At 38.7% G+C, this 576,716-nt stretch overlaps 2 protein-coding genes across 2 annotated transcripts; both read left to right on the forward strand.

Annotated features, from left to right (window-relative positions):
• The first annotated feature begins 7,155 nt into the window (after positions 1 to 7,155).
• Positions 7,156 to 456,034, forward strand: LOC149235739 (Tetratricopeptide repeat (TPR)-like superfamily protein). Its single transcript, XM_089372185.1, has 16 exons — positions 7,156 to 7,443; positions 35,814 to 35,912; positions 90,231 to 90,430; positions 90,639 to 90,743; positions 112,267 to 112,367; positions 112,641 to 112,719; positions 144,991 to 145,059; positions 145,226 to 145,282; positions 145,933 to 146,010; positions 211,325 to 211,422; positions 211,632 to 211,677; positions 333,611 to 333,738; positions 385,343 to 385,448; positions 423,935 to 424,000; positions 454,980 to 455,048; positions 455,475 to 456,034. Exons 1-16 carry the CDS (start codon positions 7,377 to 7,379, stop codon positions 455,673 to 455,675), a joined length of 1,569 nt encoding a protein of 522 aa, XP_089228311.1. The 5' UTR covers positions 7,156 to 7,376; the 3' UTR covers positions 455,676 to 456,034.
• Positions 456,035 to 475,004: 18,970 nt separating this feature from the next.
• Positions 475,005 to 475,478, forward strand: LOC149235740 (phospholipase A1-Igamma2, chloroplastic-like). Its single transcript, XM_089368643.1, has one exon. The coding sequence runs from the start codon at positions 475,005 to 475,007 to the stop codon at positions 475,476 to 475,478; it is 474 nt and encodes a 157-aa protein (XP_089224769.1).
• Positions 475,479 to 576,716: the final 101,238 nt, after the last annotated feature.

Genomic DNA, 576,716 nt, shown 5'->3' on the forward strand with positions numbered 1-576,716 from the left:
TTGCAAAGCTCTTTTGAGGCTTTGCAAATGAAAAATAAAAAATAATGTTGGTAAGAATGAGCATTGGTTTGTTGGCATTAGCAAGGTTGATATTGACATGCATAATAGTCGCCTTGCTCATAACAACTCTGGTGTTTCTACTATCTAACCTGGTTTTAGTGTCCATGGGCATAATTTTGCTCATAATGACAATCAATTTTCTCATAGTGGGAGGCTTTGCGGTGGTCCCCTAATCATTTTTATCGTGGATGTACAAGTATGCAAAAATGAAGACATTTCTTTGATTAGAAAAAAATGCAACATTGTGTACTAACATGTTGGAGAGATAATAACCTAGATCCACTTCTAATCATGACGTCTCTCCCTGCCTTCCCTCACAACCTTCCACAACCCCCCAAAACACACACATAAACATGGAAGCAATGTAGAAATTTCTCTATAAATCAGCTACCTCTGATACCATGTAGAAATTTTGCAAATTATCTACAAATCTACCTCTAAGATCATGTAGAAAATCTTACTGTAGATTAACTCGATAATGCAATATACCAAAGCAAAATACTATAACCTACTTCTACTATCAATTTGAGGAAGCTTAAATATTCAGCTAGATCGAGTTGAACACATATAACTAGAAGAAGAAGAATCAATGCACAATACACATGAAAATACTTTGGGGAAAGCCTCAGCTAAAAACCCCACTATTTGTATTATCATACAAGGTGGAAATACATTAGAATTTTACAAAGCCTTAGCTCTCACAGCTAGCCAGCTCTTAGTACAATCCTCCTCGATACTCACAGGCAATCAAAGCTTCTCACAAGCCTTCCTCTCTGCCTTCCAAGCTGCTATTTCCTTGCGCAGTTTCTCCTTGGTGATCCTCCTGTTACCAAGTGGAACATTGATCTCTCACACTAATCTCACATCCTGTCAGAACTGCGCAATCCTCAAGGAACCTTATTCCTTCTGCATGCATGAGTTTCCTTATAGGAAAACACATGCAACTGATAGTTTAATGTCCTTGAATTTAATCTCAACTGGGTCTTTTTCCGAATAGACATGCATGAGTTTTGGATGAGGGAATCTTCAGTTATTTGGAGTACACTAGTTGAGTGTATGCATGCATCAACTGACTGATAACTCACAATTAGTTCCTCAAATAGTTTGGAACTAATTTAACTGGACTTAACTCAGTAAACTGAGCTAACTAATTACAACTCAAATATAACTCAATCTTATCTCCTTAATTAAGGGGTAATCTCCTTAATTTAAGGAATAATTGTTGCATGACTTTAGAAAGACTTCTAACTTGAATTTCTCCAACTAATTATTCCATAACGAATTAATTAATTATTTCCATGCAGCTGGTGAGACTAAATTCGATTTTAATTCACAATTTTAATTCAAGGACAAATTAAAAATGGAATATTCTAGATTTTATTTTTATCGTTTCTTGTTGCTATTTTCAACACTCCCTCTCAACAAGAAAGGAATTCAACTCGATCCCGATCGTGAACCTTTGGAATGTTATGCATGCAACACTTCTCTCTAGTGTTGTTACTCCAGCAACTCCAGAAACCAAAAAAACATTCAACCTGAATCAATATGATGCATTTGTCATCAAAGTCTCTGACTGTTATTGCCTCTATCAACTGAAAACTCTACGCTTTTGTTGACTCTGCCTTTCTGCACTGTTGTCAATCCTTCTCTGCACTCTTCAGTATCTGACTGCTCTAGCCTCTGCCACTTTGATCTCTGACTGCATCAATCCCACTGATTCCTCCCACTACTATGTACTTTGGGCTCCCATAGCAAGGTACGATCCATGAGATAAAACCTCTCAATAGACCTTGCCCAATTTCAGCCTTATTGGGACTATCACTCCACATCGCCCCACCTCACACTTGGAGGTATGGCTGCATGTGATCCCTTTGCCCACTTCTCCAATTGTGGCTCCTCCACAATTGTCTGAGACTTCTTTTGGGACTGCATGCTGAGAGGTAATTTACTCTCCCTCTCAACCACCAAGTCCCTAACATTTGCCTTGCTCCTCAAGGCTTTGCATGAATCTTTAACCTCAAAAGCATACAGGTTCCGAACTCGTGAACTGATCTGTTTCACCTGTCTCGTGGAGATGTGTCTAAGGAAAACCTTTCCCTTACAGAAGACAACATCGTAGCCTTTGTCCTCCAACATCGCGACTGATACCAAGTTCTTCTTCAGTCTAGGCACATACTTCACATCTTTCAAGGTGATAGAAGCTCCATGCTCCCTCTAAAAAGCAACAGTGCCCACTCCTGAAACACTAAACCTTTCGTTGTCACCCATCTCTATGCACATCTTGAGGTCTTTCTCCTCCAAGGTACTGAATAAACTTTTATCATCGGTCATGCGGAATGAGGCTCCGCTGTCAATATACCAGACACAACCCATCATTAATGACACCATGCATGCGATGAGAGTAAAGTCCATTTCGAACTGAGAGGCTAATGCCTCACCTTTCGATCCATTCGAGGATCCCTTCTTGAACTTCTTTGATGGGCAATTAGTCACATAATGTCCCATCTCGTGACAATTAAAGCATCTCACTTTAGACTTGTCACCCTTCTTCCCTCCATGAGAAGAAGTCGATTCAGAATGGGATGCCTTCCCCTTCCCTTTCCTTGCCTTACTTGCTAAGGCCATATTTTCTTCATCATCATCCTTGGATGAAGAACCATCTTGTGTGCTCCTCCTGATCTCCTCCTACAAGAGATCTGACCATAGTCGTTCCCAATCCGACAATATGATAAGAATTCTATTTGCACTTACAACCTCGAACTTCAAACTTTGAATTCTCTTCTATGTATATTGTTCACAGCTCCGATAAACTTTGCTCTGATACCATGTAGAAATTTCTCTATAGATCAACTACCTCTGATACCATGTAGAAATTCAGCAAATTCTCTACAAATCTACCTCTAAGATCATGTAGAAAATCTGACTGTAGATTAACCCGATAATGCAATATACCAAAGCAAAATACTATAACCTACTTCTACTATCAATTTGCAGAAGCTTAAAGATTGAGCTAGATCGAGCTGAACACATATAACTAGAAGAAGAAGAATCAATGTACAATACACATGAAAAACTTTGGGGAAAGCCTTAGCTAAAAACCCCACTATCTGTATTATCATACAAGGTGGAAATACATCAGAATTATATAAAGCCTTAGCTCTCACATCTAGCCGTCTCTCAGTACAATCCTTTTGGATGCTCACAAGCAATCAAAGCTTCTCACAAGCCTTCCTCTCTACCCTCCAAGCTCCTATTTCCTTGCACAGTTTCTCCTGGGTGATCCTCCTGTTACCAAGTGGAACATTGATCTCTCACACTGATCTCACACCCTGTCAGAACTGTGCAATCCTCAAGGAACCTTATTCCTTGTGCATGCATGAGTTTCCTTTATAGGAAAACACATGCAACTAATAGTACATTGTCCTTGACTTTAATCTCAACTGGGTCTTTCTTTGAATAGACATGCATGAGTTTCTGATGAGGGAATCTTCAGTTATCTGGACTACACTGGTTGAGTGCATGCATGCATCAACTGACTGATAACTCACAATTAGTTCCTCAAATAGTTTGGAACTAATTTAACTGGACTTAACTCAGTAAATTGAGCTAACTAATTACAACTCAAATATAACTCAATCTTATCTTCTTAATTAAGGGACAATCTCCTTAATTTAAGGAATAACTGTTGCATGACTCCAAAAAGATTTCTAACTTGAATTTCTCCAACTAATAAATCCATAATGAATTAATTAATTATTTCCAAGCAGCTGGTGAGACTAAATTCGATTTTAATTCAAGGACAAATTAAAATTGGAATATTCTGGATTCTATTTTTATCATTTCTTGTTGCTATTTTCAACAAGCAATCATTGCTACCACCTCACATTTACTTGATTTAGAAGCATTTTCTTTTCTTTCAAATCTACAAAGGATGGTGTGTGTGTGTGTGTGTGAGAGAGAGAGAGAGAGAGAGAGAGAGAGAGAGAGAGAGAGAGCCATTCTCTAGAGATAAAGTGGTTCATCTAGCTTATTGTTTCTCCAACACACATATAGATAAAAATATAATATCAAAGACTTATTTGTTGAAAAATTTCAGTAGATTATAGATCGAAAGATAATAACAAAGACTTCTTTGTTGAAAAAGTTCAGTAGATTATGTTGATAAATACTCTAAACAATTTTTTTCCAAAGGAAAAAAAATCGCAATTTTATTTCGAAGAAGGAAACAAAATTAAATTTTGTAGATGCTAATAACATTCAGTATGAGCAACCTTACGACTCAGAAGTGGGGAATGACTAAAAATAAAAAATACAAAGGGGAAGATTAAGTAATATAAAAATCACTTATCTTCCCTTCTTTCCTTTCTTTTTCTGGACCTTCTGCCACCCCCCTGAGTTGGGGCCAACTAGTACCATTACTTATTCACTCACGATTATCTCTAATCGTTATTCTTTTTTTGAATATGAGCTTTCTGAAACATGCACTCTCTTTATGCCCACCACCCCATCCTCTTTGTGTGCCACTTTTGTTTGTTGTTATGGTTCATGGATTGCTTATGATTTTGCACCATTCTACTTGTGGATTACATTGCCATTCTAGACTTGAGTACCCCCTTGTTCTTGGTTTCGAGGGTTATATGTGATTTCCCCTTCTTCTTCCCTCTGTGAGGTAATGATCGGAAGGATGCCATTCTTTTCTTTTGTAGATTGACCCTTTTTTCAATTTTGGGTGTTTTTTTGCTGGAGGGCATGTGTCTTGCAAGTGTCCTATTTGATAGCAAAGTCAACATCTGAATGTTATATTTTCATAATCTCGTAGTTGGGTACACTAGAAGTTTTCATGTTTCAACTGAATGTGATTAGGTAGAGTTTTACTTAGATCTATTTCTTCATAAATTATGGCGAAAGTAAATAACCCTTTCTCTGTTCTCTCAGTATCCATCTTTTTGAAAGACCCTAGGGTGTTTCCGATTTCCTTAAGGATCTTGTGATGCTAGAAAGGAAGGGGAAGATTTGGTAGTCTCACCCATACTGGCACGTTGAGACCACCATTGTTGTAGCATCAAAATCTAGAAACCAAGGGGTAATGAAGAACCTTGTATTTCCCTAAAACAGAGCCCTTCTTTCAATACTCTCTCCAGATCCTCCTGGGTATCGAAAAAAAGAATGAAGAAACCTTTTGAGCATAGGTATATGTCGCAATTGGTGGTCCAAGTTGTAAACACCCATTAATGCAGAGCGTCAGACCTGGGCCACAAACCATTGAATCTGCAAATCATTACCTTAGATTGAAGAACATAAAATAATTGATTTACCTCTTTTAGGTTTACCTCCATGACAGACACTTGTTTCTCTTGTTCAACATTGTAAGGTCTAGGGTTGTATTGTGGCATATCTGATGGGTTATGGCCTTTGCCCCATGCTGTGTCCTTGTAGGAAACTAAGCCTCTTGGGTTCCTGGATCTCAAGGCAACCCCACACAGACTCAACAACAAGATGATGGTAGAGTTTCAAGCAATGCCATAATCCTTCAACTGGGAAAAATCTTGCATTTATCTCCATTCGTAAAGAAGATGTTGCATGACTACAGGGACTTCTAATCGATTCTAAATAAGCTGCTTTAGATTTGCCCCAAAGACTGATCTAGAGACCCATATTTAGATTGTGTTTCCACTAAGGGTCTTGACAAAAATTTGAAAGCCTTCCATCTGAAACAGATCTTCAGGACCCCCCAATGATCCAGAGAGAAATGGATCACGAGGATTTTTAGTTTGTTTTGCTCCAATCTAAATAGATTAAGGTTGAAATGGAAGTCACCAAATGTAATCAAATTGAAAGATCAAACATATATTCCAAAGATATAGTAGAATGGAAGCTGAACCCACAAAGGGCCATCCAAACCCTCGCATGGGGACAAAGAAAATTAAAAAACAAGGGTTAACGCCCCTGTCTTGGTAACATGAAGCGTTCCTTTCAAATCCAACCGAAAACCCATCACAACCTCATCAAAACTAAAAAGAAGGCGTTGAAAAAAATAGATTGTACTGCCCAACACTCATCAACAATCTTCCCACACTAGATACAAACTACATACCCCTTGTCATTCATGTCCAAGGGAAAGAGCAAGAGGTTGCCATAACTTGCAAGCTTCATGGCGCCCTAAGCGCAACCGTTTGATCTGCTATGCAAAAAATCCTCGTCAAAAACTCGAGATACGCTCGCCATTTCCCTACAATACAGGGCTTTACTAATGAATATGATAAATTCTCTAATCAATGCAAACAAGGGAGATCAATTTATTGTTAAATTCAATGGAAATTAAAAAATCTAAAAAGGATGAGCAATATTATCAATAAAAATATTGACTTTCATGGTTGCAAACATATGTAAATTGATATAAAATTATGTATGCTTTTATTTGGAATTCTATGTGGAGAGTTCTATTAATTTATATGACATATAATCGAATATAAATTTGCATAAAAAAATTATAAAGTTGTTAATATTGCTTTGGGAGTATGTTAAATGTACAATAAACAAATATTCATTTTTAACCTTCATTTTTATGATAATTTGAATTGAATTTAATAAAAAGTTCAAATATAATCAAAATTGCACCATAATCAAAATTTTATACATAGTGAAATTTTATTTGAGAGATTTCATGTATTTAATTCTAACCTCATATCAAAATAATACATATTTGCTTTAACATTATATATGAAGAGTTACATTTAATTAGTCCATATAAAGTTAAAAATAAATTTCACATAAAAGTTAAAATATATTTATTAACATTACTTTAAAATAGGTTCCAAACACAACTTTATTGAAGTTTACCATAATTACTTTAACCTAACCTTATTGAACTTTATCATAATTACTTTAACCTAAATTTTATGAATTACTTTAATCTAAATTTTATGTACCATAAAGTTGTTTCAAAATTTTCATCCCTTTTCTTTTAAACCGATTAATAAATCATAATCAAAATTTTAAATAAATCAAAATTCTAATTTCGTAGAGATGAATGTCGGTTGGCTTCACAATTAGGTACCACCCTACATCCTTGTAATAAATTGCGTTCCATGAGAATCATCTAAAACGGCTAGGGGTTAAAACCCTCTTAAACCCTTTATTTCACTGACCCACTAAACACGAAATTAGCTGCGGGCTCTCAGCAAACACGGTATCCATCCACTCAAAGGGCTGCTCAATCTATAGTATCAGTGCCTGATATCTCGTTGGAGAAATTGCCTGTTTAGCTGAGATTTAGGCTTATTTGTACGCCTATTTTATTGCAAGAAAGAACAACAATGGCGTCCGGAATACTGCGCCTCCGGTTGGCAGGTCTGGCGAGGAGAATTTCTCTTCCACTTTCGGGTAATTCCACATATTAAATTCCCTTTCTTTGTTTGGTTCTGAATGCAAAATGGATGACATTCTACTTGCAATTTAGCAGCATTAGGGCATGCTATATTCATCTTTTAGGGGAAACCACCTAGCGATGTTATATTGAGGATTTGAGACCTGAAGAACACACGCATATTCATAACTTGGGCCAGGTAAACTTCATAACGGAAATACAAGCCAATGTGAAGAGTTCTTAAGAAACTTTTCCAACTGAGACCACCCATTTAAATACAGAGCGAATCGATGTGTTGATTTGCTCTTATCTGAAGGCCCATCTGGCTGTATGTAGAGTGACTATGCTGATAAGAATTGAGTTAAATTCTAAAGCGTCGAAAATTTATAGGGTGAACAAGCGCACACCATCTCGGGGAGACTTGAGATAATCTTTCAAAGCAAAATGTAGTACCAGTACCAGTATCAGATAGTCAGAACCCAATGTGGCGAAAATGTTAACAATACAATTAACTCAATGGCAGATCAAGTTGAAGAACATCAATCACTAAAGGTGGATTTCTTGAAATATCATACATGCTATAATCAAAGTCACAGGGTTTGGCCTTGTCAACAACTTAGCGAACCCACCACAGAGAGTCAACTGAGTGACTCAGCGAAACTTGGATTTTCACATAATATATCCAAAATTTCACAGGTAAAAGTATAGGATTTCCTATTTCAGGACAAATCCATCAAAATTCTATTATGCAACATAGACAAGCTCAATCAAGTATTAAATATGATTTTCTAACTTCAAAATAGACATAAGCAATGCACAATGAGCGTCAACATCTCATGTAGTTTAAATGCTTTATTGTTTAAAGTTTTAATTTTTAAACGATATACTGCGAATAGTTTAAAATTCAAGTATAGAAAGTCCAATTCCCTTGGATGATGGACTCTGTTTTTAAATGATAACCAATGAAATATTAATCATGCAACCCTTGGGCTCCTGATTTGGAAGACCTCGCCCTTGTTCCTGCTTCTGAGTCTGTAGGATCGCTCTCTAAACAAGTGAGGTTTTCATCTCAGAAAATTAGCTGCGCAATTGCTGACTTGCTTGGACCTATTTTAAGACCTCTGTAGGCCTTGATCAACTTGGTTGTCAATTTGTTTGAGTTCGTAAGCACTTTGTTACATCATGAAACCATGGGCCTGATCTGTGGGTCAACTAGTTTCAGCTCCTGTTGCGTGATATGGGTGCAAAACAACATTGCTAAAATGAACTAATGAAATATTAATCATGTGGGTCAACTAGTTTACGCTCCTCTTGTCTGATATGGGTGCAAAACAACATTGCAAAAACCACTCACATGCAAGAAGCAGATTGAAGAGAAAGTATGCAAATAACAAAGGAGGTCGCCCTAGCATACACATATTTACACTCTATATTGTGATAACTATCTGTAGGAGTGCAATTTGGTGCAGTGATTATCATTAACCAAGTCTCCTAGTGTTATAATACAATAAACATATGGAAACCTATCAAGTTTGACCGAGTTGCCTATGAAAACTTTTCAATGGCATCTGGGAAATACAAGAGACATTGTACAAATAGGATACATAGTCTAACTAAGTCCACTGTGAACTTAGGAACTAATTCCTCTCTGTTGAGAGGAAATTGCCCTGATTTATGTGGATGACACATATTTTCCAACAAAGAATAAAATAGTCTGTAGGAATTAGTGTTGACTGGATTTTCCTGTTGGGATATTGAGAGGAGAATGTCTGCTGAAACATTAGTTTATGCAATTCTCAATGTTCAACTGTAATGATTGGAAGAAAATATGTCCTCCTTGGTGAAGATTTGAGCTAGATAACTATGGGTTGTGGAGGAACATGTGCAGATATGATGATTTCCATATCCTTGAGGCGAGGTGAACTGTGAACAGAAGGGACCTTAGAAGGATGTCATGCCATCTGTTGTGTAGCTGTAGTGAATATAGCATGGACCGAAGAAGATGAGTGTTAGGTTGACAATGGTGTATCATTGCTGTCGTGTCAGGCCTGTTGAGACATACCTAACTGCCTTCATTGCCTAGCAGGGCACTGATTCAATTCAAATATTGACTGATTATCCTCTCTGAATTCTACGATAGGATTTTATCTGCTCACTTATCTGATTTAATATTCTAATGTAATTCATCTCAGCTATATGCAACTCATCACATAAAATTCTCAAGGGTTTATCATATGGAATTTACAACATACATAACATAAACCAATTACACATACGTAAAATAATTAAACTCATGGAATGGTTGTGTAGGAGCAATTTTCCACCTAGCTGCGGGCATCTAGTGCTGAATACACCTATGCATTGGGTTATAAGAACATGAAGGCAAGGCACACCTGGTTACTGAGGATGCGCACACTTTTCTAGTTTAGGTTTCCTTGCCTTCTTCATGGGGTGAGTTTTATTTGTTCCAGTTTGAGCTAGAGATTAGCAAGTTAGGTTTTAATTTTGCTTTGCAATTCACCTTTGTGAGTAATAAAGAGTGATGGTGAGTTGAGTTCTGAGTTTTTGTTGTTGCTATCATAACTTCCAGAACTTTCCTTTATGTAGATTATACAGTCCTTTGTTCTACATTTCTTTTTTGCTTATATGTCTTTTTTACATTTTAAGTTACAGTCCTGTTTTTTCGTGTACATACATCACGCTGTCCTGAGAGTATTGTAGACAGTTTCAGATCAGGGTTTCACCTATAGGAAGGGCATATCTGCTTACTATGAGTTGAAAAACTAACATGGTATCAGAGTGTCACCGCTCATATAGCATGGGGATTGTCCTAGGTTGAACACCATGCCCAGGTTGTGTTCAAAGGATTTGTATCTTGGTGGCTGTTGGTTTCATTTTTGATAGTTTCTCATGGATTACCACCTCTTGTTGGTGCCATTATTCCATATTTTGGAGGCTCGAATGCTGGTCTCAATGGAGTGCTAAATTTGATGAGGGTTTTGAATTCATGTTTATTCATTTGTTGACCCCTAGTGCATGCCTGGCGAGGAAAAGGCATCAACTAAGGGTTTTCCCTAAGTATTATAATTTATGTCTCATTATGTGATTTGATTGCTCACTAAGGTAGTGCAATTGTTTGCTTGGCATGTTGGCATTCATATTGGTCTTTGTGCATCTTGGATAGGATCACCCTTCAACTTAGGAGTTCCCAAGGTTTTTGCATGGTATTAGTTGAGTTTTGCACCTTGAGCTTTGTGATGGTTTACTTGGATGGATGAGATGCTTTCTAAAGGAGTGCTCCACTCTTTTGGCACACATATTTAGGGTGCATGCCTTGGGACCCTTGATGGTTTGTTGAAAAGAAAGTGCATCTCTTGAGGTATGTTTCACTTCTACACGCCTCCCTAGCACCCCTTTCTTTTGTGGCCTTCAATGGCTAGGTTTGGTCAAATCCAACTGCATTCGCACATTTATCTAGAGTTCCATAGCTACCTTTGCTAGTTTGGGTATATTTTGAGTACTTTGAGGTTGTTTGTTATTGAAGAGGCATAATTATGTTGTACATCTCTCTAGGGCACTTGTCTTTGGAAAGAGTTTTGTATTATTTGTGACGCTGCATATAAGGGAAGCCATAGCCACCACTTGCATAGAGTTCAAGGGCACATCAATTATTTGTGGTTTCATTATTGATGAAAACATGGTCAAGGTGGTCCCATAGCCACCTTTTTGTACATATTTTTGGGGCACACCTGTTCTGAATGTATTCTTGTATCATATGATTTAGTCAAAGGTTTCCTTGGAGAGCACTATAGCTAGCACAATGGACACTTGGCAAGGGAAAATAATGATTATTTCAAGGAGTGTTCCCTTTTTGCTTGATGGATAATATTAATTTAATGGAAGTTGTTTAAGGGTTGTTTTCTTGATGAGTGCTCGTTAGGAGGAACTACTAGTGTCACGAGGAGGCATTATGCATGGTCAAACTAATTTCAAGCCCTAGGTGACGAATGCCCTTGTGATCTTCAATCAAACAAGCATCTTAGTGAATTTAATTAATGCTGAAACTAAATTACAAACTATAGCATCAATCACACAATAGCTAGAAATTAAAGAGCAAAAACATAAAAAAATTAATTTCTGACATATGCTGGTAATTACTCCTTTAAATAGCTTTTCATTGCTTCGAAAAAATTATAAGAAAATCTCCACAAGCTGCCCCAAAATAGCACTGGTAGATACGAAAAATGCCTTGAACTTGAGTGGAACAATTTGTTGAGAGAGTACGGTTGTATGACTGACTGTACGAATTGTCTGTACGGACTATACAGACACCTGCACGATTTGTTCATATCACTCTACGGATCAAGAAGCACGTGCTCAATGCATTTGTAAAATTCCTCTTTTATCTCCCCATCCACTTCAAATTCTTTTGTGTAATGGTACCTTCAAAGTTTAGAAAATAAAAAATATCTATCAATTGAATTTGAAACTTTGGCTAAGCTTTTGTGATGAATAAGAGAACTTAAAAACTTTGAAATTATTTACTTGGGATTTAAGTAATAGCCAGCTGCATGTATTGGTCTACGGAGTTGTTTGTTCCATCTATCATAAATGATTTTCCACAGGGGAAGATACTTATGTCTGTTATCATCATATGTTGATTTTGTTGCCTCTCTCGCTTAATCCGTGGCTTCATAAATAAAACCCATGGTGGGTTTATCACCATCCATTATTCACAACATTTTCACAAGAGGCTCATTGAATAGTACTATCACTTTTTCTTTTTTTCCAAAAAGATTCTTCAAACACTTTGTCAACTATCTCTCTCTTCAACCTTTTTGTTCCACTGAGATTCATTCCACTCGTCCCAAGAAAATTTCTTCTGCAAGTTGGTTTTTGCTGAACATTGTGCAATGAAAGAAAGTTCTTTGCAAATCATGTAGTAGCTGACTGAACAAGCTCTCTACCCACATTGTTTTTCATCACAAGGTTTAAAACCCATGTGTGGTTGTAGATGTACCCACTTATGCATTTTGCTTGTTCCATACACTTCTTTGCCTTCTCAATTTTCCCAATATCCTCAAGCATGAGGTCCAAACAATGGACTACACATGGAGTCCGCCAACGCCAAACTCCATGTGGGTCATCTTATTTCAATGTTCCACCAAGACTCCGGGACGGGGAGACGCGGGTGCGGGGAGACGCACAAAGGGGACGTGTAGGAGTACCCTCAAATTTTAAGGAAATTTAGGGGGGATGGGGGGACGTCGGGGTATATAATTTTTTTCCTTTTTAATATATATATATATATATATATATATATATATATATATCGAATTCATATTCTATAATGAAAGCATAAATACAATATTACATACATATTTGAATTTTATATATATATATATATATCGAATTCATATTCTATAAGGAAAGCATAAATACAATATTACATACATATTTGAATTAAATAATGAAATACATTGATCCGTACTCATCATCCTTACTAATACATACATGATTCATCCATAGACCACGAGATTCAATAATGAAATAATCTGATCCATATTCATTATTCATTATTCACCATTCTAGAATCTACATTGATTTGAAAATTAAAGTCATCATTCTAGATTCTAAATTGATTTAAAATTTAAATTCATCATTCATCATTCTAGAATCTAATTAGTACTAAGAAAAATAGACTATAATAGATACTAAAATCTAAAGTCTGGAATAGTAAATTGATATAGCTAAAACTCAAAAACAGTGGAGTGATGAGTCTAAAAGTCACTCTAAAATACACAGAGGGCTTGGTGCTCTTGATTAAATACTAATTCCATACCCCCTTGTACATGACAAAATGCAATGGAAACATTGCAATCCATCGAATCCTGAATTCCTGAAAAACTGTTAAGTCTGCTGGATTTTGAGTGAGATCTAAAATTCTACTTTCTCCATATGAGATCCAATGAGGTCGGAACCACTCTCAAACATCCTGAGTCATTTCATGGTAATGTTAAAAATTTAAGTAAAAGGATTTTTCATTTTCATCCTTTTACTTTAAGAATTTAACATTACCATGAATTGCATAGCATTAGTACGGAAATATGGTCAAATACTAGGTTTTCCCTGTCATAAATCATTGTTTAGAAGCAAATTTAAGGGGGGACGCATAGCCCATTTTGACGCCCTTTTGGGGAGTCGCGTCCCCCACACTAGGGAAACGTCCACCCCTGCGTCTCCCCAAAAGGGGGACCTAGGGAAACATTTCCCCAGACGTCCCCCCGTCCCAGGTGCGTGGGGTGCGAGGGGTGTGCACACCCGACTTTGGGGGACGCGTCCCTGTGGAACACTGTCTTATTTATGGCAGTTGATATTTTTCTTGGACTCCTCTCATCGAGAGGTGTAGGATTGGTCTAAAGATCATCCGATTTTGATAAGTATTCATGGAGATATGAATTTATTTGTGTTATGGAACAATTCCTCAAGGTCGGTCAGCAATCAAATAACCCCCACGTGTGCTCATCGTTTTAGTATAAAAGGAGGTGACTTGATAGTCATTTGATCACACACTTCACTCTTGATTTCTCTCCACTTGTTTTGGGTTTTAGTGGAAGAGAAGTCTAAGAGGAGGAAGCCCTAAACGTAGGTCTAGAAGGAGGCCCTATTCGCAATAAAAGAAGGATGCAATAGCCGCAGGTCTTGTGAAGGTTTGGCCGCAGTTCAAAGGGAGATCTAGCACAGTGAAGGAGGCCTAACAACGGTCCCTAAATGCAGTCTTATCATACCCTAGATGCCCTAATCTATACACTGTTTGAGACAACCCTTAAATGCTGGAAAAGAGATACCCTAACCACAGTAAAGAGGCTCCATAACTCGTTGTCTAAAGGATGCCCTAACCATCAAAGAAGTTAGGGACAACGTGGGTGTCTTAGGGCTGTTGGAGCCTCTTGGTGATTGCGTGGAGGGTTGTTCTATGCTACAACCAAGCTAAGTTTGAAGAAGGGAGCACGTAGGTCAGTGAGGGCAGAAAGAGGTAAGGTATGACTGTTTTGGAGGGCTGTTAGGGTGCTGCAGAAATCTGTGGTAGGCCACAGGCCTAGCCACTCCAAAACAGGGCTGCGTGTAGGCTTGAGAGGCTGCCATATGCCCAAAACAACAGCATATGTAGGCATCACTTTACCTTGACTAGGCCGCAGTTATTTGGAGGCTGTTTGTGTGGGTTGATAAGGGTTGTTGCAGTGTGCTCATGCCCTAACCAGGAACAACAGTACATCAGTATTGCAGCAACGTGTTGGGTCAAAGTTTTGATGCAGTCAACCCTAATCCTATACAGACTTGGAGCAGCGTAGCAGGATGTATAGTGCACATAGGAGCAGCTATGAGTACATGTTGTACAGTGCAACATAGTGCACATAGGAGCAACAATGCATAGCATGATGTGCAATGCAACATATGATGGTGCAGCACGGTGTAGATCAATGTTGCTAGACATTGGAGTAACAATGGGATAGTATGGTAATTATGGGCATATCGCAATGGCGAGAATGCATACAATAAAAGGATGATGAGGTATTGCAGCATGCATTTGGGTGCAATAAAGAGCTCAACGTAGTGCAGCAGTATAGTGAAGGGTACAGTCATGATTAGTGAAGCATGATGAGATGCAGCATAGTGATGATGGGTGCTGCATGGTGCAACACAGTGAGGTGCAACATGATGATGAGGTGCAGCACAATGATAGGTGCAACATGGTAATGGATTCACCTTGGAGAATTAGTTGAAGCAACATGTCTTCAACTGAGTTCAACTACCTCATGTATCATCTACTTAGAGATGATCTATGCTCTTATTTAGATAAGTCAAAGTGTTGACTTCTGTTGTATATGTACTATCTCTCTCTCTCTCTCTGCTGAACTGTTGAAGAACATATAAGAAGAATTGATCAAGGGTTTCCTCACATTGGGGTTTGTCCCTGGCTAGCGCCACATCTTGTGTCCTCTTGTCTTCTGCGATTTATGTTTATGTTCTATCTGCAATTTACTATTATGCTGATGTGATTGCTAAAGATATTGAGCTAACTGTGAAAATTGAAATAAATTGCTCTAAGCATAGAACATACCTAAAATTAACATGGTACCAGAGCTGAGGTGAAGACAAAGCCCAATCAAGAGTGAAAGAGCAATCACCAAAGACAGTTGGGAAAGGACAAAAGGCTTAAATGGATTCCTCATCCCTCTTCAAATTCACCAAGGGTGAAGTCGAAGCAGAGGATATTATCAGAATGGCTCAACGGAAGCTTCTGATGGCCTACCTAAAGGCTCTTGGCTTGTCTTCTGCGGTTTATGTTTATGTTCTATCTGCAATTTACTATTATGCTGATGTGATTGCTAAAGATATTGAGCTAACTGTGAAAATTGAAATAAATTGCTCTAAGCATAGAACATACCTAAAATTAACATGGTATCAGAGCTGAGGTGAAGACAAAGCCCAATCAAGAGTGAAAGAGCAATCACCAAAGATAGTTGGGAAAGGACAAAAGGCTCAAATGGATTCCTCATCCCTCTTCAAATTCACCAAGGGTGAAGTCGAAGCAGAGAATATTATCAGAATGGCTCAACGGAAGCTTCTGATGGCCTACCTAAAGATCACTTCAATGGGAAGTCCGGTTCTTAGGGTGGAAGGAAAAGCAGATGCCGTACTTACAATAAGTTCGGCCATTATGCGAAGGAGTGTCCGAATGGTAGGGACACATTACTTGATGATGATAACAATCATTCCAGGGACATCTTCAATGATCGAAGGAATGACAGGTAATGCAGGACATCAAGGGAATGGCCGACTCTTCAAAGAAAGTAAGGATCCCGAGGTATGAAGAATCAAATGTTATTTCTGACAAGATAAAGCAGCATTATCTTATATTGGCCCTCTCCTCTAGACTGTTTGGGAATCTGGCTTATTGATTGTAGTGCTTCAAGGCACTTCATTGGATAGAAGGGTGCTCTCTCTAATTTGGTAGAGATGGAAACAATCATGGGATTATACTTGGAGTCAATGCCACCTATCCCAGAAAGGGTGTAGGGAATGTTACCCCTCAATTGAATGAGGGTAACTTGATTCATTTACAAGAATCTCTTTTATGTACCTGATCGCAAGAAGAACCTAGTGTCCATTTCGGCAATGGAAGTCAAAGGTTTCAAGGTGGCATTCATCGATGGAAAGGTACGTGTTTGAAAATAGAATTTTCAAAGATGCTTTCATTTTTGAGTTCAGGATTGGCAATTTGTATCAAGTTGCAGGAAGTCCATTGGGGACCATGTCAGTTGACACATCTCATCAATAGCACCAGAGGTCTACTTATTATGGGGCCCTACTTGATGTGAGTCAGATGGTGATAGGGATGCCTGAATTCAAGAAGAGCATGAAGGTACATGTCCGAGATGTACCGAAGGAAAATCTTACAAGGGGACTATTCCCCTCATGTAGCAGGTCCACATGATTGGAACAACTTGAGGGGTTTGAGATTCATGATCGGGAATCTCATGTATGTAGGTGGAAGAAAGCCCTCTATGGCTTGAAGCAAAACACCCCAGGCTTAATATGTGAGGATTGATAGCCATCTGATGAAGCTGAGATTCACTAGGAGTGAAGTCGATCCAAACCTTTGTTTAAAGGTTGCGGATGATAGACCTCTCATACTAGCACCTTATGAGGACGACTTCTTTCTGATAGGTGCAGACCCTTTCATTTGCAAAAGTAAGAGGGAGTTGGATTTCGGATTTGGAATGGTAAACTGCAAGCTCGTGACTACCTCGATGGAGCTTAACTTTCAGAAGTTATGTGGTAGTAATGCCGGACCTGATTTGGGAAATGCCTCTGAGTTTCATAAACTCATTCTAGCATTGATGTTCTTGGTGAACTCCCGTCCGGATATATGTTTTGCAGTTAGCATGTTGAGCTCATATATGGTTGAGCCTCACTGGATTGGTGCCAAGAATCTTCTGAGATATCTTCAGGGCACAATCTCTCATGGATTGAGATACACTGCCGGAAATGTGAAGCTGCATGATTATTCGAATGCTAACTGGGCAGGCAGTGTGGAGGATCGCAAGAGCACTTCTGAGTGCTGGTTCTCTTTGGGTTCTGCTTTGATATCCTGGATGAGCAGGAAGTAGAAGACAGTTGCTTTGAGCACCACTGAGACCGAATACATAGCTACAAGTATGACCTCGTGTGAAGCTGCCTGGTTGCGGAAGCTCTTTAGTGAGCTGTTTGACACATGATGGATACCACCGTGATCTTCTGTGACAACCAGAGGGGGATTCGATTGTTGAGGAATCCCGTGTGTTATGATCACTCCAAGCATATAGACATCAGGTACCACTTTATTTGGGATATGGTACATTGATGAGCAAGAAGGCTCCATCACATTGGGACTGATGTGCAGGTCGTAGACATTCTGTCAAAGCCCTGGGGAAAGGTCAAATTTGTGACTTTCCAGAACGACTTGGAGTTGTTGAGAGACCCTCTTATGAGGGTCTTGTATGATGCATGCATTGAGCTCTGGGAGCTTTGGGGGGCTTGGGGTACTTCTTGGTGCAACAAGCGACCATAGGGTGACTCACCCTCCCCTAGTGGTGCGCTATGTATAGGGTGAATGGTTCAGCCTTCCCCTGTAATACCCCGTGGCGACTTATGGACAGGATGAGTGGTTCTCCTGTCGAGGCATCCTACCCATGCAGTCTGGGACTCATGGGAAGTACCTCTCATTTAGCCAATGAGTAGGGAAATGGGGTTAGGGACCATAGTAGTACCGATGGATGCATCGTGTATCTACCGTACTCCCTATGCTAGGATGACTGACATTGATCTGGGATCAATTGGAACTGACTTTGGGTCAGTAAGAGTGATATAACTCACTCTCTCTTGGAACTGATATGGGATCAGTAAGAGTGGTATGACACACTCTCTGGAACTGACTTCGGGTCAGTAAGAGTGATATAACTCACTCTCTCTTAGAACTGATCTGGGATCAGTAAGAGTGGTATGACACACTCTCTGGAATTGACTTCGGGTCAGTAAGAGCGCTATTGAGCACTCTCTTTATATGGGACTGACTTTGGGTTAGTAGAGAATGGTATGAGACATTCTTGATCAATTCTTCTTCTTCATAGTTAAGTAGAGCAGAGAAGTGTAGGGCACCGATGGCAGAGATAGTACAATCTGGCAAATGGATCAGCAGATGGAGTTCTCCCTAGATCAGCGAAACTCCATGTGGGTCATCTTATTTATGGAAGTTGATATTTTTCTTGGACTCTTCTCATCGAGAGGTGTAGGATTGATCTAAAGATCATCCGATTCGATAAGTATTCATGGAGATATGAATTTATTTGTGTTATGGAACAATTCGTCAAGGTCGGCCAACAATCAAATAACCCCCATGTGTGCTCAACGTTTTAGTATAAAAGGAGGTGACTTGATAGTCATTTGATCACACACTTCACTCTTGATTTCTCTCCACTTGTTTTGGGTTTTAATGGAAGAGAAATCTAAGAGGTGGAAGCCCTAAACACAGGTCTAGAAGGAGACCCTATTCGCAGTAAAAGAAGGATGCCCTAGCCGTAGGTCTTGTGAAGGTTTGGCCGTAGTTCAAAAGGAGATCTAGCACGGTGAAGGAGGCCTAACAGCTGTCCCTAAACGCAGTCTTATCATACCCTAGATGCCCTAATCTATACGCTGTTTGAGACAGCCCTTAAACGCTAGAAAAGAGATACACTAACTGCAGTAAAGAGGCTCCCTAACTTGCTGTCTAAAGGATGCCCTAACCAACAAAGAAGGTAGGGACAATGTGGGTGTCTTAGGGCTGTTGGAGCCTCTTGGTGGCTGCGTGGAGGGTTGTTCTATGCTATAGCCAAGCCAAGATTGAAGAAGGGAGCACATAGGTCTGTGAGGGCAGAAAGAGGTAAGGTATGACTGTTTTGGAGGGTTGTTAGGGTGCCACAGAAATTTGTGGTAGGCCGCAGGCCTAGCCACTCCAAAACAGGACTGCGTGTAGGCTTGAGAGGCTGCCATATGCCCAGAACAACAACATATGGAGGCAACACTTTACCTTGACTAGGCCGCAGTTATTTGGAGGCTGTTTGTGTGGGTTGATAAGGATTGTTGCAACGTGCTCATGCCCTAACCAGGAACAACAATACATCAGTATTGCAACAACGTGTTGGGTCAAAGTTTTGATGTAGTCAGCCCTAATCCTATACAGACTTGGAGAAGCATAGCAGGATGTATAGTGCACATAGGAGCATCTATGAGTACATGTTGTACAATGCAACATAGTGCACATAGGAGCATCTATGAGTACATGTTGTACAATGCAACATAGTGCACATAGGAGCAACAATGCATAGCATGATGTACAGTGCAGCATATGATGGTGCAACATGGTGTAGATCAGTGTTGTTGGACATTGGAGCAGCAATGGGACAACATGGTAATTATGGGCATATAGCAGCAGTGAGAATGCATACAGCAGCAGGATGATGAGGTATTGCAACGTGCATTTGGGTGCAACATAGTGCAATAAATAGCTTAGCATAGTGCAGCAGTACAGTGAAGGGTACAATTATGATTAGTGAAGCATGATGAGATGCAGGATAGTGATGATGGGTGCAGCATGGTGCAACACAGTGAGGTGCAACATGATGATGAGGTGCTAGCACAATTATAGGTGCAACATGATGATGAGGTGCATCACAATGATAGGTGCAACATGATGATGAGGTGTAGCACAATGATAGGTGCAACATGGTAATGGAGTCACCTTGGAGAATCAATTGAAGCAACATGTCTTCAACTGAGTTCAGCTACCTCATGTATCATCTTCTTAGAGATGATCTATGCTCTTATTTAGATAAGTCAAAGTGTTGACTTCTGTTGTATATGTACTATCTCTCTCTCTCTGCTGAACTATTGAAGAACATATAAGAAGAATTGATCAAGGGTTTCCCCACATTGGGGTTTGTCCCTGGCTAGCGCCACATCTTGTGTCCTCTTGTCTTGGCTTGTCTTCTGCGATTTATGTTTATGTTCTATCTGCAATTTACTATTATGCTGATGTGATTGCTAAAGATATTGAGCTAACTATGAAAATTGAAATAAATTGCTCTAAGCATAGAACATACCTAAAATTAACAAGATGTACCCACTTATGCATTTTGCTTGTTCCATACACTTCTTTTCCCTCTCAATTTTCCCAATATCCTCAAGCATGAGGTCCAAACAATGGACTACACATGGAGTCCACCAAATGGTGGGGTGTTTTTCCTCGAGCATCCTTTCTGTTACAACATAGTTGGAGGCATTATATGTGATGACCTACACAACATTCTCCACCCCCACCTCCTCAACTACTTCATCCTATTGGAACCTAATCCGCTAAGGGTTATGATGTGGAAGTTGAACAATCAACGATCATGTAAAATGTATTATAAATGTATATCATTTGAATAGTAAAAGCAATTCACGTTTATCTTATCTGCTGTCTTCTCCATGTGTGTGTTTAAGATGGTATCAGAGTAGGCAATCTCCTGCCCTGCTCAAGTGTGAGACACTTGTTTTTTGTGGCCTTTTTGTACACACCAGTCCTGCATTTCTGAATTCTCTGCCCATAATCTTGGGATAGCAAAAACTAGCATTTCTCCCTCATACCCAGGTCTGCAAATTCAAACGCAGGTCTCTATTTTTGGCATTCGTGTCCTTTGATTTGATTCCCTGCAGTGTCTAATCTCTGTCATTACAGTTATCTTTCTGCGTAAATACATTTATTTTTTGGTGCTTATTCTAGCGCATAGTCAAGTGAGCGTTACTCTATGCGCTGCATTCTTGTGACAATTTGAATATTAACAATCTGGCCATGTGGCAGTTCGAATTTCTCATCTGTAAAATTCGGCTTCAACAGAATTGCTATGTGACCAAGTAGATTGGCCTTGACAAAGAAGCTCTGCTACTATGGTTGTAATGAGCCATAGACACATCGACCTCTCTTCCTAATCTTCAAGCTTCGATCTACTAGCGCTAGCATAAGATTTCTTGCATTGCCTCAGTACTTCAGTTTTTTTCCTTGCGCGCTGTAACACTCCCTTTCAGCCATGCCCAATTCTTCTTCCACTATTCAATAACGAAGCAAAGAATGCCTAGTGGAATATATATATATATATATATATATATATATATATATATATATATATATGTATTTACTAGAATTGGTCTGAATAAATTATTCGATAACACAGGGAGAAATGTCTCATGTAAACTCACGATAGCAAAAAGAAATGCGTTCTACAAATGGTATATGCGATGTCAATTTAAATGAAGAGTTTGGATCAAAAGGAGACAGTCTAGACCGTCATGGTGAGCCTGGTCATTTTGCATGAGAATGTTTTTTGTGTATAGGTCCTGGACGGTTAGGAAGTGGTCATTATTGGACTCCCAGTCATTGATTATGGGCATAGTCCTTGTGGGTGTTGCACTCCAAGCTATAGATGCTACACACCTAAAGGTGGATGAAGTATTAGATATATATTCCTCATCGATGAATGATTTACATTACTCCAGATTCATTTGATTTGCGAGTATCACCATTTATATGTGCTTCTTTTGCATTGAACTTACGTGGAGTAACAATTTGAAGCGCATTGAAGGTCGGTCCCTTTGCATTGTATTGTTTGCATGAGTCATATGGTTCTGTACGCTGGTCAAAGGAATATAAAAGTTTGGAATGATGAATTAAACTGAATGCTGGTATATAATTTTTTTATGCCATATTGATTGCCAAAGATCCAACGTTAAAGGTTTGTTGGTTCGGAATCTATTGTGAAGCTATTAAACAGTCTTGGGAATGTGTTGAAGAAGTCCTGTCTCCATGTGTAATTTTTGCAGCGCTGGTACTGTGTCTATGTTGTGCGTTGAGCTTTTTTGAAGACCGTGCGATGTACCCGACACCTCATATAGTTGGTTGATTGCATACATCTCATGAGCGTTGGAGTTGTTGGAATGGTGGGTTGATTAAAACCTGCATTAGTTAAACGTTGAAGATTGGTGTATGGTAATAGCGAGCAACATATGTTGCATTCGGTTGAAAGCTTGATTGTCTCTGCATTAAACATCGTGAACATTGATTAGAACCTAGAAGTCAATGCGTTGGAATGTGTGGTATGCTGTGTGATGGGCGTTGAGTTCATGCATTAATGTCAATGGTATGATATATGCATTTGCAATGATGGATGGTAAATAATTCTGGTATGTACGCTAGTCAAAACTCCAATGCCTCTGTGTTGAATGAAATCGTATGCTGGTGTTGTCACAATATGCCGTGGTGTATGATGATATGTACATTGTCAATTTATATGAGCAATGAACTCTTGTGATGTGCATTCATTAAATATGATATATGAAATGGAGCATTGGTTGGTATTATATGCATTGAAGCCTGATATATGAACTTAAAGTCAAATTCTAGCGTCATTTTGAAGACAATTGCAGAGACATATCAGGTTTTTGTTGCAAGTATTTTGATTATTTTGGGCCCAGCTCCACCTCAAGTTCTTGGTATGTCTTTCTTCAATTGAAGCCATAGTAAAAGAAGCTTTTGGAACTGATAGTGGTGCATTTCTAGTTGAAGTCATTTGAGGCCTTTATTGTTGCTGGGACAATGGTCAAACTCAATGATTTGTTAGAGCTATTAAGCAAACCAATGGTGCATAACACAGTCCAAATAAGTAAAGACACTCTTGCTGACATTCAAACATGTCTACAACACGTATAGGAAAATATTGAATTTTTGTAGCTTGAATTGCAACTTCAGCAAGATGAATTACAATAGAAGAGTTGTCATTTTGACTAAAATTCTTGGCTTGTCCAAGGAACTCAACCTCCAAGTCTTGGCCCATCTACTGGAAGTTTTGATTCTCTCTCATAGTTTGGCTCAGTGTTGCACGTACCCCCCCTTAAGGATCCAAACTAGGAATGTGTCCTGCATGGATCCATGGGGGATCCGTTGTCGGATCCATAGTTCGGAATTTCAGAACCGTGGATTGGGCCGACGAAGACAGTTCTTGGAAATTCAGATTCGTGCCAGCTTGATCTGCGGGTGTGGATTTTCGAACCGTGGATCCGATGATGGATCCTCCTCGGATCCGCGGTGGATAGGGCACGGATTCGTATGGATCCCAAGCGGATCCGAAGGGAGATGGGCGGTTCCACAAGGTTCTAAATATTTTTATTTTATTTTTTCTTTGGCTTAAGTTGGGTTGCGGCTTCTCGGACACTCCCAAGGTGCTCCCTTGATGCTTGTTAGATGGTTCCTAGATGCTCCCTCATGATAATGTTAAATTCTTAAAGTAAAAGTGGCATTCTCCTTTATTTTCATTTTCATCCTTTTACTTAAATTTTTAACATTACCATGAAATGACTTAGGATGTTTGAGAGTGGTTCCAGCCTCATTGGACTTCATATGGAGAAAATAGAATTTCATATCCTATTCAAAATTCAGCAGACTTAACAATTTTCAGGTATTCAGGATCAATGGGATTGTGGCATTTCATTAGATTATATCATGTATGAGAGTATGGGATTAGCATTTAATCAAGAGCACCAAGCCCTATATGTACCCTAATGTTGGTGGTGTTAACTGTTGAACTCCTTTGTCACGCCCTTAGCAAAAAATTACCTTTCAGTCAAGTCAAAATATCGATCAAGCATGTTAAGCGTTTTCTACAATATTTTAAGGCTTGTATTAGGTAGTTTGATCAAAATTAGGCAATGTTGACTAATATCCCTAGATAATCGAGGTAGAGGCAAAGGCTAGACAAGAGGAGAACAATCTAGATTCTAGTTGGTTGATGCTGGAATAATTAATCATTAATGTACAATGGATGCCATATCTATCTTGATTTATGTACAAATATGCATGCTTCCATATCTTCTACAACTAATTTGGTATTTTGGATGTTTTTATTAATATAAATGCAAATATATATATATATGCTTTCGAGACGCTTCACTTCCTAGATTTTTGGGAAATGACGCTTTCGCGACCTTGCTTCCAAAAAACGTCCCCGCTTCGTGCAACATTGGTTTGGCCTGCTAAGGATTTTTGCCCTCTCTCTGTCCTCAAAGTCTTGGCACCTTCGGGAATCTCAACCTTCACACAAATTCTCCTTCAAAAAATCTGTTGCACACTTTCCTCTTTCTCTTTAGTCACTCTAGCCTCTTCCTCATGAGAAATTCACTTCCTTGACAATGCAATGTGTGCCTTCATCCTCTCCCTTAGGTTTTCTTTCTAATTTCAAATTGAGCAAAATCCCTAGCCCTCAATCCCCAAAGTGATAGATGGCTAGGATTAAATCCTAACCCACTTAGATCAATGGTTGAGATTAAGTCACTTAAATAATCAAATTATCTATCGTTAGAATTTTTTCTCAATTAGCTAACATTAATCAAGTAAAATAATTAATGTGCTTTTCCTAAGTTAAAACTTAGGAAAGAAATCATATTACTTGCTCCTCTCGAACAAACACATAAAAAGGACTTCTCTCCTGCATGCTGGACACTTACCCTATGCAGAAGACCCTACATGGCTATAAAATCAACAATGCTAATTGTTGTTTCAGCTTGTGGATACACACCCTCAAAAAACTTTCTTCTTATAGTAGTTGCATATCATTCCCCCCTATCACTCAATTGACAATGATCCCATGTTGGATCCCTCTTCTCTTTAGGAGCCCAGGTAATTTTTGCACCAACAAAAAAAGAGTTTTCATATAAAACACTAGGAAATATTAATTACTAGGAAAAAGATAGTAGCTGAAAAGAGAATAAGAGAAGAAGAAGAGCAGTTTTTGACATACTTTCACAAACATTCCAAATGTAGAGAAGAAGAGCAACTCCTAACAAAAGAAAGAATAGCTCTATAATGGTCTAAGAAACTTTAAAAATGAATCCTTTAATCAACTCCAAACCGGCCCAAGAAATTTTAAGAATAATCCCTTGAAACAACTCCAAATCTGCTACGAGGCCGAGGCTCTCTTAGTGTTTCCGGTTCTTTATTCCCATCAATCCCACCCAGCCATACCAGCCGTACCACGAAGCGAGGAGACGAGAACGGAGTTGATTAGAGAATTCTTAGTCAATTACCCTGGGCAGGAGGGTCGAACCCATAATGCTAGAACCTGTGACTAGACCCACGATTATGGTGCTTCGCGAAACAAGAGCATTGAACCCACCAGTAGTAGATTGACCTGGCTTGACATCCCACCCATTGTAATCAATACACAGAACGATATAGATTGAGATGAGTTCCCCCATGTTCCCATCAGAAAGAAGCTCAACGCAAAAGCTCTCTAGCTTAGCCCCTCAACCAACTAATCAACCCAATAAATTTTTCAAAACAACCTTGCAAACAACTCTTCAAAATCGTCCATGAAATTCAGCTCAAGAGTTCCAAATAGCTCAATGTAATTGTGGGAGTGTAATGGAAGGCGGTGTTGAGAAATCCTTGGGGCCGCATAGTTAGGGTTTTATTAATTTGATTTCTCTTTCTTTGACACTTTCTTGTGATGAAGCTTATCAATTATTCTTTGCAATAATTATATTCTTATCATCAAGACAATGATCCCATGTTGGATCCCTCTTCTCTTTAGGGGCCCTGGTAATTTTTACACCAACAAAAAAAGAGTTTTGATATAAAACACTAGGAAAAAATAGTAGTTTAAAAGAGAATAAGAGAAGAAGAAGAGCAGTTTTTGACATACTTTCACAAACATTCCAAATGTAGAGAAGAAGAGCAACTCCTACCAGAAGAAAAAATAGCTCTATAATGGCCTAAGAAACTTTAAAAATGAATCCTTGAATCAACTCCAAACCGGCCCAAGAAATTTAAAAAATAATCCCTTGAAACAACTCCAAATCTGCCCAAGAAGCTCATCGCAAAAGCTCTCCAGCTTAGCCCTTCAACCAACTAATCAACCCAATAAATTTTTCAAAACAACCTTGCAAACAACTATTCAAAACTGTCCATGAAATTCAGCTCAAGAATTCCAAATAGCTCAATTGAATTGTGGGAGTGCAATGGAAGGCAGTGTTGAGAAATCCTTGGGGCTGCATAGTTAGGGTTTTATTAATTTGATTTCTCTTTCTTTGACACTTTCTTGTGATGAAGCTTATTAATTATTCTTTGCAATAACTATATTCTTATCATCAAGACAAATGCCAAATAATGAAGATCACAAACACAACAAAGAACACAAGATGTAGGCACTCAGCCAAGGCAAAACCCCTCTTCTAGGGGAAAACACAAAAGTTCTTCTTCTCTTCATTTAGAACCAAATCAAGTGAGACAACCAAGACCCTTTGACCAAGACAAAGACTTTTCCTCCATCCATCAAGCCAACCCTCAAGAATCTTTCTTCTAGACAAGGCAAAATCTTTGGCCTTGCAGTGCTTCAGTCCTTTCGCACGTGTGATAGAAAAAAGACAAATTACAGACCTTCTCCTTCTTCGCTAGGCTTTCCTTCACTTCTTGCTATGAGATAGGCTCTTCTTTATGTTATTCACACTTCCTTCTTCCTTCTAGAGTTGCAAATTGAAGTCATTGATGATTTATGCCCAAATAGGTCGAGTAGCACTTCTATTTATAGCGGTTGTAGCTCCCTTAATGAGGCCTACTTGATGTTCTTGAAGCCGACTTGATGGAGGAGGGTTTACATGACAAATTACATACAAATAATAATTCTTTCTTGACATAAGAAGCCCAATAAGGGTCTATTACATGATGACAAGGACTAAGACTTATGACACAAACCCTAAGAGCACTCAATAGGTGCTTTGACCTAGAAACAAAATAGACAAAGCATGAAACCCATGCTTATAAATAATTTTCTTTTACAATAATTTTCTTTTTCTTTTTCTTTCTTTTGACAAATACATTACATCATGACTCAAATACAATTATGAAAACAGATACTAGTTACATTTCTCAATCGATGGGTGGACCTCTTTAAATAGCTTTAGTAGGGCTTGAGGGTTATTGTTTTTGCTTGCACTTTATTTATTTTATTGTTTCGTATTTAAAATTTGAGTTTCAGTGGTCCCTAGCTAAGTTGTATGGAACCCACTGTGTCAGTATGGAGCTAGCCATTTCTGGTTCAATACCCTAAATTGGACTAGTATGCGCTTGGAATTGATTGGACTAGTCAGCGTTGTTAGTTTCGGTCTAGTTCTAACAACGTTGTTCCCACTTGCAGCTTTTATTTCTTTGAATGCAAGTTTTCCCTATAGTTAGTTTAAGGAGATATTTTGTAGTAGGAAAGAAGTTAGAAAAGGAATATTATTGTAAAGTTTTTGAGTTGTGGTATGAGAATGAAGATGACAAATGGGACCACCACTGCTTTTCCCTATAGTAAGGAAATATTTTGTAGTAGGAAAGAAGTTAGAAAAGGAATATTATTGTAAAGTTTTTGAGTTGTGGTATGAGAATGAAGATGACAAATGGGATCCACGACTGCTTGTTTTGGAAAGGCTTGTGATATTTTGCTTTCAAATTCTTTTTAATTTTTCAATATATATTTATAAAAAGATTAGGGTTAGGGTTCCAAATTCCCAATTCCTAATATTTGACATGAGTTTTGCACTCACATTGGATTCTTCAACAACTTTTGAGTTTTAGTGGTCCCTAGCTTCATTGTACGGAATCAACTTGTTTTGATATGGAACTAGCCATTCTTGGTCTGGAACTGGTTGGACCAGCCAATTTTGTCAGTTCTAGTCTAGTTCTAATAGCGATGTTCCCACTTGCATTTGTTATTTGTTTGAATGCAAGTTTTTCCCTATAGTTAGTTTAAGGAAGGGTATTTTGTAGTAGGAAAGAAGTTAGAAAAGGAATTTTTTTGTAAAGTTTTTGAGATGTGGTATGAGAATGAACATGGACAAATGGGATGAGTTGGCTTGTGACCTTGCTTGTGGTTTGCCCATTATTTTATTATTTGAGGGGCTTCTATGATATGAAATGCTAGTTTTGTATCCATACAAAACTGAGACAAGCACAACAAACTATAATAGAAATCAAATGATCACAGATAATGCATGGATAAATTTTTCAAAACAACCTTGCAAACAACTCTTCAAAATCGTCCATGAAATGCAGCTCAAGAATTCCAAATAGCTCAATTGAATTGTGGGAGTGCAATGGAAGGCGGTGTTGAGGAATCCTTGGGGCCGCATAGTTAGGGTTTTATTAATTTGATTTCTCTTTCTTTGACACTTTCTTGTGATGAAGCTTATTAATTATTCTTTGCAATAATTATATTCTTACCATCAAGACAATGATCCCATGTTGGATCCCTCTTCTCTTTAGGAGCCCTGGTAATTTTTACACCAACAAAAAAAGAGTTTTGATATAAAACACTAGGAAAAAATAGTAGTTGAAAAGAGAATAAGAGAAGAAGAAGAGCAGTTTTTGACATACTTTCACAAACATTCCAAATGTAGAGAAGAAGAGCAACTCCTAACAGAAGAAAAAATAGCTCTATAATGGCCTAAGAAACTTTAAAAATGAATCCTTGAATCAACTCCAAACCGGCCCAAGAAATTTAAAAATTAATCCCTTGAAACAACTCCAAATCTGCCCAAGAAGCTCAACGCAAAAGCTCTCCAGCTTAGCCCTTCAACCAACTAATCAACCCAATAAATTTTTCAAAACAACCTTGCAAACAACTCTTCAAAATCGTCCATGAAATTCAGCTCAAGAATTCCAAATAGCTCAATTGAATTGTGGGAGTGCAATGGAAGGCGGTGTTGAGAAATCCTTGGGGCCGCATAGTTAGGGTTTTATTAATTTGATTTCTCTTTCTTTGACACTTTCTTGTGATGAAGCTTATTAATTATTCTTTGCAATAATTATATTCTTACCATCAAGACAATGATCCCATGTTGGATCCCTCTTCTCTTTAGGAGCCCTGGTAATTCTTACACCAACTAAAAAAGAGTTTTGATACAAAACACTAGGAAAAAATAGTAGTTGAAAAGAGAATAAGAGAAGAAGAAGAGTAGTTTTTGACATACTTTCACAAACATTCCAAATGTAGAGAAGAAGAGCAACTCCTACCTGAAGAAAAAATAGCTCTATAATGGCCTAAGAAACTTTAAAAATGAATCCTTGAATCAACTCCAAACCGGCCCAAGAAATTTAAAAAATAATCCCTTGAAACAACTCCAAATCTGCCCAAGAAGCTCAACGCAAAAGCTCTCCAGCATAGCCCTTCAACTAGCTAATCAACCCAATAAATTTTTCAAAACAACCTTGCAAACAACTCTTCAAAATCGTCCATGAAATTCAGCTCAAGAATTCCAAATAGCTCAATTGAATTGTGGGAGTGCAATGGAAGGCAGTGTTGAGAAATCCTTGGGGCCACATAGTTAGGGTTTTATTAATTTGATTTCTCTTTCTTTGCAACTTTCTTGTGATGAAGCTTATTAATTATTCTTTGCAATAATTATATTCTAATCATCAAGACAAATGCCAAACAATGAAGCTCACAAACACAAGAACGAACACAAGATGTAGGCACTCAACCAAGGCAAAACCCCTCTTCTAGGGGAAAACACAAAAGTTCTTCTTCTCTTCATTTAGAACCAAATCAAGTGAGACAACCAAGACCCTTTGACCAAGACAAAGACTTTTCCTCCATCCATCAAACTAGCCCTCAAAAATCTTTCTTCAAGACAAGACAAAATCTTCGGTCCTGCAGTGCTTCAGTCGTTTCGCACGTGTGATAGAAAAAGACAAATTACAGACCTTCTCCTTCTTCGCTAGGCTTCTAGTTTTCTTCACTAGGCTTTCCTTCACTTCTTGCTATGAGATAGGCTCTTCTTTATGTTATTTGCACTTCCTTCTTCCTTCTAGTGTGGCAGATTGAAGTCATTGATGATTTATGCCCAAATAGGTGGAGTAGCACTTCTATTTATAGCGGTTGTAGCTCCCTTAATGAGGCCGACTTGATGTTCTTGAAGCCGACTTGATGGAGGAGGGTTTACATGACCAATTACATATAAATAATAATTCTTTCTTGACATAAGAAGCCCAATAAGGGTCTATTTCATGATGACAAAGACTAAGACTTATGACACAAACCCTAAGAGCACTCAATAGATGCTTTTACCTATAAACAAAATAGACAAAGCATGAAACACATGCTTATAAATAATTTTCTTTTTCTTTTTCTTTCTTTTGACAAATACATTACATCATGACTCAAATACAATTATGAAAACAGATACTAGTTACATTTCTCAATAGATGGGTGGACCTCTTTAAATAGCTTTAGTAGGGCTCGAGGGTTATTGTTTTTGCTTGCATTTTATTTATTTTATTGTTTCGTTTTTAAAATTTGAGTTTCAGTGGTCCCTAGCTAAGTTGTATGGAACCCACTATGTCAGTATGGAAATAGCCATTTCTGATTCAAAACCCTAAATTGGACTAGTATGGGCTTGGAATTGATTGGACTAGTCAGTTTTGTTAGTTCCTGTCTAGTTCTAACAACGTTGTTCCCTCTTGCATCTTTTATTTCTTTGAATGCAAGTTTTCCCTATAGTTAGTTTAAGGAGATATTTTGTAGTAGGAAAGAAGTTATAAAATGAATATTATTGTAAAGTTTTTGAGTTGTGGTATGAGAATGAAGATGACAAATGGGATCCACGACTACTTTTCCCTATAGTAAGGAGATATTCTGTAGTAGGAAAGAAGTTAGAAAAGGAATATTATTGTAAAGTTTTTGAGTTGTGGTATGAGAATGAAGATGACAAATGGGATCCACGACTGCTTGTTTTGGAAAGGCTTGTGATATTTTGCTTTCAAATTCTTTTTAATTTTTCAATATATATTTATAAAAAGATTAGGGTTAGGGTTCCAAATTCCTAATTCCTAATATTTGATATGAGTTTTGCACTCACATTGGATTCTTTGACAACTTTTGAGTTTCAGTGGTCCCTAGCTTCATTGTACGAAATCAATTGGTTTGATATGGAACTAGCCATTCTTGGTCTGGAACTGGTTGGACCAGCCAATTTTGTCAGTTCTAGTCTAGTTCTAATAGCGATGTTCCCACTTGCATTTGTTATTTGTTTGAATGCAAGTTTTTCCCTATAGTTAGTTTAAGGAAGGTATTTTGTAGTAGGAAAGAAGTTAGAAAAGGAAATTTTTTGTAAAGTTTTTGAGATGTGGTATGAGAATGAACATGGACAAATGGGATGAGTCGGCTTGTGACCTTGCTTGTGGTTTGCCCATTATTTTATTATTTGAGGGGCTTCTATGATATGAAATGCTAGTTTTGTATGCATACAAAACTGATACAAGCACAACAAACTATAATAGAAATCAAATGATCACAGATAATGCGTGGATAAATTTTTCAAAACAACCTTGCAAACAACTCTTCAAAATCGTCCATGAAATTCAGCTCAAGAATTCCAAATAGTTCAATTGAATTGTGGGAGTGCAATGGAAGGCGGTGTTGAGAAATCCTTGGGCCGCATAGTTAGGGTTTTATTAATTTGATTTCTCTTTATTTGACACTCTCTTGTGATGAAGCTTATTAATTATTCTTTGCAATAATTATATTCTTACCATCAAGACAATGATCCCATGTTGGATCCCTCTTCTCTTTAGGAGCCCTGGTAATTTTTACACCAACAAAAAAAGAGTTTTGATATAAAACACTAGGAAAAAATAGTAGTTTAAAAGAGAATAAGAGAAGAAGAAGCGCAGCTTTTGACATGCTTTCACAAACATTCCAAATGTAGAGAAGAAGAGCAACTCCTAACAGAAGAAAAAATAACTCTATAATGGCCTAATAAACTTTAAAAATGAATCCTTGAATCAACTCCAAACCTGCCCAAGAAATTTTAAAAATAATCCCTTGAAACAACTCCAAATCTGCCCAAGAAGCTCAACACAAAAGCTCTCCAGCTTAGCCCTTCAACCAACTAATCAACCCAATAAATTTTTCAAAACAACCTTGCAAACAACTCTTCAAAATCGTCCATGAAATTCAGCTCAAGAATTCCAAATAGCTCAATTGAATTGTGGGAGTGCAATGGAAGGCGGCATTGAGAAATCCTTGGGGCCACATAGTTAGGGTTTTATTAATTTGATTTCTCTTTCTTTGACACTTTCTTGTGATGAAGCTTATTAATTATTCTTTGCAATAATTATATTCTTACCATCAAGATAATGATCCCATGTTGGATCCCTCTTCTCTTTAGGAGCCCTAGTAATTTTTACACCAACAAAAAAAGTGTCTTCATATAAAACACTAGGAAAAAATAGTAGTTGAAAAGAGAATAAGAGAAGAAGAAGAGCAGTTTTTGACATACTTCTACAAACATTCCAAATGTAGAGAAGAAGAGAAACTCCTAACAGAAGAAAAAATAGCTCTATAATGGCCTAAGAAACTTTAAAAATGAATCCTTGAATCAACTCCAAACTGGCCCAAGAAATTTAAAAAATAATCCCTTCAAACAACTTCAAATCTACCCAAGAAGCTCAACGCAAAAGCTCTCCAGCTTAGCCCTTCAACCAACTAATCAACTCAATAAAATTTTCAAAACAACCTTGCAAACAACTATTCAAAATTGTCCATGAAATTCAGCTCAAGAATTCCAAATAGCTCAATTGAATTGTGGGAGTGCAATGGAAGGCGGTGTTGAGAAATCCTTGGGGCCGCATAGTTAGGGTTTTATTAATTTGATTTCTCTTTCTTTGACACTTTCTTGTGATGAATCTTATTAATTATTCTTTGCAATGATTATATTCTAATCATCAAGACAAATGCCAAACAATGAAGATCACAAACACAACAAAGAACACAAGATGTAGGCACTCAACCAAGGCAAAACTCCTCTTCTAGGGGAAAACACAAAAGTTCTTCTTCTCTTCATTTAGAACCAAATCAAGTGAGACAACCAAGACCCTTTGACCAAGACAAAGACTTTTCCTCCATCCATCAAACTAGCCCTCAAGAATCTTTCTTCAAGACAAGACAAAATCTTTGGCCCTGCAGTGCTTCAGTTCTTTTTCACGTGTGATAGAAAAAGACAAATTACAGACCTTCTCCTTCTTCGCTAGGCTTCTAGTTTTCTTCACTAGGCTATCCTTCACTTCTTGCTATGAGATAGGCTCTTCTTTATGTTATTTGCACTTCCTTCTTCCTTCTAGAGTGGCAGATTGAAGTCATTGATGATTTATGCCCAAATAGGTGGAGTTGCACTTCTATTTATAGTGGTTGTAGCTCCCTTAATGAGGCCGACTTGATGTTCTTGAAGCCGACTTGATGGAGGAGGGTTTACATGACAAATTGCATACAAATAATAATTCTTTCTTGACATAAGAAGCCCAATAAGGGTCTATTACATGATGACAAGGACTAAGACTTATGACACAAACCCTAAGAGCACTCAATAGGTGCTTTGACCTAGAAACAAAATAGACAAAGCATGAAACCCATGCTTATAAATAATTTTCTTTTCCTTTTTCTTTCTTTTGACAAATACATTACATCATGACTCAAATACAATTATGAAAACAGATACTAGTTACATTTCTCAATAGATGGGTGGACCTCTTTAAATAGCTTTAGTAGGGCTCGAGGGTTATTGTTTTTGCTTGCACTTCATTTATTTTATTGTTTCGTATTTAAAATTTGAGTTTCAGTGGTCCCTAGCTAAGTTGTATGGAACCCACTGTGTCAGTATGGAACTAGCCATTTCTGGTTCAAAACCCTAAATTGGACTAGTATGGGCTCGGAACTGATTGGACTAGTCAGTTTTGTTAGTTCCGATCTAGTTCTAACAATGTTGTTCCCACTTGCATCTTTTATTTCTTTGAATGCAAGTTTTCCCTATAGTTAGTTTAAGGAGATACTTTGTAGTAGGAAAGAAGTTAGAAAATGAATATTATTGTAAAGTTTTTGAGTTGTGGTATGAGAATGAAGATGACAAATGGGATCCACGACTGCTTTTCCCTATAGTAAGGAGATATTTTGTAGTAGGAAAGAAGTTAGAAAAGGAATATTATTGTAAAGTTTTTGAGTTGTGGTATGAGAATGAAGATGACAAATGGGATCCATGACTGCTTGTTTTGGAAAGGCTTGTGATATTTTGCTTTCAAATTCTTTTTAATTTTTCAATATATATTTATAAAAAGATTAGGGTTAGGGTTCCAAATTCCCAATTCCTAATATTTGATATGAGTTTTGCACTCACATTGGATCCTTCAACAACTTTTTAGTTTCAGTGGTCCCTAGCTTCATTGTACGGAATCAACTGTTTTGATATGGTACTAGCCATTCTTGGTCTGGAACCCTAAATCGGACTAGTATGGGCTTGGAACTGGTTGGACCAGCCAATTTTGTCAGTTCTAGTCTAGTTCTAATAGCGATGTTCCCACTTGCAATCGTTATTCGTTTGTATGCAAGTTTTTCCCTATAGTTAGTTTAAGGAAGGTATTTTGTAGTAGGAAAGAAGTTAGAAAATGAAATTTTTTGTAAAGTTTTTGAGATGTGGTATGAGAATGAACATGGACAAATGGGATGAGTTGGCTTGTGACCTTGCTTGTGGTTTGCCCATTATTTTATTATTTGAGGGGCTTCTATGATATGAAGTGCTAGTTTTGTATGCATACAAAACTGAGACAAGCACAACAAACTATAATAGAAATCAAATGATCATAGATAATGCGTGGAACACTTAGGTATGTTGTATACCTTATAAAACCTTCACTCTATTCACAAAGCATACCTTGTGCGTCAACCACTTTGGTTCGATGTGCATGCATACTTGTTGGAAGATAAGAGTGATCAAAGCTTATGCTAAGGATCACCTCTGACCAAGTCTTCAAAATAATATCTGCCAATAAGATGGAATTCTTCACTGATCAAATTTCACCAATTCATATTAACTAATTGAGGTACAATGGATCTAAAAAAAAAAAATATTACAAGTAGTGATTCATTATTATCCAACATGTAGATATGTTAACGTTGAGCGAAGATGGAAGACAAAGGCAGATGTTGGAATGTTTTTAGAGGGCTTTGTTTTATACACTTGTATTTTGTGTATTTTAATTAATACTTTTGACATGACATAGTGGCATATAGCAAGGCCATGCTCTGATTTTGCAGGTATTCGTTTTTGCCATGCATTTTACTTAGCCATGATATGTTACATTTCCTTGCATGTTCCTTCCAATTAATGTCATGTCTTTAGGTATAGGGATGATGACACTTGGTGACTGTTTGTCTTTGTAGATTAAATTTCTAATACAAGTTTTTGCTTTCAGAAAAGTGGAGGCAAGTTTATGGACCCAAGTTAACACATTTTGCAGAAGACAAAGACCAATGGGGTATTTTGCAATGGTTCTCTATTTCTGGATACACAGGTAATAGTTATCTGTGGAATGAATTAAATTGGAATTTCTTTTCGTTCACTTCATTTATCCTTTTCTGTAGTTATGCACATATTATAGGATAAGTGCTTGTTCACCAAGGCAAGTGAAATAATTTCCCTACAAAATATCACAATTTTTTTGAATGTTATACCCGCAAAATTGACCAACTAAAATAAGGGGATCTTGTTAAATCGATAGCTTTTAATAGGAAAGGGTTCTAGATTTTGATTCTAGCTCTTCCTTTTCTTGCTTTTTGGTTTTCAATGAAAAAAACACTAATTTCAAATCAAAATTAGGAAATGAATTTAAAGCACAAGTAATATTACATCCATTCTATAAATAAACATTAACTTCAAAACAACTCCTTCCTATTTTTCCCAAGAAAAAAAGAGTATAATTGCTATTCATATCAATCAAATTATACATAAAGAGGCCTGAGAGCTGGGAGCATCCCTGGAGGACCAGGCAAGATCGTATGCTGGGAAGATCATGCCTATGCTAAATACAAATAACAAAATATTGCTTGAACTGTTCATCTACCCAAAAGTTAAAACATAAACCTACAGAATTAAACCCCAACTGTCTATATCATAAACATACCATAAGAAACATTGACATAAAAACATGACTTCTATCAACTGGTTTCAATATATCATCCGAGAGACCTCTGGGAGGGGTTACCCTTCAAGAAATTCTGTGGATAACAGAAGACCATCATCCAAACCAAGAGCCTCCTTTGACAAAAAGTCCACTTTCTGGTTATAAATCCTGTAAGTTGGTTAATAATAATGTCTTCATAGATCTCGTAAATGTCTCTGACTCTCTGCCAAGGCTACAAAAGCCAGCTATTTAAAAGATTTTGACCACAAAACCAATCAATAACAACTTTTGAATCTCCCATGATCTGTATTTGTCGAATTCCGCTTTATTTTACAAAAAACAAGAGAGCCCAAAGGAAATCAATTCAGCATGTGTGTTTTAACCGTAACCTGTTTCTAGCTTCAAGTAGAAATAGTGTTTTTCAGACAGAAATAAAACCATACCGGCTCCAGATTGACTTGGAATCCCCTGACTTGTGCTATCAAAAAAACTCGATGCCATCATATGATTGAAGACTGGGGCTAATCGTAATCTAACTGTTTGACAAGTTGACTCTTTTACTCTCTCAAGAAAATCAACCTGGACTTTGTGAGCTACCATCCTCACATTTCCATTTTGCACATCCAAAAGAACCTGATTCCTATGCAACCAAATTCTCCATATTACATAGCAAGGAGGCTCTTTCAACTATTTTAAAAATGGATTTCTTAATCAGTTCCATAAGCAGAGTTCCAAAGGACAAAAAATCCACTACCTAGGACAATTCAGATTCATCATATCTTCATGCTAAAATTGTGATGCAAAAGAACATGAAACAAACAAATGAGACACTGATTCTTCCTCTACCTTACTGTCGCCTCAATATCTAGCTGGTCTTCTGAGAGGCTTTTCAAGGCAAGAGCCAGACTAAGATACAACAATGAGGTGGTTTCCAGTGTCAACTTAGCACTCCACCTCCTACTCTAGTGGAATTTCACCGCACGAGAGGCTTCCCAGTTTATCAACTAAAGGATGTTCCAAAATTTTAAGTCAATTGGTTCAAGGTGTTGTATGTGAATGACTAAGCATGGTACTTCTTCTATGGATTAGGGCACAACTCTTTAATAAAGGAATAGCATACCACAACCAAAGCCTAGAAAGAGTGCTTTATACCCAAGGTTTCAAGAAGTAGTTTGACAAAGGTATATCTAGGCATGCAAACAAAAAGAAAAGGTTTACTTAAAGATATTATCAACAATAGGAGATGGTAAGCCTTCAAACAAGCCCTAAGTTGAAGCCTTGTATAAAGCTAGGGTTTATTAGGGCACTAAATTGCATAGGGTTGATGGTTTTAGCCCTAATGAGGCAATTTTCACCATGAAACAAATTAGATTTGAGTGTGTGAGCTCAATCTAGGAGAAAACCAGCCAAAACAGTTCCAATGTTGTGATTCCTCAAGCCCTAGCTGAATTCGACACTTGCCCTAGCCCCAACAACTTGTCTTAAAGCGTCGAAAGAGTAAGAAAATGAGAAAAGGTAGAAGTTTTAATGAGTTTTGATCATCACTAGGATCCCAATGCCTTTCCCTACTTGGGTGATGGAGTCTTAGGGCCTAAACTTTAGAGATATCAAATTCATGCATGGATTAAAGGGGAAAACCCTAGTTTTAACATTCAAACCCTATTTATCTTTTTATGAGGGGAAAATTAACTAAAAGAAAAGCTCTCTAGGAGATATTCTAGGGATTTCAAGGAAAATAGACTTAACATGCAATAATTCACCAAGATTTTCCAAAAAAAATATGCATTTAGATAAGGAACAATAGAAAATCATAGCAATATTTCATTACATGTAAAACCATAAAAGATATGCAATAAATACTCACAAATATTACAAGAAAAAGCTTTCTTTCAATCCCAAAAAGATGTCTCCAATACACAAACTAGTCTCCAATAGCAAAAGCTCCATAAAAGATCACATTTCCACAAGTGGTGAAGTACAAAGGCCAAGTTGAGCTCTTCTAAAGAGGCCAAAATCCACAATGTAATATCCCAAACAAGATATTTTGCTAATTTTGCAGAAACCTAACTCAACCAAAATTTCTCCATAAAATTAACATTCAATTAACAAAAGATTGGCATGTAAAATATAACAAACAAAGTGCATGCAATCAATAAGATGATAAGCAGAAATAATCTCAACTTTTATTATAATAGAAACTGGGGTTTACATGCTGATACAATAAAATAGCTGAGATGGAAAACTGGCCTCAAGAATCTGCTCCAATGTTGTGCTGACCCTCCCAAAATTGAATTGAAATGTCACTGTTGAGCTCTCTTGTGAATTCTGGATGAATTCACCAAGGGGAGATGGGTACTCGCCCAATCTCACTGAATCACCTAAGGGTTTTCGTCCTAGGGCTACCAATGAAGTAGAGAACCGGGTTCTCAACCTCTCATACAAGAAGAAATATCAAATCCAAGATGTCCTCTAATGGCCTCCTCCTCCTTTTTTTATAAATTTGATGACCCCTCCAATACCCTTAATTTTATTATTATTTTAATCATTGAGCACTTTTCTCTCTTTTAATTTCAATTAAAATATATCTATATATATATATATATATTTTTTTTTTTTAAATGTGGAAAAAAGGTAAATCGGCCACCATGCCTCCTCAAGTCATTGAAAATCACTTCTAACCATCCCATCCTGTAGATCTTCTCATTCCGGTTCCAACGAGCTATTACACTAAGGTGTTCCATCAAGTATTCCTCTTAGAATGCCACCTTAAGCATAATTAATTGAGTTAGGCCCAATAATAACCCTGTTTTTCAAAAGTTGCCAGAATGCAACGGAACGAAATGCAAGATGTGCAAATGATGGAATACGCTAAGTGAATGCCATTAGATCCCATAGAAACTCCTCAAAACCCCATGAAACATTTCCAAAAGCCCCTAGGCCTGATGATGAAGTAAACCTCCACCTGTGACTTGTCTGCCTCTAACCCTGAAAGTCCATCCTAATCGTGTCATGACGAAAGGAACATCACAAATCCTCCCGCCCCAAGATTGCCCGCCCTCAAGCAATGCAAACCTGTGGACTAATCTGGTTGCCCAATGCAATTGAGACCCAATGCCCAGATCCCATACGAACCACTAGGTGATGCAATGCCTCTGTGTCAACCCACCATGAGTGGACCCTTCAATGCTCGGATCCCAGACCAATCTCTGACTAGACCTGTCATCAACAAATCCTCTAGGATCCTAATGCCACAAAGAACATGCATCAATGCTCTGTGGCCCCTGTTGTGCTATAGCTCTGGCTATGAATGCTGCTCTATTAACCGCGTATCAACTCGTCACCTCTCTCCAGTCCAGCCCTTGGCATAGGCCAAGGTCAGTCTCACTATGTAGATGCAAGCCTGAAGTGCTGGAAAGTTGTTGGCCTACTTCCCACCGCCAATTGGGGCATGTAGTACTCCTCATGTCTAAGGGTCCTTGCTGCATTATGCCCCCGACTGAGAATATCGTGCCACCAATAGGATCTCCCGCCAATCCATGCCGTGGGAAGGATCGAATGCATGTGTACCTGTGTATGGTACAAGTCCATTGCGCTGCACCATGCTCAACTTATGCAGCTTTGTCCAAACAATCAACCAAATATGTCTAGGAATCCCTGCCTCTCTCTTTATAAGTGGGTAACCCGTGCTGCACGCCTTGTCTATGTACTCCTAGAGGGGGTTGCTGTTTGGGAATACTACAGCTTGGCTAGTTGCCACTGCATCCACCTGCACCTCGTCAATGGGTAGACCCAAAGATGGGTGCACCACTATCTCCAAAAGAGTCTCCCTCATTTGACTGGAAACTCCATGCTCCACCGGTCCACTCCTCACTTGCAAAACTGCCCTGCCAGGTCCCAACGCCTTTTGATGACTTACTACCTCCCTGGTGGCTATCTGTACATCTGCCTGCTCCTCATCAATGGTTGCCCCAAAGGGCTACTGCTCATCCTCCCCCAACATGGGCTCAACATGAGCCATGAGCCGACCCTCCAAAAATGGCCCGCCACGCACACTAGGCATTTCCTCCTCCTCATTTGACCCATGCTCCTCTATGCGTTCTCCATGCTCAATCTCTAGAAGCTCATCTCGCAACTTTGCTCCCTGGATAATTTGCTGCTCAACATACTCCTCCATCTCACATGGATGCGTATCCGGATTGCTGCCAACAAATCCACATGACTGCTCATACTCAGAGGTATCCACGTAAGAACCCATGGACTCAACTATGAAAGAAGAATCCTCATCTGAAAAGTCAAAAGGAACGTCCTACTGATCTACCTTTGCCATCTCCTTTGTGTCAATCATGCATGAGTGGTCAAGACCCCAAGGTTCCCTGCAGGTGAAGCAAAGGCCCTTCCTCCTTAACTCATTCTTGCTACATAGTCCACCAATCTTGAGCAGTGCCTCCTTGGTCAATTGTCTCCGGAACAATCTAGTGTTTTGCTCAACCAACCTTTCGGCTAGCTCATAAGCAGCGGGCGAGACCATTTGTTCCTTTCTCCAAATGGCCAACAAATTAGATTGTGACTTCTTGCAGATGGCATCATGGTCTCCCTTGACTGAAGACAAGATGGACTGCATGTGTGCTTTGACCGTGTCTAGATGATGTTTCTTAATGCTGTAGAAGTATTGGAACATTTAGAAAATCAGGTCATCACACTCTAGACCAAACATGATGTCATAGGTTCGGAGCTTGGCCATATCTTCCAAAATCTGAAGCTTTTTTCCAAAGGTAAGACCCACGGTGTTATCCAAGTCTTGAAAGGTCTCTACTATCAATCTGAAAACTCTTCTCATGACATCATCATTGTAAGGAGCTATAAGGGCAGTTAGTCTCATGATGTTACTGAGACAAGATGCAATTGGAAGTTTAACCCCTTCACAAGGTTCCTTGAAGAACTTGTGTTGTATGAGAGCAAGCATAGCTGGTTTTAGAGCCCAAATTTGTTTCTTCCCCTCTAATTGGTTCACTTCGGACAACAGTGCATCCAGTTTGAAAAGGACTTTCACTGTGACCCTCATCTTTTTCAAATTTGTTCTAAGTGTAAGGATTCTGTGTGTAATCTTTGGCTCTTCCTGCAGATCTCTTGGTTGACCTTTTTGAAGAATGGCATAGACCCCTTTTGAGAAGGGTCTGCTGTTTTGTTTTGGTCTTTGGTCTAGATTGCAACCCATTGATGTATTGCTGTGTTGATTTAAGAGGTGCTTCAAGTACTCCATCGTTCAACAACATATATGGAAATAATAATAATGGTAGTTCAACTACAATCAACCAACAATAAACATGAAAATACAAGGCTAGGGAGATAATATAATAGTAATAATAGCTATGGACTCTCTAGCAACATACTCTCCTCAACCATACTAGCAACATACTTTCTCGGTCAAATACCTTGACCTTACAAGACTTCTTATATGGCTTGACATCAACACATGAGAATGCACAAGAAATTAACAACATATATCACACTCTCAACCTTTTACAAAGTTGGTGACAGAGTACTGACAACAATATATCTCAGACCGATCAACATTTCTAATGACAAAGACTCGGCAACATCAAACCATAAATACATAACCATGACAAAAATGGGCATCTATGATATTTAATTAAGCCCCTGGGAACTCTGAGTACTTGGCTCTATATCAACAAATCGGTCACAAATGACTAGTGATGTTGTCTTTTTCTGGGTTTTAAAGGTGGTTGTTCACATAAGAATACTTTGTCCCATGCAAAAGATTGGGGCAATATAAGTAATAACATATGATACTGTGAAAATTTGATGGATCTGGTATGTTCAAAGACTAGCCACATCCCTGGATATTGGAATTTGAATACACTATGAGAGTAGTAAAGCTCCTCGAATGATATGGTGTCAGCGTGATCCCTCAGCTGAGAATCGTTGTTCTTGCACTCCTGAGTTATGATTTGGCTCCACATTCCCGCTGACACGTCCTCTGTCACTTCAACTTGCAACCTTCAGCGATCCATGATTGCTTAATGCAAGCTACTGTGCAAACACTCCAACTTTGTCTCTAATTCTGGTGAATTTAGCCTCTCGATTCACAATCATGCATGGGCAGGTACATGACAAGAATTGGTTTGATAACGTCCAACTTCTTTGTTCTCTTCTGCGCAAGGGGAAGACAACTGGCCTACATACACTAGCCAGCTTGACAATTCACATTGTCTACAGCGAAAATGCTACGCACAACTGCAAAATTGATGCATACCAGCTGACTGCAAAAGCATTTAACGCAGTTCCTTTATTTAGGAAATCAATTCGTGTGCAGGCTCCATACAATGCTTATGCCAATTGCACTGTTATAGCTGATCAGTTGGCCTGAGATATTCACCAAATCTTGCCAGCAAATTCTGATAGACACCAACAATTAACTTCAGTCTTCCTCTCGTAATGGCTCATCATTCTTACACAGCCCTTTTTAAGTGCAACACTCTCAGCTAGAATCTAAGAAATGTGTGGTCCCTTCTAAAATGTGAGCCCAATCAAGACAACAACTCTGCCATTGATAAGTCGACTCACTGAGCACAATATATAACCTCAATCCTTCTGAAGAGAAGTCTCGACCCTCATTTAAGTGGTTACAGGGAGATATATAGCTCGACTTCCTCTCATCTCGACTTGTGCAAATGTCCTTAAAAAATGCGCATTTCTAAGATAATATTTTCAGCCCCCTCTTGTTTTGGCTGTGAATTTAATTTGCTTATCCAAGAAACGGGCTCGACCCACGATTGGAACTTGACTTGGCTTCACAAATGCATGCTTCAAACTAGACAATGAAGTTCGGCTCAACAAGAAATTCTCATCCTCACGAAGTCTAAGAATCAAACCTTGGAGAACGATGAGATCAAATCCTCTGTCTATGCAATTCGTTACTTTTGTAGATTTGGCCACTTTGTGGAAATATTTACGCTAAGGATTAGAATGTATTCGTCCTTCAATCTGCAAAAAAAAAACCTTGATGTATTTCGTCATGGGAACCTTAGAATTAAATCTTCAACTCTGGAAAATCCACGACAATGAAAAATAATTTGGCCTCAATGTAATTTTGACTTTCAAAAATATTGGCCCCTATGAAACTATGCGTAGCCTAATTCAAACCCCTGGAAATACAATTTTCTTCAATAACCTCGGGCTTACAATGGAAAAATTAACACGGCCTTCCACAATTAATATTTCGAGGCTCCACTTATGATTTTTTTCCGATATTTACAAAGAGTCGACCCCTTAAAATATTTTTAACTGTCCGCCCTTTTTAATAAGAATTGTTTTTGGCCTTCAAAAAATGTAATTAGGCCACAAATAATTTCACATTGGAAAAAAAAGTCGACACCCATTTAAAAAAATAAATATAGTTTGACCCTTGAAATCTTCGACGACTTCAGATTGTCGAAAGATTATTATACATGCGACAGTAGGATGTTGCTTTTGTAGCATTTTTAATGCTAAGGGTCAATTTGTTGAACCTTTATTAAAATCTCATTCTGTTGCAAGATTGGGTCTTCAAGTTCTTTGGAAATAATTTTCTTTTGGCACTATTTCACACTTTTGTCAAAGTTCCAAGGAAACAAATATGCCAATTTTTTTTCAAAGAGTCGGATCATCAACCATCAGTGTATTGAGTCATTGTAAACCCATTCGACAAATTTATAATGTAAATGATGCTAGTAAGACTGTTTGTTTATGTAACAACCTAGGTAAGCATATTATTTTGGCAAAAATTTCATCCTAGGAGGTTTTACGTCTCACTGACTCATTTGTGTTTCTAAACACGGATGGTCGGCAGAGTTTTTCCCTCAAACCTCACCCCAAAAGTTAGGGTGGAATTCTTCGTCAAAGTCTTAGGTGAGTCCTAGTGTTTTGGTCGAGTCGTATGTAAAAGTAGTTTGGGAATAATTTAAGCTAATTGGCTAAATTATTTTATTACAAATCACTTCGTCTACTAGGTCATATTGTGTCGCAGAATTGGGTATGTATTATGACTCTTTAGGGTCTATACCGAACGGGTGTTCCCCCTTTAAGGGTTGAATTGTAAAACTCTTATTTAAAAAATATTTTAGTGCATGGTCCCTGATACTTAGACACCATGGCTAAAATATTAGAGGGTGGAAAAAATTATTAATCCCCTCAAGTGTCAATTAATTAAATTTTCTGGCAAAAATAAATTAAAATCCTAAGCCTCTAATTTAATTAATGTAAGTCAAAATTAAATGTTTAGAGAAATTAAATTCTATAAGTGGAAAAATTCGTGGGTCTCAGAGGAATTAATTTTGGAGGTTCCCCACCAAGGGAATATTGGAAATTTCATGAAAAATTGGACCCTTGGACTTTGGTGGTTAAGTCAAAGTCAAAATTTTGAGAAAATTAGCTCAAAATAATTAATTTTGACCTAATAAAAATTAGGTTAAATGAGAAATTCGAAAATTCCTCAAAAGTAATTATTTCAACGACAGAGATTAAATGTTGATCAATGATTTATCGACGACTGAGATTATTTTGACGAGGATCAAGCCAACTAGCTGTTATTTTTCCACTTGGAGGGTTTATCTATAAATTAGGAGTCATTTGAGTCTTAAGCCATTAGATGTTTGGCTAAGGAAATTATGCAGAAAAACTGATGTTACGCTATTGTCCTGCTGGGAACATTATTTGAATCATAATAAAGACTTTGGGGTGCAGTTCATAGTGTTTATTGTCTACTAATTTGTGGCATGTGCTCGGTATGAGCATTCCTATATTGTGCTCAAATATTTTTTAAAGTTTGTTTTTTCATTAGATGGGGATAAGATCATTCTATTGGTAGATTTTGGGTTTATCTTAAGTGATCTGATTCGCCATATGTCTAACAAGTTTTTTTGAAGAAATTATATAGTGTTTGCAGGTTTCCCAGTCCTTGGGCTCCAAGTTTAGAAATTGTGGACGTAGACTGACCTTGTTTGGACTCTGAATATTTATATGGTTTATTTAATTTTGCTAAAGCTGTAGCTTGCATTAATTCTTAGAAATACACTTAGCCATTTATCAAAAAATTTCTAAAAAGGTTTATTTCTCAAAATTTATTTCAAAACCAGTGTTGCAGGAAACGTCCCCCACTCCGGATCAAAACCCCGATCCGCGATCTGTACGGATGCGTGGGGGAAGCGTTTCGGATGGCGCTTTGGCCGTATGAAGCGTCAAGATTCAGAGTATGAAGAGTACGGATCGTGAGCTTCCTCCATGTTTTTTTTTGTATGAATTTTTTGAGCGATTCCAGGATGATGATGATGTTGGCATTATGATACATATGTTGTACTTGATGGCAACCCACTCATCTCAGATGATAAATTATAGTGCAACAAAGTTCACGCACTTTCATGAAGATAAAAGATTCTTTCATGTAGAGAAAAGTTCACGCACTTTCATGAAGATAAAAGGTTCTTTCATGTAGAGAAAAGTTCACGCACTTTCATGCAGAGAAAAGTTTCTTTCATGTAGAGAAAAGTTCACGCACTTTCATGCAGAGAAAAGTTTCTTTCATATAGAGAAAAGTTCACGCACTTTCATGGTTGGCTCATGGTATTAGTCCGACAGTTTTTGATCCTATGGTTTTGGTCCGTGGTATTGCATCCAAAAGTGTTGACCCCAAGTATTGGGTTCATGGTATTGTGTTATTATGGTTTTGGACCGTGGTATTGTGAAAGGCCTAAGACTATAAAAGAGAAAGGAGATCATTTGGCAAGGCAATCAATCTAAATGAATTGAATATCTAATAAGTGCTAGATCTGAAATATTTGTGATTGGGGTTATGGTGCAGATCTTGATCTGAATGAAGGAGGAACCTTAGCGCATAAAGAAGGATAAGTTCTATTGATGGGTCATAATCTTTAAGCTTGAATAATAGTATCTTTGTATGATTTTGATCTGTTATATGAGGCGCATGCTTGATCTATAAATCTGACAATCTAGGTTAATTAGTGTCTGAATATTTGAAAGAATGAATTATTCTTTATAAATCTGTACGCAGGTTCAGTAAAGTGAAAGAGCGTATACACGCTGGTTCAGTGAATGAAAATGGCGTATACGCAGGTTGGTCCAATCACAGGGGCGTATGCACGCAGGTTTCAGGTTGTTGAAGTAGCATATATCTTTTAAATTATGATCTAGCTGCCTCTGTTTATTGCTGCAGTAGTCTGGGTTCAGAATTTGGTGTGTGGTTACTGTTACTGTGTTCTGGGTACAGCTGTCAGAGAAGTGTTTACTTGATTCAGTGCTAATTGGGGAAAATGAGATTGTTTGATGCAGATATACTTGATGATTGATTGATGTTCATGCATCCAGTCTGAAAATTTATGAAACGTGGTCCCTGGAAGAAAGAGAAGGTTGTAGCCTTTAGTAGGCCAGCACCTACGTACTAGTATCTTGGCTAGTACAAGAGCTAAGGGGGTTGTAGCTCCCTTCCAGGAGAAGCTGGAAAACGAGAGAGGGTTGTAGCTCTCTACAGGTTGTAGCCTGCATACTGGTAAAGGATTGCACCAGTACATTGTAAAAGGAAGTTTCTAATTAAAGAAAGATAGAGACGAATTGCAGCAGGTGGTTTTCACCCACATTGGGTTTCCACCTTATATCTTGTGTTCTTGTGTGTGACTGTCTTTTGTTCTGTTTTACTGGTCTGGTTACTGTCTATTTCACTCAGATACACAGATTAATAATCAACATCTGAAAGATAAAGTAAATCATAAGTTTGCATTGTATACGCGGGTTTCCTTCTACATAGTTGCGTATATACGCAGGTTTTACTAACTGAAGTAGCGTATATCCTCTGAATTTTAAAAAGGAATATTTGGCTTGATAATACTGATTCACCCCCCCCTCTCAGTATTATTTCCAACTGATGATTGTGTTGAGATGCCACCCCCATCTGGTCCCTTGGTTCCTAGGTTCCATGGTTCAACACCAACAGCAGGGGGTTCGTCTTCATCAGTTTCAGTGCCACAACTTCCACAGGCGCCATCTTCTTCATTGCCACCACATGGAGGCTCGCCTCCACGTTCTCTTCGTGGTGGAAGGATGAGAGATTAGTAGATATATTCACAATTTACTACTTTTGTCATAGATTAATCATTAGACTTGTAGGCTTGTGAATTTGAACCTTTTTGGCTTGGCGGTGACCAAGTGACTTATTTTGTAAACATTATTATTTGAATTTTGGACATGACAAATGTTGACAGTTGCTCACTTTTTAGATAAATCATAATATGCTCTATGTTTTATGTTTTATAATATGCTTAATGTTTTATGTTTTATAATATGCTTAAAAATTTGATGTATGTTTGTAATTGCTAGAATATAGATTGTTGATGCTTGAATAATTAATCATTGATGTACATACTACATACTAGTAACTTCGCTTCCTAGATTTTTGGAAAATGATGCTTCCGCATCCCCGCTTCCAAAAAACATCCCCGTTTCGTGCAACATTGTTCAAAACCCTTGTATATTTGTACATTTGTAAATAATTTTGTAATTTATTTTTTCTAATTGGGGTTTTGAGAATTTTTGTATATATTGGGATTTTGGGCATTTCTGAATTTATTTTTGCAGGTGTGATCAAGCAAGAAGCGTTGGAATAGAGTTAGATCTAGGCCCTTGAGGGTAAGATCTAGCCTCTAATTTTTTTTGCAGGGCTAGCCATTGAAGAATTTGCAGTACAATTCAGATCTAAAGCAAATAAAATTTTTCAGAGCTGGGGTTTCAAGTTTCAAGCCTCCCGGGGTCGGAGCCATCCTCTCCTAGGCCAACTTCAACCTCCTCTTGGCCAACGTCAACCTTTTAAGGGCCTGCGTCATATTTTTTAGCCTCTTGGAGGCTGGACGTAGCCCTTAAGGGCCTCGTCTTGCCCTCTTTCCCTTGGAGGAAAGCCTTGTCGGCCTCCCCTACTCCTCGGCCCTCCTTCCCTTGTCCTCGACCCTCCTGTTCTTCTCTGTCCAGCCCTCTGTCTCCCTCTTTTGCCCTCTGTCCTGCCTCCGCTGCCTTCACCTCCCCTTCGGCTCCCTCCTTGTGGCCTAGCGGTATAGCCGTAGACCTAATTTAGGCCTCGACCTCCCTTTTTAGGGCAGCCACAACCCTATAGGGCCTTTCAGCCCCTTCCTTGAGCTAGACGACAACCTTATAGGATTGTCGTGGGCCTATTCAGGCCTTTCTTCCCTTTCCTTTGGCCCTCCTTGGCCCTAGTTTGACCTCTCTTCCATATCTGTGGGTAAGTTCATTTTTGTGTGCTGAATACTTGGTGGTTTTGCAGAGAAATTGACTCAGAAATTTGTGTTTTCAGGTGGCATCATCATTGGAAAATTTTGGGCAAAGTTGGGAGGTGATCTTCAAGGCCTAAAGCCTAAGGATTTGATCTTTTAACCCTTCTTAACTCACTGTTTTGTTTCAGCAAGTAAACTAATTCATAACAGTGGTAAATTCTCAATTAATTTAGCCTAAAATCTATTCATAAGTTGCTTGACACATTAAGGAGTTAATTGCATGAGTTGTGCATTCTTCATTTGGCATAAATTCACAAGTATTGGTGACTGTTATCTCTGCATAACAAGTCTGATATAACAGTGGAAAATTGCATCTTAGGAAGGCTAATACATCTAAATTATTGAGTTGGCAAAGTTGATTTGATAGTTGGGTTTCTCTTTCTTATATTGGGCAAACATATGCACCTTGAATTTGGCATCTAAAGTAATTTTACTTATTGTTGTCATAACATTCAATTATTGCTTCATTGTGAAAAGTACCGCTTACATTAAGTTGCAATTTGATGATTTGATAAAGTATTTCAAGTACAGTTTGTGACATTGGTAGAGTTGAATGAGAACACTAACATTTGCTTATCTCTTGTAAGTTTGTTCATAAACTTTGAAGCTCATTGATTTTTGCACTTAACTTTAAAGTTACGTTTTGTTTCATTGCCTATAATCTAATTGGAATTGGAGTAACTTATCCTAAATATGTATAATTGAGCAATTTGTGATCTTGAACATTTGAGAATTTGTTAACTTGGCACTAAAATCACTCAAAACATCTATCTTCTAATCTCATTGATAAGCTAAGTCACTTTGGCATAAGATGTAATTGACATTGTGGTTGAAGCATTGATTGAATAAGTGCTCTAAATTTGTGGTCCTAAGAAGCTTTGGTAATCTTATTGTTTATCTTAAAGATTGGCATCTTATTGGCATTGTCTAAGAGCATAATCATTGATTGACTATCTTGAGTAATTAGCATCTTGTGGATTTGACATTGACACTAAGTTAATTGGCACTTTCTTGGTATTAAGATTGCATTTTGATTTACAAGTACTCTTGTCTTTAAAGAATATCATAACTTAAGTACTTAAACCTTAAGCAATATTACTTGAGAATTTCACTCATCATCTCTGCATAAGCATTCTAGGGTTAATTTGCATTAATAATTTATCTACAAGCATAAGCTTGGTTGATAGACTCCTAGGACAACCCTCTCTCACCTAGTTTGAGGGATTCGATACCTTTTTAGTGGTTAACACAGTGACCTTGCAGTGGTTAGAGCCATAATCTCTGCAACACCGGAGGCACAGTGTGGTTGGAACACAGAGGGAGGTATCGTTAATCAAGCCTCTGCTTGCTTCCTGTTGGCTTCCATCCCACAACCTACTCTAAAGACTGTGTTGACCATTGGAGTGGCACGTGATGATTAAATGAAAGACTCCATGCCCAAGGATGATCCATAAGACACTTGTACCATCAGATATCATCAGTCAACAGAGTTTTTTAACTCTACTGTTATCTTCTCATCATCTTTTTTGTACCTAGATTCCACACCTTGTGGGGAATTATAATAAGTGATACTAGTAATGATGAGTTTTTGAGTCTGTAACAGGCCTAGGATGTTGGGATTCGATCAACAAACGAGTACACCTTGGAGTGTTTTTTTTTATCTGGTTAATTATCCCTTCTTTTCTAGAGGTGGATACTTTTTTGGGTTTTTTCACTCACTTTTTGCCCCATAGCCTAGGTGACGGTTTGAAGGTTGAGTCCCTAACACATTTTAGTATCTAGAGTCGATTTATATTACCATACTAGATCACACTAAAAATTTCATGGAATTTGGCTAGGTCTAAGTAGGATTTTTTTAATAATTAAAAATTTCCCACAAAACAAGATTTTTTAATTATTTTCTATTTAATGATTTAAATAAGTAGCCTTGGGAAATGTTTGGGGTGTGTGCCTACTCAAAATTCATCCTCAGAGACCCAACATTATCTTAGGACCCACTTTGAGGGTCAAAAAATGAGTTATAATCCCTCAAAAATCAATTTTCCTAATAACAATAGCAAAAATGAGGAAAAAATTTCAAAAAATGAATAATTGGAAAAATTTAGAAATTTTTCCAAAGTCAAAATAAGTTGAATTTTGACATGAAAATTATGTGGAGAGTCAAACGTGATGTGGCAAGCATGTGGGGGCCACCACATATGGTACAACAAGTTCAAGTAAAAAATTCAAGGTTCCAATTTGAGTCTAAGGGGCCTACGTTGAGCTAATAAGATATACATATGGTAAAAGTTTCAACTTTGATTTAATATGAAGAGATTAAAGTGTGAAGTTAATAAAGGGCATGTGAAAATTAAAAGTTAAAAGGCACTTTAAAGGTTTAAAGGGGGACAATAATGCCACATGGGGCAGGTCTTGTCCCCACTTCATGGCATCATACGTTGGCTGCCAAGTCTAGTCAGAGTTCATATCAGTCAACGCAATATTATTTGGCATCATTTATAGGCTGATTTAAATTCAGTTTAGATGGGGACAATAATGCCACATGGGGCAGGTCTTGTCCCCCACATTATCTTGCATTTGTTACACAATAGTCATGAGAAATCAACCCAGCCAATTAAGAGCAGTGAACCACAGTCCACACAGGCCTGATTTGGAGGATACAGAGAGGATGGTTTACTCATTAGTTTGCTGGAATGTTGACTAAGAATTTACGTAAGTTATTTAAGAGACTTGTCCCCCTTTGTTTGTAGTCCTTTCTACACATGGCCAACAAGGGGATACGTTGATCCTCACTTAGGAAATACGCTGCTATAGCTAAGGGATTGGCTTGCTGCCACTTCACAATAACACTGCCACTTGGAAACTAAACTTTGCTTTGGGATTGTCAATCTCGACCATTTGTCATTACATTGGTCATTGGGATTTGCTCCCATAGTTCTATATAATGGAGCCTTGAGCTCTCATCTGTATCAATTGAAAACGAGCTATTGTGCTTGGGGAATCACTACTCTCATGTACACTTATGTTCTATTGCAATAAAAGACTTTGGGGTTTCACATATGAGGTGTTATTCTTCTTGAGCAAGGTAATATCTTAATCATTGTGTTTCATTTTCTGCTTATGCTATTGTGTTCATTAGTTTCCATTATGCTTTTATAGATTTGTTAATGTGCAACTATCTCACATTGACATTTGGTTTTTGAGAGTTTGCTCTAGATAAAGTTTTAGTTGATTTTCCAGTAAATCTCTAAGATCTTTTTATCATTGCATTTCTTTTAACCCATGTGGATCTAATGTTTATTCGAAGTTATGTAGAGACATCTCTTAGATCAAGCCTCAAGTGGGGAAATTCTTGGAGGAATCATCTCACTCTTGAGCAAGTTCATTGAAGAACCCACATTTGTCATCTCCCAAGGCCTCATCTTACGATTTTGTGTTGTAGGGATCCTTGGCTTTTAGCTTGTGTTTCAAAATCCAATTTCAATTAAAATCATTTGTCTCGATTTCTTGTGCTAATAACGATTTTATTTCGCTATTGAAGAGCATGTTGAAAATTACGCAAGAATTGGAGTTTTGCTCCAATTCCTTAGTCTAAATTTTTTAGAATATTTGTAGATTATATTTGCTAACTTTCCTCTTTGTTTTACACTAAATTTGAGTGTGAGTTTTTGCAGAGAATTTAGATCTATTTAGGGACTATGCTCACCTTTTGTGTTGATAGGATTGAGGAAGCTAAAGTTTGAAACTCTAACTATTTGTTGTAGGACCCCAAGAGCACTTGAGGATCAACTTTAGGGAGGCCATGGGCAATCTTGGATAGAAGCAAATTAGCTTGGCCGTGGGCCTTTGTGCACTTGTAATTTTTAGATTTCAAGAGTTGTTTCTTGGCCAATGTGGTTGCCACTTCTTGGAAGGAGATCTTGGTTCCTATAGACTCTTATTTTGTAATTGTCTCTTCCTTCAAAAGTCCAAGAAGGGTCTCTTTAGATGGGAAATGACTCTAGTGACTTAGAATAAATCCTAAAAGTCCTCGATAGAGACTTTGACCTAAAACATGATGAGCTAAGCATGAAATCCATAGATCTCAAAACGCATGAACCATGAAGAGTTTAGTGACTTATGGTGCCTCGAACTAGATTCCTAACTAAGGCAATCTATCCGGGTGGGATTATGATGGACTAAAGCTTTCAACCTCTCTAGGTACCATTAGGCTTACTTGCTAACCATCAACCTAGGGAACTAGGTGCGTAATGCAAGGTTAGAGCTCTATGACCAATGCCACCCTCCCTACTACTTTGGGAACTAGACATCAACACATATGCCGACTAGATGTCCTCCCAGGCATTTTACACACTCAATGCCTCGACACATCAAATCTCTCTAACCTCAGGCATGCTTTTCAAAAACTTCGAGAGATTTACATTAACTGTCACAACCCCAATTAGTAACAACTTTTCAAATGCTCATGAGTAAACACAAACCTTCGGGGTCTTCAGACATCTGATGCTGCTTCACAATTTATCACAAAGGCTTCCCGAACAAATCTCGACAGAAGATTCCTCAATCATATAGCTTCCTTTCCTGCTTCACATGCAACAACCAAACCCTGCTTTCTGTCTTTTAGCAACACCTCAATATGCATTCTCCAGTTTTCTTCTTCATTGTATCCATCATGACTATAGTATGCCCTCCCTCTCAACTGGGGGAGTTTAACTTCTTTCTATGACATCAGAGAATCTTTCATGGCTTCCATCCTTCTTATCTTGATCATCGTCATTCATATAACTTCTTTCATGATGCTTATCAACCAAATCAACTTTATTTACGAATATCTTCATCATCTTGAAGATTATGTACCTGCATAACTTAGATAGCAAGTACAACCAGATACATATATAGAAGCAAGAACTTAACTATATCAAAATCATATAATAATGGAAGCATTGGACTTTAGACATCAAATACATAAACTTGGTTAGGTTAACAAGAGACACATACTTTTATACTTCAAATTCTTGCTCCGGTTAGGTTATAACTGCTAGATCACATCAGTAACTCAAACAAGATATTAGTCTCATTATATCTGTGTTAGAAAATCAGAAAGGCAGAAAGGTTTTCTTTATATAGATAATTACTTGTGACTTTCTTATCTTTATGTTTTTCTTTTATCTTTTAGTTCGTCATGCAATTACCAAAACAATAGCACAAAGATCACAAACACCAGATATAGGTAGACAAAAAGGGAAAAACCCCTATCTAGGGGAAAAACCCAGTCAACAACTCTTCCTTAATAACTTCGTGAGATAATCCAAGATTCTTGACCTAGACACAGACTTCCTCCACACCAAGTCAGCCCTTTCCTCCTTGCAGATGATAACCTTTCAACAACAACTCCGACCTAGCAGCGACAACTTGCAGCAACAACTTCGACCTAGCAGCGACAAGTTGCAGCAACAACTTTGACCCAACAACTGGCAGCAACAACAACTTCGACTTGACAAGAGAGACTTCGATCTCTTAGAAGAATCCACACGAGAGAGAGATAGATACCCCAAAATTTCGATCTTGATCCTTTCTTTCTTCTTTTCCAACTTTGCACTCCTTTTAGCCTTCTTTTCCTACTTCACACTTTTCCAACTCTTCCTTTTGGATTTTGAACCTTTGTGAGAGAGAGCGAGTGAGTCAAATGCATTCAAACTGCTACAATATATAGGCTTCTGGTGAGGTCGAATTACTCAGTTTGAGGCTGACTTGGTGTGGAGGTGACAAATAGCTTATTTGACTCAATATTAATTCTTTTTACATGATTCAAAAGCCCAAGAAGGGTCTCATTAAATGTATAATGACTCTAATGAATTAGTATAAATCCTAGAAGTCCTCAGTAGGGACTTTCATCTAAAACATGATGACCCAAGCATGAAACCCATGCTTTAATAAGTCATAATAATAATAATACAATTCTTTTTCATAAGTACATTTCATTGTGACTCAAATACAATTATGAAGACCGAACCTTGTTACATTCTTCAACACTCCCTCTTAACTAGGGAGGTATTCATACTTACATATACAAGTACATGGAAGATCTCAAAACATATGAACTATGAAGAGTTTAGGCACCACAATGCATGGACTAGATTCCTAACCAGGGCAATCTATCCAAGGTCCTTCAACAGTTTTAGGCACTCATGGTGCCACAGACTAGATTCTTGACTAGGGAAATCTATCCGGATGAGACTAAAATGGACTAAAGTTTTAAGCCAGTCTAGGTACCATCAAGCTTACTTGCTAACCATCAACCCAGGGATCTAGGTGCATATCCGAGGTCAGAGCTCTATGACCAATGCCACCCTCCCTACTTTGGGATCTAGACATCAACACATAGTGCGAACTTGATGTCCTCCCAGGCAATGTGTCTCACACACGAGGCCTCAACATATCAATTTTCTCTAACCTTAAGCATGCCTTTTCAAAATTTTGAGAGTCTTACCTGAACAGTTATGACCCCAATTAGTAACAACCTTTCAAATACTCATGAGTAAACACAAACCTTCGGGGTCTCCTGACATCTTGATGCTGCCTCACAATTCATCACAGTAGGACTTCGAGGCTTTCCAAACAAAGTTTTCCTCAATTATTCAGCTTCCTTTCCTACTTCACAAATAGCGACCAAATCCAACTTTCCTTCTTTCAACAACATCTTAATATGCATTCTCTAATTTCTTCTTCATGGTATCCATCATGACTATAATATGCCCTCCCTCTCAACTCAGGAGATATATTTCTTTCTTTTATCTGGGCTCCCTCTTAATTTAGAGAGATCAACTTCTTTTCTACAACATCGGAGAATCTTTCATGGCTTCCATTCTTTTTGATCATCATCATTCATATAAATTTCTTCATTATGATTATCAAATCAACTTTACTTACAAACATCATCATCTTGAAGATTATGTACTTGCACAACTTAGATAGCAAGTACAACCAAATCCATATAAGCATGAAGTTAACCATATTAGAATCATATAATAATGGAAGCATTAGACATTAGACATCAAATACCTAAACTTACTTAGTTTCACGAACAACAAGAAACACATACTTTTATACTTCAACTACATGCTAGGGTTTTGTCATAAACCCTAGATTCCATCATCAAGTCTTCGAGCACGTCAATCAAGATAACAACCTTCATTATATCTAGGGCTTCAATATTTCTTCCAGAGATATGATATATCCTACTACAATATATTTCAAACCCTAGAAGCAGTTCAAACAAATGTAGTTCTACAAAGCATCCAACAATTTTAATTCATATGTTAGACTTCTACTAGGATTTAATGCAAACCCTAGATTCCATACATGAGACAGTAAGCTTCAAAAACCAATCACAACTCAATTTCATATTTCAACAATCTTTCATAAATCTCAGTTTATCACACCGTCATCATATATTAGAGAATTGAGCTTCTACTAAGGTTTAGTTACAAAACCCTAGAATGCATGAACGCTATCATCCTAGAGTATCAAATTTCGACTTAGTTCCGAACCCTAGGACTTATGACCATCAACAATTAGGTCAACACATATATCTAGGATTCCATCATCATGCACAAGCATATCATAACATATATCAGGTAAACCCAATGACACAAATATCAATATATTAAAGTTAGACATATAACAAACTTGATCAGACTAGGGTTTCTCTCAGACAAACACACATATACCTAGGATTTCATTCCTAGGACATTATCTAAAATAAGGGTCTTGCCTATACACCCCACCAAACCCCAACGATCTAGGGTTTCAATACATAAAATGACAAACCCTAATTTACTGAAACCTCAAAGGTTTGGGATTTCAGACATTACCATCCAACCCTAAAAGATTAGGGTTTCCATGACCATACCAAAACCCCAAACATGACATCATCAAAACTTCAAACATCAAGAATAACATTTTCTTAGACTTTACTAGTAACTCTAAGTAGGCTAGGGTTTCACACATTATCATCAACATACCCTCAAGTTAGGGTTTTACAAAGAACCTTTTTAGGGTTCCACAAGAATAATCAAAGATATGAGGAGGATAGATTTATCTAATCAAGGACTTTGTTCTTTTCAAGAATGAGATCAATTCTTTTCTTCCATGACCTGTAATCTGATGCTCCTTCTAATTTGTTCTCTCTATTGTGTTAGACATTGCCCTTGAAGGTAATAAGCTTCTTTCCTTATAAGATCTCCTTATATGATCTCTTGCTCAACCTTTTAAGGTTTCTTAGACTCCTTTGAGTAGATCCTCAAATTGCCTTTTTCCTTCTTCACCTTAGCTTTGATACCATGTTATAAAATGAGAAAGGCATAAATATTTTCTTTATATAGATAATTACTTCTGACTTTCTTAGATTATGTTTTTCTTTTATCTTTTAGTCCATCAAGCAATTACCAAAACCATAACACAAAGAGCACAAACACCAAATATAGGCGGACAACCAGGGAAAACCCCTATCTAGGGGAAAAACCTAGTCGACAACTCTTCGTTAATAACTTCTTGAGATAATCCAAGAATCTTGGCCTAAACATAAACTTACCCCACACCAAGTCAACCCTTTCTTCCTTCTTGCAGATGATAACTCTTCAACAACAACTTCGACCTAGTAGCAACAACTTCGAGTCAACAATTGGCAGCAACAACAACAACAACAACTTCAACTTACAAGAGAGACTTTGATCACTTAGAGGAATCCACACGAGAGAGAGATAGATAGCCCAAAATTTCGATCTTGACCCTTTCTTTCTTCTTCTCCAACTTCACACTCCTTTTAGCCTTCTTTTCCTACTTCACACTTTTCCAACTCTTTCTTCTGGATATCGAACTTGTGTGAGAGAGAGTGAGTGAGTCAAATGAATTTGAACTGCTCCAATATATAGGCCTCTGGTGAGGTCGAACTACTCAGTTTGAGGCCGACTTGGTGTGGAGGTGACAAATAGCTTATTTAACTCAATATTAATTCTTTTTACATGATTCAAAAGTCTAATAAGGGTGTCATTAAATGTACAATGACTCTAATGACTTAGTATAAATCCTAGAAGTCCTCAATGGGGACTTTGACTTACAACGTGATGACCCAAGCATGAAACCCATGCTTTAATAAGTCATAATAATAATAATAAAATTCTTTTTCACAAGTACATTTCATTGTGACTCATACAATTATGAAGACTGAACTTAGTTACATTCTTCAACAATCTGGGGCCTCAATATTTCTTCCAGGGATATGACATACTCTACTATAATATATTTCAAACCCTAGAAGCAATTCAAACAAGTACACTTACAATGCATCTAACAACTTTAGAATTAATATGTTAGACTTCTACTAGGATTTAATGCAAACCCTAGATTCCATTTTATAAACACTTAGCCTTAGATGTCAACAATCAAAACCAATCACAACACAATCTAAGGTTTCAATGATATGACCAACTTCTACTAGGGTTTGTTGTAAACCCTAGATTTTATCATAAACAATATCGCCATATCCTAGAATATCAAACTTCTACTAGGGCTTAGTTACAAACCCTAGAACTTTATGAACATCAACAATTTTGGTTAGCACATATATCTAGGATTTCATAATCATGCACAAGCATATCACAACAATATCCATTAGGTAAACCCAAGACACAAATATCAATACATTTAAAGTCAGACATATAACAATCTCGATTAGGCTAGGGTTTTGATAAGACAGACAAACATATACCTAGGGTTTCATTCCTAGGACATCATCTTAGCTAACATAGGGGTCTTGCTTATAAATCTTATGAAACCCTAAAGATCTAGAGTTTCAATACATAACATAGCAAACCCTAAATTTCCAAAAACTCTAAAGGTCTAGGAACACATTACCATCCAACCCTAAAGGACTAGGGTTTCCATAATGATACTAAAACTCCAAACATGACATTACCATCAAAACCCCAAACATCAAAAGAATAATATTTTCTAGATTTCCTCAATAACCCTAAGTAGACTAGGGATTTCACATTAGAATTGATATACCCTTAGGTTAGGGTTTTATGTTGAATTTCCACGACCTTGGGTCTAGGTTAGAGTCTTAAAATCACCGACGCTACCAAACCAAGAATCTCAACAATAAACTACTTTGCATAGCGGAAATATAAAGCAGTAAATCACACATGCACAGAACATAAGCAACTTTTTAATTTTTCAACCCAACTTTGTTATATTAACAACATATAATACAACAGTCTAAGGCTCCCGCACTAGCGATAATGGCCCTTAGTACAAGATACAAACCTGGTGCTTGGTGTCAATCCATCGACAACCAATCTTCCGTCAGTAAGATACTCTGATTGTCTAGCTAATTTAGAGCTCCTCACAACTGCATTGGTCGTACCCTATACTTGCCCGGTCTTGCGGCTCCCGATCTACAACTCCTGCCTCTATCAATGCTCCAGGTCCATCTAGTCACTGAATCTTGGCTATCCAATATGCTCTCTAGTTGTGCCTTCGTCCATCAAGGCCACAACACCTCGTGAACAACTCTTAATCTGCCCACTGCTGCTCCTCAACTACTTAGGGACTTTAGCCCACTATGGTCTTCTTGCGCTACTCTGATGAAGACCAACATAGGGCACGAAGGGCTGCCACCTATCACTGCAAGATGTCCATCTCCCATAATGAACACGGGCTAGGAGGACTGCCCATCATCTGCTGTAGAAGTCCTTCTCCACACACAAGTCTCGGGCTACATAATTGTTCCTCTGGTTCGTCAACCCTTGAGCTCAACAATTGCCTCTCTCACAACTACCTTTGTCCATCAAGGTGTTGCTCATCGGGCTCCAACTTGGACACTATCATGTTGTCCTCCAGCAAACCATAAGTGCCCAATCTCGTCCACACTTGGTCTTCTCTCACGCTGCCCTCCAACAGTCCACAAGAGACCAAGTCCACACTGTAGCATCTGCACCTAGTTAGGGCATCCCCACACCTAGGAGACCCTTACACGAGACTACCCACAAACTTCACCAATCTGCCCTTTGCTCTGCAATAAAGGAGCTATTGCACAAATCCGGGCACCAACAATGTGTCCTCTCCTAGGACACCATCAATCCATCATACACGGGTTCATCTGCAATATACCTTGCTGCTGTCCTCTTTCCTCTCGATCTAATGTGTCTACAGTCACCTTGGCTGCTTAGTAGGCCTCCCAACAGTCCACGTGGGCTCCTCCAAACAACTCCTAAGGCTTCCTACAAGCAACCCACAAATTGACCCAAGCAATGGTCAACACTTTGACCCAATGCACAACAATATTTTGCTGCAAGTCTGCTGCTCAATCAATGTGGAATCTGTCACTAGTGTAGGCATCTAATCCCCAGATCTGCCCCTCCTTATTGACTTCCACAGGCTGCCCTATCACGATCCAAACACTGGTCAATATCCTTGGCCTAACACACCTCTAACACTGCTCCAAATCTGCTTGTCACTTTGCTGTTCTTCATTGTTTTGGTTAGGGCACTTTGGCATACTGTTGCAACCCTAAACCCCTCTCAACAGTGCTCGAACAACCCTCCAAAAACTTCAGTCTAGTCAAGGAGATACTCCTCCTACACGCTGAAGGTAAGGGCACAAAACAACCCTCAAAATTGCCCACGCTAACCTTGCTGTTGTGGTATGGACTGCGGCCTACCACACAACACTACTACTGCTCACGACACCCTTCAAACAGCCCATTCGTTAGCCTCCAAACAAACTTGTTTCCAGCCCTTAAGGCCTCGGCCTAGCAGCCAACAAACTCGGCCTCCAACAACAATCTTCGGTCCCTGTTCTTGCCCTAGAACAATCCTCCAACCCACATTGCCCTAGCCTCCCTTGGCACGGCCTTAAAACAGAGATCACCCTCTCCAACGAGCTGCTTCCTCAAGGCATGCGTTGCACAAATGGATGATCCAAATGCATCACACTCACCTCTTATTTATACTCAATAAGAGGGCTCCAAAATGTCACTTTCTAGGGGCTGTCCAACTGTCACATGCCTAAAATATCCTTAGGCCAACCTTAAACATAGGTCATAACCCCAACACATAACTTCAAAAAGTCATAACTCCTCAACTGTTAGAATTGTCTCGCCTAGAGCTATCATCTTCATCCATCACATGTTGAAGACTCGTCATGGTTTTGGCCCAAATATCTATGGGTGAAAAACCCCCAAGCTTGGGTCTCAAACCCACAAGCCCATTTGTGGCGCTTTGACCTCCAACCCTCGAACATCAGGGCTTGGAGTACCTCCCAAGCTACACAAAAATCAACACTCCCTCTTAGCAAGGGAGGTACTTCCAAGACTAGGAAGTAACCATCATCATCCGACGACGACACTAGCCCATTTGGCATCCATCACTGCAGCATACCCTGTAGATGAATCCGACAATCTCGGTAGTGCCTCTGCCTCATCACATTCGAACCTGAAGATCCCAAACCTCCATAGGGCTGCTCCCTCTGAGGCTAGACTCCCTCTGAGCCTACACGATCTCCACTGGCTCAGTCCTGCAAGCACTCATCCTCTTGGATCAAATACCACTCGTGCAAATCCCTCCAATCTCGAATATGCAACATCACAATCCGATGAAGACTCTAGCCTGCCAACGTGTAGTCCATCACATGAAGCCATCTCGATCAACCTGATTTCGTTCATGCCAAAGTAATCCTTGAGCTGTCCCAACCATCCATGACAAATCAACGGAATTCCATGATCAACAATCTGCCCTACAACAAACTGTTGTTCACTAGGCTCACCACCAATCCACCAGAACTCCCAGCCAATCTCGCTGCCAAGCCAGTCAAGACCACATCTCCATGTCTTCAGCTGAACCCTTTGCTGCATTATCCAGACACCCACAACTCCCTCTGAGTTGCTTCGCTGTTCACACTCTAATTCACTGTCCCTCAAAGTAGCTCAAATATGCTCTGATACCATGTTGAATTTCCACGACCTTGGGTCTAGGTTAGAGCCTTAAAATCACTGACACAACCAAACCAAGAATCTCAACCTTAAACTACTTTGCATAGCGGAAATATAAAGCAGTAAATCACACATGCACAGAACATAAACAACTTTTTAGTTTTTCAACCCAACTTTGTTATATTAACAACATATAATACAACAACCTGGGCTCCAGTACCAGGGATAATGGCCCTTAGTACAAGATACAAAACTTGTGTTTGGTGTCAGTCCATCGACAACCAATCTCCCCTCAACAAGATACTTGTTAGTAATGTCAAGCGGATTTAAATGAATATATCTATACCACAAAGAGAATAAAACTAATGATCTAAAACATACCTTTGAGTTGTTTTCTAAACAAACCTTATAAGACATCAATTTCAACTCCATAGCCCTTGAGCATATCAACAAGCTTTTCCTAAACAAGGAAACTATAAAAAGAAATGTTATTAGTATAAACACATCTAGATAAGAAAAGGAAAAAACAAATATGAAAGATAATACATGGAGTAAGATACTTGTCTTTGGAAAATGGCGAGGGCTCCCTCTCAATCCAATCTTGAGGGATACTTATAACTTTAACAAAACAATTCAACAATGTTTTTCCAAAGCATGTTAAACCTACAACTACTAAAATCAAAATACAAAACAATTCAAAAACTTAGAGTAGAAGGACTTAGTAGTATAAGTCCTTTATTTCTGATTCTTCGGTCTTGTGCTTCTTTGGAGATCCTTCTTCGACAACATTTGCATGATCCCTATTTCTCTTTCTATTTCTCAGATTCTCAGGACAATCGCTTTTATAGTGACCCATCTTGTGACAATTGTAGCATTCAATCTTGGATAGGTCTATCTTCCTTCTAGTCCCTTTAGACTTCTTGAATTATCCTTTGTTCTTGTGATGAGTGGAATAGGCATTTGAAACTTTCTCCGCTTCATTCTCTTTGTTGCTTACTTGAGAAATTCTGACTTCTTCCTGACTTCATGCATTCCATAATTGTTCGAAAGTAGGAGTTTCCTTCCAACTATTGAGCCCTGATGAGAAGGCATGCCATGATGTTGGTAAACCTAGAAGTGCAGTGATTACAAGCTCCTTTTCTGATACTATCTCATCAATTGCCTGGAGTTCATCTCTTAATCTAGCTATTCTCACAAAGAAGGATGCCACAGTGTCTTCCTTTGTCATCTTTATAGATCTCAGTTCATTCTTAAGACTTGTTATTTGACCAAGATTCTTGATAGTGAATAATTTGGATAATGCCTCATACATCTCTTGAGTAGAATCTATGTTGGATATATATGGAATGAGATTATCCTTTATTCCATCCACCATTAATGTCATGGCCGTTATTTCTGTTTCTCTGAACTTTGCCTTTTCTGCATCACTTGACTCATTAGTAGGTTTCTTTACTTTTCCTTTGACTAAATCCAATACTTTATTCTTTTTGAGGATGAGGTCTATCCTCTTCTTCCATGCCCTGTAGTTAGATGCTCCTTCTAGTTTGTTTTCTCCCTTCATTGAGTTAGACATTGTCCTTGAAGATGGTAGGTTTGACTTCTTATATGATCCTTTTGATGACCCTTATTCAAACTTCTTAAGAACTCCTTATTCTCCTCTTAATAGATCTTCAAGCTACCTTTTTCCTTCTCCTTCACCTTACCTCTGATACCATGTTAGAAAATCAGAAAGGTAAAAAGATTTTCTTTATATTGATAATTACTTGTGATATTCTTATGTTTTCTTATGTTCCTCTTTTATGTAAATTTAGTTCATCAAGCAATTACCAAAACAATAACACAAAGATCACAGACACTAGATGTAGGCGGATAACCAGGGAAAAACCCCTATCTAGGGGAAAACCCAGTCAACAACTCTTCCTTAATAATTTCATGAGATGATCCAAGACTTCTTGACATAGACACAAACTTCCTCCACACCAAGTCAACCCTTTCTTCCTTTTGTAGAGGATAACCCTTTCAACGACAACTTTGACCTAGCAACAACAACTGGCAGCAACAACTTCGACCTAGCAGCAACAAATTCAACTTAGTAGCAACTACTTCGACTTAGTAGCAGCCATTTCGACCCAATAGTTAGCCCAACAAAACTTCGACCTAGCAAAATCTCCGTCCTTCCAGAAAATAGCCCAATAAATCCACACAAGTGAGAGAGAGACAAACCCAGAAACTTCGATCTTTCTTCTTCCAACAAATCTCCTCCTCCTTTTGCAACTTCACAATTTTTAGCTGCTTCTATTTGTGAATCGAACTTGTGTGAGAGATGTCACCAAATGAATTCAAACTGCCTTATTTAACTCAATATTAAATCTTTTTACATGATTCAAAAGCCCAAGAAGGGTCTCTTTAGATGGACAATGACTCTAGTGACTCATAATAAATCCTAGAAGTCCTCAATGGGGACTTTGACCCAAAACATGATGACCCAAGCTTGAAACCCATGCTTTAATAATTCATAATAATAATAATAAAATTTTCTCTGTCTTTCTTTTGATAAATACATTTCATTATGACTCAATTACAATTATGAAGACTGAACCTAGTTACTGTTGGTACCATCCTATGACCTCCTGTTTCCTCCTAAAACATATCATTTGCCTACTTCTTTCCATCATATATCTCTTAGATCCCTTGGAAATTGATTAGTTAATAGTCCTACAGTTATTAAAATGCATTGAAATTGATTTAGGAGTTTTATGTTAAAGAATTAGGGATTTTTGGTAAAATGGCTACAGGAAGTTCCAACATCCTGTAATTGGTTCATTGTTTGACATGTGGCATGACAGCTGGGCTAGAACGAAGGGTAGGGATGAAAAGTAGAATGTCCAAGCATGGACGAATACCTATCCTACAGCAGAATCGACCCTCCTACATGCGCGGTCAACAGTGGTCAAAGTATAGCATGTTGGCGACAAAGGCAGCAACAGCAAAGCATTCTAAATTGATTTAGTTTTGTTCCTTTTTGAAATCAGTTTAGGATAGAAACATTTTGAAAATCTCGACATGATAAAAGCGGCAACAGCCATATCATGAATGTACATTCGTTTTCGAAATGTAAGGGTTGTAAAAACATATGTAAATACAGTCCTGTGTAATCAATGTATTGGTAATCGTTGTATCGTTTGAAACAGAGTTTGAACTTAATATCAAGAACACAGTTACAGTTACGATCTTTGTCTTGTTGCGTTGATTTGATAATCGGTTGAGTACAGTCCAGTATACCTCTGGAACGCGGACGGGCCCTGCGTTAAACTGGTATACTGTTATTTCCTTTTCATTTGCAACTTAGGGTATTACATGACATGCACAGTAATTAGAATTGGTTGTTGATTTCAATCGAATGCGTATGGTTTATGTTTATGAGATCGCTTGAACAGTTCATCACTGGGATCGTGAATCGTATCCTGTAAGGGATTCGATCCTCTGTTGTCCTCCAAAGCAATGTTATGAACTCTGCTTTCATTTCAACGTATGTTTATAATTTCCAGATGTCTTTAGCTTGCATGAATATTAGTGAATGCTGAGTATTTGTTAAACAGGGGTTTCGTGCATGGTGTCTCTGTAAGGAGATTGAAATCTTGGTTTGAAGTGATACACAGTATTTTAATTTGATAAATGAATTGAGTGACAATGTGGTAATTAGGTAGATTAACTGAGTGACCTAGGTGTTTGAGTGATAGGTAACATACCTCAGTCTTCCGTAAAGAAGTCCTGTGACCTACCATCATAACCACTTAGCTAATAATCCTTTATGTCTATATACTTTAGACGCATGCCTCTAAGTTTACGCATCCTGGTCGATAATAAATATAGCCTAGTCTAGCACCCTAGATAGGACACTACATTTTGGCGCCGTTGGCGGGGAGGCGTACTCAAAGGATTTAAAAAGAAAAAAATTCAATAAACAAAAACAAACAAAAACACAGTTAGAAATCATGTTCATTTATGCCTAGATTTAGAGACAGTCAGGGTAGATTCGTAAAAACCCCCCACCATCGAAAAACTAACCCATCATCATCAAGAGCAGACTCTCTAGGGAATACAACACCAGCTGAGGAAGTCATCCAAGCATTAGAAGAAAAACAAAAGTCAGGACAGAGACTTACTCTCATTGAAAGGCAAACTTTATTCACACATAAATCGCAGAAGAAGCACTTTCCTAGATCTTCCACACAAGGAGAAAGTAGCACCGTGACTGAACAATCTTTCTTTAATCTCCTTTATCAAACAAGTGACACTGACACAGAGAGACCTATTAGAATGGCTGAGGAAGGAAATGGATCAGTACCACATCAAGGACAGGGAGATGAAGAGGAGTCAACTTTTAAGTTTCCTATACATGAACCACAAGAAGATGATGAGATCAAAATGAAAAACATACCCCCATCCGTGCTACCAAACTTTTATGGTATGGCTTCGGAAGATCCAGACTCATTCTTGTTCGAGTTTGACATTGTATGTCGAACATATGGCTATACAGATGATGCCCATAGGCTTAGACTATTCCCAGCGACATTAAAGGCATCAGCGTTAAGATGGTTCATGAGGCTTGGTGAGCATGCTATAGTTGATTGGGATGGCATGAGGAGAATATTTCTAAGGAAATATCAGCCTTATTGCAGATCCAAAGATTCTAAAGATGATATCTTTAGAATGAGCCAGCAAGAGGATGAAACCTTAGAGGAATACTTAGAACGGTTTGTCTACAACTTACAAAAATCCAAACACCGAACTATGCCTCTTGATCTGATCCGCACAATATTCTTGAAAGGTATCCGAGAGGAATACATGGATGATCTTAACTTGATGGGAAAAGGTGACATTTCTGCCTTACCCTTTGAAGAAATCGTTGAGTTGTGCGAAAAGTATTCAAGGAGTAAAGCTAAAATGGGAAAAAGAACCCTGTCATCCAAAGTCACGAAATCTGCCTCCGCAAGTGTCACAAGGGCTGAAATAGGGAATCTTTTAGAAGAGTTTAAAACAGATCTGTTAAGCACCCTAGGGAACCAAATTGACACTTTAAAAGCTAAGAAGAAACAAGAAGATGAAGATCAGATAATGGCTATCTTCTGCCCAAAATGCCGGAAGAAACATGCATTAAAAGACTGCCCACTAGAAAACATCCAAGTTTGTGCTTTCTGTACTGAACATCATGATATGTTTAACTGTCCTAAAGTTAAGGTTTTGCAGAACTGTAATATGGCAGCCAATGCAGAGATGGAAAACGTGTATTACATGGGCACAAAGAGACCATGGCAGCCAAGGCCAGCACCTCAAGGTATGTTTCCAAATCAAAATTTGCAATTTCCTATAAATGATCAAATGTATGCACAGAACTCATGGAATGTACCCATGCCATGGCAGCACCAAAACCAACCACAGCAACAATGGAGACCGTCTCAACAGTACTCTCAATCTTATCATACATATCCTCAATCATACCCACCATATTCACAACCATATCAGCAATACCATCAGCCGTATTCATCACATTCTCAACCATACCAGCAGTATCCTCAGCAAGTTGTTTATCAGCCTCAACCTACTCAACAAGCACTGCCTGCTCCTCCACCAATAAATCCACCACAACTGCAATTTCCAGCTAACTCACAACCTCCCAGACCCACTCAAATTCCTGCTCAAACTGTCCCAAATCCAAATAATAGAGCAGAGAGGCCAGCCTACAATGTAGAAGAGGGAACCTCATATTCCACACTACCCTTGCAAAATATCAACTTGAGGTCTGGTAGGGTACTCCACAAAGATTCTCCAATAACAGATAAGCAAGAAGAAAACACACAAAATGAAAATGAAATGACAAATCAAAGAAAACCAAACGATGATACCAAAGACAAGCAGATGCAACCACTGCATCCACCTTTTCCAGACCGATTGGTCCAAATAAAACCTCCACTGTCTATACCACAGTTTGATGTCTTAGATGAACTCAAGAATGTCTACATAAAAATTCCACTGCTGCAAGCTATAAAAGACATTCCCATCTATACTAAAGCCATCAAAGACATATGCCTCAAGAAGCCTGCTAGAAAAAGGATTGATCCTCAAACCATTCATGTTATAGGACATTTAGCAGGCCTTATGACCAATACCATCTCCATGGAAAAGTATGTTGATCCTGGCATTCCCAAAGTGACCACCATCATTAACAACATACAAATTCCAAACACTTTGATAGATCTTGGGGCCGCAATCAATGTCATGACTCTTGAAACCATGAGAACACTCCAGCTCATAAATTTGCAACATACAACGATTGTTCTAGAACTAGCTGATAGGTCTAAAGTGATTCCTGAAGGGATTTTGGAGGACATAATTGTCTCACTGGACTCTTGGGAGTATCCAGTGGATTTCTTAGTTCTTCAACCCAAATCCAATTTAGGAGGGCACCCTATCATCCTTGGTAGACCATGGTTAGCGACTGCTGATGCATTCATAGGATGTCGATCGGGCAACATGATCATTTCAAGAGGGACCGAAAGAAAACAACTCACTCTTTATCCATCGGCACAATAACCAGCAGTAACACACAATTTGTGGCTTGATGATAAATTCAATGATAAAGAAGAAGTACAATCTGTTTTTAGCATTGACCAAATCTATGATTTCCAAGAACAAGACAATAATGATTTGGTAGAATTATTCCTTTCTCAACCTGATATGTCCGAAAATTTGAGAAATGATATGCTGCAGATATACTTTTGGCCCAAAACTTTCAGGAAACATGCACCATTCAATCTTTTCAAACCACATTTCACGACATTTTTCCAGTTCAATCCATCACCAACACACAGAGTCAGATCATAGAGATTAGTCCAGGGAAAACTCTGAACATAGGCAATCACCTAGACTCATCTCAGCAAGAGAAATTGATTCGACTATTGAGAAAATACCAGAAAGCCTTTGCTTGGGACTACACCGATATGCATGGGATTCACCCCGACACATGCACTCACCATATTTATACAGATAGCACCATTAAACCAGTGAGGCAACCACAGAGAAGAATGAACCCCATGTTCCAAGATATTGTCAGAGAAGAATTGCAAAAACTGTTGAGAGTTAATTTTATATATCCTATTTCTGACAGTCAGTGGGTATCCCCATTGGTCAGTGCCCAAGAAAAATGGTAAGTGGCGCATTTGTGTTGATTACAGACAGCTGAACAAAGCAACGCTCAAAGATTATTTCCCACTACCATTTATTGACCAAGTGTTAGACACCCTAGCTGAGAAATCATCATTTTCTTTTCTTGATGGTTTCAGTGGCTACAACCAGATCAGGATAGCCTTAGAAGACCAGGACAAAACTACATTCACCTGTCCTTGGGGCACTTATGCTTACAATGTTTTGCCATTTGGACTTTGCAACGCTCCAGCTACATTTCAGAGAGCTGTGTTAGCTATTTTCGCTGATTTAATTCATGATTGTGTTGAAGTTTACATGGATGATTTTTCAGTATATGGCAATTCATTTGAACATGCATTAGAAAACCTTGAGAGAGTTTTGAAAAGATGTATTGAAGCTAACCTGTCCCTCAGCAATGAAAAGTGCTTTATGATGTTAAACGAAGGGATAGTATTAGGCCACTATATTTCTTTTCAAGGCATCAAAGTTGACCCAGCAAAGATCCAGATCATTGTTGATTTACCAATTCCACAGAATCAAAGAGAGGTAAGAAGTTTCCTTGGGTATGCAAGCTATTACAGAAGGTTTATTGAACATTTTAGTAAAATAGCTTTACCTTTGTTTAAACTTCTAACCAAAGATGTACTTTTCAACTGGAATGAGAACTGCCAACAAGCATTCGAACTACTCAAAAAGAAGTTATCAACCGCACCAGTCTTGAGAGGGCCTAATTGGAGCCTACCATTTCATATCTTTACAGATGCATCTGACACTGCAGTGGGTGCCTCATTAGGCCAAAAAGAAGAATCTTGTAATTATGCCATTTATTTCATTAGCAAAAATCTAACACCTGCAGAGTTAAACTACACAGTCACAGAAAAGGAAACACTTGCCATCATATATGCTGTGAATAAATTCCGACATTATATAACTGGTTATGAGGTCTTTGTACATACTGATCATTCTGCTATTAGACATTTAATGAATAAACCAATAACTAGTGGCAGAGTTACCAGATGGTTATTATTGTTACAGGAATTTAACATCACAGTGTTAGATAGACCAGGCAAAGAGAACCAGGTGGCAGATTTTCTTTCTAGACTGCAAAATCGAGGTGAGGTTGTTCCGGTTGAAGATTCTTTTCCAGATGAAAATTTATTTGCAATTTCCATAGTAAATCCTTGGTATGCTGATTTGGCCAATTATTTGTCTACAGGAAGGACACCTCCACACTTTACTGCAAAGGAAAAGAAGAGACTAGTCAAACAAAGTGCTAGATATTCATGGCTTAATGGCGATTTATTTTACACTGGTTATGATATGATCAAGAAGATGTGTAAGAAATGATGAGGTAATTGATATTTTTAAAATCTTGCCATGATGAACCGTGTGGTGGGCATTTTGTAGCTAAGCGGACAGCATTCAAAGTTCTTACTCTTGGATACTACTGGCCATCCATTTTCAAGGATGCCAAGAAGTATGTGAAGAGTTGTGACAGCTGCCAAAGAATGGGCAGGCCAACAGCTACAGATGAGATGCCCCTTCAGCCCCAAGTTCACCTAGAGCCATTTGACAAATGGGCTCTAGACTTTATAGGACCCATTAACCCAACCTCCAATGGTAAGAAGTACATCTTAGTATGTACTGATTACGTCACAAAGTGGGCTGAAGCAAAAGCACTGGTTAGAGCCACCGAACACACAGTGGTAAATTTCCTTTTTGAAGAGATTTTTGTAAGGTATGGAGTACCAAGGGAAATAGTGATTGATCAATGTACTCAATTCACCTCAAAGCTAGTGAAGGACATCACAGACAAGTACCAAATCAAGCATAGGAAAAGTACCCCTTACCATCCACAAGCCAATGGGCAGGTGGAATCCACAAACAAAACTTTGGAAGGGATCATTACTAAAACTGTGGCAATGAACAGGAAGAATTGGGAAGAGAAGCTCAAAGATGCACTCTGGGCTTACAGAATTACGTGGAAGGATACTACAGGATTTACACCATATCAGTTGGTGTACGGCAAAGAGGTAATGCTTCCTATTGAGTTTCAAATACATACTTTTAAACTGGCTGCAGATTTGCAAATTGACTTAGACCAAGCACAACAAGAAAGAATTCAGCAGTTAAACCAGCTGGATGAAATGGGGCAGCAAGCAGAGGAAACCACAATCCTCATGCAAAAACAAAGGAAGCAGTGGCATGATGCACATATCAAGAAGAAGCAGTTCAAGGAAGGTGACTGGGCTTTACTTTTTGACTCTAAATTCAGAGATCATAAAGCCAAGTTTACCACCCATTGGATGGGCCCATACCAAATTATTCAGGCTTACGACAATGGTTCAGTCAAGCTCAAAACTATTGATGGAGAAGGTCATTCCTTTACTGTCAATGGTCATCGCCTGAAACTATACACTAAGCCCATCAGCAAGCAAGATTTTCTCCAAACAGTATCTCAGCAAAGAGAGGTTGAGATATTGCAGCCCTCAGCTGCAGTATCCCTGCCTTAGTTCATTTCCTTTCAATTTAGAAATTCAAAAAGAAAAAAAAAAAAAAAACACAAAACAAAAACTAAAAAAAATTATAAAAATAAAAAAATAATAACAATGGGTTAGATGTGAAAACCAGCCTCTGGCACACTCTAACCCCGAATTCCTACTTGAAAACCAATTCGTTGGCGGGTAAGAATTCTCTTTCTTTTGTTCACTGTTTGATTTATCCACTGAGTAATGACTTGAGGACAAGTCAAAACTTTAGTCGGGGAGAGAAGCATCAACATTTTGTTCTCTTATCTCTCCATTGTAAATTCTTAAAGATTTCTTATCTCATCTCCTCACTGTACATCTTCAAAGCAGTTTGTTCCAGCATTCCAGATTTCAATAAATAAGTTGTTTTGTCATTGTTTTATCTCAGAGGGACCTGGTTATAAACATTATGCAGGGGGACCTGTTCTGTCCAGAAGACCATGCTACCAACACCAGCAGTAATGGGACCTGTTTAAGACACATAGAAGGGACCTGTTAAAGAGATTGATACTTCAGGGCTACTTCAACAAAGTTTCATCAAGTTTCTACAAGGATTCACAGGTTGCTGGGCACCAAGACTCCATCAAAAACCCAAGCTCAAGGAACCTGTGTACATATAAGGAGCTGCATGAACATCTTCAATATCTCAGAGGGACCTGTTGCATTCGAATCTATTCAGGGGACCTGTGATGAACAACAAAGAATAGTCAGCAATGCCAATGCCAATGCCAATCCTACTCAGCATGTCAATGCAACAATAACCAACAAAAGTGTAATATGTTCCTTATTCCTAACATTTAATTTCTTAGATTAATTTTTAATGTTAATTTTAATGACTGTGACTGTTATGATCGATTTCAAGGGCACTACATTTTCCATCATCCCTTATCTCACTGTTAATTCTTATCATCTGTCATACCCCAACCTATTTCATACTTCTAAATCCATTACCCCTTTTCATATTAACCTTGTTATGCCAACCGCACCCTACAGTCATACCAACATCTTCCATTTGGCTGAGTACCAATAGAAACAGGACGCGTGGTGGATTGTGTTTTTAAAAAAAAAGAAGGAAGGAAACAAATGTTAAAGCGGGCCTATTCATTGTATTCCACACGGCCGAATTATGATTCCACCACCCGACGTGGTCAAATGATTCAGAGGACTCCCTGAAATCATACCCCAGTATTGCATATACGCTTCCAACGCTCCTATGATGACATCTATACAAGCGGTACAGCCATTCCTCTGTTCCAAAGGATGAATACACTATGAAGTAAGTATAGTGGTTATTTCACCATCATTCTCAGTTATTTCACGCTAGCGTTTGACTCCCGTGACTTCCACAGTAAGGATTGAAAGCAGTGAGCGCCACAAAGAGGGAATATAACCATTCGGTTTCGACTCCCACCAAAGTCACAAGATAGTCGACCGACCGAGCATCATACTGGATATTAAGGGAGCGACACCACCAGGTAATAAATTGAAGTTTCTTTGTTGAAATTGCTAGAGCACGGCCCTCTGCCAAAATGACCAATAGGGTCGAGCCGAGCATGTTTGACAGTTCTCAATATCATGAAGATTGCATTTCGATTCTCAGAGAGATACAGTGGTTGCCCTTTTTATAGAAATTTCATGGAAGTAATGAAGAGGTTACCAAACAATTTGCTTTCACATTCAATGGAGAGAAAGCCCTGATAGGTAACTTCTCATTCAGGGTTTCAGAGGATACCATAGCCCAGTCAATAGGGATTAGCCCAGAAGGGGAGAAGTACTTTAAAACAAAGCAATTTAAAGAGAAATCGTGGACTCAATTTATGTCTAGATCCAGAGTCTCATCAGTTAACTGGAAGAAAGGTGTTCCAAGGAGTTGGTTGATGCATCCCTGGGATGAGATGGTCTATATTCTCCAAAAATTCGTAACCTGCGAAGGCCGTTATAGTATTGTCTATCTATACCATATTAAGTTACTGCTACACTTGAAAAGGCAATGTGTTATCAGCCTACCATATTTTCTATTACAAAGCTTAACCAAGATGTCGAAGACCATTCAAAAGCAGAAGGGAAATGAGGACAAGAGCCTATATCACTTTGGCTTAATTAAAATTCTTATTGAGCATGAATTGTAGAGAAGAGGGAAACCGTGGAAGGAGTTCTTAGCTGCTAATCAAATTAAAGATGAGGAAGACAAAGAAGAACTGCAGGAGAACTCAGGTTTCATGAAGGATATCGATGAAGAGATCCCAGTATCCAAAGCCAGTAAGGTACCTCCACCTATGAGCAGCATAAGGACTAGGAAAATGAGGAAAGAAGATGCTCAGAAGGCAGAGCAAGATAAAATTTTCACCACTTATTCAAGAAGAACAAGGAGAGTACCAAAAGCCCAGTTACAAGAAGACCAGCTTGAATCCAATGCACCTATACCAATGAATATTGAAAGTAGTGACCACTCACCACCAGGACCAGGAGCTGATATAGAGGTCGAAAGCCATAACAGGCAGGAAAAAGGTTTACCACCTCCCATTAAGAAACAGAAGAAACTGGAGAAACAAATTGAGAAATTGAAGGAAGAACTCATGGAGGCTAATATGTTAGAAAAGGTTATCAAGAAAGAAAATGAGATGCTCCGAGCGCAGAGTAAAGAGACCCAGCAGAAGAATGAAAAGTTAAGGGAGCGAATCAGTGAACTTGAGGCTGAGCAAACGGATATTTGTAAATGGGCCACCAAGTGGTACAACCAGAAGAAGACCCTCAAAGAAAAATACAAAAGATTAAAGCAGGAGCTCCATGGTCAGAAAGATGCCCAGGTGAAAAAGAATGTGGACACATTGCTAAAGGCAGCAGAGATCCAGGCAGGGACAGAGTTCAAGGGAAGCACTTCGGGGTTAGCATGAGGACATGCTAATTCATTAAGTCGGGGAGAGATGTTGGTACCATCCTATGACCTCCTGTTTCCTCCTAAAACATATCATTTGCCTACTTCTTTCCATCATATATCTCTTAGATCCCTTGGAAATTGATTAGTTAATAGTCCTATAGTTATTAAAATGCATTGAAATTGATTTAGGAGCTTTATGTTAAAGAATTAGGGATTTTTGGTAAAATGGCTACAGGAAGTTCCAACATCCTGTAATTGGTTCATTGTTTGACATGTGGCATGACAGCTGGGCTAGAACGAAGGGTAAGGATGAAAAGTAGAATGTCTAAGCATGGACGAATACCTATCCTACAGCAGAATCGACCCTCCTACATGCGCGGTCAACAATGGTCAAAGTATAGCATGTTGGCGACAAAGGCAGCAACAACAAAGCATTCTAAATTGATTTAGTTTTGTTCCTTTTTGAAATCAATTTAGGATAGAAACATTTTGAAAATCTCGACATGATAAAAGCGGCAACAGCCATATCATGAATGTACATTCGTTTTCGAAATGTAAGGGTTGTAAAAACATATGTAAATACAGTCCTGTGTAATCAATGTATTGGTAATTGTTGTATCGTTTGAAACAGAGTTTGAACTTAATATCAAGAACACAGTTACAGTTACGATCTTTGTCTTGTTGCGTTGATTTGATAATCGGTTGAGTACAGTCCAGTATACCTCTGGAACGCGGACGGGCCCTGCGTTAAACTGGTATACTGTTATTTCCTTTTCATTTGCAACTTAGGGTATTACATGACATGCACAGTAATTAGAATTGGTTGTTGATTTCAATCGAATGCGTATGGTTTATGTTTATGAGATCGCTTGAATAGTTCATCACTGGGATCGTGAATCGTATCCTGTAAGGGATTCGATCCTCTGTTGTCCTCCAAAGCAATGTTATGAACTCTGCTTTCATTTCAAAGTATGTTTATAATTTCCAGATGTCTTTAGCTTGCATGAATATTAGTGAATGCTGAGTATTTGTTAAACAGGGGTTTCGTGCATGGTGTCTCTGTAAGGAGATTGAAATCTTGGTTTGAAGTGATACACAGTGTTTTAATTTGATAAATGAATTGAGTGACAATGTGGTAATTAGGTAGATTAACTGAGTGACCTAGGTGTTTGGGTGATAGGTAACATACCTCAGTCTTCCGTAAAGAAGTCCTGTGACCTACCATCATAACCACTTAGCTAATAATCCTTTATGTCTATATACTTTAGACGCATGCCTCTAAGTTTACGCATCCTGGTCGATAATAAATATAGCCTAGTCTAGCACCCTAGATAGGACACTACAGTTACATTCTTCAACACAAACTAGGATCACCTTCAAATATCTAACTAGACCAAATCCCATAAAAGTGTTCCCTACCTTTGTAGAGGTGGCTAGGTAATCAACCTAATTAGGTGCTTCCAGTCTCTAAGGGGAGGTGGCACTTCCAAGGTCATGTTGAAGAATGTAACTAGTATCGGTCTTCATAATTGACATGAGTCACAATGAAATGTATCTATCAAAAGAAAGAAAAAGAAATTTTATTATTAAATAAAATGACTTATTAAAGCATTGGTTTCATGCTTGGGTCAATTGTTTTTGGTTCAAAGCCTCCATTGAAGGGTTCTAGGATTTATGTCAAGTGTCCTTGTCCATGTCATATTGTAAAGAACCCCCCTTGGGATTTATTTGTCAAAAAATAAATTTATTTTATTGTAAAATAGGTCAATTAGGTCTCCTCCACCAAGTCGGCCTCAAGAAAGGACAAGTCGGCCTCAAGAAGGCAATTCGACCTCACAAACTCACTATATATTGGAGCAACTCAACTCATTTGGTAGCACATCTCACACAAGTTCGAATTGCAATAGCTGGGAGCAGAAAAAGTGCGAAGTTCAAGAAGGAAGCTGGAATCAAGGTTTTTGGGTCTCTCTCTCGCTCATGTGCAACGAAATTCTGAAGTTGCTTCGAAGCTGTGAAGCTACATCAAGGTCGAAGGTGTGACGCTGCTAGGCTGGAGCTATTGAAGTTCCTAGATCGAAACTATAGTCCTAAAGCTGGGTCGAAATTCTGAAGTTGGGGGTCGAAATTTTGGGTTGAAGTTACATTTGAGAAGTTGGCACTTGGTAACTTTGGAAGAGATCATCTATCAGAAGGAAGAGCTGACTTGGTGGAGGAGGAAGGCCTTTTGGTCTAGGGTCTTGGTTTATCTCATTTGAATTACTGAAGGAAGAGTTATTGACTGGGTTTTCCCCTATATAGGAGGAAGAGTTCTTGACTGGGTTTTCCCCTATATAGGAGGAAGAGTTCTTGACTGGGTTTTCCCCTATATAGGAGGAAGAGTTCTTGACTGGGTTTTCCCCTATATAGGGGTTTTTCCTTGACTGTGTGCCTACATCTGGTGTCCTTGATCTTCATGTTTTGGTTTTGGTAATTGCTTGATGAACTAAGATAAAATAAAAACATAAGAAATATAATAATAACTCAAAGAAATCACAAGTAATTATCAAAAAGAGAAAATCTTTCTTCCTTTCCAATTTTCCAACATGGTATCAGAGCTAAGGTAAAGAAGAAGGAAAAAGGCAGCCTTAAGCTCTATTGAAGAAAAGAAGATTGAAGGAATGTCATCAAGGAAATGGACTATATAAGAACTTAGAAGAATCTACTATCTACAAGAACTATGTCTAAGTCAATGAAGGGAGAAAACAAACTAGAAGGAGACTCCAACTACATGGCCTGGAAAAGAGGATAGATATCATCCTCGAAAAGAACAAAGTTTTGGATCTTGTTCTAGGAAGAATTAAGAAGCCTACAGATGAAGCAGAGAAAGCAAAGTTTAGAGAAACTGAGATCTTTGCAATGAACCTAATAGTGGTTGGAGTAAAGGACAACCTCATTCCATACATATCCAACATAGATTTTGCGCAAGAAATGTATGAAGCCCTCTCCAAATTATTCACAATCAAGAACATTGGTCAAATAGTAAGCCTCAAGAATGAATTAAGAACTATCAAGATGACGAAAGATGATACTGTGGCATCCTTCTTTATAAGGATATATAGAATTAGAGATGAACTTCAAGCAATAGATGAAATTGTACCAAAAAAGGAGCTCGTAATTACTGCTCTTCTAGGTCTACCAAAATCTTGGAGTGCATTTGCATCAGGAATCAATAGTTGGAAGGATACTCCAACATTCGAACAAATGTGGAATGCATGCAGTCAAGAAGAAGCTAGAGTATTGTTAGTAAACAACAAGGAGGATGAAGAAGAGAACATCCCAAATGCTTATTCCGCTTATCACAAGAAGAAGGGAACCTTCAAGAAGTTCAAAGGACCAAAGAAGAAAGTAGACTTATCAAAGATTGAATGCTATAATTGTCATAAGATGGGTCATTATAAATTCAATGTTCGAAGAATCCAAGGAATAAAAGGAGAGATAGGGATCAAGCAAATATTGCCGATGAAGCACCACCTAAGAAGAGAAAGACTGAAGAATCGGAAGACAAGGACTTATACTACTAAGTCCTCTCTTTCTTATCCCTCTTAGTCTTTAGTTTAAGTTTTGAATTGTTTTCCTTTATGTTTTGATTTCTAGAACTTGTAGGTCTAACATGTCTTGTTAGAGCACCTTTTATCTTGATAAGTTGTAGGTTTCCCTCAAGTTTGGATTAAGAGGGAGCCTCCACCATTTTACCAAAAGATAAGTATTATGTTCTTTGTTGTTCATAGTTTCATGTTTGGTTTCTTTCTCACATCAAGATTTGTTTGCATTATATTCTAATAACTTTCTATGTTTTCCGTGGTAGGAAAGATTGCAGAATATATAATGGTTATGGAGACTTCAAAGGGCGAATTTGAAGCATGGAAGAAGTTCTGTTGCAAAGGAAGTCCCTCAAGAATTGATGTCCTACAAGGTTTTGTTAAGGAACAACTTGAGGTATGGCTTAGACTATAAGCTTTGTTATAAAGTTCCATTCATACAAAAGGTACGGTCATTCTTCTTTTTAAATTTGCTTTACATTACTGACATCGTTATGTCCAAGGTTTTGAATTGTAAAGATTCTTGTTAGGGTGATTAATCATTACATTGAATCTACCCTCATTGTATTATCATTTTTGTGGAACCCTAAAAAGGTTCACTGTAAAACTCTAACCTAAGGGTATGTCGATGCTAATATTGAAACCCTAGTCTACGCAGGGTTGTTGATGAAATCTAGAATTCCTATTCTTTTGATGTTTTAGTATTGGTATATAAATGCTAGCCCTTTAGGGTTTGCTATTAATGTATAAGATATGTATTGAAACCCTAGATCTCTAGGGTTTGGTAAATTAGGGTTTATAAGCAAAACCCTTGTACTAGCTAAAATGAGGTCCTAGGAATGAATCTCTAGGTGTATGATCAAAATCCTAGCCTAGAGAAATTTGTTGTATTTCTAACTTTGATGCTTGTGTCTTGGGTTTACCTAGTAGACATTGATGAGAAATGTTAGTATATGAACATGTATGCTAACCTAATTATTGATGCTCATGTTTGTGAACTCTAGGGTTTGTAACAAAATCCCTAGTAGAGATTGATATTCTAGGATATGATGATATTGTTTTCCGATACGATTTAGTTTTGATATTAAAATCTATCGTTTGCAATACACCCTAGTAGAGTCTAACATTGTTGAAACTTGAAACCTTAGATGCATGGTAGGATTGTTATTAACTACTGATATCTAAGGCTTTAGGGTTTGCAATAAATCATGGTAGAGTCTGTCATCTATCTTTGAAAATAATATTGAGGCCCTAGATATAATGAGACTAATATCTTGATTGAATAGCTTTAAGTTTTGATGATGTAGTCTAGAATTTGAGTAGAAAACTTTTGCTGATTATAAACCTAACTAAGTTTAGGTATTTGATGTCTAAAGTATTTGATTATTTTGATGTTTCCATTATATTGACATAACTTTGATATAGTTAACCTCATGCCTCTGTATATGTATTTGGTTCTACTTGCTGTTGAAGATTTGTAGGTACACAATCTTCAAGATATTCATAAGTTGAAGATGATAATGATAAGCATGAAGATGATCAAGATAACCTTGATGTTGTAAGAAGGAATGAAGCCATGATAGGTTCTCTGATGTTGATCTCCCCAAGTTAAGAGGAATCATGGTTAGTAGAAAAGAGTACATCTCCCCAATTAAGAGGGAGGGAATATTACGATACTTATGCTACCTTGAATAAGATATTGGAGATTGAATGAACGTACTACAATGTATTAAGGATGTCTTGATGCTGCTGAAGAAATGAAAGAAGAAAAGCTTATGACTAGTTGCATATGAGTAACTTGATATAAATGGCATCAGGATGATTGAGGACCCCGAAGGTTTGTGTTTACTTATATATGTGTATTTGAAAGTTTACTGCTGATTAGGGTTTGCGTTTGAACATGTAAATCTCTCCATAAAGAAGGATGAACGCTCGAGAAGCATGCTTGGACAAATAGATATATCTAGTTTATTAGGGAGAGATGAAGCATCTTATGGTGGATGCTTGGGAGGACATCGGGCTGGCCTATGTGTTGATGTCTAGATCCAGAAGAGGGAGGGTGGCGTTGGTCTTGGAGTTTTGACTTTGGATATGCACCTAGATCCCTGGGTTGATGGTTAGTTAGTAAGCTTGAAGGTACCTAGACTGGCTGAAAGCTTTAGTCCATCTTAGTCCCACCCGGATAGATTGCCCTGGTCAGGAATCTTTTCTGTAGCACTGAGTGTGCTAGACCTCTTCGTAGTTCATTTTGGAGATCTTCCATGTACCTCTATAGATATAGGTGATTATGAATACCTCCCTAGTTAAGAGGGAGTGTTGAAGAATGTAAGTAGTATCGATATTCATAATTGTACATGAGTCATAATGAAATGTATTTATTAAAAGAAAAAGAAATTTTATTATTAAATAAATTGACTTATTAAAGCATGGGTTTCATGCTTGGGTCAATTGTTTTTAGGTCAAAGCCTCCATTGAAGGCTTCTAAGGTTTGTGTCAAGTGTCCTTGTCTATGTCATATTGTAAAGAACCCTTCTTGGGATTTATTTGTCAAAGAAGAAATTTATTTTCTTGTAAAATAGGTCAATTAGGCCTCCTTCACCAAGTCGGCTTCAAGAAAGGACAAGTCAGCCTCAACAAGGGAATTTCATCTCACAAACTCACTATATATTGGAGCAACTCAATTCATTTGGTAGCACATCTCCCACAAGTTCGAATTGCAATAGCTGGGAGCAGAAAAAGTGCGAAGTTCAAGAAGGAAGATGGAATCAAAGTTTTTGGGTCTCTTTCTCTCTCTCATGTGCGACGAAATTTTGAAGCTGCATCGACGCTGGGAAATTGCATCGAGGCTGTGAAGCTGCATCTAGGTCGAAGCTGTGAAACTGCATCAAGGTCGAAGGTGTGAAGCTGCTAGGCTGGAGCTACCAAAGTTGCTAGATCAAAACTACACTCCTTAAGCTGGGTCGAAGTTTTGATGCTGGGGGTCAAAATTCTGGGTTGAAGCTGCGTTTGAGAAGTTGGCACTTGGTAACTTTGGAAGAGATCATCTATCAGAAGGAAGAGCTGACTTGGTGGAGGAGGAAGGCCTTTTGGTCTAGGGTCTTGGTATATCTCATTTGAATTACTGAAGGAAGAGTTCTTGACTGGGTTTTCCCCTATATAGGGGTTTTCCTTGACTGTGCGCCTACATCTGCTGTCCTATATCTTCATGTTTTGGTTTTGGTAATTGCTTGATGAACTAGCATAATAGAAGAACATAAGAAAGATAATAATAATTCAAAGAAATCACAAGTAATTATCAACAAGAGAAAATCTTTCAGCCTTTCCGATTTTCCAACAGGGCAAGCCTTCAATTCGTAGGTATTAATGACAATAGGTGGTAACGAAGGCGAATGATTTCATGGCTAAGTGCCATGGCTAGGGGACCAATTGATGGAGGTTCACATCTTGAGTGTATAGATGTAATGGAGGGAGCAATCATGGAGGCATGAGTTACTTCTTTCCTGGACCTGCTTTTTCCACCCCTCCAATGTGCCTTTTACGATAATGCTTTTATATGGTGCATAGTGTTGAAAAATGTGTAACTAGGTTCAATCTTCATAAGTATGAAATGTAAAGGAATTATTATTATTATTGAAGCATGGGTTTCATGCTCAAGTTCTTTTATTTTATAGGTCAAGCACCCATTGAGTCCTTCTAGGATTTGTCCTAGGTAGAAGAGTCATTATCATATATGGAAGACCCTCTGGGCACATTGTAAATTCTAAAGAAAAAAATACCTCCAAGATCAAGTCGGCCTACATGAAGAGCCACATCCACCCTTGAGGAAGCCTATATATAAGAAGAACTCGTCCTCCATTTGGATCACTCACTCTCTCATCTCTTATGCGAAGAAGTAGAAGAAGGAAGTGCGAAGAAGTCGAAGTGTTTCTGGGCCTTATCTATTCTTCTGGGAAGATCGAAGTTAGGGTTTTCTGCGTTGGATCTTCTGGGGTTCGATTTTGGAAGCATAAGAGAAGGGAAGGCAAGCGAAGGTCTCTTACGGCATCTTACTAGCCCTAGGACTCAAGTCAAGGCAAGCGAAGTCAAGAGGAAGGCTATTAGAGGGAGATTGAAGTCTCCTAGAGAAGCAACAACAGTTGCTGGGCAACGAAATTTTAGATCTACTGGGAGGTCGAAGATATTGCAGCAGGAGGCCGTGGTAGACTTGATGATGGAGGGTATTTGTCTGAGTCTAGGTCATGGTATTCGTCAATTGGAAGATCTGAAAGATAAGAAGAGATGTACGAGTTTTTCCCTTAAGAGGAGGGGTTTTGGCGCTGGCTTGCAGCGTATATACTGTGTCACTGTTCTTACTGTTTTGGTCGCTGTTTGATGTATTGCACATTAGAATAATAACGAACAAAGCTAATAAATAAAAGGTAACACAAACAATTATCAAGTTAAGAGAATTAACATATTCATTGCCCTATTGAATTCTCAACACATAGCTCAAGGATCAACGCTGTGACTATCAGAGTTGCATTAAGCTCTCTGAAAATCATGTGTTTAGTGATCAGAGACAAAGTCTAGAGAGGTGCTATGAGACTGCAATACACTTCCACAAAGGAGCAGGTGGCCGATATTCTCATTAAGCCTCTAGTGAAAGGGAAGTTTGTGAAGTACAAAGACAAGCTGGGGGTAGTGGAGAATCCCTTCCTTGCTAGGAGGGAGTGTTGAAGATTATGGTAGCTTGGGAAGGTTTTCTACACAGGCTTGGTGTCTTAGCATTTAGAAGATGATTTATTGCCTCTTTAGGTGCTTGCTTGATGGAGTAAGTGATTTATGTCTTCTTTCCTAAGTCCAACTTAGGAAAAGTACAATAATTAAAGTCAATCAGTGTTACTTGGGAGCGGGAGCGGGAGCAGAAGCGGGAGCGGGAGCGACCATTTTCAGAAGCTCCCGGTTTGGGAGCGAATCCCGGAGCGATTTTTTAAAAATATATATATTTTTTATATTTTTTAATTTTTGATACATATATGTCAACAAAAACATGTAGAATGATGAAATAGACATAAAAAACATAAAAAAACATAAATTGATCATTGAACCATATCACATCAATCATCTAGAAATTATAATCGTCATCAACCTTAGTAAAATAATAAATTAAAATAACATTCAATTCAATAACATTTATCATCATTGATCACCAAAGTAACAAGTTGTACTTGTAAGCCAAGTTTAACCATTACAAGAAGTAATATCGAAGATATTTCTAAGTCCTAACTTCTAACTGTTAACATGATATGAAATGTTAAAAATTTATAAAATGAAACATGAATAATGAGATGAAATGAAACAACTTTAGTCTTTCACAAAGCATCATATTCATAATTGCCAATGAGTTATAATTGCCAAGGCCCAACTTCAAACTTCAAATTTTCATTGTCACAGTGATATAATGTTTACAAAAAATATCATAATGTCATAATGATATGAAAGAGTCAAGAGTCAAGAGTCAAGGACTCAAAACTCAACACTGAACAGTTATGAAAACTAAAGTGACAAGTCTAATAGAAACTAAAAAAGACAAGTAAACTGTAAATCTACAAGTGGCCCTTGCCACGAGAGTCTCCAGGAGTATAAGTAGGTCTTGGCGGTCTTCTAGGAGTCTCCCGCCCAGACCGACGACCAGAACTAGAGCCTCCACGCGAGGGTGTCGATGGAGGTGGCGACAGCAATGGAACAAGACTCGGGCCCCGAGAACTGCTACTGGATGGTGGAGGTGGAGGTGGCATGGCTGCTGCAGCTGCTTCAGCTTCATCCCGTACAAGCTCATCTTCTAGTTCTTCCATATGTACAATGCCATCCTCTAAATTGTCGTCCTCAGGGTGATTGTCCCAAATTTTATATGTGGGATCTTCATTAGCCCGATCACAGTAATGGCTCAACAACCTCAAATTGTAGTGCACATAAACCAAGCTTTCTGCTCGGTTTTCGTTGAGCCTGTTTCTTTTCACATTATGTATATAACTGTAGGTGCTCCAACACCTCTCTGCAGAAGAAGAATTTACAACCTGTGCAAGAACTTTCAATGCCAATTTTCGCAAAAGTCCGTCGCCGCCATATGTTTCCCACCATGTGAGAGAATCAAATTTATCTTTGTCGTCCATTGCATGGAAGTTACCATACAAACCACTGCCAGTGAAGTATCTGCCTATTTCAAGGCGCACAGCTGCACATTCCTCCCTGTCAGGCACCAACTTTTCTAATGCATCCAGATATCCTTTAGTTACCTCTCGATCTAAATGGGGTTTGGTCCTAACACCACCCCCTGCTGCAGGTTTGCCCAACCAAGAATCTGAGTAGTATTTTGGCGTAAGGATATACGCCAAGCAATGTAGTGGAAGGTTAAGCTTTTTCCACTGTTCACACACACAATCGTGAATCAGATTGTACAAGTCGGGATCTCTGTTATTAACAATGTCTTTTATTTCCCCCAACATGGTATCCATTTGCTCATACACCTCGCCAATCACTGGTTTGTCTGTATCTGCAAACCGAATCATGTTATAAATTGGCTTGGTGAAATCCAATACCTGTCTCACAGCTGTCCAAAACTGCCCATCAAGAGCGGCCTCCTCCACCGTTTCAAAACCTGCAATGTCAGCTACATTTGTAGCCCTTTCCTTTAACACCTGCCAATTTGGACTTGATACCATGCTAGCTAAACCCTCTCTTACCTTCAAAAGGCGCCTGAAGGTGAGGTAATAGCTACCAAATCTAGTCCTCGCAATCTTCAGCAACTCCAATCTCGAGTGACTGCGGAAAAGGCCATGGGTATTGCTATGATTTGTAATAAATTTTATCATTTTTTTTCCTCTCTTGTACAAATCCCCAATCCATTGGTATTGTTCATTTTTGTTTTTGACAATATCATGCAACAGAAGGTTCAATGTGTGAACCAAACATCCAGACCAAAATATGTTCGGGTATCTATCCTCAATAATTGCTCCCGCTGCCTTACAATTAGGAGCATTATCAGTGATGACTTGGATGACATTGTATGGGCCAATACGCTCAATTGTTTCAAGCAATGCTTCTGCAATGTTGATAGCGGTCTTGAACTTGTCTGAGTAATCATGTGCAGCTAGAAAAATGGGACCACTTCGGGACACAGCAAGAACACTTATCAATGGCTTGCCTTTTACATTTGTCCATCCATCAGATACAATGGACACCCCATTGTCAGTCCAAGAACTTGTCATTTTATTCAAAGAATGTGATATTTTTGCTTTTTCATGATCAAGGCCAACTGTTCTTGCCTTGTCATACCCAGGGCTCTTGTATCCTTTAGGGGCATCATTTATGGCAGAAACCATTTCGTGCCAATAAGGTGAGCGTAGAACATTGAATGGTATCCCATTTGCATAGAGGAACCTGTAAATTTTTGAATCCACATCATTCCTACACCCCTCATCAAGGAAATCTGATATGGTTCTACGGCGTAAAGATGATGACCCTGAGCCTCCATGTCCATATCCACTGCCTTGGGAGGATGCTGAAGGAGTTCTTTGTGAGCTTGGTTCAAAGAAACCCCTTGATCTTTTTGCTTTGTATTGGGCGTCCTCCTCTTCCTTTATGTATTTGGCTCTATCAACTGTTGACACTGCGTCGCAAGTTCTGATTCCTATTTGTTTCTCTCCATCCCATGCCCTTTTCCCGCAAAGGTGTCTTCTCAAACGGGTGTATGAGCTTGTGAAATCACTGTTGCAATGGGGGCAATGAAATTTAGTGGTTCCACCCCCTCTCCCTGTTTCAGGCCTCTGAACATATTTCCACAATGGAGTTTGGTCTTGTTTAGTTTTTTGACCCTCATGTTCACCCTCCACATCCTCCTCACTGGGGTTTTCACCTATTTGACTTCCTCCGGCTTCTTCATCCACCTCTTCAGTTTCAGGCCCCCTCCGTTTCCTACTCTCCACCACCATAATAACCAGAAAGGGGACCAGGAAGAGGAAAATGCCAATAAAAATGCTAAGGTCCATCGTGTTTGATGTTTGTAGGGTTTGAGTCTTGAATCTGCAAATTAATTTAGTTTATTGGGATTAATTCATTTAATTTATTAATTTAATTTAAATTAATGATCTTTAAACTCAAACAGGTAAATGAAACTAACCAAATTAACTACCTAACCAGCTAAACTAACTAAATGATTAAGTTACTTACCTCTGCAAGCTTGCTCCTCGCTCCTTGGCACTTGCTCCTTGCTCCTCAGCTCTGGCTCCTTGCTCCTCAGCTCTTGCTCCTTGCTCCTTTGCTCTCAAACTCAACCTCAATCTCATTGAAATGATTTTGTTTTGGCCCATTGGGCTTATAAATCCAAAAAAATTAGTTTAATTTTTTGTTTTTTTTCGGGTCCGCGGAATTTTTTTCCGTCGAATCGCTCCCGGAAATTTAAAATTCGCTCCCGGAGCATTTTTTAATGCCCGGGAGCGATCGCTCCCCGATCGCTCCCGGAGCATTTTTTAATGCCCGGGAGCGATCAGGGAGCGATCGCTCCCCGATCGCTCCCGGGCATTAAAAAGCGCTCCGGGAGCGCGGGAGCGATCGCTCCCTGAAGCGCTCCCTCACAGACCAGGGAGCGCAAATTTTTTTACGGGAGCGCGCTCCCGAAAATCGCTCCCGTCCGGGAGCGATTTGGGGAGCGCGCTCCCGACCCGCTCCCGCCCGGAGCGCGCTTCGGGAGCGGGTTCGTAGGGGGGGGGGGGGCGCTCCCCCGCATCACTGAAGTCAATTAATTATTGTGGATCATTAAGTCAATTTCTAAGGATAAATAATTAAATTATTTAAGTGACTTAGAAATGATCTCAACCGTTGATCTATTAGATCTTCTAGAAGGGAGATTAGAGGTGGGGATTTTGGCTTGATGAAGATTATAAAATAAGCCTATGCGAGAGGTGAAGACGCACAAGTGGAGAAAGCCATTTTCATTAGAGAGAGAGGCTCAGCTAGACTATAACGCATAGGAGGAAGAGTGTAGGTTGCTTAGAGGGCATTTATAGGAGGCCAAATTGTTGGAGGTTGTAGGGTTGAATTGCTAAAGCAAGGAGCTTGAATTATTGGAGAGGTTGATTTTCCAGTGCTGAATTTCTGAAGGCACAAAGGCTATTTTAGGGGAAGATGCAAGGCCGAGTTGTTTGTGAGAGGTGGGCCGAAAAATCTACATGCTGAATTTCTTTAGAGGCTAATTTCCAATGGGTCGAATTCTTTTAGTGGGGTCGAGTTACATGTTCTAGTCAGTGCATATTTCCTTGTAGTTTCTTTGTGGGTTGAAACCTTGATTTTCTTGAGATTAATTAATGAAGGAAAATTGTTGGGGGTGTTTATCTGTTGTAATGTGTGATTGATCTCTCTCTCATTTTATTTTCGTTGCATATAAATTTTTTAGAAGTTAAAATACCAATGATTTTATTTTTTCAACAATTCATAATTTATTTGGATAATAAAATAAATATTTGGGAATATAAATTGTTGCAAGAAAATAAATCTAGGCTGGTAACGCCAAAGCCATTGGACCCAGTGTGGTAGTACAATGAAACATATGACGGTCATGATAGACTGAGGCTGAATTATATGCTTTGTAGGATGTAAATATTTGGTGGAACCAATAGCTTGAAATGCTACCTTGCCAAAATCCTAGGGCATGAAGTGGATACTTGCCCAACTTGTAGCCCAAAAGTTGTCCATATTACAAATCAATCAATTCTTGATATGATTAGGAAGAGAGATCAAGGGGAAGAAATGAGGCTCAAGCTTGCAAATAAAAACACAAGCTTCTTAGGGGTATGGGGAAACCCAATCCTTGGGACCACCTTCCGCAATGCCCAAGTGCCTTCACCTTTCTTTATGCCGAGCTCAGTGCTTGGGGTACAACCATTTTTTTAGTAAATAATTAAAACAATGGAGAAAGAGGAGGTCGACAAGATAGTGGCTAGATGTTTTCTATGGAATGACTTTCCTTTCAACATTGCCAAGAACAACCCATTCTACCGTTCCATATTTGAATCCGTTGCTATTGTTGGCCAAGGGTACAAGGGTCCTTCCTATAGTGACTTGAGAGGGCCTCTCCTTCAAAGGGAAAAGACTGATTGCAACAATAGATTGGTTGAGTTTAGGTTATCATGGGGGATTATCAAATGCATCGTTATGTTAGATGGTTGGACAAATGAAAAGGATAGGTTCATTCTCAATTTCTTGGTTAATTGTCTCAGGGGGACAATGTTTATTAAATCTTTTGATGCATTTGCATATGTCAACGATGCGCAACTACAATGTGAGTTGTTGGATGGCTTCATTTAGGAGATAGGTTCGCAGTATGTTGTCCAAGTCTCTATAGACAATGCTATTGATTATGTGGCTATTGGCAGGTTGCTTATGGAGAGTTATCAAATCTTACATTGTACTCCTTGTGTTGCTCATTGCATTGATTTGATGTTAGAGGACATGGGGAAAATTTCTTGGATTAAGGAAATCATTGATTTAGCTAAGAGTGTCACACACACAATCATGCATATGTTCTTACACTGATGGGACAGTTCATAGGGAACAAGGATTTGGTCTGTCTGTCCGTGATAATGTTTATCTTAGCATTATTATATTTCATGCTTATATTATAGAGTAGCATTTGTTGATGGCAAGGTTCTTGTTTGGCCCAAAGGCTCTAGTATAGATTTCGTTAGAGTAATTGATGTTCGTGAAGGAATGTTGTATAGACTTTTGAAACAACCTACTCAAGCACTTGTACATAATGATATTAATCCATGTGAGCTTTGGCATTAATCCTCAATAATGGCTTGAGCCTTGGAGGATAAAGATGTGGTGCACTTTTGTTTAATCTCATCTAGAGATAGAGTAGCATTTGTTGATGGCAAGGTTCTTGTTTGGCCCAAAGGCTCTAGTATAGATTTCGCTAGAGTAATTGATGTTCGTGAAGGAATGTTGTATAGACTTTTGAAACAACCTACTCAAGCACTTGCACATAATGATATTAATCCATGTGAGCTATGGCATTAATCCTCAATAATGGCTTGAGCCTTGGAGGATAACGATGTGGTGCACTTTTGTTTAATCTCATCTAGAGATAGAGTAGCATTCGTTGGTGGCAAGGTTCTTGTTTGGCCCAAAGGCTCTAGTATAGATTTTGCTAGAGTAATTGATGTTCGTGAAGGAATGTTGTACAGACTTTTGAAACAACCTACTCAAGCACTTGTACATAATGATATTAATCCATGTGAGCTTTGGCATTAATCCTCACTAATGGCGGCATTCAATCACAATCAAGTCTTTTAGCCCACTTCAGTCAGCAGGAGATTGTCGAGCATCAGAGCAGGTGCAGTAAGCGAGAGCTTAAAGTTTCTAGCTTGAGCTTTGGAGGATAAAGATGTGGTGCACTTTTGTTTAATCTCATCTGCATCCTTCATGGCTTCTGGCTCTAAATTTCGTCTCTCCAGTCAATCCAAAAGGTGTATGCCAATACCTGCATCATAACATTCGAGAAAATTGAACGTAATAATGATGGTCTTATAATTATTTGAATTAGTACTGTTCTTTGACTTGTGAATAGGATGGATAATATGCTGAGACCAAGAAGAAGGTAAATCAGAACAGATTATGTTTTTAGAGAGACCTAAAATGAGGCTGGAAAGAGTATACCCACACTATGAGAATTATTTTTAACATCAGTATATTTGAAATTAAATATTGCCTTTCAAGCACAGACTATTAGAAAAGGTCTCTCATAATTTTTAGTGGTGTTGTTTTAAAAATGGTGAAAATCTGGAAATTGGTTTAAGAATAAACTCCCTTTATTTTTCCACATATGCCATGGGAGATGTTATAGTGATCTGTTTTCAAGCTTTATTAAGCTATTACTGTCGTGACAATTTTCTTACTGAAATACATAAATTAAATATTGCCTTTCAAGCACAGACTATTAGAAAAGGTCTCTCATAATTTTTAGTGGTGTTGTTTTAGAAAATGGTGAAAATCTGGAAATTGGTTTAAGAATAAACTCTTTATTTTTCCACATATGCCATGGGAGATGTTTTTGTGATCTGTTTTCAAGCTTTATTAAGCTATTACTGTCGTGACAATTTTCTTACTGAAATACATAAATTGGTTTTTGGGTTAAGTGCAGCAATGATGCTCGGGGTTGGTTTGGAGTATGCATTAGCAGAGGACATGTCTACTAATGAAAATAATGGTGACATGGATGTCTCAAGTGCAAATATTTCTGATGGTATTTTGCACACTATAGACCCAGGAGAAGTGATATCAAATGTTCATACAACAAGGTGGAGGGTTTTTACTAATAAAGGCCAAGAATTATTTTCAGAAGTATGGGAATTTTCTTGACTGATCTATAGTTGAGCTTTAGTCGATATGCATTGTGACAAAGATAATAAAATTTAGAGGTCTTTGGGCTAGGCATTTCTGAAGCATATCTTGATTGCATAAAGCAATTTTCTTTGCCTCTCTGCCATTTCTTTTCAAGTTACATGTCTTCCTTTATATGTTGCAATCTAACGCTGTAAAAACTGCTCAGGGAAAGCTAGATGAAGCAGAGAAGTATTTTCTTTCAGCCCTGGACGAGGCAAAGAAAGGATTTGGAGTGTTAGATCCTCATGTTGCATCTGCTTGTCACAACCTGGTATCTAAAAATTCGTTCTTATATTTATTGTTTCTGTCTAGGAAGGAAACAGTTTAGATTCTAGATTAAAATTCAGTCTGTTAGATCAGCCAAAGCATCTAAAATGCTAGAATTAACCAAGATTAAGGGGAGATTTATTCTTGATATGCTTTTCAAGAAAGAAAAAGTAACGATGACTAGAAATTTTAGATGTACTTAGTACTTAAGATTGATAACTTTTCGGATCACATCTACCTTACTTTTCACTTCTATGAGAATATTTTCTGCAGTCATCCTGCAATAACAATGGCCTGAATGATGCAAAATGTGTATGCGTGTAAATTTTAGGCCTACTTCTAGGGGATTTATAATGGTTAATTAAAAATTTCCCTTGCCTCACATGGACTAATATGTTCAATTAATGTAATTTGTATTATAGTACATTAATGCTGGCCCTATCCAGTGTTCTTTGCTTCAACCTAGTTTTCATAGATATGTGGCCCTATTTTCCATGAATGTATGTTTCTAAGTCGTTGATGTATGTTTGGTAAGTGAATCAACCCTGCTTTAATTGAACATTATGGTTCTGCTGCTTCTGTAGCCTTCAGAAACAACATTTTGGTTCCATTTACAAAATAACTAATTTGATTGCATGCAAGTAGAACATTGAATCAATAGCACCAAGGTGGACTGATTAGAGAAAAGAATGAAATGATTAAAGGATCCCATTTCACATAAACAATTTTTTTGGGTTTGTTTGCAGAATATCTAATTTAAATATTGAAGTCCATTGATGGCTGTCAACATCCCGAATGAGCCTTGGATGAACTGTTTAGGGGCAAATGATCTGGCACCTTCTGAGCTTCTCTCACTTTAGGTGTTATGAACAAAGTTCATATTCGTAGCAGAATACTCGGAAGATCTGAAATATGTAGATATCCATTATAGGACAAGTAGTATATTTATCAATGTTGCGAACATCGCGATTGAGATTAAATCGGCGAGGGTCCGAAATCGGAAAAAATTGTAAAAATCGGGATAAAATTGGTAAAAATTGGCCAAAAAATGGCAAGATTAAAAAAATACAAAAATACAAAAATCAAGAATCGCGTTTTTTAGAAAAATCAGGATTGAATCGCAATTTTTCAAAATGAAAATGTCTCCGTTTTAATCGTTTCAGGGAAAAAACCGCGATTTTTGCAACACTGATATTTATATAGAAATGTACAAAAGGGATGAGAATGGAATTGTTACAGATGAGGGCCCGCTTATATAGCTAGGCAGGTGCCCCTTCATGACGTTGAAAAAGTAAGTCAAAAATAATATTTTATGAGTCAAAAGAAATTTATTTGAGTCAAGTCCCATTTGGACTTTTTGTAAGAAAAGAAAAGTTTTTTTTAAAATTTTTTTATTGAGTCAAAGTCCACCAAAATTGTCAAGGTGACCCTCCTTGGGAACAAGTTGGCCTGGGCTCCAAGAGCCACCTATTTGACCTCCTGGATATATATAAATATATATGACAGTTCGATCACTTTGGAGGACATACATTCATCATCATTCATACATATCTTCTGCATCTAACCAATGGAGAAAAGGACAAAAAAGGAGGAGAGAAAGAGCTCGCACAAGTGGAGGAATTTCTGTGAAGAAAAGGACGAATTACAGAGATAGTTCTAGGCCCGAAATTTTAGGAGCGAGATTTCAAGGAGTTCCGATATTTCAGGGGCCAAAATTTCAGGAGGACCAGTTTGACCTATGTTGACTTTTGACTTTGGAGGTGACTTGGAGGAGAGCTGGACTAGGAGTTTTGGTGGCAGCTTTGGTCTTGGATATCTCATTTTTATCTGATTCTATAAGAGAAGGATTGTTTGGGTTTTCAGCCTTGTGGGGTTTGCCCTGGCTTGGAACCTATTTTCTGGTGTCTTTTGTCTCTTGTGCATTATGTTCTCTATATTTTGATAATGTGTAATTGCTTGATGACATAACTAATCAAGTAAAATCTAAGAAAAAAATGAATATAAGTCACAAGTAATTACCATGATGAGAAGTTCTATCATTTAACAAAATTTCAACATGGTATCAGAGCTATGGTTAAGACAGGAGCACTACTAAAGAAGCTCTAAGTAGGGCTAATTTTGGAAGAAATAAGAACAACATAATCATATGCAAAGAGGCCAAGATTAGTCTAAGTATACACACACAGTTCTGGGGCACCCAAATTCACAAGCAAGTGAATAAGTTTCCTTTGTGATCCAAATATTGTCCAAACAGGCAAAGTTTTTGTCTAGTACCATATGATGAGCCAAATTTAGTTCTGAGATTTGTTTATTGAAAAGTCCAAACTATGTAAAATATTTCTTGGGTTCGAACCTATGGTGATACTCTCTGAACCTATGGTAGCATTTATAAATCTGTGGTGATACTCTGAACAAGAGGAACAATCCAAAACTCGAGGTACATAATGAACAATCCAAACCTCGAGGTACATAATGATACAAATTATTCTCCTATGGTAGCACTGAAGTCATAATTAGCCCTTGCTCAAATAAACTAGAAGGCCAAAGCTTATTATCTGAAGAAACATGAAGTGACATCCTACTATATGAATTCTGTAGCAAACATACATACAAACTCTTGGTTTGAAGATAAAACTTACATGCAAAGTCCTATATCTCTGTGAAATCCTATGAAGTGATCTCAAAACAGGGTGAAGAAAAACTTAAAGGAAGCTATAGGAAGATAATTTTTTCTGCGACATTTAAAATTACTGTGGCAATATGATATTCAAAATCACTATGAATTCAATTAATGGCAATGATGAAGTTCAAGGCTATCTTTCTGAGTAATCTAGGACAAGACCTAGAAAAAAAGTCTTGAGTTTCTTGAAAATTGGTGATACCTAAAATTTCTCAATATAAAGAGATATTTCTATGATACAAATTCTGTGATGATATATATCTCTATGTGATATGTGACCTGAGTAAGAAGATTAAACGTTGAAGTCTGTACCTGTGCAAAAGTCTGAAATTTGTGACTACTATTCTGTGTTATGAATATAATTCATATAAAAATAATAAATATAAATATAATAATAATAAATAATAATTAATTAAGTAATAGTTAGCTAGTTAGTAATGAAGAGGCATGTCTCAGAGATATGACCATTCATGAAAGGGCACTTGCCTAAGTATATAAGCGGGCCCTCATTGTAATCATTTCACACATCTTTTATACATTCAATAATTTTTATATACAATTACTACCTAAGTCACATGACACGAGGACACGAGACACGGAGGACATGTAAATACGAGTATTCAGTATGAAACGCAACGACCTGGAAACAGGACACCAGGGACACGTTTTATATATATATATATATATATACCGAAATATAGTTTTTTATCCATATTAAATTGTAGGCTGCAGCTTATCTAATCGAATTAAAATATAAGTACTTTAAAGTTCATAGTTCATTTAAAAAAAAAAATAGAATCAGAATTTACTATTTAGAAATTAGAATGTGATATGCTTGGTCTTGATTCCTGAATATTCAATGTTCATTGTTCATGTACAACTTACAAGCAGATAAGAAACTACTAAGTACTAACTATAAATTTAGAACTTAGATATTAAAATCGTAAAATGTAGATTTTCCATTAAGTCGTCAAAATCAAAATGTATTACTGTTCAGTGTTTACATAGATATTGACTCCTGAGAGAATGTCACTGGAAGATACAAAAGAGTAGATACAAAATAAGTAGGAATATCATAGCTCCGTACTGGTCATGACTCACGAGTCACTAGCCACTAGCCAGTGAGCCACGAGTCCATGACTCATCACTCTATCAATAGTCCATGTCCTCTATGTCATAGTCACCATCACTGCCACTGCCATATGACTGTACTCCATCCTCCTCCTCTATGCCCAATCCAAGATCTGCTGCTGCATTTGTTGGTGTGGAGGATGACCCCTCAAGATACTCTGGCTCATCATCAAAAGTCATTGGCTCTAGCACTAGGTCATTAAGATCCATGTTGGCTAATGCCAACTCAACACTGTCGTCCAAGCCCATATCATCAGGAAACACATCCCACATCTTTGTCTTTCCCTTCAACCACTCCTATCTCTGCCTGTAAATAAGACGAAGGTTGGCGTGCACATACACCATTGTCTCCACCCTAGATTGCTCAAGCTTGCTCTTTTTCAAACTATATAGATTCCCATAAGTGCTCCAATTCTTCTCACAACAAGAAGATGAAGTAATTTGAGAGAGGACCCTCAAGGCTAATTGTTGTAGAATAGGGCATGCTGCCCCATGAGTTGCCCACCAAGCATAGGCACCTTTGACCCCCCTATCTCCAAGTACATCATACCCCCCAAATCTCCTGGTGCCAGTGAAGAACTCTAGAAAGCCTTCCTCCACCTCAAGAAAAGATGCTCTATCCTGAAATATCCTTCTGAATGCTAACTTCCTCCCCTTTGAAATCTCTCCATCCATGTGAGGAGGGTATCTGTGTGAGGTCCCACCACGGAGCCACTCTTGATTGTAGTACTTGGGATTCAAAGAGTGAGCTAAGCAATGCAAAGGTGTACAATTCTTATCCCACCTAGAGATAAGAATATCCTGTATGGTGGACCATAAGCTCTCTGCTGATGTCCCATATCTAGGGCACTCATTCCCCATAACAATAGTCTTCACAGAGTCAATCATGGAATCCCAACCCTCATAAACCTCTCCTAAGATGGGCTGGTCCGTGTCTGCAAACCGCAAGAAAGAAATGATAGGGTTCGTGATCTTTATGGTAGGATCCACCCTCTCCCACCAACCATCATCTAACACTGTGTCCTTTACCTTTTTAGAAGCAGTTTGATTCGTCTTTCTCCAAGAAGACCAAAGATTTGAAATAACCATGGCCCCAAGAGCGGCCTTCACCTCCTTCAACCTCTTAAGCATGATGAATGAGGAAGCAAACCGAGTATCTGCAATCTTCAACAATGATAGATGTGTGTACTCTTTATCTATTGTGAGAGCATTGGTATGGCTTTGCACAAAATTACGGATATGGCGTGCATCCTCAATAAGATTGCCAACCCATGTCACATCTGAAGCAATAGATTTGAGTGCTAAATTCAAAGAGTGAACAATGCATGGTGTCCAAAATATTTGTGGATATTTAGTTTCCACAATCAAGCCAGCTGCTTTGCAAACAGGTGCATTATCTGTGATGATTTGCACACAACTTTCAATGCCTACATCTTCAATAACTTTAATAAACAACTCAACCATATATTGTGCATCCTTATATTGTCCAAGAGCATCAACTGCTTTCAAGAAAACCGGTCTATTTTGAGAATATACCATGAAATTGATGAGAAGATGGCGTGTTGTATCTGTCCATCCATCAGAAACAATATTGACACCAAATGAGATCCATGATGATTTAATAGGTTGTAGAATTTTATCCACCTCGTTCCTTGCCTTAACCAACAATGTGGGTCTAAGTTTCTCTGAACTTGGAGGCACATACCCAATTGGAGCCATATCAACTAGAGCTTGACACATCTCAATAAACAAAGGAGACCGTGCAACATTAAAAGAAATGAAGTTGAGATAGAAAAAGTATGCCATTGTAAGATCAACCTCATCTCGCTTCTCACGCTGAAAAATCTTGTCCATTGGACCACCACAAGTTTGGGCTGCCCTCTTTTTTGTTAACTGAATTTCAGCCTCTCCCCCAAATCTACTACTATTAGCATTCCTCAAGAATGGAAGGGGATCTTCAATTTTACTAGTTTTCTTGCTTGCTGCCACCACATTCCCAAAGCCAGCTGCATCCTCCCTTTCCAAATCCATTCTTTCTTTAGGACTGATCTTTTTGCATGTTCCAATTCCACAAGGCCTAACAAATGGACCTTAACTCGAAAGTAAGTGCTCTTAAATTCACCCTTGCAGAAATTAGAAGACCAAAGCACATTCCCTCCCGCACCAGCCTTTGGCCCTTGCTTCTTGGTTACATACTTCCAGAGAGGGTATTTTCTTAGTTGTGCTTGTTGTCTTGCTGCAACAGCATCATATGTTAATGTCAGCTGAGAAGCACCTAAAGCTTCACTTGAAGCACTTGGGGCACTATGACCAATAGAAGGTGAAACAGAAAAACTTGGAGGGGGGGACCACGAAAAGCACCACCCTTCCTTTGACCTCTGCCCACTGCCTTGGATGATTGAGCCATTAATCTTCTTACTGTTATAAAGTCCACACTCCTTCACCTACAAAAAAAATGATTAAAGTTAAACAATTAGCTATAAATATCATTCTGGAATCTGGGTTTTATATATAATTTTATAAATATATCAAATTGAAATAACTGTTTTTTTAAACCTCAGATTTCATTGTTTCAGATTTGATAATTCTGTTCACTGTTTGTTCAGCAAGCATATTTTAATATTTGTTTTCTGTAGGGGGGTCTATCATCAGGACAAAAAGTCTGATGATGGGAAATGCTTCAAGAGAGGAACTGCAAACAGTTCTTCATACCTTTCATGAAAGAGTAAGAACCTAGGACCTGATGACTAGCCTATTAAGTTTATTGTTTTTCTAAGGTTTCTCACTTCTCAGAGTTCATTGAGGAATATTTGATGAATCTAGGAGAACTGGGAAGATGACTGCTGCCTTCAATCATATGGTTGAGAAACGTAACATGGTGGACTACACAGAAAGTATCGATAGCAAGCATCTGATGAACATAGATTCAGAGCACTAGATAAAGATCTAGGCTGAAAAGTTCATTTTAATCAAAGTAGTAAATACCCTTCATCATGACAGATTACAAGTTTATCTGTCTGGTGGGTTAGCTCGAATGGTTGAGAACTATGCAGGATGTCTCGGGATCAATTCCCCAAACTGGTGCCTCTGCCTATGTGGACCTCACTCGCCATCCCTCCAGGATCAGCTTATAATAGTCTGCGTGGTAGCTGGCCTACTTTACACTAGGTAGCATTCTCGAAATGAGGGGAAGTGCCCAATGGTTGCTTGAGGATGTATTTTTTCAGGAAAAAGATTAGAGGTATGGCTGTGATCTTTTAGAGGAAAGCAGTAACATATGCTCAAATCAAGTGCCTATTTCAGAATATAAGTTGCGAGGCACCCCTGTTTCCCTGTTTTCAAAGTAATGTCCAAGATCATTCATGAAAGTTTCTTTTGGACAACCCCCGCGCAGGTAAAACTAGAAAGACAACTGCTAAAAGGCTGAACGGGCCACGATGTGGCGGTGCCATTAACCATATGGTCTACGGGCCACGGTTTACCTGAATGGGAAACCTCACACACGCTGCAGCCTGCCAAGTGCCAAGTTTCCAAACGTCACACACGCTGCGAGCCTGCCACCAAACTCCACAGTCCACACTATGAATATACACGGACAACGGTTTGCTTGAACGCTACAGCCTGCAAAGTTGCCAAACCTCACACACGCTGCGACCAATCCACGAGTCCACGGAGATGACTCAGTCCACACTCGGCTCCACACAACAGCTCCACACGACGAATATACAGCGACAGAGAGCGACGACGGAGGAAAATAGGAAAAGAACCCCAAAAAAATAATTGCGTGGGCTTTAAACTAGTGATTTCATGGGGTACGTATTCAACTGGAGGAAAAACGTTAGGGCAACGTTTTCTATAAACCGAATACTCGTTTTCCAAGAGCAGGACACGACTAAAATGCCCGAATACGTTTTAGGTTTTATAGGACACAATAAAAAACGTTTTCAACACGTTTTAGGGCCGTTTTCGTGTCCAACATGTTAAATACGGGACACATGACCTTCGAGGACGTGTCCTATGACTTAGATTACTACTTGTCCTACGATGGATACTTACATATTTCAGTTCTTCTGAATTATTCCTCTGCATATACGAAATTTGTTCGTTACATTGGTATTAGAGCCACGTTCTCTGATCCCGACCATTGGCCATTGGAATTTTCGTCAGCCTTGTTGTTGTGAAATTAAAGTGTTTCACTATATAGAATTTGGAGCTTCTCCAAGTTCCACATTGGTATTCAGGCCTTTGGCCATAAGAAAAAAGAAAAAAAAGAAAAGAAAAAGTTATAGATTAAAAAAAATATATATAAAAGAAGAAGTTAAAAACATATATATATATATATATATATATATCAAATCAAAACAAAAAAATAAGGACTTACCTATCCCCTTGCATAATAGCCACAGGGCCTCCACCATTAGCTCGTGTGAGCCACAATTGGATGTCTTGAGCCACCGTAGCCGCCTCGGCAGAGAACTTCGCAACCCTGCAATACACAGGCAGCGATAACTATTGCCAACATTGCTGCTGACAATCCACGAGACTCCAATGGTTCGCCGACCGTTCTTGCATCCACAAGAAACCAACGCCACAGACCTCAACACTTAAGTTTCAGCCGCCATAACTTCTCTACTATCACTACCGTGCAAGAGCCACCATAACAAACCCTGTACTATCAGTGGTTAAAGTCGCTCTATCTATACTGTCTGTTTTCTGGATTGCCCTCACATCTAATTGAATCCTTGTTGTGCTCAGTCGGATTTCTATAGATATGAGTTGAAGTCAAACGATTATTAAATTTTTTTCATTCTATCACAACGATCTGTTGTACAAAACGATGCATAACATTAGGGGGGAGTCTTTTTATATATGTTGATTCAAATCTGATGAAAAAGTGGTTATTGTAAAAAGAAAATAGGAACGCTGAAGTAAAAGTCAAAATATTTAGATCATTGGAAAAATATTTTGGGGCAATTATTTTTTTGTAAGCTTGGCAGGACTACATTTTTATCATGTCCAATATATCACCTCGATCGGGGCAGGGAATTGAATCGGTGACTTCACATCAAGGAGTGCCTTAATAGAGCACTCGATGACTGTCTATCTAAGACCGTATGGACATTTTGGGATAATTATTAATTATTAAATGTATCATATAAAAAAATTACAAAGGAAGATTATATAATTAAAAATGATTTTTATTTAAAAAGAAAATTGTCTCTTTTAATTAAAAAAGGGGTGTAATAAATAAGAATTATATTATAAATAACAAAAAGAAGGTTTATTGAAATTTCAATAAGGAAGGTTAGAAGTTACAAGGGTATTATAATTAAAAAAAATGGAAAGATATTATATATTTTAAAAAAAGGGGTATTGTGAAAGTGTTAAGGAGAAATATTTAGAAGAAGAGTCAAGTGAAAGTATTAGCATTTCTAAATAAAATACAAGTTACAGATATAATACAAGGTGTCAAGATTAAGTGAAATATTACAAATTTTTCGAATAATGCAAAATAGAATCAATCATCGAAGATAAAAGAATGTAGTCTAAGTCAGAATTAAAGAAAGAAATTTTTTCCTATAAGGGTCTTTCAGTTATGGATCACAGATTAATTACATTAAAAGGAAGTATCCAAGGAAAATAAATTAATATCGCTATCAGCACAAGCAACGAGGAAAATTACATCAATATTAATTTGGCAAATCAACTATTAATTCAAGAGCCAAGCATTGGTGAAAGAAAAGATATTTGTGGCCAAAAGGAGTATGAAATTAGTGATTTACAAGTGACAGTAGATCATTATGAGTACATATCTCAATTCTGTGTTGTAACTATGTTTAATAGAAAGATTGGCATAATTCTTGGTCAACCTTGGTTTAAGGAATTGGGTACGTTCATGTTAAACATAAAGAAACATTTTTTGACGTTTCCTTAGAAGGGGAAGCTAGTCACATTTCGAGACATAACAAGCAAGTCGAAATCAATAACACCTTCATTAGAAGACTTAAAGATATTTCCAAATTGATGTTTCAAGATAATAAAAAAACTATACCAAAGAAGCAGAAAGAGCTTGAAGAAGTCTTCTCTAGTAAAGACAAAGAAATTTCGTGCCTCAGAGATCACAATGAAAAACTACTCGAACTAGTCAAGAGAGCTAAGGCCACAAAGAAGGAATTCAAGAAGCACTTATCAAAACAAAAAGAGGAAAATTTACATTTAAAGAACCTTAATCAAACATTATTAGAACAAATGCAAACTTTAAAAGATGAGGAGGATACTAAATATAAATTTAACAATCCTGAAGGTGAGGATCTTTTACGTCTAAGAAATCATAACCAAAACCTTATGCAAATAAAGAAGCTTAAAAGTGACAAAAGCCATTAAATGAAAAGTTAAAACGACTTACTCAAGAAGAAGTATTGAAGTCTCTAGTCGTAACAATCAAAGTTGAAGTTAAAGAAACAAATACCGATCCAGCCAATACCATAACTCAAGAAGATGAGAAACCAATAGAAGTTAAAACATATTTAGAAGTTGTAATTCAAAGTTCAAACAATGGAAATTCCAAGGGATGATTTTGTAGTCAATTCAACAACAAAAGTATTTGAAGTAAATCAGGAAACTGCCACACACATGATAAGGGAAAGTCCAACCAAAATAACTCCTTATCGACATTTGAATCACGAGAGAAGGCAACTGAGTCAGTCTACATATTTGAACCATTCAGAACGGAAACAACAGATTTATGTTCCAAGGAATTTCGAAGTTTGCAAAATCCAATCCTATGATAACAATTCATTACAAATTTCCAGTGATCAGAGGATTCCACAGAAGATTAACCTAGGATGGTCAAATCCGTTCTCAGTTCGACAATTTTGTTTATCACTCAGAGGATCATATCATCTTGTATCAACGAAGATGAACGTTCTGAGATGAAAAACTATTCAAAATAGGAAAAGGGATCTGACCCTGTCATCAGTAAGTTTTGAGGACAAAGCTTTTTGAAGAGAGGGCCAATGTTATGAATATAATTCATATAAAATAATAAATATAAATATAATAATAATAAATAATAATTAATGAACTAATAGTTAGTTAGTTAGTAATGAAGAGGCATGTCTTAGAGATATGACCATTCATAAAAGGGCACCTGCCTAGGTATATAAGTGGGCCCTCATTATAATCATTTCACACATCTTTTATACATTTAACAATTCTTATATACAAGTACTACTTGTCCTACGATGGATACTTACATATTTTAGTTCTTTTGAATTATTCTGTTGCCTATACGAACTTTGTTCGTTACATTTTGTGACAATAATTCGAAATTTATCCTATGCAAGAAGTCCAAAAACAATGGTTACTATCCTGAACTGAGATTCAAACTTCTGTGAGTTGCAGAAGACATAAGATACATCTCTTGGAAGAAGTACTATATATATGTCATCTCTGTGATTACATACATCTCAATGATAAAATGATTTCCTGTGATGCAATTTTTGTGACACATATTTCTCCAATGCCTTGACTTTCTTCCTTTCTAATTTTAGATCTTTTAAAGCACTGACCAGTTCTCTTTCAAGATCTACTACTCCCTCGACTTTTTCTTCTTGATTCTCTATTGCCAAGAATAACACCCTTTCTGAGTCACTATTGCTGTTGCTTTCCTCGTCAGATGAAGAGTTGTCTTCTTTTGCGTAGAAACTTTTCTTGAAGATTTTTCTTTTATGTTTCTTGACTTTTTTTATTTTTATTTTTCTTTTCCTTTTGAGGAGCTTCTTCTTCATCACTATCTGGACATCTTGCATAAGGACTTCCTGTAGCAAAATGGCCAATTTTACCGCGATTAAAACATTTCAAAGGAAGCTTACCTTTGTACTTGCTAGTTCCTTTCTTCAACCTCCTCACAAAGTTGGCTATTTCTTCATTTGAAATATTGTTACAACTACAACTGGAGCTAGACTTGTTGGAGATTGTAACTAGTTTCGGTCATCGTAATGTAAATTTATCATATATATTTACTATATTTTTGTCAGAGCATGTTCTTCATGCTTAGTGAGTCAAAAAGAGTCAAAAAGAATTTATTATGATTCAAAAGATAATGTACTTGAGCATGTCCCATTTGGACATTTGTAAGAAGAAGGAAATTGAATTTAATGTTGAGTCATAAGTCCACAAGTTGGCCTTCCTTTGACAAGTCAACCTAGTCCTCCAAAAGACACTTATTCGACCTATTTGGACAACTATATATAAGAGACAAGTTCGACCTACTTGGAGCTCATTCATTCGACCAACAAGAAGAACATCTGAAGCAAGCGAGGGAGTAAATAGAAACCGATTCAAAGGAGAGAGAAGAACAAAGTCAAAAGACAAGAATATTCCAAGTTGATTGAAATTTGACCTTGGAGCAGCTCGCACGTGTGGACTGTAATTTATGTGAAAGGGGCCAAGTTTCTTTGAGGTGGTTGTAGGCCAAAATTCGACCTAGTTGCAGGTCTAAAATTCTTGAAATTTGACTAGTTTGGAGCAAGTTTGACCAATGTTGACCTTGACTTGGGAGGTGACTTGGAGGAGGGTTTGGACTTGGTCTCTTGGTGGCAGTTTGGTCTTGGTCTTGGTCTTGTATATCTCATTTTGATCTGATTCTATAAGAGAAGGATTGTTGGGTTTTCCCTTTATGGGTTTTGCCCTGGCTAGTAGCCTAATTTTGGTATTTGTTGTCTTTTTGCGATCTCTATATTCTTGAAAGATTGACGGTTTGTATAATTGCTTGATGAAGAAGATACAAGAAGTAATAAAGAAGACATCTACTATTCACAAGGAATTATGAAGAAGAGGAAATAAGTGTTGATCACATTACACTTGATTCTCCAACAAGACTTTGGCTGTTGCTTGTTGTTCCTTGTATTCTTTGATGCCTTGAAAGATGCTTCTCATTTAGATGGATTTTCTTGTTCTGTTCGTTGGAAAATGTAACTAGATTCGGTCTTCATTAATGTATTTGAGTCATCATGTACTTGTCAAAAGAATAAAGAAAAGAATTATTATTATTATAATTATGACTTATTATTATTATTATTATTATTATGACTTATTTCATGCTTGGGTCATCATGTTTTAGGTCAAAGTCCCCATTGAGGACTTCTAGGATTTATTTTGAGTCAATAGAGTCATTGTACTTTTAAAGAGACCCTTCTTGGGCTTTTGAATCATGTAAAAAATTTAAGTATTAAGTCAAATATGAATTATGTTACCTCCACACCAAGTCAGCTTAGATGATCGAGTCGGCCTCAAAGAAGGCTATTCGACCTCACCAAAGCACTATAAATGAAGCAGTTTGAATTTTTTTTGGAGGACATTCAACACAAGTGTTGGAAAATCAATGCAATTAGATTAGGGTTTGATTCTCCTTACTTGATAATTACTTGTGAGTTATGTTGGCTTCTTTTACTTCTTTATTATCTTATCTTTCATCAAGCAATTACCATATTATTTGTGTATGAAGATCACAAAACAAGAGACACAATATGTAGGCACTATGCTAGGGCAAAACCCCCCTTGAGGGGAAAACCCAGTCAAAAATTCTCTTCCTTTCAATAGTATTCTTTGAGAGTCTTCACACTAGACAAAGACTAAACCTTCCCTCCACACTAAGTCAGCGTCCCAGATCTTCAACCTCTTTCCAGCAGCACTTCCTTCCCAACAACTTCGACTATGCAACAACTTCTGGCATCAGGCAACAATAGAACTTGGAAGACTTCGATCTCCCAAACTAGGGCACGAAACAAAGAGAGAGAGGCACCAAAAGTTCGATTTTCTTCAGGCTGACTTGATCTCTTTTAGGCCGACTTGGTGTGGAGGATACATAAATTATAATTGACTCAATAGTAAACCTTCTTACATGATCCAAAAGCCCAAGAAGGGTCTCTTTGAATGTACAATGACTCTATAAACTCAATATTAATCCTAAGAGTCCACAAATGGGACTTTGACTAATATAATGATGACCCAAGCATGAAACCCATGCTTTAATAAGTCATTGATACAATAATAAAAATTCTTTTCTTTATTCTTTTGACAAGTACATTTCATTATGACTCAAATACATTAAGGAAGACCGAACCTAGTTACATTTTCCAGCACTCCCTCTTAACTAGGGAGGTATTCATAATATACAAATACAATGGAAGATCTCAAACTATATGAACAATGAAGAAATTTAGACACCTCAATGCCATGGACTAGATTCCTGACCAGGGCAATCTATCCAAGTGGGAATAAAGTGGTCTCAACTTTTCAGCCTCTCTAGGTACCATCAGGCTTACTTGCTAACCACCAACCCAAGGACCTAGGTGCGTATCCATGGTAAGAGCTCTATGACCCATGCCACCTTCCCTACTTTGGGACCTAGAGATCAACACAAAGTGCTGGTCAGATGTCTTCCCAGGCAATGCTTCACTCGCAAAGCCTCAAAAATCTCTTCCAGTTTCTTATCATTAATAAAATCAACAATATCTACCAAACCAAGCAGGTTCCTTAGATATTCAAACTTCTTATTAGGAAGACCCTTTGTTAGTATGTCTGCTACCTATTTATCTGTCGAGACATACACCAACTTCACGATCCCATCCTGCACTAGGTTCCTAATAAAGTGGAACTTATTGTTGATATGTTTCGTTCTAGCATGAAACAAAGAATCTTCAGACATCTTGATACAACTTTGAATGTCACAATTAATCATAGTAGGACCCAGAGACTTTTCGAACAAATTTGTCAGAAGCTTCCTTAACCAAACAACCTCCTTTCCTACTTCACATGTAACCACATATTCTACCTCAGCACTACTTAAAGCAACGAGAGCTTGCTTCCTACTCACCCTTGAGATCATAACAACTCCTAGGCTAAAACATCCTCTGGTAGTGCTCCTTCCATCGGTCTCACTGCCACCGCAATCAGAATCTGTGAAGCCAGTTAGCTTGACTTCCTTACTATCATACTTTAGGCAGTGATGTATAGTGCCACGAAGATACCTCAATATATGTTTGGCAACTATCCAGTGATCATGACAAGGCTCCAACTGAAACTGACTAAGAATGTTTACTGCAAAACATATATCTGGCCTATTATTTACCAGATACATTAGGGAACACACCAAATGTCGATAGGAGGTAGGATCCACGAGACCAGAGTCAGAGTCCCTCAATTTCTTGAGATTGGTGATCATAGGAGTAGTCATCGACTTGGAATCCATCATCTTGAATTTCTGCAACAACTTCATGATATACTTTCCTTGCCCCAAATATATCTCCCCAGGTTTGCCATACTTTTAGACCTAGGTAATATTGCATCAGTCCTAGATCTTTCATTTCAAATTCAGCTGCCAACATCTTCTTGCATTCTTGAATTCTTCGCTCCACATCTGTGATGAATAGATCATCCATATATAGTAGAATAATGACGGGCTCATTATTCACGACCTTGATGTAGAGATTCGGATCGACAAAGCTCTTTTCGAACCCAATTCTAAGTAGATATGCATCCATCCTTGCATACCATGCCCTAGGTGCTTGCTTCAAACCATATAGGGCCTTCTTAAGTCTGCAAACATGAGAGTCCCTGCTATTAACTTCAAAGCCTTCAGGTTGTTTGATATACACTTCCTCATCAATGGTCCCATTCAGAAATGCGGTCTTCACATCCATTTGATGGATATTCCAAACCATTGTAGTAGCCAATGAAACCAAAGATATAATGGTAGTGTACCTTGTTGTGGGAGTAAAGGACTCTTCATAATCAATGCCTTCCTTTTGAGAGAAACCCCTTGCAACGAATCCTTCTTTGAACTTGTCTATACTTCCATCGCCAACATGTTGGATATTATATATCCATTTGGAGGTGACAACTGATTTGTCACTAGGTCTAGGAATCATTTCCCAAACCCCATTCTTCATGATGGATTGATATTCTTCTTGCATTGCTTTCTTCCAAACCTGTTGATGAGCATCTTCCTTGAATGTAGATGGTTCGTCTTCAATTAACTTTGTCATGTATTCATCATAACTAAAATATCTTTTCGGTTTCTTACTTTCCCTGAAGGTTCCTTTCACAACTTCATGTCCTTCAACGTCTTCTAATTTAGCTTTTAACTAATTTGGCCTTTTCTTTGTGGTCGGGATGACCACCGATTGAATAGGCTCACTCGGTCCTTCTTCTTGATTTGTAGTAGGGTTTTCATGATGAACTTCTTCTTCTTCAAATATGGGAACTCCTTCGTCATCAGAACTAATAGGAATATCCTTTGATTTCTTGTATGCTTGATTCTCATCAAATATGGCATCCTTACTTACTTCAATATGTCTTTTTTCCTTAATGTAGATTCTATATGCTTTTGAGAGAGACTATATCTAATGAATATTCCCTTGATACTTGTAGAGTCCAGCTTCTGCCGCTTGTCCTTTAGAACATGGATGTATGCTGGACTTCAAAAGATTCAGAGGTGATCCACACTCAACTTCTTTCCTGTGAATACTTCTTCGGGTGTTGTATTATCAAGACTTTTATGAGGACTTCTATTTTGAATGTACACGGCTGTCATTGCTGCTTCTCCCCATAAGAATTTTGGTAGGTCTTGATCAAGGAGCATAGTTCAAATGCCTTCTTCAATTGACCTATTCTTCCTTTCGGCCAATCCATTTTGTTCAGGATAATAGGGAACAATGAGCTCCCTCTTAATACCTGCTTCCTTACAATATGCAATCAATTCCTTAGAAGTGTATTCCCCACCATTGTTAGACCTTAGAGTTTTTATCTTTCTTTCGGTTAGGGTTTCCAATTCGGACCTAAACTCCTTGAACCTATCAAATACTTCATCTTTTTTTTTTAGAAGTAGAGCCATGTCTTTCTAGAATGGTCATCAATGAATGTCACATAATAGAGATGACCTCCAAGTGATTTGTTAGACATGGGCCCACACACATCAGAATGGATGAGGTCTAATATCTCTCTAGACCTAGTTTCACTATTCGGAAATGGCTTTCTTGTATGTTTTCTGAAAGAGAATCCCTTGCACACACCTTCATGATCTAACTTCATATTGGGGATAACATGAACCAATTAACTAAGAGTAGGGATGACCTTATAATGTAGATGACCATACCTCCTATGCCATAGCTCAGTTGGATTGATTTCCATATGAACCAAAGCTTGAGAAGGTGGTGTAATGACTCTATAAAGGCTTCCTTCCCGAACTCCAATAACCCTAGCTTTATCAATGCTAGAGTTTTTCCCCAAACCATTACTTTTCCATCAACAAAAGCAACTCTTTCCCCTTTATCTTTTAAACAAGAAATAGAAAGATTTTTTTTTTACAAACCTGAAACATATAGAATGTTGTTGAGGTGTTGCTTCGATCCATTTTCCAGCTTCAACAATGTTGATCCCAGGCCTCTAACAACATAACTTTTGTTGTCACTCAATTCCACTGCATGAGAAGATGGCTCCTTTGATAGTGTATGAAGTTGTTTACTTTCTCTTGTTATGTGTCTTGATGCTCCACTATCAGTGATCCATGCATTGTCATCATTAAGAGAACCTGTAAGAGCAGCCAAGAATCCTTGATTTTGACCTTGTCGAATAAGTTATGGATGACCTTCTTGAACCAGCTTCCAGTAGTGTTGATAACCATTCTTATGTAGTTCATCAAAGAAGGGGAATCCATGCCAACAAAGTGATCTTCAACTTTTCCTGACATTAGCTCTGATACCATGGTGGAAAATCAATGCAAATATATTAGGGTTTGATCCTCCTTACTTGATAATTACTTGTGAGTTATGTTGGCTTCTTTTACTTCTTTATTATCTTATCTTTCATCAAGCAATTACCATATTATGTGTGTATGAAGATCACAAAACTAAATACACAAGATGTAGGCACTATGCTAGGGAAAAACCCCCCTTGAGGGGAAAACCTAGTAAAAAATTCTCTTCCTTTCAATAGTATTCTTTGAGGCTCTTCACCCTAGACAAAGACCAAACCTTCCCTCCACACCAAGTCAACCTCCCAAATATTTGACCTCTTTCCAACAACACTTCCTTCCCAACAACTTCGACTATGTAGCAGCTTCCGGCATCACGCAACAACAAAACTTGGAAGACTTTGATCTCCCAAACTAAGGCACGAAGTAGAAGAGAGGGGCTCCAAAATTTCGATTTTCTTCTTCTCCTTTGACTTGACCCAACTCACACTTCCTTTTGCTTCCTTAGACCCACTTCACACTTCTCCAACTTCCTTAGGGATATCGAACTAGCTTGAGATGAGATGATCCAAATGAATTCAATTTACTGCTATTTATAGGCTCCAAGTGAGGTCGAATTGATGTCCCTAGGCCGACTTGATCTCTGCTAGGCTGACTTGGTGTGGAGGTTACATAAATTATATTTGACTCAATAGTAAACCTTTTTACATGATTCAAAAACCCAAGAAGGGTCTCTTTGAATATACAATGACTCTATAAACTCAATAGTAATCCTAGGAGTCCACAATGGGGACTTTGACTAATATAATGATGACCCAAGCATGAAACCCATGCTTTAATAAGTCATTGATACAATAATAAAAGTTCTTTTCTTTATTCTTTTGACAAGTACATGTTACACCTCCAACGCCTTTAAATTCAAGTCACGTCAAGCTTATCTGGACATCAACTCAACACAAACATCTCTTCTCTATTTGGTTCGATACATCTGAAAATTGTAGGTCATCTCTTAACACATGCGAGCAAGAGGAAGGAAAAATTTCAGGGCACTGAAATCTGCTTCGACCAACACTTTGGCTAGGGTTGACTTTTGGAGATTGGGAATGTTTTGACTCATTTTGACTTGGGTTTTTTTGACTGTTTTGGAGGGCCGAATTTCTGGGCACAAAAATTGAGATTTTCTAGGTACATTGACTGTGGTTGACTTCAGATCTATAACTAGGGTTTCAGCTGATTTTGACTTTGACTTTGACCGAGATTGAAGGAGAGTTTTGGGATTATTTTGGTGGCATTTTGACCAACTGATTAGGCCACATTTTTTGACTGCTGATTGGGTCCATTTGAAGGATTGTTGACCATTTGCTACTGCTGCTACTGCCATTGACTAGCATTGACTTTGACCAGATTCGACTATTGGTTCATATTTTGGAGTTTGGTTGGTTGTGTTGTTGGATAAGTCAATCTTTGACTTTCATTCTTATTTATGGACTTGGGCTCATTGTACTCTTCGCTGAACATTTTATGACAATCTAATAAATGAAGAAGTTTGAAAGGGTTTTCCCCCTTGTGGGGTTTTTCTTTGGTCTTTGACCAAATTAGTGTCTCTTGTTGATTGTCTTCTATTGTCATTGCATTTACCATTCTATCTTCAGTTACCGAATTGAATTGGAAGAATTAATTGTTACTAAAATTGCTTATTGAAGAATTGAATTGGGTTAAAGTAATTGAAATAGCATAGAGCAGTGGAAAAATTAACACTATGTCTACAACATATCGTGACCGTTGGATTACAATGCAACTAATGCATATATCGAAACACACTTTTACCTAATAGACATATTAGACCAAGTTGAGCTGAACTAACTCCTAAGTGTCTAAATATCCTAACAAGAAAGGACATCTAGACACACTTTTACCTAATAGACATATTAGACCAAGTTGAATTGAACTAACTCCTAAGTGTCTAACTATCCTAACAAGAAGAGACATCTAGACACAATTTTACCTAATAGACATATTAGACCAAGTTGAACTTAACTAACTCTTAAGTGTTTAAAATTTTAAATATCCTAACAAGAAAGAGGCATCTAGCAATCCAATTGAATCAGGATTGTTTTTAGAAGTCAAAATGCAAACCACACTCCACTTGGTTAAACAAACGCTTACAAACTTGATTGAAACTAAAAACCCTAGTGTTGTTACTAAGAAATATTATTCTTTGACAAAACCACATGAGCATATGACAAACTGACATGAGCTTGTGACTAAGATCTAAATACTCAATTTAAAATTTAAATTAAATGAGGAATGCACTAAACTTGAGACCCAAACGGAGAAAGTTGCAAGGGTACTTTCTCGTCACCCTAATCACAAGAGTTGTGGAATGGGCTATTCAACTTACATGCATCAAGATTTCTTGGAACATAACTCTATTTGCATTTGAAAATTTCAGAACTCCAATATGAAGTAGTTTTAAAAGCATATTAGCAGTCAAAATTGAAGAAGTCCCAATCAAATTTCCCATCATATAGTTTCTACAAGAATCGATCTAGGAAGGTTTGACCCTTTTACAATGTGACATATGATTCAAATTTCGGAAGTTCTTGTTTTTCTCATTTCCTGGAACCAAGTCAGCATCACAAATATTCATCAAGTGGAAGGAATTATAAAATGTAATGAGGCTTCTTGATAACAACTCTCAAAACGATTATCTGAGGACAAGTCATCCTTTAAGGGGAAAACATGTAACCATGAAGTACATTTTATGGTAATAATAATAATAATATATAAACAAATAACACATTAATAATATAAACATAGAATAAATACATAGTCGTTCTCCATCTCTAGGGTCATGTATACTCAGCACGTGACTATTCATTTTATACATATAATGTCACATGCTTTTGTAATTGCATCTCATCACATTCATATTAACAATTATTTTTTTGTCTTTTATGGATTTCTTGACTTTGTCCTATTTATTTTGGAATTTCAATATTTGAATAAATGTACTAGTTGCCTGTAGGCCATCATCATTCATTACAAAGCTTGCGTTAAGCCGAAAATGGAGAGACACCTCCATCTAATACTTTTTAAGTTTTTACGAGTCATTTGATCCATTGCATCCAAACGTGCAGGACTCAATTCTAGGACAAGGCAGTTGGAGTCAATTCTATAGGTGGTACTTTTGTTTTCCAATCTGATCTGTAACAGTTTCGAAGGCAATGGCTGGTAGATTAAAAAGTTCACATACTTGGGTACTTAAATCTTAGCTTGCCAATTTGGGGACATATTACTCTTTTGGAATTCTTCCAGGATAGCAGTCTAATCAAGAGGACAATTCTTTCCCGCTTTTCTTCTTATATGATATATTTGATTCTTTGGATATTGCTTTTATCTCTGGTGATTAGTAAACAAACAATTTTTGTATATTTCTTGGCATTTTGATTTTCCTTGTCAAATGGGATCCGAGAACCTTGGTAATGAGCTATTATGCTATGAAAATTCTCCATCTATGCTCAGGGATAACATTGTTAGATTTCGTCCTAAAGATTGTCTAGCATACTGTGATCTGTTCAGTTTTAACTTTTTATTGTTATGTATGAATTGTGATTTTGAATGTCTCTAAGGACAACTGGTCCCAAAATTAAGCAGAAGACTGAGAAGCATATTAGCTGGGGTATGATAGTAGGAAACGATATTCCAGTAAATAAAAGGAAAGTTTAGTCTTTCGGAAAACTATCTTGCAGTGTATTAAAGCAAAAAAGAAAGAGTCTTATTCAGAATTTTGTGACAGTATATGAAGTTATAAATGTATTCCATTGCACTTAGTTTATCTAATACATGGATGTAGCTTTTATCTAATTCAAGTGTATTATAGAATAGAAAATTAAAGAGAATAATGAAACATAATAGTTGACTTTGAAGGAATGAAGCAGGTTCATGTGTAAAATGCAGGCAGAGTTGTACAGAATGAAAAGAATGTTTGCGAAAGCAGAACCCTTATATTTGCATGCTATTGAGCTATTGGAGCTATCATTGGGCCCTGAAGATGTGCGGTAAAGAATGTGGTGTTGATATTTTTGAAATAAATAAAGCAAGATGCTTGATTGTATGCTTGCTAAATTTTCAGTTTGGGAGCTCTTTTAGCATTTATGTGAGCTTTAATGTATATTCTGGATGGATGCTATTATTTGGCATTTTGGGGAATAAAATCCTTTGAATATTTATCTGCATGCAGATTACATAACCTGCAGCATCTTAGCAAGAGGTACATGCTTACTCATAGAGACGATGTAAGGAAGCTTCTGACTGCCTTGTGTTGCATGCAGTGTTGGTTTTGCTTTGCATAACCTGGGAGGATTCTATCTTCTGCAGCGGCAACTGGAACAAGCTCGCACTTGCTATGAGGTTTGTTAAAAATTTCTTATTATGTTGTTTGAATATAAGTGGAAAAAAGTAGTAATTTATTGCATTTCTTTTTCAAACATATGTGCAGAAAAAAGAAATTGAAGCACATTGGGGCAGTCAATCAAACCATGAATACATTTTCTAAACATGTAACTTGTAAATGATCTCTTCTAGGTATTGTTGAAAAATGTAACTAGGTTCGGTCTTCATAATTGTATTTGAGTCACAATGAAATGTACTTATGAAAAAGAATTTTATTATTATTATTATTATGACTTATTAAAGCATGGTTTCATGCTTGGGTCATCATGTTTTTAGGTCAAAGTCCCCATTAAGGACTTTTAGGATTTATTTTGAGTCATTAGAGTCATTGTACATTTAAAGAGACCCTTCTTGGACATTTGAATCATGTAAAAAGAATTAATATTGAGTCAAATAGGCTATTTTCCCCTCCATACCAAGTTGGCCTCAATTTGGGTATATTTCGACCTCACCACAAGCCTATATAATATATACAAGCAGTTCGAATTCATTTGGAGTATTCTCTCTCTCACAGACAAGTTCGATATCCAAAAGAAAGAGATGGAAAAGTGCGAAGTAAGAAAGGAAGGCAAAAGGAGTGCGAAGTTGGAGAAAGAAGAAGAAAAAGTGAAAATCGAAATTTTGGGCTCTCTCTCTCTCTCTCTCTTGTGGATTCCTCTAGGAGATCGAAGTCTCTTTTGATAAGTCGAAGTTGCTGCTGACTGTTGCTGCTAGGTCGAAGTTGCTATTGAAGGGTTATCATCTGCAAGAAGGAAGAAAGGGATGACTTGGTGTGGAGAAAGTTTGGGTCTAGGTCAAGAGGTATTAAGGAAGAGTTGTTGACAGAGTTTTCCCCTAGATAGGGGTTTTGCCCTGGATGTCCACCTATATCTGGTGTCTGTGATCTTTGTGCTATTGTTTCGGTAATTGCCTGATGAATTAAAAGATAAAAGAAGAATATAAAGATAAAAGAATGACAAGTAATTATCTATATAAGAAAATCTTTCTGCCTTTTTGATTTTCTAACAGGTATGTGTCCTATAGGAAACATGGTTGTAAGTTGTAACCAATTTTATTCATTAAGTTGCCTTTTCCTGTTGTTTTGAACTTTTGTTAACTAGTCCTTTGTTTATGCACTCTCTTTTCATCATCCCCTTGTTGAATTTTGGTAGCTGTGGTTGGTATTCTTCAATTACATTATCCCACAAAAGTAAAAGAAGCAAAAAATTTAAATTTGGATTCAAGTTAGCTTCAAAATAAAAGAGGGAAAATTTAAAATTTGAATTTTTGAAATTGCCTCCAAAAATCAAGTCGGCCCAGCTAAGAGACACACCATTTCAAGCTCCTTAGACCACTATAAATTGGCATTTGACCTCACCACTTGGAAAAAAATTCGGATCATAAAAAGGAAGCATCCAATCTTTTGCTCACATGTGCGAAGGAGTCTAGGAATAAGCATAGTTTTTTCGAGGAAGAAATTATTCCGCAGTAGTCGAGTTTTTGGGCAGTAGAAGGACACTGAAATTCAGCCTGTGTTTGGGTAGTTGACCGCAGGTTGACTGAGATTATTTTTGGACAATTTGACTAGGTTTGACCTGTGATAGTTGCTTGTCTTGTTTGACCTAATTTGACTGGATAATCAGATTGTATCTCTTGTTGAATTGAACTATTTTTCCTAAGAAAAGGTTACTAGATTTTTCCCTTGTTAGGGTTTTCCTAGGGTAAAATTTGTGTCTCTTGTGTTTGGCTATCTCTTCATGATCCTACTGTCATTATTATCTTACTGTTGAGATTTTCTTTGTATAATTGCTTAATGATGAATGTGATACAAGAAGGATTAATTAAGAAATCATTGGAAAGTAATTATCATAGTAGAAAATCTTGAAAAAATCAACATGGTATCAAAGCTATGGTTAACAAGCAACCTTAATGAAATTCTAGGCTTGTAAACCTTAGATGAACAAACTTTGCATATTTTATCTCTATTGGTTTGGAATCATGGTTTTAAATCTTAAAAATAGCCTTTTTTATTAAAAACTAATTATTTCATGTATTTTGTTAAAGACCGGTTCATTTAGACCTGACTAGTCTCTGTTTGATCGGTTTCGGTTTGAAAACCGGTTTATTAGGTGGGCCGGTCTGGTCACTGGTTCCGGTTTTTAAAACTATGCCTTTGGAACACTTATCAGTGTCTCCTAGAGCAACTTTGATCTGGGAGGATCTAGAAATGGCCAAAAATTCAAAGTCCTCAAATTCGGGTGAGAATAGCGTCATTGCGTAGAGCTTGGAAAACCAAATCCAACGCAACTTGAACGGGCAAAAAAGGAGCTTGTATGAGCGAGATATTGCATTTTGAAGTTCTAGGTAAACAGGTAAAAGGTCAAAGTCAAGTAAGAGCTGATGTGGCAGCATGACAAGTGTCAAGCGACGTGGCAAATCAAGAAGGTATTAAGGAAGAGTTGTTGACAGAGTTTTCCCAGAGATAGGGGTTTTGCCCTGGTTGTCCACCTATATCTGGTGTCTGTGATCTTTGTGCTATTGTTTCGGTAATTGCCTGATGAATTAAAAGATAAAATAAGAATATAAAGATAAAAGAATCACAAGTAATTATCTATATAAGGAAATCTTTCTGACTTTTTGATTTTCTAACAGGTATGTCCTATAGGAGACATGGTTGTAAGTTGTGACCAATTTTATTCATTAAGTTGCCTTTCCCTGTTGTTTTGAACTTTTGTTAACTAGTCCTTTGTTTATGCACTCTCTTTTCATCATCCCCTTGTTGAATTTTGGTAGCTGTGGTTGGTATTCTTCAATTACATTATCCCACAAAAGTAAAAGAAGCAAAAAATTTAAATTTGGATTCAAGTTAGCTTCAAAATAAAAGAGGGAAAATCTAAAATTTGAATTTTTGAAATTGCCTCCAAAAATCAAGAAGGTATTAAGGAAGAGTTGTTGACAGAGTTTTCCCCTAGATATGGGTTTTGCCCTGGCTGTCCACCTATATCTGGTGTCTGTGATCTTTGTGCTATTGTTTCGGTAATTACCTGATGAATTAAAAGATAAAAGAAGAATATAAAGATAAAAGAATCACAAGTAAGAGCTGATGTGGCAGCATGACACGTGTCAAGCGACGTGGCAACTCATCAGGATGACACGTTGGCAAACTAACTGGATAGTTTAACCTGATTGACCGCTGATTGGGCACTAAGTTGGCATCTACGTGGCAGATTGATTGGGCGTGACATGGACCTATGGGGTCTCACCATGTGGCCCAATCAAATGGTGCCATGTGGCACCCCCATGGCGCTCAAAAGAACGGAGTCCACGGTCGGTTAAGGGTTCAGTTGAGTGAAAAACACAGCAAGGGTGCTATTCAGAGATTCGACCTCTCAACCTTGGTTTCAACAATACAACGACACACCAATACACTGTGAGCACCACTTGATATGGTGGTGGAAGTTATCAGTTTATGTTATTTTGATATAGTATGGTAGAAAAGGTTATCTTGAAGCAATTATCTTCTCTCTCCCTCTCCAATTGGGGAATGAACCCAATTAGGTAGGTCCTGTCGTCCATCGATCACTTGGACAAACACGTCCCACTGTTTTGAGAACCCGTTCAAGGCAGTTCTCATGAGCTCATCATCTTCTATCTTTTCCCCAACAACTACTAACTCGTCCTTGACAAGACTGATTCTAGTGAAGTATCTGACTACGCATTCACCTTTGTTTATCTTGGTGTTTCTTAGCTTCCCTCTAAGGATCAACTTCTTGTTAACAGTAGCTTTTCGGAATAGTTTCAGGATGACATCCCACATCTTCTTCGCTGTATCCAACTCTACGATATGGGGTACAATATGATCTTTAACCCCATGCTGGATAATATGCCTAGCCTTAGCATCCTCCTTCTTATAAGTTGCTACCTGCACCATATTTGTTGATATGACAGCAACTACTGTAGCATACTCCTTTAGTCCATACTCCTCTAGCAATATCATAATTCTAGATTTCCAGACACCAAAGTTTGATGCACCATCAAGTCTGCCTGGATCCCTCTATCTAGCTGAAGCCATATCTGAAACCCCTAGAAAATATAAGCAAAACCCAAGTGTAAATTTGGAATAAATTGAACTGGGTTTTATAAACCCTCGACCGTCTCTTCCTATCATTGTTTTACGAAACGGCCGTACCGAAACGGAAACGGCCGTTTCGATCCGGGTTGATAAAAAAAATTTCAAAACGGCCCTTTGACCCGGCTCGGTGACCGGGTCAGCTATGACCCGGTCAACCCGGCCGGGTCCCGTCAAAAAACGGCCGAGCCAATAGGAACCGGCTGGGCAGCGATTTTAGTTAAAAAAAATTACTTTTTTGCTGATTTGGAGCTGATTTAGTTAGGGTTTGTGGACATGAAAAGGTTTATGTGATTAGTTAAATGCATTTGGGGTCCATTTCCCCCTCCCAAACTCTATTTAAGATAGCCAAATGCTCTCATTTCACTCATAGCAGTCTTATGCATTTGAGTGAGAGTCTTCTTTGAGAGTTAGTGAGCAGTTCTTGAGCTTGTTTTGGAGCAGCAGTGAGGAGTCTTGGAGGAGCATTGTAGCTGGAGTGAGGAGCTTCTTGGGCAGCCATTTGGAGCAGCATTGAGGAGCTGATTTTTGGAGCAAGTTTGAGGAGGCAGTTTGTGCCTGGAGGTATTTTTTTCCACCTCTATAAATCTGTTTTTACTTATTAAATTTTAGGTGCATATAAAGATAGCTTAGAGAGTGTTTTTAGTCAAATAAATGAACATTGAATCAATTTTTTTTTTTTTTTTTCATTTTCAGATTGTTTTCCTAGTCAAAAAATGGCACCTAGAGCAAAAGATGCTGCTTGGGCATATGTTGAAATGGTTGATGATGAGATGTGTTGCAAGTTTTGCCATAGGAAAATTAAGTCAGGTCCTGGGGGGATTCATAGGCTGAAACAACACTTGGCAGGGATTAAAGGCAATATTACTGCATGTAAATCCCCCGAAATTGGGGAGATTAGAAAGACTTTGTTGGAAAGCTTTGAAAAATTTCAAGAAGAAAAGACTAGGCAAAAAGAGATACAGGCTGAAATTGGGAGGAAGAGGGAGATACAAAGAATGATGGCTGCCAACCCCCACTATGAGTTTGAGGGTTCTTCCTCTATCCCTCAAACTGATGCATCAAACCCTTTCCGTTATGTTCCTCCCTCTTTTGCTTCTGTTCAAGATAAGGGAAAGGGTAGAATGAAGGGTGATGGGACTATCAAAAGTTTTTTCACTCACTCAGGCTCCTCTCCATCAGATGCACATGGTCCTGAAGTTAGTAAAGGTCTTTCTCAGCCCACTTTAGATGACCATTGGAAGAAAGAATTGAGGGAGACTGCTTGTGACTACATAGCTAGATGGTGGTATGATGCTGATATCCCCTTTAATGCTGCTCGTTCACCATATTATGAGCCTATGTTTGAGGCCATACATGCTGCTGGAAAAGGCTTCAAAGGCCCTACTATGCAAGAGCTAAGGGGGTTTCGTTTGCAGAAAGAAATTACATCAATTAATGAGTATTTGCAAGATTTCAAGGAATCATGGGCAAGAACAGGGTGTACCATCATGTCAGATGGATGGACTGATCAAAGAAACCGTACCATCATAAACTTTCTTGTCTTCTGCCCACAGGGAACCATGTTTTTAAAATCAGTTGATGCATCTGATAAGGTAAAAGATGGCCACTTGTTGTTTCAGCTATTGGATGAGGTTATTCAGGGTGTGGGGGTGGCTAATGTTGTTCAAATCATCACAGACAATGCCTCTAACTATGTTCTTGCTGGTAGACTGTTAGAGGAAAAACACAAGACCATCTTTTGGACCCCATGCGCTGCACATTGCATAGACCTCATGCTTGAGGATATTGGGAAATTAGATTGGGTCAGAAACACTGTAGATAATGCCAAAAGCATAACAAAATTTATCTACAATCATACACTGGTTTTGAGTATCATGAGGAAACACACTGGAGGCAAGGATATTATTAGGCCTGCCATCACTAGATTTGCTACACATTTTTTGACATTGCAATCTATGCTTTCCCAACATAGAAACTTGCAAAAGATGTTTTCCAGTGATGATTGGAATAATAGCAGTTGGTCTAACAAACCAGAAGGCAGAGAATTGAGAAGGAAAGTCCATGATGAAACTTTTTGGAGAAAGGCAACAGAGATTGTGAAGGTTGCTGAGCCACTAGTTAAGGTGTTGCGGTTGGTGGATGGGGAAAGGTTGGCTATGGGCTTCATTTATGAGGCTATGGATCAAGCAAAGGAGCAAATAAAGGCAGCATACAAGGATAGAGTGGCAAAGTATGGGCCCATTTGGGCAATCATTGATGAAAGATGGAACAATCAACTCCATCGCCCTATACATGCAGCTGGGTATTTTTTGAACCCACGGTATCATTATAAAGCTAAGGAGTCAGGAGCTTTGAGGGGGAGGTCAGAGATGGACTGGTTGATTGCATTGAGCGCATGGTCCCATCGGAGTCTGATCAGCTACTGATACATCAGCAGGTCACATCCTTCAGCAATGCAACAGGTACCTTTGGGAAGAACCTAGCAAAGATTGCAAGAGAAGCAGATGAGCCAGGTAAGCAAAAATTTCAATTTTCAATTTCTCAATTTCAAGTTAGATATAATTTGTAATTTTGTTGAGCTTCAGCCTTCATCTAACTCATAATTCATTACACTCCTATGTTTTTTGCAGCACAATGGTGGGAGGCCTTTGGTGGCCAGTGCCCTGAATTGCAAAGGTTTGCAATTCGTATTTTGAGTCAAACTTGCAGTGCATCTGGGTGTGAGCGCAATTGGTCTGTCTTTGAGAGGATTCACACAAAGAAGAGAAACCGTTTGGAGCAAAAACGGTTGAATGATTTAGTTTTTGTCCAATACAACCTTCGGCTCAGACGGAACCAATTGCTGAACAAAAGACCTGATTCAGATCCCATTGTGTTGGAAGACATTGATCCAACATCAGATTGGGTAGTGGAGAGTCGTCTACCAGAGTTTGATCCTGATGAGGATCTTGATGAAATTGATGTTGGAGATCCACTGCAGCGTGTTCAGTTGAATGCAGATCCCAATCCACCAGCCTCAGTCTCACAGCCAGCTAGTAGGACTCCAGTTGTAGGTGCTTCGCCTTCCTCTGCTCAGCCACGACAGAAGCGCAGCCGCATTTGTACTCTATCTCAGCTTGCATCTGCTTCACAGCCTAGTGGTACTGGTACTGGCACCACTTCTACAGTTGCAGTTGGAGACGATGATGATGAGGAGGAGCCATGGGGCCCCTTGTCTGGCTCTGATGATGATGATCCAGAGATTGGTCGAGATGATCTTGGCTCCTCTGGCAGTAGCCAGTAGCTACTAGCCTCCTTGGTTATTTGTATTTTGTTTTGACTCTTGAGTCTTTGATCATGTATGACAGACTACAGTTGACTATGTATTTACTATTGCCATTGGGTACACCGTACCATTTTGATATAATGGATTGGTTCATGAGCCTACTTTGATCATATGTTGTCTTCCATGTATATTATAATGTTGTGTGTTTGGAAACTTGAATGAAAATCTTTAAAATTATGTTTAAAATATTTAAAATTATGTTTTTTTATAAAAAAAATAAATATTTAATGTATTTTTTACAACGACCGAGTCATTGAAATCGAGCCGGCCGAGTCATTGCCGTTTCCGTTTCCGTTTCCGAGTCGATCCTCAGCCGAGTCCGAATCCGAGTCCGTTTTGTAAAACATTGCTTCCTATACCCTGCGCTGAGCTTCTTCTGCCCTTAGATCTGCTCTAATACCATGTGAAAATTCTATTGCAGTTAATCTGGTAATTAATCTCTTATCTTTTAGATTATTTGTCCCAACAAATTAATCTACTGCAAATACTAGATAAAAACACAACTACAAATTTCACCAAATAATAAATCATAGTAACTGAGAAAACATCACATAAAATGGACACCAAGATTTTTGGACAAATTGTCCTTGGAAAAACCCAATGTGGGGAAGACCAGTCCTATATTATTAATTCTTCAACAAATTGAAAATGTACATAAACTGCTTGCCTAACACTAGCAAAGCTCTGACAATTTTCTGTTCACTTAAACTGACCAAATTGAACTAGAAAATCAAAGATCTTCCTTTGCGAATCAAATCTACCTCTACTAGGCAACTCACACTCCCTCTGCGAACTCAAACTGCCCACTGGAAATGTGCACTGACTGTCCCAGAAATTCGCGTTGCCTCTGGGAAATTTAATGCACGAGTTTTTTTTCCTCCAGCAACTCAAATAGTCCAGTCACATTGCCCCCAACAAATCGATCTGGCTACTGGCAATCGAAACTGTCTCCGACAACTCGCACTTGTAAACTGACAACTTCTTGTGAAAATTTCTGAATCTAACAAACCAAAAATCCTACTGCAGTAAACTGATTTGGATTACCTACTTGTGTTCTTCATTTTGACAAGTTATTTTCAGAAATATTCAGAAAATATTAATGCAAATACACTACAGCCTACACCAATATACAGATCAAGTACTGAAAAGATAAATGAGACAACCACACAAAGGACATACTTATTTTTGGACTAAACGTCCCCGGAAAAACCCATTGCGGGAAAATTGGTGCAACAGATATGAGGGTTTTATTATTAAGCAAATTTCTGAATACAACTAGGGTGCCAAATCTAGCTTACCCAACAGAGAATAAACCCGATAGAAGTACCTCTATCTAGACACAGATATTTTGGCGAATCCAACAACTGGATGAACAAACCCCACAGGTGACTGCGTTGTCCCCAGTGTTGTGCAACGATGGCTGCTCCCAACTCTGCGCTGGAACTGTGTCTCCTCCTTTACGCGCTGCATCACCCTCCCAGTGAACCTTCTTGGCTCAGACATTGATCTGTTGAAATGATGCTTGATTTGTCTCACAGAAACCCTAGCGCTGCCTCTAAGTGACTGTGTCAACCCTCCAGCCTCTGTGTCACCCTCCTGGAGCTACGCTATCTCTCCTTGGTGCTGCACTGCCTCTCTGCTATGTATTCTCGGCCTTGGACGAAAGTCCCACTTCCGAATTGCCCCTCTCTGCACTAGAAGCTTACTCCGAAATTCTCAACAGACCACACCCCATAATTTCGATCTAGCTTAAGTGTTGCTCTCACCGTGTGTTCTCTCCAACTGACCCCAAGCCTTCCTTTATACTTTTTTTGTTGAGAAATCAATGACCGTGATCTAATCTCAAATCAACGAATAAGATTAAATTAGACTTGATCCTCGTCTCTTAGAAGCTTCTCACCCATATTTTCATTAATACCCATTAATATTTTAATTTTCCTAAGTTTAGACTTAGGAACCCCATTAAAAATATTAATTATTTTAATAAAATACAATTTGGGTGGAATTTCACCAAACGATTTCTGGGTCTTGGAGATCTCATTTGTTCTAGCCCCTCCACAAAATTTCGGAGCTAGAGCACATCCGATGCTACCCAAAAATCAACACTTGTACTAGTAAATTCAGCCTCCGTCTGTCACTGAGAAAACTAGAATCACTGGGAAGAAATTACTCTGACAAATTTCTCCTCAATTTCTCTTGCCGAAACCCTTGTTTTGGTGTCTCCAACGCTATCACTGCGCATCACTTGAACCTGAATAGTATGTGTCTCCAAGATGCCCGTTGACTTCTTATAATCTTTCGTTGAGCAATCAACGACCATGATCTAATCTCATTCGATGGCTAAGATAATCTTGACTTCATCAACTCACTTTTCTACAAGTCACTTTTCTAGAAGTCACTAGAGAGAAATTGAATTGTCTCAATTAATACTGATTAATTAACCCATTTCCCTAAGTTAGACTTCGGAAAATAATTAAAAATTGGTTAATAAATCTAATTAAGACATTTTTACTTTATAAAATAAATTGGGCTTGAAGATAATTAATCCACCTGTGTTCTTAGCCTCATTGACATCCCCTGAGAAAGAACCCTTGTTCGAGCTACATAAACTAACACCTAGGACTTCAGTCAGGGACAATAGACCACCACATGGATTTTCTAGTTACATGGCTCTTATGAGCGAGTTGATTTAGGTCGAACCTTCTAGTTTTCTAGAGGCAATTGAGCAGCAGGTGTGGAGGGAAGCCATGGTGGAAGAGTATTCTTCCAGCATGAAGAGTGATGTACGGGAGGTTGTGCCATGACTTGAAGGAAAATCAATGGTAGTGTGTAGGTGGATCTATAAGATTATACACACTACTGATGGCAACGTTGAGGGGCTCAAAACCCGGTTCATGGCTAAGGGGTACTCACAAAGAGAGGGGGTTGACTATGATGCCCATGTAGCCAGGTATTCCCCCATTAGTGCCGTGATTTCCAATGTTGTAGAGATGGGTTGGAAGATCCATCAGATGGATGCTTTGAGGTGCATGGGAGGGATTCCCATGTATTCAGATTAAAGAGAGCACTGTACAGACTTAAGCAAGCACCGTGTGCGTGGTTTTCCAGGATAGACAACTATTTGTTGGGGATGGGCTTCACCAAGAGTGATGTTGACTCGAACCTGTACTACATATTGGTCAGGGGAGAGCTACTCATTCTTGTGTTATATGTAGATGACTTGTTTCTTACAGGTTTAAAGAACCTCATTGCCGGTTGCAAGAGGGATCTTGCTTTGGAGTTTGACATGAAGGATATGGGGTTGATGGACTACCTTTTGGGGCTAGAGGGTGTGGCAGAACGATGGAGAAATATTCCTTGGACAGGGGAAGTATGTTGTGGAGATCTTGGAGCGATTCAAGATGTAGGATTGTAGGGTTATGGCTAACGAATTGGATGAAAATTGATGCTTCCAAGTGAGAGGTAGTGGACCGCACTCTATACAGGCAACTGATTGGCTCTCTTATGTATTTGGTCAACATTAGACTGGATATATGTTTAGCGGTCAATACACTCAGTCAATTTATGGTTGAGCTAAAGTGAGTGCACTGGGTGGTTGTGAAACACATGCTCAGGTATCTGCATGGTATGATGGAGTATGGGTTGGGTTATGTTGAGGGAGATGGAGTAAAGCTAGTGGGTCATTTGGATGCTGACTGGGCAGATAACACAGTGGACAGGAAAAGTACTTCAGGTTGCTGTTTCAGCTTGGGGTTTGGAGCTGTTTTTTGGTTCAGCAAGACAGAAGTCAGTTGCACTAAGTTCTGCTAAGGCTGAGTACATGGCAGCAAGTTTGGCATCATGTGAGGCCATTTGGCCCCGGAATTTACTCATGGGGTTGTTTGATCAGGAGTTGGAGCTGATCGTGATACATTATGACAATCAGAGTTGCATCAAGTTCTCAAAAAATGTAGTGTTTTACAACAGGTCAAAACACATAGACATCAAGTATCACTTCATTCAGGACCGTGTATAGAAAGGCAGGGTGAAGCTGCAATATTTACCTGCACATGAACAAGTTGCAGACATACTCACGAAGGCCTTGATGAAAGGCAAGTTTGTCTTCTTTAGGGACAAGTTGGGGGTGGTGCAGAACACCTTCCTTGCTAAGAGGGAGTGTTAAAAATTGTAGCTTGGACAGGTGTATTTGCATAGGTTTCGTGTCCATGCATGCGGAAGACATCATATAATTACTTATTTCAACATTTTTAATTATTCCTAAGTTTTACTTAGGAAAAGTACATTGATTTAATTAATTAATATAAACTTAGGCTAAATGATGACCCATGGTATTTTCTCTTGGAAGAATTATAAATCGCTTGAATGAGTGAGTGAAGGACACATTATTTTCAAAATCATTTTGACTGAGAGAGAAGAGGGTCGACTTGGGTGAAGAACAGGAAAGTTGAGCAGCTAAGGAGAGGGGCCGTACTCTAGGTTGAGTGAACAGGAAAAGATGCCGAGTTTTCTGCTGAAGAGGCCAAATCCTGGGCTGTGGAAAGGGGCCGTGTGCTGCTGTGGAAAGACGCTGTGCTTCAGGCTGTACCAAGCAGAAGGGAAGGATTGATTTCTGGCACCGTTTATTGGCTGTGATATCTCTGGTACTGCTGCTGTAATATTTTCCTGAAACCTAATAAAATCCCTCTTTGCTGGTTTTTCCCCACACTGAAGTTTTCTGGGGAAATAGCTGTGTAAAAGGTGAGTGTTTGAATTTCTGTTTTTGGTGTTCCTAAATTGTTAGATGCTCAGCTGTGTTAATTGTGCGTAGATTTGAGATTTACATTTTCTAGGTTTTCAGTAAAAATAAAAAAACTGGGTATAAAAATTTATTGGCACATTGATATGATTGCTGGGCTTAAGGAATTTAACATAGCTCTGTATTGTTCCTTAAATTCCTTGCTTTCATGGCCAAAGCAACCTCCATAAACCTCTGTATTAGATTGCCTATGGGGAAACCATTTTCCATTGTCACTATGAGCCTTGAGGAACCCTGCCAATTAGAATACATACCAGTGTTTGTGAATTATCCTTTAAGGAGCATTTTTAATAAACGACATAATTGGGGCATTAAATGATGGTTTTCGTTTCTGTTTCAATGTCTATATGATTGGGCTTGATCATCCTTCTCAAACATGGTGCTAGGTCTTCTGGACAATGCATTAGAAACTTTTGGAGAGAAAACATGCAAAATTGTCTTTTGATGTTTGGATTCCTTCAAGGTTTGTTCATGATGTAAAGGGTAGGGTGACCTGAATCCCTCTTTACAACTAATAGTTTAAGATGGCCTTTATATTGATGGTTATGCAGCGTCATAAAAAAGAGATGCATTTGACGGTGTGAATTTGAATGTCTTTTAAACCTTATGGTTATGATTGACTGGGATGCTACATATCTTTCATTAGTAGTCAATATTTTTCCAAATGTAATTTCTTTCTGTATTGTTGTCCTGTTTTCATTCCATGAATTGACTGCGCCAATTATGTGCATTGATTTTTTGTTTTGTGTTTATAGTATCTGCCTTGGAAATCTTCCAATTTTTTCTTTTCCATATTGATTGATAAATTTTACTCATGACCATGTTCAATTTTGATTTGATGAACTAGTAACCTTTTCCATTGTCTAGTTAGTTCATTCATCTTGATTATCTAGCGAGTTAGTAACCTTAATGCTATAGCAGTGCAATCACATGGAATTTCAGGTTAAATAATATGTTATCTATCAAGTACATTTTCTAAAGGTTATTATATTTTGTGAGGAGCATCTTATTTTCCATGTGGGTTAATTATGTTAACTTTTCCTGACAATTATTTTCTTGTTGTGCTCTCATGTATCTTGCTGCAGCGAGCTCTAAAGGTGTGTTATACACTCATATCCCTAGTATGAAAGTAAATTTAGTTTATAGACCTAGTTTATTTCAATCCTGATAGAAAATCCTGTTTCTTTGGTACATTTTTTGTTTGGCTTCCTACCATTTTCCATAAGTGTTTGGGAGTGTAAATTCTTGTCATGCATTTATCTTGTGATTGACTAATTTACTATTCCTTTTCTAAATTTATAATCATTTTGCAGATCAAGAGGCGTATCTTAGGTCTAAATCACCCAGATTACGCAAACACTATGTTTCATCTTGGAGAGGTGCTATCACTATAAACCTCTCTAAGTTGAAATATGTTTATACATGTTTTTGCACAATCAACTTTTCTTTCTTTTAATTTCATCAAATTGTTTGAGAGGGATTATAGCTATACCTGACACTGGCAAGGCAGATAGTTATTATCACTACTTTATTTTATCAACTATTGGTTTAGACAATGTGGTGTACATACCTTGGTCTTTTATTGAGGTTGTATTTCATGACAGTTCTTATATTAATTAATGCCACTGGTAGTGTGCTGTGTGTAAGAAGCTCCTTTTTTCTCAGCAGATTAGTTTTCAAATAATTTAACATTAATTAGTAGATATGTTGCAAATATCAGTGATGAATAGTAAGTATTGCAATAAATTCATTATTTTCAGGGAAGGGAATACATTGTGGGGAAAATATGTCAAAGTGGTGATATTTTTGAAAATGTTGTGCCAGTCTGAAATTATAGTGGGGTTAGGGAAAAATTGCCCATAAGAGGTAAAGATCCGTTTTTTTGGGTTTTCTGAGCTGCTGTTTGTGGTTATTGAGCAAATGAGATTTCAGAGACTACCAATCTTAGGAAGGCCAAATGAGGATTTTCAATTGCATAAATGAATCTTGTGTGGATTGGAGATCGATTTCTGTCCCCTGTTTTCAGATTCCCAGGTATGTGTCCAATTTCCAGCACGTGATTAGTTTTTTTTCCTTTCCATAATTATGAAAGGTTTTGCACTGCGCATAGTGTTTACATCTTGTTGCTGATTTTTCCTTTAGATTGAATGGTTTTCTAGGTCTGATTATTTTACAAGCTCTTTTTATTGTTGATTTGTTTTTACTTTTTCCGTAGGTTTGATTAATGACCCCATCAACGTGCCACATGTTTTCGATCCATTTTATCAATATGGTGAAATTTTGGAAGAGTCAAACGAGAAAAGACTGAATTGCAAACTTATAGAGTGAGATGAATGAATGGATTAACTATTTGGAATCTGGATATGAATGATGGCCTAAACCCCCCAAGGGCTTAGATGATGGTGTTAGGTGGATGTTTCATGATGTTGTTGATGCGTCCTAGTAACTTTGTGTGTTGATGTCATTAGGAAGGGGGTGTTCTACATGGTGGTCATGTGTTGGATGTTTGATGGGGAACACACTTGATTATTGGATGAGTTAGCACTTTGCTATGCCCCCTGTTGTCGCGCAAACTGACACGACAACGCTCAGACCGGGGGCTGTCACTCTGATCCCCGGTCTCTCCGTTTAAGCCTGTCTCCCACGGCTAAGGGGGGTAGACCCTGAGGAAAGATGAAGGCCAACTGCCAAACAGTTGGGCCGGGAGACGAGATGCACTAAAATGGTTTTATTGATTTGATAGACCAGTGCCTTGTGGAGTTAATGTTTAAATGATTACTTTTTAAATGATATAGAGACATGAACCATGAACAGCAATCATCTATCATCAGCTAAATCATAATGCTCAAAACGATATCCAGCAACTGAAAATTTTGAAGAGATAAATGCCTTAAAACATCACGAGAATCGTAATCCAGATATCAATTTCGCATCTCGGCTTGAAGATTCCAGATCTCAACATGAAAGATATATCGTGAAAACCACTGAATCTGACAAAATAATTTTTCCACAAATATATATATATATATATATATTTTTTTTTTTTTAAATTAAAATTTAGAACTAAAAAATATCTATGCTAAAACAAAATTTAAAATCTAAAATCTAAAACCCTAAAATTAAAAACTAATTATAAAAACTAAGGCCTAAAAAATATCTTTTTCATTTTTTATTTTTCATATTAAAAAATTCTAAAAAAACAAAAAGAAAAAAAATGATTTATTACAAAATTTAAGATCTAAGATTTAAAAAAAACTAAATCTAAAGACTAATTAAAATCTATTTAAAATATAAAACAAAACTAACAAAACATAAAACTAAAATCTAAATCAAAACATTACAAACTCTAACCTAAAATGAACCCCTACTAAACATTTAAGATTAAAACCTAAACGTAACTAAAAATCAAAATCTAAATTACAATCTAAAACCTTTTTTCGATTTTATTTGAAATACAAAAATAACTAAACTCGAAATGATAAAACTGCAAAACGGCTCATTCTAAATACGCAGACAAAGATGTGAACGATGCTACCATGGATCACGCAAAACAAAAAGAAAGGCGGCGGGCGATTACAATGACAGAAACGTAGCCCAAAAAATCGATTCAAGCTTCTTATGCCAAAGCAAACCCGTAACCAAAATGAAAATTCCACTGCGCGTAAAGTAGGATTCGTTTTTCGGTGACAGAATACGTATCGTTCTGGAAATTACCTGAGTGCTTCGACAATGGAAAAATTTCATGCCATTGTTTATAAGTATGCATCCTTCAAGATCTTGCCTGCGTTGTCCAGCTCTCGACGGCGGATGAGCCAGCGTTGAAGCTGCTTTCGGATCTTACCTGGTGCTTGACGGAGAAAGGTTTGCGGGTTTATAATGGTGGACTTTGCTGTGTGCAGGTGCGATTGGAGCGGAACAGGAGCCAGCGTTTCAAAATATGTGCCTTTCCTTCGAAAACCATAAACGCTGTTGCTCATACACAATCACGTCCCCAGCGGAAATAAAAAAAACCGAAATGTCAGGATCCTCAGTGGAAATGAACACGCAGTAGCTTCTGGGGATGCGATGAAAGCATACAGGTTCACGCTGCAAAAATATACTCATAAAAACGCATCAACATAAATTTATTCAACGTGGCTTCAGCTTGGTGGCGGATGAGAACTTCTCATAGAAACCATGCATCAGTTAACGATTTCCAGCCATTGTGCACAGGTTTTGCAGCATAAGAAATAAAAAAGAATGTCAACAACGTCTAGTGGGTAAGAGGAAAAGCTGCACCAAGTCGTTGTCAAGAATGAGGAGAGCCGTCAACAGCTCAAGGACTGACGCTGAGGATGAGCAGCAAATCATCAATATTGCAGAGCTAAATAGTCCCAGTAACAGTGGGTGCACAAGCGGTTGAAAAAAAAGCTGAGGATGATGACAACAGTGAAGCGTAATAACAATTGAAATCTGGCAACCTGATCACAAAACTTTTCTGTTTTTATCATTCAGAAACCTCTGGAGGAAAACCCTATACCTGCAATTTCAAAAAAAACAAAAACCCTAATGAAAAATCTGAAACCCTAGATCCAAAAAATAAATTTGAAACCCTGAAACAACTGATTAATTTACAGATAATGGCCCCTTAACAGCCAGATTCATCAATAGGCACAGTAATATTTTCAGAATATCAGAAATTTTGAACTTCACTGTGAACAGAAAGACAATTCTCTCAATGTAAAACACGAAATAAAACTTAAAAGATTAACCCAGGGCACAATCAGCTGGGCTCTGCACAGAAAAGCCTGTGGGAGTCGGCTGGTTCAGCCTAGAACTTCCCCAAACGCCCACCTGTACCTTTTACCTAAAGATCTTCTGCACACCTCAAGCAAACATCAGTAAAGAGGGCAAGAAATGCTGCTAGATTTCAAGGAATAATGGAGATACCTGCCATTATTCCAGAAACCCTACAACATTCAAACCCTAGCACATGAGCAAGATACCTGTACTCACAATACTCTGAAAACCAGCTACTATTTACTGCTGAAAACTGAAATATGCAGAAAAAAACAAACATCTCACAGCAATTCCGGAGAGTAACACCAGCCAGTTTGAACCCCAAAGTCTTTTTTATTAATCAGAAAATCAGATTACAAGAGAGCTTTCTCAGTACAGACTCACAGATCAGATGAGAACAAATGACCCCCTAAGACCCTATATAAAGGAAATGATCCCAACGGCTAGTTTTGGGTGATCCATGTAGAACTGATCTCAACCGTTGATGAGGATCAAGACATCTCTTGATCTCATCCGTCGATTTTATTAAAAATGATATTTTGCATGTGTTCACAAAAATATTACTATTTTATTATTTAGGGTTTTTGCTTTGTTTTATGAATTTTTTATTATTTTTTATCTTTTTATTCATTTTTTAATTTTATTATTTTTATTCATTTTTTAAATTTTTAATTCATTTTAAGATGGATCATCAAACTAAGCCGTTGGAAACATCACCTAGGACCTAGGACCTAGGACTCATGAGGGGATTTACAACATTTTCAACCCTCAAGACACATTTCATCATGATTTTTACAATTCACATCTCAAAGGGATGAACCCCCTTAACACAGACCCTCAAAGAACACCCAGTTCTGCGACACAACTATAATCTAGCAGATTAACATATAAGACTCTCCTAAAGTTCTGATGACGAAATCCATCCCGGCTTTGGGGTCAGGTTTGAAGGAAAACTCTGCCGATCGTAGATCGGTGAGACGAAAAACCTCCCGGGACGCAGATCATCATTAGAAAGTTAGGTCCACCTAGGCAACTTTACATACATGACTCTGATCTGCTTAGATTATTTACAACTTATACATGCAGACTGGGTTTACTACAAAAATGATCAAGCTGCTGATGATGGCAGGATGGCACGGACATGCTGATCAGGTGCTGCTTCTTTCTGTCAAGAAAAACGGGATGCACTGCATGGGTAGTTGACCAGTAGAGGTCAACACCCCCTTCTCTTATGATGTTGCTATAGTGGAATTATTCATGTTACCTTTGTTGGGTGTTCTGCATGGTGGTCATGTGTTGGATTTGCAATGGGGCACACACTTGATGATTGGATAAATTAGCACTTTGTTATGCTCTCTTTTCTTATGATGTTGCTATAGTGGAATGATTCATGTTGCCATTGTGGGATATAACTTAATGATGTAACATTTGCTAGACATCACTTTGATGAAGTATGTACCTTCATTGATGTGTTATTTCCTTGGTTTGAGTAAGAGGGAGGTTCTCCTTATAATTTAATGGTGATCTAACCTTTTTCTAAGGTTGGGTGATGACTTTTGATTAATAATCTTAAATACCTTAGTGGTGGTGCATTTCAGGTTGGGATTTATGTTTTGTTGTTATCATGGTGGTGTTTTGTCAGGGAGAACACTTTTTATTTACATTGTACAACATTTTATTAGAGTACATCCTTCATTGGAACGCATGTTCATGGTGATATAATTAGTTGGTGACTATTTGGAGGGGAACTATGGATTTATTGCAACATTAACCTTTGTGCGCACATGTCGAGGTTGATTTAATTGTTCATGGTTAAATTAATCTAATTTATCTAGATTAATGTTAATAGCTTGGGAATCATACTTTATTGGCTTCCTTTTCACACTTGAAGGGGTTGGTTGGAGTTGGTTGAGGATTTCTAGTGGTGCGCCCTCCTTCTTAAGCACAATTTCTAAGGCATGCAATATTTATTCATTTTTTGGAGAGGTTTGCAACTTCTCTAGAGTAGACTCTCTTTGGTTGCTTGGACATATTTAAGATAAGGGATGTGAGCTCTAACCGCCGTACTAAATTTGACTAGGGTGCACTTCATTGTGGAGTATTTTATTATTTGTGGGTGGTTGAGGTAGTTGCATGACACCCTTTGCTATGGCGCACCTCTTCTAGATGTTCTCTCATCTTTATTGCATGGACATTTTAGCTACACTTGTCATTATTTTGTCTTCTTGTAGAGCGCCTTCACTCCTTTGTCTTTGCACATATTATTTTATTTGAGATGGTTATGGAGGGCATTTATTGGAAGGCATGTGGCATAGCTGGATGGCCACACATGTTGTTGGAAATCACGATTGCCGTTAGACCAAAACCCGCATGTGTTAGTTGATGATTACATCACCAAAGGTAATGATCCACGAGAGGCAGTTAGTCCATGTCACGAAACACACGGGGAGTGTTGGTTTATCCAATGTCCAAAAATCTCCCCACCAACGTGAGATGGGTGTGTATCGAACTCATGACCTACCCCCTGATACCAATTGTTAGAAACATGGGGGGGGGTTGAATCGGTATTTCTATCAATTTTTTATTAGCCAATATACCAAAACACAAAAGTAAAAAATAATTTTATTAATAAAGAAAGTGAGGACTCCAATCCTCTTCAACCTGTAGAATAAAATCTCCAACTTCTTCAAGGCTCCTGTTGAGAAATCAATAGGGCTACAATTAGGGTGATTTCTCTTACACTTGATAACTACTTGTGATGTATTTTTAGTTTTTCTTGATTGTTAGCTTCCTTTCTTATTATTATGCTGTTCTTATCATCAAACAACTACCAAAAACATGAAGATTGATAGTACACAAGAACGCAAGATATAGGCTGCTAGCTAGGGTCAAAACCTCCTCTCTTGAGAGGAAAACCCACAAATCTCTTCTCTTCTTATAGATTCTTCAAATGACAAATTCCAAGACCTCTAGACCAAGACCAAGACTCTTCCAAGAACAAGCCAGACCTTCTTGATGATGTGCTTCTTCTATCCAAGTCAAACCCAGTCAAAACTCTTCCAACTGCACAACTTTGACCCCTAGCTACAAAATTTCGACCTCCACTGTAGGTCTGAAATTTTCGGCTCCTACAATAGTTGCCGCTTTCACACGTGTGAGGGATATTAGGGCTTCCAAGGTTTCCTTGCTCCTTCGCTTGGGCTGCTTCTTCTTCTAGGGCTAGTAGGTGACCTAATAGACCTTTCTTCCACCAATTTTGACCTTTCTACATCTTTCTACATCTACCTTGTAGCTGCAAAACCCTAGCCTTGTCTTTGCACGTGTGAGAGAGACAGAGAGAGAATCAACCCAAAAATTCGTCCTTTCTTCTTCCTCCTTCCTTCGCTTGCCTTTCTTCTTCTCCTTCTTCGCTTGAATGATGAGTAAGTGAGTGAATGTCCATAGGAGGTCGAATTCTATCCTATATATAGGCTTCCAAGGAGGGTGACATGCCCTAATGAGGCCGACTTGGTCTTGGAGGGGTATTTTTACAATTTAGACACAAAAATAATTCTTTTGACGTGTTACAAGATGCCTAATAGGGACTTCTTCATATGAAAATGACTTTATTGACTTCTTGACTCTACGAAAAACCCTAGAAGCACTCAATGGGTGCTTGACCTATAAATAAAATAATCCTTGATTCCTTGAGCATGAAACTATGCTACAAAAATAATAATATTAATTTTCTTTTCTTTTTACAACTACAAGAATCAAGAGTACATTTCATATTTATGAAGACCGAACCTAGTTACATATTTCAACACTCCCTCTTAACTACGAAGGTATTCATAATCCATACAAGGTACTTGGACATTCTCATATTGAAGAATTCTCATTAGAAGAGTCGGATTAGTAAGCCATCTCATAAACTATCTTCTTAGCTTATATTTGTGCACCTCATCATTTAAACCAATAGCAAGGCCTTGACTAACAACTATCTCTCCACAAGATTAGAGCACAATGCTAGGGAGACCAATGATTCATAGACACCTTCATCATTGTCTCTCAAGGCACACACTCCATCCAGATGTTCACAAGGTATGTGCTTGTAGGACAATTCCTGTCTTGGATTATCACATCCTCAAGGAATTTCCTCTTCGACTACTCTTACCTATTGGATGCCCTACCACATCCTCAAAGAGTATTAGAATTTAGATGCTTGCTTAATCCTCCATTCTTTCTTCATAACATGAAGATAAGAATGATGTGTCCATCTCTCCCTCATGGCCTTCACTAAGACTTACGACTGTTAGTCCTAGTCTAGTGCATGACACATGAAGTAGAGAACCATATCTGTCACTCCCTCTCAACTAGGGAGGATCTAATCATTCCTATACAAGGAATATACTCAAGCTCCCTCTTAATTAGGGACTTGTTTCCAACACCAACTATCAACTCTTTGGTGGAGATCATGGTGCTATCAGCTGCTAGTAGGGCTCCTCCTTTCGGCATCATCATGTCATGGATGAACTTCAACTTCTTCATCATGCAACCTTCTTCTTTCAGAACTTCTTCATAGGACTTTGACCATCTTTCTCCATCACTTCCCTTCAACAAACTGTATTGTTGAACCAATAGTCATGTCATCCTTTTCTTCATCGGAAAGTGATCTTGTAGTTCACATCTGATTATTCTTCATACAACTACCTCTTCCAAGTCATGTTTCTTTCAAGATTTTCCATCCAATCTCATGAGTACTAGTTGTAGGTGACTTCTACAACTCTCTTTCGGCATCGTTTTTTCAACCCAACCAGATGATTTCTCAAAAATAAAAATGAACAATAAATCGAAGCTACCTCTTTATGATGACCTTTCATCATGTCATAAGCTTCTAGCAACATCAACATCCTGCACATGTATGAATCCATCTCCAATGGTTCTCCCTTTCTAGCATACATATTAGGGTCTTCATAGCTTCTCCATGGAGATGTCATAGCTAATCCATCTTGATATCAAATGTTGATCACTTATCTTACATGATCAGTGTTACTTGGGAGCGGGAGCGGGAGCGGGGAGCGGGAGCGGAAGCGGGAGCGGGAGCGACCATTTTCAGAAGCTCCCGGTTTGGGAGCGAATCCCGGAGCGATTTTTTAAAAATATATATATTTTTTATATTTTTTAATTTTTGATACATATATGTCAACAAAAACATGTAGAATGATGAAATAGACATAAAAAACATAAAAAAACATAAATTGATCATTGAACCATATCACATCAATCATCTAGAAATTATAATCGTCATCAACCTTAGTAAAATAATAAATTAAAATAACATTCAATTCAATAACATTTATCATCATTGATCACCAAAGTAACAAGTTGTACTTGTAAGCCAAGTTTAACCATTACAAGAAGTAATATCGAAGATATTTCTAAGTCCTAACTTGTAACTGTTAACATGATATGAAATGTTAAAAATTTATAAAATGAAACATGAATAATGAGATGAAATGAAACAACTTTAGTCTTTCACAAAGCATCATATTCATAATTCACAATCATTACCAATGAGTTATAATTGCCAAGGCCCAACTTCAAACTTCAAATTTTCATTGTCACAGTGATATAATGTTTACAAAAAATATCATAATGTCATAATGATATGAAAGAGTCAAGAGTCAAGAGTCAAGGACTCAAAACTCAACACTGAACAGTTATGAAAACTAAAGTGACAAGTCTAATAGAAACTAAAAAAGACAAGTAAACTGTAAATCTACAAGTGGCCCTTGCCACGAGAGTCTCCAGGAGTATAAGTAGGTCTTGGCGGTCTTCTAGGAGTCTCCCGCCCAGACCGACGACCAGAACTAGAGCCTCCACGCGAGGGTGTCGATGGAGGTGGCGACAGCAATGGAACAAGACTCGGGCATCGAGAACTGCTACTGGATGGTGGAGGTGGAGGTGGCATGGCTGCTGCAGCTGCTTCAGCTTCATCCCGTACAAGCTCATCTTCTAGTTCTTCCATATGTACAATGCCATCCTCTAAATTGTCGTCCTCAGGGTGATTGTCCCAAATTTTATATGTGGGATCTTCATTAGCCCAATCATAGTAATGGCTCAACAACCTCAAATTGTAGTGCACATAAACCAAGCTTTCTGCTCGGTTTTCGTTGAGCCTGTTTCTTTTCACATTATGTATATAACTGTAGGTGCTCCAACACCTCTCTGCAGAAGAAGAATTTACAACCTGTGCAAGAACTTTCAATGCCAATTTTCGCAAAAGTCCGTCGCCGCCATATGTTTCCCACCATGTGAGAGAATCAAATTTATCTTTGTCGTCCATTGCATGGAAGTTACCATACAAACCACTGCCAGTGAAGTATCTGCCTATTTCAAGGCGCACAGCTGCACATTCCTCCCTGTCAGGCACCAACTTTTCTAATGCATCCAGATATCCTTTAGTTACCTCTCGATCTAAATGGGGTTTGGTCCTAACACCACCCCCTGCTGCAGGTTTGCCCAACCAAGAATCTGAGTAGTATTTTGGCGTAAGGATATACGCCAAGCAATGTAGTGGAAGGTTAAGCTTTTTCCACCGTTCACACACACAATCGTGAATCAGATTGTACAAGTCGGGATCTCTGTTATTAACAATGTCTTTTATTTCCCCCAACATGGTATCCATTTGCTCATACACCTCGCCAATCACTGGTTTGTCTGTATCTGCAAACCGAATCATGTTATAAATTGGCTTGGTGAAATCCAATACCTGTCTCACAGCTGTCCAAAACTGCCCATCAAGAGCGGCCTCCTCCACCGTTTCAAAACCTGCAATGTCAGCTACATTTGTAGCCCTTTCCTTTAACACCTGCCAATTTGGACTTGATACCATGCTAGCTAAACCCTCTCTTACCTTCAAAAGGCGCCTGAAGGTGAGGTAATAGCTACCAAATCTAGTCCTCGCAATCTTCAGCAACTCCAATCTCGAGTGACTGCGGAAAAGGCCATGGGTATTGCTATGATTTGTAATAAATTTTATCATTTTTTTTCCTCTCTTGTACAAATCCCCAATCCATTGGTATTGTTCATTTTTGTTTTTGACAATATCATGCAATAGAAGGTTCAATGTGTGAACCAAACATCCAGACCAAAATATGTTCGGGTATCTATCCTCAATAATTGCTCCCGCTGCCTTACAATTAGGAGCATTATCAGTGATGACTTGGATGACATTGTATGGGCCAATACGCTCAATTGTTTCAAGCAATGCTTCTGCAATGTTGATAGCGGTCTTGAACTTGTCTGAGTAATCATGTGCAGCTAGAAAAATGGGACCACTTCGGGACACAGCAAGAACACTTATCAATGGCTTGCCTTTTACATTTGTCCATCCATCAGATACAATGGACACCCCATTGTCAGTCCAAGAACTTGTCATTTTATTCAAAGAATGTGATATTTTTGCTTTTTCATGATCAAGGTCAACTGTTCTTGCCTTGTCATACCCAGGGCTCTTGTATCCTTTAGGGGCATCATTTATGGCAGAAACCATTTCGTGCCAATAAGGTGAGCGTAGAACATTGAATGGTATCCCATTTGCATAGAGGAACCTGTAAATTTTTGAATCCACATCATTCCTACACCCCTCATCAAGGAAATCTGATATGGTTCTACGGCGTAAAGATGATGACCCTGAGCCTCCATGTCCATATCCACTGCCTTGGGAGGATGCTGAAGGAGTTCTTTGTGAGCTTGGTTCAAAGAAACCCCTTGATCTTTTTGCTTTGTATTGGGCGTCCTCCTCTTCCTTTATGTATTTGGCTCTATCAACTGTTGACACCGCGTCGCAAGTTCTGATTCCTATTTGTTTCTCTCCATCCCATGCCCTTTTCCCGCAAAGGTGTCTTCTCAAACGGGTGTATGAGCCTGTGAAATCACTGTTGCAATGGGGGCAATGAAATTTAGTGGTTCCACCCCCTCTCCCTGTTTCAGGCCTCTGAACATATTTCCACAATGGAGTTTGGTCTTGTTTAGTTTTTTGACCCTCATGTTCACCCTCCACATCCTCCTCACTGGGGTTTTCACCTATTTGACTTCCTCCGGCTTCTTCATCCACCTCTTCAGTTTCAGGCCCCCTCCGTTTCCTACTCTCCACCACCATAATAACCAGAAAGGGGACCAGGAAGAGGAAAATGCCAATAAAAATGCTCAGGTCCATCGTGTTTGATGTTTGTAGGGTTTGAGTCTTGAATCTGCAAATTAATTTAGTTTATTGGGATTAATTCATTTAATTTATTAATTTAATTTAAATTAATGATCTTTAAACTCAAACAGGTAAATGAAACTAACCAAATTAACTACCTAACCAGCTAAACTAACTAAATGATTAAGTTACTTACCTCTGCAAGCTTGCTCCTCGCTCCTTGGCACTTGCTCCTCGCTCCTCAGCTCTGGCTCCTTGCTCCTCAGCTCTTGCTCCTTGCTCCTTTGCTCTCAAACTCAACCTCAATCTCATTGAAATGATTTTGTTTTGGCCCATTGGGCTTATAAATCCAAAAAAATTAGTTTAATTTTTTGTTTTTTTTCGGGTCCGCGGAATTTTTTTCCGCCGAATCGCTCCCGGAAATTTAAAATTCGCTCCCGGAGCGTTTTTTAATGCCCGGGAGCGATCAGGGAGCGATCGCTCCCGGGCATTAAAAAGCGCTCCGGGAGCGCGGGAGCGATCGCTCCCTGAAGCGCTCCCTCACAGACCAGGGAGCGCAAATTTTTTTACGGGAGCGCGCTCCCGAAAATCGCTCCCGTCCGGGAGCGATTTGGGGAGCGCGCTCCCGACCCGCTCCCGAGCCGCTCCCGCCCGGAGCGCGCTTCGGGAGCGGGTTCGTAGGGGGGGGGGCCGCTCCCCCGCATCACTGTACATGATTATATATACATCTTTCACGAACTCTTCTTTCACCTTTTTCGCATATTGCTTCCTCGGGATCTTCTATACATAGTTCCACCATCATAGAAACCATGGTTGCCAACCACCTCATATTCTCCATGAGGTCAGACAATGTTGATCCCATCATGTCATCATATAGAAGAGTTCAAGGTTTATTGTATCCTTCATGTATCATTCAGAGGAAGAGTTCCTTCTCATTCAGTCATGCTCATGAGATATATCCTTCTATCCATCCTCTCTACAACGAATGATATGTCTTCTTCAATATATCTATCAAAGTTAGCAAATACCTGCATAAACTTTCTTCTAGCAACTTCCTTTCCTTTCTTGAAGATGAAAATACTTCAACCAACTTGACATGCTACACATCTTAGTCATCATACCATCATCCTTCTAACTTGTGGATCCCACACTAGGTGGAATGTTGACCATCTATGTGACGCTTCTTCTAAGTAGAGGTGAACCTTCTAATAAAGATTCCAATGGAGGATCTTAATGATCCTTATTCTGCAAGTACTTCCTTTTAATGATGATGAGGTGTGATGGTTTCTTTTCTAGCTAGATGACTTTCTTTATTCAAATTGCTACATAGATTATTCTTCTATGCTTCTAATGAAGATTCCATGAGCTATATGCTTCAACCATATCAACTTCTACTTCGACTATCATTCCATGATGTCATGAGCTACTTCCTTTCTATCATGATGCTTGATGCCATATCAATCACTTCTATAATGCATCCTATCATACTTGTGATGCTTTCCATCATGACTACTAACTTCTATATGCTTGAAAGTAGATTAAGTGTGCGAGAAACCTTCTAATAGTGGAGGTCTATCACTTTTTCCTTCTTCTTTTCAGGTTCTTCTATTTCTTCGGTGATATGGGCATCATTTCTATCTTTTCTTTTCTTGTTGTCCTTCTTGAGTTTAGGACAATTCCTCTTGAAATGCCCATATTCATTACATTCATAGCATTGGATCTTTGACATGACGATTTTTTTTTTTCCTTCGAGGATCAAACTTTCCAAACTTCCCTTTCTTCCTAGCCATGGTAGCGTATGCTTGAGTTTGTTCACTTGAGCCAACATTGCTCTTTGCCTTTAGTCTGGTTTCTTCAATCTTGCATAATGACCATAGTTCACTGAATGGAGTGGCTTCCTTCTTTCCATAGATACTTGACACAAAGTTGCTCCATTCATCAGGTAGTGCATTGAGCACAACGTTGGTCATTTCTTTATCAGACATTATTTCCCCAAGCTCATGTAGTTGATCTCTTATTTGAGATACCCTCATAAGGTATGAGGTTACCCCTTCTTCCTTTGATACCTTCATCTTGTATAGTTCGGTTCTCAATGATATAACTTCTCTTGTAGTGCTTACAGAAAACAATTCTACTAATTTTTCATAGATATCTTTTGAAGTCTCCAACTTTGCTACATAAGGGATGAGTGAATCCTTGATTGGTTCTATGAGGATTCTTTGAGCCCTTACTTCCCTTTCATGTATTTTGATAGTGCTTGAGATTGCTCTTGAGATGGTTTGGAGATTGAACCCTTAACATATTCAATAACTTCATTCTCTATGAGGATCAAATCTATCCTCTTCTTCCATGCAAGGAAATTTGATGACCCAACCAGTTTGTTGCTTTCCTTGCAAAATGAAGTCATGTTGATAGTAGATTCAAACATAAATATAAAGATACTTACTTGTCAAGTGAAGATGCTTCTTGATGATGTTGATTATTGAAGATGCCTTCTTGATGATGATTTATTCCTTCAAAAGATAATGTTTCTTCTTCAATGGAGATGCCCTTCTTTAGAGATGAGATTCTTTCTTCAATGTGAGGGAGATGGCCTTGATTCTTTTGATGATGAGGTGCTCTTTTGGATGATGATTTGTAGAATGTGTGAGCTTCCCAAGAATGCTTCAAGTGTAGAGTCCTTCTTTGAATAAGGTGGGGTCTTTGAGGTCTTCTTCTTCTTCAAAGTGTTGTTGCTTCTAGATGGTATGATCCTTGTGATGAGATGGGTAGTCCTCTTTGATGTTCCTTAGTTCCTTCCTTCAAGATGATGTGTGGATTAGTTCTTCTTGATGATCTCTTTATGCTTGACCCTTATGTATCCCTCTTCAATTGATGATCTTCAAGTTGCCTCTTCTTGTCTTGTCACCTTAGCTCTAATACCATGTTGAGAAATCAACATGGCTACAATTAGGGTGATTTCTCTTAGACTTGATAACTGCTTGTGATGTATTTTTACTTTTTCTTGATTATTAGCTTCCTTTCTTATTATTATGTTGTTCTTATCATTAAACAACTATCAAAAACATGAATATCAATAGTACAAAGAACATATGATGTACGCTGCTAGCCAGGGCCAAAATCTCCCCTCTTGAGAGGAAACCCACAAATATCTTCTCTTCTTATAGATTCTTCAAATGATGAATTCCAAGACCTTTAGACCAAGACCAAGACCCTTCCAAGACCAAGCCAAACCTTCTTGATGATGTGCTTCTTCTATCCAAGTCAAACCCAGTCAAATCTCTTCCAACTGTACAACTTTGACTCCCAACTACAGAATTTCAGCCTCCACTCTAGGTCTGAAATTTGGGCTCCTGCTACAGTTTTTGCTTCCACACGTGTGAGGGATTTAGGGCTTCCATGGTTCGCTTGCTCCTTTGCTTGGGCTGCTTCCTCTTCTAGGGCTAGTAGGTGACCTAATAGACCTTTCTTCCACCAATTTTGATCTCCTTTCTGCAATTTGAAAACTTTGACATTGTAGCTACAAAACCCTAGCCTTGTATTTGCACGCGTGAGAGAGATAGAGAGAGAAACAACCCAAAAATTCGTCCTTTCTTCTTCCTCCTTCCTTCAGTTGCCTTTTCTTCTCCTGAGTCCTTCTTCACTTGAATGATGAGTGAGTGAATGTCAATAGGAGGTCGAATTCTCTCCTATATATAGGCTTCCAATGAGGACGACATGCCCTAATGAGGCCGACTTCTTAGCTGCTAGGCCGACTTGGTCTTGGAGGGGTATTTTTACACTTTAGACACAAAAATAATTCTTTTGACATGTTACAAGATGCCTAATGGGGTCTTCTTCATATGACAATGACTCTATTGACTTCTTGATTCTACGACAAACCCTAGAAGCACTCAATGGGTGCTTGACCTATAAATAAAATAATCCTTGAGCATGAAATCCATGCTACAAAACTATTAATAATAATAATTTTCTTTTCTTTTTACAACATACAAGAATCAAGAGTACATTTCATATTTATGAAGACCGGACCTGGTTACATATTTCAATATCTCCAACTTTAAATGAGGACTCCAATCCTCAAATATCAATCCAGGCTCCAAACTTTTATGAAAACTCCAATCCTCAAATATAAATCTAGGCTGCAACCTTGAACAAATATTTTCAAAAACTTGATCAAAATACTGATTTAAGATAGTCTTCCACACTGCTTCAAAAAGTCACTCAAAAGTCTATTCTAAGATGTCTTCAATTCATCTGGTCCAAAGTCTGCACAAGAGTGGTTCAAGATTGCTCCAAGATAGTTCTCCAAAATTTGCTTTAAAGCTACTCCAAAAGCTGCATCAAATGGTCTTCAAGAATCTTCTCCAAAAATACTCTTCAAGGTCTGCACCGAGCCTGCTTCAATATCACTTCAGAATCCAAAAGATGTCTCCAAGATACTTTGAGATTGATTAAATCCCAATCCACAAATAGCTTCAAGGTGCTACTTCAATAATCCCAAGGTCTTCATATAGACTCTCCGTGCTGCTAGTTTTCTCATAATTGGTCCTTGTTTTAGGCTGCTCTGTGTCTGGTTTACACAATCACCTCGTCATATGCTCTTCAAGATTGAACTAGATTCAACTCAAGTACAATCTCCAGGAGCTAAAAACATGCCCGGGTTCTGTACTTCACTAGAGTTGAGTCTGAGGAAAGATAGGACTAGTTGCAGGGACGGAGATTTGTTCCACAGAAGGCTGAATTTCAGAGCTAAATTAGAATTGAATCTTTGTAAGAATAATATGAAATTCATGGGCCAAATTAAGTCTGGAATAGGTCGAGTTCTGTACAATAGATCTCTTCAAAGAGGGTCCTTCTAATGCCTAAACAGAAACACCTGTGTAGCCCGAACTTGCTTGCTTCTTTTCTCCACGAGTTTAGTTCCAGAGTCTGATCAAGGAGACTTTTAATACTCTTCACTTCAAGAACAGAAAGATAAAAATAAAAACCTCAGATCGAATTACTTCTTACTTTATTTTGTTAATTTTCAGTGTTCTATGCTGTTATAATCACTTAAAACAATTTCATCCAATTTCATTCGCCCTAGTAACAATTAAGAAATTATAGATAGAACAATAAACAATAAATGCACAATAGGACATAGCCAAGCACAATGTGACACAGAGATTTAGGTCAGAGACCAGGGCAAAACCCTACAAGGGGGAAAACCTAGAATCAGTTCTTCTTCTTCTAGTCAATCAATTTTCAGCATGAGATACATATTCCAATTGTACATCCACAAACCAGTCAAAGTCAAACTTTGACTATCCAAGTCAGCCAAGTCAAAACCAATCCAATGAGATAGAGAAAGTCAAACCTGGTCAAAGTTCAGGTCTGCAACAGAGGCCTGAATTTTGGCCTGTGGAAGTTTGGTGAAATGCCTTGGTTAACATGCAGTCAATGCCCCATCAAACCTGCAGTCAATGCTCTGAAAAATGTGCCCAGAAATTCGGTCAACGCAGTCAAAGATTTGGCCTCCAAGTATAGTTAAAGATTCGGTCAAAACAAAGTCAAAATATCCTGCAGCTTTCGGTAAGTTTCCATAGTCAAACCTTGTGATCAAACCCTAGTCAAAGTGCCCATAACGGAGATGAGTATGTGGTCAAATCAGTCAAAGTCTCCTAAAAATCTCGGCCTCCAAGGCAGTTCAAAAACAGAACAGACAATTATCTTGTGGCTTCCTTCAATTTAAAAAATAAAACCATTTCACTTGCTAATAAATTATAAGTTATCAGACTCATACTGTGTTTTCATATCTTAAAAAATTTCTCCAATAATATTTTAACCATATAAGTGAATCCATATCTCCACCTACCTAAATCTTACCGACTTTTATCATAAACAGAGTTATTATAATAACAACCCTTTAATTTGGTTATTTAGTAGCTTTATTTATTTATTTCTTTATTATTACCTTAGGATTATGTATAGAACAAGATTCTTCTCATAGTTCAAATCTTTAGCATTCCTCACTGTTGATTTCCTTCGTATCTAGGAGTTGTGCAGGATAGGGAGCTTAGGTCATGATTGTATCGATATAAGTTGTTTGGTTAGAAATGATGATGATCTAAATTTTATCGGCCTTTGTTGCCTGCGAAGCAACTTTGGTTTAATGAAGACATAGCTTGTCCTATCTCTTTCTTTTGTGATGAATGTTTGATGGATGAGAATTATTTCTTATGATCAGTCTGTTGTTTTAGATTCAGATTTTGAAATTCTTTGTGGCTGTAGGTTTCAATCTGATAATTGCTTATAGCTGCTCTTATTTCTCTTTATTCTTCTTATCTCCATTAGCCAGGTTGACTAAAACACCAGTCACTCAAAATCAGAAATAATAGTTGCCAGTTTCTTAGGGATACCCCCTTCGAGTTAGAAAAACACTAACTCAGAGATGCGAAGGATTGTGTAAATGACAGGGCTACCTTCTTTGATCTGTTTGTCTGGAACCCTTTTTCCTCAAAGGACAATTATGAGTGATAACAAGTTTAATTTATCATTCCTTTCCTGATACATTTTGTTGAACGGAGCACGAAAATGGGTGTTTGATGAGGTGAAATTGCCAAGGTGATTTAGTGGACAAGCCTTGAGTGGCTGAAACTTTAAGAGCTTTGCCAAATGAGTGAGAAGTTATAGGTTTTGCTAGGGTTTGGCCAAACAGTCTTATTTTAAAATCTGAAAACATTATAATTAGCATCATGTAGATAGTGCTGGTTATGTTAACTATATTTGGATTTTTTTCCACATCTATACATAAAAATCATAATGAATATTAGGTAATGAAGAAAGCAAGAGACTTCTGCAGAATTCTCTTGACCAGATAAGTATATACAATCTGACATGTTTACATATGACTTACATTGTTCTGTGATCACTTTCCTATTGAGAATTTGAGAACAATAATAAAAATAATATGATTTATTTTATGTAATAGTAGTTCTAATTTGCAACTCATGCACATGTCTTCTTCATTGAAATGCTTCTTGATATTTCAGGTGTTGCGGCTTCAAGGAAATCTAGGTGATGCAGAAGTTCTTATTCGGGATTCCATAAGGATTCTGGAGGTATTGTTCTCATATTAATGTGGTTGAGAATAAATATGTTGCTCTGAGAAGCAAACCATATCTATATTTGTATTATTGTTTATATAAATTTTAGTAAATAATACCTATGTTAAATCAGTTTATTGATAGGGCCTGCAGGGCCTGCTATGATTGGTGTGGTTTGTAGGAAGGTAGGTTGGGACAGTCTCAATTAGCAATAAGGCGAATGGGTCATCTTGCTAAGGTATGGTGTCAGTTATTCCTATCAAATATTTATTTATGGATACTCGAAGTATGCTCAATTAATAATTGATTGAGTTATAATTTCCATGGTTTTCTTATTGAGACAGCTATAAATTGGACACTTGGACTTGAATCATCAATTGTGATAAAGATATTTGTATTGATACTTCTGAAATAGTATTTTCCTAGGAAAAAAAGTTCAAGTGCTGCATAAACTTTAAGCTCTTGTATGATCCTACAGAAGAATAATGATAAATCAGATTGTAGATCATTTTTCTAAAACAATCAAACTTATATCCACGATCCTCAAAATCTACACAAACTTATTTGAGGGGAAATATTTTTAGGTATACCTTGATTATCTGGAATCCAGTAAAGCTGTTGTATGCTTTTGATAAATGGGAATATCTAGATGCATTTGTTTGCATTGTTCAGAGCATAGGCATTGTTCACAATATTTAGCAATCTTGTTAGCAGTTCTTCCTTCTTAGCATAGTTTTATCTGGTTGGTATGTTGAGACAATAGCATTTTGATGCATCAGAAAATTGATTCAGAACAGCAAACACAATTGATGACTGTGCACAGGTACAAACATTCCATATTTTTAATGCTAGTTGTATTTCGGTTTTGTGCATTTGGTAATTGTGTAGATGCTTTTGGAATCAAACCAACTTCAAGAAGCAGAGAATTTGCAACGGAAGATTTTACATGTTTTGGAAGTAACAAAGGTCTCTCTTTCTATCTCTCTTTACTTTGTCATTAGCTGAACAAATTTGCTTTTTTCTCATTGGAAGACTTTACAATGTTTGGGGGATCATGTGTAGACCTTGCATTGGGCCACAACTATATTATCATCTATACATGTATTTAAGTTGATGTGTTGTTAATATTTGGATCTAAGCTATAACCTTAGATTAAATTAGAGATGCCTTACACACTTTGTTGCTCTAGTTGTAATGGCGAGTATCATTGACTTTCTTCTGTTTTCGGAGAACATTGACATATTTTATTTCTATTTTCATTGTTTAAAGTATTCTTCTTTTGAATATTGAATATATAAAACTGATGACACTTGAGAAATACAGATGACAAGGGTAAAAATTTGGTGATATACTCCTGGCCATGAGAAATATGCTGTGTACAGGAGGGGGTGGGAGTCCCCTGATGCTGAGAATTAGTGTTATTAGTCTGTGGAGAGGCAGGTTGAGTGAGAAGGCATTGTCTGTTTTGTCTGTTATTGTCATTGTCAGGATATGTAGCATCTGCCTGGTGCTTGTTACCCATCAGAAAGTGGGTAACCCATAGGAAAAAAATTTCTTCTCTTAGGACAGCTAGCCAGCCAACCAGCAGCCCTATATGATCAACACATAACATTAGGCCAGGATCCTCCTTGTCTTTGTCAGGTGAGGTTTCTCTCCCATCTGGCATTCCTTTTGAAAGGAAGGTGGGTCATCCATCGGCATGTATTTTAACCATATTTGCAATCATGTGCTTTCACTTAATGTTATGGGCATCCTAATATTGATCAAGAGGCAAACTGGATAATTGACCAATCTTCACTGTATTCTTGTTCCTTCACTTCACCTGGGAGGTTAGTCTTTGATTTTTGTCAAGTGGGACCTCCTTTAAGGCCTTGGGGTTTTAGGAAGGGCACTATTGGGGAAGCACTGATTAAAGTAGCATGCCCAACGTAATCCATACTTACCACCTTCCATCTTTGCCCTTTATTCACCTCCATTCTTCGGGTTGGTGGTCATTGGTCATTGGGATTGACGCCTTTCATGCTCATCCTTGAGTTTGGGCCCGGTAACTTAGGCTTGGAGGTTGATGCAGTTAAAAGAAATGTAAATTACAAGAAAGCCAAAATGAAAGAAAAATGTAAAATGCAAAAGATGGTTGGGACATTTATTTAGCACGTGGGAAAAAGCTTAGCATGATCTCTAGCCCCCTCATTAGCCATCATCCAGCTTCTCAAGCATTTAGTGCTTCATTTAAAGAAAGGAACTCTTGTATGCCCCAATCTTGATGAGCGATAATTTGCTTCATCTTAAAGGGGTAATGGAAAATCTCGAAAGCAAGCTCGGGATCCTAAGCTATGCATCTAATAATGACAAATCATAAAAAGTAAAAGGCACACCAGAGGGGTGGACAAAGCAGGCCGAGGAAGTGTATAACTCATGCCTCCACACTTAGAATGTTGGAATCCCATTAGTTGATCACATGGTTATGGCACTTGCCTTGAAGCCTTTTCCAGTCTGCAACCATCATTATCACACACGCCTATGGATTGATAACATGTGACATGTCACTCCCCTTGGGCACTGGAAACACCTAATAGGGTTGTTGATCTAATTGTCGCTAATATAAGTGAGGTAACTTGTTTACATATCTTGAATGTTGAGTATGCTGTCATTGATGTCAAGCAATAGATGCAACAGGTGCGGGATGATGATGCAGATGTGATGAAGCCCTAGTGCTAATGACGTGGCAAAAACCCTTGCTGCAGGATGAAACCCTAACCCTAGGGTTTGGATCCATGTTGCAGATGTTGATGTACAACTTAATGCAACAATGTTTTGAGGTCACGATAATCATTGATGTTGCGGATGGATGATAAAACCCTAGCCACCAAATGAAACCCTATCTTTAGGGTTTTGGCTCCTTGGACAATGAGGACACCCTGTAATTATTAAGGATTTTGATGATGCAGATCATTGAATTTGTCACGGAGACCCTTGCCATTAGATTCTCCTTGTCACCCTAATTCTGGTTGTATGTGGAGCATCCCGTGGGCCTTCACAGTTTGAGAGAAAAGCCCAGTCGAAGTTGAAGACCCAGTTTATGGTCCAAGACCCCATGAGTTGTTGAGGTGGCATCATAGTATTGGCATGATAATTGATTAGTTGATGTGGCGGTTTCATTAATGTGGCATCATAGTATTGGCATGATAATTGATTAGTTGATGTGGTGGTTTCGTTAATGTGGCATCACATTTTTCATTGATGATGTGGCACTTCTTCTTTGTCCAAGGCAGATGCACATATCATGAGATAAAATATTATTTCCTGTGGCCATTACGGTCCAAATTTGAAACTAGCATGTGGGACCTGTTACCCACCACCTGTGGATGACACCCATAGGATAAATTTTCCTCTTAGATGGTCTTCAGCTGGCAGCCAACAACCCCTTGCAGCTACCAGATAGATCAATGTGCCCCCCATCTCCACCACTTGAGCAAGCCATTATGTGTCCTCACCCATCTATTATGATCGTATGTTTGAAGGTGGGTCTTCCAACCCTAAAGGTATGGATTTCATTATGTAGTTGGGTATTTTTGCTTACTTATCATGGACACTTTTGGGCATGGAATAGTGGGGGGATTCGACGGAAAGAACAAGCTTGGTTTGCACTCTTGTCCCCTTGTCCAATTTATGGTTAACCTTGTATCCTAGTCTTGTGGGATCTCCTTTATTGGCTATTAGCCTTAGGAGTGCTACTACATGGGAAATTCTGATTTTGGTTGTGTGGTCCCGCTTCTCGACACCACATACATCACTCCCTTCCGCTCATTATGACCTCGTTTCACATATCTCCCATCTGGGTCCACATTTGTCCATTGGGTCTAGAAGGAGTTAGCCTCCCCCTCCCCTTATCCACACTTTGTGTTGGGTTTGGAACGATGCCCCGAAGGTTGATGCAGCTAAAAAGAAAGTAAAAAGCATAGTTTGGCCTCTCTCAACAGGAAATGTACCATAAAAAGCAAAACATGGTCGGGACGTACAAATTTAGCACATGGGCCCCCATCCTTATGGCCATCACCCTGGTTCCTAGGGCCCCCTATGTTGGCCCCTTGCATCATTAAGGAACCCATGATTGTCCCAACCTCTGGTGGGCAATGAACTGCCCAACCTTAAGGGGGTATTCACTGCTATATCATTCACATCGTGCTCTCATCCCCTGGAGCCCCGAGTAGTTTTAAAAGAAAATAAAAGGCAAAAGGCATATGAAGAAGGGTGGAAAAACAAAGGCCGGGGTGGCTCATGTACCACGATTTCTCCCTCCTACATTCCTACACCCAAGTTTGGGCTTCCCTTACCTTAGCTACCTTTGTACTATGGCATGTGGCTTGGAGCTTTCCCCTGATACCCCACTCCATTCCATCATTATATCACATGACACTTGCCACTTGATGGATGTACCATGGACTTGTCACTCCCTTAGAGGTTGAAACCACCTAATAGGGTCCTTGATTAACCACCTTCTTGAACTTGGAGACACTTGGACACTCTAAAGCCCATTATGGAAGGGCATGCCACTTTGAAGTGTTCACTTGGTTCCATGGTTTGTAAACTCATCTACTCAATTACACTGATGATTTGTTGTACTGGAAGGTGAGGAGACACATTGGATCTTATATAGGATTGCAGGTGGGTCTTCATATTTGGGTTTGGTCTCCCTATACGGGGTCCAAGCCCTCCATAGGGTCATATTGGCATTTATAGGGTGTGCGTTGAGAGCCATGGACCTCCACTATAACAGAGAGTAGATAGCCATGCCATGGGATCCTTTAGTACCATCCATTGCTCGCTTGTGTTCCACTTATTTGATGATGATGATGCACTTGGACCACCTTGCCCAACCGACTACACACTTGCACCACACACTTGGCAGTTGATCTAGGGCCCAGATGGGGTTGTGTCTTACCATGGGAGACAAGGGGAGGGCTTGCATCGTTGTTCCAACCCTTATAGATGGGATATATGTGAAAATTTCTAAACTAAAATTCTACTGTAGCCACTGATTTATTTCACCTACTTATTATTCACAATAAGTTATTTACGAAATCCCTTAAGCAAATATTAAAATAAATTCTATTGCAGTCATCACACAATTACCCAGAGAAAATATGTGCACAAGAACCAATCACATCAACACAATTGTTGTCGGACAATTGTCCCCGGAAAACCCAATGCGGGAAAACCAGTGCAACAGATGAGGGTTTTATTAATCTTCAGCAACAATTGCTTTTACAGAGAAACTGAAAGAAAACACCTAAGACTTTCCTTTTTAGACTTTCTGACACTTTGGAGACCCTGCTCCCACTACTGCGTCACCTCTATGTCACTTTGCGTGGCTCAGCGTGGCTCTGCGTCCCTCTGCGTTAGCCTGTGTGAGGTTTACGTCTCTCCTCTGGACTGCGTCTTTCTCTGCACTGTCTCTCACTGTCCCTGTGTCACCTCCTCCTCAGTCACTGCCTGCTGCTGATTACCTCCTCTTCCTCCACCTTGCAACTCTCCCTTTGAAATTGATCTCCTTCTCTTGAGAATCGATTTTCCTTGAGATACTGAGTATTTGCCGATGTGTCTCCAAATGATCCTCAAGTCTTCTCTTATACTTTCCTTGTTGATGAATCAACAGTCGAGATTAAGTCTCTAATCAATGACTAAGATTAAAACAAACATGATCCTTGTCTCTTAGAAGCTTCTCACCCTTATCTTTATTAATACCCATTAATATTTTTATTTTCCTAAGTTTAGACTTAGGAACCCATTAAAAATATTAATTAAATTAATAACTCCTCATCTGGTTGGAATTTCCCAAAAACGCTTTTTGGGTCTTGGAGATCTCATGTGCCTTAGCCTCTCCTCCAAATTTCAAGGCTAGAGCACATCCAATGCTACCAAAAATCAACACTTCCTCTTAATGAGGAATGTGCTCTAACAATGCTTTCACCATAGAAGCATCACACTATTCTTCAACATCAGTACCTGTGCTGATGCTTGGCCTGCTGCCCCACATCCACTGCACTACTGCTTCCTGTACTGCTGCCCATGACACTGCCACTGTCACTGCTACATCTGTACTGCAGCTCCCTCTCAACATGCTGCCCATAACACTTCCATTGCTAACTGCTGCACTGCAACTCCCAATACTTATCCATTTATGATACTGAAATGGATTCTTCACCATCCCCATATTTTCTCTGAAATAAACGAACTTTGTTCTTCCTAGAGCCTTGGTGAGGATGTCTGCCATCTGTTCTCCTGTGGGAGTGTACCTCAACTGTACTGCTCCTCGTTGGACACAGTCTTTGACAAAGTGACACCTGATGTCAATGTGCTTCGACCGATCATGAAATACTGGATTCTTAGAGAGCTTGATGCAACTTTGATTATCACACAAGATCTTGGTCGCTTCCATCCTTCTCCTGAATAGATTCACAAGCAATTTCTTAAGCCATATGGCTTCACACGACGCTGTGCTAGCTGCCATATATTCTGCTTCAGCTGAGCTCAGAGCCACGAATTTCTGTTTCCTACTACACCAGGAGGTCATTCTTGATCCAATGTTGAAACAATACCCAATTGTACTTTTCCGATCTACTGAACTTCCAGCCCAATCTGCGTCAGTGAACCCACTCAGCCTAATGTCATTGCCTCGGGTGTACAATAGTCCATGCTCAACTATTCCTTGTATATACCTGAGAACATGTTTGGCTGCTACCCAATGTGCCTTCTTGGGTTCCACCATGAACTGACTGAGGGTGTTGACAGCATAACAAATGTTTGGCCTGGTATTGACCAGATACATCAGGGACCCTATAAGCTGCCTGTACAAGGTGGGATCAACGTCTTTATCTTCTGATGCATCAATCTTCTTCCAGTTGGTGATCATTGGAGTAGCCATAGGTCTACAGTCCTGCATCCTGAATCTCTTCAAGATCTCTGTAGCATATCTCCCTTGTCCAAGGAAGATCTCACCCTTCTGCTGCCAAACTTCCAACCCCAGGAAATAATGCATTTGTCCCAAATCCTTCATGTCGAATTCTATGGCTAGGTTCTTCTTGCAGTCTTTGATGAGCCTGGATGATCTTGTCAAGAAAAGATCATCCACATATAACACTAGGATTAGAGGCTCATTCTCTACGACAAGATAATAGAGATTAGGGTCTGCGTCACTCTTGATGAACCCCATCTTCTGCAAGTAGCCATCAATTCGACCGTACCATGCTCTAGGTGCTTGTTTAAGCCCATACAAGGCTTTCTTTAATCTGCATACATGAGATTTCTTCTCATGTGTCTCAAAACCCTCTGGCTGTTCAATGTATACTTCCTCTTCTATTACCCCATTCAAGAATGCCGTCTTGACATCCATCTGGTGAATCTCCCACCCCATCTGTGCTGCAAGAGATATCACGGTTCTAATAGAAGTATACCTGGCTACTGGGGCAAAGGTTTCTTCGTAGTCTATCCCTTCCTTCTGAACATACCCCTTAGCCACAAACTTGGCTTTGTATTTCTCCACACTGTCGTCTGCAGCATATTTGACTTTGTAGATCCATCTCGAACCTACCACTGACCTATCTTGAGGCCTAGGTACCACTTCCCAGACATCATTGACCATTATAGAGCTGTATTCTTCCACCATAGCATCTACCCATACTTGATGCTGAACGACCTCCTGAAAACTAGAAGGTTCCCCAACTTGAGCTACTAAGGCCTGGTATCTGTCTGGCTGTCTTCGCTCCCTTTTATTATTCCTGGGTGCACCAATGAAGTCCTCTGCATCCCGTAGAATCTGTCGGAGTTCTCGGCTCGTTCTTCCCTTGGTAGTAGGCACATCTATCAACTCTTCCTCTTCCTAAGATTCCTCCTGTCCAAAAGATTTGTCTTCAAGAGAATTTCTGGTACTAGTTTCTGCTGGTCATAGTGGTTGGACCATTGGCTTGTCTTTCGACTGCTCCTCGGAAGGCATTTCTCGGGATTTCCTGAAAGCTCTGTCCTCCATGAACTTTACATCCCGCCAAACTACTACCTTCCTACTCCTTGGAAGATAGACTCCATATGCCTTAGCATTCTCGCTATATCCCACAAGATATCCTTTCTCAACAGCTTCATCTAATTTCTTTCTCTTTTCTTCGGGTATACGACAATACGCTAAACTCCCAAATACCCTGAAATGACTGACTTCAGGTATCTTCCTGGTGAAGATATTTTCCGAAGTGATTTTGCCCAATGCCCTGTGTGGAGTCTTGTTCTGGACATAAACTGCTGTGCTGCATGCTTCTACCCATAGGAATTTAGGCATATCTTGATCATACAACATTGCCCTAGTTGCTTCCACAATAGTCCTGTTTTTTCTTTCTGCTACTCCATTCTGCTCCAGATTGTAGGGAGTTGTCCACTCTCTTCTGATGCCTTCCATAGCACAAAAATCAATGAAGTCCTTGTCAACATACTCTCCACCATTGTCTGAGCGCAACAATTTTATCTTCTTTCCTGCCAGATTTTCCACTAGAGCCTTGAACTCTTTGAATCAACCAAAAACCTCATCCTTGGTTTTCAAAAAGTAGATCCAAGTCTTCCTGGAATGGTCATCGACGAAGGTGATGAAGTATTCGGCACCACTAAAAGCTTTTGTGGACATCAGTCCGCAGATGTCTGAGTGTATCAATCCTAGCACACTCTTAGCCCTATTGTTACTTCTGGAAAACGCTGCTTTTGCATACTTGCCTAGAGCGCACCCTCTGCATACATCATCTCGTTCGGTACTTAGTTTTGGAACTCCTGCTACTGTTTTCCTGAGAATTCTCAGAGCCTCCCATCCTCCTATGCCATAATTCATTCAAATCTTTGTCTCCATTGCTGCCTATCAGTGCCATTGGTGATTCTAGCTGTAACCTGTACAACCTGTTACTTCTGATTCCAATCTAGGCCTTCCTTTTCCAACTCGGGTGTTTGACATATACTTTCTCCTTAATGAAGAAAACGTCATAGCCCTTGTTTTGAAGTTGAGATACAGAGAGTAAGTTCATCCCCAATCCTGGCACATGCAGCACATTAGTTGCTTGAAGCCGCTCTCCTGCTTCGGTTTGAAAAATTACAGTATTTCTTCCTACTGGGGTACACTTTGCCTTATTTCCCATGGTGATCTAAAAATTCATTCTTTCTTCCTGATAATCTGAAAAACATTCTCGGATTCTTGTCATATGCCAGGAAGCTCCACTGTCTATATACCAAACCTCAGAGGAGGCAGAGCTTGCTAAGCAAGCGACTTCTTCTTCCAATTTGGAAGCTAACATAGAATAATCGTAATTCATGTCCCTTGTGCATTCTTCTGGAAATCTGTGCGAGTCCTCTTGAGTTGATGCCTCTGCATCATGCTCTTGACCCATAGTCGATTTTCCTCTCCTGTTGCTGGATCTCTGCTCTAATACCATGTGAAAATTTCTAAACTGAAATTCTACTGCAACAACTGATTTATTTCACCTACTTATTATTCACAATAAGTTATTTACAAAATCCCTTAAGCAAATATTAAAATAAATTCTACTACGGTTATCACACAATTACCCAGAGAAAATACATGCACAAGAACCAATCATATCAGCACTGTTGGTTTTTGGACAATTGTCCCCGGAAAAACCCAATGTGGGAAAACCGGTGCAACAGATGAGGGTTTTATTAATCTTCAGCAACAATTTCTTTTACAAGGAATGATTTTATAGAGAAACTGAAAGAAAACACTTGAGACTTTCCCTTTTAGACTTTCTGACACTTTGGAGACCCTGGTCTCACTCTTGCGTCACCTCAGCGTGGCTCAACGTGGCTCTGCATCCCTCTGCATCAGCCTGCGTGATGGCTACGTCTCTCCTTTGGATTGAATCTTTCTCTGCGTTGTCTCTCACTGTCCCTGTGTCACCTCCTCCTCAGTCCATGCCTACTGCTGATACCCTCCTCTTCCTCCATCTTGCAACTCTCCCTCTGAAATTGATCTCCTTCTCTTGAGAATCGATTTTCCTTGAGATACTGAGTATCCGCTAGTGTGTCTCCAAATGATCCTCAAGTCTTCTCTTATATTTTACTTGTTGATGAATCAACGACCGAGATTAAGTCTCTAATCAACGACTAAGATTAAAACAAACTTGATCCTCATCTCTTAGAAGCTTCTCACCCTTATCGCTATTAATACCCATTAATATTTTTATTTTCCTAAGTTTAGACTTAAGAACCCATTAAAAATATTAATTATATTAATAACTCCTCATCCGGGTGGAATTTCTCAAAACGATTTCTAGGTCTTGGGGATCTCATGTGCCTTAGCCTCTCCTCCAAATTTCAAGGCTAGAGCACATCCGATGCTACCAAAAATCAACAATATAGGCTTGATCGATCTACTTGGAGACCCATGAGGATGTTCTTGTACCCCCCCACAGCCACTTGGGAGTGCCACAGGTTATTTGCTTGTAGATTAAGGGGTCACCCCCTTTATCACTATATTTGGAGCCCTTCCACTCATTTTGGCACATATTGGATGCCACTAGGCCTTCCAGTGGCCCTCCTAGCTATTTGTCTATCATTTTGGCCCTCTTGAGATTCTTATTTTTCATATTATAGATCTATCTTGGTGGGTTTGTCACCAAAGGGTTGTTATTTGTACATTATTTTATTATTAGGGGTATTATTAGGCCTAGTTAGGCAAATCGAACCCTTAGAGGATCATATATATTGATGAGAGGATTATTTTATTCCTCATCTTCATTGGGATTTGTTTCTCTCTTTCCTTGAGAATTTCGCTATAGCTATTGATGGATGAATTGGATGAATATTGATGCATTCAATGTTTGGATACCTTTTCTTGGTCTTGGAGCTTCAATTTTGTCTCAATTTGATGATTGGATATACTCGCTATGCTTGTAAGTGCTTTTCATGATCTATTTTTCTTTTTTTATGGTATACATGTATAATGTATGGAATTTTCGCTCATGAAATCTGAAATTTTGCCCTAATTTAATGTGAATTAGTCAAATATTGATCTTGTGAGGGAATTGCATATGTTACATGTTTGGGTATAGTGAATGAATGTTCCTAGGGGTATATTATCTCCATAATTGCCTTGAGAAGTCATCAAATTGCTATAGCAAGAAGTATAAATTCCTTTGGTAACCTAGTTCTTGCCTTTAGGGCCATGTGAAGTTTCTAGAGGACTCCTTGATTGGGTAAAAGAACTCTAAAAGTTGAAAGCACATTGACTCCATTTTCCCAATAGGCTAGGCATTGATCCTATCCTTGGTGATCACCTTAACGAATATCTTTTCTCACCTCCTTTCCTTCTTTCTGAAGCCCTAACCCTAGAGGCCTCCTAGGGCATCAAGCGAAATCCATTGTAGCCATCCATTTCAAGAGCAAGTTGGGCTACAACTGTGCTAGGATGTTCTCTAGGCCCTTACAAATTTTGAAGAACCTTCTGTGGTTGGATTTGGAGTTATCCCAAGTCCTAGCTCCAATTTCGTTCTTGTCCCTAGTGTTCCTTGGTTGGTGGCTTCCTTAAGTGTCATTGCATCACAAATCAAGCTAATTCCGATCTCATTGGTCCTTTCTCCGCCCTTGCTCGGTCCAGGTTTTTTGTTTGAAGTTTCACCCAAAACCCTAGGCCTTGCTTGAGTCCACTTGGGCTTCATTGTAGTCCCACACCTTTTTCACTCTAATTTCACAAAGACCACCCTTGAAGCCCTCTTCTCTATAGGATCTTAGGTCTAGGGCATCCCTTGTCATGGAATATCTCCATCCCAAGCTCTAGGCCTCCTCTTGAGCCTTTCTTAGAGAGTCCTTCACCTTGCTTCTATAGCAAGTAAACCGTATCATTTGAGTCTCTCTAGTGAATGGGCTCTAGAAATCACTACCTATCCTATCATTGACTCATCATTTCTAGTGATTTCCTCATGCTGGGACTCCTCCCATCGGTGAAAGTCCGTAAAGAGAAGGGGACATTGACTGAGGTGACAGTGGGTCTTTGTCCCATTGTTGCCACTTGGTCTAGTAGTTGCCCCTTTAGAACCCCTCCTAGGACCCCCTGCTAGATTGAGCGGTAACAGGACCAATGTTGATTTAAATTATCCTAAGAATTTTGAAACTAGCATGTGGGACCATTGTTGATCTGCCTCATTATATTTTCTTTGTCCAAAGGCATTAAAGAATTTTTGGCCCACAAATTGAAAATTCAAAAATGAATTTTCTTACGTCGACTTTAGGATTTAAGTTCAAAAGCAAATATTTTTCCTCCTGTTTGATTTTGGCCTATTCTTCTAGAAGTATCTATTGTCTTTATAAAAAGAGATCTATGCTTTCTTTCAAGCAGATGAGGCATGACTGAATTATTAAGAAACTTTTTGAAATTCCGTCTAATTCTTGATACAGTGGAGAACTGTTGGTAAATTTGCTATTTTGGATAGTACACAAAGGTTACATAGGGTTTCTGGGCTACGCTGTTTTGGAATTCTTTGTTCTTTTACTTGCAGGCAGTCACTTCTATTCTCTGGTCAGAAACACTTGCTGAGGCATAAGGCTTCGTTTTGGGCCTGGAATTAAAATTAGAGAGGGTTTTGCTGGAATATTTCCTTGCAGCAAAATTGATTTTGGATCTGGTCCACACTATTCATCTTTGCTGCCAAATCAAGGAGGCTGCTTCTAGTCATAGAAAGTTTTTTGTTTGTTTTTGTTTTGGGTTCTTTGGCTTGGTATCTGTTGAATATATTTTGCAGGGGATTCACTGAAGTCACTAATAAATTCAGAGCACATCCAGGATTTATTGAAACGGTCTGTTGTAACCTTTCTTGAAGCCCTAACCTGTGAATCTGTAGTCTTAATGGTGGATGTTTCGCTGAATAAATTGCTGGAGATTGGCGTGGTTTCTTAGCAAACTTCCGAGTCCTAAATTGACACAGTTCTGTGGAGGCCAAGATCTGTTGGGATCTGACGTAGAGAGTCTTTGACTCCTTTTGGCCATGAAGAACTTTTGTGCAGACCTATGCAGATCTCATAATAAGCCTAAAAAGCCTGACAATGATGTGAATATCAGGCTATAGTAATAATGGTTTGGTTGTTGTATCGTTCTTGATAGCCATTGTAGAAGTCCAAATGAATTTGGGAGTGCAGCTCACACATTTGTCCTTAAATTTGATTAAAATTCAATGATGCAAAAGGAGAGATCTGTTGCGCTGTTCCAGTTACATTTAAAGTCTCCAAGCCTATACTGCTAATTACAAAAGGAGAGATATAGCAAAGATTTGATGACAAAGACCAAATGATGTTTGGATCAGCGCAGTTTCATTGGGGATGAAGGTTCGATATTATATTTGGTTCTAACGCAAGTATAAGGCCAACTGTATCAGAACTTCATTTGAAGCTGTGGTGTTGAAAACAAAAAATATATCTTAGTTGCATCTTGGTCGAGTTTGGTTGAGGTCGATATTTGAATTGCATTAGTGAAGGCCGAAGGTTGTCTGGTTATATCTAACAGAAGGATTATGGTTCATTGGCTGCGATTGTGCTATATTGTGTTGATGATTATATGCAAAATACATTAGCAAATGAACTGGGTTGTAAAGTGTTGTGTAGGGCCGAGCTATATGGACCAGCGTTTGATAATATCGCTGATATATCGGTGATATTTGAAAATATTGCGATATTTTCGGCAAAACAATATATCGCTGAGTAAATATCGCGATATTTTCTGTTTTGAAAATATCGGCTATGTTTAAAAATCTGAAAAAAATTTATTTTTTATGTTTGCCAATATTTTCTGATATTTTGCCGATATTGCCGATAAGATGTTTTCAGGACCCTCGCTGATATTTTGCCGATACCGATATTTTCAACACTGATATGGACACATACACAAGATCATCAATGAACCATGTAGATTCAGTGCAAGCGGACTGTTCAATTTGTCAAATATTTTGATTAGTTAAGGATTGACACATTAGAGCTTTGCTTAACCTGTGAACTGAGCCATGTTGACACAGTGAGGTTGCCAGATCGATATGTTTTGTGCGATTGAATCATATTTTGGTGCTGCTAAATGATGATCTAAATCCTACAATGTTTGTGGTAAAATTTGATCTCTTACAACCTTTATTTGTGTGGTATGGGAACGTTGATTGAAGGAACTCTGTGACCCTAATTCTGGGCTGTCTCCATATTGACTGAGGTTGAGGCATCTGTTCAAAATATTTTGTGTGCATCAGAAGTTACATGTGGAAGCAGATCTGAAAGCATTTGATCACTAGATTTCCCGAGGCTTGAAAACTGTAGCAGAGACGGATTTGACACAGTTCTAGAAGACTGAACTTAATCCATGTTGATATATACAAGGAGTGAACTATCTCAGAGAGAATTCAAGCCTCTTCTCAAAGTCAAATTAATAGATACTGTAAGGCATACTCCTGCAAGTACAACAAGCTGGTAACACTGTGGAAGATAATGATTGAGTTGGTGCAGTGGAAGATAGAATAATTACTGTTTTAAAGAACTGTTCTTCAGTGAGCAAGAGGGTGCTACATCTTGAGAGTTGCAAAATTTGAGTATGATATCAATCAGATCGCTGTAGCGGGTCGACCTTAGTGCTTGAATAATGAGATGTATTCTTTGCAGTTGATAAGTGTGGGGGTGCACAACAGGAATATAGTGGAGACTGGAGAGCTTATTGATTCTTGTATTGATAACAGTCCAGTGAGAAGCTCAGAACTCAAGTACAGTGACAAAGCAGTGGCATTGATAGCAGCAGCGGGAGCAGGAGTGGTAAAGAGCAGCAGTTGTGATAGCAGGTGGAGCAGTAAGCAGTGGCAGAGGTGGTAGTTATGTGTGTGAAAATTCCACAACCGAAATCCTATTGCAGCAATTAGAAATTATTCTCCTAATTGTTATTTTAATTTAACAATTTATTTATTGTTTCCTACAGCAAATACAAAATAACTCACACTACAACCTACACAAATAAAACTGCAGAAGAATAAATGCTGGAAGAAATGCTAGCACACACACATAAAATAACATAGGTATTTTTGGACAAAATTCCCCAGAATAACCCAACTGGGAAAAACAGGTGCTGCAACTGAGGGTTTTAATATTAAGCAACAGTGAAATAATCTGAGTACAATCTGAATGCCGAATACTGGAAATCTTGTAGAGAAAATACTAGCAAACAATCTAGTGAGGAAATTTCCTCACCCCACAGGCAATCTCCCGACACAACTTGCCTTCAGAATTTCGGCCTTCTGAGGCTTTGCGTTAGCCTCTGCGCTGCTCTGTGTAGTTCGCTGGACGGCTTGCCTCGAACTGAACTCTGATGAAGTTGTTCTGCCTTGTGCTGACCAAAAAGACACTTCTTTGACACTCTGTGACTCATTCTCGGCCTATGGAACTGAAAACGTCAATCTCTCCTAACAAATCGAATTTGCCTCTAGAGGCTACTGCGCTGCTCTGCATCAGCCTCTCTATAAATGCACTCATCGGATCTGGAAATCTTTCTCCGGCTTCACTGTCTCTGCCCCTCTCTCGCTGCTTCGATCTCACTGACTCTCTTTGGCAACTGACTGCTACTATCTGGAAATCGATCTGCTCAGAAATCGAATTGCTCAAGTGTCTTCTCCAAGTGCCCATCTACTTCTTATAATCCTCTGTTGGGACTCCAACGTCCAAGATTAAATCTTAATCGATGGCTAGGATTAACTTGAAGTCGATCCGCGTGAGTTTCTAGATTAATCATGCCTTGAATTAATTAATTTTGATTAATTAACCATATTCCTTAAGTTTAGACTTAGGAAATATTTAAAAATTGGTTAATAATCTAATTAAGTCATTTTTAGGCAGAATTTTCAAAAACGATTTATGTGTTTTGGAGTTCTCCTTATTTTCGTCTCTCCACAAAATTTCAAGGCTAGAACACGTTCGATGCTACAAAAACTAACAATGTGGTGCTGGAAACAGTTGGAGTAGTGGTATAAGTGGAATGTATAGTGGATAGTAGCAGTAAACATAGGACAATAACAAAAGTAACAACAATATATTGTACTTGGGCCATTATCCCTGGTACAGGAGCCCAGCCTATAGGGAGCATTTGCTTCCTTCCAGCTTGCTGGTAAAACCACTCGGGAGTTCTATACTTCCTTCCAGGTTTACCTGGTAAATGTTGTATGTACAACATACATAATAAAGCTTATTGTTGAGCCATTCTTGTGTATTGTATATTTGATGTGATGATGATGAGATGGTTTAATGTTTATGATAATGCTCTGAATGTTTAAGTGAATTAATCTAACCAATTGTAAAAAGAAAAAGGAAATATTGATTCACCTCCCTCTTAGTATTTCCAACACTGATCTAGTTAGACATTCGAAGGTGAATTTTTTGTGAAGTATCTTTGTGCCCCTTGTTACCACTCAAACTAGCAGGGGTCCTATGAGGGGATCCTATAGAGCAACTACTAGACCAAGGGGTAGCAACGAAGCGATAACCCATTGTCACCTTAGCTAAGGCTCCCTGCTCTTTACAGAGTTTCACCGATGGGAGGAGTCCCGGTATGGGGGGAATCACAAGAATGGATTGATCAATGATAAGATGTGGGGTGATTCCTAAAGCCTATTCACAAGAGAGACTCAATTGAATAGGTTACTTGCTTGAGAAGCAAGGTGATAAGCTCTCTAGGAAGGGCTAGGAGGATACTTGAGCCTAGGTTTAGAGGATATGCCTTGATAAGGGGCTTCCTAGACTTAAGGATCCTTGTGGAGAAGTTGATTCTGTGTAACCCTTGTGGGATTTGAGTGATAGAGTGCGGGACCATAAAGAACCCACGTGGACCCAAACTAGGTCAAGAGTATGGAGTTGATCAATCAAGGACGGGCATGACCTAATTAGGGAAGAGAATAGGATCAAAGGACTAATTTTCTTTTGAGGTTTGAATGCAATGATCCCAATGAGGATACTAACCCAAAATCAACCTAGGGCAAGAGTTGGCCTTGCGGCTAGGGCTTGCTATATCTTGGGATTCTACCATCGGAATTGCTTGAAATTTGGAGGACCTATAGAGAAAAGCCCAATGCAGTAGTGGACCAAAAATCAAGGAGATTGGATGGCTACAATGAAATTTATGTGATGCCCTGTGTGACCCTCTAGGATTAGGCCTAGAATTTGGAAAAGTGAAGAAAAGAGAGGTAAATTTGACCACCATGTTGAATTTCCACGACCCTGGTGTCTAGGATAGAATCTTAAATCTCAGACGCTACTAAACCAAGAATCTCAAAAAAGCTACTTTTCACAGTGGAATGTAAACAACAATAAATCACACATGCACAAATATAGACAAATTTTTAGAATTATTTCAAACCAACTTCATTATATTAATCAACATATAATACAACTGTCTAGGGCTCTCGTACAAGGGATAATGAGCCTCAAATATTCTCAAGTACAAAAATACAAGATACAATGACAATCTCGCTACAATCACAACATCTTTGTTGTATCTTGTCCTGCCGGTCCTTTGCTTCCGATCTTTTCTCTCGCTGCCCCTTAGTCCATCAAAGAACAAACACATAGAGACTCCAGGAGGGCTGCCTGCTGTCACTACTGCAAGTCACTTCTGCTGCAATGAACTTTGGCTCATCAATCTGCTCCTCTAGGCTGGTCAATACCTGAGCTATCCAACTACCAATCTAGTAGTGACTCTTGTCCATCAAAGTGCTGCACATAGGCTCTAATTCTTCACCCACCACATAGTTGTCAATGTCCTTCTTGTCCACCTGTTCAAGGGCTACTTTGAGCACTGTCACGTTGCCCTCCAACAACTCTTCAAATCCCCATTATAATCACCAATCCTCATTGTGGAATCTGCGCCTTGGAAAGGGCTTCTAACCACGAAGTTAAGCCTAACCACTTGGCTTCCATAGGCTGCTAACCAATCCCATCCAAATTGATCCAAATACTAGGATCCAACACCTATAAGAATATGCCAAAATAGATACCTTTTGCTTACTGTTTTAGGGTCTGCTTCACTGCTATTGACTTCAGCCTGGTTAGGGCAAGACACTTGTCTGCTTCAGTCTCATTCCATCGTCCAAAATTCCTCCTAACAACTGCGGCTATGTTAGATAGAGTCTCTCCTTTGACTTGTTGGCTGGTAGGGCACCTTCCAGCTCACTGTACTACCTCACGACCCTCCATAACACAAGGATCCAGGGCCCAACCTCCCTAGAGATGGCTGTACAAGTCTATGGCCTTCATTCCTTGAGATTTGCCCACACAAACCACACCAAAAGGCCCAAACAAACCTTCTCTCACTTGGCCCTGCTGCTAGATAAAAGCGGCTCCCAAATAGTCATGAAAAATGCCTCTCCAAGCCTTTTTCTCCTCCGTTGGTCCTGCTCCTTCTATTTGTGGCCAAAACAAAGATATTCTCCCTCTTCAATGAGCTCGCTTCTTGCTTTGTGTTGCACAAGGATGGATGGGCTCCAACATATTCTTCTAAGGTGGCTTGACAACTCATCATGTGGCTTGTCCAACTCAAGCCTACATAAAACTCAACCTACAAGCCCACACCTAACCTTAGAAAATTCATATCTCCACTTAGACATCTCAGAATTCAGTGATTCTCGATGCGTTGGATTCTCCTTGACATCCTCTATCATCTCCATCTGTCACATGCCTAGTGGGCCTCATGGATTTGGCCCAACTCCTTTGGGTACAAAACCCTAACCTTGGGTTTGAAGCCCACAATGCCCTATTGTGGCGCTCCAACCTCCAAACCTCGAACCCTAGGGCTTGGAGTACCTCCCAAGCTATTAAATATCAACACTCCCTCTTTGTGAGGGAGGTACTTCCAAGGCTAGGAAGTAGCTCATCATCATCATCATCGCTACTCGCAACACTCGCCCAACTCCTGATGCTCACAACTGCAACAATTCCTGTAGTGTGAACTACGCTTCTCTCGGAAGTGTCGTTGTCATTGGAAGTGTTGTTGCCCACATTGTACAGGCACTGCGACAACCACCCCAGACGGGATCTGTCACTCTGATCCCCGCCCACTTCGTTCTAGCTGTCTCCCAATAGCAGGGTATGGGGGGTAGTCCATATGGAATGAGGTGAAAGAAAACAAGGTGGGAACCAACTTATTTGGGAGACACAGATGAGTGGCCTAGTTACTTGGTTAAATTTAGCAAGATTAATGATTAGATTACATTTTAAATATAAAACTAGTGCCTTAATGGAGTCACAAGTCTTGCTTATGATAAATTACGACCAAGTGACCGGATGGACACCCGCTGCTTGAATGATTAACCTATATGATATGCAAGTCCTAGGACCTATGTGAGGTGTAGTGATCTTGGTTGATTTTAATTATATGCCTAGTCTAAGTATGACCTTCCCTTAACTATTTTGAAGCTGGGCTCCAAGGTAGGTTGTGGGAAGGAGGCCAACAGGAAGCAGACTAGGGCCTGATTAACAATACCTTTTGTTGTGCTCCTATCACCCGATGCCTCCAGCGCTGCAGAGACTGTGGCTCTGACGACTGCAAGGTCACTATGTTAACCACCGAAGAGTTGTCAAGCCCCTCAAGCTAGGTGAGAAGGGTTGCCCTAGATTTCTATCAACCTAGCTTATGCTAGGAGGTAAGTTTTAATGCAAGCTAGATCTAGGATGCTTATGCAAGAGATTATGAGTGAGATTATTTTGAGTTAAGATTGTTTATGTTACTTAATTACTTAGTTTGAATTAACTTATAGCGAGAGTACTTAACAATGATGAGATGACAATCTTGAACAAGATAAATTGCTTTAGAGACACAAGTGCAGAACTTCAACAAATTCTCACAAGATGTAAAATGCTAATTTTTCAACAATGTTCAATATCACTTTAAGATAAACCAACCACCATTCAAGATAGCCAAATGAAAACCTAGATGGCAAGACTTAGAGTGATTACCAAATACAAAGATGCCAATTAGATTCCAATTATCGCAAGATAAAATCTAGAGCTCAAATGTATGAGTGCTTTAGGTGCCAAATTCCGGAAATTTTACAAACTTAGAGTAAACCACACAAGTGTTAGATCTCAATAGTCAAATCAACAATAGTACTTCAGAAAATTTCAGCGCTTATTAGTGTTACGACAACAGTGGAAAAATCACTCTAAATTATAAAATTTGCCTAACACATGAAGTACAAAACTTTCCAGTGATCAGCAGAAGTAAATTTATGTGTCTAGCTTACTTTATGATGATGTTTTCACTAATATTTCAGATCTATAATAAGTTATTACAACAATAAATTGACCCACAGATCAACAAGCTAGTGATATCAGAACCAATGCCCAATATACCCAAAAATAGTAAAATTCACCCAACTTGAAAAAAAATCAATTTTTAGGGTTTTTAGAGGGTGCAATTTAGAAAATTTCAGATCTGATGTATTTACTACGACAATGAATAATTGATAGATTAGCAAGCTAATGAAACTATAATCAATGCCTAGAACAACCCAAAAATAGGAAAATGTCACTGTAACTGAAATTTTAAGTTTTTGATCCAATTTAGGTGTATGGTTCAGAAATTTTCAGATCTAACATTTTCAGTTATGAAGTAAATTCTAGCAAGCATAAAAGTTAGATCTAGGGTGCCAAAGTAGTCAAAATTTATGAAAATGGAGATTTTGCAATTTTAAACAATTTTGACCATGTAGCATGTGATTTTAGGGCTTAATTGTTATTGATTTGACTGCTGTAATAAATCAGAGATAAAACTAGGGTTTAGAGGTCAAACCCTAGGTCTCAAGCCTTGTAAAAGAAGCCACTTGAAGATTAGAATTTTGGAGACCTTAAACCTGCAAAATCACCAAGGAATCAATCTTAAGAATTCAGAATGACCAAGGAAGGGCAATGCTAGGCCAAGGAAGGCTAGGATTGGGCGGTAAAGAGGTTAGGAAGGCATATCGGGGGTTGAAATGACAAGAGAAGGATCAAAAGGGCTAATGCTGGAGGTGGAAAAGGCCTCAAGGCTGGACGCTGGCCAAAAAGGGCTGAAAAGCTTAGGCTTAAGCGCCAAAAAGCCCATGACAAACCTAGAAGGCTGTCGTCTAGGGTTAAGGAGGCAGGCCGAGGCCTCTTAAGCCCATGAGTAGGCCTAAAAAGGCCTAATACCCTTTACGCAGGGCCAAATAGGGAAGGTTGAGGCCCCTAAAGGCTACAAACAGCCCTAAAATGGTCTACAAATATGATAATGGGGGCTCTATGGGTGATGCTTGCCAAGAGAAGGCTGAGGATGGGCTTGGAGGGGCTAGATCTGGTCCGAGGAGGCCAAAAACTGAAACCCTAGTCTCAAATTTTTTTCTTCTTCTTCGGATTTGAATTTTTCCGCAAAATATTCAGTGAATAGTCCTGCAAAATTGTCTAGAGACTAGATCTTACCCTCTAGGGCCTAGATCTTACCTCTTCTTCCACTTGATCCCTTGATCCAACATGCAAAAAATGAAAATAAAACATCCAAACCTCAAATATATAAAAAATACTAAAAATCCCCAAAACCCAAGTTAGAAAAAATAATTTACAAGTTAAATCTACAAAATTATTTACAAGATTTACAAATATACAAGGGCTTTTTGAAAATTTTAAAATTTTGAGAAAATATTTATATGGAGTTTTTTCCTTCGAAGAATGGCTAAAAATACTTTAGAAACCCCAATTTGTACTATAGCCTTAGCGAAGATTTAGTCAACCATATAAATATTTGGAATCCAAGAAACAATGATTCTTGCCCAAGTTTGTGACCCAAGGGCTAAAGTACTTGCAAGCACTATGAATTTATCTCAAAAATAATTTGTTGGATCACATGGGGAATCAAACCACCTAAGATTAGCCCAAAACTATCAATGGTATGGTTTTATCTCCATCTAATGAAAAAACAAATCTTACTAATATTCAGCACAACATAGAGACGCTCATAGTCAAAACATACCACAAATCAATAAGAAAGAACACCTTGAATTGCACCCCAAAGTCTTTATTATGATTGAAAAATAGTTCCCAGAGGGACTGTCAGGCCAAGAGGTAACTCCTCAAATGAACTATGTTTATTCATTAAGATTGTTAATGGTTATATACACGAGGGAGTGACTTTTGGGTTTCACTTCCCGATGACTCTTCCTTTTCCATTATTTATTACTTACATTATTTACAAGTGTTCACCCAATCCCCATGATTAGGTCAACATTCCCCCCCTTGATCTCAAGGGATGTTGGTGAGTCCAAACATCGTTCTGAATCTTTCAAGCTTTTCTCTTCCAAGCGCTTTGGTGAAGATGTATGCAGTCTACTCATTAGTGGAACAATGGCGTAGATTGATTGTCTTGGCCTCAACATGATGTCGAATCAAATGGTATTTTGCATTGATGTGCTTCGTTTGATCATGGAACTTTGGGTTCTTGGCCAACTTTATTGCAAAGGTGTTGTCAATCATGAGTGGAGTTGAATATACTTGTTTTACTTGCAAATCTTCCAGAATTTTCCTGAGCCACACAATTTCTTTTGTTGCCTCAGCTGTTGCCACATATTCTGCCTCTGTTGTGGAATATGTTGGAACTGATTGTTTGTGTGATCTCCAGGAGACAACTCCTGATCCAAGACTCATAGCATAACTGGAAGTAGATACCCCAGTTTCTTTGTCTCCATCTAAAGTCTGAATCAGAATATCCAATCAAGCTGAAGTTGCCCACTTGTGTATACATGAGTCCAAAGTCTTGAGTTCCCTTCAAGTACTTTAGAACTCTTTTTGCAGCAGGCCAATGTCCCTCACAAGGCTTTTGCATAAACTTGGAGAGGATTCCAACAACAAACGAAATGTTTGGTCTGGTAGTAGTTAGGTAGTTGAGACTTCCTACAAGCTGTCTATACTTTGTTGCATCCTCAATTTCTTTTCCTTCAATGGATGTGAGCTTTAAGTTTTGTTCCATTGGAGTAGTTAGAGGATTGCACTCAATCATGCCAAACCTGTTCAACAGATCTCCAATGTACTTCTTTTGAGAAAGGAATATAGACTTCGGATGTTGAGTTACTTCAATACCAAGATAGTAATGAACATAGCCCAAATTAGTCATTTCAAAACCTTTCCTCAATTCCTTCTTTATGGATGCAATGTAGCTCTCATTGTTCCCTGTCATCAAAAGATCATCTACCACAAGATATACAACTGTTTTGCCAACTTTCTTGACAAACAAAGTTGGATCATCAAGATCATAATGTTTGAAGTTGAGTTTCAGAAGATGCTCAGTTAACTTTTCGTACCAGGCTCGAGGCACTTGCTTGAGGCCATACAAGGATTTCACAAGTTTGCATACTTTATGTTCATGTCCTTTCATAGCAAATCCTTCAGGCTAGGACATAAAAACATTCTCTTTTAGATCTCCATTCAAGAAAGTAATTTTTACATCCATTTGATGGACTTTCCAACTGTTCTGAGCTGCTAGGGCAAAGAGTGTCCGGATGGTAGCCCATTGTGCCGTGGGGGAAAAAGTCTCCTCATAATCGACCCCTTCCTTCTGTGCAAAACCTTTTGCCGCAAGCCTAGCTTTGTGCTTGTCAAGTGAGCCATTAACTTTATACTTGTTCTTGTAGACCCACTTGCAACAATTGGTTTGCTTCCCAATGGAGGATCGACCAACTTCCATGTGCCATTCTTTATCAAGGCATCATACTCCTTTTGCATCGCTTCTTTCCATTCATCATGAGAAGCGGCTTATTTGAAGGAAGTTGGTTCAAAATCTGTAGACAAATTCAGTTCACAATCATAAGAAACATCCATATCAACAGGTGAATCATAATCATCTACATCACCTCCATTTTACCTAGTTGAATTTTTTGTTCTTGTCTTTCCAACCTCATCAGGATGAACACTTTCAAGTGTCTTTATCAGCCACTTTGGGGGACATTTCTGAGATGGTCCAGGCTACTCAGTTGATTGAGTTGGGACTGAATCAAGATTGAGTCTCCCAGTTTTGTCAATCACATCACTCAAAGTATCATTAGTGGTTGGAGTTTCATGTGGGGGCGAGAGTGCTTCAGAAGAAGATTCCACAGATTGATCCAGTAAAGGAATCCCTCCTTCAAGATGTGGAATTTGATTATCAATTTCTTGAAATGATTTTGCACTTCCGAATTTATCCAAGCGATCAAGTTGCCGCTCAACAACATTGTCAGCTTTGGAAGATTCAAGAAAGATTACATCTCTAGATACAACAAACTTTTTATTAACTTCATCATAGAGACGGTATGCTTTGGAGGTATTTGGATACCCCAAGAAGATACACTTACGACCCCTTGCACCAAGTTTGTTTCTATGTACTTTTGGTATCAAGGCATAATAGGTGGAACCAAAGACCTGAGATGTTTTATCGAAGGAATGTGGCCATACCACATTTCACAAGGAGTCTTGTTTCTAATAGCATTAAATGGACATCTATTCTTTACATATACATCACATAGAACTGCATCAGCCCAAAACATCAATTTTACATTCTTGAAAAACATCATGGAACGTACCATACATAAGATTGTCCTATTCATTCTTTCAGCTACTCGATTCTGTTGGGGATTATAAGGCACAATTGTTTAATGTTTGATCCAATGTTGGCGAAAATAGTTTTCAAATTCATTTGAAGTGTATTCTTTTCCATTATCAATGCGAATAAAGCCAATATGAGATTGTGCATCATTTTCAATCCATGTATGAAAGTTCTTGAATGTTTGAAAAGCATTAGATTTGTTCTTCAATAAATAAACCCAACACATTTTGGTGTAGTCATCAATAAATGTCATCATATATTTATTTCCATTTGCAGAAGGAAAAGGCATTGGACCACATAAATCTGAATGAATAAGTTCAAGTTTTGTATGTGCTCTGGTATGTGAATCATGAAAAGACTGTTTGCTATGCTTTCCTAGAATGCAAGCATCACATTGCTTAAGTTTCCTAGGAATTGTAGGCAAACTAATAACACCATTTTTCTTCAACAAGCGAAGGTTGTCATAGTTCAAGTGTCCAAATCTAGCATGCCATAATAGACTTGATGGGAATGTACCTTCATCATAATGAGAATTATATGAGAAATTTTGTGCACAAGCAAAGGTACCTTGCAGCTTGAGAAGCCTTTCTTCTTCTCTCCCCGTCATGACAAGTGAGTGATCTTATGCTTTTCTCACCTCAACCTTGTCATCAAACATATGAATGGAGTGTCCTTGCTGGCGGATGTGGACCAAGGACAACAAGTTTCTCCTCAGCTGTGGGAGATATAAAACATCATGGAGAAGAAAGTCTGGAAGACCAGGCAATTTGAGCTTGATTCTGCCAAGCCCTGATGGCTTGAGTTTTGATTTGTCTGCATAGTATACTACTGCATCAACATTGTTAGTAAATTCTTCAAAATAATCTCTTCTAAAAGTCATGTGGCAAGTTGCTCTTGAATCAAGCAACCAATCATTTTTCCAGGAAGCAAGTGAAGCATTAAACAAGTCTCCATTTACTCCAATATTACAATGTGCCACAACATAGTGAGTGGATTTAGGTGCTTTACCTTTCTCTTTTTCATTGGTTTTACCTTTGGGTTGATTTCTTTCCTGCTCAATTCTGTTTGAAGGCAACTTGCATGTGGATGCATCATGTGATCCATCTCTATTGCAACGTATGCAATGCAAATTAGACTTTTCTCCTTGAGAGAGTCTGCCCCCCCTGCGTTTGAAATTTCTTTTTCCTCTTCCTCTTCGACCACCTCTTCCTCTGGAAGAATCTTGAGCAATATTCTTCTCTCTATGTGCAAGACACACAACTTCTTCAAAAGACTGAGGAGTTGCCTCTTCCCAAAAGCTTTCTCTCTCTCAACAAATTTATTCACAAGGGATTCAAGTAATTTCTTTGAGGTTTCTATTTGCTTGCAATGACTCAAGATAATTTGAATAAGTGGGATAAAGTGCCTTGACAAGAGCTATCAGAGGAATGTCTAGTTCAACATTAGTGACTTTGATATCATGCGTAATAGATTTTACTTCTGATGCAAGAGAAAGAGGATCATCATTTTGTAATTCAAGGCTGAACAATCTAGTCATGAGTTGGATAACTTCAAGTGCAGAGTGTGAGTCATAGAGTTCCTTAAATTTTTGTAAGGCTTCAAAAGCATTCGAAAATGGTGAAATATGGCGACTCACCTCTTCATTTATAGATGCTGCAATCAAGGCATAGGCCTTGCTGTTCTTGTTTTCCCAAATGACGAATTCCTTGTCTGAGGTAGGCTTTGCTGGTTCATTGTCTTTTTCTCCAACACAAACTCCTTTCCACAGCTCATTGAAAATGAGAGTGTGTTTGATCTTCTGAGACCACTCAGGATAGTTCTCCTTGTTGATCAGTGTTTGTCATTGATGTCAACCCAAGCAACACCAGGGGCTACCCCGATCTTTCATGGCATTTTGACTTGACAACTTACTCTATTCTGAGCCGAGGGTCTTCTAGATGGGTTCTACTCGTCGAGATGTTTTCGTTGATATATGGTATGCCACATAATTATTCACAGTTTGAGAGATATTCGTGTTTGAAGTTAGTAACCCTAGTTAGTGGGCTAAAACCCTATGGGGTTATGGCATGGAACTCATAATTGGTTGTTGTCATTGAATAGTCAATATTTAATAATGCTTTTTTGCTCCTAAAATCTCTCCAACGTTCACTTGTTGATGACCCTCTCAACTTAAGACATTTATATAAATAGTGACCCTCATATCCTCCTCTAGTAGGGATTTTGTAGCTTCAAACAGGTCATCATGGCATTTTCACTATAATTATTATTTATTTATTTATTTTTGTTTGTTTGTTTGTTTGTGAAGCTTCAAAAGCTGAAATTAAAACCCATTTGAGCCGAAATCTTGATGAACCTCGTGAGCGAATTTCAGATCTTGGTTACCTATATTTTCCGAGATATGATTCGAGGAAGTTAGGGTTTTTGCAGGCTCCCGAATTCCATGTCAAAAACGACCGAAGGTTGCAATAGTTACATGTGGCACTTCGTACAAGTTCGCTCTACTGAACTAGGATATAATCAGGTCATCGTGGGAGATTGGCCGTAACTCTTTCTTGAAGAATCCAATCTTGATCAGACCTGTGGGGTTGGAAAGAGAACTCAGAGGGCTATCATAGGACAAAATTTCAGACCCTGGAGATCCGAAATTACATAGATACAACAGATTCAATATCGAGCTCCTAGAAGGCAAGAAAAAACATGCATTCAAGCATCACTGCAGTAAGGACCACACATCAACAATCAAGGGTAAGTCTCCTATAGCAAGGTATGTATGATTAATGTTTACATTTGAATTTTGAGTATCATCTCTAGCATATGTTTTTGCAGGACAACGTAGGTAATACAATGTCTCGGTTATATCTCTATGTCTCTATATGTCACAATTAGTTTTTCGGATGTCCTATTCTTGATACTGCACATTTAATGCTACACCGAGTCTGCTAAATCTATATGATGTTGTATGTTCATGTTACTTGTCTTGTCATAGTTGATAGAATGGTCTTTGTTGTTGTACTTAGAACTTGGTTCATCCCAAGTCTAGGGTCTGTCATCCGTTTCTATTTGGATATAGTCTTGCATAGAGTCCAGGCCTATGTCAAGAGTGGGAGTCTTTGTCTACTGCTGCAACAATTCAACAACAAAAGTGACAAGCACACTTCAGGTACACATTGTAATTTTAATTTGTATTTATTCATTATTATGCACTTACATGTGTTTTGTAGGCAAAGGTAAGTTGAAGGGTATTTTGTTTTGTTTTGGGATTGGTTTCGCTGGGCAAATTTTGCATGCAGGTAGAAGAAGATTCAATTACATCTTCAAGCATGAATTCAAGAGCAGAAGTATCAAATCAAAGGAATCATTGCAGTGGGACATCCTTTGAAGACATGACAACCATCCGTATATTGTGAAGAAGTGTCAAGGCCAAGAGTCATCATTGTAAAATTGTAAAAGAGTCATTTGTAAAAGTGTCATCATTGGAAGAGTCATTATTGTAAAAGAATCAATCCGCCTAGAGTCTAAAAGGCATTATTGGGAGGTACAAGAGTCTCTGTTCGGATGATATCATGGTTGGGTTGTAGGTCAGTGTGATTAGGTGTTCGGTCAAAATCATTGTAAATCATATTGTATTGTGGATCGTTGTCCTTGGTACAAGAATCCATAGTCTTGTCTCATTTCAGTCATTATAGGGTGATAGGGAGGTGCTAGGTTGGTGCATGAAGTCGCCTACAGGTTGGAGCTTGTGAACACTTCAGGGTGGTAGGTTGGTCTAGGATGTTGGGGCATCCATTCAGTTGACTACTGAAGAAACAAGGGCGTTGGGGCGTCCTCCCAGTGGGAGCTGGAGAAGAATTCTTTTCTAGAATTCTAGGAAGTTGTTGCTTTCATTTCAGTTGGGGCTGAAGATTAAAGAATTTATTAGAAAAACGTTTGGTGGTTCTTGACCTGGGGGGTTTTCCACCTAAAATTTGTGTCTACTGTGTTATTTTATTTACTATCATTACTGCATAAACATTAATCATAATTGAAGATTAACTAATGCTCTGAAAAGATTTAAAAGTGCTATTGCTAAGGAATACTGATTCACCCCCCCTCTCAGTATCTCCAACACTGCTTCCCATTGAGGACCACTCCCACAATGGATATCAATGAGTGCATTTTAAAATCTATGTACTTTTAAAAAAAATGTACTTTTGGTGGCAAAAAAAATGCAATTCTGGTGACTAAAAATGCATTTCTGATGTAAAAAATGCAATATGATATTTGACGACAGAGGTATTATATGGGGTAGTGGTTATATGGGAGAAGGATTATGTGGGGGAGGGAGTATTTGGGGGAGGGGTTCTGTGGTGGAGTCAATGTATGGGGGAAGAGGAAGCGGTGTAATACACGACACACAACGTTAAAAGACTGAGCGGTGGTATTGCAAACAGGTAATCACTGTGGCAGAGACGAGCTGATGAAAAAAAACGGTATGGAAAAGCCTTGGCAGCATACAACAATTAAAAAAAGCTCGGAGTTTGTAACGTTATTCCCATACCTTGAGTTTAACACAGTCGAGCAATGCACAATCGAGCAATGTTAGGATGAGCGGTGGTATTGCAGAACCAACGCAGAATTGTAAGCATTTTTGATGTGGGGCCGAGGCTCGACCTCACAGGCAGCGTTCAAACACAAGGTATGGTGCGGTGGTAACACAGTGGAGGCAACAGAACATGGTAAGTTGTGGGGAGAGGAACCGAACCAAACCGGAGTCAATGCGTTTGCAGACTGGAGCATAACAATCGGGAGTTAATGCGTTGGTGTAGGTGTAACGTATGGAAGGGCAGAGTATACCACAGTAGACTGGGGTGAATGGGCGTTATGCCTGGAGGAAACTGGTGGAACAGTGGGAGATCAACCACATTAATTAAGAGTAATACATTAACACGAAAACTAGTGGTGAGAAGCGTTAAATGCAACATTCAACACATTCATAGGGACAAATAATATGGTACACTGCAGAAATGGCAGAAGGGAGTTACAAGGGTAGAAAAACTAAAAATGGAGCTGGTGTTGATACCATGTCAGGCCAGTAGGTAACTCCTCAAATGAACTATGTTTATTCATTAAAATTGTTCATGGTTATATACATGAGGGAGTGACTCTTGGGTTTCACCTCCTGATGACTCTTCCTTTTCCATTATTTATTATTTACATTATTTACAGGTGTTCACCCAATCCCCATGATTAGGTGTCAACAGGGACAATAGTGACAAAGTTGCTTCAACAGTTTTTTTCTAGCCAGAGATCAAGATGCTAGAGACTCAAACGACTCTCTAATTTATATATTTATCCTCCAAGTGAAAAAATAACAAATAGTTTCTTTGATCCTTGTCAAAATAATCTTGGCTGTTGATAAACACTTCAAGATCTTTTAATCTTGGCCCTTGATTTTTTATTTTTGAGGAATTTTCGAATTTATCATTTAATTCCGTATTTATTGGTTCAAAATTAATTATTTTGAGCTAATTTCCTCAAAAATTTGACTTTGACTTAACCACCAAGCTCCAAGGGTCCAAATTTTCTTGAAATATACAATATTACTTTCGTGGAGGACCTTTAAAAATTGAGTCCTTTAGGACCCACGAATTTTTCCACTTGGAGAATTATTTTTCCTAAGACAATTAATTTTGACTCTAATTAATTAATTTTCTGGCTTAGGATTTAATTTTATTTTGCTAGAAAAATTAATTAATTTACACATGAGGGGATTTAATTATTTTTCCACCCTCTAATACATAAGATTTTACATTTTCAACCCTTAAAGGGGGAATACACATTCGGCTTAGACCCTCAAGACACATAACCCATCTGCGACACAATATGATTTAGTAGACCAAGTGATTTGTAATAAAATAATTAAGCTAACTAGCTTAAATTATTCCCAAATCACTTTTACATCAGACTTGACTAAAAACACTAGGACTCACGTAAGATTTCGACAATAAATTTCACCCTAGCTTTGGGGTTTAAGCTGGAGGGAAAAAACTCTTCTGATTAGTCGTGTCTAGAAACACAGGTAATCAACGAGGTTAAAAAACCTCCTAGGATGAAATTCGTCATCAAAATTATAGGCTTACCTAGGTTGTTACATATACTCAAGGTATTACTAGGATCATTTACATTACATAACTTGTAGAATGGGTTTACAATGATATGTAAACTACTTATAGGTGATCCGATCTTGTTGAAAAATTTGACACTTCTGCTTCCTTGGAACTTTGACAAAATTTGTACAACAGGAAGCATCCTATGTCTTCTTCTTTTCCTGAAATGTCTTCCACTCTCTCCATGATTCCTTCTTGGTAGTTGTAGGAGCACCCTTTCTCCCGACTGACAACGCGCTCTTCTTGGGCTGCAAAGTCTCCCTTTGAACTTGCAAACTCCATCTAGAACTCAACTCTCCTTGAGTCTCTGGAACTTGAACTTTCTTCTCTGGAACCTGTACCTACTCCTCTGAAGCGTGCACCTGCAGTTGCTTCTCTGGAATCTGGACTTGCTCCTCTTGCTTCTTCTTCTTGTTATCCATAGGCTTTCTCGTCAGCTTGTATAGATAATGCTCTCTAACTCCAATCACAATACTTGTAGAGCTAGAGCCTTTGGGCTTGAGTCTCACCTTCCCATCCTAGAATAAGACCTCAAACCCCTTCTTCTCGATCACTTAGACAAATATCTCTCTATATCTAAGTCTTGGTACAAATCAATGTGGGAAAAGTTGTGATAAAATCACGACAAAATTAGCAAAGTCTGATTTTTTGAGCTAGTCGATTTTATCGGCTAATTTTTGGGTGACTTTTTGGAAAACGAAAAAATTGGGATTTTATCGAAAAAGTCTGAATAAATCGAAAGTTTTTTCCAAAAAGTCGTGAGTGAGGTAGTTTCTTTAATGACTTTTTATTTTTATTTTTGAAAAAATCGGGATTTTATCGAAAGAGTCGGGAGAAAATCGGGATTTTTTCCAAAAAATCGTGAGTGAGGTAGTTTCTTTAACGATTTCTTAATTTTTTTTAAATGAATATTTTTGTGTTTTTGTAATTTTGTCGACTTTTTCAAAATCCTCCTGACTTTAATGACTTTTTCAATTTCTGAACCCTTGCCGATTTAATCCCGACTTCGAATTTTTCCACATTGGTACAAACAATACATCCTGGATCTGCATCACTCGTCCTGACTGTAGGAATTTACAGGGTAAGTTCCACAGAAAGAATACCAAAAGGACACCGCTCACAACCAGATCTCAAATCAATACACCAGTATTTTTGACGTGGTTAAAACCCTCAGAGTGCAAGGAGGGAAACAGTCCACGGCCTGTCCCAACGTGGGTACTACAGGCAATTTATTAATCAAAGAATGAAAATTTACATAAGCTTCTCTCATGCACGGATTACCCGAACAATGACCCTCCATGCGCTTTAAATAGAACTCATGGACCAATCGGGTGTCAAGCCACGGATCAAGTGTCGGTAATACCGAGGTGAGAGTGAACCGTCGGATCACTACATATCGTGACCGTCGGATTGTAAGTTACAAAATGTACAACGGTAAAGAAACACACTTTACCTAACTCTAACCTAACTCTATACTAGACCAAGTTGAACTTAACTATATCCTATGTGTCGGAATATCCTAACATCCCCCCTTAAGAACAACTTGGGATAGGATTGAATGATTTACAAATATGACACAATAGGAGAAGGAAGGAGGCACTAGAGCCTATCCCCCCTTAGTGACAACTTCCTGAACTCCAAGCATATATCGAAGTTTAGTGAACTTCGCCTCTGTGAGAGCCTTTGTGAAGATGTCTGCAACCTGATCATCTGTTGGACAATATTGCACTTCAAGAACATGGTCATGAATGAGCTTTCTGATGAAGTGCATGTGTAGTTCAATGTGTTTGCTGCGCTGATGCTGGACTGGATCTTTGCATAGCTGAATGGCACTTTGATTATCACACCAAAGTGTGGTTGGATGCTGCTGCTCAAAGCCAAACTCTGATAGGATCTGACGAAGCCACAAGGCTTCCTTACTAGCTTCCACGGCACCACGATACTCTGCTTCTGCTGACGAAAGAGAAATGGCAGCCTGTTTCTTACAAGCCCATGTAATAGGTCCTGAACCAAGAGTGAAGACATAACCGACAGTAGATTTCCGATCATCATGGTCACCAGCCCAATCAGAATCAGTGAAACCAACTAACAGAGGAGCTGCTTTGGCACTGTAATGAATCCCAAACTGTACTGTACCTCGAACATAACGAAGTATTCTTTTAGCTGCTTTCCAATGACTTTCACGGGGGTTTTGCATAAAACGAGCAACAAGGCCAACAGCAAAGGAAAGATCAGGATGAGTATGGGTTAAATACAAGAGTTTTCCGACAAGTTGACGGTATAAGGTAGCATCAACTTCAGGAGAAGTACAAGAGACTGAAAGTTTGACTCCAGACTGAAAGGGAGAAGGGGCTGGCTTACAGTCTTCCATGTGAAAATGACGAAGAATATCACAAGCATACTTGGACTGGGAAAGGAAAATACCCTCTTGGGATTGCAAGACTTGAAGACCAAGAAAATAGTGTAAGTGTCCTAAGTCTGTCATTTCAAATTTCTTTTTAAGGCTGGACTTCACATGGTTTATAAGGTTGGGATCACTACCAGTAAGAATAAGATCATCAACATAAAGAACAAGGATGATAAGAGAGTTGCCCACTTTCTTGGTGTAGACAGTATTGTCAGAATGACACCTAGAAAAGCCAGATTCTAAAAGAAAGCTATCCATTTTGGCATACCAAGCCCGAGGAGCTTGCTTGAGGCCATAAAGGGATTTCTTAAGTCGACAAACAAGGCTGGAGTCTGTTTGTATGAAGCCAATGGGTTGTTCCATATAGATTTCTTCCTGCAAGTCCCCATGCAAGAAGGCAGATTTAACATCCATCTGATGGACTTCCCATTTTAAAGAGGCAGCAAGGGAAAGAACAAGGCGGATAGAGTTCATTTTGGCAACAGGGGAGAAGGTTTCAGTGTAGTCAATGCCTTCAACCTGTGAAAAGCCCTTAGCAACGAGACGAGCTTTATGTTTATCAACTTTCCCATCTGGTCCATACTTGGTTCTGTAAACCCATTTACATCTAACAAGTTTGCGTCCCTTTGGTAGAGGAACAAGATCCCATGTATCATTTGTCATCAATGAATGATATTCTTCATTCATAGCTGCTTCCCAATGTGGATGGCCTGAAGCTTCTGAAAAAGTGTCAGGATCATGATTTACTGGAGCTTGAGCTAGTAAAGAAGAGGCTCTTTCAAACTGAGAACGTGTACGTCGCTGATCTGTAGGATCACCGGCAAGATCACCTGCTGCATCCCGAGTAGCACGGACCCATCTTGGAAGTTGAGGATCCTGAGAAGGTGGGGGAGGATTATCATCCTCGCTTTCATCATCTGAAGAAGAAATGTTTTCAAAAGTAGAAGAGATAGGAAGAGGTGGCACATCCGCCGGACTAGGCTCGCAAGCCGATTTATTTTCATCAAATTTTACATCTCTTCTAATGATAACATTTTTGGACTTAAATGGAATAAGTCTATAACCTTTTACATCTTCAGAATATCCAACAAAAGTACATTTCTCACTCTTAGGTTCTAAAGCTTTATGCTTTTCATCTGGAATATGGGCCCATGCTTCACTTCCAAACACACGAAAGTGACTTACATCTGGTTTAATGGAACTCCAAGCTTCTTCTGGAGTGATATTCTCTAGAACCTTAGTAGGAGTGCGATTGATTATATAATTTGCACAATTAATTGCTTCGGCCCAAAAACTAAGACTGAGTCCTTTAGATTGCAGCATACAATTAGCCATTTCCTTTAAGGTGCGATTTTTCCTTTCAGCTACACCATTTTGTTGTGGAGTGTATGGAACAGTATGTTGCATTTGAATTCCATTTTCGGTGCAAAAGTTGATGAATGTGTTTTTAACATATTCTCCACCATTATCAGTTCTTAGCTTAAGAATTTGATGTCCAGATTGTTTTTCAACAAAGGCTTTGAAGGCCAAAAAAGTGTTAAATACTTCGCTCTTGAGTTTTAAGAAGTATACCCAAGTGCGTCTGGAGAAATCATCAATGAAAGTTAAGAAGTACTTGCAGCCAGAGAATGAAGCAACAGGAAGAGGACCACATAAATCACTGTGCACAAGCTGTAAAGGGGCTGAGGCGTGCCAAGAGGCACGTTTGTCAAAACTGTCCCGATGATGTTTTCCGAGTACACATCCGGAACAAACACCATCTCTGCAAGATACCATAGGAAGACCTGTCACCATATTTTCTTTACATAGATGCTGAAGGGAGCGATAGTTTAAGTGACCAAATCGCTCATGCCAAAGTTTGCTCACTTCATCATTATGAGCAACAAATACTGAGGGAAGATTTGATGACCCAAAGTTGTGAAACTTATACAACCTTTTGGAATCATCAGCAAGACCAGTAGCTAGAATCTGTTTAGGATCTTTTAGATCCTTGATTACAACATCATGAGGTGAAAATTCAACAATTTTACCTTCACCTGAATGAGTTATCTGATAGACAGATAGAAGGTTGCAGGATAAGGTTGGAACACATAATACATCATTAAACTGACCATTGTCTAGATGAACAGTTCCAGTCCCTACAACATTAAGAGATCTATCATCACCAATATATATATTTTTGGTGTTACAATCATTTAAAGAAGAAAACATGGCTTGATTTTTGGCCATGTGACAAGAGGCTCCAGAATCAATGAGCCACTCATGAGAATGAGAAGAAGAAGAAGATACATTTAATGCATAACCAGACTGAGATGATTGATAATGACATGCAGAAAGTGCCATTCCGGAAGTTGAAGTTGAAGTAGGCTCCACATGGATGTTATGTTTCTTCATTGCGGCTTCCATCTTCTTAAAGCATTTAGATTCTAAGTGGCCATCTCGATTACAAAAGTTACAATGTCTATCAGACTTCTTCCATTTGTTTTTATTGGTCTTATCATTTTGCTGAAATGATCTTTCATTTTGAGGCTGAGATGGTTTAGGACCATTCTTTTGAGGATATGACTTCTTAGGATTCTTTGAATTTGGTTGCTGCTGGGCGGCTAACGCTTTCGTGGAAGAGTTTCCAAGATTAAGAAGACCAAGGTGTAAGAGTTTTTCTTGTTCTCTTATTAAGGAATCACAAAAGGAGTCAAAGGAAGGGGCCTTGTATTCTTGTCCTTGACAAATGAAAGCTTCCCTTGTAGAATGGAAAGTGGAAACAAATACAGAGTAGGCTGGTCCCAACTTAGTAAGGATGGAATAAATAAGGTTACCATCTTCTTTCTTAACTTTAACACCTTCCAAGAGATATCTAAGGGTCTTGAATTTGGACAAGAAATCTTCAATGCAAGAAAAATTATTAGGATCCAAAGTAAGCAGCTCATTTTCAAGTTGATGGGCTCTAATTTCATTTTTAATTCCAAAAACTTTAGCAAGTTTTTCTAATGCTTCATGAGGAGTCTCAAGTTCTGCAATGTGGAATCTAAGATCAGGAGAAACAGACATCCCTATCAAACCACGTGCTTGATCTTGTCTATTTTCCCATTTTGCCGCCTTGTCTTCATCTTTTGGTTTCTTCTCTTGGTCTGTGGCTATTCTGTAGAGACCTTTACTTCTAAGTAAATCTCCCATGTAGGCTACCCATTGGAAGTAGTTAGTGCTGTCAAGAATGACTTGGCATGGACTTTCCATTTTTAAAAAAAAACTGAAGCTGAAGATGCTGAAAGTAAGTGTTCCAATGGATAGATCTCGAAAAAATAGGCGGTTTTAAAAAAAACGGCTCTGAAAAAGGCTTCCGGATGAAGAAGTTATGGCTTTTTGAAAAAAAATTGTTGACGTTGCCGGCAAAGTGCGCGAATGTGCGGGAATGAAAAAAATCCGCCCTCACAAAATGGAGACTTGAACCCAAGACCTCTACTCTCTTAAAATAGCTTTGAACCAATTGATCTATACAAAAAATTTGAGAGAGAGAGAGAGAGAGAGAGAGGGGGGGGGGGGCCTTGGTTTGCGTGCTTGCCTTGAGAAAGCTTTTTTTCCCTACAAAACACAAAACACAAAACCCAACACGAATATGCAAAGAAAAACGAACCTTACGGCTCGAAGTTAGCTTTAGCCAAAAAACTAGAAATTTAAAAAAAAAATCTCAAAGTTAGCTTTAGCCGAAAAACTAAATATTTTTCTTAATGTTTCTGATTTTCCGAGATCACACTAAGGTGCAGGGAAAAGAGCATACGCATGAGAAAAATTCTTCCTTTCTGTTTCTGATTTGCCCAGATCGCACAGAGTCGCAGGGCAAAGAGCATACGCAGAAATGAAAGGTATAGATCCGGTTAAAAAAAAGGCTAAATAAACTGAGACCGAAATAAGCAGAGAGAAAATAACAGTAAACTGCAAAAAAAGCACTGTATACCTCCCGATCTGAAAAATGACGCAGCTAGGGCTACCGGAAACCTTTTCGCGTGAAACGAAAGGGGTTTCTCACTGGAACAGATGCTCCGAACGCAACAGAGCAGTCCTCTCGGCCCGAAAGCAGTCAGAAACAGCAGATCTAGGAAACGACAACCGCATGCAGTTCTACCGGCTTCAGATTTGGATCCCCAACGGACGCGGCCCTCAAATAGCTCCAATACCATGTAGGAATTTACAGGGTAAGTTCCACAGAAAGAATACCAAAAGGACACCGCTCACAACCAGATCTCAAATCAATACACCAGTATTTTTGACGTGGTTAAAACCCTCAGAGTGCAAGGAGGGAAACAGTCCACGGCCTGTCCCAACGTGGGTACTACAGGCAATTTATTAATCAAAGAATGAAAATTTACATAAGCTTCTCTCATGCACGGATTACCCGAACAATGACCCTCCATGCGCTTTAAATAGAACTCATGGACCAATCGGGTGTCAAGCCACGGATCAAGTGTCGGTAATACCGAGGTGAGAGTGAACCGTCGGATCACTACATATCGTGACCGTCGGATTGTAAGTTACAAAATGTACAACGGTAAAGAAACACACTTTACCTAACTCTAACCTAACTCTATACTAGACCAAGTTGAACTTAACTATATCCTATGTGTCGGAATATCCTAACACTGACTCCATCCTGAACGACACAACTCCCGATCCTCGGATCTCCTTCTGACGCTTGTCGCCCAACACCATGTGCAACTTCGAGTCCCACTTAGCTGGAGTCTCAAATACCTTCTGTAATCCTGTCATATGTTTCGATGCACCACTGTCCATGTACCATCCATCCTCATCGATGGTACCCTGTGAGAAATGAGAGATCACACCAAAGTCCTCCTCCTCCAACCTTCTGGTGGGAGCATCTATCTCAGTAGAAGTGGCAACACCGACGACCTACTTCCCTTTCTTCTTCTCGTCGCCTCTTGTCTTCTTCTTCATTGGACATCTCGACGAAAAATGAGCCATCTTGCCCTAAGTCACATGACACGAGGACACGATACACGGAGGACACGTAAATACGAGTATTAGACACGAAACGCAGCGACCCCGGAAACATGACACGAGGGACACGTTATATATATATATATATATATATATATATTAAAAAATACTGAAATATAGTGCTTGATCCATATAGATATGAATCATGATGATATTTATTTAGTACTTAGTATACACTATTTAGTATTTTGTATTTAGTAATTTACTAGTTAGTTTATTAATTTACTACATCAATGATGTTCACAGTTCAATGTCCATTGTTCATGTTATAATTTTTGTTATTAACTTCAAACAAGTTTGATCATGTTCAAACTTCACATAAGGTAGTTTATGAACTATTAATTTATGTGTTCAAACTTCAAACTTCATTGTTGACCAGAGCGTTAATCGAGCTTTCCCTCCCTTTAGACCTCGAAGGTGTAGTGATCAATGAGCACATGACAGGGAGCTTCGATTTTTATTTCAACACACGATCTATACGTGGTCACTCGTGTATAATTAAGTTAAGTTTCGTAGGCTATAACACAACTCACAAGAAATTTAAGTGCTCCAAACTCTCAGCAAAGCATGCGAACGCTCGTCTCCTACATCTCCATGTCCAGGTCGATGTGAAGTTGTGAGCATTGCACTTGAATCTGATGGAATTACTCACACTGCACAACAAATTGGACTCTAGCGATGAGCAAACTCAACTTCGGTGTCGAACAATGACAAAAAAACCCCAAAAATAAACCATGTTGTAGGTTTTAAATGTCACTTTTCATGGGACACGTGTCCTAAGAACAAAAAATGTTAGGGCACGTTTTCGACACGTCCAAAACACGTGTCTCGATTGGAGGACACGAAGAAAAACGTTTTCGACACGTTTTAGGGCGGTTTCGTGTCCGACACGTGAAATACGAGACATGAGACCTTGAGGGACGTGTCCTGTGACTTAGATCTTGCCACAGTTAAAACACTTGACTTTACTCAAGTCCTTCTTCTACTTACCCTTCATTCGTGTTGCAAGTCCCACGTCATCATCGAAAGCCTTCTTCTTGGGATGAAGATCCTCGTCTCGCAACTCTTCCTTAATGAAGTCGTCCCACAGCCTATTCTAGTCTGGCAAGTTCTCTCTGGCAACGATCCCCTTGATGAAGGGCTTCCATTCCTCGGTGAACCCTTTTAAAGAAATCCTCATCATATTAGAATCTGAAATAGTCACATTGACGACAACGAGCTCATTTTTGACTTGAGAAAACCTTGTCAGATACAAAGTCACTCCTTCACCTTGCATCGTCTTGGTGGACTTCAACTTATCCTCCAATACCAATACTCGGTTCTAGTTCTTATTCTGGAATAAATTTTGAAGAGCCATCCACATCTCATGTGTAATGTTCTTCCGGGGCAAATGAGGTATTAGGGAGTCCTTCATACCATCTAGGATGAACAATCTCGCCTTCGTATCCAATTCCTCGTACATTTCCAGCTCCTTAGGGTTAGTCGACTTCTTGCTCGCTTTCTTGGCAAATTCCCAGTTCCTGTTGACCTATAAGACCAACTTGATCCTTTCCTTCCATGGACTATAGTTGGACAACCCTTCCAACCAATCCTCATACCAGAGAACAACCTGCAACTTCGACATTGTAGTGAGCCCTTCACCTACAATGTGACCAACTCCCTCTTAAGATGTACTTTGCTGTGCACACCCTGATTCACTGTCTCTCAAAGTAGCTCAAACACGCTCTGATACCATGTTGAATTTCCACGACCCTGATGTCTAGGATAAAATCTTAAATCTTTGATGCTACTAAACCAAGAATCTCAACAAAGCTACTTTGCACAACGGAATATAAACAATAGTAAATCACAGATGCACAAATATAGACAACTTCTTACAAATTTTTCAACCCAACTTCATTATATTAATCAACTTATAATACAACTGTCTAGGGCTCCCGTAGAAGGGATAATGACCCTAAAATATCCTCAAGTACAAGAATACAAGATATAATGATAATCTTGCTACAATCACAACATCTATGTTGTATCTCGTCCTACCGGTCCTTTACTTCCGATCTTCTCTCTAGCTACCCCTTAGTCTGTCAAGAAAGAACACATAGAGACTCCAAGAGGGTTGCGTGCTATCACTGATGCAAGTCACTTTTGATACAATGAACTTTGGCTCATCAATCTGCTCCTTAGGCTGTCAATACGTGAGCTATCCAACTGCCAATCTAGTAGTCACATTTGTCCATCAAAGTGCTGTACATTAGGCTTCAATTCTTGACCTAACACATAACTGTCAACGTCCTTCTTGTCCACCTGTTTAAGGGCTACTTTGAGCACTGTCACATGCCCTCCAACAACTCTTCAAATGCCCAATACAATCACCAATCCTCACTTTGGAATCTTATCCTTGGAAAGGGCTTCTAACCACCAAGTCAAGCCTAACCACTTGGCTTCCATATGCTGCTAACCAATCCCATCCAAACTGATCCAAATACTAGGATCTAACACCTACAAGAATATTTTAAGGTTTGCTTCACTGCTGTTGACTTCGACCTGATTAGGGCAAGACACCAATCTGTTTCAGCCTCATTCCATCACCCAAAAGTCCTCCTAAAAACTGCGACTATGTTAGATAGAGGTTCTCCTTTGACTTGCGGCTGGTAGGGCACCTTCTAGCCCACTGTATTGCCTCACGACCTTCCTTAACACAAGTATCTAGGACTCGACCTCCCTACGGGTAGTTGTATAGATCTGCGACCTTCATTCCTTGAGAGCTGCCCACACAAACTACACCAAAATAGGCCCAAACACATCTACTCTCACTCAACCTTGCTGCTAGATAAAAGTGCCCCCCAAACAGTCATGAAAAATGCCTCTCCAAGCCTTTTTCTCCTTTGTTGGTCTTGCTCCTTCTATCTGCGGCGAAAACAAAGATATTCTTCCTCTTCAACAAGCTCCCTTCTTGCTTTGTGTTGCACAAGGATGGATCTCAAATGATCACACAACACCTCTTATTTATACTAAACAAGAGAGATCCAACGAATTATTCTAAGGTGGCGTGACAACTCATCATGTGGCTTGTCCAACTTAAGCCTACCGAAAACCCAACCTACAAGGCCACACCTAACCTTAGAAAATTCATATCCCCACTTAGACATCTCGGAATTCAGTGATTCTTGATGCATTGGATTCTCCTTGACATCCTCTATCATCTCCATCCATCACATGCCTAATGGGCCTCATGGATTTGGCCCAACTCGTTTGGGTACAAAACCCCAACCTTAGGTTCCAAGCCCACAGTGCCCTATTGTGGCGCTCCAACCTCCAATCCCCGAACCCTAGGGTTTGAAGTAGCTCCCAAGCTATCAAAAATCAACACACCAAAGGGATACGTTGATCAATGCCTTATTGCTTGGGCTTAATGGAGTTAAGATACACATAGATCGAGAATTTTCGTGAGCCAAGGAGCCCTAATTGATCTTTTCTAGCCTCTCTAAGGGCAACAACTAGGTCAATAGGGATATATACTTCAAATTTGCCAAAGAGATGAAGTTTTGAGGTCTTTCAACCTAAGAGGTGCCTCTAGGAACATTCACCCAATCCCTTAAAGAGAAACACATGCATTAAATCACTTATTTAAGGTCCCAGAAGAATTTTGCATTACATTAACCATACAGGAATAATGATAACAATATACATGCATTTGACAAGTAAGATAACAAGAATAACATAAAAAAATTCGACTTACATGAGAGAGAGTATATCCATTCATCCAATTTGCATTAGAAATAAGCTCCAAAGGCAATATCAAAAATCCAAACATCATAGTGCATCAAGAAAGCTCCAAAAAGTTATCCCAACAAAAAGTGTGAAAATCTCATAAGAGATACTAATCCAATCCAAGTGATGATGATGAAAATGAATCATCTCACTTCTATTTATACAATCCTCTAAGGGATTCGAATGGCCTAATTTGGACTAATAATGCCCCTAAAATAAAATAATGTGCATAATAACAATACTTTTGGTGACAAGCCCACCAAAATAGCTCAATAACATAAGAATAAGCCTCTCAAGAGGGCAGAATGATCAATATAGTGAGTCGTTGGGCCTTTGAGGAGGCCTAATGAAGTCCAAGGGGTGCCATGATGAAGAACTGGACTCCAAACATAGTGGACAAGGGGTTGGCCCCTTGTTTTCCAAGCAAGAACTTGTGGTGCTCCCAAGTGGGTGTGGGGGCACAAGGACATCCTCATGGGTCTCCAAGTGGATTGAAAATGCCTGTAGACCATCTGTAAGGGCTAGGATGATGACATAAGCCCTCCCTCTGCAGTAGGAGACACCCTATGGACCCTGGAACCCTTGCCAAGTGTATGGTGCATGTGTGGAGCTCGCTGGCCATGGTGAACCAAGTGCATCATCCTCATCCAAAAGGTAGAACATGAGCAATCAACGAGTGGTGCTGGGGATCCATGAAGTACTCTCTGCTATGGTGGAGGCCCATGGCTCTCAATGCTCACCCTACAAGTGCCAATGCGGCCCTCTGGAGGGCTTGGACCAAATTAGAGAGAGCTTCCTTCTATCCGATGAAGTGCCTTGACGCACTACAATCAATAAGCGAGATTCCCAAAGAGTCTGGAGGAGAAGTAGTGGAGAGGGCCAATATAAGATAATTCTTCTTTAGCTTATCAGAAACAATTTGATTCTTCATACCTGGAGTTCCTTCCTTTCTTTGAAGAGTCGACCATTTCCTTGATGACCTGCATTCCTTTTTCCTTTGCTGTGGGACCTGTCATTCTTTTGATCATAGAAGATGCCCCTGGAATGATTGTTATCATCATCAAGTGATGTGTCCCTTCTATTTGGACACTCCCTCGCATAATTGCCAAACTTATTGCAAGCAAGGCATCTGCCTTTCCTTCCACCCTTAGATTTGGACTTCCCATTGAAGTGATCTTTAGGTAGGCCATCATATGCTTCCGCTATGCCACTCGGATAATATTCTCTGCTTCAACTTCACCCTTGGTGAATTTGAAGTGGGATGAGGAACCCATTGAGCCTTTTGTCCTTTCCAATTGTCTTTGGTGATTACTCTTTCACTCTTGGTTGGGATTTGTCTTCACCTCACCTCTGATACCATGATAATTTTAGGTATGTTCTATGCTGATAGCAAATTTATTTCAATTTTCATATTAGTTCAATATCAATTCCAGATTAGCAATCACATTTAGCATGATAGTAAAATGCAGATAGAACATAAACATAAATCGCAGAAGACAAGAGGACACAAGATGTGATGCTAGCTAGGGACAAACCCCAATGTGCGGAAAACCTTGATCAATTCTTCTTATGTTCTTCAATAGTTCAACAGAGAGAGAGAGAGAGATAGTACATATACATCAGAAGTCAACACTTTGACTTGTCAAAATAAGAGGAGAAATCTTCTCTAAGAAGATGTCACATGAGGTAGTTGATCTGAACACAGGTGATTCCATCACCTTGCTGTACCTATCACTGTGTTGCACCATGCTGCACCATCATCCCATGTCCATCATCACTGTGCTGCACCATGCTGCACCATCACTGAGCTGTACCTCATACAACATGCTGCTCTTCATCATCATTCTGCACTATTCATCATGCTGCACTATGCATCACTTTGCTGCACCATTGTCACTGTGCACTATGCTACACCATTCATCATGCTGCACTATGTTGCACCACTGTCATACCCATCACTTAGTCTATCTTCAGACCATTTGATTACAATTCAAATTATTTCTGCCTTCATAAGAATCATGTCATATATATGTTTGCCATCAGCAAAGGGTCTACACATCTGAATTACATCATCGTCATATAAGGTCTGCTATCATAGGCTTGCCATCCGAATGCCATCATATAAAGGTTTTTCATCATCATACAAACCATTCAAGGGCATGCCTTTCATACTAAGATCATCAAAAGGTCATCCAATAAATTTGGTCTACCATGCGAATATGTATGGCCATAAAATCATGGATGTGAGACAAGCTAAATCTGGTCTTCCATGTGAATACGTATGCCCATAAAATCATGGATGTGAGCCAAGGTAAATCTGGTCTGCCATGCGAATATGTATGGCCATAAAATCATGTATGTGAACCAAGGTAACTCTGGTCTGCCATGTGAATATGTGATCCTACACAAACATGCATAAGATCCATCCCAAATCTTGGTCTACCATGCGAGGCTATGGAGCCATGAAAACATACATAAGGATTATACCAAATTTGATCTGTCGTGAGTAGGAAATACATCCAAATCTGGTTTGCCACGCGACTGTATCAAGCCACAGAATTTTACATATGAATCCATCCAAGTCTAGTATAAGGATCATGCCGAGACTGTTTGCCTTGCAAGAATAGAGACCACAGAAATATGGATAAGAATCGAAAACCTGTCTGCCATGCGAAGATATATGAGACCTCAGACTTACAAGATATCCAAATTCTTTCATGACTGCTTGCAAGAATCCTCCTTTGACTACGTTAAGGACTTGCTTCATTAACTGAAAAGTAGGGCAGCGTAGGATCTACAAGAAGACCCTTTTTCTTCCACGACTAGGGCACTTCATGGCAGCGTATATCCTAGAGCACTCCCTCTAGATCTCTTCTTCATCAAACCCAAAACAGAATGAAGAGAGATCACAAGAGTGTGTGTGCAAATGACTAGCAAGCCACCTCTTTTTATACTAAAACGTTGAGCACATGTGGGGGCAATTTGGTTGCTGGCCGACCTTGACGAATTGTCTCATAACACAAATAAATTCATATCTCCATGAATACATGTCGGAATCGGATGATCTTTAGATCAATCCTACATCTCTCGACAAGAGGAATCCAAGAAAAATATCAGCGGCCATGAATAATAGACCCACATGGAGTTTGGCCCTAGTTGCCAATTTTAACAGTTTTGTACTTCAAGAATCGATGTCCTACAAGGTTTGTTAAGAAACAACTCAAAGTATGCCTTAGATTATAAATTGTGTTATAAAGTTCTCTCAATGTAAAAGGTACGATCATTCTTCTTTTATTTGTTTTACATTACTAACATCGTTGTGTCTAGGGTTTTGAATCACAAAGATTCTTGTTAGGGTAATTAATCATTAGATTGAATCTACCCTCATGATATTATTTGTGTAACCTTAACCTTTAGGGTTCATTATAAAACCCTAGCCTCTTGTTGCTAAGGGTATGTCAATATTGATTATGAAACCCTAGTCTACTTAGGGTTGTTATTCTTTTGATGCTTAGGTTTTGGTATTATTGAAACCCTAGATCTTATGGTTTGGTGAATTAGGGGTTGTGAGCAAAATCTTGTAATGTCTATAATAAGATCCTAGGAATGAAACCCTAGGTGCATATTCGTTCGATCAAAACCCTAGCTTGAGAGAAATTGTTGTGTACCTGATTTTGATGTATTAATGTTTGTGTCTTGGGTTTACCTAGTATATGCTAGTGCATGAAATCCTAGATATGTATATGCTAGTATGATAACCTAATTGTTGATATTTTATGAATTCTAGGGTTTGTAACAAAGCCCTAGTAGAGATTGATATTCTAGGATATAATGATATTGTTTTCCGATATGATTTAGTTTTGATGATAAAAACTAGGGTTTGTAACAAACCCTAGTAGAATCTAAAATTGTTGAAACCTTAGATGTATAATAGGATTGTTATTTGATTGAATTGCTGATATCTAAGGCTGTGTCTCGAAGATGGAGTCTAAGGGTTTGTGACAAAACCCTAGCAAGAGGTTGAAGTCTAGTATGTGTCTCTTGCTGATTATGAACCTAACTAGGTTTAGGTATTTGATGTCTAAAGTATTTGATTGTTTTGATGCTTCCATTATATTGACATAATTTTGATATAGTTAACTTCATGCTTTTGTATATGTATTTTGGTTGTACTTGCTATTAAAGTTTTTGCAGGTACATAATCTTCAAGATGATGAAGATGCTCATATGATATTAATAAGCATGATGAAGGAAGTTATATGAATGATGATGATCAAGATGACCTTGACGCCGTAAGAAGGAATGAAGCTGTGAAAGGTTCTCTGATGTTATAGAAAAAGGAAGTGGTTGATCTCCCTAAGTTGAGAGGGAGCCTAGATAGAAGAAAGAGTATATCTCCTAGTTGAGAGGGAGGGCATATTATGACAATGAATACTTTGAAGTAAGCAAAAGTACTATCGATAAATATTCATGAAGTTGCAAACAAAAGACTTGAGAAGATCTGAGGATGTATTTGGTGCTGCTGAAGAAATGAAAGAAGAAGAAAGCTTTTGACAAATTATATATGAATAACTTGATGATGAAAGCAACATCAGGATGATTGAGGACCCCGAAGGTTTGTGTTTACTTGTATGTATATTTGAAAGTTTATTACTGATTGGGGTTTGTGTTTGTCAATGTTTTAAAAAATGGCCGAGTTGACTCCGACTCGGCCGAGCCAGACTGAGCCAAGGCTTGGCCGGGTCGGCTCGGTGGCCGAAATGAAATGGCTGGCCGGTTTGTTACCGAGCCAGTCACTGACTCGGCCGAGCCCAAGTTAACTCGGTTGGTTCAGTCACTGACGCAAAAGCATGACCAACGAGGAGTTTTGGGGGGGGGGGGAATTTGACCCCCAACCAATTCTAATTTGCCTTAGGGTGATTTTGAGGTCCATTTACCTCTCCCAACCCTATAAAAGCTACTCAACCCCTCTCATTTCCTCAGAACTATCTCATTGCATTTGTGTGAGAATTTGTGAGGAGTTGTGGAGTTTGTTTTTGGAGCAGCATTGAGGAGTCTTGGGCAAGCATTGGAGCAACAGTGAGGAGCTTCTTGGGCAGCCATTGGAGCAACATTGAGGAGTTGGTTTGTTGGAGCAGCATTGAGGAGGCGGTTTGTGCCTAGAGGAAATTTTTTTTTCACTTCTAAAATCTGTGTTTGCTTATTTATTTTTTTGTGCAAATATGGAAATTGAAAAGAGTCGTTTTTGTAAAAGAAATGAACATTGAAGCAATGTTATTTTTTTTGTTTTCATTTTCAAATTTTTTCCTTTCATTTCCAAGTCAAAAAATGGCTCCTAGAGTGAAAGATCCTGCTTGGGCATATGCTGAAATGGTTGATAATCAAATGCATTGCAAATTTTTGCATAGAAAAATTAAGGAGGGTCTTTGGGCATTCATAGGTTGAAACAACACTTGGCTGGTATTAGAGGCCAAATTACTCCATGTGAATCACCACAAATTGGGGAGATTAGGAAGGAGTTGTTAAATAGCTTTGAGAAGTTTCAGGAAGAAAAAGCTAGGCAAAAAGAAATAGAGGTTGAAATTGGGAGGAAGAGGAGTATACAACAAATGATGGCTACCAACCCCCATTTTGATTTTGAGGGTTCTTCATCTATCCCTTGTACTAATGCATCCAACCCCTTCCGCTATGTTCCTCCCTCTTTGGAGTCCATGCAAGAAAAAAAGGGTAAGGGTAAAATGAAAAAGAAGGGTGATATGAATATCAAAAGTTATTTCACTGTCACACCCTCCTCTCCATCAGATGCACATGGTCCTCAAGCTAGTAGAAGTCATATGCAACCCACTTTAGATGACCATTGGAAGAAATAATTGAGGGAGACTGCTTGTGATTGCATAGCTAGATGGTGGTATGATGCTGATATCCTGGTCAATGCTTCCCGTTCACCATATTATGAGCCTATGTTTGATGCCGTATTTGTTGCTGGAAATGGCTTCAAAGGCCCTACTATGCATGAGTTAAGGGGGTCTTGTTTGCGAAAAGAAATTTCTTCCATTGAAGAGTATTTGAAATATTTCAAAAACTCATGGGTCAAAACAGGATGTACCATCATGTCAGATGGATGGACTGATCAAAGGAACCGTACCATCATAAACTTTCTTATCTTTTTCCCACAAGGAACCATGTTTCTAAAATCAATTGATGCATCTGATAGGGTGAAAGATGGACAATTGTAGTTTCAGCGATTGGATGAGGTTGTTGAGGAGGTGGGGGTGGCTAATGTTGTTCAAATCATCACAGATAATGCCTCTAACTATGTTCTTGCTGGTAAACTATTAGAGGAAAAAGACAAAACCATCTTTTGGACCCCATGTGGTGCACATTGCATAGACCTCATGCTTGAGGATATTGGCAAATTAGATTGGGTCAAGAACACCAAAAGCATAAAAAAATGTATCTACAATCATTCATGGATTTTGAGCCTGATGGGGAGACACACAGGGGGCAGGGATATTGTTAATTTATGGTTTGTTCTATGCTTAAGAGCAATTTACTTCAAATTTTCTTTTTAACCCAATATCAATTTCCAGATAGCAATCACATCAGCATGATAGTAAAATGCAGATAGAACATAAATGTAAACAGTAGAAGACAAACCAAGACGAGGAAACAAGATGTGGCACCAGCTAGGGACAAACCCCAATGCAGGGAAACCCTTGATCAATTCTTCTTATATTCTTCAATAATTCAGGAGGGAGAGAGAGATAGTACAATTATACAAATCTGTAATTTTATGACAGCAGCAGCAAAACCCCAACCAGCAAAGTCAAGGCAGGTCAAATAGGCCTGATTTGACCTCAAGTCAACCTCAGTCAACTTGGCCTCCAACAACAAGAATATGCAGCCCAAAACAATCTGAAATGATCAGTCAAACTGCAGTCAATGTTGGGACAGATCTGCGGTCAACCTTTTACAGTCAAAGCTGGTCAAAGTGTGGTCAAAACAGGTCAAGGAAGCTGTCCCAAAATGTGGGCTGCCTAGGAGAGGCTGCCCAACCCAATCCGTAGTCAAATAAGCCTCCACTCTAGTCAACGCTGTCCAATCTGCCCACCTGCAACTCGGTCAACCTGAGTCAACGCTGCACTAATCAGAATCTGTGTCCTCCTTTTAGCCACACGTGTGAGAGAGAGATGCTCCTCTAATGCGTAGGAGAGAGAGAGAAGAATGTGAGATGAGATGAGTGAGTTTATGCCACAAGGACTCCTCCTTTTATATGCCACGTTGAGGATAAGCTGGGGGTGTAAAACACTGTTTTTGCTTCCTCGCCGACCTTGACAAATTGTCAAGAATACAAATAAATTCATATCTCCATGAATACATGTCGGAATCGGATGATCGTTAGATTAATCCTACACCTCTCAGAGAGAGGAATCCAAGAAAAATATTAGCTGCCATAAATAAGGTGACTCACATGGAGTTTGGCTCTAGTTGCCAATTTTAACACTCCCTCTCAACTAGGGAGAACTCCATTTGCTAATCCATCTGTCTGTCAGTACTATCTCTGCCATCAATGCACTGCTCTACACTATGTTGAACTATGAAGAAGAATAAGTGATCGAGAATGTATCATACCATTCTCTACTGACCCGAAGTCAGTCCCAGATAGAGAGTGTCTCATAGAACTCTTGCTGACCCGAAGTCAGTCCCAATGAAGAGAGTGTGTGATATCACTCTTACTAATTCGGAATCAGTTCCAAATAAAGAGAATGTCTCATACCAGTCTTACTGACCTGAAGTCAGTTCCAATTGATCCCAGATCAATATCATCCTGGCATAGGCAGTACGATAGTTACACGATGCGTCCATTGGTACTACTATGGTCCCTATCCTCATTTCCCTACTCATTGGCCAGATGAGAGGTACTTTCCATGAGTCCCGGACTGCATGGGTAGGATGTCTCAACAGGAAAAGGATGAACCACTCATCCTGCCTACATGTCGCCACGGGGTATTGCACGGGAAGGCTAAACCACTCACTTTGTACATAGCAAACCACTAGGGGATGACTGAGCCACTCACCCTATGGTTGCTCATCGCTCCAAGAAGTACCCCAAGCCCCACGGAGCTTCGAGAGCTCAATGTACATATCATACAGGACCCTCATAAGAGGGTCTCCCCATGACTCCTAGTCATTCTTGGAAAGTCAAGAATTTGACCTTTCCCAGGGGCTTCGTCAGAATGTCGACGACCTGCTCATCAGTCCCAATATGATGGAGCTTTATTGCTCCTCGTTGTACCATATCCCTGATAAAGTGGTACCTGATATCGATGTGCTTGGAGCGATTATGAAATACAAAATTCTTTGATAAACGAATCCCACTCTGGTTGTCGCAGAGGATCATAGTAGTATCTAGCGTATGTCCAAACAACTCACTAAAGAGCTTCCGCAACTAGACGACTTCATAGGAGGTCATACTCGCAGCAATGTATTCGACCTCAGTGGTGCTCAACGACACCAACTTTTGCTTCCTGCTCATCTAGGATATTGAAGCAAAACCGAAAGAGAAGCAACACCCGGAAGTGCTCTTGCGATCCACCACACTGCCTGCCTAATCAACATCAGAATAACCATGTAGCCTGACATCTCCGGTAGTGTATCTCAGTCCATGAGTGATTGTGCCCCGAAGATATCTCAGAAGATTCTTGGCACCAATCCAATGTGAGTGATGAGGCTCAACCATATATTGGTTCAACGTGTTGTCTGCGAAACATATATCCGGACGGGAGTTCACCAAGAACATTAGTGCTCCTATGAGTTGACGAGACTCAGACGCATTTCCCAATACACGTCCGGCAACACTACCGCATAACTTCTTGAAGTTAAGCTCCATCAAGGTAGTCACTGGCTTACAGTCCACCATTCCAAATCTCTCCAATATCTTCACCACGTATTTTCCTTGAGATAGGAAAATTTCTCCTAGCTTTTGCGAGACCTCCAACCCTAGGAAATAGTGCATCAGTCCTAGGTCCTTCATCTCAAATTCAGAAGCCAACTCCCTCTTACATTTGTGAATGAGAGGGTTTGCACTTCTCAAAAAGAGGTCATCAACATACAACACCAGTATGAGAGGCTTATCATCTTCAACCTTAAAGTAAACGTTCGGATCGGCTTCACTCCTAGTGAATCCCAGCTTCATCAAATAGCTATCGATCCTCTCATACCAAGCTTGGGTTGCTTGCTTGAGCCCATAGAGAGCTTTCTTCAACCTGCATACATGAGATTCCTGATTATGAATGTCAAATCCCTCGTGTTGTTCCACATAGACTCCCTCTTTAATCGAACCATGCAAGAACGTGGTCTTGACAGCCATCTGATGTAGGTTCCATCCTTGCGAAGCAGCAAGGACTATGATCGAGCAGATGGTGGTGTATCAGGCAACTAATGCAAATCTCTCATCATAATCCACACCTTCCTTTTGAGCGAAGCCTCGAGCAACAAAGCGAGCCTTGTACTTTTCAGCACTCCCATCAGCTCCATGCTTGATTTTGTAAAGCCATTTCGAGGTGACAATTGATTTGTCCTGGGGTTTGGGGACCACATCCCAGACATCATTCTTCATGATTGACTCGTATTCTTAATTCATAGCATCCTTCCATATTTGATGCTTCACGACTTCTTCGAACGATGTAGGCTCGTTTTGAATAATAATGCTCATAATGGTCAAGTATCCCTGATACCTGGTCGGCTTCTTGCTTTCACGGAAAGTCCCTCTGGGTGCAATATGTCTCTCGACATCTTCAAGAGTCCCCCTAAGCCACAAGGGTCTCTTCCTAGAGGAGGAGGGCTCTTGAGGAGGAGGATCAATAGGATCCATAGGTTCTTCAACATCTGACATCGTTTCATCTTCTTTTTCATCCGGTTTCCTGGTGTCAGCTTCTTTATCCTTCCTTGGAATAGGAAGATTGTCAACCTTGCTAAGAGCCATATCTTCGTCAAAGGTAACATCATGACTTATCTCAACTTCCCTTTGACCAGCCACATAAATTCTATAGCCCTTAGTATTTTCGCTATAGCCCACAAAGATTCCTTTCTTTCCAAATGCACCCAATTTGCTTCTCTTCTCTTTCGGCACATGAAAATATACGGGACTTCCAAAAATTCTAAAATGAGAGACATCGGGTTTCTTACCAATGAACATTTCTTCGGGAGTCTTGGAATCCAATGCTTGATGAGGGCATCGGTTTGAACATATACGACGGTATTCACAGCTTTGGCCCATAGAAACTTCGGAAGCCTTTGATGATGGAGCATGGCACGAACAGCTTCCACAATTGTACGACTCTTCCTTTTAGCCACACCATTTTGCTCAGGAGTGTATGGTGTTGTGGTCTCCCTCTTAATGCCATCTTCTTTGCAAAAGTCATGGAATTCATTGGATTCATACTCGGTCCCATTATCAGTCCTTAATATCTTGATTCTTTTCTCGGTTTGATTTTCGATCAAGGCTTTGAAGTGACGGACCCAGGGAACACTCCATCCTTCTTTTTCAAGAAGTAGATCCAAGCCTTGCGAGAATAATCATTTGTAAAAGTGTGATAATATAGATATCCTCCCAAAGAGTTTACGTGCATCATACAAGATATGTCTGAGTGGACCAACTGCGATATATTTGTAGACTTGCTATTACTTGAGGAGAATGGTCCCCTTTTAAGCTTTCCTTTGGCACATCCCGGACATAGGCCTTCATGCTCTACTTTGAACTCGAGCATCCCTGTCACCATCTGTCTTACATCGGGTAGAGCCTTATAATGAAGGTGGGCAAACCTCTGGTGCCATAGTTCAGATTGAAGAGATGTGTCGCAAGACATGGCCCCCAATGGACTTCCTCCAACTTGATATAAAGAGTCAACCCGGAACTCAAGAGTAAAAGCATCTTTAATTTTTTTTTCCAAACACGTATCTTTCCATCGATGAATGCCACCTTGTAGCCTTTGTCTTCCATTGCCGAAATGGACACGAGGTTCTTTTTGAGATTAGGTACATATAAGACTTCTTGCAAGTGGATCATGTTACCCTGATTCAATTGAAGGGTAACATTCCCTACACCCTTTACAGGATAGGTGGCATTGTCTCCAAGAATAATTTCCAAGTTTGTCTCCTGTATCAAATTAGAGAGAGCTTCCTTGTAACCAGTAAAGTGCCTTGAAGAACCACTATCAATAAGCCAATTTCCCAACAATGGCCCCCAATGGACTTCCTCCAACTTGATATAAAGAGTCAACCCGGAACTCAAGAGTAAAAGCATCTTTAATTTTTTTTTTCCAAACACGTATCTTTCCATCGATGAATGCCACCTTGTAGCCTTTGTCTTCCATTTCCGAAATGGACACGAGGTTCTTTTTGAGATTAGGTACATATAAGACTTCTTGCAAGTGGATCATGTTACCCTGATTCAATTGAAGGGTAACATTCCCTACACCCTTTACAGGATAGGTGGCATTGTCTCCAAGAATAATTTCCAAGTTTGTCTCCTGTATCAAATTAGAGAGAGCTTCCTTGTAACCAGTAAAGTGCCTTGAAGAACCACTATCAATAAGCCAATTTCCCAACAAGTTCGGAGGAGAGGTAGTGGAGAGGACCAATATAAGATAACACTCATCGTGCTTATTGTTAACAACATTTGATTCATACCTGGAGTTCCTTGCTTTCTTGAAGGGTTGACCATTTCCTTGATTTTCCGCATTCCTCTTTCCTTGCCATTGAACCTGCCATTCCTTTGATTGTTGTTGTTGAAGTTGCCCCTGGAGTGATTGTGATCATTATCATGTGATGTGTCCTTTCTATTTGGACACTCCCTTGTATAGTGGTCAAATTTATTGCAAACAAAGCATCTTCCCTTCCTTCCACCCTTTGATTCGGGCTTTCCTTTGAAATGACCTTTAGACCCATAATTATTTCTCCTTTTGGCATGAGAGGAGAAGGCAGTGGGGTTGCCTTTGTTTGAAGGCATTTCTTGCTTCGCCATCCTTGTCTCTTCTTGAATGCATCTCGACATCAATTCTTCAAACCCCGAAATTCGATCATTATTGAGAATAGTGGTTCTAAATATATACCATTCGGATGGGAGCCCTCCAAGGGTAGTGATAGTTAGTTCCCTGTCAGGAATGACTTCTCTAATCGATAGAAGATCATTCTTGATCTCAGTGATCCTTAGGAAGTAGGATTGAATATCCTCGTCCTTCCCTTCTTAATATCCTTCAAATTATTTTTGAGGAACAAAACTTGATTTGCATCACTAACCTTAAACAAGCTTACCAATCCGTCGTAGATCTCCTTGGAGGTGTTCAACTTAGAAATGTAGGCCACCAGACTCTTGTCAATTGAATCTCAGATAATCTTCTTCTCTTTGACTTCAACCTTAGTGTACTTGTTCTTTGTAGCAGTGAGTGCATTTGGTGGAGGCTCCGGGATTTTACCCCTCACATAGTCCAACACTTCTTGTTCTTCCAATGTCAGATCAAGAGACATCTTCCATCCGTGATAGTCAGACTTCTCATGGAGTTTGTCTTTGGCCGGGATGTGGGATGAGGAACCCATTGAGCCTTTTGTCCTTTCCAACTGTCTTCGGTGATTGCTCTTTCACTCTTGCTTGGGCTTTGTCTTCACCTCAGCTCTGATACGATGTTAATTTATGGTATGTTCTATGCTTAGCAATTTACTTCAAATTTTCTTATTAACCCAATATCAATTTCGAGATAGCAATCACATAAGCATGATAGTAAAATGCAGATAGAACATAAATGTAAACAACAGAAGACAAGCCAAGATAAGAGGGCACAAGATGTGGCACCAGCCAGGGACAAACCCCAATGCAGGGAAACCCTTGATCAATTCTTCTTATATTCTTCAATAATTCAGGAGAGAGAGAGATAGTACAATTATACAAATCTGTAATTTTATGACAGCAACAGCAAAACCCTAACTAGCAAAGTCAAGGCTGGTCAAACAGGTCAGATTTGACCTCAAGTCAACCTCAGTCAACTCGGCCTCCAATAGCAAGAATAGGCAGCCCAAAACAGTCTGAAATGATCAGTGAAACTGCAGTCAATGTTGGGACAGATCTGCGGTCAACCTTTGACAGTGAACGCTGGTCAAAGTGTGGTCAAAACAGGTCAAGGAAGCTGTCCCGAAATGCGGGCTGCCTAGGAGAGGCTGCCCAACCCAATCCGTAGTCAAATAAGCCTCCACGCTGGTCAATGCTATCCAATCTGCCCACCTGCAACTCGGTCAACCCAAGTCAACGCTGCCCTAACTAGAATCTGCGTCCTCCTTTTAGCCACACGTGTGAGAGAGATATGCTCCTCTAATGCGTAGGAGAGAGAGAGAAGAATGTGAGATGAGATGAGTGAGTTTATGCCACAAGGACTCCTTTTATATGCCACGTTGAGGATAAGCTGGAGGTGTAAAACACTATTTTTGCTTCCTGGCCGACCTTGATAAATTGTCAAGAATACAAATAAATTCATATCTCCATGAATACACATCGAATTCGGATGATCATTAGATCAACCCTACATCTCTTAGAGAGAGGAATCCAAGAAAAATATCAGCTGCCATAAATAAGGTGACCCACATGGAGTTTGGCCCTAGTTGCCAATTTTAACAGATATTATTAGGCCTGCCATCACTAGATTTGCAACTCATTTTTGACATTGCAATCTATGCTTTCCCAACATAGAAACTTGCAAAAGATGTTTTCTAGTGATGAATGGAATGAAAGCCAGTGGTCTCACAAACAAGATGACAAATATTTGAAAAAGAAAGTTAGTGAAGAAATATTTTGGAAAAAGGCAACATAGATTGTGAAGGTTGCTGAGCCATAGGTTAAGGTGTTGCGGTTGGTGGATGGGCAAAGATTGGCTATGGGCGTCATTTATGAGGCTACGAGTCAAGCAAAGGAGCAAATAAAGACATCATACAAGGATAGAGTGGCTAAGTATGGGCCCATTTGGGCAATCATTGATGAAAGATGGAGCAATCAACTCCATCGCCCTATACATGCAGCTGGATATGTTGTGAACCCAAGGTATCATTATAAATCTCTAGATGTAGGAGCTTTGGGTGGGGAGGTTAGAGATCGATTGATTGCCTGCATTGATCGCATGATCCCTATGGAGAGTGATCAACTGGAGATACACTGACAAATCACTTGTTTTAACAAAGCCACAGGTACCTTTGGCAATAACCTAGCAAAGATTGCAAGGGAAAGTTGGATATAATTTGTTGAGCTAACTCATTACACTACTATGTTTTTTGCAGCCAATCCTCATAGAACTTTAACTGATAGCCAAATTGTTGTCATGTGGATCGAGTTTAGATCATACGTCTTAATAGGGAGGCTTTTGGTTCCCAGGAGATTCCAAGGATAGGTGAGGGAACCTACTTGCATTTTGGTTCTCATACCATTTTCCTTTCCCTTGGAGACTACCCTTTGAGGCTGTGCTAGATTTCTTGCTGTCCTCTAGGATTTACTTGTAGAATTGTCTTCCTTCAATTTTTTTGGAACCTTCCATTGAAGCTACTTCAGTCCTTGGGGCTAGGAGAAATTGAAATTGAATTTGGGCATATCTTCCTATTATTGATCAGTGGTTGTCATTGATGTCAACCCAAGGGGCACTAGGGGTTACCCCGATATTGCATGGGCATTTTGACTTGACAACTTGCTCTATTCTGAGTCAAGTTTCTTCTAGATGGATTCTACTCGTTGAGATGTTTCCGTTGATTTATGGCACACCAAGTAATTCTTCACGGTTTGAGAGATATTCATGTTTGAAGTTAGTAACCCCAGTTAGTGGGCTAAAACCCTATGGGGTTGTGGCATGGCACTCATAATTGGTTGTGGTCATTGAATTGTCAATAATTAATAAATTTTTTTTGCTCCTAAAATCCCTCCAACGTTCATTTGTTGAGGACCCTCTCAATTCAAGACATTCATATAAATAATGACCCTCATATCCTCCTCTAGTAGGGATTTTGTGGCTTCAAACAGGTCATCGTGGCATTTTCGCTATAACTTTTTTTTTGTGAAGCTTCAAAAGTTGAAATTAAAACCCATTTGAGCCGAAATCTTGATGAACCTCGTGACCGAATTTCAGATCTTGGTTCGCTATATTTTCGGAGATATGATCTGAGGAAGTTAGGGTTTTTATAGGCTCCCAAATTCCATGTCAAGCAGGTGACATTGGGAAAATTGTCATAACTTTCTCTCTGAACATTGGATTCAAATTTTGTAAATAGTCACAAAAAGAGGACAGACTGCAGTTTGTTGAGTAGCGTTTTCGGGGCCGAAGGTCGCAACAATGACACGTGGCACTTCATACAAGTTCACTCTACTCAATCAGTCTATAATCAGGTCATCCTGGGAGATTGGGCATAAACCTTTCTTGAAGAATCCAATCTTGATCAGAGCTGTGGGGTTGGAAAGAAGACTCAGAAGGCTACCACAGGATGAAATTTTTGACCCTGGAGATTCGAAATTACATAGATACAACAGATTCAATATTGAGCTCCTAGAAGGCAAGAAAAATCATGCATTCAAGCATCACTGCAGTAAGGACCACACATCAACAGTCAAGTGTAAGTCTCCTACAACAAGGTATGTATGATTAGTGTTTACATTTGAAATACGAGTATCATCTCTAACATATGTTTATCTCTATGTCTCTATATGTCATAGTTAGTTTTGATACCACATTTCGGATGTCCTATTCTTGATACTACACATTTGATGCTACATATTCTTGGTGCTACACGAAGTCTGCTAAATCTATATGATGTTGTAAGTTCATGTTACTTGTCTTGTCATAGTTGATAGAATGGTCTCTGTTGTTGTACTTAGAACTTGATCCATCGCAAGTCTAGGGTCTATCATCAGTTTTTTTGTATATATCTTTAGGTCAGTTTTGGATATAGTCTTGCATAGAGTCCAGGGCTATATCAAGAGTGGGAGTCTTTGTCTACTGTTGCAACAAGTCAACAACAAAAGTGATAAGCACACTTCAGGTATGCATTGTAATTTTAATTTGTATTTATTCATTACTATGCACTTACATGTGTTTTGCAGGCAGAGGTAAGTTGAAGGGTATTTTGTTTTGTTTTGGGATTGGTTTCGTCGGGCAAATTTTGCATGTAGGTAAAAGAAGATTCAAGTACAACTTCAAGCAAGAATTCAAGAGCAGAATTATCAAATCAAAGGAAGCATTACAGCGGGACATCCTTTGAAGACATAACCATCCGGATATTGTGAAGAAGTGTGTTTTAGCAGCTACAACCGCCCTCCAAAATTTTGCCTTAGTCTGTTTTGGAGCCTCCCTACCAACCTTACACAACACTTTGTCTTGCTTTGTCAAGTACTCAAGGTTCAAGTGTTTTCCTCGCACAAAGACAGCCTGTTGATCACAGTTGATCCATTCCCCTGATAGGTTGTTCACTCGGACTTGGTCTAGCTGCAGGCTAAGCAGCTTCCCTTTGAAAATTGCGCATTTCTGGAGGGCAACCAGCCTTCCCTCCAGGAATTGCACAATCCTCTTTGATAGCCCGTTGGGCTCCAGATTGCGCAATCCTGCCAGCCAACCCTCCCAGCAAGATGTGCGCAAATTTTCCCAGCAGCAGGCTGTGCACCCCAGGATTTGCGCAAATCTGGGCAGCAGTCAGCTGCTCTGCCCAGAAATTGCGCAAATCTCTTGGGCAACCAGCTAGCTTCTAGCCATAAATGCACATTTTTCTCCAGTAGTCGAGCAGTCTCTTGCATGTGCAGCTGAGTTGACCGGTTCCCTCCAGGACTGAGCAAAACAGACTTGCATGCATGGGCTACTTCTCCCAAGGCAACATGCAAAGGCATCCCTTGTTTCAGGGATCTATGTTTAGCAGTTGGAGGTTACATGCAAGGAGCAATTCCGAAACCTCCCACCAAGTGTCGCTTCCCCTAGATTCGTGGCATGCGCATCACAACCTTGATGTTATCAAAACTCATCAACCGGACGCTGTAGAGCTCATTCCTCACATCAACCTTGCAACTCTAACATTCCACATCACATCTAGGAGCAGTCGGCACTTTGAGCTCAACTGTTTTGGGGTAAGCCTGCTTCCCATGCCTTGTGTTGCATTTCTGTCATTTTTTCTGTTTTCGCTTAAGGGTACTGTTTGCTTGATTTCTTTGAACGCTTGCTGTCGTTTACATATATACTAGCTTGTCCTAGCTCTGTTTCGGTTTTCGTTACTATCTCACTGCTATCGCATGCATGAAACTGTTTTGCACGGACGTTCGCCCAACCGACGAACTGCCTCACCCACATTTATGTTGATTTGTTTGTTGAATCTTTCATTCATGTTTTGCATGCACTGTCAATCACTTCTGCTGTCACTTAGTGTCGCCATGCATTCACTGACTTGCTTTCAGTCGCCTGTCGGCAAGTCGAGCCAACCTTGGCCTGGGTTTTGCCTTCACCAAGGCTGCATTGCGCAATCTGGGAAAGGAAGGCTCACCTTCCTCTCCAGATTTGCGCATTCTTGCCGGGCACTAGCCTCGAAGACTGTTTTGCACATTTCTGGAGGACAGTGGCTGCTTGGCCCAAGAAATTCCGCAGATCTGTCCCTAGGCCAACTGTCCTTCCTAGCTGGAATTGCGCATTGCGCAATCCTAGCAGTTAGCAGCCAGACCGGACTGTGCATTGCGCAGTTCCAGCAGTGAGCTAGTCTCCCAGTAGCCCAGACTGTGCCTTGAGCAGTGTTGGCAGTCGGTCTCCCGACCTCCCAGCCGAAATTGTGCAACCTTCATGATCATTCACCCAAGTATGTTGCAAGTCAGTTTTCATGTTCATTTTGGTTTTCGACTGACAGATTGCTTGCTATGAGTGTTGCCATGTCTCCAGGTATCGCAAGTGTTCATCTACCTCTTAGTAGTACAAGTACAATGGTTTCCAGAGAGCAGAGACAAGGACACCGTTCAGAGCACGCTTGGGGATGCAGTCGATCAAGTGTCTATGAGCTTGCCTACTCACGAAGACATCAAGTTGTTCGTAGACAAGGACATCAAACATCAGCATCATAGCGAGCAACATCATGAATAGCAGCTGAAGGCAGCATACCGAATGCAGTGAACGGAGCGAATGCAAGAGGAAGGTTGTTAACAACACAGAGGCGGAACAAAGTTGCAAGATCAAGCAGATCCACTGATAATGAAAGCAACTTTGGAGATTCAGGCTATGAAGTGATGACGCGACATGAAGATCGCGCGAAGGCAGAAGATGGAACAAAGAAGGAGTTGCATGTGCTGAAGCAACAACTGAGGAAGAACATGAAGCTGTACAGACAGACGATGAGTTACAACAGGAACAGGGACAGCAGTGGGTGCAACATGCATCCACGGATGAAACTGCGCCCGTACAAGTTAACAATCCATCCCAATAGCTGACACAGAGCTTTGGTGAGCAGTGTTGTTGATCGCCTGCAAGAGATTCAATAGCATGCATGTTGTTGAGCACACGCATGCAATCCAACCCATTCAACACGCTCATTAAGACGAAGACAAGAAGCAAGTCCAACTGGGGCTGAAGATGTACTTTGGCAAGTTGATGAGCATGACCACCAACACACACTTGAAGTTCAGCATAGGCACTATGCATCAGTGTGTTGCTGGTTCAACCGTACCCAAGAAGACCATGTGCATGTTAACAAACGAGTTGGATGAAGGGGCCTGTTGTCGTGCAGATTGACACGACAACGCTCAGACCGGGGGCTGTCACTCTGATCCCCGATCCCTCCGTTTAAGCCTGTCTCCCGCGGCTAAGGGGGGTAGACCCTATAAAATGACGAAGACCAACTGTCGACCAGTTGGTTGGGAGACACGATATGATAAGCACTAGATGGATTTGGAAGCTAAAAGACCAGTGCCTTATGGAGTAAATTTTTTAATCGATTAATTATGAGATGCTGCAGGAATATAAACCATGAGAAGCAATCATTTATCATGAAAGAACTTAACTTTTGTCAGATATAATATAACCATAAAGGCTCAATAAGCTCAGCAACCTTAAAAGAGTAAATGCCTTAAGCAACCACCAGAGATCACCTATATGCAGTGAATCTTTAAATGATCATTCATGTACAGATAATGAACATTTATTCCACATCAGTAACTTTGAGTTTCAAAATGATAATTTCCTGAAAACAACTGGATCTGGCAAAAATAAAATTTCCACAATTTTTTTTTTTTTTTTTTATATTTTTTTTAATTTTTTTTTTTTTTTTTATATATATAAAACAAAATAAAATTTTAAAACTAAACAAAAGAACCTAAAACTAAACTAGACTAAAACAAAATTCAGAATTTAAAATTTAAATCTAAAAGTTAATATATATATATATACACATAACGTAAATCAAAAATAAAAATAAAAAATGAAATTTAATGAGCCAAATCGCATTTCCCCTTTTTTTTATTTTAACTCTTTATAAAGCTAAAACAAGCAAAAGTAAAAAACCTACGTTAAACAAATGAAAGGTCGAAAATTTTATCTGAAAACTGATATCCTAAAATTAAAAAAAATAAATAAACGTATGCCGTAAAGCAAGGGTTCGAGCTGCAGTTTCGAACGAAAGATCCAACCACGTAAAAATAAAAAAAAATCGAGCGATCACAACGACAGCAACATAGCCCTGAGAGAAAAACCGATGAGTAAATGAGAGAAATCGACGGCGATTGGAAAAAGAAATCGATTTAAGTTTGCAAATATATGCGAAGACAGCGGAAATGGCAACAGTGCGAAACTTACCTGTTACCGGCGTGAATAAAGCTCGATGCCCACGCAAATGTCTTTAGGAAAATAGGAATACGGTAGGCTGAGAAAAATCTTCACGAAATTGACGGGTTTTGCAGATTAAATTAGATGTCACCTTTTCAGTTTGATAGCCAACGGCTGAAGACGCAGGGGTGAAAGATTCACGTTTCTCACGCTGTTTGCAAGGTTTTGACAGCAGCCAGGCGCCACAGTTCTCTTACCTGGAGCGGAATATCTCACGCAGGAAAGGTTTCAAGCAGCCGATATCTGAAGCGCTTTGCCAGGAGCAATGAAGGTGATTTCGAGCCGCATGCCACCGCCTTTTTACCTGCCTTTGGGTTTCGATACCTGAGGATGCTGCGTTGAAATGTTTCGATTTACCTGGCGTTTGCTTATGCCACTGTCTTGAAACACGTAGCCTCCTGCACTCGGCAAGGATTTGAAAAAAGATGAAGGCCCGAAATTGCTCTTTTGGCTATAGTTTTGCGATCATGGGTTTTGAATAGTAAAACGTATCTTCAATGGTGGCTGAATATTGCTGGTCAGTTGAGGGCCTTCAGCAACCATGCAGAAAACTTGGATGGAAAATGTATTTTGTGACTGCGGCTCTGAAAAATAATTTATATCTGAAACCCTTAAATGACTGAGATAGGAACCCTGCAAAATTTTCTTTTTCCAGCTCTTATCTGTAACCTGCAAGATAGAAAAATAAAAGCCCGCAGATATATGGAAAATTTTAAAGTAAAACCCTTCAAAATTAACCTAGAATCACAAAATTTACAGCTCTAGGATAGCCAGATTTAACAATAATTGCAGTGACGTTTTCGAAATATCAGAAAACTTGAATTCTGCTGTAAACAGAAATAAAATCTCTCATGCAAAATAGGAAATAAACTTTAAATGATTAACCTAGGGCCAAAATCAGCTGGGCTCTGCAAAGAAGAGCCTGTGGGAGTCGGCTGGTTCAGCCTAGAACTTCCCCAAACGCCCACAAATATTCTCCAATAAAGGTTTTTTCTGCACAGCTCAAGCAACCATCAGTAAAGAGAGCAAGAATGCTGCTAGATCTCAGAAAGTAATGGAGATACCTGCCATTACTTCAGAAACCCTAACAACACTCAAACCCTAGCAAGTGAACAAGATACCTGTGCTCACAATACTCTAAAAAAAAAGAAGCTATTATTAATGGCTGAAAAATGAAATATGCAGAAAATTAAACATCTCACAGCACTTCCAGAGAGTAACACCAGCAAGATTTGGACCCCAAAGTCTTCTTTTATTAACCAGAAACCAGATTACAAGAGAGCTTTTTCAGTACAAGACTCACAGATCGGATGATCTGAAATGACCCCTAGCACCCTATTTAAAGGAAATGATCCCAACGGCTAGTTCGAGTGATCCATGTCGAAATGATCTCGACCGTCGATGAGGATCAAGACATCTCTTAATCTCATCCGTCGATTTATTAAAAAATGATATTTTGCATGCATTCACAAAAAATATTATTATTTTATTATTTAGGGTTTTTGCTTTATTTTTTAATTTTTTTTTTTTATAAATTTTTTATTTATTTCATTTTTTAATTTTTAATTTTTATTTATTTTATTATTTTTCTTAAATGGATCATCGAACTAAGCCTTTGGAAACATCACCTAGGACCTAGGACTTAGGACTCATGAGGGGACTAAAACATTTTTCAACCCTCAAGACACATTACATCATGACTTTTACAACTTACAACTTAAGGGGACAAACCCACTTTAACATAGACCCTCATAAACCACCCAGTTCTGCGACACAACTATAATCTAGCAGATTAACACACTAGGATTCTCCTAAAGTTCTAATAACAAAATGCATCCCGGCTTTGGGGTCAGGTTGAAGGAAAACTCTGCCGATCGTAGATCGGTGAGACGAAAAACCTTCCGGGACGTAGATTATCATTAGAAAGTTAGGTCCACCTAGGCAATTTACATACATGACTCAGATCTGCTAAGATTATTTACAATTCATACATGCAGACTGGGTTTACAACATAAATCGATCAAGCTGTTGATGACTGCGGGATGGCACGGACATGTCGATCAGGTGCTACCCCTTTCTGCCAAGAAAAGGGGGTGTACTGCATGGGTAGTTGACCAGTAGTGGTCAACAGGGCCAAACCAATGCACCTGTTGTAACGGAGGCAAGAGTTCGCTTCGGCAAGATGTCACGATGAGGGGCATGCACACCATCACGGATCACCAAGCTTGGCATCAACTCACCAACTTCACCATCACAAGCATGTCAAAGAGTTGGTCTCATCACAGTGGACCGAGTGTCAGTTATGTCTTGCAAGGCTTGCTCAAGCCATGTTGTCTCACATGAGTAGATGTGCATTGTAATGTCGAGTCATGTCAAGTGTAAGTCAAATGTCAATGGTTGGATGTAACAATCATAGAGTAGGTGAAGAGTCATGAGGGTAGTTGAACTGTGACAAAGGGGAATGTCAAGAGTCACCCCACCCTTTGCTATAAATAGTCCCTCAGAGTCATAACTCATTGTAAGGGCTTTTCGTCAGCTAAGCTTCTACTAAAACTATCTTGAAGAAGACTTGGACAATATTGTAACGCACCTTGGCTTCTCCACTGCACGGAGCTAGTACATCTCTTTGGGGAGCAGGTGGATGTGGCTGTAATATTCCATTGTTGGGGTTAGCAGGTTTACATGGATGTATTGTATGATTGTGACTTACACTTCTTTATATAATAAGGGCCAACACATTTTCATGCATATGTTATTGTAGTTGGACTGCTCCGGTTTCTTTAATGATATATGTTGTTTAACTTACGTACTTGTGTATGAACTGATTCACATGCAATTATATGAATCTTGTTGTTAATGCGGTCACCGTCCCTGTCGACTGCTTTGCTGGACATCAGACAGATCTTTCAATTGAACCTTGTCATAACAACCGTCGCACTCGTCTCGGACTGATCCGTGAGTGCTGTACGTGTTATCTTTCCTTGTATGATGTGACTGCCGCATCCGAGTGGATTGCTCCGCCGGAAGCTGTGCATGTCCTTTGTGTTGTGTGTTCTTAGCCGAGTTGGGACTGATCCCTTTCAACCTAGAACTCACCTTCACCTCCTACCCCTTCGAAGTGTTGGAACCTGTCATACACCTTCTTTGACTCACTGCATCAATCACATCCTTGTTGCTGACAGAGTTATTCTACTTGCCTCTGTGCGACATCGCAGTCAAGGCATTACCTTACGACCCACTGCTAGGACTCCTACACCAAATGGTTTGAGGTCTAATTGGGACTTCTTACCGGGGAGATCCCCTTGACATGTTGGCGAGTCTAGCAGCGTCAACAAAGTGTCAAGGCCAAGAGTCATCATTGTAAAGTTATAAAAGAGTCATTTGTAAAAGTGTCATCATTGGAAGAGTCATTATTGTAAAAGAGTCAATCTGCCTAGAGTCGAAAAGACATTATTGGGAGGTATAGGAGTCTCTGTTGGGATGATGTCATGGTTGGGTTGCAGGTTATAGTGTGATTGGGTGTTCGGTCAAAATCATTGTAAATGATATTGTATCGTGGATTGTTGTCCCTGGTACGAGAATCCACAGTCTTGTCTCATTTCAGTCATTATAGGGTGGCAGGGAGGTGCTAGGTTGGTGCATGAAGTCGTCTACAGGTTGGAGCCTGTGAACTCTTTAGGGTGGTAGGTGGGTCTTAGGATGTCGGGGCATACATTCAGTTGACTACTGAAGAAACCAGGGCATTGGGGCATCCTTCCAGTGGGAGTCAGTGAAGAATGCTTTTCTAGAATTCTAGGAAGTTGTTGCTTTCATTTCAGTTGGGGCTGAAGATTAACGAATTTATTACAAGTCAATGGTTTTTGACTTGGAGGGGGTTTTCCACCTAAAATTCTTGTGTCTACTGTGTTCTTTTATTTATTGTTATTACTGCATAAACATTAATAATAATTGAAGATTAATTAATGCTCTGAAAAGATTTAAAAGTGCTAATTGCTAAGGAATACTGATTCATCCCCCCCAGTATTTCCAACACCTATCTGGTAAGGCCCTTGTTTTTCATTCTTTAGCAGAAAACATAAATGACTAATGTATTTATTAGATTCGTTAAGAGTAACTTTTTTGCCACAATTGTAGGTTGTTTACATAATGTGTGGGTCACTGAAGCATGTATCTTTGTTTTGACGATAATTTGTAATAAAACTTTTGGCTTTGCTTTTTTGTTCTTTTGTCATTAGAATGACATAGTTTATGTTCTAGTGAAAAGAAAAATATTTTTGTTTATTATTTGGTTATCTTTGCATGCCTAGAATTTGATGTCGGAAGCTCTTTCTTTTTGTTAATATCCTTTGTTGATTTTGGAATAATTCTCTAGGTATTTTAGATTGAACAAAACCATTTGCATGATGTTTCTATGCACAGCCGAGGAATACAACTTTGTGGTGTTTCTATTTTTTTCCTGTAGGGTTGGGATTCATTGAATACTGTAGCTGCTGCAGAGCAGTTGGCAATCACTGTTCAAGCACTTGGGAACTTGAATGAGGCACAAGAACTTTTAGAGAGGCAAGTTTTTTTTTATTTTTTTAATTTAAATTAATACATGTGCTATTTAAGATATTATAGGTTATTCCTATCGTATCAATAACGTTTCTAGAACTATGTTGTCTTTCCTGATCTTTTTCATTGGTGCCCATCTTTATATGTTGTATCTATGCTTTATGTTTGATTCTTTATTTTTCTTCAATTGAAAATGAACTTGTTGTTGCTGGCAGGTGTCTTCAGGTTCGACGAGATCTTCTACAAAAGAATGATATCCAGGTTGATTAGTTTTTATAGTTGAATGTTTGCCTAGTTTAGATTCTATTCTGTGAACTAATTAGAAAATTTAAGTGACTGTTGGGCTTTAATTATGAGTTTTCTTGAGGTGTCTAACAAAATGTGGCATTTTATTAGGGAAAATCTACATTTTTAGATAAAACTATTGCTGAAATATTTTTCTACTAGACATATCCAACTTGTCTCTCAGAGAATCTCCCTATTGCCCCTCATATAGCATGATGATTATTACATTAAGACCTTACCCAAGCTTCCTGTGCTTGGAGGATAATGGCTTAGAAGTCATATTTTTGTGGTTTTCAATGCACATTGTTCATGGATTCCTTCATGGTGCTGTAGCTCAGCACAGTGCATGCTTGATTAACCCCTAGCACCTTCCTGGAAGAGATTCCCATCAACTAAAGGTTTTGCTAAGTATTATAGTTATGTATTGCTCCTTGTTGTAGTGCATGCGTAGCTTTGCATAATTGGCATGAAATCCCAAAGTTAATGGCATATTATTTTGAATTATTGTTTCATCATTTGATTGATAACACCTACTGGAAGTGCTCCCTCACTCTAGGGCACATATTTGTTAGAACTCCATGCCCTAGGTGACTAATATTCTGCTGAATATAATTAACACTGAAATTAAATCTCATACCATAGCATCAATCACACAATAGCTAGAAATTAAATAGCAGAAGCATTAAAATTAATTTTACACTGAGAGAGGTAATTATTCCTGCAAATCGGCTTTTCATGCCTTCAAAAAATTTACAACGAAACCTTCACACACTGCCCAAAAAACAGCACTGCATGGTTATCAAAAATCACCTTGAACTTGAGCTTTTACAAGTTATTTGAGAGGTACAGCTGCTGGAAAAAACAGCAAGTGGTTTTCTGCTTGCTGCTGGAAATGACTTTCCTTGCTGCTTGTTCTCTCCCCCTCTCTATTGCTTAACTTGCTCAAATGTGTGAGAAAGCCTCTACCTTGGCAATTATAGGACTTTCTCTTTTGGAATATAATCCATGGTTGTATAGGACTCAGTTGCTAAATAATAAATATATGACTTTCACTTTTTCACTAAAGTGAATTACAAAATAGAATTGTTTTTCTGAAAATATAATCACATTTTGAATATATTATTTTTCTTTCTTCAAAAATATCTGAGTACTTCTCACATGTTCACATTGAACATGTGCAGAATTTTTTGCCCAAGCTATAATTTTCAACGCTCCCTCTTAGCGTGGAAGGAATTCTACACTAATCCAAGTTTTCCTTTGAATGCCTCAAACTTCCCTTATGCCAGGGGATTGTTCGTAATATCAACTACTTGCTGATCTGTGGGAATATGTTGGAGCTCCACTGCTCCTTCCAAACCTTGTCTCATATGAGGAGATATTTGATATTAATATGCATGAAACACTGGATTCTCATCGAGTTTGATACAACTCTGATTATAACAGTAAATGGCTGTAGGCTCCAACCCCTAATCAGACAATGCTAAAAGTAATTTGCAAAGACAGATGGCCTCACGACTAGTAGTACTAGCTACCATGCATTCTGTTTCTCCTAGGCCATTTGTTGAGAATATATTATTTTTCTTTCTTAAAAAATATCGAAGTACTTCTCACATGTTCACATTGAACATGTTCAGAATTTTTTGTCCAAGCTATAATTCTCAACACTCCCTCTTAGCGTGGAAGGAATTCTACACTAATCCAAGTTTCCTTTGAATGACTCAAACTTCCCTTCTGCCAGGGGATTGGTCAGAATATCGACTACTTGCTGGTCTGTGGGAATATGTTGGAGCTTCACTGCTCCCTTCCAAACCTTGTCTCATATGAGGAGATATTTGATATTAATATGCATGAAACACTAGATTCTCATTGAGTTTGATACAACTTTGATTATAAAAGTAAATGACTGTAGGCTCCAACCCTTAATCAAACAATCCTAAAAGTAATTTGCAAAGCCAGATGGCCTCACGACTAGTAGTACTAGCTACCATGTATTCTGTTTCTCCCAAGCCATTTGTCTTCGAAGTTTTCTTTTTTCTAAACCTTGATATTGTCATTTTGCTCAAGCTGAAGCAACAACCTGAGGTGGTCTTTGTGTCTTGTATACCGCCTTTCCAATCTGAGTTTAAGTAACCCTGCAACTTCACTTAAGCATCTAAGATACCTCATACCATACTCCACTGTGTTATTTAATTACCTTAGCACCTGTTTTTCTGCTACCGAATGCTCTTGCCTTGACTCCACCATGAACTGACTCAAGGTGTTCACTGCAAAACATATATCTAGCCTTGTGTTGATCAAATACATCAAGGAACCTATTTGCTGCCAGTACATCTTAGGATCCACTAACCTTGAATCTGAAGTTGTCTCCTCATTTAGATTGGTGATCGTGGGTGTGGCCATAGGTTTGCAATCCCCCATTTGAAATCTATTTAGTACCTAAATTGCATACTTACCCTACACATTGAAAATATCCCATGGTCCTTTTGCCAAACCTCCAACCCCAAGAAGTAATGCATGAAGCTGATGTCCTTCATCTTGAAATTATTTGCCATGTCTTCTTTGCAACTATAAAAAACAAGTCCTTTACATATAACCAATGTTCCACGAGGACGCGCCCCCCATGGTGGGTTGCACACACCTCATGCACCCCACACACTTGGGACGGGGGGACATCTAGGGAAACATTTCCCTATGGCCCCCTGTTGGAGAGACATAGGGGGACGTTTCCCTAGTGTGGTGGATGCGCCTCCCCAAAAAGGGTGCTTCGCCCCCCCTCAGAAAGGGCTAGGCGTCCCCCCATAATTTTGCTTGAAAACAATAATTTATGAGTGGGAAAGCTTAATATTCAACCCTAGGGCCCTACTAATGCTATTAACTCCCTCTTACAATGGAGAATAAGAGGTCCACTACTGGTCAAAATTAAATCATCTAACATATGGTACTTGTTAACCACATGTCAACTACTCCATAATTGTACTTTTTTTGGCGAATGGATTTCAATCATGTTTGAGCACTCAGATGATCCACAGATTCATCATTATCAGCCATATGTACACTGGAGTTTTGTAAATCCATTCTGCATTTTGTGATGTAAATGATCCTAGTAAGATAAATGTATGTAACAACCTAGGTGAGTTTAACTTTTTGATGATGATTTCTATCATAGGAGGTTTTTTGTCTCGCCGATTCATGTGTGTTTCTAAACACGAATGATCGGCAGAGTTTTTCCCTCCAACCTCACCCCAAAGCTAGGGTGGATTTTGTCGTCAGGATTTTAAATGAGTCATAGTGTTATTTATCGAGTCTCTGTAAAAGTGATTTGGGAATAATTCCAACTATTTGGTTAGATTATTTTATTACAAGTCACTTAGTCTACTAGATCATATTTTGTGTTGCACAAATGGGTAAATGTTGAGGGTCTATAACGAATGGATGTTTCCCCTTCATTGGTTAGGAATGTAATATTTCATGTAAATAATATTTTAGCTATAATGCTAAAGTATTAGAGGGTTGAAAAAATTAATAATCCCCTCATGAGTCAATTAATTAAATTTTCTGGCTAAAATAAATTAAAATGCTAAAGCCAAAAATTTAATTAATTTAGGTCTTAGGAAAAATTAAATCCTCCAACATTTAAAATTCGTGGGTTTTAAAGTTTTTAATTTTTGGAGGTCCACGACTAAGCGAATATTGAAAATTTCATGATATTTTGGAACGTTGGGCCATAGTAGTTAAGTCAAAGTCAACTTTTTGAGACAATTAACTCAAAATAATAATTCTGTGTTAATTAAAAAGAAATTAAAAGTGAAATTCGAATTTCCTCAAAAAGTAACTTTATTTCAATGGTGATGATTAAAAGATCATCTCATCTTCATCAACGGTTGAGATTGCTTTGACGGGGATCAAACCAACTAACCGTTGGAGATTTTTTCTATAAATGAGAGGCCTCTCTCCATTTTTTGGATCCGATTTCTAAATCGTGTACTTTCTCTAAGAAAACTCTTGTAACTTTTTTATAGTTAATAAAATACAAAGACTTGGGGTTTCAGACTGTGGTGTTCCTCTTTCAGATTTATGTCGTAATATTGTTCTTAATACTCTGCTGTTTTTATTTGTATTTGGTGGATAATAGCCTTTGAGGATTGATCTGTAACAAGTATTTTGCACAGATTTTTGGGTTTTTAAAATGTCATTTTGATTTGATAGAATTAGCATGTTATATACCTAGGGGGGATAATATGGAGTACAAAGGGAGGTACCCAAGGGAATAATGTAATAATGGGATGGGCCATAGTAATAAATAAGGTGGTTAACCCGTATCATGTAAGGGACCACAAGTTGTTAGTAATAATGTAATGGGCCCATGGTATTAGTTCGATGGTATGAGGGAACCATGGTAATGATCCATGGTATTGTATGTATGAGGCCTATATAGAGGCTAGAGATTCCACATGGAGGGATGTCAAGGATTATTGTATGAATAAGCATATGGCTTGTGGAGTGTTCTCCTTCCTTAAGGAGTGAATGTATGGTGTTGCCCTACCTTAAGGGTTTTGATCAATAAAGTGAAGCATTTCTATGATCTATTCAGATCTTGTTATTCGGTTATTATTTGCAGTTATTGGGTATATTGGTATCATTTTCATATATTTTCATATTAGATCTATAACAAGTGGTATCAGAGCTATAACAAGTGGTATCAGAGCACTTTCTTGGGCAAAAGTGGAGAATTTTTTTTTTTTTTTTTGCAGGATTTCAGGGGCGGCGAGTTTGCAGATCAGATCTGTACGTGTTGGTGCAAGATCTGCAAAATCTAATTGCAGATCTGGATTCTATGTGAAAAAATACCCGATTTCAAAAAAAAAATCGGTCGAATCGGAGTCCGGATGAAGGAGATATCGCTGATTTAAAAATCAGTGGGGTTGCAGACAATTTTTCGGGGCAGCGAGTTTGCGGCGCAGATCTGGACGTCCTAGTGCAAGATCTGCAAAATCTAATTGCAGATCTGGATTCTTGGTGAAAAAATACCCAATTTCAAAAAAAAAATAGTCGAATTGGAGTCCGGATGAGGGAGATATCGCTGATTTAAAATCAGCGCTTTTTTGCAGAAATTTTGATGACGACGGGAGAGTTGCAGCGCAGATCTAAAATTCCAGTGCCTGGATCGGGATTTCTATCACATGGGCAGATGTAGAATGGTTGTTCCATTTCCAAAAACAGGTCATAATAGGGATTCTGAGCAATATTGACTAAACTGTGACATTTTAAATTTTCGCCAGGTTTTTTGTGATGGCGGGCCTAGATCAGAGTTTGAGGGAATTGTATAAATTTGATGGCTCTCATCCAGTCAAATGGCTAGCACAAATGGAGAAATATTTCAAATTGAATTACGTCTATGATGATGAGACTCAGCTGAGTATGGCACTAGTGGCAAGGGCATTAACGTTGCTATGGAAGGCCCTTAACTTGGGACCACATTGACCGTAAATCTAATCTTGTGGATAAGCTCACACAGACAGACACAACCTAGCAAAGATTTTATTCTTACAGGAAAGAAGGAAACCAAGAAACCTAAAGGGTTATTTTTTGCTGGTATCTCCTTATTGCAGGTTCATGGATTGATTTAGAAGGAGAAGATCATTGTTTCTATAAATCCTAGTTGCAAGCATAATTTTATCAATGTTAATTTGGCAAAAAAATTGCAAGTTCCAGCAAAACACATTGAACACACAGAGGTGGATGATGAGGATGTTCAAGTGTATAAGGATTTGAAGATTTCTATGGATAAGTATGTGTTGCATGGTGATTTTTATACTTTAGAGATGGATAATATGGATGTTGTTTTGGAATATCTTTGGATGGAATCAGTGGGTACTATCAATATTAATGTGTAGAAGAAATTCCTGAAGCTCTGGTATAAAAAGAAAAAAATTACATTACAGGATATTTCCATCAATAAACAGGTAGAGCAGGGTTGCAGGAATCGCCCCCCCCCCGCCGGATCCAAACCCAGAATCGCGGTTCGGAGCGAAGCGTCCCGGAATCCTTGCTGGAAGCGCGATTCTCATTTTTAGGTGGCGCGGATCCTGGCAAAAAAAACGATTCCGGGCGTAATTTCTGTTATTAGCCATTCATAAGTAGGGAGGGGCAATATACATTCGGATCCGTCCTTTAGTTGATGTTTAAAGTGTGCTTTCAATGGTGCTGCTTTTATTAATACGCAGTCGTGATATTCTCCGTGGGAATAGAACGGATTACAATTTCAAACAGATTATATTTCCTTTTTGCCCCCTGTAACTCGAAGGTGTAATTGTTGTTATGGTCTATCTTTGTGACAAGCGATATTCTGTTTCTGATGATGTACTAGATCAAGTATCAAGTGTTATCTGAAGGTTATGCTGTAGAGGTTCAGTTTGACGCGGCAAAACAATATTTCAATGGCGTCCAATGATATATTTGCCATTGAACATTCAATTTCTGAACGGTCTCAGAACCCGTTTCTCTGGTGCCTGAAAGCCCTTGGGGTATAATTCATATTTTCGTTTCGTTAATGGGACGTGGGAAAGAAATTACGCGTGGCCCAATTACGTAGAGCTTAGGGCCTTTTCATAAGACTGTAGAGCTTAGGGCCTTTTAATACGTGGAAAAACAATATATCACGATTATATTTATATTTTCATATAATCTTAATGCTTTTGAAAGTAATAAAATAAATAAATTTTTATGATATATCTATATATATAATAAATTTTTTATTTTATATATATATATATATATATATATATATATATATATATATATTCGAGTACAAAAATAAATATATTTAACAATTATTTATTTATTATATTACATAAATAAATTATGAATATATTTAATAATTCTTTATTTATTATCATGTCAAAACATAATCATTTTTAATATTTTAAATGGAGAAGAAGTGAGTAACATGTTGCAAAGTATATAATACCATTTAAATTTATGATCCAGATTCTAGAACAAAGTTTTTGGAATAATAGCGCCATATTAATAGAACAAAGTTTTGGAATCATGGATGCTATATCTATCTTGATTTATGCAAAAATATGCATGTTTTCATGTCTTCTACAATTAATTTGGTATTTGGGATGTTTGTTTTGAGTATAAATGCAAAAAAATATAAAAATATATATATATATATATAGCAGACGCTTCCGCGGACGCTTCGCTTCCTAGATTTTTGGAAAATGACGCTTCCGCGCTCCGCGCTTCCGCTTCGCGCTTCCGCTTCGCTCCCGCTTCGTGCAACATTGAGGTAGAGTCCACAGAGGTTGACACAGAAGATGTTCCAGGGACTGACATATCAGATGATGAGCAGTTGATGATCGACAATCAAACACAAATAGAGGCTGAAGCAAAAAAGGTTACAGGTGCTGATACATCAGATGAGGGCTCAGTGGTTGAAGTAATATTGGAAGATAAAACACCACAACAAGCACCACCCAACATGCACCAGATAAAAGTCAGGGTGAATTAAAGAAAAAGACATCGTGGGTTAAAACTTCAACATATCATCACCCACATCATCCCGCAAGAAAACAACCAACAACATGGCAACCGATTAGCCACAAGGACAACAACCCCTGCATGACAAATAGCGAGGAGCGAAGATCCACCTACTACACATCAACACAGAAGAGCTGCCACAGTCAACTTCCATCTCAAGCGAGTAAGGCACCAGCGAGATCGAGGGTTCACCTTTCTCTTGGATGGCTAGATGCACGTGCATGGTACCAGTGGACTACTCTTTTGAGTAGATCTTATTATTTGTGTTCTTCCCATGTTCCGGGGATGAAACATGCTAAGGGGGGTGGAATGTTATATACCTAGGGGGGATAATATGGGGTACAAAGGGAGGTACCCAAGATAATAATGTAATAATGGGATGGGCCATAGTAATAAATAAGGTGGTTAACCCATATCATGTAAGGGACCACAAGTAGTTAGTAATAATGTAATGGCCCCATGGTATTAGTTCGATGGTATGAGGGAACCATGGTAATGACCCATGGTATTGTATGTATGAGGTCTATATAGAGGCTAGAGACTCCACATGGAGAGGTGTCAAGAAATATTGTATGAACAGGCATATGGCTTGTGGAGGCATATTTATAAATTTGTGCAAAATTGTGTAAATCTGGCTAATAGAGAGCTTTGATCTGCAGATCTGCTAGATCTGTAGAATATTATTGTAAATTTGTAAATATCAAATTTTTAATTCATTGGGGTTTTGGGTATTTCATATTTTTGTATATACATGCTTTGGGGTTTTTATCTTTTATTTTTGTTGGAACAGATCTGAAGATTGCAAATGATTTTTGTGGATTCCAAAGAGAGATCTAAGCCATGAAGGGCATCTCCATTTTGTTTGCAGGTTGAAGAGAAATTGCAAGAAGATCGTGGGCGAATTGTTTAGGGCCTTGAGGGCCTGCACTGGCCACCTCTAGCCTCCTTCTTGGACTCCCTTTCATTATCAGCCTCCCTTCTTCATTCTCGGCCTCCTCCTCTTTTGGCCCCTCCTTCTTCCTAGGTTTGCCTTCTCTCCCTCCATCCCCTCTTCTCCCTCTCCCTTCTTGGCCTGCTCATTCCCTCACCCTTGGCCCTTCTCCCTTTCACCCTCCGCCCTCATCTCTCTTTCCTCGCAGCCCCTTCCTCTCAATTTCCCCCCTCACCTACTCTCAACCTCCTCCATTCTCGACCTCCCTCTCTCATTCTTGGCCTTCCCTTTCAGCCTTACGCCTCCCCTCTCCTCCATTCTCAGCCTTCCTCTCTCATTCTTGACCTTCCCTTTCAGCCTTACGACCTCTCCTCTCCTCCATTCTCGGCCTTCCCTCCTTCACCAAAATTTCCCCACTAATTGTTCCTAAATTTTTCCTAAAAATTCCTTTAAAAATTTTAACAACTTTTTAAACAAAATTTTTTCCAAAACTTTTCTGAATTTGACATTTGGAATTGGAGGATATTTAGAGATACGAGCAGCATATCTCCAAGTAGCTTCAAGCCCCTAAGCGCTGACTGGTGCAAATGTTGATTCCTGGTAGCATCGTATGTGCTCTAAGTCTCAAAATTTGTAAGGAGGCTTAGACACATGCATTCTCCAATACCCAGAAATCGTTTTGGGAAATTACACCCGGAGACAGTTTTATTAAAATAATTAATTATTTTGAATGGGACCCTAAGTCTAAACTTAGGAAATTAAAATAATTAATGGGTATTAATCTAAACTGTCGTTGAAACTTTTAGAAGAAGACGAAGATCAAGTCAATGTGATCCTAGCCATTGATTAGGATCTAATCTGGGCCGTCGATTGATCAACTAGAGGATTATAAGAGAAGGCTTGATGGGAACTTGGAGAACAAACACAGAGAGAGTTCAGAAGATCGAATTTCTGAAGTAGAGCAGCTGCCGGAGAGAAATTCGAAGTGAGATTTTTGCAGTGGGGCAGAGATAGTATTCGGAAGAGGGAAGTTTTTCTGGGCCGGGAGCACAAGGCAGAGAGAGGCTGACGATAGTCCACACAAAGCTGATGCAGTGATTGTGCAAAGCCTAGAGGGAGATCGAATTCCTATTGAGGAAATTGAGTTTCACAAGCCGAGAACCGGGGTGTGAGATTGAGAGACTGGAAATCGAAATTTCTGGGCAGCAGAGGATCCAGAAGAAGAGCAGCGCAATCCTCAGTAGGGGTGACGCAGAAACTACGTAGGGTTGACGAGTTCTGTGTAGAGGCTGATGCAGAGCTTCTTTCTAACGAGATTAGGGTCAGATTCTTCTAGTGACAGGGTGAGATTATCTCACTATTTGTTTTGTCTAGTTTCTCTCTGTGTTGGATAGCCAGTTGGGCATCCAACGAATTGTACTCAAAATTTACTACTGCATAGTAATAAAACCCTCAGAACTGCTACACCGGTTTTCTCACATTGGGTTTTTTTGGGGACATTTGTCCAAAAATAACAATGTCATTCTGTTGTATCTATTTCTTGTTCAGTTTCTTGTTTCTTCTTATAAATTTGGATGGTGTAGGTTGCAGTGTATTAGTTTCGATATTTACTGTAGAAAACAGTAAGTAACTTGATTCAGAAATTAACAAGTAGGAGAAACTTAATCAGGTGCGGCAGTAGGTGATGTCGGTTTTAGGAATTTTCACATGTTATTAGAGTTGCAGGTGAAGCAAGAAGAGAAAAGCCGAAAGATCTAGCGCCGAAGGAAGAAGGGAAGTCGAAGTGCTGCATAGGCAACAATTAGAATCCCTTGAGGGTTTGCGCAGTCCAGGCCAGGATGGCTAGACTTTCATGGTAAATCTCTCTGAGTGAGTTGACAGAGAGGTAAGATTTCTAGATCGAAATCTGTCAACGGCAGAGGCAACAATGCAATAGAAGCTTCAACGAAGAGGGGTTTTCCTGGTGGGAGGCAATTTTTTGTAGGCAGTTGCTGGGCAGAGAAACGTCAAAGGGAAGAGAGAGACACAGTTGAGGGAATTCTTACTCAGAGGACTTCCAACCAAGGAGTCCAAATTCTCACTAGCTGAGCAGCTGTAGAGGGGCATATCTACAAGCTCTAGAAGGGAGTGCGTAGGCCAGTCCAGTGCTATGCAGAGGAGAGAGGAGGCTATTCGACATTTTTGTTTGGTAGAGATGGCAGCCAGTGGACTGAGAGATCAGGATAAGTTGGATGGGGCATCCAACTATGTGATCTGGAAGGCAAGGATGTCATGCCTTCTGGATGAGCATTTTCTCAAAGTCTATGTCGACAGCGTGGTAGCTGAGCCCACAGATCCAGATCAACTCAACAAGTACAAGGGAGAAATGGCGAAGACAAAAAGAATGATGCTCGACGGAGTGAAGGATCATATAATCTGTCACATAACTGGCAGAAATACTGCCAAGGAGATTGGGGATGCTTTGTCGACGCTATATCAGGGATCTTCCGAGCAATAGAAGATGTACTTGGAGCAAAGTATGAGATCTACACAGATGGAGAAGGGGGAATGCATTGATCCGTTCCTCATGAAGCTTCAAGAGACCTGAGATGAATTAGCAGTTGTGGGGTCAACACCTCAAGGTTCCGAGATGGTAAGACTGGCCCTGAATTCAGTATCTGAGGAGTGACAAGTCTTTGTCTAGAGCATCCTGGGTAGGGCGACTTTGCCAAACTGGGATGAGATGTGGGCATCTCTTAAGCAAGAGGAGCTGAGGGACTTGGTCAGGTGTAAACTTGACGGGAGCAGTAGCAGCGGGTCGAAGCCCAAGGAGGAGGAAGAGAATGCAACCCTCGCATCCAAGGGGCAACAGGAACAATAGAAGATTAGTTGTGTAGATTTTACATTTTACATCGCTAGTATAAGTATTGTTTTCGCATTATGGTCATCATTTTTCTGAGCCTTAAGTTAAACAACATAGGTCAGAATAATTCATATTTTAGGCCCTCATTTAACTAAAATTAATCTAGTCCCTGCATTTCACATAGCTCTCGGTTTTGCATTTGCATATAAGAAAATCGAATCATTTATCAACAGTTTCCCATCCTTTACTTGGACTCTATTTCCTCGCAAGATGGTTGGCTCCAGAAGGCATTGGTATCATTTTCCTCAAATAAAATTGAATCCTTCAAAATCTTGCGCAATCTAAACAAGTATTGGTTGCTTAGCTATGTCTCCCTAACTGGTTGGTTCCCAACTAGTTTTCATTTATCCCATTTCTATAGGGTCTACCCCCCTTAGTCTGCTTTTGGGAGATAACTCAAACAGAGTGATTGGGAGTCAGTGTGACAACCCTTGATTTGAGTCGTTGTTGTGGGGCCTAGATATTCTATGCGACAACAATACCAAAATCAAAGACATACCTTGGAATGTCTTAAAGTAAAGATTTGGATCAACATTACTTCTAGTAAAACCAAGCTTCATGAAGAAGCTATCAATGTGGGCATACCAAGCTCTTGGAGCTTGCTTCAAGTCATAGAGGGCTTTCTTTAATCTATAGACATGAGTTTTCTGGTCATCTACTTCAAAACCTTGTGGTTGCTCCACAAATACTTCTTCCTTGAGGTAGCCATTCAGAAAAATAGTCTTCACATCCATTTGATGAAGAGACCATCCTTGGGCACGCAGCTAGAGCCACAATGGATAGGATGGTTGTATAACGGGCAACTGGTGCAAAGATCTCATCATAGTCTATTCCCTCTTTTTGAGAGAAATATCTGGCCACAAATCTATCATTAACACCATGTTTAATTTTATACAACCATTTGGAAGACACAACATATTTACCTTGAGGCCTTGGAACCACTTCCCATACATCTCAGGTTCTTCAACCATTGCATCATTCGACACTTGAGCCTTAACAACTTCTTCAAAAGTGCATGGTTCAACTTGAATAATGTTGCGCATGGCTACAACATATCCTTGGAACTGACATGTTTTCTTGCTTTCTCTGAAAGTTCCTTTGGGAGTTGCATGTTTACCAACATCTTGAAGGGTGTTAGGAAGCCATAAAGGTCTCCTTTTAGCAGGAGGATCAAATGGAGGAGGATCCAAAGGATCCATGGGCTCCATGGGTTCATCAACAGGGTCAACTTCAGGGTCAAGATTTTCTTGTATCTCAAAAGCATCATCTTGACTATCAACATTAGCAAGAGGAAGAGGAGTGTCTCTTGCCTTTCCAAGAGTTGCATCTTCATCAAATGTTACATCTCTGCTAAACTCTATATTTCTTTGTCTTGGTACATATATTCTGTAAGCTTTAGAATTCTCACAATAACCAACAAACATACCTTTCTTACCTGAAGCTTCTAGCTTGTTCCTCTTCTCTTTTGGGACATGGAAGTAGACAGGGCAACCAAAGATCCTCAGGTGCCCAACTTCGGGCTTTTCACCAGTGAAGACTTCTTCAGGAGTCTTGTTGTTTAGAGCACGGTGAGGAGATCTATTTTGAACATAGACAACTGTGTTCGCAACTTCTCCCCATAGAAACTTTGGCAGTTTCTGATCATGCAACATAGCTTTGACTGCTTCCATGATAGTTCTATTCTTTCTCTCGGCCACACCATTTTGTTCATGGTTATATGGAATGGTGGTCTCTTTTCTGATTCCAGCTTCTTTGCAGAAGTCAATGAAATCATTGGAAGTGAACTCTCCTCCATTGTCAGATTTGAAGATTTTGATTTGCTTTCCAGTTTGTTTTTCTACTAGAGCTTTGTAATTTTTAAACATTTGAAATGTTTGAATTTTATTTTGCAGAAAATAAATCCATGTCTTGCGAGAAAAATCATCCACAAAGATTATATAATACAAGTAACCACCAAGAGAAGTTATAGGCATTGGTCCACATAAATCAGAATGTACAAGATGCAATACTTGGCTGGTTTTGCTTTTGCTTGAAGGGAATGGTCCCTTCACTTGCTTCCCACTAGTGCACCCTTGACAAACTCCATCATGATCAGATCTAATCTCCAACATTCTAGAAATCATCTTTCTCACATGAGGTAATGCTTTATAGTGCAAATGAGCGAATCTTTGTTGCCAAAGTTCACTTTGATGATTGTTGTCTTAGATCAATGCATGAATAGGTCTTCCACTGACTTTATATAGACCTTCACATCTGGATTCCATAGTGAAGGTATATCTCATGCTGGATCTCATCAGCCAAGTGAGAACTTTACCATTTATAAAAGCAACCTTCATTCCTTTATCTTCTAAAGTAGAAATATAAAGATTTTTTTTTTTTAGACCAAGTACATACAAAACTTGTTGAAGAGATAAGGTTTTACCATGATCTAGATGGAAGGAAACAAAACTAGATCCCTTTATAGGATATGTAGAGTTGTCTCCAAGAGTGATTTTCAAATCGGTCTCCCTCTCAACCAGATTAGAGAGCACTTCTTTATAGCCAGTGAAGTGCCTTGAGGCACCACTATCAACCAACTAGCTGTCACAAGAATTTGCAGGAGAGGAACTAGAAAGAGCAAAAACAAGTATTCTGATTGTGTTTCAGTTGCATTGTTATCATACCTTGGGTTACTTGGAGGACGAAAACTCTCTTTACAAGAAGAAGGAGCTTCTCTTCTTCTTCTATAATCAGATTTGATGGAGCGATTGTTGAAGTTGGATCTTGGTGCTCTTCTATTTTCTCGACAATCATGGGCATAATGGCCATTCTTATGGCAGTTGTAGCATTTGACTTTTGATAAGTCCCTGCTCCACTTGGAGGAATTGATGGGAGCAAGCTTCTTCGAATAGTGATGACCTCTTCTTTTCTTCTTCTTGCCTTGGACAACAAAGGCAGTAGGTTCTCCTTCCCCATGCTTGGCAATTCTTCCTCTGGAAATCATTCTGGCCTCTTCTTAACTGCACTTTTCTAGGAGCTCATCAAATGTAAGAAACTTGTCATTATTACTGATGGTAGTAATAAAAGTTTCCCAAGAAGATGGAAGACCTCTAAGTTCAATCAACACCAACTCTTTATCAGAAAAAACTTCACCAAAAGTTGACAGTTGATCTTTGATTTTTGATATCTTCATGAAGTATGCTTGAATGGTTTCAATCTGTTCACTTAACATCCTTGAGTTGATTCTTCAGAGCAAGAATTTGACTCAAGTTGTTCACTTGATACATTCCAATCAACTTGTCATACATTTCTTTGGCTTTCTTCAAATTGGAGACATAAGTAATGAGGTAGTTTCCAAGAGAGTTGAGGATAATTTTTTTAGGCTTGACTTTTCCTTTATTTTATCTGGCCTTGATAACAACATTGGAGTTTTCAGTCGGTTTTGTTATCTCTCCTTCAACATACTCTAGGACATCATGTTCCTCAAGAGTAATATCCAATCTGGCCTTCTAAGGGAAGAAGTCTAAAGCATCAACCAATTTCTCCTCATTCTTAAAGTAAGAGGAAGACAACTTGATCTGCCCAAAAATTTCAGCAGCAAATAGAAAGGGAGAACAAAAGATATTTCAACTGTAAATGAGATATTTCAACAACAAAAGAGGAGGAATTTCAACAGAAAATGAGCAGCAAGTAGAAGGAACAACAAGAGATATTTCAACAAAAAGAGAGCTACAAATGGGGTGGACAACAAGAGATATTTCAACAGAAATAGAGCTGGAAATGGAGTGGACAACAAGAGATATTCCAACAAAAAGAGAGTTGTAGATGGAGCGAACAACAAGAGCTATTTCAGCAGAAAGAAAACTGGAAATGGAGCGGACAACAAGAGATATTTTAATAGAAAGAGAGCTGGAAATGGAGTGGACAACAAGAGATATTCCAGCAGAAAGAGATCTGGAAATGAAGTTTGTCTTCACCAAAGGTCTGATAGCATGTTGAAATTTTGATGTTCTATGCTGCAACAATTACTTATTCCAAAACTTATTTCTTCTGCACTATTAATTAAGAAATTGTGGATAGAACATGTTGTCGCACAAAGTTTCTAGGCACCGCGACAATGCTCAGAGTAAGGGTTGTCACTCTAATCCTTACTCACTCTGTTTAGACTCTCTCCTAGACAAGTTAAGGTGGGTAGTCCCTAAGGTGAATGAATGGAGATAGCCTATGAAACATAGGCTCTAGGAGACATGAAGATGGAAAACCTGATGAATTTAGGACAAACCTTGGTTAACTGAGATGAATAGATTAAAAAATTAATACAAATAAGACACAATGACAAGAAATAAATGATTTTAGACCAGTGCCTTTGTATTCAATTAACCATAGACTAAACAGAAACAAGTGACGATCATGAACAATTAAATGTAAAATGTTGAAAACTTTAACATGCAGGATAATCTAGCAAAATTATCTTTCTCCAACAATCAATATGATTTAAAATATTTATCCAACCTTGAACATAGAAAAAACATGAAAATTGCATTTAATCACCAAATAACGCTAAGGAACTTTAAATTAGAATTTTAATTATTCCTTAGGCAATTGGTTGAATGAAGAAATCAAAATCTTTTAATGCGACGGAAAAATGAATCAAAGGATTAAAAATTAAAATTTAATGGGCCATAGGCCACATTGAAATATTAAATGTGAAAGCGCAAATCCCTTTTTAGTTTATTTTATTCTCAATCCCAAAGTCACAAATTTTTTTATGATTTTTAATTTTGTAAAAATAAAAAAAAAATCAAATGTCACAAAGATTTAAAAATAAAGTCTTTTTTAATTTTTTCTAAATGTATTAGATTTTTATTTTTTTATGAAATAAAAATTTAATCAAAAGAATAGAGAATCAATCAAAAGTTTAAATTTAAATTGAAACAAAAAATAAAAAAAAAGAGAGAAGCTAAATTACCCCTAACCGCATACACTAAAACAATAAAAATCAAACCTAACCTAACTCATACGCATACAAGCTAAAATGAATAAAGTCAAAGTGTTTGTTTTGTGTTTCTACAGGTCCAGCTACGGAAAGGAGAAAGTGGTAGCGTGAGGAGTTCAGACAACGAGGAAGGAGAGGGTAAGCAACGATGAGGAGGTTGCGATGGAGAAAGCCACGAGTGCAGGTTGTGGGGATGACTGCGAGAGCAGGTAAAGACCACATGCAGCAGGAGAGGAGGTAGTATATGGAAGTTGCAAGGTTTAGGCAGAAACGAGACAACATAAAGAGTGGAGGGTTGCAAAGTTGAGGGTTCGAAGGGACAAGGGGAATGGAGGATGCGGGTTGCAGAGGGAGGAGCGAATGAGGAAGTCGCAGGTAGAGGAAAGGCCATGGAGAGCTGGAGCTACTGATTTAATGAGGAAATCGTAGGGATAAGAAGGACAATGTATGGGAAAGGGAGACGCACAGGTTGAAGGAGCTGTGGGCATTTTTTGCAAGTGGAAAAGGCTGCAGGCAGCGTAGAAGAGAAAGGAAAGGGATGTGAAGGGTTTGAAAAGGAGCTTGAACAATAGAGGAAGGAAAAACGCAGGAATGGAGGAGCAATGGCAACAGCAAGGGAGAAGAAAAGGGTTTCCTAATTATCTTTCCGAAATTTTGCAGCGAAACGAAAGCCCAACCAACAGATTTGAAAACTCTGACAAATGGTAGCCAGAAAACCCTAGAAATTCTGATTAAAATGTCAAATCCTTATACGTCAGATTTATTTGAAACCCTTTTAAATTTTTTTAGATTTAAAACTCTTTAAACCCTTGGACTGCAAAATTAATTTGAATAATATTCTTGCAAAATGATGTTGATGAACCCCAAAGATCCAGATCTTACCCTCCAGGGCCTAGATCTGGACTCTACACAGATTTCTTCCTCAGATCTGTAGTTGCACGACAACAAGAAAACACCCAAACGATATATACAATGATAAAACTAAAACCCAGAAAAACCCAAGTCAGAAAACCAAAAATAATTTACAGATCTATGTACAAGAATGGTAGATCTATTAGATCTGAGGAGTGTGAGTCCAACTCCGCTCCCAGATTTGATAATCTAAGGCTCTCAATAGCCAGATTTATCAATTTCCCATTTTTTTTTTTATGTTTTAAAGGAGGTGCTTAGCTCAAAACCCTTCATGCATCACCAATAAAAATCTTATGATAAGCTCGGGATCAAATTAAGCTGGGCTCTTCAGAAAACACGGATCGAGAGTTGGCTGGTCCAACTGAAAACTTCCCCTAACGCCTGAGGATCTAAAAATCAAGATTTTCCTGCAAAACTCAATCCAACCATTAAAATAGAGTGATAAAATGATAATAAAATTAAGATATATAGAGATACTTACAATTAAATTCAAAATTTAGATTATCACTTAAACCCCAACGACTGAGCAAGATACCTATACTCAAATCACTCTTCAGAAGCTATCATCAATGGCTAAAAAGAAATTTATGCATGAAAGCAACACATCTTACAGTATTTCCATGAAGAGTAACACTGACGAAAATTAACCCAAAGTCTTTATTTATTATTCAGAAAAATATTACACAAGAGCTTTTCGCTTAGCACACGACTCAAAGGTCGGATGGATCGACTGACAAATGACTTCCTATTTAAAGATAAATCCTTCAACAGCTAGTTCGAGTGATTCTCGTCAAAGCAATCTCGACCGTTGATGAGGATTAAAATTTCTTTTAATCTCATCCATTGAAATATTTAAATATTTGGGGAAATTTGAATTTTTCAATTGAATGCATTTTAATTAATTCAAAATTAAAATTTTGAATTAATTTTCCCAAAATTTTGACTTGAACATAAAAAGGCTTAAAATTTATCAAAATAATTAATTTACCTTAGCCCCTGGACCTCTTAAAATTTATTTTTTAAGGACCGACGAATTTTGCCTTTAGAGAATTTAAATTTTTTTTTCCAAGGAAAAAAACGAACTTTTTTATAAGAAATAAAAAAGTTACAAGCATATGAGTTAACATTCTGCAAATAACTACCAGATAAGGAGCCAAGGCTCCTCTGATATGATCATCAGTACCCCTACAGAGCACTAACAAAATCACCTGTACTCAGCCTGAACAACCACATCCAAAGAAACAAAACAGATGTCCACAGTGCCTCCTGGGTCTCCTTTCATGAGGAAAACAACCCAGGAAGAAACATACAGTAACCAAATCACTGTCCGCTCATAAAAACAGAGCATAAGAGTATAAGTAAGATGAAAAAATCATAGTTTGACATATGCCACCGTTATCATAAAAGACACAGATAAACTAGTGCATATAGCTGGAAAGACAAAAAAGAAACTTTAAGTGTTTGGAGGGAGATCCGACACACGGATCTGATCCTGGACCTGTTCAGTTACTCTCCAAGAGCCCACAGCTTGCTGCAAGCCATCTTTAGATAATCGATCCGCCTCCTCATTGAACTCCCTGTATATGTGGTCAATAGTAAAAACATTAAACTGCTGTTTGAAAGATTGAATCTCTTCAAGTAAAGGCAACAAAATATAGTGCTGGCATCTATGTTTCCCATTAACCCAGTTTACAACATTCATCGAATCTCCGAAAATCTGAACTGTGAGAATATTTTTATGGAGGAGCCAACAGAGGAGCAGCTTTAGAGCAGTGAGTTCGGCAAAGTTATTTGTCCCCCTTCCTATTCCTACTGAGGCCTTTAGAGAGTGTGAATTGCTAAGATGAATGCACAACCCAGCGCCCGAGTAGTCGTTTTGAGCTGCCCCGTCAAAGAAAGCCCACGGTATCCCCTCTCTGATACGAGGCTCCTTCCGCGGAACAACATTTGCAGGTTCCTCCTTAACAGGGATGCTTTCAAGGATGGCACTGCTTTGAATGGCAATAGCGGCTACCGGGGTCGCCAATTCTCGAAAAATGCTACGGTTCCTTGCGATCCAAATACCCCAGCAAATGATAGGTGGTAAATTCCTCAGATTCCTCTCTTGAAAGTGGTTCCACCAATATTCCCAGGCTGTGGCCAAACAGTCTCCCTCCCATCTTAATTTTACATTTATGAGTCTTTCCGCTTCAATCCAAACCTGTTTTGTATAGGGGCACGAAAGGAAGAGATGGGAAATGGATTCAGAGTCCATAAAACACAGGGGGCATCTTCCAGGGCCTTGCTTAAACCGGGCTTGCAGAATATCCCAAGTAGGAATCTTATGGGATAAAGCGCACCAAAAGAATATTCTAGCTTTTTTAGGACATTTAAGTTTGAACAAAGGCTTTGACCACCAAACCGGAGGGATCCAGCCTTTATTTTTCATCAAAAAACTGTATCCAGCCTTTGGAGAATATAACCCTGTCGCCGCATGAGCCCAAACCAGAGAGTCCGACCTATCCATTATTCTTACATTGGATCTTCTAAGCTCTTGAATGAATAGCTGCCATTCATTCCTCCAGACGGGATCAATTCCTATGTCGGCCTCAGACCTCCAGGCCTGCCCCCAAAGAGTAGAGTGCTCCAAATCTGCAATCTGCCTTAAGTTTCTAATTCCAATATCATCCAGATGATTGAGCATTCCAGGAGAAAGAGCAAAATCCTCACTACACCCAACCCACGGGTCCCTACCAATCCTCACATTCTCTCCATTTCCGACCCGCCAAGCCAGCCCTTGTTCAATTACCTTAAAAGCCTCAGACGTGGCTTTCCAAATGACAGAACAGTTTCTTCCTTTTTTGTTTGGCGTTCTAATCCAATCTTCGAGTGGCGTAGGGTCGATGTACTTTCTCTTAACTACCTTCGTCCAGAGGTTCTCCATGGAGATGATTCTCCATCCAGATTTTGCTGCTAAGGCCAGGCTGAAATCAATGGGATTTTTTAGACCCCATCCGCCCCAATCCTTTGGTCTAGCGATCTTATCCCAAGCCACCCATGGAAGGACGGAGTCCTCTTTTGACCCAGACCACAGAAACCTACTGCAGATCTGCTTTATTTTGTGGAGAATCCCTTTTGGAATCCAGGTCAATGCTGCCCAGAAAACTGGAATAGCCTGCAGGACTGAGTTTACCAATGTAAGTCTTCCTGCCCTAGAAAGCCACTTGAAGCTCCAATGAGAAATTTTTTGTTCAATCTTCGCAATTAGCCAATTCCAGTCTTGCTTTCTGTAAGAAGATGGTTTAAGCCAAAAACCCAGATATTTGAAAGGCTGCTCCATATTACAGGTTCCAAAAGGCAGGTGAGCAGCAATCAAATTCTCCTCTTGTCTATCGAAGCCTTCGAAGATAAGTTGAGACTTTCTCTCATTTATTTGAAGCCCTGTAGCTTTCAGGAACTGATCAAGAATGCGCTTAATCTCTAAAATTTCATTTAGGTTCCCATTTGAAAACAAAAGAATATCATCGACAAAAAGCAGATGAGTAATGAACAGATTAACAGCAACTTCCAAACCTTTAACCAAACCTGAGCTTTTTGCCTTCGCCATAAGTCTGCTCAAGCCTTCTGCAGCAAGAAGGAAGAGCAGGGGGGAAAGCGGACACCCTTGACGCAGCCCTCTTTGACTTTTAAAGAACTGGGAAGCAGCTCCATTTATCAGGACAGCAAAATTTATATTGATGATGCAACCCATAATCCAATTAATGAAGCCCACCTGGAAACCCAAATGTGTCAAGAGCAGCTTTAAATACATCCAACTGACCCTATCATAAGCTTTTGATAGATCTATTTTGAGCACTGCCCCCTTTTTGTTAGCTTGCCTGATACTGTGGATAGTTTCTTGTGCAACCCCTATAGCTTCATGAATTTGGCGCCCATCCAAGAAACCAAACTGCTCCTTTGAAATACAGCCAGATAAAAATGGTTTCAATCGAACAGCTATGGTCTTTGCTATAATCTTGTAGATGGTATTGCACAGAGAGATAGGCCTAAAGTCTTCAAAAGAAACAGGGTCTTCTTTTTTTGGAATAAGAGCTATGAAAGTTGCATTGAACGGACCATAGATTTCTCCTTTCACTCTCGATTCCTCCACCACTTCAGCTAATTCTGCCCCGATAGAATCAAAAAAATGTGTAAACAGTTCTATGGTCCATCCATCAGGCCCTGGACTTTTGTCTTTCGGCATAGACTTTATTATACTTTCTACTTCTTCCTTTGTCACTTCTCTAAACAGATCTTCAGCATCTTCCTCCTCCACAAACCGAGGGAAAGCCTGGGCAGTTCTGATTATTTCAGGCAGTGATATCCCCCCAGGATCGGAGAAGAGAGATTGGAAGTGAGTCTTCCCCATAGAGGCCAGATCTTCAAATGATGTGGCCTCCCTGCCTTCAGCATCCCTCAGCTTCCAGATAGTGTTTGCATTCCTCTGCCCTTTTGCATAATTATGAAAAAATTTTGTATTTTCATCCCCTGCTTTCAGCCAAATAGCTCTGCTTTTCAATCTCCACTCCTCTTCTCTATCCAATAGGATCTTCGCTTTTCTCTTTTCCAGGGCCAGAATTCTTTCTTTCGATTCCTGGGATGCATAAGCATCAGCCTCTGGGTCTTCAAGGACCCCCAGGGCCTCATCAATGCTTACTAACTCTTCAATTTGCTTTTTCCTTCTAGCAGAAGCCCATTCAATAGCAGCTTTCTTTAGCCTCTTAAGATTTTCCATAAAATGACCTGCTTTATTCTCCGAATGCTCCGGGCCCGCATGTCTCCAGGTTTCATTGAAAAGTTTAATGAAAGATTCCTCCTGAAGCCAAGAGGCATTAAATTTGAAAGGAGCGGCCGGTTTTGAAGGGGGCTTTGAAAAATCCAGTAGAATGGGAAAATGATCAGAGTTTCCACCTTCACCCACCCATTGCCGGAATAGAGGAATAGAGGATGCCAGCTTTTCATTGATAAGGAACCGATCCAGTCTTTTCGCAATTCTATCATCCCCCGTTCTTCTGTTCCTCCAGGTTGGTTTTGCTTTAATGATATTGACATCAATCAAATGATGTGAAAGGAGGGCGTTAGAAAAGAAATCAGTCAGAGGGTCCTCCCTTGCAAGAGGCCCCCAAGCTTCAGCCATCCCCATAGAAAAATTCAGATCTCCCCCAATAATAAGATTTTTATCTTTAAACAGGTCTTTTGAGAGGAGATCATTCCAAAAAGGAACCCTTCCCTGACAAGGGCCGTAAACATTAACGATCATCAAAGGGATATCAAAATCAGGAGACACAACCTCCACACCCAAAACGTTTGGGAAGCCCCATGAGTTTAAAACCTTCAGTCTTCCTCTCTTAAAACCCATGGCAAGCCCTCCCGAGTGCCCAACAGCATCAGCAGCTATGAAAACCCAACCGGGTAAGAGAGAGCACAGAGACGATTCAATATCCATACTTTTGCCCAGAGTTTCTTGAAGGAAGACTATATCCGGGTTATTACGAGAAATAAGGTCCTTCAGCGCTAGTTTTTTGGGTTTACTAGCTAAACCCCTGCAATTCCAAGAAAAACAAATCATTTTATCACCGCCTCAGGGGGTTTAGCTGCTCTAAGCGCCCCGGGAATTGTCATCTGTTTCCCATCAGCTACATCATAAATGGCTTTAGCTTGGGTTTTTGAAAGCATGGATTTTCGCCCTCTACCCTTCTTAGGACAAGTCTTAGGGGTTTCTGACCCTAACCCACCTACAGGTTCCATAATCTCCTTCGAACAACCCGACTTCTTGCTGTGAGATCTAAGATTATAATGGCGAGCAACAGAAGAGGGCCCAGAACCCGAACCCAAAGGGGGGAACTCCTCACAGTTCAGATTTAAGGAGGGCAATTTAGCAGAGAGATTATCAATATTTTGCATGACATCCTTACAAAAGTTTAACTGAGAAACCCCCTCGACAAAAGATTCAGATAAGAAGGCAGAATTTTTTTGAGAGAACTGCATACCCGATTGTTCGACTTCGGTGACATTGGCCGGAACAGAAGTAGAAGGGTCCAGCATCGGTTGATCCACGGGCGAAATCAGCGTATCTCCGTCCTCTTTGTGATTCCCCTCCACTGTCTGCTGCAAGTGCTCTTCCACAGGAGTCCCAGATGGAGTAGTCTTCTCCTGCGTGCTCTCGACATGTCTCCTAGGCCCTTCCCACTCCTCTTCGTCTCTGTGAGTCCTCCTCTTCCTCCTTCCCAACGGGCAGTCCCTCGCCAGATGCCCATATTCATGGCAGCGATGGCATCGGAACGGAAGGAGTTCATAGTCCAATGGCTGTTCTACCACATATTCCCTATATCGCAGAGTAATAGTTTTTGCCAGACCGTCCTTAGGGTTGAGCCTCACCAGTATTCTTGCCACTGCTTTCTCATATGTATCAAGATACGACCTATCGGCATCCAGATAGGTTCCCAACAAGTTCCCTATAGACTTGAATACAGAGTCCGCCCAGAGGAAAGGAGGTAAGCTTGGAGCCCTTACCCAAACAGGGAACTCGTCGACTTTCTCTTTGGCTGCATCGAAAAGCGGCGTCCATCTTTTGAAGAAAACCGGCCTGTTCCCGAATTCCCAATTTCGCCCCTCGACCCATTCCACTGCCTCCTTGCAGTCGAAACTGGCCATGAACCATCCTTTAACCAGGGAATTTGTTTTGAAAGAGGCCGCTGGGGTGCCCAACCATTGTCTCGCCGCCCACTGCCTGAGGGCTTTTCCTGAAACAGGCCGCCCTCTGATCCTGCCCACAAGAGTGACCTCTGCTACCTCCAGGACGTCTTCCACCTGCACGTCCATACCCAGAACCAGTTCCGAAAAACACTTTGTCTTCAACGGCTTTGTCTTCTTTCTTTTTTCTCCTGACCTTCTCACCTCCGACTCTGTATTCTTATCGCCGAGATCTGAGGCTTGGACTCCAGAATCCCTTTGCGTCTCGGCCTCAGGTCCTGCTGCATGATCGGCCCCATATTTTGGCGGAGTTTCTACCAGCCCCTCAATTGGGCTGTCTACCCCCTCTTTCTCCGAGGGATCCTTCTCACAACCTTTCCCTACCCCAAGAGAAGAGGATACCAGCCCCTGGTTCGCTTGGCCACCGGAAACGAAAACCACCTCCTCTGATCCACCGATACTCTGAGGGGGATCCTTTGGAAAAAGACCCCTATTTACAGGCAGCGGATGAGGGCCTCCCCCGACCTCACTCCCTGAAACATTGAGTCCCCCTACAGATCTCCATACCCCTTTGTTCTGAACAGAATTTATGATATCCTCTAAACCCCCGGACGGACAGAAAATTTTAGATGGGGATATGGACTTACCAGACGACGCAGCAAAAACCTTGTCTCTCCAAGAACTCAACTCTGCATTTTGGGCTTCCTTCTCATGACCCTTGCCAGTAATACCCAAGTTGCCTGATAGATCCCAGCTCTCGTCCAACAGTCCTTTAGCAAAGCTTGAAACCCTTGTAACACCCGCCGAAATCGAACCAGCGCCGTGCCCTTCAGTCTTTCCAAATAACTCTCCAAGGTTCTGCGCAGTGATATCCTTCCCCCATACGGTGAGGAGGTCTTCAGGAGATGGGTCAAGCTCCACCGACTCATTAGCAAAAACCATGGTAAAAACCCTTAAAGTCCGTAAGTGGTAATACCTCCTCCCAACCGTTACCCGAGAAAAACAGCTGAGAAACCGCCTGCAGACAAAAGACGCATACAAAGCAACAATACCGGGACGGCAAAAGCTCCAAGAAGAGGCTCACGGGATACAAACAGGAAACCACTCTTGCAACCCTCGCCCGAAAACTAAACCGCCAGTCAGAGGGAAAAACCTTAACCCAACCGTCAACACCCCGCTTGACCCACGAAGTAACCAGGTCTCTCTGAGTCCGCCAGCGCTGCGCCACCCGTACCTGCGTGTCAGCCTGCAGGATCCAGCATCACCTAGGCCTAGGGCCTAGGGGTCCCGGATCGAATCCTGCCCTCTCCATCCGTTCTCTACCTATCCGATTGACCTAGATCATGTACCTAAGAGAAACCTGGTAGTCTTAGAGAATTTAAATTTACCTAGGACCTAGAATTAATTAAATTTTTGGCTTAGGATTTTAATTAATTTTTGGCCAGAAAATTTAATTAATTAACCTATGAGGGGATAAATTATTTTTCCAACTCTCAAGGCATTTTACATCATAATTTTCATTTTTTTTTTACATTATAAGGGGGAAAACCCATCTGTAATAGACTCTTACAGACTACCCATTTCTGCGACACAAATATAATCTAGCAGAACAAGCAATTTGTAATAAAATAACCTAACCAAATAGTTAGGATTATTCCCAAATCACTTTTACATAGACTCGATCTATAACACTAGGACTCGCCTAAGATCCCAGTGACAAAATACATTCCGGCTTTGGGGTGAGACTGAAGGAAAACTCTGCTGACCATTCGAGAATGGATCAGTGAGACAAAAAACCTCTCAGAATGTAGATCGTCTCCAGAACAGTACGTTTACCTAGGGCATTACATACATGACACGGTTCTACTAAGACTATTTACATCATATATATGCAGAATGGGTTTACATTATAACATGATGATTGGGTTGATGATAATAGCGTAGACACATCAACCAGACGCTATCCCTTTTGCGAAAAAAGTGGGTGCTCTGCTATGGGTCAGTGACACGTAGTGGTCAACAGAACATACACCATATAAACCATATGCAAAATTAAAGACAACCATGAACACAAGTAGATAGAGAATATAGGTCCAATGACCAGGGCAAAACCCACAAGGGGAAAAGCCAACTAGATTCTTCCTCTATTAGAAATCGATTGTTCAATAGAGATACATAATACGATGAAAGAAAGAAGTTCACCCAAATCTGAAGAAGATCTTTGATAGCTATAGTCGATGCAAACACTGAATTACTTTAGCTCACCAAGATCTGCTCTTACTCTTCAAGACTCTCTATTTCTCTCACAATTTTTCTCTAGTCTCTCTAACTCTCTCTTTCTCAAGTTCGTATTCTTCTTTCACAATGCATAAGTGAGAAATAGAGAGGATGAGAGGCACAAATATATAGGAAGAGCAAGGAGGTCAAATTCACGAAGGTGTGACTCCCTTGCCTCGAGGAGGAGTTACATATGCCAAAATAGGAGTGTAACTTATGCCATAGAGGAGGTACGCTTTGCTTTAGTAAATCATGCCATCGAGACGGAGTACACATGCCTCAGTAACTTATGCCATGAAGAGGGAGAATGCATTGTTGATTTCTGGTAGCATCGGATGTGCTTTAAGTCTCAAAATTTGCAGGGAGGCTTAGACCCATGCATTCTCCAATACCCAGAAATCGTTTTGGGAAATTCCACCCGGAGATAGTTTTATTAAAATAATTAACTATCTTGAATGGGACCCTAAGTCTGAACTCAGGAAATTAAAATAATTAAAGGGTATTAATCTAACTGTGGGTGAAACTTCTAGAAGAAGATTAGGATCGAGCCAAAATGATTTAAGCCATTGATTAGAAGTTAATCTGGGCTATTGGTTGTCCAACAGAAAGATATAAGAAGAGGCTTGAGGGGCACTTGGAGAACACATCGAGTAGAGTTCAGAAGATCGAATTTTTGAAGCAGAGCAACTGCTGGTGAGAAATTCGAAGTGAGCTTTTGTAGTGAGGGGCAGGGATAGTCCCGATTGGAGATTTTTCCTGATTTAGGAATACTTAGCAGAGGAGGCAGAGAGAGATCCGGGAGAGGCAGTGCAGAGCCAGAAGAGGCTGACGCAGTAACTGCACAGAGCCTTGAGGAGGTCCAAAAATTTGTTGGAGGAATCAATTTCAGAGGCCAGAAGCCAGGGTGTGAGATCGGGAGGTGAAAATCGAAGTTCCTGGGCAGCAAATCGATCAGCAGAAGGGATGACATAGTCCCTAGATGCTGTGACGCTGGGCTGACGCAGTGACTGCATAGAGGCAGCTAGGAGCCGTTCATTTAGTGGCTGGATCAACGAGGATTTCCAGTGATAGTGTGAGGTAATCTCACTTATCTCTCTGTTAGTGATATTATCTGTATTGGATAGCCAACAGGGCATCCAACGATTGTATTCAGAAATTACTACTGCATAATAATAAAACCCTCAGCTGCTGCACCAGTTTTCCCGCATTGGGTTTTTCTAGGGACATTTGTCTAAAAATAATTGTGTAGATGTGTTATATTTCTTTCTTGTTTAGTTTCTTGTTTCCACATTTTATTTAAATGGTGAAGGCTGTAGTGTATTAGTTTCGGTGTTTACTGTAGGAAACAATAAATAATTTGTTTAGTAATTAACAAATAGAAGAAATGTAATCAGTCGCTGTAGTAAAAATTTGGGCAGCCAAATTTTCATATGGTATTAGAACTGTAGGTGAAATAAGAGAGAGATGCCGAAAGGGCCCAGCGCTGAAGGAGGAAGGGAGTTCGAAATTCTTGCAGAGGTAGCACTTCGAATCCCCAGAGGGTTTGCGTAGTCAGGTCAGGAGGGCAAGATTTTTGTGGTAAATCTCTCTCTGAGTGAGTCGACAAAGAGGTAGGATTGCCAGATTGAAATTTTTCAGCGACAAAGGGAGCAACGCATTAGAAGCTTCAACGAAGAGGGGTTTCTAGTGGGACACAATTTTCACCCAACAGTTGCTAGGCAGAAAGACGTCAAAAGGAAGAAGAGAGACACTTGAGGGAATTTCTTCATTAGAGAATTCCTAGCTAGGGAATTCAAATTCTCATTTGTTGAGCAACAGCAGGAGAGAGGAGGTCATTCGGCTTTTTCGATTGACAGAGATGGCAACCAGTGGATTGAGAGATCAAGATAGGTTGGATGGGGCATCCAATATTGTGATCTGGAAGGCGAGGATGTCATGCCTTCTGGATGAGAATTTTCTCAATATCTACGTCGACAGCATGGTACCTGAGCCCGTAGATCCAGATTTGCTCAGAGAAATGGTGAAGACCAAGAGAATGATCCTCGACGGAGTGAAGGATCATATAGTTTGTCACATTGCTGGCAGAGACATTGCCAAGGAGATGTGGGATGCTTTGTCAAAGCTATATTAGGGATCTTCCGAGCAGCGGAAGATGTACTTGGAGCAGGAGATGAGATCTATGTAGATGCAGAAAGGGGAACACATTGATCCGTTCCTTACGAAGGTTCAGGAGAGCCGGGACGAGCTGGCAGCTGTGGGGTCAACACCTCAAGGTTCCGAGATGGTAAGACTAGCCCTGAATTCAATTTTTGAGTGGCAAGTTTTTGTTTGGAGCATCCTGGGCAGGGCGACTTTGCCAGACATGGATGGAATGTGGGCATCTCTTAAGCAATAGGAGGTGAGGAGAGACTTGGTCAAGTGTAAACTTGATGGAAGCAACAACAGTGGGTCAAAGCCCAAGGAGGAGGAAGAGAATGCATCCCTCTCATCTAAGGGGTAGTAGGAGCAGCGAAAGAAGAAGAAAGATGTTTCGAATATGAAATGCTTCAGGTGTGGTGAATTCGGTCACTACGCAACACAATGTCCTCTTAGGAAGAAGGACAAAGATGAAAAGCATGATCTGAAGGTTGTCGCTGCGAAGATCGAGGAGAAGGAGTTCGCCATGATAGCCCAGGGATCTCCAGGAGGGAGATGGGGAGATCTAGAACTGTAGTTCAAAAGGACTGCAGTTGGGCAGGATCCTTGAGGAGCCCACCTCTTGAATCAATTCCTTGCTACGAGAGCCCAAATTAGAAGTAGCAGGATGGACCAATGTTAGTTGGTGCAAAGGAGTGTTGGAGTGACAGTTGCAGTGGCTAGGAGCGCTAGAGACTGAGAAATGCAGAGCATAGTTGGCAGTAGTAGAGGCTAGCAACAACCAAAACTCCAGCAACAAGATGCATCACACTTAACACTTGTTCAGTAATTTGGGATGCTTTTCCATTGCGGATGCAATAGCAACAACAGTTGGAGAAGGTTGCAATGCAGATGCAGTATTGGCAGTGGCAGTGCCAACGACACAAATGCAAAATTGAGAGGGAGTTGTAGTACTGATGTAGTGTTGACAGTGGCAGGGTCAGCAGTAGTACAGATGCAACATTTGCGCAGGAGTTTGTGGATAGGATGTCAGATATCAGCAGTGCAGAAGGAGATGTTACAGAATAGAGAGATGCTTCAGCAGGGTGCATTGCTAGAGCACATTCCTTGCTAAGAGGGATTGTTGATTTCTGGTAGCATCAGATGTTTTCTTAAGTCTCAAAATATGGAGGGAGGCTTAGACACATGCATTCTGCAATACCGAGAAATCGTTTTGGGAAATTTTGTTGACACCTAATCATGGGGATTGGGTAAACACTTGTAAATAATGTAAATAGTAAATAATGGAAAATGAAGAGTCACCAGGAAGTGAAACCCAAGAGTCACTCCCTTGTGTATATAACAATGAGGAATCCTAATGAATAAACACAGTTCATTTGAGGAGTTACCTCCTGGCCTGACATGGTATCAGAGCGCAGGTCCCAACCACTATTTTTGGCTTCCTTCCTGCTCTTGTAACTCCTTCCTGTCTCTGTTCTGCATTGCAGACTGACATATCCCTGCCAAGTTTTGTGCATTCTATTCTAATGGTTGAAGAGTTGATTTGCTGCATTGAATGGCGTGCTGTGGCTGGTGCATTGAAGCCGAAGGTGCTGGTGTGTGGTAGCTGCGGGTCATTTACAAGCACCACAACAATGCCGAGGACGAGGTGCTGCTTTTCATGCTACCATTTGCTGGTTTAAATCATTTTTACTTTACTTGAGGGAAGAGATTCAATATTCCAAAATGAATTGATTTTAATTTTCCCTTGCGTTGTGAGCAATGGATAAATGTTAGATGACTGCCCTTAGTTTCAAACTTGATCAGTGTAATATTAATAAGCTTAGTAGACGTGTGTACATACATCCTTCAACAGCCTAAAATTTATATTTGACATCCTCGGCCTCCATACGCTATATACCTCCGGCTCTGCACAATTAATACCTTAGCATATACCTCCATCTCTACTCTGCTGGCAACACCGGTCCCCTCACACCTCCGTCTCTGCATATACGCTGCTCGCAACACCATTCTGCTCCATTGGCTCGGTGGTATCGGTTCACCAAATCGCTGCTTCTCTCTGCCACAGTCGACCTCTGCCTCTACTTCACACGCTGTCATATGAACCCTCCCCCATATACACCCTCCCTAAATACTCCCTTCCCATATACAACACGCTGTCATATGAACCCTCCCCCATATACACCATCCCTAAATACTCCCTCACCCATATATCACCCCCTTCCCCCCAATAATACCCCTATTTTAATATATTAGAGTGAATTTCCTTTTATCTTACAACAAAATTGATTTTTTTTATCCCTAGGAGTGCAAATTTTATACATTGGCAGCAAAAGTTTTTTTTACAGTACACAGATTTTAAAATGCATTCATTGATATCTATTATGTGAGTGGTTTTCACCGGCAAAGAGAACTATCCAGAATGGTCCCGAAAGATCAAATATACTCTCATTTTTAATGAGCTGTGGAACGGAGTTTGTGTTGGAGGAGACAATGAACCAGCAAAGCCTACCTTAGACAAGGAATTCACCATTTGGGAAAATAAGAACAACAAGGCCTATGCCTTGATTGCAGCGTCTGTAAATGCAGAGGTGAGTTGCCATATTTCACCATTTTCGAATGCTTTTGAAGCCTTACAAAAATTGAAGGAATTCTATGACTCACACTCCGCACTTGAAGTTGTCCAACTAACGATTAAATTGTTCAGCCTTGAATTACAAAATGATGATCCTCTTGCTCTTGCATCAGAAGTAAAATCTATTATGCATGATATCAAAGTCACTAATGTTGAACTAGACATTCCTTTGATAGCTTTTGTCAGGGCACTTTATCCCACTTATTCAAATTATCTTGAGTCATTGCAAGCAAATGGAAACCTCAAAGAAATTACCTTTGACTCCCTTGTGAATAAATTTGCTGAGAGAGAGAAAGCTTTTGGGAAAAAGACAGCTCCTCAGTCTTCTGAAGAAGCTGTATGTCTTGCACATAGAGAGAAGAATCATGCTCAAGATTCTTCCAGAGGAAGAGGTGGTCGAAGAGGAAGAGGAAGAAGAAATTTCAGAGGCAGGGGGGGTAGACACTCTCAAGGAGAAAAGTCTGATTTGCATTGCATACGTTGCAATAGAGATGGATCACATGATGCATCCACATGCAAGTTTCCTTGAGACAAAATTGAGCAGGAAATAAATCAACCCAAAGGTAAAACCAATAACAAAGAGAAAGGTAAAGCGTCTAAATCTGCTCACTATGTTGTGGCACATTGTAATATTGGAGTAAATGAAAACTTGTTTAATGCTTCACTTGCTTCTTGGAAAAATGATTGGTTGCTTGATCCAAGAGCAACTTGCCACATGAATTTTAGAAGAGATTTTTTTGAAGAATTTGTTGACAATGTTGATGGAGCAGTATAGTTTACAGACAAATCAAAACTCAAGCCACCAGGGCTTGGCACAATCAGGCTCAAATTGCCTGGTCTTCCAGACTTTCTTCTGCATGATGTTTTATATCTCCCACAACTGAGGAGAAACTTGTTGTTCTTGGTCCACATTCGCCAACAACGACACCATTCATATGTTTGATGGCAAGGTTGAGGTGAGAAAAGCATCAGATCACTCACTTGTCATGACGGGGATAGAAGAAGAAAGGCTTCTCAAGCTGCAAGATACCTCTATTCGTGCACAAAATTTCTCATACAATTCTCATTATGATGAAGGTACATTTCCATCAAGTCTATTATGGCATGCTAGATTTGGACACTTGAACTATGAAAGCCTTCATTTTTTGAAGAGAAATGGTGTCACTGGTTTGCCTACAATTCCTAGGAAACTTAAGCAATGTGATGCTTGCATTCTAGGAAAGCATAGCAAACAATATTTTCATGATTCACATTCCAAAGCACATAGAAAACTTGAACTCATTCATTCGGATTTATGCGGTCCAATGCCTATTCCTTCTGCAAATGGAAATAAATATATGATGGCATTTATTGATGACTACACTAGAATGTGTTGGATTTATTTATTGAAGAACAAATCTGATGCTTTTCAAACATTCAAGAACTTTCATACTTGGATTGAAAATGATGCACAATCTCATATTGGCTCTATTCACACTAATTTTGGAAAAGAATACACTTCAAATGAATTTGAAAACTATCTTCGCTAACATGGGATCAAACATCAAACAATCGTGCCTTATAATCCCCAACAGAACGAAGTAGCTGAAAGAATGAATGGGACAATCTTAAACATGGTACGTTCCATGATGTTTTTCAAGAATGTAAAATTGATGTTTTGGGCTGATGCAGTTCTATGTGCTGTATATGTAAAGAATAAGTGTCCATCTAATGCTATTAGAAACAAGACTCCTTATGAAATGTGGTATGGCCACATTCCTTCGGTAAAACATCTCAGGGTATTTGGTTCCACCTATTATGCCTTGATACCAAAAGTACATAAAAACAAACTTGGTGCAAGGGGTCGTAAGTGTATCTTCTTGGGGTATTCAAATACCTCCAAAGCATACCGTCTCTATGATGAAGTTAATAAAAAGTTTGTTGTATCTAGAGATGTAATCTTTCTTGAATCTTCCAAAGCTAACAATGTTGTTGAGCAGCAACTTGATCACTTGGATAGATTCGGAAACGCAAAATCTTTTCAAGAATATGATAATCAGATTCCACATCTTGAAGGCGGGTTCCTATACTGGATCAATATGTGGAATCTTCTTCTGAAGCACTCTCTCCCCCACATGAAACTCCAACCACTGATGATACTTTGAGTGATGTGATTGACAGAATTGGGAGACTCAATCTTGATTCAGTCCCAACTTAATCAACTGAGCAGCCTGGACCATCTCAGAAAGGTCCCCCAAAGTGGCTGACAAAGACACTTGAAAGTGTTCATCCTGATGAGGTTGGAAAGACAGGGACAATAAATTCAATCAGGCAAAATGGAGGTGATGTAGATGATTCTGATTCACTTGTTGATATGGATGTTTCTTATGATTGTGAACTGAATTTGTCTACATATTTTGAACCAACTTCTTTCAAAGAAGCTGCTTCTCATGATGAATGGAAAGAAGCGATGCAAAAGGAGTATGATGCCTTGATAAAGAATGGCGCTTGGAAGCTAGTTGATCCTCTATTGGGAACCAAACCAATTGGCTGCAAGTGGGTCTACAAGAACAAGTATAAAGTTGATGATTGACTTGACAAGCACAAAGCCAAGCTTGTGGCAAAATGTTTTGCATAGAAGGAAGGGGTCGATTATGAGGAAACTTTTTCCCCCACAACAAAATGGGCCACCATTCGGACACTCTTTGCCCTATTAGCTCAGAACGGTTGGAAAGTCCATCAAATAGATGTAAAAACTGCTTTCTTGAATGGAGATCTAAAAGAGAATGTTTTTATGTCCTAGCTTGAAGGATTTGCTGTGAAAGGACATGAACATAAAGTATGCAAACTTGTGAAATCCTTGTATGGCCTCAAGCAAGCATTGCGAGCCTGGTATGAAAAGTTAACTGAGCATCTTCTGAAACTCAACTTCAAACATTATGATCTTGATGATGCAACTTTGTTTGTCAAGAAAGTTGGCAAAACAGTTGTATATCTTGTGATATATGTAGATGATCTTTTGATGACAGGTAACAATGAGAGTTACATTGCATCCATAAAGAAGGAATTGAGGAAAGGTTTTGAAATAGCTGACTTGGGTTATGTTCACTACTGCCTTGGTATTGAAGTAACTCAACATCTGGAGTCTATATTCCTCTCTCAAAAGAAGTACATTGGAGATCTGTTGAACAGGTATGGCATGGTTGAGTGCAATCCTCTAACTTCTCCATTGGAACAAAACTTAAAGCTCACATCCATTGAAGGAAAACAATTTGAGGACGCAACAAAGTATAGATAGCTTGTAGGAAGTCTCAATTCGCTGACTACTACCAGACTAGACATTTCATTTGCTGTTGAAATCCTCTCCAGGTTGATGCAAAAGCCTCGTGAGGGATATTGATCTGCTACAAAAAGAGTTCTAAAGTACTTGAAGGGAACTCAAGACTTTGGACTCAAGTATACATAGGTTGGCGACTTCAACTTGATTGGATACTCTGATTCAGACTTCGATGGAGACAAAGAAACTTGGGTATCTACTTCCGGTTATGCTATGAGTCTTAGATCAGGAGCTATCTCCTGGAGATCACGCAAACAATCAGTGCCAGCAAATTCCACAATAGAGGCAGAATATGTGGCAGCAGCTGAGGCAACAAAGGAAATTGTGGGGCTCAGGAAAATTCTAGAAGATTTGCAGGTAAAACAAGTACATTCAACTCCACTCATGATTGACAACACCTCTGCAATAAAGTTGGCCAAGAACCCAAAGTTCCATGATTGAACGAAGCACATTAATACAAAATACCATCTGATTTGACATCATGTTGAGGCCAAGACAATCCATCTACGCCAATGTTCCACTAATGAGTAGATTGCAGACATCTTCACCAAAGCGCTTGGAAGAGAAAAGCTTGAAAGATTCAAAACGATTCTTGGACTCACCAACATCCCTTGAGATTAAGGGGGGGAATGTTGACACCTAATCATGAGGATTGGGTGAACACTTATAAATAGTGTAAATAGTAAATAAAGGAAAATGAAAAGTCATTGGGAGGTGAAACCCAAGAGTCACTCCCTTGTGTATATAACAATGCAGAATCCTAATGAATAAACACAGTTCATTTGAGGAGTTACCTCCTGGCCCGACGAATTCCACCTGGAGACAATTTTATTAAAATAATTAACTGTTTTTAATGGGACTCTAAGTCAAAACTTAGGAAATTAAAATAATTAAAGGGTATTAATCTTATTATGGGTGAAACTTCTAGAAGATGACGAGGATCAAGCAAAAATGATCTAAGCCATTGATTAGAAGTTAATCTGGGCCATTGGTTGTCCAACAGAAAGATATAAGAAGAGGTTTGAGGGGCACTTGGAGGACACATCGAGTAGAGTTCAAAAGATCGAATTTCCGAAGCAAAGCAACCGCTGGTGAGAAATTCGAAGTGAGCTTTTGCAGTGAGGGGCAGGGATAGTTCTGGTTGGAGATTTTTCCTGATCCGAGAATACTCAGCAGAGGAGGCAGAGAGAGATCCGGGAGAGGTAGTGCAACGCCCGAAGAGGCTGACGCAGTAACTGCACATAGCCTTGAGGAGGTCCAAAAATTTGCTTGAGAAATCGATTTCAGAGGCCACAAGCCGGGGTGTGAGACCGGGAGGTGAAAACCGAAGTTCCTGGGCAACAAATCAATCATCAGAAGGGTTGACACAGTCCCTATAGGCTGTGACGCTGGGCTGACGCAGTGACTGCAGAGAGGCAGTCAGGGTTCAGTGGCTGGATTAACCAGGATTTCCAGTGATAGTGTGAGGTAATCTCACTTATCTCTCTGTCAGCGATATTCTTTGTATTGGATAGCCAACAGGGCATCCAGAGATTGTATTCAGAAATTACTACTGCATAATAATAAAACCCTCAGTTGCTGCACCGGTTTTCCCGCATTGGGTTTCTCCGGGGACTTTTGTCCAAGAATAACTGTGTAGATGTGTTGTATTTCTTTCTTGTTTCCGCATTTTATTTAAATGGTGAAGGCTACAGTGTATTAGTTTCAGTGTTTAGTCTAGGGAACAATAAATAATTTTTTCAGCAATTAACAAATAGAAGAAATGTAATTAGTCGCTGCAGTAGAAATTTGGGCATCCAAATTTTCACATGCATGCCATAGTAATTCGAGCCACTAAGGAGAAGTATAACATATGCATTTAAGAGGTATAATAAGAATCTTTTATGACGAGTCATTAAAGTGTGTAAGAGAGTTTAAGAATTACATAAGAATTTTAAAGAGGGAGAGGAAGAGAGAGTACCTTATCATTGAAAGAGAGTTCGATTTGCCATCAAGGAGAGAGAGATGTGAAGTGGCATGATTTAGTGCCAAGTAAGAGAGGTGACATGGAATTTCATTTTAATAATAATATTATAGTATCATAAAGATAATAATAATAATATTAAATATATATTGATGATTAAATTAAAAATTAAACAATTGAGATTGATTAAGGATAAGTTAAGTGATTTTCCATCATATATATATGATTACCAATTGAAACAAGGTGACTTACTAATTTTGGAAAGTCATGGTTGCAATGATAGACATGACTTTTATTTTTAGAAAGTCACTCTAGAATAGTCAAAAATGAAATTTTATTCAAGGAAATTCATCCCTTAGCTGCCAATTTTCAACACTTGGGTCTTCTTCATCAAGCAAATATCAAGAGAAAAATAATAAAGAGAATGGACACATAAGTTACACTCCAAGCTAGGGCAAAACCCCTCTAAGGGGAAAACTCAGAAACAACTCTTCTTATAAAATCTGCTTCAAATGGGACAACAAAGACCCAAATCATAAACGAAGTCCTTCTCCAAGTACCAAGTCATCCCTTCAGTTAGTTAGAACTCAATCCTAGACCAACCAACTTCTAGCTTCAACTTCGACCCTGCAATTTTGTCCAACATCTTCATCCTGCACCTTCAACCTGTAACTTTGACCTGTAGAAACCCTAATCCAACGACGAAACAATTCTTCAAGGGACCTTCCTTTGAGCAAGACAATATCTTACAAGGTAAACAAAGTCAAAACAAGATACTCGCTGTTCCAGCAACTCGTTCCTACAAATTGATCTTCCTGCAATTCAGACTTGCAGTTTCGACCTCCTTTGCAGCTGTAGAAACCCTATATTTTCGCATGTGTGAGAGAGATATAGCCCAAAAAAATATTTCTTTGACTTCTTTTGCCTTTTAGACCTTCGCTCCACCTTCATTGTCACTTTTAGCCTTAGATCGAATATTTTCAAGAGAGATCGAACTTTTGAGTGAGTGAGTACCAATTGATGTCAAACTGCTCCTTTATATAAGCTTTCCAAGGGGTTGAATTCCCTTCTCTATGCCAAATTGAAGCTTTTAGGGCCGACTTGTACTTTGGAGGTTTCTAGGACTTTCTAGACGCAAAATAAATTCTTTAGCAAGATATATTTTTCCGAGAATGGTCTTATAAACATGATGTTGACCCTATTGACTCGTGAAAATAAATCCTTTGGCCTAACAAACCCTAGAAGCATGAAGACCATGCTTTTACCTAGAAGATCATCGATAAAGAGCATGAAACCCATGCTTTAAAATAATAAGTTTTTCTTTTCTTCTTTTGTTTGTTACATAAGATACATATTGAAATGAGTACAACAACAATTATGAAGACCGAGACTAGTTACATTGCCAACACTCCCTCTTAGCTAGGGAGGTATTCATAATTGTACAACCAATACAACATCTTTCTCAAACTGAAGAGTTCTCATAAGAAGAGTCGGATTGGTAAGCCAATTGTGAGCATCATCATGATGGCCTGGACTATCTTTGAGGCCTAACTAGACAAGCTTAACTTTATTTGAGAGCATTTTGCAGGGAGGCTTTACGTGTGATACCACACTTCTTCTACAAGACACATACCCCATCCAGATGTTCACATGGTATGTCCTTTTAAGACTATTCTTATCTTGGATTTCCATTGTTGAATCCTCAATGAATATTGGTCATCTTCAACCACTCTTGTCTTGGATACCTTTCCCATCCTCAAATAGTGTTGGTACCTTTCCTTTCTTGGATTCTTTATCGTCAAAGAAACCACAAATGCGTATCAAATCCTCCACCATTCTCTCTCCATGACCTTCACTTAGACGTATGGTTGTTAGTCCTAGTCAAGTGCCTGACACATGGAGAAGAGAATACACATGTGGTGTACAACATCACTCCCTCTCAACTAGAGAGGATATCCATATTTTCCTTTTGATTAGAAAATAACTCCTTGCATGCTTTTATATAAATGAATAGTATAATTATCCGCTGGCCCCACAACTATTATTTATTATGTCGACGCATTCGTTATCGTAAGTTTTATCATGTGACACCTTCGTTATCCAATATTTCCGATATTTCCATTGAAGCTCTTTATCAGAACTCTTTTATTAGACGTCTTCAACTAAAACCCCTGATATTGTTGGCATTATGATACAAGTGTTGTCCTTGATGGCAACTCTCACAGATGACAGATCATAGTGCAGCAGGTCAGTAGCAAAGAATTATCAGATGATAGTTCTCAGTACGACAAGTTAGTTTTGCCATCAAGTCCAAAGGGGGAGATTGTTAGCATTATGACACAGGTTTGGCATAGGTTTGGCTCGATGACATAAGTGTTGTCCTTGATGGCAGCTAACTCAAATAGCAGATCACAAGTTCAGGCTCTCAAAATAGTTGAAAATGAGATACCTGCAGGTTCCTGTTCACAAAGCCGCGGAGATACGCAGGTGCGCCGAACAAAAGCTGCGGACATGTACACAGGTTCTCCGAACAAAAAGTGCAGACGTAAAGTACACGCATTTTCATTTAGAGAAAAACGCGCACGTGGGGAAATCTTATGGTTGGTCCATGGTATTTAATCCGACATTTTTGATCCTATGGTTTTGGTCTGTGGTTTTGCATCTAAAGTATTGAACCCAGGTTTTGGATCCCTAGTATTGGATCTCTATGGTTTTGGACCATGGTTTGAGTAAGGCCTAGATTATAAAAAGGAAAGGAGATCATTTGGCTGGAAAAACAAAAATGTGTTGAATATCTTGAGAGGAGCAAGATATGAAATACTGGTGATCGGTTGGTGAGTTATAACTGGACCTGAATCAAGGAGAAACCTGAGCATTATAAGACGGATCTACTGATGGGGTCAAGATCTCTTTGGCGCATGATCAGATCTGATAATCTGGGGTATAATTGAAGTCTGATAAATTTCTATACCCGCAGGTTTGACACAGCGCAGGTGCAGATACCCGCAGGTTTGACACAGCGCAGGCGTGGATACCCGCAGGCTTGACACGGCGCATGCGCGGATACCTGCAGGCTTGACACAGCGCAGGCGCGGATACCCGCAGGCTTGACATAGCGCAAGCGCGGATATACGCGGGTTTGACAGAGCGCAGGTGCGGATACCCGCAGGTTCGACACAACGGAGGTGCGGATACCCGCAGGTCAAAGAATTGAATACTGCGGATGTACGCAGGTTTATATTGGTGAAGTTGCAGACTTTTTCTTGAAATATGTTTTAGCTGCTTTTGTCTATTACTACAGTGTTCAGGGTTTTGAATTGGTGTTTGGTTACTGGTACTGTGTTCTGAGAAGTTATTGATTCAGTATTTGTACAAGGAAGTTGGTTGATTGCAGATCTATTTGATGTTTGATTGATATTCATGGATCCAGTTTGAAAATTTATGAAACGTGGTCCCTGGAAGGAAAGAGAAGGTTGTAGTCTTCTGTAGGACGACACCTACAAGAGCTAAGGGGGTGGTAGCTCCCTTCTAGTAGCAGCTGGAAAACAAGTGAAGGTTGGAGCATTCAGTAGGCCGGCTCCTACGTACTAGTAAATGGATCGGCTAGTACAAGAGCTAAGGGGGCTGTAGCTCCCATCCAGGAGAGTCTAGAGAGTGAGAGAAGGTTGTAGCCTTCTACAGGTAGCAGCCTGTGTACTGGTATAAGACTGCACCAATACAGAACTATTGTAAAAAGAAGTTTCTTATTAAAAGAAGATTGAGACGACTTCCAGCAGGTGGTTTTCACCCACATTGGGTTTCCACCTTACATCATGGTGTTCATGTGTGCTTCTTGTGTGTGATGATCTGTTCTATTTTACTGCTCCTGTTTACTGTTCATATGGTTAGTAATGTTCAGATGCACTCATTAAGGATCAACTAACTGAATCATAAGTTTACTGCTTGTTACACGCGGTTTGCCTTAACTGAAGTAGCATATATAATATGGAAATGAAAAGTTATATTGATTTGATAATACTGATTCACCCCCCCCTCTCAGTATTATTTCCAACAATGAAACCCCCGATATTAAACCTCTGATATGATTTACTTGATATGCTTCGCGCCTCTTTTCATTGGAGCATTTTGTCCGATACCTATCATGACTGTTATTATATCAGAATCCTTATACATCGGAAGTTTGAATTATTGTAACTTTCTAACGCTATCCTTCGATATATTTCTCCGATGTGCTGACTTGGAAGACCCACGTGATTTCACATTCGCACACTTAATGTTTGATAGTGGAGATTTATTGTTTTCGAAATTTTAAATGCTTTCATTCATTTTACCTCGATTTTATGAAGATTCACTTTAAAGTAAAGATTGGTATTGTGAAATTTCATTGTTTGCGCTAAGTCCTCTCTGAAGAGAAGTGTTTTACTCAACCCTGTGTTTTCTACTACAGGCTAGCCCTGATCACCGTAACATTGAAGAGATGTCGAAAGCAGGGAAGGGAAAGAAGAAAACTGCAGTGCAACAACAATCTGCCACTCCTTCAATTGAAAGCATTGAAGAAAAGAATGTTACGCCAGGGTTGTTCTCTGATACAATTTGTTCTAAAGACTGGGAAATCTTCATGGGAAGTGATATACAAACTCTTTGAAGATGAAGGACCCAGGGTTACCCAAAGGACAGTAACTGCTGATGATTCTACTCTAGTTTCAAATATGACCTACAACGATGTGGCGAATTCTTTCTTACATAGAATTGCAGCCAAACCTAAAATTATTCCCTATACATATATGGTTTTGTGGGTCGTAGATAATCTGAGTATTGCCAACAGGAGAATTGTTACAAATAAGTAAACAGTCATCAGATCTTTTTCCAGTGAGGACTTGAGGAGGATGTACCATCTGCCTGAGGCACAATGCAAATACGATAAGAAATACATTGAGGCATTTCTTAAAGAACATGAACATGCATCAGAGCCGATTAAAGGATGGAGAAGGGATCCAAACAAACACAAGCAGGAGGAAAGCGGTAAGTATGCTGTAGATTCCCTTGCTGGTCCCTATTCTCAGATAGCTACTATGATGTGTAGGCTTTATGCACAACCTAATGCACAAAAATTTCTTGACCAATGGGTACTACTTATAGATGGGGCTTTAGAGGGGTATATTTTTGATTGGGCTAATATACTTTCAGATAATTTAGCTGCCCATATCTTGTCTTTTAGGAGTAAACACAAAGTTTCTGAGAACATAATCCCACCTTTCTATATGAGTTCTTATATCATGGATGCCTTGTGTTTTTCCATGGAGTTTTCATCTAGGGGTTGTGTTAGAGTCAGTATTTACATACTGCCATTTGTGATAAAAAATCCTCTTTTCATATCATATTAGGGTCTCGCTCAGAAATTTTTGTCATTCCACTTAGGTCCTCGTTCAAAAATTTACTCACTGATGGTAGCCCAAGTCAAAATCCCACTTTCCCTCAAAAAATCAATATTTGCTTGCCCACCTTCCTGTGTCTTACTGAGCATACATTCATTTTTAAAAGCTCATTTCATCATGTCTTATGGCAGTCAAGTCTACATGAAGTCTCCTCATTCAAGGTTTTCATTAGGTCTCTAAGTTTCATTTTTTCAAGGTCCAATAAAACACCATTATACTGAATAAGGCCAACAAAAGCATGAGAGTGAAAGAAATAATATCCTTTTCATTAAAAAAAGGATTTGCAACATGTAACTATGGTTGCCAGATCTCTAATTGTCATTCCAAAAGTGAAAGTTTTGTTTCAAATTATAATACTATTTCAAAAAAAGAGATGTAATATTTTTATTTATTTATGTAATTTTATGTTTATCATATGTAATAAGTCACTATTCCTAGCTGTTTACTCAAACTCTATTGCCAATATCATCCAAGCAAAAGTCAAAAGTGAAGATTGCCAAAACTTCAGCATCATCCACCTGCAAAGGAAAAAGTCAGAAAGCAAATTAGCAAAGAGGTCAAAAAGGTGAAATGTAACATTAGAAAGTGGGTTTTTATCTAAAAGATCAAATTCACTCAGCTATAAAGGACTTCTTGGCTTCAAACTCAGCCTCATTTTCCTCCTATCACTGATTGAGCAAACCCCAAGAGACCCTTTCCATAGTTCAAGGCGAAAATCAGCAGAACAGAGCCGGTGTTGCACGCTTGCTTGAGGCGCTCCGCGTTTACTTGGCACTGTGCGTTTCCTTAAGGCATTGCGCGCTTGCTTGAGGCGCTGCGCACTCTGCATTGGCGCTGCACGTTTGTCCAGGAAGGCTCCAGTTACCTCCTCAGCTCCTCCAAGGTCCATTCAACCTCAAAACAAGTAAGTAGCTGCTTGGGAAGGTGTTTTTCTTCCTCCTCAAGTCACTCCCTAAGTGTTTGAAAGATTTAATTGAAGATTTGGTTTAAGTTTATATCTAAACCCTAGATCTCCCCCCCAAAAACTTCCTTGCACTCTCAATCCCTTTCATACACTCCCCTACACCTTCCTTCCCTTTCCCTAAACCATTTTATCCCAGATACCCTCTAACCCTTTGTCCCAAAACCCTAAGTCCTAGGTGATACAACTACCTAGGCTCCCAAAACCCCCTATATTGCAAACAATTTCCCCCATCCCCAAGCTATCATACTACTACCCTATATCCCTCTCCAATACATATATCCCTTCACCCATCATCTTCATATTTACCCTTCCCCATACACCATATTTCCTAAAAACTACATTCCCACTACCCCATACCTCCCTAGGGTTTGATATTAAACACCATGGCAGATGAGGAATACAAACCACACAATGAGGAAGAGGAAACTGATAGAGAAGAAACAGAGGTTAAGAAAGCTCACAAAGGAGGCCAGATACACAGATTTGAGCCCACAAATCTTAGGGAACTCTTAGCATCCCCTATGATTGTGACATCCTTCAAATGGCTAGGCTGTTATGATTTCTGTGAGCAAGTTCAGGCAGTCCAACACCATCCTGAGTTGACTAGGCTCTTCATATCCAAACTCCAAGACAACCAGGTCACTCTAGCAGGTGTCACATTTACTCTATCTACTGCCATTATATCAGCTGCCACCGGGATCCCAGATGTTGGGGAGAAATGGTTTAAACAAGGTGATTTGGAGAGGCATTATTATGAGCCTTACATGAAACCAAGGTACAAAAATGAAAGAAGGGGTTATTTTCCTTTTTCACACCTCCTTGACAGATATGCCCCAATGATGAAGATTATTATGAAATATTTTTCATGTGAAGGAAGATTCTCCAGAGTCTATTCTTATCATATCCGGCTTTTAATGCATTTCACTAGGGTAAAAATGCTCAATATACCCTACTATCTTTTCCGGAGTGTTAAGAAGATGGCCTACATTGTCCAAAAGAGGGAGGCTGAAAAAGCTAAAGCTTTACTTGATGAAGCATATGGAGAATATAGTGACCAGCAGGTGCCAAGAAGAAGGCCAAGGACTAGAGGCCTAAAAAGAGCATTGGAGCTAGAAAAATAGAGAGAGGTTGAACTAGCTAATGAGCTCACCCTAAATGAACAATTTGCCAAAATGGTCAATGAGAACCGGGAGCATTAGCTTGAGAGGGTGAAAAACCACCTTGAAAACCTCCTAGACAAGGCCAAAAGGGACAATAACATTCAGAGAAAGATGGCAAAGTATTATTGCCAAAGAAATCAAATAGCTAGGGCAAAGCTCAAGGCTGCCAAGGCAAGAATTGAAGCCCTAATTCACCAAGGGGAGAAGAAGAAGCTTGATATACTTGCAGAGGCTTCACTCCATGCCTAGCAACATCAAACCTCAGCTTCTTGCCAAATTTTGAAGACTTTTGGCTCATTTTTGGTAAAATTATCTCTCCTGTCTTTTTTCAGGCAATTTCATATCAGCAGTTTGGTCAAACGTGCGCTTTTGAGGCATTTTTTGGAGGAATGGAAACCACCAGTGGATTCAGAAGGACCAAGACATCTAGGAAAACCATGTTTCCAGCCCTGGAAAGCAAAACTGGTAGGTGAAAAAGACAAAAAACCACCTAAAAATCATGTTTCTGCCTCATTTCTGGACCAGGCGTTGCGCGTTTGAGTAGTCTTGGGAGAATGGAATTTTGAGGGGTCAAATCAAACCCATTTTGAAAACCAAGGGCAGTTTTGGAAACTAGACAAGATAAGCTTTCCAATGAGCTATCCTGGGCTAAATTTGGACATCAGGAAGGTAGGTAAAAGTCAGCTTGAAGATGGCATTGCGCGTTTGACACTGGCACTGCGCGTTTGTCACTGGTGCTGCGCGTTTGACAGTTGGCCCAGTTTTTCACTGTTTCTCTCCAAATTTGATTTTTACCTATGGGAAATCAATGTTTTATTGATGTAATTGATGTGGTTGATGTAACTATTATGTTTTTATTGTTACCTAGGGTAAATACATTAGGTAAATGGCCTCCATGGCTTGTAATGAATCAGTTTGCTTAAGTTAGGGATGAGTCACTTTGACCACCCTACACTCTAGCTATCAGTTCAATTTTTGTTGTAACTGCTCCTCCTCTCATGGATTCGACCCCTGAGGCTAGGATGAGTTGTTTTGAGGCCTATATCATGTAATTTCTCAGTCATTCTACAGGTTGGACTCTATTGGATGTTGTACTAGTGTTTCAGATTTTGGCATGAAATATATTGGATGAGTTGTAGCTATTTTGGTGGGATTCCTGTGGCATGGTATTTTGATATTGTTTCCTCTTCAGTTACATATGTATGAATGTTTTGTACTTTTCATGATCCATTTCACTTCAAATATGTTTGATTTTCAAGGTGTGATAAGTAGAATTCATCTTCTATGCTCTGTTGGGAAATTCATCATAAATTGTGTCATTTCTTCAATTTAAAAAGAATTCATGGTTTTCATGCTCTTTTTAGCACGTCACCAGTCTAAACCATTTCATCACTATACTACAAAGTGTTACAGTAACTTGCCTACCTTGCCCCATCAGATGTCTGCAATTCTGATTCTCTTTTGCCCTAACCTAGTTCACTCTCTGGCCTAATTCACTCATCCAGTGATTACCCCAATCAAATCAAATCAAATCAAACAAACCCTGAGCTACTATATCTAGTCGAAAACCCTAATCCATCCAGCCCCCATGGCTGTGATCCTTTGGAGAGAGCCCTCTTCGGCTTGGTAGGGCTAGCTACCAAGTCAAAAGATTGTTCTGTGGTTACCTCAGCTAGACTCTTCCTCGACCTTGGAGATTCGGAGGAGTGATAATAGGTTGGAAGTGGACTCTCGAAGACTCAACCCCTATTCATATCTATCATGATATTCATAGGGATTCCAAATATCAACCACATTTCTATAAAATCTGTCATGTGGTCATGTTACCAACATATCAAATTATCTTTGATGAAAGGGCTCCCCAGATGTCTCCAAAAGCTGAAACTGACCTGCTCCAAGTAGGAAATTGGTTTGGTGAAGAGTCATTCACCTATATTAGAGTTTATGGGAGTCTGTCCAATCCTCATGTGTTACCTCTGTTCATTCCTGATAAACTTCTTACTAGAGAGATAGCCTATCAGACTATGGGAAACAATATTTCTAAAGTTTTGAAGGAATCTAATAAAAAGATGTGGCCTGTCTTTCCAGCCTAGTTTGGTATATATGCCTTAGATAACTATAAGCATGCAATGATTGAAATAAAGGCCATTCAGGATCTCGGTTTTCCTACTATACCCAATAGACAATATGATCCTCACCAAGTGGTTAAAAAGATTACAGCTGCATCAAGTATCAAACAATTTGCCCATGAACCTGATAAGTTTGATGATTTGTTTGAGGGAGCTTCTTCTTATTGAATGGTTACACACAAAGCAGAGCAACAATTAACTCCAGAGGAAATGAATTAGTTCACTCAGTACAGGGTCTCTAGGCTGGCAAAGCTTCCTATGGATTCATTACAGATTCCTTAGGAGAGGATTGTTCCTGATGATGTTGTGATTATTGGTTCTACACAATCTGTTGATACTTCTCAACCAAGAGAAACAATTGCCTCTTCTTCTTCTCAGGCAGAGGGTTTTGTGCCTAATTCTAGGTTAGAAGAAATATGGGAAGAATATAATCAAGCTCTTAATTCTAAGGCTGATGAATCTCAGGTTGCCAAGACTCCACAAATGAAGGTTCAGGACACTTTCAAGAACCCTGAACAGACTCTGATAGCAACAAAGGTTCCTGAGAAGCCTTTGGATGATAAAGATATAGAGATCATACCGGCATTCCCTTCTTTCGAGGTTGTTTTAAGAATCAAGGAGATTCCTCCACTAGACATCTTTTACAACCCTCAACACAAAGTTGTGGTAAAGAGGGAGAGAAAGAAAAGAAAACTTGACCAGTCCCAAGCACTAGTTCCTGGCAAATGCATCTTTTGAAGTGTTATGGAAAGGCTCTTTAGCAACTCCTACAGAGGAATTGGGTAGGCTTACCCAATTTACAAGTGCCTATGCTTCAACTACTATTGACAAAGCCACAGAGGTGCAACAGTTGCTTAAGGAGAAGGAAGAAATAATTTCTCTATTAGAACAAAGCATTGAAACTGAAAAGCAAAAGATCACAAAACATTGGCAGGGGCAGGTCACAGAGCTTCAGAACAGGTTCGACTCTCTCAGAGTTCAGTATGATGCTGATACAAAGGCCTGAGACTCACAAATTCAAGAGCTACAGAGAAGGATTGAACATCTGAGTGTCAATCCAGAATTGGCCGAATTTAAGAAGGAGGCTAAAGAATTGAATACTCTTCTAGCCCAACAACAGATTGTCTTTTGTCAGAAGTTGGCCATTATTCATGATCAGTGCAGGACAACTAGCTCCCTGGTAGACCAAATATCTGATATTAAAAATTACTTTGAAGGTATAAAAGTGAATATTGCTAGTTTCTTGACATGGCAGGAAAGTGCAGAGGGAAGATTAGCCAATCTTCCAAAAATTGAAGAATCCCATAAAGAGATTATCTTCAGAGAGTGGGAAATTCGCATTAAGCAGGCAGAAGCAGCAGTTTATCATGCGAGGGATATTTCAAATAATATTATTGAAGCAGTCAACGATAATTTGTTCCAAGCTAATCTCATCTCGAGTTGTCCCGAGGGAGCATTACCTGATATCAAATTACTGACTAAGATGTGGCAAGAATCCTCCAAGAAACGGGCCGAGATTATTGATCAACTGATCAAAACCAACTTGGAGAGTCATTGGAAATTTTTAGTGAAACCACACAATTAGTGGCTTATGCTCCGATGCTTATCAAACACCACCTCACAGATGCTGCCAGCGACGAGGGATGCAATCCTCAGTAACCCAATGCGGATATAGCCCAAGTCTCCACCTGAATTGCAGAATATGATTGATATCTATGAGCTTCAATAGCAAATGGGAGGATAGTCTTCCTCCCAAGCTTAGATAATCTTTTGTAACCTAAGAAAATAGATTCGCTCCCTTGGCCCCACGTGTCTCAAATTGGACGAATCATACGTGATTCGGTGGGACACGTGTCCTTCGGATCGTGTCCGATCATGTCCCATCGGGACACGATCGTGTCCTGATTCCAAGACACGTGTCATGGAATTTTGCCCTCCACGCGCCTTTAAAATTGCGATTTGGCCATTCTTTTCTTCACTAAAGTCATTGTGGGTTTGCTGTGGGTGTGTGAGAACTAAGAGCAAAGGGTGTGGGAGCATTTTGGAGGCAATTCAAGCAACAAGTAAGTGCATTTTCTCTCTATTTTTTGCATTTTTATTACAGCAGTTTGCATGTGCATTTGTTTTACAAATTTGTGCATTTTTCTTTATTTTTTTTACAACATTCATGTCTCAATCAAGGACAACAGGGAAGGGGCAAAGGAAGGGGAAGAATTTCCCCATTGGAGATGCCCCTCCTCTTCCAATTTCATCAGGGTCTGCAAGTGTTCCCTCTATTGCAAGTGGGGCTGCAACAACAACTTCAAATGTTGAGGGAAGACAACAACCTCAAGATAACATATATCCCATGTGGAAATATGTCACAAGAGATGAAGGGCCAGGCAACAAGATGAATGGAGGAGGCAATGTTGCTTGGAAATGCAACTATTGCAAAACTCATTTCATGAGCACATATTTCTGTGTAAAAGCTCATTTGTTGGCTTTACCAAGTTGTGGAATTGCAGCATGTACACAGGTGTCTTTAACTAACAGGAAGGAAATGGAAGAAGAGGCCAACCTTGGTATGGCAAAGGTGGCTGCAACATCTAAAAAGACAAGAATGAAGACCCACTTCCATTCTTGAGGAAAAGCAGCAACAAATTTCCATTTGAGAGTTCTGGTGGGGGACAAGTTAGCAAAAAGAAAGGGAATGGCACTTGGTCCAATGGAAAAGATTTTTTAGAAAGAGAAACAGGAGGAGCTTGATCTCACCCTTTTTTTTTTTTCTATCAGAACTTCATATCCTTTAATGTTGTACGCTCACCTTTATTTATTGAGACGTGTCGAGCTCTAACTCAAGGGGATCCATTAGGGTATGTGCCTCCTCGGTCAGAGAAGCTTAGAACCACATTGTTGACAAAGGCAAAGAAAGCGGTGGACAAAATGCTTGAGCCTATTAAATCAACATGGCCAACGTATGTGGTTAGTATTGTTTTTGATGGATGGACAGATGCAGCACCACACCCACTCATCAACTTCATGGTGTCTTCCTTGAATGGTCCAGTTTTCTTGAAATTAGTGAATGCACTTGGGCAATACAAGGATGCGCAATATATGGGTGAGTTGTTTATTAAAGTTATTGAAGATGCAGGTGTTGATTCTTGTGTGCAAATCATTACACATAATGCCCCTGTTTGCAAGGTTGTTGGCATGATTGTGGAAGCTAAATATCCACAAGTATTTTGGACACCTTGCATTGTCTATTTTTTGAATTTACCACTTAAATCTATTGCTTTTGATGTGCTTTTTATTGGAAGCATTATTGAGGATGCACGACATATCTGCAACTTTGTACAAAATCATACAAATGCCCTTACTATATACAAGGAGTACACCAATCTATCATTGTCGAAGATTGTAGATACATAGTTTGCCTCTTCATTCATCATGTTGAAGAGGCTGAGGGAGGTCAATACTGCCTTTGGGGCCATGGTTATTTCAGAGTTTTGGTCTTTTTGGAGAAAGACAGATCAATCAGCTTCAAAAAGAGTGGAGGACACAATGTTAGACGATGCTTGGTGGGAGAGGGTAGATCTACTTATTCAGATCACGGACCTTATCATTTGTTTGCTTCGATTTGCAGATACAAACCAACCCATCCTAGGAGAGGTTTATGAGGGATGGGACTCCATGATTGAGTCTGTGAGGTGCATTATTTTACAGAGTGAGTGCCTCGAGTATGAGACATCATTAGAGGCCTTCTTCATCACCATATATGATATTCTTGTTAGTAGATAGGACAAGAATTGCACACCTTTATATTGTTTGGTTCACTCATTGAACCCAAAATACTACAACCATGAGTGGCTGAATAGCGGACCTTCCTGCAGATTCCCTCCTCACATGGATGGTGAAGTTTCACAAGGGAGGAAAGCTGCATTGAGGTAGATTTTTCAGGATAGAGTATCCCTTGATGAGGTGGAGGATGCCTTTGTAGAGTTTTCCACTGGCACTGGTCGATTCGCAGGATATGATGTGATTAGAGACAGGGGGGCTAAGAAGCCCTATTCTTGGTGGGCAACTCATGGGGCAACAAACCCTCCTCTACAACAGTTAGCCATGAGGCTCCTTTCTCAGGTGATTTCATCCTCTTGTTGCGAGAGGAATTGGAGCACATATGGGAATTTGTATACTGTCAAGAAGAGCAGGCTTGAGCAGTTTGTTGAAGAATCTAGGATATCTAGATTAGGATGAGATTCTTCTGACGATGATAACTATTTGTGAAGTACTTTTTACTTTTCTTATTAGCACAATCTTCTTCTATTATTATTAGTGTGTGTTCTCTCACTTCATCAAATAGTTACGAAAACAAAAAGGAGACAAGAACACAAGATATTGGCTCTCAGCCTAGGCAAAACCTTTCTCTCCTAGAGAGGAAAACCCTTTTGTAAATTTCTCTTATTGAAGCTTCAATTGACAAATGCCAAACCCTAGACTCTTGACTAATAGATCCTCCAAGCACAAGGCATAGTCTCTTCTCCTTTTGTCCTTCAATCAATGCCTTCTTCTGCTTTGCACCTTGATCTCTTCCTTCGCACTTTTTCCAGCAACTAATAGCTCTTTTTCCGGCAACTGCAGAAATCCTAGGTCTCCTTAGAGACCTCTTCTTTGGTGTCTTCCTTTCCTTCTCTAATTCGCTTTACAATCTTCCTTTCCCTTGATACTTAGGCTAGAGAATGCGACCTTCCTTGAGATATATTTCCAAGTTGAGAGGCTGATCCTCTTACCCTACTGCAGGTCTGATTTCTTCGCATGTGTGGTTGATCTAGGGCTTGAAATAAACTCTTTTACTTGCTTTTTTGCTTCACTAGATGTGGGGCCTACTTCGCTTGATATGGAGGCCTATTTGGAACCTCTTTTTCACCCAATCGAAACTTCTTGTAGAGCTGTAATTTCTAACTTGTTGCAGTAGCATAATGTCCTCTCTTACCTTCGAACGTGTGACAAAAAAGAGCCTTAAAACTAGTCCCCAAAACTCAGATATGTCTTCTCCTTCTTCGCTGCCCTAGAAGCACCCTTTTGCTCCTTTTTTGCACCTCTTTCTTGACTTGTCCTTCGCTGTTTTCAGAGATCACTTGCTTTCTTCTTTGATGAGGTCTCTCACACGTGCAGGGACGCTGTTTGACTGCATTGACTTCAAGCGTTGACCTGTTTTGACTGCGGTTTGGGTGAGGTATATCTGTCCTAGCAGGCCGCAGATTTGGGCACTGAAATCGAGGCAATTTGACCTCAACTTTGAGAAGCTTAGATAATCTCAGAAACGAAGTTCATTACAGTGGAGATGTTTTTCGGTGCATTACAGTGATAAAGGTTAGGTATCATCACAAAAAGAAGCTCTCTCAGTTTCGTTGTCGCTATAGTGAGAAGGATTCATTGTCACTACAACAAGAAGGTTCGATATCATCACAAAAAGGAGGTCTCTCACTTTTGCTGTCATCATAGTGAGAAACAATCAGTTCCACCACAGAAGTGAGATCTCGCTGTCATGGCAGTGATGAGATCTCAGGGATATTACAGTGAGGAGATCTCAGTGGCATGATAGTGATGAGGTCTCTGTGCAAACACAATGATGATGTCTCAGTGCAAACAGAGTGACATGGATCTTGGATGACTTGATGGAGGAAGTCTATAGTCTAGGTTATAAGGGTCTTGGTTGTCTCATCTTGAATATACTGAAGGAAGAATTTTGACCGAGTTTTCCCTAAAGAGTGGGGTTCAGGAGCGATAATCCCATAAACTTGCAGGTGGCTTACAGGAAAAACTACAACAAGTTTGGTTATTTAAGCAATGAAGTAGAATGGCATAAATGTAACAACTTTGGACATTTGGCTAAAGATTGCAGGCTAACCACTCCCACAAGGGAATCGCAGCAGAATCAAAATGCTTTGGTCTGGAGGAAGAAAACTGAAAGATGTGCCCCTGCCTTAAAATCTCAAAGGAAGAAGAATGTATGGTATATTGATAGCGGCTGCTCAATGCATATGACTGAAGACAAGAATAAATTTATATCTCTGAAAGAAGGAAAGGATGGAACAATGTCTTTTGGAAATGAGGAATTTGCAAACGTTATGGGAACATGCATAGTTAAACTTGAAGGTCTTGTCGCTCAGATTGTACAGGCACGGTGCGACAATGGCTCAGGTTGGTGGTTGTCACTCTGATCCCTGACCTCTCTGTTCTAATTGTCTCCCAACATTAGGCTATGGGGGGTGTTAGCGTTCGAATTTTGCCTCAGGCCGAGGAAGGCAAAAACTCAAGGCAACATCAAACCAAGCTCAGCCTCGTAGCTAGCCCTATGAGGACAGGAGAGGGCTCTCTCTGGGTATATCTCGGCAAAAGGTCTTCAAAGGGGCTGAGATGACCAATAAAGAATACTGATTTTAGGCTAGTAATTTGATAGGGAAAGTTTGATTTCAAACTTTTAGGGTTTTGTTGGACAACAGGGCAAGGCAATTTTGGGTGCGGGGATGAGACACAGTTTTTGCAGAGGTCTTTTTGGGGCAAGGTAGGTGATTGTTTTGATGCCTTTAAAGGAATTGAATGGAAAGGTATGATTGGTGAGGAGCCAAGGAGAGCAAGAAACTTTCAGGAGTTCTCCTTAAACAGATGAAAACATAGATATTAAGCAAACTTAAAGGCAGAGCATAGGAAACCATGAATTCTACCTTAACACTTCATTTGCTTAATTTGCAAAAGAGAATAGTAGGAAAATGATACACATAACAAACTTACAAGTACATGAGAGTAACACACCATCAACACAAATAACCACAGGAATCCCAAATAGTGCTGCAAAACCCTGGTCTTTCCTTTGCCAAAATTGCAGAGATACAAAGTGTAATACAGTCTAAGCTTATCCCTTTAGAGTCCAACCATGAAAATGATTAAGAAGATACATAATATAGGCAAGCTAACACATTTCCTTGCCTCTAGGGGTCGAGCTCATCATCCTAGGAGCTGTTTCAACCAATTCTAAACAAAGCACTACAATCTAGGCAATCAAAACAACTTGCCTCTATAAGCTAGGAAACCAATTCATTCATTAATTTTTTGCTATTTTATGAATGAATCTTCTAGAATAGGTAAATAAGTGTCATGTCAACATAAAATTTCATTAATTACATCAAGGAGGGTGAAAAATCCCACCACAAGTCAAAACTGGTCAAACTGGCTGCGTTTTCCTGAGCTGAAGATGAAAATTTTGGAAAATATCCTGATGCGTAGCGCGCCAAAACCCTACGCGTAGCGCGCCTTTCCACCCACTTTTGGGGCACTTCCCGGCATCCAAATTGGGCTCAGGTGGGCTTGTTGGAAATGTCTGGATGTCTGCTTTCCAACCCAAGTGGAATTTTTCAATTTGGTGCCCATTTGCCCCTCCAAAAATGCATTCTCCCAAGACTGCTTCCTGTGTGTCCAAAAAGGGGCAGTGAGGTCATTTTTTGCATGTTTTTTGACCTTTTGGGGACCCAAAACTTGATGAAATGCCTTGGCAGTGGCTGAGCAGATGTATTTCATCATGAAAAATCCAAAAATGCAAACCTTTCTTGAATTGGACCTCCCCATCTTCAGGGTAGCGCGCGGCGCGCTACGCATTGAGGGCAAAAACCTGTTTTTAATACAAAAATTTCAAAATTGACAAAAACTTCTCCAAATTTTTTGAAATTTGAGCTGGGGGTCCCCAATCAAGTACTATGCTCAATCAAAGAGGCTTTGGCCAAAATCCGAAGACGATCAAGCTCCTTTTGTCGTTTTTGCTTCTTGACCCTTTTCCTCAATTTTGCCTTAAGACTCCTAATTCGCGCCTTGCAAACCAAGTTCCGGACCTTGTAATGCATAACCATGTGTTTCAATAATGCATGATCTCTATCGGCCCTTTTCAGCCGTTCCTCCCCTACATTTGGTATCCCAGTGGCCTGAGCAATAGTCTCGGGTGACAAGGTGAAATTCACTCCGGCAAGGTTTACATGACCATCCTGTAAATGTAGAACAAACAAGCGAGCTAATTCACGATGATGATGAATTTGTGAAATCCGCTCACAGTATTCAAAACATGATTGATACCGAAAACAGTCCATTGCAAGTGGACAAGCTTGCAATTGAGCCAAAGAAGTAGGCTCCTCCCTGACATGCCGACCACCTTTGCCACCTTTGTGATACCTCCTTGGCACACTTACCTCTGGTGTAGAATCACTATCATAATCCTGCTCATAATCTGAGTCGGTCTCTGACATGTTCTTTAAAAACAAGGTGGCTCGAATATATATATGTTGATATACAACTGTGTGCATGCTGATATACAACTGTGTGTAAAATTGACTGTAGTCTTTTTCTTTTTCTCAAAATGCTGTGACCAAGGGGACACAAATATACAAGGGAACTGTTAGGAAAGGGGAAACATTAGGGAAATGGGGACAATGGAAATAAAACAAGGGATTTAGGGAAGGGAAGGGACATGAAAATTTTCAAATTTTAGGGTTTAGGATGAGGTATGGTAGGAAAAATATGTTTGTAGTAGAAGGGAGGGGTTTAGGATTGGAGGGAGAATAATATAGGGTTTTAGGAGGAATTATTGGGGAAAATGTTGGTGAATATGGGAGGGGTAGGAAACACAAAAGTGGGAAAACCTTGGCAGCATGTAATTTTGAAACCCTAACAAACTAGGCCTTTGAATCCACACAACAACTTTAGGGTTTTTACATTTAATTTTCATGACATATCTATCATAATTTTTTCTCATTAATCTTGCAAAACCAAGAACTAGCCATGGAAATGAAGCCTACCTGTGGTTTGCTTGAGTTAGGAGAGGAGTTGAATACTTGTTGGCGAATTTCTGGGCAGAATTCCCAACGCGTAGCGCGCCTCACCCAACGCGTAGCGTGCCCCTGGTGCGTAGCGCACGAGTAAATTTACACTGAGAAAAGTGCTCTGATGCGTAGTGCGCCCCTGGTGCGTAGCGCGCCCACCCTGATGCGTAGCGCGCACTCAGCTACATAGTGCATTTTGCAGGAGGCTTTTGGAGGCCTTCCCGGTGTCCAAATTGGGTGCAGGATAGCTCGTTGGAAAGGTCTTTGAGTCTACTTTCCAACACAACTGGAATTTTTCAATTTGGAGTTCATTTGCCTTGTCAAAAATCAAATCTCCCAAGACTGGTCAAAATGTGCCAAATGAGGTTGCCTCAAGGCAGAGTGCTGTTGCAGTCAACTTTTGAATGCCTTTCTCAACTCCAAATTGAGCTCATGATAGCTCATTGGAAAGCTCTTTGTGTTTAGTTATCATTTGACTCATCAAGAAAGTCATTTGGCCAACCAAGCTAGGAGAAAACTTGATTTTCCCAAGGTCACTTCAGAGGTGCATTCGATTCTCCTGAGGCAACGATATTTTTGACATTTCTCTAAAACCATGACACCTGTGTAAAAAGTGAAGGAGGTTTTTCTTCTTTGGCATGTTGTGAACAAAAACCTCTCTCAGTTTTTCCAAATTCATCTTTGATTGCTTTGAAACATCTTTTGAGTGAAACCTATCCCGATGTGTGAAACAATGAATTTTGTCGAAATGAAGCGAAATGAAGGGGGTGAGGGGCTTCTAAATTCTTGAGGAAATTTTTGGAAGTAGGGAGGGATGTTAGGAAGCAGGGGAATGTGGAATCTTAGAGATCGAGTGAGGGGAAGGGGTCTAAAAGGGCAAAACACAGGTCCAACCTAGAAAATTGCCAGGTTGTAGCAAGAAACTAGGGTTTGTGGAAAAATGAGGAATTTGGGGAATCTCAATGATGGGAAGCATTTGATAAGGTACTTTAAGGATAGGGGAAGGTGTATGAACATCAGGATACAATTTTTGCCGATGATTTGACCGTCCAAGAGAAATTGCCTTCAAAACCCTAGGAGAGGGAAATGACCTTACCTAGGCGCAACTGAAGCATGAACAAGGTGTAAAATGACTCATTAGACACTGACATGATAATGAAAACCCTATGAATGATGATAGACTCAGCTGAATAATGACATAGATTGGCATTTAGGCAATTTTGAAAGGAGTGAAAGCAAACCCTAGACCTAATGCCTAGTGACCAAATTTTGCTTGAAGACTCTTTGAAATGACAGAATTTGACCTTGACACTCTGAGACCACTTCGTAAGAGCATATTTGATCACTGGAGGAAGGCTGGAAAGACTGACACTAAAATTGGCTCCGATGGGGATGGTAGCTCCTTGGAGGTGTCAAGAACCACAGATCTCTGGAAGAGCTAGACAGTGCCTTCGTCCATTGGGCTATGGAGTCATTATTTGAACGGATAACACACAACCTTTGACACATTTATTGAATGAAAAGTTGACTGAAAACTGACTGAAACTTGACTCAAACCGACTTGATGGCAAACTGAAATAACTTGAAAAAACTGACTCAACAGACTCATGACTGACTTAAAACAAGACTTTACAAAGGTTTTGGAAAAACGGCAGCAATCCATCAGGATCTGAAATCATGATGACAACCACCTGTGTTTCTTACAAGACAATATACCATCAAACTATATTAAAATGCCAATGCAACCAATCAAGCAGATGCCTTCTTGATTGATTCTCCTGATCAGATCTTCTGGTCAACAATGAATACTGGTAACTGGGGCATCCAAAAATATAGTCGACCATATTCTCCTTCATCACTGAATACTGCAATAATCACCTTCACTGTTGATTGCAACAGGTCTGCCATTGGATCTTGAAAAGCATGAAGTCTTTCCTCCTGCTGAAAGAGCAAGGTGCCTTTTTCTCTTGATTCTGATCTTCCTTCATCATGTACTCCAGAAAGAGTATGTTCCTGGTCCTCAAAAAATTCTGAACAAATAGATGAGCAGATCTCCTCTTGAAATAACATTTCAAAACATGAGACATATGAGGAAGAATCTGAAATGGAATCCTGAATGGTCTGATCTTTTGTAGTTTGAATATATGGTAGGTCATCCTCATATGATATGACAGCCAGATTCTCATTACATTCATCAATCATGAGAAAAGAAATTTTAGATGTTTCGTGAAACCCAACACTAACATTTCTATCAGCTACCATAGATTCATCCAGAGAAACCTTTTCACTTACTTGAACGAAGATCTTGTCTTGTTTTTCACAGAGGCAATGAACTACCTCCTCATGAAGATCTAGTGTTGGTGAGATGAGAGCATTTAAGTCTGCTACTCTGTTTTCTTCATTGGAGGCAGCCGCGACAATACAACTCTCTTTTATGAGATCTGGAACAACATGTTTTGCCTCATCACAATTTATCTCTCGATCTGATTTATCATCATCACTTTCTGAGATTGGAACATTACTTTCCTGCGTTACCTGTATGCTGTCTTCTTTTATGGACAGATCTGAAACGACATTTTCTCTTTCATCATTTTCAGCCATATGGAAATCTTCAGTTTGCTGATCTTGACAAGTATCCTCTAAGATTTCTGTGTGCTGCTGAAACGGATTTTCATACAGGGCTTCCATGATCTCTTCATCCATGAAATTATCATCTTCATAAAACTTCTCAAGGCTTTCAATAAAACTATAAGCATGCTTGCAACAGTCTTGAACTAAATTTAATGATGGATAAGAGTCCTTATATCTTTCAATGAACATAGCATGAAAATCCCTTAAATAGTAAGTACAAGCAGGCGGCAAACTTTCATACCAAGATTGGGCTTTACCTTCCAGAGTGGCCAAGAATATCTTCATCAGGCAATCTTCAGGAAAATCAACCTTCAACTTGCGAATATGCATGTGAAATCTAACCAGATGTAGAGCAGCGTCCTTCCTACCATCATCATTAAATGTAGGCAAATTCCTTGACCAATCTACCTTCGGAATTTTATTTGGAAAACCTGGGATGTGATCTCGGCTCATAGGGGCGTATCTTCTTGTGATTCGGTCCATCTTGAAAATCTCACGGCTACTGATCTCTCTGCAGTGAAGTCACCATGAAGCATTGATCTCTGGATTTTTCAGTGAATGAAGTCGCCAGGTGAACGATTTCAGCCTTGCCAGTGTCTGATCGTTGTCCACTATCAACAATCAGATCTAAACTTGATACATGTACTGGGGTAATTAACAAGTTAAATGTCACGTTTACAAGCTAGATCGGAGATTGACTGAAGCAGCGTTTATCTACTTCCGCTAATGCAAAGCAAAAGCGTTTCGAAGGTTACTTGGCATAACTTCAGGCTCCGTCTGTAGCTTATAAAACAAATGACATCAACCAGCAAACCATTTGTTCTTCCCCAGTATGGTCGCCACTATGTTAGCGTTCGAATTTTGCCTCAGGCTGAGGAAGGCAAAAACTCAAGGCAACATCAAACCAAGCTCAGCCTCGTAGCTAGCCCTACGAGGACAGGAGAGGGCTCTCTCCGGGTCTATCTCGGCAAAAGGTCTTCAAAGGGGCTGAGATGACCAATAAAGAATACTGATTTTAGGCTAGTAATTTGATAGGGAAAGTTTGATTTCAAATTTTTAGGGTTTTGTTGGACAACAAGGCAAGGCAATTTTGGGTGCGGGGATGAGACATAGTTTTTGCAGAGGTCTTTTTGGGGCAAGGTAGGTGATTGTTTTGGTGCCTTTAAAGGAATTGAATGGAAAGGTATGACTGGTGAGGAGCTAAGGAGAGCAAGAAACTTTCAGCAGTTCTCCTTAAATAGATGAAAACATAGATATTAAGCAAACTTAAAGGCAGAGCATAGAAAACCATGAATTTCTACCTTAACACTTCATTTGCTTAATTTGCAAAAGGGAATAGTAGGAAAATGATACACATAACAAACTTACAAGTACATGAGAGTAACACACCATCAACACAAATAACCACAGGAATCCCAAATAGTGCTGCAAAACCCTGGTCTTTCCTTTGCCAAAATTGCAGAGATACAAAGTGTAATACAGTCTAAGCTTATCCCTCCAGAGTCCAACCATGAAAATGATTAAGAAGATACATAATATAGGCAAGCTAACACATTTCCTTGCCTCTAGGGGTCGAGCTCATCATCCTAGGAGCTGTTTCAACTAATTCTAAACAAAGCACTACAATCTAGGCAATCAAAACAACTTGCCTTTATAAGCTAGGAAACCAATTCATTCATTAATTTTTTGCTATTTTATGAATGAATCTTCTAGAATAGGTAAATAAGTGTCATGTCAACATAAAATTTCATTAATTACATCAAAGAGGGTGAAAAATCCCACCACAAGTCAAAATTGGTCAAACTGGCTGCGTTTTCCTGAGCTGAAGATGAAAATTTTGGAAAATATCCTGATGCGTAGTGCGCCAAAACCCTACGTGTAGCGCACCTTTCCACCCACTTTTGGGGCACTTCCCGGCATCCAAATTGGGCTCAGGTGGGCTTGTTGGAAAGGTCTGGATGTCTGCTTTCCAACCCAAGTGGAATTTTTCAATTTGGTGCCCATTTGCCCCCCCCCAAAAATGCATTCTCCCAAGACTGCTTCCTGTGTGTCCAAAAAGGGGCAGTGAGGTCATTTTTTGACCTTTTGGGGACCCAAAACTTGATGAAATGCCTTGGCAGTGGCTGAGCAGATGTATTTCATCATGACAAATCCAAAAATGCAAACCTTTCTTGAATTGGACCTCCCCATCTTCAGGGTAGCGCGCGGCGCGCTACGCATTGAGGGCAAAAACTTGTTTTTAGTACAAAAATTTCAAAATTGACAAAAACTTCTCCAAATCTTTTGAAATTTGAGCTGGGGGTCCCCAATCAAGTACTATGCTCAATCAAAGAGGCTTTGGCCAAAATCCGAAGACGATCAAGCTCCTTTTGTCGTTTTTGCTTCTTGACCCTTTTCCTCAATTTTGCCTTAAGACTCCTAATTCGCGCCTTGCAAACCAAGTTCCAGACCTTGTAATGCATAACCATGTGTTTCAATAGTGCATGATCTCTATCGGCCCTTTTCAGCCGTTCCTCCCCTACATTTGGTATCCCAGTGGCCTGAGCAATAGTCTCGGGTGACAAGGTGAAATTCACTCCGGCAAGGTTTACATGACCATCCTGTAAATGTAGAACAAACAAGCGAGCTAATTCACGATGATGATGAATTTGTGAAATCCGCTCACAGTATTCAAAACATGATTGATACCGAAAACAGTCCATTGCAAGTGGACAAGCTTGCAATTGAGCCAAAGAAGTAGGCTCCTCCCTGACATGCCGACCACCTTTGCCACCTTTGTGATACCTCCTTGGCACACTTACCTCTGGTGTAGAATCACTATCATAATCCTGCTCATAATCTGACTCTGTCTCTGACATGTTCTTTAAAAACAAGGTGGCTCGAATATATATATGTTGATACTTGATATACAACTGTGTGCATGCTGATATACAACTGTGTGTAAAATTGACTGTAGTCTTTTTCTTTTTCTCAAAATGCTGTGACCAAGGGGACACAAATATACAAGGGAACTGTTAGGAAAGGGCAAACATTAGGGAAATGGGGACAATGGAAATAAAACAAGGGATTTAGGGAAGGGAAGGGACATGAAAGTTTTCAAATTTTAGGGTTTAGGATGAGGTAGGGTAGGAAAAATATGTTTGTAGTAGAAGGGAGGGGTTTAGGATTGGAGGGAGAATAATATAGGGTTTTAGGAGGAATTATTGGGGAAAATGTTGGTGAATATGGGAGGGGTAGGAAACACAAAAGTGGGAAAACCTTGGCAGCATGTAATTTTGAAACCCTAGCAAACTAGGCCTTTGAATCCACAGAGCAATTTTAGGGTTTTTACATTTAATTTTCATGGCATATCTATCATAATTTTTATTCATTAATCTTGCAAAACCAAGAACCAGCCATGGAAATGAAGCCTACCTGTGGTTTGCTTGAGTTAGGAGAGGAGTTGAATACTTGCTGGCGAATTTCTGGGCAGAATTCCCAACGCGTAGCGCGCCTCACCCAACGCGTAGCGCACCCCTGGTGCGTAGCGCACGAGTAAATTTACACTGAGAAAAGTGTGCTGATGCGTAGCGCGCCCCTGGTGCGTAGCGCGCCCACCCTGATGCGTAGCACGCACTTAGCTACGTAGTGCATTTTGCAGGAGGCTTTTGGAGGCTTTCCCGGTGTCCAAATTGGGTGCAAGATAGCTCGTTGGAAAGGTCTTTGAGTCTACTTTCCAACACAACTGGAATTTTTCAATTTGGAGTTCATTTGCCTTGTCAAAAATCAAATCTTCCAAGACTGGTCAAAATGTGCCAAATGAGGCTGCCTCAAGGCAGAGTGCTGTTGCAGTCAACTTTTGAATGCCTTTCTCAACTCCAAATTGAGCTCATGATAGCTCATTGGAAAGCTCTTTGTGTCTAGTTATCATTTGACTCATCAAGAAAGTCATTTGGCCAACCAAGCTAGGAGAAAACTTGATTTTCCCAAGGTCACTTCAGAGGTGCATTCGATTCTTCTGAGGCAACGATATTTTTGACATTTCTCTAAAACCATGACTCCTGTGTAAAAGGTGAAGGAGGTTTTTCTTCTTTGGCATGTTGTGAACAAAAACCTCTCTCAGTTTTTCCAAATTCATCTTTGATTGCTTTGAACCATCTTTTGAGTGAAACCTATCCCGATGTGTGAAAGAAGGAATTTTGTCGAAATGAAGCGAAATGAAGGGGGTGAGGGGCTTTTAAATTCTTGGGGAAATTTTTGGAAGTAGGGAGGGATGTTAGGAAGCAGGGGAAAGTGGAATCTTAGAGATCGAGTGAGGGGAAGGGGTCTAAAAGGGCAAAACACAGGCCCAACCTAGAAAATTGCCAGGTTGTAGCAAGAAACTAGGGTTTGTGGAAAAATGAGGAATTTGGGGAATCTCAGTGATGGGAAGCATTTGATAAGGTACTTTAAGGATAGGGGAAGGTGTATGAACATCAGGATACAATTTTTGCCGATGATTTGACCGTCCAAGAGAAATTGCCTTCAAAACCCTAGGAGAGGGAAATGACCTTACCTAGGCGCAACTGAAGCATGAACAAGGTGTAAAATGACTCATTAGACACTGACATGATAATGACAACCCTATGAATGATGATAGACTCAGCTGAATAGTGACATAGATTGGCATTTAGGCAATTTTGAAAGGAGTGAAAGCAAACCCTAGACCTAATGCTTAGTGACCAAATTTTGCTTGAAGACTCTTTGAAATGACAAAATTTGACCTTGACACTCTGAGACCACTTCGTAAGAGCATATTTGATCACTGGAGGAAGGCTGGAAAGACTGACACTAACAGGGGGTAGTCCCTATGAGATTTGGAAATGCAAGACCTATTGCCAACCAATAAGTCCGAGAGACACGATTGGATGACCTAGCCACTTGGTTGATTTAGCAAGCTTTTAGAGATTAGATTGAATTCTGAATGAGACCAGTGCCTAATGGAGTCAACTTACTTGTTTTAGATCAATTAAGGACCAAATGACCGGATGAACAACCACTGCTTAATGAACACTTGACTATCCTAGATGAGATACAATCCCTATGACTTAGGTGAGATGCAAGATCTTGGTTTATTTTAGTTATATGCCTATCTAAGTATATCTCTTAATCTTTATCTATATTGAGCCTAGTCTCTAAAGTAAGTGGCAGAGAGAAGTCAAGGTGAAACAAACAATGGATTGGTTAACAATCCCTCTCCTTGAAATCTAACGTACTCGGTGCCTTCAGCACTGCAGAAACTGTGGCCCTGACAACTACAAGGTTGCCATTTTAAATACTAAAGGTGCTATGCTTCTCAAGCAAAGATGAAAGGGTGTTCTTATCTTTCTATCAATCAAACTTATGCTTGGAGGTAAGTTATTAACGCAAGATCTAAGCCTAGGATGCAAATGCAAAATTTGGGTGCTCTTATGGTGAGATTAGTTAATGTTTGTTTGAGTGCTTAGTTGTGATTTGTTTCAAATTTAAAGCAAAAGTACTTAGCAGTGCAAGAGAAGTAATCTCAACCACAAGACAAGTTCTTAAGTTGAACAATGCCTACAATATATATCCAATGCATTCAATGTGACCAAGGAACAATTGCTCAAAATAGATGCTCCTTAGATGAAATTATCATTCACAAATAGATGTTAACCATGAAACAACGATGATAATGATAACAAGTGAATAAGATTTAGAGCAATTAACCAAATATAATATTCTAATGATATTCAATAAGATCACAACTATTACCAATTTAGATTTACAACTAACCAAGGCTCTTTGACATTTGTAGATCATAAGTTGCTCAAGAGGCATTCAATGATATTCTTTACAATTGGAACAAGTTACTTTAATCCCAATTAGAGTGATAGAAACAATTAGATCTCGCAAAAGACAAATGATGTAACACAAGATGCCCAAATAACTTAAACCATTCAACACGATGCCACTTGAGATTAAAGTGCTTTAGAGAGTGAGCTTATTAGTGCAAACTTATGACTTTGTAGATCATGAAAAACTCACAAGAGAACATTAGTGTTCTTATCCATTATTACGAATCTTAGACAATAATAGCACTTTAAACAATGAAACAAATCTTTTCCATAATGAACTATTAGAGCATGAACAATAGAAGCCTTATGTTACTTGAGTTCCAATGTTATCCAAATGAGCAATAAGTGAGCTTTATGACAGCAGTGAATTAGATTACTTTAGAGCACTTTAGATGCAAAATGTGAGATGCATATGTATGCAAAATGCAAGTGATGGAAACCCAAATGCCAAACCACTTTGCCAAACACAAGATTTTTGAATGAGTTAGACCCTTTTATGATGCAAATGCCACTGTTATAGATCAGACTTCAGTAAACTTATGACAGTCACCTATTTTTCATAAAATAAGCCAAATTATGAATGCCCAACTTATCCACTTGATTTATCAATGCATTAGACAATGTGTGAGTTAATTTTATGTCAATTAAATGAGTCAAATGTCACTATTATGAGATGATTATCTTGCTGTAGCAAACAATGAGGAGAATAGGGTTTAGAGATCAAACCCTTAGGCCTTGATGCCTTGAAGAAACTTGCCCAACTTCTCCCAATGGTTAGGCTACCTACATCCACCCTATGTCACAAGGTTCGTCAAACTTTAACCTTGAGGTTTGAATTTTTGCGAACCTTAAAAAAAATTTGAGGTTTTGTGAACCTCATAGTCATTGACCAAGTCCATAGATCAAAACTCATAACCTCATGTCAGAACTCAAGCTTTTAATTTATCCTTGCAGTTTCCATGTTCGTAATAGCATTTTTTATGTTTACTAATGTTGATTTCTTACTATTTTATCCTATATATATATATATATATATATATATAGACAAACCTAATGGAAAACCTCATTCGAACCTTATCAAAAAATTTGAACTCAAACCCAACCTAATCATTGCCGAAGGCGGACTCGAACCCGAACCATGTGACATAGCATCCACCAATGTTAGCTTAAAAATTCACTTGAAAATCACTGTAAACATCAATAGATTAGCTCAGAAATTGAATAATCACCCACAGAGACAAAGAGAGGGCAAGGTTAGGGCTAGGAAAGAGGGGACACAAGGCCAAATAGGCCTGCGACTAGGGTCAAGAGGCTAATGAAGGCCCATGACAAGCCCTGGCGGGGCTGCCGCTTGGCTAGGGGAAGGTCCGAGGGGTTGGAGGAAGCCCTAAGGCCTGCAACCTAGGGTTCTAAGGCCTTAAAGGCTTGTTGCAAGACCTAAAGGGGTTGCGTCTAGGAGGAAGGAAGGCTGTCGAGGGAGAGGGAGGCTAAGCAGAGGGATAAGGAGAAGAAATAAGGGTGTTGCAGAGGAGAAGAGGGTGAGACAACTGCAAAAGGCGGCCTGAAAATGCCCACGGCAAGGGGAAAAGGGCTCATGACAAGGACTTTTCAGGGCTACGACCAACCAAGGAGGGGCAAACAAGGGCATCAACTAGGCTAGAGGGAGGACGCTAGGCCTGGAGGCCCTAAAAAATTTGAAAATTGAAACCCTTGCCCAAAAATAATTAATTTGCCTCAACTTTGCAATATTGCTCAATTTCACTACAAGATATTTTGGTGCTAGCCCCGCAAACAAAAAAGAGACTATATCTTATCCTCAGGGGCCTAGTTCTAGCTCAAAATCCCAACACATCTTCTTGAATAACTTGAATTTCACTTGCGCAAATGAAAAATGAAAATGCCCAAAACCCCAATATGTACAAAATTCAAAAAAAAATCCTGAGCCCCAACTAGCTGCAAAACAAGGGTTAGAAAAATTATTTTACAAATATATTTACAATCATTTACAAATGTACAATGATTGAAAATAAAAATATTTTTGAAAGAGAAATTTTTAAATGATTAATACTAACAATAGATCAAATATGTTTCGAAAGTTATGGTATTGCCCATAGCCTTAGCGAAGTAAGAAAACCAAACAAAATTCTCGGAGCCCAAACAAGGTCGACTCTCCTCCAAAGTCTGTGAACTTGGAGCCCAAGGGCCGGGGAACCTGCAAACTCTATATATTTCTTCAAGAAAACTTGTTAGACATATGGCAAATCAGATCACCTAAGATAGACCCAAAATCTACCAATAAAATGTTCTTATCACCATCTAATGAATAAACAAGCTTATAAAATTTTAAGCACAATATAGGAAAGCACATACCCAACACATACCACAGATCATCAGACAAAGAACACCATGAACTGAACCCCAAAGTATTTTATTATGATATTTCAAACATTCCCAACAGATTAGTGGAACAAAACTAGCGTTACAAAATTACATCGATCAAATTCAGAGCTTTTATGATCATGAGAAGCAAAATGGCTTCTAATTTATAGATAAATTCTCCAAGTGCAAAATAATGGGTAGTTGGTTTGATCCCCATCAAAATAATCTTGATCGTTGATAAATATTTGATCATCTTTTAATCTCTATCGTCGAAAATATTTATTTTTGAGGAATTTTCGAATTTCTCATAAAAGCCATTTTTTATTAATCCAAAAATAAATATTTTGGATTAATTTCTTAAAAAAATTGACTTTGACTTAATCACCAAGGTCCAAGGGCTCAATTTTTCTTAAAATATCCATTTTTGCCTTGGTGGGGGACATCCAAGACTTAGCTTCTTTTTGACACGAATTTTTTGGTCATTTTCCACTTGGAGAAATTAATTTCTCTACAATTAAATTTTTGACTCTAAAAGTCTAAATTAATTAATTTTCTGGCTTAGGATTTAATTTTATTTTTGCCAGAAAAATTAATTAATTGACGGAAAAGGGGATTACTTATTTTTCCGCCCTCAAATAGTTCAGCCATGGTGTCTGATTACGAGGGACCATGCACTAAAATATTTTTTACCTCAGATAATTATAAATTCAACTGTCAAAGGGGGAATACCCATTCGTTATAGACCCTCAAAATAATTACCCATTTCTGCGACACAATATGATCTAGTAGACTTTGTGATCTGTAATAAAATTATTTAGCCAAATAGCTTAAATTATTCCCAAATCACTTTTACAATAGATTCAACTAAGAATAGTAAGACTCACTTAATACCTTGTCAATAAATTCCACCCTAACTTTGGGGTTTAAGTTGGAGAGAAAAACTCTGTTGATTATTTGTGTTTAGAAACACACATAATGCGGTAAGACGAAAATCCTCCTAGGATGAAATTCGTCACCACAATCATAGGCTTACTTAGGTTGTTACATAATAAAACAATCGTACTAGCATCATTTACATTACAACTTGCAGAAATTGGGTTTACAATGTCATAAGAACTTGCTGGCTGATGATTCTGAACTTTGAAAATTTTTGCATAACTGCTTCCTTGGACTTGTGACAAAATGTGTGGAACATCTGGCTCCATATGGGGACACGTTGCTTCAATGAAGTGACGTGAGAATCCAGAATCCCGTATCCAAGAAAACATTAGTCCATCAAATAGATATCCGCTCATAACTAAAATCATCATGCATATATAGAATATCTACTAGAATAGAAAAAATCCACTGTAACAAATCAAAGCATAAAACATAAATGCGTGAAATAAAACTAACTGCTGACATAAATGAAAAGGGTGTAGGGTTAGAGATACTATACAAAGATGCCCCATGGCATTCGTGTGGCACAACGTGGCACAACGTGGAACATCTGTTTGCATACAAGTAAATCAATCGACTATTTGTCAGACGTCCCTTGATGAAACTTGACCCTTTTCGGTTGATGTAGATTCTTATCACTGTGTTGCACATGTCTGTCGATATGAAACTTTCTTCTTTTTCTGCTCGAAAGATGGGATGGGAGATGAGACGAAGAAAAGTGATAAAACAACTAGATGAACTCAGCCTCATAATGCAGTGGATGACCCCGTGGCTTAATCTCCTCACCATTTTTTGTTCTCTTTGAAATTTCAACTTGGTATATTCTTTCTACTTCCCTGTATAACCTGACCATACTTGTATGCTGCTGCAGGAGTAGTGGCATATGATAAATCCATTTGAATAGATCCACCCAAGTCGACTGCAAACTTTCATGATAGAAGCAAAAATTCATGATAGAAGTAGAGGGATAAGGAGGAGAAATAAGGGTGCTATAGAGGAGAAGAGGGCAGAGGAAAAAAGCCTTAAGACCTGTGGCTAGGCCTAGGAGGCCTGAAAATGCCCATGACAAAGGGAAAAGGGTCCACGACAAGACCTTAGAGGCCTTTTCAGTTCTATGACCAACCAAGGAGGGGCAAACAAGGGAAACATCTAGGCTAGAGGGAGAATGCTAGGCTTGGAGGCCGTAAAAAATTTGAAATCCTTCCCAAAAAAATTAATCTGCCTCAAATCTTCAATATTGCTGAATTTCATTGCAAAATATTTTGGTGCTAGCCCTGCAAACAAAATAGAGACTAGATCTTACCCTCAAGGGTCTAGATCTAGCTCAAAACCCTAACATTTCTTGAATAACTTGACTTTTACCTGCACAAATAAAAAATGAAAATACTTAAAACCCCATTATATGCAAAATTAAAAAAAAAATCCCAAACCGAACTAGCTGCAAAACGAGGGCTAGAAAAAATATTTTACAAAAACATTTACAATTATTTACAAATGTGTAATGATTGAAAATGAAAATATTTTTGAGAGAGAATTTTTTTAAATGATGAAAAATGACAATAGATCAAATGTGTCTCGGAAGTTATGGTATTGTCCACAACCTTAGCGAAGTAAGAAAACCAAACAAAATTCTTGGAGCCCAAACAAGGTTGACTCTCCTCCAAAGTTTGTGAACTTGGAGCCCAAGGGCCGGTGTTAATTTTAGATAACAATTGTATGTTCTATTTTTAAGCACAATTTATTTCAATGTTCCTTTAGCAACCCAATGACAATTTCCAATTATATCTAGTATCAATCGCATTAACTTATAAACATTGACAGTGAATGCAGATAGAACATAAAATCATATGCATAAGACAAGCCAAGATAAGAGGACACAAGATGTGGCGGATGCCAGGGACAAACCCCAATGTGGGGAAACCCTTTGATCAATTCTTCTTATTATTCTTCAATAGTTCAAAAGAGAGAGAGAGTACATATATCATAAATACAAGCCCAAAACAGATCTGCCAAATCAACAGTTAATGCAGCACTAACCAAAAAGTCAACGATAGTCAAAGCTGCCCCAAATCATCCTCTAAACAACTCGGTCAACAACAGAAAAATGCAGCCTCCAAAAAGGGTCAAAGTGACCTAAAACAACTCGGTCAACCCAGACAAACCTTGCTGTAATTTCTGCAGTCAAACCATAACGTCAACGCTACAATGAACACAGTCAAACAATCCTCAATCACCTTGAATTTCGTGTCAAAGAATGTGGCCTGAAAAGATTGAAAATTTTCCCCCAAAGCAGAAGTCGACGCATGGTCAAAGTGCCCAAGTCAATGCTGGCAATGCTGCGCTAATCTCAGAAGAAGAGAGAGCCTCCAAGTTGTATGAACCAATCAAGAGAGGAGAGAGAAGAAGATGTGATTAGATGAGTGATGTCCAAATGAGAGAAGAGTCACTCCTATTTATACAATTCGCTGAGGGTGAGGAGACACATCCATTGGGCTTCATGAGCCTACATTTGACTGAGGTTGACCTTGACAATTTGACCATGAGAAAGAATAAATTCAAAATACCTTTTTTTCTTGTCAAAATGAGATGATCTTTATATCAAAATTGTACATCTCGGAAAGAGGAATCCAATGCAATAATCATATCCATCATATGAGTTATCCTAAGGTGGAATTTGGCCCTAGTTGCCAATTTTAACACTCCCTCTCAACTAGGGAGAATTCCATTTGCCAATCCATCATCATGCCAACCTGTCATCCTGTACCATCCTACCATCACTGCCCTACTCTGCTCTACTGAACCATGAAGTAATATTGAAGAAGAAGTGATCGAGAGTGAGTCATAAGATCACACCACTCTCCATTGACAAAAGTCAATATTTGATCCCAGATCAAGTTGTTGAACACCATGCATCCTAGTCATAGGGAGTATGACAGTACACAATGTGTCCATTAGTAGTGCTATGCTCCCTAACCATCTTTTCCCAACTCATTGGCCAAATGAGAGGTACTTTCCATGAGTCTCGGACTCTATGGGCAGGATGTGTGCCAGGGCATCAACAGGAGAAGGTGGACCACTCATCCTGCTCATATGCTATAGGAGAAGGTGAACCCCTCATCCTATGCATATGCCAATCGTAGGGGAAAGTGAACCACTCACCCTACATGCATGTGTCCGGGTAGGGGAAGGTGAACCACTCACCCTACACACATTTCAATGATAATGGGGTATCACAGGGGAAGGTGAACCACTCACCCTGTATCCAGTGTACCACTAGGGGAAGCTGAACCACTCGCCCTATGGTCACTCATAGCTAGCTCCAAGAAGTACCCCACGCGCCCATGAGTTCCCAAAGTTGTGTGTCCAACTCATATGGGACCCTGATTGGAGGGTCGTTCCACGACTCCAAGTCTCTCTTGGAAGGTTAAGAATTTGACCTTCCCCAAAGGCTTCGTGAGAATGTCTGTAACCTGCTCATCTGTCTTGATGTGTTGGAGCCTAACTGATCCCCGCTGTACCATATCCCGGATAAAGTGGTACCTGATATCAATGTGCTTGGAGTGGTCGTGGAACACGGGATTCCATGATAGACGAATCTCACTCTAGTTGTCGCAGACAATGTTGCACGAAGCGGGAGCGAAGCGGAAGCGTCATTTTCCAAAAATCTAGGAAGCGAAGCGTCTGCGGAAGCGTCTACTATATATATATATATATTTATATATTTTTTTTGCATTTATACTCAAAACAAACATCCCAAATAGCAAATTAATTGTAGAAGACATGAAAACATGCATATTTTTGCATAAATCAAGATAGATATGGCATCCATGATTCCATTGTAGTTACAAGTATGTACAACAATCATCTATATTCTAGCTATTACAAACATACATCAAATTTTTAAGCATATTATAAAACATAAAACGTTTAAGCATATTATAAAACATAAAACATAGAGCATATTATGATTTATCTAGCAAGTGAGCAACTGTCAACATTTGTCATGTCCAAAATTCAAATAATAATGTTTACAAAATATGTCACTTGGTCATCACCAAGACAAAAAAGGTTCAAAATTCAAATTCACAAGCCTACAAGTCTAATGAGTAATCTATGACAAAAAGTAGTACACTGTGAATATATCTACTAATCTCTCCTCCTTCCACCACGAACAGAACGTGTCAGCGGGTGGGGGCCTCCACGTGGTGGCAATGAAGAAGATGGTGCCGGTGGAAGTTGTGGAAGTGGCACTGAAATTGATGAAGAAGAACCCCCTGTTGTTGGTGTTGAACCATGGAACCTAGGAACCAAGGGACCAGATGGGGGTGGGGGTGGCATATCAACACGATCATCATCATCCTGAAATCGCTCAAAAAATTCATGCAAAAAAAAAAACACTAGTTAACAAAAAAATTAAAAACATGAATTAGAGAAATGCTTTATAAGGGAAAATTAGAAAACTCATACCACAATGGACATACCTGGATAAGAGCATCCTCTAATTGCTCTAATCGCAACACTCCATCCTCCAAATTGGGCTCCTCTGGATTCTTGTCCCAAATCAACAGGTCTTTATTAGACTTTGCATCTTCACAGTAATGGGACAACAATCGCAAGTTGTAATGAACATTAACCAAGCTCTCTGCCCGGTCTAAACTCAACCTGTTCCTTTTAACACTGTGGATGAAAGAATAAGAGCTCCAACACCTCTCTGCAGAAGAAGTGTTTACCACCTGTGATAGCACCCGCAATGCCAAAGCCTGTAGAAGTGGAGTACCCTCTCCATGCATGTTCCACAACTCGAGAGAAGAAAAAGTCTCTCGATCTTTAATTGCATGCATGCTCCCAAATGGACCAGTGTTAAGCGTATAGTTGCTCACCTATCTCTGTACCAATGCAACCTCCTCCTCATTAGGGATTAATTTACTCAATGCAGCCATATATTTTCTGTGAACCTCTTGATCTTGGTGTGGTTTTCTCCTGCTTCCCCCCCCAGGTGCTGGTGTTGAAAGCCATGATGGATGATAGTATTTAGGTGTCAAAACATATGCTAATGCATGCAATGGAACATTTAGCATTTCCCATCGGTTTTGCACCTCTACACGAATATAATTGTACAAGGTGGTATCTCTAGGCTCAACAATGTCTTTAATCTGCCCCAACATGCTATCCGTTTGCTCATACACCTCCCCAATTACTGGTCGATCTGAATCTGCAAACTTGATCATGTAATAAATTGGTTTGGTGAATTGCAAAACATATTTAACCTGTGACCAAAAGTAACTGTCAAGAACAGTGTCCTTGACTGCATTAGCACCATCTATGTCAGTGTTAATTTCATCCCATGTTTCAGCACACACCAGATTAGTTAAAGCTTGTCTCACCTTCACTAGCCGCCTAAAGGTGAGGTAATAACTAGCAAATCTTGTCTTTGCAATTTTAAGCAACTGCAACTTGGAGTAAGTGCCATAGAAGTAGTTTACCCTTGTATGCCCTGTGATGAATTTAATGAGCTGCTTCCCTCTCCTGTAAAGCTCAGTAATCCACCCACATTCTTTGTGCTTCACAATATCATGCATCAAAAGGTTCAATGTGTGAACCAGGCACCCGGACCAAAAGATGTGTGGATGAGTACGCTCAATAATTTTTGCTGCTGCCTTACAATTTGCTGCATTATCTGTGATCACTTGAACCACATTATTCGGACCAACATCTTTGATTGATTTCAATAGGAGATCTGCAATGTTTTGTGCTGATGCAGTGATGGAGGAGGAGTCATGACATGTAATAAATACTGCACCACTAGAAGAAACACCAAGAACATTTATCAAATGTTGGTTTCTAATATTTGTCCACCCATCTGATACATTGGATACCCCAGAATCTACCCACTCATTTGTAAAACGTGTCAAAGCTCTTTGAACCTTAGCTTTTTCTCTTTCTAATAACACTGTTCTAGCTTTCTCATAGTTGGGGGCCTTGTATCCTTTTGGGGCTTCATTGATGGCCTTTACCATTTCATGCCAATAGGGAGTGCGAAGCACATTGAATGGTACACCGCAAGCACAAAGAAAACGGACTATCTTTCCATCCACATCATCCCTCCCAACAACATTAAGGAAATCCCCTATTGTTCTTCTACCTCCAGAGCTTGCAGAAGTACCATGAGGAGATGAGCAGCTACCAAATTTAGAGGTTGCACTTGATTCAGAATGAGTTCTTTGTTTTTTGTTTTTTTTGTGTGCAACCATCTCTATTTGGATGTATTTTCTTCTTTCTTCAACTGAAATGTTTGGGCAAATTTGTACCCCCACAGGACCCTTTTTTTCATCACTGTCCAACACCCCACAAAGATGCTTCCTCAAATGGGTATATGAACCACAATATGGTTTTCCTTCATGACAACCATGAGGGCACACAAATTTGTAAGATCCACCACCATTTCCCCCATCAAGTTTGGTCACATAGTTCCACAAGGGTGTTGATGTAGCTTTCCCATCTTGTGTTTCAGTGTCCTCTTCAGGTTCATCCCCTTCCTCTTCAAACCCTTCCTCCTCATCATACATTGGGTCACTCATATAGGGACCACTGTCCTCTTGTGTTTCATCCCTTCTATTTCTATTCCCCCTTGCCATCATTAAAACCAAGAGTGGAATGATACATAGAAGCCAAAAGAACACCATCTTGGAACATGGATATAGGTGGTGGACAACCTGTAAGTAAAGGAACAAGTAGAAACAATGGGAAAGAGTAGGAGAGGGAGGAGAAAAATACAAAAAAATTGTCAAAAAAATAAGGGAGTTTGGGGTTTGAACTTACCTCTTTAGCTCTTGTAGATGAAGTCCTCCAAGCTCTTGCTCCAAGCTCCTGCTCCTTCTCCTTCACTCCTCCAAGCTCTCCTCTCTTCTCCTCTCCTTTCCTCTCTTCTCTTCTCCTTTCCTCTCTTCTCTTCTCCAACTCTCATAAACTCAAAGTGAGAAAATGAGGAATGAATGGGGGCTTTATTCTTTTCATTCCTCACCTTAATCTCACTCTAACCTCACCCTAACCCACCCCCTTTATGTTAAGTTAACATAAACTAATTTTATTTATTTATTTATTTATTTATTTTTAATTGTTTGTGCCTTGCGCGCGGCCTCCTTTCCGAAGCGTACGGAAGCATATGCTTCCTCCTCCGAAGCGCCACGCTTTTGAGGCCCGAAGCGCCGTACGAAGTGCGCTTTGGAGGCCTCGAAGCGGTGCTTTCGTACCACGCTTCCAAAATTCCAGGAAGCAGCTAAAAAACAGGAAGCGGCGCTTCCGAATTCGGAAGCGCCGCTTCGGGCCACGCTTCCTAGGTGCTTCCGTACGGGACGCGCTTCGGGGCTTGGATTCGCCCGGGGGGGGGGGGGGGGGGGGGGGCGCTTCGTGCAACATTGGTCGCAGAAGATCACGGTGGGGTATCTAGCACATGCTCAAATAGGTCACTAGAGAGCTTCCTCAACCAAAGTGCTTCACAACATGCCATACTCGTAGCAATGTATTCAGCCTCAGCGGTGCTTAGTGCAATTGATTTCTGCTTCTAGGATATGGAAGCAAAACCCAAAGAGAAGCAACACCTAGACGTGCTCTTACGATCCACCACACTGCCAGCCCAATCGGCATCTGTATGTCCATGTAGCCTCAAATCTCCGATAGTGTATCTCAGTCCATAGTGGATTGTGCCTTGGAGATATGTTAAGAGATTCTTGGTAGCAATCCAATGAATGTGATGAGGCTCAACCATATAATGACTCAACATGTTCATAGTGAAGCATATGTTAGGATGGGAGTTGACCAAAAACATCAAGGCCCCCACAAGTTGACAATACTCGGTAGGGTTCGCCAATTCAGGCGCAACAACACTTCCACATAGCTTCTTAAAGCTGAGTTCCATCGGAGCAGTCACAGACTTGCAGTCCACCATCCCACATCTCTCAAGTAGCTTCACAAGTTCACAATATATTTTCCTTGAGAAAGGAAAATCTCACTTGGCTTTTGCTAGACCTCCAACCCTAGGAAATAATGCATCAGTCCTAGGTCCGTCATCTCGAACTCGAAAGCCAACTCCCTCTTGTATTGGTGAATGAGAGGGTCATCACTTGTCAGAAAGAGATCATCAACATAAAGGACCAGAATGAGAGGTCTATCCTTTTCAATCTTGAAGTATAGGTTCGGGTCAACATCGCTTCTTGTAAATCGCAACTTCATAAGATAGTTATCGATCCTCTCATACCAAGCCCTAGGGGCTTGCTTGAACCGATAGAGGGCTTTCTTCAACCTGCATACATGTTTTTATGATCTTGAACTTTGAACCAGTGAAACAGGAATCGCCGATTCTGGCGATTAATCGCGAGTATGAATCGGCTCGGCGGCAAAAAGTTCCGACTTGAAACTCTGCGAGTCAACTCGCGTTGACCGAGTTTAACTCGTGGTCAACGCGAGTTTGACTCGCGATTCCTGCGATTTACGCGACTCTGCGTTTTTTTGGCGAGTCCCGCCAATTTTGCATAGGGTTTTCGGTTCCGGTTTGTGACTGACGCGTTTATAACGTGCGTCGTGAACGGTTTAACGGTGATACTGATGCGCTGTTTCATTGGTTTCTCAGTGATACTGATAGCGCTGAGGCAGAGTGATACTGATAGCGCTGTTTCATTGGTTTCTCGGTGATACTGATAGCGCTGAGGCAGTGAGCGTGCGTAACTGGTGTTTCTGCGGCAAGGATATTCTGGTGATTCACAGTCCCGACTCCCGAGTCCGCAGTCTTCAGTCGACAGACTCGACACCGCAGCGCCACAGAGCAGCATTCGAAGCCATAGAGCCTGCGTGAGCCTTCAGTGGCCAGCCTTGACGTAACAAAGAGGTAGCACTAGTAGTTAGCAACTTAGCACTTATCTTTTGTTCAGCGAGCTTCAAATGATTGTTTCGGGTTTCCTATATCAAGCCTTTTATTGACATTGTGATTGGTTACGCCTCCTGTCATGAATCGCGTCTTACTCGTCAAAAACAAAAATAGAAAACTCTGGACCTGTGCACCTTTCGAAACACTACGAAACCTGTCTAACCACGTATCAAGTATTGAAATGGGTCTAAGCCAGTGTTGCACGAAGCGCCCCCCCCCCCCCGGTTCCAAGCCCCGAAGCGCGTCCCGTACGGAAGCGCCTAGGAAGCTTGGCCGGAAGCGCGCTTCCGAAATTTTTAGACGCTTCCTGGAAATTTGGAAGCGCTGGCGCTTCCGAAGCGCCGAAGCGCGCTTCGAACGACGCTTCCTAGACGCTTCTGTACGCTTCCAGAAAAGCTTCCGGAAAAGCATTTAGAAAATCGTTTTTTTTTCAATTTTTCTTTAAATTTTAGGTGAGTTTGCTTGTTGGGGGTGGGTCCACCTTGGGTTACGGTGACAAATGAAAGCAAAAAAAAATATAAATATAGCAGATGCTCCCTCATGGTAATGTTAAATTCTTAAAGTAAAAGTGACATTCTCCTTTATTTTTCATTTTCATCCTTTTACTTAAATTTTTAACATTACCATGAAATGACTCAGAATGTTTGAGAGTGGTTCCAGCCTCATTGGACTTCATATGGAGAAAATAGAATTTCATATCCTATTCAAAATTCAGCAGACTTAACAGTTTTCAGGTATTCAGGATCAATGGGATTGTGGCATTTCATTAGATTATATCAAGTATGAAGGTATGCGATTAGCATTTAATCAAGAGCACCAAGCCCTATATGTACCCTGGTGTTGGTGGTGTTAATTGTTGAACTCCTTTGTCACGCGGCACGCCCTTAGCAAAAAATTACCTTTCAATCAAGTCAAAATCATCGATCAAACATGTTAAGCTTTTTCTACCATATTATAAGTCTTGAATTAGGTAGTTTGATCAAAATTGGGCAATGTTGACTAATATCCCTAGACAATCGAGGTAGAGGCAAAGGCTAGACAAGAGGAGAAGAATCTAGATTCTAGATCATTAATGTACAATGGATGTTATATCTATCTTGATTTATGCAAAAATATGCATGTTTTCATGTCTTCTACAATTAATTTTGTATTTGGGATGTTTGTTTTGAGTATAAATGCAAAAAAATATAAAATATATATATATATATATATATATATATATATATAGCAGACGCTTCCGCGGACGCTTCGCTTCCTAGATTTTTGGAAAATGACGCTTCGGCGTCCCCGCTTCCAAAAAACGCTTCCGCTTCGCTCCCGCTTCGTGCAACATTGGTCTAAGCTCAGGTTTGATTCAGGCCAAGTAATCACGTATAATGTACTGAAACCTGTCTAAGCTCGGGTTTTATTTACACTAACCAAGCTCCATGCATTTCTCAAATCATATTCGACATATGTAATCTACAATGTTGCAAACTGGAGAGATATACAACGCTTGCTGAGCATATTGCGACGTAAATTACAAATGTGTAATTTGAGATAAGTAATCTACAGCTCCAAGGCATAAATGCTTTCCCAATAGAAGCATATGTGATGTAGTCGTAAATTACAAATGTGTAATTTGACATAAGTAATCTACAGCTCCAAGGCATAAATGCTTTCCCAATAGAAGCATATGCTTTTTTTTTTTTGTAGGGATTGGCAACTTTGACTAAATCCTCTGTTTTGATTAGGTGTGGTGCTTGATGCCTCGGCTTAGCGTTTTATGTGATTTGGTAACATGGAGTGGTTGGAATTAGTAAATGGTGGATATGCAAGGGTTATAGGTCTCCGTCTAACTATAGATGTCAGAGTTATAGATATGAGTGTTTTGTCCATATGTCAAAGTTAGAGGTATGGGTGATTAGTCTAATTTCTTCCAAAACTGTATGTGCCTTATGATAGAGAGATGGCTGCCCAAAGGTAACAACACTTGGATATGCTGTAATTTTCTTTGGACGTTACCTAATGGCAGGAACTGGCAGCATCAATCCCTGTGTTTTCTTTTGGGGGCAGACCAAATTGACGACATTGGTCCAGCAGAAAGGAAAAAGAGGGGTTCTTAATTCAATTGGTTTTATTCTTCAATCAGTTTTAGATTCCCAATGCCTCCTAATGCCCCTAGTAGAAGGGAGTGCCATTAAAAATAAGAAAATAAAAGTGATTGGAACTTGGAAGTTGGTCCAAGAAGCACATGTGGATGCAGCTGGAGGATTAGGTACCTGAGCTGAAGGGTATCCTTTAAAAATTAAGACTTGCACCAGACTTTAAAAACCCTCACTGCCAAGATAGATCATCATCAATCTTTTAAAGCCCACGACCAGACAAGAAAAAATATTTATTTCAGGCCCTTTGTTATTAAATTTCAGATGTGATAATCCTTAGAATAATAGTTTCAGATCTGGGGTGTTAGGCCCTTTTGAAAGCTTATGAGTCATGACCAACCTCAGAGCTTTGTTGTGCTCCATTGAATAAAACCAGGGTTCTGCTGCCTGCATGTTTTCTGGTTTTATTGAAATTTGAAAGGCAACATTTCTATATGTATTATGTTCACTGACATCTGTCTTCATTTAATTTTTTAAATTTCTAGCATATTTTAAATTTTTGGATAATTTTTAAATTTGATTTTTTGTTGTCTTTCACAGGAGCCACAAATTAAATAGAAGCCAGACTCCAAATCTTAACAGAAGCCACAAATTAAACACAAGTTCAAAGCAACAACAATGCCGAGAGAGCGGGACTTTGCTTGGGCTTATTGTGACAAGATTCCCGGAAAATCCTTGCTCCTTTGTAAATTTTGCAAAAAGGAATGCAGTGGAGGCATTTATAGATTCAAGTTCCACCTTGCAAAAATACCTGGCCATGATATAGGTATTTGCAACAACATTGACGAGAATGTCCAATACCAAGCAGCCTTGGCCCTTGATATGTTAGAGCAGCATAATGCCAAGAAAGCAAAGCAAAATGCTGAAATAGGAAATGTTGGAGTTGATACTTTTTCTGCCACTAGCCCCATGTCACCTCAATCTGTTGAATCCTCAATGCCGTTCCCAAGTTTTCCACACATGCCTCCAAGGCCAAGTCAAACTCAAAGCCATGCCAGTCCTTCAACTCCTTCCTTCAACACTGGAGGTGGAAACATAAACACCTTTTTTGCTCCCCGCACAAAACCCGGTTCCCAACCTACCTTGGATGGCACTGGTTGGAAAAAAAATATCCATAGTCAAGCAAGGAAGGCCATTGCTAACTTTTGGTACTATTCTGACATACCTTTCCACTGTGCCAGAAGTCCTTATTGGCAAGCTATGATTGATGCAATTGCTGCTGCAGGTCCAGGGTTCAAAGCCCCTACATCAGAGAGCCTTAGGACAGATATGTTGTTAGAGAGTGTTGAAGATGTCATGCTTGTGCTAGCTGAGTTTCGTTCATCATGGGTAGAAACAGGGTGCACCATCATGAGTGATGGATGGACAGATCAGAGGAATAGAACTTTAATAAATTTCCTTGTATCTTGTCCTGCAGGCACAATGTTTCTCAAGTCAGTGGATGCTTCAGATAAGGTTAAGACTGCCCAACTTATCTGTGAAATGATGGAGGAAGTCGTTCAAGAAGTGGGAGAAGAAAATGTTGTACAAATTGTCACCGATAATGCAGCGAATTATATGGCTGCTGGTAGACTTTTTGAGATGAGGCAACCCACTATTTTTTGGACCTCTTGTGCTGCCCATTGCATAGATTTAATGCTTGAGGACATTGGTAAGCTTCATTGGATACATGAGGTTGTGGAGAAGGCAAAATCCATAACCAAATACCTATACAACCACACTATTGTCCTAAACACTATGAGAATATACACTGAAGGTAAAGAAATTGTTCGACCTGCAGTGACTAGATTTGCAACAAATTTCATATTTTTGCAATCTGTGGTTGAGCAAAAGATAAATCTGAAGAGGATGTTCTTGGGACCTGAGTGGATGGGATCTAAACATTCCAAGACCCCTGAAGGCATCGAAATTGCTGCACTTGTGTTTAATGATGGCTTCTGGAAAGATGCTGAAGAGATTATTGCTGTGACGGAGTCCCTTGTTAGAGTTCTCAGGTACTTTTAGTCTTTTAACTTTTTCATTTTTTAAATTTCATTTCAAGCTTCTTTTTATTTACAATGTTTCATATTTCTTTAAATTTGAATGCTTGAACTTTCAGGATGGTTGATGGTGACAAACCCGCTATGGGTTACATTTATGAGGCGATGGATCTCGCAAAGGAGGCCATCAAAAGAAGATATGGGGATGATGAGACAAAGTATATGCCTCTTTGGGACATTATAGATGCACGTTGGGATAGGCAATTGCATTCCCCCTTACATGCTGCTGGGTACTTCTTAAACCCACAATATTTTTATGATAAGAGCAAATTTAATGAGGATGGGGAGGTTGGCAGAGGACTTATGACATGCTTGGAAAGGTGCTTCCCTGATCCAGAACAACAAAGTCGTGTCTTTTCCCAACTACAAGATTATAGGGCACCATCTAAATTGTTTGCCTATACCAGTGCTATAAGACAAAGGTCAAAGATGTTGCCAGGTACCCAGCTTGAAGGCTTCATCAATTCATTAAATTTGTTTAAATTTTATTTTGTATGTTAAATGTTTTATTAAATTTTCTTTTCTTTTTAAGTTTTTACTATTTACTAATTTGGTACTTCTAGTCTTCTACTCACAAACCCTTACCACTTGCTAGGTCTTTGGTGGCAAAACTTTGGTAGTGATACGCCAGATTTGAAGAGATTTGCCATTCGAATCTTAAACCAAGCATGCAGTGCTTCAGGTTGTGAACGCAACTGGAGCATGTTTGAGAAAATACATTCTAAGAAGCGCAACCGATTGACACAAAAACGCTTGAATGACCTTGTATTTGTCCATTACAATCTACGACTTCGCAACAAACAAATACAAGGTGAGATTCGAGAGCTTGAATTTGAAGGTTTCATAATCTAGTTCGTACTTTAAAAGTTTAAAGTTCAAACTTCAAAGTGAAATTTTAATTCACATTTCAATGTCTCATGATAATGACAGGTATGGATCATTCACCAATCGACCTTGAAGAGTTAGATTTGCAAGCTACAAATGCAGCAGAATGGGTTCAATTAGATCAGCCTCCTCTTTTCAGCCTTCATGACTTGGAGAACTTTGAGAGTCAAGCAAGCGAAGGAGTGGAAGGAATCGCTTCTAGTTCTCACTCTTAAGAGTCTTAGACTCTTAGTTGTTGATTTTTTTCTGATTAGTATGCAGTTTTTAACTTTTTTGTAAACTTTTAGAAGCATATGCTTCTAAGGACTCAAGACTCAGTGCTTTGGATCATGTGTGGACTCATAACATATATGAGATACTTATTTATTCATGATATTTTGGACATCTATTGATATTATGCATTGTTTGGACATACCTTCACCCAATATTAATGAAAAATGGTTTTTTTAATTCAATATATGTGTATATTTTTATTTAATGAATTTGCCGATTTTTTCCCGATTTTTTCCCGATCCGATTAAAACTCTTCGCTCTTTTGCCTCGCCGATTTATTGCCGATTCCGAGTCTGGTAACATTGCTTTGAACTCTTCGGGTTGTTCCACATATACTTCCTCCTTAAGCGAACTATGCAAGAAGGTAGTTTTGACATTCATCTGGTGTAGGTTCCATCCTTGCGAGGCAACAAGGGAGATGATCGAAGGGATGGTGGTATATTGAGCAACTGGTGCAAATATCTCATCATAGTCTATTCTATTTTGAGAGAAGCCTCGAGCTACAAATCTAGCCTTGAATTTCCCAGCACTCCCATCAACTCCATTTTTGATCTTGTAGAGCCATTTCAATGTGACTACTGACTTGTCCTTAGGTCTAGGAATCACATCCCAAATATCATTCTTCATGATCGACTCATACTCCTCGTTCATCGCATCCTTCCAAACCAGTTGCTTCACGACTTCTTCAAATGTACAAGGCTCAGATTGTACAATGGTACTCATGGAAGCTAAGTACCCTTGGTACCTATTCGACTTCTTGTTTTCACGAAATGTCCCCCTAGGTGCAATATGTTTCTCGACATTTTCAAGAGTATCTTTGAGCCATAAATGTCTTTTTCTTGAAGTAGAGGGCTCACTAGGAGGTGGATCAATGGGATCCATCGGACCTTCAACATCGGGCATCGGTTCATCGGACGGAGGTTCATCTTGCTTTTCTGCATCAGCATAATCATTGTCCTTCCTAGGGATATGAAGATCTTAGATCTTTCTAAGAGAGGAATCTTCATCGAAAGTGACATCATGACTTAATTCTACTTCCCTTTGACCAGGCACACAAATTTTATATGCCTTCGAAGTTTCACTGTAGCCCACAAATGTTCCTTTCTTCCCAGATGCCTCTAGTTTGTTTCTTTTCTCTTTCGGTACATGAAAATATACGCGACATCCAAATTTTCTAAAATGAGAAACATTAGGTTTATTACTGGTGAAAACTTCTTCGGGTGTCTTGAAGTCCATAGCTTGATATGGGCATCGATATTGGACATACACAGCGGTGTTGGCAGCTTCTCTCCATAAGAATTTCGGTAGACCTTGGTCATGAAGCATGGCATGGGTGGCTTCTATGATAGTACGATTCTTCCTTTTGACAACACCATTTTGTTCATAGTATATGCAATAGTGGTTTCCCTCTTAATGCCATCTTCTCTACAATAGTCTTTGAATTCATTTGACTCATATTCGGTCCCATTGTCAGTCCTCAAGATTTTGATCTTCTTCTCTGTTTGATTCCCGACCAAAGCTTTGAAAGAGCGGAACCATTTGAATACTTCATCTTTATTTTTTAAGAAATATATTCATGTTTTGCGAGAGAAGTCATCCACAAAAATAACATAGTACAAATATCCACCCAAAGATGTCATGGGCAACATACCTGATAGATCATAATGGACCAATTGAAGAATATCAGTGGTTTGAGTCTCACTTGAGGGGAATGGTCCCCTTGTATGTTTTCCAGCTTCACATCCCTGACAAACACCTTCATGATTTAAGTTGAATTTGGGCATCCCTGTGACCATCTTCCTTACATCGGGTAAGGCTTTGAAATGAAGGTGAGCAAATCTTCGGTGCCATAATTCGGATTGAAGAGAAGTATCACAAGTCATTGCTCCCAACGGACTTCCTCCAACCTGATAGAGACCTTCAACCCTGAATCCAAGAGTGAATGCATCTCTTGGGTTCCTTTGCCAAACACGAACCTTCCCATCAATGAATGTCACCTTAAAACCTTTGTCTTCCATCGCAAAAATAGAAACCAAGTTCTTTTTCAAATTAGGTACATATAGCACTTCTTGCAAATGAAGAGTTTGACCTTGATTTAAGTGAAGAGTAACAATCCCAATTCCTGTCATGGGATAAGTGACATTATCCCCTAGTATAATCTCCATATTTGTCTTCTTTTCAACCAAGTTTGAGAGAGCTTCTTTGTAGCCAGTGAAGTGCCTTAAGGCACCACTATCAATCAACCAATGGTCTAATGTATCCGGAGGAGAGGCGGTGGAGAGGGCAAAAATAAGATAAAATTCCTTTTGCTTTACAACATTAACTTCATCATACTTGGAGTTTCTTGACTTCTTGGGAGGACGACCACTTCCATTTCGAGCAGCGAGAGCATTCCTCTTTCCTTTGCTATTAAACTTGTTGTTCCTTTCATTGCCATTGCCTTTGAAGTTGTTGTTATTATTGTCATCATCTCTTAGAGTATCCTTCTTGTGGAGACACTCTCTGGTGAAGTGGCTAAACTTGTTACAATTGAAGCATCTTCCTTTCTTGCCTTCTTTGAATCCTGGCTTGAACCCTTGTCCTTGATACCTTGGACCAACATTGTTCCTTCTCTTAGAATGAGTGGAGAAGGTGGTAGGATTGTTTCCATTTGAGGGCTTGTCTCTTTCCATCATCCTTATTTATTCTTGAGTGAATTTGGCCAATAAAGGGCTGCGGGGGAGCCTTCCCCCCCACGTCCCCACTCCCAATTTGTGTTTCGGGCGGGGGCTATTCGGGAGCACGTTCCCAAAATCGCTCCCGACAAAACAAAACGCTCCCTGGTTTTTCAGTAGCATTTAGGGGAGCGGTCTGGATTATTCGCACCTTGACCGCTCCTGTATGCTCCAGGACCATTTTCTCAGAGGAGGGAGCGGTCGGGGAGCGATCGCTCCCAACTGCTCCCCCCTCTGAAAAAATGCTCCCGTCTGTTGGCACTGAAAAAAAGGCCGCATGGCTAAGAGGGAGGGTGACGGCCGACGACAGAGAAGAGAGAGGAAAGGGAGGGAAATGGGAGGGGGAAAAAATAAATAGACCCTCTCCTCTCCCATTATTCACTTCATCCATTGAGAGCAAGAGGAGCAAGAGAGTTTGGAGCTTGGTGAGAGAGGAACTTGGAGGAGCTTGGTGAGCTTGCAAGGGGAGATTGGAGCTTGGGATTGAAGGCCAAAGACGAAGGATCTACACTCTAATCTATCATTTTTATTTTTATTTTTTGTGTTCATTGCTAAATTAATAATTTGTTTTTCTCTATTTCCCATTCCTATTCCTCCATTTTTTTTGCAGACTCAAAACTTCAAAGTTCAAACATCATGGTTATATGGCTTGGCATTTTCTTCTTCTTGGTTCCTTTTTTGATTATTATGGTGTTATAGAGTAGGAGGGTTGATCATGAAGAAGAGGATGAAGAAGTGGGTTATAGTGGATTTGATGATAATCTCAGAGGGGAGTACCTTGGTGAGGAGAAAGAGAGTGAACATGATTCAACCCAAAAAGCTAAACGAGACCAAACCCCATTGTGGAAATATGTTTCTAGGCTTGAAGGAGGGAAAGGGGGTGGAACCACTAAATTTGATTGCCCCCATTGCAACAAAACTTACACAGGTTCATACACCCGTGCCAGAAGGCACCTCTGTGGGAAAAGGCCATGGGATGAGGATAAACCAATAGGAATCAAAACTTGTGCAAGTGTGTTAGCAACAAATAGAGCCAAATAAATAAGGGAAGAGGAGGAAGCCCAATACAAATCTAAAAAATCAAAGGGGTTTTTTGAACATAGCTCACAATCACATCAACATGCACAAATAACTTCTTCAACATTCTCCCATGGTAGTGGATATGGAGGCACAGGGCCAAACATCTCTTTAAGGCATAGAACCATATCAAATTTCCTTGATGAAGGGTGTAGGAATGGTGTGGATTAAAAAATTTACCTGTTTTTCTATGCATGTAGGATACCATTCAATGTTCTTCGCTTACCTTATTGGCATGAAATGGTTTCTTCGATAAATTATGTCCCTAAAGGATATAAGAGCCCTAGGTATGACAAGGCTAGAACCGCTGGACTTGATCATGAAAAAGCAAAAGTATCACATTCTTTGAGTAGAATGACAAATTCTTGGACTGAGCATGGGGTGTCCATTATATCTGATGGATGGACAAATGTAAAAGGCAAGCCATTTATAAGTGTTCTTTCTGTGTCTGTTAGTGGTGCCATCTTTCTTTCAGCATATGATTACCCAGAGAAGTTCAAGACCGACATCAACATTGCAGAACCATTACTTGAAACAATTGAACGTATTGGGCCATACAATGTCATCCAAGTCATTACTGATAATGCTGCTAATTGTAAGGCAGCGGGAGCAATTATTGAGGATAAATACCCCAACATATTTTGGTTTGGGTGTTTGGTTCACACAATGAACCTTTTGATGCATGATATTATTAAGAATAAAAACCTACAATACAAATGGATTGGTGATTTGTACAAGAGAGGCAAACAAATGATAAGATTTATTACAAATCATAGCAATACCCATGGGCTTTTCTGCAGTCACTCAAGATAGGAGCTATTGAATATTGCGAAGACTAGATTTGGTAGCTATTACGTCACCTTCAGGCGCCTTTTGAAGGTAAGAGAGTCATTGGCTAGCATGGTATCAAGTCCACACTGGCGTGTATTAAAGGACATGGCTACAAATTCAGTTGACAAGAAAGGTTTTGAACAGGTGGAGGCAACCGCTCGTGATGGTCTGTTTTGGGCACGTGTGAGGCAAGTATTGGAATTCACGAAGCCCATTTATAAGATGACTCTTTTTGAAAATACAAATAAACCAGTGATTGGGGAGGTGTATGAGCAGATGGATACCATGTTGGGGTAAATAAAAGATATTGTTCAGAAATATGATCCCAACTTGTATACACTGATTCACAATTGTGTGTGTACACGGTGGAATAAACTTAATGGTCCACTACTTGCCTTGGCGTATATCCTTATGCCAAAATACTACTCTCCATCTTGGTTGGGCCAACCTGCACCTAGGGGTGGGGATAGGGTCAAACCCCATACAGATCCAGCGGTATCTATAGGATATATGAAAGCATTAGACAAGTTGGTACCTGACAGGGAGGAGTGTGCTAACTTGCGTCTTGAATTAGGCAGATACTTCAGTTGCACTGGTTTGTTTGGTTGTTTGGATGCAACAGAAGATAGAGACAAATTTGATGCTCTCACATGGTGGGAAGCATATGGCGGCATGGGAATTTTTCCAAAACTGGCAAAAAAGGTTCTCTCACAGGTTGTAAATACTTCTTTTGCAGAGAGGTGTTGGAGCACCTACAACTTCATACATAATGTGAGAAGAAACAAACTCAATGAAAACCGGGGAGAAAGCTTGGTTTTATGTGCACTACAACTTGAGGCTGTTTAGTCCTTATTGTGATCGGGCTTATGAGGATGCAACATATAAAATTTGGGATAACCCCTAGAGGATGATAATTTGGAGGATGGCACTATAGGTCTTGAAGAATTGGAAGCAAATCTTATGATAGATGAAGATGAAGAAACAACAACCATGCCACCCTCGCCATCCAATAGCAGTTATTCCAAGTCTTGCTCCTTTGCTGCCGCTGCCTCCATGTACATCCTCACGTGGAGGGAATGTGCCTTCTGGTTCTGGTCGTGCGACTGTGCGGGAGGAGACTCCTAGAAGACCATCGCGACCTGCTCAGAAATTAGACATTTCTCGTGGCGACAAGAGGAAGCTATAGATTATAGATTTACTTTTCTTTTCTAGTTTCTAATAGTTTTAATAACTGTTGACTCTTTCATATTTACTATGATATTTTTTGTAAACAATATATGACAATTTAAGTTTGAAGTTGGCAATTATAACTCATTGGTAATGAATTATGAATATGATGCTTCGTGAATGTTGAAAGTTGTTTCATTTTATTTCATTTCATGTTAGATATTCTTTGTTGTAATGGTTACACATAGCTTAGAAGTACAACTTTGGTGATCAATTATGATAAATGTTATATATTGAATTTTGAATGCTTGAAACTTTAAGATTGATGAATCCTGAGACTCAATATGTTGTATGTTACTAACTTGTGGACGTGGTCGATGGAGATTATAAGTACTAGATGATTGTTGTTATATGGTTCAATTTATATAAAAAAATATATATTATATAAAAAAACGCTCCCAGAATCGCTCCCAAACCGGGAGCTTATGAAAATTTCACTACTGCTTCTGCTCCAGCCCGTCGTTTTCGCTCCTGCTCCAAGTGAGAGCTCTTGGTCACCCGTGTCTTCACCAATAGATAGGAGATCATTCTTGATCTTGGTAATCCTCATGAAGTACAATTGGATGGATTCTCGTCTATCCATCTTGATATCTTTCAACTTGTTCTTGAGAAAGAGAATTTGATTTGCATTGTTTACTTTGAACATCCCAACCAACTTTTCATTCATCTACTTAGATGTTTCCAAATCAGAAATTTAGGCAACCAAAGGCTTGTGAATATAATCAACAATAATCTTCTTAGCTTTAACATCACCTTTCTTGTACTTTGTTTGTGCAACAGCGAATGCATTTGAAGGAGGCTCTGTTATTCTTCCATTGACATAGTCCATGGCATCACTCTCTTCCAAAGTCAAATGCAAAGTCATCTTCCATGCATGATAGTCAGATTTGTCCTTAAGCTTATCCCCAGATTTGAAGAAAGATGTAGTCGTCATTGGGACTAGTTCCAGGTCCTTGTCCAACAACTTCCCTTAGTGATTGCTTTGCTTCACTCTTGCTTGGGCTTTGTCTTCACTTGAGCTCTGATACCATGTTAATTTTAGATAACGATGGTATGTTCTATGCTTAAGCGCAATTTACTTCAATGTTCCTTTAGCAGCCCAATGACATTTTCCAAGTATATGCAGTAGAAATCACATTAACTTATAAACATTGATAGTAAATGCAAATAGAGCATAAAATCATATGCAGAAGTCAAGCGAAGACAAGAGGACACATGATGTAGTAGATGCCAAGGGCAAACCCCAATGTGGGGAAACCTTTTGATCAAATCTTCTTATTATTCTTCAATTGTTCAACAGAGAAAAGATAACATAAATACAAGCCCAAAACAAAGCTGCCAAATCAACAGTCAATGCAGCCCTAACTTGAAAGTCAACGGTGGTCAAAGTTGCCCCAAATCATCCTCTAATCAGCTCAGTCACCAACAGAAAAATTCAACCTCCAAGGAGGGTCAAAGTCAACCCAAAACAACTCGGTTTTGTCCTGTATCATGGTTGAACAAAAAGCACTCTTCAGTGTCCTTATCCTCAACGGAAACAAAATACATAGCATCGACAACTTGTACTCAGGTCCTCTGGATGAAACAAACACCACATGATCTTCAGGTGAAGTTTGATGAGCCCACTCTGACGTTTTGTGATAGCAGCAATCCCATTAGCATCTCCAAGAACCTTGTCATGCACTCAAAACCAAAACACATTCCTATCAAGTATCACTTTGTTCGAGAGCAGGTTGCAGAGAGGAACATCAAAGTGGAATATATTGGGACAAAGGAACAAATCGCTGACATCGTCAACAAACCATTACTGCGTGAGACGTTTGAGTATCTTCTACAAAAACTTGGAATTCTCCTAAGTGCACATTGAAATGTCCTTTATTCATCCAAATAGATAGGGTGGAGTAGAGGCAGGTTACATGTTCACAGCAATCGACAAATTGTCAAGGGGAGTCACCCTTTGCCATTGATGTCAAAGTGGAAGAGGAAGTTGGTCAGGAAAATTAGAGGAGTGGAGTTAAGGGGAAGAATGATCGCAGGGGTAGTATGTGTGTTGCCATCAATGCCAAATGGGGAGATTGTTGATATATGGTTGTCATTAATGTCAACCCAAGCAACACCAAGAGATGCCCCGCCTTTTGTCGACTAATATGACATTGCAATTCATGTTTTTTTGTGTCAAGATCATCCTTGATGGATTCTCCTCCTCCAACAATTTTTGGTGGTATGTGGCACGTCCCAAGAACCCTCATGTTTTGCGAGCTATTTTAGTTTGAAGGACCCAATTTGTGGGTAAAAATCCCAAAGGATGGTGACATGACACCCTATATTTAGCTACTTTATCAAGAGTCTATGATTAAAATGGTTTATGGAGGGTCCTAAAGATTATTGTTAAATCACTATAAACATTAATTATTTATTCGCAAGGGAAAATGACTCCAATCCTTAAGCTCCAAGACATGGAAATTCAAATTCGAAAAGAGGGTTCTCCCTCCAAAATAGCAATTCGGCTAAACTTCAACGAAGTCCTTCAAAAATCTATAAAAAAGGATTGGAATTCTCTCTCAAATATATGAGCTTAATGATTGATCTTACATGATATTGCTCCGAACTTCTACTCGGCCCCTATGGAGAAATAGACAGATCAGATGTCGATTTTTTTGTTTTGATTTGTGGATTCTCTTGGGACTATACTCTTGCAGGTGTGACCTAGGCAATAAAGAGTTTAGGGTATCAACCCTAACACAACAAATTGTGGAGGCCCAAGTATTGTTGGCACAAGACCAACAAAGTATAATAGATTAAGTCCAAAGGTTCGTTATTTATTGCAGAAGGTTGGTCTTTGTTAGAGCAACCTTTTGTGCCATTTCAGATCAACAAAAGAACAACTTAATATATAGGTCTGTCACAAACTGTCTGTACTTGTTTTGAAGAAGTTTGTGTCTATATGTTTAAAGAAGACATTGTAAGGATTTTAGTTAACCTTTTCTACAAAAGTCATGTTCTTTTGGTCATATGAATGAATATTAATTCACCCTAGAACAAAATCATCTAATTCAACACTACTTTGCGGCTTATTTTGATACAAGATTAAGGTTGCAGTTTGTATTGTTTTATTTGAAGCGTGTATGATTTAGTGCTTGCTCCTAAGCATTACAGATGTTCCAAGTGTAGCGAATACATTGAGTGTGGTCTGAAGCTTTTCGGTCTAATTGGAAGGGTTATCACTATGATTTTGAAGGAATCAGTGGTGTATGTTTCATAAGCTCAAGTCTCCCTTTTAAAGATCATCACAACCTAGTAAGATGTGTTAAAATTCCTACACTGGAATCCTATTGCAACAACTGGTATTATTTCTCCTAATTGTTAATTAATTAACAATTTATCTGCTACGACAAATATCGAAATAAACACACAACAACCTTCACAAATAAAATTCAGCGGAAAAAATAAAACGTTGGAAGTTGAGAAATGCTAGCGCACACATAAAATATAACTAAATTATTTTTCGACAAAAGTCCCCATAAAAGGCCAACTTGGGAAAACTGGTGCAACAGTTGAGGGTTGTGTTTTAATGTAGCAGTGAGAAATTCTGAGTACAACTGGATGCTGAAATCTGGCAATCCTATAGAGAAAAATACTCGCAAAAATCTAGTGAGGAATTTCCTCACTCCATAGGCAAACCTAGGCACAACTTGCCTTCAGTAACTTGGTCCTCTGACCCTTTGTGTCAGCCTCTGAGTAGTCTGCTTGAAGTCAAGCCTCTAACTGGTCTCTGATGAAGTCGTTCTGCCTTCTACTGGCTGGGAAAATGATTCTTCGCCACTTTGGGACTCATTCATGTCCTTTGGAACTGAAGACATCTTTCCCTCTCAGTAAATTGAGCTTGCCTCTAGAAACTGCCGCGCAGTCCCTGCATTAGCTTCTTTGTGGCTCTTCTGGCTCTCTGCAAATGCACTCATTGGATCTGGAATACTTCCTCCAACCTTACTGTCTCTGCCCCTCACACATTGCTTCGATCTCTAACTCTCTCCGACAACTGACTGCTGCTACTATGGAAATCGATATGCCAAGAAATCAAACTGCTCAAGTGTCATCTCCATCACCACATCGACCTCCTTTTATAGTCCACTGTTGGAGCACCAACAACCAAGATTAAAACTTAATCAATGGTTAGGTTCTAGGATCATCTCTGTATCAATCCATGTGAGTGTCTAGATGATTTTCGCCTTGAATTAATTAATACTGATTAATTAACCATATTCCTTAAGTCTAGACTTAGGAAATCTTTAAAAACTAGTTAATAATCTAATTAAGTCATTTGTAGGCGGAATTTCCAAAAACGACTTCTGAGTTTTGGAGATCTCATGTATTCCAGCCTCTCCACTAAATTTTGTGGCTAGAACACATCCGATGCTACAAAAACTAACACTCCCTCTTAGTGAGGAATGTGTTCTAGTGCTGCACTCCCTGCCACAACACCCTGTCTCTACATCATCTCCTGTCACGCTGCTGATGTCTGGACATACTGCCCACCAACCACTGCGCAACTCTGATATACGCTGCATCTGTGCTGTTGCTGGCGGTGCCATACTGTAGCTAGCACTGCAACTCCCTCTTCATCTGTTGCTACTGCAACTACAACATCTGCAACTGCAAAACATCCGAAATACTGAATCAACTGTGTTCAACATGATGCATCTGTCTCCTAAATCTCTAAGTGCTACTAGCATCTACACTGTCAGTCTGTCACTCAAGAATTTGCGTTGCTGCTGACTTTGCACTGTGCCAACTCCATTACTGCCAACTCTGCATTGCGTTCCCCAATATCTGACTGCATCAACTGCCATTGATCCATCCTGCTACAGAATATTGTGGGCGCTTGTAGCCAGGTAATGATCGATGAGGTGGACTCCTCAAGAATCCTTCCCAACTGTAGCACTCTAGGGCTATAACAACAAGTCACGCCACCTCACTCCTGGAGCTATATGAGCGAACATAGTGAAGTCTTCCTCCATCGTGGAGGAAAGCTTATCGAACTCTACTGAAGCTGCCTGATGGTCCTGCTTCTACTCCTTGCCCTTCTTCCTGAGGGGACATTAGGTACTGTATTGACCGAGCTCATCACACCTGAATCACTTGACCTATGACATGTCCTTTCTCTGCTCCCCCCGTTCTGACAATGGACCCTTTGACGCGAAGGCTACATTCTTCTCCTCCTTCACCGTCTTCGATCCACCGCTGCTGCTGCCATTGATGGAGCTCTTTAACAAAGCTCGTCTCAACTCCTCCTACTGCAAATTGACCCACATTCTATCCCAGTCTGGTAGCCTATCTCTGCCCAATATGCTTGGACAAAAACCTGCCAATCCTCTAAGACGCTCTTAGTGCCAATCGCACTAGCTCTATGGATTGAGGCGCTACCCCAACAACTGATAGCTAGTCTCGGATCTTCTGAATTTTGGTAAGTTAGGGGTCTATGCCTTACACTTTTTGCATCTGGATGAGTCTCAACTTCTCCTTTAGATACATCTTCCATTGCTCGGAAGTACCCTAGTATAAGGTGGAGAGAGCATCCCACATATGTTTTCTAGTATCTTTGCCAGCTATATGTGAGACTATATGATTCCAGACTCCATCCAAGATTAACCGCTTCGCCCTCGCCATTTCCTTCTTATATTCCTTCTACTGATCTGCATCTTAAGGAGCTAGAAGTACTTGAAGCACTTGACTCTTTCATATTTATTATGATATTTTTTGTAAACAATATATGACAATTTAAGTTTGAAGTTTGAAGTTGGCAATTATAACTCATTGGTAATGAATTATGAATATGATGCTTCGTGAATGTTGAAAGTTGTTTCATTTCATTTCATTTCATGTTAGATATTCTTTGTCGTAATGGTTACACACAACTTACAAGTACAACTTTGGTGATCAATTATGATAAATGTTATATATTGAATTTTGAAATCTTGAAACTTTAAGATTCATGAATCATGAGACTCAATATGTTGTAGGTTACTAACTTGTGGACGTGGTTGATGGAGATTATAAGTTCTAGATGATTGTTGTTATATGGTTCAATTTATGTTTTTTTATGCTTTTTATATCTAATTCATCATGCTACATGCTTTTGTTGACATGTATGCATCAAAATATAACAAATATATATATATATATATATATATATATATATATATATATATAAAAGTGCTCCCGGAATCGCTCCCAAACCAGGAGTTTTTGAAAATGTCGCTACCGTTTTCACTTCCGCTCCCCAGTAACCTTGGGCCAATAGTTCATCAAATCCTAGAATCCTGTCATTGTTGAGAATGGTAGTGTTGAACACATTCCAATCTCTTGTAAGGCCCCTAAGAGCAATAAGGGAGAGCTCTCGATCACCCGTGTCTTCACGAATAGATAGGAGATCATTCTTGATCTATTATGCTTAAGTGCAACTTACTTCAATGTTCCTTTAGCATCCCAATCACAATTTCCAAGTATATCTAATAGCAATCACATTAACTTATAAACATCGACAGTAAATGCAGATAGAGCATAAAATAATATGCAAAAGACAAGCCTAAACAAGAGGACACAAGATGTGGTGGATGCCAGGGACAAACCCCAATGTGGGGAAACCTTTGATCAAATCTTCTTATTATTCTTCAATAGTTCAACAGAGAGAGAAAGAGTACAAATATCATAAATACAAGCCCAAAATAAATCTGCCAAGTCAACAGTGAATGCAACCCTAACCAGAAAGTCAACAATGATCAAAGTTGCCCCAAATCATCTTCTAATCAGCTCGGTCAACACCAGAAAAATGCAGCCTCCAAAGAGGGTCAAAGTCAACCCTAAACAACTTGGTTTTGTCCTGTATCATGGTTGAACAAGACGCAGTCTTTGGTCTCCTTATCCTTAGTGGAAACATAATACATAGCAGCGACAACTTGTACTCAGGTCCTTTGGATGAAACAAACACTGCATGATCTTCAGGTGAAGTTTGATGATCCCACTCCGACGTTCTGTGATAGCAGCCATCCCATTTGCATCTCCAAAAACCCTGTCATGCGCTCAAAAACAAAACACATTCCTATCAAGTATCACTTTGTTCAAGAGCAAGTTGTAGAGAGGAACATCAAAGTGGAATATATTGGGACAAAGGAACAAATAGCTAACATCGTCAGCAAACCATTATTGCGTGAGACGTTTGAGTATCTTCTACAAAAAATTGGGATTCTCCTAAGTGAACATTGAAATGTTCTTTATTCATCCAAATAGATAGGGGGGGCAGAGGTAGGTTACATGTTCACAACAATAGGCAAATTGTCAAGGGGAGTCACCCTTTTCCATTGATGTCAAAGTGGGAGAGGAAGCAAGTCAGTAAAATTAGAGGTGTGGAGTTAAGGGGAAGAATGATCGCAAGGGTAGTATGTGTGTTGCCATCAATTCGAAATGGGGAGATTGTTGATATATGGTTGTCATTAATGTCAACCCAAGCAACACTGTTATGCTCTTGACCTGCGAGAAGATACTAGAATACCAAATATGCGAAGAAATATAACCCAGAACACAGGACAATGAGAAATAACAACATGTATTTTATTATTCAGAAAGGAAAGCAATGTTTACTTGCCTCTTCGAGGGGGAAACCTCCAATAGAGCAGGGCTCAATTACAAAATAAGACACGAAGCTCCTCAATGGGGAGTCTCTATCCTTTATATAGGATTCATACATGCAATACCATGGGTCAGTACCATGGTTCTTATTAATACCTTCTATCTAATACCATGGCCCATTTGCAACTAACTGTGGTCCCTTCTTTAAATGCGGGTCAACCATTTACAATTATTAATATGGGCTTTATTGACTCTTTAACTAACTATAACTATGACTCGACTCTATTACATAAATAAGGGGGTTGGGGTTGGACACCAACATGCCCTCCCCCATAAAAACAACCTTGTCCTCAAGGCTGAAGTTGCGGAAACTGCTGAAGAACAGTGGCTGGTTCCCAGGTCGCATTTTCTGGAGAGGTGTCTTTCCATTTGACAAGGACTTGCTTGATCGTGCGGCCGCGCAGGTGCCATTCTCTCGTCTCAAGAACCTGTTCAGGTTGGAGCCAGATTGAACCTTCTTCATCCAATTCGGGTAGACTGGTTTGAATTCTGCAATTGTTCCCAACCACTTTCTTGAGGCATGAGACATGGAAGACGAGATGGATTTTTGCAGTGGGTGGCAAGGCTAGCTTGTAGGGTACTTCTCCGATGCACTGAAGTATTTGATACGATCCATAGAATTTTGGAGATAATTTCTGACAACCCTTGTCTTTGAGTGATGTTTGCTTATATGGTTGCAGCCTCAAGAATACTTGATCCCCTTCTTGAAATGTGCACTCTGAACGATGTTGGTCTGCCTGTTGCTTCATGCGATTTTGAGCTTGATGGAGATTATCTTTGAGGTGGGCAAGCATGGTTGCACGGTTCTGTAGGAGTTGATCCACTGCTTGTACCTTAGAGCATCCCGGGATATAAGAAGTAGGTGAAGGGGGGAGTTGACCATAAACTGCTTCATATGGAGTCATCTTGGTGGTGGCATGATAGTTAGTATTATACCACCATTCTGCTAGAGGTAACCACTGTACCCATAGATGTTGCTTTTCTGAAGTGAAACACCTGAGGTAGGTCTCTAGACATTTGTTGACTGCTTCAGTTTGACCATCAGTTTGGGGATGATAGGAAGTACTGAGTTGGAGTTGGGTACCTTGTAGCTTGAAGAGTTCCTGCCAAAAGTTACTGGTGAAGATCGGGTCACGATCAGACACAATGGAAGTGGGCATGCCATGCAATTTGAAGATTTGGTCCATGAAAGATTGAGCCACCAAAGCGGGTGTAAAAAGGTGGGGTAGGGCGCAAAAATGAGCATAGTTAGAAAGTCTGTCCACAACCACCATGATGACTGACTTGTTGCCTGAATTCGGAAGACCAGTAATGAAATCCATAGAAGCATCCGTCTAGATTCAGGCAGGGATGGGCAATGGTTGTAAAGTGCATGGGGATTTGTCTGTTTCTCCTTTGTGGCGCTGACATACATCACATTCAGCTACAAAAGTAAGAATGTCCTTTTTCATGCCTGTCCAAAAGAATGAATGCCGAGTGCGAGCATAAGTCTCCTGAAAGCCTGAATGGCCTGTAGAGGGAGATGAGTGCAAGTATGCCAAAATGCGATTTTTGAGGGTGGATGTTGGTGATATCACTACTTTGTCCTTGTAGCGAAGAATCTCATCCTGCCAAGAGTAGCCCGCTGTGGAATTTGGATCTGCTTGCAATTGATTAATTATTTGGGAGAACGAAGGATGTGAAAACCATTCCTTGCGAGCCTTTTCAATCCACTTGGGAATGGGAAGAGAGATTGCTAGCAGGGTGCTTTCCTCCTCAAATTGGCGTGATAAAGCATCTGCTACGACATTTTCACGCCCTTTCTTGTAAATTATCTCATAATCATATCCCAACATTTTGGCTAGCCATTTATTTTGTTGTGGCGAGGATAGGCGTTGCTCCATAAAATATTTAAGGCTTTGATGGTCTGTGCGGATTTGGAAACGCCACCCCAATAAGTATGGTTGCCAGGTATCCGCTGCATGTAAGATGACCATCATCTCCTTGTCATAGGTAGATTGTCCCAAATTTGTCCCACTTAGTTGTTGGCTAGTGAAGGCCAAGGGTCAACCTTCCTGCATTAAGACAGCCCCAATACTCGTACTTGAAGCATCACATTCAATCACAAAAGATTTGGAGAAGTCGGGTAGTGCCAATACGGGAGTGGAACACATGGCATGTTTGAGAGCTATAAATCCCTGTTGCGCTTCATCATTCTAGAGGAATGAATTTTTCTTGAGAAGGTGAGTGAGGGGTCTAGCAATGCGACCATAATTGCAGACAAATTTGCAATAGTAGCCGGTGAGACCCAAAAATCCTCTCAAACTCTTCAAGGTCTTTGGTTGGGGCCAATCTTGCATTGCCTAGATCTTTTTTGGGATCCACCTTGACACCTTCATGCCCCACAATGTGGCCCAAATACTCGACTTCTTTCATGCCAAAAGAGCACTTGGACAATTTGACAAATAATTTATGCTTCCGGAGCAGTTGCAAGAGCAGGTCTACATGCTGAAGATGTTTTTCCTAGGTGAGGCTGTAGATGAGGATGTCATCAAAGAAAACAAGGACAAATTTTCTGAGATATGGTTTGAGCAGGTGATTCATGAGGCTCTGAAAAGTGGATGGGGCATTACAGAGACCAAATGGCATTACCAGGAATTCATAATGGCCTTCATGAGTTCGGAAAGCAGTCTTTGGAATGTTTACTTCTTTCATGCGAATTTGGTGATAGCCCGAGCGAAGGTCTAGCTTAGTAAAGAATTGAGCCCCATTTAGTTCATCTAGAAAATCATCAACAACCGGGATGGGAAATTTATCTTTGACTGTCAGCTTGTTGAGGGCCCTGAAGTCTGGACACATATGCCATTCCCCATCTTTCTTGAGCACCATGACCACATGCAATGAATACGGACTACTGCTAAGACGAATGACACCGGCTTCCAAGTGTTCCTTGACGATTTTTTCAATTTCATTCTTTTGGGTGAAAGGGTATCTATATGGGCGCACATTTGGTGGTTGTGCCCCTGGGACCAAAGTAATGCTATGATCATGTTCCCCTCTCGAGGGTGGAAGCTCATGAGGTTTGTCAAAGACTTGCAGATGGTTGTTTAAGACCTATTGCATCTCAGGATGAATATGAAGAGAAGTGGGCTCGAAGGCCTGGATGGCATTAAATTGGGCGATAACTCCATGGTGGCCCTTTTTTAACAACTTTTCCATCCGATGCAAGCTGATGATAGAAGGAGCACTTGCCTGGAGTCCGCAGAGGGTATGCGTGTGGTCATTCTGCTTAAAGTTCATATATAAATCTTGGAAATCCATTGTGATTGGGCCGAGTGTTCAGAGCCATTCATCCCCAAGACAATGTCACACCCACCCATGTTGATGGCAAACATGTGGGTCTTTAGGTGGTAATCCTCCATATGAAGTTTGACATTTTCACACCAGGCGTCACATTTCATTGTCCCACCATCAGCAATTTGGACTTGGAAATTAGAGACTGCTCTGACAAAACAATGCACTGCTTTTGCGACTCTTTGATGGATAAGTTTATGCATGCTGTCACTATCAATCAAGACTACTACAGGGTGATGTTTAACAAAACCTTTGATTTTGAGAGTTTGGGGAGAAGAAATGCCTGCCAAAGCATGGAGCGAGATAATTGGTTCTTCTGGTGTAGTTGGGAGCTCATTGTCCTGCTGGTTGTCCTCATCTTCCTCCTCTGGTCCCTCAAAGGGTGGGGCTTCCTCAGTAGCATCAATTTGAAAGAATTTGGGTTCCTTGCATTTATGCCCCGGGGAGTATTTGTCATCACAGTAGTAACACAATCCTTGCTTTCTTCTTTCCGCCATTTCTGCTGGTGACACCTTTTGAACCTTAAGTGTTTGGGTAGTGCTCGGAGCTTGGGTGGGGCGTCCCTTGGCTATGAAATTTGGACGAGGCGACTGGGCCGCTAACACGTGTTCCACTTCACGAGCTGTCATGCAAGCTGCCAACCATGTGGCTGGGTGGTGCATCCGAATGTGGGCTTGTATGGCGTCTTTGAGACCACTGATAAAACATTCCAAGTAGAATTCATCTGCTAGACCTCCTGTGTGGAAGGCTAATGCTTCAAAGGCTTTAATATATTCTTGTACTGTGCCTGTCTGTTTGAGCTTAGTAAGACGACCCAAAAATTTAGATTCATGATCAAAGCGATTAGAAAGGGCTTTTGAGAATATTTGCTAAGTCATTGGCCTTGCATAACATCGTTGATGCCATTGCCACCATTGCCATCTTTCTTGGTCCAAGTAAAGGCTTCCCACACTTAGCTCAGTCTCATCATCTCTAATGTAATTCAATGTGAAATATTGCTCCATTTGTGATAGCCATATGGTCGGATGAGAGCCATCAAATTTATACATGTCCAGATTGGGTGATCGAGGGTGGGACTGTTGGTGGTTTCCATAGAAGTGAAGAGAATGGCTAGATTCGTCCTCATGGTTTTCATTAAAAGCATATGCCTTCGATCGTAACCCCGACTTGCCCTTTGTGATTGCGTCACTTAAAGACTAGATCTGCGTCGTTAAGTCATCCAACTTTTGTTCAAGGGTGTCTATCTTCTCATTGGCCATAGCTTGAGCTCTGGTTTGTACCATGCACAGATCCGGTGCACTTGCCGTTATTGGAAAAAATTTGGGACCACCCAGAAACTTGAAGCTGACAAGTGAATGGTACCACCTTGCTCAGCCCGTCGTCCTGATTCTTATGGGCTAAGTCTCCTATAAGCGTCTCGGGAGGGCCTCAGATTTTTTTTTTTTTTTTTTGTTTTGTTACTCTTTTTTATATCTACTCCGAACGGAGTTTTACTCCTCGCTTAGGAATACTACAATAGCCAACTCTCAGAAAAGTTAATCCTGACCAATGTCCTGCGAGAATCACCCCAACGTATAGGAACGACAAGCCTCCCTGCACAAATAGTCAAATTTGTCTGCGAAACCCTCAGTTGCTGAGTGTGAGTAGGAATGTGGCAGGGACTGAACCCTCGCTGCTAGATTTGAATGGCGGATTTGATTGTTGCTGCTGCTACAGAACCCCACCTGCTAGATCTGATCTGACAAAGAAGATGATGAGCGATCTGTAGAGAGACAAGGGAACTATGGTCTCAAGGAGTGTCAGGTGCTACAGATCGCAATATACATAAGGGTCCAACAGTAGTACTCGATGCAATCTTTCAGGGAACTAACTAAGGAGGATCAACCGTACCCTTAGTCGTACTACTCGACTACCCTATCGTACGCGTGAGTAATCTCCCTGAGTGCTGTTCTTGGTGTACTGTAGTAGCAAGACGGCCGACAATTTATCTATGGCGAGGTTTCAGGTGAGCCTAGGGGGCTTCCGATATACCCATAGGGTACGTGGAAGATAGTCCATGCGCGGTTCTGTCTAATGCGCTACTACTCGAAGGGGTACCCACAGGGGTTACAAGGGAGTCCAACAAGCGTGACCACCTCTTGTATTTTCTGCGTGCATGCCTCCCCAAATCCGCAGGTTTATGCGCTCAACGACAGATCCCATGGTTTAAAGACGCCGGAACACGTCTCTAGCCAAAAAAGAATTCTGTTAAAAATGGAGATCCCACCGGCCTTGGAAAGTGCTTTGATACCACTTGTTATGCTCTTGACCTGCGAGAAGATACTAGAATACCAAATATGCGAAGAAATATAACCCAGAACACAGAACAATGAGAAATAACAACATGTATTTTATTATTCAGAAAGGAAAGCAATGTTCACTTGCCTCTTCGAGGGGGCAACCTCCAATAGAGCAGGGCTCGATTACAAAATAAGACATGATGCTCCTCAATGGGTAGTCTTTATCCTTTATATAGGATTCATACATGCAATACCATGGGTCAGTACCATGGTTCTTATTAATACCATCTATCTAATACCATGGCCCATTTGCAACTAACTGTGGTCCCTTCTTTAAATGCGGGTCAACCACTTACAATTATTAATATGGGCTTTATTGACTCTTTAACTAACTATAACTATGACTTGACCCTATTACATAAATAAGGGGGTTAGGGTTGGACCCTAACAAACACCAGGAGATGCCCCACTGTTTGTCGACTAGTATGACATGGCAATTCATGTTGTTTTGTGTCAAGATCATCCTTGATGGATTCTCCTTGTCCAACAATTTTTGGTGGTATGTGGCACGTCCCAAGAACCCTCACGGTTTGCGAGCTATGCCAGTTTGAAGGACCAATTTGTGGGTAAAAATCCCAAAGGATGGTGACACGACACCCTATCTTTAGCTACTTTATCAAAAGTCTATGATGAAAATGGTTTATGGAGGGTCCTCAAGATGATTGTTAAATCTCTGATCATAAAATTTTAGCCTCTCTCACAAAACAATAATGAATCCAAAAATAAATAAATAAATTAAATATTACAAGTTAGGAATTTGTGCCTAACTCTTGGGTTGTTCCTCTAAGATAGGAGTTAGTTTAGGTAACTCCTATATTGGTGCGTGTTTGGTGAGAAATTATCTCAACCAAAGGTGTCTAAGATAGCATGCACTATCTTGAGACACTGTCTCTCATCTATTTATTTGTAACACTACATTCTTTTAAAGAGAGAGAATACATGAGGAAGCCATGAGGTTGAAGCCTTTTCCGCCAATATTTTGTGTCTGGTTTTTATGTGTGTTTTCTGTAATCTGTTTGAGTTAATTTTATTTTTCAATATGTGGTATCAGAGCGAGGTATGGACGGCATGAGTTAGGTGTGCCTGCTGTGAGTGAGCGCAGCTTTGGAACGCTGAACCTGCTTTTTCAACATTGAATATCCATTTGGAACTTTCCCAGGTTTATTGGTAGCTACATATTCGGAGATATGTTACTGGAGCCATGCAAGAGCGCGGTCTTGTGGAAGGGAAGGTGTTCATCGCAAGTAGAAGGTCAACCTCTGTGACATATCTGGATTCTCAGTTTTTAAGTTGGTATATGGAACAATTTTTTATTCATCATGAGTTGCGTTTTGGGTTGTTGCTATCTCTGAGATTCGACCCTTATCTAGGGCATAGTCAGAACACAAGAAAGTCTCTCGGCTCTCTAGATCATCAAGCAATTACATCGGAAATGGCATCCTGAAGTGACTTCTATTTGCGACCCTCTGTTGGAGCAAGAAGGTGTATGCAACTATGTGTATGAACAGAGCAGCGTGTGAACATATGCATGAATGTCATTGTGGGCAGTGGAAAAGAGATCTGCGTGGAAAGTTCGTTTGAATCATGTTGCCAGCCAAGACGACATCCTTAGCCAAATACAGAGTCATATGACTGGTAAGATTGAAAGTTTCTGTAAGCCAAACTCCGCTCGGATTATAAAGCAATGTGCCGCCTTTGCCTCCGCGGTTTAGATTTTGAATTTGAGAGATTGCTGTCCGAAAGAGCAATTGGTGCATTTAGAGATTTCCACTACTGCATATGCAAATGTTTGTAAAGAAGCGTGGGTTTGGATTGCCTGTGATAATTAATTGATCGAGAGCGCATTCAGCAATCGAGAGAAGGTAGTGATCAGTTTTTCTTAGAGGCAAAGTTGCTGGCCGAAGAAGTTATATGCCCGAAGATTCGCTCTGGTTGTTTCATGCTAATCGTAGATGGGATCTATAAGTGGCTGTCATAGAAATGAGTGTTAACGTGCTAGTTATATATGCCTCAGGAGATTTAAAATTATGATCCCAGCCCATGCTTCAAAATTATGATTCAAAACCGATTCACACTCATCTACTGTTCAAAGAGCCGTGATTGAAAAGCCTGGAGCTGAGTTGAAGTTCAATTCATCGATTAGAGCCGGTGCTGAGTCAGATATTTTTTTGCTATTGGACCCGGTTTACAAAGAGCAGCCGAAGTTTAATACATTTAAACCTGCGTGGAGGGGCAATGGAGATACGACTGTGTTGGAGATACGTGTGCTGGTAAGTGGATGTTGGTCAAAGTGCAGTCTTCAATCCATAAACTTTACTCAACTCATTTCAACGTCTTTGTCACCATATTTATCAAATATTGTGTTCAACTCCGTTTTGACGACTGTGTCGTAGCATTGCCTGTCATTGTTGCAGCACCAAAGTGAATATCTAACTCTTATTTTGAAAATAAATGAAGATACCATTACTTTCCCAGATATTAGAGGCAACTTTCTTAGAGGCAAAGGTCGTTGAAAGTTTCTCAGTGAATGATGAGTGACTTATGTACTAGTCTGAGACTCTGAGACAATCGGTTTTATTGGAAGCATTAACGTTCGGCTTCGCAAGGGGGAAGAGTTTGGATATTTGTGATAACTGTAAGGGGATTCGAAGTTTGAAAGTTTTTATGTGGGAGTTATAAGAGCACAACCATTACTATTGCAATACCTCCTACTTTCATATGTTTAACGGATTATGTAGAGAAGTAAGAAGTAACTTTGTACATTTTGGAGAGATAAGATAAGGACTATTTGTTTGAGTGAAAATCATTATTGTAATCCAAAGTAATATTTTACTTTGAGAGAGATTGAATCAGTGCAGGCATTTATTTGAACGCATTTGCTTCCAAAATTTGCGAGCGTTAGATTCTCATTGTTTGAGAAAGTTTCGGTGGCAATGTTGTAAAAGATGAAAGATTGATGACCTTAATACTTAATAAAGACATATTATTTGTGGTGTTGATGTGTCCTAGATCCGCCCGAAATTGAATAAGGGGATCTTAGGTACACCATTTGTATGTTTGTGATGGCGGGCATTTCTATTGCTTCATGTTTTTGCTTATGATTTGTGTCTAGTTTTGACGCGTAAATGATCTCATTTCATGCACACATAAAATACAATGCCAACAAGCACAACAATTGTAATGAAATAGCTGCAAGGAAGGATAATTAAGCTCAACACATACATTTGCATCACTACAACAAATAGTCAAAGTTTTCAACATCGGCATTCTACCTCAACAAACAAATTCACTCAATACAATCAAGTTCATGAATCTGCAAACTCCAGCATTTTAAAGCAAAGTCTACATCACTACAATCAAGTTATTGAGTCTGTAAACTTCAACGTTTCAGAGCACAGTCTACATCAACATTATTGAACTTGTAATCAAACTCAAATTACATTGAATTGTAAGGGTGCATTCTCGGTTGAAACCGACACCCAAGTCTTGAATTGAGTCAAATTGAGTTCATTGTAGTGAGTCATTAAATCATTAAGCGTTTTTTGGGTGCATTTTCGACAGTGTTCGACACCCTTCCTTTAAGCAGAATCAAGTGAATGCACGAATTTTAACTTTAAAGCAAACAAGCAACAAGTTCACATCTCCTGTAAGTGAGCGTGAGTATTCATTCAAGCAATTTGCGTCAAAACAGTAGAAAGTTCAAACCTTCAAGCGAGCCAGAGTGAAGTTCATTACAACGACCATCAAAGCAACCAAACAAGTTGAACTCTAACACCAATCAAGCAAGTTGAGATCGACATCAAGCGAGCGTGGCTATTCCTTCAATTGAGTGTGAAGTCATCAAGTAAGGCAAGTGAGCATTCACGCAAGCACGATCGTCATCAAGCGAGCATGAATTCCAGAGTTTAAGCAAGAAAGTTCTACAACTCTAGCAAGTGTTCCCAGCAAGTGCAATAAGCAACAAATCAAGCGAGCGTGCCATTCAAGTCCCATAGCAAGCGAGCCTGTCATGCAAGTAACAAAATCAAGTGAAACAGTTCACAACACGACATCTACGACAAGAGAGCCTGATTTCAAGTGAGCAAGTTCAGATGGCACAACATATTTAGTTGTTAAACATTCTTCATAGTTTGATCATCTCCAGTGATGAAGACATGGTGCACATCAACAAAGAAACTCTTGCTGATCTTTCATGACATCTACGACAAACACATGAAACCATTGAGTTTCTTCAACTCGAGTCGCAACTTCAAAGGAATGAATTGCAAGAAAAGAGTGATACTTTCAAGTCTTTGAACCATCCAGATGATAAGTCATTCATCCCAACAGCTTCAAGTGTCAAAGTTGTTCCAGTTCAAATTTCTTCCAAACCCATCATCAAGCCCTGGGAAGAAATTCAAAATAACAAGAATCGACGAGGCTTAGGATATGTCACTAATGACACCAACTTACATATCCCAGATTATTCCAAGCCAATTAAGTTCATCAGTGCAGGATTTCTTGCACAACTCACCTTAGCAGGTTCTGAGAAAGTTGCAGACAAACAAAATTGCACGCAACCTGAAGTTGAAGTCCAACCGAAATGTTCTCATTGTCAAAGAACCGGTCATATGGAAGATCAGTGTTTTGATCTCCATCCTTGTTGCCATTGTGGCAAGCCCAATCATTCCTCAGAAAAATGTCGCAACCAACAAAAATCAGCCAGATTGAAGATACATTATGAATGGATCGATCCTTGGGAATGGTCATCCACAGTCAAAAGATTGTCTCAGTTCTACAACTGACTACAATCACACATAGTGCAACCAACAGTGAAACGATGATGGTACTCTCATGCTGTTGAACGAGGGAGTACAACAGTGAAACTCTCCTACACCTGAAGGGGGGGAGTTCAGAATTCAGATATAATTTGAAGAAGATTGTCTCTCCTTTCAGCTGACAAAGGGGGGAAAATGTCAATGAAATTGACAAGTGATTGTCAGACTGAAAGTCTCGACAACATCAGCGAAGCAGCTAGTGGGCATCTTCATAAGCCAATGGGCATTTTTTAGCAGTGAGCATCAGCAAATTCGCTAGTGGGCGATCGACAAAACAATAATAAATCCAAAAATAAATAAATAAATTAAATATTACAAGTTAGGAATTTGTGCCTAACTCTTGGGTTGTTCCTCTAAGATAGGAGTTAGTTTAGGTAACTCCTATATTGGTGTGCGTTTGGTGAGAAATTATCTCAACCAAAGGTGTCTAAGATAGCACGCGCTGTCTTGAGACACTGTCTCTCATCTATTTATTTGTAACACTACAGTCTTTTAAAGAGAGAATACATGAGGAAGCCATGAGGCTGAAGCCTTTTCCGCCAATATTTTGTGTCTGGTTTTTATGTGTGTTTTCTGTAATCTGTTTGAGTTAATTTCATTTTTCAATATAAAAGGGGTTTTCGACTTCAATAAACATTAATTCTTTATTCCCAAGGGAAAATGAATCCAATCCTTAAGCTCCGAGACATGGAAATTCAAATTCTAAAAGAGGGTTCTCCCTCCAAAATAGCAATTCGGCTAAACTCCTATGAAGCCCTTCCAAAATCTATAAAAAAGGATTAGAATTCTCCTGCAAAGATATGAGCTTAATGATTGATCTTATATGATATTGCCCTGAACTTCTACTCGGCCCCTCTGGAGAAATAGACAGATCAGATGTCGGTTTTTGAGTTTTGTTTTTTTGTTTTGTTTTGGGGATTTGCTTGGGACTATACTCTTGCGGGTGTGACCTAGGCAATAAAGAGTTTAGGGCATCAACCCTAACACAACAAATTGTGGATGCTCAAGTTTTGTTGGCACAAGACCAACAAAGGATAATAGATTAAGTCCAAAGGTTCGTTATTTATTGTAGAAGGTTGGTCTTTCTTAGAACAACCTTTTGTGCCATTTCAGATCAACAAAAGAACACCTTAATATAGGTTTGTCACAAACTGTCTGTACTCGTCTTGAAGAAGTTTGTGTCTATATGCTTAAAGAAGACATTGTAAGGATTTTGGTTAATCTTTTCTACAAAAGTCACGTTCTTTTGGTCATATGAATGAATATTAATTCACCCTAGAACATAATCATCTAATTCAACACTACTTTGCGTCTTATTTTGATATAAGATTAAGGTTGCAATTTGTATTGTTTTATCTAAAGCGTGTATGATTTAGTGCTTGCTCCTAAGCATTACGGGTGCTCCAAGTGTAGCAAATATATTGAGTGTGATCTGAAGCTTTTCGGTCTAATTGGAAGGGTTATCACTGTGATTTTGAAGGAATTAGTGGTGTATGTTTCATAAGCTCAAGTCTCCCTTTTAAAGATCATCACGACCTAGTAAGATGTGTTAAAATTCCTACACTGGAATCCTATTGCAGCAACTGGTATTATTTCTCCTAATTGTTAATTAATTAACAATTTATCTGCTACGACAAATATCGAAATAAACAAACAACAACCTTCACAAATAAAATTCAGTGGAAAAAATAAAATGTTGGAAGTTGAGAAATGCTAGCGCACACATAAAATATAACACAATTATTTTTGGACAAAAGTCCCCAGAAAAACCCAACTTGGGAAAATCGGTGCAGCAGTTGAGGGTTTTATTATTATGCAACAGTGAGAAATTACGAGTACAACTGGATGCTGAAATCTGGGAATCCTATAGAGAAAAATACTAACAAAAATTTAGTGAGGAATTTCCTCACCCCACAAGCAAACCTAGGTACAACTTGCCTTCAGAAACTCGGCCCTCTGACCCTCTGCGTCAGTCTTTGGGCAATCTTCTTGATGTCAAGCCTCTGATTAGTCTCTGTTGAAGTCTTTTTGCCTTCTACTGGTTGGGAAAATGATTCTTCAACACTGTGGGACTCCTTCATGTCCTTTGGAACTGAAGACGTCTTTCCCTCTCAGTTAATTGAGCTTGCCTCTAGAAACTACCGCGCAGTCCCTGTGTTAGCTTCTTTGTGGCTCTTCTACCTCTCTGCAAATGCACTCATTGGATCTGGAATACTTCCTCTAGCCTCACTGTCTTTGCCCCTCACACACTGCTTCGATCTCTAGCTCTATCTGGCAACTGACTGCTGCTACTCTTGAAATTGATCTGCCAAGAAATCGAACTGCTCAAATGTCATCTCCATCACCATATCGACCTCCTCTTATAATCCATTGTTGGAGCACCAGTAACCAAGATTAAAACTTAATTAATGGCTAGGTCCTAAGATCGTCTCTGGATCAATCCGTGTGAGTTTCTAGATGATTGTTGCCTTGAATTAATTAATATTGATTAATTAACCATAATCCCTAAGTCTAGACTTAAGAAATCTTTAAAAATTGGTTAATAATCTAATTAAGTCATTTGTAGCCGGAATTTCCAGAAATGATGGGTTTTGGAGATCTCATGTAGTCTAGCCTCTCCACTAAATTTCGTGGCTAGAACACATTCGATGCTACAAAAACTAACACTCCATCTTAGTGAGGAATGTGTTCTAGTGCTGCACTCCCTACCACAACACCCTGTCTCTGCATCATCTCCAGTCACGCTGCTGATGTCTGGCCAGAATGCCCACCAACCACTGCGCAACTCTGATATAAGCTACAACGGTGCTGCTGCTGACGATGCCATACTGCAGCCAACACTACAACTCCATCTTCATCTGTTGCTGCTGCAACTGCAACATCTGCAACTGAAAAGCATCCAAAATACTAAATCAACTGTGTTTAACATGATGCATCTGTCTCCTGAATCTCTGAGTGCTACTAGCACTGTCACTGAAGAATCTACGTTGCTACTGATTTTGCATTGTGCCAACTCCACTGCTGCCAACTCTGCACTGTGCCCCCCAACATCTGACTGCTACTAGTCTCTGCAATTGTCACTCGGTCTCTGACTACATCAACTGGCATTGATCCATCCTGCTACGGAATATTTTGGGCCCCTGTAGCCAGGTAATGATCGATGAGGTGGACTCCTCAAGGATCCTGCCCAACTGTAGCACTCTAAGGCTATAACAACAAGTCACACCACCTCACTTTTGGAGCTATATCAGCGAACATATTGAAGTCTTCCTCCATCCTGGAGGAAAGCCTATCGATCTCTGCTGAAACTACTTGGTTGTCCTGCTTCTACTCCTTTTCCTTCTTCCTGAAGGGACATTAGGTACTGTAGTGATCGAGCTCATCACACCTGAAACACTTGACCTTTGACATGTCCTTCTTCTTTCTTTGCTCCCCCTGTTCTGATTGCGACCCTTTGATGCGAGGGCTACATTCTCTTCCTATTTCACCATCTTCAATCTGTCGTTGCTGCTGCCACTGATGGAGCTATTTAACAGAGCTCGTATCAACTCCTCCTGCTGCAAATGGACCCGCATTCTATCCGAGTCTGGTAGCCTATCTATGCCCAATATGCTTTGGACAAAAACCTGCCAATCCTCTAAGACGCTATTGAGTGCCAATTGCACTAGCTCTGTGGATTGAGGTGCTGCCCCAACAACTAACAGCTGGTCTCAGACCTTCTGAATTTTGTTAAGGTAGGGGTCTATGCCTTCCACTTTTTGTATCCGGATGAGTCTCAGCTTCTCCTCTAGGTACATCTTCCGCTGCTCGGAAGTACCCTAGTATAACGTGGAGAGAGCATCCCACATATGTTTGCCAATATCTTTGCCAGCTATATGTAAGACTATATGATTCCAGACTCCATCCAAGATTAACCACTTCACCCTCACCATTTCCTTCTTATATTCCTTCCGCTGATCTGCATCTTAAGGAGCCAGAAGCACTTGAAGCACTTGAAGCACTTGACTCTTTCATATTTATTATTATATTTTTTGTAAACAATATATGACAATTTAAGTTTGAAGTTTGAAGTTTTGGCAATTATAACTCATTGGTAATGGATTATGAATATGATGCTTTGTGCATGTTGAAAGTTGTTTCATTTCATGTTAGATATTCTTTGTTGTAATGGTTACACACAACTTACAAATACAACTTTGGTGATCAATTATGATAAATGTTATATATTGAATTTTGAAAGCTTGAAACTTTAAGATTGATGAATCATGAGACTCAATATGTTGTATGTTACTGACTTGTGGACGTGGTTGATGGAGATTATAAGTTGTAGATGATTGTTGTTATATGGTTCAATTTATGTTTTTTTATGCTTTTTATATATCATTCATCATGCTACATGCTTTTGTAGACATATATGCATCAAAATATAGCAAATATAAAAAAATATATATTATATAAAAAAATGCTCCCGGAATCGCTCCCAAACTGGGAGCTTCTGAAAATGTCGCTACCACTTCTGCTCTCGCTCCCTGTTTTTGCTCCCATTCCCCGTTTTCGCTCCCGCTCCCTAGTAACCTTGGGCCAATAGTTCATCATATCCCGGAATCCTGTCATTGTTGAGAATGGTAGTGTTGAACACATCCCAATCTCTTGTAAGACCCCCAATAGCAATAAGAGAGAGCTCTCGGTCACCCGTGTCTTCACCAATAGATAGGAGATCATTCTTGATCTTGGCAATCCTCATGAAGTAGGATTGGATGGATTCTCCTCTATCCATCTTGATATCTTTCAACTTGTTCTTGAGAAAGAGAATTTGATTTGCATTGTTTACTTTGAACATCCCAACCAACTTTTCGTAAATCTACTTAGATGTTTCCAAATCAGAAATATAGGCAACCAAAGGCTTGCAAATAGAATCAACAATAATCTTCTTAGCTTTAACATCACCTTTCTTGTACTTTGTGCAACAGTGGATGCATTTGAAGGAGGCTCTGTTATTCCTCCTTTGACATAGTCCATGGCATCATTCTCTTCCAAAGTCAAATCCAAAGTGATCTTCCATGCATGATAGTCGGATTTGTCCTTAAGCTTGTCCTCAGATTTGAAGAAAGATGTAGTCGTCATTGGGACTAGTTCCAAGTCCTTGTCCAACAACTTCCCTTAATGATTGCTTTGCTTCACTCTTGCTTGGGCTTTGTCTTCACTTGAGCTCTGATACCATGTTAATTTTAGATAACAATGGTATGTTCTATGCTTAAGCGCAACTTACTTCAATGTTCCTTTAGCATACCAATCACAATTTCCAAGAATATCTAGTAGCAATCACATTAACTTATAAACATCGGCAGTAATTGTAGATAGAGCATAAAATAATATGCAAAAGACAAGCCTAAACAAGAGGACACAAGATGTGGCGGATGCCAGGGACAAACCCCAATGTGGGGAACCCTTTGATCAAATCTTCTTATTATTCTTCAATAGTTCAACAGAGAGAGAAAGAGTACAAATATCATAAATACAAGCCCAAAACAAATCTGCCAAATCAACAGTCAATGCAGCCCTAACTAGAAAGTCAACGGTGGTCAAAGTTGCCCCAAATCATCATCTAATCAGCTCGGTCAACAACAAAAAAATGCAGCCTCCAAAGAGGGTCAAAGTCAACCCAAAACAACTCAGTTTTGTCCTATATCTTGATTGAACAAGAAGCAATCTTCAGTCTCCTTATCGTCAGCGGAAGAAGAATACATAGTAGCGACAACTTGTACTCAGGGCCTCTGGATGAAACAAACACCGCATGATGTTCAATTGAAGTTTGATGAGCCCACTCCGATGTTCTGTTATAGCAACAATCCCATTAGCATATCCAAGAATCTTGTCATGCACTCAAAAACAAAACACATTCCTATCAAGTATCACTTTGTTCGAAAGCAGGTTGCAGAGAGGAACATCAAAGTGGAATATATTGGGACAAAGGAACAAATAGCTCACATCGTCAACAAACCATTACTGCATGTGACATTTGAGTATCTTCTACAAAAACTTGGGATTCTCCCATGTGAACATTGAAATGTTCTTTATTCATCCAAATAGATAGGGGTAGCAGAGGCAGGTTACATGTTCACAACAATAGGCAGATTGTCAAGGGGAGTCACCCTTTGCCATTGATGTCAAAGTGGGAGAGGAAGCAGGTCAGGAAAATTAGAGGCGTGGAGTTAAGTTGAAGAATGATCGCACGGGTAGTATGTGTGTTGCCATCAAAGCCAAATGGGTAGATTGTTGATATATGGCTGTCATTAATGTCAACCCAAGAAACACCAGGAGATGCCCCACCTTTTTTCAACTAATATGACATGGCAATTCATGTTTTTTGTGTCAAGATCATCCTTGATGGATTCTCCTTGTCCAACAATTTGTATGTGGCATGTCCTCAGAACCCTCACGGTTTGCGAGCTATGCCAGTTTGAGGAAGGACCCAATTTGTGGGTAAAAATCCCAAAGGATGGTGACATGGCACCCTATCTTTAGCTACTTTATCAAGAGTCTATGATTAAAATGGTTTATGGAGGGTCCTCAAGATGATTGTTAAATTTCTCATCATAAAAGGGGTTTTCGACTTCAATAAACATTAATTCTTTATTCCCAAGGGAAAAGGACTCCAATCCTTAAGGTCCAAGACATGGAAATTCAAATTCAAAAAGAGGGTTCTCCCTCTAAAATAGCAATTCGGCTAAACTCCTACGAAACCCTTCCAAAATTTATAAAAAAGGATCAAAAGGGAAAATGCTTCTCCGACACTTTGGACTCCTCCCTGGCCTCTAGAATTGAAGACGTCTTTCCCTCTCAGTAAATCGAGCTTGCCTCTAGAAGCTACTATGCCATCCCTACATCAGCTTCTTTGTGGCTCTTAAGCGTCTCTGCAAATGCACTCACTCGATCTAGAATACTTCCTCCAGCGTCACTGTCTCTGCCCCTCACACATTGCTTCCATCTCTAGCTCTCTTTGGCAACTCACTGCTGCTACTCTAGAAATCGATTTGCCAAGAAATTGAACTGCTCAAGTGTCATCTCCATCACCACATCGACCTCCTCTTATAATCCACATTTGGAGCACCAACGACCAAGATTAAAACCTAATCAATGGCTAGGATCATCTTTAGACCGATCCGCCTGAGTTTCTATATGATTCTTGCCTTGACTTAATTAATATTGGTTAAGTAACCATATTCCCTAAGTCTAGACCTAGGAAATATTTAAAAACTGGTTAATAATCTAATTAAGTCATTTCTAGGCCGATTTTCCAAAAACGACTTCTAGATTTTGGAGATCTCATGTATTCTAGCCTGTCCACCAAATTTCGTGGCTAGAACACATCCGATGCTACAAAAACTAACAAGATGGATTGAACTCAGTTCAGGGGAGAAGAGTTTAAAGGCGCAAATCATCATTGCTCACAATGAATTCTTGAACCAGCGAAATAGTGCTAATCCTTAAGGTTATCACATTCTTGAATTTGGAGCAATTCAAGACTCAGTTGATTCTTAGTCTATTCTAAAACAGTCACCGTCATATTACAACATTGATTTTTGAACAAATGCCACATGTCTTCTCCAGTAGAAATAATCAATGGTGAAATATCTACATTGACATGGTTTTGATGTGTGTGTATATATATATATATATATAGTGTGCTTGTCAACTCACCTTGGAGTCTCCTTGAGAATAGAAGATCAATAATGCAATGAATTATAGTTGGCTTCTTTTGGCAGGCACAAGACTATATATATATATATATATATATATATATATATATATATTGCATTTATGGTCTTCTATTCACAAAGAAACTCCAAGGTGACTTGACAAGCAGACTGAGGTATGTTTTTACATTGAACATTTCCAATCATTTACAAGCAAAAGCAGAGAAATTTGTGGTCATAGTTTCACACTTTCAGTAGTAATCAGTTGAGCTCAATGTTTTAAATACCGAAACCGGTGACCGGACCAGTCCACCTAATGAACAAGGATTGATCAGGTCTAAACAAATCAGTTTTTAAAAAATACATCAAATAATTAATTTTTAATGAAAAAAAACTGTTTTTAAGATTTAAAACCATGATTCCAAGCCAATAGAAACAAAATATGCAAGGTTTTCTCATATATATACCATGCAAAGTTGAATATATCAAAATGGCATCGAGCGCAATACATATCCGCGGCAAAATACATAATCAATGAGGCTCTAAATGGCCTCTAGAGTTTGAAAACAATGCTCTAAGCTATGGGGCCACTGACCTACTACAAGTCTACATATCAATGATCAACGACATGATCACTCCTCATCATGATCAAACTCATCACCACTACTAGACAAGAGATCATCAACATGAGCTACATCAATAATATGGCTCAGATTTTGAGGACTCCTAAAATTCCTCTACAACTTTAGTAATAGTAGCAAAAATAGACATCAAAACTACAAATGACTGATGAACATGGTCACTCATGAAACTCATCATTGATTCAACGCTACTTGAAATACATAAACATCGTCAACAAGAGATACATAAACATCATCTAGCTCAAAGTCTTTAGACTTGCATTTCTCAACCTTATAACATGATAGAAATTGAAAAGGTTTAACATGCCTAACCAATGATTTTGGTTTGAGTGAAGGATCCTCCTTAACCTTATAATGTGGCAGAAAAAGATTAGCATGCGTAACCAATTGTTTTCCTTTGAGTGAAGAGTGCATTCTTGTTAAGGACATGGTAGAGGAGTTCAACAATCAATACCACCAACATTACCAAGTTCAACAATCAATGCCACCAACATCAAGGTTCTTAAAGGGCTTCATGCTCTTGATCAAATGCCAATCTCATACCCTCACGCATGATATAATCAAATGGAAACATTGCAAACCGCCAAACTATGAAATCTTGAAAACCATTAAGTCTGCTAAATTTTGAGTGAAATCTAAAATTCTAGTTTCTCCGTCTGAAATCCAATGAGGTCGAAACCACTCTCAAACATCCTGAGTCATTTCATGGTAATGTTAAAAATTTAAGTAAAAGGATGAAAATGAAAATTAAAGGAAATGCCACTTTTACTTTAAGAATTTAACATTACCATTAATTGCCAACATTGCTAGGGTTGAGCTCTGTCACGAAAATAAGAGGGTAGGCATGTTTTTCTTGGAGGGACTATATTTGGAGGAAAACAACCCCAAATTTCCCTCAAAACAACTTCAAAACTCAAAAAAATGCATTATGTGGGGTTTATGGTTGCCTTGGCAATAAACCGACCGATTTATGATGGAACCGACCGGTTTGACCATAAACCGGCCGTATCCATCCTAAGCTAGCCGTTAGGACCTATTTCCCTAACTTTTTGGCGAAGGGAGGGGTCAAACTGGGTTTTTTTGCCAGTTTGCCCCGGTGGGCTAGTGAACTGGCCGGTTTGACCAGTTACCAGTTCAAACCGGCCGGTTTTTAAAACACAACTTGGGCTACATTATCATTCTTTACTATGTAATGCCTTCAAACCGACCGGTTTTTAAAACACTGGTTGGGCTACATTATCATTCTTTACTATAGTAATGCCTTCATTAGCAATGCTCTATTCTCGTTAGTAGCAGTAAGGAATTGACAATAGTGGTCTTGAGTGGAAGAATTTCATCGTTGAAGTAAAGGTTTTTGTAGAGTAGGCATCTTCAGACAGAGTACGGTTCAATGACGTATAAAGCAGTAGTGAGAGGTTCATATGGATCAATATGCAGTAGTAAGGGTGTCTTCCAGATAATATTCAACAACAACATAAGCAAATTACACTGTTCAACATTTTTGAGTGTTATAATCAACTATAAAGGCAAAACAATCTCATCATTCTTGTCTACAACAATTTGGAAAAAAAATGTCACTTGGTAGCAGTTATAATTCGCATTAAGGATTTGTGAGGAAGGGTTTCAGTGTTTGGAATTTTGTTGTTAGATCTTTTGTTGATGAAAGTGGTTCATTGTCCCTGGTACGAGAGCCCACAATAGTTAGAAGAAGTTTGTTCATTGTAAGTGGACCATTGTCTCTGGTACAAGAGTGCACAGTAGCTTATCATATTCATTATTACTTTAAGGGTGGTTAGGTGGTGCTAGGAAAGTGGTTCAAGTCACCTTCAGGTTGGAGCTTGAAAACACTTAAGGGTGGTAGGGTGGGGCTAGGGCAAGCTAGAGCTTGCTAGAGCATTGGAGTGTCCTTCCAATTGGCGCTGGAAAATTGAATTCTTTTCTAGAATACTAGGGAGTTGGGGGCTTCACTTTTTAGTTGGAGCTGAAGCATTTGATGCACTCACAAAATTATTAGAAAAGTGTTCGGTGGGTTTTTGTCCCGAAGGGGGTTTTCCACCTAAAAATTCTTGTGTCTACTGTCTACTGCTCATTTATGTTTTTAATTGATGCTAAAGATTAATTATTGCTCTGGAAAAGATTAATACGTTACTAATTGCTAAGAAATACTGATTCACCCCTCCTTAGTATTTGCAACACCCATAATTGTCTACTCCACACCTCATGGTTTATTATTATTATTTTTGGTTATATATAACTAATTCAAATAAAAGTTCTTAAGCAAAATTTTTAAAACCCAATATATATATATATATATATATATATATATAACCTTGATGAAAATGTAAATTCTTTTTCTTTGTTGTTAAAATAAATAAAGAAAATCTTGCGAGAGGTTTTAAACTACAAACATAAATTAAGAAATGTAGATCTAGTCCCTAAATAAAGTAAAATCAAATCTATTTTGAAATTTTGAGTTCAAACTGAATTAAAATCTAAATTAAAAGGAAAATAAGGTATCCAGACTAAACTAAATAGAATCTAGAAAAATCTATAGCAAACAAAATAAAAATGTTTGTGTACTCGATGAGAAGTTTGTTGTGGTGATGATCTCTTTCTTTGCAGTTATTTACTCTCAAGACAGTATCACGAATCTCTCCCACTGAAGGTACGAGAGAAAAATTGAAATATCTGAATTAAAATGCTTGTCGTAGTGATGTATCCACTCTTTGCACTTGTTCACTCTAAATATGATATCATGAATCTCTCCCACCGGAGGTATGAGAGAAAAATCAGAATCCCAAAAAGATAAAATAGAAGAGGTAAGGAAGAATGCTAAAATGCGGTGATAATTTTATTACTTCTCTAGAAAATATTTCATGACAAGTGAGATAGAGTGCCTTCTTTTAATAGAGTAAGGAGGCCTCTAACCCATCAGTTACAATCCCATGGGCAGATCAAATACCGTGGGAGAATACTAGTGGTGACTAAACTTTTGTTGTGGTCAACATGAAATAACAATAAAATATTCCCTTTCTTCTAGAAGATCAATTTAGATAATAAAGAAGTTAAAGCGTTTTTGAAACTTCTAGAAAAAATAGAATTAGTTGTGTCCATTTGACCAACTAATTCTTTTATATCTTTTAAAATTGGCAACTAGGGCCAAACTCCATGTGGGTCTTCTTATTCATGGCAGCTGATATTTTTCTTGGATTCCTCTCGTCGAGAGGTGTAGGATTGATCTAAAAATCATCCGATTCCGATATGTATTCATGGAGATATGAATTTATTTGTGTTATGTGACAATTCGTCAAGGTCAGCCAGCAACCAAATTACCCCCATCTATCCTCAACGTTGCACTATAAATAGAGGTGCCTTGCAAGTCATTTTACACACACTCTTGTGATCTCTCTCTTCATTCTGTTTTGGGTTTTGATGAAGGAGAGATCTAGAGGGAGTGCCCTAGGCTCTACGCTGCCCTAATGAAGAAGCCCTAACGCAGTCTGAAGGAGAGATCTTAATGCTGCCATGGAGAGCCCTAATTACAGTCAGGGAGAAGCCCTAGACGTGGAGGAGAAAGGGCCTTCTAGGAGTCCCTACGCCGCCCTAAATACAGTCATGGAAACACAGCAAGGAGTGGCTAAAACGCAGGTCTATAACAGACCCTAAGACACTGTCCTTAAATGCCCTAACACTGCCCTAAACGCAGTCATGGTGAAGAGACCTTAACGCTGTTATAAAGAGACCTTAACACTGCCTAAAGGAGTCCTATAGCCGCAAAGGAAGAAGTCACCTAGGCCGCAGTTAATGAGGGTTTCTACGCTGCCCTAGCCGCAATCTTCAAAGGGAGATCTAATCCGCAGTAAAGGGAGATCCTTTCATGCTATATAAGGAAACACACAACAGCTAGAGGAGGCTCCTAACCACAACACTTAGGGTGCCCTAGGACACTGTCATTAAGTGTTTTATATGCATCAAAAGGAGACCTGTCTACGCAGCTAGGAGATGTCATAATCCACAGTCAAATGAGGGTACTATGGAGCAAGAAGAAGGATCCTTATACGCTGGGAAGAGGAGGCCTTAACCAGCCCTAGACACAGTCAAAGAGGGGTCTATATAAGATGCCTTAGCCACAGTCCTCAAGGGCTATCAAGGAGCCCTAACACAACCTTCTAATTTGCTGTTCGATGATATGATGAAGCCCTATTCGTTGCAAAGGATAGCTGATCAGCAGTGAACCTATACATTGAAATAAGGACCTTAAATGCAACTTGAATAAGTGTAGAAGACAACGATGTATCAAGATTATGTCTGGGCATGAATTAAGGGTTCATGAGACTTGTTGGAAGAATAGATTGCTACAACCAGCTGCTTTGCTAGGCTGCAAGCCATAGCAAGCAACTAAGGCTGTTCCATGGGAATATTGCAGCATGCATTGAGTGTAGGTGGCAGCATGGATTAGGAGGGGCTCTCCTAGATTGTCTGCAGCCCTTGAAGGGCTTAGTTACCTAACAACGATGCAACATGATGGATGCAGCATGATGGATGCAACAAGATGAGATGCAACATGGTGATGGATGCAGCATGATGAGATGCAGCATGGTGATGGATGAAGTATGATGGATGCAGCATGGTGATGGAATCAATTTGGAAGAATGTTTGCTTTCACCCGAGTTCAGAATTGCAGTCCATGTCGTCAGATCTGCAACCTCTTTATGTCATCTTCATGGTGAAGATCTCTGCTCTTATTTTGACAAGTCAAAGTGTTGACTTCTGATGTATATGTACTATCTCTCTCTGCTGAACTATTGAAGAATATAAGAAGAATTGATCAAGGGTTTCCCCACATTGGGGTTTGTCCCTGGCTGGCACCACATCTTGTGTCCTCTTGTCTTGGCTTGTTTTCTGCGATTTATGTTTATGTTCTATCTGCACTTCACTATCATGTTGATGTGATTGCTAATCTGAATAAGGAACAACATATGGATGAACTTCCAAAGTCATAAACTGTGTTGAGGGTGTAGTTTTGTTCAACTAGTCGATTAAACTGTGGCTAGGAACTTTATTTATTTGCAAAGCCTCGTGAGACAGAGCTCTTGCTACTTTGGTCTACACTCATTTCCCCTTTTATTTTTTATTTTTACTTTCGTTTGATTTTTTCTAAGTCCTCTTTCTTTGGATAGGCATTCTGCTTTTAGGACTTTTGGAAGGGGGGGGTATGATAAAGTAGTTTCTTTTCTTGAGTTTATTTTGCTCTTTACCTCTTTAGCCCTTTGTTTGGCTTGATTTGACTTTTTAGGCTTGCATTTTTTTTATGACTCTCTTTGGATGATCTTTGGTGTGTTAACCATACGTTAAGGTAATTATGGATGGAATGGAAAATGAATGGAGTTTAATGGAAAGTGTTAAAGTATGTAAAGGATATGATCATGCTACCAAACTTGATTTCCTCGTAGTACCCAGTGGTCTAGTTCAATGGAATACTTATCCAAAAGAAATTATGTCCCAATGGTTAGAAGTAGTAACATGGTAACATTTTTACTATGTTGAAAGTGAGAAAGAATCTCTCTTATGCTAACATCTAAACAACAAGATGAAACCTTGGCATCATTTTCAGATGAAGAGGCTAAGCAATAAAAACATAGCAACCACCAATGAAAACAGCACCAAACATCATCTAGAACATTTGAGATCAGGGGCATGGGGAAATGATACACCACTGTGAATGATCGATGAGCACTAGTAATGTAACTAATGAGTGGAGAATAGTAGGTCCAGGTTTATAAGAAATCCCATCCAAACAGTGAAAAATCACACCAATTGAGTGTGTCTCTATGTGAGTTGCCTGAAGGGGAACAAGTATAATTAAGAAAGTCTGTATGGCAACCTTCACAATATCGGTAGAAATAACTCTGAAGCTATGTGAAGGATTAAAAGGAGAAATATAACGACTTAGAGCAAATTGTAATTTCCAAGTAACTAAAAATTAGCTTGTTGGAAATAAAGTCATCATTTAAGATAATATTTGGTGAATTAGAAGAAGGAAAATATGGCCCAAGAGAAAAAAAAAAATTAAAGATCTTGAAGATATGAAAGAAAAATTTCAATGTAAAGTGCATTGCCTATTTTTTAAATAGAACAGGCAAATTAACAAAAACAATTGAATACAAAAAGCAACGTCAAGAATTGTAGGAAAATAATTATACTTAAATTGCAAGAATTAATTGCTGCTCCTACAAGGTGTCATAAACCAATTTAGCCAGAAATTACAATTAGAGAATTGAGACCTTAGGAAGAAACTTGAGAAGGGCTTATTAGAGAGATGACGAAATTCTAACCTAAAGAAGCATAAACAGAGATTGCTTGAACAGTCAAATGGTTCAAACATGAGAATTAGGAGGATCAACATCTCAAAAGGAAATTAACAATTTAGAAAATGATGATGAAATTTATCACCTATGGAACCATAATTAAAGTTCGCTTGCGCAAATTAAGAAGTTAAAGAATGAAAAGGGGTCACAATAGGCAAAGCTAGAGCAACTTATGGGAAAGGAAAAAATGGTTGATAAAGAAAGATTGATCAATCCAATTGAAATAGAGAAGTTGTTTATGTAAAAATCCAAAACATGGAGAAAGGAACCCGTAAAAATCAAGTCCATATAAAAAATTAAATGATGCTTATATTGAGATCTTATCAATGAACAAATCACTAGAAGTATTCAGAGGTTAATGTTCTAGAAAAGTACACAAGATACAAGGATGCCTTGTCATCATCTTGATTATTATAGTCATTGTATCATTCAAAGAACTGACTGAGGATGAAATCAAATGAAAAACTGACTTACAATCCTAGTAAATTAGAGGGAAGCATGGTTGTGAAATCTTATCATAACCCAAATCATATCTAAGTCATCACAATACAGTCCCAAAGAAAATCAAATTACGTTGTTTTCACCCTCTCTCAATATAACAATTTTTCTTAGTGCTTTATAACTCATGGTCTCCTATCTTCAACCATCACAACTTTCAAGAATGAGGAATCATGAGAAGGCCTTGGAACCTAAAATGAAGGCATAGCTTTTTCCATAAAAAGCTTTGAGGACAAAGCATCCTTGAAGGGAAAGCCAAGGTTATAAATATAAATTACATAAATGATAATAATAAACTAAGGGATACAACCTTTCACCTTTGTTACTAGTTAATACTTATAAGTAAATTGTCAGAAGGCTCATCTATCTATTAAATTATTGATTCATTATTAATTTATGTTAATTTATATCCTATATGGATCCTTTTATGTTATCCTTCTTATGTTGGACGTTTTCTCATATATGAACTATTTTTTCATTCATTATCTCATTTATACATTAACTCCTATTCAATATTACGTTATGTAAAATGCAAATTTAGACTTATAGATTAGACTATCTCTTATACAATGCAAAATGAGGTACACATCCCTCAAATTCGTCAAATTTTTCATCATTAGATCTAGAAAAAAATAAAAAAATACCTACTCTTGTTCGCAGATGCATGAACGGTAGGTGGGTCTACAAGATTTAGAGAAAATTTTGAGAAGTCTAAGTTAGGGAGGTGAAAATTCACTTCCAATTATAGGAAAATAATACCTCTTAAGTGTTTTCTTCTTTCTTGTTTCATTTGATCAGGAAAAGAACTATTCTTTGCATAACAAATAACTATCATTTGCCCATGGTGCTTTGAATTGATAGTGAATGGGTGTACTGCAAAGGCACTCCTTGCAAAAAGGTCACTGATTCAAATCCCCTGTGGGTTAGCCAACAAAAAAATAGCTTTCATTTGTCTTTTTGTTTTCTATGTAGTTTACAGACCTCAAAGATCGGTGACCGCTATATCCACAAAATATTTGTACTAGGAAGATCCACTCGAAGAGATCACTTCCTGCCAGGTCAACCACAGAGCCTGACCCTGAGAGTGTCTAGAGAATTGAACCTGTGATCTCTCAATAGCGAAGGTGCTTTAACGATGGGGACTCTACCAGTTGAGCTAACCCTTGGGGCTCGCTGTCATTTGTCTTATTATTAGTACAATGCATTTTGGTTTTGCTTTTAGGGGCCACGTGGGACCCACACAACCATAAAAAACTCTTAAGAGATGGGAAACAGTTTGGTAGGCGTGAAATGAGTAGGAAACCATTGAGAATTCATAACCATTTCCAAGTTTCAAACCATTTGGGGGTTTATAATGTGTTGTGAAAACATTTTAAATATTAATATCTAACAACTCTTAAGAGATGGCAAACGAGCTTGATAGGCGTGAGATGACTAGGGAACAACTGAAAATTGATAGCCATTTCCAAGTTTCAAACCATTTTGGGGGTTTATAATGTGTTGTGAAAATGTTTTAATTATTAATATCTAAAGCATTTGTGGGTGTCGAACTTGGGGTGGTAAACTTTCTTGAAACTTAGGTTGATTACATTTTCATATTCTTTCTTAACTATTGTAGTATTCGTTCTCCATTTTATTACATTTAATGCAAGAATTCTATGATTTGTACTGTAATTTTTTTTTTATGATATAAGTTATTATCTTTGCGAATATTTTTTCTTTTTGATTCGCATTTATACAACTCAACAATATTTCAAGGACTAAGGTAATTTTCACAACATTGTGATCATATCTTTGTGCTTATTGTAGGTTGGTGCAACCATGCTTAATCTTGCAAAAGTAGTCATGCTTAAAGCTAGTCGACATAGAAGTTTGAATGCTTCAGAGGCCATGTTGGAACTCAATAATGCAAAGGAATTATTAAATGATGCAATAAGGTATCAATTTTGTCTCGTCTTTCTTTGAATGTTGATGGTCTTATTTTGTGTTTTTAAGACTATTTTGAAGGAAACTGTTATGGTTTTCTGACACAAGTTTTATTCTTTAGAAGCTTTGTTGGTGACATTATTTCATGTTCTTTTAGGACTAATGTATCATGCACAATTGGGGTACATGTTCATTATGCTTAAAATTTAGTTACATAATATTCTAGGCACAATTTTACTTTTAGCATTTTTTTCATTCATTGTTGAGATTTATAAGGGTTTTCAAGAGAATTGATGGAACCAATCCTCACCCAAATTCTAAAGTAGTCTTGTCACAAGTGCACTAGAGAAAGATAGGTCTAGTGTGCTAGAGAGCGAGTGCGAAAGCTAAGTAGAAGCACATTGAGAATAGAAATGCACAATTGTGTCCAAGCAAAAATGCAAATCACAAGAGAAAAATGCTAAATATAAGTGCCCTTGGGCTTATCAAAGATCACAAGATGAAATGATACAACATTATTTCCTGTGAATTTTATGTGTTATGGTTGAACTTGAAATATTAATTGCAACAACATATATGTCAATTCTATGAAACTAAAATTAGTAGGCAGCCTAGGAAAACAAACACCAAAATAGTGCATTTCAAGGGGAGTGATTTATTATGTCCGGTTTCAAATTTATTTCAAGAGTGTTTACACCATATTTGGAGGTGTTTCATGAGATGTGGTGTGCGTGGTGTATGGTTGAACTTTTGTGTTCCGTGATGGACTTGCACATTGGAGGTGGCTCACTCTTGGTTGCTTGACCTTTTGTGGATGCTTGTATGACATTCTTCCTTGTAGTATTGGAGACCTAGGGAGATTGGTGACATCTTCATGTAGTCGGCACATGGAGGGAGGATCGTTGCTTGGAGAACAGCTTGCATCGGAGGAGGAGCACTGGGTATTCTAGAGGAGGGCATTGAGCCCTATACCGCATGGGGTTGCTTTCTTGCTTGCATGATTGAAGAACTCCTACACATGATTGAATAACTCTTTGCAAGGGGTTACTTTGTTTCTTGCATGGAGGCTTACATTTGATTGAAGAACTTTTAGGTTGAGTGAGTGAACATGTAGATGTAGTGGCCCTTGCTACTGCTCTAATTAGCAGGTTGCTGAAGATCCTGTACAATCCACTATGTTCAGCACATACAGGACAGAGGCCCACTGTCACCTTGGCCTAGGTCCCGACTCTTTAAGCCCAACTCCTACCAAAAGGCTTTAGATGAGTTGTTGTAGAATGTTGCTTGTTGTCTTGTTTGATAGGTCTGTAAAATTTGTAACATACTAACATCAAGCTAAGACACTCAAAGTTTTGTCAAATATACCATGCAAAGCGTCAATTTTGGTTTACTAAGAATATCCTAGACAAATATGTAAGTGCTTCTATGATTAGACACTCGGTTAGAGGGGTTACTGTGTAAAATAGCTTGCTGCCCTATTTTTACAGATCTGTAATTTCTGTAGAAAATGTAGAAATCAGCAAGCCAACCTCTTAAAAACTCATTCAAAAGTGCAGGAACACTTCTAAATCTTGGATTTAGGCGTGGGAAGGCTAGAAGATAGAATAATATAATATTTAGACCAGTTTTGCACCTGTAAACTTGAAATAAAATCAATTTCGAGTAAGCTGGAAATTTAGTTTATGGGGTTTTGGGGTCAAAACGCCTTGGGTACACAACCTGAAAATCTATTTAGATGTTTAATAAATATTGAAAGGGCTGAAATAAATGATAATAAACTATAGATTTAAATTTATAGCTATAAAATTGAATATGAGCTAAAATGAGACAAATAAAATTTACTTATTTCAGAATTGAGGCTTCTGTGATTAGAATTGATTTGAAATTCATCTTCTGGTTCCATCACATTGAGATTATTTTTTCCAATGTTTCGAACCATCAAGTGTGGTTTATCTTCAGCACAAATAGATGAAGAAAATTTGATCAAGCCCAAGGAATAAATAGTGAGAACCCTAAAGTGTAAAGACAAAGTCAAAATTCAAAGGACATAACTGTTCGGAGGATAGTAAAAAAGAAGAACGTTAGAATAGACTAGAAAAAATAATGTTTAATAATTAGAATTAAGAATCAAAAAGACTAACCATAATTATTGGTGATAAATAAATAATCAAGAATCATAGAATTGAGGTATTATTAAATTAGTATTACTTATTTGATGTTTAAATATTTATTGGTGATAATAATTGTGGAAAATATAATGTTAATATTGATAATTAATTACAAACTTAATATTAAAATAAAATAGTATAGTAGTATAACAATAAATATTGATATTAATTGGTAATAATAATACTAATTATCATTAATATTAATGCAACATATTAATGTTAAAAGTACTTATCTTAGGAGTTAATGAAAACAATCAATAAAAATTAATAATAAATGCATTTAGTAATTACTAAAGGCATATAATAATTACTATAAAAATCGTATAACACCATTGATAATCTTAATACATATTATTAATAGGGGTCGTATAAATAATTCTAAGATTTATAAAAATAGTATTTTAAATCATTATAAAATTGTCATGACTATAATGTAATAAAATTAAAAAGATAAAGGGATAACCATACTAACTATTAAAGGATAATAGTGTTATTATCAATGCTTACAGGAGAGAACAAAAATAACTAATCAAGCAAGTCTAAATGCTAACAGGAGAGAACAAAAATAAGTAATCAAGAAATTCTGAAGGATAATACTATTACCCTTTAATAGTTAGTATGATTATTCCTTTTATCTTTTTAATTTTATCACAATGTAGTCGTGACTATTTTATAATGTTTTAAAATACTATTCCTATAAATCTTACCGTTATTTATACAACCCCTATTAATAATATGTATTAAGATTATCAATGGTGTTATATGATTTTTATAGTAATATTAATTTCAATTAATAATTATTAAATGCCATTGTTATTAATTGTTTATTGATTGTTCTCATCAATTATAATATTAAATATAAGTACTTTTAACATTAACATGTCACATTAATATTAATAAAAACTAGTATTATTATTACCAATTAATATTAATATTTATTGTTATACCACTATACTATTTTTTTTGGTGACTAGCGGAATCAGCAACGGCGGTGGTATCGTACTCATGTTACACGGGGTCGAATCCCACCGGTTGCCACTATAACCTCTAGGAGGAACCGCCCAGCCCGCAAGAACGGCCCTCGGTTAAGACAAGACTTGAACTCGTGACCTGCACAGTGGCATAGACGACTTAGCAGATCGTCCGTTGGCCACGAGACCAAACCTTTGCGGGCATACCACTATACTATTTTATTTTTATTCTAAGTTTTTAATTAATTATTAATATTAATTTTATATTTTCCACTATTATTATCTCCAATAACTATTTAAGCATCAAATAAATAATATTAATTAATAATGCGTGAATTATATTATTCTTGATTATTTATTTATCACCAATAATATTTATTATGGTTATTCTTTTTTGAATTTGAATTTTATTAATTCTAATTATTAAAATTAATGATTAAATATTATTGTTTCTAGTTTATTCTAACGTTCTTATTTTTTTATTATCCTCCAAATGATTATGCCCTTTGACTTTTGACTTGGTCCTTAGATTTTAGGGTTCCCCCTATTTATTCCTTGGGATTGCTAAGATTTTCTTCATCTATTTGTCTTGAAGATGAACTACACTTGATGGTTCAAAATGTCGGTAAAAATAATCTCAATTTGATGGATCCGGAAGATGAATTTCAAAATGTACTTGTAATATAATGCTTTATTGACTACTTAATGGTGAAATTTGTAGTCTAAAAGTCTATTGGAATCCCGATTTCCACTAGACCAAAAACTGCAGGCATTAGTCTTGACTACAATCGCCAGATTTAAAATCCACGAGAGGCGGTAAGTCCATGTCACGAAACACATGGGGAACATTGAACCCAATGTCTAATAATCTCCCCCCAGCGTGAGCGAGGTGAGTTTCGAACTCGAGACCTGTCGCTCTGATACCACTTGTTGGAATCACATTTTCCGTTAGACCAAAACCCGTAGGCATTAGTCTCCGCTACAATCACCAGAGTTAGGATCCACAAGAGGTGGTTAGTCCATGTCGCGAAACACACGGAGATCGCTGAACCCAATGTCCAACAAAGTATGCTATGCCAATGTTTTCTTGCAGATCTACACACATAAACTAGAGATACCCGTGTAAAATATGTAAATAAATTCAAAAAAACCCGATGTATCTATCCGTTGGATAGAATATAAATTTAAGCTCTTTTCTCAAGGGTTTTACTACTTAGAAAGATATGAAATTTTCAGCAAGCTAGTATAAAAAAAATTGAAGTTTTTTTAAAATAAATAGATGGTTAAGAGGTGAGGCTTTTCCTTATCATTTTCTTACGACTTTGCTGGATTGCAATGAAAACTGTCTTTTTGTCAACTTTCTTTTGAGGACTAGGAGTGAATGGGGAGTTGGTGGTGAAATTATCCCACTCAAACCAGCCTAGAATGGAAGTGTTGAAGAATGTAACTAGGTTTTATCTTCATAAATGTATTTGAGTCATTATGTAATGTACTTGTCAAAAGAATAAAGAGAAATTTTTTATTATTGTATCAATGACTTCTTAAAGCACGGGTTTCATGCTTGGGTCATCAATATATTACTCAAAGTCCCCATTGTGAACTCCTAGGATTAATATTGAGTTAATAGAGTCATTGTACAATTAAAGAGACCCTTCTTGGGTTTTGGAATGATGTAAAAAGGTTTATTATTAAGTAAAATATGATTTATGTAACCTCCACACCAAGTCGGCCTAAAGGACACTTATTCGACCTCACCTGGAGCCTATAAAAGGAAGGAGATCGAATTCATTTGGAGCAGCTCATTCTCTCACACATAGTTCGATATTTGGAAGCTAGAAGCTAGAAGCTGGGAAAAGATGCGAAGTTGGAAGGAAGAGTCTAAAAGGAGTGCGAGTTTGGTCAAGGAGGAAGAGAAGGAAGAAATCGAAGTTTTGGTGCTACTCTCTCTCTCTTTCGTGCCCTAGTTTGGGAGATCAAATTCTTTCAAGTGTTGTTGGTGCCAGTTGCTTCCTGATGCCGTAAGTTGCTACATAGTTGAAGTTGTTGGGGTGGAAGTGTTGCTTCAAAGGGATCGAAGATCTGGAAGGGTTGGCTTGGTGTGGAGGGAGGTTTGGTCTATGTCTAGGTTGAAGAGTCTCAAAGAAAACTATTGAAGGAAGATAATTTTTGACTGGGTTTTCCCCTCGAGGGGGGTTTGGCCCTGGCATAGTGCCTACATCTTGTGTCTTGTGTTTTTGTGATCTTCATACACACCTAATATGGTAATTGCTTGATGAAAGATAAGATAATAAAGAAGTAAAAGAAGCCAACATAACTCACAAGTAATTATTAAGAAAGAGGAATCAAACCCTAATCTACTTGCATTGATTTCTCAAAAGGAAGAACTTTGTTGAAGTATGGGGGGAGACACTAAGGCATCCACTTGCAAAACCCTAGTTACTATTCTTGGGAGGGGAGAAATTAAATATAAGATATGCACATAAGGAGTTCTCTTATAGGCTATGAAGAAGATAATTCTACATGCAATAATGAACCAAAGTTTCACCATTAATTAGCATTTAGTCGTGGAGCAATAGAAACCCTACTTAAAACATTTAAAGCATGCAAAAAATTAAAATCAGTAATAAATTTAAAAAATTCTTTGACAATAGCTCTTCTTTCAATCCTAGAATAATGTCTTCAAGCCAAAAATCACATCCAAGACAATTCAATTCCACAAAAGATCACATTATGCCAAGATAGCGAAAAAGACAACTAAGTCACACTTTTTTAGAGACGCCAAATTCACATCTGTCATGATGAATAATGAAGTGAGGAGGAGACTCTATTTATATGAGCCTTCCTCCACTCACTTTGCAAATAATATTAACTAAAAGCCCTAAAGACAAGTTCACCTTTTTGAGTGTTCCATAAGAAAGAGGTTGTAAGCCAAATTGATAACTCAAAAATAAGACAATTGATAACTCAAAGATAAGACAAAAATGCCATAAAAGCTCACACATGTGGGAATAAATGCTCCAATAGTGTGATGTCATCCCCCAAATGAGCTCAAGAAGCCCTCAAAATGTGAGGTAAGTGCTAAACGATGCTCCATACTCCAAGAAGTGCTCAGGGATTATGTACAAGCCACCAAAAGTATCTCCATGCCAAGATGTCATGCCCAATAAGTGCTCTACGTCACCTTAAGAAGAGGAAAAGGGGTGATGTGGCATCAAATCTCTACAACAGTGGGGCTCTAGGGTGATATGCAAGCCATACCATGTCATCTCAAGGATGACCATCATCATCTAGACATTGGATCAAGTGATGGCCATCAAATAGTGTCAAGGCTAGTTTGGGGGCATCCTAGGACCATTGGGCATGTCATCAATATCTCCAACACTAAGCATCTTGGGCTCAACGTTTCAGCATCTGGGCGTTTCTTTAGGTGTAAAGCATCACGTCAAAGCAACAAATGGCCCAAGGCTTTGCTTTAGGTAGGCAATGTTGCATCATGAAGGTCAATCTCTCTCTCTCTCTCTGAGTCTGCACTAGATGACACGATTTCTAATGCTCTGTTGAGGAGGTGGGCAATCACCTCAAGAAGCATGTATTGCTGTGCTGTGGACCACCTAACAAAACCTTCTCAAGATCAAGTGTAAATCTAGCAATGGTAACAACGCCAAGATGTTGTCGCAAAATCTAAGAAGCCTTGTGAGGGGACTCATTAGGCAGGGGCCAAACTATGTTGCAACAATAAGGAAGGGTTGCCATTGTCACCTCAACAACCTTCCTCTTGTTGTTTAGTGGGCTTTCAACCACACGGGAGACTTGTCTATGCCACCTACAAGATATTTTAATACTATGGCTCCAGGTGTCTTATTGTGGAGGTCTAGAGATAGATTAAAGGCTTGGGATGGCCTAAGGTGACCAAGGTTTTCTAGAATAGTGTTCAATCTCTTTAAGGCTAGACCTAAGTCACAAGGTTCATTGAATTTGAACCTTGAGGTTATTATGAATATAATTCATATAAAAATAATAAATATAAATATAAATATAATAATAATAATTAATAATTAATTAACTAATAGTTAGTTAGTTAGTAATGAAGAGGCATGTGTTAGAGAGATGACCATTCATGAAAGGGCACCTGCCTAGGGCATATAAGCAGGCCATCATTCTCATTTGTAATCTTCTCATATCTTACATCAATTCAATATACAATAATAAATATATAGTTACATGTCTTACAATGGACATTTACGCCTTTTAAATATTTCCACTGTGTATATGACTTTTGTTCATTACATTGGTATTAGAGTCACGTTGGCAGATCTCGGCCTTTGGCCATCAAGTTGTTGTCACAACTAAAACGTTTCGCTACACGAGTTGGAGTTTCTCCATTTTTGGTCAGGCCCTTGGCCACTTTAAAAAAAACGAGTTAAAAAAGAAGAATTGGAAAAAAATTATAAAAGAAAGAGTTAAAGAAAATTATTTAATTAAAAAAATAAAATATCAATAAGGTCTTTGGCCATCGACATTTCAATGATTCTAGTAAAATAAAATCAGTGCGATGTAAATTTTGAAGGAGAACATTCATATATATATAAAGGTTCTACATTATTGATAAAAAATGCATGGTAAAGTCAAAAGAGAATCTTTCCAAATATCTTTAAAACTATACATAAGAGAAGGAAGAAGAGATACAATTATCTTGATTCTTCATTAAGTGGTTTACATGCTCGTGGTTTTAGCAACCCATGGTAATTGCCCATGGTATTTTCATGGTAAAAGAAGAACGAAAAGAATACAAAATCTCTTTATATGAATGGTAAGTTTTACTTTTTACATGGAGAAAATTCACTGAGTCAAGACACATAAGTGGACATATATTTTATATTATACCCCAAAAAGGTGAATAGCCACGTTTCACTAGGGTTGTAAATTTTCAAAAAGAAAAAAAAAAGTTAAAAAAAACTATAAAAAAAGAGAGTTTAAGGAAAAAAACGATTGTTGAGAATATATATATATATATATATTTTTTTTTTTCTAAATAATAATAATAATAAAAATAAAATTAAGTAAAAAAAATTGAATTACCAAGGAAGGTTATCAAGTCAATAAAAATGGAGCCTAATTCGAAAATAATGAAGAAAGTAGTTAAAATGAGTACCACACGACAATCACTATTTTGGACCAAATGTCCAAGTTGTCTAGACGTAATTGGATATCCAAATATTAAAAAAAATGCAATTTACGTTGTCCAAGGTGTGGAAGATTATTTAGAACAGAAGAACATCAAGACATTGAGCAAATGCAAATAAAACGAGTAAAGGAAGAAATCACAAAACTTCAACAAAAGAATGAAGCATCAAAGAAGAAATATAAAGATCTCGAAGATCGGTTTCATGAAAGATAAACAGAAAGCAATGAAGAAATTTGGCGTCTAAGGGACCACAATGAGAAATTACGTTTTGTTAAAATTGGCAACTAGGACCAAACTCCATGTGGGTCTTCTTATTTATGGCAGTTGATATTTTCCTTGGATTCCTCTCGTCAAGAGGTGTAGGATTGATCTAACGATCATCCGATTCTGTCATGTATTCATGGAGATATGAATTTATTTGTATTACTTGAGAAATTGTCAAGGTCGGCCAGCAACCAATTTACCCCATCTTATCCTCACTGTTACGCTATAAATAGAGGTGACTTGCAAGTCATTTTAGACATGTGTTGTGATCTCTCTCTCTCTCTCCACTTGTTTCGGTTTTGGTGGAAGGAGAAGTCTCCAAGAGAATACGCTATCCTAAGAAGAGATCTAATCCTAGCCGTAGATCTAAAAGGAGGAAGCCCTAGCAGCAATCTGGCCGCAGTCAAGGGAGGATTATCTAGACACAGTTAAAGGGGATCTGCCATGCCCTAATCCGCAATTCTGAAAGAGACTAGGACACAGTCAAAGGAGGACTTATTTGCTGCTTCCAAAAGCCCTAAACGCTGTCATAAGGAAGCCCTACTTATAGTTAAGAAGAAGTCTAAACGCAATCCTAAAGGGAGATGCCCTAACTGCTGTTCTAAACAAAGATCAAGGCACATTCATGAAGAAGTCGCCTTATACGTAGTCAATGAAGTTATCTAGCCACAAGTAAAGGAGATGCCTAGCTGCAGTTTGATAAGAGATCCATCAGTTGTCTAAGGGAACATCTATACGCTACAAATTAAGTCCTAAATAACCCTAGCCGTAGTCCTAGGAGGAGACATCTAGCCGCAGTTCATGCCCTAGCCATAGTTGAGATGTGCCCTATCCACTGTTTAGAGGAAGGCTCTAATCCGCAATTGAGGAAGCTTGATCCATAGCTAAGAAGAGCTGAAATCTGCTGTCCAAGGAGGAGCCCTAATCCGCTGTCAAGCCGTTGTAAAGTGTAGCCATAATCCGCAACATAAGAAGTTCAAATGTAGCTGTTTGTATAACCCTTAATCTCAACCATTCAATGAAGCTCTAGCCGTAGCAAGAGGAGCCCTCATCATAGCGTATAGAAGTCTAGATGGACATCGTTGATATCCTTGTATGTTGTTGGTAACAACAAGATAAATAAGGCAGTCTTAAGGCTTGAATTAAAGGGTTGTTAGCAAGGTTGGAAGTTACAATTATAAGGAGATGCATTGCAATGAAGAAGTCTGTCTTCAAGACAACATAGGGTAGAATTGGTTATGGATTTGGGTGCTGCCAAGAGTAGACAGTTAGGCCAAGACCTTCTGAAAGGAATCACTGCCATTTAGGGTGAAAGCTACAGCTAGTTGCTTTGCTAGGCTGCAAGCCATAGCAAGCAGCTAAGGCTGTTCCAAGGCAAGCATTAAGGTGTCCAATGCTTGCAAGAGGCAGCATGGATAAAGGGAAGTCTCTCCTAGGTGGATCACAGTCCTAGAAGACTTAGTTTGCTGAGCAAGCACTGCATATTGTGCCCTAACCAGAATTGCAGGAGCAGTTAGCAATCAGAGGAATGTTGCAGTTGCATGGAGGGCTCCTAGATTGATGATCTACTACAGCGCTCTTATTGGTTGAAGAATGAGAATTCAGGACTTCATCTCTGAACTGTCATCATTATCAGAATGATGGACTTTTTGCTGTTGTCATACAATATCTAATTTGTATATTTGTACTATCTCTCTCTCTGCTGAACTATTGAAGAATATAAGAAGAATTGATCAAGGCTTTCCCCACATTAGGGTTTGTCCCTGGCTGGTGCCACATCTTGTGTCCTCTTGTCTTGGCTTGTCTCCTGCTGTCTATGTTTATTTTCTATCTGCACTTTACTATCATGCTGATGTGATTGCTAATCTGAATATTGTCATTAGGCTAATATGAAAAATTGAAGTAAATTGCTCTAAGCATAGAACATACCTAAATTTAACACTTTCACAGATAAAAAAGTCCAAGGTTAAGAAACAAAGACTAAAACAAGAAAATGAAAGTTTTGATAAGGAACTAAAGGAGAATCTATGAGAAAAAGAAACAGGAAATTTGTGCCTAAAAACCCTTAATAAAAATTATTAGAGCAAATAAAAAATTTAAAAGATAAAGAGAAAGATACTAAGGACAAAGTCAATGATTCAAAAAATAGCGAACTTTCACGTCTAAGGAATCATAGTTGAGCCTTACTTATGCAAATAAAGAAGCTTAAAAGTGACAAAAAAATCACTAAATGACAAGTTAGAACAACTTCAAGTAGTATCGAAGTCTCCAGTCGTTTCAATCCAAGTTGAAGATAATGAAACAAATACCGATCTCGTCAAAATTGTAACTCAAGCAGAGGATAAACCTACTGAAGTGAAGACACATGTAGAAGTTGCAGTTCAAACAATGGACATTCCAAATGATGATTCAATATCCAACTCAACAACAATAATGCCTGAAGGAAATTAGGAAACAACCACTAACATGATAAGGGAAAGTCCAATTAGAAGAACTATTTTTCGACATATGAATCACAAGAGCAGACTTTCCAATCAATCTATGAACCAGTATCACTCAGAACATAAACGACAAATTTATGTTCCCAAGAATACTGAAGTTTGCAAAATCCAGTCCTACAATAACTATTCATCACAAATTTTCAGAGATCAGAAGATTCCATAGAAGATTAATCTAGGATGGTCCAATCTGTTCTCAGTACGACAATTTTGTCTATCACTCAGAGCATCGTATCATCTTGTATCAACAAAGATGAAAGTTTAGAGACGAGAATATATTCTCAATAAGCATTGAGGATAAAGCTTCTTGAAGAGAGAGGCACTGTTATGAATATAATTCATATAAAAATAATAAATATAAATATAAATATAATAATAATAATTAATAATTAATAATTAATTAACTAATAGTTAGCTAGTTAGTAATGAAGAGGCATGTCTTAGAGACATGACTATTCATGAAAGGACACCTGCCTAGGGTGTATAAGCAGGCACTCATTCTCATTTGTATTCATCTCATATCTTACACCAATTCAATATACAATAGTAAATATATAGTTACATGTCTTACAATGGACATTTATGTCTTTGAAGTATTTTAAATATTTCCGCTGTGTATACGACTTTTGGTCGTTACAGAGGTTCAGAATTTGGCGAACCTCAAAAAAATTTACATGTTCAATAAAGGTTTGCCATGAGGTTGGTTCACTGTGAGGTTTGCTTGCCAATTTTATAGATTTGAATAAGTAAAAAGGGGTAATCTTGATCAATCCTCTGAGTTGGCCACACCATCATTATCTTGCTAGACAACTCAATGGCTCACTTTGCGTGTTTGCCACATGGTTGAAATTGCTCCAATCAAATCATCATCATCATCATCATCATCATCCTGGATAAGAGCATCCTCCAATTGCTCTAATCGCAACAATCCATCCTCCAAATTGGGCTCCTCTGGATTTTTGTCCCAATCCTTAAGGTCTTTATGAGCCTTTGCATCATCACAATAATGGGACAACAATTGCAAGTTGTAGTGAACATAAACCAAGCTCTCTGCCTGGTCTAAATTTAACCTATTCCTTTTAACACAGTGGATGAAAGAATAAGAGCTCCAACACCTCTTTGTAGAAGTGTTTACCACCTGTGATAGCGCCCACAATGCCAAAGTTTGTAGAAGTGGAATAACACCTCCATGCATTTTCCACCACTCGAGTGAAGAAAATTTTTCTCGATCTCTAATTGCATGCATGCTCCCAAATGGACCAATGCTAAGCGTATAGTTGCTCAAATGTTTCGTAGCATGGTAGACTCCTCCTCATTAGGGACTAATTTATCTAATGTTTTCATATAACTAGGTAGAACTTTTGGGTCTAGGTGTGGTTTTTTCCTGTTCTGCCCCCAAGTGTTGGTGTTGAAAGCCATGATGGATGATAATATTTAGGTTTTAGAACATATGTGTTGATTTGGGGTAGCATCGGATGTGCTTTGGCCACGAAATTTGGTGGAGAGGTTGGGGCACATGAGATCTCCAAATACCCAGAAAGGGTTTGGGTAGATTCTAAACAGATAAGGAGATATTAAAATAATTGATATTTTTAATGGAGTCCCTAAGTCTAAACTTAGGGAAAATAAAATATTAATGTGTATTAATATGAATATGTGTTAGAATGGTCCAAAAGACATGGATCAAGCCAGGTTTAATCTTAGCCGTTGATTAGAGACTTAATCTCGGCCATTGAGATGTCAATAGGAAAAGTATAAGAGGAGGCTTGAGGGTCACTTGGAGAACACACTATAGAGATCAATCATTCTATTCTCTAGAGCGGAGTTTGCTAAGAGAGATAGAATCAGTGATCGGGAGAGCAGCTGAGGGGCATTGAGTACAGAGAAATAGAGAAGGCAAACATTGTGCTGAGAGAGCAGCACAACAACCAAGGAGAGTGACTGTTATGAAACCAGCTCAAGAAAAGATAGAAAAGATAGATCAACGCCTTAGAATTCAGCCTCTTCGAGGGGAAAACCTCCTTTACATTACATAAATGAACAATTCTTGGATGATACAAATGAAAAGACCTCCTTTCTATATATAGGAGTCTAAGGGGTCATAACATAATCAAAGCCGACATGACAATAATAATGTAAGGGCACAATAATAACAACAGTGGGCTTCTATGGGGCACAATAGTAACAATATGGGCACTACATGGGTACATCAATATAATAAGTGGGTTGTACTAATAAGAATAAGGGGTTACACCAGTAGTATAGGGGCCTAACATGCCCCTCTCCTTCAAAAAGCGCTGTCCTCAATGCTTGAGTAGTTCTTCATGCTTCTGTATAAAATTCTTGTCCTCCCATGTGGAATCTTTAGTGGGTAAGTTCTTCCACTTGATGAGATACTCTAAAACTGATCGATTTCGTAGCTGTCGGGTTGTTGTTTCTGTGACTGCTCCAGGTTCCAATATGATTTTTCCTTCCTCTTTAATTTCTGGCAATATTGTTTGAATTGGGATCTTTTGTAACTTTTGAAGAAGTGGCCATACTTCTTTGTCCTTCTTCCATTCATCCCTTGCTTCGTTTATCCAATCTGGTTGGATAATAGGAATAGCACAAAACAATGCTTCCACATCCTCATCCTTGAAGATTCTTCCCATTCGGTAAGGTCACCATTTTTTAAGTGCATGTAGTATTGCCAACATTTCCTTCTCATAAATAGCTTGCTTGAGATGTAGCAGTGAAAATACCCAATCACCTACATCAAAACATTTTTCACTACGATGTTGATCTACCTGTTGTTTTGTTTGATTTTGCACCGAAGTGGCGTTATGCTTTAAAAGTTGGAGAACTTGTTGTTGATGGTCGATGTGATCTTTCATTGCTTGAACCTTGTTCTTCTTGATATGTCCTTCTATCTTTAGAGTTTGAGGAGTGGTAATTTCTTCCAATCCTTTACAAGATATGGTCAGATTCATTTCTTGATGCTCAATGTGATCTTTCACTTCTTGAACATTTTTCTTCTTGATATGTCCTTCTATCTTGATAGCTTGAGGAGTGGTAATTCCGACCAATGAATTACAAGATATGGTTGGATTCATTTCTTCTTTCTCGATGTGATCTTTCACTTCTTGCACCTTTTTCTTCTTGATATGCCCTTCTATCTTGAGAGTTTGAGGAGTGGTAATTCCTGCCAATGCTTTACAAGATATGGTCTGATTCATTTCTTCTTTCTCTGGGGTGGGGTCTTGGCATATATCCTCTTCTTTTGATGTTTCTTGATCCTTTTCTTCCTCTTCTTCATACTCTATGTAAAATAATTTCTTCTTAGCACACTTATGACCTTTAGTGCATTTGCTATCACAATTGTAACAAAGCTCTTTCTCCATTTTTTTTTCCAATTGTTGTGATGTAACCCTTGTAGGTTGTGGAAGGCTAGGAGAAACAACACTTCTATCTTTATAGTTGTGAGGGGTAGACTTCTTTGTTGCCATAATTTTACTTTCCACTATGTCACAAAGCCCTTTTACTCTTTCCAATTGTTATGGTGTTGCTCTAAAGAAGGTGTTGCTCTTTGTATCCTCATAATGTGCTATCATTTCCTCCGTGAGAATTGACCACGTAACAAGTTGTTTACGAGAACAAAGCCCTTTATACCATAAAAATTGATTCGGTTCTAAATATGAAGATGCAATACATATATTTTGTAATAGTGGTACACCATGTAGATCAAAATATTGCTCCATCTGAAGTATCCAATTTACCAGGTCCTTGCCATCAAACTTCTTCATATCACCGTTTATTGATTTTAGGAGCTCGATCTTGAAATGACTATAACTCTGTAATTTCGATTCTTCCAGTTATGAAATTGCAATCTGCAGTAGCCCTCTGTGTCCTCTTTCCAATGCCACTAGTCTGATTGAATTTAGATTCTCCAAGAAAGAGTTATGCACAATCTCCCAAGATCACCTGATTATATACCTTTTCAGAAGAGCGAATTTGTATGAAGTGCCACGTGTCACTGTTTCAACCTTTTGCTCTGAAAAATATATACAAGAAAATACAGTCCGTCCTCTTTTTGTACCTTTTTACAAAATTTCAATCCGATGCTCAGAGAGAAAGTTGTGATGATTTTCCCCAGGTCACCTGTTTGGAATGTAATTTAGGAATCTACAAAAATACCAACTTCCTCAGATCATATCTCCACAAATGTAGCACGAAAAGCTCTGAAATTTGGACCCAAGGTTCAGTGCGATTTCTTCTCGAATGATTTTTTTTTATGGCTTCTGAAATGTCTTAGAAAAAAAGTTATAGCGAAAATGCCACGATGACCTATTTGGAGCAGCGAAACCCTAGAATCCAAAGCTCTGATACCAAATGTTATGAAACCAGCTCAAGAAAAGATAGAAAAGATAGATCAACACCTTAGAATTCAGCCTCTTCGAGGGGGAAACCTCCTTTACATTACATAAATGATCAATTCTTGGATGATACAAATGAAAAGACCTCCTTTCAATATATATAGGAGTCTAAGGGGTCATAACATAATCAAAGCCGACATAACAATAATAATGTAAGGGCACAATAATAACAACAGTGGGCTTCTATGGGGCACAATAGTAACACTATGGGCACTACATGGGTACATCAATATAATAAGTGGGTTGTACTAATAATAATAAGGGGTTACACTAGTAGTATAGGGGCCTAACTGTGACGCAGAGCCAGAAAGGGCTCACACAGGGCCACACAAAGGTAGCCAAGTGCTGCACAGAGCACCAGAGAGGCCAGCGTGTCTGACGCAGAGGCCCAGAAAGCTGACGTAGGGCCTCCTGGGGTTGACACAGGCCAAGAAAGGTTGACGCATGGCCAGCGTGAGATAAATAGGGGCTGACGCAGTCCAGTTTGGGCAGACGCTGGGGTTGCAGAGCAGTTTTGTGTTGAGGAGCTGCTGGAAGGATTTTCCAGGGTTTCAACCAAGAGATTTCTCTCAAACTGTGAGGTATGGCTACTAAGGAAATTCTCTGTTGGGTAAGCCAGTTTCGATACCTAGATTGTACTTTGATATTGCTTAATAAGAAAACCCTCAGATAGCTGCACCAGTTTTCCCGCATTGGGTTTTTCCAAGGACATTGGTCCAAAAATAATGGTGTCATGTGGTGTGTTTGTTCTTGTTTCTTTTAGTTGCTGATTTGTAATATGTTGAGCATGCACTGGTGTTTAGTTTCAGTATTTACTTTGTAAATGACTTGTTAAAGAAAAATAATAAGTGGGTAGGAATAAGTCAAAAAATGTGCATGAAGGTTTTCTAAACTAAGTAGACTTAGAAACTTCAACAATATGCTAAGGCATGCAATGGAACGTTTATCTTATCACATCGTTTTTCCACCTCTGCACGAATATAATTGTACAAGGTGATATCTCTAGGCTCAACAATGTCTTTGCTCTGCCCCAACATGCTATCCATTTGCTCATACCTTTCCCCAATTATTGGCTGATCTGAATCTGCAAACTTGATAATGTAATAAATTAGTTTGGTGAATTGCAAAACATGTTTCATTTGTGACCAAAAGTAACTGTTAAGAATAGTGTCCTTGGCTACATTAGCACCATCTCTATCAATATTAATTTCCTCCCATGATTCAAAGGTCACCATATTAGTTAAAGCTCGTCTCGCCTTACTAGCCACCTAAAGGTGAGGTAATAAATTGCAAATTTTGTTTTTGCAAATTTAAGCAATTGCAACTTGAAGTAAGTGCCATAAAAGTAGTTTACCCTTATATGCCCTGTGATAAATTTAATTAGTTGCTTTCCTCGTAAAGCACATTAATCCATCCACCTTTTTTATGCTTCATAATATCATGCATCAAAAGGTTCAATGTGTGCACCAAACATCTAGACCAAAATATGTGTGGATGAGTACGCTCAATAATTTTTCCTGCTGCCTTACAATTTGTTGCATTATTAGTGATCACTGGAACCACATTATTAGGACCAACATCTTTGATTGATTGCAATAGGAGATCTGCAATGTTTTGGCAAGTTACATTGATGGAGGAGTCATGACATGTAATAAACACTGCACCACTAGTAGAAACACCAAGAACATTTATCAAATGTTGGTTTCTAACATTTGTCCACCCATCTGATACAATGGATACCCCACAATCCACCCACTCATTTGTAAAACGTGTCAATGCTCTTTGAACCTTTGCTTTTTCTCTTTCTAATAATGTTGTTCGAGCTTTCTCATAGTTGGTGCTCTTGTATCCTTTTGGGGCTTCATTGATGCCCTTAACCATATCATGCCAATATGGAGAGCAAAGCACATAGAATGGTACACCGCAAGCACAAAGAAACCAAACTATCTTTCCATCAACATCATCCCTCCCAGCAACATTATGGAAATCCCCTATTGTTCTTCTACTTCCAGAGGTTGTAGAAGTACCATGAGAAGATGAGCTACCAAATCTAGAGATTGCACTTGATTCATAATGTGTTTTTTGTTTCTTTTTTTTTTTTTCCTGTTGTGCAACCTCCTCTATTTGGATGTATTTTCTTCTTTGTTCAACTGAAACCTTTGGGCAAATTGCTATCCCCACGACGCCCTTTTTGTCATCACTGTCCAACACCCTACAGAAATGCCTTACACAAGAATGTGAACCACTATATGGTTTTCCTACATGACAACCATGAGGGCACAAAAACTTGTAGCTTCCACCACATTTCCCCCCTTCAAGTTTGGTCACAAAATTCCACAAGGGTGTTAATGCACCTTTCCTCTCTAGCATTTCAGTGTTCTCTTCATCCCCTTCCTCTTCAAACCCTTCCTCCTCATGATACATTAGGTCACTCATATGGGCTCTCCTCAAGCCTCTGTTAGTTTTTGTCGCATCAGATGTGTTCTAGCCTTGAAATTTTTTGGAGAGGTTAGAATACTTGAGATCTCCAAAACCTAGAAATGGTTTATGGAAATTCCGCCTAGAAGTATCTCAATTAGATTAGAGACCAATTTTTAAATATTTTCTAAGTCTAAACTTAGGAAATATGGTTAATTAATCAATATTAATTGAGATAAGGTGATAATCATCTAGAAACTCACACAGATCGATCCAGAAATGATCCTAGCCATTGATTAAGTTTTAATCTTGGCCGTTGGTCCTCCAACAGTGGATTATAAAAGGAAGTCGATGTGGTGATGGAGAGATCATCTAGTGCGGGTACTCAGTTGCCTAGGCAGTTCTATTTTCTCAGTAGTAGCAACTCAATAGAGAAGATAGGGCCAGAGGGTGAGTAGCAAGTGGAAGAGGAGAGCAGTAGCATTCTGGGAGGAAGATTTTTAGTTCCCGGAAGAGTCGAAGGAAGGCCGAAATCTTCAGAAGGCCAGCGTAGGCTCTACGCAGAGGGTGACGCAGGCAGCTCAGAGCAGAGGCTGGGGAAGCTATTTCAGAGGCAAAAAATAATTGTGGGATGAGAGAAAATTCTTACAATAATTTTGCGAGTATTTTCTTCAGATTAGATTTCAAGATGGGTATCTAAATTATTGTACTTAGAATTGTTGCTGAATATTAATAATAAAATCCTCATCTGCTGCACTAGTTTTCCCAAGTTGGGTTTTTCCAGAGACAATTGTCCAAAAATAATTGTGTTGAAATTATTGTGTGTGCTAGAATTTCTCAGTTTCTAGTATTTTATTTTCCGCAGTATTTTTATGGTGAAAATTGCAGTTGTGATTTTATTCAATATTTGCCGTAGCAAATAAACTGCATAAATAATTTTTGAGTTAGAAGAATAATTTCGAGTAGTTGCAATAGATAAAATTTCACATGCTATCAGAGCATAAGTGATCAAACGGGAAGCTCAATAGCAAAGAGGAGAATTACGCTGCTCAAAGTGAGCAATAGGCTGTAATTTTCAGAGGCAACGTAGCCCATTGACAGACGGGCTGATTTGATAGGGAAACAGTTTGATGTTTCAGCTGAAGGGACACACGAAAATCAAATTGCCCAGATTAGTCATTCTGGCAGTTAGAAGGAGCAGTGGCAACTCAGATTTTCGTTGAGCATAATCCTGGTTGGACGCAAAGGGTTTTGCTATAGGTTGTAGAAGCAGAATCTGCGTCGGGTGGAAAAGAGGAATAGCACACTAAATATTTTCAAGTATAGCCATGGACAAAAGTAACATTCTGGAGACTTCAGATTTGTCTTCCAGATTGGAAAGCAAATTTGTTTGCTTAGCTAGATCAACCTCACAAGGAGTCTAGTATATAGACAGTGGAGCATCAACTCACATGACAGGGTTTAGAGAATATTTCTCTAGCTACAAAGAGGAGCAGATGGAATTCCATATTACTATGGGAAACAAAACGAAATGTTCTCCAATAGGGAAGGGTACCATAGATTTTCAAGGGGAGTAGGAGCAAGCACCAACGCTACTGCCATGATTGGGTATGAACATGATTTTAGTATCCTAGTTACAGGATAAGGGGTATGATAGTCACTTCGTGGGGAAGAAAGCACATGTCAAACACTCGAGCTAGAAAAAGGTAAGACAGATTGGAATTTGAAGTAACAGGTTGTATCGGTTACAAATCGATTCTCCAATGGCACTAATAGGCAGTGATAGTAGCAGTAGTAAGGATCTGAATGAGTTATGGCATAGGAGAATGGGACATCTACACCATGGAGCACTCAGGATGCTCAAAGAAACGGTAATAGGGGTTCCTGAACTTGGCACTGAACATGATGATGTGTGCGGAGGATGCGTACTTGGGAAGTATGTTAAGGCGACATTTCCAATAAGTGACAACAGAGTTGATGGCGTGTTAGGACTTATACACCCAGATATTTGTAGCCTGATGTCCACTAGAACTCTCAGTGGCAATGTTGCACGAAGCGGGGACGAAGCGGGGATGTTTTTTTGGAAGCGGGGATGCGGAAGCGTCATTTTCCAAAAATCTAGGAAGCGAAGCGTCCGCGGAAGCGTCTGCTATATATATATATATATCTTTTAATATTTTTTTGCATTTATACTCAAAACAAACATCCCAAATACCAAATTAATTGTAGAAGACATGAAAACATGCATATTTTTGCATAAATCAAGATAGATATGGCATCCATGATTCCATTGTAGTTACTAGTATGTACAAAAATCATCTATATTCTAGCTATTACAAGCATACATCAAATTTTTAAGCATATTATAAAACATAAAACATAGAGCATATTATGATTTATCTAGCAAGTGAGGAACTGTCAACATTTGTCATGTCCAAAATTCAAATAATAATGTTTACAAAATATGTCACTTGGTCACCGCCAAGACAAAAAAGGTTCAAAATTCAAATTCACAAGCCTACAAGTCTAATGAGTAATCTATGACAAAAGTAGTAGATTGTGAATATATCTACTAATCTCTCCTCTTTCCACCACGAAGAGAACGTGGCGGCGGGCCTCCACGTGGTGGCAATGAAGAAGATGGTGCCTGTGGAAGTTGTGGCAGTGGCACTGAAATTGATGAAGAAGAACCCCCTGCTATTGGTGTTGAACCATGGAACCTAGGAACCAAGGGACCAGATGGGGGTGGGGGTGGCATATCAACACAATCATCATCATCCTGGAATCGCTCAAAAAAATTCATGCAAAAAAAAAAATCACTAGTTAACAAAAAATTTAAAAACATGAATTAGAGAAATGCTTTATAAGGAAAAATTGGAAAATTCATACCACAATGGACATACCTGGATAAGAGCATCCTCTAATGGCTCTAATCGCAACACTCCATCCTCCAAATTGGGCTCCTCTGGATTCTTGTCCCAAATCAACAGGTCTTTATTAGACTTTGCATCTTCACAGTAATGGAACAACAATCGCAAGTTGTAATGAACATAAACCAAGCTTTCTGCTTGGTCTAAAATCAACCTGTTCCTTTTAACACTATGGATGAAAGAATAAGAGCTCCAACACCTCGCTGCAGAAGAAGTGTTTACCACCTGTGATAGCACCCGCAGTGCCAAAGCCTGTAGAAGTGGAGTACCCCCTCCATGCATGTTCCACCACTCAAGAGAAGAAAAAGTCTCTCGATCTTTAATTGCATGCATGCTCCCAAATGGACCAATGTTAAGCGTATAGTTGCTCACCTGTCTCCATACCAATGCAGCCTCCTCCTCATCAGGGATTAATTTACTCAATGCAACCATATATTTTCTGTGAACTTCTTGATCTTGGTGTGGTTTTCTCCTGCTTCCCCCCCAGGTGCTGGTGTTGAAAGCCATGATGGATGATAGTATTTAGGTGTCAAAACATATGCTAATGCATGCAATGGAACATTTAGCATTTCCCATTGGATTTCCACCTCTGCACGAATATAATTGTACAAGGTGGTATCTCTAGGCTCAACAATGTTTTTAATCTGCCCCAATATGCTATCCATTTGCTCATACACCTCCCCAATTACTGGTCGATCTGAATCTGCAAACTTGATCATGTAATAAATTGGTTTGGTGAATTGCAAAACATATTTAACCTGTGCCCAAAAATAATTGTCAAGAACAGTGTCCTTGACTGCATTAGCACCATCTATGTCAATGTTAATTTCATCCCATGATTCAGCACACACCAGATTAGTTAAAGCTTGTCTCACCTTCACTAGCCGCCTAAAGGTGAGGTAATAACTAGCAAATCTTTTCTTTGCAATTTTAAGCAATTGCAACTTGGAGTAAGTGCCATAGAAGTAGTTTACCCTTGTATACCCTGTGATGAATTTAATGAGTTGCTTCCCTCTCCTGTAAAGCTCAGTAATCCACCCACATTCTTTGTGCTTCACAATATCATGCATCAAAAGGTTCAATGTGTGAACCAGGCACCCAGACCAAAAGATGTGTGGATAAGTATGCTCAATAATTTTTCCTGCTACCTTACAGTTTGCTGCATTATCTGTGATCACTTGAACCACATTATTCGGACCAACATCTTTGATTGATTTCAATAGGAGATCTGCAATGTCTTGTGTAGATGCAGTGATGGAGGAGGAGTCATGACATGTAATAAATACTGCACCACTAGAAGAAACACAAAGAACATTTATCAAATGTTGGTTTCTAATATTTGTCCACCCATCTGATACAATGGATACCCCAGAATCTACCCACTCATTTGTAAAACGTGTCAAAGCTCTTTGAACCTTAGCTTTTTCTCTTTCTAATAACACTGTTCTAGCTTTCTCATAGTTGGGGGCCTTGTATCCTTTTGGGGCTTCATTGATGGCCTTTACCATTTCATGCCAATAGGGAGAGCGAAGCACATTGAATGGTACACCACAAGCACAAAGAAAACGGACTGTCTTTCCATCCACATCATCCCTCTCAACAACATTAAGGGAATCCCCTATTGTTCTTCTACCTCCAAAGCTTGCAAAAGTACCATGAGATGAGAAGCTACCAAATTTAGAGGTTGCACTTGATTCAGAATGAGATTTTTGTTTCTTGTTTCTTTGTTGTGCAACCTCCTCTATTTGGATGTATTTTCTTCTTTCTTCAGTTGAAATGTTTGGGCAAATTTGTACCCCCACAGGACCCTTTTTTTCATCACTGTCCAACACCCCACAAAGATGCGTCCTCACACGGGTATATGAACCACAATATGGTTTTCCTCCATGACAACCATGAGGGCACACAAATCTGTAAGATCCACCACCCTTTCCCTCATCAAGTTTGGTCACATAGTTCCACAAGGGTGTTAATGTAGCTTTCCCATCTTGTGTTTCAGTGTCCCCTTTTATGCTAAGTTAAAAAAAAAAAAAAATTTGCCTTGTGCACGGCCTCTTCTGGAAGCGTACGCTTCCTCCTCCAAAGCGCCACGCTTCCGACGCTCGAAGTGCCGTACGAAGCGCGCTTTGGAGGACTAGAAGCGGCACTTCCGTACCACTCTTCCGAATTTCCAGGAAGCGGCAAAAAATTCGGAAGCGGCGCTTCTGACCAAGCTTCCTAGGCGCTTCCGTAGGGGACACGCTTCGGGGCTTGGAACCCGGGGGGGGCGCTTCGTGCAACATTGCTCAGTGGTGCCAAATACTTCATCACCTTTATTGATGATCATTCCAGGAAAACCTGGATCTGCTTCTTGAAGACCAAGGATGAGGTCTTCGATCATTTCAGAGAGTTTAAAGCTCTGGTGGAGAATGTGATAGGGAAGAAGATCAAGGTGCTTCGCTCAAATAATGGTGGAGAACATATGAAACAAGAAATTCTTGTTCACTGGAATTTACCAATTGAAGACACATTTATGTGTATAACAATATATTTTATTATTCAATATTCGATGATGATTTACAAACGCTTGGGTAATTATCCTTTATAGGAGTTGACTGGCCACAAGGCTAAAGACACGTCTTTTGACATAAGTGCCCTTTCAAAACTAATTGGGCAACTTAATTTAATTTAATTAATTTATTAATTATTAATTAACATATATATATATATATATATATATATATATATAGTTATGAATATTTTATTCATAACATTGCCTCTCTCTTAAAAATGCTTTGTCCTCAGAGCATAGGCAATGTTGGGTGTTGCTGGAGAAAACGTTTTGTCTCCCATGATGAATCTTCTTCTGGTAGTTTTTTCCATTTGATAAGGTACTCCTTAATAGTCTTGGATCTTAGTACCTTCTCTCTGGTAGCGAGGATGCCTTTAGGTTCTAAGATGATCCTTCCTTCTTCGTCAGTCTCGGGTATCTCTGTTTGAGCTCTTTGATTTTGCCCCAATACTTTTTTGAGACTTGATACATGGACTGTGTTGTGGATTCGACAATTGTCTGGTAGCTTCAGTGTTGAAGAAAGTGTAATTAGGTTCGGTCTTCATAATGACATGATCTTTGTATTTGATGTAATAAAAGGAAATAAATCTTTTTGTAATCTTGCCTCATGGGTTTCATGAGCAAGATGTGTAACTAGGTCAAAGACTTCTTCTTGATGTCTTTAGGATTTTGTTTATATGTCAAAGAGTCATGTCATGAATGGAGAAGCTCTTTAAGAGCCTATGTAAAATGTATTGGTGTCAAACTAGCCCTCCAAGACCAAGAAGAATCCTCCAATAGCAAGCTCACCGAAATCTGCAAGCAAAACAACAAAGGAATGTAACGTCAGCTCCAAAATGAATTAAATAAATAAATATATGACATGTTGGCTTGAAGAAAGGGTCACGTCGGTTCAAAAGTTCATGTCGGTTTGCATATATGGGATGACCACTATAAATACCCATGAAGGGTCAACGAAAATTATACAAGAAAATTTCAGAAGGCTCTGAAATTTCGTGTGGAGGAGCAAAACTGCAGTTAGGGCTTGACTGCACCTCGTTTGGGGTTTAGGTGCAGTCTTGACCTCGACTTAATGAAGTAGGACAAAACTCGCAGTCAAGGCATGAAGCTGCAAAGAGCCGCAGTCATGAAGAGGAGCCGCAGTCATAGTCGTAGTCATGAAGAGATACCCATAGTCATGAAGAGGAGCCACAGTCATAGCCATAGTCATGAAGAGATAGCCGCAGTCATGAAGAGGGAGCCGCAGTTATAAAGAGAAGAGCCGCAGTAGGGTTTGACTGCACCCAGTTTGGGTTTTAGGTGCAGTCACAACCTTGATGCATGGAGCAATGAATTATGTCATCACAGCAAATTGGAGTCTCGGCATACCTATGATCTAAAGGTATCTTCGCATGGAGAATGGAAGCAAGGAATGTTTATAGTCTGGACATGTCACTATCTCATCTCGACATTTCTGTCTTAGTATTTGGATCGGCATAGACACATCAAAATAGCACAACTAATGACTTCGACATACCTGTAAGGATCATGATTGAATAAAGGAGATCTTGGACAATGAAACTGTGTTGATGGATCTCGTACAACAGTCCTAGTATAGAGATCTTAGTGATATTGTTGTGACAGTGACTTAGAGTATAATGCAGTGATAAAAGAAATAGTGATCACCACTGTGAGGAGTGTCAGACTCATCAAAGGCAAGAGGCAAGGATCATAATCTTACAGTGCAGTAAGGTGCAGTTATGATCTCAAGTTACATAAATCATCTTAGCCTCAAGGAACAGTCATGATGTATAATCAACCTTGCAACAGTGACAAAGCCCTTGAAGATTCAATTGTGATCTCACAGGTGCAACAAGATGATGATCTCAACAACGTTCTAGCAAGTGGATTGATGTCTTGGTATTGGAGAGGCAGAGTATGTTGAGGGTGATGGTCTTGGTATTCGTCAATGGAATCTCTATAAGAAGAATTTTACGCATGGGTTTTCCTCTCCAAGAGGGAGAGGTTTTGGCCCTGGCAAATAGCCAACCATTTGTGTTCTTGTCTCTTTTGTTTGATAGCAGTTTGATGAAGTTAACTTACACATGCTAATAATGAAGTAAACAATCAAGCTAAGATAAAATTGCATTAACACTTCACAAATTGTTATCATGTAACGGAGAATCAACCTAACTGTGCCTGCCCTAGATTCTTCAACATTCAGTCCATAAGCCACACTACTTATTTTTTTGATTATTTGGTATGGTCCATAATATTTAGGAGATAACTTATTTTTACCTTGTTTTAATGATCACTGCTTATAGGGTTGAACAACTTTTGATTCTCAGTACGTGTCTCCACAACTCTTGATGATACCCAAACAAGATTCTTCAAGGTCACATTATGAGGGCTCCATCTTTATCTCCAAGAATCTTCAATAAGTTACTCAAGGTCTGCACCAAACAAATTTTCAATTGCTTCACAATGTTTTTGTTAAAATTGGCAACTAGGGCCAAACTTCATGTAGGTCATCTTATTAATGGCACTTGATATTTTTCTTGGATCCTTCTCATCGAGAGGTGTAGGATTGATCTAAAGATTATCCGATTCTAATAAGTATTCATGGAGTTATGAATTTATTTGTGTTATAAGACAATTCGTCAAGGTCGGCCAACAACCAAATAAACCCCACATGTGCTCAACGTTTTAGTATAAAAGGAGATAACTTGAGAGTCATTTCCTACACACACTTCTATCTTGATTTCTCTCCACTTGTATTGGGTTTTAGTGGAAGAGAAATCTAGGAGTGGAAGCCCTAGACGTTGTAGGATAAGAGGTTGCCCTAGATGCAGTCAAGAAGAAATACGCTGCCCTAATCTAGAGGGAGTGCCCTAGGCTCTACGCTGCCCTAATGAAGAAGCCCTAGACGTAGTCAAGAAGAAATACACTGCCCTAATCTAGAGGGAGTGCCCTAGGCTCTACGTTGCTCTAATGAAGAAACCCTAGACACAATCAAGAAGAAATACGCTGCCCTAATCTAGAGGGAGTGCCCTAGGCTCTACGTTGCCCTAATGAAGAAGCCCTCGACGCAGGAGGAAAGGGAGATCTAGCACGGTGAAGGAAACCCTAACGCTGCCCTATGGAGAAGCCCTAAATGCTGCCCTATGAAGAAGCAGTAATACGCAACCATGGAAATGAAGGTAGAAACCCTAGCCCCAGGTCTAAGGAGAAGAGATGCCCTAAACCTAGTTGCTATGTTGGCTAATGGAGATGGCACTTAAATGCTGTCCTAGAAGAAGTTCTCTACACATGGAATGCCCTTGCTGTCATGAAAGGAAAAGCCCTTATCCTATACGCAGTCATGAAAGGAATACCATTGCTGTCATGGAAGGAATGCTCTCACACATAAACGTTGAGATAAAGAAGCCACATCTTCAACTATCCTTAATGCTGTTCTAAATAAGGATGCTCTATCTGCTGTTTGGATTGAATCACAGTCATGAATGATATATCCAAGTCTTATGATGAATGCTGTAACATTATAGACATCATAGTATATGACAGCAAGACATATGGTACAACAAGCTAACTAGTGCAGCAAAATATATGGGACAACAAGCTAACTAGTGCAGCAAAATGCATGGGACAGCAAGCTAACTAGTGCAACTAAGAAGCATTGGATAGCAAGGCTACATAGTGCTGCAAAGATGCGTGGGACAACATGCTACATAGCAAAGATGCATGGGACAGTAAGCAAACTTGGAATGAACTGTGCGACAGCTGTATGCCACATACGACAGCAGTGACTAGCATGTTACAGCAAAGGCACATGGGACAGCAGCAAGCATGGTGCAGTAGTGTGATGTGTACAACATGGTCATGAGGTCCAACATTATGATGATGGGTGTAGCATGGTGCAGCATGGTGAGGTGCAACATGATGACGAGATGCAACACAATGATAGGTGAAGGAGTCACCTTGGAGAATCAGTTGAAGCAACATGTCTTCAACTGATTTCATGTATCATCTTCTTAGAGATGATCTATGCTCTTATTTGGATAAGTCAAAGTGTTGACTTTTGTTGTAAATGTACTATCTCTCTCTCTCTCTCTCTCCTGTTGAACTATTGAAGAACATATAAGAAGAATTGATCAAAGGTTTCCCCACATTGGGGTTGTCCCTGGCTAGCGCCACATCTTGTGTCCTCTTGTCTTGGCTTGTCTTTTGCGATTTATGTTTATGTTCTATGTGCAATTTACTTTAATGCTGATGTGATTGTTAATCTGAAAAAGATATTGAGCTAACTATGAAAATTGAAATAAATTGCTCTAAGCATAGAACATACCTACACTTAATAGTGTTCGACTAAGGAGGTCTAGAATGGTTCTTGAAAGAATGTCTCCAATAGGCTTCGACAATGTTCTAGGGTCTGCCTCAACAAGGTATCAACTCTTCAATGTCTACTGCAAAGGGGCTTCTACAATTTTGCTCCAAAATGTCTTCAATAATGCTCCAAGGAGACTTCAAGAATGTCTTTGTAATGTAATGTCAATGTCTTCAACAAATCTCTACAAGGTGTCACTATCACAACAGGTTCAATGCAAAGGTAGTAGGTCCTCAAAACATTGATCTCCAAACGATGAATTTGTCACAGTCACAAGTCTAAGATATTTAGTCTCAGATTTGAGCTTCTAGGAGTTTGCTCCAAGGTCCTCAATATGCTACTTCCAAAAGCTTGGGCTATCCAAATGTCACAAGGGCAGCTCAATACAAATTGTCCAAAGGTGTGCAATGAAATCATTGTAGGTTTGCAATAAGATCTCCACAGAATCGTAAGAGTGAAGCCACTATAGATTTGCAACAAATATGGCACAGGTTTGAGCCTCCACAAGAGAGTGTATTCCAAGGCTTCACAGGTTAATTCCACAGGTCGAAGACACAACAATCTGGTGATCACAGGTCCAAGTGACTGCCAAGGTTATCACTGGTTTGAGGTTATAGCACCAAGCCCAAAAATTGAGCCTCCAAGGTGACTGATCACATGCCCAAGCCCTCACATGTCACTATCCACAAATCCGAGCCTTCCACTGTAACTGTCCACAGGTTAATTCACCGTAGATCCGAGCTCCTTATTCACTGATTTGGATCTAGCTTCAAATGTAGGAAGTCAAGATACTAACAAGTCTGTCCAAGCTCCATATGCCACTAATCCGAGCTATTAATCCGAGCCTAAACAAGTGACAATTCTCTGTTCCGATCCCTCCATAGGAAACTGACCACAGGTGCGAGATAGTATAGGTTCAATCTGAGCTTAAAAGATACTTTAAATTCGAAAGTTCCCAAGCTGTAGTCTCCTTTTTTTCCCCTCGACTTCCTTCCTACGTCTATCCCTCTTATCTGAATTCTTCACTGAGTTGGATGGGTAAAATGACAAATTCATCCTTCTATATATACATGTTTTAACGTGTAATGAAGAGCCACATCACTTGGCCAAGTATCATGAGCCTACACAAATCGGCTTGGGCTGTTTGATAGATTTCAACATGTGAATTTAAAAACATTATTTCTCTTGAATGATAGGGAATTTTAGGGCATATAAATATTCATTGGAAAGCCCCTGACCTCCTCTACAAGCTGGTGAAGAGAGCTTAAAAAAACAATATCCCCATGACACAAAAAATATTTTTTTGTGTGGTTGTTTGTCATATAACATGAGATAGATCTTTGGATTGTCACCAAAATGAAAGGATTTTTTAAAGACACAAGATAGGGTTTTAGTTAGGGCTTCCATATAATTTCTTTATCCATTGTCTTGTTAAGGAAACTTCCATGCTAGGGCCCATTCTAGGATTAAGACATTTTATCCTTTAGGCCTTCAAGTTTATGTCATGCAAGATGAGGGTTCCTTCACATGTGTTCTTGATTTATTAGGATTAAGTCACCTTCAACTAGGCTAGGGCATCAGGAAGCTAGGGCTTGTGATCAAGGATTTCTTCGACTTTATTAATTGCCCTATGGTTGACTTCATTAATGGATTGCCATCATATTGACTTAAGTGATTCTAGGGTTAGGGTATCATGGACATATGCACATAGGAATTTCTTCTAGGGTTTGAGGCTAGACGTAGGGTATTATTAGGGTTTAGCCATAATGCCATATTGACATCAATGACAACTTTGACCAGCAATCTCCCCGTTTGTCATTGATGGCAATATTATCTTCCCTTCCAACATTCTCTCCCCCTTTTGACATCAATGGAAAGTGGGGTGTCCAAGTACTCCCCCTATCAAGCTGCTTCTTGACATGCTGCTCCCCCTGTCATAGTGCTCCTTCTTGTTATGTTGCTCTTCGCAACTCCCTTTGTCATTATGGATTTCTTTAATGGACTTCCTCACCCTAAGCCTTTGCACGTTTTCATGGAAATGGATGAGGTAGATGATGTTTGCGTTTCTTCATGTGATCAACCAACCCCCCTGCCTGCATAAACTCCTCTAGCTCTTCTTTTTGCTCAAGACAAGAAAGATTGTTGCCTTGTGATCAAGTGGAAGACATCTTCAACAATGGATGTGTAGTGAAGACACAATATCATGATTTTCTTCAATGGAATTACTCCCGAGAAATGATCTATCAAGAGATGATTGCTCATGTGTGATTCGGATGGCTTCTGCAAGAATAGTCAAGAATCACAAGCTCCCCCTAACAGTATGCATGGTCTCCTTTTTGGCAAAATTTCATCATCAAAACTTGGAATATCATATTTGCCAAAGATGTACTCATTAGATCAATAACATGAGTTGATGTCTTGAGTGTTCAAGAGGCTTTCTGACCCAGTTTGCTTCCTTCTCAATACTTGTGTAACTGTCTTTTCTTGCTTGGTAGTCATTCTTTAGCTTGTTTAGGGACCCAAGTCAAGTTATAATCAGGAGCCATATGTCCAATGTTATGATATTTGAAGCACTCCATCTTGTTCATACGTGAGGGAGCATGAATTCTTCTTGAAAAGTTGCTTCTAGGAGACTGATGGGGACCATTATATTTGTCCTTGTGCTATGCAATGTTTTACAACTCGGACTCGGACTCCGACTCGGCAGAGGATCGACTCCGACTCCGACTCCGACTCGGTAATGACTCGGCCGGCTCGATTTCAATGACTCGGTCGTTGTAAAAAATACATTAAATATTTTTTTTTTTTATAAAAAAACATAATTTTAAATATTTTAAACATAATTTTAAAGATTTTCATTCAAGTTTCCAAACACACAACATTATAATATACATGGAAGACAACATATGATCAAAGTAGGCTCATGAACCAATCCATTATATCAAAATGGTAGCCAATGGCAATAGTAAATACATAGTCAACTGTAGTCTGTCATACATGATCAAAGACTCAAGAGTCAAAACAAAATACAAATAACCAAGGAGGCTAGTAGCTACTGCCAGAGGAGCCAAGATCATCTCGACCAATCTCTGGATCATCATCATCAGAGTCAGACAAGGGGCCCCATGGCTCCTCCTCATCATCGTCTCCAACTGCAACTGTAGAAGTGGTGCCAATACCACTAGGCTGTGCAGTAGATGCAAGCTGAGATAGAGTACAAATGCGGCTGCGCTTCTGTCGTGGCTGAGCAGAGGAAGGCGAAGCACCTACAACTGGAGTCCTACTAGCTGGCTGTGAGACTGAGGCTGGTGGATCGGGATCTGCATTCAACTGAACAGGCTGCAGTGGATGTTCAACATCAAGTTGATCAATCTCAAGATCCTCATCAGGATCAAACTCTGGTAGACGACTCTCCACTACCCAATCTGATGTTGGATCAATGTCTTCCAACACAATGGGATCTGAATCAGGTCTTTTGTTCAGCAATTGGTTCCGTCTGAGCCGAAGGTTGTATTGGACAAAAACTAGATCATTCAACCGTTTTTGCTCCAAACGGTTTCTCTTCCTTGTGTGAATCCTCTCAAAGACAGACCAATTGCGCTCACACCCAGATGCACTGCAAGTTTGACTCAAAATACGAATTGCAAACCTTTGCAATTCAGGGCACTGGCCACCAAAGGCCTCCCACCATTGTGCTGCAAAAAACATAGGAGTGTAATGAATTATGAGTTAGATGAAGGCTGAAGCTCAACAAAATTACAAATTATATCTAACTTTCAAATTATAAATGATTTAACAAACTTTAATAAAAAAAGTAAAACCATTAAGAAATTGAAAATTGAAATTTTTGTTTACCTGGCTCATCTGCTTCTCTTGCAATCTTTGCTAGGTTCTTCCCAAAGGTACCTGTTGCATTGCTGAAGGATGTGACCTGCTGATGTATCAACAGCTGATCAGACTCCGATTGGACCATGCGCTCAATGCAATCAACCAGTCCATCTCTGACCTCCCCCCTCAAAGCTCCTGACTCCTTAGCTTTATAATGATACCGTGGGTTCAAAAAATACCCAGCTGCATGTATAGGGCGATGGAGTTGATTGTTCCATCTTTCATCAATGATTGCCCAAATGGGCCCATACTTTGCCACTCTATCCTTGTATGCTGTCTTTATTTGCTCCTTTTCTTGATCCATAGCCTCATAAATGAAGCCCATAGCCAACCTTTCCCCATCCACCAACCACAACACCTTAACTAGTGGCTCAGCAAGCTTCACAATCCCTGCTGCCTTTCTCCAAAAAGTTTCATCATGGACTTTCCTTTTCAATTCTCTGCCTTCTGGTTTGTTAGACCAACTGCTTTGATTCCATTCATCACTGGAAAACATCTTTTGCAAGTTTCTATGTTGGGAAAGCATAGATTGCAATGTCAAAAAATGTGTAGCAAATCTAGTGATGGCAGGCCTAATAATATCCTTGCCTCCAGTGTGTTTCCTCATGAGACTCAAAACCAGTGTATGATTGTAGATAAATTTTGTTATGCTTTTGGCATTATCTACAGTGTTTCTGACCCAATCTAATTTTCGAATATCCTCAAGCATGAGGTCTATGCAATGTGCAGCGCATGGGGTCCAAAAGATGGTCTTGTGTTTTTCCTCTAACAGTCTACCAACAAGAACATAGTTAGAGGCATTGTCTGTGATGATTTGAACAACATTAGCCACCCCCACATCCTTAATAACCTCATCCAATAGCTGAAACAACAAGTGGCCATCTTTTACCTTATCAGATGCATCAACTGATTTTAAAAACATGGTTCCCTGTGGGCAGAAGACAAGAAAGTTTATGATGGTACGGTTTCTTTGATCAGTCCATCCATCTGACATGATGGTACACCCTGTTCTTGCCCATGATTCCTTGAAATCTTGCAAATACTCATTAATTGATTGAATTTCTTTCTGCAAACGAAACCCCCTAAGCTCTTGCATAGTAGGGCCTTTGAAGCCTTTTCCAGCAGCATGTATGGCCTCAAACATAGGCTCATAATATGGTGAACGAGCAGCATTAAAGGGGATATCAACATCATACCACCATCTAGCTATGTAGTCACAAGCAATCTCCCACAATTCTTTCTTCCAATGGTCATCTAAAGTGGGCTGAGCAAGACCTTTACTAATACTAACTTCAGGACCATGTGCATCTGATGGAGAGGAGCCTGAGTGAGTGAAAAAACTTTTGATAGTCCCATCACCCTTCATTCTACCCTTTCCCTTATCTTGAACAGAAGCAAAAGAGGGAGGAACATAACGGAAAGGGTTTGATGCATCAGTTTGAGGGATAGAGGAAGAACCCTCAAACTCATAGTGGGGGTTGGCATCCATCATTCTTTGTATCTCCCTCTTCCTCCCAATTTCAGCCTGTATCTCTTTTTGCCTAGTCTTTTCTTCTTTAAATTTTTCAAAGCTTTCCACCAAATTCTTTCTAATCTCCCCAATTTGATCAGAGGGACATGCAGTAATATTGCCTTTAATCCCTGCCAAGTGTTGTTTCAGCCTATGAATCCCCCCAGGACCTGACTTAATTTTCTTATGGCAAAACTTGCAACACATCTCACTATCAACCATTTCAACATATGCCCAAGCAGGATCTTTTGCTCTAGGTGCCATTTTTTGACTAGGAAAACAATCTAAAAATGAAAAAAAAAATAAAAATTCATTCAATGTTCATTTATTTGACTAAAAACACTCTCTAAGCTATCTTGATATGCACCTAAAATTTACTAAGTAAAAACAGATTTATAGAGGTGGAAAAAAATACCTCCAGGCACACACTGCCTCCTCAAGCTTGCTCCAAGAATCAGCTCCTCAATGCTGCTCCAAATGGCTGCCCAAGAAGCTCCTCACTCCAGCTACAATGCTCCTCCAAGACTCCTCACTGCTGCTCCAAAACAAGCTCAAGAACTGCTCACTAACTCTCAAAGAAGACTCTCACTCAAATGCATAAGACTGCTGTGAGTGAAATGAGAGCATTTGGCTGTCTTAAATAGAGTTTGGGAGGGGGAAATGGACCCCAAAAGCATTTAACAATCTACCATTACCCTTTGGAATCCACAAACCCTACTTAACTTTACCAAAAAAACAGCAAAAAATTGAATTTAATTCATAAAATACGCTGCCCAGCCGTGCTTTTAATGACTCGGCCGAGTCAATACGGACCCGGCCGGGTTGACCGAGTCAACTATGACTCGGTCAGCCGAGTCGGGTTGCTGGCCGGGTCAGTGTTTTGGGGTTTGACTCGGTCCGAAACGGCCGTTTCGGTTTCAACTCGGCCGAGTTGTAAAACACTGGTGCTATGCCCTACAATCCTTTGCCATGTGCCCAAAATTTGTACAAGAATAGCAATAACCAAAAAATATACTTTGGTACCTGGAGGATGGAGATTGCCTTGATGTACTTCTAAAGTCATTATGTCTTGGGATCCTTTGATCAAATTTATTGCTTCTTGCATTCTTGACACCATCTACATATCTTCTTGGAGTAGGGTTTCTTCCAATGTCATCTTGACTCTTCTCCTTGCTTTTGCTGGAACTGGGGGCATCAATATTTCTTCCAAGCTTCTCCACATCCTTGTTGTTTGAAGCATTAGGGTTTGCATCATTTCTATTTGAGGGTTCACCTGCATAACCAAGACCTGATTTATCAAGAGGAGATCTTTGATGACTTAGGATGTCATCTAGGGTTTGAGAGCTCTTTAGACTCTTGTTTATATGATCAACTTCTTTTCTTAGGATACCAATTTCTTCTTTCATTTTTTTTGCTTTTTTCATCCTTCTTTGCTAGACTGATCTCCATTTCTTCCTTCATCCTTGTTGCTTCACATGTTTCGGCCTTGAGAGAGGTGATATCTGATTTTAGTTTGAATATATCTTCATCCTTTTCTTCTAGTTGGCATGTCATGGAATTTCTTTCTTTTTCTGCTTCATCAACTTGTCCTTCCAGGAGGGCCAAAACTTCCATCACCTTTTTAGCTCCTTGTGCTTGTTTCTTTGCTTCTTCTAGTTGAGATTTAAGGGAGGAGACCTCTTCCTTGTATTGACCAATTTTCACTTCAAGTTTGTTCAAGTCCTCATGTCTTTGTTCAAGATGGCTTGACAAAGTGTCTTCCCTTTTCTTTGCTTTATCCAATTGATTTTTCATGGATATGACTTCTTCATGATGCCTTTTCTTGTTTTGATGCAATTCCTCCTTTAGCTTGGTGAGCTCCTCATCTCTTTCTTGTACTTGAAGCTTAAAGAGATCAACTTCCTTCCTTGTCTTGTCATAGTCACCATCTTGTACTTGCTTCATGAGCTCCTCATTTTCCTTATTCAATCTACTTATATCTTCTAGTGCAATTTCAAGTTTTACCTTGAGATCTTCTTTGAAGTCTTCTTCAGTTTCTTCATCTTCTAGGTCTTCCTTGGCCTTGATGTCTTCACTCTTGTTTTTAGCTTCCTTAATGGGTTATGGATTTCCTTCTTGCTTTCCATTATCTTCTTGATTAGAGGTCATGGTCAATGCTCCTTTTGAGTGAAGATGTTGAAGTTTGTCCCACATATCTTTTGTTGATGAACGTTTTTCCACTTTGGCCTTCATAGGATCTGTTAGCCCACTCAGGATTGCTTTTATTGCTATTGCATTATGTTCCTTGGACTCTTCTTCTGTTGCAGAATCTAGGGCATCTAGGTTATAGTGAAAAAACCTTCTGCATATTTCTCTTATTGAAGCTTCAATTGACAAATGCCAAACCCTAGATCCTTGACCAGTAGAACCTCCAAGCACAAGACACAGTCTCTCTTCCTTTTGTCCTTCAATCAATGCCTTCTTCTACTTTGCACCTTGATCTCTCCCTTCTCATTTCTTTCGGCAACTGCAAAAACCCTAGGTCTCCTTAGAGACCTCTTCTTTGGAGTCTTCCTTTCCTTCTCTACTTCGCTTGGCAATCTTCCCTTTCCTTGAAACTCAAGCTAGAGAATGAGACCTTTCTTGAGAGATATTTCCGAGTTGAGAGGTTGATCCTCCTAGCTTACTGTAGATTTGATTCTTCGCACGTGTGGCTGATCTAGGGCTTGAAATGAATCCTTTTACTTCCTTCCTTGCTTCGCTTTAGGTGTCCTCTTCTTCACTAGAGATGGAGGCATTCTTAGAAGTCTTTTCTTAGCCCAAACAAAACTTGATTATGTTGCTGTACTTGTGGATCTGAAGTGACTGCAAAACTGCCCTCCTTTCTTCGCATGTGTGTCAGAATTAGGCCCTAAAAAGGTCCCAAAACTTCAGATTTATTTCTTCTCTTCTTCGCTGCCCTAGAAGCACCTTTCTTGCTCTTTTTTGCACCTCTTTCTTGCCTCTCTTCTTCGCTGATTTCAGATATCACTTGCTTGGTCTAATTGTGAGGTCGAATGGCCCTATATGTACAAGTTTGTCCCTCCTTTTGGGCCGACTTGAGCTAGTGAGGCCAACTAGTCTTTAAGTGCACCAAAATTCATTCTTTGAGTTGACTTGAAGAGGAGACTTGTCTTTGCTTTAGAGGATCACTTTTGATACATATCTTTGACATAATTACATAGGTTGCATAGTGTCACATGCCCTCAATGGGTCGTCAATAATTACATTGACTCTTTGACTTTCCTAGAAGCACTCAAACATGTGCTTGACCTATCAAATGGGGAAGAAACCCATTCTTGATAATTACAAAAATAATAATTCTTTTCTTTTACAAGTACAAAGAGCAAATTACATTTATGAAGACCAAGCCTAGTTACACTTTCTTCAACATCTTCCATTGTGCTTCCAGCAACCACTGATTCTCAGACTTAAAAACCTTGAGCCATTAAAAAAATATTCATTCTTGCCTTCCATATATCAAGTTTTCCATTGAACAATGGAGCTTTCCCAATTTGATTTTCCACTGAGGAGGTGACACCTTCAACGGGTTTGCAAGACTTCTTCCTTGAATTTGCCATTTGTGTTCTAAGGATCTACCTTCAAGCTGTTAGGCTATGAGTGAAGGCACTAGCTCTGATACCAATTGTTGGAAATACTGAGAGGGGGGTGAATCAATATTTCTTTTACAATTGTTATTTTACCAGTTTTTAGATCACTTATAACTAGAACACAAAATGAACAATATAGAATAAATGATTTTATTAATTAGAAATAACGAGGACTTCAATCCTCTTCTTTACAATAAATCAGGTACAATAATGCTTAGGGCTCCAACCTTAGATGAAGACACCAATCTCCAATCTACCAAGCTCCAACCTGTATTTTGCCAAGCACCGAATTGGACTTGACGAGGCTTCAACCCTATCTTCCACAAGGCTGCAACCTTGTCTCTATGAGGCACAAACCTGTAGGGCTCCAAACCTCTTACTGGTACAAGCTCCAACCTGATCTTCTTGAGGACTCCTGTCCTCTAGGGCTCCAACCCACGGCTTCAATTCTTCAAGATAAGTTCAATGATTCTTCAAGGCTTCCAATGTCTTCTGCAACAAGCCCTGACAATATCTTTCAACTGTGCTCTCAATCAATCTTCAGTAACCCTTCATTCATCAATGACAACTTTGTGATCCTCAGTATGTGTCTCCACAACTCTTCATGATACATAAACAAAATTATTCAAGGTCACATTATGAGGGCTTCATCATGATCTCCAAGAATCTTCAATAAGTTACTCAAGGTCTGCACGAAACAAATTTTCAAGTGCTTCGCAATTTTTTCAACCAAGGAGGTTTGCAATGGTTCTCCAAAGAATGTCTCCAATAGGCTTCAACAATGCTCTAGGGACTGCCTCAACAAGGTATCAACTCTTCAATGTCTGCTGCAAAGGGGCTTCTACAATTTTGCTCCAAAATGTCTTTAACAATACTCCAAGGAGACTTCAAGAATGTCTTCGTAATATAATCCCTATGTCTTCAACAAATGTCTACAAGGTGTCACTACCACAACAGGTTCACTGCAAAGGTAGTAGGTCCTTAGAACACTGATCTCCAAATGATGAATTTGTCACGGTCACAAGTTTGAGATATTTAGTCTCAGATTTGAGCTTCTAGGAGCCTACTCCAAGGTGTTGAGAAATCTAGGGCATTAATAGTTAGGTGATCTCTCTAATTATGGTAATTGCTTGTGATAGACTTTTGCTTCTTGATTATGATCTTCTCTTTCTTGTAATTATTATTGTGTTCTTTTCATCAAGAAAATTACCATATCATGAACAAATAGAGAGACAAGAGACACAGTATATAGGCTTGTCAGCCAGGGCCAAAACCTCTCAATTGACGAACACTAAGACCATGATAATGACCTTTGACACTAGAGTCCTCCCAAGGCCAAGTCACTAGCCTCCTTTCCGACATTGCTCTTCTTCTTCCTCTTCTCAGCTTCCTTGAGAATCTCGGTCTCCTTGATGTAGGTCTGCAACTCTATTTGAGAAACCCTAGAACACTTTCGCTCCTTGATTAGTCTCTTCAAGATAGAGAGACCTTTCGCTCCTTGATTAGTCTCTTCAAGATAGAGAGACCTATTGCACTACTCGACTCCTTCTAGCGAGACCTTTTACCCAAACAAGATCACCTTAATGTAGCTGCAAGTTCTTCGACCTTCTTCTGGCACCTTTGTATCTTCTGCCTTCGCTCATGGGAGGACATACTACCCCAAAATAGTTCCCTACGAACTTCACTTTATTTCTTTCTTGCTTCGCTAAGATAAAGGCTCCTTTGAGTATGTTTTTTGCACTTCCTTGTAGATTTGCTTGACCGAATATGCTTGCTTCTGAGTGAGGTCAGGTACTTGTCTATATACATGTTTTCTCATGTTTTTTGGGTTGACATGATCACTTGAAGGAGGGCCGACACCATCTTCTAGATTTCTCCCTTCGTTGTAGGCCAACTTGAAAAGGGCTAGTGACAAGGTCTTGGAGGATGACTTCACATAGACAAGTGTGACTCTTTACAATGTGTAACATGTCTTCGTTACATGAGAATGACTCTTTATACTTTTATGACTAGATGACAAAATTCCTAAGGGCTCTCAATGGGAGCCTATACTAAAGTAAAATCTCTTGCTCATAAAACCCATGATGTAAGCATTACAATAATTTTATTTTTCTTCTTTACATCTCTTACATAAAATCACAGCTACATGTCATTATGAAGACCGAATTTCTCATAAGAAGAATCAGATTGGTAACCCATTTGTTAAGCATCATATTAACCAACATTGTTTTATAGCAAGGCCTTGACTAACAATTCCATGAGAACTATTCTTATCTTGGGCTCCCCAATCCTCAAAGAATATCGATCCTCGATGACTCCTCTTATCTTGAATGCCCTATCTCATCCTCAAAGAGTATCAGATGCCAAATGATTACCCAATCCTCTATTTTGTCTTCCCAAGTGAAGACAAGAATAATGTGTCTATCTCTCCCTCTCAATTAGGGAGGACAAATTTACTCATTCCTACAGAAGGAATGTACCTAAGATCCCTCTTGGCTTAGGAATTTCCAAATTTATTCCAAGTAAGAAACTTGTTTCCAAGCTCCCTCTTAATTAGGGACTTACAATAGCTCCTCAGTTGGAGATGATGGGACAACCAACTACTAGAAGAACTTCCTTTGATGTCATGAATTTTCTTTGTCAAGGAGTCTTCTTCTTTTGGGGACTTCTTCATAGGGCACAGACCATCCATCACTTTCATCCATGAGTTAGTCATGTCATCATCCCTCTCATCAGAAAGTGAGCTATCAGTCTACATCTGGCATTGCTTCATGTTATGCTACCTTCATCGTGCTTTCTTCTTTGGAAGGGTCTTTCATCCTTCTTGGAAGATATCCATAGTTCTTCCCTTTGGTAGTCCTGCATAAGCCCATCCAAATACTATAAATAAGTAATGAACACTTAAATCATAATTACGTTTGTGAAGGTTTTTCACCATGACATCTTCTTGTAGGCATCATCATCTAGCGTACATGTTGACACAACTCCTAAAGATATGTGTTATCAAGGGTCTCTATCTTTTCCAGACTTCCATCAAAGTCTTCATATCTTTTTGGGAGATATCATATTCAAATCTTCTTGGTCTCTCAGATGTTGACTACCTTTACCATTGTTGCTCATTCCACGATCTCTTCCTTTCTTACTTTCTTTACATCCTTCATTCTCAAGAACTTCCAATTAGAGTTCCTCAATTGTAGTTATTTACCTCATCTTCCATATGAGGACATATTATGTTGATTTCATCTAGTAAATATGTGATCTATGCATTCCTGCATCCTGGGAGGAGATCCTTTCTCTAATCATGCTTCTTAAGATAGAACATTGAACCGTGATGTTTGCAACCATATTACTTGTGAGCATACATACCTCATCTTTCCTCGGACTTCCTGCAACAACTTCCTTGTTATGTCATCACACAATCATCCTATGAATTCCACAAGTTTAGAACCACTTGTCTTTCTTCATGATTGGTGAACCTTACAATGAAGATTCCATTAGAGAATCTGGAGGATCTAACATATCCTATTATGTAGATGTTAGGTATGATGATTCTTGTCCTAGATGACTTCTTCCTTCTCCATAATTATCTTTCAATGAGGTTTTCAAGAGCTATACCCTATATAGCTATAGATTTTTGTCCCAGATATTTTACATGTTACCTATATCATGATTTCTTTTTGCCATGATGCCATTCTCTAATATGATGCATCCTATCTTATTTACAAAGTTTCCTGCCTATAATTTACACAATAAAAGAGTATGTGAAGGAGATCATTTCAGTCATAGTAGAGATCTCTCACTTCCTCCTTCTTAGGCTTCTTTGTTTCAGGATCTTCCACTTCTTCGATAATATGAGCTTCTTCCTTGTTTCTCTTGTTATTGTCCCTTTTAATTTTAGGACAATCTCTTCTGTGGTGCCCATATTCTTCACAACCATAGCACTACACCTTAGCCATGTTCTTCCTTTTCTTTTGAGGGCCAACTTTTCCAAATTTCCCTTTTCCTTTTGACATAGCAGCATATGCTTGATTCTGCTCATTCGGTCCCACATTAGGTTTTTCCTTTAGTCTAGTTTCTTCGATTTTGCGTAATGACCGTAGATCTTTGAAAGGGCCGGCTTCTTTCTTCCCATAAATACTTGAAGTGAAGTTGCCCCATTCCACTGGTAGTGCATTTAATGCTACATTGGTCATTTCTTTGTTAGGGATTATTTCACCCAGATCCTGAAGTTGATCTCTTATTTATGAAATCCTCATAAAATATGAGGCCATTCCTTCTTCTCTTTAGATCTTCAATTTGTAGAGTTCTTGCCTTAGAGAGATAACTTCTCCTGTAATATTTGTGGAAAATAACTCTACTAATTTGTCATATATTGCTTTTGAAGTGTCTAATTTTGATACATATGGGATGAGAGCATCTTTGATGGATTATATGAGAATCCTTTGGGCCCTCACTTCCCCTTTCATGTATTTAGCAAGTGCTTGAGTATCTTCTTTGGGAAGTTGGGTTATTGGCCCCTTGATGTGATCCATGACTTCATTCTCAATGAGGTTTAGGTCTATTCTTTTCTTCCATGCAAGGAAATTTGAAGCCCCAACTAGTTTGTTGCTTTCCTTGCAAAAAGACATTTTGGTAGTTTTAGATGAAGTCATATACTTACTTGAATGAATGCTGCTTCTTTCGCTTGCTTCCTCTTTAATCTTGATGTTGATGTAGATAGTAGAAGACTATTCCTTGAAAGAATGATGAGAGAGAGCTTGTTTTATGAACCTTCCTGAAGATTATGACAATGTTCTTTTATCTAGCCTTCCTTAGTATTTTGAAGAGCTTCCACTCCTTTGGTGATGGATGAATGATGAACTTGGAAATGCTTCTAGGGTTTTGATCTTGTCTTTCTGCTTCCTCCTTGATGATGATTCCTTCGATCTAGGGTTTTGGTATGATGAAGATCTTGACCTCTTGTTTGATATCTTTTGTCTCACTTTGATCCTTCCTTGAAACTTGATCTTTGTGTGCCTTCTTGATTAGATGCCCCTTCTTGACTTTAGCACCTTAGCTCTGATACCATGTTGAGAAATCTAGGGCATCAATAGTTAGGTGATTTCTCTACTTATGATAATTGCTTGTGATAGACTTTTGCTTCTTGATTATGATCTTCTCTTTCTTGTAATTATTATTGTGTTCTTTTCATCAAGACAATTACCATATCATGAAAAAATAGAGAGACAAGAGACACAGTATATAGGCTTGTCAGCCAGGGCCAAAACCTCTCACTCTTTGAGAGGAAAACCCAAACGAAATTCTTCTTATAGATCTTCAATTGACGAACACCAAGACCATGACAATGACCCTTGACACTAGAGTCCTCCCAAGACCAAGTCACTAGCTTCTTTTCTGACACTGCTTCTTCTTCTTCCTCTTCTCGGCTTCCTTGAGAACTCGGCCTCCTTGATGTAGGTCTGCAACTCTATTTGAGAAACACTAGAATACTTTCGCTCCTTGATTAGTCTCTTCAAGATAGAGAGACCTATTGCACTATTTGGCTCTTCTAGTGAGATCTTTTATCCAAACACGATCACCTTAATGTAGCTGCAAGTTCTTCGACCTTCTTCTGGCACCTTCGTATCTTCTGCCTTCACACGTGGGAGGATATACTACCCCAAAATAGTCCCCTACGAACATTGCTTTCTTTCTTTCGTGATTTGCTGAGATAGAGGCTTCTTTGAGTATGTTTTTTCGCACTTCCTTGTGGATTTGCTTGACCGAATATGCTTGCTTCCAAGTGAGGTCGAGTATTTGTATATATACATGTTTGCTCATGTCCTTTAGGCTGACACGATCACTTGAAGGAGGGCCGACATAATCTTCTAGATTTCTCCTTTCGTTGTAGGCTGAATTGAAGAGGGCTAGTGACAAGGTCTTGGAGGATGACTTTACATAGACAAGTGTGACTATTTACAATGTGTAACATGTCTTTATTACATGACAATGACTCTTTATACTTTTATGACTTGATGACAAAACTCCTAAGGGCTCTCAATGGGAGCCTATACTAAAATAAAATCTCTTGCTCATGAAACCTGTGTACAAACATTACAATAATTTTATTTTTCTTCTTTACATCTCTTACATAAAATCACAATTACATGTCATTATGAAGACCGAACCTAGTTACACTTTTTCAACACAAGGTCCTCAATATGCTACTACCAAAAGCTTGGGATGCCCAAATGTCACAAGGGTAGCTCAATACAAATTGTCCAAAAGTGTGCAATGAAATCACTATAGGTTTAAGATCTCCATAGAACTGTAAGAGTGAACCCACTATAGATTTGCAATAAATATGGCAGAGGTTCGAGCCTCCACAAGAGATTGTATTTCGAGCCTTCACAGGTTAATTCCACAGGTCCAAGACACAACAATATGGTGATCACAAATCCGAGTGACTGTCAAGGTTATCATTGGTATGAGGTTATAGCACCGAGCCTTAAAACTGAGCCTCCAAGGTCACCGATCACATGTCCGAGCCCTCACATGTCACTGTCCACAAATCTGAGCCTTCCACTGTAACTGTCCATAGGTTAATTCACCACAGATCCGAGCTCCTTATTCATTGATTCAGATCTAACTTCAAATGTAGGAAGTCAAGATACTAACAGGTCTGTCTGAACTGCATATGCCACTAATCCGAGCCTAAATAGGTGACAATTCTCTGTTCCAAGCCCTCCACAAGAAACTGACTACATGTCGAAGATATTACAGGTTCAGTCCGATCTTAAAAGATACTTTAACACCGAAAATGCCAAAACTGTAATCTCCTTTTATTCTCCTCGGCCTCCTCCTTTCTTCTATCCCTCTTATATGAATTCTTCACTAAGTTGGATGGGTAGAATGACGAATTCATCCTTCTATATATACATGTTTTGACTTGTAATGAAGAGTCACGTCACTTGGCCAAGTATCATGAGCCTACACAAGTCGGCTTGGGCTGTTTGACGGATTTCAACATGTGAATTTAAAAAATTTATTTCTCTTTAATGGCAGGGAATTTTATGGCATATAAACATTCTTTAGAAAGCCCTTAACCTCGTCTACAAGCTGGTGAAGAGAGCTTTAAAAAACAATATCCCCATGACACAAAACTATTTTTTTGTGTGGTTTGTCATATAACATGAGACAGATCTTTGGATTGTCACCAAAATGGAAGGATTTTTTAAAGGCACATGATAGGGTTTTAGTTAGGGCTTCCATTTAAATTCTTTATCCATTGTCTTGTTAAGGAAACTTCCATTCTAGGGCTCTTTCTAGGATTAAGACATTTTATCCTTTAGACCTTCAAGTTTATGTCATGCAAGATGAGGGTTCCTTCACATGTGTTCTTCATTTATTAGGATTAGGGCATCTTCAACTAGGCTAGGGCATCATGAAGCTAGGGCTTGTCATCAAGGATTTCTTCAACTTTATTAATTGCCCTATGGTTGACTTCATTAATGGCTTGCCATCATATTTACTTAAGTGATTCTAGGGTTAGGGTATCATGGACATATGCACATAGGAATTTCTTCTAGGGTTTGAGGCTGGACTTAGGGTATTATTAGGGTTTAACCCTAATGCCATGTTGACCTCAATGACAAATTTGACCAACATCTTGTAGATCTTCTCGTTCCAGTTCCAACGAGCTATTACACTAAGGTGTTCTGTCAAGTATTCCGCCCAAATTGCCACCTTAAGCATAATTAATTGAGTCAAGCCCATTAATAAACCTGTTTTTTGAAATTTGTTGGAATGCAACAGAACAAAAGTCAAACTGTGCAGATGGTGGAATATATCAAGTGAATGCCATTAGACCTCATAAAAGCTCCTGCAAAATCCCCTGACCCCATTGATGATGCCAACCTGCACCTATGACCTATCTGCGCCCAACTCTGAAAGTCCATTCTAACCATGCCATAAGGAACGCTCGAAAAAGTAACATCACAAATCCTCCCTCCCCAAGATTTCTTGCCCTGAAGCAATACATATGTGCCGACCAATCTGGCAGTCCCGTGCAACTGAGAATCAATCCCTGGATCCCATATAAACCACAGGGTGATACCATACCTCTATGCCAACCAACGAAGAACGGATCCTTCAATGCCCAGATCCCAGACTAAACTCTGACTCGTCCAACCATCAACAGATGCTCCTGGATCCCAATGCCACCATGGCCACTCATTAGCTCCCCTATCGCATGGCTCTAGTTGTGCTCCCTGCTACTCGCTCAACTGAATACCAACTCATCACCTCTCTCCAGTCTAATTCTTGACTCAATCTAATGCCAATCCCATTCTCCTGATGTTGGGGTGGAACATTGAAGAGCTGTCGACCTATATTCCACTGCCAACTGGAGCATGTAGTATCTGTCATGTCTAAGGGTCTCTGCTCCACTATGCCCTTGACTAAGAATATTGTACCATCAATCAGATACCAACTCATAATCTCCTACCAATCTAATGTATGGAGTCTGGACACTTGTGCAAGGAATAAGTCTACTAGGCTGATATGGGTCTATGCCCAATTCTTGATGCTCTGCCTGGTCAACCAACAAAATATGTCCAAGAAATCCTGCCCCTCTCCCTATAATGGGAGAAAGTGTGCAAGTTGTGCTGCAAGCCCTGTCTATGTACTCCTGGAGAGGGTTGTTGCCCGGAAACATCGTAGCTCTGCTGGCTGCCACTGCACCTATCGACACCTCATCAGTGAGTAGGCCCAAAGATGGATGCACCACCATCTCTAGAAGATCATCTCTCGTCTGTCGGGAAACTCCATGCTCCTCCAGTCTAATAACCTCTTGCAAAACTATCTTGTCAAATTTCAACACCTCATGAGGACAAGTGTCTGCAAAAACTGGCACCTTGCTAGCTATTTGTACATCTGTCTACTCCTCATCAATGGCTGACGCCAAGGGTGGCTACTCATCCTCCTCCACAACGAGCTCTATATGAACCTTCAATTGGCTCTCACCAAAAGGCTCATCATGCATACTATGCATATTATCCTCCTCAGCTGACTGATGCTCCACCAGATGCTTCTCATTTTGAATCATCATTGGTGACTCATCATCTTGAATGTCTGCCATAGGGTCCATTGATTGCTCACCATACACACCGGAATATAAATCTGTCCTGCTATCAACAACTCCACATGAATGCTCATGCTCCCTCGAGGCATCCTCATATGACCCCATGGACTCATCCAGAAAGGAACCCTCATCTTGAAACACAGAATGAATATCCTCCTGCTCTACCTCTGCCAACTCCTCTGCGTCTCTCAAGCATGAGTGTTCAGGTCCCCAAGGTTCCTTGCAGATGAAGTAAAGACCCTTCCTCCTCAGCTCATTCTTGCTGCATGGTTGGCCACCACCAATCCTCCGCAACTCCTCCTGGGTCAATCGTCTCCTGAATAGACCAATGTTTTGCTCAACCAACCTTTCAGCTAGTTCGTAAGCAACAAGTGAAACCAAATGTTCTCTCCTCTAAATGGCCAACAATCTAGACTGTAACCCCTTGCAGATGGCATCATGGTCTCCCATACATGAGGACAAAATGGACTGAATGTGTGTTAAGGCTATGTCAGGATGATGTTTCCTAATGCTGAAGAAGCATTGGAACATCTGCAGGATAAAGCTGTCACACTCCATCTCAAACATGAGGTCATATGATCTAACCAAGGCCATGACTGCTAGAATCTCTTAACCTCTTCCCAAAGGTAGGACCCTCACTGTTATCCAAATCCTGAAAGGTCTCCACTATTAACTGGAAGATTCTCCAATCTCCATTATTCAAGAAATCTACAGACCCTGAGAGCAGTTTCGAAATGAACAACTGAATTTTTCAAACTATGAAAAATTATTTCGAAAAAAAATCCCTGTGCTCTGATACCATAAAACAGTGCGAAACACACATGTAAAAGAATATCGAATGAATTGATTAATCATGAGCAAGCTGAAGCTCAATAATAATATAGAGATATTTACAATAATAGAAACATCAAGTTTCTATGTAGAATATGGAAACAATCAGTTTCATCTAAGAAACTGCTAAAAGAATAAAAATAGCAACAGCTAAAAGAATGAGCATTAAATACTAAATAGGAATATTCTAATACCGAATTGGTTTCTACGAGACTTCTTTGTCTTTAAGCATCACTCTGGTTACCTGGATCACACATTGTATCTCAGATCATGCCAAAATACCAGATCACAATCCATCCACGACTCTTGTCTCTTTGCCAGCTTCCATGAAGATTGCCTTAGGAATTAGGTACAGTTTGGCTCTTCCAAACCTCCATGATTTCTCCCCAATAATTCGACCTCTTCAAAGATAGTGCAGTTTGGCCTGGCAAATAAAAGGGAAATTGATATGCACACAACCTTCCTTAAAAAAAATGAATCTCTATCCTTGTGCTAAAGGGAACTCAGCCTAATCATTGGGAAAGAATTTTGTGCAATACAAATTTGAACTTGGCAATTAGCAGACAATTATGGCTCCAAGGAATTTTCAAAATGCTTCAGCAAATATAAATCCTTCAACACCTTGCTTTAGAAAATTTTCCCTACAATAATCTAATTTGGAAATTTTGACAATCAAACCCTCAGGTTGGAACGAAAACCTAACTTTGATACCACTGTAATATTCCAAACGCAAAAATTAGGGGTTTTCTTGAAATTTTAACTCAGAAATACTTTAGATAAAATTTCCATTCATAAACAGAAGACAAGACCATGACAAGTAGAAAATAATCTCAACTTTTGTTATAATAGATAATCTAGGGTTACATGCATATACAACTAAAATAGTTGAGATGAGACGCTGGCCTTCAAGATAATCTGCTCTAATGCTGCATGGGCCCTCACCAAACTGACATGAACTGCACTGCTAAGCTCTCTTGTGAATTCTAGATGAATTCACCAAGGGGAGATGGGTACTTGCCCAATCTCATTGAATCACCAGAGGGTTTCCGTCCTGGGGCTACAAATGAAGTAGAGAACCGAGTCCTAAAACCTCTCCACAAGAAGAAAACAAAAATCCAAGATGTCCTCTAATGGTCTCCTCCTATTTTATAGATCTGATGGACCCCTCTAGAAGCTCCTATTTTATTGTTATTTTAATCATGGAGCACATTTACCTCAATTAAAATATCTTTTTAATGTGGGGAAATGGTAAATTGGCCACCATGCCTCCTCAGGCCGTTGAAAATCCCTTCTAACCATCCCATCCTGTAGATCTTCTCGTTCTGGTTCCAACAAGCTATTACACCAAGGTGTTCTGTCAAGTATTCCCCCCAAAATGCCACCTTAAGTGTAATTAATTGAGTCAAGCCCAATGTTGCATGAAGCGGGGACGAAACGGGGACGTTTTTTGGAAGCGGGGACGCGGAAGCGTCATTTTCCAAAAATCTAGGAAGCGAAGCGTCTGCTATATATATATATTTTATATTTTTTTTGCATTTATATTCAAAACAAACATCCCAAATACCAAATTAGTTGTAGAAGACATGAAAACATGCATATTTTTGCATAAATCAAGATAGATATGGCATCCATGATTCCATTGTAGTTACTATTATGTAGTATGTACATCAATGATTAATTATTCGAGCATCACCCATCTATATTCTAGAAATTACAAACATACATCAAATTTTTAAGCATATTATAAAACATAAAACATTTAAGCATATTATAAAACATAAAACATAGAGCATATTATGATTTATCTAGCAAGTGAGCAACTGTCAACATTTGTCATGTCCAAAATTCAAATAATAATGTTTACAAAATAGGTCACTTGGTCACTGCCAAGCCAAAAAGGTTCAAATTCACAAGTCTACAAGTCTAATGATTAATCTATGACAACATTAGTAAATTGTGAATATATCTACTAATCTCTCCTCCTTCCACCATGAAGAGAACGTGGCGGCAGGCCTGCACGTGGTGGCAATGAAGAAGATGGTGCCTGTGGAAGTTGTGGCACTGAAACTGATGAAGACGAACCCCCTGCTGTTGGTGTTGAACCATGGAACCTAGAAACCAAGGGACCAGATGGGAGTGGCATCTCAACACCATCATCATCATCCTAGAATCGCTCAAAAAATTCATACAAAAAAAAACATGGAGGAAGCTTGTGATCCGTACGCTTTGTACGAAGCTTGATGCTTCGTACGGCCGAAGCGCCGTCTGAAACGCGTTTCGGGCACACGCTTCCTGAAATTTCCAGGAAGCATGTTTATCAGCTCGAAACACGTTTCAGTTTTTTTGAAACACGTTTTGGACGACGCTTCCCCCACGCATCCATACGGATCACGGATTGGGGTTTTGATCTGGGGGGGACGTTTCCTGCAACACTGGTCAAGACCATTAATAACCTTGTTTTTCGAAATTTGTCGGAATGCAACAAAATGAAAAGCAAACAGTGCAGATGATAGAATATACCAAGTGAATGCCATTGGACCTCATAAAAATTCCTCCAAAAGTCCCTGGGCCCACTGATGACGCCAACCTGCACATGTGACCTGTTTGCCCCCAACTTTGAAAGTCCATCCTAACCATGCCATAAGGAACACCAGAAAAAGGAACATCACACTTTTCTTTTCTCTATAGCCTTGAGTCTCTCACTCCTGAGAAAATCTCTCCCTTAATGAAATTAATGTGTCTTCCACCTCTCCCTTTTCCTTTTATAATTTCTCATTGAGCTAGAGCCCAATCCCTTAATCTCTAAAGTGATGCATCCTAGGAGTAAATCCTAACCCATTTAGATCAATGGTAGAGATTAGATCTAACTCACTAAAGTAAATTAATTTACTTTTCATTAGAAATCCTTAACCTAATAGCCAACATTAATTAATAAATTTAATCAATGCTTTTTTCCTAAGTTAGGCTCATGAAAGATATCATAAAAGTCACTTACTCAACATGAACAAGTACCTAAAGAGGTTTTTGGACATCTTCTGCATGCTTGACACCTAGCCTATGCAGAAGCACTTGTATGAGTTATCATCATTAACACTTTGTTGTTCAGATTTATGTATTTTGAATAGAGTAGATGTTGAATAAGAACTTCACTATAATTCCTCTATTTTGCAACAATGTTGTGTTTGATTTTGATTCTTACCTTTCTCTTATTATTTAAGCCACACACCCATACTTTTTATTGATAAACTTTTTCTCATTTTCATTCCAAGCTTGTAACTTTGGGTGGATGTGCATACCTATTCTAAAGGTGATGTTTGAGAGATATAAATTCCCAGTGGGATTGATGCCTATTTCTGGTAAGCCATCTGAGACATGATAGATCCTATGGGTTATGCACAAAGTATGTCCCCTTCTTTTACTTTTCACTTTATCAAATAAAAATCAAGTGATGATAAATATGTTACATTTATGTCTCCTCAGTGAGTGAAGAGTCAAGACCATGTGTGGACTTCTGTTGTATTGATATGGCACTGAACCTCAAGTGGCACTGGTCGTTTGTAGGATTTTGCCAATTAGGAGGTTTGTTGTCAGATATGTTTATCTTGTCATTTTCTCTCTCCACTGTAAGATTGTCTTCTAACTTTTCTTAGATTTAGAGTATGCCACATTGCATGCTTACTTTCTTATTTCTGACACACACAGACATAAAGTCATAACAAATGGAACAGGTGAAAGAGAAGTCTATTTAACTTCAGTAATATGAAACCACCATTGTGCATATATATCTCATTCCGTTGTAAAGTAATATGTTTTCTGTACATATTTACCTTTATCCAACTATTTGTTCCAATCTGAACGCTAACTATTCGCTTCAGATGTTAACTACTTTATGGACAATTGATGATTTACAGTGATCATCATGCTATTATTATCATTCTTAGTGATTAGATATTGAGAGTTATGGGAAACTAGAACTATCATTTACTCAAACACTTGAGGGCTTGGAAATTTATTTGCTAGAAATGTTGATTCGCATCAGCAGTCTGTTTTAGTTGCGATAAAATCGGCAAAGTCTGATTTTATGAGCTAGCCGATTTTATCGGCTGATTTTTTGGCGATTGTTTGGAAAACGAGAAAATCGGGATTTTATCCAAAAATTTGGGATAAAATTGGGAGCTTTTCCAAAAAATTGTGAGTGAGGTAGTTTCTTTAACGACTTTCCTTTTTTTTTTTTTGAAAAACCGGGATTTTATCGAAAAAATCGGGATAAAATCGGGAGATTTTCCAAAAAACCGCGAGGTAGTTTCCATAACGACTTTTTAAATTAAAAAAAAGAAAGAATATTTTTGTATTTTTTTAATTTTGCCGACGAATTCAAAAACCTCCCGACTTTAACGTCTTTTTCAATTTCTGGACTCTTCCCGATTTAATCCCAACTTCGACTTTTTCCACATTGGTTTTAGATCTGTAAATTCCAGTTTCAGAAGAATATGCCATGTCTTTTTCTACTAGACATGCCTAATTTTGACAGGGACTCTCGAAAGTTATTTAGGGGTTTGGAATTGTCAGAGAGAAGATGAAAATGGTCACAAATGAAACTATTCAAAAAAAGTGCTGTGGATGCTGTGGATTATTATAATTGAGGTCACATTTGTTATGATTTACCAATTGGCTTTAGTTGTGATTATGATGAACCTATCTGTTGTTGGTAATAACTTTTATAGCTATAATATATCGCTTTTATGTGCCCCCTTTGAGACAGTTATGTCAATGTGTGCCCCTGGGTGTTTAAATTAATCCATAGTTATTTTAGGCTCCTTGAATTCACGTTAATGCATGTGAGTGAAATAAATACAGTTGGTGTTCCCTTTTCCAGGATTTCAGGAGTAGAAATGCAGTTCGATGTAAAAGCTGATGATGGGCTGGTTCATAGCATTCCAGGCAAGGAAGAAGAAAAGGGGCTTGTGGCTCTTCTAACTATGGTATGCATTTTTTTCTCCTGCATGAATGTTTTAATGAAAACAAGTTCCATCTCTCGTAACTGTGGTATGCATTTTTTATCTTCTGCATGAATGTTTTAATGGAAACAAATTTCATCTCATCAAAATTTTTCAATATTTTGTAACATAAAAAGTTATTAACTATTTCCTGAGCATAAGGCCTTAATGTAGATAAATCTAAGACAAAATCACTCAACAAAAATGGGTGGAACTGATATGAAATGCAAGGGTAAATAATGAAGAGGTGGGAAAAGGACAAAAATGTTTAAGAAGTGAGAGACAAAATTAGAAGCTCCCCTCAGTCTTGTTGGTTGATTGCATGGCATGGAAACAGGTTCTCACAAAGAAATTCTAGCAAGATAATACATGATGGGCTTATTATCATCCATAGGGTCATAAGTCACCTGTGGAACTTGAATTTAAATTTTCCCTGACTTTATTGTGAATTCATTATGGGTGTGCAAAATCTTAAAGAACACATAGCATCATTTGTTATAGGATTTCTTCACTCTCATGAAGAGTCTCTTGAAGAAGAATAAAACAGGAGATTTCTAAGTCATGAGTAGGCCATGGAGAAAATGAAGCTATCTGAAACTGGGTAGCTAGTGAAAGTGGCCTCAAACACTGCTAGAAGATACATATGAGGCTATGGATACTAATGAGAGTAAAGCTTCAACCTCCCATTCAATTGAAGTGAATTTGCCATCCAAAAAACTTGAATCACCAAGTCTAGGACAAAGATAAAATTGACCACCATGGAGACATACTAGTTGAGATTTCGGAGTCAAGAAAGAAACAATTAGTTGTCCTAAAAACATCCACTTCATAAGCCAAGGATCAACATGAACCAAGTCCCAACGTTAAGTAAACATTTGAAACTATGGTATCATGAGAGAATGGGTAATAGAAGAATGCTTCATCTTGGATCAATACAATCCTAGCTTCTAACAACAACTTGAAAGAATACATCATTCTGAAGATAATGATGAAGTAACTTGTTTAGAGCTATTCAAATTTGATAAGAAGAAGAAGTAACTTGTCTTATCTTCACATAAAAGGAGAAGTAACTTGTATTGATCAAATTGTAATTGAGACCACTTAGAGCATGATGATCGATGTAAAAAGCATCAATTCTATGGTGACTGCTTCCTGATTTTTGGCAACAACCCAAGAAAATGAATAACAAGGCTTGAAAATGGAAAAGGAGCTATAGGCAATGAAGGAAGTGATCACTTGTTTGAAAAGCCAAGTTGAGTATTAGATAACATAAGATAAAAATAATTTTATTAATATCCAACAAATGACCACAAAAGTAGGTCAATGGGACTGAAGAAGAATACAATTAGTATGAATAAAATGTGGGACTGCAAGCATTACTCCTAGAAAATGCTAAAAAATGTTGATTTTGTGTAGTATCAGGAGATATTCCCGCATGCCAAGGGGTCTCCCAAGTCAGCATAAAAGAGTTATAGAAACTAAAATATTTTTTATTTTTAATTTTTTTTAATTTTGGGGCTTCATGTAGGCTCCAAATGGTCAAGTTGACCCCCACATGAAAGGGTGTGTCCCTTGGTCAAAATTCACCCTTTTGACCTATATAAATACATGATGTGCTACTCCACTTTGATCATCAACACAGTTACACAACACAACATCTTATCTCTCTTAGAGTACTCGCATGTGTGAAAAAAGAAGGAAGAATTGACTGATCTGACCAAGCTGGTTTCTTTACTACTTGTCCCAGCTTTGACCAAGTCAACGGGGCTATTATTTGACCGAGTTCGACCTTCTATTTGATTGAATTAGCTGGCCGAGTTTGACCACCGAAGAGGCTGACTTTGACTGCAGAAACATGGTGAGTTTGATCGCAGAAGACCATTTGACAACAGGTTTGACCGCAGGTCTAAAGTTGACTGCAGGAGATGAGTTGACCATGCCAAAATTTGATCGGAATTGACTATTTGGGTGGTTTGACCAATGTTGACTGGCGGGTAGTTGGACTAGGTTTGACTGGTGTTTAAACTTGGATTTTGGCACATATATCTAGACAAATTTGGATTTGTAAACCTTGCTGAAGAAAATTTCTCCTAGAAGAAGAGTTGCTGGTTTTTTTTGCCAAGTTTGGGTTTCCTAGGGAAAAATTGTTGTCTCTATTGTTCATGGCTGTCTCTTTATGATCTTACTGTTTTCATTGCATTACTGTCGAGATTTTTTGTGTATAATTGCTCCATGATATCAATGGAATAACAATAAATTGTTAAAAATCATTAGGTAGTGTTGGAGAGGTAAATCCCCTCTGCGGACAGAGGCGATCCCACTAGCCCAAAATGGGTCTAGCAACAATCAATCAACGCTACCATGCAAGTTCCTGGTTGCAAATTGAAAGTAGATTATGAGAACCAACCTGAAGTCCAACGCTAGTGTCGTGGAAGAGTTGATACTCCCATTCCCTTGCTCCAGCAGGTCACGATCCTCACGATCTCCGCAAATGGATACCTACACATGCAAAGAACGAAGCGGATACAAGCATAAAATCTACTAAATACAACCATATATCAGTCAGAAAAGATATAGATCAAACATTATCATAATGAACAATAAGATCGGAACCATAATGATAGTTGTTTATTAATGGTAATCAACAGAGAAAAGTACAACCAAGGTTCTGATGTTGAATCCCTCCTCTGGCTGGGCGAACAGCTACATATGTCTTGCAACAAGCCTTTCTCTCTCTTTGATTATGAATGCAAAGCTCAGACTTCTGACAGTATAATCTCCCTATGCTCCAAAACTCTTACTATCACTCAAAAACTAGCACTATCACTAGCTTGTCAAATGCATGAGGACAGGCTTTTATAGATGGAGGAGGGGAAGAAGATACAATGAATCAAGACACCCATTATGGATTGGCATTATCCCCAAAAAGCCATTGTGGATAGATGTAAGGGATAGATGATGAATCTCGACATCCAAGAGATTAGCATTATCCTCAAAAACTTCATGATTTGAAGGGAAAAAACATCCGGGCGCGCGTTTGTTAAAAATATTTTCCAAACTCGGTTGGCGCAGGTGTAACTCTAAGACAGAGTGCCAACTGGCGCGCCCTCTTTTGAGGATTTCCTTCATTGGCGCGGGTAGTACATTGTGGACCCGCGCTAATGGAAAAAGGGCACTTTTCAGGGATATTTTGCAGGAGATGTCTTCAAGGCACATGAAGTCCATACTTAGGGGAACATAATGCAAGTGTTTTTAAGTTATGTCACTGCTCACAGGTCCCGAAATGAGTCCTCCAAAGTGCGGGAAAGGGGTAACAGGGACGGTGACCAATGGTGACAAATTACTGTGTAACAGATGCCCCCTAAAGCATGAGGCCCGAGAGAGAGAGAGGGGTGAAATGCTTTACAAGAACACATGCAACTGCCGCCAGAGAATCTGCATAGAGAGATACAACTGATAGCTCAAGTACATGATATATGTGGTATGGTCGCATCCATCCATAACAGAGTACATAATAATCTAGGATTCTAGATCCATGGTATGGGCGCAGCCATCCGGTTAGGATCGATGAATAGACTCAGGTATGGTCGCAACCATCCAGTGAATGAGTCATGTAACAAGAATCCACAAAATCACAGCCTGGATTCCAACAGACAAAATCCAGGGTCTTGCGCTCCATCTCGACCCGAACAAAAGTACAAGTTCAAGCATGCGAATACATGAGCTGAAGTCGAACATGCATGAACATCGTCTGATTACCAGTCAATAATGAAAACTGTTAACAGACACGAGAGGTACCACCAATAATGACAATGGCCCTCAAGGTACTATAGGTACAATCTACGGCGTGCGAATTAGTGAGCTGGCGTCGAACACCCGTAGAATCATTCGATCGGAGGCCAATGATGAAAACCTCACGTCGAACACGAAGAACCTGCCATTGAGGCATGCAGGCTCCAAGGCATCGGAAGGGAGTCTCTAGATCAGCTTCCTGGATAATGAGTTGAAGTCGACAGGAAGTGACCTTGATCGAAGGTGGGCCATAGTGTTTCCCACATCATCGACACGAGACAGAGAAAAAATATTATGGTGGATCAAAATTGTGTGAGCTATCAAAAAGAGGTTGCTACTCTGCAGAGGTCAACTTCTCTTGAACATATCGGCGGCACGACAGTGGAATTGGCAGTGTTTGACATCAATGGATTAGAGGTCATGGTGACGAGGCAATGAGCAGATGAGAGGTCAAACAAGATTACCCAAATCCACGGAGGCAAGTGAAAAATGAGATGAGATATCCCCACCCAGACACGAAAGCAGACAAGTGCCATGTTCAAGAGCGACATACTGCCGACACGACAATAATTATGGTTCCATTTTCCCCTACCATTTCTGGTGAGTACCCCAATTATTTTTATTTACAAGCTTGATGGGGATAGCATATGCTTGTAACGTCATCTTGACGGACTCCAATGTCATTAAGTTTTAATGAGTCTGACAAAGGAAAAACTCGGCGTCTTTTCATGTTTAGAGAGTTTGAAAAGACTACGGAAAAGAAAACTCCAAAGGTGTCCTTTTTCGTAAAGTTGTGTCTTTCGAGCCCGAAAAAGTATAAAACAATGCTCGAAAGAACCGCCCGACCATTACGATCGAGGAGTACTTTTCATAAGTAGTGATTTCGACCTGAAAAAGTAAAAAAGCGATCGAAACCACGTCGTTTCGAAACCGTTAACGAACCTGAAACGACAAAGGTCCGACGATCTTTTCGTTTTTACACAGTCGGAAAAGAGTTTAAAGACGACCGCCTCTTATTTACGTTTAACGAGTCAAGAGGGATAACTCGGCGATCTTTTCATCTTTAAACGGTCGGAAAAGAGCTGAAAGCAGACCTCCATTTTTATTCTCTTTAACGAGTCAAAAAGGGAAAAATACTCGGCAATCTTTTCATTTTTTATGAGTCAGAAAAGAGCTTAAAAGGAGACTCGTCCTGGAGGAACGAGTGGTATAAAGGGTAGCAACTGGTTCCGGCAATGGTGGAACTACTCAAAACATGTAATGGTCAAGAGGCTGTCTAATAAAACCACTCATCGCTGCGGTTCCTCAGGAAAGGATAAACAACCAAGTGAAAGCATATGATCGGCCAAAAAGATGGTGGCGATGGAATGAAACAACCAAGGCTCATCTAACAGAATTTAGCAGATAAAAGGCAATCACGAGATGTAAATCAGGTATGGTTTCATTTTTACACAAGCTTGAAGCTAAAACGCAGTCCTAGATGATCTATGCATGACCTAGAGGAGATGCCCTAACTCCTAACGTAGTTATGGAGGAAAGGCCACAGTGTTGTCCTAAAGGGGTCATGACACCTACAACGAGGAAAAGAAGGTAGCATGGAGCCTTCTAGGATCTGTTTTGAGCGCTGGTTGCTATTGCAAGAAGGTCGAGTATGTTCGGGGCTAAACGCAGGTCAAAGACAAGTTTTTTGGGCAACAAACGAGGTAAGGAACTCTGTTTTGGAGGGGGTTGTAGGTGACAGCAAGGACTGCGGTAGGCCGCAGGCCTAACCACTTCAAAACAGGGACATCGTGGAAGTGTTTGGGGCTGTAAAGTGCCCAGAACAACAACACGAGTGGAGAGAAGCCTTACTTGCATAGGCTGAATTTCACGAGGGAAATTTTGGGCCAGATTTGAGGACAGTTAGGGACTGTTGTGTGCCCTAACCAGTCCCAGAAATTACAATAGTAATGAAGTGAGAAGTAGCAACATTTGTATGGTGTGTTGGCAGCAAGATACATGGGACAACAAGGTCATATGGTGCAGCAAAGAAAGATGGGACAACAAGGTCACATGGTGCAGCAAAGGAAGATGGGACAGCAAGGTCACATGGTGCAGCGAAGGAAGATGCAACAACAAGGTGCAACAAGCACATGGTGGCAAGCATGGTGCAACAAACAAATGGGGCAACAAGGCTATGATGCTTGGTGGAGCATGGTACTTGGGCAGCAAGCTATGACATGGTACAACAATGTCACATTGGGACAGCATGGCAAGCATGGTGTTGCAAGCACATGGGACATGTAGTATAGCAATCATGGTGCAACAATGAGATGCAACATGATGGGCACGGTGAGGTACAAGATGAGGCAGCACTGGTGAGTGCAGCAAGATGATAAGGTACAACAAGATGTTGCAGTATAGGAAGCTGCAGCATAAGGAGCAACAATATGATAATGAGGTCTAGCATAGTGATGATGGGTGCAGCATGATGCAACACAGTGAGGTGCAGCATGATGACGAGGTGCAACACTATGATGGGTCATGAAGTCACCTGGGAGAATTAGTTGAAGCAGCATGTCTTCAATTGAGTTCAGCTACCTCATGTATCATCATCTTAGAGATAATCTATGCTCTTATTTAGATAATTCAAAGTGTTGACTTCTGTGGTAAATGTACTATCTCTCTCTCTCTCTCTGCTGAACTATTGAAGAACATATAAGAAGAATTGATCAAGGTTTTCCCCACTTTGGGGTTTGTCCCTGGCTAACGCCACATCTTGTGTCCTCTTGTCTTGGCTTGTCTTTTGCGACCTACTAAGTTGCAGGAAACGCAGGTACAGGGTCCGTTTCCGTACGGAAACGAAACGGAAACGCGTTTCTGCGTACCGTACGGCCTGGAAACGCGTTTCCGGCCGTACGGCCACGTTTCCCGAAACGGAAACTTGGCCGTACGGCCGGAAACGCGTTTCCAGGCCGTACGTGCCACGTTTCCCAAAAAAAAACACTTGTTTTTTAATTTTTTTTTTTTTTTTTTTTTTTAATTTGTTTTTAATTTTTTTTAGGGTTTCCAGGTAGGAAATGTGATGTAAATTTAATCTTAATGTTTAAATGTTTATGTAAGTAAATGTATCATTCATCCTTTATGATTGCACATATATATAATAATAATTTTTAAATATTTTTAATATATATATATATATATATATATTATTATATATATATATTATTATATATATTCGCGTTTCCCCGTTTCCAAAATTTGGGGAGGTCGCGTTTCGTTTCGCTTCCCCGTTTCGTTTCGCTTCCGCGTTTCCCCGTTTCGTGCAACTTAGGCGACCTATGTTTATGTTCTATCTGCAATTTACTTTAATGCTGATGTGATTGCTAATCTGGAAAAGATATTGAGCTAGTTGTGAAAATTGAAATAAATTGCTCTAAGCATAGAACATACCTAAAATTAACATATTGTCTTAGTGGAAGGTGGAGTTTGAGGAGCCCATCTTGGAGGAGTCACCTTCATGGTTAGAGCCAGATGATCCATTAGAATAGGGGCAACGAGAGGAGGAGGACTTGGAGGAGGAGCAACACGAGGAGGAGGAGCAGGAGGAGGAGGAGGAGGACACTGTGGGAGCATCAACATCAACACCATTTGCTATAGATATAGGAGAGCACAACTCCATACCTAGCACTCATTATTTGACATTAGGTGCAGAGGTAGGACCAGGGCCTTCTATTACTAGGGGCAGGCCTGGCAAAACAACCCATCATGTTTTCCCGTAAAAGGGGGAGAGGGCAGTGATTTCAGATAGATAGCTGCTAGTTTTATTTGTTTTGCTACATATAACTCATGATGATGAGATACTTTTATATATGTGATGTTATTTTGTATTGGTTCTCCACATTTGAGTCCTTGATTGGACAATTATCAGGGATCAGCAGGATTTGGTATCGCTGTAACGAATAAAATATATAAATAATATAAATATAATGTAAATGATAATAATCATAATTAATTATTCGTAAAGTAGTAATTAGGTTGAAGAGGCATGTCTAATAAGACATGACTCTTCATGAAGAGACACTTGCGGGGTATATAAGCAAGTCTCTTGTTCTCATTGTAATTCATGATCATTTTTATTTTTATTCACATATTTAATATAATATTTGATCCTCATGGATATCTTTATATTCCAAGTCTTTTGGAGTAATTAATTTATAGAAGGAACTTTGTTCGCTTCATTTGGTATAGCCAACGTGGTATCAGAGCCACGTTGGTTGATCACCAGGCCTTTGGCTATCAACATATCATCAACTTCGTTGCTGTCATAATTGAAGCATTTCGCTACATATTGGGAGATTCTCCATTTTTTATGTCTTTGGCCATTATTTAAAAAAAATTAATAAAGAATAAAGAAGAAGGGTATATAAAAAAAAAAAAAGAGGAAAGGAAATAATATATTCTGAAGAAACAAAAAAAAAAGTGAAAATATATATATATATATATATATATATATATATATATATAAAGGGTTTTACATTATTGATAAAAGTGCATAATAAAGATAAGCGGGAATCTTTTCAAGTATATTTAAAATTTTTTACGTGGAGAAGTCCGTGGTTTTAGAAACCAATGGTAATCCCCATGGTTTTAGAAACCAGTGGTAAGTTTTACATTTTACGTGGAGAACATTAACTGCCCATGGTAATTGCCCATGGTATTTTAGAAACCAATGGTAATTGCCCGTGGTTTTAGAAACCAGCAGTAAGTTTTACATTTTACGTGGAGAACATTAACCGAGGTTTTAGAAACAACCCATGGTAATAGCCCATGGTATTTTAAAAGTTAAAGAGAAAACATGGATACAAAAGCTCTTACGTGAAAGGTAAATATTACTTTTTACTTAAAAAGTATTCTGAATATCATGACTGTGTGACGTGATGTTTATATTTATTAAGTGGGGTGACATTAAAAAGTTATCAAGGGAGTAATTAAGTATATAAAAAAGGGACCAATTTATTATTAAAAAAAAGTGAAACTATTATTATTTTAAAATAATAAAGTTATTTTGAAAAGGGGTCTTAATATAAAGAAATACATACATATATAGAGGGAACAATATAAAGGAGTATTTTTTTTAATAAAAGGGTATTCAAGTTTTTAACAATCCACATTAAGGGAGAATATTGGAAATATATATATATATATATATATATATATATATATATATATATATATATATATATATATAAAGGGAGATAAAATAAGTTATTAAAAAAAAAAATTCCATACAAAGTTAAAATGATGAAGGAAGAAAGGTTTTTCTATAATGGTCTTTCAGCTAGGAAATATCCAAGGAAGAGAAGTTAATGTCGCCATCAACCCAAGCAATGATAAAAATTATATCAACATCAACTTGCCAAATCAACTATTAATTCCAGAGCTAAGCATTAGTGTAAAGAAAAGTATTTTTGACCAAAACAAGTATAAAATTAGTGATCAATAGGTCATTATGACTACATATCTCAATTTCATGTTGTAAGGACGGATAGAAACACTGCCATCATACTCGGTCAACCTTGGTTTAAGGATTTGGGTACATTCATGTTAAACATAAAGAAACAAGTTTTGACGTTTCCATATAAAGGGAAGATGGTCATGTTTCGAGACATAACAAGTAAATCAAAATCAATAAAATCTTCATTAGAAAACCTTAAGGATATCTCAGATTTGATGTTTCAAGATAACGAAAAAACTATATCAAAGAAGCAAAAAGAGCTTGAAGAAGTCATCTGCAACAGAGACAAAGAAATTTTGTGCCTAAGAGATCACCAATAAAAGCTACTCAAACAAGTCAAGAAAGCTAAAGCATCAAAGAAGGAACTCAAGGAGCACTTATCAGAACAAGAAGAGGAAACTTTGCGTTTAAAGAACCTTAATAAAAATTTATTAGAACAAATCAGAGATCTAAAAGATGAAAAACTTAAAATTCGAAACACTGAAAATAATGTTGATGAATCAAAAACCAAAGAACTTTTACATCTGAGAAACCATAATCAAAGTCTGCTCATTCAAACTAAGAAACTTAAGGAGGATAAGAAACAATTAAAAGATAAGTTGGAACAAGTCACTCAAGTAGAAGTATTAGAATCTCCGGTCACAACCGTTCAAGTTGAAAATAAGGGAATGAATACCCATCCCGTGAATGTGACAACTCAAGAAGACAAGTCAGTTGAAGAAACGACACACGTAGATGTTGCAGTTCAGACAATGAACATCCCAAGTGAATGTTCCATAACCATCTGAACAACATCTTTGCCAGAAGAAAATATAAAAATTGGCACATGTCCAGTAAGGAGAAATCAAACCAAAGAAGTTCCATATTGACATCCGAATCATGAGAGTAGACAACTCAACCAGGCTACGTATCGGGACTCTTCAGACCAGAAACAACAAATTGATGTTTCTCATCACATCCATTGTAGCTGCTCCCTCTGACACAAAAATCCTACCTGACATGGAATCTGAGTTGAAAACCATACTCCTAGAAGCTTTTCGCTTTTGATAATTTTGCATGACTATCCCGACCATATCTACCCTGAGGCTATTGACTTCTGCCAATCCTGTTGGTTGTTGGTACAGTACTTCGTACCTCCCACTGGTTACTACCAGCATTGCCAACAACTACTGACCCATGCCTGTCGCGGCAGATCCCCTACTTAACGACTCTTGCTATGCATTGTATCTTGTAGCTTCTTCGATCATGCCCAGTGTGGCAACCTACTTGCGACACGATCCCCTGCAACCATCCCTGACTGCTCTGACTAGTCTATAGTTGGTAGTTACATCTGGGACCCGAATCCATGTTGATTTTATTAAGAGAAATTGATTTTCTATTCAGATAATTACTTTCAATGATTTCTTTAACTAAGTTCACTTATGCCATATATATCATTATTCAATTATACATAGAAAATCTCAACATTAATGCAACAATGACAATGGGATTATAAAGAGTGTTGAGAAACCAAGTGTAAGAGAGATTGATACTTGATTGCTCCTCTTGATAATTACATGTGAATGTTTAGCTACCTTCTTATTACTTATTATGTCTTCTTCCTCGAGCAATTATACAATTGTACAAAACACAAAGATCACAAAGAAATAAGAGACGCCGAGATTTAGGTTCGAAGCCAGGGAAAAATCCCACAAGGGGAAAATCCAACAATCCTTCTGTTACAGAATCATAACAAAATGAGATATCCAGGACTCAAGACCAAGACCAAGTCTGCTACAAAGAGTCCAAGTCAAACCATCCTCCAAGTCCGGTTAATTTTTGGCAGCTATGGAGAAATCCCCTAGTCCTTCCTACTTATTGAGCAATCAAATAAAATGGATATAATTATTGAAAGGAATTTATTATAATTTTATTCAACATTAACCTCAAAATATTTGAGGGAAAATTGTTTAATAAAAAATTAAATTTAAGTCGCCTCTTTTGATTAAGTTGGCTTGGCAAATAGACATGTCCTTTCGAACTTTCAAACAACTATAAATACGCCATTATGTTGGTCTTTTTGGAACAAGAAAAATTAGATCTCTCTGCATTTTCGGATGGTATATATATTCTGAAATTTTCAGATGCATCTTTCACAAAGGTTAAGGATATTTCGAAAAGGTTATAATTTGAAGTGCTTCAGGACTATGTGTATAATACAGGACCCTCATGCATTCTGCCACAGGGCACAAATTTTGCCACAAAACTTACACAAGGCTACAAGACCTTGTTATTTTTTGTAGCATCGGATGTGTTCTAGCCACAAAATTTTGTGGAGAGGCTAGAATACATGAGATCTCGAAAACCCAGAAATCGCTTGTGGAAATTCCACCTAGAAGTGTCTCAATTAGATTATTAACCAATTTTTAAATATTTCCTTAGTCTAAACTTAGGGAATATGGTTAATTAATCAGTATTAATTGAGATAAGGTGTGAATCATCTAGAAACTCACATAGATCGACGCATAAATGATCCTAGGCATTGATTAAGTTTTAATCATGGTCGCTGGTGCTCCAACAATAGATTATAAAAGAAGGTTGATGTGGTGATGAAGATCATCCAATGCAGATACTCACTTGCCTAGGAAATTTGATTTTCGCAGTAGCAACATCTCAGCAGATAAAATAGAGCCAGAGGGTGAGTAACAGGTGGAGCAGGAGAGCAACAATATTCCAAGAGAAATTTTTCAGTTCCCGGAAGAGTTGAAGGAAGGCCGAAATCTTCAGAGGACCAGCGTATGGATTGCGCAGAGGCTGATGCAGGCATCTCATGCAGAAGTTAGGGAAGCTATTTTAGAGGCAGAAAATAATTGTGGTGTGAGAGAAAACTCTCACAATATTTTTGCCAATGTTTTCTTCAGATTATATTTCCAGTTGGGCATCTAAATTATTGTACTCATATTTGTTGCTAAACATTAATAATAAAACCCTCATTTGCTGCACCGGTTTTCCCAATTTGGGTTTTTTCTAGGGACAATTGTCCAAAAATAACTATGTCAATTTGATTGTGCGTGCTAAAATTTTTTAGTTCCCAGTGTTTTATTTTTCGTAGTATTTGTATGGTGAAAAATTGTAGCTGTGATTTTATTCATTATTTGCCGTAGTAAATAAATTGCAGAATTAATTTATGAGTTAGAAGAATAATCTCTAGTAGCTGCAATAGATAGAACTTTCACATAGTATCAGATCTTAATTGATCAGCCAGGAAGCTCAGAAGCGGGAAAGAGGAATTTCGCTTTTCAGAGAGAGAAACAGTTCGAAATTCCCAGAGAGACTGCACAGAGCCCAGAAAAGGCAGTTCGAGTTACTAGGGCAGCAGTGCGATTTTTCAGTTGAGAGGAGGCAGGAAAATAGAATTTCTCAGATTAGTGATTCCAGCAGTCAGAAGGAGTAGTTGCAGCTCAGATTTTTCGCTGAGCAAAATACTGGTTGGACACAAAAAAGTTTTGCTGCAAGCTACAAAATCCGCGTCGGGAGGAAAAGAGAAATAACACACTAAATCTGTCCCATGGACATAAGTAACATTCAAGAGACCTCAGATTTGTCTTCCAGATTGGAAGACACATTTGCTTGCTTAGCAGGATCAAGTTCACAGGGAGTCTGGTACATAGATAGTGGAGCTTCAGCTCACATGATAGGGGTTAGAGAATATTTCTCTAGCTATAAAGAGGAGCAGATGGATTTCCAGATTACTATGGGAAAGAAAATGAAATGTACTCCAACAGGGAGGGGTACCATAAATTTTTAGGGGGGATCAGGAGCAAGCACCAGTGGTTTAAATGTATTGCATGTGCCAGGATTGGGTATGAAACTGATTTCAGTATCCCAGTTACAGGATAAAGGGTACGATGTTCACTTTGTAGGGAGGAAAGTGTATGTCAAGCACCCGAGATGGAAGAAAGTAAGACAGATTGGAGTTCGAAGTAACAGGTTGTACTGATTACAAATCGATTCTCCAATGGCACTGATAGGCAACAACAGTAGCAGTGGGAAGGAGCTGAATGAATTATGGCACAAAAAAATGGGACATCTACATCATCGAGCACTTAGGATGGTCAAGGAAACCATAATAGGGGTTCCTGAACTAGGGACTAAACACGATGATGTGTGTAGAGGGCGCGCACTTGGAAAGTATGCTAAGGCGAAATTTCCAAGGAGTGACAACAAAGCTAATGGCGTGTTAAGATTTATACACTCAGATATTTGTGGCCCGATGTCCATTGGAGCTCTCAACGGTGTTGAGTATTTCATCACCTTTCTTGATGATCATTCCAGGAAAAAACCTGGATCTACTTCTTGAAGACCAAGGATGAGATCTTTGATCGTTTCAGAGAGTTTAAAGCTCTCATGGAGAATGTGACAAGGAAGAAAGATCAAGGTACTTCACTTAGATAATGGTGGAGAGTATATTGATAAAGACTTCACAAATTTCTGCGCGAAGGCATCAAGAGAGAATGGAAAACTCCATATAATCCACAACAGAATGGTGTAGCCGAGCAGTAAAACAAAACCATTGTTGGAGCTGCGAAGGCTATGTTATATACCAGATTCTACCCAGATTACTGTGGGTAGAAGCATGTAACACGACAATGTATATTCATGACAGGACTCCTCATAGAGCATTGGGGACAAAAACGCCAGAAGGAGTCTTCACGGGAAAGAAGCTTGAAGTGAGCCACCTAAGAATTTTTGGCAGCGTTGCTTATTGTCACGTGCCAGATGATAAAAGTACCAAATTGGATCATACTACAGAGAAGGGATTTTTTGTTGTGTACAACGAAACCTCAAGGCATTCAAAATCTATATTCCTAGCAGTAGGAATGTTAAAATTGGCAACTAAGGCAAAACTTCATGTGGGTCATCTTATTCATGGTTGATAATATTTTTATTAGATTCCTCTCGTCGAGAGGTGTAGGATTGATATAAATATCATCCGATTCCGATAAGTATTCATGGAGATATGAATTTATTTTGTTTATGGAATTATTATCAAGCCGACCTACAACTCATGTAGGCTCAGAAGCCCAACAGTCGCATCTATTCAAACATCAATAGTTGTGTATAAATACAGGACTTTTCTTCATTTGCACTCACTCATCTCATCACATCTCTCTCTCTCTCTCTCTACTGCACAGAAAAGAATCTCCTCTATTACGCAGAAACGGGTCTCTCCCTCACACGTGAAGCCGGAAGCTACTGAAATTGAAGCTGCAACTGCAAAAGTAAAGTTTGACCTGCGTGGACCAGAAGATCTCCTCATCTAAACTGCGCTGTAGGTTCATCTGAACCTCCTCTAAAAGCCGCAACTTTTGGTGGTGGAATCAAGTCAATCCGACAGACGGTTTGCAAGATATCGACTGCCCTGGTTTGAAAGAAGCTGCTGAAACTAAAGCTGCAACTGCAGAAGTGAAGTTTGACCTGCGTGGATCAGAATATCTCCTCATCTGAACTATGCTGTAGGTTCATCTGAACCTCCTCTGAAAGCCGCAACTTTTGGTGGTGGAATCAAGTCAATCCGACGAACGGTTTGCAAGATATCGACTGCCCTAGTTTGAAGGAAGCTGCTGAAACTGAAGTTACAACTGCAGAAGTGAAGTTTGACTTGCATGGATCAAAAGATCTCCTCATTTGAACTGCACTGTAGGTTCATCTGAACCTTCTCTGAAAGCCGCAACTTTTAGTGGTGGAATCAAGTCAATTCGACAAACGGTTTGCAAGATATCGACTGCCCTAGTTTGAAGCTAGAAGCTGCCGAAACTGAAGCTGCAACTGCAGAAGTAAAGTTTGACCTGTGTGGACTAGAAGATCCCCTCATTTGAACTGCACTGTAGGTTCATCTGAACCTCCTCTGGAAGCTACAACTTTTGGTGGTGGAATCAAGCTGATCCGACAGTCAGTTTGTGAGATATCGTCTGCCCTAGTTTGATGATGAAGCCGTTGATGCTGATGCTACTGATCTAGGGTTTGCTACTGCTCATATAAATCAGATTTATTGTACTATTTCTCTCTGCTGAATTATTGAAGATAAAAGAAGATTTGATCAAAGGGTTTCCCCACACATTGTGGGGTTTGTCCCTGGCTAGCCACCACATCTTGTGTCTCTTGTCTTGGCTTGTTTTTAGTCGATCGTTTAATGTTCCATCTGCACTTTACTTTATGTACATGTGATTGCTAATCTGTGGACTACAATAAGAAAAAGAAGGAAACTGTTATAAGCATAGAACATACCATAACTTAACATGGTATCAGAGCTGAGGTGAAGACAAAGCCCGAGCAAGAGCATGAGCAATCACCGAAGAGAAGATTGGCAAGGCTATCTTAAAAGAACTATGGGGTCTTGAACACTCTTTCTTAACGAAGACAAGCTCCTTGAGAAAGCTGACTATCACGGATGGAAGATGTCTATCGATTTAACCCTAGAAGATCAAGGAGTGCTGGACCATGCAAGAGGCAATATTGTTGAGTCTCCGTCAAATGCATCCGCTGCTGCCTAGAACAAATGGAAAAACGGAGAAGTCAAAACGAAGACGATCATTCGAGACTCTATCGACAAGAACTTGGTGGCCTACATCTCTGAACTGGACACCTCCAAGGAAATCTACGATAGACTGGTGAGTTTATTTAAAGTTAATGATGCGAATCAAGTTTTGTTTCTTAGAAATAAGCTGAGGGAAATCAAGAAGGGTAAAGATGAGAGTATGCAAGCATACTTCTTAAGGATCACCGAAATTAGGAACAATCTCCTATCTATTGGGGAGGCTATTACTAACATGGAAATGGCACTCACAACTCTTGGAGGATTACCATCCCAATGGTACGTGTTCAGGACTACTCTTCTGAATTACAATGTAATTCCTGGTTTCGAGGAATTAATGGCTAGATGCATTCAAGAAGAAACAAGGGTAGAATAGCAAAGGTAAAAGGAATGCTGGAAATCAAGGAAGAGGACAACCATTCAAGAAGGCTAGAAATTCCAGGATGTATTAAATGCACATGACCTCCAAAAGAACCTGGTGTCCATCTCGGCAATGGAAGAAAAAGGCTACAAGGTAACCTTTAGCGATGGCAAGGTACGTATATGGAAAAATAATGTTAAAGATGCCTTTACTCTTGGGTTTCGTGCTAATTCTTTATATCAGGTCGATGGAAGTCCGCTAGGTGTCATATCTTATGACACATCTCTTCATTCCGAACTTTAGCATCGGAGGTTTGCCCACCTTCATTACAAAGCTCTACCCGATGTAAGACAGATGGTAACAGGGATGCCCGAATTCCAAGTAGAGAAAGAAGGTGTATGTTCGTGATGTGCCGAAGGAAAGCTCAAAAGGGGACCTTTCACCCCAAGTCAAAGCAAGACCTCCGATATATTACAGTTGGTTCACTCAGGCATATTTGAGGTTGGCATTAAGAGGGAGACTACTACACCACATACTCCTAAGCAGAATGGTGTGGCGGAAAGGAAGAACAATACGATTGTGGAAGCTGTCTCTATGGGTAGATGATGTAACAATGCCTGAGGTGGAGGAACCCATGGATCCTATTTATCCACCTGAGCCTCCCTCTTCTAGGAAGAGGCCTTCGTGGCTTAGGGGGATACTTTGATGATGCTGAAGGACATGCTGCACCTCGAGGAACCTTCTGTGAAAGTAAGAAACCTAACAGGTATCAGGGATACCTGACCATCATGAGCATGATTATACAAAATGAGCCTTCATCATTCTCAGATGCCGTCAAGCATCAAGTATGGAAGGTTGCTATGACCGAAGAATATGAGTCTATTATGAAGAATGATGTCTAGGAAGTAGTTCCCAGACCCCAGCACAAGACAGTTGTCACTTCAAAATGGCTTTACAAGATAAAGTTGTAGCAAATGGAAGTACGAAATAATATAAGGCTCGTTTTGTTGCTTGTGGTTTCTCCCAGAAGGAAGGTATAGACTATGATGTGATAGTTGCACCTATTGCTAGATATACGACCATTCGCTCGATCATAGCCCTTACGGTTTCACAAGGATGGAACTTACATCAGATGGATATCAAGACCGTGTTCTTGCATGGTTCAATCAAAGAAGAGGTCTACATGGAGAAACCCGAAGGATTTGAGATTTATGATGGAAAATCTCATGTATGCAGGTTGAAGAAAGCTCTCTATGGGCTGAAGCAAGCGCCTCGAGCATGGTATGAGAGGATCAATGGCTACTTGATGAAGCTGGGATTGGAGTGAAGCTGATCCTAACCTTTACTTTAAGGTTGAAGATGACAAGCCTCTCATACTGGTGCTGTATGTGGATGACCTCTTTCTAATAGGTGCACACCCTCTCATTCAAAAATGTAAGAGGGAGTTGGCTTCTGAATTTGAAATGAAGGACCAAGGACTTTAAGTGTGGTAGAAGCCAAGGGAAATTTTCCTATCTCAAGGAAAATATGTGGTGAAGACTCTGAAAATATTTAGTATGGTGGACTGCAAGCCTGCGACTACCTCGAGGATCTTAACTTTCCGAAGTTATATGGTAGTGATGTCTGACCAGATTTGGGAAATGCCTCTGAGTTTCAAAAACTCATTCGCGTTGATGTTCTTGGTGAACCTCCATCCGAACATATGTTTCACAGTTAGCATTGTGAGCTCATATTTGGTTGAGCCTCACTAGATTGGTGCCAAGAATCTTCTGAGATGTCTTCAGGACATAATCTCTGATGGATTGAGATACACTGCCGGAAATATGAAACTGCATGATTATTCGAATGTTGATTAGGCAAATAGTGTAGAGGATCACTGGAGCACTTTTTAGTGCTTTTTCTCTTTGGATTCTGCTTCGATATAATGGATGAGCAGGAAGTTCAAGTCGGTTTCCATAAGCACTGCCTAGACCAGATACATATCTATGAGTATGATCTCGTATGAAGCTGCCTGGTTGGGGAAGCTCTTTAGTGAGCTGTTTGAACACATACCACTGTGATTCTCTGTAACAATCAGAGGTGGGATTGGATTATTGAGTAATCTCGTATTCATTGATTGCTCCAGCAGATAGACATCATTTGGGATATGGTAAGTCGATGAGCAAGGAGGCTCCATCGCATTAAGATGATGTACAGGTCGATACACCTTGTCAAAGCCCCAAGGAAAGATCTAATCCGTGATTTTCCCAAACGATTTGGAGTCGTCAAGAAACCCTTGTACAAGGGTCCTGCATGTTGCATACATTGAGCTCTGGGAGCTCTAAGGGCTTGCGGTTCTTACTGGAGCAACATACGACCACAGGGTGACTCACCCTCCCCTGGTGGTGCGCACTGGAACAAGATGATTCACTCTCGTGGCACAAGATGATTCACTGTCTTGTGGAACGGGATGATTCGCTCTCCTCTGTAGCAGGATGATTAGTTCTCCTGTGAGGCCTAGATTGATGTGTTCTCTTGTGAGGCCTGGATTGATGTGTTCTCCATGGCCACTGTAGCAGGATTGATGTGTTCTCCTGTGAGGCCTGGATTGATGTGTTCTCCATGGCGACTGTAGCAGGATTGATGTGTTCTCCTGTGAGGCCTGGATTGATGTGTTCTCCATGTTGGCCTGGATTGATGTGTTCTCCATGGCGATTGTAGCAGGATTGATGTGTTCTCCTGTGAGGACAGGATTGATTAGTTCTCCTGTCGAGGCATCCTACCCATGCAGTCTGGGACTCATGGGAAGTACCTCTCATCTGACCAATGAGCAGGGAAATGAAGTTAGGGACCATAGTAGTACCGATGGATGCATCATTGTGTCTACCGTACTCCCTACACTAGGATGACCTCCATTGATTTGGTATCAATGATACTGGTCTGAGACCAGTGGTAGGAGTTGTACCATACTATGACACCGACTTCGGGTAGGTTGAGACTGGTCTGGGACCAGTGGTAGGAGTTGTACCATACTATGACACTGACTTCGGGTCGGTTGAGACTGGTCTGGGACCAGTGGTAGGAGTTGTACCATACTATGACACTGACTTCGGGTCGGTTGAGACTGGTCTGGGACCAGTGGTACATACTCTAAGACTGACTTCGTGTCAGTGCAGTACTAGTCCGGGACCAGTGAGAGTGGTACATAGTATGACATTGACTTCAGGTCGGTTGAGATTGGTCTAGGACCAGTGGTACACTCTCTGAGACTGCAATACTGGTCTGAGACCAGTGGTAGGAGTGGTACTTACTATGAAGCTGACTTCGAGTCGGTTGAGACTGGTTTGGGACCAGTGGTACGCACTCTGAGACTGACTTTGAGTCAGTGGAGGATGATACTGGTCTGGGACCAGTGGAGTTGTATTCACTATGACGCTGACTTCGGGTTGGTTGAGACTGGTCTGGGACCAGTGGTACATACTCTGAGATTAACTTTGAGTCAGTATGATACATCCTCGATCATTTCTTCTTCTTCATAATTTGGACAAAAGCAGAGCAGAACAAAACAATGCAAGAGCAAAGCAGAGCAGAACAGAACAATGCAAGAGCAAAGCAGAACAGAGCAGAACAATACAGATCAGTACAGGGTAGAACAAGACAAAGCAGAACAGGCAGAATAGAGCAGAGCAGGGCAAGGGTCAGGTTGTACAAGGCAGTGCATTTGATGGATGAATAGTAACGACCGATAGACAGATTGCAGATGAAGTTCTCCCTAGTTGAGAGGCAATGTTAAAATTGGGAACTAGGGCAAAACTTCATGTGGGTCAACTTATTCATGGCTGATAATATTTTTATTAGATTCCTCTCGTCGAGAGGTGTAGGATTGATATAAAGATCATCTGATTCTGATAAGTATTCATGGAGATATGAATTTATTTTGATTATGGAATTATTACCAAGCCGACCTACAACTCATGTAGACTCAGAAGCCCAACAGTGGCATCTATTCAAACATCAACATTTGTGTATAAATACAGGAGGACTTTTCCTCATTTGCACTCACTCATCTCATCACATCTATCTGTCTCTACTACGCAGAAAAGAGTCTCTTCTCTATTGCGCAGAAAAGGGTCTCTCCCTCACACCTGTGAAGCCAGAAGTTGCTGAAACTGAAGCTGCAACTGTAGAAGTAAAGTTTGACCTGCGTGGACTAGAATATCTCCTCATTTGAACTGCGTTGTAGGTTCATCTGAACCTCCTCTGAAAGCCGCAACTTTTGGTGGTGGAATCTAGTCAATCCAATAGATGGTTTGCAAGATATCGACTGCCCTAGTTTGATGGAAGCTGCTGAAACTAAAACTGCAACTGCAGAAGTGAAGTTTGACTTGCGTGGATCAAAATATCTCCTCATCTTAACTGCACTGTAGGTTCATCCGAACCTCCTCTGAAAGCGGCAACTTTTGGTGGTGGAATCAAGTCAATTCGACGGACGGTTTGCAAGATATCGACTGCCCTAGTTTGAAGGAAGCTGCTGAAACTAAAGCTGCAACTGCAAAAGTGAAGTTTGACCTGCATGGATCAAAAGATCTCCTCATCTGAACTGCACTGTAAGTTCATCTGAACCTCGTCTGAAAGCCGCAACTTTTAGTGGTGGAATCAAGTCAATCCGATAGACAATGTGCATGGTATCGACTGCCCTAGTTTGAAGCCAGAAGCTGCCGAAACTGAAGCTGCAACTGCAGAAGTAAAGTTTGACCTGCGTGGACTAGAAGATCCCCTCATTTGAACTGCGCTGTAGGTTCATCTGAACCTCCTCTGGGAGCCGCAACTTTTGGTGGTGGAATCAAGCCGATCCGATGGTCGGTTTGTGAGATATCATCTGCCCTAGTTTGATGATGAAGCTGCTGATGCTGATGCTACTGATCTAGTGTTTGCTATTGCTGATATGAATCAAATTTATTGTACTATTTCTCTTTGCTGAATTATTGAAGATAAAAGAAGATTTGATCAAATGGTTTCCCCACACATTGTGAGGTTTGTCCCTGGCTAGCCGCCACATCTTGTGTCTCTTGTCTTGGCTTGTTTTCTGTCGATCGTTTAATGTTCTATCTGCACTTTACTTTATGTACATGTGATTGCTAATCTGTGGACTACAATAAGAAAAAGAAGTAAACTGTTATAAGCATAGAACATATCATAACTTAACAAGGAAGATACTAGTAAGATGAGACGTGAAGTTCATGGATGACTGAGCTTTCAGGAGGTCTCGAGAGATGATTGCAAGTGATCAGAATCAGTGAGAAGAAGCTCCTTTAGTCCAGCCACAGGAGCAGCCAGTAGGACAAGCAGGACAGTCACAAGGGTCAAGTACTGTGACTAGTACCAGTGTTTCCTCCGATGTAAGAAATCCAGGGAGTTCTTAGCAGATGGAACAGTAGAAACAAGATGAGGAGGAGCTGACTGAACCTTCCACGACTAGTGGTCGAGCCAGAAGAGAGGTTCGTCAGACGTTAAGGGATGTAGAGGAGTTTATTGGGACTCCTCGGATGAGGAAGAGACAACGTAGACAACTTGACAGATACCAAGCATTGGTAGCTCAGGTCATAGAACCTTGCAACTTTCAAGAGGCCGCATAGCATCAGGGGTGGATAGATGCCATGGTAGAAGAAAATAACTCTATCTTGACGAATGATGTTTGGGAGGTAGTGCCTAGGCCAGAAGACAAATCAGTTGTAGGTTTGAGATGGATCTACAAGGTCAAATATGCGGCAGACGACAGTGTGGAAAAGTATAAGGCTAGGTTCGTGGCAAAGGAGTATGCACAAAATGAAGGGATAGATTATGAGGAAACCTTCACCCTAGTTGCCAGATACACTTCTATCTGGTCAATTATATCTCTAATAGCTCAGATGGGATGGCAGATTCACCAGATGGACGTCAAGACAACCTTCTTGAACAGAGAGATAGAGGAGGAAGTGTACATAAAACAACCAGAAGACTTTGAGACTAAGGAGAGGCGCACACGTGTGAAAATTGAAGAAGGCTCTATATCGGCTCAAGCAGGCTCCCAGGGCAAGGTATGGTAGAATTGACACCTACTTGCAGCATATGGGGTTCGTCAAGAGTGACGCAAATCTCGACCTTTACTATTTGATGGTAGAAGATGAGTCCCTCATTTTAGTTTTGTATGTGGATGATGTATCCTTGACAAGATCATCAAGGCTCATAGAGCATTGCAAGAGGAACCCAACAACAAAATTTGACATGAAGGATTTGGGGTTGATGTACTATTTCCTAGGATTGGAGGGGTGGCAGAAGGATGGGGTGATCTTCCTTGGGAAAGCAAGATACGCTACAGATATTCTAAAGAGGTTCAAAATGCAGGATTGCATGTTAGGATATTCCGACACATAGGAAATAGTTAAGTATAACTTGGTCTAGTATAGAGTTAGGTAAAGTGTGTTTCTTTACTATGTACATTTTGTAACTTACAATCCGACGGTCACGATATGTAGTGATCCGACGATTCATTCTCTCCTCGGTATTATCGACACTTGATCCGTGGCTTAACACCCGATTGGTCCATGATCTCTATTTAAAGAGCATGGAAGGTCATTTGTAGGTTAACCGTCCATGAGAGAAGCTTATGTAAATTTTCATTCTTTTATTAATAAATTGCCTGAAGTGGCCGCGTTGGCTCAGGCCATGGACTGTTTCCCTCTTTGAGGGCTTTAACCACGTCAAAAGTACTGGTGTATTGATCTGCGATCTGTTTGTCAGCGGTGTCCTTTGGTGTTCTGTCTGAGGAACTTACCCTGTAAATTCCTACATGGTTTCAGAGCTATTTGAGGGCCGCGTCTGTTGGTGATCCAAATCTGAAGCCGGTAGAACTGCATCTGACTACCGTTTCCTAGATCTATTGTTTTTGACTGCTTTCGGGCCGAGAGGACTGCTCTGTTGTGTTGGGAGCATCTGTTCCAGTGAGGAACCCCTTTCGTTTCACGCGAAAAGGTTTCCGGTAGCCCTAGCTGCATCATTTTTAAGATCTGGAGGTATACAGTGTTTATTTGCAGTTTACAGTTATTTTTCTTTCTGTTTATTTTGGTTTCGGTTTATTTAGCTTTTTTCATTATCGGATCAATACCTTTCATTTCTGCGTATGCTCTTTGCCCCGCGACTCTGTGCGATCTGGGCAAATCAGAAACCGAAAGAAAGGATTTTTCTCATGCATATGCTCTTTTCCGCTGCGCCTTAGTGTGATCTCAGAAAATCAGAAACATTGAATAAAATATTTAGTTTCCGGCTAAAGCTAACTTCGAGCCGTAAGGTTCATTTTTTTTTTGTATGTCCGTGTTGGGTTTTGTGTTTTTTGTTTTGTAGGGAAAAAGAGCTTTCTCAAAGCAAGCACGCAACCCAAAGCTTCAACCCCCCCCCTCCCTCTCTCAAACTTTTTGTATAGCTCAATTGGTCCAAAGCTAATTTATGAGAGTAGAGGTCTTGAGTTCAAGTCTCCTTTTTGTGGGGGCAGATTTTTCATTTCCGCACATTCCCGCACTTGGTCGGCATTTTCATCAAATTTTCTTCAAAAAGCCATAACTTCTTCATTCGGAAGCTGTTTTTAGAACTGTTTTTTTTTTTAAATAGCCTAATTTTTCGAGATATTTCCATTGGAACACTTAGTTTCAGCATCTATAGCTTCAGTTTCTGTTAAAATGGAAAGTCCATGCCAAGTTATTCTTGACAGCACCAACTACTTCCAATGGTGGTCCTACATTGTGGATTTACTTAGAAGTAAAGGTCTCTACAGAATAGCCACAGGCCAAGAAACCAAACTGAAAGATGAAGATAAGGCAGCTAAATGGGAAAATAGGCAAGATCAAGCACGTGGGTTGATAGGGATGTCTATTTCTCCAGATCTTAGATTCCATATTGCAGAACTTGATACTCCTGATGAAGCATTGAAACAAATTACTAAAGTTTTTGGAATAAAAAATGAACTTAGAGCCCATCAACTTGAAAATGAGTTGCTTACATTGGACCCCAATAATTTTTCTTGCATTGAAGATTTTTTGTCCAAGTTCAAGACCCTTAGACTTCTTTTGGAAGGTGTTAAGGTTAAGAAAGAAGATAGTAACCTTATCTATTCCATTCTTACTAAGTTGGGACCAGCCTACTCTGTGTTTGTTTCCACCTTCCATTCTACAAGAGAAGCCTTCATTTGTCAAGGACAAGACTACAAGTCCCCTTCCTTTGATTCTTTTTGTGATTCTTTAATAAGAGAACAAGAAAAACTCTTACACCTTGGTCTTCTTAATCTTGGAAACTCTTCCAAAAAAGCGTTAGCCGCCCAGTAGCAACCAAATCCAAAGAATCCTAAGAAGTTGTATCCTGAAAGGAATGGTCCTAAACCAAACAAGGGTCCTAAGCAATCTCAGCCTCAAAATGAAAAATCATTTCAACAAAATGATAAGACAAATAAAAACAAAGGGAAGAAGACTGATAGACATTGCAACTTTTGTAATCGAGATGGCCACTTAGAATCCAAATGCTTTAAGAAGATGGAAGCCTTGGAAACAACAATGAGGAAGCATAACATCCATTTGGAGCACTCTTCAACTTCGACTTCATCTTCAGGAATGGCACTTTTTGCATGTGGTTGTCAAGCATCCCGGTCTGGCTATGCACTAAATGTATCTTCTTCTTCTCATTCTCATGAGTGGCTCATTGATTCTAGAGCTTCTTATCACATGGCCAAAAACAAAGCCATGTTTTCTTCTTTAAATGATTGTAACACCAAAAATATATATGTTGGTGATGATAGATCTCTTAGTGTTGTAGGGACTGGAACTGTTCATATAGACAATGGTCAGTTTAATGATGTATGATGTGTTCCAACCATATCCTGCAACCTTCTATCTGTATATCAGATAACCCATTCAGGTGAAGGTAAAATCGTTGAATTTTCACCTCACGATGTTGTAATTAAGGACCTAAGAGATCCTAGACAGATTTTAGCTACTGGCATTGTTGATGATTCTACAAGGTTGTATAAGTTTCACAACTTTGGGTCATCAAATCTTCCCTCAGTATTTGTTGCTCATAATGATGAAGTGAGCAAACTTTGGCATGAGCGATTTGGTCACTTAAACTATCGCTCTCTTTAGACTCTATGTAAAGAAAACATGGTGACAGGTCTTCCAATGGTATCTTGCAGAGATGGTGTTTGTTCCGGATGTGTACTCGGAAAACATCATCGGGACAGTTTTGGAAAACGTGCCTCTTGGCACGCCTTATAGCTCGTGCATAGTGATTTATGTGGTCCACTTCCAGTTGTTTCATTCTCTGGCTACAAGTATTTCTTAACTTTCATTGATGATTTCTCCAGACGCACTTGGGTATACTTCTTAAAGCTCAAGGGTGAAGTATTTAACATGTTCTTGGCCTTTAAGGCCTTTGTTGAAAAACAATCTGGACATCAAATTCGTAAGCTAAGATCTGATAATGGCGGAGAATATGTTAACAACAAATTCATCAAATTTTGCACTGAGAATGGAATTCAAATGCAACATACTGTTCCATATACTCCACAACAAAATGGTGTAGCTGAAAGGAAGAATCGCACCTTAAAGGAACTGGCTAATTGTATGCTTCAATCTAAAGGACTTAGTCTTAATTATTGGGTAGAAGCAATTAACTGTGCAAATTACATAATAAATCGCACTCCTACTAAGGTTTTAAAGAATATGACTCCAGAAGAAGCATGGAGCTCAATCAAACCAGATGTAAGTCACTTTCGTGTTTTTGGAAGTGAAGCATGGGCCCATATTCCGGATGAGAAACATAAAGCTTTAGAACCTAAGAGTGAAAAATGTATTTTTGTTGGATATTCTGAAGATGTCAAAGGATATAGACTTATTCCACTTAAGTCCAAGAATGTTATCATTAGAAGAGATGTAAAGTTTGCTGAGATATATCGGCCTACGAGCCTAGTTCGGCGGATGTGCCACCTCTTCCTGTCTCTTCTACTTTTGAAAATATTTCTTCTTCAGATGATGAAAGCGAGGATGACAATCCTCCCCCACCTTCTCAGGATCCTCCTTCAGCTCCTCAGCTTCCAAAATGGGTCCGTGCTACTCGGGATGTAGCAGGTGATCTTGTTGGTGATCCTACAGATCAGCGACGTACACGTTCTCAGTTCAAGAGAGCCTCTTCTTTACTGGCTCAAGCTTCAGTGAATTATGATCCTGACACCTTTGCAGAAGCTTCAGGCCATCCAGATTGGGAAGCAGCTATGAATGAAGAATATCATTCATTATTGGAAAATGATACATGGGATCTTGTTCTTCTACCAAAGGGACGAAAACTTGTTAGATGCAAATGGGTTTATAGAACCAAGTATGGACCAGATGGGAAAGTTGATAAACATAAAGCTCGTCTTGTTGCTAAGGGTTTTTCACAAGTTGAAGGCATTGACTACACTGAAACCTTCTCCCGTGTTGCCAAAATGAACTCTATCCGCCTTGTTCTTTCCCTTGCTGCCTCTTTCAAATGGGAAGTCCATCAGATGGATGTTAAATCCGCCTTCTTGCATGGGGACTTGCATGAAGAAATCTATATGGAACAACCTATTGTCTTTATACAAACAGACTCCAGCCTTGTATGTCGGCTTAAGAAATCCCTTTATGGTCTCAAGCAAGCTCCTCGAGCTTGGTATGCCAAAATGGATAACTTTCTTTTAGAAAATGGCTTTTCTAGGTGTCATTCTGACAATACTGTCTACACCAAGAAAGTGGGCAAGTCTCTTATCATTCTTGTTCTTTATGTTGATGATCTTATCCTGACTGGTAGTGATCCCAACCTTATAAACCATGTGAAGACTAGCCTTAAAAGGAAGTTTGAAATGACAGACTTAGGACACTTACATTATTTTCTTGGTCTTCAAGTCTTGCAATCCAAGGAAGGTATTTCCCTTTCCCAGTCCAAGTATGCCTGTGATATTCTATGCCATTTTCACATGGAAGACTGTAAGCCAGCCCTTTCTCCCTTTCAGTCTGGAGTCAAACTTTCAGTCACTTGTACTTCTCCTGAAGTTGTTGCTACCTTATACCGTCAACTTGTAGGAAAACTTTTGTAGCTAACCCATACTTGTCCTGACCTTTCCTTTGCTGTTGGCCTTGTTGCTCGGTTTATGCAAAACCCACGTGAAAGTCATTGGAAAGCAGCTAAAAGAATACTTCGTTATGTTTGAGGTACAATTCAGTTTGGGATTCATTACAGTGCCGAAGCATCTCCTCTATTGGTTGGTTTCACTGATTCCGATTGGGCTAGTGACCCTGATGATCGGAAGTCTACTGCAGGCTATGTGTTCACTCTTGGTTCAGGACCTATTACATGGGCTTGCAAGAAACAAGGTGCCATTTCTCTTTCTTCAGCAGAAGCAGAGTATCATGGTGCCGTAGAAGCTAGTAAGAAAGCCTTGTGGCTTCGTTAGATCTTGTGAAAGTTTGGCTTTCAGCAGCAGCATCCGACTACACTTTGGTGTGATAATCAAAGTGCCATTCAACTATGCAAAGATCCAGTCCAACCTCAGCGCAGCAAACACATTGAATTGCACATGCACTTCATCAGAAAGCTCATCCACGACCATGTTCTTGAAGTGCAATATTGTTCAACAGATGATCAAGTTGCAGACATCTTTACAAAGGCTCTCACAGAGGCGAAGTTCACTAAACTTCGATTTATGGTTGGAGTTCAGGAAGTTGTCACTAAGGGGGGATAGGCTCTAGTGCCTCCTTCCTTCTCCTATTGTGTCATATTTGTAAATCCTTCAATCCTATCCCAAGTTGTTCTTAAGGGGGGATGTTAGGATATTCCGACACATAGAAAATAGTTAAGTATAACTTGGTCTAGTATAGAGTTAGGTAAAGTGTGTTTCTTTACTATGTACATTTTGTAACTTACAATCCGACGGTCACGATATGTAGTGATCCGGCGGTTCATTCTCTCCTCGGTATTATCGACACTTGATCCATGGTTTCACACCCGATTGGTCCATGATCTCTATTTCAAGAGCATGGAGAGTCATTTGTAGGTTAACCGTCCATGAGAGAAGCTTATGTAAATTTTCATTCTTTTATTAATAAATTGCCTGAAGTGGCCGCGTTGGCTCAGGCCGTGGACTGTTTCCCTCTTTGAGGGTTTTAACCATGTCAAAAGTACTGGTGTATTGATCTGCGATCTGTTTGTGAGCGGTGTCCTTTGGTGTCTTGTCTGAGGAACTTACCCTGTAAATTCCTACATTGCAAACCCGTGTCTACACCAATGATTACCAACTGGAAGAAGACAGATGCATCAGATGAAAGGATTTCAAACCCATCTTCTATAGACAACTCATTGGGTCTCTCATGTATCTGGTCAACACTAGGCCAAATATTTGCTTCGCAATCAATACCCTTAGTCAGTTCATGGTGAAACCGAAAAGGTACATTCGGTAGCAGCAAGGAATATTCTGAGGTACATATGAGGCACAATCGAGTATGGGTTGAAATATACTCGAGAGGATGACGTCAAACTTTGTGGGTACACAGATGTAGATTTGGTTGACCGTTCAATGGACAGGAAAAGTACCTCTGGGTATTGCTTCAGTGTTGGATCGAGGATGGTTTCTTGGTGTAGTAGAAGCAAAAGTTAGTAGCACTGAGGTCTGCAGAAGCAGAGTATATGGCAGCTAACACAACTACGTGCGAAGCTATATGTCTCCGAAAGCTGCTAGTAAGCTTGTTCAGGAAGAGGATGGAGGCGACCAGTATCTATTGTGATAATCAGAGTTGCATAAAGCTCTCTAAGAATCCAGTGTTTCCTAATAAGTCGAAAGTTGAAACACATCGATATTCAATGTCACTTCATTGGAGATTGTGTACAGTATTGTGAGGAGCAATCCAACTATAGTATGTTCCCAGAAAAGAGCAGGTTGCAGATATAATCACGAAAGCTTTAGGGAGAGCTAAGTTCGTCTATTTCAGAGAACAAATGGGTATGGTGGAGAACCCATTTTAGTAGTAGGGACATTCTATTTTGGATGTTGCAGTTGCAGCAACAACAAATGAAGAGGGAGTTGCAATGCAGATGCAATGTTAGCAGCAATTTTGCAAAGTCAGCAGCAACACAGATCTCAGAGTTGCACAGTGATTGGTGGGCAGCATCAGCGAAACATCAACAGTGTGAGAGGGGATGATGCAGAGATAGGGTGTTGCTACAGGGGGCGATAATGCAAGAACATATTCCTCGCTAAGAGGGAGTGTTAGTTTTTGTAGCATCGGATGTAGATTGATCCTATGGTAGATTGATCCTCCATCCACATTCCCTAATAGTGATAACACCAAGAACATTTCAATGCCTAAACTGAGCTCCTAAACATTGCCTCTGAGATTCCAAGATACATCTCTGAATTCTTAACTTGCTTTCTTTGTTTATGCGAGGTCCTTATGTTATTTTATGTGAGCTTCTCTGTGTGTTGGCATAGCATCAAACTGTAGTTTATCATAATTCATTGAGATATAACACTAAAAGTCTTTACTGTAATCTGCATCATTTCAAAGAGGTATGCTAAGCTTGTTTCTGAATTTATTACTACAATTCATTGAAACTTATCCACCGAAGTATATCTACCATAGCATCAAACTGAGTCTACTTATCCGAACTCCTCAAGTGATACTGAAACTGTGTTACTTTCTTACTATGATATCCAAACTTTCTCAATATATGATAGCACTGAAACCAATTCGCAACAATCTCAGAGATCCGACCTTCTGTGGCATCACCGAGATCATTTGAGCTTCTATAGCGAGTTCCATTAGTTTCATTAACCCAAAACTGCCTTTTACCATGACCATATCTCTGATACCGTGTTGGAAAATCCATAGGTTAGGCAGTTTAAACGATTTTCTTGTTAATGACATTGACTTGTGATATTTTCATTATTAGTATTCGTTCTCTTAATTATCTTTTCTTATCATCAAGATTAATGCCAAGCAACAAATAGAAAAGAACACAAGATATAAGCACGCTGCCAAGGCAAAAACCCCCTCCAGGGGAAAACCCAATCATAAATTCTTCCTTCAGTAGATTCAAGATGAGACGACCAAGACCATTACAAACTAGACTAGAGACTCCTCCATCAAGTCATCCTTGTTCTTCCTTTCACAGTGTCTGCATACCAAGATTTACGTCACTGTGTGAGCACCAAATTCTTGTCACGCTGAGACATCATCACTATGAGACCTTATCACTGTAAGGTCACCGAACTATGATACCACCGATCTGAAATGTCATATTTTTCACCTAACTGTGATGTCATCGAAACTGTGAGACTCTTCTCACTGAGATAACACTGAACTGTGATAGATCCTTCATTGTGGTAATGGCATCCTTCGAACTGTGATAGATCCATCACTCCAAATTGTAATGGCATCCTTCTCACTGTGATTACATTGAACCCTTAACACTGTAGGAGCACCGAGCCCTCAAGACTGTGATAGCACCGAGCTCACAATACTGTAATAACACCGAGCCCATAATTTTGTAATAGCACCAAAACTGAAATGGCACCAAACCTGTAAGCATTGTGATGATCAAAACATATCTTTGAGATAGCACCAAGAGCATTTATGTGATTTCCGAATTACAGAGATAATTCGAACTTCTGTGATTGTGATTTGAGCGAAGGTTATACTCCTTTATATAGTTGTTCGTCCATAGAAATGAGCCGACATGACTTATATGAAGAGATGCGTCTATTATATTAGGCCGACATGAATATATTGAGGGAAATTGACTTGTAGATAACTTATTTGAGGTGACTTGAAGAATTTGTTGGAGAGGATGACTTGATGGAGGAGTACAAACATTAAATTGACTTTGACTCAATCCTATAGCCTACAATGGAGGCTTGACCTATAACCATTGACCCAAGCATGAAACCCATGCTTTAATAAGTCAATTCAAATTAATAATAAAATTATTTTCATTACATGTTGACTTCAAGTACAATAATGAAGACCAAACCTAGTTACATTTTCCAACACTATGGAAATGTCAAGACAAAGGACAAGTTGGAAACCAACGAGTCCGAGAGATACGATTGAGTGGCCTAACTACTTGGTTAATTCAAGCAAGATTTAAGGATTAGATTAAATTCAAATTTGTGACCAATGCCTTATGGAGTCAATTTCTCGCGTATTATCAATTAGAGGCCAAGTAACTAGATGGACAGTCGCTGCTTAGATGCTTCACTAACCTATATGCTATGCAAATCCTAAGAGCTAGGTGAGATGCAAGGATCTTGGTTACTTTTAGTTATATGCCTATTATAAGCAAGACCTTCCTCTTAACTGTTTTGGAACCAGTCTTTACAGTAGGTTGTGGGATGGAAGCCAACGGGAAGCAAGAAAAGGCTTGATTAACTATATCTCCCCCTTGTTCCAACCACCCGATGCCTCCGACGCTACAGAGAGTATGACTCTGACGATTGCAAGGTCACTGTGTTAACCACTAGAAAGGTGTTGAATCGCTCAAGCTAAATTGAGAAAGGGTGGCCGTAGAAGTCTATCAATCAAGCTTATGCTTAGAGGTAAATTATTGGTGCAACTAGACCTAAAATGCTTATGCAAGGTGAATGTGTGATTCTTGGGTTAAGATTGTTTTTAAGTACTTAAGTTATGATTAATCTTTAATGACAAGAGTACTTATCAATAAATGGAAAGACAATCTTATTACCAAGAATCCCTCAAGCTAAATTGAGAAAGGGTGGCCCTAGAAGTCTATCAGCCAAGCTTATGCTTGGAGGTAAATTATTAGTGCAACTAGACCTAAAATGCTTGTGCAAAGTGAATGAGTGATTCTTGGGTTAAGATTGTTTTAAGTACTTAAGTTATGAGTAATCTTCAATGACAAGAGTACTTATTAGTAAATGGAAAGACAATCTTATTACCAAGAATGTGCCAATTATCAAGTGCCAATATTAAACGATCCAAAGATAAGCCTATCTTCACAAGATTCTTAACCAATGATAAGAAGATTAGAACAATTTTCTCTTATGTGAATTCTTCAAGATTGATAATAGCCAAACACCTTGTAATGTTGTATGAATACCTCCCTAGCTAAGTCACCTGACACGGGGATTCGGGACACGTAGGATTCGAGATTCGTGGTGTCGGATTTGGACACGCTGACCCCCCGGAACAGGACACGTTATATATTATTTTATTATATATATATATTTAAAAAATATACATATATATTAAAAATTAGATATTATCATATTTGTTACACAAATTTTAATTAATGATACAAATTTATTGATTTCAAACATAGATCTTCATCTATAGCTACTAGCATGCATAGTACATACAAAATTCAAATAAATGTAGTGGTACTGGTCACATAAATGATAAATCTATTAAAAATTTAAATCATGATTCATAATTCATAACTGAAAGACAACTTACACACTGACAACTGTAGTTTTCTCATTAAGTCATCAAATCAAAATGTGTTACATAGGTAGTGTTGGTGCAATGCCAATGGCAAATAGAAATAGAAAATATAAAACAACTATAGGTATACAAGCCTCAAGGCATCAATCAGCATCACTGTCCCCATCATCATGGTCGCCACTGCTCTCCTCTACATCCTCCTACTCTGCTGTATCCATAGTCGCCTCTGCATCCGCTGGTATGGAGGTTGACCCCTCTAAGTCATCAAATCTAACAGGCTCTAGCACTGGATCATTGAGATCCATGTTGGCCAATGCCAACTCAACAGTGGTGTCTAGACCCATATCATCAGGAAAAGTGTTACTTGGGAGCGGGAGCGAAAGCGTGGAGCGGGAACGAAAATAGGAGCGGGAGTGACATATTCAGAAGCTCTTGGTTTGGTGCTCTTGATTAAATACAAATTCCATACCCTAATACATGACAAAATTCAATGGAAACATTGCAATCCCCCAATCCTAAAATCTTGAAAAACTGATAAGTCTGCTGGATTTTGAATGAAATCTAAAATTCTACTTTCTCCATATGAAATCCAATGAGGCCGGAACCACTCTCAAACATCCTGAGTCATTTCATGGTAATGTTAAAAATTTAAGTAAAAGGATGAAATTGAAGATTAAGAAGAATGTCACTTTTACTTTAAGAATTTAACATTACCATGAATAGCATATCAATACTAGGGCCTAGACTTGATCATGAAGCTGCCAAAATGCTTTACTCCTTGCTCCAACAACACAAATCACTTGCCAACAGCACAAATCACTTGCCAAATGACAATTTTAATGAGCAAACACGCCCTTTTCATTCTCGCGCTGAGCTTAGCGAGTCCTGGAAACCGGACACGTGTCCTAAAATCGCGACACGCTTTTGAAAATCGCGACACGCCCTCGGACACGACGTGTCCTGTGATTTGGACACGAATCCGGACCGAATCGTGTCGGATTCACCAGATTCGGGATTCGCAGGGGGTTTAGGACGAATCCGGTGACTTAGCTCCCTAGTTAAGAGGGAGTGTTGAAGGAAAGGTAACTAGGTTCGGTCTTCATAAATGTGCTTTTGATATTTTTATTTATTCAAGAAAAAGAAATATTATTTTTATAATATATGTCAATGAGTTACTTTCTCATTGAAAATAGGTCCAACACTATTTAAAGTGCTATAGGTGAGTATAGTCAAAAGAATAAGTTGAAGACATTAAGGGCATGCTATACCTTGTATGTATATGTATTATGGTCAAGAGAACACCTCCAAGCAAAGTCACAAGTCTCCTCCTAGCAATGGCACCATCAATAAGCTCATTCAAGCTCTATACTCCATCAAAGAACCATCCGAAGTCCACTCTACAAGTCGACCTACAAGCAGCCAAATAGGTCAGTCTAAAGAGGAGTGACATACCTCTATTTACAGAGGCTGTCCACTCATCATAAAACGTACAACAAGAGCTCTAAAATAAACGAAGTGAGAAGGTCTCCAAAGGCAGCAAAGTGTGAGGGTACACCACCGAAGTCTTGAAGGTTGTTCCAAGGACTACTACAGTCACATGTGCGGAAAATCTGAGAGTTGTTTCTATGGCTAGGACAACAATAAAACATAGTCACACATCCACCCTCGGTTGGGGCTGAAACTAGGCCTACAAGGCCGACTACTCTAGTGTGGAGGAAAGACCCTCAAGCAAAGAAGAAGGGCACTCAAACGAAGAAGGAAAAGAGGCTACAACAGTCACATGTGCAAGAATTTAGGGCTGCCAGACAGTCACTTCCAGTCTGCACCTACACTTTGAAGAAGGCGCTCATTTGGTTGGAGAGTGAAGGATCATCATAAGGGAAAGACACCTTGTCTAGAGCAAGTGCAACAAGGTTACTAAGAAGTTGAAAGAAGAATGAAGTGTCAGGAAACAAAGTGCCGAAAGAAGTGCCAGAGTACATGGTGCAGAAAGGTGTGAAGACTTGACTTGTGCTTGGGGGATCTCATTGTCAGGGGTCTAGGGTTTGGCATTGATCAATAGAAGCTTCAATAAGAGAAATTCACTAAAGTGTTTTCCTCTCAAGAGTAGATAGGTTTTGGCCCTGGCAGAGAGCCAACATCTTGTGTTCTTGTTTTTATGTTTTGGTAGCAGTTTGATGAAGTAAGCACATATGCACTAATAAGAAGAAGAAGAAGAAGAATAAGGTAACAAGAAAAGTAAAAAGACTCCACAAATTGGCATCAAGTAACGAAGAATCACACTACACTACTTTGCCCTAGATTCTTCAACACACAGCGCTGTTGTGGCCCTAAAACAAGTTCAATTTCGACTTAAAATACACCTCATATAAGGTCAAGTTTGTGTCTCAAATATTAACCTTGATCCTTGCTCTTCATACAATGATCCATACAAAGTTTATCTAGACAGAATCAAAACCATCCTTGACTTGATTATGGCTACACTTTTAATGGTTGCTCTTCGAACTTGCTCTGATACCATGTTGATTTTCTTAAGGAATTGATTTTTAATTGTGATAATTATTTCCAATAATTTCTTTAACCAAGTTCACTTATGTCATATACATCATTAAGCAATTATACATAGAAAATAGCAACATTAATGCAACAATGACAGTGGGTTCATAAAAAACAGGCAAGCACACAAGGAGACACAAATTTTCACCTAGGAAATCCAATTTGGGGAGAAAACCCAGTAATCGTTTCTAGGAGAAATGTTCAATTCAACAATACTAGTTTTATAAGTTAACCTGAGAATTCCTAGGGCTAGACCAACCCACTATCAATGTTCTGTCCCACTTGCTAGTCTTCTTATTGGCCTGGCTTGCTTTTGTCACTAGTATGAGGATTTCGGCCTCCTTTTCTCCCACCTGAGGCCTCTCTGCCCTACTGCAAAACAACCATGAGGCCTTTTCACTCCCACAGGGTGGCCTGTGACACTTTGCAACCCAACCTGCATCTCTCCTGTTGCAGACTCTCTTAGGGCTTCAACTCTCCTTCTGGACACCAAACAAAACTGCAGCTAACAGAGAAAAAAATCCTTCTTTCAGCCTTGAACCAAACAAACTTACTCCTTGATCATTCGACCTTCATTTGATGTTACTTGTCCCTCATTGACATAGATTCATCATTTCTTAGAGCTTTGTGGTTCACTTCCTTTTTCTTCTTCATAAGAGATGATCCGAATTGTGTGTCAAATGGAGGAGGTCGAGTGACTCTTTTATAGTGATCTAAGGTGCCCCAAGAGGCACACCTCTTAGTGCTGGGCCAACTTAAATAATTGGAGCTGACCTTACTTTTGGAGGCAAAATTTAAATTTAAAATTTATATTATATATTTCTTCAGTTTCATTTTTCTTTACGACCAACTTGTAGCTAGGGAATACCTCCCGCAGCTAGCAAAAATCAACACTCGACACCATGTGTGGCTACTTTGTGACTCCACCAACAATGACTTGCAACATTGCGCATCCAATCTCCACCCTTGCACTCGCTCTATTGCCACAGTTGGTTGGCAGCTTGGTGGCTATCGACCACCGACGTCCATCTCCTTCCTCGTTGCGCAATTTTCTTCTGCAACGAACCTCAGTGAGTGCGATTGACAGTTTTGTGCGCATCTTTGTGGGTTCCCTAACACCCTCGCTCTGTGGTTTTGACACCATGTTAAATTTTCCCGAATCTAGCTCCTAGAAGTAAATCTCAAACCCTTGCATGATTTATTTAATTTATGCATGTCTAAGTTCTTAACAAAAAATGCACAACAGAAGCACACATAAATCATCATTACACATTGAATACACAATATACCCTAAAAAACCCACAAAGGGGAAAACTAGCAAACTTGTTCTATTAAGAACTTGGGCTCTTGTACCATAGTTTGAGTAGCTTCGCTGATACTCCTTAACTGCCCCTTTCTCGCTTTCCTCAAGCCCTTGCCCAACCTGCACGCTTGAGTGAAATCCCTCCACTCAATCTATGTCCAAGGTGCCTCTTCACCTCTTCCTCATATCTCCTTCTATAACTCATTAATGACTATAACATTAAATCTAGATCTTAATGGCCAAGATTGAATGTTGCCATATCAAGATCGATGATTGTGACTTATTCTCTCATTGAGATCACTTAAATCACTTAAGTGACTCAAATTTATGATAAAGTCACTTTTAATCATCAAATATAAAAGGTACTTTATAAATTCACTTTACAAAGTTTATCATCTAGAGAGGCAATCTTCCACATGCTAAGACACCAAGCCACTGTGGAAGTCCTGCCAAGTTACATCATCCAACAACTAGTAAAATATCTATTATAACAACCAAGCTATATTTTAGAGATTTGTAAAATCTTTTCTTTATTTTTTCTTTTGAAGTTTCGAAAATCCTATCTAGAATAATTATTTATTATTGTATGTCCATTTATAAACCAAATAATTAATAAAAAGAGAATAAATTATTAACAAGGTATCAAACTAATAAAATTGGCAAATAAAACTATGAAAATAACAAACATGATGATTGAAACATTAAGTCTTTTCTTCATTTAAATAATTAATTTACAAAATAAAATAAAAATATATCTAACAATTAAAATTTATTCAAGATAATGTGCTAGGAATTCAAACAGGTTTCATCCTTGTGGTAGGTATAATTCAAACTTTAACAAGTTTTTTTTTTCAGTTGAAATGAGTTCATGTATATTGAAAACCAAAAGAAGTGTTTCAGGTGAAAAATCAAATCCATAAAAGCAACATTGTGCAAAAAATCATTTTTTAATGAAAGTAAGAGCTTTGTAAAAAATGATGCTTCACTCAAATTAGATACCATTGACTTGTTTCTAATATTTTAGATATATTCTTTTAGGACACAGACTAACTTGTATATGTGTAGGCCTTAACTAAATTGTTTTAATTTTCCGAAAAATGTAAAATTACAAATAAGGTGTAATGTACTAGTAATCTTTTGAAGGTTTTATTCCATGGAATCAAGTCATCACTCCATGAACCAAAATCAACCATCAAGCACTTCAAAACTTAAAAAGAATGGAAAGATTGAAAAAGAGAATACGATAAAACCACCCCTTGAAATTAAAAAACATAAGATCAAGTGATATGAAAAAGAAAAAAATTTCAAAATTTAATGGGGCCTGCATAATTTTTGCCAAGAATTAAGGGGAGTTGTTGAGGGCTCAATTGTTGCCTAGTGAGGCTTTGCGCTAGCCTTGCTAGATTTTGTGGTAACAGTGGCAAAATGAATACATACTCTTATTTGGTCCCTAACACGTTTTAAATTAATTATTTTTGACAATTAGTGACTTCTGAATATTGAGAGACCATGAATGAAGTGTTTACTATGTATCCATCTTCAAAAGCATCCATCTAAATTGATACATTTCCCTTGAGTGACTTGTTAAGTGTTTAATATGCTTTCATGCTTAAATATATTCATTGAAACTGACATGTTTCCCTTTAATGACTTGTAGATGCACATAATACCTTGATCAAGACTTATGATATAAGCCACCTATGAACAATAGGGTCACTATTTCTTGAATTCTTGTTCATTTTATGGATCGTACATAATGTTAAGGTGTTCAGGTTGTTTATACATTGTTTACCCACAGAAAATTATTTCAGGCACCCAAAATATTTTTAGTAGTGCATATTTTATGAATGCTCTTACTCTTCTAAAATAAGAAACATATGTGAAAACTCTACTAACATAGTTGCGTTGTTTTGTAGATGCAATCCTTGAATGCTCTTGGGCAAATAGAAATTTCAATACTTGAACTACATCAAGCAATAGAGGTATCATACGCAAAATAGTTTCATTTTTATGCAAAATAAATTATGACTTATGCTTTCTTAAAATTAAACGAGTGTATATAATCATTTGTTGGAGTTATTGGTGTAATTTGTACATGTGGTTATGACCCATTCATGTGTATCATTATATACTTGTAATTATGGCTAGGGCCATTTATTATTTCATATATTGTATGCAAGGTTTGTGGTTAAGGTCGACCTAGTCCACTTGTTATTTGGGCCCATAGCCCCTCTTCAAAGGGCATATTTCTTGAGTTGTGTACAAATACATAACAAAAGCTCTCATTGGTATAGAAAATGTGATATTTGGCATTTCTTCTCTTGTGATTGGCATTTATTTTGAGGACAATTGTGCATTTTTGTTTTCATCACACGTGTTGGGTTTTTCACTCTCTCTCTCTAGTGCACTAGACCTCTCTCTCTCTCTCTAGCACATTTGTGAGGAGAATATTTCAGAGTTTGGGGGAGATTTGGTTCCTTGAGCCTTGTAAATCTCAACATGGTATCAATATGGGTGTGAACCTTGTTACCACAAAATCTAGCATGGCCTTTGGGGGGGGGGGGGACTAAGCGACAACAATGGGACAATGGCCCACTCTCACCATAGCCAAGGTCCCCTGCTCTTTACAAACTTTCACCAATGGGAGGAGTCTCAGTATGATTGTGATCACCTATAATAGATATTCTAGGTCTAAAGGGTCATGGTGATGGAGCTAGAGCTCATTTGAAGAGAGGCTCGATAAAGGTACATGGCTTCAAACAAGAAAACTGCTCTCTAAGGAAAACCCTAGAAAAGAAGGCATAAGGCCTAGGGTTTTGAGGTTTCTCGATGGTAATGGGTATTCAATATTCACAAGGTCAAGGCCTGAGAGAAGAAAGGGCTTCTTATGATTTATTCCAATGAATACTAAGCTCATACAACTCTCAAAGAAGTCCCCAAGGTGAGAGAGAAAGACCTAGGTTTTCCCTCTTGGAGTAGCACCTAGGGCAAGAGATTTTATGGATGAAACTCGGGTGGATGCCCACCAAACTTGGAGCATAGCTAGCCTAGACCCCGAGCTTGATGTTAGGACCCTCAGATTCCTGAAAAATCACCTTCCTAAAATTTCGCGGCAAGCCTTCCACCCTACCTTTAGGGGATTGAAATTTAGGAGGAGAAATATGGAGAAAGAGGAGTTTGATCACCAAAATCCTTGGACTAGTGCCTAGTCCTTTGGGCAATGGAGTCTTGAGATGCTTAAGATAAGATAAAATGTCTTCTAAGGAGACATGAAATCGAGATGCCCTAAGTACCACTTTCAAACATTTTCCCTCTTCAAGATATAATGGAGTTTCATGAAGAATTCAAAGACATTCATTCACTATGAACATTCATTACATGCCTTGCATTGGATAACATATGCAATACTCTTGGAAGCTTATAAATACAAGTGACCTCAAGCTCATTTGGACGTCACCAAGCATCTTCTTCTCTTTTTCATTGATTGGTTCGCATAGATCTGAGCTTGGGTCGAGGAAATTGGTTTGTACAGGTCCGAGATTATAGGGCCCAAAGCTTGCTTGTGTTGTTGGGTTTTGGTTTTCAACCACAGGCTTGACACATGCAATTTTCGGCTATAATCGCAGGAAAGCAGGCTCATCTGTGTAGTTGGAAGCTCTCAACCACACACACACCTCTTCTTCCATGCAATTGGGCTCTAGGGTTGCAAATTGACATTTACCATAGTTGACCGCAGACAGGAAAAGTTTTCTCTGATCTGGATTGATGTTGGGAACTTATTTTTGACTGTTGGATTAATTTTGTTGGGTGATTTTATATTGGCTCATTGTACTCTCTGCTGAACATTTTATGACAATCTAATAGAAGAAGAATTACAAAGGGTTTTCCCCATAGTGGGTTTTTCCCTGGTCATTGACCAAAAATCTGGTGTCTCTTGTTGATGTGTTGATTGTCTCCTTTGTCATTGCATTTACTGTTCTATCTTCAATTACTATTGATGATTGGAAATATTAATTATTGATGAAAGATTGTTAATTAAAGAATTGATTTGGGCTAAAGTAATCGCAACAACATAGAGTAGTTTGAAAGTTAACATGGTATCAAAGCTAAGGTGAAGGACAAGCCAAAAAAGAGACAAGATTTGAAGCAATCATCTTTGGAAAGTTGAAGGAGCCTATCTAATCAAGTCAAGATGTCTTCCTCTTTCTTCAAGGAACATGAGAAGTTGGGTGACTCATCTAACTTTGTCGCATGGAAAATCAGGTTGGAGATCATAGCTAATAACAATGATGTTTTGGAATTCATTCAAGGAAAAGCCCCTGAGCCTCCAAAGAATGTTTCCATTGCTGCCAATAACAAGCACAAGAAAGGTGAGTTAAAAGCAAATCAAATTATAGCTGATGGTTTACAAGATAATTTACTTGCTTATGTTGGAATTTGAAGAAGTCTAAGGACATGTATGATAAGCTAGATGGCATGTATGAAGTCAACAATTTGAATGAAATCATCTCCTTGAAAGATCAACTCAAAGATATGAAGATGAACAAAGGAGAGTCTGTGCAATCCTACATTATGAGGATATCACGTCTTAAAGACCAATTGCAGAGAGTTGGGGAAACTGTGCCTGACAGGAATTGGTGATTGTAACCCTTAGAGTTCTCCCTTCTATTTGGGAAACCTTCATTACCACTATAAGAAATAACAACATTTTTTTGTCATTTGATGAGATTGTTGGAAATCTCACTCAAGAAGAATCAAGGATGATATCAAGGGGCAGGATACAAAAGCATGAGGAGGGAGAGCCCACTGCATTCGTCACTCACGACACAAAGAAGAAAGGAAAAGGAGGTCCATCAAGTTCAAGAAAGCCTCCTCCTCGAAATTCAAATATAAGGAATGGAAGAGTGAAGGAATCACTGCACATTGAATGCTACAATTGTCATAAGAAAGGCCACTATGCTCGACTCTACCCTAAGAAGAACAATGGTCTATGCTACAACACTAGAAGCAACAATATGTGAAAATTTCTAAACAGAAATTCTATTATTTTAGCAGCTGATTTATTTTACCTACTTATTTCTCAATAAGTTATTTATGAAATCCCTTCAGTAAATATTAAAATAAATTCTACTGCAGATATCACACCATTAAACAGAAACAAATATATGCACAAGAATCAAACACATCAACACAGTTATTTTTGGACAATTGTCCCCGGAAAAACCCAATGTGGGAAAACTGGTGCAACAGAGGAGGGTTTTATTAATCTTTAGCAACAATCGCTTTTACAGAAAATTTTTGCATAGACATTGGGATAAAACACCTAAGACTTCTCTCTGAGACTTTCTGACACCCTGGAGGACTTCCTTTCCTTACTGTGTCATCCTGTGTGGCTCTACACTGCTCTGTCCTGCACTGCGGCTCTATGATTTGCGTCTCCCTCTGCTCTGTCTCTCAGAGTCCCTGCGTCACCTCTTCTGAGCTTCTTGATTGCTGCTAATCACCCCCTCTTCCTCCACCCTACAACTCTCCCTCTGAAATCGATTTCACTCTCTCTGAAAATTGATTTTCCTTGGGATACTAAGTATCTATTGGTGTGTCTCCAAATGACCCTCAAGTCTTCTCTTATAGTTTCCCTGTTGATGAATCAATGATCGAGATTAAGTCCCTAATCAACGGATAAGATTAAAATAGACTTGATTCTTGCTGCTTAGAAGCTTCTCATCCTTATCTTTATCATTTCCCATTAATATTTTTATTTTCGTTAGTTTAGACTTAGGAACCGATTAAAAATATTAATTATTTTAATAACTCCTCATCTGGATGGAATTTCCCAAAACAATTTTTGGGTCTTGGAGATCTCATGTGCTTTAGCGAGGAATGTGCTTTAGTAATGCTCCACCACTGAACATCATACCGATCCTTCCGCATCAGTACCTGTGCTGATGATGGGCCTGCTGCCCTATATCCACTGCACTGCTGCCTCCTGCACTGCTGCCCATGGCTCTGCCACTGCTACATTTGTACTGCAGCTCCCTCTGCATCCGTGTTGTTGCTAGTCCTTCCTTCCAACACTGCATCTACACTGCAATATCTGACATTTATCCATTTCTGCTACTGAAATGGATTCTTTACCATCCCCATCTTCTTCTTGAAATAAACGAACTTTGTTCTTCCAAGGGCCTTGGTAAGGATGTCTGCCGCCTGTTCTCCTGTAGGAGTGTAGCTCAACTATACAGCGCCTCGTTGGACATAGTCTTTGACAAAGTGACACTGAATATCAATGTGCTTTGACCGATCATGAAATACTGGATCCTCAGAGAGCTTGATGCAACTTTGATTATCACACATGATCCTAGTCGCCTCCATCCTTCTTTTGAATAGGTTCACAAGCAATTTTCTAAGCCATAGGGCTTCGCATGAAGCTGTGATAGCGGCCATAAATTTTGCTTCAACTGAGCTCAGATCTAGGGGTTTCTTTTTCCTACTGCACCAAGAGGTCATCCCATCCAATGTTGAAACAGTACCCAGAGGTACTTTTCCGATCTACTGAACTTCCAGCCTAATCTGCATCAGTAAACCCACTCAGTCTGATATCATTACTTCTGGTGTACAATAGTCCAGTCTCGACTAGTTCCTGTATATATCTAAGAACATGTTTGGTTGCTGCCCAATGCACCCTCTTAGGTTCCACCATGAATTGACTGAGGGTATTGACAGCGTAGAAAATGTCTAGCCTAGTATTGATCAGATACATCAGGGACCCTATGAGTTTCCGATATAAGGTGGGATCAACATCTTTGTCTTCTGATGCATCAATTTTCTTCCAGTTGGTGATCATTGGAGTAGCCATAGGCCTACAGTCCTGCATCCTTAATATCTTTAGGATCTCTGTAGCATATCTCCCTTGTCCAAGGAAGATGTCCCCCTTCTACTGCCAAACTTCCAACCCTAGGAAATAATGCATCTATCCCAAATCCTTCATGTCGAATTCTATGGCTAGATTCTTCTTGTAGTCCTTGATGAGCCTGGATGATCCTGGGTGGGAGAGATAATCCAAATATAATACTAGGACTAGAGGCTCATTCTCTACAACCAGAGAGTAGAGATTGGGATCTGCATCACTCTTGACGAACCCCATCTTCTGCAAGTAGCCATCAATTCGACCATACCATGCTCTAGGCGCCTGTTTGAGCCCATACAAGGCTTTCTTCAATCTGCATACATGAGATTTCTTCTCATGTGTCTCAAAGCCTTCTGGCTGTTCAATGTATACTTCCTCTTCTATCACCTTGTTTAAGAATTCCATCTTGACATCCATCTGATGAATCTCCCACCCCATCTGTGCTGCAAGAGATATCACAGTTCTAATAGATGTATATCTCGCTACTGGGGCAAAGGTTTCTTCGTAGTCTATTCCTTCCTTCTAAGCATACCCCTTAGCCACAAACCTGACTTTGTATTTTTCCTCACTGTCGTTTGTAGCATATTTGATCTTGTAGATCCATCTCGAACCTACCACTGATCTGTCCTGAGGCCTAGGTACTACTTCCCAGACATCATTCACCATTATAGAGTTGTATTCCTCCACCATCGCATCCATCGAAACTTGATGCTGAACGGCCTCCTGAAAACTGGAAGGTTCCCCAACCTGAGCTACTAAGGCTTGATATCTATCTAGCTGTCTTCGCTTCCTTTTACTATTCTTGGGTCCACCAATGAAATCTTCTGCATCCCGTAGAATTTGTCAGAGTTCCCGACTCATTCTTACTCTGGTAGTAGGTACATCTATTGGCTCTTCCTCTTCCTGTGATTCCTCCTGTTATGAAGGAGAATTTATGGTACTGGCTTCCGCTGGTTGAAATGGTTTGATCAACGGTTCATCTTTTCACTGCTCCTCGGAAGGCATTTCTCAAGATTTTCTGAAGGCCCTATCCTCCATGAACTTCACATCTCGCCGAACTACTACCTTCGTGCTCCCTGGAAGATAGATTCTATATGCCTTAGCATTCTCGCTATATCCCACAAGATATCCTTTCTTTGCAGTTTGATCTAACTTCTTCCTCTACTCCTCAGGTATACGAGAATATGCTAAACTCCCAAATATCCTGAAATGACTAACTTCAAGTGTTTTCCTAGTGAAGACCTGCTCTGGAGTAATCTTGCCCAATGCCCTATGAGGATTTCTATTCTAGACATACTCTATTGTGCTACATGCTTCTGCCCACAGGAATTTTGGCATATCCTGATCATACATCATTGCCCTAGCTGCTTCCACAATAGTCATGTTCTTCCTTTTTGCTAGTCCATTTTGCTTCGGATTGTAGGGAGTTGTCCACTCTCTTCTGATGCCCTCCCTAGCACAAAAATCGGTGAAGTTCTTGTCGACATACTCTCCACCATTGTCTGGGCGCAACACTTTTATTTTCTTTCCTATTAGATTCTCCACTAGAGCCTTGAACTCTTTGAATCGACATAAAACCTCATCCTTGGTTTTCAGAAAATAAATCCAAGTCTTCCTGGAATGGTCATCAATGAAGGTGACGAAGTATTCGGCACCACTAAGAGCTTTTGTGGACATTGGTCCGCAGATATCTGAGTGTATCAATCCTAGTACACTCTTGGCCCTATTGCTACTTCTAGGAAACGCTGCTTTGGCATATTTGCCTAGAGCACACCCTTTGCATACATCATCTCGTTCAGTACTAAGATCTGGAACACCTGTTACAGTTTTCCTGAGAATTCTCAAAGCCCCATGGTGCAAATGTCCCATCCTTCTGTGTCATAGTTCATTCAAATCCTTGTCTCCATTACTGCCTATCAGTGCCATTGGTGATTCTAGTTGCAACGTGTACAACTTGTTACTTCTGATTCCGATTTGTACCTTCTTTTTCCAACTCGGGTGTTTGATGTATACTTTCTCCTTAATGAAGAAAATGTCATAGCCCTTGCTTTGAAGTTGAGATACAAAAAGTAAGTTCATCCCCAGTCCTGGCACATGCAACACATTGGTAGCTTGGAACCGCTCTCCTGTTTTTATTTGAAAAACTATAGTACCCTTCCCTACTAGAGTACACTTTGTCTTATTCCCCATGGTGATCTGAAAATTCATCCTTTCCTCCTGATAATTTGAAAAACATTCCCAGATCCCTGTCATATGGTAGGAGGCTCCACTGCCTATATACCATACCCCTGACGATGCAGAGCTTGCTACGCAAACAACTTCTTCCAATCTGGAAACCAGCATAGAGAAATCAAAGTTTCTATCTCTAGTGCATTCTTCTGAAAATCTGCACGAACCTCTAGACATGGATGCCTCTGCATCATGCCTTTGATCCATAAATGAGTTTCCCTTCCTGTCTCTGAATCTTTGCTTTGATACCATGTGAAAATTTCTAAACAGAAATTCTATTACTATAGCAGTTGATTTATTTTACCTACTTATTTCTCAATAAGTTATTTATAAAATCCCTTCAGTAAATATTAAAATAAATTCTACTACAAATATCACACCATTATACAGAAACAAATATATGCACAAGAATCAAACACATCAGCACAGTTATTTTTGGACAATTGTCCCCGGAAAAACCAAATGCAGTAAAACTGGTGCAGCAGAGGAGGGTTTTATTAATCTTCAATAACAATCGCTTTTACCAAAATATTTTGCAGACAATGGGAGAAAGCACCTGAGACTTCTCTCCAAGACTTTCTGACACCCTGGAGGACTCCCTTTCCTTACTGCGTCATCCCGCGTGGCTCTACGCTACTCTTTCCTGCACTGCGTTTCTATGATTTGCGTCTCCCTCTGCACTGTCTCTCAGAGTCCCTGCGTCACCTCTTCTGAGCTCCCTAACTACTGCTAATCACCCCCTCTTCCTCCACCCTACAAATCTCCCTCTGAAATCGATTTCACTCTCTTTGAAAATCGATTTTCCTTGGGATTCTAAGTATCTGCTAGTGTTTCTCCAAATGACCCTCAAGTCTTCTCTTATACTTTTCCTGTTGATGAATCAACGATCGAGATTAAGTCCCTAATCAATGGCTAAGATTAAAATAGACTTGATCCTCGCCTCTTAGAAGCTTCACATCCTTATCTTTATTAATACACATTAATATTTTTGTTTTCCTAAGTTTAGACTTAGGAACCCATTAAAAATATTAATTATTTTAATAACTCCTCATCCGGATAGAATTTCCCAAAACGATATCTGGGTCTTGGAGATCTCATGTGCTTTAGCCTCTCCACCAATTTTCATGGCTAGAGCACATCCGATGCTACCACAAATCAACACAATAATAGGTTTAATAATCAAAGAAGAAGAGATGATCGAAGGAATGATCGTAATGGAAGAGATGATAGAAGAAGAGATACTCCAAGTGGTCGTGAAGAAGACCACCGTCCTCAAAAGAAATCAAGATATTCCAGGTATGAAAATAATGTTGCAAATCAATCTATATATATTCTTATTTCTGCACTCACTAGTTCCTCTCCTCCGGATTCATGGCATAGTTGGTTGGTTGATAGTGGAGCCGCCCATCATTTGTCTGGGTATAAGGAAGTTCTCTCTAATTTGGTAGAGAGGGAGTCAAATTTGAAAATTATTCTTGGAGACAACTCCACTCATCCCGTTAAAGGCTATGGGTTTGTCAAATTTCATTTGGAATCTGGGGAATTTGTTTTGCTCCATGATGTGATGTATGTGTTGCAATTGAAGAAGAATCTGGTATCAATATCTACTTTGGAGGACAAAGGGATGAGGTTTTCCTTCACCAAGGGAAAGGTTCTTACTTGGCCTGTTGGATCACCTATGAGAGATGCATTCATATTGGGATCAAGATTTGAAGGACTCTACAAAGTCACTGGTAGACCTCTTGTAGCATTGATCCATGATACTAATGATCGCGAGCTATGGCACCGAAGATTGGCCTATCTACATTATGATGCTCTCCCAAAATAGAAGAAATTGGTCTTTGGTATTCTCGATGTTCAAGCCCAAAACGATGGAGTATGTCCAGGTTGTGCCAGTGGAAAGAAGAAAAGGGGACCATTCCCCTTTAGTGAGAACAAGACGAATGACATCCTCCAAGTCATTTATTCTGATATATGTGGTTTGATGCCCATACATTCTATTGGAGGTCATCTCTACTACATAACCTTCATTGATGACTTCTCAAGAAAGAAGTGAATATATTATTTGAAGCACAGGGATGAAGCCTTCGCAATGTTCAAGGAATTCAAACCTTTGGTCGAAAATCAAACAGGGAAGAAAATTAAGATCGTCATGGCTGATAATGGAGAGTACATTTTGAATGAGTTCATCGATTTTTGCAAGAAGGAAGGTATCAAGAAAGAGACGATTGTGTTAGAAAATTAGAAAGGTAGAAATATTTTCTTATTCCTGATAATTACTTGTGATGTTCTTGATTTGTTATTACGATTCTTTAGATCTTCTTTCTTTTAGTTCATAAAGCAATTACCAAAGAGAAGGCACATAAAACAATGGACACCAGATGTAGGCACTATGCCAGGGCAAAACCCCCCCTCAAGGGGAAAATCCAGTCAAGAAAATTCTTCCTTTCAATAGTATTCTTTGAAACTCTTCACCCTAAACAAAGACTAGACCTTCCCTCCACTCCAAGTCAGCGTCCTTCCAACAACTTCAACTAGGCAGCAGTTCCCAGCATCAGGCAACTTCCCGCATCAGTGAAACTTGGAAGACTTCGATCTCCCAATCTAGGGCACGAAACAGAGAGAGAGAGGCACCAAAATTTTGATTTTCTTCTTCTCCTTAGATTCCACCCAACTCGCACTTCTTTTGGCTTCCCGGCTTCAAACTTCGCACTTCCTAGCTTCCTCAGAGATATCGAACTTGTGTGAGATGAAGTGCTCAAAATGAATTCGACTCGCTTGTATTTATATGCTTCATGTGAGGTCGAATTGATGTCCTTAGGCCGACTTGATCTCTTCTAGGACAACTTGATGTGGAGGATACATAAATTACATTTGACTCAATACTTAGCCTTTTTACATGATTCAAAAGCCCAAGAAGGGTCTCTTTAAAAGAACAATAACTCTATTGACTCCGAATAAATCCTGGAAGTCCTCAATGGGGACTTTGACCTAAAACATGATGACCCAAGCATGAAACCCATGCTTTAATAAGTCATAATAATAATTATTATTATTTTCTTTATTCTTTACAAGTACATTACATGATGACTCAAATACACTAAATGAAGACCGAACATAGTTACATTTTCCAACACTCCTTAACTAGGGAGGTATTCATCATATACAATTACAAGGAAGATCTCAACTATATGAACCATGAAGAACTTTAGGCACCAAAATGCCATGGACTAGATTCCTGACCATAGAAATCTATCCATTGATTTCTCAACAATTTAGGCACCACAATGCCAAGGACTAGATTCCTAACCAGGGCAATCTATCTGGGTGGGCCTAAGATGGACTCAAGCTTTTAGCCTCTCTAGGTACCATCAAGCTTACTTGCTAACCAACAACCCAAGGTCTAGGTGTGTATCCAAAAACATAACTCTATAATCAACATCACCTTTTCCAACTTCGGGACCTAGAAATCAACACAAAGTGCCCGCTAAATGCCCTCCCAAGCAATGCTTCACTCACAAAGCCTCAACACTCCTTGATCCAGCAGAACAAAGATAACCAATCTCTTCCAATCAAATTGATTGGTAACCAGCATGCTATCAAAACCTTCAAGAGATTCACCTGTACATACACAACCCTAATCAATAAAATACTTTCACATGTACATAATCAAATACCAACCTCCGAGGTCTTCTAGACAACTTGATGTTGCTTCTCAACTTTTCATAGTAGGACTATCAACTGAATATCTGACAGAAGATTCCTCAATCATACACTTTCCTTTCCTACTTCCCATGCAACAACATACCCTCTTAAATTCATTCTTCAATCAAAACCAAGTTATGCCCCCCCTCTCAACTAGGGAGCATCTCTTTATCCAAAATCCCTCTTAATCTTAGGGAGATCTCTTCTATTCAGGGTTCCTTAGGGAGATCAATTTCTTCTTTTCGACATCGGAGAATCTTTTGTGGCTTCCAATTATTTCATCAGAGTTATCTTCATCCTCATCATGCTTATCACATCAATGAGCATCTTCACCATATTGAAGATTGTGTACTTGCACAACTTAGATAACAAGTTCAACCAAAACTATAGAAGCATGAAGTTAGCCATATCAGAATTACGGAAGCATTTCAACCTTTACATATATCAGATACCCAAAATTAAACAAGAGACACATACTCTTCAACATCTTGCTAGGGACTTTGTCATAAACCCTAGACTACTTCATAACAACTTTCATTATATCTAGGGTTTCAATGTTTCTTCCAAAGGTATGACATACCCTCCTGCGACATAAAGCAAATCCTAGAAGCAATTCAAACAAATATATATCTACAAGGTATCTAACAACTTTCAGAATTCATAAGTTAGATTTTCCACAGGGTTCCATACAAATCCTAGATTTCATACAAAAGAATAAATCAAAACCAACCACAGCTTAGTCATTATCAAAACCAACTTCCACTAGGGTTAGTTGCAAACCTTAGATTTTCAATCAACCATTATCCTTAACTAAAACTCAGATTTCAGCAATCTTACACAAATTTCAAATTATCATATTGTCATTATAGTATTATACATCAGATATTTTTACTTCTACTAAAGTTCAACTCCAAAACCCTAGAATTTCATTTTCACAATCTCAATAATCATTATATAAATAGATCTCACATACTAGACAATTTAACTACCAGGGTTTCGCTGCAAAACCATAGATTTCCAATCATCATCCTAGAATCTCAGACAAGGACTTATGTTAAATCCTTATGACCATCAATAACTAGGTCAACATACATATCTGGGAATTCATTATCATACATAAGCATATCATATGTCAAACATCATTAATACAATAGACATATACTGACCTAGACCAAGCTAGGGTTTCGACCAAATGGACACACACACACACACACACACACATATACCTAGGGTTTCATTCCTAGGATCTTGCTTTCATAACAAAGGTTTTGTTTATAGGCCCAATCAAACCCTAAAGATCTAGGGTTTCATAACATAGCAAAGCAAACCCTACTATTCCAAAATTTCAAAGGTTCAAGATCTTAGACAAACATCATTCAACCCTAACAAGTTAAGATTTCATGATGATACTGAAATCCCAAACATGACATCATCAATAGGAATTTCAAATAGCATTTCACAATATCCCTAAGTAGTTTAGGGTTTCAGACATTCACATTAGCATACCCTTAGGTTAGGGTTTTCCGAGAACCTGTCTATGGTTCTATAAAATTAGTTAAGAGTAGGAGTGGGGTAGATTTATCAAGTGATGAATCACCCAAAATAAGAATCAATATGATTCAATATAGCTAGACACAACAATGTTAGTAAAGGATTGTCAAATGAATAAACATTTACAATAAAGAATTCAATGTTTTGTAGTTTAAGGCATACCTTTGATTCTTGACAAACCTTATCTTGGGTGGCTTTCTTCCATACTCCTTGAGGATATAGCATATGTCTTCCTGATCAAGACAATAGAGGGAGAATGGTGATTAGTATTTGATATAATCAAAACTAAATGACTACATGAAACCAAAAATTGAAAGGAAATGAGATACTTATCTTTGAGAGTTGTTGGGGGCTCTCTCCAAAGCTTGAGGGATACCTATAAACTTACAAAAGAAAATGTTTTTTCAAAAACATGTTAAAACCTACAAATTCTAAATATCATGAATATAAAATGGAATCACTAAGACTAAAAACAAAGGACTTAGTAGTGTAAGTCTCTTATGTCAGATTCTTTGGGTTTGACTTTCTTTGGGTCTCCTTCTGTAGCAATGTTGGCTTGATCTCTTTCTCTCTTCTTGTTTCTTGGATTGTCTGGACAATCACTACTGTATTGAGCCTTCTTATGACATTGATAACATTGTACCTTGGACATGTCAACTTTCCTCCTTGGTCCTTTCGATTTCTTTCTTTTATGTTGAGCAATGTAGGCATTTGATACTCCTTCGGGATTGGCAACCAGAGAGATCCTCAATTCTTCTTTACTGCAGGCAATCCATAGTTCTTCAAAAGTGGGAGCTTCCTTCCAACTGTTAAGACCTGCAGCGAATGCACCCCAAGTAGGTGGAAATCCTAATAGAGCAGTGATCACGAGTTCTTTGTCTGGAACAATTTTATCAATGGCCAAAAGATCATCCCTGATTCGTGCTATCTTCACAAAGATGGAGGCCACCGTGTCTTCTTTAGCCATCTTTGTGGTCCTTACCTCATTCTTCAAACTTGCTACTTGACCAATGTTCAATAGTGAATAGCTTTGACAAGGCTTCATACATTTCTTAAGCATGATTGATGTTGGCTATGAATGGGACAAGGTTGTTCTTTATTGCTTCTACCATTAGTGTCATGGCCAACAATTCTAGATCCCTGAACTTTACTTTGTCAGCATCACTGGAGTTTTTTGTAGGCTTCTTTACTTTTCCTTTAACCAAGTCTAGAACCTTGTTCTTTTCAAGGATGAGATCAATCCTCTTCTTCCAAGACTTGAAGTCTAAGTCTCCTTCAAGTTTGTTCTCTCCCTTGATTGTGTTAGAAATCTTCCTTGAATATAGTCGATTCTTACCTTGAGATAATCCTATTGAATGGTTCCCTGATCAAGTGCTTGAGATTGCGTTTTTCTTCTCTCTTCACCAAAGCTCTGATACCATGTTAGAAAATTAGAAAGGCAGAAAGATTTTCTTATTCTTGATAATTACTTGTGATGTTCTTGATTTTTTATTAGGTTTTTTTTATATCTTCTTTCTTTTAATTCATCAAGCAATTACCAAAGTGAAAGCACAAAAAACAATGGACACCAGATGTAGGCATTATGCCAGGGGAAAACCTCCCTCTAGGGGAAAACCCAGTCAAAAAAATTCTTCCTTTCAATACTATTCTTTGAGACTCTTCACCCTAGACAAAGACCAGACCTTCCCTCCACATCAAGTCAGCCTCCCAGATCTTCGACCTCTTTCCAACGATTTCGATTAGGCAGCAGTTTCCGGCATCAAGCAGCTTCTGGAATCAATGAAACTTGGAAGACTTCGATATCCCAATCTAGGGCACAAAACAAAGAGAGAGGCGCCAAAATTTCGATTTTCTTCTTCTCCTTAGATTCCACCCAACTCGCACTTCTTTTGGCTTCTTGGCTTCAGACTTCGCACTTCCAGCTTACTTAGAGATATCGAACTTGCGTGAGATGAAGTGCTCCAAATGAATTCAACTTGCTTGTATTTATCGGCTTCGTGTGAGGTCAAATTGATGTCCTTAGGCTGACTTGATCTCTTCTAGGCCGACTTGATGTGGAGGATACATAAATTACATTTGATTGAATATTTAACATTTTTACATGACTCAAAAGCCCAAGAAGGGTCTCTTTAAAAGTACAATGACTTTATTGACTCAGAATAAATCCTAGAAGTCCTCAATGGGGACTTTGATCTAAAACATGATGACCCAAGCATGAAACACATGCTTTAATAAGTCATAATAATAAAAATTATTTTCTTCATTCTTTTGACAAGTACATCATATGATGACTCAAATAAATTAAAAGAAGATCGAGCCTAGTTACATTTTCCAACAGATTGTGCCATATACTCCCAAACAAAATGGAGTAACTGAAAGAAAGAAGAAGTCTATTATAGAAGCCACTCGTGCCATGCTCCATGATCAAAAGTTGTCGAAGTTCCTTTGGGGAGAAGTAATGAATGTTGTCGTTTATGTTCAAAACAGGGTGCCTCATCAAGCATTGGACAACGACACCCCTAAAGAAGTGTTCACGGGTGTCAAACCTGATGTTGGTCATCTTTGTATCTTTGGCTTCCTCATATATTTCGACGTGTCGAAGGACAAAAAAAACAAGCTGGAAGCCACGAGAAGAAAGTGTAGTATACCTAGGGGGGATAATATGGGGTACAAAGGGAGGTACCCAAGGGAATAATGTAATAATGGGATGGGCCATAGTAATAAATAAGGTGGTTAACTCGTATCATGTAAGGGACCACAAGTAGTTAGCAATAATGTAATAAGCCCATGGTATTAGATAGATGGTATTGAGGGAACCATGGTAATGACCCATGGTATTGTATGTATGAGGCCTATATAGAGGATAGAGACTCCCCATTAAGAGATGCCAAGGAATATTGTATGAACAAGCATATGGCTTGTGGAGTGTTCTCCTTCCTTAAGGAGTGAATGTATGGTGGTGCCCTACCTTAAGGGTTTGATATTAATAAAGAGAAGTATTTCTATATTCAGATCTTGTTATTTTTTGTGATTATTTACAGTTATTGGGTATATTGGTATTATTTTCATATATTTTCAAGTCAGATCTATAACAGAAAGGGTACATTTGTTGGATATTGTGAAAATTCTAAAGCATTTAGAATTTATATTCTTGGTCAAAGGAAGGTTGAAATTAGTAGTGATGTAATGTTCGATGAGATGCTACCCTTGGGAAAGCAAGGGACCTTCCTCCTCCTCATCCTCCTGAGAAGAGCAATGATGATATGGATATTTCAGATGGTGCTTCCGTGCCTGAATCTAGGAGAGACATTGTTGATGATCCCATGGAGCCCATGGACCCCTTAGATCCTGCTCCATGTGATCCTCTTGCCATGAAAATGCCACTTTGGCTTCGTGACACATTACAGGATGACGAGAGACGTATTCTCATTCAAAGATCATTTAGAGAAAGTAAGAAGCCATGTAGATACCAGGGATATGTTGCAGCTATGAGCACTATGATTCAAGTCGAACCTCCCACCTTTGAAGAAGCAGTGCAAGAACAAGTTTGGAAGAATGCTATGGTCGAAGAGTATGAATCAATTATGAATAATGGCGTATGGGATGTTGTGTCAAGACTGAAGGGGAAATTTGTGGTGACTTCAAAATCGCTAATTCAAGATCAAACATGGAGTTGATGGAAGCATTGAAAAATATAAGGCAAGGTTCATGGCTTAAGGATTCTCCCAAAAAGAGGGAGAAGATTGTGATGATAATTTGCACCTATGGCTCGATATACAACCATTCCTTCGATAGTTGCTCTTGCTGCAAATTAAGGAATGATTCTTCATCAGATGGACGTGAAGATAACATTCCTCCATGGCATGTTACAAGAAGAAGTGTACATTGAACAACCACAAGGATTTGAAGTAGAGGACCGGAAGACGCATGTTTGCAAGTTGAAGAAGGCATTGTATGGTTTAAAGCAAGCCCCCATAGCATGGTATGCCCACATAGATAGTTATTTGGTGAAGCTGGGATTCACAAAAAGCAATGTCAATCCCAACCTCTACATCAAGGTTGTCCAAGGTATGCCGTTGATTTTGGTTTTATATGTTAACAATCTATTATTAATAAGTAGTGAAGCCCTGATGATCGAGTGTAAGAGAGAGTTAGCCTCTGAATTCGAGATGGACCTTGGACTCATGCACTACTTTCTAGGCCTTGAGGTGTGGCAAAGGCTCGATGAGATTTTCCTTTCACAAGGAAAATATGTCGTGAAGTTGTTGGAGAGATTTGGAATGATAGAATGCAAGTCCTTCCCCACACCAACAGAAATGAATTTCAAGAAATGTGGAGAAGTTGCAGGACCCGGTTTGGTGAATCCATCCGAGTATAGATGGTTGATTGGGGTTCTGATGTTCTTAGTGAACACCCATTCGAACATATGCTATGCAGTGAACACATTGAGCCAATTTATGACCGAGCCTCTCTGTTATGAAATCAGCTCAAGAAAAGATAGAAAAGATAGATCAACGCCTTAGAATTCAGGCTCTTCGAGGGGGCAACCTCCTTTACATTACATAAATGAACAATTCTTGGATGATACAAATGAAAAGACCTCCTTTCTATATATAGGAGTCTAAGGGGTCATAACATAATCAGAGCCGACATAACAATAATAATGTAAGGGCACAATAATAACAATAGTGGGCTTCTATGGGGCACAATAGTAACAATATGGGCACTACATGGGTACATCAATATAATAAGTGGGTTATACTAATAACAATAAGGGGTTACACTAGTAGTATAGGGGCCTAACATGCCCCTCTCCTTCAAAAAGCGTTGTCCTCAACGCTTGAGTAGTTCTTGATGCTTCTGTATAAAAGTCTTGTCCTCCCATGTGGAATATTCAGCAGGTAAGTTCTTCCACTTTATGAGATACTCTGAAATTGATCGATTTCGTAGCTGTCGGGTTCTTGTTTCTGTGACTGCTCCAGGTTCCAATATGATTTTTCCTTCCTCTTTAATTTCTGGCAATATTGTTTGAATTGGGATATTTTGCAACTTTTGAATAAGTGGCCATACTTCTTCGTCCTTCTTCCATTCATCCCTTGCTTCGTTTATCCAATCTGGTTGGATAATATAAATAGCTCAAAACAATGCTTCCACATCCTCATCCTTGAAGAGTCTTCCCATTCGGTAAGGTCGCCATTTTTTAAGTGCCTGTTGTTTCGTTTGATTTTGCACCGAAGTGGCGTTATCCTTTAAAAGTTGGAGAACTTGTTGTTGATGCTCGATGTGATCTTTCACTGCTTGAACCTTTTTCTTCTTGATATGTCCTTCTATCTCTAGAGTTTGAGTGGTAATTTCTTCCAATCCTTTACAAGATATGGTCGGATTTATTTCTTGATGCTCGATGTGATCTTTCACTTCTTGAACATTTTTCTTCTTTATATGTCCTTCTATCTTGATAGTTTGAGGAGTGGTAATTTCGAACAATGAATTACAAGATATGGTTGGATTCATTTCTTCTTTCTCGATGTGAACTTTCACTTCTTGCACCTTTTTCTTCTTGATATGTCCTTCTATCTTGAGAGTTTGAGGAGTGGTAATTCTTGCCAATGCTTTACAAGATATGGTCCGATTCATTTCTTCTTTCTCTGGGGTGGGGTCCTGGCGTATATCTTCTTCTTTTGTTGTTTCTTGATCCTTTTCTTCCTCCTCTTCATATTCTATGTAAAATAATTTTTTCTCAGCACACTTATGACCTTTAGTGCATTTGCTATCACAATTGTAACAAAGCCCTTTTTCTCTTTTTTCTTCCAATTGTTGTGGTGTAACCCTTGTAGGTTGTAGAAGGCTAGGAGAAACAACACTTCCATCTTTATAGTTGTGAGGGGTACACTTCCTGGTTTCCATACTTTTTCTTTCCACTATGTCACAAAGCCCTTTTACTCTTTCCAATTGTTGTGGTGTTGCTCTAAAGAAGGTGTTGCTCTTTGTATCCTCATAATACCTCCGTGAAAATTGACCATGTAACAAGTTGTTTACGAGAACAAAGTTCTTTGTACCATAAAAATTGATCTGGTTCTAAATATGAAGATGCAATACATAGCTTTTGTAACAGTTGTATACCATGTATATCAAAATATTGCTCCATCTGAAGTATCCAATTTACCGGATCCTTGCCATCAAACTTCCTCATCTTGCTTTTTCTTGATTTTAGGAGCTCTACCTTGAAACGACTATAACTCTGTACTTTCAGATCTTTAAGTTCTGAAATTGTGATCTGTAGTAGCCCTCTGTGTCCTCTTTCCAATGCCACCAGTCTGATCCAAATTGGATTCTCCAAGAAAGAGTTATGCACAATCTCCCAAGATGACCTGATTATAGACTAGTTCAGTAGAGCGAACTTGTACGACGTGCCACGAGTCACTGTTTTAACCTTTGGATCTGAAAAATGCATACAAGAAACTACAGTCCGTCTTCTTTCTGTACCTTCTTACGAAATTTCAATCCGATCCCCAGAGAGAGTTATGACGATTTTCCCTAGGTCACCTGTTTTGAATGTAATTCAGGAGTCTGGAAAAAGACCAACTTCCTCAGATCATATCTACGCAAATATCGTGCAAAAAGCTCTGAAATTCGGACCCAAGGTTTAGCGCGATTTCTTCTCAAATGGGTTTTTTTTGCGAATTCTGAAACATCACAGAAAAAAAGTTATAGCGAAAATGCCACGATGACCTGTTTGGAGCAGCGAAACCCTAGAATCCAAAGCTCTGATACCAAATGTTATGAAACCAGCTCAAGAAAAGATAGAAAAGATAGATCAACGCCTTAGAATTCAGCCTCTTCGAGGGGGAAACCTCCTTTACATTACATAAATGAACAATTCTTGGATGATACAAATGAAAAGACCTCCTTTCTATATATAGGAGTTTAAGGGGTCATAACATAATCAGAGCCGACATAACAATAATAATGTAAGGGCACAATAATAACAATAGTGGGCTTCTATGGGGCACAATAGTAACAATATGGGCACTACATGGGTACATCAATATAATAAGTGGGTTATACTAATAACAATAAGGGGTTACACTAGTAGTATAGGGGCCTAACACTCTCCATGCACATTGGATGGCTACCAAACACATTTGGAGATATTTGCATGGGATGATCACCCTTGGTCTGAGATATTCTGCCAGAGATGTTCGACTTCATGGATATACCGATGCTGACTAGGCAGGAAATGTTGTCAACATGAAGAGTACATCTAGATGTTGTTTTAGCCTTGGATCTTCCATGATATCTTGGATGTGCATGAAGCAAAAGTCTGTAGCACTGAGTACTATCAAGGCAGAGTACATTGTTGTTAGCATGGTTACCTGCGAAGCAGTACAGTTGAGGAAGATCTTTGGAGAGTTATTTGAGTAGGTCCTAGACAATACAATTGTATATTGCGACAACAAGAGTGGGATCTGTCTGGCAGAGAATCTCGTATTTCATGGCAAGTCCACGCAGATAGAGATCTGATATCACTTCATTGAGACATGGTGCGGAGAGGAGTTGTCAGACTCCATCACATATCGACAAATGAGTATATTGCAGATATTCTCACCAAGTCTTTGTCGAAAGGAAAGTTCTTGATCTTCAGAGAGCAGCTTGGACTGACAGATGTGACCCCTCCTAATAAGGGGCATCGTTGATCGAGAACACTGAGCCGACTCTTCCCCCTTATTTGAGCTCCCAGGGTGAGGAGTTGAGATGGAGGGCTCCTGGGGTTGAGGGATGTTAAAATTGGCAACCAGGGCAAAACTTCATGTGGGTCATCTTATTCATGGCTAATAATATTTTTATTATATTCCTCTCGTCGAGAGGTGTAGGATTGATATAAAGATCATCCAATTCCGATAAGTATTCATGGAGATATGAATTTATTTTGATTATGGAATTATTATCAAGTCGATCTACAACTCATGTAGGCTCAGAAGCCCAACAGTCGCATCTATTCACCCACTAACGTTGTGTATAAATATAAGAGGACTTTTCCTCATTTGGACTCACTCATCTCATCACATCTCTCTCTCTCTACTGTGCAGATATGAGTCTCTTCTCTACTGCGCTGAAATAGGTCTCTCTCTCTCACACATGTGAAGCCGGAAGCTGTTGAACTTGAAGCTGCAACTGCAGAAGTAAAGATTGACTTGCGTGGCCTAGAAGATCTCCTCTTTGGAACTGCGCTGTAGGTTCATCTGAACCTCCTTTGAAAGCCGCAACTTTTGGTGGTGGAATGAAGTCAATCCGACGAACGGTTTGCAAGATATCGACTGCCCTAGTTTGAAGCCGGAAACTGCTGAAACTGAAGCTGCAACTGCAGAAGTAAAGATTGACTTGCGTGGCCTAGAAGATCTCCTCATCTGAACTGCGCTGTAGGTTCATCTGAACCTCCTCTGGAAGTCGAAACTTTTGGTGGTGGAATGAAGTCAATCCGACTGTCGGTTTGTGAAATATGGTCTGCCCTAGTTTGATAATGAAGCCGCTAATGTTGATGCTACTGATCTAGGGTTTGCTACTGCTGATATGAATTAGATTTATTGTACTATTTCTCTCTGCTGAATTATTGAAGATAAAAGAAGATTTGATCAAAGGGTTTCCTCACACATTGTGGGGTTTGTCCCTGGCTAGCCGCCACATCTTGTGTCTGTTGTCTTGCCTTGTTTTCTGTCGATCGTTTAATCTTCTATCTGCACTTTACTTTATGTACATGTGATTGCTAATCGGTGGAATATAATAAGAATAAGAAGTAAACTGTTATAAGCATAGAACATACCATAACTTAACAAGGGATCTCTAGAAAATAGAGTATCACCCCTATCTGTTACTGATAGGGTTGAAGATGTTGCTCCCCTATCTTGGTCTATGCAGCATATACCCTAGTTGGCATCATACCCACAAGTTGGGCTTGTTGGGATTACTGCTCCCTATCTGGCCAACGGGTTGAGAGAGTGCTTGGGGGTGTGTGATCCTTACCTTTGGTAAATCGGGTATCTCACCCAAGCTGATTATGACACAGGTGTTTTATCACATTACTCTTCAGGGTCATTACTAGGAAGATCAGAAGGCAATAGGATGGATGTGATTCTTACCTCTTATATAGCAAGTGGTATCTCGTCCAGTGTTGCAGGAATCGCCCCCCCCCCCCCCCCCCCCCGGATCCAAAGGCAGAATCGCGGATCGGAGCGAATCGATCCGGAATCCCCAGTGGAAGCGCGGATCCGTTTTTGAGGTGGCGCGATTCCGGGTTAAAAAAACGATTCCTGCCATTTGAGGTTGCGGCCCCCCGGAATCGCGCATCCCTGGACGCAACCTTGACGCAACCTGGACGCAACCTTGACGCAACCTGGACGCAACCCACCAATATGACATCATTCTCATATAGGATTCCTAATACCATATAACTTGAGCATTGTAGCCTGAATATACGGTCTTACTGCTCTGAATACAATGTCAACTCAATGAATATACATTGAAAAAGGGCGGGTTGCGTGGCGCAACCGGAAGCGCAATCATCTACTGAACTGATGGATGCACTTCTATATATTCATATACTGTACCATCATACATAGGGATGCCATACATATTTGTGAGATTGATACACACACACACACATAAATATATACAACTGTTGAAGTTGAGGTCATGCATATACTGCTGTAATTAGAACATAGCAATACCATACTCAAGCTATTTGAGCAGTGATATCCATACATAATGCTAAGTGCATATAAGAATGAAGAAGTCTCTGCTTATAGGTTTATACCCATCATTGCCAATATTGGGAAGCCATACCAATATTGATCTATATGAGAAACGATAACATATATATGACTTAAGCAAGTGACATGTCCATATTGAATTGATGTCATGAACAAATGTCATAATGCAAAGAATCATACTGAAGCATATGCCAATGATCATATGACACTATTGGTAAATCATACCAGGAGCAAGAGCATAGCCATATAACGAACGTCCAATTATTCCAGAGGTGCAGTATCAAATTATCAATACACTGTGAGAGTAGATCTGAGAGACTTCCTTGTAAAGTCTGCAATTCTTGCTAATGTAGTTTGTTGCCCTTACCTTGCTTCAAATCACTGTGATCTTATGTCCAACTATGCTTCCACCTATGCTGATCTACTAGGTATTCAATGTACTGCTGGTGGGGCTTAAGGTTCCTCCTCAAGCCTCCTACAATTCACGGTTTTGCTACAGCAAGGTCTAGGTCTTCATATACATGAAAATATACTTGGTTATAACTGCACTGATCCTCAGGATGACTGTGGCCTGGGTAGAGGACCTTAACTAGGCCTTCACCCCCTCAAAACAGACCCCCCAAGCTGCTGTAGAAACAACCCTTCTTTGTGGCCTAGAGAAGAATGAGAATCTCCTTCGATGACAAGGAACCACCCCCCTTTACCTGTGCTGTTGCTTGAGATGACTGCAGCTAGGGCAGTAGGTCCCTTCTAGGCCTCTTGGCGCTCTCAAATCCTCCTCCTCATACAGCTGTAGCAGCACCTTCCTGCAGCCTTGTAAACAGAGACAAACCCTCCACAAAATAGCACAGAAAAAGCATCAATACTTCTTGACTTGTGGCCTGATCTAGCAAGTGAGATGCTGCCCTAAATAGTCTTGAATTAGCTCTCCAAGCCTCCTTGCTGGCTGCTTCCATTAAATGCTGAAGGAGGACTTTGCAATCATGGTTTGCATTTTCAAATTTGATTTGTGGCCTTCATGAGCAATTGAGCCCAGCTCTGACATATTCCCAAACTTGAATTCTAACAGTCCCTTGCTTGATAGAAACTTGATAACTTTCCTTGTGATTGCATTCCTTCTCTTGCTTGAGCTTGTCCTATGAAATTTTATAGGCATCAAGCAGTATCAAATTGATACTGATGTATGTTTGTAATAGCTAGAATATAGATGATTGTTGTACATACTAGTAACTACAATGGAATCATGGATGCCATATCTATCTTGATTTATGCAAAAATATGCATGTTTTCATGTCTTCTACAATTAATTTGGTATTTGGGATGTTTTTTTTGAGTATAAATGCAAAAAAATATAAATATATATATATATATAGCAGACGCTTCCGCGGACGCTTCGCTTCCTAGATTTTTGGAAAATGACGCTTCCGCGCTCCGCGCTTCCGCTTCGCTCCCGCTTCGTGCAACATTGATCTCGTCCATTGATGTCATCATGGGATGGTTGTGATGCTTGCTTGGTAAGTTATATCTTTCCTATTGCTCGATGAGATGACCTGGGGTGAGAGTGTCCAATAGGACCTTCCTCATTGTCTGAGACGGTGGTAGCTTTAGCTCCCTATTGATTCTTCTTCTTTAGATTCGAGAATGTTTCAATAGATAGAGTGGAGCAAAGATGGGACATGATATGTCAATAGGTCACATATGATTATTTCTTTGGAATTTCTCCCTAGCGGAGAGGTATTGAAAAGTGTAACTAGGTTCGGTCTTCATAATGACGTGTAATTGTGATTTTAGGTAATTGATGAAAAGAAGAAAAATAAAATTATTATTGTAATGCTTGTCTCATGGGTTTGATGAGCAAGGAATTTTATTTTAGTGATGTCTCCCATTATGAGCCTTTAGGATTTGTCATCTAGTCATAAAAGTCAATTTGAGTCTATGTCATGTATGAAGGACCCTTCTTGGGCATGTTATATATTTATATAAGTCCTTAAATAAGTTAGAAAGCCCTCCAAGACCAAGACAAAGTCACCTCCTTCAAGTCGGCTTCAAAAGAATAATATAATCTCTCAAATAAACATGTCGGCTCACAATCATGTTATGTTGGCTTATTTTGATGGGAAACAACTATAAATAGGGTTGTTCATATTCCATTTCAGAGCAGAATTTTCAAAGAATTTCGATGGAGTAAGTCTAAAGTCTGAAGTGCGAAAGGTCATAAAATAGGAGCCTTATAACCAGCGAGGTGAAGTAAAGGAACAGCGAGGTCATTGGATTTGTTTTTGGGATTGTTTATGGCTGATCTCCTCTCACACGTGTGAAGGAGAGGACTGTTACTACTATAGAAAAGGCCAAAGTTTGTTTTGATGTGATAGACGTTGAACTCAAGAAGCTGAGTTGGAAGAGAAGACCACTCAGGCCAAGTAAAGGAGATTAAGGGGTTGGATCACCATATATATCTCACATGTGTTGCATCTAAGGTTCCCAAGGAGGCCGAAGTAAGGTACAGGTCTGAAGCAAAGAAGGCGAAACCGAATTCTAAAGGGTAGCCGTGGAGGGAAAAGTAGAGGTTTGACTATTGCTGACTCAAGCAAGAAGGATCCCATCAAGGAAGGTTTGTGACTTGGTCTTGGAGTGGAAAATAGGTCAAGGGTCCTGGTCTTGGTATTCGTCAATTGGAATCTCTATAAGAAGAAGAATTTGTTCGAGCTTTCCTCTCAAGAGAGCAGTTTTGGCCCTAACTGATAGCCTATATTCTGTGTCTCTTGTCTCTTTATGGTTTATGCATTGGTAGGTGTTTGATGAAGAAGAACACCAATAACCTAAGTAAAATAAGATCCTAATCTAAAGAAGTAAAAATCACTCACAAATAGTTACTAATAGAAGATAAATCACTTAATTGCTATGCCCTAGATTTCTCAACAAGAGCGAGTGTTAATTTGGTAGCTCAGTGACAAATTCCAACCATGGAATGAGATTCCTCTTTTCGAAAGGACCAATTTTGACTATTGAAGAGCTCAATTTGAACAAAGGAAAGTTCATTTTTGAATTAAATCCCACAATGTCACATTTGATCAGGTTGGCCCTAACAGGTAATTGGTCGCCCTTGGAAGCCTATAAATACAAGTTACCTCAAGATCATTTGGACATCATCAAGCATCTTCTTCTTCTCTTCTTCATTGATTGATTCGCACAAGTCTGAGGATGGGTTGAGGAAATTGGTTCGTACAAGTCTGAAATTACAAGGTCTGAAGCTCGCACGTGTTTTAGGGTTTTGGTTTTCGACTGCAGGCTTGACACAAGAATTTTTGGCTATAACCATAGGCTGGCAGGCTCATTCGTGCGGCTGGAAGTTCTCAACCGCATGCACACCTCTTCCTCTTGGTGGTGCTCTAGGGTTGCAAATTGACATTTGACTGCAGTTGACCGCAAACAGGAAAAATTGTCTCTGATCTGGATTGATGCTGGGAACTTATTTTTGAATGTTGGATTAATTTTACTGGATGATTTTGTATTGGCTCATTGTACTCTCTGTTGAACATTTTATGACAATCTAATAGAAGAAGAATTGCAAAGGGTTTTCCCCATAGTGGGTTTTTCGCTGGTCGTTGACCGAAAATCTGGTGTCTCATGTTGATGTGTTGATTGTCTCCTTTGTCATTGCATTTTGTTAGGATATTCTGACACATAGGAAATAATTAAGTATAACTTGGTCTAGTGTATAGTTAGGTAAAATGTGTTTCTTTAGTATGTACTTTTTGTAACTTACAATCCGACGGTCACAATATGTTCGAGACATGAAGTGATCCGACGGTTCATTCTCTCCTCGGTATACCGACACTTGATCCGTGGCTTAACACCCAATTGGTCCATGATCTCTATTTAAAGAGCATGGAGGGTCATTTGTTAGGTGACTATTCATGAGAGAAGCTTATGTAAATTTTCTTTCCTTTACATTAATAAATTGCTTGAAGTAGCCGCATTGACTCAAGTTGTGGACTGTTTCCCTCTTTGAGGGTTTTAACCATGTCAACAATACTGGTGTATTGATCTGTGATCTGTTTGTGAGCGGTGTCCTTTAGTGTTCTATCTGAGGAACTTACGCTATAAATTCCTACACATTTACTATTCTATCTTCAATTACTTTTGATTATTGGAAATATTAATTATTGATGAAATATTGTTAATTGAAGAATTGATTTGGGCTAAAGTAATTGAAACAACATAGAGAAGTTTGAAATGCAACAAAGAAACCATTTGGAAGCAGTGCTTCAAGATCTAAAGAAATTCTGGATCTCATTCACTTTGATGTCTGTGGTCCTATGTCTACAAAATATCTTGGAGGTCATCTATACTATGTGACCTTCATTGATGACCACTCAAGGAAGACTTGGATTTATTTACTTAAGTCCAAGGATGAAGTATTTGAAAATTTTCAAGAATTCAAAGTAGAAGTAGAGAATCTTATAGAAAGAAAGATAAAGGTATTGACATCTAACAATGGAGGAGAATACACCTCAAAGGAACTCATAGCGTTCTGTAAGGAGGTTGGAATTAAGAGGGAGCTGATAGTTCCATATAATCCAGAACAAAATGGAGTAGCAGAAAGGAATAATCATACAATTGAAGAAAGTGTTAGAGCAATGTTACATGATCAAGACTTACCTCAATTACTATGGGGTGAGGCATCCAAAACAACTGTATATATTCAAAATCGAAGTCCTCATATATCACTTGACAACATGACCCCTGAAGAAGCATTTACTGGAAAGAGACCATGTGTAGATCATCTTCGAATATTTGGTTTCCCTGTCTACATTCACATTCCAAAAGATAAAAGAAAGAAATTGGATCCTACAAGCTTGAAGGACATATTTGTTGGCTATAGTAACTCTTCAAAGGCATATGGGATCTACATAAAGGAGGGGCACCAAATTGAAGTAAGCAGAGATGTGATCTTTGATGAAGGCATTGCATATTAGAAGTCTAAAGATCTCTCGATTGATTTCGATGATGAAGAACTGCCTCCTATATTTGAAGAATGTACAAGGGAAGAAGAAGATTCCAATCATGAAGAAGAAGGTCCCAGTGAACCTATGCAGCAAGTCATAATCCCTGAAAGTTGAAAGATACTGATTTGGTTAAATGCTACTCTTCAAGAAGCAAAATGACATGCTAAAACTAAAGGTACATTTAGGGAAAGCAAGAAGCCTAAAAGGTATTCAGGGTATGCAGCCTATATGACAAAGTTAATTGAAGCAGAACCATCCACCTTTGAAGAAGTTTCCAATCATTAAGAATAAAAAGATGCTATGAATGAAGAATATCAATCAATAATGAAGAATGGAGTTTGGGAAATCGTTCCTAGGCCGAATGAAAAATCTGTGGTAACTTCCAAATGGCTCTTCAAGATTAAGCATGTAGCAAATGGAAGCATTGACTAGTACAAAGAAAGGTTTGTGGCTAGGGGTTTTTCTCAACAAGAAGGCATCGATTATGAAGAGACATTTGTACCTGTAGTTAGATACACAACTATAAGATCGTTGGTCTCTTTGGCAGCATCTATTCGATAGAACATCCATCAAATGGATGTAAAAACAGTGTTCTTGAATGGTATTGTTGATGAAGAACTGTATATTGAAGGCCGACTTGGAGAAGTTCTTAATAATTTTCTCATAGATGCATTGAAAATGACATCGACATAGATTACTTGTCCACATAAATTCGTCTCATCAAATATCAATAATAACAATAATTCCTTTACCCAAATTGAATTCTTTCTATGGGGCAAGAGGGGCTTTCCTTCGAGTAGTTGGGTTCCCATAGCTACCCCAATTTTCAATAATTTGATGTGCATGGCTTGATTTGAAGTCTAGATGATGATGGTCATCCCCAGGATGACTAGGGATGGATTAAGTAGAGAAATTTTGAGGTAAAAATGGGCCTCAAGACAAAAATGTACAACAAAAATCAAAGTTATAAGAACCAATAGGATTCAATATGATGATGTCAACCATGGGGGATGATTCACCTTTTTTGGAGTAAAAAGGTAAAAAGATAAAAAAATGAAAAAGCTACTTTTTCAACTTGTCTCCCTATGATTTTACTCAAATTTCAAGCGGGGGCACTCATTGGATGCATAATTTAATTTTACATGCAAGGAGTACCCATGTTGCATACTTTCAATGGACCCTACTATATGGAAAATGTAAAAGACATGAAAAAACATGATTGCAATCACGTTTTATTCATATATTTCACATTCTCTGTGTAGTAGGGTCCATCTAAAGTATGCAACATGGGTACTCGAATAAATTTTGCATCCAAGGAGTGCTCCCACTCGAAATTTGAGTAAAATCATAGGGAGATCAATTGAAAATAAGAGTTGAAAAATAGTTTTTTTTTTTTCTTTTTTCCCTCCAAAACTTGATCAAGTAATCTAATCTTATTTATTATTTCCACTATTATTTTATAATATTCCTTAGGAGGCCCATTTTAGACCTCAAAATTTCTCTAATGGTACCACCTCATGGAGCTCCAACGCTTGAAAGAGATTGCACCATGTTGTCTTGATGGGTCGCTTTGAGATGATGCAGGGCACCCAGAGCTAGGTTTTGACATATGGAGACATTTTAACGATTGATTTGAGGGCTTCCCCTCAGTCACTTGGTTGATCATGATGGTTGGAGATGCCTATTTCCCATTCCATGCATTTTTGTAGCTTTATTAGTCTTAAAAGGGTATGACGTCATGCTAGAGAGGAGTTTCGAGTCTCGACCCACACGTGTGGGCTTTTAGTGGCTTATTTTATGATATTGAGCTATTGGGTTGGCTTATAATGCATTTTCTTCATGTACATTCAAAATTAAACTTGTTATAGGGATTTTTGGCAAATTAATGATTGACCTCATATAAATAGAGTATCACTCTAGTCTTATTTCTCATCATCACTCATGGATTTCAGCCTCCTTTAGAGAGCTCAACTTAGGCTTGTGTAAGTCACTACTTGTGGATATGTGATCTTTTGGGAGCTCTTGCTTTTGGAGATTGAGTTTTGTCTTTGAGATGTCTTTTTGGGATTGAATGAAGGCTATTTCATGGACGCATTGTAAGTTTAATTGCATATTTTATCGCTTTTCATGTGATTAATTAATACTAGGGTCTTTCTTGTTCCATGTCTAAATGCATATTATATGTGGAGAATCTTGGTTGATTACAGCATGTTAAATTATCTTCCTTGAAATCCATAGGGGACCTCCTAGAGGGCTTCCCCTATTTTAATTCCCCCCCCACAAAGAAGATTGCTAGGGTTTGTCAAGTGAAAAATAGGGTGTTCCCCCTTACTCCAAGCATTAATTCACTTTCCCTGATATTTATCCCCAAAGACTCCATCAACCAAGTAGGAATAGGCACTGGGAATCCTTGTGTTGGTCAAAAAGTACAAAAACTCAAATATTTTCCTCTCTCTATTTTTCTAAGTCCTTCAAGATAAGATGCCTAGGCTATTTTGTAGGGACAAATTGAATTAGGGCCTTTTTGGATAGACGTTGGAGCTTAATAGGCTTGGATTTTACCTTGTTGACCCTTTTAACTCAAAATCTTGCTTTTGATATGGTTAAATAATAAATTTTCCCTAGAAGGGCTAATGACATCCTCCCTAAGTAATTTGTGCTCTAGAAAAACCCTAACCCTAGCTAGGGCTTCAACTTAGGACTTAATTTGAGGGTTTGCTTTCTCCTTTGTTGATTATACCATCTGCACACCCTTTCTTTGTTGCTTGTAAGACTAGATATTCCTTTCTAGATCTTGATTTTGAAACCCCAGGTTACACATGCCTCTTTTAGGGCTTGGTATATGATACGCTGCTCCTTTGCAAAAAGAATTGTCTTTGTCGATTGAAGAGTATCTTTACCTAGTCTACATTTACATCACCCTGAGCCATATAACCTAGAATACCCTTTAGGTGATCATTGGGAAGGCTCCCTTGTGGTGCAATTCCACTAAAGAGCAGGAGGAAGATTGCTAAGGCGACTGGCAATCTTCGTCATTGTTGCAACAAGGTCTTGTCTTTGCCTTGTGATGCCTCTCACAAGGCCTGCTAGATTTTGAGGCAATAGCACCAGTTTTGTTGATACCATTATGTAATTCTTCAATGTACATTTCCAGGTATAGGACTATCTCACGGACAAGTGAATCTCATTTGGAGTACAATAGGCTTTGCTACAGCCTATTTTGTTCTCTCAATTGTCATCGGCATTGTAAGCATTGAGGCAATATTATCCTTTTCTCTGTTGTTGCTTGCTTCACTTCCTAAAAGTTATGTTGCTGCTTCTCTTCCTCGAGGATGCATTTTCATTTTTGAGTGAGATATAGAAAATGTTTTTAGGAAATTTAGGCTCTTGTGATAAACTGAAACTAGACTGCAATTTTGAGCTTTAAAGACAATAACTCTACTTTTCACCATCAAAGTATACTTAAGTTTTTGTGTTGGCTCTCAGATATCAAAATGTAATATCCTATCCATAATAGAAACATCTGTAGTGCGATGCAAAAAAGCAGAAGGAAAACTAAAGTGTAGGGTTATCAAGTGTCTGAATTTCAAAGTGATAGTTGAACATTATTTATTCAGAAATGACTCCAACTACATGAGCTGCAATTAAATGATCTGAAAGGAATCTCTTGATGTTAATTAGTCTTATAGGGTGGGGAATAATGACTTTCTTTCAGCAAAGAATTTAAATGTTTTCAACACCTTAAGCATTAAAGACGAATACTGTTAACCAAAATCTCTTCTTGATAATTGTTATGCAGAAGGATTCAGGGGATGATATAACTAAGGCTGAAGAGGCTGTACGCCAATGCATATCCATAGTGAAGAAAGTAAGTGTAAACTTCAAAACCAATAAACTCAACAAGGCATTGATGTGGCAGCCTATGCAAAGGCCTTTCTTGGGTTGACTATTATAAAAATTGGACATTTGACAACTTGGGTTTAACTTAGTGGGAAAAACATTTTCTTTGGTCATATGATCAGGTTGTGTTACTCTGTTAATTCCCTAAGAGTGAGATTTTGTCCATAGAAGATGTCATTGCTGAAAGGTGTAAGAACCTCGTTGGAGAATAGACTTGTTTACTACTATGATATATCTGTGTGTGCTTGAGGTGTTCGTTCAAGCACTGCATTAGCCACTTAGTTTAATGCACCAAGATTTCATTTCTATAACTGCCTAGAATGTTACCCATATAATGTTGGGATTAGTGAAACAGCTAATTTATTTCTTTATATTTATCTCCTTTGTTACACAGCCTGGAATACCTGAGCAGATCTTGAAGGCAGTACCCATAAGAAAGGAGTATTTGTCATGCCTGCAGCATCTCACTGGCTTGCTAAGCCGAAGTTCAATCAAGAGAGATAAACAGGTAAAACAGGAGTTACAGCAGTTAAACAAAGAAATTAGGCAAATTGAAGCTGAGCTTGGACAGAAACAGAAAAGCCATTTCTTCTAATCCATTCTTTCATCAATACCACCAATTTTCCATTTTTTTGTCAATAGTCAAAAATTAAAATAGTTGTGTCCATGAGTAGAGCATGGAAAATGCAATGGTTAGATAAACATGTGGACAGAAACTTGTAGCAGTCTACAAGGTTGTCTTACCTTCACCATAGCCATGCACTTCAATTTTTTGTGTGGAACCTTTCAATCTGATTCAAACTTTTCCTTTCTCGAGTTCTTGCTAGTCTTTTGTAATTCTTACATTGAATTAAACCCTTAGTTTTAACATTGATTTCATCTACTAAACCTTCATATTCAATCTTAGTGAAGGCAGACTTTTCCAAAGTAAAATTCTTTTCGAGTATTATTCTACACTTTTGTGGAATGTGGTGGGAATGTTTATGAGCAAGAAGGTTGAAATAATCAAAATATATGGTTGTATTTGTATACTCTGATGGCCCACTTTTTGTGCATGTTTTGAGATTCCTCTTCATAGATGTAAATATTAAGTGTTCAAGTATCCCAAGATAGGAATGAATTTTCTTGTTGCTTCACATGCATATATTCATTACTATGGGAATGAGTAAGACTCGTCCTATTGGAAAGGCTATCAATCATCATTAGGTTCACAATTTAACTCGCAATAAATTCTGTATAGCTTTATATATCCATCAGAAGTACTTGTTATCGTAAATTTAAGACATTAAATTTCTAAATTAGTTCGTTTTATTGAATTCAAGTTTCGTTTTATACGTACGTACTAGAATTATAATGAAGTTTTGAAAAGAGCTTCTTGCCACTATATTTAATCATGTCGTATGGTAGTTGAAATGAATGTGCAAATTTCTTATTTCATGTGTGTTAGGAAACTAATATTTTATAGCAACGGTGGTTTTACAGCCACCTTTAGCTAAATAGTTTTTTATTAAAGAACTCTGGAGATTTTCTTGTAATCATTTAAGTTATGAGTTCATATGATTTATATTAATTGAGATTCATCTTAATGCAGATCTATTAAGCATTAAGAGGGATGAAATCTTTTGAGATTGAATTTTTCTGATCTGTTAATATGTATCTAGGCTGATTGGTAATCTCACTCAACTCTATGGCAATATGGATATGTAAAATTACAATTTCATTATTGTTAATATATTTATATTTTCATTTTAACAATATTCCTTTGTAAATATCATGTTTGTAGTATTTCTATTTATGTTGAAATCTGTGATTTCTATTTTTATCTCTTTATATAGCAATATTATATTATGTTTTCATATCAAACTTACATCTCTCTTTCATATATGGAGAAAGTTTTATTTATGTTGGTATCTATATAGCAGCCATATTATTATTATTATTTACAAGTATCCTTTTACATATTATTATTACTGCTATTAAGATATTTTTCTAAGTCAACATATAATAACGTAAATGTTATCTCTGGCAAAATCTACGTCAGTCAGAACAATGATTGCTCACCCGTATTAAGAATATTTATAAACTATGTGTACATCCCGACATCTAAGACTGAAAACAGAAAATGACAATACTAAGGAGAAATGTTGTCTTGAAATTAATCACAAGACGTAATGTCATTCAAGGAACTTTGAACAGATTTGGGACCTTATGGCATATTTTTACACAATAATGAGTGAATTTTTTGTTGTTTGATAAGTTTTGAACTCAATATTCTCTTGGTTAAGGTAAAAGTAGTGGCAATTCCATAAAGAGTTTGTTTGTGTGATTTAAAATGTTCAATCATTCCTATAAAGTATTTGAAAAAAACAAGACATTATTTTGTCTGACCCTCAAATAACTGGAGAAGGTGAGATCTATACACGTGTTTTGTTAATAAGTAATACTAATAAAAAACCTAACTTTGATTCGTTACTAACTTTTAAAGTTGAATATGTTCTACCTGAAATTTGTAATTATAATATAACGTAATGATTATCCTTTCAGATGTATCATGTTTTAAATATTTGACGATAACCATAATTCTGATATTTACAAAAAACCATTAAACCATTTTTTTTAAACTTGAACTTTCCGGAGTAGACTCCACAGTAGATATTTTAAAGGGTACGACCAGATTTGACCCAAACACAATTGAGAACACAGTTTCATTGAACAAAGATATGATAGAAGTAAACTTTTGTGGAGCTTTCAGGAAAATCTCAAGCAAAATGAGTTTGAAGGTCTAGTAAGAAATTACAAGGGTTAGGTAGCGTTGGCCTACTCAATAACCATGTGGTTGGCTTAAAAAGACGCAGTTAAATTAGTATGTTATGTTTACAGTTTTAGTGATAATTCCATTCAAACATTTCCAAAATCAAAGTTAACTCTGATTTGTTACTTGCTTCCAAAGTTAAATATGTTCTACCTGGAATTTGTAATTATAGTATAAAATAATGATGTGTCATGTTTTAAATATTTGATAATAACTATAATTCTCATTTTTACAAAAAAAAATTTACTACATTATTGAAAAAATTATATTATGATTATGATCTCACTGCCTACTCATCCTACCTTCAAGGTTGTGACCAACTTTGACCTAACACAAGTAAGAAAACATAGCTTCATTGAACAAAGATATGTCAGAAATGAACTTTTGTGGAGCTTTCATGCAAAACTCAAATAAAATGATTTTGAAGGTCTGATAAGAAATTACAAGGGTGTGGTAGTATTGACCTATTCTATAGCAATGAGGTTGGCTTTAAACAACAAAATTAATTAGAAACTACATTTACAGTCCTAAGGATAATTTTATTTAAACATTTCCAAATTTAATAATAGAATGGGGTTTCAAATTAGTCATCGGCATATTAAATATAAAAAGGGATACTACTCAAAATAATTAAGACCTTGGCAATCCAAATAGGTAAGGTTAATTCATTCAATGAATATAAGAACAAGTAATGAATTTGGCAAACTGTAGATTGCCTATGATAGATGTCAATGTAGGATCCATTGCAACTATATGCAAACTGTAGATTGCCTATGATAGATGTCAATGTAGGATCCATTGCAACTATATGCAAACTGTAGAAACTGTAGATTGCCTATGATAGATGTCAATGTAGGATCCATTGCAACTATATGCAAACTGTAGAAACTGTAGATTGCCTATGATAGCTGTCAATATATGGTGTCAAAATGCACTCATATGAAAGGTTTTATGTACCCTTTTGTAAAGCATGAACTCAATTGACTAAAAGAAATACTTTTAGTGATGGAGAGGAGTGAGTGTTTTCATTAGCCTTCATTAGAGCATCACAAAATATATAATAGTGGCTGAAAATAGAAAGTGTGAAGATGTCATCCCCACTCCCAAATGTTGATAAAGTACTAAGACAACTACTGATAATGAATTGGCCTTTGAAGTACAAGGGGAGCAGTGCATTTTGAACACCTAAAGATATATAGTCAACATACTTGTAGCCCTAGAGCATCCCAAATTTTTACACCAAGCCTCCCATGCAATCCAGTGACAACTTCTATTTTACTTATTCTATTTTATTTTTTATGTTTGTTAATTACAAAAAGGGGATGTCAATTTTTAGATGATTCTAATAGGTCTTTTGTCATCAAAGTCACTAGAAATAGGAAAATTGTATAAATAACAAACAAGATAATTGAAGGCTTATCAAGATTATATTTGAAATAATTTTTATATTTAAAAGCTAATGCTCATGTAAGGTGTTTTGTGTTAAAAGTGCCCTCGTGTCAGCGAGTTAGATTTGATCCTGGGTCTGTTCAGGATAACTCTCACAGTTACCGATTATCCTAGATTCAAAAAAAAAAAAAAAAAAGTGCCCATGTGTCCCTTCTAATTTATATGAATGTGTAGAGACATTGTGTTGAAATTAGTACAAGCACTTTAGACCAAATGGGAGTGATATAATCACATATTTTGTGGTAGCTACGTTAACTGTGTGAGAAGATAAAAAATCATTCAAAGTTGGTTTATAATGTTCCTTATTGGCATTCACCTTTCCACTGTGAATAAAGAGTACAACTTCTTGTTAAAGGGAATAAAGAGAATATAAATCATGGGCTTCAAGGCTAGGACCAAGCATAAATCATTACATGTACTAATGGGTTGGTGAGTGGGGGGGTTTGTGGTGGAGAGACATTTGCCATTCAACCCCAATCAATGAAAAAGGAATTTATCTAAGTGGTTTAGTTTAGTTACATCCATCTTGGGATACAATCACTTTATTATTGTTCACACCAACTTGGTTGGATATGATTTTGTGTAAAATTTTATTCTTTCATTGAAGGCTTACCGATTTTGGTAAAAAATAGTTGAGTATAGGAAGGTTGTTATTGTTGAAGAAAGTGTAAGTAGGTTCAGCCTTCATAAATGTAATTTTGATCTTTGTACCTGTAAAAGAAAAGAAATGTTATTTTTATCATTTATAACAATGAGTTTCTTGCTCATTGAATAGGTCAAGCACATGTTTGAGTGCTTCTAGGAAGTTAAAGAATCAATGTATTTGTTGAAGACCCTTATGGGCTTGTTACACCATGTAAAAATATGTATTAGAGTCAAAAGAAGACCTCCAAGCAAAGTCCCAAGCCTCCTCCATATGTCGGCATCATAAAAGGAAGCAATTCGAATTATAGAGATCAAGTCAGCCTAATAGGAGGGGTAGACTCCTATATAAAGGGCCATTCGACCTCTCCAATACCAAGCAATTCATCTCTGAAATCTGCAAAGGAGAAGAAGAGAAAAGGGTACAAAAAAGTCAAGGAAAGGAGCCTCTAGTGCAGCAAAGAAGGAAGGAAGAAAACTGAGTTTTAGAGGGTTGTTTTAGGGCCTATTACAGTCACACGTGCGAAGGAAGGGAAGCTCATTTTGTTGTCATAACAATCCTCCTATTGCAGTCATTCAAAGAGAGTTAATTGGGCTAGAAAAGAGTGCTTATTAGGCCTCTTACTCAAGCGAAGAAGGAGACTACTCAAGCGAAGGAAAGAGAAGGAATGAAGCACCATTTTCTTGAGTATATACCCTCACATGTGTGAAGAATTATGGCCACACTGCTGCTACATCAGATCTCCAACTATATCAAAAGGAAGAGCTCGATTGGGTAAAGAATAAGGTCCTCTTCGAAAGTGAGGAAGTCTACATCTCGAACAAAGGAACAAAGAAAAATATATCTTCTAGGGCAAGCATAACTAGCGTTGCTATCAGTTGCCGAAAGAAGAACATAGTGGGAGGATGAAGTGTCGAAAGAAGGAGGACAAAGTGCTGCAAAAGAAAAGGGCTTGACTTGTGCTTGGAGGATCTTCTTGTCAAGTGTCTAGGGTTTGGCATTTGTCAATTGAAGCTTAAATAAGAGAAATTTGCATAAGGGTTTTCCTCTCTAGGAGAGAGCTTTTTCCCTGGCTGAGAGCCAATATCTTGTGTTCTTGTCTCTTGTGTTTTGGTCACTGTTTGATGAAGTAAGAAAACATACAATACTAATAATAGAAAGAAGATCGTGTGAATAAGAAAAGTAAAAGTACTTCACAAATTGTTATTATTGTCAGAAGAATATCTTTATAATCTAGATGCCTTAGATTCTTCAACATGGTATCAAAGGTAAGGTGACTCATCAAGGAAGGGCATCTCAAGAGCACATAAGAAGAAGTGAAGCATCAAGATCAAGAAAGGTTGAAGCATCAAATCCATCAAAGACAAGGAGGATTACCATCTCCTCTCCTAGATCCATCAAGAAGGACTACCATCTTGGGAACAAAGAAAGAAGAAAGCCTTCCATCTAAAGGCATCCACAAGAAGGCTCATTCAAGAAGAAGTCTTCATCTTCAAAAGGAAAGCACTCTAGATCAAGTTTCATCATTGAAGGCCTCTACACATTGGGAAGTTCTCATCACCAAGCAATCTCTCACAAGGCACCTTGAAGGAAGCATTTTGAAGATCTCTAAGATCCAAGAAGACAAATCATCAAATCTTCAAGGAAGCAACAAGATCTCTTCATCACCAACACTTTCAAGTATTTTTATATCCTCTTCTAAACACATCAAAATGTCTTTTTGCAAGGAAAGCAACAAATTGGTTGGGACTGCTAATTTCCTTGCATGGAAAAAGAGGACTGGTCTACTTCTCAAAGAGAATGATCTTCTAGACTACATCAAAGGGAGTATCATTGTTCCTGCTAAGGAACAAACTCAAGCTCTAGCAAAGTATAATAAGGATGAGACAAGAGCTCAAAGGATTCAGATAGAATCCATTAAGGACTCTCTCATTCCTTATGTTTCCAAACTTGAAACATCTAAAGAAATCTATGATAAGTTGGTGGAGCTATTCTCAGTTAGTACAACTGGAGAAGTGATATCATTGTGTAATGAATTATATAAGATGAAGATATCCAAGGAAGAAGGAATAGCTCCTTACTTCATGAAGATCTCTAAGATGAGAGATCAACTACAAGAGCTAGGAGAAGTTATGTTTGACAGAGAAATGACAACTGTAGTACTCAATGCTCTACTTGAGGAATGGGGCAACTTCACATCAAGTATATATGCCAAAAAGGAAGCTACCCCACTGAATGAACTTTGGTCTCTATGCAAAATTGAGGAGACTAGACTCAAAGCCAAAGATGATGTGGGATCAAAGGAGCAGGCATTTGTTGCTATGGCCAAAAGAAAAGGAAAATTTGGCAAGTTTGGTCCACAAAGAAGAGGTAAAAGAGATATTTCCAAAGCCCAATGCTTTGGTTGTCAAGAGTATGGCCGCTACAAGAGGGATTGTCTAAAATTTAAGAAGGACGACAATAAGAGGAAGTAAGAAGAAGGCAACATTACCCAAGAAATGAAAGAAGAAGAGAAGCAGAAAAGGAGGACCCTCCAGATCTCTACTATGATTAAAATCAACTTCTTCACATAAGTCTTCTTTAAAGGTTTTGGGTATCATAGGAACATGTAAAAGTAGGATAGAATGCATGGTTTATGAAAAATGGCATCTTCGGGAATATAGGAGAATTATGTAGAGATAGCTCAGATAAAGATATTCATGTAGGAAGGATGTAGCTATTGAATGACCTCATCAATGTAGAAAGGAATGATCATGATCAAATCTTAGAAGGCCACTATTATCAACAAGAAGGAGCATTTGCAGGATGAGGACTACTAGGATCCTCCGGTGGAATCTTCAATAGAAGGTTCATGACTTTCAGGAAAAGCAGATGTCTCGATAGGAATTCCACTTATGGGATTCAAGAAAGGATGATATGCAGGCAAGGAAAGATGTAGCAAAACAAAGAGAATTGAGGCAATCTCAATCCTGAAGCTGTCAAAGGAAGTTGAGATGATCAAGGAAAGAACTAAGATGAGGTATGTATGCATCTTTGTTTTCAGTTTAAAAGACATGTCATCATATGTATTAATGAGCATGGGGAATAGCTCTAAAAGGCATGGTCAAGAATAAGGAAGATCTCTTTCATTAATAATATGCTCGAAGGCATGATTCACACACCAATAAAGGTCAACATGAGAAATGTCCTCATAAGGAGTATGAGGTGGTTGACTAAGAAACCTATGAAGAAGCATATGGGAAAAGAGATCAGAGATGAAAGGACACCATGGTCACTAGGAATCATCATCCGACATATTTGTTGAAGGCATCTCCCGAAAGAAGGCATGAGAACTCTAACAAAGGAAGAAAAAGATCAAAGGACCCTTGACACTTGGAAAGACCTTGGAGATGTAAAAATGCAGGATGCTGATAATTCAAGCCAACAAGATGTCATGATGGAAAGCCATCTCATAAGGTACTATTTGATTTAATTTTTGAATTCTTGAGTAATATTTGGATGAAGTCATGTAGGGCTACTAGAACAAGAATTGTAAGTTCCGGAAAGAAGCATGATGAGAAAGAAGTAGCAATATGACGAAAGTTCTAAACATGTATTAAGAAGGCCACTTGAGTGACATGAAAAAATAAGAAGGAAAGTGAGCAATGGTTGATGCCCTACAACAAAGAAGCTGAATTGAATTTCAAGACATCAAGGAAAGAAAGTGATCAAGCAGTTGAAGGACCCATGAAGAAGCAGTTGATGATGAAAAGGAGAATTCCTAGTTAAAAGGGAGCTCTGACAAGTCCCTAATTAAGAGGGAGCTTGGGCAAGTTCCTGGTTAGAGGGAACTTGGGTACATTCCTTTACAGGAATGGGCATATCTTCCCTAGTTAAGAGGGAGAGATAGACACAACATTATTGTCTTCACTTGGGAAGAAAGAATGGAAGGATTGGGTAATCATCTGGCATTTGATACTCTTTGAGGATGTGTAGGGCATCCAAGATAAGAGCTACGCAAGAGGACCGATGTTCTTCGAGGACTGGGAACCCAAGATAAGAATAGTCCTAGAAGGTCATACTCAGTGAACACCCGGGTGGGTATGTACCTTGAGAGACAATGATGAAGGTCATTGGTCTCATCAAAATTGTGCTCTGATCTACTGAGAGATAGAGTTGTCAGTTAAGGCCTTGCTATGGAAACAATGTTGGTTACTATGATGCTATAACAGATGGATTGCCAATCCGATTTCTCTTATGTGAATTATTCAAAATTGAAAATGTCCAAATGCCTTGTAAATGATTTATGAATACCTCCTTAGTTAAGAGGGAGTGTTGAAGAAAGTGTAACTAGGTTCGGTCTTCATAAATGTAATTTTGATCTTTGTACTTGTAAAAGAAAGGAAATATTATTTTTATCATTTATAACAATGAGTTTCTTGCTCATTGAATAGGTCAAGCACATGTTTGAGTGCTGCTAGGAAGTTAAAGAATCAATGTATTTGTTGAAGACCCTTATGGGCTTGTTACACCATGTAAAAATATGTATTAGAGTTAAAAGAATACCTCCAAGCAATGTCCCAAGCCTCCTCCATATATCGGCATCATAAAGGGAAGCAATTCGAATTATAGAAATCAAGTCGGCCTCAAGTCGACCTAATAAGAATGGCAAACTCCTATATAAAGGGCCATTCGACCTCTCCAATATCAAGCTTTCATCTCTGAAATCTGCGAAGGAGAAGAAGAGAAAAGGGTACGAGAAAGTCAAGGAAAGGAGCCTCCAATGCAGTGAAGAACGAAGGAAGAAAAACAAATTTTAGAGGGTTGTTTTAGGGCCTATTACAGTCACACGTGCGAAGGAAGGGAAGCTCGTTCTGCTGTCATAACAGTCATCCTGTTGCAGTTATTCAAAGAGAGTTAATGGGGCTAGAAAAGAGTGCCTATTAGGCCTCTTACTCAAGTGAAGGGGACTACTCCAACGAAGGAAAGAGAAGGAATCAAGCACCATTTTCTTGAAGATATCCCCTCACACGTGTGAAGAATTAGGGCCATGGTGCTACTACATCAGATTTGCAACTATATCAAAAGGAAGAGCTTGATTGGGTAAAGAATAAGGTCATCTTCCTAAGTGAGGAAGTCTACATTTCAAACAAAGTAACAAAGAAAAATATCTCTTCTAGGGCAAGCATAACTAGGGCTATTATCAGTTGCCGGAAGAAGAACATAATGGGAGGACGAAGTGCTGGAAGGAGGATGAAGGGTTGCAAAAGAAAAAGGCTTGACTTGTGCTTGGAGGATCTTCTTGTCAAGGGTCTAGGGTTTGGCATTTGTCAATTGAAGCTTCAACAAGAGAAATTTGCAAAAGGGTTTTCCTCTCTAGGAGAGAGAGGTTTTTCCCTGGTTAAGAGCCAATATCTTGTGTTCTTGCTCTTGTGTTTTGGTAATTGTTTGATGAAGTAAGAGAACATACGATAATAATAATAAAAAGAAGATCGTGTGAATAAGAAAAGTAAAAGTACTTCACAAATTATTATCAACATCAGAAGAATCTCTTTATAATCTAGATGCCTTAGATTCTTCAACAATTATTTCTTAGAGATTTGATATGTACTTTTGTTCTTTTCTAGCCCTTCTAGTTTCACTATGATTAGTTTCGAATGGGGGAGAGCTTCAACATCTTAACATGTCCGATATGCAAATGCTTGCAACACTACCCCTTAACTAGCTCTTTTAATTATCTAGAAACAAATTAATTGTCAATGAAAGAAAAATTAAGTGGATAGACAAAAAGAGAGACCCATTTCCATGGAAAAAAGATGGGTATAAGTTCACTAGAATTTTCTCTCTACTTTTATTGCAACCAATGGATCTCAATTTAATAGAAATCACCTTAGTTGTAAAAATTGTTAGAATGTAGCTACTATCTTATAGGGATTTGGAGCCTTGGAACATAATTTTAGGATTCCTTAAAATGTATGTAGATTCTCTTCTTAAAACAAGGGTGTTTTTTTTTTTTTTTTTCTATTTAATCATCTAGAAGATATGCACCATAAATTAAGAGGCAATTCAATGGTTCATGGGCACTGAGAGCTTGTACATAAATTATCATTCAATGAGCTTCAACCCATTTGAGTATATATCATGGTGACAATCCCAATTTTGGTTGACATACATTTTCTCCCCTTCCATGTCTTGGAAGATAGTTATATAAAATATGGAAATTTATCGATGCTAATAAATTAAAAGACTCTTTGCTTGCATACAAATTTGTATAGAAGTTAACATACTCAAATTGGGATTTATGCAAAATTTCAATTATGAAGACTCATGTTCAATTGTGAATGATTTTATGACTGCTACAAAATACACAATAAATGATGAAAAACCATATCCCTTAACATATGGGAAACAAAATGAAGATTACAAGATAAAGTGGTGTGTTTAAGTAACTTAAAGGAAAGCACTATGGTCAATAAAAATTTGGAAAGAGGGAGCCTCATAGTAACAAAAAGCAAACCCCTTTCACACATTGAATATATAGGTGGAGATTTGATCCAGACTTATGCAAGAATGTAACAAAATATAGTTATACACATAAACATAGAGATGCAGCAGAAATAAAATGTGATTTCATTAATATCAAAGAACTGAAATATGCTTACATAGAAATGGAAATAAACTAGCTCGAGCAATAGTAGTTTATCTCTGAGAAGAGATGTGGTGGCTACAAGCCTCTGAACTATGTTACAATGATACTCAAGGGCCTTCTTGTTATTGAACAACAACGGAAAACTCAACAACCAAAACCCTAACCCCATGAGATGGAACACCAAGAGTTTGTGGGCTTTGTTGGGGTTAGTCAAGAAGTCAGCTTCCTGAGGTCGTAACTTGGTCATATTATCTCTATTTGGAGTGTACGATACGTCATTGGGAAGATCTCTATGGGTACTACAGGATTTGTGGCAAGCCCATATAATTCTACAAGCATTCTACAAGCTTGTTGCAGGCCTTACAAAAACGTCGTTTAGGGGGTCAAAACTGCTCTGGAAGTTCAGGACCTGAAAAAGTGCTAAAATAGTAAATGTTTCTATAAACAAGGAAACTGATGAAACCGACTAGAGGTCTAGATGGAATAGGTGGGTGGTCACCAATATCCACCTGGATCAATTCTCCCTCCTTAGGAAGAAATGGTCCCCATTGTGTGTAAAGCCCCCATGAGGTGAGGAAATGTCTTTTGAACCTGGTCCCTAGTGAACCACTTGCTCTGGTGAAGGAGTTGGCTCGCTTTCACAACTCGATATAGTTGGATCCTTTGTTGGCAAGTGTTCTTAATATGTGTGTCCATGATCCGATCAGTTGTTGTTTGTTCCATGCAGTCTAGGTTTAACTCCATTGGTGTGAGTTGTTCTGCAATGTCACATATGTCCAGCAATGGCAGAAGGTATGGCCAAAGGTAGTCCACATTGAATACTAGGTGTAGGCCAAGGAACAGTGGAATCCTGAGCTCAAAGGTATTGTCCCCCACAACCTTGGTGATGGTGTCTGGCTGATATTGAAGCAGGTGAATCTTGTGGAGGGGCCTAGCGAGGTGTTTGTTCTATAGATGTAGTCAAACTTTGTCACCCACGTGGAACTTGTGTGGTACCCGATGTTGATCATGTCGTTGCTTGTACTTAGCATTGGCTCTGTCCAATATGTCATGGACCTGTTAGTATAGTTTTCATTGATGTCAATATATTGATGAAGACAAGGACATCAAGGAAATGAAACAGGCAAGGATATGATGATGATATGATTAAGAAGGCAATCAATGAAGAAACCAAAACCATGAAGAAGCCCAAAGGCATTCTGCCATGCCTCCGGTTCTACACTATTGAATGATCAGTCACATGAAATAATATTTTTCTCTAACTTAGAAAAGGAATTTCATCATGAGGCTTGGACCATCTAAAAGGGAATAATTTTACCTTTCTAATGAGCTATTATGTGTCCCGAAATTCCAAATAACAAGAGAGAATGAGATTTTACAAATTTAAGTCAAGAATATGCTAGTAAGACGACCTTACCTTGTCAAACTCATGTTGGCTTAGCTAGGAGACATGTCCATTTTTTTTTCATGCACAAAAAGAGTATTTATATAGAAGGAACTCGACATTTTCAGAGGACAGACAAGTTTAGATTCAATAAGCAAGGTAAGACGCAACAAATTCACATCTCGTGAACTATAGAACTCAGATTTGTGGACTATCCTAGCTTAGAACTATGGACTATTGGCTTAAGATTTCAGATTGATATGACTGTGGATTAAGGTATGTGTTTGGGTTATAGATTGCGAACTGATATGGCTGCCGATTAGGGACTAGAGTAAGGTCTATGTTTGGTTTATAAATACATTTCCTTTTGTTGCAGTACGTACATCTATTATGGCTACTATAGTGTTGTTTGGAGGCTACTACAACAACATCATTGTGGGCTAGTGTGATGACAGTCCTCCTCTAAATTGTTGATTAACCTCTACCTTGACTGCAGACAGTGCTACTGCGGATAGTGCTCTCTTGGCTTGAGTTGGACAGTGATTAGGTGTCCTCTCCACTATTCATTAACAATTGCAGGGTCATTTCTTTTGTAGAAAATTGTGGACAGTTCAAGGATCAATTTACTTTGAGGATTATGGGCAGCAATTGTTCAAGACAGTGGTGTAACTGAGATACAGGGCTAATCTAAAAGAGACTTGTGTGGACCAGCAAGTATTGAGTTTTCCTGTGGGACAGAGGTTGAAGACATGACATCTCTATGACTGGACAACTTATAAGGATGATACAAGGTGGTTGAGTTGGCAACAATGATAGAATTGACAAACCAATGAAGTGAAGTGATATGTGAATATTATCATTACATATTCTCTAATACAAATCATTCATAGGATTGGTGTCCTTAGAGTTGGTGCTCCTAAACTCAAGGTTGGTGCCTTGGATAGATAGGGTCGAAGCCCTAGAGGTCGGAGCCTCATCAAAACCAAGTTGGAGCTTGGGAACATATTTATATTGTATACAATTCCTTTTTTATTAATAATACAATTATTATACATTGATTTGATTTAAATTGTGAAGAATCTAACTAGTAAAATAACAATTGAAAAGAAATATTGATTCACCCCCCTCTTAGTATTTCCAACAGGACCTATTGGCGGATGTGTTGAATGAGCTAAATGAAGTTGTTAGCCCTGTTATCTTCAGACTAGAAATGAGTTGAATCTTCCCAAGTAGCTGCAAATGGTATGGTTACATCAATGGGACATAGTGGCTAGAATACCAATCCCACCTAAAATGGGTTGTGGCTAGTTGAGCTATGGAGAGCTCTGTTGTAGCTGTGTTGGACATAGGGGAAGCTTTCATCCCATGTGCGTGGATGGTTCAAGTTGTACATGCGCAGAATGTGTACAATCATCCTGTTGACGACCTATGTTTGGCCTTTAGTTTGGGGGTGGAAAGTCGTGGACTTAGTGAGCTTGGTATCAAACATCGACTAGAGACTTGACCAAAATATACGTAGGAACCTATTGTCTCACTCTAAGATAATGGAATATGGGATCCCAAAGTGTACCCACACTCGTTCAAAGAAGATCTTAGCAGTGGCTTCTGTTGTGATACTCTTCTTGGATGTTGCCAAAATGGCCATTTTAGAGAATCTTTTGATGACCACCAAAACGCAGTCATTGCCATGCTTAGTAGAAGAAAGGCCCAACATGTAATCCATGGAGATGGATTCCCAAGTTCGACTAGGAGTAGGTAGAGGAGTATATAGGCCTTGCTTCTTAATAGTCGGTTTGGTAATGGTGCAGGTAGTGTAGGAACTGATGTACTTCCCAACATCTTGTCGAAGGTTCAGCCAATAAAAATACTTTTATAGCTAGTATAGGTCTATTTGGGTACATCACTCCCGACATTCAGATCAGTACAATTAGGGCTCATAAAACCCTAATTTAGTTGTTACATGCCCTAGACAAGTCATCAAATTGAATGCTTCCATCCATGAAAGTTTCCTATCTTGAAACCCTGTTGAAATGCCTCCTTGGGACACTAGCGCAGCCTTGGTTAGGGGTAACTACACTGCAAGCAGGTAGGCCCATTCAGGCTTGCACTGCAGTGAACTTAGGCCCACTTTGACCTACGTTGGGCGAGAATGAGCGAAATTGGCATTGGATTATGGGAATATTCCTTGATTCTAGAGAATTCTAGAAGGATGCCCAGCTCTTATCTCATCCTATGAGGTCAAATTTGGATCGGCTATGGATCCATTAACCTCCTATCATCTCATCCCTTGCTCCATGGAAACTAACTCCAAATTTGGAAGGCCATTCAATACCCTCGTTTATGACAAAACCACCTCCATTTCCTATAAATGGAGCACTCATCATAGTGATCGGGAGGCTAGAATTTTAGGATTGTAGAGAAACACTGTTGGTTTGAGATTTGAGTTCATGTCAAGTAATGTTATGTTGCTAGATTGGTGTGCTTTTGGTGTGACGAGGGTTGGACTGAAGCTGGAGGAGTGACATGGGATCGAACTGCATTGGGTGAAACTCTTCCTTCTACATTAATAAAGTGTTTATTCTTTTTCTCATATTCTTGGTCATATCTATGATGATTATGAATTTCAATGTCTTCGATTCCATTGGTTTATAGTAGATAGATCATGTATTCTTTGATTGTTGTTGTTTCTGTTTATGTTGACATAGGTACCAATTGAGCGGATTCAGTTCAAGTGGAAGCGACGGGAGAAATTCAAAGGGGATTAAGGAAGTGAAAGACTACAAGTAAGTTCCTTCATCTCATCTATCTACTATAGGAAAAGGTTAAACTACTTTCTTTCATTTGTTCTAAGTGTAGCTACCCACTTAGGGAAAATGTGTTTATCCATAGTTGCAAATTCCATATAACAAATTGGCGACCATAATGGGGAACGACTGTCGTTTCTGGTAGTTTATCCTCATCATATTACACCCTAGTAGACTTTGCTTGACTTAATTAATCTTATTTCAATCTTTTTGAAGTGTTTTTGGTCAAAAACTATGCTTGAACGTCTCTTGATTTGACTCTCTGGCACCAGCGTGGTGTTGGTCTTGACACAGTGCACTACAAAGCAACCCTAGCTTAGAGGCAGTGCACTATCTCCCACTCTGGCCTGCGCTGATCCCTCTTAGGCTAAAGAACTCACCTTTGGTTTTATTTTTCCAAAGTTGCTTCTGATTTTGTTTGCTGAAAGATCAATGTTTCTTATGGTTCTGAAATCAATTTGTATTTCTCCTCCTAGCCCTACTTTGGCCTTGATTGTTTAGTGTTTCTTAAATGATTTCTTTATCATTATCAATTCATTGTCAAAGTTAGCTTATAGTCTATTAATCTTTTCTGAAAAGGAAGTGTCGTAAAGTCTTCGTTTCTTTCAAAAAGAAATTGTCATAAAAGTCTTCGTTTCTTGCGAAAAGTATTGATTGATTGTATGTGCATTTAGTTTCCTTTTGTTCATCTAAACATTAAGGGAAATGAAAAGAAAAACTTGCATTATGCATTTAGAGGTTTGTGTGTGCTTGTAGGAATAGTATAGGGAAAGTTGCATTAGATGTGCTCTATGCTTTTTGATTAAACATTTTGATTGCTCTATCCCTTGTAGTTAAGGTTTTCATTGTTCAAATAAAATGAAAAGAATGTTTCTCATCATAGTTGCATTTTAGTAATTTCAAAGACATCACATGGTGAACTTGAAAGACAAACTCTTAAATAAGATCAACTTAAAAGTTATCTCAATTAACCTAATGGAGCATTATCACTTAACAAATAACATTTAGAGGTTCTAGGCTAGAGACGTGTTCCGGCATCGTAAAACATAGTAATTGTCATTAATTGTTTACGATACGTTCCAAGTGTGATACCTCATTCCACGTACGTAAGTATATCATAGCTCGTCCATGTACCTTCGAGTATATACGGCGGTGTTATAGTACGAAAAGTATAAAGGAATTCTCTCACTGTGCGGTTTCGCATTAGATAGCACTAACACAGATTGGGCTTCCACGTACTTATGGGTATATATGGGAGGACTACATTAGGTTGCTATCCATCCTTAGGTAACTGAGTCGGCTGCCTTGTACATTGTGATACACCGAAAACAACATTCAGGGAGATTGCTTGCACATATTTTAAGTCCTTGGTTTACTGAGGCAGTATATTGCAATTCATAGTTACTTGGTAATCCTTTTGTCTAGATTATCCCTCTTTTGTTTTGTTATATTAGTTTGATTAAAATAAAATTAATTGACCGCAGATAACATCCTCCACGTCACTCCTTAGTTGATCTTAGGTTAAAACATATGGCAACAACTCCAGAGTCCACTGATTAAGGAATTCCTTTTGATGGGAATCCTAGTCCTTTTCCTTCTTTCGGAAATATTGATGCTCCTTATATGGCTACATTATCCCTTTCGAGATTTACCATTGGTTTTCCAGTATGGTTGTTTTCAACCTCCTTGGTTCAAAATGTCGCGATTTCTCCGCAATTGAGTACTCCTCCACCTGGACAAAATCAACCTCTAGTTGATCCTAAAGTTGACCCTTTACCTTCTTCCTCGGTTGTTTCTTCCTCCCCTTCTTCCTCTTCACCTGGTCAAAGTATTAACACTAATAATAAGGTGGATAAGAAGAAGAAGAAAGGGAAGAAGAAGAACAAGAAGAAAATTCAGTAGGGGTGCAACCAAGTAACCATTGCTTCGAATGCAACTTCTGATGAGAAACCGTCTGATAATCCTCACAAACTTCGATATCCTTGCAAACTTTGTACGGGAGACCATCTTTTTCGAAATTGTTCTGGTATTCTTCAAATCTTAGAAGAATGGTCTACTCATTCGCATCATCCTGTGTCAACTTCTGGAGATCATGCTGGTGACACACCATAAACTAGTGGTAGTAAAGTTCATGGAAAGAAGGGTAAAGTTAAGTTTAACTATAGTTTATGTGAAGGGAATCACCCCATTCACCTTTGTCCCTATCTGGATGAAGCCAAAAAAGTCTTGGATAACGGTCCTGCTTCTCCGCAACGACTTCCATTTGAGACTGTCCCATAATTCTTCACTAGTTGATGAAGTGACTGACCAAAATCAACTGTCAGTCAAACCCATTCTCTCTGAATGTGAATCCCATGAGTTTATACTTGACCAATCACAGGTCGAGGAAACAATTGACCTGATTTCACCTTCAGTTAATCGTACCTTTCCCATAGAGAGTGAGTATGATACCACTCAGGTTCTTTTCGTTTCTTCAGATTCCAATGAGCTTGGAGGCAACCCTCCTGTTCCATCAAGACAAGAGGAAAATCCCCCCGTTCTTGTAACTCAAGGGGGTAATTCTCCCATTCTTACGGTACCCCCTCCAAGTAGTCTGGTCACTTCCTTTGATTGCAATCGACTGGCAGGATGCCTTCTTCCTTCTTATGTGCCTTTCCAGAGCATAGTACAGGTTTGTAATATGATTGTATCTCGCACTATTATAGATGAAGGTGCATCTCTGAGTATCCTTTTCTTCATTGCTTGGCAAGCGCTCGGTTCACTGCCACTTGTGCCTGTTACCGAGAATATGTTGGCTTTTAATAGAGGAACTAGTCAACCATTAGGGATCCTTCCTCAGTGTCCTATTACTTTGGGAGGAAAAATTGTTTATCTCAATGTGATGGTAGTCCCAGGCCCTTTAGATTACAATTTACTTCTTGGGCATGAAACAATGTAAACTTTGAAACGAGAACTGATATTGTTCCCTGTTTCGTAGAGATAGCAAAAAAGTGACCCGATTTTGAAAAGGGGCAATGCAGAACACACATATTTTTTTTAGAGCATAGTTTTTGGCACTTTAATTTTTTTTATGTACATTACATTTTAAAATGTTAGTGATTTGCATGTTTATTTAAAAAAGTGGTGATTCTGCATCAGACCCTTTTTTTAAAAGACCTATTTTTGACTTTAAATTTTCTAATGTATGAAATGTAAATAATTATTTTCTAAATTTAACAATTTTTGACACTTTAAATTTTTTAATGTATTAAGTGTGGATATTTTTTTAAATGTTACATTTTTTTACACTTTAAATTTTTTTATGTCAATTTTTTTCGACATAAAAAAAACAAATATCTAAATATATATATAAAAAGAAAAAAAAAACATAAATGTAAAAAGAAAAAAATTATCTCGTAAACCATAAAAAATTTGGAAAAAAAAAGCAAAAAAAAAAAAAAAAAACCTATAAAATTAAGTAACTAAAAATAGAAAAATTTTAAAAAGCATTAACAAAAAACTACAAAAAAAAATAAATTAAAAACAAACTAGATTAAAAAAATAAATAGAAAAAAAAAAAGACCAATAAAAATCTAAAAAAATATTAAAAACATAAAAAAGACCCCAAAAAAACAAAAATATACTCAAATTGGAAAAAAAAAACAAAAAAATAAATAAAATTTAAAATATATATATATATATATATATATATATATATATATATATATTAAAATTAAAAAAAAAGGAGTAGTCTACCTAGGTGGTAGAATGGCCCATTTTCTGTCACCGGCCGGAAAATCGTCCGGCTTCGACCATCGGCAATCCCTCCGCCCTCCGCCACCCTCCCCTAGCTCCGCCACCCTCCTTCTCCGCCACCCTCCCCTGGCAATCCTGACATTCCCTGCCATTCCCTGACAAAAAATCCAATCGCAACTGGAGGGCCTGACATCCCCTGACAGATTGGGGACGAGCTGGAATTGCAGCCGCGGAGTATTATTGCCGGTTCCAATTCGAATTGAGGAAATGGTCACCCGCGCGCTGCTCACTCACCTTCCTCTTCGACTCGGCGCTTCCCGCTCTGCAATTCCGCTCTGCAGCTCGCCACCCAGGTACTCTTCGACTCCTGCTGGAATGGATAGAAGACCTCCACAGCTGGCTGGTTCCATTCACGTTGAAGGAAGCCCACAGTCACGAGAATGGCCGCAATTATGAGAATAAGGCTGTCATGGTAGAAAACGGGTTCCTCAGTGTTTACAGCAAGGACTCGCAGTATAGTCACATGAGCGCCCGGGATCTGGTTCTCGCAGAGATGGAAAGATTGCTGGAGCAACAAAGAGGCGAAGAGGTGTCCATAACATTGTGTGGGCACAGTCTCGGAGCGGCCTTGTCACTCTTGTGTGCTTATGACCTCGGTCACGTGGTGTCCGTCCGAAGTCCTCGGGTGGTCGTTACAGTGTTCACTTTCGGATGCCCCAGGGTGGGGAACAAGTTGTTTGCTCATAATCTCCAGGAGCTTAACGTTCGGGTTCTGCGTGATGTGAACGTGAACGACGTGGTGCCTAGAGTGCCCGAGGTGATGATGAATGAGTGCAGGTTGGGTAACTTCTTGAGGGCAACCCAGGGTGTGCTGTTTGCCGATTGGGTGCAACCTTGGATAACAGTTTGTCTACCTTCCTCAAGCCCACCCGGAACCCTGTGAGTCTGCATAATTTGGAAGTGTATTTGCATCTTGTGGATGGGAGTGGCGAGGAAGGAAGAAGAGATCCAGCGCTAGTCAATAAAGTCTGCGGCATGTTGATGGCAAGTCGGGGGCTTCTACCTCTTTCAGGGGGCTTCTACTGTCCAAAACTCGAAAACTGAAGGATAAACTCTGCCGAATAATATGCCAAATCTGAAGATATTAAACTTTTCCCTCTGGTTTATGTTAAGTTTATTTTTGTCTGGTTTGCATGAGAGTGCAATTGATTGTCACAGTAAAACTTCTAAGATGAATTTTCATATTTATCACATTTATGCTCAGAGGCTTTAAAGATGCCCACAAGAGAAAGAAAAGTGTACTTAAAATTTTGTTTATCTCAAACTAACAGTGCATTGCAGCTCTGCTTGTTTAATTTATACTACTCCTTGTGTGTAGAAATACAGCTTAAAAAATTCGGGGCTCAAGGGAAAGTTGACTTCATCTCTATTTTTCATCAATTTTATATTCGGCGGTGCTATGTAGTTATAGTGATGCTATGGGCTACGCCTTCTTGAAAAAGAAGGCAAAGTTGAATGAGATTTTAGGGACACAGCGGTGAAGCTGATTTCACGTCCCTGTTTTCACCAATTTTATATTCTAGTTCCAAGAATTTCAAATTTTCACAGTGGTTATTTGATTGGTTCTCAAATCACGATTGGTCTCTTCTAATGCAATTCTATATTTTTCTTTAGCAGCCACAGTGTTTTGTAAAATCATGATTGGTCTCTTCTAATGCAACTCTATGTTTTTCTTTAGCAGCCACGGTGTTTTGTAAAAATATGAATATCTTTTGTAGTACATTTAATGTCAATTATTGTGTATTTAATTTTGCCATTATGAAAGCTGTGAACGCTCCTAGTTATTTTATTTGTAGAGCGAAATTGGGCTAATTATCTATTGCTAACTGCTTTCAGTATCTGAAGACACATTTTGTATATAATTGTTGTAATAATGTTGGGAGGTTTATTTCCAGATAGCCATTTTAATATTTTTGATGGTGGTTAGCTTTTTCTAAATTTTCTATAAATTTAGTTATTTGAGTTTTTTCAGCCCTTTTAAAAACTCTGGTATAAAAATCTGAAAATCCTAACAACCATGGAAGCCAGGAATTGGGTGAAATGTTGGACTTGGTTTGGGACTTAGTATATGGAGTAATTTGTTTTCTAGCCCTCAATTGGAAAATACATGGAGTTTGGCTGACTTGGATGGTGTGTGAACTCTTATATCCCTAAAAATTAGATAAAGATGGAAAATTTCTTTGGAACAATATTTTCCTCATCCACCTAAAAATTAGACAAAGATGGAAAATTTCTTTTGGAACAATATTTTCCTCACCCACCTAAATAGGAAAGATTGGGAAACATATGGTTGGTTATTAAACCTTAGTTGATTATCCTTGACAATGAAAATTTTGATCACTAAAAATTAGAGGTGCCATTGCTTGGGTGGGATTTGGCTCCCCTTACTTCAATAGAGGGGCTTAAAAGGGGTTTTCCATTTAGTCATGAGAGTGTTGTTTTTAGCCTTTTAAAACTCTATTCGTATAGAAATCCAAAACTCCTAACAAGCATAGTAGCAATGAATGGGTAAATTGTTGGACTTGGTTTAGGAGTCAGTAAAACTAATATTATAGAGTACTTGCTTTGTTAGCCCTTAGTTGGAAAATCCACTTAGTCTAGCTAACATGGACAATGAACTCTTAGATCACTACAACTTAGACAAAACTGGAAATTTTCTTAGGAAGAATATTTTTGTCACCCACCTAAACAAGGACTCGAAATCACATAGTTTGTTATTAGAACACATTTGATAAATCCTTGGAGTGTGATCAGCCTTGACAATGAAATTTTTATCAGTAAAAATTAGACAAATTTGGAAAATCTATTTAGCATAATGTTTCTATGGCACACTTAAATACTAAGGACTAGAAAATAGTTTTCCATGGAGCTCCTTGATGTCAAGGATCATTGTTTTTATTTAAGTTTTGTTTTTGTTTTTGTTTTTTTTTGTTTTTTTTTTTGTTTTTTGTTTTTTGTTTTTTTTCTTTGGATAATTTAAGTTTCAAATAAAGCATTAGCACAGGTTAGGGTACCCTTTCTCTTTCAACCTATGTAAACAATAAATTATTCCTTAATTTAATTTATTGGGAAATATGTGGTTGTAGCCTCCTTTAAGGATGACACTATTGTTTGTGCATATTTCCATAGAATTACATAAAATATGTTAGCTAGGGAAAATGAGTTTAGTGTTTTTTGAATAAAAATATATCAAAAATCTTGATTAAGAGAAAGTATTTTAAATATTGTTGGTGCCCCCTACATGGCTATTGTGGAGAATATTGACAAATTAAGTGGCAATTTTTGATAAGACGAATGAGAAAGTAGAAGAATAAAAGTAAAAAAACAAGAAGTTTATCCTTGTGAAAATGAAAAACCCTATGCAAAAATTAAAGTAGAATGAGATTGGAAACTAATGGGGATACATCTCAATGTGGCATTCCTTAGAGGTCCTATAATTACATCACTAGTGTGGGTGTTAGTATCCTTTATCTTTTTCCACCTATGGGAAGAAGAAATTTGACCTAACGAGATTAAGAAATATGTGGTTGTATCTTCTCTTGAGGATGACATTATATCATGTCTATATATTTTCATGGAAGTAAATACAAAAATGTTACAGAGAAAAAATTAGTTTGACATGTTTTGGTTGACAATAGAGCAAAATGGTGACATGGCCTATTTGGAAGATATTGTGAAAATAAGTAGACATTCTTGAGAAAATTAACGAGGAAGTAGAAGGATAAAAATAGGAATCTATCCTACAAAGCCCCAACAAAATTAAGGTCAAACGAGATCAGTAAACCAATAAGAAAGCAACCTAAAAATAAAGAGGAACCTAAAGATGAATATATGCAAAACTAAAAGATATAAATGTGGAAGAGGTTTGTTAGGTATAATCCTACTAAATTATCTATATTTGTATATAATAAGATAATCAAATGTTTTCCATATGTTTTTTAATAAAACACTCTTATTACTAGCATATAACCTTTTTAATTGAGATCCATATTACTAGCAACAATATTGTTATGAGTATTAAAACCAACATAAATTACATAGGGTGGGGGGAAGATGATGATAAGGGAATGGAGAGGTGCAATGATTTGATGCAAGTACAAATATATATGAGGGGTGGCAAGATAACAGAATGACCTTGTCAAATTTGCAGATAGGACTAAATGAAGGAAAGGAGTGGCGCACATTCGCACGAAAGGTTTATCAAATCATATGCAGATGAGAATGAAGTGACATAATGTCGAAAAGTATGATGGAAACTTCCAAAAAGCATGCATGAAAGATCACCTGCATCCTAAGGACTGAATGAAGGAAAGGAGTGGCGGACATTTGCACGAAAGGTTTATCAAATCATATGCAGATGAGAATGAAGCGACATAATGTCGAAGAGTATGATGGAAACTTCCAAAAAACATGCATGACATATCACCTGCATCCTAAGGGATTTAAATCCTTAGGGGGATTCCCTTGTTGTTATGTTGTGTATGGATTTAGGTAATTGTAGGAGAATAGGAAGGGAGGGTATTGACACTACTCTAGATTGGAAGATGGGAATGGTTAGATATATCGTTGGAAAACCCAGCGAAGAGGACCATATGGAGGGAAACCGCAAGCACACACATATGGAGACAACTGCTAAAGACGTTGGGAGGGATTTCCGTTCATTCATGTCACCATGCATAAAAGAGGTGGTATAGGCTTGAGAAGGGAAGTTGGAAAGCAATGGGAGTTCATGTGTGATAGCTGAGTAAAGGAGGAAGTGGAATGGATTATTGATACTGTCACTATGAGAACTAGAGAGACCTTATATCATTGGATTCTGGAGATGGCCTGACATGTCAAAACTATGAAGGGTAAGCTATAAACTGAGAGGAATGATGAGAAAGAGAAACTCCAAGAGGACACCTTGAAGGCTATTCATCAGAGGATAGGAGTGGTGGAGACAATATTAAAGATGTTGGTAGATATTGAGAAGATACAAAATGGTTGTTTGGAGAACCTACATGACATGTTTTTCATATATATGAAATATGTTCATAGCATTGAGATAACTTTGGGAGATGTGAAAGGAAAACTAATGCTGCTTAGAATATTTAAGCCGAGAACTCCACACGTTGTAGGCGCATCATATGTACCGGTCCCTGAGGAGGCAACGCCCAACAAGGAAACTGCTAAATGAGGTATGCATCTTATATAGACCTAGTTATAGGGAAAAAAATGTTTTTTATATTTTAAGATATGTTTTGAAATGGAGTTAGATAATTTTTTTGGAAATAGTAAGTCGGCCAATGTTAGTTATCCTCCATATTGACTTAGCGAGGGTAAAAGTAGAAATTGATAGTATTTTCTTCAAATTAATAGTCATAATAACTTAATGAATAAAATGGTTAAAGAATGCATCAAAACAATTTATTTCGACAACACCTATGATTTCCAATTTGGCATACTCGCCACACTTTTGTTTTTTGACATTATTGAAGTAATATAATTCTCTACTACTGAATTTCAAATAAAAAATAAAACATCATCAAATATCTAAAATATTTGTAGCCAAATGTTTGATTTGTTTTGAAATCAATTTGCACTAACTTTATAAATCCTTTTTTTATCACTTTCATTGTAACATTTTATTTAATGATGGTTATTAATTTCTAATGGAATCTCATTTTCCATTATGTAGTTTTAAACTTTTGTTTTTTTACATTATTGAAGTAATATAATTCTCTACTACTGAATTTCAAATAAAAAATAAAACATCATCAAATATCTACAAATATTTGTAGCCAAATGTTTGATTTAGAAGTTTAAAATGTACTACACAATAATTGACATTAAATGTACTACAAAAGATATTCATAGTTTTACAAAACACCGTGGCTGCTAAAGAAAAACATAGAGTTGCATTAGAAGAGACCAATCATGATTTTACAAAACACCGTGGCTGCTAAAGAAAAATATAGAATTGCATTAGAAGAGACCAATCGTGATTTGAGAACCAATCAAATAACCACTGTGAAAATTTGAAAGTTTTGGAACTAGAATATAAAATTGACGAAAACAGGGACGTGAAATCAGCTTCACCGCTGTGTCCCTAAAATCTCAGTCAACTTTGCCTTCTTTTTCAGGAAGGCGTAGCCCATAGCATCACTATAACTACATAGCACCGCCGAATATAAAATTGATGAAAATAGAGATGTAGTCAACTTTCCCTTGAGCCCCGAATTTTTTAAGCTGTATTTCTACACACAAGGAGTAGTATAAATTAAACACGAAGAGCTGCAATGCACTGTTAGATTGAGAAAAACAAAATTTTAAGTACACTTTTCTTTCTCGTGTGGGCATCTTTAAAGCCTCTGAGCATAAATGTGATAAATATGAAAATTCATCTTAGAAGTTTTACTGTGACAATCAATTGCACTCTCATGCAAACCAGACAAAAATAAACTTAACATAAACCAGAGGGAAAAGTTTAATATCTTCAGATTTGGCATATTATTTGGCAGAGTTTATCCTTCAGTTTTCGAGTTTTGGATAGTGGAAGCCCCCTGAAAGAGGTAGAAGCCCCCGACTTGCCATCAACATGTCGCAGTCTTTATTGACCAGCGTTGGATCTCTTCTTCCTTCCTCGCCACTCCCATCCACAAGATGCAAATACACTTCCAAATTATGCAGACTCACAGGGTTCCGGGTCGGCTTGAGGAGGGTAGACAAACTGTTATCCAAGGTTGCACCCAATCGGCAAACAACACACCCTGGGTTACCCTCAAGAAGTTACCCAACCTGCACTTGTTCATCATCACCCTGGGCACTCTAGGCACCACGTCATTCATGTTCACATCGAGCAGAACCCGAACGTTAAGCTCCTAGAGATTACGAGCAAACAACTTGTTCCCCACCCTGGGGCATCCGAAAGTGAACACCGTAACGACCACCCGAGGACTCCGGACGGACACCATGTGACCGAGGTCATAAGCACACAGGAGTGACAGGGCCGCTCCGAGACTGTGCCCACACAACGTTATGGACACCTCTTCGCCTCTTTGTTGCGCCAACAATATTTCCATCTCTGCGAGAACCAGATCCCGGGCGCTCATGTGACTGTACTGCGAGTCCTTGCTGTAAATGCTGAGGAACCCGTTTTCTACCATGATGGCCTTATTCTCAGAATTGCGACCATTCTCGTGACCATGGGTTTCCTTCAACGTGAATGGAACCGGCCAGCTGTGGAGGTCTTCTATCCATTCTAGCAGGAGTTGAAGAGTACCTGGGTGGCGAGCTGCAGAGCGGAATTGCAGAGCGGGAAGCGCCGAGTCGAAGAGGAAGGTGAGTGCACAGCGCGCGGGTGACCATTTCCTCAATTCAAATTGGAACCAGCAATAATACTCCATGGCTGCAATTCCAGCTCGTCCCCAATCTGTCAGGGGATGTCAGGCCCTCCAATGGCGATCGGATTTTTTGTCAGGGAATGGCAGGGAATGTCAGGATTGCGAGGGAATGGTGGCAGAGAAGGAGGGTGGCGGAGCTAGGGGAGGGTGGCAGAGGGCGTAGGGATTTCTGGTGGCCGGAGTCGGACGATTTTTCGGCCGGCGATGGAAAACGGGCCATTCTACTGCCTAGGTAGACTACTCCAAAAAAAAACCTAAAAACATTTTAAATTATATATATATATATATATATATATATATATATATATATATATATATATTGGATTAAAAGAAAAAACCATTTAAAAGTTAAAAAAACACATATTTTAGATTTTTATAAAATAAAAAAACATTTAAAAGTTTTAAAAATATATATTTATGATTAAAATTTAAAAAACTTATGCACGCAGCTCTGCTGCCTACGGCCACGCCCCCATGGGTGGTCAGGCGGTGGCTATCCGATTTCAAGAATTAGATAGCCACCCCCACAGGTAGTCAGGCGGTGGCTATCCAATTTCGAGAATCGGATAGCCATCGCGCAGCCACCCGTGGGGGTGGCTATTCGATTCCGAGAATCAAATAGCCACCACCCGGCCGCCCGTGGGGTGGCCCGGTGGTGGCTATCCGATTAATCAGATAGCCATCGCCTAACCACCTGTGGGTTTCCTATCCGAGAATTGGATAGCCACCGCCCGGCCACCCGTGCGGGTGGCTATCCAATTCCGAGAATCGGATAGCCACTGCCCGACCACCCGTGGAGTGGATCGGTGGTGGCTATCCGATTCTAAGAATCGAATAGCCACTGCTCGGCTGCCTGTGAATCAGATAGCCATTGTCCGGCTGCCCGTGGGGATGCCATTCGGCCACCCGTGGGGGTGGCTATCTAATTCCGAAAATCGGATAGCCACCAGCCAGCTACCTGTGGGGTGGCCTGGTGGTGGCTATCCGATTCTGAGAATCAAATAGCCACCACCCAGCTGCCTGTGGGGGTGGTCAGGCGGTAGTTATCTGATTCTGAGAATCAGATAGCTACCATCCGACCGCTCGTGGGGGCGGTGGCCGATAAAATTGTTTTTTTTTTTTTTTTAAATAAAAAAGAAATTGGTTAGATATGTTAATTGTATTTAAAAATATATATATATATATATATATATATATATATTAAAATTTTAAATGTTTTTTTAATTTTACATACATTTGTAAAATATATATATTTTTAAATATTTTAAATGTTATTTTAATAATATCAAAAATATAATTAGCTTTTTTAATTTTAAATGTTCTTTTAATTTTAATTTTAATTTTTTTTTTTTTTTTTTTTTTTTTTTTTTTTTTTTATCTTTTTCTTTTTTCTTTTAAATTGAAATTTTAAATTATTGTCAAATCCAAATTTTAAATTTAAAATTTTTTAATATAAAATTTGAAATGTTTTGTTTTTTTTTTTTTTTTTTTTTTAAATATCTATATATATATATATATATATATATATATTAATTATTATTATTATTTTTAATTTGAAAATATTTATATATTTTAAAATTTTAATTTCTTTTCGGGTTTTTTTAATTTTTAATTTCAGCGTATTTTTGTTTCTTTAAGTTTTTTTTAAATGTTTTTAATCTTAATTTTAGTAGTTTTTTTTTTGTTAATTCTCTAATTTTTTTTAATCTAGTTAGTTTTTAATTTTTTTTAATGCTTTTTAAAAATTTCCTATTTTTACAAACTTCATTTTATAGTTTTTTTAAATTTTGTATTTTTTGTTTTTTTTTTTTTCCAACTTTTTTTATGGTTTACGAGATTAATTTTTTTTTTTCTCTGAATATGTTTTTCTTATTATTTATTTCTTTATATTTTTTTAATTTTTTAATTCTTATTTTTTATAGGTTAATTTTGTTTTTTTAAACATTTTTATGATTGATTTTTTAAAAACTTTTTTTTTGTGTTTTTTTCATTGTTTTTATTTTTAATTTTATGTTTTCATTATTTTTTTTGAAATTTTAATGTTTTTCAGAGTCATAATAAAATCTTTTACACCATTATTTCAAAATGTTGAAAATTTACCCTAGAAAAAAAAATTTGTTATTCGAGTATCAACACTTTTTGTTTTGAGGGTGTTTTTTGCACAATTTTTGCACATAAAAATTTGGTTTTACTGACATTTTTTAAAAATGTTGAAAATTGACCCTAAAAAAAAGTCATCATTCCAGTGTCAACACTTTTCATTTTCAAGGTTTTTTTTGCACAATTTTTGCACAAAAAATTCGTTTTCACTGCCATTTTTAAAACATGTTCAAAATTGACCCTAAAAAAGGCCATCGTTCCAATATACACACTTTTTGTTTTTAGCACTTTTTTCATGTATTTTGGGGGTTTTTTGGCCAGAGTTCTTATTTTGAGTTTATAGTTCCAGTTTCAAAGTTTACATTGTTACGACTATGTTTATGACATGGGAGCTATTGTTTCAACACTCTTTCGAGTGATGTGTTTCCCACATGAAGGGAGAATTGTCACCGTTGACCAGCTTTCATTTCCTAGTCCAAATATGGCTTCTAGTCAACCACCTTCCCTAAATGGTCCTTTTGTCCCAATGGTATCTTCCCCACCATGAGTCAATTATGTGGTAACCCATTCCATGCCTACATCAACTAACAATCAATTCTGTGATGTTGTGCATTATGTACTGGGGGCATTGAAACCAGATCTCTCTAATGGATTCCTTGCTACATATCCCTTCGAAAGCATTGTTCTCCCATCTGATGAGAACCTCTTGGAAGTCATGATCTCTTATGGGTCGTGATCGAGGAATCATGAGCATAGGTCCTTGTCTTGTGTCAAGCTTGTTAAAAAATGAAACAAGGAATATGAGGATAGTTCATTGTCTTGTGTCAACCGCGTTAAAAAATGAAACAAAGGGTATGATCGTAGTTCCTTGTCTTGTGTCAAGCTTGTTAAAAAATGAAACAAGGAATATGATGATAGTTCTTGTACTGTGTCAACCTCATTCAAAAATGAAATAGGTCCCAGAGCATAGTTCCTTCTCTTGTGTCAAGCTCGTTAAAAAATGAAACAAGGAATCTGAGCAGAGTTCCTTGTCTTGTGTCAAGCTCATTAAAAAATTAAACAAGGTCCCTTGGAGCAAAGTTCTAACTCGAGTATTTGATTAGATCTCATAAAATCCCAGTCGAGTCTTTCACTTGATCTCATAAATGAACCTTCATTCCATCCACCTGATAGCCACGAATAGTCTACTTAGTTGAATGTAATGAAGCTTGGGGGGCATGCACCTAGAATCGAGTAGGGGCATGTAAACTGAATCCAAGCATAGTTTTTCATTTCAAGCTTGTATAAACATGTAAATTGAATCCAAGCATATTTTTTCGTTTCAATCTTGTGTAAACATGAAATTGAATCCAAGCATAATTTTTCATTTCAAGCTTGTCTAAACATGACACTGAATCCAAGCATAGTTCCTTATGGTTCAAGCTTGTGTAAAAACGAACCCATTTCCATTTTAACCCTCGTGATTTCCATTCTCTCAGCCGCTTCCATCAGATGAGCCTTGGTTTCTATCCTTCCATCATCACTATCTGCTTGGTCGATCATACACTTTCACTTGGTTGTTTTACCCTTTTTGAGGAACAGATGCAATGAGTGGTCTTATTAGCCAACCTCTTCACATAAATCAACATGTTTTGAGAAGTCCCAAATCACTGGAACCAGTTGCTACCCTTTATACCACTCGTTCCTCTAAGTGGAGTCCTGTTTAAGCTATTTTCAGACTCTTGAAACATGAAAAGATTGTCGAGCGCTTGTCCTGTTAGAGTCGGTCTTGTAGCCCTCCATCAGCGATCAAAGCTCTTTGCATTTGCATAAGTAGGTGTCTCATCAGTGTCAATTTTTGCATCCCATTAGGCATGCCATAACCCTGATGGAGGAGCTGGTGTCTTTGTCCACCTCTTGGCATTGCTGGATCAAGTCATTTCAGTCCTTAGTCACTTTCAAGCTTGTCTTGTCTTGTCTTGAGGTCAAATTCCTAGGTCTAGGGTTTTGGTCAAGATGGTTTACAAGGTCATGTCTCTGAAGGTCAATAAGTGCTCAGCAAGCCAGAGGGATGAATTTAAAGGTGTTTCTTCGCAAACTTCTATCTTGTACAGTAAATTTTCACCTTGGATTTAAAAACCTTGTTTTTAAAGCCAAGGTCATTTTTCAAATTTTTGTAAAAAGTGATGAAATTTCAAAAAGCTTCCAAGGACAGCATGAAACCCTGGCTCCCTTGCCAAGATCCCTCAGATGATGTCCCTGCAAAAAGTATCGAGCAAAAGAATTAAATGAGTCAATTTCAGGACAAAGGAAACCAAGAAAAAGTCAAGTTTATAAAGTGTCAAAGAAAACATTATAAAGTGGGTTTGGGCATGAAATTATTTCAAATCAAGGTTATAAAAGCCCAATCTCCCTCCATTCACCCTCATTGTGCATCTAACTCACTTGCAAGAGAGATTGGGCGAGTGTTTGAGCGAATTTGAGAGCTGGACTGGCGCGCGACCCGTTAGAGGCGCGCGACCCGTCAGCAGCCTTCCAGCAGTGCATTTCTTTAACGGGCGCGACCCGTCAGTGGTGCGCGACCCGTTGGGTGAGGCGCGCGACCCATCAGCGCTCTCCTTACCAAATCACCTGCAAATTCATCCAAGGAGCCAACAAATTGCTAAATTTCCTAAGGTAGGCCCTCCAACTTATAAATTGTTGCTTGTTATGGTTAAAGACATCATGAATACATGTTTTAAAGATCTCATCGTGCAAGAGAAAATCTCTATATGGCTGTGGTTTAAATTGTAAAATATGCCTAGGGTTTTATGCTGTTTTGAGGTTTTTCCCTTGTAAATCATTTTTCCCATTTCCCATGTCATTTTCCTTGTCTCTCTATATAAATTTCCCTTTTAAATTTGTAAAGAAAAACTAAACCCTACCCCTCTTCCCTAAAAAATGAAAAATCAAGCCCTAACCCCACCTCACATTATACCCATGTAAACAATGTATATGATGATGCATATGCAATGATTTTTTGCAATGTTTTTCCCTTAAATCCCCGTTTTATATATTTATTCCCATTTTCCCTTTAAAAGTGTCCCTCCCCTAACATTCCCTTCATGCTCCTTGTCCCCCTTGAAACAGCATACAAATCAACATTTTACAAGGCAGAAATAGCAGTACATTTTGGCCACTCTGCTCCTTAAACAATGTCAGAAACCGAAACCTATGAGCAGAGTGATGACCAGGCATCAGCTTCAGAAATTGAGATACAGAGGAGGCCTCATAAGGGTGGAAAGGGTGGTCATCATAGGCGAGAGGAGCCCACCTCTTTGACAGATTTACAAGCTTGTCCTATGGCAGTCTCATGTTTCCAGTACATGTCTTGCTATGAGTTTTGTGAGAGGATCTCTCGGATTCAGCACCACAGAGAGTTGGCTCGCCTGTTTGTTTTACACTTGCATGATGGACATGTCAACCTTGCCGGGGTGGACTTTACATTGACACCCGAGGTGATTTCACAGGCCACAGGGATACCTAATGTCGGAGAGGTATGGAATAAGCGCAAGGTGCTGGACAGTGTTCATTTTGAGCCTTTCGTTAGACCAACACTCATGAGACACTTGACAGGAGTGTTTCCCTTCAGATTTCTCAAGAGTGAGTATGCTCCCATGATGAGGCTCATCATGCTCTATTTTACCTGTGAGGGCAGATTTTCACAGGTATATTCATATCATATTCGCCTCTTGATGCACTTCACCCGGGTAAGGATGATGAACATCCCTGTTTTCTTCTATCAGAACATTGAGAGGATGGTGTCCATGATGCAGAGGAAGAGCCCGGCACAGCAGTATAGAAGCCTTTACCATTATGGTTTGATTCAGCTAGTGGTATTACATCAGTTGGCTCAGCAGGGCATCTCATGGGAGGAGTTCATCTCTCGTGAGCTTTTCATAGCACCACCACCACCACATCCTGAGGCTATTCACGAGGAGGGAGGACCATCACAGCAGCATGACATCCCTGTCACTAGACATGTTAGCTCCTCAACTTTGGTTACTTATCAGAGAGGCCAGAGGGCCTTATTTGCAGCAGCTCGACGAGTACTTTCTCCACAGCATGTGGAAGGGGTCTCGCCTTCTTCATCGGCTCAGCGAGTGTTATCTCCACATCAGGTGGAAGGGGCCTCGCTTTCTTCAGTAGCACAGGTACCAGGGAGGGGCAAACAGCCCAAGATTGATGAGGGACCATCAGGTGTTCCGGATATAGAGCTTATTGATCTTGATGTCAGTTCTCCTAGCCGAGAGTCAAAGGAGATCATTCAGCACCTTAGAGCTGAAAATGATGCCTTGCAGAGGAGATTAGAGGGGGCACAATGGACAATCTCATACCTGGAGCAGCGCAACAAACAGTTGGAGGATGAGCAAGCTCTTGATGAGCTGTGGAGGATTCGTAGTGACCGCAATTTGAACCGGAGAAGACCCGGTGATCTATTGCCCGCTGAGCGAGAGTCCATGCTCATCCGGGTCAATGCACACTTGGAGAGGCTGTTGGCTAGGGCCAACCAAGAGAAGAAATTGCTGAGGAACATGAAGAACCATTATTGGGCGAGAATGCACGTGTGCAAGGCAAAGATGAAGATGTTCCAAAGGCGGTTGGCCAAGGCACAAAAAAGGAGAAAGAGGCCCGATCCCCTACATATCTTGGCCGAGGCTTTACTGAAGGACCAAGGCACTAAATAGCCTAGCCACAGCACAAATCCCAAGAAATTTTGAGCATTTTGGGTAAATTTTGGTTTTTTTAGGCAATTATAGGTTTTCTCCATTAACGGGTCTCACCCCCCGCGCGACCGTTCATCTCGACAACTCCATTTTGAAAAAACTCAGCATTTCCAGATTTTTCATGAGAAGTTACATATGCTCATCAATGGACTAGAGATTTTATGAAGTTTTGGGCCTCCAGAAAGTCAAAAAACAAGAAACAAATGACTTTCTACCACATTTTTGAGACACAGAAAGCAGTCTTGGGAGATTGCAATTTTGGAGGGGCAAATGACCACCAAATTCAGAAATTCCAGTTGGGTTGGAAAGTAGACTCACAGACCTTTCCAACAAGCCTACGCTTGCTCAATTTGGACACCTATAATTGCCCCAAATGTGGTCCCAAAGGCGCGCGACCCGTCAGGAAAACTTCTCCAAATTTCAGTGTACAGCTCAGAAAAACGCAGTTTGACCCTGTTTGACTTTTTGGGGTGGATTATTATCCTCTTTGATGTAATTAATGTACTTTTATGACACTTTTACTCTTATGTACCTCTTCTAGAAGATTCATTCATGAAAAAGGTGAAAATTAAATGAATGAATTGGTTTCCTAGTTTATAGAGGCAAGTTGTTTTGACTGCCTAGTTTGTAGTGCTTAGTTTAGAAGTGGTTGAAACAGCTCCTAGGATAATGAGCTCGACCCATGGAGGCAGGGAAAGAGGTTAGATGATCTATATTATGTACTTTCTTGCTCATTTTCATGGTTGGACTCTTGAGGGAGAAGCTATCATTGTATTATTCACTGTATCTCTGCAATTTTTGGCTAAGGAAGACCAGGGTTTTGCAGTCCTTTTTCGGATTCTTGTGGTTACATGTATTGATGGTGTGTTCTCTATGTACTTGTAAGTGTGTTATGTGAATCATTTCGTTTCTTTTCCTTCTGCATATTAAGCAAACGAAGTGTTAAAGTAAGAATTCATGACTGTCATGCTCTGCTTTTAAGTTTGTTTAATTTCAATGTTTTCTACTGTTTAAGGAGAATTCAAAGTTATTGTTTGCTCTCCTTAGCTCCTCACCTGTCATTCTTGACCATCCACTTCAATCAAAGGCATCAATACTGTCTCCTACCTCGCCCCAAAGAACCCCCTGCATAAACTGTGTCCAATCCCCACACCCAAAATTGCCATCCCCTCAATTTGCCACCGAAAACCCTAAAAACCCCAAATCAACCTTTTTGATCAGTTTGCTAGCCTAAAATAAGTGTTACCCTATTGGTCATCTCATTCATTGAAGATCTCACCGAGATAGACCGGAGAGAGCCCTCTCCCGCCCCGTAGGGCTAGCTACGAGGCGAAGTGGTTTGATGTTGCCTTGAGGTTTACCTTTCTCAGCCTGAGGTGAAATTTCAAGCGCTAACATGTCCTTTTCAACTTGTAAATGGATTGGAAACGACATCTACTCAGTATAAGTTTAACCCTTTTCCGGACTGAGATAGATTACTTATGAAAAAGGAATATGCCGATCGAACATGGTCAATAGGTTCTCTCTTGTATTATTTTACACTTTTTCAGACTTGAGAGACAAATTTACGAAAAATAACTTGTGGAGTTTCCTATTTGTCCCTTTTCAAACTCTCTAAACATGAAAAGGACCGAGTTCTCATTGTCGTTAAACTCGTTAAAACATCAAATAGCGACAAACTTGTCCATCATGACAAGACCGAGTTTCACCTTCACTAGGCTCGTTAAAACATCACATAGCAATGGATTCACCCAAAGGCTGGAATTATACTACAAGCATATGTTGTCCTCCTCAAGCTTGTTAAAAAATAAAGAGGTACTTGTCAGCAATGATTGGGGAAAATGGGAAAATGGGTAAATCATTTTATGGTAGCAAGTTGCTCTTGAACATGACACTTTCACTTCATCTCTCTGACTATTTGGGTTGGGTTATTTGCTTGATGGTTATCATACCTATGGTCTATCACGCCATCCATAACTTTGGTTTTGGGTCAATGCTGCCAATTCATTCAGTGTCGCTGACATGTTCAAGAGAAGTCACTCAGTAAACCTCATCCTTTTCAATACTCATAAACCTTCATTTCGTGATCGCCATTCCTGAACCTTGTGTCGTTAGTCAAATTATGTCTTTAGAATCATTACACTCGTTTCGTGTCATTGCTGGGGAATACATCAAGACCCTCCCGCGACAAGTCACTTCTTGTCGACATTAGCACATTATCCAGGAAGTTGACTTAGAAACACCCTTCCAGTTCCTTGGGGCTTGCATACATCAATAACAAGTTTCTTGCTTTTGGCGATAGGTTGACATCATTGGCCTTTGACTAAAATACTTTGTATGGTGTTCGACATCAAAACATGTATTCACACCATGCAGAATGTACTGCAGTACCTTAAGAATCATTATCATTATCGGTGATCTCTCTCGCGTCTATTAATGGCTTACATTATTGGCTGGTAATTAGACGGTGTCTTCCCATGTTCGACTTCAGATCACATATTCACATGGTTAGACTCATACTTGAGCAAACGATTGAACAAGATAGAAGATCTTGGATCAAGTTTCATCCATCTGGGCTGCGATTTCAGGAGAGTACTAAATCATCTGTACGATGGCTTTACACAGATGGTCATCCTATCATGCGTCTATATCTGTAGACGACTATCTGATTTATGTACATGTAATGAAATTCTTTTATGCTAATTATGGGTATGCCTTCCCTCAACAATTCATGAAAAATTCAAATATATCATGATATTATGTATTGTAATCGATGCAGGTCACCGTCCTTTTCAGATCCTCCTCAACACATCATAAATCATATCACTCGACATTATCATTTTTGACTTCATGCTTTAGGAGGGAATTGTTACAGGTCTATTTGGGCACATCATGCCTGACATTCAGATCAGTACAATTAGGGCTCATCAAACCCTAATTCAGTTGTTACATGCCCTAGACAAGTCATCAAATTGAATGCTTCCATCCATGAAAGTTTCCTAGCTTGAAATCCTATTGAAATGCCTCCTTGGGACACCATCGCAACCTTGGTCAGAGGTAAATGCATTCCAGAGTAGGTAGGCCCATTCAGGCTTGCACTGTAGTGCACTTAGGCCCACTTGGACCTGCGTTGGGCGACAATGAGTGAAATTGGCATTGGATTCATTCTAAAGCATTCTAGAAGGATGCCCAGCTCTTATCTCATCCTATGAGGTCAACTTTGGATAGGCTATGGATCCATTAACCTCCTATCCTCTCATCCCTTGCTCCATGGAAATTTACTCCAAGTTTGGAAGGCCATTCAATACCCTCATTTATGAAAATACCACCTCCATTTCCTATAAATTGAGCACTCATCATAGTGATCAGGAGGCTAGAATTTGAAGATTGTAGAGAAATATTGTTGGTTTGAGATTTGAATTCATGTCAAGTAATGTTATGTTGCTAGATTGGTGTTCTTTTGGTATGACGAGGGTTGGACTGAAGTTGGAGGAGTAACATGGGATCGAACCGCATTGGGTGAAACTCTTCCTTCTACATTAATAAAGTGTTTATTCATTTTCTCATATTCTTGGTCATATCTATCATGATTATGTGTTTCAATGTCTTTGATTCCATTGGTTTATAGTAGATAGATCATGTATGCTTTGATCGTTGTTGTTTCTATTTCTGTTGACACAAGTACCAATTGAGCGGTTTTAGTTCAAGTGGGAGCAACAGGAGTAATTCAAAGGGGATTAAGGAAGTGAAAGACTACAAGTAAGTTCCTCATCTCATCTATCTATTATAGGAAAAGGTTAAACTACTTTCTTTCTATTGTTCTAAGTGTAGCTACCCACTTAGGGAAAATGTGTTTATCCGTAGATGAAAATTCCATATAAAAATAACACTGCCACTATGTTCTCTACCCTGAAATGTCCAACATCTTGAGTGTAGTGCACCTCCCAAATCATCTTGGCACACTTGCTTGAAGGAACACAGAGGTGTCCCAGGTGGCATACCAATGCATCCTGGAGGTGAAAATTTGGAACTTGCTTTCCTTCTAGAAGTGCATAGTATGTGTTGCTCAATTCTGGATTTCTCTTCTTAAGATGTGGCCACCTCGCAGTCTCGTGCCCATAAGAGTTGAGCACAGTGGTCAGTGCCATGATCGGCGGTTAGCTGAAGTAGTCTGCAACATTGTTGGGCCTTCCCTGCTTGTACTTAATGTTCAAATGAAATTGTTGCAATTATGTGGACCATTTCTAATGGAAATCGTTTTGCAACTTCCCTTGTGTCTATAGGAACTGTAGGGGTCGGTGGTCTATTGGGATGAACTTTTCCTTCCCCATAATGTAATTCCATTGTTGGCAGGCCTGCACAATGGAATACATTTCTTTGTCATAGGTGGGATACTTTCGGGCTGTGGCTGAAAGTGTTTCACTGTGATATACCACTGGATGCCCCTATTGAGTAAGAATTGCATAAATAGCATAGTCGAAGGCATCTGTCTCGATCTCAAATGGTTGATGCAGGTTTGGTAACGTGAGCACTGGTGCAGACCAAAGACGATGCTTTGGCAAACACCTTTTGTTGGGATTTAGACCAAAATAAACTTGCTTTTGCTCCTCCCTTGGTGACTTGACTCAAAGGCCAAGTGATATGAGAGAACCCCAACACAAACCTATGGTAAAAGTTGGCAAGACCCATATATTTGCAGAGTTCTATTAGAGTGGTTGGGGCTTGCCAATATCGAATGACTTGTATCTTGGTTAGGTCCACATGCACACCCTACTCATCAATGATATACCCAAGATATTGAACCTGGGTCATACCAAAAGTGCATTTCTCCAAATTAGAACACAACTTGTGTTGTCGCAAGGTTTGGAGGACGTGTCGAATATGGTGGATGTGCTCTTACCAACTCTGGCTGAAGATCATAATTTCATCCAAATACACCACATGAATGAGCTGGTGAAGGGTCACAAGATGTCGTCCATCAACTTCATGAACGTTGCGGGGGAATTCGCCAACTCGAAAGGCATGACCAGCCATTCGAAAAAGCCCTCCTTAGATTTGAAGGCAATCTTCAACACATCGGAGGGTTCGATCGGTACTTGGTGATAATCAGACTTCAAGTCAATATTTCTAAAATATTTGGGCCCCTTGAGCTGGTCCAGAATGTCATCAATCCGTGGGATTGGATACCTATTCCAGACAATGATCTTGTTCATGTTGATCAGTGGTTGTCATTGATGTCAACCCAAGCAGCACCAGGGGCTACCCCGATATTGCATGGGAATTTTGACTTGAAAAAATACTCTATTATGAGTCAAGGATCTTGTACATGGATTCTACTCATCGATATGTTTCCGTTGATATATGGCATGTCAAGTAATTCTTCACGGTTTGAGAGATATTCATGTTTGAAATTAGTAACCCCACTTAGTGGGCTAAAACCCTATGGGGTTGTGGCATGGCACTCATAATTGGTTGTGGTCATTGAATAGTCAATAATTAATATAAAAAAATTCCCCTAAAATCCCTCCAACGTTCACTTGTTGAGGACCCTCTCGACTCAAGACATTCATATGAATAATTACCCTCATATCCTCCTCTAGTAGGGATTTTGTGGCTCCAAATAGGTCAGCATGGAGTTTTCGCTATAACGTTTTTTCTGCCAAGCTTCAGAAGCTGAAATTCAAAACCCATTTGAGCCAAAATCTTTCTGAACCGCGTGACCAAATTTCAGATCTTGGTTCACTATATTTTCGGAGATATGATCTGAGGAAGTTAGGGTTTTTGCAGGCTCCCGAATTCCATGTCAAACAGGTGACATTGGGAAACGCATCATAACTTTCACTCTAAGCATTGGATTCAAATTTTGTAAATAGTCACAGAAAGAAGACAATATTTAGTTTGTTGGGTAGTGTTTTCAAGGCTGAAGTTCGCAACAGTGACACGTGGCAGTTCGTACAAGTTCGCTCTACTGAACTAGTCTATAATAAGGTCATCGTGGGAGATTGGGCATAACTCTTTCTTTAAGAATCCAATCTTGATCAGGCTTATGGGGTTGGAAAGAGGACATAGAGGGCTACCACAAAATGAACTTTTAGACCCTAGAGATCTGAAATTACATAGATACAACAGATTCAATATCGAGCTCATAGAAGGCAAGAAAAAGCATGCATTCAAGGATCACCGCAGTAAGGACCACACATCAACAGTCAAGGGTAAGTCTTCTATAGCAAGGTATGTATGATTAGTGTTTACATTTTAATTTTGAGTATCATCTCTGACATATGTTTTTGCAGGATAACATAAGTATATATATGGTCTCGGTTATATCTCTATGTCTCTATATGTCACAGTTAGTTTTTCAGATGTCCTATTCTTGATACTACACATTTGATGCTACATATTCTTGATGCTAGACCAAGTCTGCTAAATGTATATGATGTTGTAAGTTCATGTTACTTGTCTTGTCATATTTGATAGAATTGTCTTTATTGTTGTACTTAGAACTTGGTCCATCACAAGTCTAGGGTCTATCATCATTTTTTATTGTATATATCTTTAGGTCAGTTTTGGACATAGTCTTGCATAGATTCCATGCCTGTATCAAGAGTGGGAGTCTTAGTCTACTGCTACAAAAAGTCAACAACAAAAGTGAAAAGCACACTTCAGGTAAACATTGTAATTTTAATATGTATTTATTCATTATTATGCACTTACATGTGTTTTATAGGTAGAGGCAAGTTGAAGGGTATTTTGTTTTGTTTTGGGATTGGTTTCACTGGGAAAATTTAAAACTTCAAGCAAGAATTCAAGAGCGGAAGTATCAAATCAAAGGAAGCATTGTAATAGGACATCCTTTTAAGACATGATGCCATTCGTATATTGTGAAGAAGTGTCAAGGCTAAGAGTCATCATTGTAAAGTTGTAAAAGTGTCATCATTGGAAGAGTCATTACTGTAAAAGAGTCAATCTGCCTAGAGTCGAAAAGGAATTATTGGGAGGTATAGAAGTCCCTGTTGGGATGATGTCATGGTTGGGTTGTAGGTCATAGTGTGATCGGGTGTTCGGTTAAAATCATTGTAAATCATATAGTATCGTGGATTGTTGTCCCTAGTATGGGAATAAGCACTCTTGTCTCATTTCAATCATTATAGGGTGGCAGGGAGGTGCTAGGCTGGTGCATGAAGTCGCCTACAGGTTGGAGCCTGTGAACACTTTAGGATGGTAAGATGATGTTAGGGCGAGTTGTGGCTCACTAAGGTGTTGGGGCATCCATTCAGTTGATTACTAAAGAAACCAGGGCATTGGGGCGTCCTTCTAGTGGGATCTAGAGAAGAATGATTTTCTAGAATTTTGGTAAGGTGTTGCTTTCATTTCAGTTGGGCCTGAAGATTAAAGAATTTATTAGAAAAGAATTCGGTGGTTTTTGACCTGGAGGGGGTTTTCCACCTAAAATTCTTGTGCCTATTGTGTTATTTTATTTACTGTTATTACTGCATAAACATTAATAGTAATTGAATATTAACTAATGCTCTGAAAAGATTTAAAAGTGCTAATTGCTAAGAAATATTGATTCACCCCCCTCTCAGTATTTCCAACAATTGGTTTCAGAGCTTGGTTCCTTCAGTAATAGCTTAACCGCTGGAAGTCAGTTTTCAAGCATAGAGATGGGAAATTCAAAGAAGCAGGTTACAAGGATTTCAAAGGAAGATACAGGTACAACAAAATCTGAAGAAAGTGAGTATTGTGTACCAATGCCTGATTTTGATGCATATAATTACTGGATATGGGAATCCAACATGGAATACATTTGTAGGCACATCGAGTATGGGAATCAATTGTTTCTGGAGGCACATCTACCGATGAAGCTAAAAGGTACAATTCAAAGTCCATGAATGTAATTTTGAATGCTTTTCCAAATTCTGTGAAAACAAAAGTTGGTCAACGTTCAACAGTGAAAGCTCTTTGGGAAACACTTCATAATCTCTGTTCAACAAAGAAATCAGGTCAAAAAGTTATTGAAAATTTGGATCCTTTTGATTATGATGAAGAAATGGGAGAAATGAGTAAAACAGAGTTTCAAAATCAAGTGATCAAGGTGATAAAGGAACTCAAAAGTCAAAAGGAAAAGACAAGACTTTTGGAAGCAAAATTGAAGACAACAAAAGAACTCATTAAAGAAAATGAAGAGTCTCAAAAGATGATTAGTAGTCTTAGAGCTCAATTGGAAGAGATCAAGAATACAACAAAGTGAGACCTCAAGGGAGAAGTCCAATAGAAGCAACAAACTCGACACAATGTTTGTAGAGATTAGCAGGATCACACAACAGATGCAGGAATAAGAAATTGAAAGGAAGGAATCTGATCAAAGATACATATCTGTTGTTGAACAAAAGAAAAAGGAATTAGAAACATCTTCAGTATAAATAAGCAGGCTTAGGATTGAAAATGAGAAGCAGAAGGAACAGATACAGATTCTCAACAATGATGTAGAAAAGACCACTCTTCTCAAGCTACAGGTTGAGGAGGCCGAAAAAAGAAGGGAGATCTTGAAAATATGGTTTCAAGAAGATCTTTCTCAAAGGCAAGAAGAACATGATGCAATGCTTAATGAGATCAACGAGCTCAAAGAAAAGGACCATTTACAGGTTATGGACACGACAGATAAAGAATTGGAAAAAAGAACAAGTAAGGCTCCAATTGATGAAGGTACAACTTCCACATCTTCGCATAGTGAGGTTGAGAAGATGATTGAACCAAAGAAGAATGTTGTAACTCTGAAGAATGATGCCAAAGTAGTAAAGGATAAAGGACGACAACAAACTACAACACCGCCTTCAAAGAAGAATGAAAAATATTCAAGGCATGTTCGTTTATTTAATGGTTATTGTTTTTCATGTGTTAACTTTGATGTTAATTGCTCACTTTCCATTTCTATTCTGTTCTAGGCTGTGCTTGATATGCAGTTTTCTTGAACTCTTGATGTTCAGAATTAGAGGAGCTGTCATCCTACCTCTGTGTTTAAATCTTGCATGTATCAGTGAATGTGTTAATCAGGTTTCTTTTTACTTAGTGACAAAGAGCTGTCATCCTGTATGTACACTAGGGAATTGGATTTTCAGACCTCTTTACTGGTTGCAGCCAACCATCACAGGGTCCTATGCATCTGCTAGTGTGGTCAGTGTTCTTCATATTCACCCAGTCTTTAAAACTGTGAGTAATTGGTGGTCTAAAGCCTTGTAGTCTAGGGGTGTTCACGCATGTCTGGAGTCAAGCAAAGTAGAAGTGGTTATCTGGCTTGAACAAGCATCATTCCTTCCATTCATCCATTTCCAACATTAAGTTGAGTTTGTAATGTTCTCGAGCATCTCTGAGCTACAACCTAGGAGAGTTTCTTGGGGTGATAACAAACTGGTTCAAGGGGATAGGAAGAGATCCATGAGGGGACCATTCCTTATCCATATGTATCCTTCATTGCTGACCTGGAGCTTATGAACCTTGCAAACAATGGAGACAGTTGCAAAAGTCTGGATTAGCTGCGGAAATAGACCAATTCTGTAGCCAATTGCATTCTTTAACAAAACAATAGGGTATATAGTCAAACATGAAGAAGAAGACATATTATTGCTTACCTTTATCAAAACCTTGTGGATATGGCTTTATTTAGGTGGTAAATATAGGAAAAGAGAGGAAACATAGGCAAAAAGGGGTGTCATGGTAAGACAATCTTTGGACTCTACATTCCCCCAGGCTGGAGGTTTTGTATGTCCTCATACACTTCATCATTGTCAGTCACTTGTGCCTTCTATTCATCACCTCCAAGTTTCATTGTTTTCTTCTTTTTGGCAGCTACTGGCATCCTAGGTTTTCTCATGAGAATTTTGTATTTTAAGCTGATAATCTCTCTTTGCATTATCTTGTTTTCCTTCTTCAACTTTTTGTTCTTTTTATACCACAAGCTCAAATGAAGGATGAGATTGTCACTTTTTTCAATCTGGATCTCACTTTGTGCCTTCAATGCTTGATTCTCATTCTTGAGATACCTGTTCAATGTTTCTAATTCAAAAATCTCCTGCTTTAAAATGTTTGAGGCTGAGTGTTCCTGTGGTTCATTTAACTGGTTGCTCCCTTCTCCAGGACTTTGAATTGTTTCCTTAGTTGTTGTCTCATTTCTTTCCAATGACTCTATATAGTCATATATTTCCTGCTGAACAGGGTCAACACCCGGACTATGTACTGGGCTTCTTAGAGGTGAGTTGCAAGGTGGTGGTGATACTCTCGGTGATGATTTTGGTGACCCTTTTGGAGAACTTTTAGGGTTTTCAGTTGGCTTGTTCTCAGTTGGCTCATTCTCAGTTGGCTCGTTTCCCTCGAGATAAATGTACTCTGTAGCTTTCGAGATTGTCTGTTGGACTATGCTCAACCTTGTGCTCCTCCTCAGTCCTGAGGTTTGCAATCCCTGTATTTTCTTTATTTTAGTCTCTGATTTTTCTTCTTGAGGAAGGGTCCTGGTTTGTGGTATTTCCTTTGCTCTTTTGCTAACTTTCTTCCTTTTAAGATTCCCCTTCTTCATTCTCTGTAATATGTCTACTATGGGCAGCTCTTCTTCTAATAATTTTTGGTGAGTTCGGGGTTCCTGCTCTTTTGCCACTTCTATTGTTCTCTTCTTTCCTCTGAGGGTCCTACTATTGCTGGATCGTTCTAGGGATCTTTCTTCAAAATGGTTTCTCACCAGGAAACTCTCCTAGTTATCCCCTATACTTCGAAGATGGAACTCAACCAATATCTTTATCAGACCATGATGATACATGGTTTTTTCTATAAATTGAATTCTCTTTTAAACGTTTGTAGACATTTTCTTGAGACTATTTAAGAGAAATTAAGGAAGATTCATCTAGTGATCTTCAAGAAAATGCATAATCATTCTAACATGGTAAAAATACATATACCTGAACCGACCCTCACAGGTGACAAATTTTTGAAGTATAAGCAATAAATTTCTCCATTTTCTCTTGAGGGTTGTGCTGGGAATACCTTTCTTGAAGATAGTGGTGTCCATATTTGGATTTTTTAGGAAGACCTTCCAATCTTCTCCATTAATTTCCCTGTTCTTGAACCATTTTTCCCCACTCCTTGGTAATTCAGTAGCCTCTGCTATCATAGATTATGTTATGGTGATCTTAATGTCTTCTATTTCAGCTTCAGTTCCATCAAATGAGTGCGCAAATGTCTTGGTCACTTCCCTGTGAAAACCGTTGAATTTTTCAATGAACTACAACCATTGTTTCTTTTGCAGCAGCTCCTTGGTCTGAGGGTATCCCTCCAAGAATTTCTTCCTTGTTGGCTCAGTTTGAACAAATATCCCCATTATGGAGGATGCTTTGCCTCAAAGACTGGTTACCTTGACAAGAGAATGGTGTTGGTAGGGTTTTTCTAAGTGGCGGAAGGATGGAGTGGCTATGAAAGTTCAGAGGAGTGTAAGAACAGGTGGATTATAATAAGGGTTATAGGAATGAATCAGACCGTTAGGCGCATTTAAAATGATGATTTGGTAATTACTTCGGCGGATTTGGAATGAGGATGTGACATGACTTTTAAGTGGTGGCTTATGATATTTTTTTAGGCGGCCATCACCCTTAAGTTATAATGATTTAGTTTTAATTTTCGGAAGTACTATGTCTTCTTAGTCATATATGCAATATATCAATCCCTATTGCTAAATTAAAGTAGCACATACCTTTGATCCACTTTTGCTAACCTTGTTTGTTGTTATGAGATCTCCTGCAGGTACTTTGCTTTGTCAGTTGTCTTTCAATTCAAATCACCAAGTGTCCTTGTAGGCTAAAAAAAATTATTAGGCTGCAGAAACTTGTCGTAGCTACGAAAACATGTCCAAGCTGCAGAAAGTTGTTGATTCTGCAGCTGAGAAATTTTTTTTTTTAATAAAGACACTTTATTATTTTCTTTTTGAAAGGAGAAAATGAAGTGACAACAAAATTGGTTTTCACTCTAAATTTTCTGTATAAACCTGCCAACAACATGTTGGTTTTCATGTTTATACTTTCTTATATCTCTCTCTCTCTCTCTCTCTCTCTCTCTCTATATATATATATATATATATATATATATATATATATATAGCTATAATTTACTTATTATTATTATTTTTTAGAGAGTAAACTGAGTAAAAATTTCTAAGGTGGAAAAGAAGAAGAATTCTTCTTGATCATTTTCAGTTCTGAATTATCTTGGAACATTTTAACAAACTCCTCTTTTGTCAATGGCTTCTGGTATAATCTGAGTCGATGTCCATTTACTAATTGAGGAATTTTCTCTTCATCAATAGTCCTGATTGTAACTGCACCATTGTCGAAAACACTTTCAACTTCATAAGGTCCAAGCCAATGGGTTTGCAATTTCCCTTGAAAACTCGTTAATTTTGAATCAAAGAGTAATGCCCAATCTCTTGGATCAAATTTTCTTTCCTTAATGTACTTATCATGCCATCTAGATCTCTATTGTTGAACTAGGCTAGTTCTCTGGAAGGCTTCTTGTCTGATTTCATCAAGTTCATTTAGTTGTCTCATCCTTTGCTTCTGTGCTTCTGATAAGTCAAGATCTAACTGGATTTTTGTCTTATAGGTCTGGATCTGGAACTCTATCAAAAGTAAGACTTGCTTCCCATAAGCAAGTTCATAGGGAGTATGTCCTGTAGTATTTCTCCATGTAGTTATGTAGGCCCATAAAGCTTTTGGAAGCTTTTCCACCCAGTCCTTCCTGTGTAGATGTACAGTCTTGGTAAGGATAGCTTCAATCACCTTATTTGTGGACTCAACTTGTCCATTGGCTTGTGGATGGTATGGAGTGGACTTCTGATGTTTGATTTTGTATTGATCCACAAGCTTCTGCACTAATTTGGATGTAAACTATGTTCCTTGATTTGTTACAATTTCTCTTGGAACACCAAAACGAGTAAAAATATCCTCAAAAATAAATGAAACTACAACATTTTCAGTAGCAAAAGGAAGTGCTTTAGCTTCTACTCATTTATTGACATAATCAATACATACCAGAATATACTTCTTTTGCTTTGAATGTGGGCTGATTGGTCCAACAAAATCTAGTGCCCACTTCTCAAATGGATGAGTACTTGTGGTTGCGTGGCATTTCATTTGAAAGAGTGGGTTTGCCCATTCTTTGACAACTTTCGCATCTTTTAACATATTCTTTGGTGTCCTTGAAAATGGAAGGCCAATAATATCCTAAAAGCAAGATTGTGTAAGCAGTCCTTCTGTCGGAAAAATGTCCCCCACATGGCTGATCGTGGAAAGCTTTAAGTATTTCTGGTATTTCATCCTCTCGAACACATCTTCTGATGATGAGATCTGGTCTCGTCTTGTATAACTCTTCATTTGTCCATGAATAAAATGTGCTATTGTGGACTATTCTTCTCTTTTCTCTAGGAGATAAATGAAATGGCATTTTTCCTGTGGCTAAATAGTTAGAAATATCTACATATAAAGGTGATTTAGTCACTGCAAAAAGATATTCATCAAGAAATTTATCCTCTACGGATTGATCATTATTTTCATTTTGTATTCTAGATAAAAAATCGGTAATTGTATTCTGTTTCCTGGCCTATCTAAAATGGTTATGTTGAATTCTTGTAACAGTAAAAGCCATCTGGTTATTCTCCCATTAGTTATTGGTTTATTCATTAGGTATCGAATGGCAGAATGGTCGGTGTGATCAAAAGTTTCATATCTAGTTATGTAAAGTTTGAATTTGTTAATGCCATGAACTACAGCGAAAAGCTCTTTTTCGGTCACAGTATAATTTAACTTTGCAGGAGTTAAATTTTTACTGGTATAATAGGTTGCATAAGGAGTAAGATATTTTTGTCCCAACACAGCTCCTAAGGCTGAATCTGAAGCATTTGTTGAGATATGGAAAGGCAATTTCCAGTTAGGTCCTTTTAAGATAGGTGCTTCAGAAATTCTCTTTTTCAAAGTTTCAAAGGCGGCTTGACATTTAGAATCCCAATTGAATTCACAGTCCTTGGTGAGAAATTTAAAGAGTGGGGATCTGGATATTGGTATTTCTTTTATGGCTTGTAATAAAGGAATCTTAATACAAACATTTCTCAATTCATCCATCATATTGTAATCAGGCAAGATAATTTGTTTTTCTACTCCTTCATCAATTTTCAACCGTTCGGGGAAAGGTGATCTAATTGATACTGAGGGTTGTTCTATGATGGGAGTGTTTATTGGAATTTCTTCTGTTTGTTTATTCTCCTTCTGAGGGAGAGAGGTCTCCCCTTCTTTTGATTGGTTTTTGTGTTTTTGAAGATCGGATCTTGTTTCTTGAATGACAACAGGGGGTTTTCTTGGTAATGCTCTTCCAGACCTTAATTGGACATTATTTAGGTCTAGTGGAGTTATTACATAAGTTTGAGGATTCTGCCCCTCCATGTTGTACACCGGTTGTTGTGGTATTTTATTATTAGGATTCGGAAATGGCTGAGTGGGTAATTGATCTGGTTTTTGTGGAAATGGTAGGGAGAGCTGCGGGTTTTGATTATGAACTGGAATTTGTGGAAATTGGTTAGCTTGGGGAATTTGATTGGATGGTGGTAGAAACTGTGGTGCAAGGTAAAATGGCGAGTACTGTTGATATTGGGCATAGGTTCCATAAGGATTTTTCCATCCTTGATTCCAAGGTTGTGACTATGGCTGAGCCCAAGGCTGTCAGGCTAAATTCTAATTATTTTGTGAAGACTGGGCAAATTGTTGTGGTCTAAATCCTTGTGATTGATTTGGGTGGTGATATTGCCATGGTCTTTTGGCTATAAAGTAGAGAGGGTCTACTGGCTTTGATATTCCTTCATCATTAAACACAGCCTTGAGACCTGGTAGGGATGGACATTCCTTCATATCATGATTATTTGCACATATGACACAAGTTTCTATGGCTTTTGAATCTAAGGGGCACTCTCTTAGAGCATGTTTCTTCCGACATTTGGGACAGAAGATAGATAATGTAGCATTTTCAGAATTTTGCTTGTTTTGTATTTTAAGGGTGTCTATTTGCTCAGTTAGGCTCCCTAAAATATCTGTTTTGAAGGTATTAAGCAAATTTTCTAATTTTGCCCTGTTGACTATCCCAGTTGCAGATTTCTTAATTCTTGACAAGAGAGGGTCTCTAGGACTCCTTCCAACTCGTGCTTCACCCCTTGATATATGTACACATAAATCACAAATATCTGCAAATGGTAGTTGGGAAATATCTCCATTCCTAGTTAGGTTAAGGAGATCGATCCACTCATCTTTAATAGCTCTAAGTAAGAGAAATTTTAAGGTTTCTTCATCTAAATTATCCATTTTTTCTATTTTAACATTGTAAACAAACCTTTCTACTAAATCTTAAAGATTTTAATCTTCTTTTCGTGTCATTTTGAAGACTTCATCTTTAAGGTTACTAGGCATACAATAATCTCTATATTTTCCTAAGAAAGCCTCTTTCATTTGTCCCCATGTTGTTATATAATGCACTCCTAGACTCATGAACCATTTTAATGCTGAGTCTTTTAATGTAGCAGGGAAAAATTTTAACTTTTGAGCATCATGCAGATAGTCATACAATCTGCATAATACTTCAAATTCAAAGAGAAATGTCTTTGGGTCTTCGTTTCTTTTTCCGTGGAAATTAGGAAGAATTGAGGGTGATATATTTTTCATTATGAGGGTTGTATCTTCATCAAGAATAGGAAATCTAGAAGGATCTTGGTTTCCTCTGCCTCTACCCCCTCCTCTATTCCTATCTCCACCTCTACCCCTACCTCTTCCTCCAATCCTATTTTCCTCACCATGGACATTGTGTACCTCTCCTTCCCCTTCTTCAGCCATGATAGATTTTTCGGAACTAATATAGTGTTGTTCTAATCTCTCTGGTTCCTTTATTAATGGTTGTTCAAAATATGTTTTTGATTCCTCTTCTTCACTAGGAACTTCTAATTTTTTTCCCAAAATTTGTTCACCAGTGGAGGATAGAAAAATTACTCTTGTAGTTGGGGATGCATTATTTTTTTCAATTACAGCTTCAGTAGGGGAAGTGGGTGAAGTTTTGGATTAGATTTCTAATCTTGAGATTTCAGGAAGCCTTTATTGTCCTCTAAAAGGAATTCGGGTTTGAGTAGGTGGTGTGGATTCTCAAAGTCTAGGTGAAGTGAGTGGATTTGTTGGAATTAAACTTCTTCCTCACCCTACAAATCTACCTCTAGAGTATCTATCCCTACGCATATCATGTTTTGATTTTTTTTCTTAACTTCTATTTGTACTTCCCCAGTAATGATGCCAAAAGGTTTGGCCAATTTAATGTCTTTAAATTGTCAACCAGGGTACGTGTACTGATGAAGTACAGGTGCACTATATGTGCTAGAAGTTATTCCTTATGTCGTTATGTTCTTGTTAGGGTCTAAAATTAAGAGTAGTATGGAGATGGTGTCGTTGATTACATTAATGTCTCAATTCCTAAAGTTATCAACTAACTTCTTAAGATTTATTCTCTATTGAATCAGTTTATAGATGATATGAGAGTGATTCTAAATTCTACTTGTGTTAGATTATTTTGGATTTTTGTCTTGAATATTTATGTTGTAGCTCTAATTCACTAAGTGCAAGAGAAATCTATTCTATCAAAATGTAAAGAAGTATTGTCTAAATTCAATTGTTAAGGAGAAGATTCTCACACTTTTACTTATTCAATTTCATTCAAACAAGATGTTCTGAATAACATCTACACTATGAAGTAAACACAATTGGACTACACTAGATAAAACACAAATGAAATAACCATGTTGTACCAGATAAAAAGCAATGTAAATAGCAGATTAAACTAGGTATAAATCATATGGAAGTTCTCATGCATATAATGATTCATTGGTGAACTCATCATGCTGCATTCTCACACAAAAACAAAGTATTCAAGGAATGAAAAGAAATCTAATTGAAATTGGTTAAAGACTTGTCACTGGTTATAGGGGGCCCTCCACAGATCAGTCCAAAATCTCCAATCAACGTAGTGCATACACACACAAAACCAGTTCTATTACTTGCAAACGAAATTTAACAAACTGTTTCAAAATTACATCATCTGGCGCGCACCAAATCACAGTGCGGCCATAGTTTTTATAACAAGTCTTTGGCATAACAACATGAGTATTTTAAGCCTAAATATCTTTATTCTAACTAAACTATATCGCTAAACCTTTGATTTGCTATTCCAAAAGAAAATCGATAAGGTTTTGATGAAACTCAGATTTTGTTCTGGCGATAATCCTGTGGTTGACTTTGGGGTTTGACTGTGATATCTTGTGCTCATCTTGATGAACTGGTTCAAGGGGATAGGAAGGGATCCACAAGGGGACCATTCCTTATCCATCTATATCCTTCGTCATTGGCCTGGAGCTTCTGAACCTTGCAAACATTGGAGACAGTTGTAGAAATCTAGATTAGGTGCGGAAATAGACCAATTTTGTAGCCAATTGCATTCTTTAATAAAACAATAGGGTATATAGTCAAACATGAAGAAGAAGACATATTATTTCTTACCTTTATCAAAACCTTGTGGATATGGCTTTATTTAGGTGGTAAATATAAGAAAAGAGAGGAAACATTGGCAAAAAGGGGTGTCATGGTAAGACAATATTTGGACTCTACAGACTCCTTAAAGTTTGTGGAGGGGGTGTCTATGCAACGGTATATGGCACAAGTTTATGATTGACAGACAGATAGTTTGATCAAGATGGAAGTTTCATATTAGGTTCAGGGGGAGTAGAACAGTTGAAGGATTACAATGGAAAGCTTCTCTTCAGGGCACAGATAAATAGGGATCATCATTGATAGACTATTACAAGAGGCTTCTCATTAGGGGGAGCACAGGTAGAAAATAAGTCCACATGAAGCAAGCAAATTCTTAGGGGGAGTTAAAGAAGGCACTACATGGTCTCAAGCAAGCTCCTAGGGCTTGGTATGCTCATATTGATGGATATCTACATCAACATGGATTCAAGAAAGGAAGTTCTAACAACAATCTTTATGTGAAAGTGGATCGAGATAACCTAACAATTATCGAAGTCTGTGGATGATATAATCTTTGGAAGCAGTGGTGACAGATTAAGTAAAGACTTTGAGACAAAAATGCAAAGTGAGTTTGAAATGTCTATGCTTTGGGAACTGACATACTTTTTAGGGATTTGGATTTCTCAGTATGATAAAGGAATATTCATATATCAAACCAAGTACATCAAAGAAATGCTCAAGAAATTCTAGATGGAAGATTGGAAGTCAGTCCTTACCCCCATGGTAACATGTTGCAAGTTAAGCTTAGAAAATTCGTCAAAGGATGTGGACCAAAGGTTGTATAGATCCAGGATTGGTAGTATCTTATATGTGACAGCCTCTTGGCTTGATGTGATGTAGGCAGTTGGACAAGTAGCAAGATTCCAAGCATCACCAAAAGAATCTCATATTATTGCCATTAAAATAATTCTTCGGTATCTTAAGGGCACAACGGAATATGGTCTATGGTATCCCAAAGGAAATGATCTGGTTATCCAAGATTATATAGATGCAGATTGGGCAGGAAGTGTTGATGATCGTAAGAGTACCAATGGAGTAACATTCTATCTAGGTGGTTGTCTTGTTTCATGGTTAAGTAAAAAGAAAACTTCAATGTCGTTATCCACAGCAGAAGCAGAATATGTCGCGACGGTAACTTGTTGTATTCAAGTTCTCTGGATGAAGCAAACTTTGCAAGATCTTCAAGTCAAGTTTGATGAGCCTATTCCCATATTTTGTGATAACACCAGTGCCATCAGTATCTCTAAGAATCCTGTGATGCATTCCAAAATGAATCAAATTCCGATTAAATGTCATTTCTTTAGAGAGCAGGTCGTCGAAAAGAATATCAAGCTTGAATATGTTGGCCCAAAGGAAAAAATTGCTGACATATTTACCAAACCATTACCTCATGAAGCATTTGAGTATCTTCACCAAAAGCTTGGGATTCTCCCAAGTTTTCATTAGACTCTTTCTCTTATCTACTCGAGTAGAAAGGGGGAGTGGAGGTGTGTACAGGTCCGCAGGATGGTTTTTTTTTAGGGGGAGTTACCCTTTGCCATTGATGACAAAGGGGGAGAGAGGGTAGTAGGAAGAGGTGTCATGATCGTAGGGGGAGTACTTGTGTTTCCATTAATTCCAAAGGAGGAGATTGTTGATCAGTGGTTGTCATTGGTGTCAACCCAAGTGGCACCAGGGGCTACCCAGATCTTGCATGGGAATTTTGACTTGACAACTTACTCTATTCTGAGTCAAGTATCTTCTAGATGGATTATAATCAGCAATATGTTTCCGTTGATATATGGCACGCCAAGTAATTTTTCACGGTTTGAGAGATATTCATGTTTGAAGTTAGTAACCCCCAGTTAGTAGGCTAAAACCCTATGGGTTTGTGGCATGGCACTCATAATTGGTTGTGGTCATTGAATAGTCAATAATTAATAAAAAAAATACTCCTAAAATCCCTCCAACGTTCACTTGTTGAGGACCCTCTCAACTCAAGACATTCATATAAATAATGACCCTCATATCCTCCTCTAGTAGGGATTTTGTGGCTTCAAACAGGTCATCATGGAATTTTCGCTATGACGTTTTTTCTACGAAGCTTCAGAAGCTCAAATTAAAACCCATTTGAGACAAAATCTTGTTGAATCTTGAGACCGAATGTCATATCTTGGTTCACTATATTGTCGGAGATATGATCTGAGGAAGTTACAGTTTTTGTAGGCTCCCAAATTCCATGTCAAATAGGTGACGTTGGGAAACACGTCATAACTTTCTCTCTGAGAATTGGATTCAAATTTCATAAATAGTCATAGAAATAAGACAGATTGTAGTTTGTTGAGTAATGTTTTCAAGGATGAAGGTCGCAACAGTGACATGTGGCACTTCGTACAATTTCTCTCTACTGGACTAGTCTATAATTAGGTCCTCGTGGGAGATTGGGCATAACTCTTTCTTGAAGAATCCAATCTTGATCAGACCTATGGGGTTGGAAAGAGGACATAGAGGGCTATGACAAAACAAACTTTCAAACCTTGGAGATCCGAAATTACATAGATACAGTAGATTAAATATCGAGATATTAGAAGGGAGAAAAAACATGCATTCAAGGATCACTGCAGTAAGGACCACACATCAACAATCAAGGGTAAGTCTCCTACAACAAGGTATGTATGATTAGTGTTTACATTTTAATTTTGAGTATCATCTATGACATACGTTTTTGCAGGACAACGTAATTATATATAGGGTCTCAGTTATATCTCTATGTCTCTATATGTCACAATTAGTTTTTCGAATGTCCTATTCTTGATACTACACATTTGATGCTACATATTCTTGATGCTACACCAAGTCTAATAAATGTATATGATGTTGTAATTTCATGTTACTTGTCTTGTCATATTTGATATAATGGTCTCAGTTGTTGTACTTAGAACTTGGTCCATCACAAGCCTAGGGTCTATCATCAGCTTTTATTGTATATATCTTTAGGTCAATTTTGAATATAGTCTTGCATAGATTCCAAGCCTATATCAAGAGTGGGAGTCTTTGTCTATTGTTGCAACAAGTCAACAAAAAAAGTGACAAGCACACTTCAGGTATGCATTGTAATTTTAATTTGTATTTATTTGTTATTATGAACTTACATGTGTTTTGCAGGTAGAGGTAAGTTGAAGGGTATTTTGTTTTGTTTTGGGATTGGTTTCGCCGGACAAATTTTGCATGCAGGTAGAAGAAGATTCAAGTACAACTTCAAGCAAGAATTCAAGAGCAGAAGTATCAAATCAAAGGAAGCATTGCAGTGGGACATCCTTTGAAGACATGACAACATCCGTATATTGTGAAGAAGTGTCAAGGCCAAGAGTCTTCATTGTAAAGTTGTAAAAGTGTCATCATTGGAAGAGTCATTATTGTAAAAGAATCAATCTGCCTAGAGTCGAAAAGGCATTAATGGGAGGTATAGGAGTCTTTGTTGGGATGATGTCATGGTTGGGTTGTAGTTCATAGTGTGATTGGGTGTTCGGTCAAAATCATTGTAAATCATATAGTATTATGGATTGTTGTCCCTAGTATGGGAATCCACACTCTTGTCTCATTTCAGTCATTATAGGGTGGTAGGGAGGTTCTAGGCGGGTGCATGAAGTTGCCTATAGGATTGAGCTTGTGAAAACTTCAGGGTGGTAGGCTGGTCCTAGGGCGAGTTGTGGCTTGCCAGGGTGTTGGGGCATCCATTCAGTTGATTACTAAAGAAACCATGGCGTTGGGGCGTCCTTCCAGTGGGAGCTGGAGAAGAATGATTTTCTAGAATTCTGGGAAGTTGTTTCTTTCGTTTCAGTTGGGGCTGAAGATTAAAGAATTTATTAGAAAAGAGTTCGGTGGTTTTTGACCAGGATGGGGTTTTCAACTTAAAATTCTTGTGCCTATTGTGTTCTTTTATTTACTGTTATTACTGCATAAACATTAATAGTAATTGAAGATTAACTAATGCTCTGAAAAAATTTAAAAGTGCTGATTGCTAAGAAATATTGATTCACCCCCTTCTTAGTATTTCCAACAGTTCAGTGCCCGCTAGTCAATACAAATTCTCCAAGTCTTTTCCTTCTTCTGTACCAACACGATTGGGCTCCCATAGGGTGATGAACTTGCCCTAATGTGCCCTTTCTGCAACAACTCCTGAAGCTTCCTATTGATTTCATTGTTCTCCAGAACAATGTTGATTAATCGTTCCATTGGATAGAAGCACGGTCAGGGTCAGTTCGATGGAGTGGTTAACCTAACAGTGTAGAGGTACCCCTATGGGTGAGGTGAAGATGTCTCTGTAATCCTCCAAAACCTTTTCCATCTACTAATACCATGCAAAGGAGCCTTGTTTGGAGGTCATGGACACAATATTCTTCATGCCCTGAGGGTTAATCATAAAGAAAACAATTTTCACGATCTAGGCAATGATCACATTGCTTCACAGTGAAAAAGAAATAGTGGTAGGTGGGGATATCTTGTACAACTTATTGCCTAAAGTAATAATAAGAGTGTGAGGTCTAGACTCATACAAAACATGTGTATGGTTGGCATAATAATACATCACAAACTTCAAGATGAGCAACATCGCACAATACCTCATCTATGAAGGGATTGAGGTTGTAGAGAAGGGGACACTGTTAGCTGATGCAAATGCCTCACCCTTGGTGAAGCCACCCAATGGTGTACGACTATGGGTGTGGTGTGGTCGATAGACCCAACTTCTTCACAACCTCTGTTGAAATGAGGTTCTTTTGGATCTTGCTATCGAAAATGAACTTTCGTGGAGAACCCTTCATCCACATCTATGAGTAGAAGAGTCATTCCCCCTCCTTTGGATGTTCGAGCTCATCCTTTTGTATCATGGTGGTGGAAATGGTGGCACTAGGCTCCACATCGATAATTTTCTTCCATTTTTCATTCCCCTCATTGGTTTCAGACTTAGAGTCAGAACATGCATATGATTCAGAAGTCTTCGGCTCGGCCACCACTGACTGCTTGGTTTTGTTACTGCTCAAACTAGCAGGGGATCCTAGAGGGGCACTTGCTAGGTCAAGAGCAACAATGAAGATAAAGCCCATTGTCACCAAAGTTAAAGCTTCCTACTCTTTACAGAATTTCACCAATGGGAGGAGACTCGATATATAGAGAATCACTTATGAAGGATAGATCAACTAAGATGGATGTGAAGTGATCTAGATAACTCTTTCTTAGGAGAGACTCAAGAGTGATACTTGCATGCTTCTTAAGTAAGGTATAAGATCCTCTAGGATAGGAAAGTAGGGATTTGAGGGCTTGGATTATGGACTATGACTTGTAAAGGAGCTTCCTAAACCCTAAAATCCTTGTGGAAATTGGTTTCCCAAGTGGGTTTTGAAGAGTTGATTTTGGTAAAATATGGGACCACATAGGACCATGTGGACCCAGGTTAGGTCAAGGGGATAAAATTTAGAAATCAATGATATTCTTGACCTAATTAGGGAGGCGAAATGGATCAAGGAATGAATTTTCAATGAAAGGCAATGCAAGTATCCCAATGAGGTTTCTAGCCTAAGGGAAACCAAGGGCGAGAATTGGTCTTGTAGCTAGGGTTTGCGATATATCAAGATCCCACTATCGAAATCTCATGAAATTTGGAAGGATTCTTGAGGACACACCAACGCAGTTGTGGACCAAAAATCAAAGTATTTGGATGGATAGAGTGTGAGATATTCAATGCCCTAGGTGACCTATGGGGCTAGACCTAGAAAGAGGAGAAGAAGGTGAAGAAAAATAAGTTTTAGGGTGATCACCTATGGTATACTAGTGCCTAATCCTTTGGGTATATTGGAGTCAAGAATGGTTATGAATTCAGATTTGATTTTCTTGGTCAAGGAGGCCTTAAAGACAACTTCACTTAGAACTAGGGAAAAGGAGAGAAACTTCAAAGACTTTATACTTCGTTTTGCAAAATATATGGCTTATAAAGATAAATTTAATCCATGAAATATTACTATGAAAATCCACTCATCATACATGGCCCATACATGGAGCATCACTATCTAGAAATAAATTTCTACAACTTCGTAATAATAGATGCAACAAATTAGCCCTAGAATAGCGAAATCCCAACAACAATGTATGTGACAAAAATAGATCAAAGAATAGCATTAAAATTTCACTTACATGTATTAGAGTATATCTAACCATAAAAAATTTTCCAAACAAGAAGCTCCAAGACGGGAAAATGATCCAAACATAAAAATTTCGTCCACCAAGAAGGATAATGAAGTTTTCTAAAGAGATACAAGTCCAACCAAGTGATGATGATAAAATGAATTCACATAACTTGTATTTATACACTTTTAATGAGTTTGATTTAGCTAATGAGGCCTACATTAGCCCCTACAATAAAATAATGTGAAAAATAACTAACTTTTGGTGACAATCCCACCAAACTAGCTCATAAACAAAAGAATAAGCCTCTCAAGAGGTTGAATAATGAATAATTCATGTTGTTGGGCCTTGGAGGAGCCCTAATGGAGTCCATATGTGCCATAATGTGTATTTGAAATCCCAAAAGCAGTGGACAAGGGGTTGGCCCCTTCTAATAACCTGAAGTGCTCCAAATGACATGTGGGGTCACACAAGTGTTCTCATGGGTCTCCAAACAAAATCGAAGATGCTTGTAGATCATTTGCAAGGGCTAGGATGATGGTGTAGGTGATTCCACATCATTATGCAAGTCTCAGATCATCTTCCAAGTGTATAGAGCAACTCTGAAGCCAGTTGGGCATGATGGATCAGGTGCATCTTCCTCATCCAATAAGTGAACCACGAGAAATCTCGGAATGGCTGTGGGGATCCATGGAGTGTTGTTTATTATTTTGGAGGCCCATGGATCTATACACACACCCTATATGTGTCAATGTAGCCCTCTGGGGTCAGGACCTCGTATAGGGAGACCAAACCCAAATGGAAACCACCTATACTCCTGCATAAGATCCAATGCATCCCCGTGCTTTCTAGCACACCAAGTCATTAGAGAAATCAAGTAAAATAGTTTACAAACCATGGATAACAAGTGAGAAATTAATAATGGCATGCCCTTCCATAGTGGGCTTTGACATGTGCTAATGTCTCCCAGCTCCAAATAGGGTTAACCAGACATTCTATTAAGTGGTTTCTACCACTAAAGGGGGTAGTATGTGTGTGGTACATCCTTCAAATGGTGGTGGCATGTGGCATAATGATGGAATGGAGTAGGGAATGAAAGGGGGCAACCTGGATCACATGACATGGTACAAGGGTAGCTAATAAAAGGGAAGCCCAAACTTGTGTAGATAATGTGTAGGAGGGAGCAATCGTGGTGCATGAGTTACCCCAACCTTGTTTTTTCCACCCTATTTCATATGCCTTTTGTCTTTTAATGATCTTCTTTGGTTAACTGCTCGAGGCTCTAGGTAATGAGAGCATGATGTGTAAAGCATAGCAGTGGATACCCCCTTATAAGGTGGGATAGTTCATCACTCGTGTGGGGTTGGGACAATCATGGGCTCCTGAATGATAAATGAGGCTCATCAAAGGCCATATATGAACCATGGTGATGGCCATGGCATGGGGTAGAGCTCATGTCATGGATTTTTCCCACATGCTAAATGCTTTTTTCTTGGCCATCTTTTGCATTTTGTGGTACAATTTCCTGTTGAATGTGGCCAATTATGCTTTTTATTTTTTCTTTTAGTTGCATCAACCTTTGGGCATCATTCCAGGTTCGACCAAAGATGTAAGGCAAGGGGATGGGGTGGCTGACCCTATGTGGACCCAATGGAGGAATGTGGACCCAGGTGGGAGGAGAGATAATTGGTGGTGTAATGATTAGAAGGGGAGTAATATATGTGAATCGGGGAGTAGGACAACGCAACCAAAATTAGGGTATCCCATGTAGTACCATCCCTAAAACCAATAGGTTAGTAAAAGAGATCCCATCGGACTAGGGTGCAAGGTTAACATCTCAAAAGAGACCTAGGGGACAAGAGCATAGACCTAGACTACTCTTTCTGCCGAATCCCCCCATCAATCAATGCCCAAAGTTTCCATGATAAATAAATTAGAATACTCAATTACCAAATAACAAGGCATACCTTTAGGTTTGGGAGGCCCACCTTCAAACATATGATCATGACAGATGGGTAAGGGACCACATTGATGGCTTTGGTGGCAAAGAAATGGCATGTCGATCTAGTTGGTGGTTGCGAGGGGCTACCAACTGAGGACCATCGTGGAGAAAATTTTTCTCCTAGGGATATAACCCATAAAATGGTGGGTAACATCTAGCTCCAATTGGGATATGATCTCTTAGAATAGTGGGCAAAGCTACTTGAATGGGAGGTCATAAGAACACCAACAATATCTTGATTACCATAGACTTGTTACCTACACATATCAAAGACTAAACCCACAAGGAAACATGTTTTTATGGTGTCTTATGATCACCCATGCTTAGTGTTAGGTCGTAAAATTAACAGAAAAATAGAAGTATGAAAATTTTAATCTAAATGCATCTAATCTACCATGAGAAATATCATGTGTCATTAGTACTAATGTGAAAATCAGCATGCAATGCATCCTACCTTAACATGCATATGGTACAAGACTAATACTTAGTGTAATCGTAAAGCTAGTTCAACCAACATATCATCACATAAATATAAATATGTCGGCCTATATGATTACTCATGTAGAAAATTCCAAAGAGAATGCGGACAAAATCACATGGATGATAAGGCCGGTGGGAGGTAGGAAAATAGGATCCCCACACATTGATGATCATGTGAGAAGAGGAAAGAAAAGGATGTAATCTAGTCCATGAGATCCTCTCTTCTAACCAAAATATAGATATGCCAATGATTAGGCTCATAAAATTTTGATAGATGCCAACCTCGAGCATATTATTTCTATTATTGTCTTTATCATTTATGTCATATTTTATGGCCTCTATAGGATTATGATTAGTAGGCAAGGGAGACTGATGAGATGGAAAAACATAAGTAGGTGGCCCATGATGATCATACCAAAGAGGGGGGATTATAAATTTATCATGATCTCGAGGGTGTGTCATAGGATATAAAGCATAGTCAATGAGGGGTTCTTCCTTGACACTATACTCAAAAGGGGGAAGGGCTCATGGTCATTTGGGATCATTTAAAAAGGGGCGAGGGAATCACTTATGGAAGACTTGAAGTGATGAATAAAAGGATAAGGAAAAGGGGAGGGTGAATTATTATATTCAACGGGTTTTTTCTCCTCAAAATCATCCTTTTCATGTAAGGGAAAATAATGCCCCTTCTTTTCAAGGGTATCAATTGATATGTCATCATAAATAATACCTGAGATAAAGAGGGTACCACTCTCAACCGCCTCTTCCTTGGCGGTGTCATAAATGGGAGCAAAATCAAATTGAGGACCAACAATTTCCTATCTCTCATTTTCAATGTGGAAGTAATCTTCAATTTCATCTTCCAAGGGGCTAATGGGGTGACCTCCTTCAAGGTTCTCAAAAGGAGATTCATCGAGAGAAATATCCTTGAGGAAGGTAAGGTTAGTCTCAACTTCACTTTCCATGGAATCATCCTTCCCAACACATGTGTTCTCAAAATCAATATTTTCATCGTGGACCCAAGGAGGACTCATCTTCCCATTTGTTGATTCTCAAGGTCTTGATGATGCTCAATGAAGCCTTGATCTTCAATTCTCAATGTGGGCCATACTTGAAAATGCATAACAAAGCCATCAATGAACTCCTCAATAGATGAGATGCTCCTAGGTTTATGATTTTGCAACCATGAGTTATGACCATAGAGAGAACTAAAGAATAACAACATAAGGGCATCCTGGTGGACCACTTTCTCCTTGGAAGTATGTGCATAAATCTTTCCACATGGTCAATTGTGGAGCTTGGGTCACCATCAAACATGGGTACCCCACATACCATCCTTCCTATGACATGATTGGGGAGCCTAAGGATGCTAGCGATGTCCAAAGCGGGAAAATCATCAAAGAAATACACCCTACTTTGGGTATACATGTAGATTTTGTAAGAATCTCCAGGGTGATTTTAAAGACGCCTAGAAAAATGCTTGCTTCACCCTAGAGGCATCGACCTTAAAGTTCAATGAAGAACTAGGGCTTCATTATTCCAACGGAGTCGCCAATAATTATATGTCAATCTATCGTATGGGTAACAAAACACAATTTCATGTCCCCAACAACGACGCCAAAATGTTACTGCTCAAACTAGCAGGGAGTCCTAGAGGGACACTTGTTACGTCAAAAGCAACAATGAAGCTAAAGCCCATTTTCACCACAGCTAAATATTCCTACTATTTACAGACATTCATTGATGGGAGGAGACCCGATATATAGAGAATCACTTATGAAGGATAGATCAACTAAGATGGATGTGAAGTGATCTCAATAACCCTTTCCTAGGAGAGACTCAAGAGTGGGACTTGATTGCTTCTTAAGCAAGGTACATGATCCTTTGGGATATGGGAGTAGGGATTTGAGGGCTTGTCTTAGGGACTATGACTTGTAAAGGAGCTTCCTAAACCATAAAATCCTTGTGGAAGTTGGTTTCCCAAGTGGATTTTGAAGAGTTGACTTTGGTAAGATATGGGACCACATAGGACCAAGTGGACCTAGGTCAGGTCAAGGGGATAAGGTTTAGCAAAAAATGATATGATTGACCTAGTTAGGGATGGGAAAGGTATCAAGGAATGAATTTTTAGTGAAAGGCAATCCAAGGATCCTAGTGAGGTTTCTAGCCTATGGGAAACCAAGGGTGAGAATTGGTCTTCAAGCTAGGGCTTGCAATATATCAAGATCCCACAGTCGAAATGTCATGAAATTTTGAATGCTTCTTGAGGACACACCAATGTAGTTGTGGACCAAAAATCAAAGTATTTAATGGATGGCTATATTATGAGATATTTGATGCCCTAGGTGACCTATGGGGCTATACCTAGAAAGAAGAGGATAAGGTGAAGAAAAATAATTTCTACGGGGATGAACTATGGTAGAAAAACACCCAATCCTTTGGGGATATTGGAGTTAATAATGATTATGAATTCATATTTGATTTTCTTGGTCAAGGAGACCTTAAAGGTCACTTCACTTAGCACTAGGACAAAGGAGAGCAACTTCAAAGACATTATACTTCATTTTGCAAAATAGATGGCTTATCAAGATAAATTTCAACCATGAAATATCCCTAGGAACATTCACTCATCATACATGGCCCATACATGAAGCATCAATATCTATAAATACAATTTCCACAACTTCGTAATAATAGATGCAACAAATTAGCCCTAGAATAGCGAAGTCCCATCAACAATGTATGTGAAAAAAATAGAGCAAAGAATAGCATTAAAATTTTACTTACATTGACTAGAGTATATCCAACCATAAAAAATTTTCCAAACAAGAAGCTCCAAGACAAGAGAAAATGATCCAAACATCAAAATTCATTCCATGCTCCAAAATTTTATCCACTAAGAAGGATAGATAAGTTCTCTAAAGAGATACGAGTCCAACCAAGTGATGATGATAAAATGAATTCACATCACTTGTATTTATACACTTCTAATGAGTTTGATTTAGCTAATTAGGCCTATATTAGCCCCTACAATAAAATAATGTGCAAAATAACTAACTTTTGGTGACAATCCCACCAAACTAGCCCATAAACAAAAGAATAAGCCTCTCAAGAGGTCGAATAATTAATAGTGCATGCCGTTGGGCCTTGGAGGAGGCCTAATGGAGTCCATATGTGTCATAATGTGTAGTTGAACTCCCAAAACCAGTGGACAAGGGGTTTGACCCTTGTAATGACCTGTGGTGCTCCAAATGACATGTGGGGGTACACAAGTGTCCTCATGGGTCTCCAAACAAATTGAATATGCCTGTATATTTCCTTTAATGGCGAGGGTGATGGTTTAGGTGATGCCACATCATCGTTCAAGTCCTGGATCATCATTTAAGTGTATAGAGCAACTCTGGGGCCAACTGGGCATGATGGATTAGGTGCATCTTCCTCATCCAATAAGAGAACGATGAGCAATCTCTGAATGGATGTGGGGATCCATGGAGTGTTTTCTGCTGCTGTTGAGGCCCATGGCTCTCTACACACACCTTACATCTACCAAAGTAGACCTCTGGGATCAAGACCCCGTGTAGTGAGACCAAACCCAAATGGAAACCATCTTCAATCTTGCATAAGATCCAATGCGTCTCCGTGCCTTCCAACCCACCAAGTCATTAGAGAGATAAAGTAAAAGAGTTTATAAAACATGGATAAAAAGTGAGCACTTCATAATGGCATGGCCTTTTATAGTGGGCTTTGGCATGTGCTAATGTCTCCCAACTCCAAATAGGGTTAACGAGGCATCCTATTAGGTGGTTTCTACTTCTAAACGGGGTAGTATGTCTATAGTAAATCCTTCAAATGGTGGTAGCATGTGGCATAATGATGGAATGGAGTAGGGAATGAAAGGGGGAAACCTAGATCACAGGCCATGGTACAAGGGTAGCTAATAAAACAAAGCCCACATGTGGGTAAATAATGTGTAGGAGGGAGAAATCGTGGTGCATGAGTTACCTCGGCCTTGATTTTTCCACCCTTCTTCATATTCATTTTTCCTTTTAGTTATTTTATTTGGTTAACTTTTCGGGGCTCTAGGTAATGAGAGGATGATGCGTAAATTATAGCAGTGGATACACCCTTATAAGGTGGGGCACCTCATCACCCACTGGGGGTTGAGACAATCATGGGTTCCTAAATGATAGAGGCTCATCAAAGTCCATGTAGGAACTAGGGTGATGACCACTGAATGGGGTAGAGATCATGTCATGGATTTTTCCCTGCCATCTTTTGCATTTGGTGTTTCAATTTCCTTATGAATGTGGCCAATTATGCTTTTTCTTTCTATTTTAGCTGCATCAATCTTCGGGCATCATTCTAGGCCTGACCCAAGATGTAATTCAAGGGGAGGGGGTGGTTGACCCTATGTGGATCCAGTGGAGGAATGTGGACCCAGGTAGGAGGAGAGATGATTGGGGGTGTAATGAGCAGAATGGGAGTAATATATGTGAATCAGGGAGTGGGACCACGCAACCAAAATTAGGGTTTCCCATGTAGTACCATCCCTAAAACCAATAGGCTAGTAAAAGAGATCCCACGGGATTAGGGTGCAAGGTTAACATCCCAAAACAGACCTAGGGGACAGGAGAACAAACTTAGATCACTCTTTCCACCAAATCCCCTCATTAATCCATGCCCAAAGTTTCCATGATAAATAAACTAGAATACTCAATTACCAAATAACAAGGCATACCTTTAGGTTTGGGAGGTCCACCTTCAAACATACGATCATGACAGATAGGTGAGAGACCAAATCAATGTTGGCATTATGATGCATGTGTTGTACTTGATGGCAACCCTCTCATAGAAGAACATCTCACTTACATATAACTAGATCAATCTACAGATGTGACTAAATGCATGGGATGTAGGATAGCTCAAAGGAACAAGAAGATCAAAGTGTGACAAGTTAGCTTTGCCATCAAGTCCAAATGGGGAGATTGTTGGCATTATGAGACAAGTGTTGTCCTTGATGGCAAATCACACTAATAGCAGCAAGGAATTGATGATCAGACTACAAGTATGAAGAGAAAATATATATACGCAGGTTCACTATATACCAAGTAGGGTATACACGCAGGTTCACTATATACCAAGTTGCGTATACGCAGGTTCGCTATATACCAAGTAGGGTATACAAGCAGGTTCACTATATACCAAGTCACGTATACGCAGGTTCGCTATATACCAAGTAGGGTATACACGTAATTTTATGCACGGAAAAGTGCGTACATGTCGAAAAGCTTACTTTTGGTCCATGGTAGTTAGTCCTCGGTATTTGAACCTATGGTTTTGGACCATGGTATCTCGACAAGTGTGTTGATCCCAAGTATTGGGCTCTTGGTATTGATTTATTATGGTTTTGGACCGTGGTATTGAGCAAGGCCTAAGACTATAAAAGGAGAAGAAGATCATTAGGCAAGAGCATCGAAAAAGTCTTGAATATCTGAGGAAGTATGAGATCCAGTATGCAGATTATGGGTTGATGATGCATTGCTTGATCTGAGCTAAGGAGGGATCTCACCGGTGGATGGAGAACAAGATCTAAGGATAGATCGGGATCAAATGGTTTGAAATGAACTATTTCTATATGATTGATTATGTTTATTCTAGATATGTATACTGACACATGCAATGATCTAAACTGGGTATATCTTAAGTTTGTAATCGCTACAAGTCATGATTGAATATTTATAGATCTGTACGCGGGTTGGCTTTGGTATAAGCGCGTATGTACGCAGGTTGAGTTCATTGTAGTAGCGTATACCTTTTGAGCTATGATATTTGAAGTTACAGGTGGTTATGGTTGTTAAAGGGTTCTGATGACAGTTTAAAGGTGTCAGTATTCTGCATATCTTGTTTGGATGATTGTGTTTAGCTTCAATATTGATGGATGAGAACTAATATTGGATCAGGATCATAATGACTCATATTTATGAGATCTGATGGACTAGATCTGGGTGCTAACGCATATATTATCCTTGTATATGTCATGATCTGGTTATGTTTGAAGTCAGGAAGTGCAACAAAGTTATGAATAAGTGATTAATGACATATACGCTGGTTCATCTTGATGAAGTTGCATATACACGCAGGTTCGACACTTCCAAGTAGCGTATGCACTCTGATGCATGATTCTGATGGTACAGTTGGTTCTGATTGTTATTGCAAAGTTCTGCTCTATGTTCTGGTGACTGTGTTGTTGACAGGGCTTCAGTGTTTCAGTGATTCAGAGATTGATGATGCGATTATTGATTGTTTTGTGCTTCAATGATATTTATGGGTCCATTATGAAAATTTGATGAAACGTGGCCTTCAGATTATGTGTTGTGCTTCAGGAGTATCTAGTTTGAAAATTTATGAAACGTGGTACCCGGAAGAGAGAAGATTGTAGGTCGGCGCCTACGTACTAGTATCTTAGCTAGTACAAGAGCAAAGGGGGTTGGAGCTCCCTTCTAGGAGAGTCTAGAGAACGAGAGAAGGTTATAGCCTTCCACAGGTTGTAGCCTGCATGCTGGTAAAGGACTGCACCAGTACATTGTAAAAGAAGTTTCTTAATAAAGGAAGATAGAAACGAATTGCAGCAAGTGGTTTTCACCCACATTGGGTTTCCACCTTATATCATGGTGTTCATGTGTGCTTCTTGTGTGTGATGATCTGTTCTGTTTTACTACACCTGCTTACTGTTCATATGGTTAATGAAGTTCTGATACACTAACTAAAGATCAACATTTAATGGATTAACTGAATCATAAGTATTTTGGATATACGCTAGTTGCTTTAGACACAGTTGCGTATACACGCGGTTTCCTTTGAATGAAGTAGCGTATATGTATCTAAGTATGGAAATGAAAAAGTTTTATTGATCTGATAATACTGATTCACCCCCCCTCTCAGTATTATTTCCAACAATTGGTATCAGAGCAGGTCCTTTGGTAGAAGCTTGATCGCTTGAAGGAGATCCGTGGAACAATGGGAAAGAAGCTTAAGAAGAAAGCACCTAAGAAGAAGAAGACATCTCAGAAGAACTATGACAGTGGGAGAATTGATTGGGGATTAGGTATAAGAAGCTCTTCAGATTCAGATTCAGATTCGGAATCATTTCAGAATGAAGATGAACTATCAGGTATGAATTTGCTATCCTCTGATGCTCCAGCTATCTATCCATTTGGAAAAGATGGAAGTGATAACGAAACAACTGAATGTGCTCTTATGGGTGAGGAAGAAGGATATCAAATAGAGGCAGAATTTAATAGGCTGACAAACAAAATTAGTGAACAAGAGACACTTCTAAACATAAAGGATGGTGCCCTTGAAGAAGCTGTTACTAGACTAAAGGGCCAACGAGAGTTATTCAAGGACAAATATCAAAATTTATAGGATGAAGTAACATCACTAAGAAATGAAGTTATTGAAAAGAACACAACAATCAAGGAGCTTAGAGGTCGATCCAGTTATTATGAAAGTCTTGAAGCTACGACCCTCTCGCTAAAGGAAGAACTTGAAGAAACAAAGAAGCAGAATAAAGATCTACTCCAAGCTATTGAAAAACAGGAAAACGAAGTTATCAGCTTAAAATCTCAACTGGAATGTGCCTTCAGAATTCGTCAAATGCAGCAGAATGTGAATGAAGAACAAGAAAAGGAGATTCTCAAACTGAGGCATCAGTTGGAAGAAGGAAGGAAAGTGGAAGAAGACATGAAGAAGCAATGTCTAGAAAAGGAAGAACAACTTCAAGTTGAGGTAAATATCTTGAAAGGTAAATTAGAAGAAAAGGATAAACTATTACGATTTCAAGATAGTACTAAAGCCTTGGATGATATTCTTAGTAGTCAAAGGTCTCCTTCTATCAAGACTGGTCTTGGTTTTCATGAATTTGTTGAAGGTGAATCTAGTTCACAAGGTGAGGCAAGGAACTCTAAAGAGAAATCTAAAATGATCAACAAGGAGATGAAAGGTCAACCCCATCAACAATCAAGGAAAGAGACTCCTCAAAGAAAATCTTTTACTCCTCCTATGAAAAATGTTGAATGTTATGTATGTCATAATCTTGGACATGTTGCAGCTAGATGTGGAAGAAGAAGGGATCAAGACCATCATGTAGAAAGATCATCACATTCAAGGTACTTTAATGGATATTGTTTTGCTTGCAATATGTTTGGTCACAAAGCTGCTGATTGTTACAGGAGGAACATGAAACATGTAAGGTGTTATGCATGTAACAAGCTTGGACATATAGCAAAGGAATGCAGGAACAAAGTACGAACATCACACCAAAAGGAGAAAACATCATCACACTTGAAGATATGGAAGAAGAAGGAAGTACAGTCAGAAAGATGTGGCACTGCACAATATACGCAGACACAGCACAGCACAGACATAACAGACTCAGAGGGAGCTGAAAGTATAAAACTTCAGTATCCTGAATCTCATACGCAGGTTTCATAAAGGGAAGTCACGTATATACGCGAGTTAGACACTGCAAAATCGTGTATGTGTCAGTCTGAGGAAAAGCAGTGGGGACAGGCTCAGAAAAAGGATCTAATATGATTCAATCCATTATTTGCTCTATTGGTTAATAGTTACAGTCTACTGAGGATGTGTGGAAATGTTTTGATACTTGTAAGAAGTCTAGAAGTGTTTTGATCCTAACTTGATGATGATGATGTCTTGATGCTTATTGCTGATATATGCATCTAACAGATGGCACAGGTTGAGGGGGAGCATATGCCTTTAATAATGCATTGTTGGCATTATGGTTAATAGCCTTGGTGATGATGTGTATATGGCTAAATGATATATCTTGCTATGATGTGGTTGTGAGTTGTCTATGATAAAATCTCATATGATGCTTGGGGTTACATAGTAGATATTCAGATCAGATTTATGGTTGATTCTTTGATGATGCATATATGGTGTTTACATGGTGATCTTCATAAGGATAAGGAGAAGTACAAAGCTTGAATACACATCTTCCTCACTTGATGATGAGTCACTCATATACTGCTGTTGTCATATGCATAAAGACAGTTATGATGCAGGCACTCATGTGGATAAGGATTGTTGCTGTTGATGATATCAAGAAGTTTTGTCAAAAGAGCTTAAGCTCAAGATACATAGTGCTGATACATGGATGACTACTCAAAGTCTCTTTGTTGGAGACATGATGATGAGTTTGTATCTATATGATGATAGGTTGATACTTACATATGTTGATTGATGCAGATGTTCCCAAGTAATGATACTTGGATCATGAAGAGCTTGATGTTGATGAAATGGCTATGGTGGTTTCACATATGATATAATGTGAATGATTTCATGATGATGTCTTAAAAGGATGAGTTGACATCTATGTTCAGACATACCTTGTTACAGGACATTTACAGGTTGTTGATATGGAAATTAGTGTACGTGAGTTGGATGAGGGGTATCCGCGTACATACGCTGATTTATGCAGGTGCAGACGTGTATATGGAGTTTTGAAGGAAATCAACAGGGACATACTCTGGTTGCAGAGAGTCTGATATGGGTTTGTCAGAGTCCATCTGGCACAGGTTCAGGGGGAGCAGATAATCTTCTAATAATGCATTGTTGACATTACCTTAGAAGCTTTTGGTTCAAGTACTCAAGCTGTTTTGGTTCAGGTGGAGCAGCTGCAGAAAGAAGAACAGAAGGAGAACATGGTTGCTGATATATACAGTGATTTTCAGATGCTGCTAATAGTAGTTATTGGTGACTTTCATAAGTCTTGCTCTAGATATTTCATCTCTATGTCATATATCTCTTTTGTGGTATCCCTTTCATGGTGTCAAGGTCATGTAATTGCCTATATTGGTTTCCCCACTATGCCTGGGATGAAGATGTAATGTAATTGGTTGTCATATGTAAACTTCTGATGTATCCCCACTTAGTTGGGAGGTTGATCCCCACTTGGTTGGGTGAAGGATGTATGTATGAGCCTTTGGTGCTAGGAAGGTCACTTATGATATATAGAGTCGTGTTCTTTCTTGTAGAACATCTTTTTGCAGACCTTGCTTATAGTCAGGGGGAGCATGAACAGCTAACTTCAGCAGTACAGAGACTTGGCATGTACTCAGAGGAAGCATGGACAGATTGGTACACTTTGGCATATACAAAGGGGGAGCACATTTGCAGATTTCAGCAGGTACTCAGGGGGAGTATGGACAGCAGAATGTTTATCAAAGAAAGAGAATATCTTGGTCCACCCTTTGCCCTTGATGTCAAAGGGGGAGAGTGATTTGGTGTTGTTGCCATCAAGTCCAAAGGGGGAGACTGTTGGCATTATGATGCATGTGTTGTACTTGATGGCAACCCTCTCATAGAAGAACATCTCACTTACATATAACTAGATCAATCTACAGATGTGACTAAATGCATGGGATGTAGGATAGCTCAAAGGAACAAGAAGATCAAAGTGTGACAAGTTAGCTTTGCCATCAAGTCCAAAGGGGGAGATTGTTGGCATTATGAGACAAGTGTTGTCCTTGATGGAAAATCACACTAATAGCAGCAAGGAATTGATGATCAGACTACAAGTATGAAGAGAAAATATATATACGTAGGTTCACTATATACCAAGTAGGGTATAACGCAGGTTCACTATATACCAAGTCGCGTATACACAGGTTCGCTATATACCAAGTAGGGTATACAAGCAGGTTCACTATATACCAAGTCGCGTATACGCAGGTTCGCTATATACCAAGTAGGGTATACACGCAGTTTTATGCATGGAAAAGCACGTACATGTCGGAAAGCTTACTTTTGGTCCGTGGTAATTAGTCCTCGGTATTTGAACCTATGGTTTTGGACCATGGTATCTCGACAAGTGTGTTGATCCCAAGTATTGGGCTCTTGGTATTGATTTATTATGGTTTTGGACCATGGTATTGAGCAAGGCCTAAGACTATAAAAGGAGAAGAAGATCATTAGGCAAGAGCATCAGAAAAGTCTTGAATATCTGAGGAAGTATGAGATCCAGTATGCAGGTTATGGGTTGATGACGCATTGCTTGATCTGAGCTAAGGAGGGATCTCACCGGTGGATGGAGAACAAGATCTAAGGATAGATCGGGATCAAATGGTTTGAAATGAACTATTTCTATATGATTGATTATGTTTATTCTAGATCTGTATACTGACACATGCAATGATCTAAACTGGGTATAACTTAAGTTTGTAATCGCTGCAAGTCATGATTGAATATTTATAAATCTGTACGCGGGTTGGCTTTGGTATAAGCGCGTATGTACGCAGGTTGAGTTCATTGTAGTAGCGTATACCTTTTGAGCTATGATATTTAAAGTTACAGGTGGTTATGGTTGTTAAAGGGTTCTGATGACAGTTTAAAGGTGTCAGTATTCTGCATATCTTGTTTGGCTGATTGTGTTTAGCTTCAATATTGATGGATGAGAACTAATATTGGATCAGGATCATAATGACTCATATTTATGAGATCTGATGGACTAGATCTGGGTGCTAACGCATATATTATCCTTGTATATGTCATGATCTGGTTATGTTTGAAGTCAGGAAGTGCAGCAAAGTTATGAATAAGTGATTAATGACATATACGCTGGTTCATCTTGATGAAGTTGCGTATACACGCAGGTTCGGCACTTCCAAGTAGCGTATGCACTCTGATGCATGATTTTGATGGTACAGTTGGTTCTGATTGTTATTGCAGAGTTCTGCTCTATGTTCTGGTGACTATGTTGTTGACAGGGCTTCAGTGTTTTAGTGATTCAGAGATTGATGATGCGAGTATTGATTGTTTTGTGCTTCAATGATATTTATGGGTCCAGTATGAAAATTTGATGAAACGTGGCCTTCAGATTATGTGTTGTGCTTCAGGAGTATCCAGTCTGAAAATTTATGAAACGTGGTACCCGGAAGAGAGAAGATTGTAGGCCGGCGCCTACGTACTAGTATCTTAGCTAGTACAAGAGAAAAGGGGGTTGGAGCTCCCTTCCAGGAGAGTCTAGAGAACGAGAGAAGGTTATAGCCTTCCGCAGGTTGTAGCCTGCGTGCTGGTAAATGACTGCACCAGTACATTGTAAAAGAAGTTTCTTAATAAAGGAAGATAGAAACGAATTGCAGCAGGTGGTTTTCACCCACATTGGGTTTCCACCTTATATAATGGTGTTCATGTGTGCTTCTTGTGTGTGATGATCTATTCTGTTTTACTACACCTGCTTACTGTTCATATGGTTAATGAAGTTTTGATACACTAACTAAAGATCAACATTTAATGGATTAACTGAATCATAAGTATTTTGGATATATGCTAGTTGCTTTAGACACAGTTGTGTATACACGCGGTTTCCTTTGAATGAAGTAGCATATATGTATCTAAGTATGGAAATGAACAAGTTTTATTGATCTGATAATACTGATTCACCCCCCCCTCTCAATATTATTTCCAACAATCAATGGCTCAAGTGGCGAAGAAATGGCACATCAAGCTAGTTGGTGTCTCCGAGGGGCTACCAGTTGATGACCATCATGGAGAGAAAAATTCTCATAGGGATATCACCCACAAAATGGTGGGTAACAAGCTCGACACTCACTTGTGTTGTGGTTGTGGCTCTTATGAAATCACACCATTTCCTTGAGTCCTTATTTGTCTTTTTGGTGTTGTTCTTTGCTGCAGCTTTAGCGGGTTGTCCTAGGTTGCACGCCTTGGATTTTTCCTTTGTTTTGTGGTTTAGGGGTGCCTTTCCCTTGCTTCAGATTCACAAATCCAAAGTCTTTCTTCTTTTGTTTAAATTTTTTCTCGATCTTGATAGTGTATCGATAGGTGGCACAAAGTGATGATATTTCCAGGAAATACATCTCGTCCTGGATGTACTGGTGTAGATTTTTATGGTATTTGAGTACCAATGCCACTTAGAATCCTTGATACCTAGCTTCGTGCAAAGGGTATGGAAAAAATTTGTGAACTCTCCCACATCTTGGTCCCTTCCTTGCTGTAGCATGGTCTACTTTATGTATTTATCTTCATAGATATTGACAGGGTAATATTGTTCCTTGATGGCGTCTCAAAAAGAATTCCAAGTGGGTGTGACTGAAAATAGTGAGGATTCCCTCTCGTCCTTTTGTTCACAGTAGGTTTCCCACCAGTCCTTGACATGTGGGGCAACTTTGAGGAGTGCAAAAGTAATATTTTCCTGATTGGAAAAGTTATGAACTGAAAAATATCCTTCCAACAGATTTAACCATCTATCTACGGCGTTTGCATCTATTTGGCCTTCAAATATGGGAATGCCAAAGTTAACTTGTACCTTAAAAGGAGTGGCTCCTCTAGAGTGGTTGTTGGATGAAGATGTGTTGCCTGTGGGTAGCTGCCGAAGGATATGGGAAAATTTATCCATCATCATGTTCCTTTGTCACTTTAGGGCTTTCTCAAGCAATATTTTGAAAGGATCTCCTGCCCCCTCATCTTTCTTTTCTTCTGCCACGGGAGGTCATCGGGTTTTGTGAGGCTGGTGTTGCAAAGGTTCAACCAGTTCGAGCCCTAAATCCTTCTCCCCTGACCTCGTTGGGGACATGCAAAGAAAAATAGAGAAAGGGAAGACCCCTCTAATACCACTAATCTAGCCTTATGCAGGAATTCAACAAAATACAGATATACACATAAATACAAAGATGTAGCAGAAATCAAACTTGATTTCATTAATATCAAAGAATTGAAATATGCCTACATACAGAAATGGAAATAAACTAGTTCAGGCGATGGTAGCTTACCTCTAAGAAGAGATGTGGTGGCTACATGCCTTTGCACTATGTTACAATGAGGCTCAAGGGCCTTTTTATTGTTAAACAACAAGGGAAAAATCCTAAAAACCCAAAACCCTAACCCCAGGAGATGGAACGTTAACAGTTTGTGGGCCTCGTTGGGGTAGTTGGACTACCAACTTCCTGGGGTAGTAACTTGGTCATATGATCTCTGTTTGGCACGTACAATACCTCGTTGGAATTAAATCTCTGAGTACTACAGGATTTGCCATAATTTTGTGCCCATGCCTATGGTTATAGGCCTATTGTGGACCTAAAAAAAACATTGTTTAGGGGGAAAACTACTTCGGAAGTTCAAGACTCGAAAACTGCTAAAAACAGTAAATGCTTCTATAAACAAGAAAGATGATGAAACTGATTAGAGGTCTAAATGGAATAGGTGTGTGGCCACCATTATCCACCTAGATCAAGATTTTCGCAAGAAAACCAAAGTTAGAAGCATAGACCTCAAAGGAGGAAACCCCTTATTTAAGTTGGATCATTATATTATTTTTCATCTATATTGATGCTTTTAGAGTGGAAAAATTAGAGGAATCAACTTGCAGGTTCATTTTTACTTGGGTCATAGTTTGGAAAATTAGGGGTGAAAAACTTCTAGAGCCATTCTGAGGCCTTAAGTAACTTAGGTAACTTTCCATCCACAAAATCTTGGAGGCTAAGAAAAATGATTTTCAAATTTTTCATTGGATAAAAACCCAAAATAGGTAATCATGTTACAACAAAGAGGTTGAATAGGGATATTTTGACCCCTATTGACCAAACATTCCACTTGTGGCTCCATGGTTGGCTTCCTTGAAAATTCATCTTTCACTTCATTGCATAGTGACTCAATTTGACCCTAAAATGACCCGTCAAAGCTAGCTACTATGGTGACTATATGACTTGGTGACCTCATCTTGCTTGCAATATGATCAATCATTCCTTAGATGCTAACCTCCCTTTCTTTACTTGGGGATGAATTTGTTATTTTTTTTCTTTTCTTATTTTACCTTCTTTGCTTCAAAATTCAGAACTCAATGTCTCTTCTTGCAAATGGCTAACTGATTGAGTTTAAATTTACATGAAAGAAGGCCTTAAAATTAACTTTTTGACCTTTAAATTCCCTTATGGGATTTTCTTCATCAACATGCTTCCCTAACATTTCTTGATGAGGGTCATTCCTTCCTTCAAGAGGACTCGACCTCCTTTCTTTACCTTGAACCACTCTATCAACTACCTTAATTGATTGATATTCTTGAATTTTGCATTTGTGGTGATTTTAATTAGGTTGTTTTAGTCCTTGGAGGATTGGTTGTCCACTAATTTCTTCAACTTCTACCTTGGAAGGATCCTTATTTTTTTGATGAATTCGGCTTGCCCATCTTGCTGCAAATGCTAACAACCAACTTAATTGGGAGGATATTGGCCATTTATTAGAGTATATTACACATATGCTTGATAATTAGCCCTTGAAGGTTGAAAATTTTCACATTAAACCTCAATGTTCCAATATTAACCTCATGTTCTTCCTTTACTCCATCAAAATGAACCCATAAAGGATGACATCATGGCACACATGTGGTACAAGTGCTTGGATTTGAGCTAATTTGGCCTAAGCATTGATTTTTCAAGTGCAAATTATATAAGCACTTATTTATGAAACTTGATAATTTCTTTCAATGATGTAGATGCCTATTTATCAAGTTTCAATGTATCATTAAGAAATTACACATTCATAAATTTAACCATATAAAGACAATGAAGTAGTGGAGATCACAATGCACAAGAGAGACATGATTTACCTTGGGAAAACTCACTTGGTTGAAAAAAATGACCTTCTTCTTAAAGAAATATTCAGTTAGACTAGAGACACATCAAAGTCCAACCTCCTTCATTTGTCCATAAAAATCCTCCTTGAGTAGCTCGATCAAGGTCTGTAATGGAGGTCGACTTTCTACCTTCTTCTTCCAAATAAAATCTTGAACTAGATCATAGTCACACCAAAAAAAAATGCAGGTTTGATCACAACTTCATTCCACAAAAAACTCAAACTTGATGACAAGCTTCACTCCACTTGGGCTAGATCACAGGGATTTCTTCATAAGAAACTCAAACATGTCACAGGAATATGTCATAGAAATCTCAAATCGTCACAGAAGAATCTCGGACTTGCAATTCAGCTAGCTTCTCCTCTTCTATTTCACAGAAATCTCAAACTTCTTCTTAAATCACTTATTCAATTGGCTTCTCTTCTTCTATTCAACCCTCTAGTCTTTTCTTCCTTCACTTGAATTCAGAGATTTATGTGTCTTTTGTTTGAATCAGATGATGGATTTGGAGGGAGGACAAATCACTTATTTATATGCACTGGAAGGGGTTCAAATGAGTATATCTTGGGGAAGAGATGACTTGATCACATGTCATCCGAATTGGAATCTTATGGTATCTAAAATCCAATTTTAAAAATTCAATTTCGCGCTTTTGAAAAGGCCAAGAAGAACATGCCTTATAAAAATATTCTTTTGAAAAATCAATAAATAAATTCTCTTTTATGACAAGCATGAAGAACATGCTAAATATAATTTTTCTATAATTATATTTCATCTTTAAAAGTACAAATTTTACATTATGAAGACTGACTATAACTACAAAATTCAACACTCCTTCTAAGTTAGGGAGGAATTCATAATGATTATCCAATTGTTCTCTGTGGAGATATTTTCTCTTAGAATAAGGTTTCACAACTCACAACATCAACATCATAATCATCTAGGCCCATACTCTTGAACTATAACAATCATATTATCCACTAAGTACCATTATCTAGCTTAGCACACCCAACCTATTTTACATCATCAATATCCAGTAGGTACGATCCTCTAGGTTAGCACACCTAACCTATGGTACATAATCAATATACACTAGGTACCATCATCCAAGCTAGTACACCTGACCTATCATACAACACCAATATCAACTAGTCATCATGATATGGTCGGTGCCTCAACCTCATTGTATACAGACTAGTACATATTTTCCATCACCATAGTTAAACCTTAGGGAACATCCACGTTCCAACTTCACAGGGTTGGCCAAACCCTAGAGGAAATCCACATCCTCACTCCACAAGGTTTTCCATCACCATGGTCAAACCCTAAAGGACATCTATGTCCCAATTCCATAGGCCCCATCCTAGGCTATACTTCATAGGCCCCACTCTAGGTCATATTCCACAGGCCTCACTCTAGACCATGATGCTATATGGCCTCACTCAATGAGTAACCAAGCCTAATGTTGAAAGGAACTCAATTTATAGAGTGGCCGGGAAGAAACACTAAACGGAACCCACTCTTTCGAGTGATCAGACCTTGAGGACCATTCTACCTAATCTAGGTCAACACACTTGGCCTAGGAAGAATGACCGTCCTTTGTTACATCACCATCACTAAGAGAGGTATCAAAAAGTCCCATCTTGTCCCTGAAGTACATAAACTTCACTCGGGACAACGACGTTGTCAAAATTTCAACTATCTGATCATGAGATGGAATATATCGGAGCCTCACTGTTCCCTTCTGCACTAAATCACGAATGTAGTGGTATTTTATCTCGATGTGCTTTGACTAATCTGGTTGCAATATACTCTGCCTCTTTTTCCTACACATTCAAGAAAGAGAAGAAGCAACTTCCAGATGTACTCTTTATGTCTTTCATCATTCCCTTCCTAATCAGAATCAATTTAATCCTGCAATTATATCTCACCATTTGAGATACATATTAAATCATAGTATCATGTAGATATCTCAGTATATACTGCAAAAAAAATGTTAAGCCTGATACATCACTCTGCCAACCAACTGCTCAAACTCAAAATCTCTTAGATTGTTCACCATGGGAGTAGACATGGACTTACAGTCCATCATTCCAAACTTCCAGTCCCAAATAGTAGTGCATCAAACACAAAATCCTTCATATCAAATTTAACAACCAACTCCCTCTTAATCTATAATAGAATCAAATATTTCTACCACAACTTCTCTCTTTCACACATGAGTCATTTTGAGAAGATGCAAAGACAATTCATTTAGGATCAACTTTGATAAAAGATACCAAGCCTATATTATTCAATCGTACAAAGTCCTTGTAACATATCCCCTACTATCCCCAACCCTCACTAAGGTTAGTAGGAAGAAATTACTATGTTGACCTAATCTCCATTGTTTAATTAAGGAAATGGGGTCTAGTTTGTTTTTCTTTCTTTCTATCAATAAACTAAAAATAGATGACACCATCATGTTCATTGTAAGGTCCATAATATTCCAGTATATATATATATTTTTAATAAATCACAACAAAATACAACCAGAAGAGAAACACAATGAAAATTCAAATTTATTCAGCATTGTCTAACACTTTCCTGAAACTCATTTCAGAAAACATATCATAACATTTACATACATTTAACTAAGATCAATAGTATTGAAACAAATATGTACCATTCACCAGAAGGTGAGACTCCGCTTGCCTTGCTTTTACTGGTATTCCCTTGTTGTTGGTCACCTCCACGAGTGAATGATGACGTACTTGATCCGAATGTGAAGACCCACCAGTTAACCTTCCAACCTACTCCTTGGGTACTCTTCTTCCCTGCGGACCCCCGAGCTGCAATGGGGTTGTATAATGGAAGAATGTACTAGCTAGTAGAGGAGAGCATTCCTTGGCTCAAGAGTCCTCTCTCTAAATTCCTCTACCTCACCAAACTCACTATAGTTTCGTAATCACTGCTCTGACATAACCTCATCCATCCAACAATAGGGTTCCCCCCCCCAAAAGTCCCTTCTCCCATGGCTTGCCCCTTCTTTTATAGGAGTCCTCATAGGTGACACTTGGCATGTCATGCATAATTAATTATTTTTTTACAATTCAATAGCTTGATTATTCACCCACCCATGTGTCACTCTCTCATCAAGGGTCTCCCAAAATTATTTACTTAATTTTTTATTTAAAACTAATATTTTCCTCACCTCAACAAGATTCCTATTTCTTCTCCTAGTTTCCCCTTTATCCCCGCCTTTTATTTCTTAATTTGAGTTCATTACTTAAAGCCAATTAATGAGTCAAGATTTGATCTCCTATCTACTCCCTAATTTAACTCAGGTTATCTCTTAGATGGATATTCTTATGTTGGTTGTTGCCACATGGATGTTCTCTACATTTCTCTAAATTTAATTTATTATTCTTATTTTAATTCACCTTTCTCTTTTCTTAATTAGGTTTAATTAATTTAGGATTAATCTTTATCCTTACAATTATGTCCCTCATTCCCCTTTTACCTAATTAAACCACATAATCTACCTAGTATTTTCCAACATGGGAAGGGTAGAGTTTTTAAGGTAATCTATTTTATTTCTTCCTATGATCCTCTTAACCCAAGTTTTATTTTTTATTTAATTACCTCGGTTTCTAACATCATTTACCCTTGATGTAAATTTACCTAGTTTTCATTCCTTGATTATATTTATTATTTAATTTATTTTTAATGATTCCAAGGGTGCCAAGTTTGGTCGTGCCCTTCAAGAACTTCCCTTGAAGTTCCAAGGGTGCCACGCCTAATAGTTTATTTGTGATGCCAAGGGTGCCAAGTTGGTCGTGCCCTTCAAGAAATTCCCTTGAAGTTTCAAGGGTGCCACACCACTTTCCCTTCAAGCATTCAATGACTACGAGGGGAAAGTATAGATGCAACGTCATAGACCACTATCATCACTTATGTTGCCTACTATAGTGAGACTAATGGTGTTGGGGATCAAGGAATCTGCCTTGATGCGCACCTCCTGGTAAAATCCTCATGAGCGACCCAACTTTGGGACCTGTCCTCATGGCATCGTGATCTTCAAGGCGAAGGTGTTTCAACCCTTCCAACCCAAGTCACGACATGAGTGCTAGTGGGTGAGATCAGGGACACTGTCCCACCTCTCCCATGTAGTTCCATCCACCTATAAAACCTCATCACCCATATGTGAATCATTCGGTCAAGCAACGAATCTGTGCCTGCAACCATAAACATATCATCAGAATATAGTTAAACATATATGGCAGGTTTCAAAATCGACTTAGAATTTCAAAGACAAAATAATATGAATTTTCATCAAACCAAGTGTCATCAACTCGTCATATGAGAGTGCCTCTAATGGCTTCCTGCCATACTCAATAATCATCAGTAACAAGGCTTCTCAACATTAGTCATTGTCATAATAGCATCATTAACAACTCCTAGTCATTCACATCATTGTTCATCGTGAACTAGAACTAATATAAGTAGCCAACATAAGGAGCACGTCCATCATAGGTATCATCAACATAACATCAGTAGAAATAATACATATACATCAAAGATATCATCATCATAATATCGAATAGGAAATAAACACATCCATCACATCCACTAATAGTAGAGTTAAGTGTTTGGATCCCCAACCTGAGGTCCCCAAAGAATAATGTGTGAGCCTTGAGGCTAAATCACTGTTAATGTCATGTCATATCAAGGTCAATCAACTAGAGAGGGGCACTACATACACCCACTCTTAATAATGGATTTCTTCCCGAAGTAATTAGAAGATAAAAGGATAATGGTGATGCATGTCCTCCTTGTCCTCCCAAGTGGTTATATTAGGACTATAATCATCCCCCTGGACCTTTTTTTTTTTCTTTACATTATTATGGTCCTAATAATGCCACATCTAAATTAATTATCAAAATTGATCATATCTTACAGTCTTATGCCAATACATTCAATATGCTTGGCATATATTTTTAATGGGCTCTCATGATGGTAAATCAACATATTTACCCCCTTTTCTTTTTTTGTTACCTATATTTAGACATTTTTACTCCCACCTAAATTTATGTATACATTATGGTGGGTAGTAATTGTTGGTAAATATTTTATTAATTTAAATGTACTAATAGCCAAAATGTCTTATGTGGCTCATATGTCTTGGCAATTTACTAACAAATTATTTAGAATTAATAGTCAATAATTTTCATTTTCTTAATAAGTAAATTCAACAACCAAATTTCATGAGCAAATGATATTCTTACTATGCATAGTCATAAAATAAGTGATATACCATCACTAATGTTTGATAAACCTATTCCCCGAGGAATTGCACAATTGCATGAGAAGAAACATGGCATTCAATTATACAAGTAATGTTTAATATAGCCATATAATGTTTAATCTAGCCATATAATGCTAACAAGGTTGATTGTAAAAGAAACAACTCAAAGGCAATACTAGTTTTACTAATTCAATTTATTATTGAAAATATGTATTCATTTGAAAGAATTTTATGTCATTCCACAATCAATTATTAATTCCATCTATCCACTCACTAAAAGTAAATTTTTATCATATGTTTTTCTTCCATCATTCAAATTTAATCAAATATTAATCTATAGACTAATATTTCTCTTATTGAATGCCAATGTATTAGTTTACATTTTTATCTTAGTTAGTGGTGAATATAATAAGAGGATTTATTTAAGTTACATATAAAATATTACTTTTTTTTTCTTTTTAAATTAGATATTAGGTAATTAATATATAAAGACCTTGTAGCATTCCAAAATTCTATATATACAGATCATACATATCTATACCTATTTTTAAATATGAGGAGCCTACCATTCCTTCTTGTACAACAATCAATCTTACATTGTGTGTAATAATTATTTTCAAATAATTCTTAAAGTTAAAAATTATATATAAATGTAAATTATTTACTATCAAATTACCACAACACATTAAGTGTCTCAATATGTATAATACATACACCATTGGAGTAACATGATCCGGATTATCCACAGTATTGTGTTCATTTTGTCGACGTTTCAAACCCCAAAGGGGGTCCATCATTAGGACTAAATTTGATAGAATATGAATGATAGTTCTTTGAGAGAAGAGTCTTTCGACCTGAGTATAAATAAACCTAGATCCTTAAATTTTGATAAAGAAGCTAACCCTTATATATCTATGAATTCTTTTTTATTTTTATTTCAATTTATTATAATAATTTTATTTTAGTTTAGTTTAATTATTAATTATTTTAATTCAGATTATTTAGCTTTAATTATTCCAATTGTTTTACTTAGTTGATTAATTGTAAGTTTATTTTTTATATAATGTAATGAAATTTTATTAGTTTTATTTTATTTTATTAAAATTAATTTTATTTTTATTTTTCTTATTTTTATTTAACCTAAGAATCTAAAAATATTTTAATTGATATACTTAATTCATAAATTAGTTTAATTAATTAATTAATTTTTAACTATTTCTATTGTTTTTTTATTTTTATTTTAGTTAATTAATCCTAAGTATCTAATTAATTAATTAATTTAATTTTAGTTGATTTAATTCATAATTCCTATTTATTTATTACTATTATTTTCCATTTTCATTGTTAATCTTATTTAGCTCTAATTGTCTAATTAATAAATAAGTAAATTATTTTAAATCCTTTGATTAATCAATCAATTAATTAATTAATTTATAATTTTTATAGTTTTCTTTTATCCATGGTTAATTTTTGGTTATTATTAATTATTTTTCAGTTTAATTAATTGACTAATTTTAATTAATTTTTAATTATAATTAAATTAATTAAATTAAAATTAATTAATTAATTAATTAATTTTAATTAATTTAATTTAATTAATTGAATTAAAATTAAATTAATTAATTTTATTAATATGAAAACCTTTGATACTATGCTTCTAAAGGCTTGGAGGGGTTTATTTGTCTAATCAGGGGAAGCCAGTTTCCACTAATCTCACTCCCATTGTCCTTGTTGAGGTTCTGAGGAAATTTCATAATTTCGATAGCCTCTTTGATTTTTATTTTTTGATAATTATCCTCTCTTGCAATTATTTTAGCATCTTCCAAACATGAAGGTGGAGTGCTAAGGTAACAGGCACCTCATTGTTGCATCTTGGTTTGGTTCTTGCCTTGTGAGGCCTTTCACAAGGCTTGCTAAATATTGAGGTGACAAGGGGTAACACGTCTAAACTGATAGACTTGTGTTTTTTCCCTGCACCTTTAGCTTTGCTTCAACTATTCAGAAATCATACAATTAGAGACCATTGCCAACCACAGACACCATAGAAAAGAAAGCAAAGCAATGATTTAGCTTTGTTTTCTTTTCTATGTTGTCTGTTGTTGGCAATGGTCTCTAATTGTATAATTTCTGAATAGTTGAAGCAAAGCTAAAGGTGCAGGGAAAAAACACTAGTCTATCGGTTTAGAAGTGTTACCCCTTGTCGCCTCAATATCTAGCAAGCCTTGTGAAAGGCCTCACAAGGCAAGAACCAGACCAAGATGCAACAATGAGGTTCCTGTTACCTTAGCACTCCACCTTCATGTTTGGAAGACGCTAAAATAATTGCAAGAGAGGATAATTATCAAAAAAGAAAAATCAGAGCTCGGCTATCGAAATTATGAAATTTCCTTAGAACCTCAACAGGGACAATGAGAGTGAGATTAGTGGAAACTGGCTTCCCCTGATTAGACAAATAAACCCCTCCAAGCTTTTAGAAGCGTAGTATCAAAAGTTTTCATATTAATAAAATTAATTAATTAATTAATTAATTAATTAAATTTTAATTAAATTAAATTAATTCTAATTAAAAATTAATTAAAATTAGTCAATTAATTAAACTGAAAAATAATTAATAATAACCAAAAATTAACATTTGATAAAAGAAAATTATAAAAATTATAAATTAATTAATTAATTGATTGATTAATCAAGGATTTAAAATAATTTACTTATTTATTAATTAGACAGTTAGAGCTAAATAAGATTAACAATGAAAAATGGAAAATAATAGTAATAAATAAAAATGAATTATGAATTAAATTAATTAAAATTAAATTAATTAATTAATCAGTTAAATTAAATTTAAATTAATTAATTAGATACTTAGGATTAATTAACTAAAATAAAAATAAAAAACAATAGAAAGAATTATAAATTAATTAAATTAATTAATTTATTAAACTAATTTATGAATTAAGTATATCAATTAAAATATTTTTAGATTCTTAGGTTAAATAAAAATAAGAAAAATAAAAATAAAATTAATTTTAATAAAATAAAATAAAACTAATAAAATTTCATTACATTATATAAAAAATAAACTTACAATTAATCAACTAAGTAAAACAATTGGAATAATTAAAGCTAAATAATCTGAATTAAAATAATTAATAATTAAACTAAACTAAAATAAAATTATTATAATAAATTGAAATAAAAATAAAAATAAAAATAAAAAAGAATTCATATATATATAAGGGTCGGCTTCTTTATAAAAATTTAAGGATCTAGGTTTATTTATACTCAGGTCGAAAGACTCTTCTCTCAAAGAACTATCATTCATATTCTATCAAATTTAGTCTTGATGATGGACCCCCTTTGGGGTTTGAAACGTCGACAGAATGAACACAATACTATGGATAATCTGGATCATGTTACTCCAAAAAACTACCACAGAAGCTTAAAATCTAACATACACCATTCTTATTAATGTATAATACAACACTGCAACCCCTTTTTTTTTAGGATTCCAATTTGCAATGATTCGGGCTGATAGTGATTTGGATTTTTGCACTAGATTCATCTTTGCTTATATTCAGAAATTTCGATTTTCGATTATTATGGATTGAGAAGGAATTGTTACATGGTAGGGGCTGCACCCTACATATCCTTGAAAAAAAGATGAATGCACATATAGATGGCATTTGTAATTTCCTAATTACTTCAGTACATTTGTGCCCTCTTCCCTCTTAAAAGTAGTTAACTGTTTCTAAAATGGAATCTGAATTTACCAGGAAAAGCGAAAGCTACCAGCTAATCACCTAAATCCTTTGTTCTCAACATGTTTTATAAAACCGTTGAGCAATTGTCTTCCCAAAAGGATGATAAATAGTTAGTACGCATTCAGAATCTTGACTAGATGTTAGATCGCCTTCAAAATTTTTTAATTCACCAAAGACTGATGGATGTTTCAACAATTTCTTCTCCGTCCACTAATTTTATTGGTAAGTCAGTATTGGTTGTCTTTTGATAATGAGGATGTACGCGGAAGTGTCTGTTAGAAGCAGTAGGAGTGGATCCAAGAAATCTAACTTTGTCATATCAATGATCAGAATGTCAGAGAAAGGCAATTTAGAAGCAAGAGGATTGTTGTATAAGTACCTAACTGGTGTGCCATATTATGAATCTAGTAATTTGACAAGGGATGAACATTCTCATGCCCATTGTGATTTTAAAAAGGAAATCATGTTTGCTGATTGGAAGCAAAATGATAAATTAGATTTGAAGTATTCTTATGGTGACAATGCAGAAAAGGACACGGTTCATTATGTCAATATGGATTTCATGGTAGAAAACAAAGGGATCCTGAGGCTTCATCTTTGACATAGATGATTCTCCGATAGAGGATTTGAAAAACATGCTTGAAGCCAACTTGAATAGAGTCAATGCAAGTACACAAGACTTCAACATAATTCTTTCCGAAACAGGAGATGATTTCTCATGCGAAATCAAGAAGAAAAGGAAGAAGAAGCGCAGCAAGGGATCTCCACAAAAGCCTAACCAAATTTTTGCTTTCAATCAAGAAGATATTTCAGCAAAAGCTATTTATTGATTAATCTTAAGAATTGCTGTGATTAAAATTTTATGTTAGGACTGAATTTCAATGCATAGAAATTAAAAACTCAAATCCTGGTTGGAATCCCTAAATGGTATTGGGGAATATGAGGTTTCTAATGAGCAAATCCATTACATCTTTTTCTTAGAGAGCAACAGAGAAAATGATAAATGCATTCATAGGATTTAAAGTGAATAAGCGAGGCAGAGATGCAACAGAATCTTCATATGATGAGGCAAATGAGCCATGGCCTCTGATTTCTCCCTGGGCATTCTTAAAATTGTCACGCAAGCGAGATGCTAGAAAGCAAATTGTGGGATCACCATCACAACATACGGCTGTATATGCAATCGGTGATGTAGACACAATTTGTTTTAGAGGTAATCAAGAACCATAGGTAAGGTCCATAGGTCCTAGAGGTTGAACTTGGTTCTGATACCAAGTGTAAGGTCCATAATCTTCTAGTATATAGATATATATATTTTTCTTTTTTTTCTTTAAATAAATCACAACAAAATACAACCAGAAGAGAAACACATTGGAAATTCAAATTTATTCAACATTGTCTAACACTTTCCTAAAACTCATTTCAGAAAAAACATATAATAACATTTACATAAATTTAACTAAGATCAATAGTATTGAAACACATATGTACAGTTCACCAGAAGGCGAGACTCCGCTTGCCTTGCTATCACTGGTATTCCCTTGTTACCAATCACCTATGCGAGTGAATGACGACGTACTTGATCCGAATGTGAAGACCCACCAGTTAACCTCCCAGCCTACTCCTTGGGTACTCTTCTTCCCCACGGACCCTCGAGTTACAATGGGGTTGTACAATGGAAGAATGCACTAGCTGATAGAGGAGAGCAATCCTTGGCTCAAGAGTCTCCTCTCTAAATTCCTCTACCTCACCAAAATCACTATAGTTTCGTAATCACTGCTCTGACATAACCTCATCCATCCAACAATAGGGTTCCCCCCCAGAAGTCCCTTCTCCCATGGCTTGCCCCTTCTTTTATAGGAGTCCTCATAGGTGACACTTGGCATGTCATGCATAATTAATTATTTTGTTATAATTCAATAGCTTGATTATTCACCCACCCATGTGTCACTCTCTCATCAAGGGTATCCCAAAATTATTTACTTAATTTTTTTAATTTAAAACTAATATTTTCCTCACCTCAACAAGATTCCTATTTCTTCTCCTAGTTGCCTCTTTATCCCCCTATTTTATTTATTAATTTGTGTTCATTACTTAAAGTCAATTAATGAGTCAAGATTTGATCCCCTATCTACTCCCTAATTTAACTCAGGTTATCTCTTAGATGGATATTCTTATGTTGGTTGTTGCCACATGGAGGTTCTCTACATTTATCTAAATTTAATTTATTATTCTTATTTTAATTCACCTTCCTCTTTTCTTAATTAGGTTTAATTAGTTTAGGATTAATATTTATCCTTACAATTATGTCCCTCATTCCCCTTTTACCTAATTAAACCACATAATCTACCTAGTATTTTCCAACATGGGAAGGGTAGAGTTTTTTTAAGGTAATCTATTTTATTTCTTCTTATGATCCTCTTAACCCAAGTTTTATTTTTGATTTAATTACCTCGGTTTCTAACATCATTTACCCTTGATGTAAATTTACCTAGTTTTCATTCCTTGATTATATTTATTATTTAATTTATTTTTAATGATTCCAAGGGTGCCAAGTTTGGTCGTGCCCTTCAAGAACTTCCCTTGAAGTTCCAAGGGTGCCATGCCTAATATTTTATTTGTGATTCCAAGGGTGCCAAGTTGGTCATGCCCTTCAAGAAATTCCCTTGAAGTTCCAAGGGTGCCACACCACTTGCCTTTCAAGCATTCAGTGACTATGAGGGGAAGTATAGATGCAACGTCATAGACCACTATCATCTCTTATGTTTCCTGCTATACTGAGAGTAATGGTGTCAGGGATCAAGGAATCTGCCTTGATGTGTGCCCCCCGGTAAAATCCTCATGAGCGACCCAACTTTGGGACCCGCCCTCATGGCATCATGATCTTCAAGGCAAAGGTGTTTCAACCCTTCCAGCCCAAGTCATGGCGGGAGTGCTAGTGGGTGATATCAGGGACACTGTCCCACCCCTCCCATGTAGTTCCATCCACCTATGCAACCCCATCACCCATATGTGAGTCATTGAGTCAAGCAACAAATCTGTGCCTGCAACCATAAACATATCATCAGAATATAGTTAAACATATATGGCAGGTTTCAAAATCGACTTAGAATTTCAAAGATAAATAATATGAATTTTCATCAAACCAGGTGTCATCAACTAGTCATATGCGAGTGCCTCTGCTGGTTTCCTGCTATACACTATAATCATCAGTAACAAGGTTTCTCAATGTTAGTCATTGTCATAATAGCATCATTAACAACTCCTAGTCATTCACGACATTGTTCATCGTGAACTAGAACTAATATAAGTAGCCAACATAAGGAGCACGTCCATCATAGGTATCATCAACATAACATCAGTAGAAATAATACATATACATCAAAGATATCATCATCATAATATCTAATAGGAAATAAACACATCCATCACATCCGCTAATAGTAGAGTTAAATGTTTGGATCCCCAACCTGAGGTCCCCAAAGAATAATGTGTGAGCCTTGAGGCTAAATCACTGTTAATTTCATGTCATATCAAGGTCAATCAACTGGATAGGGGCACTACATTCATGTCATCGAGACCTCTCCAACGATATAAATTTTACCTTGATCTGACTTACAGATCAAAAGATATGGTCATTCAAAGATATGCCCATTAATATCCTTCCACATCATCAGTGGCCACCATGTGGCACATACACAATCTCTACCATGGCACTCATGTGGCTATTTTACCACCATGTATGAATCCATATGTATGGGCAAGTTCCCTGTGTAGTCAACAGTTGACCTACTCAAGGAAAAATACTAACAGGGTTTAGATAGGAGCCCTTTCTTGCGACCACACAACATACCCAACTTACACATGGGCACTAAGCAAGGGTCCCACTTGACTAGCTCATTGTTTCTCCTTTGGTCATGCACAAACTCATGTTGAGTAACATTTATCGTCCGACTTGCCAAACCCTCAACCTGGCCCCTTTAAAATTTTTGGATGATGCAATCAGCCTACGGTGTTTCCCTGTGTTAATAGAATGTGTCCACTGGCCCACCTTGCCACGTCCTCCCAGAGATAAAAGTCTGGTGGTTTTGCATAGTGCCACCTAGAGCCTCTGGGGTAAAACCTCCAGGACATGCATGCATCTATAAGCATTCAACTCTTCAATGACCCAAATTTCTCCTTGTTTAAGTGCCTCATCTCCGTGCTTGGTCAAAGGATTAATAGGATTGAATCCATTTCCTTCTGAAATCATATGCTCCAGACTTAAAGTTTCTAGCTCTGCGTGCATTATAAATTATTAGTGCGAAGGAAAGAGGTCTTTACCTTGGCTCTAAGTGTGTGTGGCTTTATATACATGTAATAAGTAAACAAGCCCATTCGAGCTATCCCTCCTAAGATTTGTCAAAACTCAGCCATGAGCTTTATCCATTGTGTGTATATATATGTGTGTGTGTGCGTGTGTGTCTCCTTATGCGTATGCATATAAGTAATTATATTATCTCTTCTGAGCTTTCTATAAATACTCAACCATGTGGCCTGCAACCTACAAAAACACATGTATATTTATATAATGTACATACACATACAGATTGTTATCCCTCCTGGGTTATGGGTAAATACCATCCTGAATAGCCAAAACATTTTGATGTAGGCATTCATTGATTAACAAATATTAATCCATCTCTTCATACAAAACCCACTTATTGGCATTATGACTAATGTGTTGTCCTTGATGGAAACCTACTTGATAAAGATGTCAACGTGATGGTTATGTAGTGTGATAGAGAGAATGGACAAAGGAATATTAGTTCAGAGATAGAGGAATGATAAAGTGAAGTTTAGGAAAGAATACGTGGGTCCTGTGAAGAAAATTTGTGTACATATGGAGGTATGATAAAGAGAAGTCGTGTAAAGTTTCCACACCATGGTATTATGAATACTAGGGGTCTTTACCGTGGTATTTGCCCATAGTAATGAGTGCGAAAATGGATATTTAATCCCGTCAAAGAATACTATCGGAATTACTAAGGGATTGGCCTAAGTTATTGGCTAAGGATTATACTATATAAGGAGATGGAGATCAAGTGTTAGGGTGTGCATATGATGGATTTTTTCTAAATGACTTGATTTAAAATAGGAGTTCACCTAGGAGCATGGAGATGGATCAGATCTAATAGATATGAAATGATCACATATTGAATAAATTGTTTATGGTTTGATAGATTTGTGATGATGATATTATGATGTGTATTTGTAACAGTTTTGGTATGCCGAGATTTTGGTTTGACAAATGTTGTATTTTGTAGTGAAGGAATGTCCCAGTGATTAGAGATATGTATGTGGGTTTGACACTAATAATTCATGTACACACGTGACTTTTCTTATGACTAGTCACGTATATATTTTATAGTATGGAAAAATCTGTACATAGGTGTGGTGGATGATAAGCATGTACATATGCGAAAGTTCTTTGTAAGACTCGCGTACATCTACTAGGGTTTTGCAGTATGAGTTGTTAATGATGTCTGATCAATTCTGTTATGTTTTCTATTGTCTGTCAATGAAGTCTCTCTTATGATAATTTTTGTTTGATAGTGATGGATGGGTTGACTTGTTTATGGAATGATATGTTGACTAGGGATGATGCTACTATGTGATGATCTGTATCTGGTTCAGTGATTTGTGATGATTTCAGTGATTGATTTAGTGTGACCGTGATTTAGACTCAATTGTTTAGTATTTTTGAGAAATGTACGTAGGCCCTCTTAAGGAGAAGCACGTACATACACGGCTATGATATATAACAATAGCGTATATATTTTGACATATGGTTGATCAGGGTTTTGCAGTAGAAACAGTTGGATTTTTTTATGGGTAACACTGCTTGGCTTAGTATATCGATGTATCTAATGGTTTATATTTGTTATGGTTTGGTTTGATTTAGTTGTAAGAAATGGTAGAAATTCAGTGATCTGATTGGTTCAGTGATTAAGTGATTTGATAAAGTGATTAGTTTCAGTATTTTGATTTGGTATTGGGCTTAAATAATGGTAGTGGGTCTAGTCTAAAAATATGATGAAAAGTGGCCTATAGGCTTGATGTTTTGGGTCAAGTGGATCCAGTATGAAATATTATGAAACGTGATCCACAGAGGTGCTGAGGGTTAGAGCCTTTAGTGAGGAAGTCAAAGCTTCCTTCCAGTGGTAGCTAGTGAATCTGATCAAGGGGTTGGAGCTCCCTTCCGGTGGGTGTCGATAAATGAGATCAGGGGGTTGGAGCTCCCTTCCAGTGGGTGCTGGAGAACAAGTGAAGGTTGTAGCCTTCTGTAGGTAGGTGATTGCATACTGGTATGAGTTAGCGCTAGTACAATATTGTAATATGTTTTCCTTTATAATAAAAGATGAATACAGAGATGATGACAATGATGGTTTTCTCCCACATTGAGTTTCCACCTAAAAGTCCTGGTTTCCTCATGTGTTGATGTGTTTCTTATGTGTGATGGTTTATTATGTTCTTATTTCTTATGGTTACTATTCAATTAAAGGCTAATGAAGTAATTACACACTGGTTAAAGTAGAACAAATGATGAAATATTTGGAAAGTTAGCTAACTGAATATATGTTGTTTTCTTTCATCTACATACACTAGTTTACTTAATGACATTAGCATACAGAAATCTGAATAAGAAATTGAAAGATTTAAGTGAGTTTTAAAATATCGATTCACCTGGCCCCCTCCCCTCCTCTCAGATTTTTCCCAACAATTGGTATCAGAGAAGGTCACTTTAGTTAAAGCATAACCGCTTGGAGTGGATCAACGATGATGGGAAAGAAGAAGATAAGTAGAGGGAGGGAGTCAGAAAACTATGGTAGTGATAGTGATATATTAGATGCAGTGAAAGTTACAAATGTCATAAAATATTCATCTTTGGTAGGACCCTGCTTTCTATTGATTAAGAATGAAGAAGGCAGTAACAAAGAATTATCAAGTATGGGTTTTTATTCTAATTTTGTTCCATTTCCTTGTCTATATAACAATGATGATAATGAATATGAAAGTGACTCAACTAAACTTGCACTCATGGGTAAAAGTGAAAGTAATCACTCTAAAGAGAAAACAAATTAAAAAACTATGGCCCTATAAGTATAAGAAGAAGGCAAGTTAGAAACAATGGACAATGAAGGTGTACCTATGCTAAGAAATGATAATTACCAACAATGGAAAGAAAAGTTGAAGCATAATATAATGAACCTTGATGTTTGGTATTTAGTGTACAATGGCTTCACCAAAATTCCTCCATCAGTCGAAGAAGTGCAAAATAACATTAAGGCATTAAGTGACATCATTAATAGCATACCTAATTCAACATTAAATAGGGTTATGAATTATGCAACTGCAAAGGAAGTATGGGATAGGCTATAGGCAATCCATGAAGAAAAACCAAAGGAAGTTTGTTCATCAAAAGAACTATAAGGTAATATTATTTCTAGTGTGTCAAAAGATGAACATGGTGATAAAACAACCTTTGTTATGTCAAATGGAGTTACTGATTTAGAAGAAGATAGGTTAGAAGAAAACTTGATCTTGCTTTGAAAAACATTATTAATCTTAAAGATAATTTGTAGGCATATGATAACAGGGATCATATTAAATCAATAAATGTTGTTGTAGAATCTAAACAATATTGTGAAGGTCTTGAAGCTGAGATCATCTCTCTAAGGGAAGATCTTGAAAAATTAGACAAGTGAAATGAAGAGCTACTTCAAGCATTTGAAGAACAAGAGAATGGGTTGAAGGAAGAGATTCTCAAATTAAAGGAGCAAGTGGAAGAAGGAAGAAAGGTTGAAGAAGGAATGAAGAAGCAGTATCTAGAAAAGGAAGAGCAATACCAAAGAATGGAGGTTGAGGTAAACATTCTAAAAGGTAAATTAGAAGAAAAGGATAAACATTTGAGATTTCAAGATAGTACTAAGATTTTGGATAATATTCTTAGTATTCAAAGGTCTCCTGCCATTAAATCTGGTCTTAGTTTTCATGAAAATGTAAAAGGAGAATCTAGTCCACATACTTGTGCAATGATCCGGATTTAAGTAGGAACGCAATAGATTACAGAGATAACCATAGATATAGAGATGCGATAACCATAAAAATAGAGATGCAGCGGAAATAATACTTCATTTCATTAATGGAGAATATTGAAATATGCTTACAAATAGAAATAAACCAGCTAGGGCGATGGTAGCTTATCTCTGAGAAGAGATGTGTCGGCTACATGCCTCTGAACTGTTCTGAACTCCGTTACAATGAGGCTCGAGGGCCTATTTATTGTTGAGAAACAATGGAAAACCCTTCACATTCCAAAACCTAACCCTCGAAGATGAAATGCCAAATTGTGGGCCCCGTTTTTGGGTAAGTTGGTACATCAACTTCCCGGGGTCGCGAATTGGTCGTACTATCTCCGTTTGACGCGCATGATAGCCCGTTGGAAAGATCTCTCCGAGGACTACGACGGAAAAGACGATTTTTATTAGAAAAATCGCTGGCGGTGGATTTCCCAAAAAATGTCGTTTAGGGCCTCAAAACGGCTCCGGAAGTTTAGGACCCGAAAAACTGCGAAAAATAGTAAACTATGCTATAATTAAGGAAACTGAAAAACTAAAAGAGACAGTTGTGGGGGTCCAAATGGGATAGGTGGGTGGCCACCAACATCCACCTGGATCATTCCTCCCCCCTTAGGAAGCAATGGTCCCCATTGCGTTGAGTTCCTCCCTGAGATGAGGAAGCTTCTGCTGAGCTGGTTCTCTGGTGAGCTGTTCTGCAATCTTTGATGTGTCCAGAAATGGTGGGGAGCATGGTCGGCGATGGTCCACATTGAACACTCGGTGCAAGCGAAGGAATGGAGGAATGCTGTGCTTCAAAGCATTGTTTCATGTAGCCTTGTTACTGGTGTAAGGACCATGTCGAAGTGGTCTAAGTTTCTGATGGGTTCTGGTAAGGCGCTCCCTCTGCAAATGTAACCAAACTTTGTCGTCCACCTGAAACTTGTGTGGTACCCCTCCAGGTAAGGAGAAGTTGTTCCTGTGTTCTGTCACGACTGTATCCCTCTGTTGCTGCTGCTGTGTGGAGGAACCCTTCGCGGGGGTCATGGATGTAGCAACGATCTTCCCCTTACTTTGGGAGCGAACCAGACAGAAAATAAATTTCCTAGTCTATGAGATGAGCTTGCTGCCTTTCTTAGCAGTAATCAAAGAGGTGGCGGTAGGTGGGGCTACCTCCGGTATCCTGTATAATGAATTATCCAAAGAAATGATGACAGCGCGAGGCCTTGACTCATACACAGCATGTCGCCTCCACAAGTATGGCTGGCCTAATAGTACATCACAAACATCCAGAGGTGTAACATCACACAATACCTCGTCTGTGAAGGGCTTGATGCTATAGGGAAGGCGACACTGCTGGCGAACTTTGAGATCTCGTCCTTCGTGAAGCCAACCGATACTGTACGGCTGTGGGTGTGGTGTAGTTGGTAGGCCCAACTGCTTCACAACCTCTACTGAAATGAGGTTCTTTTGGCTGCCACTGTCGACAATGAATTGCAACGGCGAACCCTTCACCCACATCTGTGAGTGGAAAAGACGTTCCCCCTCCTCTGGATCTTTGGGCTCATTTTTCTGGATCTTGGCAGTAGCAACAGTGGCGCTGGGATCCGCATCAATGATCTGCTTCCCTTTGTCATTCCCCTTGTCGGGTTCTGACTCAGAGTCGGAACATGCATCTGATTCGGAAGCCTTCAGCTCGGCCACCAGCGACTGCTTGGTCCGACACTCACTTGTGTTATGAGTGGGACTCTTGTGGAACTCACACCACTTTCCTGTGTCCTTCTTCGGCTTCGTGGTGTTGTTCTTTTCTGACAGGTTGTCTTGGGTCACCCTGCCTTGGCTTTGTCCTTTGGGCTTTGGATTTGCAGATCCAAAGTCTCGCTTCTTCTGTTTGAACTTTTGCTCGATTTTGACAGCGTATCGGTATGCTGTGCCGAGTGAGGAGATGTTCAAGAACTCCATCTCTTCCTGGATGTATCTGTGTAGGCAACCGCGGTATTTGAGTACCATATGCAGCTCAGAATCTTTGATACCCAATTGTGTGCGAAGGGTATGAAAAATGTTTGTGAACTCTGGCACATCTTGGTCTCGTCCCTGCCGTAGGGTGGTCCATTTGATGTATTTGTCCTCATAGCTTTTGACAGGGTAGTACTGCTCCTTGATGGCATCCCGGAAGTCATTCCAAGTGGGTGCGGCTGAAAATAGTGAGCCTGTACTTTCATCCTTCTGTTCGCAGTAGGTTTCCCACCAGTCCTTGTCGTGGGGGGCTGCTTTGAGAAGAGCGAAAACAATCTTTTCCCGACTTGAAAATTCATGAACAGAAAAATACCCATCGAGCAGATTTAACCATTTATCTACGGCATCTGCATCTATTTGACCCTCGAAGATGGGGATTTCAAAATTTACTTGTACCTTAAATGGTGTGGCATTTCCAGAGTAACTGTTGGAAGCCGATGCGTCGCCTCTAGGTAGCCGCTGAAGGATTTGGGCAAAGCTGTCCATCATCGCGTTCCTTTGTCGCTCAAGGGCTTCTTCGAGCAATATTCTGATAGGATCTCCTGCCCCCTCGTCTTTCTTCTCATCCGCCATGGGAGGTCGTCGAGATTTGCGAGGTTGGTCTTGCAAAGGTTCGACCAATTCAAGCCCTAACTCCTTATATCCCGACCTCGTTGGGGACATGCAAAGAAAAACAGAGAAAAAGCAGACAACTCTGATACCACTGATCCGGATTTAAGCAGGAACGCAATAGATTACAGAGATAACCATAGATATAGAGATGCGATAAACATAAAAATAGAGATGCAGTGGAAATAATACTTCATTTCATTAATGGAGAATATTGAAATATGCTTACAAATAGAAATAAACCAGCTAGGGCGATGGTAGCTTATCTCTGAGAAGAGATGTGTCGACTACATGCCTCTGAACTGTTCTGAACTCCGTTACAATGAGGCTCGAGGGCCTATTTATTGTTGAGAAACAATGGAAAACCCTTCACATTCCAAAACCTAACCTTAGAAGATGAAACGCCAAATTGTGGGCCCCGTTTTTGGGTAAGTTGGTACATCAACTTCCCGGGGTCGCGAATTGGTCGTACTATCTCCGTTTGACGCGCATGATAGCCCGTTGGAAAGATCTCTCCGAGGACTACGACGGAAAAGATGATTTTTACCAAAGAAATCGCTGGGCGGTGGATTTCCCAAAAAACGTCGTTTAGGGCCTCAAAACGGCTCCGGAAGTTTAGGACCCGAAAAACTGCTAAAAATAGTAAACTATGCTATAATTAAGGAAACTGAAAAACTAAAAGAGACAGTTGTGGGGGTCCAAATGGGATAGGTGGGTGGCCACCAACATCCACCTGGATCATGCAAGGATCTTGAAAGATAACATTATGAAATTTGAATTTCCTGTCAAAGAGACAAGTCAACCAGATCAAAATTCAAAGAAGATGTATTTTCAAAAGAAATCATTTGCTCCAAATAATAGAGACTTTTATCTATTCTCTACTTTGATCAATAATTTTGAATGTTTTATGTCATAATCATGGACATGTTGTATCCAATTGCAGAAGAAGATTGTTTCGATCTCAAGAAAATAGTTGCTTCACTCGAAGATCATCAAATCTCAGGTACTCAGGTTTCTTTAAGGGATATTGGTTTTCTTGCAACATATTTGGTCACAAAGATATTGATTGCAATAGAACAAATATGAGACAGAAATATTATGATTCCTCTTCTCCCTTTTTTGGTCATATTAGATGTTATGCTTGTAACAAATTTGGGAATGTAGCAAAATAATGTAGGAACAGCTTAATAAATTGCCAAATATAACATGGAAGGCAATCAGATAATGTCAAAATACCTAAGAAAGATGGATCCACCAACATTTCTCATAATAAGTAGAAATAAGAATAACATATAAGGTGTGGTCTTGCTCTTTGCTCATTTGAAGATGAAGATGAATGGTACATAGGCAACAGATGCTCTCATCACATGACTGGAGATAAGAGTAATATGGAGTCTCTCAGGAAAAACCAAGATGGTCAGGTTATTCTTAGAGATAGTGCTCCAGCAAAAGTTTTGGGAAAAGGCAGAGTCAGAATTAATAAACATAGAGGAGAAGCTAATACTTTATTAGTTCAATGGCTAAAGCAAAACATTCTAAGTGTAGGTCAAATGGCAGATAAAGAAAATATATATTTTTTACATCAAGAAAATGTAAATTTATGGATGAAGAACTAGAAAATTCATAGCAAGAGGATACATAAGTCCAGACAAATTATACGTGTGTAAAGAACTGAATCCTCATAGAAATGAGGAGGATCCAAACTCAAAGTAAAAGAAGATGATCTCTAATATAGTACACTGTTCTTAAAAGGATACTTCTCATAGTTTTTGTAGAAGTAATATGAGGAACATGACCTCATGAAGAGGAGGAGATGATTATTAGGTCCTCAGGATCAGTGATGTATAATCTCAGGGGGAGCTATACATATGTGTATCTTGATGATGATTCCCATATTGATTTTATATTCATGTTACTTCTATTACTAACAATGCATCTGATGTAGTAACAGTGAAATAAGAACATACAGTACAGGATCAGGGGGAGTTGTGGCTATGAAATTTTAGCATTTTGCTTTCTTTATGCATATCTCATAAAGGAAAGTCACGTATATATGTGAGTTTTTGTCTAGATAGTTGCGTATGATTATTTGAGATAAAGAAACTATGGGACAGACTCAAGGAGACGTTATGATATGCTTCAAATAGTCATTATTTGGCTTTGACATTTTTTGGTTATAGTCTTTTGATGCTCAAATACTACTTAGAAATAGTATTATCTTATGATGGTTTGTGAGTTGCTACAATATGACATTATTGCTTTGGTTCTTTTGATAGATTTACTGATTGATGAAGATGGATATGATCAGACCTAACAGTGAATAGTTGGCAAAGGTTTAGGGGAGCATCTACTATGCTTCTGATGGGGCATTGTTGGCATTATGATTTGTTGAGAATTCCTTGTTGAATGATGATGTGTAGATGTTGTTGAAGTTACATATGCTACTATTATGTCATTAATGGTGATGAAGTCTTGGATGTTGGTTATAGTTGCACTTAGTGGAGTTAATTCCACACGAAGAGGATATACATACCATGGTCCTTATTGACATGGGTTGATTATGATTGGTTTCAATCACTACTTATGTGCTTCTGTCATTATATCTTCAATGATGCATCGGTTGCATATGGTGCAGTTATGGATGATGCCTATAGTGTTGTTCTGGGTTCTCACATGTATTACATGGTGACGTTATGCTATATATGGTATTGCTGCCTATGAGGAAAATGCAGGTTACATGAAGATAAGAGAATGGTTATTGATATACTACTACTACAATTGTTGGGTGATGCTTGGAGACATTGCATATTTAGTCACATATTGATGCTTGAAATATTTGGTCACATGGTGATGTTGATTGATGCTACATTGTCCTATCTTACTTTATGATGATATTCTTGGTTCTCACATATGTTGTTGATGCATGAAGAGATATGTTGTTGTGTTGCAAAAGATCTATATGTCTTTGATGTACGTGGATTGAGGCTCCTTCTACAAAGGGAAAGAGCAAGTTGACCTTGATGAGGTCAAGGGGATGAGTTGATAACATATCTCTATAGAACAATCTTATGTTGTTGCTACAATTTGGTAATGTTGCATACTTGGTCACAGGTTGATGATATTGAAGCTACATTGTCTTATCTTTCATATTGATGATGAGGATGTGCATGTTGTTATTCATATTGTTGTTATCTATGTTGCAAGATCCTATGATGACTATTATGGTCTTGATACTGCATGGTGGAGGTCCTTGTCTTTGGTTTTGATCATAAATGTCATATATGTCTCTTGATGTAAAGGCCCATGACGTAATACTTGTAAAATCAATCATGTTTGGACTATTGGGGGTCAAGTAAATTATGTATGTAATCCCATTTTGGGCATTTGATGTAATGTTGAGTCAAATATGTAACCCCACTGTGTTGGGTGATTGATGTAAGTATGAGTCCTTGGTGATAGGAAAGGTCATATTTGGTTGAGTCATAGAATCATGTACTTCCTTGAAAATCTTCCTGAAGATTTAGCATATGCTCAAGGGGAGCATGGTCAATGTTCATATTTAGTAGATCAAACCTACAGTGATCCTCTCTACAAAGGGAGAAAGAAGTCTTCATTCAACATTGATCATCCCTTTGCCCTTGATGTCAAAGGGGGAGAGTATATTTGTTTTTGGAGAAGAATGCTTGGAGAGAATCTTGGTACTCTTACAAATGTTTTTTCACCTATTTACATGGTGACCAAACACCAAAGTGGTTTCCATCAAGTCTAAAGGGTGACATTGTTGGCATTATTACTAATGTGTTTTCCTTGATGGAAACCTACTTGATAAAGATGTCAACATGATGGTTATGCAGTATGATAGAGAGAATAGATAAAGGAATATCAATTCAGAGACATATGAATGATAAAGGAGAAGTTTAGGAAAGTATACACAGGTACTGTGAATAAAAGTCGCATACACATGTAGGTATGATGAAGAGAAGTCATGTACATTTTCTGCACCACAATATTATGAATACCAGGGGTCTTTACTATGGTATTGGCCCATAGTAATGAGTGCAACAATGGATATTTGATCACGTCAAATAATACTATCGACATTACTAAGGGATTGGCCTAAGGTATTGGCTAAGGCTTATACTATATAAGTAGATGGAGATCAAGAGTTAGGGTGTGCATATGATGGGTTATTATGAATGGCTTGACCTGAAATAGGAGTGCACAAAGTAGCATGGAGATGGATCAGATCTAATAGATTTCAAATGATCGCATATTGAATAATTTTTTTATGGTTTGATAGATCTGTGATGATGATATTATGATGTGTGTCTGTAATAATTTTTAATGCCAAGATTTGGATTTGGCAGATGTTGTATTGTGCAGCGAAGGTATGTCTCAGTGATTACAGATTTGTATGTGGGTTTGACACTAAGAATTTGAGTACATACGCGGTTTTTATTCTGACTAGTCGTGTATATATTCTGCAGTATGGACATATTTGTACGCAGGTGTGGTGAATGATAAGTGTGTACATACATGGAAGTGCTTTATAAGAGTCATGTACATCTACTAGGGTTTTGCAGTATGAGATGTTAATGATGTTTGATCAGTTTTGTTATGTTTTTGTTGTTTGTCGATGAAGTCTCTCTTGTGATAATCTGTGTTTGATAATGTTGGATGGGTTGAATTATCTATGGAATGATATGTTGAATAGGGATGATGCTAATATGTGATGATCTGTATTTGGTTCAGTGATATGTGATGAGTTCAATGATTGATTCAGTGTGATAGTCATTTAGACTCAGTTTTTCAGTGCTTTGAGATTTGTACGCAGGTCCTCTTAAGGAGAAGCACATAGATACATGGGTATTATGTATAACATTAGCGTATATATTCCGACATATGGTTGATCGGGTTTTTGCAGTAGCAAAAATTAGATTATGTGATGGGTAACAGTGCTTGGCTTAGTATATTGATGTATCTGATGGTTTATATCTATTATGGTTTGGTTTGATTCAATTATAAGAAATGGTAGTAATTCAGTAATTTGATTGGTTCAGTGATTAAGTGATTTGATACAGTGATTGGTTTCAGTTTTTTTATTTGGTATTGGGCTTAAATAATGGTAGTGGGTCCAGTATGAAAATATGATGAAAAGTGGCCTACAAGTTTGATGTTTTGGGTCAAGTGGATCTAGTATGAAATATTATGAAATGTGGTCCACAAAGGTGCTAAGGGTTGGAGCCTTCAGTGAGGAATTCGAAGCTTCCTTCCAGTGGTAGCTGGTGAATTTGATCAGGGTGTTGGATCTCCCTTATGGTAGGTGTCGGTAAACGAGATTAGGGGGTTGGAGCTCCCTTCTAGTGGGTGCTAGAGAACGAGTGAAGGTTGTATCCTTCTACAGGTAGGTGGGTGCTTGTGTACTGGTATGAATCTGCACCAATATAAGATTGTAAGATGTTTTCCTTTATAATAAAAGATGAAGACAAAGACAACGACAACAATTGTTTTCTCCCACATTGGGTTTCCACCTAAAAATCATGGTGTCCTCATGTGTTGATGTGTTGCTTATGTGTGATGGTTTATTCTATTCTTACTTCTCATGGTTATTATTCAATTAAAGGCTAATGAAGTAATGACATACTGGTTAAAGTAGAACAAATGATGAAATATATGAAAAGTTAGCTAACTGGATATATGTTGTTTTCCTTCATCATAATTGCGTGAATACACTAGTTTACTTAGTGACAATAGCATACAGAAATCTAAATAAGAAATTGAAAGGTTTAAGTGAGTTTTAAAATATCGATTCGCGTCCCCCTCCCCTCCCCCCTCTCAGTATTTTTCCCAACACCACTCAAACCAATTTGTGGGTTGGGATAGTTACATGAATTAAACCATTCCTAAGAAAATATTCATGGAACACTTTTTATAGGAAATCACATTCCTTATTATCAACAAGTGTCAGTGTAGTGCACCCCCTCCCAAACCCTTGACCTAAAAAAGGTTAGAAGGAGGTGGCCACTATGTTAACCCAATCTCCATGGTTCTGCTTCAAAAATGGGGTATAATTTTTCTTTTCTTTTTCCCAACTACTTCCAAACTTAAAATTGGTGACATCATTATGTTCATCTCATCAAGGCCTTTCCAACGATATAAATTTGTCTCATTTTGACTCCTGGATTAAGAAATGTGGCCATTCAAAGATGGGTCAATCACCACCTTGCCACATCAGCATTGATCGCATGTGGAAATCACATACCAACCCATGTGGTGCTTTGTTGCACCATCTTTTCCATTGTGGACCAATCCACATGAATAGGCACATTCCTACAAGTAAATCATAGGCCAGCCTAGTCCACAACTATGTAATACATTAAAACTTAACAAAGGGGCCCCACCCCTAACCCTTGATCTATAGGTTGGCCTGACCTCCTTTCAGGACCATCTATGCTTTGGACCTTAACTAGCTTGCCCATAACCTAGGTGTTTGGCCAAACTCCCAACTAGTGGGTCTGCCTAATTTCTCAACCTTCACACATTGGGTCAGACCTAACCTCACCCGAGGTCTGGCCTTATCAACCTACCTCCTAACCCCCAACTTGGAAAGTCCTACAGGTGACTTCAAGCCGATTTGAAAGCGCTTTAAACTTAGGAAATTTATGAGTTTCTTATTAGCTTACACGAGCACCATTACTTGGAACTAACTCACTGAAAAATACACAAGAGTTCCAATGAAAAAACTTGGAAAAACACATGCACAACAAGATACACCATGTGAATGTGCATTCGAGCTTGTCTCTTCAAAATCATAGAAAAATTGAGAAGATCCCTCACACATCATAACGATGTGTTTCTTTTGATAAATTGGCTCACATACATAGAGAAATTAAACAAAAAATAGCCAACAACTCATACTTGTCAAATTAATGATAGAAATACAACAATTCAGGCTTATAAAATTTTTACAGAAGTTGAACCAATCTTCAGACATGCATGCAAGAAATCCATTATCTGTTATCACACAATAATTCACAATCCTCATTAATAGTATAATCATACAACTAATACAATGACCAATGCATAATATCCAAATACAAGAACTATGAGCAAATACTTATCTTATACAACCAAATAAATAGGCAACTAAGATTAGGAATTCAACTCTCCACCCAACCATAGACAAACTACAACCACTATTACTTGTCGCTGTCACCTCCGAGCCAAATTCCAAATATTGAGGTGGAGTGTTTTAGAGGGAAAACTTCATCAAATGAATAGCTAAAACATGATACCACAAGGGCACTCTACCTTCATCCACCAGCTACATAATCTTCCACTCAATCCTCTTAGACTTTTCATGCATTATGAACATCCATTCCAGGCTATCATAGTATAGAGATTTCAACTCTCTTTTAGGAGAAAGGAGTCCATAATAAAGGAATTTTCATCTATGGATAAGCTATTGATGGGTATAGATATCACCTCTTCAGGTGGTTCAATATTAAGTCAAGCATCAGAGCTTTTAGCCCCAAGGCAACTCCTAGTATTCTAACAATCCTCAGAAACACCTAAGTGGCTCTTCCCAATCCAGTAGGCTCATCAATCCACAAGATTCCAGTGGGTTCTTCAGCCTTACAGGAAAGCCATTTCTCTTTATAATTCTTTCACATAGCAAGCCTTTGTGAGGTTTCTTCATCTAGTTTTTAATCTCTCTAGAGCTCAACAACAACGAACTTTGGATGTTTTCTTCTCAACTTTATCACCTCCACCCTTGGAGGATTTTTTCTTGTCTCATAATAGGTTCGTGCAGATAACCCTTACCTTGCTCTTGTAGAGTCTCTCAGATTTTTTTTTCTCTGCATATCTCCATGCTAATGTGTATGTTCACCCGTGAGAATGTCGCCCTAAGAATCATCTCCCTCATAGACTTGTACATCTCCCCTTAATAGACCAACCATCTCTCTTTTTCCCAAAGCCTATCTTTAAATTTTGTCCTTTTATTTCTTATGGTTAGAGCTCAAAGGACACATGGGTATTTCCTTCCTCTTTCAGTTAATTTATGTCATATTCATCTCATTTAAAACCACTCAACCAACTAGGACTGGTGTTTAAAACAACCATTCCCTCAAGCAATATCCTTCCTCAAGAAATGGAATTTGTGTCCCTCTCTCAACCATTTAGATAATTATATTTTTTTACAATGAGACAAATATTAACTAGGTGATATCATAGCTCCCTTCCCCATAAGGGGAATGTCATCCTCAGTGTTCAATAACCATATACAACAACAAAATAGACTTTATACCAAGCATTGTTAATTATGGAGCTTTAAATACATAACTCATTTCATCTTTTACGACACATTTTATGTGCACAGTGTCTTTCCCAGCGACTCGGTAAACGTTAATTTATAAATTCAGCTGTCTTCCAATGGCCCTCTCTACAGTCATTTGGTGCTTTAGTTGTGTTCAATGCAACTTGGATTTATTCCTTTTCCTTGGAGTGTCTCCTGCCTCCAATATCCAACATTTCTATCCTTGTGCTCCTTTTTCCTTCAGTGAACAATTTTCAACTCATTTTTTTCGGGCACACCCTTAATGTTCTTTCAATTCCAATCATCTATGCTCATGACCAAAAACCTAGCCTTCCCTTCTTTGCTTCCCAGTCCCTCGGGCAATCTGGTCATCCCCCCTTCGTGAAGTCACTCACTTCCAAATTTAGGCATCCCCTCTCTTCTTCCCAGTCCCTCGAGTGATCCATTATTGGCAAGGATTCCTCGCATCAAAGGGTTCTCAAAACCAAGGCATATCCCTACCTCAAAACTATCATATTGGTCATAGCATGCTTTATGGAAATCAGTTGGCATCATTGGTGCTAGTGTCCCACAATGGCCCTATCTCTGAAATATTTTACTAGCATAATGTTTCATGATATAATTCCTTTTATTTCTACTGCAATTCATCTTGTAGCCATCTCCAACCACCCAAACTGGGCAATTCCGTGTTTTCCTATATCATAGCACATAATTTCCATTAGACTCCTCGTAAAGTAATTGTAATGAATTTGAATCATACCTCATTGGTAACTTATCCATGAGGTGAACTTGAAATTTATTTTGATTCCTATCACAACAAAACCAAATTATATTTTGAACCAACTATCATAAATTGGAGCATTAAATTATGTTCATAATTTAGAAATTTAGAAACTGAATGAAATAATTATACTTATATTAATTTTCTCTTTACTTATTTCTTTTCACACATTAGATCGGTTTCCAAACCGATAGGCATCCAATGGCTTTTTATTCTCCCGTACATACACTAGATCAATTTCCAAACCCAACAAAAACCTAGTTCCTTCTCTTCTTTTTGACCATGTACATGTATTGGATTGATCACCAAACTCGGCAAGCACCAAGTGCCTTTTCTTCTCTTCTATTTGATTTCAAATTTACTAAGTGGTTCATCAGTCCCGAGGCAGGCATTTAGTAACAAATAACTATAAATAAGCCCAATCATTGCCTCGTGAATATGGGAACTACCAATCCATGTAGTCTTTTGTCAATATAATATTATTATTGGGAATCCAAAGGCTAACCCACCTCCACTCGACACATTTTCATCCATAATCCAAAGGTTAGCCCACCTCCACCTGACACATGACATAGCACAAGGGTCCAGACTGTTCCATACCTGTTGAAATATGTAATTAGGTTTGGTCTTCATATTGACGTATGTAATCATGATTTTATGCATTTGATGTAATGAGAAAAATAAATTTATTTTTGTTGATCTTGAGGCATAGGTTTCATGCTCAAGGAATTTATTTTTAGGTCAAACTCCTAGTGAGAGATTCTAGGGGTTATGAGTCATTTTCATGTATGAAATACCCATTTGGGAATGTTACATATTGTAAAGTAAAATTATTTGAGTCAAAGTCAAGTCAGATAACCCTCCAAGATCAAGTCAAGTGCTAATTACCAAGTCTGCCTAAAAGGAGAAATTGACCTATCTAGAATGACATGTAAGCCTAGGAAAAATGACTAGTCGACCTAATAGCATTAGAGAAGAGCCTATATAAAGGTGAACTTAGCCTTACTCAAGGATCACTCACTCACTCACCAAGAAGAGTCTGATCAAGAAGCATAAAAGATCCTAATACCTGGCGAGGGAAGAAGAAAGAAGACAAAATCATTTTCGATTTGTTTTGGCAAAGAATACCTCCACACATGAGAAGATTAGGGCATCATCCTATAGTAGTAGAAGCTGAAATTTGTAGTCACTCAAGGGAGCCAAAGTTTGGGTCAAATCTAGTCTATTTAAAAAGTCGAATTATTAAGAGAAGGAGTCAAGATCAAGCGAAATCAAAAGGAGGAAAATGTGTCCATATTCCAGCCACATGTGTGACCTAGGGATTCTGTAGAAGAGGCTGAAATTGTAGGTCTACAACAACTAGCCAAAATTCTGAGTTAAGGACGAAATCTAAAATTATGGCACATGTTTGACTAATATTGACTTGGAGAAGAAGATTTATATCCAGAAGAAGCATTGACTTGACCTTGGAGGGGTTGTTGGTCAAGTGTCTAGGTATTGGAATTCATCAATTGAAGATTCTATAAGAAGAAGAATTCATGTGGGTTTTCCTCTCAAGGTTAGAGACGTTTTGGCCTTGGTTGATCGCCTATATCTTGTGTCCTTTATCCCATTGTTCTTTATGTTTTGGTAGCTATTTTATGAAGAAATTTCTGAAAATAGTGAAGTGAAAATAAGAATCTAATCTAAAGAATTAAAATTGCATCACAAACAGTTATCAAGAAAGAGAAATCACATACACTTGTTGCCCCTAGATTTATGAACATGGTATTAGAGCTAAGGTGACAAAAGTCAAGGAAGGGAAACTTAAAGAAGGGCACTCAAGGTCTGAAGCCGTAGAAGATAATCAAGTACATCAATCATTAAAAAGGACCTCATAGCTCCAAGGAACTACAAGGTCAAGGTTGACATAATCATCTTGAAGGAAGTTACTAAAGAAGACCTCATAAACCCTACCTCCGCTAAAAGAAGGACTTTGAAGCATCTTGAAGTGTGCACATCCAAGGGAATCAGAAGAAGGCACTGTCATCATCAAACCAAGTTGATCTCCTCCTCTTTGAAGGATCATCTTTTGAAGGAGGATACCAATCGTCAAGTCATCTTCCTCTATCAATATCATCATTAAGATTAAGAAGCTAGAAGGTTGAAGATATTTTCAACAAAGAGTATCTTCACAAGTAAGTATTCTTATGTCCACATCTGAATATATCAAAATGTATTTTTACAAGGAAATCAACAAGTTTGATGTGTCATCAAACTTTCTTGCATGGAAGAAGAGGATTGATTTGATCCTCATAGAAAATGAAGTCATTAATCATGTTAAGGGTTCAATACTAAACCTCCAAAGGAATAAGATCAAGCTTATGAAAAGTATATGAACGAGGAAGTAAGGGCTCAAAGGATTCTTATAGAATCCATCAAAGATCCCCTCATACCCTATGTATCAAAGTTGGAGACATCAAAATAAATATATGACAAACTTGTAGAATTTTTCTCTATAAGTATTGTAGGAGAAGTGATATCATTAAGAAAATAACTCTACAAGATGAAGATATCAAAGGAATATGGAATAGCCTCATACTCTATGAGGGTATCCAAAATAAGAGATCAATTACAAGAATTGAGAGAAATAATGTTTGATAAGGAAATGACCACTATAGTACTTAATGCACTACCAAAGGAAGGGGGAAACTTCACATCAACCTTCTACGGAAAGAAGGAGGCTACCCCATTTAATAAAGTATGGTAATTATGAAAAATTGAAGAAACCAAGCTAAAGGAAAAAAGTGACGTAGGATCAAACGAGGAAACACAAGAATTTGCTGCCATGGCTAAAATGAAGGGGAAGTTTGGGTGGTTTGGTCCTCAAAAGAGGAAGAAGAATATGGCTAAGGTTCAATTCTATGGTTGTCAAGAATATGGGAACTTCAAAATATATTTTCCCAAGCTCAAGAAGGACAAGAAAAAAGGAGGAAGTGAAGAAGCCCATATCACTGAAGAAGTGGAAGATGCTAAGAAAAATAAGTTAAAAAAGGAAGAAGTGAAAGATCTCTACTATGGTTGAGATAATCTTCTCCACCGAGTTCATTTCAATACTTGTAAAATATAGCTATCATGGTAGGAATCATTAGAAGCATGATAGGATGCACCATTCTAGGAGATGACATCATGACATATGACAGAAGCAATAGCTAATGACATCAAAAAATCTTGAAAGACAGTTGAAGAAGCAGTCTATGGCAGTCATCATTAGAAGGAAGTAGCTCTTGGTAACCTCATTAGAAGCATAAGTAGTAATTATGGGTAAAATAAATTCATCTAGTATAAAAATCATCACGCATCATTAGAAAGGAGCATTTGTAGGATGAGGATAATCAATATCCTCCATTGGAATCTTCATTAGAAGATTCATCCCTTGGAAAAAGAAAGTGTCTCGCTAAGAATACCACCTTCGATGGGATTCACTATTTGGAAGAATGATGGTATTATTACAAAGGAATGTAGCATGTCAAGGTGATTGAAATACTATCAATCAAGGAAAGGAAGTTTCTGAAGGAATTATAGATGACAAAAAGAAGGAAAAGAGGTATGTATGCATATGTTTGATAAGTTAGTTCATGTCATCATATAGTTGCAGGTAACTAGGATATCATGAAAACATGTCTCACATATTGACTAGATGAAATCAACATAATATGTACTCATATGGAATATGAGGTGGTTGACAAAATGGGGGAACTATGGCTATAATTTCTTGGGAAGCAATATGTGAAGAAAGAAATAAGAGATCATGAAAGATGCAAATATAATCACATAGAAAAGGAAATCAAAATTTGATGACTAAAAAGGATTGACCATGATATCTCCATGGGAAAGATATAAAGACCTTGGGAAAGTCTAGAAAGAAAGAAGATCCTTGACAATTAAATATCTTGGAGATATGACAATATGTATGCAGGATGTTGATTTTGGAACAAGCAGATGTCATGATGAAGGGGCATCGCAAAAGGTAATTTTGATTTGATGTTCATTTTTTATTTTGAATTATATATGGATGGGCCAATACATGGCTACCGATAAAATATCCTAAAGGAAGCATGACATCGAAAAGGTAGTTGTATGAAGAAAGACTAGATATGGACTAAAGGATCACTTTTCAATGAAAGGAAGGATGACATGAATGACATGATTCGAGAAGGAAAGTGATGAATGGACAATTCCCTATAAAGAAGTACCAAAAGATGAAGGCTCCAAAATTTTAAATAAAACTTCATGACATCGAATGGAGGAGCTCTACAAGCAGCAGAAGGTTCCATGATATCCACCAAAGACAGAAAGTTGTTATTGAAAGAAAGTCCCTAGATAAGAGGGATCTTGGGCAAGTCCTTCGTTGAGAGGTAGCTTGGGTACATCCATTTTATAGGAATGGTTACATTCTTTCATTAGAATGGGTATGTCCCCCCTAGTTGAGAGGGAGAGATAGGCACATCATTCTTGTCTTCACTTAGGAAGAAATAATGGAGGATTGGGTAAGCATCTGGCATCCAATATTGTTTGAGGATGGGGTAGGGTATACAAGATAAGAGTAGTCATAGAGGACCGATATGCTTCGAGGACTATGAATGCAAGATAAGAATAGACCTGAAAGGACATACCCTGTGAACACCCAAGTGGGGTATGTTCATTAAGAAACAATGATGATGGTGTCTATAAATCATTGATCTCGCTAGCGTTGTGCTTTGATCTTGTGGAGAGATAGAGTTATGATTAAAGTCCTTGTTGTGTGGAAATGTTGGTTAATATGATGTTATACATATGGGTTACCAATCCGAATCTTCTTATGAGAATTCTTCAGATTGAGAATGTCCAAGTACCTTGTATGAATTATGAATACCTCACTAGTTAAGAGGAAGTGTTGAAATATGTAACTAGGTTCAGTCTTCATAATGACATATGTAATCATGATTTTATGTATTTGATGTAATAAGAAGAATAAATTTATTTTTTTTGATCTTGAGGCATGGGTTTCATGCTCAAGGAAAATCATTTTTAGGTCAATCTCCCATTGAGAGCTTTTAGGGCTTATGAGTCATTGTCATGTATGAAAGACTCGTTTAGGCATGTTACATATTGTAAAGTAAAATTATTTGAGTCAAATTCAAGTCAAATAACCCTCCAAGATCAAGCCAAGTGCTAATTATCAAGTCGGCCTACAAAGGAGAAATTGACATATCTAGAAGGAAATGTCGGTCTAATAGCATGGGAGAAGAACCTATATAAAGGTGAAATCAACCTCACTCAAGGATCACTCACTCACTCACCAAGAAGAGTTCGATCAAGAAGTAAAAAAGAGCCTAATACCTAGCGAAGGAAGAAGAAAGAAGACAAACTCATTTTCGATCTATTTTGGAAAATAATACCTCCACATGTGCGAAAATTAGGGCACCATATTGCAACAATAGAAGCTGAAATTTGCAGTCACTCAAGGGAGCCAAAGTTTAGGTCCAAACTAGTCTATTTAGCAAGTTGAATTATCAAGAGAAGGAATCAAGGTCAATCAAACTCAAAAGGAGGAAAATCTATCCATATTCTAGCCACACGTGCAACCTAGAGTTTCTGGAGAAGAGGCCAAAATTGTAGGATTACAACAGCTAGCCGGAATTCTAAGTTAAGGCCAAAATCTAAGGTTGTGGCACAAGTTTGACTAGAGTTGACTTGGAGAAGAAAAAGTACATACAAAAGAACATTGAATTGATCTTTGAGGGGTTGTTGGTCAAGGGTATAGGTATTGGAATTCATTAATTGAAGATTATATAAGAAGAAGAATTCTTGTGGGTTTTCCTCTCAAGATTGGGGAGGTTTTGGCCCAGGTTGATCGCCTATAGCTTGTATCCTTTGTCCCATTGTTCTTTATGGTTCGGTATCTATTTGATGAAGAAAAATCTAATAATAATAAATTGAAAAGAAGAAGCTAATCTAAAGAAGTAAAATCACATCACAAATAGTTATCAAGAAAGAGAAATCACCTACACTTTCTGCCCCTAGATTTCTCAACAATACCTTCCTGTTCCAACACACTATACAAAAAATACACATATACACATGGAACGATACAATATACACATATACAACACTACATGTACACATGGCACAATACAAAATGTACAACACTATAATTGACTGCAAGCCCACAATCTCATATTATCAGGAATCCAGAGACTATACAATCTTCAACTGTATAAATTAGGAATCCAAAATATACAAATCCTCCACACAAATTAGAATTTAGAGGAACTTGTTCCTTCACCTAAACATTGTTGTTTTCCATGCTTTTTCCATGTGCAACCACTACCCAAATTATGAGTATATGTCTCCATCAATTATCCATGCTTGTCCCAACATGTCACAGATCACATTTCTTTCATTTTGTTGATATTTCCTTTAGCATTCCATGTTCATAATGCAAGCATGGGCATAGTATGAGAATCATAGTCATATGACATCAAGATCATAAATAGGCCAGGGCTACTTCTTGCCCAATTGATTCATCACATTACCGGGAATCACAAACATGTAATCTATTCATATGCTAAATTCATAAGAATGATAAATCATTCATTCACAAGAACAATCTAGACAATAACCTTTCAATCACAATGGTGCCATATAAATTTAATCATTCATCAACATGATCATGAATACAATACAATTACATGTGTCCATAAATTCAAGGTTAAGAAAACTTATTTTATCTATGCAAAGCATGCACAACATTGAACATCAGTTCCTAATTGGACCTAGGAGTTTGTTACCCCAAATCCATTTATTTTTCCTTTTCTTTCTACTGCCATCAATATTATCAATTGATATTATTTCTATTGCAATGACCAATAGTTCTGTGAACTTCGTATTTCTTGTTCATGTTATTCACACATAGTAACATCATCCCAACGGGATTTACGTCAATGCCCTTTCGTGCCCACTTTCCTAGTAACATTCCATGTTGCTCTGAACCCCTTAAGTAACTTCACCAGTTACCAAAACATGGAAATTACAATTTTCTTCCATTGGTGTTGTCATAATTTTTAAGGATAACTTGCTTATCCTACTACTATGGTGGTTCTCAATTAAAATCCTATTGCACTAGCCAACATCATTATTCCTTCTTGCCTTCAGTTGCCCCTTTATTCATGCAATGGATTCATTTGGGTCTTACATCTCCTATTGGGTTCCACTCAGCTCTCCCCAGGTTCCATTAGTTTTCTTTTTTACCCAACAATTCCCAATACCCCAAAAAAATATAAGGAAATACAAGAAGAAAATGAAGAAAAACATCATAAAATATCATAACAACAATACAAAACCACAAATAACATAGCATGGCCATGCACATCCAATAGTAAAAATGAAAATTAATCATAAAATCAATTGAGGAACACAAAACATTGAGTGTTCAACAACCACAACCACAATCACGCAATCCACATGGGTTCTAGTGTTTTCAATGCTTCATGAATAAAATATTAGTCCCATCCTTCTTCAATATTTCATGGAAGCCCTTTTAAGATTTTAATTCCCCTCTAATTTCTCTTGGGAGGATTCCTTCGATACTTATTAGAGGGTCTTGAGGGAAATCCTCCTCCTCTTCCTTCTCTTGCAGCATTAAAATTTGCTACCTCAAATGCTTGAGAGCTCTTGTAAGCCACTCTCTTCTTGTTGCATCAATCTATTTAAGTGTTGCCACTTTCATTCAACTATTAATAGTATCACTACAAAGAACATATTGGTGTTTAACCTACCATACTATACCAAGCATGTTGTCTTGTAGCTGCACATATGTCTCGATTTATTGATTAGTCACATGTCTCAAAACCCAGGACATAAATTAGGCATACTTTGTATCTCAGCATAATTTAAAAAAATCAGAATTTATATGCACATGTATGTATTGACTTGTTTACACTCATGCCTTTACAAGTTTAAAATCATTCCATAATCTAGATCAATAGCATAATTAAAATAAGCTTCTTTACCAAGACCCTTATTATCACCTTTTAAAATTAGTGTTCACAAATAAAAAAGATTTCCAGCCTTCATTAGCTTCATTTAGTCTCTTTACCAAGACCATAATCACTAATCGAGAAATCAACTTTTTCACAAGAAACCATAGCAGTAGGTGTATATTCAACCTCTGTATCCAAGGCCAACAATAACAAAGAATTTTCAACCTCAAAGTTCAGTTATGCATCTCCCATTTTATAACTTATATTTTTTTTTCCACATTTATGAAATGTATCATGTATATGCATACAATATCACCATAAATGTATTATTATATAGCCATTTAATCATAGTGCTACACCCAACACCTACTTGCACAAGAAAGAAATCAACATACCATTTACATTCACAGTGTTACAACCGACATAGATAAACAATCATTAGGCACATCAATCTCTAGAAGAGCTACCAATATTTTATCTACAAGGTATACACAAGAACCTTGCCTTTGAACTCATGTAGTCCAAGTATTGACATGGATGTCCTGTTTCATAGTGAGCTTGTTAATTTTTCTTAAGGGATATATTGTTCTTTGTTCTTGATAATTGCATTCTATACTTTCCATTATTTACATATGCATCCACCCCATAAAATCATCACATCATTAGAAATTATGTAGAAAGAACAATATCATCTATAATGCATCAGAATAATAAAAGGAACATTAGAAGAAAAACATGCACAAAGAGAGACACCAAGATTTGGTTGGAGACCAAGGAAAAACTCCACAAGGGGGAAAACCTAGAATCAAATTCTTCTTCTTCATTATACATTTATCAATTGTTCAAATTATAATAAGATACATCAACATGCCTCCTAGGGCCATCCCAAGTCAGTTCACAACTACGATTGTGAACTGACATATGATAATCCAAGAAAGTTTTTTCCATATCGTTGTTGTAAAAAACAATATCACTAACAAGAGCTAACAACATATAACATGAGACATAACACCATACTGAAGGAGCAAGGTTCCATGTATATGGTTATTTTCAAATACAAAGCTCATAGTTATATCTATCAAAGTTGGAATCATCCCAAGTATTGTAGGAAATTCATGCAAAGGCAAAAATAATGAGGGCCTATCAAATGAAACTCATGGAATCTTGAAATGACAATGTTGAGTCTCTAAGTAGTTGGTTTCCTTGCAAGAAGAGATAGTATTTTATTCGACCCTATGATATTATATAACAAAATATTCATAATTTTGTTTTTTTTTTGGGTGAGAATTGTATTTTAAAAAAGAAGGCTCTCTTCGCCTCTTGCCAAAAGGATTTTTTATTAAATATATTGGGATTTCCTTTATTTAAAAAGGTTGGGTTTCTTGAGACCCAATGCAGAGCTCACCAATATAACAACCCTACATTACCAAAGCCAGGGCACTCACAATATTACCAAGTTGAGAAGGAGCTCAACGCATAAACATGTGATACTGACCCTTAGCAATAATATAACTACCGGAAATTTTTATAAGTGAATAATGTGGGATATATCATGCGCCAACAAAGAAATAGAAAAAAAAGGTGAACTCAACTGTTGTTTTGATATAATTCTTAACTGATAGGATTGGAGAATGTTATTTTAGTAACATTTATCATGTTCTCCGGAACTAGAAACCCATAATGAAGCGCTCCACATTCAGGAAATCATGCAATTCAGATTCTTAACTGTCTGGGTTGAACTTTGTCTTTATTTCTCTTCAAACCACTCCATCAATCCAAAGACCCTGTAACCCTCAAAGTTTTATGGCCATTTTATTTTTGAAGACTAGGGTTTCCAAATTAGAAGCTTTGTTGAAAGCCCTCATGGCCTGTTCCTCCGACCATTTATTTTAAAATTTTCATCAATATTTTAGATGTCCCATGCATTAGTACCTTCATACATAGGAACTATCTTCGGGGAAACAACACCAAGTGAACAAAAATATTCCAACCAATGTTTTACACCATAGAAGATGATATATAGTCACATTAGAGCTACCATGACACTGCTGTAGGGATAACATACTAGATAACTTACATAATGTACCACTTTGGAAATACAATTGTAGAACTTAGACAATATACCACTATGGAAATACCATACCACAATATACTACTATATAATAAGTATCACAATGAGCCATTGTAGTTCGAGCCAATGTTGTGTTGTACCATACTGAAGATTCGATATGAAATAGAGAATGATGCATGCAATGCCAAATACTCATGATGATACCATGCAAGATCATATATCATGCGAGAGCCATATAAGATGATACCATGAATGTTATTGGATTGACCATGGAGAAATGATGCCACATAAATATAAGACAAATTTTCGGTGCCATATGTACAGTATAATGATACCAACAATATCACAAAGGGATAATGCCATACATAATATGTATTGATGTCAACAATGTGAGACTATGCACATTACAGAGATGTGAGATTGATTGAAATCATATCTAGAATGGAGATAAGATAGAGTATAGTTATGAGGAAAATGAGAGTTCTGTAGCAGAAATGCGAGTCTTGTAGGCATGAGAGAGTCCTATAGTAGAACCTGAGTCCTGTAGCATAATTATTGAAGCAGATGAGAGAGTAGTCATGTATCTTTAAGATGTGTAACATATACGAGGGTAAATTTGTGCAAAAAAAGGTGAGAATATAGTCTTGTAGAGAAAGAGTGATCATGTATCTTGATTGTAAGAGAAATCTGGATGAAGCTTAAATCAAAACCATTGAAAAATGTTGCAGACCTTGACCCTTGCAAAATATTGATATGGGATACATCCGAAGATCACAAAACAAATTTGTGCCATACAAAGTTTTAGACTCATGAAGTTGTAGAGAGATTCGATTTTTTCATGCCCAAGTGATTATCATGATAGGTAATTTGTATTTGTTGTCGTGAAGGGTCACGACCCTTGTAGGAAGTTGACATGAATCATTTATAAGACGACCTTGAACTTTGGCAGGAGACTTAAAATTTAAATTCAAATGTTTGCTTGAATATAAGTGCCTTCATATTTGTTTTCAAAATAAAATTTGTTCCAAATAATAATAATTTTCTTTATCAATTTGAATTTCACCTACGGGTTTAATAGATTTCTCAAGGGAAATTGTTCATGACATTGCTTCATATTTTAACACTCCCTCTCAGCTAGGGAGGAATTTCCATTAGCATTATAAGCCTTATCTAGGATGTCTCATCATAGTTGCATCACAACATATCTTGAATGTACATATGTCAAAAATAAGGAATATAGATAATTGTATTAGTAATAATACCTATTAAAAATTGTCTCATGAAAGAAGAGGAATCCATAACCAATGGTAGGAAAGATCAATCCTCAAACCCTTCAAGTCTCATGACTTTTATCTCAGTAATATCTCATCACATCTCATCTCAATTTCCTTTGATCATGAGTTGAACAATCTCAATCCAATAAAATAAGAAGAATCATCATAGGAGAGCTCTGGCTACCACCCTGTCAACTTCATGGGGAGCATCTGACTTCCACCCTATAACCAATAATCAGTTTGATCATATGAATAAGAATCATCATAGTCATTAAGTCATATTGTTAGGTCCCTATAATACTAGTGTAGTCCCCTTATTGTTATTGTTAGTGTAGCCCCCTTATTGTTATTGTTATTGTTGTGCCCCATAGAAGCCCACTATTTTTATTGTTGTGCCCTTACATTATTATTGTTATGTAGGCTTTGATTATATTGTGAGCCCTTATACTCGTATATATACCAAGGAGTTCTTTTCATTTGCATCATCCAAGAATTGTTCATTTATGTGATGTAAAAGGAGGTTTCCCCCTTGAAGAGCCTTATTTTGAAGTGGTTGATCTATTTCTTCTTCTATTTTGTGATCTAGTTACATAACATTTGGCATCAGAGAAAAAATTTGGAATCAAACAATGATTTTTTTGAGGAAAATTGAATTAAGGGGCATCACAGGGAAACGAGGGAAGATAATCAGCTCTAATGGCCTAACAAAGCTTTTGAAGAAATAACAATGAGGAATAATTGCACAATTATGCCCACTAGATTTTCAAAAAATATTGTTTGAACTTGACGAGGAAGGAAAAATCATATTGGAGATGGAATCTGTCATGGAAACAAGAACCCAACAATGACGAAATCGATCAATTTCAGAGTATCTCATCAAGTGGAAGAACTTACCCGCTGAAGATTCCACATGGGAGGATGAGAATTTCATAAAAAAGCATTCGGAACTACTCAAGCATTGAGGACAACACGTTTTTTGAAGGAGAGGAGCATGTTAGGTCCCTATAATACTGGTGTTGTCCCTTTATTGTTATTCTTAGTGTAGTCCCCTTATTGTTATTGTTGTGTCCATGTAGCCCCCATATTATTATTGTCATGCCCCATAGAAGCTTGCTATTGTTATTGTTGTGCCCTTACATTATTTTGTTATGTAGGCTCTAATTATATTATGACCCCTTAGACTCCTATATATACCAAGTAGGTCTTGTCATTTGTATTGTCCAAGAATTGTTCATTTATGTGATGTAAAAGGAGGTTGCCCCCACAAAGATGCTTATTTTGAATTTTTTGAACTATTTAGTCTTCTATTTTTTGATCTGGTTACATATCACATATCTCGTCTTGGCTCATTTATGCCCATCTCCAGTTGTTGAACAATATTGAATCTAAATAGGAAGTATCTGACATCATAGGGGAGCTCAAGCTACCACCCTCTATCCAATGAAAATAGGTGAGATCCATTTACCAGGAAAGGATCACATCCATCCTATTGTTAGATCAACAGGCGAGAACAAAATTGACATAGAAGGCAATGATCACATCCATCCTATCATTTAGTGGAAATGGGCGAGATCCATCTAGCAGTAAGGATCACATCCATCCTGTTGTCTAGTCACTAGGTGAGACCAAACTTTCCATAGAAGTTAGTGATCAAATCCATCCCAATGTCTGTTACTCTTCCCATGATGATCCTCAAGATTCAAGTGGTAGAACACCTGCATTCTCAATAATTGAGCGAGATACCACTTGCCATGCAAGGATCATAACATTTAAAGTCATCTCAACCCATTGGTCAGATGGTGAGCAATCCCAATAAGCCCTGCTTGTGGGTAGGATGCATACTGGGGTATACTTTGTCAATCATGATAGGAGGAGATGCACAATTTATCATAAATGAAAAGGATCACACACACCCTATGGTGACAATAGGTGAGATACTACTTACCATGGAGGGTAAGGATCATAACCATCTTGTTGTCCAGAGATTCCTTAACCCCAGGAGCCCTCAATTCTCCATTCCCTCCTTAGGAGATCAAAAAAGGGTAAAAATATATGATCAATGTTCTCGATCAGCTAGGACCCTTACTCGGGAGGTTCACATCCATCAGTCCAAGCTGCTCTCTGAAGATCAGAAAATATGATGTAGCATCACTGCTTCTCTTTGCAACATATCAAAGTGTTCATATTTGATAGCGACTAAAACAACTTACTGAAGAGTTCAATTAAAATGCCTTATGCAGTAGTTTTGAGCAACTATCCTTTATTTTCCTATTCATACAAGACATAAAATTCAATATTATGTTAAATAAAATGCATGACATAAAGAAAAGAATAATATATTCATTTTTTCTCTCTTTCACACAAGGAGGCAACAACCACAAGATTAAATTTTCCTTATACAACAACATTATCTTAATCCATGAATATTTCTTTGTCCTCGCTATATATGTCCAAACTCAATTTGGATTGGGGTGCATGATTGCAACATAAGGATCCATAAAATCTAGCAACAATAATTCATTAATGGAATCCAACATGCCATGATTCTGACAAAACACTTCTATACAAGAAGTGGATCCTAAAACTACTTAGGGTAAACCAATCCTATAAAAAATGAATTGTTAGCTCATAAAATTAATTGATAAGCATGTACCATTAGCAAGATTATATTTTCATAAATCCAAGTCCAAAAGACTTGTTTTCAATCTACAATCATGGTTCTTCTATTCATCCATCTCAAAACTTTTGAGGTAGCCCCATGTTTACAATCATTATTCAAATAATAATAAGTATTGGGATCTCATCAAGTATCTCTCCCTTTGAATGGGAAGCTTCTTCAGTCATCATTAATGCATCAAGATCATTGTTTCTTTATGGCATAGCCAAATTAGTTTATACAAAATTGTCATGTTTCAGATCAAGTTCTCAGATATATATAGATCAAGTTCTCATATATCTATATCTATATATATATATATATATATATATATATATATATATATATATACATACATATATATATATACATATATATATATATATATATATATATATATATATATATATATATATATATATATATATATATATATAGTAATGACAAGTCATCAAATATTCAATTTGGCTTCACTATCATACATGAATGTGTCATCAATCATTCATCAAAGGTTAATTTCGCACAATTATTGTAGTTGACAAATTTACCTCCATTCAATATCACATCGCTATCACATTTTACAATTACTAGCATCATAAAATCAAGGCATCCATTTTTGTCACATTGTCAAATTTACCATGTTGTTAAGTCATCATAGTAGTTACATCTTATCAATGCCTTATCGAGACCAACAAGAAGATAGTTAGTAAATCTTGAGTACCACACTATTGTCATCAGGGATTACCATACTCATTACAAGTGTCAACAATAGTATTAAGTTACTGTATAACAAAGTCAATGTTTATGTTTATGATTTATCTTTAGACAACATCGGGATATCCAAATATCAATGAGATTTAAACCTATAAAGTGCATCAATATATTACATGTATTGGGAATCAAAGTACTATATGAATCAAGACTTTTCTGAAGGTAATATTATTGTCATACCTCAGGGCTTAAATTTCCATCAAAACATAACATTGTAACAATTATGACTTACTATACATATCTTGTAGTATTTAGATACCTTAGCAACTTGTAGCATATAGACTTTGTCAACTAGCATATGTCTAGAATTCTTTTCACTAACTCCCAAAATATTTTTTTGCATCAAGTTCCTTTTCCTATTCTAGCTTCTTGTTTCGGTTCCAACTTTATTTTCATGCACTAACTCTCTTTTCCTGCATTTTTTCAACATCCGGATGATCCTTAAGAAGGATATGCTTATCACATATTTATCAGGAAGTTATAAGTCTTCAAATATAAAAACATTCATGCAGGAGGTATAAGAAAAAAAATAAATCTAAATAAGAGCAATGTCATAAAGAGATAAAATAATTTTAGAAGGTACTTATCTTTAACAAGAGGTGATCAACTCCCTCTAGAACCAACCTTCAAGATTCATTATTGTCCATCATCGATATGTCGATGTTGCCTTCAATATTTTTAATTCTACATCAGTATTCATTTCCAACTTATACTACCCCAACTAGGGTTACACTAAAGCTGTCACAGGTGTTGAAATAACTTCTTATTATTCATCATATCCATATATTTCTTCCAAGCATAATTTAGGGGTTTCTTCCAAACCCTAACCTCATGTTATGCATAAAGGCTTTTTCCCAAATGCTAATCTCATGTTATCCACCAAAATCTAATTTCTCTTACTGGAATAGGGTTGTCTAGGGTTTCCTTCAAACCCTAACATTCTTTTAGGTATCGAACATATTCACCTCTCTCCTTTTCTTGATCCATAAATCCATCAGGGTGTCTTCACAACAGTGATCTTAAATACTTTCCTTTGGCCCAGCTCTGATACCATGTTAATTTTTCTTAAGGTCTAGATTTTTTTTTGTTGATAATTTCATTTTATACTTTTCATTATTTGCATATGCATTCACCCCATAACATCATCACATCATTAGCAATTATGTAGAAATAACAATGTCACCTACGATGTCTCAGAATAGTAAAAGGAAAACTAGAAGAAAAACATGTATAAATAGAGATACCAGGACTTGGTCAAAGACCAGGGCATAATCCCACAAGGGGAAAAACCCATAATTCAATTCTTCTTCTTCTATCAGATATTCATCAATTGTTAAAAGTATAATGAGATACATCAATAGGCCTCTTAGGGCCATCCCAAGTTAGTTCACAACTACGATTGTGAACTGACATCTAATAATCCAAGAAATGTTTTTCTATATCGTTGTTGTAAGAAACAATATCACTGACAAGAGAAATGTAACTGTCACAATTGACAACACATAGCATGAGACATAACACCATACTAAAGGAGCAAGGTTCCATGTATATGGTTACTGTTAAGTACAAAGCTCACAGTTATATTTATCAAGGTTGGAATCATCCCAAGTCAACAAACTATTCCAATCAATGTCTGACACTATAGTTGATGATATATAGTCATAGTAGAGCTACCATGACATTGTTGTAGAGATACCATACTATAGAACTTACACAATGTACCATTGTGGAAATATCACTATAGAACTTACACAATTTACCACTATTTAAATACCATAGCCCAATATATTGTTGTATAACTATCACAATGAGCCAGTCTAGTTCCATCCAATGTTATGTTACCATACTGAAGATTCAATAACAATGAACCACTATATTCCATACAATGTTATGTTACCATACTGATGATTTGATATGACACAAATAATGATGCATGCAATGCCAAATACTCATGATGATACCATGCAAGATCATATATCATGTGAGAGCCATATAAGATGATGCCATGAATGCTACTAGATTGACAGTAGAGAAATGATGCCACATAAGTATACAAGACAAAGTTTTGATGCCATATGTACTGCATAAGGATGCCAACAATATCATAGAGGGATAATGCCATACATAATATGTACTGATCTCAACAATGTGAGACTATGCACATTATAGAGATGCAAGAACGATTGAGATCATATCTAGAATAAAGATATGATAAAGTATATTCTTGAAGCATAAAATTAATTGATAAGCATGTACCATTAGCAAGATTATATTTTCATAAATCCAAGTCCAAAAGACT

Source organism: Pinus tabuliformis, chromosome 8, assembly GCF_031772625.1.
Source record: "Pinus tabuliformis cultivar Carrire ecotype Pingquan chromosome 8, CPIR1, whole genome shotgun sequence".
NCBI lineage: Eukaryota > Viridiplantae > Streptophyta > Pinopsida > Pinales > Pinaceae > Pinus > Pinus tabuliformis.

Coding starts and splice junctions, on each gene's coding strand:
- LOC149235739 (XM_089372185.1), top strand. CDS start 7,377: ATGGCGTCCGGAATACTGCGCCTCCGGTTGGCAGGTCTGGCGAGGAGA. Junction 145,283..145,932: donor GAATGGGTCATCTTGCTAAG/GTATGGTGTCAG, acceptor GTAATTGTGTAG/ATGCTTTTGGAATCAAACCA. Junction 385,449..423,934: donor TTGTGGCTCTTCTAACTATG/GTATGCATTTTT, acceptor GTTGTTTTGTAG/ATGCAATCCTTGAATGCTCT.
- LOC149235740 (XM_089368643.1), top strand. CDS start 475,005: ATGGTAGAAAACGGGTTCCTCAGTGTTTACAGCAAGGACTCGCAGTAT.